General features: G+C 36.7%; 3 protein-coding genes across 5 annotated transcripts; 1 reads left to right on the forward strand and 2 right to left on the reverse strand.

The window, feature by feature from the left end:
- Positions 1-14,328: 14,328 nt before the first annotated feature.
- On the reverse strand, positions 14,329-16,706 carry Adm (adrenomedullin). Of its 2 annotated transcripts, none has more exons than XM_046438150.2 (4): positions 16,544-16,706; positions 15,990-16,105; positions 15,581-15,730; positions 14,329-15,368 (listed from the first exon to the last, which is right to left on the reverse strand). In XM_046438150.2, the coding sequence occupies exons 2-4, from the start codon at positions 16,085-16,087 to the stop codon at positions 15,059-15,061; spliced, it is 558 nt and encodes a 185-aa protein (XP_046294106.1). In that variant the 5' UTR covers positions 16,088-16,105; positions 16,544-16,706; the 3' UTR covers positions 14,329-15,058. The 2 variants fall into 2 exon arrangements, with proteins under 2 accessions (XP_046294106.1, XP_046294105.1); XM_046438149.2 differs by having other exon boundaries at positions 14,329-15,371; positions 16,544-16,705.
- A 10,841-nt stretch (positions 16,707-27,547) lies between these two features.
- Positions 27,548-454,541, forward strand: Sbf2 (SET binding factor 2). 2 transcript variants are annotated; one of them, XM_046438075.1, is made up of 41 exons: positions 27,548-27,744; positions 99,149-99,234; positions 211,262-211,399; positions 232,318-232,440; positions 233,755-233,865; positions 235,418-235,523; positions 256,626-256,758; positions 258,210-258,318; positions 260,503-260,616; positions 263,477-263,554; positions 264,564-264,677; positions 265,392-265,520; positions 267,839-267,937; positions 278,577-278,781; positions 280,850-280,959; positions 282,400-282,549; positions 323,483-323,551; positions 371,980-372,150; positions 374,092-374,354; positions 377,012-377,184; positions 378,076-378,149; positions 379,839-380,034; positions 383,545-383,672; positions 385,298-385,473; positions 389,317-389,462; positions 398,878-399,073; positions 405,640-405,836; positions 408,669-408,809; positions 409,681-409,776; positions 418,984-419,168; positions 423,897-424,073; positions 426,870-426,971; positions 427,651-427,836; positions 440,680-440,806; positions 444,706-444,833; positions 445,778-446,011; positions 447,046-447,150; positions 448,528-448,721; positions 449,408-449,495; positions 451,795-451,926; positions 452,852-454,541. In XM_046438075.1, the coding sequence occupies exons 1-41, from the start codon at positions 27,690-27,692 to the stop codon at positions 452,948-452,950; spliced, it is 5,643 nt and encodes a 1,880-aa protein (XP_046294031.1). In that variant the 5' UTR covers positions 27,548-27,689; the 3' UTR covers positions 452,951-454,541. The 2 variants fall into 2 exon arrangements, with proteins under 2 accessions (XP_046294031.1, XP_046294032.1); XM_046438076.1 differs by lacking the exon at positions 409,681-409,776.
- A 23,086-nt stretch (positions 454,542-477,627) lies between these two features.
- On the reverse strand, positions 477,628-547,213 carry Swap70 (switching B cell complex subunit SWAP70). The gene is made up of 12 exons (XM_046438171.1): positions 547,059-547,213; positions 529,213-529,353; positions 511,737-511,910; positions 500,036-500,263; positions 497,377-497,523; positions 495,640-495,748; positions 493,579-493,760; positions 488,585-488,692; positions 486,768-486,934; positions 482,123-482,321; positions 480,879-480,975; positions 477,628-480,576 (listed from the first exon to the last, which is right to left on the reverse strand). The coding sequence occupies exons 1-12, from the start codon at positions 547,155-547,157 to the stop codon at positions 480,470-480,472; spliced, it is 1,758 nt and encodes a 585-aa protein (XP_046294127.1). The 5' UTR covers positions 547,158-547,213; the 3' UTR covers positions 477,628-480,469.
- Between the last annotated feature and the right edge of the window lie 29,081 nt (positions 547,214-576,294).

Below are 576,294 nucleotides of genomic sequence, written 5' to 3' on the forward strand. Positions count from 1 at the left end.
TTCTAGCTCTCATGGCTCATTCTACCCACACACTTTCCACTTGATTAATCCTGAAACCCTTCCTTGGCTCCTTTCTACCCTCACTCCTTCTTCAAAGGTCTTGCAGAACTTTCATGAAGAGAAATCTGTGATAAGCTTGATCATCCACTCAATATTGTGTTCCTCGTGCCAGCGGTAGTGCCAGACACTGAGTAGTAAGTCATCACATACCTTCAGTGCTTATCAGTACCTCTCAAATGCCTTTCTCCTTGATAACAGAAAAGATCAAGGGTCATTTCCTTAACACTTCATTCGGTGTCTAACTAAAAAGTCCCAGATCTAACGTTTTTTGGAAAAAAAAAGGCACTCAGAATTATATGAAAACACACGTAAGAGGCTCATTAGTCTCTGCCAATAAAAAGATCACGGTTAAAAGAATTCCTAAGTATAACAATGACAACAATGGAAAGGAACTCATTTGCATACAGATGGACCTTCCCGAAGAAGGCAAAGAGGAAAATCCCGCTTTCTGAAATTGTTGGAGCAGCAACAAGTTACTAATATAGTCAAGATGAGGCCATCTCTGTCCTCCGGGTTCCCCAATCAGATGACTAAGAAACCTTATCAGGCCCATCTCAGCTTATGACTCTCAACTCTCCTGCTCTTTACCTAGGTTTCAAGGAGCCACCAAGTCCTCCCTCTCGTCGTCTAACCTGAGGTCAAGTACTCCCACTTGAGAGTGATTTAATTTGAGCTAACCTTCCCTGTCCTGGGGATTCCTCTTTCTTCATCTGCCTCAGTTTCCCCAAGGAAGGCAAAGGTAAAACATTTGGAGATACCATAAAAGGACCCTCATGCCAAGGTTTAGAGACAATTTTACTGAGAAAACATGAGAGGGCGGGTTGGCCAAGGAACACCACTCATTGACACACCCTTCAAGGAACAGTGTGTGCTTACGGAATTTGCCTGCAGTTATGGCTCACATGACATCATTGACCCTTGAGGAAAAGACATCCAAACCTTCAGGCTCCTGGGCCTTGATCAGGGATCTCATTGGCCAAAGCCATCCATGTACCCCTGCCACCCCACCCCCCAAGGTCTGGGGTCAGGGAGTCTGTTTTTCTACTCGCTGAGTTCTACTTAGCTTATTCCAATGGATGGGGCAGGTGGAACTTGAAAGAGAGCAACCACCCATGTGGCCCAACAGTTTATGCTAGGAATGGCAGGCAGCTGATATAGCATGATATAAACATGCATTCCCAAACCCCCCAAATTCTTCAGGGCACTTGGCTAAGACCAAAATACACAATCATCCTAAAATCATTTCAAGAATTTATTCCGAAGGAAACAGCAGGTGGCAGCAGAGTTTCATATATATATATATATTTTTTTTTTTACTCTGAACTACAATGAAAAAGTATCAGGAAATAAGCTCCTCATCTCTGAGTCAGCTGGCCTAGAAATGGGTGCCCTGCCATCATTAATGTGGAAAGTATAGATTCTCTTCAGGTGGGCTCCGTGCATTTTGACAAGAGAAACTCCAAAAGTGTCCCACCCTTAAGTCAGAGGCTTGCCTGGTTCTGCAGGAGAGGCAAGAAAGACTGCAGCAGGGTGTCCAATTTCAAGGTGCTGCTTGATTGCAGTGGAAAGGCCCTCAAAGAAATGTGAGTTTGATTAAGTAGAATTATGCCTAAGAACTGAACATCAATCTCACAGCACATTTACCATCTATTAAAACGTAACCCATGGCAGAAATCTGGGGACTAAGAAAGATGGGGGAAAGAAGGAAAGTTAATATGTTTCTGGTGCACCTAGTGATTTAGGCACCTCTGAAAGCTACGTCACCACCCCACAGCTGCTGTAGCTCTGGGCTGGAGAGTAGGCAGTGCCAAGACCACTCTCTGGTTTGGTCTCAGATGTCTTCCTTGCTTTAGTGTTATACTTGGCTCCTGACTTCAGGTTGTGGCTGGAAGATTTCCATTGCCACAGCGCAGACTTGGAGTTCAGAACCCAAGCTTTTACTGAATTGCTTTGCTGGGCAAATCCAGTTTGTCTTTAAGAAGTGACTGGTCGCTGGACATGGTGGTGCATGCCTGTAATCCCAGCTACTGGGGAGTCTAAAGTAGGAAGATTACAAGTTTGATCACAAGTACGCCAGCCTGGGCAACTTACTGAGAGAGTACCTGTCTGAAAAATAAGAAATAAAAAGGGCTGGAGATATAGGCCAATGGTAGAGTGCCCCTGGTTTCAATCCCTGGTACTGAATAATAAAAAAAAAAAAAAGTGCCTAGTCAATTCATTTCATCCCAAATTGTGCTTTGAACTCTCAGACACAATTTAGATTGAGTCACTTCGTTTCCATCCAGGAAGTAATTCATATTCTCTCACCCCCCCTTCCCCTACCCCCACCCTCAGTACCAAGAATTGAACCCAGGGGCATTCTACCATTGAGCTACTTCCTCAGCTCTTTTTATTTCTTATTTTTTAGGTAGGTTCTTGTTAAGTTGCTGACTGGCCTTAAGCTTGTGATCTTCCTGCCTCAGCCTCCTGAGTAGCTGGTCTTACAGGTGGGTGCCACCACACCCAATCTATAATTGTCTTATTTTTTAAGGTAGGGATGCTGGAATGCAGAAGGAATGGAGGAGTTTGAGTTGTTATTTTAAAAGGTACAAAACATGTTAAGAGCAGGCGTGGGGAGACAAAATTGAAGACCTTGTTCCTAAGATCCTTCACAGATCTTGCAAACAGATGTGCTGTGGGTTTTCTTTTTGGAAGTGGCATTGACAGAAAAGTGAGTAGCTTTGGCCTTTTGTAAGTTACGTAACTGAATCCATGACACTTCAGCTACCAGTGATCAGTGAGAACATTCCTAAAAGGTATGTTGGAGGTGGGAGTTCATTTATTTACATACCATGGGGCTTCAGCCCCAAACACGTTTTATTTTGTTTTGTTTTGTTTTCCTCTCCTATAGGAAATATGATTTTATTCTGACAAGTTAAAGACAAACCTCACAGTTCTCAGCATGGAAAGGGCCATTTAAATTTATTTGCTAAGAAAAACATTCTGCAATTCCTTTGAATGTAATAAACAATATCTTTGGGGGCAACTTGCAGCAAATGTTCCAGAATTCATGTCAACATTTAATTCTCCCTCTGTGTGTATGTTCTACACTCCCCAAATATGATGTTAAATCATTTAATGCAGAGAATTGACAGCACCAGGAAAATATTTGGATTGACTGTCTGGAGTTGCCATTATTGGCTTTAATTATGACCTACTGGCTCTTGGGTCCTGAAGCAGCCAGAAAATGAAATATGCGTGCCAAAGTATTCATTAGAATTCCCTTCTCAGTCATTGTTCAGAAAGAAAAAGTTCCCTTCTGGCTCCCATCTTCAGTATTTTAAGTGGAGTCATTAATATGCCAGATTTTTTAAAGGATCCCTCAGAAAACAAGATTATGTACATACCTAGTATTTTGTATTAAAAAACATCTTGAAAAGGGCAAAAGTCCCTTTGCTCTCATTCTATTACTGTGAAGAAAGAATGGTTTTTGCAGCCATGATGTTTGCTGGTATTCTCCACCCAGGCTTTCTCTTCCAAGCCTTTCTCTCTTGAATAGACTTGATCCTCTAAGCTTCGGGACTGGAATTTCTTGTGAAGCACAGCCTAATAGAGGAACTATTCATAAAAATGATTGAGGGGCTGGGGTTGTGGCTCAGTGATGGAGCTCTGAGTTCGATCCTCAGCACCACATAGAAATAAATAAATAAAATAAAGGTATTGTGTCCATCTGCAACTAAAAATATTAAAAAAAAAAAACATGGTTGAATTTCTTCTGTTCTTCAATGTTTCTCTCAACCTGAATGTAAGATCTTAGAATGTTGGAGTAGAGGGGGAAGGATCTTAAAGATCATTGACTGCATGTCCTCATTCTATAAATGATGTATCTAAAGCGAAATGATCCATCTACTACCTCAGCTTTGTGTTCTGACATAGAGAAAGAGCAGATATTTTGTTTTGTCTTTTAAATCAGGACATCCTAATTGTTACTATTAAAAAGAGTGGCCATCTAATGAGCAATAACTACACTGCCAACCAGGGAGTGTATCACATTGTATCATTCATCCTCACTACAAGCCTATAAGGTAAATATTATTATTCCCATTTCCTAGCTAATGAAACTGAGACTGAAGTTAAAGAGAGGGCCCACAATTACAGGGCTAGGAGGAGGGAGAACCCTATGCAAACTCAAGGTTGTCTAACTTCAAAGCCCACGTCCTTTACTATCCCCACCCTACTGCCTGCCAAATGAACCAAGGCCACAGTATTAATCAGCTGGAATATCTTGGGCTCTCGAATAACTTTAATGTTTCAGACAATGAGGTGAGGGAAGAGTCCTCCCTAGTGATAGAGTGGAAAAGGATGCCTGTGTCCAAGCAGTCCCCACTTAGCAAAATTTGCAAAAAAGATCAAGAGGGATCATATAGATGCAACTATTTCCCACTATCTGCTTGTCATGTTGAACACGACAGTGTTCTCTGAAAGCTTTTGAAAGACTTCCCAGCTTTTAATAAAAGTTGGCTGATGTGGTGTTGACAATTTGTGTTTCATTTAATAAAAAGATGGTGGGGGGAATTTGGGACAGATGCTTATTTTGGGAAAAAATAATTAGGAGTTTTGTTGTTTTTTTTATGTCCAAGGTCATACAGGGCTGGGAGAGCAGATGTGGTATGAATTAGGGAAGTTGATCTGATTGTTGTCTACAGTGGCATAGATGATGGGGTTATTGCCTGGAAACGCTTGAGTTTTCCATTGAAACATGGTTTGGGAAAGAAACATTGACATTTTAGAAAAAAACTAATAAAGTTAAGATAAAGTTGGAATGTTACGTATAAAACTAAAGAACACAAGATGGGAACATTCCAGGGAAACATCTAAGTTTGTTAACTTTGGTGCCAGTGAAAACTGTATACACTGAAATTTTACTTAACCTCAAAAAGAAAAGGCATATACCTGGGTTAGTTATAAATAACCTTCCTGGTTCCACAGTTCCCTTCTTTGCAACTGAGGTCACTCGAACCCCTCTGCAAGTAACTATGTACTTGGTCAGGGTGACTAAATAAGCATCACCTCCACATGGGTTGTATCAGTATCACAACACCCCATTTACCAATACCCTCCTAATCCATATCAACCTTATGCCTCACCTGGGCTACTAAATAGCAGCACTCCAATGCCTGAAACAGGGCCCTGCACAGAGTAGATGGACAAACAAAAATATTGTTGACTGATTAACTTAATGAATGAATGAACAAAATCCTGTTTGTCCTGAATCAAGTGATCCCACATCCCTAACTCTATTGTATGGCTATTTCTCACTATTCTGAGACCCAGCCATGATACCATGTCCCTAGGACTGAAGCCCCACCCTGTTCTCACCAATCCCTTTGACAGATGTGTATTAGTTTATTAGGACCATCACAAACAAATAGCATGGCACTGGTGGCTTAAATGTTAGAAATGTATTGTCTCACAGTTCTGAAGGCTGGAAGTCTAAAATCAGGGTGTAGGAAGTTTGGTTTCTTTGAGGCCTCTTTCCTTGGCTTGCAGATGGTCACCTTTTCTATGAATTCTCACATGGTCTTCCTGAAGACTTTATTTTGTTTTAATTTACCCTTTAAAGGCAGTCACATTCTGAGGTACTGGGGTTGGGAGTTCAACATATGAATGGGGGTGCTCAATTCAGTCCATAATAAGCAACTCTAGTCCTCTCTCTGCATCCCAAAACTGGACTGCTTCTGAGCCTGCCTATGATTTGCTCCTAGAATGCACACTGCCCTTCTCTCTGCCATTCCCCCCACTCTCCAACCCCCAAATGGGGTCTCACAATGTCACCTAGGCTGGTTTCAAATGCATAATCCTCTTGCCTCAGCACCCTGAGTGTATAGCACCCCGCCCAGCTTCTCCACCATTCTTGGTGCCCTGTCATGTCCTCCTGGATGCCAACACCCTCCAGCACGACCACCTGATATCTGATGCCTCATCTTCAGCTGGCCTTCTTTCCATCACTGTAGCTGGTCTTCTCGTTGAACACCTGCCCGCCTGGCTACAGTTAACCACCCTTCTATTTCTGTCTGTTTTACTAGATGCAACCTTATGTCTAAAGCAAAATAACATATCAATTCTTGTCCTTTGTCTCTTAGGGCCACTGAGGTGCACTTAAAAGTCAAATGGTGGTGTATGGACTGGAGGTGTGGCTCAGTGGTAGAGTGACTGCCTAACATGCATGAGACCCCAGGTTCTACCCCCAGGACCACAAAAACAAACAAATAATAATAAAGAGGAATGGCAATATGTGGGCCAAAGTTGAGTGGCCTCACAAAGGTAAAATTTTACACATGATCACATATGGTATTAGGCCCCACTGACAGGGAACCGGGTTCAATTGTCTTGGAATGGAGCTCATCTCAGTATTTTTTCCAAAGCTCCCTGATGGTTTTAATTGACGAAAGGAATTAAGGATCCATGCGCTAACTGGTGTCCATCAAATTGAGAGGAAAGGTTACCAACTAGGCTAGAACAAAGGAGTAGCATGAGGCTGGGGGACCAAGTCAAGTGTGACTTGCAAAGGTATTGGAATGTGCCTGTCCAAGTCCAGTCTCAGCTAAGACAGAGGCGGTGATTCTCCCTGCAGCTATAGCAGCCCTTTTGTGTTACAAGCCTTGCCCTTTGGTCTAAGAAATTGGGGGTGGCTTATTAGTGCCCCCCTGCCATGTCTCTGGATGGCACTCACAGTGACTCCAGCACAGGTGAATATCATTTGTGTTGGAGCATGACCTGTGGGCAGCTGTTGGTGAAAGCCCCCAGCAGAGGTAGCAATAACAGTTACCATGGCCCATACAACAGTGAGACTCACTCAGGTGGCGCAAGATGAGTTCCAGGCATTTAACTGGACCAACATGTTGCTGGACTGACCTGTCACCAGTGGCGGCTCCTCTCTGTGGGACTCTCACTCCACTGTCCCTCCCCCTACCCTCTACAGGCCTCCTGCCACCTCTTAGATCCCTAGAGGACTGGGTAAGAGGTCCTAGTCTGGGCTCCCTTTAGCCTCTTTCCAATGGGCAGAGCCCAACCCCTGGGGCTTCAGGCCTTCCCCTTTTGATTCTCAAGAGCTTTTTCTTTTCTCAACAAAACCTGCTTCTCTGCAAATAAAAGGCTTTGGCTTTCAAAACTATTGTTTTTGATGTGGGCTTCAAGAGGCTATTTTAAAAATCAGAAAACTGAACACTGACTGTTTTATTCTGACTGTTTCTTTGTTTGCATCTGGTTGTACCACTCCTAATTCTCCTCAAGGCAATGCCACTGACTTACTAGGGGAAAGGTCAAGTGGAAAATGTGTAGCAAAGAAAAGCTGGAAGATTAACATTTCAAAATTCTCTCCCCACATAAGAAATAGTGCAACACCAATGGCTCCTCCCACCTGCCCCCCAAGTCCTAACCAGAGAGAGAGCCTGGAAGTCCTCACAGGTGGAATGAGGAGGAGAATCCAATCTATCTGCATAATGAAAGTTCTAAATCGCAATTATTAAAACTTTGTTTTTCTCAACAAGTCAATATCTTGAGAACAAGAGGAATGTTAGAGATATGACAATTTTATTTGGAGCCTGTTTTGAACAAACCATTGTTAAAAGACATTTTTTGAGACAATCAGGCCAATTTGATCCTGGACTGGGTATGAGCCGATACCACGGAATTGCTATTAAATGCTAAGTGTGACACATGCACTCTGGTTATGCAAGAGAATTTTGTTGTTGTTGTTGTTGTTCTTTTTCTTAACAGATGCATACTAAAATATGTGGGGATGAAATGATAGAATGGGGAAAAGAAAAGATGCGGGGCACAGGGGTACACACCTGTGATCCTAGCTACCCCAGAGACTGAGGCAGGAGGATTGCAAGTTCAAGTTTAGCCTTGGCAACTCAGCAAGACCTTGTCTCAAAATAAAAAATAAAAAGGGATGGGGGTGTGGCTCCGTGGTAGAGCATCCTGAATTCAATCCCCAGTACTGCCAAAGGAAAAAAAAAAAAGAAAGAAGGAAGGGGAAAAAAAGAAGGAAGGAAAGGAAAAGATAATCTGGAATAGAACAGAAAAAATAAAGTAGAAAAGAAAAAGGGCTAGGCATTTGTTGTGAAATCATAATTGTTGGATTTTAATAATGGGCATATGGAGACTCATTATATTATTATCTCTTTTATATAAGTTTGAAAAGTTTCATAATAATCTTTTAAATTGTTAAACTAGTACAGAAAAATATAGGCTGAGCAGTGGAAGAGAACAAAAGGCCAGAGATTTACTGTTCAAGAATTTATTATATTACTAATTTATAGACAGAGGAACTCTTTTTTGACATGGAGGCCTAACAAATAAAAAGAGTGGAAAAGTTCTACTGGAACCTGGGAAAATAGTCTTTTTTCCTCCTTGTCTCCCCATGAAACTTCAGAAGTAACTCAGAATATGTTTTGGACATTGAAAGATGTCCAAACTATGGTAGTGCACACCTGTAATCCCAGCAGCCCAGGAGGCTGAGGCAGGAGGATAATGAGTTCAAAGCCAGCCTCAGCAAAAGCAAAATGTTAAGCAACTCAGTGAGACCCTGTCTCTAAATAAAATACAAAATAGGACTGGGGATGTGTCTCGGTGGTCGAGAACCTGCGTTTAATCCCTGGAATCCAAAAAAAAGAAGCAGGTAATAGACAAACATGATCCCACTTATTTTTTTTTAAAGAGAGAGAGAGAGAGAGAAAGAGAGAATTTTAATATTTATTTTTTAGTTATCGGCGGACACAACATCTTTGTTATCCAACGTGAGGATCAAACCCGGGCCGCACGTATGCTAGGCTAGCGCGCTACCGCTTGAGCCACATCCCCAGCCCCCACTTATTTTTAATTGTGTGGTCCATTAGGGAAAGTTCACACCACCAATCAATAAATGAAGATATGTCAAAATTCACTAATAACCCATCATGGATATTCAAACATATTGCTTTATTTATTTATTTATTTAAGGCAGTGCTGGGAATTAAACCCAGAACCTTACATATACTAAGCAAGCATACTACCACTGAGCTACATTCTCAGCCCTGAATAATATTACTTTTACACCCATTAAGGTGGCAAATATCAGAAAAGAGGATCTATACTGTATTTATCAGGATTCTTCAGAGATAGGTAATTTAACATGGAAATTGCCTCATACAATTATGGAGGCTGAAAAGTTCCAAGATACACAATCTGGAGAACGAGGCAAGCCAGAAGTATGATTCAGTCTGAGTCCAAAGGCTTGAAAACCAGGGGAGCTGAGGGTGTAACTCCCAGTCTGACAGGGTGGGGGAAGGTGCTGCCAGTGTAAGTCCTAGAGTCTGAAGGTCCTAGAACTAGATCCAGTGGCTATAGGCTGGAGAAGTTGAATGTTCCAATTTAAGAAGAGAGAGGGAATTGGCCTTTCCTCTTATTGTTCCATTCCAGCTCTCAACAGATTGGATGAAGCCTGGCGAGGGCAGATCTTCTTTAATGCTGATTCAAATGCTAATCTCCTCTGCAAACACCCTCACAGACACACCCAGAAATAATGTTTTACCAGCTATCTGGGTATCTTTAAACCCAGTCAAGTTGACACATAAAATTAACCATTACACCTGCCACGTTGGCAAGGATGTGGAGAGATGGGAATACAAACTGGCACAGGCATCCTAAAAAACAACCTCACACAATTTGGCCTCATCTTATGAGGAAGGCTTCTGCACAAATGATTAAAGTTCATGATGCATTTCTTCAAAAACTTTTCATTCAGATCCATAGAGGTCACCAAACTAGACATTCATCTACACATTATTTGTAGCAGAGGCAACCCAAGTGTTCCTCATTAAAAAAGAAGAAGAGAGTAAAATGTGGTAGAATTTGTGTGTGTGTGTGTGTGTGTGTGAGTTCGAACATTAGAAAGCAACAAAAATGTCAACACAATAGATTTGTTTGTTACCAACATGTCTTGTGAAACAATACAGGTTTTACAAAATTCCATACACATAATTAGCATAGCTATCAAATATATTAGGGAGGATTCTTATGAAGAAGAGGAATGAGAATTAAAGAAGAAAAAAATAAAATGATTAAAACAGAAGACTGTCACAGACTGATAATAACTTGCCTAAACAGAACTATGTTTAATTCAGCTCTCCCACCGGATTCCTTTTTTTTTTCCTTTCTTTCTTTCTTTCTTCTCAGTATTGGGTATAGACCCCAGGGTCACTCTATCACTGAGCTGCATCCCAGCCATTTTTTTTTTTTTTTTAATTTTCACTCAGGTCTTGCTAAATTTCTCAGGCTGGCCTCTAATTTGTAATCTCCTCCCTCGGCCTTCGAAGTGGCTGGTATTAGGATTATAGTCATGCACCACCATGCCTGGTTCCAAGTTCCATTTTTAAAGAAGAGAAAATGTATTAAAATGTCTAAGGGGTATATAGTAAGATATTAATAGTGGTTATCTCTGAGAGTGGTGAGTGTTGTTGCTGCACTTAAAAAATATTGTATAACAAGCAAAATGTACTTTTTATTTTTAAAAATTCATCTTCCTACTCAGAATTACTTTCCTGCTGTTGGATAAATGTACAATAACCTACTAAAATCAGCTGCCTGTGTGGCCACAGTCATTTTATTGTTTTTCCAGAATGTTCCAAAATAACTCTGGAACAAGACCAGTGGGACCACCAGATAGCTATCTAGCCTCACCCTTCTTCCCATGCAAATGAAGACCAAGCCTCCAACCCAGCTTTGGCAGAAACCTCTGTGGGACTCAGGATAACAAGGCCCTCTCCTCAGCTGGGGAAAGGAGGGGCAGCGCTCATAACTCTCAGAGTCAGCTCAGAACATCCTCTGAAAAACTGCCTTGAGCAGCAGTTGCCAAGACAAAAGGTCCCACCTCAAGGGTGGAAACACTATTTGCAGCTTTGTAGACACAGGTGTTCTTCCAGAGACTTAAGACCTACAGTGTGGGACAGTGTTTGGCCAGGAATAGCTCAGAAGGCCTTCCCCTCAAAAGCCAGCTCTTGAGGGCTTCAGTGTATGTTCTAACTATATTTGGCAATACAAACCAAAGAGGTCAGTGGCTTAGCTCAGGGGGAGAAAAGGCTATTCCTGAGTTATAATCCCTGCTTCAAACCAGGACCAAGAATTTAAAACTCACTTCACTTATTTATTCTGTATGCACTGAGCTTACTGTTGAAGCAATTCTTCCTCCCAGTCCTACCAGGCCTCCTGTAAACCCTATAGAACCACAGGTGTAAATCACCTACCCAAACCACCCAGTAGTAGGGGACTCATGGGGACATCTGGCTTGAGAACCTAAATATTAAAAGTTTTCCATTTTACTCCTTATGGCTCTGGAGCATTAAAATAGACCCTTGCACCTGAGTGCACATCCAGGCTCCCCCATTTATTAGTCACTGTGTGACCTTGGCTAAGTTACTTTATGTCTCTGAGGTTCAGTTGCCTTATCTACAAACAGAGATAATAACACCTACTTCACAAGGCTGCTGTGAGAACTAAATAAGATAAGGTATATAAAGTGCTTAGGAGAATATCTGACACCAAGCTCATGCTAAAAAAAGAATTGCTTTCCATTCCTGTCACTCCCCTCCAACCTTAGCTGTTTAGCTCTTAGAGGAACGGCCTGGTACCTTTGGCTGATTACAAATGGATAGTACCATCACACAGCCAGCAACAGTAGCTGCAGATAACAGCTACTTCTCAGCTGTGGACAGGTTGAATCAGCTCACAAATGACTCATCACTGTTGATAAATGATGTGTTCTTGGCATCAAGAGATACTATCCTGATAAGCTCAGCACCTTGTGGAAAAACAACAACAACAAACAAACAAACAAAACTCCAGAAGCCTTGCTGAATAGCTTACAAAGAAGCCTAGGATTTGATGGTGACCTTCAGCTAATCCTGACCATGTACCAGACTGGTCATAGGAGGGTCTCTGTCTCCTCAGAAATGTCTGCAGTCACAGGATTAGCAGTGGGAAGGACTCCAGCTAAGCAGCTGCTTCTCCCTTCTCAGAGCTGCACCATTTGAGCTGTACTCGCCTCAGATTCCCTGAAGTCATAAGACTCCTCAGGGAAGGCTAGATGCCTGTTCCCCGCTTACAACAGCCCCAAGCTGGTGCCCAACCTGCCTTTGGCAGCTTGGTCTGGTGGCTGAAGCTCTGCCAATGTGAGGTTTGGCTGGAGGGCCCTGTGGGGACGGGACAAACCCTGGCTGCTCAAAGAAGAGGGAAAGTGTTTAGTCTTTAGCCACTGTCTGTGAGGCTGAAGTGTTCACAGTTCTTTGCAGTTTCTGTAGCCCCTTCAGACCATCCCAAATTCACTCCTGGCACAGAAATTCCTTGATGGTGTTTTCACTCCTTCATTCATAATCCTGTACTTTCCCAGTGCCTAGCACAGAGTTCTCTCCAAGTGAATATTTATTAAGAGGTCCTTAAGGACACGATAGTCTGTGGCTGCATTCATAAACCCTTCAATTCTGGTGAACCTCACAAAACCGTTAAGATCAACCAGGATAATAATCTGTATAAGATGGACACTCATCAACAGCCAGTTGCCAATAACTGAGGCCTTGTATAGAAATTTCATGTTCTAGGGTCTTCTTTCTCCTAAACTGAAACTGCAGCCAGTTGCAGTGTAATCCCAGCAAGTCTGTAATTCCAGTAAATCGGAGGCTAAGGAGGGTCACAAGTTCAAAGCCAACTTCATCAACTTAGTGGGACTCCATCTCAAAATAAAAATAAAATGGGCTGGAGGCATAGAGCACCCTGGGGTTCAATCCCCAGTCAAAAATAAATAAATAAAAATTGAAGAAGAAGAGGAGGAGGAGGAGAGGAAGGAAGAAAGAAAAGGAAGAAACTGCTTCAGAATCAGATTGTCTGTCGACTCAGTCCTAGGATCTACATGTTCATGTGTGTATGCATGCTGCTTCTGCAAGGAAGAGCCATTCTCAGAGGGGATCTATAATGTGTAATTGAAGCAAAAGCCCCAAAGGGAGGTAAGCCATTCTGGAAACATTTCCATCCTCCAAACCACCTTTAGACTTTCCTCAACAGGTAAATTTCTAAGATCCCTTTGAAGCTTTGAAGTGGAAAGGCTAGAGAAACTTTGTAGAAAAGACAGAATGAGGTCTTCGGGATGTTGGCTGAGACAACGGGGCAAGAAAATCAAAATCAGGTATGCCTCTTCCGTAGACATTGCCTCCCCCTACCTTCTCCTCCTGTCCTAACTGTTCCTGTGCTCCCTGTCCTAGTCACTCAATGTCTAGCATCTAGCCTCGGAACTGGGGGTAACTTCTAAGATGATAAGGCATAAAGAAAGGAGCAGGAAGGAAGGAAAGAGAGAAAGAAAGGCCAGAGAGAAGGGGGAGGTGAAAAAGGCTTCGGTAGGAGGAAGGAAGAGGAGAGCTGCAAGGGGAGGCGGAACAATGAAGGTCTCAGGCCGTCAGAGGCGCACGGTTCCGGCGGCACGTCCGTCCAGCCCGCCTGCGGCCAGCAGCTGCACGCTGCGCAGCGTGTGGGCGCTGAGTCACTGTCCCAGAACAGCAAGCCGCGGTGCAGGTCGAGGGGGGAGGGGGCTGGTTGGCATTTGCAAACTTTTTTTTTTCTTCTTTCCTCTTTCATTAAGGCTGTGTGCTGACTCCCACGTAGGAGAACTTATTAAACCGCACGTACTGCCTCTTAGCTCTTGGGGCCAATCCGAGGCGGTCGGCAGGGGGCGCCACAGGCTCGCTTACGGGCCCACCAGCTTGCTGGGAGCTAGAGCGGAGAGAGGAGTAGGGTGCTGGTTCCCGAGATACACGAACATTTTGGTGGTGTAGCTTTTAATTTTGACACTCGCAGCTGCCGGAGTAAATTCCTCACTAGAAACCTCGAGACACCCAACTATCCCAGGAACGCTTTCGCTCAGGGTTCCATGAGCAATTCCATAAAACTGGGCCTCGATTGCGCAAGACGGGGAGTCCAGTCTCGCCTCCCCACTAAGGCTCATCCTATCCAGCCGCTCCTGGCCGCCACGCTAGGCGGTGACCTCGGGCGTCTCCGCGAAACTGATTCGCACCCAGGACACGCTCTCTGAGCGCCCCTCATGGAGCTCGTGACAAGTAAGCTCTGTTAGGTCAGAGCTCTGACGGGTCAACTCGCACCTTCACTTCCATCCCTCCTGTCCAATACCAGCGGCTAGACCCCAAGTTTCCGAGCAATCGGGAGCAGGACCCTCCCTGCTTGGATGCGTGAATCGAGAATGAATCAGCATTGAGACAGTTTATTGGTTTGCAGTTCGCGTATCACCCATTTTATGTAAATAGATTATAGAGACACAATGTTTCCTTCTTCCACAGGCAGTAACCAGGCACTCTATTTTACACACGCACGCGCGCACTCACACACACATTCCACGAACCAAACAATGTTACACCTCGCTGAGACATTCACGTCTTAAAATAGGGGGAAGGGACAATATAATTGCTTTAAAATGCCCTTAATACAATATATAACGTACAAAAATATCTCTATATATTTGAAGTTACAAAAAAAATCTTGACAGCAACAAACTTAAATATTGATAGTTACCTCTGTATGTACAACACGCATTGCACTTTTCCTCTCTAGGTTTGTAAAGTTCAAGTAATATTGGGGCTTGCGCCCCGAAGGGTGACACCCCATGAGAAATAAGTTTGTGAGCGGGCAAAGCAGTGGCTCAGACCCCTGCTCCGAAGGTCTCAGCATTTATTTCTTAGTTTCTCCTCTCCCTGAGCCTGGCACTCCCTCGGATTCCTCTGCCCTCCCTGGGCACCCAAGTCTCATGGGGTGAAGAGAGCGCTCAGCCCCGAAGGAGAAGGGGCTCTGCAATGCCGGGGCTCGAGGCCAAACGGTGCCTTCTGGACTCCAGGTATCTGCAAGACTTTCTCAGCCTGTTCCCCGAAGTCCTCTGCTCTGGAAGGCGCCAGTGGGACGCTTGCGCGACTGTTCGATGCTGTCACGGGAGAGTGGAAAGCACTTGGTGCACCCGGGAGTCCCGAGATGCGCGTGCCTGTGGCTCGGAAGACACCAGAGTCCGGCCCTGGCCTGCCTCGAACAAGGAACGACGGCGCCGGCGGCCATAGCCTTGGGGGCTGATCTTGCTTCTGGGGGCGACACCGTCCTTGTCCTTGTCTGTGAACTGGTAGATCTGGTGTGCCAGCTTCTGCACGGTGCACGTCCCGAAACGGCAGCCAAAGCTCCGGAGGCCCTGGAAGTTATTCATACTCTGGCGGTAGCGCTTGACTCGAATGCGGGCGGCGTCCGGACTGCTGGGAAGGGGAAAGAAGGCTACTTGAGACCCCATCAAGCAGGGCTTTGGCCCCAGTCATCAGGAACGAGAGTTATTCTAGGACCCGAGGGAGTTGTAAATTGCTCCGACATCCGAGCTGCAAATCCAGTCCCTGTATGCCCAGGGCCAGGACAGAGGAAAGGGATAACTCCTCCGGCACATCCCCCTCCCTGCACGGGGCATAGTTACCTGATCTGAGGGCTGTGAGAAGCGCCCTTCACGTCCTGGGGCCGTATGAGAGTCTGGACACGCTCGGCCTTCAGGTCAGCGAGCCCGGTGGGGTAGCTGCTGGACACTCGCAGTTCCCTCTTCCCTCGACTTACAGCCCACTTATTCCATCTAGAAAACACAATCAGGGGCAATTCGGGTAAATTCAAGCGACTTCCCGCCCGTACTCATTCTCATTCACTCTTTTATTTTTAAAATTATTTACAGTGCTAGAGATCCAGGCCAGGGCCTCGAGAATGCTAAGCAAGCTCTCTATCCCTGGACTACATCCTCAGCCCTTCCACTCACTTCTAACCCCCGCGAGACCAACGATCAATTTTTCCCTCGTCTGCCAGGTATCATGACTGGGGAAGACGCTGCCAGGACTCACTTCTTTCTGAACTCCGATGCCACGTCGAGCCGAGCAGTGTCGGCGCCTAGGAAGGCGAGTGAGCCCAGGAACATCAGAGCGACGGAAAACAGTTTCATTCTGGCAATGCACAGACACTGGAAAAGTAGAGAGGACGAGCATGAGCACCCTGGTCTGCTGCACAGCCCAGGCGGGGCACAGCCGGAGGGCGGGGGGCCCCGGAGCGGGCAGTGTCAGCCCCTTGTTCTGCTTGGTTTAGACGCTTATCTCCCCTGGGCTCAGAGACGCCAGAGGTGTTTGCACCCGCCGGTGACCCGCCCCACAGGGGAACCAGCTGCACAGCACCAGGCTCCCAGAGGTTCCCTGCTCAATGTTTGAAACTTGGTTTGTGAAACAGAGGAGACTAGGTCTCTGGAGCTCCATCTGTATGCATGAGCGGGATTCGGATATGCGGGGTGTACCCCGCAGAGAATTACCCAAAGTGGGTTATTTTCCTCATCCAGCGCTCCCAGTTTCGGGTTTTGGCAAATGCCGCCCCCCCTCCCGCTTTAATTCGCTGGGCCTATGGCACCTACCTGCTGAAGGGGTGATTTGCCAAGTTCTTGGAGGAAAAGGTCCGAGACGTCCCTGTCAGGCAGTAGCAAAACACCGAAGTCCAAGACTGTGATGAGAAGCCAGAAGTGGTAAGGCTGAAGCTGTTCTGCCTAGTGTCACCAAGAAACCACTGAGTGGCCAGCACTGGTTCCTGCGCTTTATAAGAGCCGAGGGGGCGGGGCCTGTTCTGCCCTCGCGCCCTCCCTTTCCTCCCGCGCGCGCGCCCCAGCGCAGTGCTTTCCCTTGAGTGTGGGGTTGGGGGGACTCTTGTGCTTGCGCCCGGAGTGCTCAGAGATGGGCTCCAGGAGATTGGTGGAGAAACTGCCACAGACCTAATTCTCTGGCATGGGTACAGGTGATAAGCAGGGGCGAAGGAAGACCAGGAAAACTTTTTTGGGGGGTTGGGGTGGGGTTCTTATCCCAGGACCTGTACAACTCAGTGCGGGGCCTTCTGGCATCGAGTTGCTAGAGCTAGAGCCGGAGGACCGTGCGCGTGGCCTGAGCCCGGGACCTGGGGAGCTGTGGCTTCAAGTGGACCGCGCCCCCTGCCGGCTCAGCGCCTGACCTAGACTCGACCCCAGACTCCCGCGGAGCCTCGGGGCAGGGTACGGATAAAGAACCCAGGAGAGAAGAGTGGGAAGCTAGCCCCAGCCCCAGAGAGCGAGAGCGGCTGAGGCCCGGAGGTTTCTGGATGGGCTACTGAGATTTCGCAATAAGGACAAAGCTCGGAAGGGCTGAATTGAGAATTGGGATTTGGAGGGGGTAGTTATCCGAAGTTTCAGAATTTACATGCCTATTTGGAAACACGGGAATAACCAAAATTAGGAAGAAAGATACCGTTTTATCTCCCTCCCACCTTTGTAATCCAATTATGCCTTATAAGGTTATAACCTGGCTGCCTTCATCCACCCATTGTAAACGTGAGGCTTGACTGCCAGGGAGCACACGAACTCTTCACATATGTTAATCGCTTTACAGTTTAAAAGCGCAACCACATTCCGATTTCCTTTGATCTTTATACTAACCCTTGAGTTAGGGAAGGAAGGTAACATTACTTTCCCCGTTTCACCATGTATAAAATTGAAGTTCAGAGAGGGGAAGTGTATTGGCTAAAGCGACACTAAATGTAGGAAGCAAAAGAGTCCTAACTCGATCCGGCAAGCAAGCAAGGTGCTTTGGGGCGCGGCGGCGTGGATTCTTCTAGGCTGGGGTCACCATTTCTTCAAGGGGGAGAGAAGAGTCCCAGCCCCCGCCCGAGGATATGTGCCTATTCATGATGAATCAGTTCAAACACGTTTGTCACCCATTTGTGCTATTCCCTCCCAGCTTCTCCACTTCACTTTCTTGCTTACTTTCTGGGGGCCAAATTAGGGAGGAAAGGCTCAGCCCCGTGGGGCTCCCTTTTTACATGTGGGTCTCTGATGTCCTGTCACTCACAACCCCAATCAAATGTCCTGAAGTCCAGCAACTAAATTGAGGCCCAGGGTGTGAGACCACTGACTAAATTGGCTTTTTGTCTTTGTTCCCTGACAATTCTGACATGGGCAAGTCACGGTCTCTCTTTAGTGTCCGCCTCTAGAATGTGTTCCCTGCAGATCTCCAAATTCCCCACCTCCCCTGCCATAATCAGTCTGAGATCCAGGGAACTGGATCCCCCGACCTTGTCCACAATGTTCCTGGGCTGAGCATACTGGCTCAGCCTCCTTTTCACTCTCAGGACTGAACCATGGACATTGCACCTGGGGAAGAAATGGCGGAGACAAGGTTATTATGAGGGCTCTTGCCAGAGGGAATCACTAGACGTGAGTTCCAACTGAGAGCGGGGGACAGATTCCAGGTTCTGGCACTGGTAAGGACTTGGAAAGCTCAGGGTTGGAGGGGTGGGTGCAGAGCGGCGAATTGTCCCGTTTCAGGTCGCCTGACTGGCCGCAGGACCGTCACCACAGAGACAGGCACGTCAGGCGGCTGGTCTGTCTGCACCGCAAACAGCAGGTATTACTGTTCGCTTGCTGTTTCCAGAAGCCTCCCCAGTCTAACTATTGTTTTTGTTGTTCTCTCCCATTTTCCGTCTCTTCCTTTCACTTCGTACCCAGGATCTTCTTCACACAGATCCTGTCTAAGATGATGGGCTGTCAGTCTCTAAGGATGCAACCTACCTGTCACCAGCTTCCAGCTGAGTCCGCACCAGATCAGGTTTTACTTTCATTTCCCCAGCGTGCGCCCAGGAGGTCAAGGACAGCTGGGCGTTGGCCCACTGCCAGGGAAGGTCCCGTGATCTGGACTCGTTCTTTCCAGTCCCTACCAACCCTGAGAGGTTCGGTCTGCAGAGAACTCTGCGGCTGTACCTCGTTACTTCCTCGCCATGTCCTTCAGGTAGACGGTGATGCTTTGAGGGAAACTGAACTCTAGCTTCCAGCCATGATCTTGAAACGTGCTCTTGGCTCAAACGTCTTTTTGAGCTGCAGGCGGCTTCAACAAGGAAAATAATCCAGGGGTGGAAACAGACTCGGTGGCTTGGCTCCATCAAGCTACAATGTCTGCGCCAGCGGCGTCACGTCTGTGCCAGGATTCCCACCTGAGAGCCTTGGCACGGGTCTTATCAGCCTGGGTGCTGTTTGCCTCTCAGGCAATTAGCAGGTCTGTCGCTTAAGAAAAAAGCCAATACTTTCTTTAACTCCTATATTGGCAATTCAGAGGATTTTATTAGAAAATCTGTATCTTGGAAAGTGTGTGTGCCTGAGTGGGGCAGCAGGGGTCAGATTGTCCCCCAAAACATCTTAGGGCCTAAGTCCAAAAAAGATAATGAATTTGCCAAATCTGGACATCCATCCCACCCCCCACCCGGTGGAAACTAGTTGCCTTACTTAATCATCCTTAAAGGAAAAAACAACAACAACAACATAAATGCAGCACACACACACACACACACACACAAAAACAAAACACAGGAGTTCTCTTTCTGGTGATTTGTTAACACAAGAGTTTCCTCCATTCAAGTTGCAATGATTGTAGATTCCCACTGAACATGGACAGTACAAGGAAGGAAGGAAGGAAGGAAGGAAGGAAGGAAGGAAGGAAAGGAAGAAACATCTTAAATATCTTCCTGGCAGGAAAAGAGAAAGAAAAAGAAAAGAAATCCTGGTTAATGAAGACCCACTAATTTTGTGTGTGTACACCAAATAATTTTGAAGGTGAGATTATAAATAAACTCCCAAAGCATTGTAATAAATGTGTATATCCTGACATGGTATGTACAAACATAAGTATACATACTGAAAGTTTGTTGAATGATGGTGTTTCAGTTTCTTCTTTACATTCTCATTGAGTTTTTTAGGCCGTAAATTCAAGCATTATTCTCAATAATGTTTGGAATTTAAAAAATTGTGTGGTGGTGGTTTCTCAGTTAACACTGTGGACACAATCCCTAAAGTTAGGGTAATCACACTTAACTCTTTCAGAAAAGTAATGGGAAATAACTATTAATAAGAATAACTAAAACACAAGTAGTACACAAGTAGAGGAGTACATTGCATAGTGATTGCAGATGCCTCTTTTTTAAAAACAGGAAATTTTATGGTGCATTTAGTATTCATGTAGCTCAAAATGTCTGTAAAGTTCAGAGGTTGTTTACAACATTCTCTTGAAAACAAGTTTCAAGATGCATCCTGAAATCATAACATCAAGTGGTTTACAGAAAGGACACAATCAGCCTTGCAGATTTGGTCTCATAAGGAAAACTAAAGCAGGATATAAAGGCCAGGGAACTTTTTTGATATCTCTGACTTCTCAAAGGAACTAATAAAAATATAGATTCTTTCCATAAATGGACATATACATAAAATCAATTAAAGTATGAAACAGGCATACAAGTTCAGGAGATTGACCAAGTTGAAATCTCTGACATAATAAAAAGTACCATTTCTTTAACTTATATCTGCTTTGGAGTGGTGGGGTCAGGGAGTGCAGTTAACCTCTGCTTTTAGTGCACAATATTTTTCCGAGCATCAGCATGAAGAAAAGTATGTTTTTGGTGCTCCTTGCCCTTCTTTTTGTGTGTGTGTGTGTGTGTGTGGTTGTTATTTTGTTTTGTTTTTGGTGCTGGGGATCAAACCCAGGACCTCACATGTGTTAGGCAAGTGCTCTACTACTGGGCTATATCTCCAAACCCATGCTTCACTTTTGTGTTTCTGCACAAAACAGACAGAAAGTCAGTCCTTGCCCATGATCAATCCAGAGGATAGATCTCTTTAAAGATTAGGGAAGTTAAATTGCTGGACAAATGAAAAAGAACACAGAGAAAGTAATAAGCATAAAAATATTATACTAAAAACATAACAGAACAAAATAAAATGACTTCAAGAGAAATTTTCTATGAATGTCCTTAATGAATGGATGATAGAAAGCATGATTAGACATTTAAGGTCACTTCTAGCCAAAGAGAATGGTGTTAAGGAGAGGTACCTGCCTACAGGTGAGGATCTTATACTATCAGATTACAAGAGAGAAGGAAATTTAATGTATGAGCCTGTATGATTTGAAAGTTTATTCATTCCTTCAACAAATATTTACTGCTCATGTATTAAGTGTGCAGCATTCTGCTAAGTTCTGAACATACAGTAGCCATCAATGAAAACATCACTCTTGCCCTTAACAAACTTACAGCCTAGTAGAGAAGCCAGCTGTAATCACATACTCACAGGAATAAATACATGATTGATTATAAACTGCAGTAATGTTCCAAAGGAAAACCAATGACTCAGGTGACTTAATGTTCCAAATGGAGAAAATAGTATATGCCCAGAGATAGAAAAATTTTTAGTACATTAGGGCTGAAGATGTAGCTCAGTTGTAGAGCACTTGCAAGATCCTGGGTTCAATCCCCAGTCGGCAGAGTGGGGAGGAGAGTAAGCTGTGCTCTGTAGCAAAATTATAGCTGGGCATGATAGTGATGCCTATTATCCCAGTGATTCAGGAGGCTGAGGCACAAGGATCTCAAGGTTGAGGCCAGCAACTTAGCAATCCTGTCTGTTTGAGGTTGCAACTTAGCAACCCTGTCTCAAAATAAAATAAAAAGGGCTAGGGATGTAGCTCGGTGGTAGAGCACCCCTGCAGTTTGGTTGGAACTTACTGAGTAAGAGATAAGAGTGGTATGAAATGAAATTAAAGAGGTCATCAGGGTCAGAGTAAACAAGACCTTTTGGGAACACTGAAGATTTCACACTTTATTTATGGTTACATGGGAAGTTATTGACAAGTTTGAAGACAGGAAAGATATGATCCAATATACATTTATTTAAAAGATCATTTATTCATTTTAAAGATCATTCTGGGACTGAGGGTGTAGCTTGGTAGTAGAGCATGCTTAGCTTGTAGGAGGCCTGGGGGTCCTTCCCAGCACTGCAAAAAACAAACAAACAAACAAACAAATAAATAAAAGACCATTTTGATTATTGGCTATGGTAGATGAAGTAGAGAAGAATGAGAAGGGATGCCGTGCAGTAGGGGTACCCATGAGTGATTAGAGAGGGCCTAGTCCCACCATAATCTCTATTTATATCTCATGATCTGCATACACACACTTCACCTTAATTGCACCAACAGAGCTAATTTCATGGACATGCACCCTGTTCAGTTGCACAAGACCTGCACTCATAAGAGTCTGCACTTGGTTAAAAGTTTTGCTATAGCTGTTTGAAATTCTTAATAATTTTTGAACAGTAGGTCTAACGTTTTCACTTTGCACTGGGCTCTGCAAATTATGTAGCCAGTCCTGCTCACTAAACATGCAATCTAGGAAAAAGCAGCCTGCAAACTCTGACAGTACCTATTTATACTGTAGTTACTAATGTCAGAGGTACTTCAAATGAATGCCAAGTTTCAATCATTTATCTCACACATATGAAAGCAACAGTAGGACACTTTCCATCATTTATCTTTGAAGTTCTCTTTCCTGCACCTCAAACATACACTCAAGGCAGAAGTAGTGTGTTTGCTATACAAATTTAACTTTAAGAACGGGCAATAACCAGCTTACTGTTTTTAAGTTTTACATATACAAAACCTGGAACCAGCTGGGTACAGTGGCACAGGTTTGTAATCCCAACAGCTGGGGAGGCAAAGACTGAAGGATTTCAAGTTCAAGGCAATTTTTGAGACCCTGTCTCAAAATTAAAAATCAAGAGGCCGGGGGTATAGCACAGTGGTAGAGCAGCCCTGGCTTACTGAACTGCATTTTACATTATTTCAGAAGTATTTCAGTACAGGAGAGAAAAAGAAAAGAAAAAATAAAAGAGTCTGGAATCAATGAAGTACAGAAACCAGTTGGAAATGTATTATAATAATCTAGGTGGAAGATGATAATGGTTCAGACTACTAGGGGTGGTGTTAGGATGGGGAGAAGTGTACATGTTTGGGAAGTAGGAGTAATAAGACTGAATGATAATGTGGGGCTGACAGACATGCGTCAAGGGCAAAAATCTTTGTTTCTTGCTTAAGTAACTGAGTAGTTGGCAACAGATCAGGGAATTATTCACCACAGCTCTTAGTCTCCTTTGTTAGGGATTGTAGAGACAATTTGAAAGGACTCTAGCCCTGCCTATGGAAATTTGGTCAAATCCAACTCTCATACTGCCTCTCTGAACTGTGGTGGCTAACCACAGGAAACACTTAAAATGAATGTACAGATCAACCGCTTACCCCAACAACCCACTGTAGGAACATTGGGCTGATAAGCTTTGCTCACTAATTTTCAGCTTCATTTTGTCTTCTAAAGCAAAAAAGACGAGCATCTACTTTAGGTACTCTTCCATTATCGTTTTGCATAGCCTTGCTGCTTTTGCTGGCCTTTAGTGAAACAAATCTGGGCCTGCTTTACTCCCTCACTTTTTGGTGAAAGGTAATGGTGGTTATCTTGGGGGATGGTATGGCCTTCAGCCAGACTCAGAAATCAGGCTGCCTTGTCAGTGCTTATCAGTTTCAGCAGCTTGGCAGCTGTTGTCTGAAAAGCAAAGTACAGCTTTGGTGTATGCTAAATATGTTGACATGCATATAGGAACCCACAGTGCATTTAAATACAAACTTGGGATATTTGAAAATCCCTATGCTACGAAACAGTCATTTGCAAATGGCTAGCAGTCTACCGAAGATCTTAATAGATGAAATATAACTAAGGGTAGATAACATTTGATTCTAGGCTTGAAAGCAGTACAACTCTGATTTTTTTTTTTTTTTTTTTTTTAAAGTTAAGGGCTTAGCAGTAGAGCACTTGCCTAGCACATGTGAGGAGGCACTGGGTTCAATCCTCAGCACCGCATATGAATAAATAAAATAAAGGTATTGTATCCATCTACAACTTAAATTTTTTTTTAAAAAAGTTAAAATAATTTAAACTAATACTTGCAAATAAAATAAGAATTTATTTAAAAGCAAAATGGGAAACTTACCACTACAAAGTTAACTCAAAATGGATCAAAGACCTAAATATAAGAACTATACAATGCTTAGATGAAAACATAGAAATAAATTTTTATAACCTTAAATTTGGCAATGGATTCTTAGATATGGCAGAAAACAAACCAAAAAAAAAAATTGGACTTTATCTAAATTAAAAACTTCTGTGAGTTGTTGGGCTTCATGGCACATGCTTTGTAATCCCAGCAACTCAGGAAGCTGGGGCAGGAGGATTGCAAGTTCCAGGCCACCCTCAACAATTTAGCAAGACCTAAACTATTTAGGCCCTGCCTCAAAATAAAAACTAAAAAGGGTTGGAGACAAAACTCAATGGTAAAGCATCCCAGTTCAATCTCCAATATGGGAGTGGCAGTGAAGGATGAAAAACTTTTGTAAGTTAAAGGACATTATCAAGAAAAGGAAATGATAATCTATAGAATGGGGAAAATATCTGCAAATCTTATATCTGATAGGGATTAATTAACCAGAATATGTAAACTCAACCACAAAATGACAAACAGGGCTGAGAATGTAGCTCAGTGGTGTAACACAGGAGGCCCTGGATTCAATCCCCAGCACTGAAAGGTTGAAAGGAAGAAAGAAAGAAAAGAAAAGAAAGTCAATCCCAAGTTCAAAGCCAGCCTCAGCAATTTAGTGAGGCCCTAACCAGCTCAGTGAGCCCCGTCTCAAAATAAAATATGAAAAAGGGCTAGGGATGTGGCTCAGTGATTAAGCAACCCTGGGTTCAATCCCTGGTATTACAGGAAAAAAAGGAAAGAAGGAAAAAGGAAAAGAAAAAGTCAAAGGACTTGAATAGACATATATCCAAAGACTTTGAAATGACCAACATACATATGAAAAGATGCTCAACATCATTACTCAGTAAGTCAGTAGAAAAATGTAACCACGATAAGGTACTACCTCATACCTACTAAGATGGCTATAAGAAAACAATAAACAATAAAAACAAGAAAACAACGAATGTTGACAGAGATGTAGAGAAATTAGAACCTGTGGGCATTGCTGATGGGATAAAGTGATGCAAACACAAAGTTAAACATAGGATTACCATAGAATTCAGTAATCCTACTCTCAAGAATATACCAAGAATTGAAAACAGATACTCAAACAATTATGTGTATAGGCATGTTCATAGCAGCATGATTCACAATGCCAAAAGGTAGAAATAATTCCCAAATGTCCATCAGTGGATAAACAAAATATGGTTTATGCAAAAGGTGAAATGTCATTCAGTCATAAAAAGAACAAAGTGCCAATCCTTAGTAAGGTCTGATGCTGTAAGGTAGTACTGATGCTACAACATGGATAAAACTTGAAAATAATATACTAAAAAAACACTCAGACACAAAAAGTTACATACTTTTTAATTTTTTTTTTAATTTTCTGGTACTGAGTATTGAATCCAGGGGTGTTCTACCACTGAGCTACATTCCCAGACCTTTTTTTTTTTTTGACACAGGGTCTTGCTAAATTGCTCAGGCTAACCTCAAACTTGTGATTCTCCTGCCTCAACCTCCTGAATAGCTGGGGTTATAGGTGTGTGCCACCATACACAATTTATAATTCAATTTATATAAAACATCTATAATAGGAAAATCCATAGAGATAGAAAGAAAATTGGTGGCTGTCAGGACAGGAAAAGAAAATGGAGTAACTGCTTAATGGGTGGGGAGTTTTCTTTTAGGTGATGAAACGGGTTTGGAACTAGGTAGATGTAGTAGTTGTGCAACACTGAATGTATTACATGCACCTAATTGCACACTTCATTTTACCCCAATTTTTAAAAAGGAGGGTAAAATGGAGAAGGAACATAATTGTCCTTAAAATCTAAAAGGCTACATTATACAAAGATTTCTGCCACCTCTGGGTAGCTCCTCAGAGCAGACTCCGGGAAGTTACAGTAACATAACTCTGATATATTAAGGAAGAACTTTCTAACAATAGGGCTGTCCAGGAAGTAACATTACTGTTTTTTAATATTTATTTTTTAGTTGTAGTTGGACACAATATCTTTATTTTATTTTTATGTGGTGCTGAGGATTGAACCCAGGGCCTCACACTCGCTAGGCAAATGCTCTATTGCTGAGCCACAATCCAAGCCCAGTAACATCACTCTTTACTGAGAGTGATCAAGTTGGATGATGATCTCCCAGGGAAGTTATAAAGAGGATTCCATTTATGGGGTATGATGTGAAGATTTTTAAAAATTATTTTCAAGATCAATCTATTTTCCCTCTACCTCTGCAATTAAGCTGATTCAGTTTGAGGTTAGCTATTTACAAATGAGGTCCTAGACTTAAAGTATTCTTCAGTTTCAGCCTAAACTTCGCAATCTGATGAAGCATGGTACAGAAAAGGGAAATAGTCAAATAGATTAAATCTTTGGACTCTCAGTTCAGAGTTCCAGCATTTCAGCGGCCTGAAGATGACTAGGGGTGGAGGGTGGCCTGGGGTGGGCGATGAATTGCATATTTACTCACTAAAAACATTTGTTAAGCCCTTACTATATACTAGATACTTTAAGAGCTCTTATATGTAAATATTAAGGATCAAATCCTCCTAAATTAAGAGTGAGAGATAAGCAACCACGAAGGAAGATTATTTCCAAACCAGAGAACCTCAAAACTTCAGAAGTCTATCATTTGTGCATATTTTACTAAAACTTCATGTGATATTAACAAATGACAAAGTAAGCTCATCTAAGTGACACACCAGCCAAATTCGAAATGAGGTGTAACAAAAAGGCAAATGATTTGGACAATCTCTAGACTCACTAACGCATTTTATTGCGTGCTGGTGCAGGGAACTTGGAAGTTACCACCTGCTTTAGGCTGCTGGAGCCCTGAAACCACTGAAAAGGAAGCAAGCCGAAGCAGGCGGGGATCCCCAGGGAGAGGGAGAGACCAGCACAGTTCAGGAGGATCCCGGGGAAGCCGCGTTCCTGGGTGGAATCCTGCTCCCCCGAGTGCTCCGGGGGAAGCCCAGGCTGACCGCCCCCGGCCCAACCAGCAATGAAACCCGAGGCGCCTTAAGATTGCTCAAAAGCCTCTTCCTCCCTCGCTTGCTCGTTGGCATGTTTCTAAAATTCCCATCTGCACAACACAAACAGGAAACGTGCAGCAAAAACCCTGGCGGTGCAAATTCCAAGCTTCCAGCCGAGGGCGGGAGAATCTCATCTTTGCTGGTGGTAGTAGTAAGCAGAAGAGAGAAAACTTTCGAAGGGACCCCTCAACTCTCCAAGTCCCCTCCCCCTCATAAAAAAAGAATAGACCCTCGCTTTAGGAAAAATAGGAAAGAGGTACCGCTAAGCGGCACGGAGGTCTCAAAGTCACGTCCCGCAGCTCAAGTGGCCGCTGGTGGCTGGGATACGCCCAGCCGCCCACTCCCGAGATCGCGGCAGGAGCTGCCCGCCGAGGGTGGGGGTGGGCTCGCAGCCTCGGCTCGGGGCCACGGAGCCCGTCTGGGTGGGGGTGGGGGAGGAGCGGGCGCCAGGCGCGGCGCAGGCGCAGAGCACGCCTCGGTTGTCAAACATGGCTGAAGTGCTGCCGCTGCCGCTGCTGCCGCTGCAGGGAAAATGCTGAGCCCTCCCGGGCCGGGTGGGCGGCGGCGGCGAGGGCGGCGACGGGGATCCGCTTCCCGGGCGCGGCGGCGGCGGCCATGGCCCGGCTGGCTGACTACTTCATTGTGGTAGGCTACGACCACGAGAAGCCAGGTAAGGGTGTGGGGCGGGCGCCGCCCCCGGGCCTCCTTGCCTCCGCCCCCCGGCCGCTGTCCAGTGGGCTCCGCGGGGCCGGGCGTCGCGGCTGGGAGGCGGGGAGGCCCGGGTCGGGAGGCAGCGGCGGAGCGGGCGGGCGGCGGAGGGCCTTGTTGGCGCGGCCGAGCCTCGCGATGGGCATGGGGCACCCGCACGACGCAGGCGGGGATGGGGAGGCCGCGCCGGCCGGGCCCAGGTCGGGCCAGCCTCGGGCCAGGCTGGGGGCCGCGACCCTCTCTCTAGAGGCGCCGGGGGACCAGGGTAGCGCCCTGGTGCCAGCGGGATTGGGCCCTGGACCGCAGGGTTGGGAGGGCGGGAGCCGACTGTATTAAGTTCCTCAGTGATAAACTTCTGCCCTGCATCCTGAGTGAGTAACGAGTGACGCAGGGGGCTGTCTTCTCCAAAAGGAAGTGCTGAGAGTCCAGCGCGTTGTCGGGGGCATATAATAACCGCGCCGCTGAACGCGTGGTACCGGCGAAGGGGAAAGGATCTTTGAACTTTTAAACATTTCTGAGAAATGGTGCCCGTTTTTTCAGGACAGACGTGACGGTCATTTCATTAAAGGCATCCTGCCCATCGCTGGAGATAATGATGTTTCACTTAAATGTGTGTTTTAATTGTTCTCTTCAGTCGTCATAAAATTTTCTTCAAGGAGCAATTTGGCTAATTCATTGCACTTTACATTTTAATTGATGGACTTTCACAATTTAAGAGAGTTAAAGGTCCATGCACGTTTATTTTTGTTTGCATTCCTTTGTATGACTATGTAGGTAAACAATGTGATAAAAAACTGAACTGGGGAAGCACTTTTTTTCCCCCCCAGGGTAGTTCCAGCCTCACACTGACAAGGAATTTTACATATCAGTTCTATCTCCTTCATTTTTCAGAGGAGATTCTGAGATTGTGTTTTGCTGATGGTCACAGTAGTGTCAGTAAACCATTGTTCCACCCACTCTCGATGGTCCATTGCCCTTCTCATTATTGCTGTCCTAAGAACTTCACCTCTTTTAGTGGGAATCTTTCATCTTTCACCTCTCAGTTATTTAACAGAAGGGGCTGGGCTATATTTAGAGTGTCTCCTGGTTTCAAAATTTCATTTATTTCCTAATAATTTTGCATAGTTTAGTGTCTCCTATCAAGATTAAGTGTGATAGGAGACACTTTTGTTTTTAACCTTTGTGATCTGGGATCAAATTTAGGGTCTTGCGCATTCTAGGCAAGGGCTTCACCCGGCTACAATCCCAGCCTGTTTTTAACCTTGTTTAGTTTTTAGTGACATTGTTCTGCCTCCCCTCCCCACTTCCCCCACTGGAGATTGAACCCAGAGGCACTCTACCACTGAGCTACACCCCAGTCTTTTAAATTTTTATTTTGACACAGGGTCTCAATAAATTGCTCAGGTTGGTCTGGAACTTGTATCCTCTTGCCTCAGCCTTCTAAGTAGCTAGGATTACAGGCATGTAGCACCGTGCCCAACTTCCCCTCCCACCCCAACATTTTTAAACAATCATAACTTGAAGAAAAGTTTCAAGTATGGTACAAAGAATTTTTTTCCCTGCGTAATTTAGGAGGAAGCTATTGAACTAGTAATCTGTCACCCCAGTATGCTTTAGTGTGCATTTTCTCCAAAGATTATATTTTCCTACATAATCACAGTACAAGCATCAAAATAGGAAATTCATATTTTTTTTAATATTTATTTATTTTTTTTAGTTTTCTGCAGACACAACATCTTTGTTTGTATGTGGTGCTGAGGATCGAACCCGGGCCGCACGCATGCCAGGCAAGCAAGCGCGCTACCGCTTGAGCCACATCCCCAGCCCGGAAATTCATATTGATACAGTATAATATCTAGTTATTTTGTTGATTGTGCTGTTAATTTCTTTACTGGCAAAAGGATCCTTGCATAATTATGGGTTGCATTTGATATGCTTCTTTAGTCTCCTTCAATCTGGAACAGTTCCTGCCTCTTCTCTGTGACCTTGGCACTTTTAATGATTACAGTTTTGTTATTTTGTAGAATTTTCTTCATTTTAGAATTGTCCATTCTCTCGTGGTTAGATCCATATAGATTATGCAATTGGACAAGAATATCACAGAAATGATGCTCACTGCATCCAGTTAGGTGGTGCACAGTTTCACTTCATTATTGGTGATTTTCACTTTAAATATCAGTATCTGTCAGGTTTCTCCACTGTGAAGTTAATACTTAATAGTTTTTGTGAGGAGTACTGTGAAACTATGTAAATACTTGTTCCTCAACAAAATTTGATGGATTCATTTATCGGCATCTATGAATTCATGGTTTTCTTGTTTATTAGTGGATTATATTCTATTACAGTTTGTTTTAATCTGTTACTTTAACAAAAATAGATTAAACTGAGCAATGTATAAATGACAGAAATTTATTTCTTAAAGTTCTAAACACTGAAAGTTCAAGATTTAGGCTCCTGCAGATTTGGTTTCCAATGAGGGTTTACTTCCTCATAGCCATGTTTTCACTTTAACCTCACATGACCTAAAGGGCAAATGAGCTTTCTGGGATCTCTTTAATAGAGGAACTAATGCCATTTATGAGGGCTCCACCCCCCTGACCTAGTACCATCACTTCCTAGTATCATCACATTGGGGTGAATTTTTTTGGGGGGGTTATAAACATTCAGGCCATACCAATATTTATTTTGGTGTTCAAATTATTTCTCATTTGGCCAGTGATAGCCCATACAGCTGTTTTTTTTTTTATCTTTATGACATGTCCTTATCATTTTTTTAGTGTATCTTTACTTTTTGTCATAAGATATTCCTGGGCTGGTGTGGTGGCAAATGCTTGTTATCCCAGCTACTTAGGAGGCTGTGGTAGGAGGATCACAAGTTCAAGGCCAACCTTGGCAAATGAGCAAGTCTGTCTCAAAATATAAAAGTCTGGGGTGTAGCTCAGTGGTATAGGGCACCTGGGTTTAATCTGCAGTGCCACCAAAAAAAAAAAAAAAAAAAGATTTCCTGGATTATCTTTTTTCCCCCTTGTTTCTTTGGTGAATCTCACCTAGGGGCCTCCTGCATGCTGGACCAGCACTCTACCACTGAGGCCCTGCCCCATAGCTTATCTTGTACTTCCTTGTCTTGGCCCTGGAATTAGCCATTAGCCATTTCTCTAGGGATCCCTGATTCCCTTTAATGGAGAATGAAATTTTCCAGTGCCACTGTCATATTGCTGAAAGATTGTTAATGGTTGGATCTGGGAAATATATGTATGTATCACACATACACATTTGCTTCCTTCTTTCTTTCTTTCTTTCTTTCTTCCTTTCTTCTATATGTGTTGCTGTTGTTAAATTTGCTTTTATATGTGTTGCTGAGAATCCAACCCAGTGTCTCACACGTGCTGGGGATTGAACCCAGGGCCTTGTGCATGCGAAATAAGGACTCTACCAACTGAGCTGTACCCCCAGCCCCTCTATATTTCTTTACATAATGAAAATTGAATTCACCCTGATACCTCTGATTTTAGTTCAACACTCCAGGATCCAATCTAGTTTTCTCCTTTTTCAGGTTGTAATGTTCTTCATAGACAGCAAGTTATCTGGCTTTCTGGCTTTCATTATCCTTAATATGTTTACCTATTTGTTTGGTTTCTCCATTTAAACCAACCTTTTTATTTTTTTGCTGTGCCAGGAATTAAACCCATGGTCTCTCACACATGCTAGGCAAGCATTGCCACTGCCACCCCCCAACCTCAGCCCTATAACTGATCTTTCTTCTTCACTCCCATCCCCTTTTCCTGCTAATGCTCAGGTTCTTCATTTTCTCTCTTCTTCCCTCAACTCCAGCCCTGTCATGATCCAAGAGCCCATAGTAGGATGGATGCACAGGGCCTTCCAGCATACTCTGACTTAGCACAGGGCTTTCCTAACCTACTCCCCTGCCGGGTTTCTGTTCTCACGACTAAAAGGCTCAGGGTTCACTCTAGTTAAACTGGGCTAACTGGGCTGCACGAAATAACCACACAAGAGACACAAATACCTTTTTCTTTGGAGTTGCTGTGACGGCTCCTAGGACCTTAAGGGTCCACAGAAAGAGAGAGAGAGCACGCGCTGACCCCTTTTATTGAGGAGAAGCTATTCAAATGAGGCAAGGGGTCAGGTTTCAGGGGGCTGAGTCTATCTTCATGATGTCCACTGTCAGCAGGTTGACTGACACCTGGGTAGGCCACACCCAAGGGCACAGTAAGAGAAGGGGACACACACAAGGCACTTCCATGGAAGATTCTATCCTAAACAGGGCAAGGGGTTATATTACAAAGGAACAGGTGAGCATAGCTTCACCCATGGGGCTGTAGCAAGACACACCCATTTCTGTGACTGAGTGCCTCAGCACCCAGCTGGGGAGTGTAACTCAGTCACCCTTAAGGTTGGCCTCCCACACTCCCCAGATTTGTCTCCCGTCTGTCTTTGTACACGCTTCCCACCTATTCAGGCTCTTACCTCCTTTGTTGGGCTGCTTCCTAGTGAAGACATCCTCTGAATGTGTCTGTACCTCAGTGCTACATACTGGTTTGATCTTTCTGCTTTGACCCATGGACTCTGACTCAATGTAGTCTGCTTTGGTCAGTTTCTTTTCACATAGATGATTTTTTTTTTAGCTCAATTGGAATCCTACAAGCTTCTGCCCCAGGATACTCCCCTTCTCACAGCAAAGAAGATTTTTGTTTTAGTAACAAAATCTAGAAATTGTATAGATTGCATAATCTCAATAGTGAAATGTATAATTTTTTTTCCTATTTGGGATGATTTTTTGTAGTTTATTCAAATATAATTTACGTGCAATAAATTTCACTGTTAAAACTTAAAAGTAGGGGAAAGAAGGGGGCTGGGAGGTAGGAAAGATAGTGGAATGAAATGGACATCATTACCCTAAGCACATGTATAAGACACAGAAAACAAACAAAACAAAAAACTTAAAAGTGAACTGTTCAATTTTTTTTAGTTTTTTAAAAAAATATTTTTATTAGTTGTTGATGGACCTTTATTTTATTTATTTATTTATATGTGTTGCTGAGAATCCAACCCAGTGTCTCACACATGCTGGGCAAGTGCTCTACCACTGAGCCACAAACCCAGACCCTGTTTTTGTTTTTTAATACTAGAGATTGAACTCAGGGTTGCTTTTGATTTGTGGTTATAGTCTTCCTCTGTAAAAACTTACTGAAAGAAAATCTACTAAATCTATGTATTTATTTGAATTACAATTGAAGATTCAATCTAATTGATTCTGCAGACCTTTATTATGTAGTTTTCTTCAGGCACTAATATGATTTTATTATCCAGCTCTCTCTGAAAGTTAATCATACTACGATATGTTACCGGAATGTATACATTTAATACAAGAGTTCCTGTAATTACTAACTAACATACTCTTTATTTTTGTTCCTAAAGTGCCTTTTCCACTCAGTTGAGGTTATTGATGTATCTATTTTAAAATTTATTGAAAGAAAAAACACTGTCTTGAAATTTGCTTTTAAAAAGTGGAAAAAAAAAAGAGTTAGTATGTGCTATTCAAGTTACATAGAAAGCAGAGTACCTGACACTTAGTATTTAACAAATGTATATTGAGTGGACACACAGTTGTTAAAAATATGGAAAAAACAAAGGAGAGGGGAGATATGGTTATAAAAGGGCAACAGAAAGGGTTTTTTTTTGTGATGATAGAACTGGTTTGTATCTTCACTGGATGGTAGATTCACGAAGTTCCATATGTGATGAAATTTTGGAGAACTAAATACCACTCATACAAACAAATGAATACATTTGTTAGGGGAGATCCAAGTAAGAATGGTGACTTACAATAAAGTTTGTATCCTAGTGATGGTATTGTGCTATGATTTTGTAAGATGTTACAATTAAGGAAAACTAAGTAAAGGGTACATGGTTTCATTTCTGACAGCTCTTTGTATGTATGTTTGTTTTCTCAGGGCCCTATACCATTGAGCTACATCCCCAGCTGGTTTTTTTTTTTGTTGTTGTTGTTGTTTGTTTGTTTTGAGACAGGGTCTTGCTAAGTTGCCCAAACTGGCCTTGAACTTTTGATCCTCCTGCCTCAGCCTCCCGAGTAACCAATACCAACCCCGGCTTTACAACTGTAAATCTACAATACCTCAAAATAAAAGGTTTAATTTGAAAAAAGCTATAAGGAAGATAAAAGATACTCAACTCCATATTTGTGGTGTAAGGATTTGTTGTTGTTGTTGTTTTGTTACTGGGGATGGAACCAAGGTAGGCAGATGCTTTCTGCTTCTGAGCTATATCCCCAGTGCAACATAAGGAAATTAAAAAAAATTTTTTTTTTTAGTTGTTGATATACGTTAATTTTTTATTTATTCATATGTGTTGCTGAGGATCGAACCCAGTGCCTCAAACATGCTAGGTAAGCGCTCTACCACTGAGCCACAACCCCAGCCCCAGGAAATTTTTATGCTATAAAATTTCAGAAGAACATAATCTTCAGTGGTGGAATTATTACATCTTGTGTGAATATCAGTTTAACTTCATCATTCACTTTATTATTGGACATTTACTTTTTTCCAATTTTGTGTTTTTTTGATGCTGCTCTCCTGTTTAGGAAAACATAGTTTGAACCCCCTCTCCCCTTTTTTTTTTTAAAATAGCTGTTTTGATTTTGATAATTTGAAGTTAAGACTTTATTTTCCAGTCTTTATGTCTGCACAGAATAATTAGAAATATTTGTTTCTAGTAGTTAGTTATTTAGCCAACTATTTTTACTTTTAGTTACACTGAGATTTGTCAAAGAAAATTGATGACTATTGTATTCATTCCCTACATGCCTTTACTTTCATTTATTTTTTCCTTACTTCTGCTTTCCATTAATAAATTTAGAAATAATCTACTTATCTAGATTTTATTTAACCTAGAGTTAAGTTTGATAATCATTTGAAGTTCTTGTATTTTCAAATCAAAGTGTTCACATATATTAGAGAAAGCATTTGAAATACTTCGTAGGTACTTAATTGGTTTTATTTAAGTAGTATATTATAGGTGAGGTAGGCCAAAAGGAAAAATTATGTATAATACCTAAAATACCATGTTTTGAGACTTTTTCTTTTTTTTCTCTGAGAATTGAATCCAGGGCCTCCGTGCTTAGGCAATAGTTTTACCACTGAACTACACCCTCCCTGCCGTCCTCTCCATTTTTTTTTTGTTACCATCGATTTAATCCAGGGGTACTTTCCCACTGAACCACATCCCCAACCCTTTTAATTTTATTTTTGAGACAGGGTCTCACTAAATTGCTTAGGACCTCACTAAGTTGCTGAGGCTGGTCTTGTGATCCTCCTTCCTCAGCCTCCTGAGTTGCTGAGATTACAGGTCTGCCCCACCATGCCTGGCAGCCCTTATTTTTAAAATTTCATTTTGAGGTAGACTCTTGTTAAGTTGTACAGACTGATCTGGAACTTGGGATCCTTCTGCTACAGCCTCTTGAGTAACTGGGATTATAGGCATGTACCACCACAGCTGGGTTTGTGTGTGTGTGTGTGTGTGTGTATGCGATTGAACCCAGGGCTTTGTGCATATTGAGCACACACTGTACCAGTGAGTTACACCTAGGCCAGCCCCATAAGACTATCCATTTAAAAATGGATATTTGACTATTATTAAGCCATTGGAATACATAGTTCAGGGTTCCTTTCTCATCCCCAATCTATATTGAAGGAGTTGGGATTTCCTGGTTATTGTTTTTTTTTTTTTAATTTAAAAATTATTATTATTTTTCAGTTGTTGATAGAACTTTATTTTATTTATTTATATGTGATGCTGAGAATTGAACCCAGTGCCTCTCACACATGCTAGGCTAGTGCTCTACCACTGAGCTACAACCCCAGCCCTGGTTATTGTTTTTCTTACAGACTGTCAAGAAATTTTGGATTAATTGATGAAAAATATTTATCACTTTATAGTCATTGTGCCAAGTGTGAGGCCAGTAAACAAATGAATAAATAGGTGAGTTTCAGAGCTGGGTATGTAGTTTCAGCTCGTGAGGAAATTCAGGAGGTAGGAGGATCACTTGAGTTCAGGAGTTCAAATGTCTTAAAAAAAAAAGAAAAAGAACAATATTTTTAACTTAGTAATTAGTGGAGGAAGTCTTGAAGTAAGAAGTAATGATAAGAAGTTAGACCTATTTTCCTGAGAGAAAGAGAAGACTTCTTATGAGAGGTGATGTTTAAACCAGGTTGAGAATGATGAATAAGCCTTTGCTATATGAAAAAGAGGATAGAGATTATAGGCAGAGAGAAAAATGTGGAAGTATGTGTGTATCCTGTTACAGTAATGGAGAGTAGTGTAGTTGGAAATGGAGGTCAGCTTTGATGTTGAAGTGATTGGGATCAGGCTGTGAAAAGCTTTGTAGAATTTAGCATTGACTCTGTAGATAGTGAGGTTTTTGAAATGAATTTTTGAAAAGCAAGAATTAACCTAGAAAAGTAACTCAAATGGCAGTGAACAAGAGACAGAAAGACCAGTATCAGAATTCTGGAGCATTTACAGTGAAAATAGAAAGGAGTTTATGGATGCTAGAGAAATTTGAAAGCTCAAATTAGCAAAATTTAGTAATGAATGAGTATGAGGAGTAAAGTAGGAAGAATAGTTGAGGATAACAAAATCTCTAGCCTGAGTAATGAGTGGGTAATGATACTATAAATGCAATTAAAGCATTAAGGAGAAGGAATGAATTTGGATGAAATGCTAATCAAGATAGAGATACCATTTGGATGTTGTAAATATATGTCAGGTGGTAAAGACAGAGGTGAAGATTAGAGATTTGACAATTTTCAATAGCTAGTTGATTGTCAGCTATGAAGAAAAGAATGAGATTCCTTAGGAAATGTGTAGAATGAGAAGAGGAGTGACATAATAGTTGAACCCAGAGAAAAATCAATATTCAAGAGGTAGATAAAGTAGTAGCAGCCAGGAAACTGAACAACCAGGAAAGAGAACAAAGATTGTGTGGTATCATCGAAGCCCAGGGTGTGCCAAATTTTCAGGAAGATAAAATAGTAAATAAGTATGAAATGTTCTGAAGATGATGTGTATAATGAAGGCTAAAATAAGCTCATGGATTTGATAATTAGGATAATGATTTCAGAACATTATACAGTTGTCTCTTGGTATCCATGGGGAATTGGTTCCAGGACCCCTCCCCCAACTTCAGGACACCAAAATCTGAAGATACTCAAGTCCCTTATATGAAATGAATATTTGCATATAACCTACATATAACCTCCATCATCTCTAGATTACTTAAGAAATACAATGTAAATTCTGTATAAATAGTTGTTATACTATATCATTTAGGGTATACTAACAAGAAAAGTCTGTATATGTTCAGTACAGACAAAATATTTTTTTCCTGAATATTTTCAATCTGTAGTTGGTTAAATTTGCAAGTGTTGTTGAATGTGGAACCCAGAATACTTAGGGCTGACTATCAGTTTGATAAATGCATGTCCTGTGTCATGCTGCATAAATTTTATGTAGTCCAATATATTTAATTTCTTTTAAAAGTTTATTATTATTATTATTATTAGGTACTAGGGATTGAACCCAGGTGTGCTTTACCACTGAGCTACATTCCCAGCTTTTTTTGTTTGTTTTGTCTTTTGGTATGGGGGATTAAAGCCAGGGTCACTTAATGACTGAGCCATATCCCTAGCCCTCTTAATTAATTTATTTGTTTTGAAATAGAGTCTTGCAAAGTTGCTCAGGGCCTTGCTGATTTGCTGAGGCTGGTTTTGAACTTGCAGTTCTTCTGTCTCAGCCTCCTGAAGTCACCAGGCCTAGCACTTTTGATTTTTTTATTTTGAGACAGTGTCTTACCCAGGCTGGCCTTGAATTTGTGATCTTCCTGTGGGATCACAGGCGTGTAGCATTTCTTCTTGCTTTTACTCACATCTTGACTTCATCTCCTTATAAACTTACTTTTTCACTGATCCAGAAGCCTGGCTCTTGATTTTTTGTGCCATATTGTTTAGAATCTCTGCTTACTATTTTTCTTTTCTTTTTTGTGTGTGTTGGTGATCAAATCCAGAGTCTTGCTGCATACTAACCCCAGCCTACCACTGAGCTATACCTTCTGTCTCTGTGCATATTTGGTTTTCTTTTCTTTCTTTTAAAAATATTTCCTTTTTCTTTTCTTTCTTTCTTTTTAATTTTTTTAGATGTTGATAGAACTTTACTTTATTCATTTATCTATATGCAGTGCTGAGAATTGAACCCAGTGCTGCACACATGCTAGGCAAATGCTCTACCACTGAGCTCTAGCCCCAGCCCCTCATATCTGTTTTTCTGTTCAGCTTGACTCAACCGTTGTGGTTCTGTTGCACATTCCTGATACATGTTCCTGCATATTCCTTTGCATATTGCTTTAACTGACCTCCCTATTGCTAAACTGTTTTATATCTTACTTATTGTAGTAATACATATTTGTTACAAAAATTTCAAACATTACCAAAAGCTCCTGCCTTTTTGACTATAGTACCACTGTGACTTTGTCCCAGTGAATTTGGTTCTAAGTACCTGTATGGAAATTTTCTAGTTTCTTATTTTATTTTTTAGTACTGGGGTTGAACCCAGGGGTGCTTTACCACTGAACTACATCCCTACCCCTTTTTATTTAAAGATAAGGTCTCACTGAGTTGCTTTGGGCCTTGCTAACTTTCTGAGGATGGTCTCAACCTTGCAATCCTCCTACCTTATCCTCTGGAGTTGCTGGGATTACAGGCATGTACAACCATTCCCAGTTCTAGAACTTTTAATGAAATGAAACCCCAGTCTTTCAGAATTTACAGTGGACAGAAAGCCTCCACAAGGGAAAGGTCTGCTTAACCCCCAAACTTTAATTCTTCCATTTCTCTACTCTAGCTCATGAAGTTACTACTTTTTCTTAACATTCCCACCTAACTATCATCCTGTACCAAATAAATTTTCCCTTTATTTTCTGAGACACAGCTGAAACAAGGCTGAAATACTGAAATAAGACTTTTCTAGTTGGAAACAGTGGTACATGCCTATAATTCCAGCTAGTCAGGAGGCCCAGGCAGGAGGGAAGCAAGTTCCAGGGCAGTCTGGATAACTTAGCAAGACCCTGTCTCAAAAAAATTTATGTATATATAAACAGGGCTGGGGATGTAGCTCAGTGGTAGAGTGCCCCTCGTTTCAACCTCAGCCCTGCAAAAATAAATAAATAAATAAAATACTTTTCTAAGGGCTATAAAACACACACACACACACACACACACACACCCCAACAAACAAAAGGTTTCCAAGATATAGTTTACTCCTATTGGGGCTGTGGTTTCTTAAAGGATACAGATAACCATTCCGCTTATTTTCTGGTCTACCATCATCTGATAAAAGTAATTTTTCCTTTCAACTTGTCTTACTTATTTTTATGGTATTAGGGATTGAACCCAGGACTCTTCTACCTCTGAGCTACATCCCCAGCCTTTTTTATTTTTGAGATAGGATCTTGATAAGTTGCAGAGACCTTGATATTGTGATCCTCTTTTCTCAGCCTCCTAAGTAGCTGGGATTATAGTTGTGCACCACAATGTCCAGTTTCAACTTGTCTCTCTCTCTTTTTTTACTCTTGACTTTATTTGTTCGTTTTAGATGTACATGATGGTAGAATGTATTTTGATGTATTTGTATTTGATGTATTTGATGTTGAATGTATCATGTACATACATGGAGTATGCCTTATTCTAATTAGGGTCCGATTCTTGTGGTTGAACATGATATGGAGTTACACTGGTCATTTATTCTTATCTGAATAGAGGAAAGTTATGTCCGATTCATTTTACTGTCTTTCCTATTTCTATCCCCCATCCCTTCCCTTCATTCCCCTTTGTCTAATCTACTGAACTTCTATTCTTCCCTCCCCTACTTATTGTGTGTTAACATCCCCATATCAGAGACAACAGAGAGAGCATTTGGCCTTTGTTTTTTGGGGGATTGGCTTATTTCACTTAGCATGATGGTCTCCAGTTCCATCTGTTTACTACTAAGTGCCATAATTTCATTCTTTATGGCTGATTAATATTCCCTTGTGTATATATACACCACATTTTCTTTATCCATTCATCTGTTGAAGGGAAGGTACCTAGGTTGGTTCCATAGCTATTGTGAATTCAGCTGCTATAAACATTGATGTGGCTGAGTCAGTGTAGTAGGCTGATTTTAGGTATTTGGGGTATATCAAGGAGTGGGATAACTGGGTCAAATGGCAGTTCCATTCCAAGTTTTCTGAGAAATCTACTTTGCAGGGTGGTTGCACTAATTTGTAGTCCCACCAGTAATGTATCAACATGTCTCTTATATCTAGACCTAGGTGAGGGCTAGGCAAATAATCCATTCCTGTCAGGTCTAAGGTGACAAGAATGGATTATTTGCCTAGCCTAATCTGTCTCTTTTATGTATGATTGGTATCAGGACTGCTTCAGGAGATATTCTATTCCTTACCCTTAAACGCCAGCATCATTGGTATGCAATATTAGAAGTCTGCACAAGAAAGGATACTCACATACACTGGTGTGGGTTGGGACATCTTTGTTTTTGTACCTGTTTGCCACCCCTTGTCCTAGCGTTGACAGATATTGATGTTACTTAGAAACATGGTTATAACATTCATGCATATATCAAAACACAGCTAAATAAGCATCATGTTTTTTGTTATTTTTAAAAAGAAAAATGAGTTCTATAAAGCTATGTGCTTGTGTATTTATTTTTGACATGTTATAATCTTTCCTGTTTGATTTTAATCTGAATAAATAATGATACCATTTTTCTTACTCCATAAATGTGAATGTTACTTGAAACAGTTTTAAAAAACAATGGTTTGATTCCAAAAACATCTAGATCCTAGACTGATTTAATTTGTTCAGTTAGGTTGTATGATTTCTGAAAACTGTCCCATCATTTTAATTTTACTCCCTTATATAACATTTCTGTTTTTTCCCCTACTAATGATTAAACATTAATAGTTACCAAAGCACCTAATTAAAAAGTCAAAACAAAATAGTCTTTTCTTCTATGTACATATTATATAGAAGCTCACTTTAGGGACTATTTTAAATGAATAATTTTAAAGAAATGGTATGTTGAAATCACTATGTTTACCAAGGGTTGTTTGTGCTTGTGGATCATGAGGTTTGAAGCTATTGAAGAAATTGTTACAAGACTCAAGGAAATTATGTGAGTAGTTGGTAATTGGCAAATAAGTAAGCATCAGCTACAGTGAATTACTTGTGTTCTCTTAAGGAGTCAAGAGTTGCTCACCTTAATTTTTAAATTTTTCTCTTGTTTATTTTGTATCTTTTTGATTTTAGTCACCCCTGGGGGTATTACCAAAGTGGCATACTGGTAACATTTTAACATATCTTTCTAGAGATTTTTATGTGCATTTATGTATAATATTTTTATCATTAGTATTTTATTTCTTATAAAACAAGTTCATAACATCTGTTCATTTATGCAGTATTTTTAAAAACAACTGCCAGATTTTTGTATACTGTATATTTTATGTAATGAAATTATTTTTTATTAACTAAGTATTTTATCATTTTAATATACAATTTAATGTTCTTACAGTAACTTTGCCAGTGAATCGCTTATGATGAGACATTTTGGTTATTTCAAAATTTCTGCAGTTGTAAATGGTGTTATGATGAATCTTAGGTAAATTTTTTAATTCATTCTCTATTTCTCTCGGTCTTTTTTTGGTACCAAGGATTGCACCAGGGATGCTTAACCACTTAGCCACATCCTCAGCCCTTTTTTATTTAGAGACAAGAGTCTCATTGAGTTGCTTATGGCCTCATTAATTTGCTGAGGCAGGCTTTAAACTTGCCATCTTCTTGCCTCAGCCTCCCGAGTCACTGGGATTACAGGCATGCGCAACTATGACTGGTTTGAATTCATTCTTAATTTCTTGGGATTAGTAAAGAGAGAGGTAGTAAAGTTTAGTAGTGGTAAAGTTAAAAGTGTGAAATGAAGCCAGGTGGTCTGGGTTTGATACCTGGTTTTGCCTCTTAATAGTCTGACCTTAGACAAGTTACTTATTTTTTGGTCTCAGTTTCTGCATCCATAAAATGAGATAATAATAAATTGATTAGTATCAATAGTTCATTAATAATCAACAATTGATTACTGATAGTTTCTGCCTCATAGAATTGTTGCAAAGATTAAATGAGTTAATTCTTATAAAGCAATTAAATCACTGTTTGGCATACAATTATGGTGTAAATTTTAATCCCTGGAAGTGAACTCCCAAGTCAAAGATTATGTATGTTTTACAGACATAATTTTATGTTCAGAAAGTTTCTTTTGGGAACCTTGCCTTTTATTTTCTGTGGTCTCAGGCAAAGTGTCATTTCTAGTTACCCATACTCCCCTAGCTTTAAGTTGGGCTAATTAATTAGAGCCATACTTGGATCTTCTTTTTTGGAACAAAGCCTAACTTTTTCTATTAGGATGACTAAGGATTCTAAGTTGAGGATGCCAAGGCAGCTTCCCTGCTGTGTTTAGAGAAGCTAGCAGAGTATTGGACACAAACTAAAGCAAAGATAGGCACAAAATGAAGATGGACACAGAACTTTGGAAACATACTTCTGGGTATAGCTGTTCTGAAAGCCAAAGAACATTTAAATAGTTTAGAGGTGTATGATAAATAGTCTTCTAGAAAGATTGAGACAAATTAGTAATATAAGAATATACTCATTTCCTTAGGGGAAATTTTAATTAGGAAAAATAGTCACTTATCAGTAGAAACTGCATAGCTCCATGAAGGTGAAGATGCAAAGGGGTTAGTTCAGTGAGATCAGACTTTAAACCTAATTCAAATGCTATCTCTGAAACATAACTAATTGCTACTTATCTTTGATCATTATTGTATCCTAAAAATATTTGAAACCTGGAATCTGAGTTCTGAAAATCCTGAAGTCTTCCTTCTTGTATTTATCTAATTTATTCAAACTGAAATAGATATCTTTGCAGGTCTGGTCCATATAGATCCCAGTATTTTCTTTCTTTCTTTTTTTTTTTTTCCAATAGAATTTTTTTTTTTTATTTTTAATTTTTTATTGTGGGTTGTTCAAAACATTACAAATTTCTTGACATATCATATTCCATACTTTGATTCAAGTGGGTTATGAACTCCCACCTTCACCCCATACACAGATTGCAGAATCACATCAGTTACACATCCATTGATTGACAAATTGCCATACTAGTGTCTGTTGTGCTCCGCTGCCTTTCCCATCCTCCCCCCTCCCCCCTCCCCACCTCTCCCCTCCCCTCCCCTCCTCTCTCTCTGCCCCCTCCACTGTATAACCCTGAGGGTCTCCTTCCATTACCATGCAATTTCCCTTCTCTCTCCCTTTCCCTCCCACCTCTCATCCCTGTTAAATGTTAATCTTCTTCTCCTGCTCTTCGTCCCTACTCTGATCTTAGTTACTCTCCTTATATCAAAGAAGACATTTGGCATTTGCTTTTTAGGGATTGGCTAGCTTCACTTAGCATAATCTGCTCTAATGCCATCCATTTCCCTGTAAATTCTGTGATTTTGTCATTTTTTAATGCAGAGTAATACTCCATTGTGTATAAATGCCACATTTTTTTTATCCATTCGTCTATTGAAGGGCATCTAGGTTGGTTCCACAGTCTAGCTATTGTGAATTGTGCTGCTATGAACATCGATGTAGCAGTGTCCCTGTAGCATGCTCTTTTTAGGTCTTTAGGGAATAGACCAAGAAGGGGAATAGCTGGGTCAAATGGTGGCTCCATTCCCAGCTTTCCAAGAAATCTCCATACTGCTTTCCAAATTGGCTGCACCAATCTGCAGTCCCACCAGCAATGTACAAGTGTACCCTTTTCCCCACATCCTCGCCAGCACTTGTTGTTGTTTGACTTCCTAATGGCTGCCAATCTTACTGGAGTGAGATGGTATCTTAGGGTGGTTTTGATTTGCATTTCTCTGACAGCTAGAGATGTTGAGCATTTTTTCATGTACTTGTTGATTGACTGTATGTCCTCCTCTGAGAAGTGTCTGTTCAGGTCCTTGGCCCATTTGTTGATTGGGTTGTTTGTTCTCTTATTGTCTAATTTTTTGAGTTCTTTGTATACTCTGGATATTAGGGCTCTATCTGAAGTGTGAGGAGTAAAGATTTGTTCCCAGGGTGTAGGCTCCCTATTTACCTCTCTTATTGTTTCTTTAGCTGAGAAAAAACTTTTTAGTTTGAGTAAGTCCCATTTGTTGATTCTAGTTATTAACTTTTGTGCTATGGGTGTCCTATTGAGGAATTTGGAGCCCGACCCCACCGACTGTAGATCGTAGCCAACTTTTTCTTCTATCAGACAGCGCGTCTCTGATTTGATATCAAGCTCCTTGATCCATTTTGAATTCACTTTTTTGCATGGCGAGAGAAAGCGATTCAGTTTCATTTTGTTGCATATGGATTTCCAGTTTTCCCAGCACCATTTGTTGAAGATGCTATCCTTCCTCCATTGCATGCTTTTAGCCCCTTTATCAAATATAAGATAGTTGTAGTTTTGTGGATTGGTTTCTGTGTCCTCTATTCTGTACCATTGGTCCACCCACCTGTTTTGGTACCAGTACCATGCTGTTTTTGTTACTATTGCTCTGTAGTATAGTTGGAAGTCTGGTATCGCTATACCGCCTGATTCATACTTCCTGCTTAGCATTGTTTTTGCTATTCTGGGTCTTTTATTTTTCCATATGAATTTCATGATTGCTTTCTCTATTTCTACAAGAAATGCCGTTGGGATTTTGATTGGCATTGCATTAAACCTATAGAGAACTTTTGGTAATATCGCCATTTTGATGATGTTAGTTCTGCCTATCCATGAACAGGGTATATTTTTCCATCTTCTAAGATCTTCTTCTATTTCTCTCTTTAGGGTTCTGTAGTTTTCATTGTATAAGTCTTTCACCTCTTTTGTTAGGTTGATTCCCAAGTATTTTATTTTTTTTGAAGATATTGTGAATGGAGTGGTTGTCCTCATTTCCATTTCAGAGGATTTGTCGCTGATATACAGGAATGCCTTTGATTTATGCGTGTTGATTTTATATCCTGCCACTTTGCTGAATTCATTTATTAGCTCTAATAGTTTCTTTGTAGACCCTTTTGGGTCTGCTAGGTATAGAATCATATCATCTGCAAATAGTGATAATTTAAGTTCTTCTTTTCCTATTTTTATGCCTTTAATTTCTTTCGTCTGTCTAATTGCTCTGGCCAGTGTTTCGAGAACTATGTTGAACAGAAGTGGAGAGAGAGGGCATCCCTGTCTTGTTCCAGATTTTAGAGGGAATGCCTTCAATTTTTCTCCATTCAGCATGATGCTAGCCTGAGGCTTAGCATAGATTGCTTTTACAATATTGAGGTATGTTCCTGTTATCCCTAGTTTTTCTAGAGTTTTGAACATAAAGGGATGCTGTACTTTGTCAAATGCTTTTTCCGCATCTATCGAGATGATCATATGGTTCTTATTTTTAAGTCTATTGATGTGGTGAATAACATTTATTGATTTCCGTATATTGAACCAGCCTTGCATCCCAGGGATGAATCCTACTTGATCATGGTGTACAATTTTTTTGATATGTTTTTGTATCCGATTCACCAGAATTTTATTGAGGATTTTTGCATCTAGGTTCATTAGAGATATTGGTCTGTAGTTTTCTTTCTTTGAAGTGTCTTTGTCTGGTTTAGGTATCAGGGTGATGTTGGCCTCATAGAATGAATTTGGAAGTTCTCCCTCCTTTTCTATTTCCTGAAGTAGCTTGAAAAGTATTGGTATTAGTTCTTCTTTAAAGGTTTTGTAAAATTCTGCTGTATACCCATCCGGTCCTGGGCTTTTCTTAGTTGGTAGTCTTTTGATGGTTTCTTCTATTTCCTCAATTGATATTGGTCTGTTTAGGTTTTCTATATCCTCCTGACTCAATCTAGGCAGATCATATGACTTAAGAAATTTATCTATGCCTTCACTATCTTCTAATTTATTGGAGTATAAGGATTCCAAATAGTTTTTGATTATCTTCTGTATTTCTGAAGTGTCTGTTGTGATATTGCCTTTTTCATCCCGTATGCTAGTAATTTGAGTTCTCTCTCCTCTTTGCTAGCATGGCTAAGGGTCTGTCGATTTTGTTTATTTTTTCAAAGAACCAACTTTTAGTTTTGTCAATTTTTTCAATTTTTTCTTTTGTTTCAATTTCATTAATTTCAGCTCTGATTTTAATTATTTCTTGCCTTCTACTTCTTTTGCTCTTGTTTTGCTCTTCTTTTTCAAGGATTTTGAGATGAAGTATGAGATCATTTATTTGTTGGTTTTTTCTTTTTTTAAGGAATGAACTCCAAGCAATGAATTTTCCTCTTAGAACTGCTTTCAATGTGTCCCATAGATTCCGATATGTTGTGTCTGTGTTTTCATTTATCTCTAAGAATTTTTTAATTTCCTCCTTGATGTCTTCTATAACCCATTGATCATTCAGTAACCTATTGTTCATTCTCCAAGTGATGTATGCTTTTTCCTTCCTTCTTTTATCGTTGATTTTCAGTTTCATTCCATTATGATCAGATAAGATGCATGGTATTATCTCTACTCCTTTATATTGTCTAAGAGTTGCCCTGTGACATAATATATGATCTATTTTTGAGAAGGATCCATGTGCTGCTGAGAAAAAAGTGTAACTGCTTGATGTTGGGTGGTATACTCTATATATGTCAATTAGGTCTAGGTTATTAATAGTGTTATTGAGTTCTCTAGTTTCCTTATTCAACTTTTGTTTGGAAGATCTGTCCAGTGGCGAGAGAGTTGTGTTGAAGTCTCCCATGATTATGGTATGGTGGTCTATTAGACTCTTGAACTTGAGAAGAGTTTGTTTGACGAACATAGCTGCACCATTGTTTGGGGCATAAATATTTATGATTGTTATGTCTTGTTGGTGTATGGTTCCCTTAAGCAGTATGTAGTGTCCCTCTTTATCCCTTTTGATTAACTTTGGCTTGAAATCTATTTTATTTGATATGAGTATGGACACTCCTGCTTGTTTCCGAAGTCCATATGAGTGATATGATTTTTCCCAACCTTTCACCTTCAGCCTATGTATGTCTTTTCCTATCAAATGCGTCTCCTGTAGGCAGCATATTGTTGGGTCTTGTTTTGTGATCCATTCTACTAGCCTGTGTCTCTTAATTGGTGAGTTTAAGCCATTAACATTTAGGATTATTATTGAGATATGGGTTGTTCTTCCAGCCATATTTGTTTATTTCTGTTACTAAACATGGTTTGTTTTCCTCTTTGATTATTTCCCCCCCCCCTTTACTGTCCTACCTCCCACTGTTGGTTTTCATTGTTATTTTCCATTTCCTCTTCCTGTAATGCTTTGGCGAGGATGTTTTGAAGAGATGGTTTTCTAGCTGCGAATTCTTTAAACTTTTGTTTATCGTGGAAGGTTTTAATTTCATCTTCCATCCTGAAGCTTAATTTCGCTGGATACACAATTCTTGGTTGGAACCCATTTTCTTTCAGTGTTTGAAATATGTTATTCCAGGATCTTCTAGCTTTCAGAGTCTGTGTTGAAAGATCAGCTGTTATCCTGATTGGCTTACCCCTAAATGTAATCTGCTTCCTTTCTCTTGTAGCTTTTAAAATTCTCTCCTTATTCTGTATGTTGGGCATCTTCATTATAATGTGTCTAGGTGTGGATCTCTTATGATTTTGCACATTCGGCGTCCTGTAGGCTTCTAGGATTTGGGATTCTGTCTCATTCTTCAAGTCTGGGAAGTTTTCTCATATTATTTCATTGAATAGACTGCTCATTCCTTTGGTTTGGAGCTCTGTACCTTCCTGTATCCCAATGACTCTTAAGTTTGGTCTCTTAATGTTATCCCATATTTCTTGGATGTTCTGCTCATGGTTTCTTAACAGTCTTGCTGAGCTGTCTATGTTCTTTTCCAGTTGAAATACTTTGTCTTCATTGTCTGATGTTCTATCTTCTAAGTGTTCTACTCTGCTGGTAGTATTCTCCATTGAGTTTTTAAGTTGGTTTATTGCTTCCTGCATTTCTAGGATTTCTGTTTGTTTGTTTTTTATAACCTCTATCTCCCTGTATAGTTGATCCTTTGCTTCCTGGATTTGTTTGCGTAATTCATTGTCGAAGTGATCTTTCATTGTCTGATTTTGCTGTTTAATGTCTTCCTTGATACTCCAGATCATCTGAAGCATGTATATCCTGAATTCTTTATCTGACATTCCATCTGCTGCAGCTGTTACCTCTTCTAAAGTTGCGTTGACCTGCATTGCTTGTGGTCCTTTCTTTCCTTGTCTTTTCATACTGCTTGCGTATCTTTCCTGCAGGCGCGGGCGGCGGCTCTGCTCTCTCCTTATTCCAATTGGGGTGTCGTGGTTACCACGCCGGCAGGTCACTGGGCCTGTTCTGGGCGCTGGCGGCGGCTCTGTTCTGCCCCTACTCCAATTGGGGTGACGAGTGTACCACGCCGGCAGGCCACCGGGCCTGATCCGCCGGTCGGTTGCAGGTTTGCCTACCCTGCAGGCGTGGGCGGCGGCTCTACTCTGCCCCTACTCCAAATGGGGTGACGTGTCTGTCGTACCGGCAGGCCACTGGGCCTGAAGCGCTGGTCGGTCGCAGATCTGCCCAGCTTTCGGGCACGGGTGGCGGCTCTGCTCTGCCCCTACTCCAGCTGGGGTGTCGTGACTACCCCGCCTGCAGGATGCTGGGCCTGTTCCTGGCACGGGCGGCGACTCTGCTCTGCCCCTACTCCAATTAGGGTGGTGTGTGTACCACGCCGGCAGGCTCCTGGGCCTGATCCGCCGGTCTGTTGCAGGTCTGCCTACCTTGGAGGCGCGGGCGGCGGATCTGCCCTGCCCCTCCTACCACGCCTGCGGACCCCTGGGCCTGATCTGCAGGTTGGTCACAGGTCTGCTCACCCTGCGGGCACGGGTGGCGGTTCCGCTCCGCCCCCACTCCAATTGGGGTCACGTGACCACCACACCGGCAGGGCTTGATCCGGGCGTGGGAGAAGGATCTGCTCTGCCCCTACTCCAGTTGGGGTGACGTGTGTACCACACTGGCAGGCCACTGGGCCTGACCTGCCAGGCTGTCACAGGTCTGTTTACCTTGCAAGCGCGAACGACCGCTCTGCCCTGCCCCTCCTACCACGCCCATGTACCACTGGGTCGCGGGTCTGCCCACCTTGCGGGTGCGGGTGGCGGCTCCGCTCCGCCCCCTCTCCAATTGGGGTCACGCGGTCACCTCGCTGGCGAGCCACTGGGCCTGCTCCGGGCGCTGGCCTCGGCCCGGCTCCTCCCCTCTGGCTCGACGACAAATTGAGGAGACTCGGGTGTCTGTGCCTCACCCCCCCTACCAGGAGACCAACTGTTTATGTCGCCGCTGGTATTGATGAAGTTCTCTCCTCCGCCGCTTTCTGATGACATCAGATCTCTGCCATGTTGGTATCCTATGCGAATGGCAGCATTTCGTTCCCCTTGCCGGGCAACCAAAGCAACGGGTGAGTCCTGACCGGCCCTCAGCAGGACCCGGACCGAGAAGCAGTTTCCGCGGGCTCCTAGCCCTGGGCCTGGGCAGTTCCGGGAGCCGGAACTCGGCCGCTCCGTGCTCGGTGTAAGCTCCTATAAGTGTAGGCTCCAAGAAGCAGTCCCCGCGGGCTCAGTTCCCGGAGCCGGAATTCGGCCGCTTAGTGCTTGGTGTATGCTCTGATAGGAGCAGGGTCCAAGAAGCAGCCTCCGTAGGCTCCGCAGCCCTGGGCCAGGGCAGTTCCGGGACGGTTCCGGGAGCCGGAACTCGGCTACCCCGCGCTCGGTGTTCGCTCCGATAAGATCAGGTTCTAAGAAGCACCCAGGCGCTGAACCCTAGCAATCTGTCTGCAAGCCGCAGGCGAATGGCAGCCTGAAATTACCTGTTCTATGGCTGAATGAGCTGAGGTCAGTCGAAAACAGGGATGGTGACGTCAGCTTTCCAACATGGTGGCTGCTGGCCTCCTCTGTGGTCTGACCGGTGTGGAGAACCGAGATGGACCGCTTCCTTCCCCCGTCTCGAACCCAGAATTCAGCCCTGAGTACGGTGCTTGCAGGGCTGGCAGAAACTGCAGCGCTGTATCCCTGCGTCGCTATCTCCTCGTTTCCCAGCGCGTGCTGCAGACTCTAGCCGCGGGGCGATTTGCTGAATAAGCAGTGTTACCCTCCGTGCGACAAACCTCTCGCGTTTGAGTCCCCGTAGCCGATCCTCGTGCGATGGAAATCCTTCCTCCAGGTTCCGGAGCACCCCACTATTGCTGGAAATTCCTAACAAGATATCCTTTAGCCGTCCTGACTTGTCATACTCCCACACAGTGAAGCATCACACGGGGGCAATGCACTCCCCTCGCCGCCATCTTCCTTCTCCTTGCACATGTACTTTCCCCAGTATTTTCTAAGTAGAGAAATTCTTGGAATTGGGGGAAACAAAGTCGTTTTGGCAGAGATACTAATATTTTAGCAGAATACATACTATACAGTAAATAATAATTTATGGATTATTTATTATGTGGACAGTTGTAGGCTACTCTTTTCAGTGATTTCCCAAACAGATCTAGTTAGGAGAAAGAATTTGTGTCTTCCTTGGTAAGAAATGCCCCTGTTCTACTGATGAGACCTTTATGTAGATGTCATCTTTTTCTTGATCCTTTGTAGCTCTCTGTGTACTTTGTTAATTTACAAGGTTAGTTAGTAAGTACCATGATTTGAAGAAAACAACTTGACCTATCAAACTGTTTTCCTTCCAGAAAATATTTTATCATCATAGATTTACAATATAGATTTAAGCTGGATGTGGTGGCACATGTCTATAATTCCAGCTGCTTGGGAGACTGACGTAGGAGGATCACAGATGGAAGGCCAACCTGGGCAGTTTAGTAAGACCCTGTCTCAAAAAATAAAATAAAATACGCTGGGGTTGTAGCTCGGGAGTAGAGTACTCCTGGGTTCAATCTTCAGTACCACAGATTAAAAAGAGAGGGGGGGGGAGGGAGGGAGGGAGAAGAGGAAGAGGAAGAAGAAGAGAGAAGAGGAGAGGGAGGGGGGAGAGAAAGAGAAGAGAGAGGGGGAGGGGGAGGGGGAGAGAAAAGGATTTAAGAACTTGAAATGGAAGATAGATAACTTGTTTAAATAATTAATTAAATGGAAAATAATTTGTTTAAATAATTAATTAATTTTGGGACAAATTTTAAGTGCAAAAAAATCTGCTTGTAATTAATGACATTTGGTTGTGGATACAAATACATATTTTGTTTTTCCCAGCCTCAGCTAACCCAAGTAAGACTCAGAGAGAGAAATAAGTGTCAGAACAAACTTGGGAAATAAGAAGAAGAAAATGAATTTGTAGTGGAAAGTAGCAATTAGGACTGGAGTGAATTTTACAGATATTTTGTATAATTGTCCCACACAGTCTTCTAGGGAATTTGAAAAGAATGTTACTTGTTTTCCTTTTAAGACAGATGTTTTACCAAATAACTTTAGCCTGAGTAAACCAAAATCCTCTCAAGATTAGAATTAGTAAAACTGTTTTTTCTTTTTTTCCCTTCTTTTTTTGGAAATGAGAAGTAACAACACGATAAAATTTCACTTAGGGCAGTGAAAAACTGAATTTTGAAAATATAAATTAACCATTACCAAAAAGTTGTATTATTTCCATCTCCCCTGCCCCCATCCCAGTTCATTGCTACTATTTAGATTATGTGTTTGAAAATGTTGTAGAAAAATGAAAATTTGAAGAGTAAAGAAGTTGATAAAGATATTGTAATATGCATTAGGAGATGATTGTATTATAATAGTCTGGCTTTAATTGTGTGAAAGGTGGAACACATAATTCCAATTAATAATGGCTACTGTTTATCATATACTATGTCCCCAGACTTGATGGTCTAATTTCATTAACTTTTTACCACAACCTAATAAGATAAGTGAAGTTACTGAGACTTAAGTAATTACATTGCTTAGATATTAAGTAATTACTGAGACATTAAGTAATTTGCTGAAGGTTATACAGCTGATAATGTTGGTATCAGTAATTGATCCCGTATTGCAACTCCCTGTCAAAATATAGTTTAGTATCCCCAGATGTTTCTGTATGCTCCTTCCCATTCATTTTCTGTCCCCACCTAGAAGCAATCACTGTTCTAATTTTGTTCTGCCATACATTAATTTTGCCCACTCTAGAATATCTCATGTGTAGAATCATAGAGCTTGTTCCTTTATGTAAGACTTCTTTAACTCAGCATAATGTTTTGGAGATATATCCACATTGTTATGTCTGTCAGAAGTTTATTCCCTTTTTTTGCTGAATAATCTTCCATTGTGCAAATGAACAAAATTTACTTATCTATTCTATTGGTGGACATCTGCACTGTTTCCAGTGTTTGGCTAAAATGAATAAAATTGCTATTTATATTCTTATAAGCGTCTATGTGAAAATATATTTTCATTTCTCTTGGGGAAATACCTGCCAACTAAATTTCTAGGTCATATTTTGGTATATGGTGGAGGGTGTGGTGAAAGGAATTCAGGACATGACTCCTCACCAGGGACAAAATATAAACCCCAAAGACATCTCTCCAGTGACCTACTTTCTCCGGTCACACCCTACCTGCTCATTATCACACTTAATTCATTCAAGTGATTAGTCCACCAATAGATTACAACTCTCATAATCTAATCATTTCACCTTTGACCATTCTTTCATTGTTTTACACATAGACTTTAGGGGGACATCATGTATCCAAACCATAACATATGGATAATATCTTAGCCATATTGAAATAAAAACAAAGTAGACAATTGTATGAATATGTTGTGGGTGGTGGAGCATATTAATTAAAAAATTATGAACTTCAAAATTTTTGATATAACTTCTAAAGGTGATCTAACTAGTTTCTGTCAAGCAGGAAAACACAGACTATCCAAATCACAAGAATGATGTAGATAAATAATTTATTAATATAAGTATTCCTACCAATTAAATAACTATTTGAATATATGAAGGGAATTTAGTATGATTCAGACATTAGTAGGCCTAAAAGCAATAAATGCTAACAAGATCACTTGCCTCTGGATTTGGAATTGTTACTAAAAGGCCTCAGTAAAAATTAGTTTATATTTATTGCCGTTGTATTTCTTGTTATTATAGTAGGTCTGTAGATTCATTCCAAATATAATAATCTTAGAATAAAACAAATAACTATTTTAGAAACTAGGTTTATTTTGTTGTGCTTCTAATAGTTATGTTTTAGTGTTAAAAGTATTGATGCTTTAGGTAAGGCATAGCTATTATTGATGTAACATTTTTACCCTGTTGTGGAAAAAAGATTTTGTAAGATCAAAAATACTTTTGAAGTATTTGATATTGTTAGTTCTGCAAAAAAACAAAACAAAACAAAACAAAACAAAACAAAAACACAAAGGTTGAGTGATTCCCTAAGGTTAAGGTATTGTGGCTACGGTATACTAGTACATTTTTTGAAAAGTGACATTTATCAGACTTTTCCATCCAGAAATAAGATCTTTTTTTTCTTTTTTCTTAGTTATATTCTAATGACAATGTTTTTGGTTTGTTTGTTCTTTGTGTTAGGAGGATTGAACCCAGGGCTTCATGCATACTAGGCTAATGCTCTTCCATTGAGCTACAAGCTCAGCTCCATTTTTACATTTTGACTGAGAACACCAAAAAAAGAACAAAAGAGCACTAGGAACCCAAGCAGCCTGTCAATGAATCATGTCTAGTTTCCTTTTCATATGGTTATTATGCTGATGATTTACAGAATTCAATTTAATTCAACAAACATTTAGCGAGTGTCTACCATGGGCAAGGTGTTGAGCCAGTGCCAGACTGATAGAGGTAGAAATATTAAAGGCAGTGTAATTTGATTTCATTAAGGCGTTCAATAAAGCTTCTCATGTTCCAGGGATGGCCAAGGTGGGGAGGTTGATAAAAGTTATTGTGAGACAGACTTGGAATGATTTCAGTCTTTCTAAATTTGCTAATGATTGTTTTGTAACCTAGCATGCAGTCTATCCTGGAGGTTGTTCAGTGTGCACTTGAAAATGTTATCTATTCTGTTGTGGTTGGGTAGAATGTTTTATATTATGTCTGTTATGTCAATTTGGTGTATAGTATTGTTTAAGTTTGCTATTTTCTTATTTTTTTAAAGTTTTTATTTTAATTGCAGTTGAACCCATACCTTTATTTTATTTATTTATTTTTATGTGGTGCTGAGAATCCAACCCATTGCCTCACCTGTGCTAGGCGAGCACTCTGTCATTGAGCCACAACCCCAACCCTATGTTTGCTGCTTTTGTATTGATTTTTCTGTCTGGGAGATCTATTCATTATTGTGAACAGAGATTGAAGTCTTATTTTTGTATGGCTGCCTATTTCTGCTGTTAGATCTGTCAATATTTGCTTTCTATACTTAGGTGTGTTCTAATGTAGGATATATATATATATATATATATATATATATATATATATTTGTTCAGTTTGCCCTTTTATCATTATGTATTGACTTTCTTTGTCTCTTTTGACAATTTTTGACTTAGTCTTTATCTGATGTAAGTATAGCTACTTTTGTTCTTTTTTGATTGCAATTTGCGTGGAGTATCTTTTTTCATTCTTCACTTTTAGCCTCTATGTATAGTAAAACTAAAGTGTATCTCTTTATTTTTTTATTTTTTATTTTTTTAAAGAGAGAGGGGGAGAGAGAGGGGAAGAGAGAGAGAGAATTTTTAATATTTATTTTTTAGCTTTCGGCGGACACAACATCTTTGTTTGTATGTGGTGCTGAGGATCAAACCTGGGCCGCACGCATGCCAGGCGAGCGCGCCACCGCTTGAGCACATCCCCAGCCCCTAAAGTGTATCTCTTTAGCATGTAGTTGAATCTTGCTTTTTTAAAAAAATCATTCACCCGTCTGTATCTTTTTTTTTAACTGCCCAAATACTTTGATGTTTATTTCCTTTTTAAAAAATTTTTATTTATTTTTCATTTATATATGACAGCGGAATGCATTACAATTCTTATTACACATATAGAGCACAATTTTCCATTTAAATTTAGTGTGACTATTGACAGGTAAGGACTTACTGTTTTGTTTGTTTTTCTTTTCTTTTTTTTTTTTTTTAGTTGAGGATAGACATAATACCTTTATTTTATTTTTATATGGTGCTGAGGATCAAACCTAATGTCTTATGTGTGCCAAGCAAGTGCTCTACCACTGTGCCACAGCCTCAGCCCTGGTTTTTTTTTATGCCTGTTTTGTAGTTCTTTTGTTCCTCTTGTTCTCTCTTGCTATTTTCTTTTCAGATTTGAGTTTCTCTAGTGATATGCTTTGTTTTACTTGATGATATTTTCTGTTACATGTGTTTCCTTGTTGTCATGAATCTTGCACAAAACTTCTTAGTAGTTATATTAGTGTATTTTGAGGTGATAAAAACTTCAATCTCGTACAATCTATGCTTTTACTCTTTCTGCCACCCACTTTGTTATCAATGCCCCTACTTCTATTTATATTGATATCTACCAGCAATGTTTTTGTGACTATAGATTTACGTCAGTACTTCTCTCCTTTAATTTTTATGCTTGGGTTAAAAGTCAGTGTGTGGAGCACGCCTATAATCCCAGAGGCTCAGAGGCTGACACAGGAGAATCTAGAGTTCAGAGCCAGCCTCAGCAATGGTGAGGCACTGAGCAACTCAATGAGACCTTGTCTCTAAATAAAATACAAAATAGGGCTGGAGATGTGACTCAGTGGTCGAGTGCCCCTGAGTTCAATTCCAGTACCAAAGGAGAAAAAAAAAAAAGTCGGCATGTGTCAAATTTGGAGTATTGCTTATTCTGTATTTGTCAATATATTTACCTGTTCTAGTAATATTTTATTTTAATATGCTTTGATGTTGTTGGTTAACACTCTTTTATTTCAACTTGAGGAATTCCCTGTAATATGTCTTATCAGTCAGGTTAGTGGTGATAAATTCAGTTTTTGATTGTCTGAGAAAGTCTTTATGTCTCTTCATTTTTAAATATAGCTCTATCAGCTATATTATTTTTTCATTTGCAGCATTATTTTCCCCTTTTTTTTTGAGAGAGAGAGAGAGAGAGAGAGAGAGAGAGAGAGAGAGAGAATTTTTTTATAATTATTTTTTAGTTTTCGGTGGACACAACATCTTTGTTTGTATGTGGTGCTGAGGCTCGAACCCGGGCTGCACGCATGCCAGGCGAGCGCGCTACTGCTTGAGCCACATCCCCAGCCCATTTCCCTTTTCTTTTAATACTTTAGATGTATTATCCTTCCATCTGCTGGCCTGCAAATTTTTTTCTGAGAAATCCACTGATAGTCTCCTGTGTTTCCTTATATATGATAAATTACTTTTCTTTTACTGCTTCGAAAATTCTCCTTGACTTGACAGTTCAATTATAATGTTTCTTGATGTAGAACTCTTAAGAAGTTTGGAGTTTTGGGCTTCATGATTCTGGATGTCCATAGCCGCCTCTAGAATTTGGGAAATTCTAGCCATCATTTCTTTAAATAAGCTTTTACCTTTTTCTCTTTTCCTTCTGTGACTCTGTGATGCATATATTGGTTTACTTAATGATATCTAATATGTCCTGTAAATGTTCTTTATTCTTTTTCACTGTTTTTTCTTTTTCTTGTGTTTAGATAATCTTACATTACCTTTGTGTTTTCTCAGTTTTTCTGCTTGATTGATTCTGCTGTTGAAGCTGTCGATGTTTTCATTTCAATCATTTTATTTTTCAGCTTCAGATTTCTGTTTGGTTCTTTTGTTATGGTTTTTTATCTCTATATTAAACTTAGCATTTTGTTCATCTGTATTTTACTTGGTTTCATTTAGTTATATGTCCATGTTCTCTTATAAGTTTACTACAGTATTTTCCTGATTTTGTTTAATTGTCTGTCTATATTCTCTTACAGCTTACTGAACTTTAAGATAATTGTTTTGAATTCTTTTTTAGGCAGTTCATAGATTGATCGATCGAACCTTCCTTCCTTCCTCCCATCCATCTGCTCACTTAGGGCATTGTGGATGCTAATTATATCCCCTACCACTAAACTACAATCCCTCCAAACTCCTTAACCCTTTCTTTAAGGTCAATTACTGGAGCTTTATTTTTTCCTTTGGTGGTGTCATGATTCCCTGTTTTTTTTGTGTGTGTGTGTGATCTTGTTTTTGTATCTGCTCTAGAATAAGCAATAACCTTTTCTATTTTTTACAGATTGACAGATAAAACTCTTTACCAGATGTTCAGGTGAAGTGATTTTGGGTAGGCTCACTAGATGAAGGGGTGGGGGTGGGGGATTGGCAGGTCCTGTGCTGGGATGAATCAGCAGGCACATTTCATTTCTTTCCTTTGGGGGAAAATTTGTGGACCAGTTGTATCTCAGCACTCTGCTGGGAATGCTTCATTGTGAAGCTCTTCTGAAGATACTGTTGTTAGGCTGGATAATTGTTATATTTGTTTTACTATGGGGAGATGAGTACAAGAATTTCCTATTATGCCATTTTGCTGACATCACATCTCTGCTTCTCATAATTTTAATTTCTTGAAGTAGTTTTAAGAAAGTATTTCTAGTTTCATCCAGATTTGTAAATTTATTGCCTTAACATTTTTATTTTATTTTATTTGGTACCTGAGATTGAACCCAGAGATGCTTAATATTTTTAATATTTTATTTAGAGACATGGTCTTGCTGAATTGCTTAGGGCCTCACTAAGTTGCTGAGGCTGGCTTTGAACTTGTGATCATTCTGCCTCAGCCTCCTAAACTGCTGGGATTACAGGTGTGTGCCACCGTGTCTGGTGCTATGACATTGTTGATAAAATACTTTTATTATCTTTTTAAAGTCAATAGTATCTGTAATTTTTTTCTGATTTTGATTATTATTATCCTTTCTTCAAAATCTTTGTTTTGTGTTATTGGGAGCTTATCAACTTAATAGCCAATTTTTAGGTTTACGTTTCTTCTCTATTATATGATTCTTTTTTAAAATTTCATTAATTTCCTTTCCTGTCTTTATTTTCTTTTTTCTTTGGGTTTAATCTGTCATACTTTTTCCAAGTTGATAAGATAAATTTTTAGATAATTGATTTTTAATATTTATTTCTTTTTTATTATGCATTCAACACTATACATTTTCCTCTAAATACATTCTAATCTGTGATACAGATGTTAGTTTAATAGTCTGATTTATTAGTATTAATTAATTAGTATATCTTTAAATGTAAAAAATTGATATTCCTTAAAAATATTCTCATATTGGGCTAGGGTTGTGGCTCATCAGTAGAGTGCTCGCCTAGCACGTGCGTGGGTTCGATCCTCAACACCACATAAAAAAATAAACATGTGAAATAAAGGTGTTGTGTCCAACTACAACTAAAAAATAAATATTAAAAAAAAAAAAAGCAGGGCTGGGGTTGTGGCTCAGTGGTAGAGAGCTCACCTCGCACGTGTGAGACCCTGGGTTCGATCCTCAGTACCACATAAAAATAAATAAACAAATAAAGATATTGTGCCCATGTAAAAATAAACAAAAGAATAACAAAAACCTTAAAGAAAATAAGCAAACAAAATAAAGGTATTGTGTCCAACTACAACTAAAAAAATATTTTAAAAAATTCTCATATTCCTTAGGCAAATATTACTTATGCAAAAATATCAAAATTATGGATTTAACAAAATTTTCTCATGTAATTAAACATTTGTTGCAAACTTAAATACTTTTAAACATTGAAATAAAACAATAAAATTTCATAATCAGTATTCTTTTAAATTGTCTAAACAGATTAAACAGGAAAAAGATCATACCATATTTGTAAATGAGTATTCCAAATCTTTGTATCATTTAATATCATGAATTTAACTTTCTTATCCTTCTTGTAATATGTTCCTACTCTTGTAATATTTCTACTTTTTTAGGTATAATTTAACCAGATATAATTATATTTTGTGTTTATCTTTTCTAGCACTTAGTAATAACACTAAACTCAATGGTAAAAAGCATATAGTCTCAGACCGGCAAAGGGTACAGGTTCTGTGTTACTGTCCAGTTAAATTTTGAGTTAGGCATGAAAACTGATTTTCTAGTCTATGATAATTCAGGTTTTAGCTTTGTTCTCTATGACAGTGGTTTGTTTAATGTAGATACTATGTGTTATATCACGGTACTTTTACATCCCTATCTTTCATCTAAATTTATTGTGAAAATTTATTTTCCTTCTCAGAAATAAGACAGTTCTAAAATTTTGTTTAGCCAGACTTAACATTTTATGCTCTTGTTTTGTTCAAATGATTGTTTATCTTCTGACATGATTAGAAACTTAATGCCTATGGCATAGTACAATTAATATGTTTATCTGAGTTTGCATTATCTGGGATATGAATTCTTAAGTCTGCATAGTTAGCTTACTTTCAGGTGATTTTGTCTTTTGTCTACTATGTTATCTTAGGTCATAATGAAGAATTTCTTTTAACTGGATACCTTGTATGATTACCCATGCCAATTTGTTGTTGAACTTACAAAGGGACTGACCTCTGATACTGATTGGTTCTTGTCAATAGTACAGTTCTTTCTTTTGGCCAGTGTTTGTTTCACTACTAATTTTGCTCATTCTCCTCTGCTTGTAAAAACAGGTCAGGCACAGTGGTGCACCCCTGTAATACCAGCAATTTGGGAAGCTGACGCAGGAGGATCTCAAGTTTGAGGCCAGCCTGGACAATTTAGTGAGACCCTGTCTCAAAATTAAAAATAAAAAGGCTGGGTATGTAGCTCAGTAGTAGAGTACCCTGGGTTTAGTCCTCAGTACCACAAAAATAAAAATAAAAAAAAGATAAAAATGGACATATTTCTAGGTTTTATTTTTGTTTTGCAGTACTGGGTATTAAACTTAGGGCAGTCTGCACAGAGCTCTATCCCTAGCTGTTTTTATTTTTTATTTTTATTTTGAGGCAAGGTCTTGCTAAATTACCAAGACTGATCTTAAACTTGCAATCCTCCTGCCTCAGCCTTCTGAGTAGTGAGGATTACAGGCGTGCACCATTGTGACATTTATATATTTTATAAATGAACACATACTCAAAACAAAAATATCCATAACTCCACATACAGTGATTTACTTTTTTATGGATTAAAAAATCCCAACCTATTACATTTGCCATTATTGTTTATAACAGTGTATTTTAACTTTTTGAGTTCTTTTCTAAACTAAAATTTCCAATTATTATTATTTAGATTTGTGTTTTTTGCCCAGTTCAAAATTTAGTCAGTAAAATTCCTACTCGTATGTGTGTGTTTTAGTGCTAATTGTGATATTCTTCAAAGTAAAATTGTTTCCTATTTACAACAGTATATTACAGACCCATTCTTATTTTGATTCCTAATCCATGATTTAATTTCTTTGCCCAGGTTTTCTAATTGTTTCCTTCTAAATTACTAAATATCTGTTTGAATTGCTAAATATACATTATTAGAAATGAAACTTGTACTGTTTAAATTGAACATTTATTTTTGGATGTTCAGTGTTCATTGTTATTTCTTTTATACCTTTCTGGTTATATGAGGATCATTATATTTTAAAAGAAAATCATTACCCATCTTACATGATGAATATCTAGATGAAGCAATGATTCTGGTTGCCTGTCATAGATTAATAAAGTTCTAGGGCATTGTCAATAACTCTAGAGTCTGGTTTGTGGTGGTCATAGAGGGTTATGAAGAACTAGAGAAATATTAGAAACATTATTGATGTGAAAGTATCTTTTCAAAAAAGGGAGAAGTTCATATAACCTAGGCTTGGCATTAGTGTTAGTCAAGGTTCTCAATTGTTTTTTTTTTTTTTTTTTTTAAAGAGAGAGAGAGAGAGAGAGAGAGAGAGAGAATTTTTAAAAATATTTATTTATTTTTTTTAGTTTTCGGTGGACACAACATCTTTGTTTGTATGTGGTGCTGAGGATCCAACCCGGGCCACACGCATGCCAGGCGAGTGTGCTACCGCTTGAGCCACATCCCCAGCCCCTCAATTGGGTTTTAAAAAATATTTTTTTAGTTATTGATGCACAAAATTTCTTTATTTTGTTTATTTATTTATTTATTTATTTTTAAATGTGGTGCTGAGGCTCAAACCCAGTGCCTCACATGTGAGAGAAAGGCTCTCCACCACTGAGCTACAACCCCAGCCCTCAATTGGGTTTTAAAATAATAATATTTATGTGATAAAGAGAGTATAATTATTGTATATTCTTGAAAAAATATAAATTATCATGTATTGGATGCTTACAAGGCTGGCAGAGTAAATAACTTGATATTATTTTATTTAAATCTCATTTAAGTCTTTATGAGGAAGGTATTTCTTCCAGTGCTCATGCTTACCTGTTTCTCTCTCTCTATTTTTTTCCCTCCACACAGAAATACTACCTCTGTAGCCCTTCTTGTGACTAATTTTAGCCAATGAAATATGAGCAGATTGATGTTTCTCATGTGGGTAGATAAGTTAAGACATATTGTATCTTTATCTTTTACCAAGCTGTAGCCATACTGATTTTTTTTTTTCCCAGCAACACACCAAGCTTGTTTCCATTGTTCTTTCTATTTTTAATGTGTATGTCCTCTTCATCACAGTTCTTTTGTTATGGCTAATTAGTATTCTATTGTGTATCTGTACCACATTTTATTTATTCATTTATTCATTGGTAGATACCTTGGTTGATTTCATATATTGGGAATAGTGCTGCAATAAATCATAGGAATCCAGATATCTCTTTGACATACTAATTTCCTTTCTTTTGGTATTTTGGTAGGGATTTCATTGAAACTATAGATCATTTTGGGTAGTATGGATAATTTTAAACAATATTAATTCTTCCAATTCATTTAGTTGGATTGCTAAATTATATGGTAGTTTTATTTTTAAGTTTTTGAGGATTCTCCATACTGTTTTCCATATGGCAGTATTAACATACATTCCCACAAGTGGTGTGTAAAGATTCTATTTTTCCATATCCTCATTCTCACCCATACTTGTCTTTTGTCGTGTGTGTGTGTGTGTGTGTGTGTGTGTGTATCTGTGTGTGTGGTTTTGAGGACTGAACCCAGGAGTGTTCTACCACTCAGCTACATCCCCAACCCTTTTTATTTTTTATTTTGACACAGGGTCTCACCAACTTGTCCAGGATGGCCTCTAACTTGGTGATCCTTTTGCCCTAGCCTCCCAAGTTAGTGGGGTTATAGGCATGTACCACCCTACCTGGCTCTAATATTATTTTGATAATAGCAATTCTAACTGAAATTAGGTAATAATCCTATTGTGATATTGCTTTACATGTCTTGGATGACTAGTATGTTTTTGTTTCCTTTGCTGTGCAGAAACTTTTAAAATTTCGTGCTATTCTATTCCATTGGTCCATGTTTCTGTTTTTAGGCCAACATCATGCTGTTTGATTACTATGCTTTGTAGCATATTTTGAAGTTGGGTAAATATGATGCCTTTGTGTTTTTGTTTTTATGTTTTTGTTGCTGAAGATCAAACCCAGAGATTTGTGTAAAAGTATACAAGTGCTGTGCTGCTGATCTGCCTTCTCAGCCCAAGCTTTGTTCATTTTGCTTGATTGCTTTGCTTATTTGGGGTCTTTTGATTCCATATGAATTTTAGGATTGCTTTTTCTATAAAGAATGTCATTGGTATTTTGGTAGAGATTTCATTGAAACTATAGATCATTTTGGGTAGTATGGATAATTTTAACAATATTAATTCTTCCAATTCATGAATGTGGGATATTTTCCCATTTATTATGTCTTCTTTAATTTTTTCACCAATGTTTCACAATTCTCAATGCCTAATATTTTATCTTGATTAAATTTGTCCCTAGGTGTCTTTTTTTTTCTTTCTATAACTATTGTAAATGGGATTTTTTTTGGATTTATTTTTCAGATAGTTCACTATTTATCTATAGAGAGTCTACTGAAGTTTACATGTTGATTTTGTGTCTTGCGCTTTCCCTAAATTTATTTATTAGTTTTAACAAATTTAGGGAAGTCCTCAGTAAATTTTCTTCTATATAAGATCCTGTCATCTGCAAATGGATAATTTGACACCTTCCTTTCCAATTTGAAATGTGTTTTATTTCTTTCTCTTGACTCACTTCTGTAGCATGGACTTTCAGTACTATTTTGTATAGAAATAGGCATTTTTGTCTTGATCCTGATCTTAAAGGAAATGCTTTCTCTGTTCAGCATGATGTTGGCTGTGGGTTCATTTTATATGGCCTTTATTGGGTTGAGGTACATATCTTCTTTATCTAATTTTTTGAGAATTATCCTGAAAAGATGTTGAATTTTGTTTAGTGCTTTTTCTGCATCCATGGAAAGGACCATGTGGTTTTGATACCTCTTTCTATTAATCTGATGTGTTACATTTACTAATTTGCATATATTGAACCATCCTTGCATCCCAGGATGAATCCTGCTTGATCATAGTGAAGATCTTTTTTTAATGTGCTGTTGAATTCAGTTTGCTAGTATTTTGTTGAGAATTTCCAAATAATTTCTGATCCTACCATTTGATAGAATAGAAATAACAAAGATAAGATCTAACAGTTGTAACTGCACATGAAAAAACTTTGTTGTTGATGAAAATCTGGTAGCAATAAAATCCTCTTGACAAAATTCAGATCTTAAAAATTGGCTCGGAAAAAATAAACTTGGTTAAGAAAATGAAACTCAATATGGCAGAAGTTTCTCACCCCTCTCCCCTTCAAAATTCACTATGATAGAAGTTTACCTTTTTATTTGTTTATTTTTGAGATGGGATTGTTCTCATTGCTCAGGCTGGCCTTGAGCTCCTGGGTTCAAGTGATTCTCTGGCTTCAAGTCTCTCAAGTAGTTGGGACTACAAGTATGCACCGCTATGCCTGGGGATGTTTACATTCTTAAAATTTGTTTTGGATAGAAAACAAAATTAAATTAAATTGTTATTATAGAATGAGTATATTGAGGAATTGGTCTAGCAATTCCGTAAAATGAACTTATTTTTCCCCCCTGAGATAGAGGTCTCACTGTTGTGCCCAGATAGGGCTTCAAATCTTAGGCTTAGGTAATCCTCCCACCTTAGCTTAGGATGAACATTTTTTTTAAAAAAGAAAAATGGTGTAATTATGCTATACAGAAAATTCATCAAGTTAGATCCCTTTTCATGACTACTTATGGAATAATCCAAGTGGGTATATAAATTAGTGGAGTACATGTTTATATCGAGATATTAGAATTATAATTTTGTATCTGGATTGTTAATAATAATATTGACATCAATATTAAATCCTTGTGGATTTGGGGTCCTTTTGTGAAGATGGAGTTGAGGTGGCATTAGGAATGTAAAAGATTTATTAAGGAATAATGCCTGTGAAAGATTAATGAAAGTAGGATAAAGCCAAGAGAGTCTCCTCAACTTAATGCAGATCTGACAGAGTTTTAGCCAGTCCAGTTAGGGAGTTCTAGAGCAAAGATTGCTTGTGAAGGAGTCCCATGTTAGGCAGAATGGCCAGGCCCTTGTATCCCAGCTGTGCTTAGTCATGGTTGGGGGATGCTTGGGAAGATTTTGGCTTTTAATAGAGAGCTGAGGCAGAGCATAAATGCTGTAATAGCTGATTACCTTCACTGCAATTGATCCTAAATTCTTTTTTTTTTTTTGTTAGAGAGAGAGAGAGAGAGAGAGAGAGAGAGACAGAGAGACAGAGAGATAAAATTTCTTTTTTGTAGATGGACACAACACAATGCCTTTATTTTTTTTAATGTGGTGCTGAGAATCGAACCTGGGTCGCACTCTACTGCTGAGCCACAATCCCAGCCCGATCCTATATTCTTGAAAAGAGATCTGAATGACTCATTTCTTTGGCTTGCATACTAATAGTTATTTTATTTTATATTTTTGGAGAATTATCATAGTCATTCAATATATACATAATTTATACCTATGTCTAACTATATATATGTGTGTATGTATATATATCTTGTGGGCTAGGGATATGCCAAGGGATTAAGAAAAAATGAATTAGATACTTCTTAAATTTTTGTTTTGTTTTTTGATGGTGCTTGGGAATTGACCCTAGGCCTCATGCAAGCTAGGGGAGTGCTTTACCACTGAGCTACTTCCTCCAATCTCTTCCCCTACTTTTCTTTCTTTTCTTTGCTTTGCTTCTTTCTTTTTTTTGAGACAGGGTCTTGATAAGTTGCCCAGGCTGGTCTTGAACTTGCTATCCTTCTGCCTCATCCTCCCGAGTAAGTTTTAAAGAATCTCAAAATTCTGTAGTATAAGATTATGGATATGGATTACTCATGAGCATTGGGCAGGAGGATGATGTTTTTGGGGAGGAGGGAATTGTTGGCTGCAAAGTTGTTATGCTTTAAGATAGGGCTAGAGTAGTTCTTCCTATATAGTTGTGGTAATGATTAGAATATGATACTTATCATGTATGTGAAAAAGTTTTGGAAAACTGAATAAAAAAATGGGGAGAATTGATAGAAATAATGAGGTAACTACTTTGTTAGGGAAAATTTGAGTTGAATTTTGTGTATCAGCATGAAACTTTCAAAGTGATGACCTAGAGTAAATTGAAAGATGAAAGTCAGTAATCAAAATAGGTCTTTGTATATATAGCCAGTTAGCTTTTTTGGTTGGAAATATTTGTGTGAACCTTTTATGTTTTCAATATATTTTATATACTATACTCCTGACCCCAGGCATCTGGAGCTATCCAGATGGCAGATTTGTACTCTTGGTCACCCTGGGACTGGAGTTGGTAAATAAAAGAGCACATATTCATCACTGCCTACCAGAGAAAGTAACAAAGAAGACGACTTCTGAAGGACTTCATATTGCTACAGAGGTAGAAGAATTTAGTTTCAGAAAATTTCATTGTAGGCTTGATATTTAGGAGTTAAATTTTTCCCAAATGAAAAGAACACCCCACACACACTAAGAAAAATTCAGATAAAATAAAAATATAAACAAGAACTTCTATACTTAGATATAATTGTTAGCATTTTAGTATGTATACTTTCCAACTTCTTAAAATGGTTGTGAACCACAGATGCATAAAACATATGTTCCACCTTAAATAGTGGCTTTTAAATTGATAGCATATTATGTTATTTATGAACTTTATTTCATTTACTATGTTTTAAATATCTTTCTATGCTAATAAATAAATATACACATATATGTACGTGTGTGTGTGTATGTGTGTGTTTATATATATATATATATATATATATTATTTATTTATTTATTTTTTCCTCCCTCTCCAGTACTGGGAAATTGAACTCAGGGCCTAGATTGTGCTAGGCAACTACTCTGACATTAAGCTATATCCCTTGCCCAGTATTAGTCACTGTATAATTTTTTTTTTGCGTATAGTCCTTATTGTGGATGGGCTATAACTGGTTCATGAATATAATTCATTTAACCATTTGCCAGTGTCAAATATCAAGTGACATGTAGAGCACTTAAAAATTCTTTTAATATTATCAAACAGTATTGTGGCTTTTACATCTCTCTGTCTCTCTCTCCCTTTTTTTCACCTCCAGTACTGGGAGTTGAACCCTGGCGTGCTCTACCACTGAGCTACACCCCCAGTATGTTTTATTTTTTGTTTTGAGACAGGTTCTCACTAAGTTGCCCAAGCTAGCCTCCAACGTGTGATCCTCTTGCTTCCATCTCCTGAGTAGCTGGGGTTACAGGCATCTGTTGAAAGCTTATTTATGTTGGATGAAATTTTATACATGAAAATCCCAGTTTAAAAGACATGAATATTTTTAAAACTCCTGAAATATATTACTGATTGACCTTTATAAATTTTGCCAGTTTACTTCTAGCAGCAGGGTATGTGAATGTTTTGTTCTTTTTTTGTGGTGCTGGGAATGCACCAAGGGCTTCCTGCATGCTAAGCATGGTGTTCTACAACTGAGCTACACCCCTACCCCCTATTGTTTTTCTTTTAATCTCTCAGCTGTAGATATTATATTTCAGTTTAACTTTTGCCAACCTAATAATAAATGGTGTCATATTTTAATTTACTATAAATGTTTGAATCTAAAATGATAAAATGTTACTGAGAAGTAGTAAACCAATTTCCCTTCAGATGGTAGAAGTAAGCTTCACAGAATGTTATTTTAGAACTTTCATGGTAGGATGGATGAATTACAGACTGCTTTTGAAAGAATTAGCAAAATGAAAGAAAAATTGTTCTTTCTCTTTAGAAATGATACAGTCATTGTCATGTAGAACTCTTGTAGAGATAATAAAAGAAATAAAAGTAGAACATGTATTAGGAAATACATTTCTATTTATAATAGCACAAATATAATTTTTATGACTTGTCTTTAGGAACAGAGAGTACTCCTTGTCTTGGATTCAGATGTTTACTATTTTCTCAAGAACATTCTTACACCACTTAAGATAACTTGCTTTTTTGATTGGGAATTGGGTTTTCAAAATGCTATAATATATTTAAAAATACATTTTCGTTTATCTGGCATTATTTCATGTTCCATGTGGGTCTTTTTTATAGAAATAGGAATGTTTTTATTTTTTAAATGAAATTGTTAAATATTATCAGTAATATTCTCAAATTGATTCTATTTTAAGATGTTCTTAATGTGGGTTAATTTGGAAGATTGCCAGTGATTTTTTTTTTTCTTTTGGGTACAGGGGTTTGAATACAGGGGTGCTTTACTGCTGTGCTACATCCCCCGGCACTTTAGTTTTTAATTTTGAGACCAAGTCTCACTAAAGTTGCTGAGGCTGGCCTCAAACTTGTGTTTTTCATCCTAATTCTGAGTAATATAGAATATCAGGAACTATAAAGAAACATGTCCTTTTTGTTTTTAATAAAAATTATGTTCTTTTTATTTTTAATAAAATTACATCTGAACATTTATTTGTCATCAATTTCCTCATACATCCCTGTTCCCAAAGAAAGTTAACTAAGAGGACATATATACTATCTAAAATGGAGCAATATTTGAAATCTTTGTCAACTTGAGCCCAGGTTGGGTTTTCAGTTAATAAATAAGAAATTTGTTTTAAATCATCAGTATTCTTGTTATATTGACTTTTGAGCATCCTGGAAAAACATGCAGATGTGGTCCTTGTTCTCATAGAGGTGTGTTATTCAACTATTTGTCACTGTAACCAAAATACCTGGCAAGAACAACTTAGAGGAAGAAAAAATCTTGAGCTCACTGTTTCAGAGATTTAATCTAGCATCAACCAATTTCATTGCTCTGGGCCTGAGGTGAGGTTGAACATCATGGAGGAAGGGCCTAGCAGAAGAAAGCTGTCAGTTTATGGCAGCCTCCCCAAGGGCATGCTCCCAGTGACTTACTTCCTCCAGCCATGCCCTACTTGCCTACATTCACCACCCAGTAGTTCATTTAGATTATTAATCCTTTAAATAAATTAATCCACCAATGCAGGCACAGGTCTCATAATCTAATCATTGCATCTCTGAGTGTTTCTGTATAACTTATGAGCTTTTAGGAGGATACCTCATATTCAAACCATAATATGGGGCATCAGATATTTGAAGCAATGCAAAACAAAAGCACTGTAATTACAATTTGTGATATGTACTATGAAGGAAAAAATAGCACAATATTAGAGAATAATGGAGAGACATATTGTGGACAGAGTGATCAGTATACGCACTCTGAAGAGATGTCGTATAAACAAATGTGAAAGATTAGAAGGAACTAGCCATGTAAATAGCTTCAAGAAGGACAAGGTAGGGGGAATTAATCAGTTTGAGGGAAACAGTGTATGTACAAGAACTTTAGGCATAAAAGAGCTAAGAATGTTCAAGGAATGGAAAGGAAACCTCTGTGGCTGAAATATGATAGGTGAAGTTGAGACTGAAATGGAATGAATGAGGTTATAGAGGTAGGGGCTAGATCATGAAAATATTGTAAGCTTAGTAAATGAGTTTAGATTCTGTTCAACATACAGTGGGAAACCAAGGAAGGAGAGTGACAAGATCCAGTTTATACTGAATAATGGATAAGGGGAAGGACTAGTAATTCAGGTAAGAAATGATGGTATTTTGATCTAGTATAGAGGCAGTAGAGACTGAGAGAAGCGGATAGTTTCAAGATACATTTAGGAATTGTAGCACAGGCCTGTAATCCTAGCTACTTATTTTTATCTTTACCTTTTAATCAGGTCCTTGCTAAGTTGCCCAAGCCAGCTTCTCTCTCGTCTCTCTCTCTCCTCCTTCTATCTCTTTCTCTCTCTCCTCTCTCTCTCATGTTCAGCTTCATCTCAGGCCCAGAGCAATGGTACCAGCCAACCATGGATGGAACCTCTGAAACTATGATCTTTCTGCCTCAGTCTCTCAAATAGCTGAGATTACGGGTTAAGTGCTACTGTGCCAGACACCCCTAGACCTCTTTTAATTTGTTATGAGCTTAGTTTTCTCTACATCAATGGGCACAGGTATGTTAGAAATAAAGAGGTGCTGCAAGAAATGAAACACATGCTTGAAAGTAGGGGGGAAAGACAAACCTTTACTTCTGGCAGAAGGGCGTGCTATGTAACCTGGTTAGCAAGTGCTCCTTGGTGGGCAGTCTGCTTGCTTTTGTCTCAAACCTAACGCCTTGCTGCCCTTCACTCTGGAGGAGCTCCGGATTATAGTCTACACCATGGCTAATTTTAGAATTAGGGCAGGCAAAAGAGGGGAGGGGGTCTAAAATTTGATCCAATTAAGGCTGAATACTAGATTTTGAAAATGAACCACCAGACTTTCTGTTTCTCACAGTTATAATAGTTGCTTGAAAATCTTTGCAAATTCCAGCATCTGGCTCATCTTGAAATTAGTCTGTTTGTTGATTATTTTTTCTCTTGAAAAATAGGTCATATTTTCTAGATTGTTTTTTAGTTAAAGGAATTTTGGACTGTGTACTGGACTTTGTGAAAATGAATTTGTGGAGACTCTCAGGTCTGTTATATTCCTCCAGAGTGTGTTCATGTATTTGTTTAGCAGGTAGTTAACATGATTGGACTCAAACTGCAAACTCTATCTCTTAGGTGATAGCTCTCAGTTCAGTTCTTTTATTCTTAGCTGGATTCCTTATAATCTGTTCTTTACAACTGTGACTCAGGTGCAGCCTAGTATGTACCTAGATTTGTGTCTCTCCCTTTCTGGATGTTTTCTTTCTGAGATTCCTTTTTTAATCTTACAGTATCTTTGGTCTCCCTGAACTCTATCCTACACTTCTTTAAAGTAGTAAGACTATATAATTTATCTGGATGTTTTAGGTACCTATGGTGCTGACTGGACTTGTTCTCAGGCTAAAACTTGTTTTTGATGGATTTGCCAAATAACACTCTCTTTGAATCATTGACTCTCTTCCAGTATTTGTTTGTTATGGTTACTCTTTAGGTAGCTAAAGATTTACAATTTTTGTAAATTGTTCAGAATTTAGAGTTGTTACTTTTGAAAAGATTAATTTGGTAGGTGGTTATTTAGTTATACCAGAAGCAAAATTCTTTTTCATCACTTTTTGTGTGAGGAAATTCCATTCATTATTATGCTTCCTAATGTACATATATCTCATGCAAATTAGTTAAGAAATACCATTCTGAGGCCAGGTGTGATGGTGCATGCCTGTAATCCTAGCAACTTGGGAGGCTGAGGCAGCAGAATTATAAACTTGAGATCACCTTCAGTAATCTAACAAGAACCTGTCTCAAAAAATAAAAAGGACTAGGCATATAACTGAGTGATAAAGTTCCCCTGGATTCAATTTCCAGTACCAAAAAAGGAGAAGAGGATTGGGGTTGTGGCTCAACAGTAGAGTGTTCTCCTAGCAACTGCGGGGCTCTGGGTTCCATCCTCAGCACCACATATAAATAAATAAATAAATAAATAAATAAATAAAGGTATTATGTCCAACTACAACTAAAAAATAAATATTAAAAATAAATAAATAAATAAAATAAAGGTATTGTGTCCAACTATAACTAAAAAATATATATTTTTTAAAAAAGGAAAAGAAAAGGTAATTTTTATTATTGCCTTGTAAATTTCCTGACTTAGAAGATTCACAGTTTCTGATCTTTTAACAGTGTAGTGGGAAGACAGTTAAATGGATCATAGTAGATTAACGAAAGGAGACGTAGTAGAGGAATAAATAGGATTCCATGAAGAGAAATTTAACCCAGTTTGGTAGGGAAGAGACAGGTAAAAAGATGGAGGTTTCTGGAAGAGGGAATATCTGTGATGTATCTATGAGAAATAAAAATACTCCAGGTGAAGAATAGAATAAAAGGCTATTTACAAAAAAGAAGATTGGAAAAGAGCATATAGGGGCCTAAGAATAAATGACTTGTTAGAGGAATTACAAGTTTTGTTGTGGCTACAATAGAGGGTATATATGTGGGGAAATGTCAAAATTGGAGGCCATTCAGGTTGGACCTGTTATTTAGGGCCTTGGATAGCATGCTAAGGACTTTGGACTTTATTTATTTATTTATTTATTTATTTATTTATTTTGAGAGAGAGAGAGAGAGAATGAATTTTCTAATATTTATCTTTTAGTTTTCGGTGGACATAACATCTTTGTTTGTATGTGGTGCTGTGGATCGAACCTGGGTCGCACGCATGCCAGGCGAGCACGCTACCGCTTGAGCCACATCCCCAGCCCCGGACTTTGGACTTTATATTGTAGATAGTGGGACATGTTTTAAATTTGAGTGTCAAAATCAAATTTGCATGTTAGAGTGATTATTTTGGTAGCAGTGTACAGAAGAGGGAGAAATGGGAAGTAGGAACACCAAGTCATGCAAGAAATTATGAAGGCCTAAGGAAGAGGTGATAGAGAGGAGGAGATGAATCCAAGTGAGAATTTAGTAGTAAGAGCAATAGGCCTTGGAAAGAGAGTCGTTGTATGTGTTGTATTAGTTAATAAGGAGAGATTTATAATGATTGGAAATTATCCATTCTCCCAGAGATGATTAGAAAATATAGTAACATGTCTCTAGGGCTGAGAGTTTTTTCTCTCACAAATACTGTCAGGAAGCAGCAGAACATTTTTCTCCCTGGTAGAGGCATCATTCATTGTGTCTGATTTGAGGCCATGAGAATTTTGCGATTTTATAGAAATCTTACTTTATAGCAACACAATTCACAATAGCTAAATTGTGGAACCAACCTAGATGCCCTTCAGTAGATGAATGGATAAAAACCAAATTTGTCATGTATATACAATGGAATATTACTCAGCAATAAAAGAATAAAATCATGGCATTTGCAGGTAAATGGGTGAAGTTGGAGGAGATAATGCTAAGTAAGTTAGCCAATCCCAAAAAACCAAATGCCAAATGTTTTCTCTGATATAAGGAAGCTGATTCATAGTGGGTTAGGGAGGGGGAGCATGGGAGGAATAGACGAACTCTAGATAGGGTAGAGGGGTGAGATATGAAAAATTGTGCTGAATATGTGTAATATAAATTGTAATGCATTCTGCTGTCTTATATAAATTTTAAAAAATTAATAAAAAAGAAATCTTACTTTAGTACTCAGAAGAAAATCTTCAAAGTTGTCAGTGGTTATTTGCTTTTTGTTTACTTAAGAGTCTATCACATAATAAGAATTGTAAGGCATTCCACTGCTGTTGAGTATTAAAAAAAATAAAATCAATGAAAGATTAAAAAAAAAAAGAGTCTATCACAGGGGCTGTGTTTATAGCTCAGTGGTAGAGTGCTTGCCTAGTATGTGTGAGGCATGGGGTTCGATCCTCAGCACCACATAAAAATAAATAAAGATATAAAAACACAATAACATTTTAAAAAAAGAGTATGTCACAGATTTTTAAATTTATTTTCTTCCATATTATATGCACTAGTAACTTTTATATTTAATAATTTTTTGTTTTTGTTTTATTTTTTTTTAAAGAGAGGGGGGGGAGAGAGAGAGAGAGAGAGAGAGAGAGAGAGAGAGAGAGAGAATTTTTTTTTTTAATATTTATTTTTTAGTTATTGGCAGACACAACATCTTTGTTGGTATGTGGTGCTGAGGATTGAACCCGGGCCGCACGAATGCCAGGCGAGCGCGCTACCGCTTGAGCCACATCCCCAGCCCTGTTTTTGTTTTAAACGAAAGAATAGGATATAAAGTTTCCCTTCTAAAAAAGGGAAGAGCCTGCCTTCCTTGCCTACCTTTAGTCCTTCATCCTCAAAGTAAACTTCTTATAAGTACCGCACGCTAACCGATTGCGCCACTGGAGCTCCCAAAGTAAACTTCTTTTTGTCTGTCTGCTCTGTTGATGGACACTTTACAGAAGAATAAAATACTGAACAACTTTAGACAGTATCTGTTGATTCTCCATTATGAAAGATGGTGAACTTAGTAAATTTAATAGCTATCTAGCTGTCTTCTCTCTTCACCTCCTGATTTCTGTTTGCTATGTGAATATTGTTAGTCTAGAGGATGGGTACTTTATTACTTTAATATCATTATATTTTTGTTTCCTGAATTATCAAATATAAAATGTCTGTTGATTACCAACTATGAAAGATAAGGAAATTGATATACTTTTTACCTGTTTTTAATGCCTGTATTATTTGTTGTGACATTAAAAAATACTGATTTAGACCTTAGTTTATTTATATAATTTATTATTTAAGATACTATGTCTGTCTTTTCCCTTTCTACTTTTAAATTCTTTTAAAATTTCTTATTCTGAATTAATTATTATTCTATACTCCTTAAATACTTCTAGTTGGACACTGTGTTAAGGTTTGAAGCATTCTATACTGGGAGAATTACTTAGTTCTGTTAGGAAATAGGAGGGAGGGATGGGAGAATCATAATGCTCTTCACACAGTTAAACAGCTGTCATGTTAAAGAAGGTGTTTTACTTATTATCTCAGATGACATGAATTGGTGAGAGTACTTGGAGAAGATATTACTCATTGTACAGAAAAATTAAGTTTTTGAATTATTTAGATATAACAATCAACTGAAATAATTTCTTAGCTGCTTCTTAGCATCATTTCTTTTGTGTTTTAGAGCTGCTAAGTCCTGCTAAAGAGGATTATATAACTGCTTGAATTCCCCCCTCCCTTTGATGTTTTAAAGAGTAAAATTTTAAGAAAGTATAGAAAAGTAAAACCCTTAGTTTTGGGGTAGAAAGTATCAGGAAACTTTTCTAAAAGGAGATGACATTTGAACTGGATCTTGTAAAATCTATAAGAAAACCTGATGACTGGGAAATAGGAATAAGAGGAAAGAGGAGAGAATATGTAGAAGGGACAGTGTATTCAGAAGTTGATAAGTTTGAATGGACTTGACTTGTTTTGGAATTATAAACAAGTTATTGAAACCAGCATGCTCATAAGGATATGAATGAGAATTGGCTAGGTTCACATTATTAGGAATTTTTTAATATTTATTTTTTAGTTGTAGTTGGACACAATACCTTTATTTAATTTATTTATTTTTATGTGGTGCTGAGGATCGAACTCAGGGCCTCACGCATGCTAGGCGAATGCTCTACTGCTGAGCCACAACCCAGCCCACATCATTAGGAATTTGACTATTATTGCGAATATGGCAAACTTGTTAACTGGAGTAATAATGCCTTACAAATTATAGCAATGTTGGAGGAAAATGATTTGGAGTGAACAGTAGTGAAGCCAAGAATAGCAATTAGGAAAGTAATGCAGCAGTCCTTGCAAGAAATGATAAGGATCCATTGTAGTGGAGGTAGGAGTATCTTGAGGTTTAAAATCATAAGTACATGGTTATTATTAATATAGGGAATCTTCCTTTATGGAAGGCTAGATAGATATTCATGCAAAGAAGTTCCTACAAAGTGACATTTGCCTTAGTCTAGAATCAGTTTCCAGTAGGCTCAAGAAACTGTATTATTGATAGGTTAAAACTCAATGTGTCTCTTGGAAAATATGAATTTTTAAAATGAAAATAAGAACTGTATCTTTCAGAAGAAAATTGTTTAATACTCCTCCTGATCAGTATATTCTTTCCCTATAGGCTACTTTGTTTCTGGATATGATTTAGGTTCTATCCTTTGAATGCACTTTGGTTTTTTGTTTGTTTTTGGTACCAGAAATTGAACTCAGAGGCACTTGACCACTGAGCCACATCCCCAGCCCTTTTTTTGTATTTTATTTAGAGACATGGTCACTGAATTGCTTAGTGCCTTGCTGTTGCTGAGGCTGGCTTTGAACTAGAGATCCTCCTCCCTCAGCCTCCTGAGCCTCTGGGATTCCAGGTGTTCGACATCGCCCCTGGCTTCAGATGCACTTTGATTTGGAGTGGAACCATCTTGGGAGAGAGGTGGGATATAAGCTTGAGTTTTGCTGGTGTGGATCATGAGAGAGGTAGAATCCTTTGAGCTAGCAGTTTGTGTGTCAGCTTCCTAATTTAGTAATGACTTTCCAATTCTGCAGATTCTGCAGCAGCTTCCTTATTTGCCAGCTTCCTGCAGGGATGGGACCATCTTTTGTGACTGTGGCCCAGACAGAATGGTTCTGTGGACTAATTGTGGTTTCTGGGAGCTTAGTTACTTTAGAGCTTACCTCTTCATTTTTTCCCAGTGACTTTTTGGAGTATTTGATCGTTCTTTTAAGTCCCCTTTTGCTTAAATAAATCAGAGTGGATTCTGATCCTGGACCAATACAGGATCATAACTAAAATTGATCATCTGTAGATCTTCAAGGAATATGAAAGGCTCACTGATAATCATTCTGTGGCACCTAGTGATAAAAGTTACTTAATATTTCACCTGTTGCTGGGTGTGGTGGTGCATACCTATAATCCCAGTGGCTCTGGAGGCTGAGGCAGGAGGACTATGAATTCAAAGCCAGACTCAGCAAGTTAGAGGGGTCCTAAGCAACTCAGTGAGACCCCATTTCTGAATAAAATATAAAAAAGGGCTAGGGATATGGCTCAGTGGTTAAGCGTTTCTGGGTTCAATCCCTGGTACCAAAAAAAAAAAAAGTTTTTTTACTCATGGTCACCTAAAATGAAGTACTAGTTAAAGGCAAAGCTTTGGTGGACTGAATGGTTGTGCATTTTAAGTGAAACAAGACTATAAAAAATTAGGGAGGATTATGGTTTTTGACTCATCTGCAGAATTTAAAGCAGTGGTTCTCAAACTAGACTGATTTTGCTCTCTAGGAATTATTTAGAAATGTTTGGTGAGATTCTTGGTTATCATAAATGAGGAAAGGATAGTGCTACTGAACCTAGTGCTTAGAGACCAGAGATGCTGCTGCACAGGAACGCCATTCCAGTTATCTAACATAAAATGTCAGTAGTACTGAGTTTCAGAAACTGTTTACATAAAATGAAAGGCTCAGAATTTTTGTTTTTTTCCTTTTTTGCAGTACTGAGGATTGAATCCAGAGGTGCTTTAATTCTGAACTACATCCCCAGCCCTTTTTAATTTTTGAGACAGGTCTCACCAAGTTGCCAAGGATGGCTTTGAACTTGGAGTCATCCTGCCTTAGCCTTCCAAGTAGCTGGGATTATAGGTACCTTTTAGCAAAGTGAGCTACTCTCATCAGTCAAAGTAAGAGGGTTGCTTCTGTTGGCAAGGGAGGATTGGGGAAAATTATGGATTAAGCTTGCCTGGAATTCTTTAAATACTCCTAAATCTTACCATTCCAATTTTTGGAATTTCACTTTTTTTTCCAGTCAGTGATCCAATGTATACCTAAGAAATCTGATAAAACTCTTGAGTTCAGTCTACTCTGTAGTTGAAAAACTTACTGGATCACACTCTGTACTTGATTTAGGCTATGACAACCCTGGTGTTAGAAAATGTGATTTTAAGCCACTCGTAAAATACCTTAGTTCTCTAACAACTTAGTCAAGAGTTTAAATCGTGGCTGCTTAGAGGTGCTATAATAATGTCACTCCTTAAAATAATAGCTCTTCTCATTTTCATTCCATCACACCTCTAGTATAGATGGAGTCAGATCCCAGAAAGTCCATGAGACCAACTTAATTGTTGAAAGACAACTTTTATACATCAAAAGAATTGCAAATGGCTGGGCACAGTGATGCATGCCTGTAATCCTAGCTGGAGGCTGAGGCAGGATGTTTGCAAGTTCAAGGTCAGCCTTAGCAACTTAGTGAGGCCCTAAGCAACATAGTGAGACTCTGTCTTAAAATAAAAATATAAAAAGGACTAGGGATGTGGCTCAGTGGTTAAGTGACCTTTGGTTCAATACCTGGTACAAAAAAAATTGCAAAATATTTTTACTAATTTATACTAACAAAAACCTAGGAAGTACATATGGAATTAGATTCTGAGACTGAGAGACCAGGAATATAATTTTAGTTTGTACTGAATTTATTAATGTAGGTTTACCAATAGCAGATTTTGGATTTGGTGGTTACTCAAGAAGCTAGGGCTGATTCTGTGTTTAATTGGTAGAAATCTGAATTCATCAGTGACATATGTTGACTAAAATTGAGATGGCAGACTTGGGAATTGAGGAATGTTGAGGTAGATTTATTATGTGCAATTGGCTTCCTTACTGTCTAATTATGTCACCCAAGATGGATGTTCTCTACTACCTTTAAAAAAATATAGTAGTGAGAGGAATACTGGCATCTTTAAAAAATGCACCACTGGCAGTTTTACCTGGCTTTGATATGAAAGCCAGATCTGTGAAAGATTCCGCTGTTAAACTGCCTTTCTGCACTTAGTGGAATTCTGGAATGGCAGAGACAAGTAACAGAACTTAATCATCCTAGGCAGAGTGTATATGGTTAACATAGCACATGAATTGATCAAAGGTTTGGAGGACTGGCATGGAAGGGAAGCTTCCTAAAATCTTATTTGATCTGAATAACTGAACTCAAATAAAAACAAAACACATTAGATCTGATGAATGTAGGATTGATTTTAGGTCACTGCACCCAATCTCCCAATCCACATACCTTCATCACATTACAAATTTCTAGAATTCTACTTTGAAGAAAGGGGAGACAGTGTACTTTTCTTTGAGAGAAGACTTTGTGATAATATCACAAGTAGGTGCAATACATTTTCTTCATAGATTTCTGTAAAGAAAGGGACTTTGGGCCATTTACAAGTGTAATTGTGCATCAGGGAAAGGAAAATACTCACACCTTTCAGGGATTATTGAAACCTGAGCTAATGTTATTTTTAATGAGTGAAGATACCAATGTGTTTCATCAGGTTGGATGAGCTTGTGGAAATCAGTATGGACTAGAGTTTTAACTTAAATTTATTTCACATCAAGCCTTATGGAGGCCTGATGGATCTATGAATTCATCCTGTGGTTATTTCTTGTTTCCTATTGCATATATATTCAACAGTTGGGAGAATTCCTAAATTTGCTTCCATATTCAGGGATTAAGGACCATTGTGGTTAAAAGAGGCAAGTGTCTCTTGAGTTCTCCCATTTTACAAAACCAGTTTCATTTTCTGAATTCCAGAGATTAATGCCATACAATAGACTTAGAAAGGTCCAGGTTTCATTTAACTCTCATTTTGCCTTTACAGAAGATAGATTTTTGTAAAATGCTTATCATAAGTGTCTTCTACCACTCCTGTTGTATCTAGATACAGGAATTGCATCTAGCATATCTATATGTGTGTGGTCCTTTGCTAGAAACAGAACCTGGCACCTGATGATTTGATATTGATCTATCAAATCCCTTAAAAACTCGAATCAACAGAGAACATCAGAATTAACCAACAATGTAGTGTGCATTGTCACCATGGCTAGGCCAATTTTTTAGCTCTTTGCCTTTGTGTATGTATGTATGTATATATACATGTATATATTGGGGTTTGAACCCAGGGGCAACACTGAGCCACATCCCTAGCCCTTTTTTTATTTTTTATGTTGAAACAGGTTTTCACTGAGTTGCATAGGGCCTCGCTAAGTTGCTGACACTGGCTTTGAACTTGCGATTCTCATGCCTCAGCCTCCTGAGTTTCTTGGCTTACAGGCATGTGCCACTGCACTCAGCTGTGTTTGCCCTAATTTGGTCTGTAGGGATTTTGATGATCTCATCATCCCATAAGGAGTTTATCACACTGGTCCCCCAAGGTGATAACATCATACTGATTGATAGGACTTTGTGATAGAGAACTGGCACTTAAATCCTTTGTGAAGATACAGAAGATGGTAGGACGTGAAGCTCATAAAAAACTTAAGAACATGACACCTTAGTGAAGTTCTTGAGGTTACAGTATTTTGGAATAAAGCTACTACATCTTATATTCCTCACTGCCCAAAATAATACAATAACTGATAGATCTTTGGGGTTTGAAATTAGCGTGTATTACCTTCAAGTGTCCTACTACTAAAACCTCTTACTGATAACCTACAAAGCTACCTTAAGTTACTCTATGGAACTTGTAGCAGTCTCTGACAGAAGAATCATAGGACTCTTCCTTTGTAACTAAGTGTGTCTTCTTTGAAAAAGGCTATTGGCTTGCTGTTGTATCTGATAGAGAATAAATATTTAAATATACAGATACCAGCAATATGATCTACCTATGCAGGGCATGCTTAGCAGCATTCTTCCATCAAAAAGAAGTGGTATATGTGAAATTGGGCAAAATGCAAGTACTAAAAGCATACGTATATTGAACAAGATGGTCTTTCTAAACTGCTTTCACTCTTGCAACCACACACCTGTGACTTCATTCCTGGGGATTTCATTGTATTCCTTCCATTTCATTCTATTCCTAGAAGTTCTCTAATGTGTGTTGACACTCATCAGACAACAGGCAGACTCTGGTAGAAACTGCCAGCTGCCTCTTAATATCTATTCTTTTCTCCTTGTTTAGAAACAAACTTTTTGTTTGTTTGTTTGTTTGTGTGTTTTCTTCTTCCCCTTCAGCACCATTGTCACTTAACAGATACCCTTGCAATTGAGTTTGGTCAGTGATATATAAGCAAAATTTTTCTTTCAGAAATTTTCTTTAAGTAATTAATGCTCTTCTCAATTTCTATTTGAAATGTAAATATAATATTTGGATTTCTAGTAGATATATTAAATCATGAAATGAGGACCACACTCTGTATAGTGAGATGATAAACCTGAAGAAGAAGGATCCCTGAGACCATAGGTATTCTTTTAGTTTTATTTAATATGAAAGTATCTTGTGAAAACTACTGATATTTTAGATTTCTGCATATGAAACTGAACATAATCCTGAGACATTGAATTCCTAGGTGGGAAAGGTACCATTCTCTGAGATAGGGAATGGAGTATGAAGAAAATACAGGTTTTGTAGGAATGATGGAAAATCCCACTTTTGGTCATGATTAATTGGCTGTGTTTGTGAAATACTCAATAAGGGGTGTAGGTGGCCCTCATTTTCTTGACTTAATTAGTATTAATATTATAATCTTATGTTTTGAATATGTAATAGAATATATAATTATGACATTGTATAATGTTATAATAATTATATATTATATATGTAGTTATGTTACATATGATAAATTTTTAGGTGTTCCACATCTGGGACAATGGGACAGAATGGGTTAATGTGTGAGTATTTTTTTCTGCTAAATTATCAAGAAATAAAAATATTTTGTTACACAATAGTAATATGTTTCTATAATTCCTTAGTTCACAGATAAAATATGGTAATACAGAAATTCTCATGAAAACAACTGCTGCTTTTTTACTGCCCTCTGCCCATGTTCTTCTTTCTGCCCCATTTCTTCACCCCCATCTTGGTTTGTAAAGGTATTGATTTTTAAGGATTATACAGTAAGCATGTCTTTATGATACTCACTTTTTTGTTTCTTTTTTGTTGTTGTTGTTAATGTGGTGCTGGGGAACCAACCTAAGGCAGTAAGAATAAAGCAGGCACGCTAACTATGAGTTACATCCCTGGCCCATAATTTGATTTAGGATGACTTCAGCCAGTCTAGAAGGACACTAGTCTGGAGTTCTTTGTTGGTAGACAAGTTATTGAAACAATATAAATTGGTATAGTTTAAACTCCTATGATTTTCCTAGGAAGATAATCTTATCTGGAGGAAATTTTAATCTGCTTTTCAGGTCAGCAACCATAGTTTTATGCCCTCTTGAGGTAGATATGTAATTTTCACATGTTCTGGTGCTTTATTTACCATGCATAGAATTTTAGAGCCAGAAGGGACCTCAGATCAAAATAATATAGGTAGGAGATCAAGGCTCAGGGAGACCAAGTCTTACAGAAATTAGAGGACTTGCTTAAGGTTTAGACAAACTGCTGGGCTTGGGGTGGATGCCTGTAATCCCAGTGGCTTGGGAGACTGAGGCAGGAGGATCTCAAGTTCAAAGCTAGCCTCAGCAAAAGTGAGATCCTAAGCAACTCAGTGAGACCCTGTTTCTAAATAAAATACAGAATAGGGCTGGGGATGTGGCTCAGTGGTTAGGTGCCTCTGAGTTCAATCCTTGGTACCTCCCTCAGACCCCGAAATAAAAGGTTAAGACTAACCTTAGATTTCCTATCAAGAAAATCTTTTCAAAATATGGCATAGAAGTACATATGTGTGTCATAGATTGTTTTCTGTTGCTATTACTGAGTAGCATATATTGGACAGCTTATAAAGAACAAAGGTTTATTTAGCTCACAATTGTGGAGACTGGGAAGTCCAAGACCATGGTTCTGGCATTTGGTGAAGGCCTTCTTTCTATATCATAACATGGTGAACTGTAACATCACATGATGAGACTGAGTAAGTGAGCCAGAGAGAACTGACTTTTATAATAAAAGCCACTCCCATGATACCTATTAATTGGTAAGTGGGTTAATCCATTCATGAGGGCTTTGCCCTTGTGATCCAGTCACTTCCCAAAGGTCCTATTCAATACTTTTGCTCTGGGGTCCAAGTTTCCAACTTGCATTTTGGGGAGACACATTTAAGTCATAGCAATTTACAGTGCATCCTTGAGGACTTATTAGTTTGAAGATTTTAGTAGTAGGAAGTATTTATATTTTGGGGTTTTTGTTTATTTAGAATTATTATTGATATCTTTAATATAGTGATATTTTGAGAAATAGATCCTTGCACTTGGAAGAGTAACCAAGAGAGGAAGGAAAGTGGATATCATATTTACCTACGATAAGGTACAATAGTTATCTTTAAGTAGTTAAGGAACTGCTTATAGGAGGTTGAGCTTGTTTCAGCTTGTTATAGTAAGAACAGCAAATATTAATTATTATGTCTCTGGGTTTGCCCTGGAATGTTCTAGTTTCTTTCAGTAGAACAGAAGGATTAGGAGAGAGTCACAGTCCTAGATCTAGACTTAGCTGTTAGGGTCATACTCAGATTATGTTCTGTGTTGAAAGAACTTGATTCTGGCTGATGCACCTAGCACCCCCTCCATAGCATGGAACTAAAGGTTGCAAATCAGGCAAGCAGAAGCTTCAAGGATGTAGATATTTTAAGCAATCCCATATATTGTTTGAATAAGGATGGAGGATAGAAGATATTGCCCTGGGAAGATTTTTAGAGCCAGTTGACACCAAGACTCCAACCATTTAATTGGAGAAGCTTTTGAGTATCAGAATTAGTATGATTTACTTTTGCATTTGTGGTCTGCTTCTTATTTATACTCTGAGGCTTTGGGAAGATTATTGGACATCTAAGTATTTTCTTTATGAATTTTATTTTTTGTGGTGCTGGAGACTGAACTTAAGGCCTTTTGCATGCTAGACAAGTTCTCTACCACTGAGTTATATACCCAGTTTTATTTCTTTATGTCTAAGATGGAGATTAATATTTCTGTTTTATAGGTTGTTAGGATTCAATATGTTATGCATAGTAATTGCACAGTATTGGTTGGATTTGGATCTGAGCAAAAACAAAATTGAAGTCCTAGGGAGTCTTGGGTCCTGAAAAAATATTTTAATTCACAAAAGCTCTTTCTAATAATTAGGAAGTAGTGATTTAATTTTCACTGGGAGGTATTAAGAATATGAACCAACTCTTTGTGGATGTTGTAGATGGTATTCAAACATTGGAAGTATTTAAACAGTGAATTATTTTAATCATTAGGTATGAGGGACCTAATACCTAATGATTAAGTGTGGCTCTCCATCTACCTCCTTGGCCATGGTTGTGCTTGCCTTATATTATCAATAGAACTTCTATTTGATCTGGGACAGGAATGAACCTACCTGGGCTGCTGCCTTCTGCTAGCTTGGGGATTGGAGACACCAGGCCTGGATTATCTTTTTTGTTGGATAGAGAAACATAGGATGTCTTATCACTTAAGGCTGGGAGTGTAGTTCAGTGCTAGAGTGCTTGCTTAGCATGTTCAAAGCTATTGGTGAAGGTATATTTTATGTATCCATATTTTTGCATTGTTCATTGTTTTTCCTTCCTGATGTTCCAGTATTGCTTCTTTTATAAGTTCTTGTCTGTCCCAACAGTTTCCTTGTTTAGGGTGAGTGACACATTTTTTAAGTTTTTCTTTATCTGTATATATCTGAATTTCTCCTTCATTCCTGGAGGATAGTTTTTCTGGAGATGGAATTCGTGGTTGACAGCTTTTTATTTTGGCATTTGAAAAATGTACAACTTATGACTGCTATGGTTTCTGATGAGAAATTTGCTGTTGTTTGAATTGGTGTTAATTTTTTAGGTAAAATGTGGTTTCTATCTGGCTTTTTAAAAGATTCTCCCCCTCCATTTTCAGTTTTCACATATTTAATAATGATGTGTTTTGGCATAGATTTGTTTTTGAGTTTATCCTGTTTGAGATTTACTCATCTTTTAAAATATTAGTTTTGTGCTTTGCCAGATTTGGGAATTTTGCAGCTATCACTTTGTAGAATACCCTTTCAATCTCATTCTCTTTCTTGTCTCCTTTTTGGGACATCAGTGATCTCAATATTGTATTTTTTGTTGTAGACCTAAGGGTTTCTCAAGGTCCTGTTTCCTTCCTTGATTCCTTTCTTCCTTCTTTCTCCTGGGAATTCTGTTCTTTATATGTTATTTTTAGTTTGTTTCTTTCTGTTGTTCAGATTGGATATAACTGGATACCTCCTTATATCTTAAGAGTTTAGTAATTTTGTCTTATGCCACCTTTGCTGTACTATTGAAACCATCTGATGAGATTTTAATTTCCTTTAATTTTTAAGTGTTGTAATTTCCATTTGGTTTATAACTTCTATTTCTTTGCTGATATTTTCTGGTTTTTTTACTAGTTTTAGGAGAATTTGTGATTGATTGTTGATACATTTTTAACAGATGCTTTAAAATCCCTTTCAGATAATTCCCCTATCTGATTCATGTCTATTTTGGCATCAGTTGATTTTTCTTTTGTCATTTAAGTTGTGATTTTCCTGATTATTTGTATTATATAACATTCTTGACGTTTTGGCTATTATGTTAGTCATTGTGTTTAGATTTAGAACACAGTCCATGCTAATTTTGTGGACATTTTTCCGTTAGCAGTTTTGATTTTCAGAGCCTTTGCATTGTTATTTTGGTCCTCTTGACCTATTTGGTACCTTGACTTATTTGGTACTTATTTTGCTCCTCTTAACTTATTTGGTACAACTTAGCTGGTGCTAAGTTGGCAGAAGGTGTTTCCCAAGTTGGGCTGTCCCATGTCTTTGATTGAGGAGGGTAATTTCAGGCCCACAGAAACAAGGAGATTTCATTGGACCAGACTGCTTTTTGTGGCATAGTCACCATTTCTGGTGCTATGCCACTGCCCTGGTGTGTTGGGAAGTATATGGGAGATTCTGACCCATGAGGACAAAGAGGCTCCCTGGGCTGCATGCTGTGATGGAGTCTATCTTGTGATGTCCCCCTCCCTCGCCCCAACCCAGTATCTCTGTGTTGGCAAGGGAATTCTCAGGCCCATAGGAACAAAGAATCTGGCTGGGTTACTTGATACAGTGGGATTCCTTTTGCTGATGTTGATCAGATACTCTGATATCTCTTGGATAGGAAGATCTTAGGCCTGTGGGGACAAAGGCTTTTCAAGCCTGGCCACTGAATGTGATAGGACTCACTGGTCACACTGCTGACTCTCTGGAAAGGGAGTCTTAGGTCCAGTGGGGAAGGAAAATTCATTCCCTGATTGCTTATTTTAGTGTGGCTCTCCATCTGCCTCCTTGGCCATGGTTGGGCTTGCCTTATATTATCAATAGAACTTCTATTTTGGGACAGGAAACAACCTACCTGGGCTGCTGCCTTCTGCTAGCTTGGGGATTGGGAGACACCAGGCCTGGTTGTCTTTTTTGTTGGATAGAGAGACATAGGATGTCTTATCACTTAAGGCTGGGGGTGTAGTTCAGTGATTGCTTAGCATGTGCAAAGCCATTGGTTTAATCTGGAGTACCACTCAAAAACAAACCCTAACAAGCTACATAAATGTTTGGGCTGGGGATATAGCTCAGTGGTAGAACATTTGCCTAGAATGCACAAGGCCCTGAATTCAATCCCCAGCGCTGAAACCACACATACACACATACAAATGCAGTGGTGTATGCTTGTAATCCCAGCAATTTGGAGGCTAAAGCAGTAAGATCACAAGTTTGAGGCCAGCCTCCATAGTATGTGAGTATAAAAAATAAAAAGGATCCTGGGGATGCAGCTCATTGGTAAAGCACCCTGGCTTAATCCCTAATACAGCCCTCCTCCCCCCCAAAAAAATCCCCCAAACAAAGAAACAAACAAGAAAACTACCACTGTGTTGTCACTTCATTCCTGTGGTTCTAAACTAGTTCACTTTCATCTTAATCACCTTTCAGAGTCCTCCTCTTGTCACCTCCTAGGTTATTTACAGGTTTATATTTAGTGGAGAAGAGGAAAGAGAAATGAGTTTACATCATTGTCTGGACCAAAGACTTATCATTTTTTTCTTTCTTAATTCCTTTTTTGAGATGTAACTCACATGCCATCTCATCCTTTAAAAATGTAAAATGTAATAGTTTTTCATGTATTTCTAGAGTTGTGCAATCATCACCAGTATTTAAAACATTTCAGTCAAACCAGAAGAAACCCTATACCTGATAGCAGTCATTCTCCAGTTCCCCCTCTCCTAAAACTCTGGCAACCACCAATCTACTTTCTGTCCCTTTGGATTTTGCCCGTTCTGGGCATTTCGTATAAATGGTATCATCCAATAAGCTTTTATGTCTGGCTTCTTTCACTTAGTATTATGTTTTTAAGGATTATCTATGCTGTAGGATGTGTCAGTACTCTATTTTTATGTCTAAAAATAATATCTCATGTTTAGAAATACTCAGGGTGTTTTCTTTTGAGAGTTTTTTTGGGGGTATAAATGTTAATTGATAATTTTTATTTCAGTATTTATTTTGAAGATGTTCCACTGTCTTATGACTTGCCTTGTTTATAATGAGAATTCACTGGTCACTGTTATCTTTGTTGCTCTGTATGTAATAGATATTCTGGATCTTTTATTTCTAGCTGTTCTTCAGATTCTTCTCTTTTTATCTAAGTAATTTGATTATGATGTGTCTTGGCCAATTTGCTCCATGTATTTTTTAAAATATTTTTTTAGTTATAGATGAATGCAATATCTTTATTTTGTTTATTTATTTTTATGTGGTGCTGAGGATCGAACCCAGTGCCTCACATGTGTGAGGCAGGTGCTCTGCCACTGAGCCACAGCCCCAGCCCTGCTCCATGTATTTTTGTGTTTGGGATTTGATTTAGAGAGTTAGTATGATGAACCTATTGATCAGTAGGTTTATAGTTCTCAAGCTTGGAAAAATGGTCAGGCATAGTGACACACCCCTGAAATCCCAGTGGTTTGGGAGGCTGAGGCAGGAGGATTGCGAGTTCAAAGCCAACCTCAGCAACTTAGTGAGACCCTAAGCAATTTAGTGAGAAATTTAAAAAAGGGCTGGGGAACTTTAGATAGGGCAAATGGGAGGGAAGGGAAAGGAGGGGACAAGGGGGTAGGAATGATGGTGGAATGATTTAGGCATCATTACCCTAAGTACATGTATGAAGACATGAATGGTGTGAAAATACTTTGTGCATAATTAGTGACTTGAAAAATTGTGCTCTATATGTGTAATATGAAATGATTTGCACTCTGCCATCATTTATAACAAATTGGAATAAATAAATAAATAATAAAATAAAATAAATAAATACATTGTATCATTAAAAAAAAGTGCTAGGCTATAGCTCAATGGTAAATCACTCCTTGGTTCAATGCCTGGTACCAACAAAACAAAACAAAAACAAAAGCAAAAAAGTTTATTAAAATGCTATTTTCTTATTTACCTGAATACTTGTGTTACAATGTCAAAATTGCCAGAAAAATCAAAACTCACCAAAATAAGTACATCTAATTGTGTCAGTATAGACCAATTTTTTAATATATATATATATATATATATATATATATATATATATTTTTTAGTTGTAGTTGGACACAACACCCTATCTATTTTTTTATGTGGTGCTGAGGATTGAACCCAGGGCCTCACACATGCTAGGCGAGTGCTCTACTGCTGAGCCACAACCCCAGCCCCTAGACCAATTTTGAAAAGATAGGGAAAAGAAAAACTGTTCATTCCCTGAAAAGAAAGCATGCAGAAAATCATTCTACAAAAGGCTTTCCTGTTTGAACCATTTTGCATTTAATGAAAGCAGTCTCTTTATTTAACTGAAACAAGTCTTTTTGTGGTTATTCAAAAGTGTAGGTAGGAATGTAATGTGATTTTCCTATTTTCCAGAATAATCTCCTGTTATTCAAAAGGTTTATTTGAAATGCACAAATTATTTGTTTTTCCAAGAGTTAAACTTAGCAAAGTTAACATGAAATTAAAGCATTTATCTAACATACCAATGAAGTTATTCAGATTGTGTCATTTTACTGAATTAAAATGCCTTTATTAATAGCAATGAAGAAAGTGATTGGAATGTTGTGAAAATTCTAAAGTTGGCTACCAAAAAATTTTAAAAGAAAATCTGATTGAATCTTTGTCCTGGAGGCAAAAAAAAAAAAAAAAAAGTGGGGCAGAACCAAATGGAGGTTAGGAAAGTTCAGACCCAAGGGGTAGCTAACAGTTTTGGTATTTTGCCAAGACCTGTTTAGCATAGATTTTGACCAACAGCATTAGTACTTTTCCAAGACCTGTTTAGCATAGATTCTGACCAATAACATTGTTGGTACTTTTTCAAGGCATGTTTAGCATAAATTTTGGCCAATAACATTGATACCTTTCTAAGACTTGATTAGCACAGATTTTGATCCATGCCCCTATCCAATAGCTCTATAAGCCCCTAGACTAGTACTTTTAAGTGGTAACCTGCTGTCAGGTTCTCTCTATGCTTGCAGAAGTTCTTGTTTATTCCCACTTAAATTAAATCCTACTCCTTTCACTCTTGCCTTCCATTATTGTCCGTAAATTTGTTTGAATTTGAGACAAGAACCCAGAAAGAAATTGGCAGTGAGCTGCTTGGGTCTGCTGCAACACTGGAGGACCCAGTTGGCAATTAAGAGCTTCAACACATTACTTAATAGTATTGGAAAAGAATCCAGCTTTGCCAGCTATGTCCCTTGGAGCAGGCATCCCCTGCTGTGATTAGCTGCTAACACCAAAATAGGCTTTCTTGGCTACAGAGGTCTGCAGCAGACCCCACCCACCAGCAACAGCAGAGAATCTAGTTTCATCTCAGACTTCACTGTCACTATCAAATCTGTCCTCTAAATATGCACCAAATGTGCTCCCATCTCCAGCATCATTAATAATCACTCGGATAGCTCAAATGCTCATTATTTTTCACTGGACAATAGCAGCAGCTTCATCATGTCCCTAGTCCTATATCATTCCACTCCGAGAAAAGCTTAAGTTTCTAGCAGTATGAAAATAAATTCTGCAAAATCAAAGTTCATTATGCTAACTTCCTCAATCAGAATCATTCAATGATTTTCCATATGGCTACACAATAAAATAGTCCAGTCATTACCTTGGGGACTTCACCTTACCCAAGATGGGTTACATTGATTAAATTTACCCACCAACATACTAACTATAATTTTAAAAAGTGCAAAAAGCAGATTTATAAATCAAAATGGAAAACTTGGGTCTTGCAGTTTGAATAGTGCACTCAAGTTTGCTTATACATAGGTAAAATTCAGTTTCTTTTGATCAGCTTTCACCCTATCAAGATGAGCAAGTCAATCTGTGCACTCAAAGGGCCAGAAAGCTGATTTTTTTTTTTCTAGCGTTGTGCTTTTGCTTCAGCCTTTTTCTCTGAGTTGATAGTCTCAATGAAGGAGAGAAGAATAGGTGCAAGACACCTTGCTGATGTTCTAAACAGACTGTTTTGGAATAGAGTGGAATAGAAGGAGTAGAGCCAAAGTTAGTATATATAGTTATATGTTACAATTTAGATAAGAGGTGTCCCCCAAAGCTCATGTGTGAGACAATGCAGGAATATTCAGAGGTAAAATGATTAGGTTACAAGATGTGGGGAGTCACTCCAAATGCACGCACCTTTAAGTCCTGATGCATCACTGGGATCTGAAAGATTACTGTAGTCTGGTGAAGTAGTGCCATGACTTGTGGCTCCGGCTTTTCACAAGGCATGGCCCTAAAGTAGGCCTAGGCGGCAACCAGAGGGGTTGAGATACACTCACTTGTTCCTTTGTAATCCTACACCTTTGCCCTTTTTGGGATAGAAGTTTCCATAGAACTTCCCCATGTGTGTTCACTATATAAGAATAAAGAATTCCAAGAATAAAGAATTCTGGTGGCTGTCTCTCTTTCCAAGGACCATTAAGGTTGCAGAGCCATCTCCAGATTATTGAAAAAGTAATTCTGTATGCTTGCATGCTTTCTTTGTTGTTTTCTTGAGTTATTGGAATAGTCAGATTTTGTGAACACAGCATTAGGTTGCCAGCAAGGATAGATGGCGATAAAGAGAGCTCTAACCCAATCAGTGGATTAATATACTGATGTGGATTAACTGGGTGGTAACTATAGGTAGGTATGGTGTGGCTAGAGGAAGTAGGTCACTGGGGGCATCCCTTGGGGGTTTACATTTTGTCCCTGGTAAGTGGAGCTCTGCTTCTTGGCTGTCATGAATTGAGCAGCTTTTCTCTGCATGCCCTTCTACCATGATGCTCTGCCTCATAGGGTCAGCCAGTCATGAACTAAACCTCTGAAATCAAAAGCCAAAATAAAGTTTTCCTCCTCTAAGTTGTTCTTGTCAGGTCTTTTGGTCACAGTGATGCAAAACTGACTGAAATAGCATGTTTTAACCAAGACCTTTTTCCCTATTGAAAAATAGAACATTTCATCAGACTAATGCTGAAGTTGATGAAGGTTTTTTGGAAAATATTTTCTAGAGGAACTTTTTGAGTGATAATACAAAATTTTGATTTTCTCAATTTTTCTTTTTATTTTATTAAAATGGTTTTCACTGAGAGTTTGTCAGTATCCATCAGTCTGCTGACTTTAAATGATTGCATTTTATGATATCATAACTTAACAAAAAATAAATTAATAAAATAAAGATTGAGTAATATAAATATAGTAGGTGACAGACATAGGACCTAAATGAGTGTGTTTGAGTTGACTAACGAAGTTTAACAGGAATGTAACTTAAATCTGGAACATATTTCAAATAGGTACAAGTTAGCAAATGTTTTTACTTTAAAAAATTTACAAGTTTGATTCAAAGGTAACTGCAGTAAGAACTAATATGAAACCAAAAACACCTAATATGAAACCAGACTTCACTATTAGTAGCACACAGTTATTGAAAGTAATAGGTTCTCTTCTCTATGTAATTATCAGTCTCATCAGCTAATTTATCTCAAGTATTATATTCAGCTCAATATTACTGTGAGAAACTCATATGCTTATGCTAACATGCATTTTGTATGTATATTAAATTTTATTTTTCACTATAAGAACTCTGAAGAGGTATGTAATAAATAATAAATCATGGAGAAATAATGTTGTTTTCCCAGGATCATATAGCAAATAAATGGTGGAAATGGATTATTATATAGGTGGTCTAGATCATGAGCCCATGTTCTTTCAAAATTATCTACCAGATTCTAAGGCACATTTTGAAATATTTAGAGTTTCGCTTTACCTAGCATCAGTTACTCTATTGTCTTTTCTTGTGCAGAGTTTTAGGATATCATCATGTAAATTTGTTGTACAAAGGCAAGAAACTGATGCTTGCTCAAGCAACTTTAAGAAGAAACTGTATTGTGTTCACACCCCAGTGCTAGAAAAAGGCAGGGAGAGGAGAGAAGAGAGGAGAGGAGAGTTGAGGAGAGGAGAGGGTCTGGTCGGGTCCCAGCACCACCTCCCTGCAAAAAAAGAAAGAAAAAAAAAAGCGAAACAGTATTTCAGATGTTTGAATATTTAATCTGCTTTAAGAAGAAATGACGGAAATTCTTTTGAACTCTTTCTGTTTTGCCTGGATAATAAATTATTTAATAAGCATCATATTTTTAAATAATTTTGGATCCAGAGAAAAGGTACAACTAAAGTACAGAGTGTTCTCTCATCCCTCTGATCAGACTTTTAAAAAGAATGTCCCTTAATTTTAGTTTGTCTAATATTTTTTTATGATTAAATCAGGGTTATTTGGGATGAGTACCACAAAAGTGATGGGCCATTTTATTGTATCATATTGAAAGGTACATGATATCAACATGACATCGCTGGTACTGTTAATCTTTATCACTTGGTTAAAGTGATGTCTGCTAGATTTCTCCACTGGAGTTGCTGTTTTTTCCTCTCTATAGTTTATTATTTGGAAGTGAGTCATTAAGTTTAGCCCATACTCAAGGGGAGTATAATTAAACCTTACCTCCTGGAGGGGCGTTAGTATTTATATTAATAAATTTATTTGCATATGTATAAGCCATATATATGTATATAAATTCTATTAATAATGTTTGTCCTTTCTTCATTAATTTGTTTATTCTATTTATATCTGTTATGGGTTTGTGTTTATTTTATACTTATTATAATCCCAGTAGATATTGTTTTATTACTTACATTGTCCTAATTTTGGCCACTGGAAAATCGGTTGACTCTTCTTCTCTTTTTTGTTTTGTTGTGTTTTTATTTTTGAAACAAGGCTTCCCATTATTGCCCCGGCTGGTCTCAAATTCCTGGGTTGAAGTAATTCTCTGATGTTAGCCTCCCAAGTGTGTAAACTTTTTATGTTTTACATATAACTGTCATTTATTTATTTAAAAAATTTTTATAGTAGATGGACACAATACCTTTATTTTTATGTGGTATTGAGGATCAAACCCAGTGTCTCAGACATGCTAGGCAAACACTCTACCAACTGAGTTATAGCTCCAGCCCTGTCTTTATTTTTCGTTAATTTCTATATATTATGTGAGTTATGTATCTTTTTTCTTTCTTTTTGCAAGCTATTCAATTGTTTGAGCACCATTTGTTGAAAGTATTTGTTTTTTCCTATTGTATGACCCTGGCATATTTGTTGAACATATATTAGCCACATATATTATGTTTAGGTCTTTTTCTGGAATTTTTTAATGTATGTTTTAAAAATCTGTTCTCCATCAGTACCATATTGTCTTAATTATACTGACTTTATTGTAAGTCTTGAAATTAGATAGGGGAAATCCTCTAGCTTGGTTGATATTTTTCAGATCCCTTTGGTTTAAATCTTTTTAACTCATAAATGTTTAATTAACTTCTAATTCTAAAATTAATTCTGCTGTTTTGTTTGCTTTTTGGTGCTTGTGGTTGGAAAATAGGGCCTTGTGTAGGCAAGGCAAGTGTTCTACCACTTCAGCACTCTGCCACCTACTGAAATTTTGATTAGGATTACATTGAATTTCTATATCATTTTGAAAAAATTGTTATCTTTACTGTATTGAGTCTTCAATTCATTGTGTGTGCTTTCTCAATATACTTATAACTTCTTTGATTTTTGACAGCCACTATTTCATATATAGGTATGGTATATATATATTTAATGAAATTTCAACCTAAATAGTTTATGACTTATGATCTGTTGCATATGGTATTTTACATTTTCTTTTTTTCAACTTTGAGTAAGAGTGACCCAAAATTTATTGGGTATTTTTTTTTAAAATTTTATTGTTATTTTTTTAAATACATGACAACAGTGGAATGCATTACAATTCTTATTACAGATACAGAGCACAATTTTGTATTTCTGTATATAAAGTATGTTCACGCCAATTTATGCCATTATACATGTAATTTTTTTGCATTACAGTTCTTTTTTTAAAACATATTTATTTATTTATTTTTGTTTTCGGCTGACACAACATCTTTGTTTGTACGTGGTGCTGAGGATCGAACCCGGGCTGCATGCATGCCAGGCGAGGGCACTACCGCTTGAGCCACATCCCCAGCCCGCATTACAATTCTTAATACACATATATACCATAATTTTTTATATCTGTTTGTATATAAGGTATGTTGACACCCAATTCAAGTCTTCATACATGTACTTTGTATAATGATGACCATCACATTCTACCATTCTTGCTAATCCCCTTCCCTCTCCCTCTCCCTTTCCCTCCCAACCTCTTCCCTATCTAGAATTAATCTAATCCTCCCATGCTCTCCCTCCCTCCCCCACTATGAGTCACCCCCCCTTATATCACAGAAAACATTTGGCATTTGTTTTTTGGGGTTTGGCCAACTTCACTTAGCATTATCTTCTCCAGCGCCATCCATTTACCTGCAGATGCCATGATTTTGGTTTTTTTAATGCTGAGTAAAATTTCATTGTGTATATATGCCACATTTTTTTTTTTTTTTTTTTATCCATTCATCCACTGAAGGACATCCAGGTTGGCTACACAGTTTAGCTATTGTGAATTGTGCTGCTATAAACATTGATGTGGCTGTGTCCCTGTAGTATGATGTTTTTAAGTCTTTTGGGTGTAGTCCGAGAAGAGGAATAGCTGGGTCAAATGGTGGTTCCATTCCCAGATTTCCAAGGAATCTCCATACTGCTTTCCAGATTGACTGTACCAATTTGCAGTCCCACCAGCAATGTATGAGTGTACCTTCCCCCACCATCCTTGCCAACACTGTTGTTGTTTGTCTTCATAATAGCTTCCATTCTAACTGGAGTGAGATGATATCTTAGAGTAGTTTTGATTTGCATTTCTCTGATTGCTAGAGATGATGAACATTTTTTCATATATTTGTTGATTGATTGTATATCCTCTTCTGAGAAGTTCTGTTCAGGTCCTTGGCCCATTTGTTGATTGGGTTATTTGTTTTTTCGGTGCTTAGCTTTTTGAGTTCTTTATATACCCTAGAGATTAGTGCTCTATCTGATGTGTAGGGGGTAAAAATTTGCTTCCAGGATGTAGGCTCTCTGTTCACCTCACAGATTGTTTCTTTTGCTGAGAAAACACTTTTTAGTTTGAATCCAATCCATTTATTGAATTTTGTTTTTAATTCTTGTGCTATAGGAGTCTTATTAAGGAAGTTGGGGCCTAATCCCATATGATGAAGATTAGGGCCTACTTTTTCTTCTATTAGATGCAGAGTCTCTGGTTTAATTCCTAGGTCCTTGATCCATTTTGAGTTAAGTTGGTATTTTACATTTTCAATTGCTTATTGCTAGTAATAGAAATACAATCAAATTTTAATGTTGACCCTCTGAGACCTTAAACTCATTTATTCTAGGTTTTAAAATTATTTCATAGGGATTTCTAAAAAAAATTGTGAATAAGGAATGTTACTTTTGCTTTTCATATCTATGTGTCTGTGATGTCTGTCTTTATTGCACAGGTTAGGACAGCAAGTGCAATGTCAAATAAAAATGATAGTTTACATCCCTTTTCTGAATCTTAGTGAGAAAGCCTTCAGTCTTTCTCCATTAAGTGTGATATTGGTCATATATTTTGTCTATGTGCTTTTTTTAGGCTTCTCCTTTTTATTTATTTAGTTATTTTTCTATATTTTTTATTGATGTAGTATAGTTGTACATAATGGTAAGGTTTATTGTCACATATTTGTGCATACAGTAAAACAATATAACTTGGCTGATATCATTCTCTGTTATTTCCCTTTTCCCTCCCATCCTTCCCTCTCCCTTGTCTTTTCTCTTACTCTACTGATCTCCCTTCAATTTTCATGAGATCCTCCTGCACCACCTTTCTTTTTCTTTTCCTTTTCTAGCTTCCACATATAAGAGAAAATAATATGACATTAAAAAATTCTGATTTGTTATACATGATGGCAGAATACAATTAATTTCATATTATACATATAGAGCACAATTTTTCAAGACACTGATTGTACACAAAGTATTTTCACACCATTTGTGTCTTCAAACATGTATTTAGGGTAATGATGTCTAAATCATTCCACCATCATTTCTCCCTCTTTTCCCTATCTAAAGTTCCTTCATTCCTCCCATTCTTCCCCACAATTGCCATTATACGTCTGCGTCCTCATATAAAAGAAAACATTCGGTTTTTGTTTTTTTGGGATTGGCTTGCTTCACTTAGCATTATGTTCTCCAACTTTATCCATTTACCTTCAAATGCCATGATTTTATTTTCTCTCTCTCTCTCTCTCTCTCTCTCTCTCTTTTTAGAGAGAGGGAGGGAGGGAGGGAGGGAGGGAATTTTTTATTATTTATTTTTTAGTTTTCGGTGGACACATCTTTTTATTTTATTTTTATGTGGTGCTTAGGATCGAACCCAGTGCCCCTCACATGCCAGGCAAGCACGCTACCACTTGAGCCACATCCCCATCCCCTTTATTCTCTTTTAATGCTGAGTAATGTTCCATTGTATATATATATACCAAAGTTACCCTTTCCATTCATCTACTGAAGGGCATCTAGGTTGGTTCCACAATTTAGCTATTGTGAATTGTGCTGCTATACATTGATATGGCTATGTCCCTATAGTATGCTGTTTTTAAGTCCTTTGGGTATAAACTGAGGAGTGGAATAGCTGGGTCGAATGGTGGTTCCATTCCAAGTTTTCCAAGGAATCTCCACACTGCTTTCCGGATTGGCTGTACCAATTTGCAATTCCACCAGCAATGTGTGAATGTGCCTTTTCCCCACATTCTTGCCTACGCTTATTGTTGTTTGTATTCTTAATAGCTGCCATTCTGACTGGAGTGAGCTGAAATCTTAGAGTAGTTTTGATTTTCATTTCTCTAATTGCTAGAGATGTTGAACATTTTTTCATATGTTTGTTGATTGATTGTATGTCCTCTTCCGAGAAGTGTCTGTTCAGTTCCCCGGCCCATTTGTTGATTTAGTTATTGGGTTTTTTTGGTGTTAAGGTTTTTGAGTGCTTTATATATCCTAGAGATTAGTGCTCTATCCAATTTGCTTATGGTAAAGATTTGCTTCCATTTTGTAGGCTCTCTCACTGATTGTTTCTTTTGTTGAAAAGAACCTTTTTATTTTGAATCCTTCCCATTTATTGATTCTTGGTTTTAATTCTTGCGCTACAGGAGTTTTATTAAGAAAGTTGGGACCTAAACCGACATGATGGAGATTTGGGCCTACTTTTTCTTCTAATAGACACAGTGTCTTTGGTTTAATTCCTAGGTCCTTGATTCACATTGAGTTGAGTTTTGTGCATGGAGAGATATAGGTTTAATTTCATTTTGTTTCATGTGGGTCTCCAGTTTTCCCAGCACCATTTATTGAAGAGGCTATCTTTTCTCCAATGTACGTTTTAGGTGCCTTTGTCAAATATAAGATAACTGTAATCATCTGGGTTAGTCTCTGTGTCCTCTATTCTGTACCATTGGTCTACAAGTCTATTTTGGTGCCAATACCACGCTGCTTTAAAAAAATTATTTATTTTTATTTTATTTGATTTTTAAAATTATTTCTTACATGACAATAGTGGAGTGCATTACATTCATAATTTTTTTGCATTACAATTCTTAATACACCTTTATACCACAATTTATCAAATCTGTTTGAATATATGGTATGTTGACACCAAATTCACATCTTCATACATGAATTTTGTATAATGATGACCGTCTCCTTCCACTATCCTTGACCATGCTGTTTTTGTTACTATTGCTCGGTAGTATAGTTTAAGGTCTGGTATCGTGATGCCATCTGCTTCACTCTTCTTGCTAAGGGTTGCTTTAGCTTTTCTGGGTCTCTTATTTTTCCAGATGAATTGCATGACTGCTTTTTCTGTTTCTATGAGGAATGTCATTGGGATTTTGATTAGAATTGCATTAAATCTGTATAGTGCTTTTGGTAGTATGGTCATTTTGACAATATTAATTCTACAGTTCCAAGAACAAGGAAGATCTTTCCATCTTAAAAGGTCTTCTTTAATTTCTTTCTGCAGGGGCTGGGTTTTGGCTCAGTGGTAGAGTGCTTGCCTCGCATGTGAGAGACCCTGGGTTTGATCCTCAGCACCACATAAAAATAAGTAAACAAAATAAAGATATTGTGTCCATGTATAACTAAAAAAATAAAAAATAAAAAAATAATTTCTTTCTTCAGCATTCTGTAGTTTTCCTTGTAGAGGTCTTTCACCTCTTTCATTATGTTTATTCCCAAGTTTTTTTTTTTGTTTTTTTTTTGTTTTTGAGGCTATTGTAATAGGGGTGGTTTTCCTAGTTTCTCCTTCAGAGGATCCTTTTCCTATTATGTACTTTTCCTCTTGCTGTCAGAATGCCACATTTAATATGTGATACAGATAGGAAGTACTTCCATAGCCCCTCTTGATTGATGTGATACTTTACCTGTGGGCATAAAGAAGAAATATGAATGTAGAACAGTTTTGCTTCACCATGGCTTGCTCTTCATTGTAAATGTTATCTTCTCAGAATTCTACATATAACTCGTACTGCCCATAAGATAGTTATCAAATAAAATGTTTACTGCAGATGCGAGGAAAAAGTTGAATTCATTGGGATGATTTTTCAAAAAGTGTATTAATAAATATACGCAGTTTTTAAGGCTTCCCTAAATTAGATGTGGAAATAATCAGAATATTGTTGCTTTCATCTTAGAGTAAGCTGGACAACATGTAGATATGTAAATCTATGAAGCATATAGCAAAGGGCTGAAATATGTAGCAAAGGGTGTAATCTCAATGGTAGCAAGCTTGCCTAGCACGATGGAAAGACCCTGGGTTTGATCCCCATGAACCACACACACACACAGAAAGTACAGTAAAAAACAATTTAGATCTGACATGTACTTTTCATCCCCAAATTACTCACAAGATTATATCCCCAAAGTTCAATAATAAGTTGATTCAGTCTTTGATGTCATAGGCTAACTTTATAACAATAGTTATAAAAACCTGTGGTTTTCAACCCTGGAGACATTTGGCAATGTCTGGAGACATTCTTGGTTGTAACAACTTGTTGGTGGTGGTAGGGTGCTGCTAGCATGTAGTGAGTTGAAGCTGGGAATGCCACATACCGTAATATACAAGATAGTACTCTCTCCCCTACCCCATACACACCAAAAAATTATCCAGCCCAAATGTCAATAATCTAATGTTAAGGAACTCTGCATAGACATGGTCAAGGTTCCAGCGCAGCCTAAAAAACTGTATTTAAGCCTTAATAGTTCTTACAAACCCTAACTGACGCTTAGCACCAACAGTACCATATCATTTATTGTTTAAAATTACTCTGTTTCCACAGAAAAGCACTCCTTAAATTTCAGGTTGGTATACTGAAGTTATTTCATTATTGGGGCACAGAGAACAGTTATTCTCATGATGTGATAGATTTCCAGTACCTCTGTCTGTTTTTCTTAACTTTTCATATGTGTCAATCTTTGGCAGTCTGTAGGATGGGGGATTGCCTGTTCTTTCAGTATTGTGTTTTGAAAATACTACTTTTATGTCCTTTAAAACTTAAAAATGTTTAATTGATATATCAATTTTTCAAATGTTAATTTAGAAATGAGAATAGTTTAATGAATCTTCAGTTTTTTAGTACCTTGTAACTGATTTTTCCCCCCCATTGGTACTGGGGATTGAATCCAGAGCCTTGCATATGCTAGGCAAGTAGTGTACCACTGAGCTACATTCCCTAGTGCTTTTCATTTTTTAATTTTGATACAGGCCCAGGATGGCCTCGAACTTGTTATTCTTCTGCATCAGTCTCCCGAGTAGGTGGGATTTTAGGCATGTGCTTATCATACCCAGCTAACTTTGATTTTATTTACAGGCTCAGGAGAAGGTCTGGGGAAAATAATCCAGAGATTTCCGCAGAAGGACTGGGATGATACACCTTTTCCACAGGGAATTGAATTGGTAAGTTGATGTTGTATTATTATACTTTTATAATTATATTTTTCTTTTTCTGTTTACATTATTATATTTCTTATTAAATAATTTGATGATTTATCTGCAATGTAGTCTTAGAAATAATTTTCTTCCCTCCAAGATCTGTAAATATAATCCCCTTTAAATATATTGATTCTGGAATGCCTGTTATGCTATTCTTTTTTCCTACTTAAATTTATCCCTAACATTACAAGTGAAATTGATGATCTTTATTGCTCAGGAACAGAAAAATCCCTCTGATTCCTTAGTAAAAATCTTAGCCTAAGTAGTTTCAGGGATTATTTATCACTAGACAAAATTTATTTTATTATTTTTCCTGAAATTTCCTGGTTAGTGTTTTAGTGATCAACAAAATAAAAAAACAGACAAAAAGAAACCAAAAGTTTGTTTAATGGTGACCAGCCATGGTTTGAGTTTGGTCTTGAAATCATAAATCTAAATTCTTTTATTTTTAGCTACAGTGTTTGTAGGTTACTTTATTAATAGTGCAATTCAACTGACTTTGGGGGAGGAACAATTAGACATTTTAAAGGAACTCAGTGGTTGAATATAGTTTATGATAGCCAGGTCATTTTATCTGGTGGCAGATCCAAGGTGGTAAAACAAGGGACTAAAAAGACTTTGTAAGATGACTTTAAAGTTTGGTTCTACACAAGTTTGGTTCCATTCAAGAAAAAGAGAAGAGGGGGAGGAGAAGATTATTAATATTTTGTTTATGTACACACACACATTCAAGAAGTTTCTGTTGAAAGAATATTCGGTATAATGTGATAGAAGTGCAGGCTGCAGAGCAGATTGCCTGGGTTGAAATCCCAGTTGCATTGTATGGACTTTTGACAAGTTAATTAACTTCTTTAAATAGCAGAGTCTTCATCTGTAAAATGATAACTCATAGGGTTGTTGTAAAGATAAAGTGGAAAAGATGCATATACAATTCATAGAACAAGTGCTTAATAAATGGGGCAAATGTTATGACTCTTCTTCATCTCTTGCCACCTCACTCAGAGGAAGAATTGTTCATTCTTTTGTTAACTTGTATCAGAAAGGTCTATGAGGAATAAAATTGATGTTGAAAATTATAAATTTGCTCTTTCTAGCTGATGACTGTGCCATTCTGCTTTACTGAGGATGAAAAATATATTGCTGAACACTTAGTTTTGATGGTTATAACCCAGTCATGTAAAGAAGGCTGTGGGTTTGTAGGCCCACAGAGAGGGTAAATCCTGAATTTTTGCATTAAAAATAGGGAAGGAATGTAAGGACCCAAGGAAAAGTGACTGTTTGGAGAGCCCTTTGCATTCCTTTCTTTTCTCCCCCACATGCTTTCACATACCAGTAATTGGCCTTACCATGTAAATAAGCAGGCATTTTTATTATAATAGCTTTTAAACCTTGTTTTAGCTAACCCTTTTAGTGCTGACTGAAAAGGTAAATTTGGGGCTGGGGACATGTTGGAAAGTTTTTTGAGTTCCTTTACATCAAAATGTGGAGGACTAAAGAGGTATATCAATTTGACTGTATGAACAATGAACCAGTTTCATAAGTTTCAAGAACAGACTTTATGGGGGTAGAAACAAATTATCATAGCTCTACAGCTAGGACTGAGAAAGGATACTTTTTATGTTTTGAGAGTCAAGGAAATAGATGTTTGTGATACCTCTGAGGCAAGGGAGAAACATATATTGATTTTACTACTTAGTAAATGGATATTTTTTATTTTTATTTTGTATGACAGATACTGGCATGTTCAAATGCTACAAGTGTCTGTCCAATAATGGGGTGGAGTTGTGTGCTGCTGGATTAGTGAAATCGAGATGTCAAGAGGTAGATAGAATTTTTTCTCATCTAGATGACTTTTTGACTGATTCTTAGTATACCATTTAAAAAATTGGGGGGCCAGATTAATACTTAAATGATAAGTGATTTGTTGGATTATGTTGAAAATGTTCCTATTCCCCACAGTTTTTCTTCATTGATAGCAATTCTGATTCTTTTTTAAAAATTAATTTTATTTTTTATACAAATGGAGTACAACTTCTCTGGCTGTACATGATGTAGAGTCATACCATTTGTGTAATCATACCTGCACATAGGGTAATAATGTCCATCTCATTCTACCATATTCCCCCCCCCCCCATAAACCCCCTCCTTTCCCTCCCCTCCACTTTGCTCAATCCAAAGTTCCTCCATCCTCCCCACCCCAATTATGAATCAGCATCCACTAATCAGAGAAAACATTTGGCCTTTGGTTTTTTGGGATTGGCTTTCTTTGTTTAGCATGATATTCTTCAACTCCATCCATTTACCTGTAAATGCCATAATTTCATTCTTCTTTAAGGCCGAATAATATTCCATTGTGTGTGTGTTTGTGTGTGCATGTGTGTGTGTCTTTGTGTGTATGTGTATATATGCCACAGTTTCTTTATTCATTCATCTATTGGCAGTTCTGACTATTTATGTCTGTTGATGCAAAATAGATTTATTTTGCATCTATTAAAGCTATTTTATTTGCATCTAATAGTTTTTTTTTGTTTTTGTCTTTTCATTTATAATGTTATACTATTCTTTGATATTAGGTGTAATTTTTGCATATGAATAACAATAAGTTAAACAACTGTGGTATACTATGTGATCCTGAGTAACTTTTTAAACTTCAAGAACCAAAGGCAGACGTAGTAAAAGTTTAGTCTTAATTGATCTGGTTTAGTCCCTAAATGGTTTGTTGATTCTAGGGTAATAGTGACCCTTTTCTGAAGACATACAGAAAAAAAAACATATCCTTTACAAGATGGATTGACTTTTAGCATGTAGCATTAAGGTTAATAACTAACAGTTGTATAGCATTGATAGACTATGATATACTAACATAAATTAGATAAATGATAACATTATGTTAATTTGCAAATAAGTACACTGAGGCTTAGAAAGTTTAAATACTTTCAGCAAAGTCTAACAGGTAGAATGCAGCAGAGCTAGTATTCAAACCCAGATCTTCTGACTCTTAGTTTTAGCCAAGATGTGGGAATATTCTTGGAGTTACACATTAAACTATGTAAGCATTTGCATTTTAGTGTAAAAGCAGAAACTTTTACCCTGAAAACAGAGTTCTGTAATTTGTAAGAACTGAGATTGAAAAATGTTAAGAGAATTCTGATTCTGTAGTCAAGTTTTCATCACTATAAAAAATGCATGACACAGGCTACTTATGAAGAAAAGAAATTTTATTTAGTTCACAGTTTTGGAGGTTTAAACTCCAAACAGTATAGCACAGGGTCTGTGGTAAGGGCTGCCTCTTGATTATATCACTTCATGGCACATATAGCCATGGGAGGAGTGCTTGCAGAAGCAACCCATTACAACTTCAACCAGGATCAGAGAGAATGAGAGGGGTCAGTGTTGTTCTTCTCATAACAACCCTCTCATGAGAAGTACTAAGGGCTTACATGAGAAATCCTCATGCCCCAGCGATTTAAGAACCTCCCATCATGACCCACCTCTTAAAGGTTCCATCACCTCCCAAAAGCAGTACCCTGTAGACTAAAGCTTCATTCACAATGAACCCTTGGGGGACACCCAAATTATATTCAAACCATAGCACTGCATTACTAAGTACAGATCAACTTTACCTGTTTATTTTATCTGAGGACAAATATGGGTTCAGAGTATAATATTTTATGGAAATTATTTTCTGTTGCCACCTCGTGTTCCCAGGCAGCATATATTTGATATCCTTAAATTCTAAATGAAAGATTATATGTTCATCCTGAAGATTAAACTTTATAATTTGTGAAAAAGGACTTTAGGCATTCATTCATAATAAATCAAATCTCAAGCTTAATTTAGAGGATGCAGAATTTATTCTTTCCGTTTTTACATAAAGAAATTGCCTTCTATTTAGAAATGGTGAACTTCAATTTGGACAGATTTTAAAAATAAAAATATGAAAATAAGCTAAACCAAACATAATGACTACTTTACCAATTCTAGGATATTTTTGTCTTTTTCTTGTGTTTTTTAGGTATACACAGAAACCACAGACAGTCATATAAATAAAGTTGCAGTTAATTTTAGTGACAGTATTTCAAAGAAAATTAAAGAATTGTTTTCCAGAAGCATTCTATGGCTAACAATCTATTTATGATCATGGGAACAAATGTTTTTTATTGGCTAAGCCTTGTATGTCAGCAAAACAGTATTGTTGTGGCACTAACTCCTTTTTAGGATGCTGTCTCAGAAGTGAATATTTCATAATTCAGAAAATATGCCATAATCTTCACTGAACGACTATACTGCAGCATTAGTAACATATCTCATTTTCTTAGAACACTAAACTACTGTGATAAATACATTTTGTAGCTTGAGAAAAATAAACAGAATTTCCAGATTTGAGGTAAAAGTAATTAGTTCAGTTATTTAAATATACATTAATGATTTGAAAGTCTTTAGTATGAATCCAGTCTTCTATAAGATAGCTGAGGGAGAAGAGAGAAATAAACTGGTATTCATCATTCTGCAGATATTGCTTCAGTATGAGATGCTATAGGAGAAATAAGCATAGGCACCATGTAATGCTTTAATTCTTTAAGCTGTTTAGAATGAGATGAATATAACAAATGGGATAGTAGTCATCCATTGACCTAGATATAAATTCTGTTTGGTCAGGGAACTGAGTGTAGAAAGGATGAAAGATAATTTTGTTTCTGAGGAGAAATATGCGTGAAAGGAGAATGAAAGGTTGTAAACATATTGCATGACAGAATTGACATTTACAAAGATTTTGAAAGTTTGGAGTTATGTGCCCTTTATCTAAGAAGATGAAATATAATAGGTAAACATGCAAGTTCCAGTAGGTAAATATAAAAAAACTGGCTTACAAGTCATTACTTAGAATAAAGATGAAAAAGATGCCAGCCAGAGAGATTTGAGAAACACAAGAAGCTAGCTTTAAAAAATTATAGAAGGGACTGGGGTTGTGGCTCAGTGGTATAGAGCACTTGCCTCACATGTGTGAGGACCTGGGTTTGATCCTCAGCACCACATAAACAAACAAACAAACAAATAAATAAATAAAAGATATTGTATCCATCTACAACTAAATTTTTTTTTTTTTAAATCATAGAAGGTATCTATGAAAGATACTGGTGGTAACATCTAGATCCTGTGTGCTGGAGTATGAGGCTAGGGGTTGAATTCAGTGTTAAATATGGTCCAGGGTTTAGTAGGAAGGACTTCTGGTTTAAAGGCTGAAAACATAACACTACTGGTATAAAATATGAAAATGTGGTTTTAAAAACATACTAAGGACTACAAAAAGGATTTTTAAAAGTCATGTTTACAACAAAGCAAGTGGGTATAAAGGGAGTTTAAGCTAGAAAGTGATAGTTGTAGCTCACATTTTTGTTTTCCACTTCCATGTTGTCATCTGTTTGAAATAATAGAACCACATTGCAGGGAACCTGGATGGAATCTACAGGGTACATCTAAAATAGTAAATCCTTTTAATATCTCCAAGGAAGAAAATAGTCTATCTTTATGATAAGCATCTCACACTCTTCCATACTCACTTAAGTTGTTAATTGTGTGTGTGTGTGTGTGTTATGGGGGAGTGAACCAAGGGCTTCACACATGCTAGTCAAGCACTCCACCAGCTAAGCTACTTCTCCAACCTCTAAGAAAATCTCTTGTTTGTATTTGTTACCTACTATCCTAGTTATTCTTCATTATAAAATGTTTCAAATGTTCCTTTTTTTGTTATCTCCATTTCTCTAAGAGACTAGTGTGGAGAAACAAAATGGAATTTAAAAACCTTGAGCAAAGTTAATTTAGTGCTTTCTGATAATAACATTTTTTTCCTACACGGATGCTATCAAGTGATTGTCTATTAGTATTTTAATAAGTTATAATGTTATGATTTCTTGCCATCCACTCTCACCTCACATATCCATTTCACTTCCATTTCAGAGGACTACTCTCAAGTATATATCGTTTATGCCCTCTGTAATCTGAAATCACAGAGTTGAAGTTTAGTAATTTTTTCTGAATTGGTTGATACTAGCCATTTTAGAGTGGATAAACTTGAAAATTTTACTGTTTTATCATGATTGAACATACCCCACCCCACACCCTCCTCTTACTTACATGGAAGTTAATTAGTGGCAGTAGGGCAGATTAGGAGCGGGGGTTGCCATCTTCACACTGTGATCCTCAGGGTCATCTTGGGTACCAGCATTCAGTTTACAGAGGAGTAGGAGACAGGGAGGATGGTAAAAGTAGGTTTTATAGGATATGCCTAGAGGTGGTGTAAATCATTTCTACCCATAGTCCATTGATCAGAAGCCAGTCACTTGGCCACAGTTATCTGTAGTAGGAGGCTGGCAGACAAAGCCTAGAAGTGTGCTTAGAAGAAGACTAGAACCGATTTAGTGCAAAGAGAAAAGATCTTTCCATTATTATAAATTTTCTTGACCACTTTCTTTTTTGACATCACTAATAATAGTCTTTTTGGTATAATAATTAGTAAATGTTTGGTCTTTGTTCCTATATCCTGGCTCAGAGCTTCTTAAACTGTTGGAATTTACTGGCTGTGTGTGCTAATGAAGTAACTAATGGTTCAAGTGGACATAGAGAGCTTCAGGATGGGGGTTGGTCACCAGAGGAAGCAACTATGTGATTAGAAGGTTGGAACTTTTAGCCCCACTAGGTAGGGGAGAGAAAGAGATTGAGTTTAGTCTTCAACAGACAGGGATTTAATGAAACTTTTGGACATCCCCCCCCCCCCACACTTCCTCCAAGGACAGGGTTCATAGAACCTTCAGGTTGATGAACACATTGATGTCCTGAAAAGGTGGCATACCCTGAAAGTGCATGAAGTCTCTGCACCACCTCTTTTCCCATCATACATTGCCCTATACATCTCTTCCACTGGACTGTTGTATCTTTTATAATAAACGAGTAAATGTATGTAAAGTATTTTCTGGAGTTCTGTGAGTCATTGTAGTAAATTATTGCATCAGAGGCAGGATGTCATAGGAACGCCTGAATTTATGGGCAGAAGTATGGGTATCCTAGGTGCCCCATTATTGGCTGACTATATCTAAAGTGGGGGCAGTCTTTTGGGCCTAAGCCCTTGAGGTCTGTCTTCTCTCACAGTGGGTAGTGTCAGAATTGGATACACAGTTGCTTTCAGACAACTGGGGTTGGGGCTGGAAAAACCATATATTTGGTATTAGAGAAAACTACACAGGCTTCATCATATTGTATATTTTCCCAGTTTCAGTTCCAGTTACTTTTCATTTTCCATCATTCATAAGACTTAGTTTTTAGTTTTTTTTCTTTTGTGTGTGTGTGTGTGTATGTGTGTTTTACTTTCTCTAGAAAATAGTGGTATCACTATTCTGCCAGTCATTTGTACTTGATTCCTAGTCATGCCTTGGTTTATTCTTCTCTGCATTTCCCATAACCTAACTGTATTGTGCTTATATGGCACAGGCAAAGCTAATCCATATTTTGGTCTCTTTTGCTAATACTAGATTTCTATTGTGGGGTGAGTTTTGGAACAGATAGCCTAGAAGGTTAAATCAAAGGTAGTTTTGGAACAGATAGCCTAGAAGGTTAAATCAAAGGTAGTTGTTGCCTAATTTCTCTTACTGCTTTTTTTCTTGTACTTGTATTCCAGTACTTAAATGTAAACTGGAATAACTATATATTATAATTTCAAATCAGAATGCTTTTGAGAATGAAAGGGAGAGAATTGGGAAAACATGTGTAAATGGGAACTATCCTGAGCAAATTGATTTGTACGAGTACTTATACATATGTTTGTATAAGGCTCTTTGTGGCAAAAGATTGGCAACTACATAAATGTCCATCCGAAGGGGACTGGTTGAATTAGTGCTGCTATAGCCATTCATCAAAACATATATCAGTGTTGAAAAGGATGACATAGATGGAGATATACAAATGGCTAATAAGTATGTGAAAATATGCTGCTATAACTACTCATCAGGGAAATGTAAATCAAAACCACACAGAGATACCAACTCATGTCCATTAGTATAGCTATTATCAAAACTCAGAAAATAACAAGTGTCAATGAAGGGGAAATTAGGATCCTAGGATCCTATCCAACTGTTTTGGTCTTTGTTCCTATATCTTGGCACAGAGCTCCTAAAACTGTTGGAATTTACTGGCTGTGTGTGCTAATGAAGTATGCTATGGAAAATAGTGCAGCAGTTCTTCAAAAAAAAGTTGAAAATAAAATTACCATTTGGCTCAGCAACTTCACTACTGGGAATATCTAAAAGAACTGAAAACAAGGACTTATGTAGATATTTGTACATATGTGTTCAAAGTGACATTGTTCACAGTAGTCAAAAGGTGGAGAGAAATCAATGAATGGATAAATGAAGTATGGTACATACATACAATGAAATATTATTCAGCCCTAAAAAGGAAGGAATTCTGAACGTATGGTACAACATAGATGAACCTTGAGGACATTATGCTATGGAAAATAAGCCAGTTACAAAAATGCAACTACTGTATAATTTCACTGACATGAGTACATGAGGTACTTAGAGTAGTTAAATTCATATAGACAGAAAGTAGAATGAAGATTTTCAGGGGATAGGAAAAGGAAGAAATAATAAGTTGTTTAATGGGCATAGATTTTCAGTTTTGCAAGATGAAAAGAGTGCTGGAGTTTGGATGTCCAACAATGTGAATATACTTAACATTACTGAACTATACACAACATTAAGTTTTATGTTATGTATAATAAGTTTCACTGTCTGGTTTTTAGATGTACTGTAAAGCTTAATAATCCAGACCATATGGTATTGGCTTAAGGATAGATATGGAGATCCAAGGAACAGTTTAGAAGCAAGCCTATACATATATGGCAAATTGATTTTCAACTGAGTTGCCAAAGTAATTCAGTTGTGGAAAAGATAGCACAAATGATGATGAACAGCTAAATATCACTTGGAAAAAAAATTAGCCTTGACCCTTTCTTATACTATACACAAAGATTATTTTGAAATGGATCATAGACTATCTATAAAAGCCAAAACTTTAAATCTTTTAAAAGAAAATGTAGAACACTTTTGTGACCTTTTGTTAGGCCAAGATTTTCTAAATAGAGCCTTTAAAACCTGATTGAATAAAGTTTCTCTGGAGTAAAACTCTTTTTGGTGGGGGCAGGTACAGGGGATTGAACCCAGGGGTTTTTAACTACTAAGCCATATCCCCAGCCCTTTAAAAAACATTTTATTTAGATACAGGGTCTTGCTGAGTTTCTTAGGGCCTCCTTAAATTGCTGCAGCTGACCTTGAACTCACCATCCTCCTGCCTCAGCCTCCTGAGCCCATGGGATTATAGGTGTGTCCTACCACAACTGGCTTGGAGTAAAACTCTTAAAAATAGTATATCACTATGCTGAGAAAGTAGAAAGTCAGTTAGCAGGAAGCTTCATTTTGGTCTTATAGGTTTCCCTTGGGTTTATGGACTCTCAGAACATCATTTGGACCTTGTGTATTTTGCTTTTTACCTTTAATGAACAGGAGGGCAATCTAGCAACTGTTCAGCTAGGAATGCAAAGCTTTCCGAGGTGTTAAATGTTTTGCCTGATGCCAGGTCATCTTTTGCAAATCAAATTTTTGGTATTTTCAGATCTGTGGGATAATTTTGACAACAAGACTTTTTACTTGAAGTCTTGATTGCTGTGGATAGGAGCCAACCTTAGGTATTAAAAACATTATATGTGAAAGATTTTATAATATGGAAGAAAGAACATCGAAAGAACTCTGGGATTTTATGTATCTATTGGGGTGTGTGTGTGTGTGTGTGTGTGTGTGTATACATATAAACAATTTACTTATACAAAGCAGTAGCTTCTTAGCAGAGCATCCACTTTCTAGGATAATCTATTTTCAGAAGTATGTAGAGAATGATAGTTTTATACTAGAAGGTTTCTACCAACCCTCTCCCACCATTCTTGGTCTGATAAAATTCTTTAATGATACAGACGTCCTATTTAATATAAAATATGTCCACATATTTCTGAGTTTATTTTTGTGCAGTGTTCCCAGTTATGGATATTATTGTCATTCTTTACGATTTGGCCTAACTTAAAGTACCTTTAAACTCATAAGAATAACTTGCAGATGTGTCATTTTAAAAAGTAAAGTATTTGGTGGCCTCTAGTGGTACTTATGTGTCTATAAAAAGTTACTAATATCACCAATACATAAAATTTTAAAATTACTTAGGTGACATAAGCAAATGTGTTTATTTGTTGAAGAGTTGTTTTAGTCTTTGAGAACTAAAATTTTATTAATAAGTTATAAATTTACCAGTGATGTGGCTATGTCTGTCTACTATTGTAGCAAATTATCATTTCTGGACTTCACTTACCTTCAAGAAATGCCTTGGAATTATACACGTATATCTTCATTGGAAGTATTTCAATATAGCTTATACTGAATGTTTAGTAATAGTTTACTATTGCATTGCACTCAGATGAAGGGAGACGATAGGAATGATTTCTGAAATCTTAAATAAAAGCTAAAAATAACATTAACATTACATATATTAATCATAAAGATAATAGTCCTTAGTAAAGTTTATTTAAATAGCTAATTCTGGGCTGGGGATGTGGCTCAAACCATAGCGCTCTCGCCTGGAATGTGTGCGGCCCGGGTTCGATCCTCAGCACCACATACAAACAAAGATGTTGTGTCTGCCGAAAACTAAAAAATAAAATAAAAAATAAATAAATAAATAAATAGCTAATTCTGACTAGCTTAAAGCCATTTTAAGTTAAGCCAAGAATTATCTGGAATCCGGACTATATGTGGAAATTTAGATCATTTCAAAAGTTGGGAAAATTTGTATGGAGTCAACATTTAGAAAGCCAAAGAGAAAATGACAGTTTTAGGAATTAAATTTATTTAAAGTGCTGAAATTCATTTCCATTCTAAAAATAAGAAAATCTAAAGAGATTTAATAGCTTGTCCAGTCTCATATGGCTGTTTAGTAGTTGCTAAGGTGATAATAAAACCCTGGTCTTTTGACTCTCTGTTAAATTTTTTCTAACTAAAATAAAATACTCATTGAATAAGAGGAGGAAAGCTGATTTTGAAAAAAATTCCCAGCTACTTCAAATTTTTAAAAAATTAATAAGTCTTAGATTCTTACCCAGGGCCTCATGTATGCTACGTGAACACTCAACTGTGAGCCACATTCTCAGCCCTCAACTAGGGATTCTTTTAGACTGATTTTGTCCTCCTTAAAATTCTTGGAAGATACTCAATTTCACATGAGTATTTACTTGCATTAATATTCTTCTACCTAGATACTGTCTGTAATTTTATCTCCTAGATCAGCCTATTGCTTATTGATGACAGTGACAACTTTGAGCAAAATGACCATGTCATTCTGGCAATTCTTCATAAAAGTGAATAATTGTTTTCTGAACATAAGAAAACACTAAGGGTGGAGCCCAGAAACTAATAATTTAAGGTCACTGGTGGTTTTTTTAAAAAAGATCATTATATAACTGGCTTTAAAGAACTTACATTTTTTTGGGTAGTTTTCTCATTTGTCCAGAATTTTGCTTTAAAATTTACAATTATTTTGACTATTTAGGTATGATTTAATGTCACTTTATTCAGTTAGCAGGTATTTTTGAATGATTACTAGGTGTCAAGTATTGAGATGGTTCAGTTATTTAAGATAGAACTGAACCAAATAAAATTCTTTTCTTCTTAAAATTTCTACTGAGAGTAACTGGCACTGACCATAGCAAACAGGTAAATTATATAGTGTGTGATCAGTACCATAAAATAATTACTATAAAAACAAGAAAGCAATAATAGGCAGAATAGTGGCCTATTATTAATTTGTAAATAAACAAGGCAGCCAGTTGTTTGTTTCTGTTTGCTGCACAGAATCCTAGGAAAGGAGATGCAGTCGGTTAAATAGCTTTTAGCAATTTGTTTACTTTTTATATTATCGAGCAAATTACAACTATATGCTTTTAAGCTTATTGAATTATTTAAAAAATCTTTAGTATAAAATATGGCATATGGAGTTCATAAATGATCAGTTTCTTGGCTTAAATTAGCTATTTCAGAGTTAATAGGTAGCCTATTTATTATACAGATTTTTAAAAAATATTTGTATTCCATGTAAAGGTAGAGAAAAAGGATAGAAAATGCAGAGTCAAACTTTTGCAGTTTATCATTAAAGTAAGTTAAGTACACATATGAAACTAACTCTGTATCTGAGCAGTTGTTTAACTGGTAGGAGACTTTTCAACAGGGAATTTTATGGAAAAAATGATTCTTCGTACTCTCAAGGGATTTCCCCCCAACTAATAGTATACAAAATATAGCATTTGAGGATTTATCTTTTTAATACAAATCATAGATGTAATCACTCTTTTAGATTCATATAACTCTTAGTATATAATATACAGAAATATAGAAACAAGGTTAATTTATCCTTTAAGATCACTAATGTTGGATGATTCTCTCTCACTCATTTTTCCCCCCTGCCTGATAAAGATTTGTATAAAAAAGCTGACAGGAAGATTATGATGCAGCCTATGGTTATTGATAGACATTTCTTTAAAAGTCCTTCATGACACAGAGTATGAACCTTGCTTAAAATTATCACTGGGGTAATGATGAAAATGTTGTTGAGTATTAGGGTTTGGAAGAAACCTTAAAGATTTCCTGGTCAAATTCCAATCTTTTGATGATTAAATCAGTTTGTATGCAATACTCTTGCCAAGTGGTCATCTAGTTTTGGTTATTGTTAAATACTTAACAGTGATCTTTTCAACTTAAAGTATTTTCTTAGTACTTGTTACATTCTGGCCAAGGTGTTAGGTGCTAGGAATACAGATGTGGTCCAGGCTCATAAACTCATAAAAAGTAGTGTTTTCATGGTAATGATGAACTTTCTTTTGTATGTGTATTCAGCTTTATATATAGTCTTATATACATTATCTTCAAAGATCTTTTTTTCCCATGAATTTGAGAATTAACTTGATCTGTGCTAAAAGTCTAGTTGTTAGTGTGCTTGAAAGTACTATGAAATCTTTTTCCAAATGCCTGTTTGCTAGATTTGTATTAAAATACATACATACTCAAATTTCTCTAAGAGTTACAAGTCCTAAAATGTTTGGATGTGTCAAAAAGTTATAAATGTAGAGCTCTTAATGTAATTAAATTGAATTTTCTGAAACTTATACAGAGCAGAATGTAGAGTGTTATGGTCCTATTTAAGTACATTATGTGAAAGGTGAGATTTATTTTTAGATACTGTGTCTAGTTGAAGTGGTTAAGATGGGAACTTGATTCTGTGTAATGCTGGATTATTTATTTATTTATTTATTTATTTTTACTGTGACAATGTAATTTTAGCATTTCAAAAATAAATTCCAACTCTGGAAAATATTTGGACCTTATTTCTTCAGCCTTTCCAAATGATATTCCAACTCTGGAAAATCTTGGATGCTGTTTCTGATTAGTTTTGTAACAGATCATATTCAAGACTGGAAATCAGTCTATTGCTAGTAGAGCCATGAGTTTTTGCTAGTGCTCTGGCAGCCAATTTTTAGAGGTATTAATTGCAGTGCTATAAGAGTATGAGAACATGGTACGGTATCTAATCCATATTATACTGGATTAATATCTGTGGCAATTTTTTTTCTTTGTGTTATGTGGGGAATAGAACTGAGGAACTTTTGTATGTTAGGCAAGCTTTCTACCATTGAACTCCTTGGGCAAGTTTCAAATACTACTTGCCATGTATTTTATAATCTCAGATTACCCATAGCCTTTAGGTCACGTAGTAATTCCTTATTTATGGAGGCAGTTGTTTACCTAAAGACTAAAGTCATTTATTTATATTGTCAGTTACCAAGCATTGGGAAGAAGCATTTCTTCCAGATTAAAAACAGAGATTTAATTAATTAATTAATTATTTGGTGCTGAGGATTGAACCTGGTGCTTCACACATGCTAGGCAAATGCTCTAATACTGAACCACAACCTCAGCACCCCCAAACAGAAATTTTAAAAGAAAAAAAAATTAAAGGAAAAAAATAAATAAATAGGAGGAGCTAAGTTATAGGTCAGACTTCTCCATCACCTCTTTCTTTTTGCCTCTCAAGAGAAAGAACAGAAGATTTTTTGTAGTCTTTTTTTAAAAAAGTTTCAACTGTCTCAGTGACACTCAGTGGAATTAAGGAGGATTAAAGGAAGCACTGTGCTTCCTTGAAGGTTATATAAATTATGATTATGATAATTGAACTGACAGAACTCCACCCTCAAGTATAATAAGTGTTAAAAGGCTACTTGATCCAAATATCCTCCTTTCCTGTGGATTCTGTTTTCAGTGCTAAAATTTTGAAGACTCAGCATTTCATTTGAATAGAAATGTTAGTGATTTCTTTTTTGTTTACTTGAAAGTTTTGCTTATTTGTGTTTGGCATATACTGGAAGGGAAATAATAAATAGGCTAGAATGATAGACTCAATAAAATTAACTAATGGGAAAAGGCAAATTATTTTAATTATGTCCCATAAAACTGTGATCTATGCAGTTCATGTGAAAATGATCTAACTGTTTTATTAATAAGGTTGGCATGAGCTCTTAGCTTTTTAAAAAGCTCTTAGCTTTTTGACTGTGGAATATCCAGGATGTTGATAATAGGAGTGGAAAAGGAGTATTAATTAATGGGTTTGGTTGAATGGTCAAATGAATGTTGAATGTACGGAGGGACCAAAGTTATCTCACAGATTCAGATTAATGTACCCAGAAGAGTAGCAGCATCTTGACAGAGAAGTGAGAAAGTAGAAATAATTTCAGCTTTCTTCAGTTTAATTCTCTAAAAAAACTTAAGGTGTATGTAACACCTAGAAAGACAGCTTTGTAAAGTGGTTATGATCATGGACTCTAGAACCAGATTTATTAAGTCTTAGTTCTAGCTTTTCCATTTATAATTTTATAAACTTGAAGAAATTATTTAAAGGCTGTGTGTCTTTTTTCATTAGAAAAGTTTAAAAGAACTAAAAATAGTATCTAATGTGTAAGCCCTCTGGGTTCCATCATTTGTATAGCTCCCCCACACTGTATCTCATAATCTTAATAGAATTGTTATGAAGATCAAATGAATTAATACACATAAAATATTTAGAATATTTTACATAGTAGCATTGTAAATATTAGCTATTGTTAATATTGTTGTCATGATTAAAGCATGTTTTCCAAAATAATGCTGTGATTTTAGTATAAAACCTAATAACAAAAAGGATTTTTTTCATTTATAATAATTCTGGAAGCTTCATTTTCTTTTTTACCTGCCCTCTCAAATTTGTAGAACCAGTGTGTGCAAAATTAGTTGTGCATTTTAATTATTAAATCTTTGTTTATTTGGGGAAGTGAGAGAGTAGGTCGTTGAAAATGTGTTATTACTATAATTAAACCTTTTTTGATTATTTTAAAGTGTCATTTTGAAAATGATTATTTTCTGCTTTTTGTCACCCTCATCTAGACATGGTCCTAGCTTAAGTTCAAAGCTTTGATTTCAGCTTTCATTTTTTTCCTGTTAGTCTTTACTTCATGTCATAAGCTTTGTACTTCAGTGAATTTATCTGGTCCTTTGAATTGTTCTATACATTTTATGCTTACCTCCAGTCTCAAGAATTCCCTAGTGTTCTCATGAAACCTATAGGAAGCAATTTGCTTTTTTAGGGGAACTGAAATTATCCTAAAGACTTATCTGGAAAAGTGCCCACCCCCCTGCAGAAATTTGCAGATTAGTGGGATTTTTTGGGGATGGGGGTGGCGTCAGGGTAGCAGTACTGACTAAACCCAGGACCTTACATATGCTAGGTAAGCATTCTACTACTGAGTTATAAATCCAGCCCCTCAAAGGGACATTTTGAGGAAAGTTCTTAGATTCTACTTTGCATGAAGTGGAAAGGTTGAAGAACATTGCTATTTATTGAACACCATGGACTGTTTTTAAGCACTACACATAAACAGGACTGTCCCTCATTATTCTGTATGCTAACTCTTTAACTATATTTAACTATATGCTAAGGGTTTTTGAATTTGGGGATGGTGCTACTGGTATTTTGGTTCTGATAATTTAGCTACCAAAACTTGTGACTATTGATTTTATAAAAGAAAGAGAAAATAGTGTATTTAAAATGGTTTCCCTGCAGTCATTCTCTTGCCCAACTACGTTCTGGTATTCTTTGCTGAAGAAAAAGCAGTGGCACTTTAACCAGCTGCAAGGAAGAAGAGCCTTACACAGTTTTAAACCCTGAGTTCTTATTTCAGAGATACAGTAGAGAGATTACATTGAATCTGTAGTTTATTCTGGATAGTACAGATACTTCAACAAATTTTCCATTTGTGTCTTCACTCTCTTTCATTGGTGTTTTATAGTGTTCCATAAACAGACTTTTTTCATCTCCTTGGTTAAATTTATTCATAAGTGAACCTTAATTTCTTTTTCAGGTAGTTTGTTATTAGTGTATATTTGAAACACATCTGACTTTTTATATGCTGTAGTTTTACTAAATTTGTTTAATAGTTCTAACATTTTTGGTGAAGTCTTTAAATGTGTAAAATGATGTCATCAGCAAACGAAAAGGATTTTACTTCTTCCCTTCTAACTTGGATGCTTTTCATAACTTTTTCTTGTCTAATTGCTCTAGCTAGGACTTTTTAAGCCCATGTTTAATAGAAGTGGTGAGAGTTGGCATCTTTGCTTGTTCCTGATGTGTCAGCTTTTCACCAGTGAGAATGGTATTAGTGGTGGTGGGCTTGACATTTGTGGTTTTATTATGTTGAAGTACATTTCTTCTATACTTTATTTATTGAGGATATTGGATTTTGTCAAATGCCTTCTTCTTCTTCTTCTTCTTCTTCTCCTTCTCCTTCTCTTTTTTTTTTTTTTTTTGGTACTGGGGTAGAACCCCAGGGCCTTGTGCATGCTAGGGAAGTGCCCTACCATTGATCCATATTTCTAACTCTTTGTAAATTTTATTTTGAGACAGGGTCTCATTAATTTGCCTAAGCTGGCCTCAAACTTGTGATCTTCCTGCTCAGCCTTTCAAATATAGAATTACAGACATATACCACTGAGCCTGACTTGTCAAATGCTTCTTGTGGGTTGTGATTGTGGCATAGTGGTAGAGTGCTTGCCTTGCACGACACACTGGGTTTGATTCCCCAGCACCATATTAAAAAAGAAAAGAAAAGAAAAGAAAAACTAAATAAACAAAATAAAGGAATTATGTCCATCAACAACTAAAAATATTTTTAAAAATGCTTTTTGAGTATTTATTGAAACAAACTTATATTTTAATTCTGTTAGTGTGATATTTTAATTCTGTTAGTGTGGTATGTTACATTTATTGATTTGCATGTTGAACATCCTTCACCTCTAGGATGAATCCTACTGGACATGATCTTTTCAACACGAGTTGGTTGATAGCATTTTATTGAATATTTCTTTGTCTATGTTTATCAGAAATGTTGATCTGTAACTCTTTATTACAGTATCCTCATCTGAGAGTAAAGCTGGCCTTATAAAATGAATTTAAAAGTGTTCCCTCCTTTTCAGTTTTTTTTTGTGTGTGTGTCGGGGGGGGGGGCGGTGTTTGAGAATGATTGGTATAAAATTTCAGTAGATGGGTTAGGGATATAACTCAGTGGTAGAGTGCTTGCCTAACATGCATGAAGTCCTGAGTTCAATTCCTGAGCACTATAACAACAAAATGTTGGTAGAATTTGTCAGTGAATCCATCAGGTCCTAGACTTTTCTTAGTTGGAAGATCTTTGATTATTGATTCAGTCTTATTGCTTATTATTCTTCTGCTTAGATTTTATGTTGTTTCATGATTTTATTCTAATGGATTTCTGTTTCTAGAAATTTATGCATTTCTTCTGGGTTATCCAATTTATTTTCATATACTTGTCCATAGTAGTCTCTTAAAGATTCTTTGTATTTCTGTGGTATCAGAAATCTTCCATTTTTTCTTTTATTTGAATCTTGTCACTTTTTTTCTTAGTCTATTTAAAGACTTGTCAATTTTGTTTTATCTTTTTGAAATGGTACCTGTTAGTTTCATTAATTTTTATTGTTTTACTGATTGCTATTTCATTTATTTGTTCTAAGTATGCTTGGAAAAAAATGTTTCTTCTGCTGCTGTATAAATAGTATATATGTTCTGTATATACTTGTTAGGTCCAATTCGTCTAATATGTAGTTCAAATTTAATGTTTTGACTTGCTGATTTTCTGTCTGGATGGTATGTCATCCTTGGGAGAGGAGTGTTGGAAATCTGTATTATCTAGTATTTTATTGTTGCCTATTGCTGTCTCTTTCTCCTTTCAGATTGTTAATATTTGCTTATGTATTTAGGTATTCTGATGTTTGATACATATATACTTAATAAGTACTATGCTCTTTTTATATATTGACCTCTTTATATAATGACATTTTGTCTCTTATGACAATTTTTGACATAAAGTCCAATTTGTCTGATTGATAGAAATATAGATACTCCAACTCGCTTTTGGTTTCCACTTCCCTAGAATAACTTTTGCCATCCCTTCACTTTCAGGCATGTGTGTCCTTACAGCTAATGTATCTTATGGACAGTATGTAAATTGGGTTTTATTTTTTAATCTACACTGTCATTATGTCTTTTGATTTGAGCATTTAGTCCATTTACATTTAAAGTAATTAGTGAAAGCTAAGCACTTACTGTTGCTATTTAGTTAATTGTTGTCCAAATATTTTCCAGTTCATTTGTTTCATTTCTTTTGTAACTAACTTCCCTTATGATTTGATGACTTTCTTTAGTGATATGCTTTGATTCTCCCTTCCCCACCATAGGTACAGTTGCTTTGTGGTTACCATAGAGCTTACATATATCATTAAAATTAAAATAATCTATTTCAAGCTGATAATACTTTTACTTCAATTGTGAACAAAAACTTACTTAGCCAAGTATGTTGGTGTATGCATGTAATCTCATCTTCTCTGGTGGGTAAAGTAGTAGGATCACAAGTGTAAGTCCAGCTGGGCAATTTAGCTAGACCATGTCTCAAACAAACAAACAAAAAAAAATTTTTTTTAAAGGAAAAGAACTGAGGGTATATCTTAGAAGTAGAGCACTTGCCTAGCATTTATAAGGCCCTGAGTTAAACCTCCACTATCTCAAAAACAAACAAAACACCTCTATACTTACATTCTACTACATACTTACTGAGTTCACAGTTTACTTCATTTTATATTTTGTATTAATAAATTATTATAGCTATTAAATATTTTTTCTTTCAATCTTCATAGTAGAGTTAAAAGTGATTTAAATACCACTATTACAATAGAACATTTTACTTTGGCTGCATATTTAACATTTACTAGGGAGTTTCATATATTTTCATGTTACCAATTAGTGTCCTTTTGATTTTGATTAAGAAACTACTTTTAATGTTTTTGTAAGAAGGGTATAATGGTGATTGAATCCTTCAGTTTTTTTTTGTTGTTGTTGTTGTTGTTTGTTTGTTTGATGTGATCCGGTAAAGTCTTTATCTCTCCTTCATTTCTGAAGGACATTTTTGCTAGGTAAAGTATTCTGTTTATCAGTTTTATTCTTTTAGCATTTAAATATATTCATCCCACTCTTTCCTTGCTGAAGGTTTCTGCTGAAAATTCCACTAATCCTTTGATGCAAAGTTTCCCTTTTATGTGATGAGATGTATTGCTTTTCCCTTATTGGTTTCATAATTTTTTCTTTGTCTTTCACTTTGACCGTTTGTTTACAATTTGTCTCAGTGAAATCCTCTTTGGGTTGTTTGTATCTGGGGGCATTTAAGAGTCATTTACCTAAAGGTTTGGATCTCTCTGAATATTTGGGAAACTTCCAACCTTGTTTCTTTCTTTTTCCTTTTTTTTTTTTTTAGTTGTCAATGGACTTTTATTTTTATTTACTTATATGCAGAGCTGAGAATTGAACCCAGGGCTTCACACATGCTAGGCAGGTGCTCCGCCACTGAGCCACAACCCCAGCCCCCAACTTTGTTTCTTTAACTAAACTTTCTACCACTTTCTGTATCTCTTCTGCATCTTTGATTCCATAATTTATATATTGTTTCTCTTGGTGGTATTACATTCATTCCATAAACTTTCTTTAATTCCTTTCATTCTCTTTTTTAAAACCTCTGACAAAATAATTTCAAATGACCTATTTTCAGGTTCACTGATTTTTCTGTTTCATCAAGTCTTCTATTGAAGCTCTCTTGTTATTTTATTAACTCTTCAGTTCTATAATTTCCTTTAAAAATGAGTTTTCTTTGTTTAACTTCTTATTTTATCCATGAATTGTCTTCCTGATTTTCTTGAATTTTCTGTGTTCTCTGTAGCTTGTCAAGTTCTCTTAAAACAATAATTTTGAATTCTTTGTCAGGCAGTTGTAGATCTTGACATATTTGGTGTTGGTTACCATAAAATTATTGTGTCCTTTTGATAATGTCACATTTGCATTTTTTTCCCATGTTCCTTGAAGTCTTGCGTGGCTATCTTACCATTTAAAGAACCAGCCACTTTCTCTAGTCCTTACTGATAGCTTCAGGAGAGAAATATCTTCATTAGTTATCCAGAATAGGGATTCAAAGGTTTCTCTCATAACCTTTTCTATAGATATTCCTATTCCATCCACCTTGTTCCCTCTTGAGGAACATTTCTTAAGATACTGTGCCTTTCTTGATCCCACAAAGACAGTCTGGGTATCAAAAACCTCTTATTTATTTCCTCTAGGGTGGTATCCTAAAATGCTCAAGTTTTTGTGTTCTCTCCTGATTCAACAGTCAAACCAGCTAACTGCTTGTTTATCTGCAAAGGTTCACATCTGATATCTGGGGAACACTTATAGGGAGCTGGCTAGTGTATAACAAGGAGTGTTAGGTATATAGAATATTTGAGCCGTCTATGGGTCTTTGGGAGAGAGATCTACCTGTCAGGTGTCCGAAGTAGCTCATAGGTGGGCCTTTTAATGGAGTCCATTATGTAATTAGTAGGATAGGGGACCATTTGTTGAGTTTCAAGTTCTGATTGCAGTGTATCTCCACCTTTCTTTCCTATTTCCAGTTTCTCCCAGTTCCTCATTTGTGCTTTTCTGTTCAATATGCAGGGTTGTGTGAGGAAGAAGTAAACCTCTTGGTTAGCATCCTGCATAGTTGGGGAAGTCATCTGCTTTCTCACTATGCTGATGCTGTCACCTGTGGGAGGAATCATGGGCTGAAGACATCTCTCTTACACTGTCCTGCACCACCTTTAGGAGGGTAGATGCAGATAACATGAAACTTTTTGTCCTTTTCAGTGAGTGTGTTCTTGGATGTTTTGCTCCAGTGGTGTGCTGAAAGTTCTCAACTGGACTTCTGGGCTGCTCCAAAGGTATTCTTGTGTGTAGATGATTATAAAAAACATTGTGCTATGGGGAGATGATGGTTTAAAAAAAAAATCCCTACTTTTCACCATATGGTGGATGTTACTTCCTTGGGTTTTTATTTACATAAAAGCTTTTCTAAGATATATTTGTTTTATAATATAATTATATAATAGAATTTTTAGAAACCAAAATGAGAACTTATAGTTTATTTAAGTTCTTCCATTTCCCTAGCTATTCTAATTTTCCTTGTCATTAGGGAAGGAGTCAGAGAGAAGAAAACTTTAAGAAAGCTCAGACTATACATAAGCTTTCCCTAGAGTTCCTGATTTTGAATGTTCTTTCCATTGGATGTGTATTGAAGAGTTGACTTATGTACCTCTAAGAGTTTCAGCAAAAAGGGAAAATCCAAATGGAACATGAAAAGGTTATTTAAATAAGTTTTGCTTACAATTAGCTGTGATAAAATCAGATAAAGGAATTTGAGGATTTTTTGCTTTTTTTGAAATTATTGTTTATTTTTAGAAAAGGAATTTAGGATTGTGATTATGGATCAGTTGCTGGTTTGCAGTTATACTTCAAGAACCTACATTTAAAAACTGGGAGATATAGCTCAGTGGTGTAGTACTTGACCAGCATGCATGAATCCTGGATTGGATCCCCAGCACCAAAGAAAAATAAAAGAAGGAACCTGAATATATAGGTGATGGAATTTCAGCTTGTTATATAATATCATAAAATATTTGGGTAAATATGAGAAAAATATTGTTTTTCATGAGAAATATTTCTTTTTTGGGGGAAGATAGACACAGTACCTTTATTTATTTATTTTTTATGTGGGGTTAATTTTCTCTTCTTTTCCAGTTTCTTAGGGTGAAAGCTAAAGTCATTGATTTGAGATCTTTATTATTTTCTATTTTATTATTATTATTTTCTAATAAAGGTGTTTAGTGCTTTAATCTCCAAGCATTACTTTTACTGCATTTAACAAATAATAAATTGTGTTTTAAATTTATTCAGTTAAAAATGTTTTTAGATTTCCATTTTTCATTATTATTTGCCCCATGAGTTATTTAGAAGTGTGTTTGAATTATGTGCCTTAATATTTTTGGATTTTGCAAAGACCTTTTAAAAATTGGTTCTTAATTTAATTCCATTGTGGTCAGAAAATGCATTGTGTATACTTCAAGTTGTTTTAAATTTTTGAATGCATTCTTCATGGCTCAGAATATGATCTATATTGTATGCTACTATGTATGTTTGAGGCTATTATTTTTGTTATTCTTGGTACTTATATTTATTCCCGTCTGGTTTTCCTTTAGTTTATCACTGCTTCCATTTGACTGTTACCAGAGTTGTCACCAATCTGATTCTGTCAGTCTTCTCTTCCTCGAAAAATTTCAGTGACATTGCGCCATCAGCAAATTTCATTATCTTTAACATGGGGGACAAAAGTCTTTCCTTATTTAGCTACAAGTAATCTTCCTAAGAAAGCCCCAACTAGTAGCATCATTGTTTTCCATGGCTGTTTAGATATTCTGTATTCCATCCATATTGACTTGTTTTTCTTTTCCAATAATTATGGATTTTCAGACTTTTGTGACTTTGTGCCTTTGGTCCTTTGTGACTTAGATTTCCATTTTGAATTATTCTTCCTCCTCAAATTCCCTCTCTTCTCTCTTTTCATCGCCCGATTCTGCTGCACTGTGGAACTTTCTTTGATTCCCTTTGTTAGAATCTATTTCATTCTTGGTTCATTGTTTATATTTTACCATATATTTTTACTTTGGGTGGCATATTTGTGTTACTGTCCCCACCTTAGTGTAGAAGTCATTTTATTTTTTAAACTAATCTTTATAGTCTTTGGAACACAGTAGGCATTTAGTATACTTTCAGATCTAGTTGTGAGAAAATTAAGACATTTTTGGGGATATTGTCTAATTAAATAAATTTAGTATCCTTAATTTAGCACATGGATCAAGGTGTTCTGGAATAGTAAAAAATTTTAAGGTATATTTTGGAAGAAAGTGAATTCAAGATTGTAGATTCTATACTTTTTTTTTTAAATAAGCTTTCAGTCTTATGAATTCTTGGGAATGAAACAATTCTCAGCTCAGTTTTTACTAAATCTTATAGTAATTAAAGGACTGAATTTGATCATGCTATTAAAAAATAAAGAATTTGCTAAAAGAAATGAAAAATAATTTGATATCTATAAAATTTTACTATTTAGTAAAGATGACATTCAGTAATTCATTAGTTTTGATGATTAGTTGGAAAATGAAATTATAAGTGATATAGAAATCATATATTATAGTAAAAATAGTGAATCCAAATACAAAGAGGAGGAAAAGTTGAAATTATGTATAAAGCTAGAAATTTATTCTGTGATATTCACAGCTGCTTGGCCCATAGTACTATATATTATATACATTATATATTTTAAATTGCATTACATTATGTTTACTTTTTGGAGTATTGGGGATTGAACCCAGAGTTCAGTGAGGATCAAACCCAGAACACACTGGGGATCAAATCCTGGGCCTCACACATGCTAAGGCGAATGCTGTACCACTGAGATATATCCCTAGCCCCTATATTAAATTTAATAATTCAGTTAAATCATTATAAATTAAAATCTGCATTTCTTTTAAAACAGCTAATTTTTCATTGTAATATGTACATTTATGCTTTAATTTGAAATAAAGTTTCAGAGATGTTTATTATTTTTATGATTCCTAACTGATTACCTATTGTGAACTTTGTGATCTATGAGTGAATGAGTTATACTTTATCCAAGAAAATAAGCTCTGTATAATAACAATGTTGAATAGCCCTTTACTATTTTCGAAGATGTTTTAAATTCAGCATTTCTTTGACTTTCAACAACTTTGAGCAGAGAGGAATTAAAAATATGAATACTTGGAATCCTGCAGTCTGTCTACTTATTTTTCAATGAAAAAGAAGGATTCAGGGGGGTGGCTAAGCAAGCAAGCAAAAAAAAAAAAAAAGTGCCAAGGGATTTTCTGTTCAGCATGACAGAACCTTTGTAGGACTTGACTATATTATGGACACCTTTAGAGGTGTAAAGTATGAGTATGTATGTGTGTGTGTTTATGTATGTATGTATACATACAGCTGAATGTAGACATTTTCAAAAGTCATGAAGTCCTTGAAAATTAAAGATCATGTATTTCAGAATATAAGATTTGATGATAAACATATGAATATGTTTTCCTCTAAGGGAAATACATGTCAACTTTTAGAATAGAAAGTTGGGAGGAACTCTTTATTATCTAGGAGTCTTACAAGAAATGCTGACTGGTGTTTCTATAATGATTTCACCCCAATTCCAGAAGGTGTAAGTCATATGTGATTATTAATTTAATACATTAGGTAACCACTCCCGTTGTGCCTTTCTCCTTATTTGGTCATTTAATCTCCCATTTCATGCCTGTTCTTGTTTTTACATAGTTGACCTATTCATATACACCTGGTGAGGGGATGTGTACACACGTGTGTATACACACACACACACACACACACACACATAATGCTTCCATCTTAACTGCTATACTTAAAGAATATTTTTAAATAATTTTTGAACTGTTTGTTAAGCCTGAATTCCTTCATCCAGGTGTAAAATGTGGGGCATTTATTTTAAAGTAGAACTAAAACAGAGAATCAGTTATTTCTAGGTGAAGTGTTTCCAAGCCAACAGTTTAAAAACTAGGTTTTGTAGTCTATTTCCATCAATAAAATATATTTATTACTTAAACAAAATGGTTAACATTAATGTGTTTAAAACTTATTTTTTTTTTTAAAAAACTTATGTCTGTTGAAATAGATTTTAAAACATTTCAGACAACTTAAAATAAATTTAAATGTTTAGTTATTAAATTGATATTTAAGTACTCCCTCTTCCATCAATAATTCCTCTCTCCAATAAAAAGAATCTTTTTTTAATTGTAGTTGGACACAATACCTTTATTTATTGATTTATTTTTATGTGTTTATGTGGTGCTGAGGCCCGAACCCTAGCTCCCAGGAAAAAAGAATCTTTAATTTATTGATCTTAACCTTTTGTGTTAACATTTTATCATCAAATGAAAATGGTGTTCTGCCCTTAAAAAGGCAATGAGTTTTCTGTCCTAAATTTTAGCCAGTTGTGCCATTCTCTCTTAATCATAAAGAATAGCTATGAAAAATGTTTGGGAGTATTATTAAGCCTAGGTGATTATGCCAGAATTATACTGTGAATTCTGAGGAGAGTAGCTAAATGACCTGTTGAATGTCCTATGTGTTATTCCCCATTTGTGCGCTAACAGAGGTCTGCTTAGGTTTTGTGGTAGGTAAATGTGCAGAATTTTTGTTAAAGGGTGGGCAGTGACAGAAAATGGATAGTTATTCTTCTATAACAATTATCTCATTTCCATGGACCACTACCAGACTGTACTTTTTAGTCTATTTTGTATTGTTATAAGAAAATAACAGAGGCTGGATGTTTTAGTAAACAAAAGAGGTTTATTTTGTTGTTTGAGGCAAGGGTCTCACTATGTTGCTCAGGCTGTTCTCAGATTTTGGGGCTCAGGTAGTTCTCCAGCTTCATCTTCTTGAATGCCGGAACTATAGGTAATACCATGGTGCCTGGCTCAACATTTATTTTGATTCACAGTTTTAGAGGCTGGAAAGTCCAAGCTTGGGTCTCCACATCTGATGACAGCCTCATGCTATATTATAATATGACAGATGACATCACATGGCAGGAGCACATATGATAGCAGCCTGAGGTACATGTGGAAGAGGCCACATGGGTGGCCTCACATTATAACCTGTCTTCAGCAGGGTAATTAAACTATCTTTTAAAAAGTTCTACTACTTTAGTACTTTATTATTGGGGACCAGGCTTCTAGCACCTGAACCTTTGGAGGATAGACCACATCCAAATCATAACAACTTTCTCTTTAATTAGGTAGGGCTATGATACTAGCTTTTGAGAATGGAATGTAAGTGAGAATAATGAACATGACCTCTAGACCTAACTCTAAAATCTCCTAAAAACTTCCCCAAAGTCTCTCTGCTTATTGATTATCCATTTGCAGAGTATTTGGTTGGGGGAGATGTCTGAGGCCAGATATTAGACTAGATAATAGTAGATAAAATGTCATTTAATCACTAGTTGAAGGCCATTTGTTCCTCTCCCAAATGGATTGGACATAATAGAGAAAAACTTTTGTTGTTTAGGACACTGAAGCTTTTTGGTTGGTTATTATAGCAGAGTGTTAACATTTTTTTGAGATGGGTTGCTGCTGTAATGAAATCCTAAAATATGTGGTATTGGATTAAAGGTTGGGCTGTGGGAACATATATAATATATTTGGGTGGCTAAAAATCCATGTCATATGATGAATATTTGCTAAAACTCTTAACCTTTGTAACTTGGAGACCATACCATGTTTCTGCCAAGTTTTAAGTCTTACAAAAAGAAATCATTGCTAGTATGTGTTGGTTGTAATAGCATATATGAGTTTAGAAAAGAATTGCTCAGATTATAGGAATGAAAGAAATGGGAGCAAGAAACTCAATGCCTTGCAAAATTACAAAATGTGTTTTCTAAACTCCAAAAAAATAAAAAAATAAATGGTGCTTTAAGGGGCTTTGAGCAAATAGGACCCAGTAAGACTTCCAATTGAAACAGTATCTCTGCATTGCTGCAAAGATCAGGTTAAGTCATGTAACTTTTCTCTCAAGCCTGAAAAACTTAAGTAGCTACCATTTATTTAAGGGATAGAAGAATAGTTGGGAAAAGCAGCAAAAAAATAAAGCAGATTTGAGAATGACATCTAAAAACTTTTTGGTTTGGTTATTGAAACATAGATCTGATTAGAAGTGTACTATGATTCTGATGGAATTTGGTTGCTCCAGAAACTGAAATTGATCTTGAAATTGATATTCAATGAACCCTAAAAGCCATCTTTAAGCAAGAAGGCAAGAGCCCATACTTCCCAACACCAACTTAATATGTGGCATAAGGAATTAATAGACAAGGAAGAAGGTAGAGGAAGGAGACATCAAGAACCAAGGACCATGGGCTGGGCTGGGGTAGTAGCTCAGTGGTAGAGCACTTGTCTCATACCTGTAAGGCACTGGGCTCAATCTTTAGCACCACATAAAAGTAAATAAAAAAAGATATTGTGTCCATTTATAAGCAAAAAAACAAAACAAACAAACCCCAAAGACTGGGGAGTTTCTTCTAGAAAACAAAATTGGAGCCTGATGAAGAATTTTTTCCTTTACAGCGTGTATATCCAATGGGATCTGAGAATGATGCAGATTAGTAACTACTAATATCTTCTAGTTTTTGCCTTTCTAAATGTGATTGCCTTTTTTCTTTCTCCAGAAAAGTTATGTGTTTTGTACAGGGGTATATGGGACAGATGTCTTGTGTTTTAGTGCTTAGGTTGTGGAACCATGAGACGCCACATTAGGATTTGATGAAGATGATGACATGAACTGTAGATCTTAGATTTTTGTCCTGGATGGGACTTTGAGTAATCTTTCTAGAGGATGGCTTGAATGTATTCCATATATAGGAGTAATAGTTAAAAAATGGCTGTTTAGTGACTTTAATAAGGGATTATGAGAAATTAACTAGATTCTCTATGCTCTTCTTGGGCAAACAGATTATTTACATATGGCCCCTAGTATGGAGGTGATATCATGTGACTTTTCCTTATCAGTGGAATATGACTGATTAGGAAGATATTTTGAGGCAAAGGTAATGTGTCCTTTCTTTCTTTTCCCTTTTTGTGACGTTTTCTAAGCTAGGTCTTTGAAAAGTTGTTTCTTTAAATGACCATTTACAAAGTGTCTTTCTCTACCACAACCCCACCTCACAATTGTTATTGAATGAATATTAGACTTTTGTCATATAAAGACATTGATGTTTGGATTATCTCCTATAAAAATAAACTTACAATGTTCTTTCTACATAGAAAAGTATATAATATTTTATATTAATACATACACCAGTACCTAGCATAAGTGATCTATGCCAATGTCACTTGTTCAGTATTTATTTCACAACTACAACAAACTTTATTATCCAGTAGTAATATGTAACAGTGAATAAGGCAGACTGTTTTTGCTTCTTAAAACACTGCTTATATAAACAGTGTTTTTTAATATAGCAAAGTATATATTATTTTATATTAATACATACATCTGCATGTTATATTAATAATGTTTTTTATGTCTTTTAGAAAATAGCATTTCTCAGTTACTTACTGTGTTCTAGACACCATGCTGAGCTCTTAACACATTATCATCTATTTTACCCCTTAAAATTTATTCATTGGAGTTAAAGTTGTTATCCCCAATTTAGGACTTAGGAATATAAAGCTTAGAACATTTATAATTAACTTGTCCTAGTAGCTGCTATTTATTGAGTTTTTATTTTTTATAATTGCTTATTTAATTTTATTCTAATGGACTTAGTGTTTTAAGAAGCAAAGATAGTCTGCTTTATTCACTGCCACATATTACTAGTGGCTAATAAAGTTTGTTGTAGTTGTGAAATAAATACTGAACAAATGTATCAGTGACATTGGCATAGATCACTTATGCTAGGTGCTGTAAAGGGACGTATAAATTATTAAGCTCATTGAAATTCCCTAGGGAATTTCAAATGAAAAATTATATTAAGTCCTATGACATGAATAACTATCAAATTCTAAGAATAAATTGATGGAGAATTTAAGTTTTCTTAGGAAGAATTTGTGAAGACTTCTTCTTGGAGAAAAAACTTCAGCATGGCTATGAAAGATAAGTGGTGTTTTTAAAAAACAGTCTTAAAGTTCTTTGACACTTCTGTAATCAAGGTATTTGTTTTTCTTATATTTTCTTGAATCTGGTTAGTCTCATTAGTTATTGAAACAAAAGAATGTAAACTTGTGAGGCAGGCTCAAGTGTTCCAGTTGTTCCCCTGTTCCCCCTGTTCCTTATAATTTTCACTTGAATTTCTGAGCCACAATGTAAAAGTTTGCCTACTCTGAGGCCACTGTCCTGTGAGGAAAGTAAGCAATGCAGAGAGGCTAAGGGTTGGCAGTCATAACCTTTTAGTCTCCTAGTCTAACTGTCAGGCATATGAGCAAACAAACAAACCTTCAGATGATTCCATCCCCTGTTATCTACATTTTCTCAAATTATCCTACCTGAGGCCCTGACGTTGTAGAGCAAAGACAAGCCATCCCCTCTTTCTGCAGTCTGAATTCCAAATCCACAGGGTTCCTGAGAATAATTAAATGGTGCTTTAAGCTACTATGTTTTGGGTTTACTTACTATATAGCACCATAACTGGATCATAAATGGACCTTGAACATGTATTAAAGAGAAAAAGTTCTGAAGTAGGATGTTAAGTTGCTTGACGCTTGGCATTTATTTTGGATTTTGAAGATTCTTAGGTTTTAACAGAAGAGAAAGCTGTAAGGGTAGTAGGGGCCAATTGTTTATGGCCCTTGGTATTTCATTAATAATTTTAAATAAGACTCTTCTTTTCTGTGTGCCATGAGACCATAAAGATTTTCTAAGCATAAAAGAACATAGAAAATGAAAACTTAGGCAGGAGGATCATAAGTTTGAGCCTGGATTACTTAGCTAGACCCTATCTCAAAATAAAAAGGGCTGAGGATGTAACTCAGTGTTGGAGTGCTTGCCTAGCATGCACCAAGTTCTGGGTTTAATCCCCAGTATCAAAAAAGAAAAAAAAAAAAAAAAACAGGAGGAGGAGGAAACAACTACAGAACTTTATGGAGCTTCTCTTTCTTTTATATCACCCCAACTTCCTGGAATGTGTTTAAGGTTTATTTAAGATGATATGTGTCCAACAGCAAACATTTGTCACATTTATACTTTCTACTGTGAGCATAGTTCTTGTAAATTGAGAAAAGGCTTGTGTTTGTTTTCTTCATGAAATTGTATAGAATCAGAGTAAGGGCTAATGAGAAAGTCAGTCATAATGTTATTTTCATCTCTAAATAGGGAACTAAAACTTATCTTGGCTCTGTGTACATTAAGTAATCATATTGAACATATAGCATTAATGTGGTCGAAAAGGCTTGAAGATTCAATGAAGATCGGGAAAATTATTTAGTGGATATACATATCTTTATACATTTGTTAAACTCCGTTGTTGATACCAACGAAAAACTTGCCAGGAATTAAATCTGTAAATCAATTTAAGGAGAATTGATATATTTTTTAAATTATTATTATTTTTTTAGTTGTTAGTGGACCTTTATTTTATTTCTGTATGGTGTTGAGTATCAAACCCAGTGCTTCACACATGCTAGGCAAGTGCTCTACCACTGAGCCACAACCCCAGCCCAAGAGTTGACTTCTTAATAATATTAATCTACCAGTTTATGAGCCCAGAATTTCTCTGCAATAATTTAGATCTCTGATTTCTTCGTAAGTATTTTATAGTTATTCTGCAACTTTGCTTAAGTCACCATGATCTTATTTTCATTTTCTTTGGGTCTTTTAATTTTTTATTGGGTAATTTTCATTATTCTTATTTAGAAAATATTCTTGAACTTTCCGAATAATAATAGCCCATTTGTACCTGTACTATCTCGGTCAATATAATCTTTCAAATTTTTTCATCAAAATATTGTTTTGTACAGTATACATTTTGTTTCTCCCTTTGTTTTTACTTATCTTGAGTTTATTACTTACTATTTCCTGAAAAAAAAGGGGGCTCTCTAAAGGATTTGTAAATTTTTCCTTAAAGAAAGTATATTTTAATATATAAATTATGTGCCATCTAACAGTGTTTTAAAGGAAAAAGTAAGGCCAACTACCATTATAGGAAAAAAATTGTAATTTAAAAAATACCATTTGCTCTATCATTAAAGAAATCTGACTTTGTTTTAGTGCTTTTGTGGATTATCATTGTAGAGAAGGAGTGGTGGTAACTGGTTGTACTTTTTTTAATCATATGTTGTTTCACATGGGAATATATCACAGGGAGCCAGAGGTTTCTCTCTGCTGTGCCTTTCTTTTATCTCATTTTACAGACAAAGACTCATATAATTAACTAAAGTATATAATATCTAATTAAAGAGAATAGTAAATACAGAGGCCCAGTACACCACTATTTTATGGAGTAACCAAGGGTTGGTGAAATTAATAATAATTTGAGAAGACTCTCATGAGCCTTTTGAGTTATAGAGACAGGATATTTAATGTTTAGATATGTATTTGGTGTCTGCTTAATATTAAATACCCCTATGAATTCTGAGTACCCTAGGAGTGTTTGTGTCAATTATATGTGCTGTGATTGTATTGCCAAGTAGAACCTTTCTTTTATTTATTTTTTTCTTGTAGTAATATTGAACCCGAGTGTGCCCATCACTGAGTTACATCCCTAGTCCTTTTTATTCTTTGAGACAAGATATTGCTAAGTTGCCGGGCCTTGAGCTTGAGGTTCTCTTGAGTAGTTGGTATTATAGGTGTGCACCTTTCTTTAAATCATCATTCTCTTTGAAAATATTATAAATTATCAAGTTTTATTTTATTTTTTTTTTCAAGTTTTAAAATAGTAAAAATAAATTCTGAATATGAACACTTCCTCAAACTTTGACTAGTGAAATAGTGGTAATGGTTGATGGAAATCATTCTATAAGATTAATATGAAATTATTCTATAAGTTTAATATGACTTGTAGGGAAGTACTAATAGTGCTTTTGTAGTATTATTACCTATCAATTATGATATTTACCCATCAAAAGAAGTCATTTCTGTAGAGAATGGTGACTTTATGATATTTATATTAGAAGCTCTTTGCTTTGAGAAACAGCATATATAACTTTTGGAATCTGGTGAGATGGGAAATGTTTTGATTTAATATAACTAGTCTTGAAAGACAAGGTTATTCTTAGAAGTTTTGGCTTTGTTTTATGTAAAAGACTTTCTACTATGAATCTAATTTTCAAATTAGTTGTGAGAGTCAGGCTTTGTATTAGTTTCACATCGCAGGAGGACCTGACAACATAGTTTCCTTAAATGTTGAAAAATATAGAACTAAACTGTATTCCCAAATTTCTAGCAGGTTTGGAAATTAATTTACTGCTAAATGGCAGAGGTATCATAAAAAATTAATTGCCTTTGTGCAGTATTTCCAGTTACAAAATTGATTATGTTCAATCTTTTTGCTAAGAGAAATTTCTAAAAGATTTAGAAATATTGTAGTTCATGTCTATGACATGTTACTCTTCTAATGATGATGAGTTCAGTATTTAATTCCTTTTCATAATTTTAGTATTTGTAATGAAAAAAAAATCTAGACTGACATCTTGGAGGAATGATGTTTCTAAGGAAAGTTTCAGTGTTGTAAGACTTAAGAGCTTAAAGATGGTAGTTACTCTTATTTCTATTCTTACTAATCTGAATATTACATCCAAGGTTCTAAGAAGTCAGATTTGAATACCTTCAGGCTCAGAAACTTTATCATAGTTTCTCAATGAACACAAGTTTTGTAAAGGGTTGATGATGACTTTTTAAGGTTATGTTTGAATGATACATCAGTCAGGAATCTTGAGTTAGAAATTAATGTTAAAAGAAAAACTCCCATGTATCTATTGTCAGAAGAGAAATATTGTTAGTATAGAAAGTCTGTTTTTTCCTTTCTTATTCACATTTATTTAAAGGCAAATACATGACAAAAACTCAGTCTAGGGATACGTATATCTTTATTGTATGGAAAACAAAAATGCTTACTTTCCTTTTACCAAATACAGATTTATATCAACACCTAAGAATAACCACATAATGGCTGCCGTGTTGAAACCAGAATGTCTCTGCTTCTGCTGGCAGAGACATTGGGATCTGCATAAAATTCAGGCCTCTGTAACTGAGAAACATGCTACAGCTCCTAAAGATGGGCTATGCCCTCCAGTGTTGCAGTACACACCAGAATTTCACTGCCAATTTCTTCTTCCTGGGTTCCCAACTAACAAATTCTAAGAATAAAATCCACAGACAAGGATGAGTGAGTGTAACAGTAAGATTTATTCAAGTGTGAACAGAAACAGAACTCCTGCAGGGTAAGAGGGAATCCAATAGAGGTTGTCACATAAGTGTGCTAGAGTTAGGGGTTTATGTAACACTTGGGTCAATGATAATTTATGACAATTGGGGTTTGGAAAAGTATTACTGCTACTGATTAACCCCTTGAGTCTGAACTTCCATTTAGGTCTGCCCAACTTCTGTTTTCTTGCTGTTGGCCAGCAATCCCAGTTTCCCAGGAGGTTGAGGTCAGTGGATCCTGGGTGCTTGGAGTTTCAGAGCTGTAGTACTGTGTGGAGTGAGCATCTGCACAGAACTCTGGCTGAGCTGCCTTGGCATTACAAGTCAGCTTGCCTCAGGCCTGGCTCACTGTGCCTCAGGTCCACACTGGCATGGTGGCCTCCATGCTGCCACAGCCTGTGCTTATCCTGTGCTCCAGTCTACCATGTCACCACTCTGGGACAAGGGCTTGGCTTCAGTGTCATGTTCTGAATTCAGAACAGGTTTATTAGAGTGCTTCCTAATACCCATGAACCTAGGTTATTTTAAGTCTCTAAGTAAATGATAATTCTAACTGAATGGAGACTGCTTCTTCATGGGGATATTAACAAAAATATCAAGATTAAAGTGGATGGCAAATAGATAATCTCTTTCAGTTTCAACTAGTGCTTTTTGCTGTTTTTGCCCTCCCCCTCCTTCTCCAAGGGACCTCTCTCCCTCTTTCTCTGGAAAGGATTGTAAATATCTAATGATTTTAGAACAAGAAGAGGATGTGGTTCCTTTAGATAATACAATTACTAATCTGAATATTACATCCAAGGTTCTAAGAAGTCAGATAATACAATTATAAAGAGGGACACTACATACTGCTTAAGGGAACCATACACCTACAAGACATAACAATCATAAATATATATGCCCCAAACAATGGTGCAGCTATGTTCATCAAACAAACTCTTCTCAAGTTCAAGAGTCTAATAGACCACCATACAATAATCATGGGAGACTTCAACACACCTCTCTCGCCACTGGACAGATCTTCCAAACAAAAGTTGAATAAGGAAACTATAGAACTCAATAACACAATTAATAACCTAGACTTAATTGACATATATAGAATATACCACCCAACATCAAGCAGTTACACTTTTTTCTCAGCAGCACATGGATCCTTCTCAAAAATAGATCATATATTATGTCACAGGGCAACTCTTAGACAATATAAAGGAGTAGAGATAATACCATGCATCCTATCTGATCATAATGGAATGAAACTGAAAATCAACGATAAAAGAAGGAAGGAAAAAGCATACATCACTTGGAGAATGAACAATAGGTTACTGAATGATCAATGGGTTATAGAAGACATCAAGGAGGAAATTAAAAAATTCTTAGAGATTAATGAAAACACAGACACAACATATCGGAATCTATGGGACACATTGAAAGCACTTCTAAGAGGAAAATTCATTGCGTGGAGTTCATTCCTTAAAAAAAGAAAAAAACCAACAAATAAATGATCTCATACTTCATCTCAAAATCCTAGAAAAAGAAGAGCAAAACAACAGCAAAAGAAGTAGAAGGCAAGAAATAATTAAAATCAGAGCTGAAATTAATGAAATCGAAACAAAAGAAACAATTGAAAAAATTGACAAAACTAAAAGTTGGTTCTTTGAAAAAATAAACAAAATCGACAGACCCTTAGCCATGCTAGCGAAGAGAAGAAGAGAGAGAACTCAAATTACTAGCATACGGGATGAAAAAGGCAATATCACAACAGACACTTCAGAAATACAGAAGATAATCAAAAACTATTTGGAATCCTTATACTCCAATAAATTAGAAGATAGTGAAGGCATAGATAAATTTCTTAAGTCATATGATCTGCCCAGATTGAGTCAGGAGGATATAGACAACCTAAACAGACCAATATCAATTGAGGAAATAGAAGAAACCATCAAAAGACTACCAACTAAGAAAAGCCCAGGACCGGATGGGTATACAGCAGAATTTTACAAAACCTTTAAAGAGGAACTAATACCAATACTTTTCAAGCTACTTCAGGAAATAGAAAAGGAGGGAGAACTTCCAAATTCATTCTATGAGGCCAACATCACCCTGATACCTAAACCAGACAAAGACACTTCAAAGAAAGAAAACTTCAGACCAATATCTCTAATGAACCTAGATGTAAAAATCCTCAATAAAATTCTGGAGAATCGGATACAAAAACTTATCAAAAAAAATTGTGCACCATGATCAAGTAGGATTCACCCCTGGGATGCAAGGCTGGTTCAATATACGGAAATCAATAAATGTTATTCACCACATCAATAGACTTAAAAATAAGAACCATATGATCATCTCGATAGATGCGGAAAAAGCATTTGACAAAGTACAGCATCCCTTTATGTTCAAAACTCTAGAAAAACTAGGGATAACAGGAACATACCTCAATATTGTAAAAGCAATCTATGCTAAGCCTCAGGCTAGCATCATTCTGAATGGAGAAAAATTGAAGGCATTCCCTCTAAAATCTGGAACAAGACAGGGATGCCCTCTCTCACCACTTCTGTTCAACATAGTTCTCGACACGCTGGCCAGAGCAATTAGACAGACGAAAGAAATTAAAGGCATAAAAATAGGAAAAGAAGAACTTAAATTATCACTATTTGCAGATGATATGATTCTATACCTAGCAGACCCAAAAGGCTCTACAAAGAAACTATTAGAGCTAATAAATGAATTCAGCAAAGTGGCAGGATGTAAAATCAACACGCATAAATCAAAGGCATTCCTGTATATCAGCGACAAATCCTCTGAAATGGAAATGAGGACAACCACTCCATTCACAATATCTTCAAAAAAAATAAAATACTTGGGAATCAACCTAACAAAAGAGGTGAAAGAGTTATACAATGAAAACTACAGAACCCTAAAGAGAGAAATAGAAGAAGACCTTAGAAGATGGAAAAATATACCCTGTTCATGGATAGGCAGAACTAACATCATCAAAATGGCGATATTACCAAAAGTTCTCTATAGGTTTAATGCAATGCCAATCAAAATCCCAACGGCATTTCTTGTAGAAATAGAGAAAGCAATCATGAAATTCATATGGAAAAATAAAAGACCCAGAATAGCAAAAACAATGCTAAGCAGGAAGTGTGAATCAGGCGGTATAGCGATACCAGACTTCAAACTATACTACAGAGCAATAGTAACAAAAACAGCATGGTACTGGTACCAAAACAGGTGGGTGGACCAATGGTACAGAATAGAGGACACAGAAACCAATCCACAAAACTACAACTATCTTATATTTGATAAAGGGGCTAAAAGCATGCAATGGAGGAAGGATAGCATCTTCAACAAATGGTGCTGGGAAAACTGGAAATCCAAATGCAACAAAATGAAACTGAATCCCTTTCTCTCGCCATGCACAAAAGTGAATTCAAAATGGATCAAGGAGCTTGCTATCAAATCAGAGACACGCCGTCTGATAGAAGAAAAAGTTGGCTACGATCTACATACTGTGGGGTAGGGCTCCAAATTCCTCAATAGAACACCCATAGCACAAAAGTTAATAACTAGAATCAACAAATGGGACTTACTCAAACTAAAAAGTTTTTTCTCAGCTAAAGAAACAATAAGAGAGGTAAATAGAGAGCCTACATCCTGGGAACAAATCTTTACTCCTCACACTTCAGATAGAGCCCTAATATCCAGAGTATACCAAGAACTCCAAAAATTAGACAATAAGAGAACAAACAACCCAATCAACAAATGGGCCAAGGACCTGAACAGACACTTCTCAGAGGAGGACATACAATCAATCAACAAGTACATGAAAAAATGCTGACCATCTCTAGCTGTCAGAGAAATGCAAATCAAAACCACCCTAAGATACCATCTCACTCCAGTAAGATTGGCAGCCATTAGGAAGTCAAACAACAACAAGTGCTGGCGAGGATGTGGGGAAAAGGGTACACTTGTACATTGCTGGTGGGACTGCAAATTGGCGCAGCCAATTTGGAAAGCAGTATGGAGATTTCTTGGAAAGCTGGGAATGGAGCCACCTTTTACCCAGCTATTCCCCTTCTTGGTCTATTTCCTAAAGACCTAAAAAGACCATGCTACACGGACACTGCTGCATCGATGTTCATAGCAGCTCAATTCACAATAGCTAGACTGTGGAACCAACCCAGATGCCCTTCAGTAGACGAATGGATTTAAAAAATGTGGCATTTATACACAATGGAGTATTACTCTGCATTAAAAAATGACAAAATCATAAAATTTGCAGGGAAATGGATGGCACTAGAGCAGATTATGCTAAGTGAAGCTAGCCAATCCCTAAAAAACAAATGCCAAATGTCTTCTTTGATATAAGGAGAGTAACTAAGAACAGAGTAGGGACGAAGAGCATGAGAAGAAGATTAACATTAAACAGAGATGAGAGGTGGGAGGGAAAGGGAGAGAAAAGGGAAATTGCATGGAAATGGAAGGAGACCCTCAGGGTTATACAAAAGAACATACAAGAGGAAATGAGGGGAAAGGGAAAAATAATACAAGGGGGAGAAATGAAGGTCAGTAGAGGGGGTAGAGAGAGGGGAGGGGAGGGGAGGGGAGGGGGATAGTAGAGGATAGGAAAGGTAGCAGAACACGACAGTCACTAGTATGGCAATATGTAAATCAATGGATGTGTAGTTGATGTGATTCTGCAATCTGTATATGGGCTAAAAATGGGAGTTCATAATCCCACTTGAAGCAAAGTGTGAAAGATGATATATCAAGAACTATGTAATGTTTTGAACAACCAACAATAAAAAAAAATTAAAAAAATAAAAATAAAAAAGAACTAGAGATATAGTTCAATGGTAAAGCTTCCTTGGGTTCAATCCCCAGTCCTAGGGTGAGGGTGGGAGGGTAGCAAATAAAACTTATAAAACTTTTAGAAGGAAACATAGAACATCTTTTAGAAGTAAACCTTGGTGAAGAATTCTTAGACATGGAACTAGGAATGTAGCTCAGTGGTAGAGTACTTGACTAGCATGTGTGAGACCCTGATTTTGACCCCCAGTACTCTCAGGGAAAAAAAAAAGAATTCTTAGACATGGCACAAAATATATGATTTATAAAAGAAAAATTGGTAAGTTTGCAATCACTAAAATTAATGACTTTGTTCCAATAACCCTGTGATAAAAAGGAAAAGATTGGGATAAAAGCAGACCACATACCTGACAGAAGACTTATAAATAGAATATATGAAAACTCAAATCTCAACCTTAAAACAATCATACACAAAACAATCTATTTAGAAAATGAGCATATCTGTCTCGTCAAACATTTATTGTTTTTTATGGTAAAAACATTTAAAATCCTTTTTAAATGCAGCATGTTATCGTTTTCTATATTCATTCTACTGTGCAGTACAACACCAGAATTTATTTCTTCTGTCTAACTTAGTATCTGTTGGCCAGGTGTGTGTGTGTGTGTGTGTGTGTGTGTGTGCGTGCGCGCGTATGAATCAAAACATCATGATACAGTATGTACAATTCTTATCTGTTCAAAAAATATAAAATAAAAATAATTTTTTTATTAGTTGCTCAAGACAATACAATGGTCTTGACATATCATATATTTGATTCAAATGGGGTATGAATTATTTTTCCAGTGTACAGATTGCAGGATCACATTGGTTTTTTCTTTCAAAAAAAAAAAAAAGAAAAAAATGTGGGCAAAAGACACAAAAAGGTATTTCACCAAAAAGAATATTGGGATGGCAAATGGGTATAGAAAAGGTGTTCATTTGTAGGAAAATGCAGATTAAGACCTCAGTGTGTTATCACTGCATACCTATTTGAATAGTTACAATAAAAATTAGTGTCAGTACCAAATGTTGGCAAGAATGTGGAGGTACTAAATCTCTCATACATCGCTAGTAGGTGGAAAGTAAAATAGTAAAATCACTCTAGAAAATAGTTTGGCAATTTTTAAAAATAGTAACTACACACTCAGATATATTACTCAACAAATGTACTCCTGAGCATTTCTTCCAAAGAAATTAAGCCTTATTTCTACACAGAAGTCTATATATGGTTCTGTTTTCATTGGCCCCAAATTGGAAGCAACCAAAATATCCTACAGTAGTTTGGTTGAATAAACCATGGCACATCTCTACTATGGCATACTACTTAGCAATAAAAAGTAATGACCTATTGATGCACTCAACAGTTTGGATGGATCTTAGCAACATTTTTCTGAGTGAAGAAAAGCTAATCTCAAAAAGACACATACTGTATAATTCCATTTATAAAGCATTCTCAACACAACAAAAAATATAGAGGTTTATCAACAAAGTACTGAATGCCAGAGGACTGTGGTTGGAGAGGGGGATGGGTGAAACTATAAAGGTGTGGGATTAAGAAAATTTGTTTTGTTTTGTTTTTTTTGGAGTGGGTACCAAGGATTGAACCCAGGGACACTTAAATACTGAGCTACATCCCCAGGTACCCCCTGCCCCTTTGAGACAGAGGTTGTTTAGAACCTCGCTAAATTACTAAGACTGGCTTTGAACTTGTGATCCTTCTGTCTCAGCCTCCTAAATTGCTGGAATTACAGGTATGTGCCACCATACCTGGCTGAATGTGGAGAATCTTTATGCTGATAGATTTTTTTTAATTATGATGTTATGACACAAATGTTATACAAGTAATAAAGTCACATAGAACTATATACAAATATTATGCCAAAGTCAGATTTCTGGTTTTTATATTATACAATAGTTATGTAAAAAGTAACTCCTAAGGAAACTAAATGAAGATTACAAGGGATCTTATACTATCTTTATAACTTGATAAGATTCTGTAATTATTTCAGAGTAAGAAATTTAAAAATAATGTTTTGCCAGAAGTATGTTGAAACTTAATGAAAAAAAATTTCCAGCTCCCTTTTAGTATATTTTATTAAAGAAGCTGTTCCTTGGTTTAAAAAAATAGGCATAGTTAATATTCTTAAGATAAAATTTTGAAAAGCCATTTTGGTATAATTCCTAGGAAATTAGAAACTAAATAATTCTTATGTCTGGGTGCACATTCTTTTGGAAGTTAGATGGTTTTCAATTAATTGCTCTCAAGAAAGTTAAAGAAGAATCTATGTAAGTTGTGAGCATTACCTTACTCATAACTCATTTTTTTTTTTAGCTTGACCAGTGCTTAAGCACAGTGCCTTGGCATGTGTTTAATAAATAGCTATTAATTCCTTTGAAGAGAGGAGAGAAATTACATGCAGTTAACAACAAAACTGTTTTCTCAAGGCTTCTTACCATCAAGAATATAGCAAAAGAGCAATAGATAGTATTTCATAGGAAGCATGACTGTTTTTTGCCTGTAGTCAACTTGTTTGGATACTATCTACATTGGTCCAGGTAGAGAGGAATTCCTGTTTTGATAGCTGAATTAAGCTAGGTAAGAAATCAAGCAGGAAAATAAACATTTATTCATATAAAATTATTTAAAAATATAGTTTAAAGATAACACAGTTATTTCCCCTGCTTGTTTTAAACTGATGAAATGTTTACAACTCTTGAAATTCACCGTCTTTTATTTTGTTGACCTTTCCCCTACAATTTGAATTTATAAATTAACAAAATTGCCAAAATATACTATTTGTCATTTTCATTCTAAGCAACAGTAGTTTGTTCAGGGCTTTGAAGTTTAGTACTGTAGTTTCATCTAATGCCACCATCATCAAAGTCTTTAACCAGAATGTGATGTACCTACTAAAGGTTCTTTTGCTTTGTTTAGCAGTGTGCTTAGGATTAGACATGTGGTAAAATAGTTGGAGACTGAAACAGATTGGTATTCTCTGGTGGCCTGTGTGAAAATGCAACCTCTGCTTTTACTGTTCAGAAGGCAGAATTGGTTTTTCTAAGGAGAGAAGGGAGTGATTGTTCATGCTATAAACTTCTGTGTAAATTCTTTGGATTCTGTAAAATATTAGCTATTTGATTCATTTATTCAGCAGTTATTTCAATGCCAAATTTGTGCAGTTATATTTCTCCCAATTTCTGTGCTAGGTGCTCTATAAGACAGACTTAATTCCTGACTTCCTGGAGTTTAGGTAGGATGATAACTAAAGAACTGGCAAACTAACAAGTGTGTGTTTAATCATATTACTTTCTAAAACTTTATACCAGTGTGTTATAGATTTACCAAAATTGAAAGTTTTATTTATAATTCAGCTTAATAGAAATTTGCTCAATCCATTTATGCTAAAGTGTGAGACACTTCTAATAGTAATACTAAAAGTTAACCATTATTGAGTGTTTATGTTCTTTTATCATTATTTAACCTTCATATGATGTTATAAAGTATAGATACTTTTATTCTTCCCATTTTGCCAGTAGGGAATGTGGGACTCAGAGAGATTAAGTAACTTACTAGCCTCACACAAATTATTTAGTGATAGAATTTATTTTTGTATTTAAGTAATGATAGGAGAGCTTAAGTTCTTAACCACCTTTGTATTCTTTTCTCTATTGTTTAGTACTATGTTAAGCCATGTAAGGCTATACATGTTTATATGACATTAATCACTTTCTCTTAAGGTTCTTTCAACCTTATGCCAGTGGATAAAGACTGTATGCTTAACTACCAAATGATGTTAATAAGTGAAATACTAATAAGTAAATTGATTCACTTTAGTATGAGCCTGTTTGAATAGGAAATAGAGATAGAAATGTCTCATGGAATTACAGTACCCGCTTATCTGTGGTGATATATTCCAAAACCTCCAGTGGCTGCCCAAAACTTCAGATAGCGCTGAATCCTATATACAAGCACAGTGATACCACACAGTTCATCTGATAGCCAAATGACTAATGGGTGGATAGCATATACAATGTGGATAATGTGGACAATGGATGATTCATGTTCTGGGTGAGATGGTATGGGATTATAAAAGGCTGCACAAGATTTTATCATGCTACTAGGAGCAGTATACAGTTCAAAACTTATGAATTTCTTATTTCTGGAATTTTCCATTGAATATTTTATGGCCCATGGATGACCAAGGTTAAACAGAATCATGGAAGACAAAGCTGCAGGTAAAGCAGAGAACGTGCATATTTGGGAAGATTTCATCGAGGAGAACTGATCTTAGAAGAAGGGTGAAGTAGGATATGGAGGCAACAGAGAGATGTTTACAGCATGAGAAAAAGAAATAAGCATTGCAGGAATTAGTACAACTTTTTCAGGAGACTGTGAAGACAAGACTAATCTGATAGAGAAAACAGTTTGCTCATTCATTCTTTTTATTTTGACAGCCAGACACTTTGTGAGTAGAGAGGTATTTCAGATTAGTTATGTAGAATCATTAATTTCTGTTAAAAAGGAGTTTACTAATATATCTATTTTAATATTTTTGTTGTAATGAGATTTAAAAATCAAATTTACCATTTTAACTGTTTTTTAAGTATACTATTTAGAGGCATTACATAATCTTCACTGCTGTTCATCTCCAGAACTCTTTTATTATCCCATACTGAATATTTGTACTTGACTTCTCATTCCCCTCTTCCTCCAACCACTGGTAACTTCTGTTCTCCTTTATGTCTCTATGAATTTGCCTTTTTAAGGTTCTTCATATAAGCAGAATTATGCAATATCTGTCCTTCTCTATTTTGCTTATTTCACTTAGCATAATGACTTCAAGACTCATTTATGGTATAGCTAGTATTAGAATTTCATATTTTTTTTTGTGTGTGTGTGTGTGTATGTGGTACTGGGGATTGAACCCAGGGCCTTGTGCACGTGAGGAAAGCACTCTGCCAACTGAGCTATCCCCAGCCCAATTTCATACATTTTCAAGGCTGAATATCTCTGTATGTATATAGAGAGATATTCATATACAAAAACATTTTGTTTATCCATTCATCCTTTGTAGACATATGTAGACATTTGGGTTTTTGTTTTTTTTTTTTTCACCTTTTGTATATTGTGACTGCTGTGAGCATGGTTGCACAAATATCTGAGTCACTGCTAATACTTATTTGGGATATATTATATACCCAGAAATGAAATTTGGGGATCACATAGAAATATTATGTTTAATTTTCAGCGGGGATCTATTGACTGTAATATTTTCTCAGTTATTCATTGTTTTCATTCCTGCACATATTATATATTATAGTTAGGCCAGATTATGTGTCCCATATTTTCCAGTTCTTTGTTCTTTGTTGCTTTAGTCATCTGCCTTATTGCCTTCCCCTCCATTTTTTTCAATCGACTAATACTTTGTCCGTCTATTAATATCTCACCCCACTTTTTTTGTGTGTATATGTGTTTTGTGGTGCTGGGTATTGAACACAGGGTCTTTACATGATAGGCAAGCACTCTTATCACTGAGCTGCATGTTCAGCCATTATCAAGATCTAAATATTGCTTCTTTGATAGATGGAGTTGAAAGGTGACAGTAAATTAGAAAATCAAAATATAATTGATGATCTTGGAGAGCTGACGTCATCATCGCCTGTTTTCGACTGATCGCAGCTCATTCAGCTGTAGAACAGGTAATTTCAGGCTGCCATTCGCCTGCGTCTCGCAGGCATACTGCTCAGGCTCAGTGCTAAAGAACCCGCAGAAACTGCTTCTCGGAGCCTGCTCCTATCAGAACATACACCGAGCCCGGAGCGGCCGAAATCTGGCTCCCGTTCGCCTGTGTCTCACAGTCAAACTGCTCTGGCTCAGGGCTAAAGAACCCTCGGAAACTGCTTCTTGGTCCGGGTCCTGCTGAATACTGTGGAGGTAAATACCAACCGAGCCTTCATAGGCAGTGGCAACAAGATTGAGAGGGCCGGTCAGGACCCACCCGTTGCTTTGGTCACCCGGCAAAGGGAACGAAATGCTGCCATTCGCATGGGATACCAACATGGCACAGATCTGACGTCTTCAGAAAGCACTGGAGGAGATAACGTCATTGATACCAGCGGCGACAGGTGTGTAATCCTCTAGCCCCCCTCTCCACTCAGCAGGGAAACCTCAAGGGACCCTCCCAGCTCTCCCTTGAGCGCGATAGTCAGACCGAGGGATCCAGGAGTGGCGCGGGACCCCCGGGCTACCACTCCCACCAGCGCAGACAGCTGAGGTCTCTTGCACCAGCTCTTGGGGGCGTGGCTACCGGAGGGCAAGCAAAATACACCGAGGGCTCTCAGCCCCAATCTCCACAACCTTAGGGGCTGAGGGATTGGCAAGCAGGGATAGGGTGCCCAGTTGTTCACGAAGATAGGGCTCCCGTGAGCAGCAGACCTGGCGTGTAGCCAGCACTGTGGTGAGCGTCACCTGTGAACAGGGCCAGTTTAGGAAACGAATGAATCTACATTAAAGTGCAACTCATCATCTCTAGTCATAGTCTCCCATCACAAAAGTGAGACCCCAGAGTCACACAAAACCAAATAAATTTAAAGGAGTAAACAGTAACTTAGCAGTCAAACAGAGCAAGAAGTAACATAAACAGCATGAAAAAGCAAGGAAGAAGAGGAGTACAAACAATGCAGGACAGCCTAAATATACAGGAGGAACTAGAGGCATCAGAAAAATGGCCAAATAAAGAATTCAAAGAATACCTTAGACAGATGGAATGGAGTCTTAGAGAGGATATGAGACAGCAAATTCAAACAATGAAAGAACTCATTGAAAATGAAATACACAAGCAAATAAAAGAAGCAAATAAGCATCTTTATCAGGAGATAGAGATTATAAAAAAAATCAAACAATAATTTTAGAAATGAAGGAAACTATAACCCAAATTAAAAACTCAATTGAGAGTATCACCAACAGAGTGGAGCAAGTAGAAGCCAGAATGTCAGATAATTAAGACAAAATATATCATCTTGAAAAGAGTCTAGCCAACTCAGGAAGGCTGGTAAAAGATCACGAGAAAAACATCCAAGAGATATGGGATAATATAAAAAAATCAAACTTAAGAGCCATCGGGCTAGAGGAAGGCATAGAGGCTCAAACCAAGGGAATGGATAACCTATTGAATGAAATAATTATAGAAAACTTTCCAGACATAAAAAAGGAAATGGATGTACAAATTGTAGATGCATACAGGACACTGAGCATACAAAATCACAGTAGACCAACGCCAAGACACATTGTTATGAAGATATCCAATATACAGAACAAAGAGAAAATACTAAAAGCTTCAAGAGAAAGGAAGCAGATTACATTTAGGGGTAAACCAATAAGGTTAACAACGGATTTTTCATCACAGACGCTGAAAGTGAGAAGATCCTGGAACAACATATTTCAAACTCTGAAAGACAATGGATGCCAACCAAGAATTTTGTACCCTGCAAAATTAAGCTTCAGGTACGACAGCGAAATAAAAATCTTTCATGATAAACAAAAGTTAAAAGAATTTGCAGCCAGAAAACCAGCATTGCAAAGCATCTTGAGCAAAACACTACGCGAGGAAGAAATGAAAAACAATAACCAAAACCAACAGTGGGAAGTACCTCAGTAAGCCAGAGAGCAGGGGGAAAGCTAATCATGAGAAACAAACCAAATAAAAAAAAAAAGATAAATAATCAAACATGGCTGGAAATACAAATCATATATCAATAGTAACTCTAAATATAAATGGTTAAACTCACCAATAAAGCGACATAGGCTGGTAACATGGATTAAAAAAACAAATCCAACAATATGCTGCCTCCAGGAGACACATTTGATTGGTAAAGACATACACAGGCTGAAGGTGAAAGGTTGGGAAAAAACATACTACACACACGGTCCTCGTAAGCAAGCAGGGGTGGTCATCCTCATATTGAATAAAATCGACTTCAAGATTAAGTTAATCAAAATGGATAAGGAAGGACATTATATACTGTTAAAAGGAACCATTCACCAACAAGACATAACAATTATCGATATTTATGCACCAAATAATGGTGCTGCGACATTCATAAAACAAACTCTCCTCAAGTTCAAGAATCAAATAGACCACAACACAATAATTATGGGTGACTTCAACCTCCTCTCTCACCATTGGACAGATCCTCCACACAAAAGTTGAATAAAAAAACAATAGAACTCAATATCACAATCAACAACCTAGACTTAACTGACATATATAGAATGTATCAACCATCATCAAGTGGATATACTTTTTTCTCAGTAGCACATGGATCCTTCTCAAAAATAGACCATATATTATGCCATAGGGCAACCCTCAGTAAATATAAAGGGGTGGAGATAATACCATGCATTCTATCTGATCATAATGGAATCAAACTGGAAATCAATGATAAAAGAAGGAAGGAAAAATCATACATCTCATGGAAAATGAACAATATGTTACTGAATGATCAATGGGTTACAGAAGACATAAAGGAGGAAATCAAAAAATTCTTAGAGACAAATGAAAATACAGACACAACATATTGGAATCTATGGGACACAATGAAAGCAGTTTTAAGAGGGAAATTCATTGCCTGGAGGTCATTCCTCAAAAAAAGAAAAAACCAACAAATAAATGAGCTCACACTTCATCTCAAAGCCCTAGAAAAGGAAGAACAAAACAACAGAAAATATAGCAGAAGGCAAGAAATAATTAAAATCAGAGCGGAAATCAACGAAATTGAAACAAAAGAAACTATTGAAAAAATTGACAAAACTAAAAGTTGGTTCTTTGAAAAAATAAATAAGATCGACAGACCCTTAGCCATGCTAACAAAGAGAAGAAGAGAGATAACTCAAATTACTAACATACGAGATGAAAAAGGAAATATCACAACAGATGCTACAGAAATACAGAAGACAATTAGAAATTATTTTGAAACCCTATACTCCAATAAAATAGAAGATAGTGAAGACATCGATAAATTTCTTAAGTCATATGACTTGCCCAGACTGAATCAGGAGGATACACACAATTTGAACAGACCAATTTCAATGGATGAAATAGAAGAAGCAATCAAAGGACTACCAACCAAGAAAAGCCCAGGACCGGATGGGTATACAGCGGAGTTTTACAAAACCTTTAAAGAAGAATTGAAACCAATACTTTTCAAGTTATTTCAGGAAATAGAAAAAGAGGGAGCCCTTCCAAATTCATTCTATGAGGCCAACATCACCCTGATTCCAAAACCAGACAAAGACACCTCAAAGAAAGAAAACTACAGACCAATATCTCTAATGAACCTAGATGCAAAAATCCTCAATAAAATTCTGGCGAATCGGATACAAAAACACATCAAAAAAATTGTGCACCATGATCAAGTAGGATTCATCCCTGGGATGCAAGGCTGGTTCAATATACGGAAATCAATAAATGTTATTCACCACATCAATAGACTTAAAAATAAGAACCATATGATCATCTCGATAGATGCGGAAAAAGCATTCGACAAAGTACAGCATCCCTTTATGTTCAAAACTCTAGAAAAACTAGGGATAACAGGAACATACCTCAATATTGTAAAAGCAATCTATGCTAAGCCTCAGGCTAGCATCATGCTGAATGGAGAAAAATTGAAGGCATTCCCTCTAAAATCTGGAACAAGAGAGGGATGCCCCCATCACCACTTCTATTCAATATAGTCCTAGAAACACTGGCCAGAGCAATTAGACAGACGAAAGAAATTAAAGGCATAAAAATAGGAAAAGAAGAACTTAAATTATCACTATTTGCAGATGACATGATTCTATACCTAGAAGACCCAAAAGGGTCTACCAAGAAACTACTAGAATTAATAAATGAATTCAGCAAAGTGGCAGGATATAAAATCAACACGCATAAATCAAAGGCATTCCTGTATATCAGCAACAAAACTTCTGAAATGGAAATGAGGAAAAACACCACATTCACATTATCCTCAAAAAAAAAAAAATCTTGGGAATCAACCTAACAAAAGAGGTGAAAGACTTATACAATGAAAACTACAAAACCCTAAAGAGAGAAATAGAAGAAGATCTTAGAAGATGGAAAAATATACCCTGTTCATGGATAGGCAGAACTAACATCATCAAAATGGTGATATTACCAAATTTCTCTATAGGTTCAATGCAATGCCAATCAAAATCCCAATGACATTTCTTGTAGAAATAGAGAAAGCAATCATGAAATTCATATGGAAAAATAAAAGACCCAGAATAGCAAAAGCAACTCTAAGCAGGAAGTGTGAATCAGGCGGTATAGCGATACCAGATTTCAAATTATTCTACAGAGCAATAGTAACAAAAACAGCATGGTACTGGTACCAAAACAGGCGGGTGGACCAATGGTACAGAATAGAGGACACAGAGACTAATCCACAAAGTTACAACTATCTTATATTTGATAAAGGGGCTAAAAGCATGCAATGGAGGAAGGATAGCATCTTCAACTAATGGTGCTGGGAAAACTGGAAATTCATATGCAACAAAATGAAACTGAATCCCTTTCTCTCGCCATGCACAAAAGTTAACTCAAAATGGATCAAGGAGCTTGATATCAAATCAGAGACTCTGCTTCTGACAGAAGAATAAGTTGGCTCCGACCTACAGACTGTGGGGTCGGGCTCCAAATTTCTGAATAGGACACCCATAGCACAAGAGTTAATAACAAGAATCAACAAATGGGACTTACTTAAACTTAAAAGTTTTTTCTCAGCAAGAGAAACAATAAGAGAGGTAAATAGGGAGCCTACATCATGGGAACAAATTTTTACTCCTCACACTTCAGATAGAGCCCTAATATCCAGAGTATACAAAGAACTCAAAAAATTAAACAATAAGATAACAAATAACCCAATCAACAAATGGGTCAAAGAACTGAACAGACACTTCTCAGAGGAGGACATACAATCAATCAACAAGTACATGAAAAAATGCTGACCATCTCTAGCTGTCAGAGAAATCCAAATCAAAACCACATTAAGATACCATCTCACTCCAGTGAGATTGGCAGCCATTATGAAGTCAAACAACAAGTGCTGGCGAGGATGTGGGGAAAAGGGTACACTTGTACATTGCTGGTGGGACTGCAAATTGGTGCAGCCAATTTGGAAAGCAGTATGGAGATTCCTTGGAAGGCTGGGAATGGAACCACCATTTGACCCAGCTATTCCCCTTCTTGGACTATTCCCTAAAGACCTTAAAAGAGCGTGCTATAGAGACACTGCTACAACAATGTTCATAGCAGCACAATTCACAATAGCTAGACTGTGGAACCAACCTAGATGCCCTTCAATAGATGAATGGATAAAAAAAATGTGGCATTTATACACAATGGAGTATTACGCTGCACTAAAAAATGACAAAATCATGGAATTTGCAGGGAGATGGATGGCACTAGAGCAGATTATGCTAAGTGAAGCTAGCCAATCCCTAAAAAATAAATGTCAAATGTCTTCTTTGATATAAGGAGAGCAACTAAGAACAGAATAGAGAGGAAGAGCATGAGAAGATCACCACTAAACAGGGATGAGAGGGGGGAGGGAAAGAGAGTGAGAAGGGAAATTGCATGGTAAAGGAAGGAGACCCTCATTGTTACACAAAATTACATATAAGAGGAAGTGAGGGGAAAGGGGGAAAAACAAGAGAGAGAAATGAATTACAGTAGATGGGGTAGGGAGAGAAGACGGGAAGGGAGGGGATGGGAGGGGAGGGGGGATAGTAGAGGTTAGGAAAGGCAGCAGAATACAACATACACTAGTATGGCAGTAGGTACAAAAGTGGATGTGTAACCGATGTGAATCTGCATTATGTATATAGGGTAAAAATGGGAGTTCATAATCTGCTTGAATCAAATGTATGAAATATGATATGTCAAGAACTTTGTAATGTTTTGAACAACTAATAAAAAATATAATTGATATTAAAACTTAAAATAATAGAATACAAAGTAGGAAAACCCCAAAGAAGCTTAAGAAGAAAACAAAGAAGATAATAATATATGGTTTAAGATTGAGAAATGCAGTACAACCATAGTTGTATAGGATATTAAAAATAATGAGCAATAGGTTTTGTGCAGTTTTAAAGACACAGTTTTAAAATCCAGGTAAGACATTTTTGTTGTTGTCTTGAGACTGATTCTCACTGAGTTTCCCAGAATGGCCTTGAACTCATGAGCTCAAGTAATCCTCCTAACTCAGCCTCCCAAATAACTGAGACTAAAGATGTACACTACTGTGTTCAGCTGATGACTGTAATTTTTTTTTAAGTACAAATTATCAGAAATTCAAGAAGAGGTAGAAAATCTGAATAAACTGATAAGATGAAATTTAAAAAGCTGTTATTAACCAGTTAATCAAAATTAATATCACCAGTAATAAGTCATATTGATAAAATGTACCACCTGATATGATAGTGAGAAGGTCACTTTTAGGGCATCCTTCCCCATAATTCAATCCAGGCATGGGAACACATTAAACAAACTCAAACTTGAGGACATTCTATGGTATTTCTAACCATTACATTTTAAAACTGTCAAGTTTTATTGTTGGGGGGTACAGAACTGAGAAATTGCCACGGAGGAGACTAAGGGTTATGGCACTAAATGCAGTATGGTATCTTAAAACAGAAGAAAGGACATGAGTGGTAAACTGAGGACATCTTGATAGAATCTGTGGTTTAATAATATTATATCAATGCCAATTTATTACTTTATTAGAGAAAACTGGGTGAAAGATATACAGGAACTCTGTACTTTATTTACAGTATTTTTATAAATCTAAAATAGAATAAGATAAAATATTTATTTAAATAACTAAGAAGAGTTGTTCAAGATCTGTTACACAAAGGGGCAGAAGACCCATGTGGTCTTACAGGTCTGCTGCTCTCTCTAGTGTAGCTTATTAAAAAGCAACTGAAAATTTTTAGATTGTTAAAACTATTTCAAAATATTGAAAATATGCCTGAGAATGTATCTTAGTGATAGAACAATTTCTAGCATATACAAGGCCTGGTATTCTATCTAGTACCTCAAAAATAAAATAAATGAATAAAAATAAATAATATTGAAAATATAGAAAGCAACACAGTTTATTATATAAAGGTAGTATTACTTTAGTACAGAAAACCTGAAGAAGATAGCAAAAAATGAAAGAAAGAAAGAAAATGTAAATGTAAAAATCCGTTGCAAATTATTTGAAAAGTTGAACTAAGCAGTTGAACTATGTAGATGTGCTATGTAGTTTTATTTTTGAAGGACAGCAGGTTAAACTGTAATGAAATATGTCAGTATAATTCATTACATATTGAAAGAATAAAATTGCATAGTATTTATAGCAAAATTGAAGTAATTTTTTTTTTACTTAAATAGAATGTACATTTTTGTTTATTTTTATTATACAGAAGTGGAGATGGCCTTCTTCATTTAACAAAAAAGTTCAGAAGACTTATAGGGAAAAAAATTGATAGTTCTATTTACAAAGAAATTAAATGCTCTGTCAATTCATAATTTTCAAATGTCAGAAACAACCAACATACAGATATAGAATGAGTATGTATCAGAACTCATTCAATCTTGAATTAATGCAGGAAACAGAAAGATTATAAATCTAGATACCAGAGCATTTAGAGAATGGAGACTTATGTATATCTGGAAACACATTTTTAAAAGGATGCCTTGAGAATGGCCAGAAGACAGATCTGGTTAATATCCTTTAACCTGTGGGTTTATGTTTTCTTTAGGAAAGGAATATAAAAATTACATGGGGATTTCAGTGTCTGAGCTTTAATTAAATATTAAAGAAAGTTAAACAGGCATGTTCTCCTCAGGAATTACATAATCCTTTGGTGGACTTGTTAAATTACTTCCCTGATAGGACATTGACAGGGTATGCTATACTCTCCTCATTTTTTTCCCCTTATTTTCTCTTTCAAAGATGAATGTACAGAAGGCTGGGGTTGTGGCTCAGTAGTAGAGTGCTCACCTAGCATGCATGAGGCACTGGGTTCGATCCTCAGCACCACATAAAAATAAAATATAGTGTCCACCTAAAACTAAAAATAAATATTTTTTAAAAAAGATGAACATACATGAATTCAGTTTTTTAGTATTTTGTGACACTTGACCCCTGATGCCTCTTTGGATTTCTACAGGGAAAATAGGAAGAGTTTTCTTCAGTTGAGTCATGTGGTTGGAGTGGTAAGACTAGGCAGTAATGAGCTGCTTGTCTGGTGACTCATGAAATAGTCCTGGTTAAGTAGCTTCTGGCAAAAAAACACAAGAAAATGTAGACAAGGTAGAGGTGTGTTTGTATGTGTAACTGCAAAATTATATACCTGATAAGCTATACACATTTCTAAAAATATCTGTTAATATATTTAACTACTATTTGGTAATTAAGGCTACTCCACAGGAATATCAGTTCTTGTCATCTGTTATAGTAAGTAATGCTTGCAAGGAATATATGAATGTGTAGGTATGAAGAGCTGACCTAGACTAGTGTGCTTGTTGAGACTTTATGATTCTTATCTCACCCCAATGTGAATGCATTTGTTTCACTTAATTGAATTTGCTGGAATTGTGTATAAAATGATTATATCTAATAACTCAGTAAGTGAAAGGGAAATCAAATGCTTTTTTTGTTTGTTTTTGGTACTGAGGATTTCACCCAGGAGTGCTTAACCACTGAGCCACATCCCCAGGTCCCCCTTTTTAAAAAATTTATTTAGGTATAGATGGACACAATACCTTTATTTATTTATTTATTTTTTATGTGGTGCTGAGGATTGAACCCGGCCCTTCCTGTGCTAGGTGAGTGCTCTACCGCTGAGCCACAATCCCAGCCCCCAGCCCTTTTTAATATTTTATTTAGAGACCGGGTCTTGCTGAGTTGCTAAGTGCCTCACTAAGTTGCTGTGGCTGGCTTTCAACTTGCGATTCTCCTGCCTCAGCCTCCTGAGTTACTGGGATTACAGGTGTGTGCCACCGTCCCCAGGGAGCTATATCCCTCTTTTAATTAATTCATTTTTATTTTGGCACAGTGCCTTGCTAAGTTGCTGAGGGTCTCACTAAGTTGCTGAGGCTGACCTCAAACTTGTGATGCTCCTATGTCAACCTCCCAGCTTGCTGGGATTATAGGCACCACACTGGAAAGTGCCTTTTAATAAAGATGTGAGATATTTAATTTTGTCCTTTACTGTTTGTTTGTTTGTTTGGCCTTCTTTCAGGACTTTGGCTGTATGCCACATGCTTGAATGTGTTGAACAAGTGAGATGTTGGAAAATTTTCATAATTCAAATGTTTAGCATATTTTCAAGGCTTGCTCTGAGTTCTAGCTCTACATTCTAAAATACATAAAAAAACCCAGGTACCATGGTGCATGCCTATAATCCCAGCAACTCGGGAGCCTGAGGCAGGAGGATTGCGAGTTCAAAGCCAGCCTCAGCAATTTAGCAACTTAGTGAGACCTTGTCTCTAAGTAAAATATTTAAAAAGGGCTGAGGATGTGGCTCAATGTTTGAGCACCCCTGGGCTCAATCCCCAGTACCAAAAAAATAAAATAAAATAAAATACAAAAGAAATATGTTTTATTCTATAGGTTGCCAATTAAGTGCTTGATTTGTATAAAAGCACATTTTTTATATCAGTGTTGCTTGTTTTCTTTTCAAACGATGGTCATCTTTAGGTGAAGTAGGGAATTAGTTACTAGTCATCTTTAAAATTGACTGGGAGAGTACCAGCCCTTCATACTTTGCCTCATAGCTAAGGCTTAATTAAGTCTTTTCCCTGATTCTCCTTATTACCATGAGAGAGAGGTAAAAAGTCTTAGCTTATCTGAACAGTATATGTTCACCTTAAACTCTTTCTTTAGAAAGAAAGGTTTAGTGCTGGGAATTGAGCCCAGGGCCTCATGTATATTAGGTAAATGCTCTGCTACTCAGCCACATCCCCAGCCCAAACCCCTTCTTAAGAACAGAATAAGGTTGAAAGAATACTTGATAGTAAAAAGAAGCAGTTGGGGAGATTTCAAAGAAGGAAGCAATGTAGTTAATTCTCCAGGTTACCATTTATGTGCTTGGTTTGAAAGATTGGGGAGATTTTATAGAAGGAAGCAGGCTGAGTCCGAGAAGAAAGAAGCAAACCAGTTTTACCTGAAAATTTTGTGTGTTCTCTAATCGTATCTCAACCATTACCTCTCTGTACTTGCTTTATCTTTACTTCTGAGTGCTAATCCTATATCTGTCTCTGCCTGGATGATATTACTTGTATGTTGCTTAACATCACTAATCATTAGAGAAATGCAAATCAAAACCACACTGAGCTATCACTCAGTGTTAATAGCCAAACAAACAAAACAGAAAATAAGTTTATGATTAATTAACTTATTTCATTAAGTTTATTGTGTTAATTATAATATTAATACTAAAACAAGTTTTAGCAAGGATGTGGAGAAATTGGAACTACATTGTGCAGTATTGATGGGAATGTAAAGTGTGCAGCCACGTAATCCAACAATTTCACTTCTGGATATTTTTCTAAAATAATTGAAGGTAGGATTTAAAAAAATATTTCTCATTGTAGATGGACACAATATCTTTATTTTATTTATTTGTTTTTTATGTGGTTCTGAGGATCAAACCCAGTGCCTCACACATGCTAGTCAAGCACTCTGCCATTGAGTCACAACCCCACCCCTGAAAGTAGGATATTAAAGATGTTTTTGAACACCCATGTTTATTGAATTGCAGCGTTGTTCATAGTAGCTAAGAAGTGGAAGCAGTCCAGATGTGCATTAGTGCATGAGTGGATAAAGAAAATATGGCACATACATATAATGAAATATTAGCCAGCCTTAAAGAAGGAAATCCTGTCACATGCTTTAACATGGGCCAACCTTGAAAAAATTATGTGAAATAAGCCAATCACAAAAAGACAAATACTGAATAATTTTACTTACAAGAGGTATCCAAAGTAGCCAAACACATAGAAACATTAAGTAGAATGGGGTTTCCAGTGGCTAGGGGAAGGGGCAAATGGAGAGATGTTGTTCAGTGGGTATGAAGTTTCAGTTTTGCAACATAAGTTCTGGAGTTCTTTTTGTTGCACAGTAGGAAACTTGTTCAGTAGTTAACTGTATTGAACTACATACTTAAAAATGATTATGATGGTACATTTTTGTTATTTTTTAAAAAAAATTTTGGTAGTTGTAGATGGACATCATGCCGTTATTGTTTATTTTTATGTGGTGCTAAGGATCAAATCCAGTGCCTCACACGTTCTAGGCAATCACTCTGCCACTAAGCTGCAGCCCCAGCCCTAGCCCATTATGTTTTTTTTTTAATATTTATTTTTTAGTTGTAGATGGACACAATATCTTTATTTTATTTATTATTTTTATGTGGTGCTGAGAATCGCACATGCGAGGGGAGCGCTCTACCGCTGAGCTATAACTCTAGCCCTGTTATGTATTTTTGACACAATTAAAAATTTAAAACAAATATTGATACTAAGGCCTAATTGCCACAATCTTCTAATGTATGTGATTGAGATGGAGGTCTGGTATTTAATAATTTAAAAAGCCTCTCAGATGATTCCATAGTGTAAGGTCAGGCACCAGTGACCAAAAGGAGGTAGATTAAAAGCTGCTGAACAAGGCTTTATTAAAATTTGCTCCCTGCTGAGACCCTCCAGTCCAACTGAGCTGGTCTGGGGGAAGTTCCATCCAGGCTCAGCCAGGCTGGAATTTTATTTGGCTTAGGGCAGGAAGGGAGGGCTTAGGACAGGAAAGGGAGGTTTTTAGGGTCCCTTGTCCTCCTGGGGTTAGTTGGGGGATCTTGCTGAGCTTCATGTCCTTCCAGGACTAGCCAGGAGACCCCACTGATTGACAGGTGGTTATCACTACTTGTCTGTGGGCACCTGATTGGTTATTCTTTAGCCCCCCCACCCTCCACCCCATCCCCTCGGAGCCCCCCCCCCCCCCCCCCCCCGTTGCCTGGTGTTTTGTTCCCTTAGCCACCTCAAACTGACCTAACACATAGCACAAAGAAACACTGAAATAAACATAAGAACATATGGAATTATAAGGCAAGTTAAAAGTAGATGATTTTACATGATTCCATAAGCAGTTTCATTCTAGGAGATTAAATATTCTTTGGCCCAGGTATGTATTTTTTTGGATTTTTGTTGGGATGAACCCAGGTACTATTTATGACTATAAAGCTCTAATAAATTTTTAAAATTTTGATTCATATATTGCTAAACTCTTATTTAACGAAGCAATCATTTGTTATTTTAGTCATCAGAGTGGAATCAGAGGATCAATTTAATAAAAAAATTAATTAGATTTGTAGAAACAAACTTATGGGTTCTCTAATGAATACTTTTCACCAATGTCTGTCGTATTTTGGACATCAATTCATTCAGAAATTTTACATCTACTTTTAACTCTGTAGTGGCATACATAAAATTGAGTAAACATTTATTTAGCTTAAACTTTTGCTTGATGGAAAAATTAAGTTCAGTTTGACTGTAATTGTGCTTATTGCTTATGCTTCTATTGTTTTTACCTATATGGATTTCTAAATTCTTACTTCCTGGATTTTTCTAAATGAAAATTCTCTTTAGTTTGTTCTTTATACAGGTTGAGTATCCATTATCCCAAGTTCTATGACTGGAATAATTTCACATTTCAGAGTTTTTTAAATTTTGGAATATTTGCCTAGGTTTTACTGGTTGAGCATCCCTAATCCAAAAATGTGAAATCCAAAATGCTGCGAAATGTATTTTAATTTTTACATTTTCGAATTAGGGATGCTCAATGTGTAGTTTATACATGGTAATCATCAATGGTAAACATCTGCAAAAGAGGGGAGGAGAGTACTGAGATAATTTTTCTTAAATAAAGTTTTAGAAAATATGGTACATATCAGAAACTTAGATGAAGAGGTATTCAGTAAAATATATTAATTAAGAATTCAGCTACTATTTTTATCTTCTGGGTCTAGAATTTCCACCTTAAATATATGGGCATTGTTCCGCTTTGAGTATTGCAAAATATCTACTGGCAGGATATGAACTTGGAAGAGCAGGCTGTTCTTTTTTTAGTAGCCTTTTTCCTGCAGATGTGACTTTAACAGAGGAAGATGCTCTTTTTATTTTTATTTACTTATTTTTTGTGTGTTCCAGCAGGTAATTAGCTGGAGAAAAAAAGACAACAGTCATTCACTAAACTAACTCTGGTTAATTTCGGCATAGAAGTTGTTCAACTGTTTAAAAATTTTATGATTTTGTAGTGTTCTTTTAAAATTATTAGTTTTAGGGGCTGGGATTGTGGCTCAGCAGTACAGCACTAACCTCGCACAAGCGGGGCCCTGGGTTCGATCCTCAGCACCACATAAAAATAAATAAATAAAATAAAGGTATTGTGTCCAACTACCACTAAAAAATAAATATTTACAAAAAATAAAGAAAATTATTAGTTTTTAAAAAATATCTCTAGGGAAATTTTAGTACTAAATTTTAACTTGTTCAATTATTTCTGATTTGAGGGGGAACAGATTTTTTTAGTTTTTCTTCTAGAATAGGAGATGGAAAATTGATGGTAACATTTCTTTTATTTTACTTTATCATCCGTGATACTAGAAAGACAAGGTATGTGGTATGCTTATTACAGATTTGAAAAAAATTTTTTGTGAATACTTTCTCCTTAACATATGTCAGAAATATACACTTTCTGATTATCATATTTTAAGGTTTGATACTAAGCCAGAACTAAGTATCATTAAGCTAAAACAGATAGTATTTATTTAAAGGTTTTTTAAAAGTAAAGATTAATATCTTATGAAGGAGAGTTCAACTCAGCCTTACCTTTGTGTGTGTATACCTCTAAGTTTTGTTTTGCCTGACACTTGGCTTTTTGCGGTTTTTCTTTGTTGTACTTCAGTCCCTATTGTAATCTGGAATGCAAAGAGAACTTCCGGGAAGGACATAAGTCTTACTTTAAAATGTACAAATAGAAATAGAGTCACAGTTATGACTAATGATAGTTGAATTCAATTTGCTTATGTTTAAATTGTCTAATGTTGTGTCTTTCAGTGAGACCAGCATTTGGCATTTAATGTTAGGGATTGTGGGTGAGGTGCAAGGAAAGGTGAATTCTAATAATGAATCAAGGCAGGAACCAAAGGAGGCTTTGTTTGTTTCTTTAAGTTGTTTTGCAATAAGATCAGTTTGTTTTAGTGAACAGCCAAGTTATAGTGACATGAGGAATTGCACGTTGCTTGTGAGATGCAGAATGACATTATAGAAACTGCCAAAATTCTTTTCATTTATCATGAATTCCAGAAGGAGAACTTTTGACCAGAAGTATCACATTCCTTTTTTTTTTCTTTTTTCTTTTTAAACTAAACACTCTTCATTCTTTAGGGAATACAGCATTCCAGTTTTACTTGAAATCCCAAATGGAATCATATTGCATGGATATAATCAGAAAAGAAATGTGTAAATAGCACCCAAGAGAGCCTTCTTAAGGCTGTTTTACCAAGTCCAAGTACATCTTTCTGTGTCTAGGCAAGTCCATAACTAATCCTTCCTTACTCTGTACCTCTCAATAATCACAGATAATTTGTATCAGAACTTCATTTCAAAGTTTATAAACTTCAGTCTGATTGGGAAAGTAAAATGTCAGTCCGTTAAAATGCAAGAAACAGAACTTTATACTGTGCCCTATTTGTGATTTTAATTTCTATGTTAAACTGAAGAACAAGTAGTACCATGGGGTTTGATAATACACCTTTTGTTTTGCTTCATCTTTTGTTAATATTGTGAAGGTAAAAATCACTAAACTGGATCTTTGACTAATTTGAATGATTTAACTCTTTGATCTGGGAATTTCCCTGAGATTTACTCTTCTTTTCAAAGTTGCTGTTTCTTTCCGCCCTTCCTTGTACAGGAGATTAAACCCAGGGCCTTCTGCACTTGTTTACATACATTGTACCACTGAGCTACACCACCAGTCCCTAAAGGCCTTATCAGTTTAATAGAAACTTTCTTCTTAGTGGGGAAGAGATGGATAATGTTTTTCATATTCTCAAGACTTAAGATCTGTTAGAAAAAATAATTTAGAAAGAAAGAAATATTGCTATTGGTAATTTAGAAACTTAAACTGAAGTAGATTAAAACTTGAATTGGGCTAAAAGGGTGTTTAGGATTTTTTTCATTAGGAAGAGACTTGGGAAGTGAAGGGACCAAAGCAGGGTTATCAGAAAGATAGGGTCTTGCTTAAAGAGACTGATCTAACTGAACCACAGAGCTCAGTGGGGGAGAGTTGGGGGCCAGGGAATGGGAATTAAAACTATATAAATTTATGAAACCTGATAATACAGGGCCTTAAAACTTGTGTAGGAGTTTATATTTGAAAGGGGGCAATAATCATTATTATAGATTCTTGAATAAGGAAGTAACATGACAAAAGCAGTGTTTTAGAAAGTTAATCAGTACTTTGTTGGGAAAGTTTAGAAGAGACTATCTTGAGGTTTTTTTTTTTTTTTTTTTAAATAGATGGACACAATACCTTTATTTTATTTATTTCTTTTTATGTGGTGCTGAGGATCAAACCCAGTGCCTCACATGTGTTAGGTAAGTGCTCTGCTTCTGAGTCTAACAATAACTCCTATCTTGAGTTATTCTTGATGCATAAACCTTCTCCTGGCATTGTAATTCAGCAACCAGAATTAAAGATTACACATTTTTTACTGTATTTAATTGCCTTAACTGTATGTGACAATTAACTTTATACTTATATTCTTACTTTGTTTTAGAGCAACATAATTGTATATGTAATCTTTTAAAAAATTTGATAACTAGGGATTAAATGAGTTAAAATTTATTCACAATTGGCATTGTAAATGTAAATACTTTAACCAAAGTAACATTTAGATGAACAGATATTTTATGTGCACAATTGTATTGTGGTATTGTTATTAATCTTTCTACATTATCACCAAGTTTTTTTACATAAATTAGAAGATCTGCCTTGATTATATAAACATTAACAAGTGAAAGATAGTGAGAATTTAGAAAAAAAAAGAAGTGAGGATTGAGTTTTTTTTAAAAATAATGCCTTTAGCAGTATTATGTGTCTAGTAGATAAGGAGTCTCAGTATTATCTACTAATAACTGAAGCAGTAAAATAGGTAGACAGAGTTGCCTCATTTAATACACTTACTTAGTAGGAAACAACAATAACAGCAAAGAAGAAAAGTTACTAATAAGAGAAAAGCAAACATGTGTACTAATGAACAGTTAGTATAAATGTAGTGTTTTCCTTATATGCATGTGACCCAATAGGTCTGGATCTCAGATCATTATGTCTAAAATGGAGGTTGAGTTAATCTTTCTTCCCAGGTTGGTTGTGAGGAACTAGTGAAAGACCCTCTTATTTCCCAAATGTATTTAATATCATTATTACTTCTGCTGTGATTTGAATATGTACTCCAAAGTTCACGAGTTACAAACTTGATCCTCAGTGATAAGTTGTTGAGAGGTGGGGCCTAATGGGAGGTGTTTGAGTTGCGGGGGCATCACCCTCATGAACCGCATGGGTGGAGTAATGCCATTATTGAGGGAGTTTATTCATTATGATGGAAGTGCCCCCCCTTGCGCCCCCACCCCCCACCCCAGCTTGCTTTTTTTCCTTCTCGCCCTGTCTCTCTGTCTTCCTTACATAGGATGATGCAGTAAAAAAGCCTTTACCAGAATCTGGCACCTTGATCTTGGTCTTCTTCGTCTCTAACTTTGAGAAATAAATTCATTTATTATAAATTATTCAGTCTTTGGTATTTATTATAGTAACACAGAACAGACTATAGCAACTTAAAACACAGAGCAATATATAGTTGTCCATTATTAAAAAGATAATTTATAGAAAAAATTATAACTGCTAATACATATATACATTCATATATGTGTATGTATATCTCTGGTATGATTTGACTATATTGTTCAGAGAAAAACATCTAAAATACTGTTATATTTGCTTGTTTACTGAAGCAACTAATTTCCTTAACATTGATGAAATAACTTATATTATAATTAGAAATAGTATAAAATAAACAGATTTATGTATATTTAAATAGTTCATACACATGAGCATACAGATGACCCTCTCCCATCATCCTGGTCTAGGACCAGTGAAATCTCTTGAGCTTGACAGAAAGAAATGTACATACATACCTTCGTGTGTGTTTTAATAGCTTCAACACAAAAGGTTCCCATGGAATAAAACCATCTTTGCTGAAGATTGTAGACATTATAACCATAGAAAAAAAACCATCATACAAGGGGATGAGCAGATACAACAAGTAAATAAATAAATAAACACAAAAGCTAGAGATAATAGAAAAAAACCTTGAGAAGACTATAAAGCAAATTTGTTTAACATGATTATAGATAAACGGCACAAAGACATAAAAAGAAATACATGTAAAAGATGTTGAAAACATGGGAAGACAAAATGTCAGGGTCCAGTTTATGTCTTATAAGGAGTTTTAGATACAGAGAATAGGGAGAATATCTGAAAGAAGATAAAGGATATAAATTTTCCATAATTAAAGAAAAACATATGAGCTCTCACATTGAGGATACATGTGAAGTTCCAAACAAAATGAATAAAAATACATCTATAGCTAGTGGTGCATGCCTTTAATCCCAGCTTCCCAGGAGGATGAGGCAGGAAATTGCAAGTTTGAAGCTAGCCTTGGCAACTTTCGGAGACCCTATCGCAAAATAAAGAATAAAAAGGGCTGGAGATGAGACTCAGTGGTAAAGCACTCTTGGGTTCTCTTCCAGTACCACCATACTCTCTTCTAGTACCACCAATCAATCAATTAACAAACAAGCAACAAATAAATAAGTTTAATGTGTGTATATATATTTACACTTTAATTTGCAGTAATGAAAGACTCACTATTCTTAGTTAATAAGAAGTTATAAAAAATGAGTATTGAAATTACACCTATTTACAATCGCTATATAATGATATGTGTGCACATTTTTTTTTTCCTGGAGAAAAGTAAACATCTCAACAAGTTGATCCAGTTTTCTGATTTGACTTTCTTTATGTTTAAATAGGAGCTGTTAAGCATTTGAAAGATCTGTGGTGAGACAAATGAAATGTTTTGTGCTATAAGAACCATTTTTGCTTGTTGAGTTTTTAATATGATGGAGGTTGATTTCTGTGATATTAAATGTCTACTTTTGGACATGTGTCATTGGCATTTTTAAATTACTTAAAACTTTTGAGACCATGCAGTTAGATGTATTAGTAATTTTATTAAATTTGCTATGATCATTATAGATCCATATTTTTTGTGTATAGAAATGTATTTTAGATCTTGAAGTCATGATATTTTAGTTATAACTAAAAGTATATTTTTTCTTTAATAGTATGAAGATAAAAGTATTTATATGTTGTAAACAGTATGGCTATTGAACACTAAGAAAAATGGTAGATTATAAATTTTAAATTGATTGTTATCTATCATTTATTTTAATGTCCATTGGTAATGTAGCAACTATACATGTAGTTTAATTCACTTGTAATAATTCAACAAATTACTTTTCTAGAGTAGTGGAAGACTCAAGATTTGTAGGATTTCCTATTTGCTATTTCTATCTAGTGTATTTTTAAGTGGTCTCAAATAAAGACAGTAAATAAATGCTTTATTTTTTCTCATATTTAAAAAATACATCTGGAAGAATAAATTCACATCTGGTTCATGGATTTCCTCCATGGAGATGATCCAAATTCAGTGTTAAGATTAGAGCTTGTACTCAAGGGTTTGCAGAATCTTGTGTGGAATTTGAAATATTTTGTTTGGAAGTAGTTGGGGAAACAATTGATTCAGATGTTTGTGTTAGGTTCTAATTTTAGATATATTTCCCTCATTAAAAATAAAAATGTTTTGTACTGCATAATATTATCAAGGTATGTGTAAACACTGTTTACATTTGACAAGATGTTTTAAGTGACCATTCTCTAATATTGATTTACAAAAGAGAGATCAATTAAATTGTTAAACTCATCAGGCCATTATCCGAATGTATTTTGTACATAGTATTGTATAGTCTGAATTATGTTGTCACATTTTGGTGACTCCAGTTAGAAGCAACAAGTCATTTTTAAAAATTATTGTATTCTAAATATCTGCTCAAATGTTTCTGTAAGTTTATATTCTCAGAATATAATGTTGTATTCACTGATTGCCTCTCTCAGCCTCACAATGTTAACAAATGTATTTGTGTCTGAATGGAGTCCCTGGAGTAGCATAAAGTAGAAACATTTATGGATACAATCCAGGAAGCATGTGAACTAAAAATAATGTTGTCAAACTTTTATGAATTATTTGTCTTATGCATTGAGACTGCCAAATCAAGCTGCTGATCATGTGAGTTAATGTCACACATTGGAACAAATGGGAGTTGCTTAATAAATTACCCTAATTTAGGAGGATGTTTGATCTTTTTCAGAAATTTCTTTTTTGGTTTTAATGTGTAATATATTTTCTATGTAACATTATACAATTTTATTTATAGATAAATATGCATCTGTTTGCTTTTCATTTTTAACTTTGAACTTTCTGTGAAACAGTAAAGTGCATTTTGCATGTATGTCTCATTTAGTGATTTCTAAACAATAGGGCAAGAATTTTTGTGTTTCAGCAGATTTTCTGGTATATTACTAAATCTTAGGTGTTATAAGAGTCTTGGAAGGTACCAACATTCGAGGGTTCCTACTTCTTTTCTCTTTATTCCTTCTTCTAATCTTTCCTCCCTCTTTAGTCATTACCAGATAAAATTTTATTCTTGGTAAATGAGAATTAAGGTGGAGACATTAATTTACTTGATGGTGTATATGCTAGCATTAAGTCTGATTTGTTCACATACGTACATTCTCTTTAAAAAGTTACTTGCTTTTACAACCTCTTTGAAGTTCTGTCCTTCCTTACTTTGTTCCACAGCAGCCAAACTACTGTAGGTCTATAAATACCATTTGATATTTAACACAGTGAACTCTGTGAGTTAGTGCTTCATTGATTCATTGATTGACTCCACCAGTATTTATTGAGAGTCCCTGTAAAAGGCAATGTTCGGGGAGCTGACATTAAGCTGTTTTATTACTTTTTTTCCCCTTTTGGGTAACAGAACTCTTTCTTCCTTAGGCTCTGTCATTTATTAAATTTACAGTTCAGATGGTTCTACTTTTCTTTCTCAATTCTCATTTTTTAAAAACAACTGATAGTCAATTTATTACAATCGTTGACTTAGGCATCTACAGTGGTGACTTCAGTCTCCACTCCTGGCTCAGTATTGATGGGAGTGATCTGCTTAACAGTCTCAGAAGGACTGTGCAAGGCAATGAGTTGTTTCTGGGTTCTCATCTGGAAATGATCCTGTATCTTAAAACTGTCACTGTAAGGTATTTTTCCTATAGTGATTCTCAAACTCTTGGACATGCAAACAGGTTCTTTCACTTGGATGTTTTTTTTTTTGTTGTTGTTGTTGTTGTTGTTTGTTTGTTTGTTTTTCCCCTTTGCACCTTTCATCAAGTCAGCACATTCCTTCTGTAATTTCACATTGTGGCCAGTAGGGTAGTTCTTGGTGAATTACTATGTCTGGTTCCACAGTTGCCTTTCTATATCTTTAAATGTCGTGGCTAATTCCATTCATTTGAAAACCCATTCTTGCAGTTTTGTTTTGAGTTTAGAATGCTTACTTAAGTCACTATCATTTTATGGTTGTATTTTGAAACTCAGATATGGAAATGATGGAGTTCTTATTGGAAAGTGTATACTTTGATAACTTTTAATGTTTACATTTATAAAGCCATTACTGTAATCAAGACAGTGTACATATCATACCTCAAAAGTTTTCTCAAAGCCCTTTCTCTTGCCTCTCTTCTAATCCCTCCCAATCTTCAGACAACACACCGATATTTTCTGGCACTGTAGATGTAGGTTGAACAGTGACCCACCCCCCACCCCCAACAAGATATATCTATCTTTAACCTATGATTGTGACCTTATTTTGAAAAAAGGATCTTTGCACATGTAATTATTTAAGGTTCTCAAGATGCAATCATCCTGGATTAGGGCTGTCCCTAAATTCAATGACAAGAATCCTTGGAAGAGAAGGACAGACAACACAAAGAGGAGATGACACGATAGGGGTAGAGATTGGAATGATGTATTTACAAGCCAAACAATGCCAACTTTTATGGCAGCCAACAAAAGATAGGTGAGAAGCATAGAATGGGTTGTCCCTAAGAGCCTTCAGAATAAATCCATCCTGCCAACAGCTTGATTTGGATTTCTTTAGAACTGTGACAGAATAAATTTCTATTGTTGTAAGCCACCAAGTTTGTGGTAATTTGTCTCAGCAGCCTTGTAAAACTAAGATCAGTTTATATTTTCATTGTCAGATTATAAGTATTTTGCTTTGATACTAATGTAAATAGCAAGTATATAGAAATGCATTTGATTTTTCTGTATTTACCTATCCTACCCATTCAAAAAACTCATTATTTTGATTAGCTCTGATAGATTGTGTAATATTTTCACACCAGGCCAGATATCCTTAAGCCATAATTATGTATTAGCTACCTGTTTTTGTAAAGTTTTATTGAAACATATATTCAGGGCTAGGGATGTGGCTCAAGCGGTAGCGCGCTCGCCTGGCATGCGTGCGGCCCGGGTTTGATCCTCAGCACCACATACAAACAAAGATGTTGTGTCTGCCGAAAAACTAAAAAATAAATATTTAAAAAAAATTCTCTCTCTCTCTCTCTCTCTCTCTCTCTTAAAAAAAAAAAGGAAACATATATTCATTTCTAATTGTATTGCCTGTGGATTGCAGAGTAGTGTAATTGTGACAGAGACCGCAACCTGCAGCCTAAAATACTTATCATCTGCACATTTAAGGAAAAAAGTGTGCTCACTTCTGATCATGTAGTCCTTTCTAGTCTGGATATCTTTTATTTCTTTTCTTGCCATTGTTGTAAGGCTTCCTGCCATTGTTGCAAATCACTACCCTTTTAACTGAAGTGAGTTCTAAGGATTTAAAAGGACTGGCATTCTTGTCTACCCTCCCTTTAATTTTTCTCTTTTTTCCCTCTTGGGAGCCAAACATTATGAACTACAACATTCAGAAGCAACTGCACCTATGGAAAAAATTAGAAGTTGACCACCCATGTCCTGGGAAAGACATACACTTAGAATCTAAGAAGACTTTAGATCTAAGAAGACTTTAGATCTAAGAAGACTTTAGATTATGCCTCAGACTGATCCTTGTCCCAGAGGTAGCCTACAACAATCAGATATCAAAAAAAATATTTAAAAAACCTGCAAATTCTGTGGAAAAGTAGAGGCACTCATTTCCATAATTACCATACTATCGGATTCATATGTTCAGTTTTCAAGAAAAATTAAATCACAAGGTATACAAGGCCATGGGAAAGTATGGCCCAGTCAAAGGGGGGAAAATCAACAGAAACTGCCACTGAGAAAGACCTAATGGCAGATCTGCTACACAAAAATATTGAAATAGCTCTATTATAGATATTCAAACAATTAAAGGAAAATGTGGGAAAAGTCACAAAAATAAAGAGTGGATAAAGTGGAAATGTCAATGAAGAGGAAAAGGAAACCAAAAAGAAATTCTGGAGTTGAAAAGTATAGTAACTAAAATGAAAAATTCAATAGAGGAATTCAAACACTGATTTGAGCAGGCAGAAGATATGACTAGTGAACTTAAAGATAAGGAAAATGGAAATTATTGAAACCAATTAACAGAAAATGATTAAAGCAAAGTGAATTAAGCCTAATGGATCTGTGGAACATCATCAAGTGGACCAACATATGCATTGTGGGAATTTCAGAAGGAGAAGAGAAAGAAAAAGAGTGGAGAGAGTATTTGAAGAAATAATGGTGGAAAACCTCCTAAATTTAATGAAAGACCCAATTATAAACATCCAAAAAGCTCAACACACTCCAAGTAAGATGAATTTTAAAAGGCCTACATCAAAAAATGTATTCACACTTTTGAGAGAGAAAGAGAAAGAACCTTGAAAGCAGCAAAAGAAAAGTAATTTCTCATATAGAAGGGATCCTCAGCAACATTACCAGCAGCTTTCTCATCAGAAACTTGTAAGGCCAGAAGGCAGTAAGTTGATACATTAAAAAATGCTAAAATAGAAAAAAAAACACCAAAAACAAAACCCTTTTCAACCAAGAATCCTGTATCTGGAAAAACTGCCCCTTAGTAGTGAGAGAGAAATTGAGATATTGCCATATAAACAAAAGCTGATGGAGTTAATTACCTCTAGATTGTCCTGTAAGAAATGATGAAGGGAGTCATTGAGACTGAAATGAAAGGACACTACACAGTAATTTGAAGCAATAATGATCCCAATAAAGGTAAATTCATGGGCAATTATAAAAGCTAGTAGTATTATAACGGTCTATAACTCTACTTTGTATTTTCTGCATGATTTAAAAGATTAATACATTTTAAAAAATTGTCTAAAAACTAGTGTTATAACTTTAGTTTGTAATTCCACACTTTATTTATTTGTTTGTTGTTTTGGGTACTGGGATTGAATTTGGTCTCTCGACCACTGAGCCACATCCCCAGCCCTATTTTGTATTTTATTTAGAGACAGGGTCTCACTGAGTTGCTTAGCACCTTGCTGTGACTAAAGCTGGCTTTGAACTCTCAATCCTTCTGCCTCTGCCTCCTGAGCCCCTGGGATTACAGGCATGTGTCACTGTGCCCGGCCACACTTTATTTTTGACATAACTTAAAAGTAAAATAAATTCAAAACAATTTATGTTCTGGAGAACACAGTGTATAAAGATGTAATTTTTTTTAACATTAATTAATTGAAAGAGTTATAAGGAGTAGAGTCTGTGTATTATTGAAATTCAGCTTGTATAAATTCAAATTAGAGTGTAGTAACATTCGAATGTTAAATGTAATTGCAACCAGGAAAAAAATAGCCATAGAAAAATAGATGTAGGGAGAAGAAAAGATGATGCACTAGAGCAAGGGTACATTTTCCATTTGCTCTGTGGCTTGCTGTGTTTAATCTCAACAGCAGGGTCTCTATGGGGTGAATTTGCAGTGTTCCAGTAGATTCTCAGCATCTTCTCACTATGTAAGGTAGGACAGAATATGAAGTACGTCAATTGGAGTTTTGTTTGGACAGACCAGATTGAAGCACCAATGTATCATTTTTTTTTAAAAGGATTCTAGCTGGGCACAGTATGCACACCTGTACTCCTAGTGGCTCAGGAGAGAGAGAGGCAGGGGGATTACAAGTTCAAAGCCAGCTTCAGCAATGTAGGTAGGCCCTAAACAACTTAGTGAGACCCTGTCTCAAATAAAAAATGAAAAGGAGTGAGTTTGTGAATCAGTGTTTAAGTACCCCTGGGTTTAATTCCTGGTACCAAAATAATAAAATATTAAAAAATCCTTTGGCTGGCTCCTTTATCCTCTGGACCATTTCAGGTGGGTGTCCTTATTGTGTCCATATTTTAGACAAGGCTGCAGAAGCAAAGCTAGTCAAAACACTTCTTAGGCCAGATTTGGTGGCTCACTCTTCAAATCCCAGTAACTCAGGAAACTGAGGCAGAAGGATTACAAGTTCGAGGCCAGCTTCAGGAATTTAGCAAGGCCCTAAACAACTAAGTGAGACCCTGTCTCAAAATAAAAAAAAAGTAGAAGAGGCTGGGGACATACTTCATTGGTAAAATACCTCTGGGTTAAATCCCCAGGACCAAAAAACAAGGAAAAAATTTAAAAAGCACTTCTAAGAAGATATCTTGAAGTGGACATGCAGCATTTTTTTTTTGGCTAGGGGAGCCTAGGAGATTATAACAAGCATTCCCAGACTGTCCCAGCAAGTGCCTGCCATAGGGTCTAGAGTGGGACTGGCAGTACAACTGAAATGAGCACAGAGAGGTTTGTGCCCAGGGTAATTCAGGCTGGAAATATGGAGGGGAGTGAGGCTCACTTTCCCTGGTGGCTCGTGAGACCAGCTGAGGAGAGTCCAGAAGTTGGACAGGTGGGCACATTTTCACTCGGGGTTTGATCCTAGGAAGATCATGTTCATGAGCAGTGGAGTATGTGATACCTGTAGAGGGTTACTTGCCCTTCCCTACAAGCAGAGTTCTTGGGAGGTTCCTGAGATCCAGATCTGCAGCAGAGATTAGTATCTGCTTGGTAATAGGAAATGTGGATCTAACCTCTCTGGAGTAAGTCTACTCCACAAAGTTCAAAAGGACAATCAGAGCTAAATATCACCTTCTGGAGTTTCCCATTTAGAACTCTGCATCAATTTGGCTCTTGGCTGTATCAGTCTAATCCATCCGGATAAAACTCCAATTGTCAGTACTTCCTATTATGTCCTACTTTATATTGGTGAGATGGGAAGCTGAGAGCTTTATAACTAGCTTCCATTCCAGGCCACTCTAGGTGGCTGCTTGGTAAGCAACACAAAGAGGATAGGTTTTAACAACCCCTAGCCCTTGCTCCAAGATGTACGTAGCCCAAGAAGAAGTGGAAAGAAGGGCACTATGTTATAGGCAATGAACATTCATCCTTTTCAATAGTTTTGACCACCTCAGCAGAGACAATTCTTTCATTTTTCACTAATTTTAAGCCCCCCTTTCCTTTTTCCTGTGTGTGTATGTTTTCTTGGTATACTGATTGGTTCATGGACACACACACACATACATACACATATATGTACACACACATTTTTTTCTTTAATTTATTAATTTATTTTTTTAGTTATACATGACAGCAGAATGTATTTTGACATATAATACATACATGGAATGTACATACATCAATCATATTGTCTATTCTGCTGCCCTTCCTATCCTCCCTACTCCTCCCCTCCTCTCCCATCCTTTCTCTCTATCCAATCTAATGTGACACACTTTTTTTTCTTTTTCTCGTCACAACATCATATATGTCTTCTGTATAACTATGAAGTTCTCCTTCCATCTTCTGTGCAACTCCCCTTCTCCCTCTTTTTCCCTCCTACCTCTCTTCCCTATTTAGTGGTAGTCTTCCTCCCTATCCCATTTTGAGTAATCCCCTTAACTTTTTCAACCTATTATTATTATTACTATTACTACTACTACTACCAAGTGCACTCAACTACTGAGCCACATCCTCAGCCCTTTTTGTGTTTTATTTAGAGACAGGATCTGACTGAGTTGCTAAGGAACTTGCAAAGTTGCTGAGGCTGGCTTTGAACTTGAGATCCCCCTGCCTCAGTCTCTCCAGCTGCTGGGATTACAGGCCTGTGCCATGCCCAGCTTACCCATTATTTTATCTGATATTTTTAATTTGGTGGGTTAGGGTTTTTTAATGTGTCTTGTTTCTCTTTTGTTTTTATTTCTCTTATTACTCTTTCCCTCTTTCCTTCCTCTTCTAATAGCCAAATTTTCTTGTTTTCTCTTCCTTTTTCTCCTTATTTTTTCTTCACTTTTTTTATATCTGTCACTTTCTCTCTTTTGCTTTCCCTCTCTTCATTAAAACTTTCCTTAGCATTCCTATGCCAGTTTCTTTTCATTTAAGGAACTGTAGTTTTATTATCTTTTAGAACGAGTTAGTTTTGATAATACCTGCCCCTCCTATCCATGGTGTTGTAGTTATCAGTATTGTGGATGGTGTAGTTGATACCTGCTGTTTACGTTAATGCTGTATCTAGTTCATGGCTATTTATTGTTGCTGCGGTTGTTAATTGGTGACTCTGCCATTTCTCTTTTTGAAGCAATTAGTGTTGTAGATGTCATTGTAGCCTCTGGGCATTTATTTTAATGCTGTATGTTGGTCATTACTGTTACTGTTTTTTTTTTGTTGTTGTTGTTGTTGTTGTTGCTTGTTTCTCCTTTTTCTGAGAGGAGCTAATATGTGACTAGGACACTAAGAGTTCACAAAGTAGAGACTTTGCTACTGAGCTACACTCACAACTCAGCTAAGTTTTTCCTTGCTCCACACACAAACTAAATTTGCTGATGAAGCTTCAACATACTTTAACACATAAAACAGGGGAGAGAAAACCCCTAAATCAAGAACCAGGCCCCATGTGGGAACAGTTAGAGGGGAAGTTCCACATAAATCCTTATTAAGACATTAACAGATCACATTTAAAAACACACTTAAGAGGGCTGGGGTTGTAGCTCCATGCTAGAGCACTTGCCTAGCATGTGTGAGGCACTGGGTTTGATCTTCAGCACCATATAAAAATAAATAATAATAAAGATATTGTGTCCATCTACAACTAAAAAAACAAATCAAAATAAAACAACAACAAAAACACATTTAAGAAATTGTACACCACAATCAAGTTGGATTCATCACAGGAATTTGTTTAATATACAAAAATCAGTAAATGTCATTGTCACATAAATGGAATCAAGTAAAAACCACATGAACATCTCAGTAGATACAGAAAAATCCTTTGACAAAGTGTAGCTACCATTCATGTTAAAACCCCCGAAGAAACTGCATATAGAAGGGACTTACCACAGCATCATAAAGACAGACAACTTCAGACTGAATGGAGAAAAACTGGAAGCATTTTCTCTAAAATCAGGAAGAAGACAGGGATATCTGCTCTCATCAATCCTATTTACTATAAGTCTTGAAACTCTAGCCAAAGCAATCAGGCAATAATAGGAAATTAAAGGGATATAAATAGTAAAAGAATAAATCAAACTGTGATGACATGCTTCTATACTTAAAAGACCCAAGAAACTCCACCAGAAGACTTCTAGAACTAATAAACAAAATTCACCAGTTGCAGGATGTTAGATCAACACAGAAAATCAATAGTTTTCCTATATTCCAATAATGGATCTCCTGAGAAAGAAGTCAAGAAAACTGTTTCATTCATAAGAGCCTTAAAAAAGCTAACATACAAACAAGCAAAAAATCTTTGGGAATAAATCTAAGAAAGGGTAAGACCTCTACAATGAAAACTATAGAACACTGAAAAAAGAAATTGAACAAGACCTTAAAAGGTGTAAAGATCTCCATGTTCATGAATATGCAGACTTAGTATTGCCAAAATGGCCATATTATGAAAACAACCTATAGATTCAATGCTTTTCCCATCAAAATATCAGTGACATTTTTCACAAACTAGAAAAAACAGTTCCAGAATTCACCAAAGTCAAACCAGCAGTGAGAGTGAGGCTGGAGGAATTACCTCTTCTCAAATTATACTACTGAGCTAGTAAAAAGCAACAACAAAAATTATCATGATATTGGATTAAAAGACAAATTGAACAGATTAGAAGACACAGAAAGAAATCCACATACAATCATCTCATCCTTGACAATAGGTGCTGGGAAAACTGGATATTCATATGTAAAAGACTGAAACCAGATATCTGTCTCTTCCCCTGTACAAAAATAAACTCAAAATGTATCAAAGACCTAGGAATTATAACAGAAATAGTGAAACTACTAGAAGAAAACATAGGAGTGACACTGCAACATATTGGCATAGGCACTGATGTCCTTAAGACTCATTAGGCTTAAGAAATAAAATCAAGTGTAATACATGGATGGTATCAAATTAGAAAGCTTCTGCACAGCAAAGAAAGGAAGAACATGAAGAAAGAGCCTACATAATGGGAGATCTTTGCAAGTTACTCTTCTGATGTGATTAATATCTAGGAAACACAAAAACAACACCAGCAAATTAATAACCCAAACAATAAGTGTGCAAAAGATTCAAATAGACACTTCTTAAAAGAAGAAATAAAAATGATCAACAAAACCATGAAAAGATGTTCAACATCCTTAGCAGTCAGGTAAATGCAAATCAAAACTACACTCTGCTCTCACTCCAGTTAGAATGGCAGTCATCAAGAATACAAATAATAATTGCTGGCAAGAATGTGGCAGAAAAAATACATTGGTACATTATTAGTAGTACTATAAATTAGTACAACCACTTAGGAAAACAGTATGGAGATTCCTCAAAAGAGTAAGAATAGAAATACCATCTGTCCCAGCTATCCCACTCCTTGGTATTTATCCAGAAGATCTAAAATTAACATACTGTAGTGATATATGCATATCAGTATTTATAGCAGTGCAGTTCATAACAGCCAAGTCATGGAACTAGCCGAGGTGTCCATCAACAGATGATTGGGTTAAAAAATGTGGTCTAAATGCAAAATGAATTTAAAGAAAATATGGCACATATACACAATGGAATTTTGCTCAGACATAAAGAAGAATTTTTCCAGTGAATGGATGGAACTAGAAAATCTAATGCTAAGTGAAATAAGCCAAACAGAAAGTCAAAGTCAAAAGTTTTCTATAATATGTGTGAGTGAGGTGGGGGAGGAGTGGAAAAAAGGGGAGATCTCAGGAAAATAGAAGGGAGACCAATAGGGTATAAGAAGGGGATCCAGAGGGAGGGAGGAGGGAAGGGCATTGGGAAGTACTAGGGAATTAAATCTAACCAAATTGTGCTAGGTCCAATGTATTTTTACCACAATGAATTTATGCATACGTATACACACATAGGTAAAATTGTAATACTAATTAAAATAACAATAACCGTAGAAAGGAGAATAGCAGTAGAATAGACCAAGCCAATCTGGGGAGGGATGTGGAGAAGGAAAGTGAAGGTACTAGAGGAAGAGACTGATATGTTATGTGCATGTGCAAATAATGCCATAAATGAATCCCACTATAATGCATAATTGCAATGCACCAATTTAAAAAATCTGAAAGAAAAATATCTTGAGTAAAGAAAATATAGAATATACAAAGATGGAAATAAGAAAGGAATATGAATATTTCATTACAAAAAAATCTGAAAGTGGGCATGGTAGTACATGTCTGTAATCCCACTCACTCAGGTGACTGAGGCAGAAGATCAGAAGTTTGAGGCTAGACTTGACAATTTAGTGAGACCCTGTCTCCCAGTTAAAAAGTCTAGGAATATAACTCAGTGGTAGAGTGCCCCTGGGTTCAATCCCTGGTACCAGGGTGGGGCGTAGGGAGTTAAAAGTCAGCAATTCAACATCTCTGGCAATTAGAGAAATGCAAATCAAAACTACTCTAAATTTCATCTCACTCCAGTCAGAATGGCAACTATTAAGAATACAAATAACAATAAGTGTTGGCAAGGATGTGGGGGAAAAGGCACACTCATACATTGCTGGTGGGACTGCAAATTGGTGCAGCCAATATGGAAAGCAGTATGGAGAATCCTTGGAAAACTTGGAATGGAACCACCATTTGACCCAGCTATCCCACTCCTTGGTATATACCCAAAGGACTTAAAAACAGCCTACTACAGGGACACAGCCACATCAATGTTTATAGCAGCACAATTCACAATAGCTAAACTGTGGAACCAATCTAGATGCCCTTCAGTAGATGAATGGATAAAGAAAATGTGGTATATATACACAATGGAATATTATTCAGTATTAAAAGAGAATAAAATTATTGCATTTGCAGGTAAATGGATAGAGTTGGAGAAGATAACGCTAAGTGAAGTTAGCCACTCCCCAAAACCCAAATGCCGAATGTCTTCTCTGATTTAAGGATGCTGATTCATAATGTGTTTGGGGCCAGGGCAAGGGAGGATTAGATGAACTAGAAAATAGGGCAAAGGGGAGGGAGGGGAAAGGAGGGGGAATGGGATAGGAAAGGCAATGGAATGAGTTAGACATCATTACCCTAAGTACATGTATGAAGACACTAATGGTGTGACTCTCCTTTGTGTACCACCAGAGATATGAAAAATTGTGCTCTATATGTGTAATATGAATTGTAATGCATTCTGCTGTCATATATAACAAATTAAAATTTAAAAAGAGAAGACAGTACTTCAAGAACAAGAGACAAAAAAGGTATAAACTATATAGAAAATGAATAATAGAAAAATAACACAAAATAGTCTTCTTATTAGTCATTTTTAAAAAATATAAATGGATTAAATTGCCATCTATAATTTACATCTTAAAGGTCTCCTGGAGGCCCATATGGTAAAGGCTTGTCCCTAGTCCATGGTGCTATTGGGATGTCATAGAATCTTTAAGAGATGGGGCCCAGTTGGAAGTTTTCTGGTTCTGTGGGTGCTTTCCTTTGAAGGGTACATGTGACTCTTTCCTCTCATCTTTGTCTCATTTTTCCTGGCTGCTACAAGGTGAGTGGTTTGCTCCACCAGGAGTTCCCATCAAAATGTAGGGACTTGCCACAGGCCCAAAATCAATGGGGTCAACCAACCATGGACTGAAACATACCAAACTTTAAGCCACCACAACCTTTCCTGTTTTTAAGTTTATTATTTCAGGTGTTTTGTTACAGTAATGGAAAGCTTGGGGTATAGCTCAGTGAGGTTTAAGCCCTAGTACTAAAAAACAAACAAACAACAACAACAAAAACATAAAAACACACTCTTACAATAGACTCGCTTGAGATCCAAAGACACAAAAAGAATGGAAGGATGGAAGAAAATACTATATTGCAGATAGTGACCATAAGAGAGTGGAGTAGCTACATTAATATTTGACAAAATAGACTTTAAATAGAAAAGGTTATAAGAAATAAAGAAGTCATGATGTATTAATAGAAGTTGCAATAAGCATGAATATATAATAATTATGAACACTTATACACCTAATAAGAGGCCATCAAAATATATGAGTCAAACTGGGTGCAGTAGTATACACTTGTAATCCCATCAATGCAGGAGCTGAGGCAGGAGGATTGCAAGTTTGAGGCCTGCCTGGACCACACCCTGCCTGCCTTAATGACACACTGACTCAAAATAAAGTAAATAAAAAGGGTTGAACATGGACTTCAGTGGTAGGGCACTGTTGTGTTCAATCACCAGTACTGCCCGCCACCATATATATATATATATATATATATATATATTCATACTTACATAAACACACACACATATATATATAAAATAAAAAATTTTAAAAATTTTAGTGTGTGTGTGTTTGTGAAATCAGAAAATTGAAGAGAGAAATGGTTCTTCAATAAAAGTTGAAGACTTTAATACTCATTCTAAATGCATAGAATAACTGGATAGAAGATAAGCAAGAAAGCAAGATTCAACACACAGTACATCAAGTAGATTTAACTGAAATATGCAGAGCACTTTATCCAGCGTATACCATCTTTTCAGATTCACATGGAACGTTTTCCAGGACTGACGGTTTTAGGCCACAAATTAAGTATCAATATATTTAAAAAGACATATCTGGACAGTGGTTGTGGCTCAGTGGTAGAGTGCTTGCCAAGCATGCATGAGGCTTTGAGTTTGATCCTGGCACCACATAAAAATAAACAAAATAAAGGTATTGTGTCCACCTATAAGTAAAAAAATATTTTTTAAAAATGAGATATCCTACCAGGCATTTTTTTCCCAGATAGCAGAAGTAAATCTGGAAAATTCACAGATTTGTGGAAATCAAACAACATATTCTTAACCAATGGAACAAAGAAGAAGTCACAAGGAAAATTAGAAAATACTTTCAGATGGATGAAAATGAAAACAGCAGACAAAAACTCATGGAATGCATTAAAAGAACTGCTAAGCAGGAAACTTAAAGCCATAGACACTTACCTTAAAAACTAAGAAGGACCTCAAACAACCAACCTAACTTTACAATTTAAGAACTAAAAGAGGGGGCTGTGGTTGTGGCTCAGTGGTAGAGTGCTCGCCTAGCATGCATGAGGCACTAGGTTTGATCCTCAGCACCACATAAAAATAATATGAAGATATTGTGTCCACCTAAAACTAATATATATATATATATATATATATATATATATATATATATATATATATATAAATTTTGTTTAAAGAACTAAAAGAGGAGATAGAGCAGGAAGAGGAGGACCAAACCCAAAGTTAGCAATAGGATGGAAATAAAGATTGGAGTGAAAGTAGACAAATGAGAGAGGAGAAAATCACACATAACAAAAGTTGATCTTTTAAAGGACAAGAAAATTGATTAAACCTTTAGTTAGATGGATTAAGAAAAATGTTAAGACTTACTAAAGTCAGAAATCAAAGTTGGAACATTACCACTGATTCTTCAGAAATAAAGTTCAAAAGAGAAGACAAGAACAGTTTTATACCAACAGATTGAATAGCTCATATGAGATGGACTAATTCATAAAACCAAACCCACCAAGACAAAGTCATGAAGAAGCAGAAAATCTGAATAAACCTGTAACTAGTAAAGAAATTGAATTGGTACTAAGAATCTTTCTTTGAAATGAAATCTTTTCATTTGAAATGAAATGGAAAGGCACTCAAACTGAAAGCTTCACTGGTGAGATCTATAAAATATTTAAAAAACTAATACATATTGTTCTCAAACTTTTCCAGAATGTTCAGTTAGAGGAAACTCTTCCTAACTCATTCTATCATGTTGGTATCAAAGACTGTATAACAAAACTACATACTAATGAAGATTGATGCAAAAATATTCAACAAAATACTAGCAAACAAATTTAGTAGCACATTAAAATGATTATATACCATGCCAAGTGGGATTTATTCTTGTAAGACAAGTTTGCTCCAATGTACAAAAACAGATCAATGTAATACCACAGTAATGGAATTAAAGGGTAAGAAAACCTCATAATTTTCTCAATTTTTACAGAAAAAGCGTGAGACAAAATTCAAAAAACTTTTATGGTAAAAACCACATAACAAATCATTGTGTCTAGATAAGATACTTGATATGATTTTAGTAGTCTTGAGTTTGTTAAAACTTGGTTTTATAGGCCAACATATAGCCCAGAGAATATTCCATGTGTGCTTGAAAATATTCTTGTGCCTTTGGATGGACAGTCCGATATCTATTTGTTAAGCCCATTTGGTCTAATTGTTGTTCACATCCGTGTTTACTTGCTGATACGTTGTCCAGATGATCTATTCATTGCTGAATATAGGATATTGAAGTGTTCTACTGTTATATTGTTGTTCTCTATTTCTTCCTTCAAATCCATCAATGTTTGCTTTATAATTTTGTGCTCTGATGTTGGGTATTGGGTGCATAGATATTTACGATTGTTATGTTCTGTTTTATTATATGTCATCGTGTACTGAACTTGTTTGTTGCTATAGTTGTTTACTTAAAGTCTTTTTTGTCTGTGTTTCCTTAAAGCCTGAAAGCGAAGCAATAGAACAAAGATATTCCTTGCAAATGGAAACCAAAAGAGTTGAGTAGCTATATTTTATCAGACAAGACAGACTTTAAGTCAAAAGCTGTTCTTTTTGTCTCTTTAAATGCATATAGCCTGCTTTTTTTAATAGCAAGGTTCTGGTCTGTGTGTTAGACTCCTTGGTTCTCTCAAAGAAACTCGTCTCTATGTTAAAATTGTTTCTGTAGAGGGATGATAGCTGAAAATTCCTATTCCTCCATCTTGGTGCCAAAAGTCCTGTTTTCTTGCCTTTACTACAATCTTGGGGTAAAAAATTATATACAGTGTATTTGGCCCAAATCCCAAATGATCAAACAGTTGCATTTTGACACATCATACATAAATGGAATATTATGCAAAATCAAACAGTTGTACCCCACTTGTGAGAATGACCCAGAAACCACTTTAAAAATTAGCAATAAGGGTAAATTGAGTGTGTAGCTGATGTCATATTTGAGAGAAACAGAAGAATCTTTGATAATGCCTATGTTTTGGGACCTAGATACATTGTATGTTTTGAGTAATTTCGTTTGGACTCTATTGAAATGAAAATTCCAAATGCAGATGCTAAATGGGTAACTTGGATTTGTGAGTCTGTGCTAGTAGATTAAAAATTATGTTATACAGACACATACATACATATATACACACATGTAAATAAATAAAACTTTAAAGCCTTGAAACTGAATAATCTAGAGAGTATTTCTAGAGTAGAGGGACTTGAAGTCATGCAGTTTTAATGTACTCCAATCCAACATTTAGAGTTTTGGTAAAATAGACCAAGAAGGAATTATCAGTGAGCTATTTGGAAGATCAGATGTCAGTGGTATCAAGGAATTCTGGCAAGGAAAGTGTTACAGGAAAGAGCAAGTAGTAAGTCCTATTACTCAAAGAGCAAGTTAAAGGTAGAAGAGTCCTAAGTTTTCTGAGGAATCTCCATATTGCTTCCCATAGTGGTTGCACCAATTTGCAGTCCCACCAGCAATGTATGAGTATACCTTTCCCCCCATATCCTCACCAACATTTATTGTTGCTTGTATTCTTGATAATTTCCATTCTGACTGGAGTGAGATGAAATCTTTGAGTAGTTTTGATTTACATTTCTCTAATTGCTAGTGATGTTGGAACATTTTTTCATATATTTGTTGATAGATTATATTCCTTCTTCTGTGAAGTGTCTTTTCAGTTCCTTAGCCCATTTATTGATTGGGTTATCTGTGTTTTTGGTGTGGGGTTTTTAAAATATCTTGGAGATTAATGCTCTATCTGAGGTAAAGATCTTCTCCCATTCTGTAGGTTCTCTCTTCATATTATTGATTATTTCCTTTGCTGAGTATGAATCTATTTTTTTTAGTTTGACTCTATCCCATTTGACCCAGCTATTCCACTCTTTGGACTTAAAATCAGCATACTACAGTGATGGAACCGCATTAATGTTTATAACAGCTTAATTTACAATAGCTAAACTATGGAACCATTCTAGGTGCCCTTCAACAGATAAATGGATAAAGAAAATGTGGTATATATACACAATGGACTATTACTCAGCCTTAAACCAAGAATGAAATTATGGCATTTGGCATTAAATGGGTGGAAATGGAGAATATCATGCTAAGTGAAATAAGCCAATCCCAAAGAACCAAAGCCCAAATGTTTGTTTCTGATATGCTGATGCTAATTCACAATGGGGGTGTGCTAGGGAAGAAGAGAAGTACTTTGGATTAAGCAGAGGGGAGCAAAGGGAGGGGAGGATATATGAGAACAAGAAGGATAATCAAATGAATCAGATATTATGAACCTATGTGCATATATGATTACACAACTAGTGTAGTTCTACCTCATATACAACCAGTTGTATTCCATTTATGTATGATGTGTCAAAATGCATTCTGTTGTCATTTATAACTAATTAGAACAAATAAAAAAAATGGAAGAGCCAAATATTCTGGACTTTGCTTGTTATTAGGGTTTAGGCAAGTTAATTTCCTTAATTCTTAATTTCTTAACCAGAAAAAAAAATTGTGAGAATTTCTTCTAACTTTTTCTCTTATGGGTTTAAAATATTTTACATATTTATTTTGTTCTGTTGTTTCTGCCTGAATAAACAGGCACTTGGATAGAAAGTAATACCATTCCATTACCCATTTTTTAGCTGTTTAATCTAGAACCAAGTTGGGTCACTGTGTCAGCTCATTTGTGCTGGAACGACAAAGTAACACAGACTGAGCAATTTATAAAGAACGTTTTTTTTTTTGTTTGTTTGTTTGTTTTTCTCATAGTTTTGGAGTTTAAGAAATTCAAGATCAAGGTGCCAGCAAGTTTGCTGTTCAGTGAGGGCATAGTCTCTGTTTCCACGATGCTATCTTACTGCTGCATTCTCCAGAGAGGACAAATGTTTTGCTTTCACATCATTGGAAGGGTGAACTTGCCCCTCAAGCCCTTCTATATGGTTGTCAGTCCCATTCATAAGGGCCTTCAAGACCTAATCCTCTAGGCAAGTGCTTTATTACTCATCCCCTCCTCATGGCTCCACTGCTTAATACTATTACATTGGTTATTAAATTTTAACACGTGAATTTTGGGGGACAGTCAGATGATAGCAGTCAGAATAGTGAGTTCTAGAGAGGGCTTTGTTGACTGAATGCTATTAATGTGCTGATTAATTTCTCCTATCTTCATTCTGTAGGCTTCTTTTATATAAGTATCCAGTTTTTTTCCCAATTTTAATTGATGCTGCCTGTAGTAGTATCTGGAAAATATGAATCATAAACTCTACATGGTGGAAAGCAAATTGTTTTGTACCTTATGAAAGAATTTTCTTCTTTCCCTTAAACCTTATGAAAAGAAATAGTGGACTTTATTGCTGGGCCATGAAAAAGTTCAGCATTACTATGAATGGTATAATTCTGAGCTGCCTTTTGATTCTAGCAGAAAAGCAATACTTGTAAAGAATTTACATCTTTTATGAGATTCCTTGAATACTTTGTTCCAGATCTTAGGCAGTTCCTTTATTTTATACTTACATAATGACTTTCTTCTATTGTGAGAAGTATGATTATAAACATAGTATTTTAAAATGTTTTGTAGAATAAATACCAAGTTAGATTTTTAGTTAATTTAGATTTTGAATAACTGATTCCTGAAAAAAATAATGGATATTAAGGCCTTTTTGCTTGTTCCATTGCTTTTCTTTTAACAGAACTTTGATATAAGGTTAATCAAATTAAATATCGAAATACACATTTCCAGGAGAAATATTTTGTTTTATTATATACTAAATCTTACATGCTAAAAATGGAAAATTCTGATTCACCTGAATTTTTGAATCCAAGTATATATAAGTCATTTTGTTTGGAACCTTTGCTAATACAATATATACATAAGACTTGGCAATAAATGATCAGACATTTAGAAAAATGTAATTATCTGGCCTAAGGAAATTTCTAACATTTATTTGGCCAGATACTTTTAGAAACATGGCAAGATCAGTTTATAAGGTCTCCTTTTTGTTGAATCAACGTGGAATGAGAGATTTGTAATTATTAGGTGCTAGGGCATTCTAGCTAGGGCATTCTATAACTCCTCTTCAGTTTACTTTTGAATTAGTTCACTATTTAATCAACTGAAGCAATAGTAGGTTAAAATAAAGATAACAATTATTTGTTCAGATATTTCCTTCTGATCTTAACCCGATACCCTCCAACCTCCTGCCCCAACTCTTCATGACTATTTTATTTAGGACATTTTGTTCAACTGTGTATAATACTGTTCTTTAAATCTAGAATCAGATAATACTAACATTGTTTTTAATCTTTCTGTCTAGTGCTTTGTTCTCTCAGATAAGAATTTGCATTCTTTTCTAATCCTTATGTAACTTTCTTTTAAACCATTGACAAAAGTTATCATTTGCTGTGGAACATGACATTTTATCAAATATACCATATACTTTTATTTTCTTATATTATGCCTTTTTTTTTTTTTTTTTTTTTGAGCTGGTAGTAACTGGGTTTTCAAAATAGTGAGCCTGTGGAGTTTAATGATGTTCCTTTATTTAGGGCATAAATGTATAATATTTTCATAGTTGGCTGTGAAAGTGCTGAATTGGGGTTTAACATCTGTTTTTTTTTAACATTTTTTAGTTGCAGATGGGCACAATACCTTTATTTATTTATCTTTATGTAGTGCTGAGGATCAAACTAGGGCCTCACACATACTAGACGAGCGCTCTACTATTGAGCCACAACCCCAGTCCTAAAATCTGTTTTGATTAAACTGTTTTTATATTTTGTATCTTAAATTCATGGTATCTTACAGTCTCTGAAAATTTTTAGTGCTCAGTTCTTATTTAAGGAATTGTCATTTAGGTGTTAGTAAAACACATTCTATTACTTCATCATTAACATTATCTTGCATTTAAACATTTGTAAAGTGACTTAAAGGTTCTATCATTGAACTACTTAAAACCCCAAAGTAATAGCTTTAGCAACTCCAATTCTCTTTATGTCTCAGCTGGCCATTGCTATGCTGTTTAAAAATGGGAGTGCAATGAGGAGGCACATACCTGTAATCCCAGAAACTCAGTAGGCTGAGGCAGGAGGATCACAAGTTTAAGGCTAGCCTCAGCAACTTAGCAAGGCCCAAAGCAACTTAGGAGACACTGTCTCAAAATAAAAAATAAAAAACTGAGCCCCCTGGGTTCAGTTCCTAGTATATACATACATAGATAAATGGGAATACATAGGCAAACCTAGTTTTCAGCAGTATGTAATAGGATTACTTTCTTTTTGATGGATGATGAGTCTTAGAAGGCTTATTAATGATTCTCCCACCACACCAATCCCCATCCTCACCCCTGAAAATTGTATGAAAGTGATACAAATATCTATATATATTAATATATAGATTTGGGAGAAATTTTTATTGTATGCAGGCATACACCCATAGAATCATATATCTATTTGTTGATAATGATTCTAAATGAAAGTGAGAAATTTCAGGTGTTATTTTGAATAAAAAGTTAAAATATTTATAAGAATTTTTAGAAAAAGCCTAGAAGTACCTATATTAGCTAATGTGTGACCAGATACTCTTGTTTATATTTTCTAATGCTTTTTAAATTTGTTTTGTTTTGATTTTGGGGTACTAGATGGAACCCATGTCTTCATGCATGCTAGGAAAGTGCTTTATTACTAAACCACATCCTAGCCCCTCTCATGCTTTTAAATTTTTATATTATGTGACCATAACTGAATGAAGTTGTCTAAGTTGTATCAACATAACTACTATGTGTAATTTGTAATTTAGGTATGACATATTGGTTTTATTTACTTATTTTCATATAGTTTATCAAGATTTTACTCTACCACAAAATGTCAGAAGTTAGTATTTACTGAGTATACTCAATGGTATTTGTGGGTAATTTTTTATACTTAGGAAAAAGGAACATTTTCAAAATATTGTTTTTGAAACAATCATAATTTGATGAGAGAATAGAAGTTATCTACCCATGATTTTATTGAATTTAAAAACTATTAGAATTGTTATTACGTTAACTATTATAGGTAGTTCTAGTACATATCATATGTGAGAATTAGTTTGTAAAGTTAGCATATAGGCACCCCCTCAGGGGATATTGGGACCCTGGTCCCTTCTTCCTTTTTTTCTTCCTGGAAGCCATGAGGTGAACAGAACTCCACCATACACTCCTGCCAATGTGATGTACTGTTTTGCCACAAGCCCAAAATAATCAGGCCAAATGATCATAAACTGAAACTTCTGGGAATGTGAGCTAAAGTTAACCTTTCCACCTTTAAATTGTTCATCTCAGGTATTTTGTCAGAGAGATGGAAAGATGACTAACACAGATGATAATTCTATTTTTAGCTTTTTGAAGAGCTGTCATACTGTTTTCCTTAGTGTATACCATTTTACAATCTCACCAACAATGCACAATAGTTTGTGTGGGGCCCTGGAACCAAATCTTTGACAGGGGTACTATATTTCATTTTACAAATACCACATTTTCTTTACCTGTTTATCCATTGATGGACACTCAGATCAATTTTGTATCCTGTCTATTTTGAATAATGCTGCAATGAACATGAAGATGCAGATATCTCTTAAAAATAAAAGATGGAGTTATCCCTTATGAAAAAATCTTGTAGTACCAAGGCTATGTTAAGAAATTTGATAAATTATCTATAATATGATAAGTTATCTATAAATTATTGGAAATTATCTATATAGGGATAATATACAATTAAATCTTACTTCTAAAATATCTGGTTCTTTTAATGTTGGAAGAAATTGATTTTGTTTTCCTAGCTGAGTACCAGATGAATTTATTAATGTATTTAGTGCATCCAGTCACATTAATTGAATATTATGTTCATAGTTTAAATACTTGGAGTATACATAGAGAAAATGTATTCTTATTTTCTGCCTAAAAGGCATTTTGAACTGAGGCCAACTATATGGATAATAGGCTTTTTTAAAAAAATCTTATGCTCACTATAATCTTATAACCACTATAATCTTATGCTCACTTATAATCTCTATAAATGAAGTATCAGGTATAATTGCCACACTACATTTGTGGTGTTCTCTCAATCTACCATTATTCAGTCTCCTGTAGTTTAATTCTTGAATTTAAGTGCATGTGTGTCATGCCCTTCTCGTTATCATTAATTTTTTTGTTTTTTATTTTCCTTTCAGGTCACCCTTTTTCATTTTTATCACAGGTAGAAATTGTGGCTTCTTTACAAATAACAAGTTCACTCAAAACTGCCGGAGTTAATTTTCTAGAATATTAGAAAAAACATGTCTGTGTGATAAATAGTATAATAGAATTATACAATTACAGGATAGCATAGGATAGGATATGATTAATGCTGTGCTACTTTCTTATGATTGTATGGGAAAATGAGACTCTACTTTAGGGCAGTTTAAAGTTTTTTACTTAAAATTTCATTCTTCAGCTGATCACAACCATATATAGGCTACAAAGATGGCAACTGAAGCCTAAAACTTACACAACTCTCTCTTATTTAAAATAAGATATCTTAAAACTAAATGCAGCAATAAAAATGTTCTCTTTTCTAGGAAAAATTAAAATCATATAGTTTATATTATCTCCAATAAAAAAAATTGGGTATAGGGCTGGGTATAGCTCAGTGGGTAGAGTGTCTTTCATGCATTAGGGCCTGGGTTTAATCCCAAGCACCAAAGCAACAAACAAACAAACAAACAAAAAAAGATGTGTATTAGTTATAATTTTGGTTGACAAATGATAGCTCTTTCTAGGACTCTACTCTTACTGTTGTCTGGGGAATAATTGTTTTAATTTCTGTCTATTAAAATTACTAACTTTGCTTTTGCTCTGCTTTTGTATGTGATTGGAAAGTTATTTTCTCCAGATCATATTTGAAATCAATTTCTTCGGTAGTTGAATTTAATTGTCTTTGATAGTCTAGAAATTTTTAATTTCACATTTCTTAAAAATTGGATTATGATGATTAAATTGTATAGTACATATAAATTGAGTTAAACTTTTACTTGACTACTCCAAAGTGAACCAATACCTTCTGGACCTGTTCCAGGAAAGAGAAATCATGGAAGCAAAACCCCAAAACTCCCTAGAATTCTACCAAGTACTAAAATTTCATCAGAACTGACAATTTTCTTGGTTTTAGATTATTTCATGTTTCATTTAACATAGCTCCTTCTGCAACAGACCACAAAAGTATGCTGTAGGTCATCTAGAAAGTATAGAATTATTTTGAAACAAAAGTAGCAAGTAATTGTTGAATGCCTGCCATGTCCATAATGCTAATAGTTTTTTTGATAGGAAAAAAGAATAATCCCTCCGCTCTGCCACAGTCCTCCCCCCAAAATTATCTGTGTTGGCAAATATTAAACAATAAATTTTGTATTTATTATCTTCACGGGACAGTACTTCTCAGTGCTTAACTTATGGAAACATTCATTTCAGTTCATTGGGTCTTCAAAAAATACTTCTTTATTTACTGAATTATAACAAGCAAAATGGATACTTTCTCTTGGCTCATAGCCATTGCTGTGATAAATCTGCTTATAAGAAATTGAATACAGATTATGGTGCATGGCACAGTAAATTATATATAGAAAGAGATATATAAAATAGAGATATATAAAATAACAAAGCAGAGAACTGATACTTTTTGAAATACACAGACTGGTTTATAGGAAAGTTACCGGGTGTGGTGACTCATGCCTATAATCTCAGTGACTTGGGAGGCTGAGGCAGGAGGATTGCAAGCTTGAAGTCAGCCTCAACAATTTAGTGAAACCCTGTCTCAAAATAAAAAGTAGAAGGGGCTAGAGATGTTGCTTAGTGGTAGAGTGCTCCTGGGTTCAATCCCTAGTACTGAGGGTCGGGGGAAGCTTATAGAACAGTTTTTGTCATTTTTTTTTCTGGAAATTTCTTCTTTCTGTTATCTTCTTTAAAATCTATTGTTTGTATCATCAATTTGCACCCAATGAATGTTGCTTTGTATTATATTTACCTTTGGATAGTATTATTCTTAATTTTTATTTAATTTGTAGAATACTGTTTTGAGTTTAGTAGGTGCTTGGTAATACTTAGTAGTTCTATCAGTCTTCAGAAGGTATGCCAAAGATTTTACCATAATTATTTTCTACCTAGAATTTTCTTATATTTTGATGTGTGAGAATTGCAGTAGTATAAAATTTGTGTTTTATAGTTGATGCTCCTTGTTCATAGCTTCTCAAAAAAAAAAAAAAGGATATATTTGATTTAGTGTACCTACTTAACTCTTGGAATTTAGGAAGCTGGGAATTATCTTTTTGATTATTTAATTATACCAGGTTCTGATAGTTTCATTTGCTAATTTTTCATGGCAAACTTGTGTCCATTATATAGATATGTGTCATCTCTACCTGTCTACTCTCAGCACTGTTTATATACATTATTTTTTTTTAAATATGCATAACAAAAAATTTATCATTTTAACAATTTTTAAGTGAATAACTCAGAGGAATTAGGTATATTGTAATTACTGTACAACTATCACAACTATCTATCTCCAGAGCTTTTTCATCATTCCTTAACAGAAACTCTGTATCCATTAAACACTAACTCTACATTCCTCTCACCCTGTTCCCTAGTTACTACTATTCTATTTATGTCTATGAATTTGACTGTTCTAGATTCCTTGTGTAAGTAATCAGACAGTATTTGTTCTTTTGTGTCTGGCTTTTTTCACCAATATAATGCCTTCAAAGTTCATCCAGGTCATAACATGTATAAGAATTTCATGCCATTTTAAAACTAAATAATACCCTGTTGTATATTTATGCCAGTTTCTTTACTTGTTCATCTGTGGAAGGACATTTGGGTTGTTTCTATTTTCTGGCTATTCTATGTAGTACTTCTTTAAACATTGGTATATTCAATTTTTTTTTTTTTTTTTTTGTGGGGAGGGTGTTGCTGGAGATTGAACTTGGGGCTTAGGCATGCTGGGAAAACACTATACACCTCCAGCCCCTACTCTTTTGATTCCTGAGTATTTGCATTTTTCCCCATTTCTTCCCACTTTTTTTCTAGTTAATACAATTATTTTATATTAACATTTTTGTATGTATGTTTTGTATATACATATGTATAGATTTTTAAAGGCATTTTTTGTTTTGTTCTTGTACTGGGAACTATACCCAGAGGGGCTTGATCACTAAGCCATACTTCTAACTCTTTTTATTTATTTATTTTTTAAATTTTGAAACAGGGTCTTGCTAAGTTACTTAGGGCCTTGATAAGTTGCTGAGGCTGGCCTCAAACTGGCAATCCTCTTTCCTCTTGCCTCGGCCTTCTGAGTCACTGGAATTATAGGCATGTGCCACCACTCCAGCTTTACATATTTTGAAATTTCTCCAGATACCTTTAGCTTTATCTTGGTCTGGCTATGAGCCAGAATTTCTTCAGAAGTTAACTTTATTCTCTTTAATATACATAGCTTTTTACAAGTTTAACTTAGAGAACAATTATATTTCTTTCATGTTCAAGAGTTTTGGTACCCGAATGCTCTCTATTATACACATTTCCTTAAAAGGAATATTTGATAAAATATTCTGGGTTCCATTGGAAGTGATTTTAATTAATATAAATCCTGAAATAAAGGAAGTGTGGTTGAGCTAAGACTCGAAAGATTTTATAGTACCTTGATAAGCAGAGAATGTTGCACTTAGTCAATGAAGAAGTATTTCAAAAGGTACAGAATCAAGAAACAGTAAAGTTTTCTTAGTGTATAAATTGATTAGGCCAAAAAGTACAATAAGAGAGTGTTGAGAGCCACAGCCGAAGGGGCCCCAGCAAACTTCCAGCTGCCAGCTGATGATTGGCTCACAGCGGCCCCAGCAACTTCTAGCTATCAACTGATTGGCTCCTCTGCGGTGATGCTCATTGGGCTGTTTCCCTGCCCTTTCAGACCACGGAGTTGCTCATTGGGGGACTTTTTTGACTCTGCCCATGCAACCCAGCCAATCGGCCTCAAGAGCAGGAGGAGTTGGGGAGGTGGAGAGGCTTGTGGGAAGCCGGTGGTGGCAGTTGGGCTCTGAAGGTTTTTCCTGAGGAGCTGTTTTGTTTGGCATGTGTGGTTCTAAAAATAAAGTTCGTTTCTTTTGACAAGTGGCTCCTGAATTGTGCCCAGCCAGACTGCGGCATTTGGTGGCCCGTACGGGGAACGAACCCTCGACCTTGGCGTTATCAGCACCAGGTTCTTCTCCCCCTCTCTGTTTAAACAACAAGCATGTGGCTTAGGGACCGTGCCTGCCTTAGGTTGCCCAATAGTACATATGGTCCTTACCCATTATCGGATGAGCTGACCTCAAGGCGTCAGCCTCCTGTCTTAGGTTGGTACCATTGCAATTGGATCTTACCCATCACTGACTACCGGTCTAGTATACAGCCACACCTGTGGATAGGTCTTTGTACCAGCGGGGGGTGAGGTTCTTTGCCTCACCTCTGTTGGCCCCCAAATTTTAGCTGAACGACCATGACAAGGAGAAGGGAGGAAGATACACCAAGCCAATTGATGGCTCCTTTTGGAAAAATTGTACCACCGATGACATCATCAGCAAAAATAAGCCAACACTACCACAAGTTGCTGCACCAACAGATAGTTCACAATGCATACAGGTGAATTCACAATGCATACAAGTGATACATAGTCCAGGCAAGTTCTGCAAGCAGTTCAGTGATGGCTATTGCAGAAGCTGTAGATTGGTTTTATCTTTGTCTTCACCAGCACTGGGATGAATATAGGAATTCTGGCAATAATGGTTAAAGAAAAAATTATGTAACATTCCAGATGGCACTAAAAGAAAACAATTTTCTTAGACTGCTGGGCACAATTCAGGAGCCACTTGTCAAAAGAAACGAACTTTATTTTTAGAACCACACACGCCAAACAAAACAGCTCCTCAGGAAAAACCTTCAGAGCCCAACTGCCACCACCGGCTTCCCACAAGCCTCTCCACCTCCCCCACTCCTCCTGCTCTTGAGGCCGATGGGCTGGGTCGTGTGGGCGGAGCCAAAAATGTCCCCCAATGAGCAGCTCCGTGGTCTGAAAGGGCAGGGAAACAGCCCAATGAGCATCACCGCAGAGGAGCCAATCAGTTGATAGCTAGAAGTTGCTGGGGCCCCTGTGAGCCAATCATCAGCTGGCAGCTGGAAGTTTGCTGGCAGCTGGAAGTTTGCTGGAGTCCCTTTGGCTGTGGCTCTCAACATGAGAGAAATCTGGAAAATATGTTAAGGCCAAATCGTGAAAGTTTTTTAATGTTAATCAGTGGAATTTAGTTTCTTTTATTCTGTAACTTTTTTATTTTGGGACCTGGAATGAGTAACGAAATTTGTGAAGCTAAGAATGCTGAGTACTAGCAGACACTATGAAGTGGATTTACAGTTTAAGGAAATGTGAGAGATTATGAGATGAGAATGTAAGGGCTAGGAATGAATAGAGATTCAAAGTTTGATATCATAAAGATAGAACAACCCCCAATAATAATGAGTCTTAACATTAGGCCTTGCTGGTGAATAATTGAAGAGGAGCAATAGCAGAAAATGATTTCAGCATATGAATTTATTAACTGAGTAAATATTTTCATTTATTGTGTTCCAGACACTTCCCAATCTACTATAATTAGTAGATGAGTAAAATAGTTTTAAGAGTTTTGCTTTGTAAGCATACTTATATATTTATAATTTTTTTAATTCCTTAAAAGGCTGTGGGTTAATTTTTCAAGTAATTAGAAAAAACAGATCAGCTAGTTTATTATTATTTTTTTATTTTTTGTGGTAGTTAATTTTTTTAAAACAATATTAGGCCAGTCACAGTGGTGCAGACCTATAATTCAAGTGACTCAGGAGGCTGAGGAAGGATTGCAAGTCCAAGGCCAGCCTGAGCAACTTAGCAAGACCCTGTCTCAAAATAAAAAGTAAAAAAGAATAAAAAAAAGCTCACTGATAGAGTACCCTGGGTTTAATCCCCATTACTGTAAAAAGAAAAATAAAAAACCTTACTAGTTATTACAGTGATTTCAGTAGAGTGTCATTTAAAATTTAATTGGAGGAATTCTGTTATAAATTGATGTCACTTAACATTTACAAAAATCATAGTGCTATATAATTTCACTGTTGAAGAGGATTGTTTTTAGACCTCAAAGTTCTAAGACATTTTTTAACATACATTGTTTCCTTTCCATTTTTTTGCACATTTAAAGTGTACAGTTTGAGTTTTGTGGAATTCTTAGCACAATGAAGAAAATGAATGTACATCTATCACCCTCTGTTATGGTTTGGATGTGAGATGTTCCCTAAAAGCTCACATTGAGACAATGCAAGAAGGTTCAGAGGAGAAATTATTGATTGGGAGAGTCTTAACCCAATTAATGAATTAGTCCCTGGATAGGAATTAACTGGTAACTGAAGTAGTAGGGTGTGGCTGGAGGAGGTAGGAATTAGGACATGGCTTTGGGGTATATATTTGTATCTGACAAGTGGAGATCTCTTTCTGCTTCTTGCCCATTGTGTGAGCTGCTTCCCTCTGCCACACTCTTCTGTCATGATGTCTGCCTCACCTCCAACCCATAGGAATGGAGCTGGCCTTCTATAGACTAAGACCTCTGATACCATGAGCCCTAAAATAAACTTTTCTTCCTAAAATTGTTCTGGTCAGATATTTTAGTCACAGCAGCAAACAAGCTGAGTAAAACAACATCCAAAGCTTTCCTTTCTCCTTTATCTGCCTTGTATTCTTATACTGTCATAGATTGATTTGCATTTTCTAGAATATTTAATAGTAATAGAATCTTTCATTATGTATTTTTTGAGATCTGTTTTCTTTATAAGCATTATTGAGTTCATATTTATTGTTTCATGTATCATTATAAATCAAGTCTTTTATGGCGAAGTTCCACCATAGTTTATTCAGTTCACCTATTGATGGACATTGGATTGTTTCCACCATTATTTCATTTCTATAAGGTAAATTGGATCATATCATAGGATTTTGTTTAACGTTTTTAAAAAAATATTCTTAGTTGTAGATGGACACAATACCTTTATTTTATTTATTTTTATGTGGTGCTAAGGATCAAACCCAGTGCCTCACACGAACTAGGCCAGTGCTCTACCCCTAAGCTACAACTCCAGCCCATATGTTTAACCTTTTAAGAAAACTGTCCATCTACTTTTCAAATACACATTAGTAGTTTGCATTCTTTTTAGCAGTATATAAGATTTCCTGTTCTGCTATATCCTGGCCAACACTTGTCCAAATCAGTTTTCTGAATTCTAACCATTCTAATAAGTGTGTACTGGTGCTTTATTGTGGTTATTAGCCATCTGAAGTGTTCTTTGGTGAAATCTCTGTTAGAATGTTTTGTTCATTTAAAATGAGTTATTTCCTTATTTTTGAGTTATAAGAAAGTTTTTATATAGTCTGTGCACATCAATACTTATAAATGTTACTCCCAATTTTCTTCTATTAGTTTTTTTCTTTTTTTAATTGATTTTATTTTTAAATACATGATAGTGGAATGCATTATAATTCTTATTTACACATATAGAGCACAATTTTTCATATCTCTGTTTGTATATAAAGTATGTTCACACCAGTTCATGTCTTTATACATGTACTCTGGATAATGATGACCATCACATTCCACCTCTCTCTTGTACTCCTACCCCTCTGCCTATCTAGAGTTCATCTATTCCTCCCATGCTCCCCCTTTCTACCCCACTATGAGTCAGTCACCTTATATCAGAGGAAATATTTGGCATTTGTCTTTTTGGGATTGGCTGACTTCATTTAGCATTATCTTCTCCATCTCCTCCGTTTACCTGCAAATGCCATGATTTTATTCTCTTTTATTGCTGAGTAATATTCCATTGTGTATATATGCCACATTTATTTTTATCCATTCCTCTACTGAAGGGCATCTAGGTTGGTTCCACAGTTTAGCTATTGTGAATTGTGCTGCTATAAACATTGATGTGGCTGTGTCTTTGTAGTATGCTGTTTTTAAATCCTTTGGTGTTGAGGGCCACAGCCAAGTCAGAAGGATGCCTGGTTTTTTGCCAGAAGTAATGGTTGAGAGGCGAGCCATTAAGATGATGCTGGATTGAAAGAGGTTGTGTATTTAATTGTATATAGACCCCTGCTGTCTGCCTCTGGCGCCTGCTACTTTGGAGTTCTCGCAGGGATTCCTGGGGAGTTCGCATTGGTTGGTGAAGTTCTGGTGGAGGGAGTTCGGTTGGTGTGCCTAGGAGGGCTGCGTGGGTGGCGTTTGCGGGAGTTTGGAAAATAAAGTTTGTTCCTGCTTGAGTGGCTCGTGATTTGTGCCCAGCCAGACTGCGGCACTTTGGGTATAGACCAAGGAGTGGTATAGCTGGGTGAAGTAGTGGTTCCATTCCCAGTTTTCTAAGGAATCTCTATACTGCTTTCCATATTGGCTGTACCAATTTGCAGTCCCATTACCAAAGTAAGAGTGTACCTTTTTTCCCCACATCCTCGCCAACACTTATTGTTGTTTGTCTTCATAGTAGCTACCATTAAGAATGAGATGATATTCTTAATCAATAAATGGGATGGACTCAAACTAAAAAGTTTCTTCTCAGCAAAAGAAACAATCTCTGAGGTTAATAGAGAGCCTGCATCTTGGGAGCAAATTTTTACCCCTCAGATAGAGCCCTAATCTCTAGGGTATATAAAGAACTCCAAAAGTTAAGCACCAAAAAACCCCAAATAACCCAATAAATAAATGGGCCAAGGACCTGAACAGACACTTCTCGGAAGAGGATATCCAATCAATCAACAAATATATGAAAAAATGTTTATCATCTTTAGCAATTAGAAAAAGGCAAATCAAAACTTGTAGTAGTTTTATAGTTACAGCTTTTATGTTTAGTCCTATGATCCATTTCAACTTAATTTTTATATATTGTACAAATTATAGTTTAGGGATCATTTTTTTGGACATGAATGTCGGATAAATAATCTAATACCTTATGTTGAGAAAATATTCTTTTTCTATTGAATTGCCTTTGTGAAAACAAAGTGTTCACATAAATACACATCTATTTCTGGACTTGATCCTGTGTATGTCTTTTAGCCAATATTGCTTTCTCTTGATTGCTCTATTTCTGTGGTAATAGTTGCTATAGTTCATTTACTGACATTTCTTTCTTTGTTGCTTTATAGTTTTCTGCATTTATATCTTGCATATATTTAAAACAATTTCTTAAATTATCAGTGGACCTTTATTTTTTATTTATGTGTGATGCTGAGAATCGAACCCAGTGCCTCACACATGCTAGACAAGTGCTCTACCACTGAGCCACAACCCCAGCCCTTTGTTAGATGTTTATTCCTAAATAATTCATGTTTTCTAATGCACTTGTTAATAAATGGTACTTTAAAAATATTGTCCTCACATTCTGCAGTCATCTGAGTAATAAGCTCACTAATTAGTTCTAATTTTTTTGTAGATTCTTTGGAATTTTCTATGTAGAAAGTCATATCACCCACAAGTAGAGTAGATTGTTTCATTTCTTCTTTCCCAATCCTCTATGCCTCTTTCTTGGCTTCTTGCACTTACTGTACCTCTACTACAAAGTTAAATAGTAGTTTTTGCTTATCCCATAGGTGAGTGAGTACAAAAGAATTCATGTTTATCATCATATTATTATTTTCATGTGTGGTACTGAGGATTGAACTCAAGCTTAGCTACATCCTCATCTCTTTTTTGTTTTAATTTTTGAGATAGGGTTTTACTAAGTTATTGAGGCTGGTCTTGAACTTTCGATCCTCCTGCCTGAGCCTCAGCCTCTAGAGTTGCTGGTATTAACAGCTGTTGATATTGTGCTCAGGTATTGATATTAACTTTAAATTTTGGATTGACACCTTTTTTGTTTTAGTGAGATTTTCTTCTAGTTTTAGTTTTCTGAGAGGTTTTATAAGTGAATGTCAGGTTTTTGTCAAATGCTTTTTTTCTGTCTAACTGATCATATGGTATACTTCAGCCTCTGAATATAGTGAATTACACTTATCAGTTCTCAAATATTGAACCAGACTTGCATTCCTTGGGTACATCCACTTGGAGTGGATTGCTGATTATACTTTGTTAATGTTTGCTTGGGAATTTGTAATGTTTGTTTATGAGACAGATTGTTCTGCAGTTTTCTTGTGTTGTCTTTTTTTGGTTTTAGCTTTAAGGCAGTACTCACCTCAAAAAAAAAAGTTTGGAAGTATTTCTTCCCTTTTTATTTCCCTAAATTTTTAATATTATGTCTTTCTTATTTAAGTTTGCTCATGAGGCTCTATGGCCTATGATTTTTTTTTTGGTAGAAATTTTAAAACCAGTAATTCATAGCTATATAATCAATTAAGATATCTGTCTATTCATGAATGTCTTTGAAAATTTTTGTCTTTGAAAGAATTAAATTGTTTGAAATGCTCCCGTATTATAATTTTAGTATGTGTAGGGCCTCTGGTGTTATCTTCTTTTTACTCTTGATATAGAAAATTTGTGTCTTTTTTCTTCTTTTCCTTTGGTCAGCCTTGCTCTAGAGGTTTGTAAATGTTATTGAACTTCTCAGAGAACCAACTTTTAGTTGCATTGTTTTTTTTCCTACCCCAATTATTTTTCTGGGTTTTTTTTTGTTTGTTTTTCCTCTTTTTTTTGGAGGGGGGGGTACCAGGAATTGAACCCCAGGGGCACTCAACCACTGAACCACATCCCTAGCCCTTTTTTGGAGGGTCTCACTGAGTTGCTTAGAACCTTTCTATTGTTGATGCTGGCTTTGAACTCTGCATCCTCCTGCCCCAGCCTCCTGAACTATTGGGATTACAGGCTTTACTACTGCACCCAGCCGTTTTTTCCTCTCTTATTTTTGTTTTTTCCTTTTACTTATTTTTTTTTTCTGTTTCTGATCAACATAATCTGTTGGATATCTGAAAGAAAGCTTTAGCAAATCTTTGAAGTTTTCTCTCTGAGCACTTCTTTCTGGTACTTTGTCCAGTAAGCACTACCTGCTTTGGTCTGTCTGGAGTGTTTTGTTTTTAAGGTAGTACTACAAATTCAACCCAGGACTTTGCCGATGCTAAGCATACGCTACACCACTGAGCTATATCCAGCCCTTTGCCTTTGTCTTCCTAGATCTCTGTCTTCTCAATTCATGGAGTCTATATTTTTCCCCATTCTCTGCTGTGACCTTTAAACTCTGAAGAAGCTGAGGCAATCCTTTGAGTTGCCTAATTTATTACCCATTTTTCTTGAATTATTGCCCTTTATTACCTGATGTCTACTATCTTGAAAACTGTTATTTCATATATTTTGTCCAGGTTGTTTTGTTAAAATGTCTTTCTGGTTGGAGATTAAATAAATCAGTTCCTGTTTTTCAGTGTTTTTTTTTTCTTGTCTCCCTATCTAAAAGTGGTAAGCTCTTGAGGGAGACTCAGCTGACCCAACTGGACCACTAAATCTTTAGTTTTATAAGATTGTATAAATTTGAATTACTGGTAAGATACTGAGGTAGGGAGAAATTTATGGGAAAATCACAGATTAAGAAACAATTTAAAGAAATTGTTTCTTGATGATGACTCCAAATATCCAGTTTCTTGTTAATCTGAAGATTTATTTTTCTTTTGTTCTAAAAAATTTCCAGCAATGGTTTCGTCATCATTTCTTTTAGTTTCCTTTTATCAAATTCATATTACATAAGAATTGGAGCCTCCCAATCTATCTTACATGTCTGTGAACTACAGTTTCAATTAAATACTTTTTCTGACTGTGTGCTGGATTTTTTTTTTTTCATTGGGGCATGTTAATTATACAGAATGATGAGTTTCATTGTGGTGTATTTGTACATATATAAAATTGTAATATGATCATCTTTACTCCCCAATGCCTCCTCTACTTTCCCCTCCTCCCTTATGCTGAGATTTTGATGAATGTATCAGCCCTTTCTTATAACTTAGACAGTGGAATGAATCTGACATAATTTTCCTATGTACATGTATGAATACACCACAGTGAATCCCACCATCGTGTACATCCACATGATTGGCGTCCTGATTAGAATAAGATATATTCCATGCTTGTACAATTATATCAAAATGGATTCTGTGATCATGTATAATTAAAAAGAACCAATTTTTAAAAAAGAATTCATTCTCTCTTCAGCTCTAACTGGAGAAAAAGTTTATCTCATCTAGTGATTAAAAACATTGTGCTGTATTTTTCATTTTTAAGTTTCCTAATTGGGTTCACTTCATATCTACATTTCTCTTCCTGCTTTTCTTTTCATCATTTCTTGTTCTTTTTCATTTTACCTGAACTTATCCCTTTTAACATTCATTTTATGTGAACTTATTTTTATAGTTATTGTTATTTAAATCTATAAAATTATTGAATAAGTTAAAAATTCTGATGATTAATTTTTCTGGTTGTAATTTTTTGGATTATATTATTTCCATGTGATTTGTTTTTTTCCCTAGTGCTAGAGATCAAACATAGGGCCTCCAGGCATTCTGCCATGGAGCTGCACTCACCACCTCTCTACATGATTTTCACTATGGGTTTGCTGGCTCATTTCAGTATGGGTATTGTCTTTCTGCTGTTGTTTTCTCTCCCCTTCCTCCCTTCCTGCTCTTATTTGTCTTTAGGAATTGTTACCTTTCATTTTGTTATTGCCCTCTTCTTCTATCCAACCCAGAACCATTTCTTAAAATAAATTTCTCAGCAAACAACAGGCCTGAGTCTTTAACAATTTCTTTTCTGAAAATAAAAAATTCTGTTTTACAGTTTGTCATTGGAGATGTTTATTTTGGGTTATTATTTTCAAATGTTTTATATGTCCCGGCCATGTATTTGATGTAGTGTCAGTGATCGATAGTTAACTATCTACTATTCCTGACTTGAAGTTCTATTCTTAGATTAGTAGATTTTAGAATAAGTATGACTGGTTTAACTCCTCCTGATTCTAAATAGTCAAGGAAAAAGCAGGATTACAAATCTAATATTCTTTTGTTTGTCTTCTGCGATAGAATATGTAAGTAGTGTCATTTAATAGAGTATTGCTTACTGGTAATTGCTTTGTTTTACTCTAAATTCTGTAAGTTCTCCATGAATTTCTGTTCCTCAAGTCTTACAAGCACTGTAATATAATCAAAGGGCTGTTAAAAATCCAGATCTGAGGTCCTGGAGCTTAACTGAGTCAATCTGTGTACAGTATTCAATATATTAGAATTCCAGTTTCTTCCTTTATAAAGCAGGTGTAATATCTATATATACCAGCTATATGTACCATTGTGGACATTGTAGAAGGTAACAGAGTGAAATTCAACAGAGTTTTATTTAGCACATATTTGGAGAGAGACATTTCATTTTAGAGTCTAAGGAAATAAAAATTGATAAAGCATAGCTCTTTCATAATTTATAATATAATGATGCAAACAGCCTGTTTTATAAGAAGTTGAAATGCAGCATGGAGTATGACAAACCTTCAAATATAGATACAAACAATGAATTAAGAAGACATCCCGAAAAGCAATTTATACTTAAGGAAATGAGCAAAAATTTCACCGAGGAATCATTCTTTGATCAAAAGCCCTGTGGTATTGCCAATGTACTATATAAATGTAAGGTGTGCTACTATTTTCTTTTATATATCCAAGTTATATTTCTTTTATATTATCCAAGTTAAGACTACAAGCAAGAAATCTCTTTTTTCAGATGGGTAAACTTGTGTTTAAAATTATATGTATGTGATATTTTTAAAAGACTGTGGTCTTGGATACATAGTTCTTTTGGATAGTTCTTTCTTTTTCTTTCTTTGTTTTTCTATTTGCTGTGTCTGATCTTTTAAAAAAAATCTTGTAGTTGTATGCCTTTATTTTATTTGTTTATTTTTTTATTTGGTGCTAAGGATCAAACCCAGTGCCTCACATATACTAGGCAAGTACTCTGCCACTGAGCCCCAGCCCCAGCCCCAGCCCCAGCCCTAGCCCTAGCCCTAGCCCCATCGGTCTGATCTTGCTATTAAATCTTCTTTCTTCTTGGGTCCTGATGCTTGGCTCTAGGCAGCACACTCTTCTAGGATGGCACTCAGTAAATAACTGATTTCAATGTTGCATTTTCAAGGGAAAGGTTTTCATATGTTTTATTTTTGATAATGTAATATTGAAAAGAAGATTTTCTCCTCCAGGCTGCTTTTCAAATATTGTTAACTCTGAAGTTCCAAGGAAACACCCATTTTGCTATTATCCAGATACATTTAGACTCAGCTTTTGCAGTAGAACATTTTGTTCCATTTGCAGTAATTCTTTTTGTCAAGGGACAAAGATAAACAGCTTAAACAGATAACCATCTCTGGTTGCTGCTTCTAATAATAATATTTAGCAGCCAGTGAATACTCTGCAAGTGCCTTTCTCAGAAAGGCTCCATTAAGTAAATAAGCAGTAAATATTCTGTGATTGATAGATGATAGAATTTAAAGTTAACCAACTGCCCATATCAGAATAAAACATTTTTTTTTATTTTGGTAAACAGTACTCATCTTGTTTAGATAGGTCTTACCAAAAACAGTGTTAGCATTTTATACCAAACATAGTTTTATGACGCTCAGAAGAGCTAAAACTAACAGTTTTAAACTGCTTGAATAATATTTTATCAGTTTTCTTTAGATATATATCTTTATTTCCAAATCACAAGGTATACTTTATCTGTGTTTTGAAAAAGTTATATAGCATTGTGCTGTATTCTGATCAGTTAGTATTTACAATAAAACAGCTTATTTTTTTCCTTTCAAATCAATCATACCGTGGGTTGATACTTGGAAAGTTCATTTAAATCTTGGATGTTAAAGGATGATTTTGTTTCAAGTGTTTTGTGAGGCTTATGTACTTAATGTTTGGGTGGTTTCTATATCAGGTATCATTGTAATTTGAAATGTTATTTCCTTTGAAAACTTTGTAACACCAGTAACTAAGGGATGTAATCATTTCTTTTATCCTTGCTTAAGTCTGCAGAAGAGATAGTTGCTATATACCATATATATATTTCAAGTTAAGATATTTTCTCAACTTATTTTATGTTTCATTAACAACCATGCATCATCGGAACTGACAGTCACTCCAGATAATAAACTGCTACAGGTCAGGAATTTCATCTTTTTTATTGTATTTTAGTTCCTAAAACAGGGTTGATATATAGTATAACTTAACAAACTAATTGAACTAATTACTATCAGCCCCTGACTCATCATCAGCACTCTCATTGGTTATATAAATGTTATACATAGGTTCTGGATCTTCTCGAAAAAATGGCACTCTTTTTACTACATTAAGTCTCAGGCTTAGAGGTTTCTTCTGTTCCATTATATAATAATAACACTAACCTCAGAGAAGATAATACAGATTGCTAGTGCATTGTAGTATCACTGTGTGACTGGTTTAAGCTTCTATAGTAGTTTAGATATCAGGCAGTATGTTAAACAGTTTACTTGCATGTTGTCATTTAATCTTGAATGCAAATATATGAGGTATTTAGGGTTCCAGAAAAAATGAGACTCGGAGAAATTAGGTAACTTCTCTAAAAATCATAACCTGAATTAGGGGTCAACTCAGAACCAAGTTCTTTATTGTCTTGTGAAAAAGGACATGAGATTATCAAGTGTAGCTTTCTTCATGAATCTCTTTATCATTATATCTGATAAATTGCCATCTAGTTTCTGGTTTATTATGTCCAATAACTAGTTCTCATTCTCTAGGAGACAAATTAATTTTATTGTTTGACAACTTTTATTATTAAAAGTTTCTCCTGCAGTTGACAATGCATGCAGTTCAGTGGTAGAGTCGTTGTCTAGCATGCACAAGGTTCTGGGCTTCATCTCTAGAACCACAAAAACAAACAGGTTTTTAATGTTATGGATACATTGATAAATCTTTATGTAACTTTGTTTTTCAGGGCTATACAAGGTCTACCACTGAATGCCACCCCCAGCTTCTATTTTTCTACAGCTTTTAAATTATTAGGTCTTAACAAGCCCTTCTAGAAACACAGAGGATAGTCTGAATCTATCCTTACTAATATTGGTTATATTTAGCAAATTATATTTGGTATGTTTTTTATGCACATACACAGTATTTGCTTGATTATGAGCAAGAAATCTCTTCTTTCAGATAGGTAAACTTATGTTTAAAATTATATATGATATTTTTAAAAGACTCCAGAGAGCTTAACAGATATACTTTAATTTTTTAAAATTCTGTATCTAGTCTACACCTAAATATCTATAACTAAATAAAAAGAAATAGGTAATAGAATTTAGTGCAGATGTCCTCCAACTTTGGAACTGGGAATTGAATTCAGGGGTGCTTTACTACTGAGCTATATCCCTAGCCCTTTTTTACTTTGATACAGGGTCTCCTTAATTTCCTGAGGCTCGCTTTAAACTTTGCAGTTCTCCTGTCTTAGCCTCCTGCATGGCTGGGATTACAGGCACATGACACCATGCCTGGCCTGTGCAAATATTTTTAATCAGCCTAGGTGAAAACAGGAAACATTGATTACTAGAAGGTAAAAGGAATTGTAATGTGAGGAGTAATATTTTGCCATCACAGACTGAGATATTAAAATCTGCAGAATGAAAAATCAAGCACAAATCACAAGTGAGAGTTTTATAGAATTAAAAAAGCATTTTGTTTCTGATTTTTGTCTCTTATCTTCCTTTGCCAGTCTAATTAGTTTGTTTTTAGTCCCTTTCTAGGTTGTTGTTATCTTGATGTTGATGGGAACTGCCTGTGTTTTGGAAATAAATAAAGATATATATATCTAAAGAAAACTGATAAAATATGATTCAAGCAGTTTAAAACTGTTAGTTTTAGCTCTAGATGTGTTTTGCGAACCCCTCATTTTTTATAGATGGGCCTTTGTTACAAGAATATTGATTATGTCTTTCAAAGCAATGTTTTTAATATTTACTGTGTATCATGTAGATGAGTGCTTTAACAGTAAGCATTGGGCAAAAAAAAAAGGTGAAAAAATAAGCATTGGGCAAGGTATAATTATATACTATAGTCCTCTCCTTTAGTTTCTTTTCATTAAAAAGAGAAAAATTAAAGCATCAAACTAGAAAATAGTGAATCCTCAGGTACTCTTGATCCAGGTACAATAATCATTCACTCTGGGTCACTTTTTTTTCTTCTTTTTGTTACTGGGGATTGAACCCAGGGTTGCTTAACCACTGAGCCACACACCCAGCCCTTTTTATATTTTATTTTCAGACAGGGTCTTCCTAAGTTGCTGGGGCTGGCTTTAAACTCAGACTCCTCCTGCCTCAGCCTCTCTCAAGCTGCTGGCATTACAGGTGTATGCCATTTCACCCAGCCCTACTTTATTTCTCTTAAAGTAACATTGTTCGGAATTTGCTGTGTTCTAGGTACTGTTTTCAGCACTTTCATATTCACAGCAACCCTAAGAAAAAGGTTCTATAATTGACCCCATAGAATAATGTGATAACAGCTTCTCAGACTACATTATGTATAGGCCTTTTGAAGGAGTCAGTTGACAGCAAGATTCCATTTTTTAAAGATTATGGTAATAGAATTATGGGTAGAAAAGCCCCCAAATGATAGCATTCCTTCTATGTCTTATCCAAAAGTCAGTAAAATTCCAGTGTTTATAAAATCTATCAGAAGGCATGACATATTAAGTAGAACTCATCTTATTTCTTCTATTGAAGCACTAAATTTTAAATAAATTCTTTAAAAACTAAGGAATTTGTATGACTATTTATTTGTTCATTTCAGTTCTTTAGAGAACTAGAAATGTATCTGTAATTTTCTAAGACATTATAACTTAGTGTTTCTAACTATTAAAAGGCAGTGAGCTTCAAGAAGTAAGCAAGTTGGCTGATTCTAAAAGATTTTGAAATGTCAACCCTTTGTCCTATCTAGAATCTTAATTGTCTCAAAATATACAAAGTCTTGATATGATTCATTTTTAGATGCTGTTTGTAAAATTTTGGTTTTAGTAAATACGATTTTAACAAATTTCTATCTTAGAAGATATAAGATAGATGAAATGCTGTATATTAAAAATCAAAGCTAAATATTTTCATATGGTAAAACACTGACAGTGAATATAGGTGTGAGAATAAAAGGGTTTCATTGTACCATTCAGATTATGTCTGAATATTAATATATTCATGTACATGTGTATGTATAAAGCATGCAACAATATTTGGAAGGAAATCCACAAAGCCATTACTAATATAGCTAGAGGTGAAGAATAGGGTGGCCATATTGTTGGGTTATCTAAGAGTTAGAATTCCTGCAGTGATCTAATTTTCTTGTTTCTCTTCAGTTTTCCCTTTAGGGTACCTAATAGAACATTGTTTCAATTCCTTTGTTTATCATTTTTTATTATATCTCTCTTATTCTGTAAATGTTCTTTGGTTTATGATTCCCTGTCACCAATGCCCCCCCCCCCCCCCGTGGTTCTTGGAATTTAACCCAAGGACTCAAGCATGCTAGGCAAGTGCTCTACCACTGAGCTGCACCCCAACCCCCTAAACTCCTCAATGTTCTTTATTTTATTTTATGAGAGAGAGAGAGAGAGAGAGAATATTTTTTAATATTTATTTTTTAGTTTTCGGCGGACACAACATCTTTGTTTGTATGTGGTGCTGAGGATCGAACCCAGGCGCACGCATGCCAGGCGAGCTTGCTACCGCTTGAGCCACATCCCCAGCGCAATGTTCTTCATTTTTATTCACTCTCCTGTGTTTGAAGTTTTCTGCTGCCTCTAGCATTAACTTAAGGCCACTTAGTTCCCTTTTTTGTTTGTTTCGCCTTCCCCTCATATTTGGTGACATTCTTACATACATGGTGCCTCCATTCCTTACGTTTTCCAGGAATTTGTAGTGTAAATCAGTTTTCTGGCTTCCAAAAATCTTAATATTTTAAACTTGTTGTTTTCTTCTTTGCTGTTTATTTGCAGTTTTTATTTTTAAATGCAATTTAAATGGGTTTTCAGAACATCTTAGAGTTAAAACTTTTGATCTGCCATGATTAATCAGAAGTCATTAATAACTTTTCTTTTGTATTATTCATCTTGGAATTGTTTTACATTTGTAATTGGTTTGCAGTTGTTTTTGGTTTTTTTTCTTCTGTTTCAAAGCTTGATATTAGAAGCTATTCTAAATGTTCATTTTTCCTCTCTGGATTTTCTCTTGACAATTTTATATTTAAAACCTTATGTAGGAAGGGCAGCAGAATAGAATAGACATTATGATTGCTGTATGTTTATAGGTGACTCTATGACTAGTGTGATTCTGCTTTCTGTACAATTAGAAAAATGAGAAATTATACCCCAATGATTCAAATAAAAAAAAACTTATATATAGGGCTCTTCATGAGACTGATATATTAAAATGTTAAAAGTGAGAAGGTAAGTTGGCTTATCCTGTGTTTTTGACAACATAGGAAGATTATGAGTAGGATTCTTTTTCTAATTGCTTATTGTCAGTATCAAAGGAAACTATTAATTTAAATTTTATCTATCTACCTAACTAAATAAAATCTAATTTAGTATTTTGTCAGTTTACTTGGATTTTCTAGGTAGACAATCATATTGTCCTATACATATTGAAAGTTATATTGTAATAATGAGGACAATGCAATATTATATAGTAGTAATAAAATACCTGGATATAAATTTTTACCAAGACCAAGGTAGGTGACCCATTGAAATTAAGCTGCATTTTATTTAAGTATATAATTAAAATATATTTAACTATATTTAAGTGTACATCATCAAAAGCTACCCATTAAAATTAAGCACATAAGTGAAACCAAATAACAAAATATTTCAGAGTTTCTTAGACTCTTAAATTGACTTCTCTTCGAAGTTCTTATACCTACTATATTTCCTTTGAACTTTTGAAAAATACATATATAAAGTATAGAGGACATCTGACACTCACCTAGCTTAGCTTGACTCAATTTCATCTCCTAAAGTTTCTGTTGCTTTATTTCACAAATTTATTCTTCTGTGGTCAGAATATAGTTCTGAATGTTCTTTTTCATTATTTCTTTTTTTAATTCCCTTTAGAAGTATACCAGCAAAACAAAATAATCTTGGGGTTGCTTAACATTAAAAAGGAATTTATAGGTAATTAAACATTTTTGTGCTAACTTGTACATATTCTGTAAAGCCAGTTATATTCCCCTAAAATATTTATAAAGATTTATATGAAGATAAAATAATATTCCTTAATAATATCCATGCTTATTTTAGCATTAGTTGTAAAAACTGTAATGGCTAAGTTATGATATTTTTATGTAACTTACATGATGGTACAATACTCATTAAAAATACTTTTGCTAATCAGGCATGGAGATGCACACCTGTAATCTCAGCTACTTGGGATGCTGAGGCAGGAGTATCCCAAATTCAATCCAACCTGGGTAATTTAGGGGGACCCTGGCTTGAAATAAAAAATAAAAAGGGGTGGGGATGTAGCTTAGTGATAGAGTGCTTGCTTATCATGTACAAAGCAATGGGTTCAATCTTCAGCACTCAAATAAATAAATAAGAATTTTTGTTAAATATGTGTAAATAGATGGAAAATTCTTGGGTGTTACAGAAAGTTAAGAAAAGGGATTCATAAATGTATATGTAATTTGCCTCCTCTTATATAAAAAATATATAAAATTAGTGATGTGGCTGAGGAAGAGTACTTACCTAGCATGCTCAAGGCCCTGAGTTCCATTGTCAGTACCATTTAAAAACAAAAACACCATATACACATACATATGCACACCCTCTGGTTGCAAGGAAATGCAACGTGTTATAAAATTTAGTTCATGTTATTTAAATTTTTTCTGCCATTAATTTACATGAAGATAAAATAATATCCATAAGATGATTTATAATGATAATTCAGCAATTAAAAGAACTTATTTTTCTAAAGATGCAGAGAGTTGTATTCTAGTCCTGTCAGTGTCACCTACTGGCTACATGAATTTAATATCACATAACCTTGATTTCATTGTTTATAAAATGAGTCTTATGAGATACGATTATATATAAGGTATTTTAAAATATGAGATCTTTTTATATTTGTGCTTATCTTTTTTTCACAGATTAGTGGCCTGATCCATATATTTGGGCAATTAAATAGACAAATAACTAAAGTTGGTGTAGTGCATTAAGGTGTTGAGTCAAGCAGTCTAGCTGTTCTGCCCTATAACCTTGAAGTACCATTTGCCTAGTATATCAAGGTCTTAAAGAAAACTGAAGATGCACAAAAATAACATCCTGAAAAGAAATACTTCTCTTGGCTATTCCCAGATATGTTGTAAAAATTTTATGCGTGATCTGTGTGAAATAATGATGTGAAGGTAGAGGGAGTTGTGAAAAATACAAGTTGTTGCATACACAGTGGTGGATGCGTGAAAACAACATTATTTCTCAGCTTCCGTGGTGTGTTCATAGATAATGCTTTTCAAACAGATGTGTTTTCTCATCTGTTTGAAGAGGGCGAAATGTAAATTCACTAATTATGACAATGAATTCTAAACATTTTGGGTTCTGCACCTGTGATAGCATTTTCCTCCTGTTTGCCAATAAAGACACTGGGGAGAACAAAATCCTGATTTTATCCTGTTTGTTTAATGCTTATCATTCTGCTTACTGTCTTTTAGTGACTACTCTGTTAACAGCTGTCTAAACATTCTTTCACATTCCTGTCAGAAATATGATTCCAGCCAGGTTCAGGAATTGTAGTGACCACTCCTGTATTGAAATTACTTCTTCAAAACATTTTTAGTTAAGGATTGACATGACTGAACCAGCTAGCATTATTACATTTAAAATCCAATCCTATGGGAGGTACTTCTCATTCTATAGTGGGGTCATATCCTAATACCCAAATTCTTTTATTGCTTAATCATATGTATAATACAGATTAGGACCATTTCTTTTCATGCTTTGAAAAAACATCTTTGTAAATTCAATTGTGTATACTGTTGTTTATTTTCTGAATATTGTATATTAATGTAGCTCATTTGAGAGTACAGAGTGCAATAATTCCTATAAAGTATGACTCTGGTATACTTTTAAATGCATAGTATAAAATAGTTCCTTTTTTATAGTTGTTATTTTATGCTTGAAATTAGGGATATCATGTGTGACCAGTGTCTAGGTAACTCTCTTAACAAATATTTCTGTGAAAATTTCATAAAAAGTATCTGACCAAGTCAACCATGAATTAGCATTACCATTACTCTCTTAGTTGTGGTCATATTAAATTGAGCTATGAAGAACTTATTGAATCGAAAAATGATCCTTGAAAATTCCCAAAAGTTTTAAGGTTACTACTTTTAAAAAAAAATCACAGAATTATTGTTATAATGTAAATTATGGTTATAATGTAACAGAGGGAATTGAGGCTGTTTAAGTAACTAAGGTTAAACTCTTGCATTCTTCTGCATGTTATATGTTTCTTATTTTCTACTAGAATAAGAAATTTTTATAAGTCTTTTTAGGGGCACATGTAATTTTTTAGTTTAAAAGTTATATGATAAAACATGGATTAGTAAATTATAATTTATGCATATGGATATATGTCTTGGGAAATATTAAAGGTGGCTATTATCTAAAGAACCTTCTACCGGGGCTGGGGATGTGGCTCAAGGGGTAGCACGCTCGCCTGGCATGCGTGTGGCCCGGGTTTGATCCTCAGCACCACATACAAACAAAGATGTTGTGTCCCGAAAACTAAAAAATAAATATTAAAATTCTCTCTCTCCCTCTCCCTCTCTCTCTCTCTTAAAAAAAAAAGAAACTTCTACCATGTCACCATCAAGAGATCATTTAATATAGTCGCATTAATGCTATGGATGGTTTTCATTTTTCTGGTAAATTTTTCTTATATTCTCTGTATTTGCAAAGCATTGAGAAAAGTGGTCACATTAACACTTGCTTTTTCCTAGTTTTGGGTGACAAAATATCATATTGTTCATCTCAGTAATGTATCTATTTGCTTATAAAATGTTATTTTGTTATTTATGAATTCTTCTTTGTGGTAGGTAACTTCAGTTTGAGAAGTCAAATACATTTGATAGAATTAGAACTAAAATACAGAGATTTAGATTTTCCTTCTTGAGAACCTGTAGTTTCATTTTGTGAAAATAATGTAGTCATCATTCTCTAGTGTATAGCTTTTAGGACCATTTACTAAGCTCAATGATCAGCTAATGATCATGAATGGCAAATGTCTATGAGAAAGGGATTATTCACTATTAATTCACAGAACTGATTTACTTTGTATCAGAGATGCAGTTTGTTGAATAAGTAATAGTAGTAGAATTGTTATTGCCAGTTGTATCATATTGTTTTATTAACAAGCTCAGATACTTCATTCCTGGTTCTGTAATTGACTTTAGATAATGATATACCTTCCCAGTGACTTGGGAGGCTGTGGCAGGAGAATCACAAGTTCAAGGCCAGCCTTGACAGCTTAATAAAACTCTGTCTCTCTTTTTTTTTTAAAGGGCTGGAAATGTAGCTCAGCCATAGAATCCCCCCTAGGTTCAATCCCCAGTAACACCACCACCACTACTGCCAAACACACACACACACACACACACACAGAGAGAGAGAGAGAGAGAGAGAGAGAGAATAAAATATGACTAATTTAGGAAAGAAGTTCGTTGAAAATAAAAAGATTTTTGAAAGACGTTTCTGGGTATGTTGTAATCTAATAGAATTCCCTGGTTCTATAAAAGTATTTTACCTTTTTGCTACCCAGAAATATTGTTTAAGCCAAGGTTAGTTACATATTAGCACTCATTCTCACTAAAAGAGCAGTTTGCAGCTGGGCATGGTGGCACACAGCCTGTAATTCCAGGAACTCAGGAGGCAGAGGCAGGGGGATCACAAGATTGAGGCCAGCCCCAGTAACTTACTAAGGCCCTAAGCATATTGGGGAGACTCTGTCTGAAAAATTTAAAAAGTTATAAAAAAAAAGTTGGGGATGTGGCTTAGTGGTTAAGCATCCCTGGTTTCAATCCCTGCTACCAAAAAATAAAAAATAAAAAAAATAAAGGCAATTAATCACTTTTTAGCCTCAGTACCCTTTATATGTTCACAGATCATTAATGACTACCAGTAAGTTTTGCTTATATGGTTTTATCTGCTCATACATTAAAATTTGAAACTAAATTTTTAAAAATAAATTTATTCATTAAAAATTACATGTTAATATAAATGTGATATTTATGAAACTAGGTATATTTTCCAAAGTAAATGAAAAATATACTCTTTTACCTAAGAGAGTGGCTTTAAAAATATTTTTCTAAATATCTTGTATATTTGATATAATCAGAGGTATCTGGAATCTCATACCTGGTTCTGCTCTTGTGATTTTCTTCTTTTTTTACTTTAAAGATTATGAAGAAAATCAGAGAAGGGAAGAGTATTTAATAATCTTTTTGAATAATTAAGGATATTTTTCTTTGAATACTGTGCTAACATAGAACAAATAGTTTTTCTAAAAGTTAGTTGGAAGGTGGAATCTGTAAACACACGTTTTCATATTATGTTGTACTATATTGGTCTACCTATTGAATAGATTGAATAGATTTTTTTATCCATGCATGATTTGATAATACCATGCATTGATCATTTGGCAAATATGAATTCAATGAGTTATATAGGTCCTCCAGACATTGACATGTCATTAAATAATATTTAAAACATTACATTTGTTAATATTGCCATAATTTTTGTCTGGAAAATTTTAAAGTATTGCAAACTTTTCAGGCTCGTGGTGGTGTTGGAAAGCTCAAGTTTTATCATTGGTAACAAATATTTGGTATTTGTGCCAGATACTGGCAGCAGATCTTTGTCTTGAAGTTACAGGCCTAATTAATTTTTTTTGAAAAAATGTCTGCCAAATACATGTCTGTATAAGCATATGTTGTCTGATACTCTCAAGTAAAAAATGATTTTCTTTAAAAAAAAACATTCTAATTCAGTTCATAGTTTAAACCACCACACACAATTTTTTTTTCTAGACAACTATCCTATTTCCACATGTAGCATAAGTGCTTTGTACATACTATTTGATACATTGAAGAAGTTGTGGTCAAATGTGTTAAAATGAAATTTAAATATTTATTGCTTTCCCAAGGCTTTCTTACCTAAAACTGACTTTATTATTATTATTATTATTATTATTATTATTATTATTATTATTATTTTATTTGTAAATGTGCAGCTGTGAAGAATACAGTAACTACCAGTATAATTTGGTGCTACTGTTTAGATTCTGTTAAGACACAGAAATTTTACCTATTGTTGCTTTTGCCCAACCAATATAAATGTCAACAGGTGAAAGAAGCAGTGAACATCTTAGTATTATTATGAAAATAGTTTTGACTTCAGGAAACTTCTGCAATTCTGTTTACTACACTATACTGGAATGTGAAGGGCTTGCAGTGATCACAAGCCTGAGGTAAAATGATATAGAATTTAGTATAGGTGGATTCTTGAGAGAGAAATAAGTACATAAAGACAATGTTGGGAACTTCTCTGTATCAGATTAGTAGATAAGAGACAGAGGAGGAAAGGTTACTGTTATTGTTGTTGTTATTTATAATAAAAATAGTTTTGGTATATAGGACAGGAACTGCCCAAACTCTTTGGTTTGGAGGGAGCTAGAGAAACTGGGAATTTTCAGAGAAGACTTTGTAAAATGAATGGTATTTCAATGCTCAAAAAGTATTTGTTAAATGAATTACTACTTTAAAATAAAGATTCAGTAGGAATGTTTTCATTTATTTGCTAATTAAGGTATCTTTAAGCCTTTCATGCCATTTCTTCATGTGTTGGCTATCCTGGTTTTTTGCCTCTTCTTATAAACTTTAGAATCAGGTTTTTGATAATACACAAAATACTTGCTGGGATTTTTATTTGGCTTGCATTGAATTTACAAATCAAAGTGGGAAGAACTGAAATTTATCAATATTGTCTTCCTATCCATGAACCTATAATATATTTTTGTTTCTTTAACTCTTTTTTTGTTGTTCTTTTTAGATACACATGACAGTAGAGTGTATTTTGACATATATACATAGAGTATAACTTATTGTAATAGGGTTCCATTCTTGTGCTTGTACATGATGTGGAGTTTCACTGGTGGTGTATTCATACATGAACATAGGAAGTTATGTCAGATTCATTCTGTCTTTCCTATTCTATCCCCCATTCCTTCCTTTTATACTTTGTACTTTATCTCCAACTTATCTTATTCCATGATTTGTTCTAATATTTGCATAAAGTTCTTAATTTTGGTGCTATGTTCGTGCATATGAGAACCTTGGTCTGAGATATGGCATCACAGAGTGCCATCTGTGGAACATATAGGTGTCTTTGTAAAATATATATGCATATTTGTGGAAGTTTTCTACATTATGAATTTGTACATGAATTTTTTTAAAAATGTGGCTAAAATGACATGCCACATCGGACAGAAATTTTTGAAGATAGAGGAAACTTTTAACAAAGTTTAAAAGAGGAAACTTTTAAAAAATTATTTCTTGGATGTTAATGAATAAATTTTCATTATACTTCATAATGTGACATTTTTCCCCCCTTTTCCATTTAGTTTTGTCAGCCTGGTGGATGGCAGCTATCCAGAGAGAGGAAACAGCCAACGTTCTTTGTGGTGGTCCTAACAGACATTGACTCAGATCGACATTACTGCTCATGCCTAACCTTCTATGAGGCAGAGATCAATCTCCAGGTACAGAATATTTTCTAGCCAAAGTGTAGTCAGGGGGACAACATACCTGCCACATTTGTTTTTTATAAAACTGCAAGTTTGAGTTTTATGGGCTACTTTAAAAATCATGAGGAACTTCTTATATTTTTGCATTTAATGTTGAGTAGGAGAGCAACAAGGTAAAGTTTTTTAAGAGTTTGATTATCTCTGATAATAATATTTACCATAATCTGAATATTTCTAAGAATAGCTTATCCATGAATTAGTTTCTTAAGAGTAATATTCTCTTGTGGTGAACTTTTGATTTTTCCCTCCCAGTCCACCAAGGGGATCTTTCATAGAACATAAGAACATTTAATCCAAATGTTTATCACAATGCTTGACATTATTGTTATAGCTCCTAAGTAAATGTTAACTCATTCTTATTAGTGGTAATATTAGCAACATAATCGGTCCAAAATTCATAGGCTACAATTATAGAAATTTAAAATAAACTTCTCTTTCAAAGTATTGTTTGAGATTCTTAGTTTTAACCTTTGACTGGATGTACTTTCTCTAACTTATGAAAAGATTTATGATAAAGTATAGAACAACTTATGGCATTTCAATGATTGAGTTTGCGAGATGAGGGACATGTACAAAACCAATTCTGGATATGAAAAATAGTTCACTTGGTGCTGCTTTCGTAGAAACCACACTCTTTCCATGTTTTATGACCTGGCTCTTATGGTGCTGGATATAAGATTGGTATAACTGTCACCATACTTTCCCCAGAAAATCCCGTCTTCCATATGCAGTCATTGTCTCACACTGCTGACTTCTAGTTGTAAGTCCAAAATGTAAATCCAAAATGTTTCCTTGGTGGAGGTCAGATTGCTTTCTGAACCAACCTCTCTGAAAGTGAGTCAGAAGAACATAGGGTCTTTTATAGTTGTTTGGTTTGCTTTCCATTGCTGTGTAATACAAGAAGGAAATTAAAGGTATTTGGTGATATTGGATGAGTGAATTTGCTTTATTTGCTGCAGCTTCTGCTACATAGAGATGAATATAAACCACCACTGGGGAAAGATGGGCTTGTTTTCTGAAATGGCTTCCCAGAGCAGTAGTTGTAGTTTCAATTATGTTTATTAAACTCTTAAGATCTGAATTTTCTGAATGTAGAAATCTGATTTTTCAATACAATAAGAGATAGATCACCTATCATGACACAGGTTTAAATTATCCAAGTTCATTAGATTTATGTATTAAAACAAATATACAAGCTTATGTATTTACAGTGAATTAAAAAGTTGCATAGAGGGGTTAGGGTTGTGGCTCAGTGGAAGAGCACTTGCCTAGCATGTGTGAGACACTGGGTTCAATCTTCAGCACCACATGAAAAAAATAAAATAATAAAGTTGTTGTGTTTATCTACTGCTGAAATATTTTTTATATTAAAAGTTGCATAGGTGCTGGGGTTGTGGCTCAGTGGTAAAGCACTCACCTCGCATGTGTCGGGCCCTGGGTTCTATCCTCAGCTCCACATAAAAATAAATAAAATAAAGGTATTGTGTCCAACTACAACTAAAAAATAAATATATTTTTTTAAAAAGTTACATAGAACAAAATGTGCATTATCCCAGGACTAGGATTGTGGCTCAGTGGTAGAGTGCTTGCCTCGCATGTGTGAGAGCCTGGGTTCAATCCTCAGCACCACATATAAATAAATTAAATAAAGGTAATGTTTTCATCTACAACTTAAAAAAAAAGTGCATTATCTGCATTATTAGCACATTCTATGTTGTCGGACCTTTGTGGGAAACTCACAATCTGAAGGTTTTTAATTGTGAAATCAATCCAATACTTGATGTGAAATATTTAACAACCGTTAGCATATTGCTTCTGTTTAAAGTAAGGATTTTGTTGTCAATGGGAACAGAAAATTTAGAAATCTTTCATTCTTCTGTCCTAGTGTTTATTTTTTTTATTTTTTTATATAGCATTTTTATTGAATAAATTAAGAACTTATAACAGATTTTAGAACAAAAACAAAACAGAAAATAGTATCCTGTATAAAATGGAATACTAATAATTAATACTATTCATGCTATTAATTCATAACTTACAAATTGCTACAACAGAATATTTGTTGATAATGAAAATTACTGAAGGTAATTTAACTAAAAAATTCTGTTTACTCATGCAATAAATGATAGTATAATTTTTATTATTCTTAAATTTATCTGTATAACTATTTGTATAAAAATTTAGTATCATATTCATTTATTTAGTTTTAATTGGTGAATAAAGTTTTATACACATATGCAGTGAAACCATGAGGTTCTTATATAGGTCTACTTTGTGAAGTGTATAAATCAAACTATTTAACATATTCATTGCCTCACATATTTTTCTTTTGTGAAAACATTAAAAATATGCCCATTTAATAGTTTTTAATTAATTAATTTACTTATTTATTTTAAAATTTTGATTTGTTATATATGACAACAGAATGCATTACAATTTTTATTACACATATAGAGCACACTTTTTCGTATCTCTGGTTGTACACAAAGTAGAGTCACATCCTTCATGTCTTCTTACAACAAGTACTTAGAGTAATGATGACTCCTCGCATTCCACCATGTTTCCTACCCCTATATCCCCTCTTTTCCCCTTCCTCTCCTTTCCCCCTTTGCCCTATCTAGAGTTCATTTAATCCTCCCATCCCTACCCCCACAGCATATTGTGGATCAACATCCTTAAATCAGAGAAATCATTCAGCATTTGGATTTTTGGGATTGACTAATTTGCCAATGATATGACTCTATACCTAGAAGACTGAAAAAGTTCCACCAGAAAACTTCTAGAACTAGTGAATGAATTCAGCAAAGTAGTAGGATACAAAATGAACACACATAAATCCAAGGCATTTCTGTATATCAGTAACAAATCCTCTGAAAGGGAAATGAGGAAAACTACCCCATTTACAGTAACATTAAAAAAAAAGAGAATAAACTTAACAAAAAGGTGAAAGACCTCTACAAGGAAAGCTACAAAATGCTACAGAAAAAATTAAAGAAGACCTTATAAGATGGAAAGATCTACCTTGTTCTTGGATATGCAGAATTAATATTATCAAAATGACCATACTACCAAAAGCACTATACAGATTTAATGCAGTTCTAATCAAACTCCCAAAGACATTCCTCATAGAAATAGAAAAAACAGTCATGAAATTTATCGGGAAAAATAAGAGACCCAGAAAAGCTAAAGCAACCATTAGTAAGAAGAGTGAAGCAGGTGGCATCACTATACCAGACCTTAAACTATGCTACCGGGCAGTAGTAACAAAAACAGCATGGTATTCCAATGGTACAGAATAGAAGACACAGACACTAACCCACAAAATTACAATGATCTTATATTAGACAAAGGTGACAAAAACATGCACTGGAGAAAAGACAGCATCTTCAACAAATGGTGCTGGGAAAACTGGAAATCCGTATGCAACAAAATGAAATTAAACCCCTATTTCTCACCATGCACAAAACTCAACATGGATCAAGGAATTAAGCCAGAGACACTGCGTCTAATAGAAGAAAAAGTAGGCCCTAATCTCCATCTGTGGGATTAGACTCAACTTCCTCAATAAGACTCCTACAGCACAAGAATTAATGTCCTAGTATTTAGATGCCAATAAATAGATGATCAAATTCCTGTTTTTGTCCAATTCAGTCTAAATAAGGAGGGATTATCTCTTAACCTTAAACTTTTCAGTGTATATTTTGAAGGAACATAAACAGAACAGTTACAAATCTCAGGAAATTTAACATTGATATAATACTTTAATCTACTATACATATTCCATTTTTGTCTATTACCTAATAATTTTTTTGGCGGGGGGGCAAGTCTTGCTATGTTGCCAATTCTGGTTTCAAACTCCTGGGTCCAAGTGATCTGCTTACTTCAGTCTCAGAGTAGCTGAGACTGTAGTCATGGACTATTATGCCTGACCTAAAAATATTCTTTGTAGTCAGTCTCCTCCTGTATTTTTTTTTCCAAAGCAAGTCAACATGCCTCCCCAAAATTGCATTTAATTATCATTTCTCTTTTTCTCTTTTCATCTGGAATAGTTGTTTAGACTCTTTGTTCTGTAACATTTTTTAAATAATATAATTTCTGTCCTCCTTTTTAATAAGATGTTTTTTATTTAGTATTTTCTGACGTCTCTCATTAGATCCGGGTTATACTTCAATAGGTGGAAATGCTACGCAAGTGTGTTCCTTCTATTTGTGTCCTTCTAAGTGTACATATTTGGAGGTACACACTGTGTATCTTTCCTTCACTAATGATGTTAATTTTGGTAACCCAGTCAAGTCATTGTCAGATTTCTCCACTGTATAGTTGCTTCCCCCTTCCCCCCATTTGCTGCTAATAAGCAACCTATAGGAAGACACTGAAAGATTGTACAAATATTCTACCACTCATCACTCATGCTCTCTAGATTTAGCATTTACCCATGATTCTTATTTATGCCAGGTTTTTGTATGGTTGCAAAATAATTATTTTTTTAACTCCATTCCAGTCAGCAGTTGACATTTTACTATAAGCAAGAGCTTTTCATTCTTGAGTGAGTCGTAGACTTTTAGATTCCAATTGTTATGCTTTTTTCCCCTTTACTTCAGTAATATATAATCCATTAATTTTCTTTAAAAATCATCTTGTACATATTATCCTGTATTGAACAGTGGGTACCTCTCAAGCTAGGCTGGTTCCTGTATTTTTTTTCAATAAGGCCCCATCTCTTCTTTAAACTTTCTATCCTAACAAAGCTGAACTAGGCTCATCTTATTCATTTTCAGCTCAAACCTTGAAATCATCCATTTCTTCAAGGAACCTTGGCTTCTTTGAATATCGAATGATAGTGGAAACCAAGATCTGAGTTTTTGTATATTTTGAAGGAGTGTTTTAAAAAATTATTTTTCTTTTGACATATAGTATTTTCCTACTTGTCATTTTAAGTGGAATAAATATTATAATTTAATTTGTCTTCAACTTACCAAAGTTTTAAGTTTGATTCACATGAGTTCTTCCAAGATTTCTGAAAATTTAAATAAATTGTGAGAATTTTGGCTTCTTTGTAGCTACTAGCCAGAATTTTAAGACTGCTTTTCTATGTTGGAAACAGAAAGTTTAATGTCTTTTGAGTTTGGTCCAATTGAGGGTAAAACAACGAGGTAGAATTTGGAAAAAATTTAAATAAATTAAAACCCAGAAGATATTCCTTTCTAGGTCGTCAGCAAGGTTGTTCTCATTTTTGGCATGAACTATTTAGCTATGTTCTTTTTAAAAAATGTGGTTTTCTTTTATTTTTGGATCATATCATCAGTTCAAAATAGATCTTTTAATTCTTGTTGTGAATTACTTCATATCACATATTCTATGACACATTGTTTGGAAGCTGAAAAAGGAGGAACTTAGGGATGTACACCATCCAGAGAATAATTGTGCAACTTTAAAAATGTTGGCTTGATTACCTTTTCCAAGATACAGTAATACTGTCAGTAATCACAAGCAAACTTTGGCATTAAACTTTTGATAACATATTTCTAAAATTATTCAACTAGGGAATATGATACTAGATTTTTAAAATAGTAGTCAATAAAATATGACAGATTTGGTATGGGCTTTAATGGCTTAGATAAAATATACAATAGACTTAAGTTTTTTGTTTGTATCTTTTAAAAAGTGCTTTAATGTGATATATCAGCAAATTGTCATCAAAGAAATTGGGGGAAATAAATGATCATAATGTGGGGAGGTAAGAGGAAGAATAAAGAGGGAAGAGACAAAGAAGGCATAAGATATACTTCTTTATTTTAGTGGGTTTGAATTCTGGTTCAGGAGACAAAAATCAAAACTGATATACAAAATATCTCAAAGTACCATATGCTAAGTATTATTTAATCAAATATATAATAATTGAAGGCTGGGCAACTGGAGTAAGTCTTCCAGAGTTTAAAAGATTGAGTAGACATTTAAAACATAAAAGATAATACTTAGAAAAAGGGAAAGATAAAGGGTAATCCAGACAAAAACTATGGATAGGAACAGAGATTTTAGAGCTTATGATAAATTAAAGACTTATCCTATTCTGAATACTATGTTAAAAGTTAAATAACACTTTTATTCCATTTTATTTAATTCATGTGTATGTTATTTTATTCTCACAAGAACATAATTTGATAGGTTCCTATTATATATATAAGACTAAACGATAATATCCAGGGACATTCTATTTAATAAGTCAATGAGCTTGACTATGTTTACCTCTGAAGACCAAATACTAAAACATACACTATAACACTAAAAGTTATATCAGTGTGTTATTTGTTCAAGAAAAGACCAATTATGGGAACAGAAAAGGTGGTTGAGAATCTCTCTGGTGTGTATGAAAAAATCAGTATCCTACAATGGAAACTACATTTCAACAAGTATTAAATAGTGAACTATTTGAAAAAAAAATAAATGTTGATAATAGTGTAAATAATTCCATGCTCAAGGAATTGACTGGAAATTGAAGTAATAAAATGGATTTCTTAACTAATCGTTATATAGGAAAACTTAGAATCCAAGAAGAAATCACTTATAGAACATTTAAAAGATTTATCTGAAGTACAACCCAGTACCACACCCTTAATCAAAGTTAACTGTGCTCATTATAGAAAATTTACAGAGTATCAGGAGAAAAGTAAGGGAACAGAAAAAAATTGACTGCTTTCTTCAAATGATAAAGATTTTTAAAAAACTGAAATGGCTATGCCCTAATTCATCATGCATATATTTAATCAGTCTCCTAATAGGCAATTGTTTCCCATTTTGTCAGCATTATAAATAACATTGTGATGAATGTCATCAGAAAAATTTTGGTTTCCTCAACAGGGTTTAGTCAACAATAATCTATCTTATGGAACTAGAAATTAGGAATAGTTAAGTGTAGGAACTGGGTTTTCTGATAATATAATCAACATTATACTTGATTACATTCTATACCTTAGACCTAATTCTTAAACCTTATTCAGCAAACAGGGTCTATGAAAAATTAGTGTAAGTTACATTGATTAAGACACAGAAAAAAATTGGGAGAATTCTGAATGCTGAATTTATTCTATTGTTTGTTTAATAATTTGCAACGCATGCAAATACCCACATGGGTTGTCCTTATAGTACACATGGTGAAGATTATGCTTAGTCCTCAATCCCTTTTAAAAAATGGGTTGGCTGGTAAACAGGACGTTGAATGTCTCCTTTATCCTCCTCAGAGAAGTGTTTTGTAGGGCAAAACTATCATTGAATTAATTATAATTATTTAATGTCATATTCAGACTAGGGAAGGTTGAACTAAGAATTGCATGTTGTTATGACTATTTTAATTAAACATGGGAAAGATTATTATATTTGAATATAGTTAAGGGAAAAATGTCAAGTTCTTTTTACTGAGATATTTTTCTCTAAATCATCTTCTTTGAACTAATACCATATATATATATATATATATATATATATATATATATATAAATGAAGTATTCTAAATGAGAAGACTCACTTTCTAATGCCAGTTGTGCCTTAAATAAGCTTTGTAAACCTTAGCAACTTATTTTATCTTTGGGCATGGTTGCTAGTTTGTAAAATGACATGTGTCTAAAAACCTTCTATTACTATATTTTAATTATTCTGTTATATTACTTATATCTGATTTTAAATACATATTTTATTGTTCATAATAGACAAGTCATCTCATATGAATAAGGTGTGCATTTTTAAGATGATTGTGCTTCATAGAATTTACGGCATGATATCTGTTTATAAGTAAATGTTTGATATCTTTATGAAATGTTTGACTATGTCATGTTTCTTTGTCATTAAAAAAGGTTTTGGCCTGTATTCCTCATGAAAACAAAGCTGAAATATTGATCTTTGTGTCCAGTTTATTATAAACTTCTCCATCAGGAATTCCAAGGAAGTGTATTTTATTTAATTAAAAAACTGTTGAACTTTTAAAGATCTTAATCGCTTATCAAACAATATTAATGTATTGTTTTGTCTTAGGAAAATAATTTCACACTTTATTGTTTTGTTTTTTTTCACTAATTTTATCAGGTAGCAAAAAGAACTTTAAAAGCGTTTATTGACTATGGTGGTTCACAAAATTATATTCTTAAATTTAATAGAGCCAATTTTTAAGGTGATTAACCTTGTTAGAAAGAGAATAAACATGAAGTTTACTTGCTGTTTCCCTACCTCTTGCAAAAGTTTGCACTCATCTCTTTTCCTTGAAATATGAAGATTAGCTTAATAGTATTTCTCATAATTTTTACTTTTTTCTTAAGTGGTGCTGGGTATCACACTACAGGAGTCTTATTAAGGAAGTTGGGGCCTAATACCACATGATGGAGATTAGGGCCTACTTTTTCTTCTGTTAGACATAGAGTCTGTGGCTTAATTCCTAGGTCCTTGATCCACGTTAAATTAAGTTTTGTGCATGGTGAAAGATAGGGGTTTAATTTCATTTTGTTGCATATGGATTTCCAGTTTTCCCAACACCATTTGTTGAAGATGCTGTCTTTTCTCCAGTGCATGTTTTTGTCACCTTTGTCTAATATAAGATCATTGTAATTTTGTGGGTTAGTCTCTGTGTCCTCTATTCTGTACCATTGGTTCACCAGTCTGTTTGGTGCCAATACCATGCTGTTTTTGTTACTATTGCTCTGTAGTATAGTTTAAGCTCATGCTACCTGCTTCACTCTTCCTGCTAAGGATTGATTTAGTTTTTCTGGGTCTCTGATTTTTCCAGATGAATCTCATCACTGCTTTTTCTATTTCTATGAGGAATATCACTGGGATTTTGACCATAATTGCATTAAATCTGTATAGTGCTTTTGGAAGTGTGGTCATTTTGATAATATTAATTCTGCCTATCACCACTTCTATTCAACATAGTTATTAAAACACTGGCCAGAGCAATTAGACAAATGAAAGGAATTAAAGGGATATGTATAGGAAAAGAATTTAAATTAGCACTATTTGCTGACGATATGATTTTATACCTGGAAGACCCAAAAAACTCCACCAGAAAACTTGTAGAACTAGTAAATGAATTTAGCAAATTAGCAGGACATAAAATCAACACCCATAAATAAAAGGCATTTCTGTACATCAGTGACAAATACTCTGAGAAGGAAATGAGGAAAACTACCTCATTCACAATAACCTCAAAAAAAAAAAAATAAGATACTTGGGAATCAACTTAACAAAAGAGGTGAAAGATCCATACAATGAAAATGATAGAACCCTAAAGAGAGAAATCAAAGAAGACCTTAGAAGATGGAAGGATATACCCTGCTCATGGATAGGCAGAATTAATATTATTAAAATGGCCATACTCCCAAAAGCACTTTACAGATTTAATGCAATTCCCATCAAAATTCCAATGACATTCCTTGCAGAAATAGAAAACACAATCATGAAATTCATTTGGAAAAATAAGAGACCCAGAATAGCTAAGGTAATTCTAAGCAGGAAGAGTGAAACAGGTGGTATAGCGATACCAGATTTTAAACTATACTACAGAGGAATAGTAACAAAAACAGCATGGTACTGGTACCAAAACAGGCTTATAGACCAATGGTACAGAATAGAGGACACAGAGACAAATCCACAAAATTACAACTACCTTATATTAGACAAAGGTGCTAAAAGCATGCAATGGAGAAAGGATAGCGTCTTCAACAAATGGTGCTGGGAGAACTGGAAATCCATATGCAACAAAATGAAATTGAATCCGTTTCTCTCACCATGCACAAAAGTTAACTCAAAATGGATCAAGGAGCTAGGAATCAAACCAGAGACTCTTCGTCTAATAGAAGATAAAGTTGGCCCCAATCTTCATCACGTGGGGGCAGGCCCCAAATTCCTTTTTTTTTCTTTACTTTTTATTGTTGATTGTTCAAAACATTACATAGTTCTTGACAAATCATATTTCACACTTTGATTCAAGTGGGTTATGAACTCCAATTTTTACCCCGTATACAGATTACAGCATCACATCGGTTACACATCCACTGTTTTACATATTGCTATACTAGTGTCTGTTGTATTCTGCTGCCTTTCCTATCCTCTACTATCCCCCATCCCCTCCCCTCCCATCTTCTCTCTCTACCCCATCTACTGTAATTCATTTCTCCCCCTTGTTTTTTTCCCCTTTCCCCTCACTTCCTCTTGTATGTAATTTTGTATAGCCATGAGGGTCTCCTTCCATTTCCATGCAATTTCCCTTCTCTTTCCTTTTCCCTCCCACCTCTCACCCTGATTAATGTTAATCTTCTTCTCATGCTCTTCCTCCCAACTCTGTTCTTAGTTACTCTCCTTATATCAAAGAAAACATTTGGCATTTGTTTTTTAGGGATTGGCTAGCTTCACTTAGCATAATCTGTTCTAATGCCATCCATTTCCCTGCAAATTCTATGATTTTGTCATTTTTTAATGCAGAGTAATACTCCATTGTGTATAAATGCCACATTTTTTTTATCCATTCGTCTATTGAAGGGCATCTAGGTTGGTTCCACAGTCTTGCTATTGTGAATTGTGCTGCTCTGATCATCGATGTAGCAGTGTCCCTGTAGCATGCTCTTTTTAGGTCTTTAGGGAATAGACCGAGAAGGGGAATAGCTGGGTCAAATGGTGGTTCCATTCCCAGCTTTCCAAGAAATCTCCATACTGCTTTCCAAATTGGCTGCATCAATTTGCAGTCCCACCAGCAATGTACAAGTGTACCCTTTTCCCCACATCCTCGCCAGCACTTGTTGTTGTGTGACTTCATAATGGCTGCCAATCTTACTGGAGTGAGATGGTATCTTAGGGTGGTTTTCATTTGCATTTCTCTGACTGCTAGAGATGGTGAGCATTTTTTCATGTACTTGTTGATTGATTGTATGTCCTCCTCTGAGAAGTGTCTGTTCAGGTCCTTGGCCCATTTGTTGATTGGGTTGTTTGCTATCTTATTGTCTAATTTTTTGAGTTCTTTGTATACTCTGGATATTAGGGCTCTATCTGAAGTGTGAGGAGTAAAGATTTGTTCCCAGGATGTAGGCTCCCTATTTACCTCTCTTATTGTTTCTTTAGCTGAGAAAAAACTTTTTAGTTTGAGTAAGTCCCATTTGTTGATTATAGTTATTAACTCTTGTGCTATGGGTGTCCTATTGAGGAATTTGGAGCCCGACCCCACAGTATGTAGATCGTAGCCAACTTTTTCTTGTATCAGAAGCTGTGTCTCTGATTTGATATCAAGCTCCTTGATCCATTTTGAGTTAACTTTTGTGCATGGCGAGAGAAAGGGATTCAGTTTCATTTTGTTGCATATGGATTTCCAGTTTTCCCAGCACCATTTGTTGAAGATGCTATCCTTCCTCCATTGCATGCTTTTAGCCCCTTTATCAAATATAAGATAGTTGTAGTTTTGTGGATTGGTTTCTGTGTCCTCTATTCTGTACCATTGGTCCACCTGCCTGTTTTGGTACCAGTACCATGCTGTTTTTGTTACTATTGCTCTGTAGTATAGTTTGAGGTCTGGTATCGCTATACTGCCTGATTCACACTTCCTGCTTAGAGTTGTTTTTGCTATTCTGGGTCTTTTATTTTTCCATATGAATTTCATAATTGCCTGTGTCTCTTAATTGGTGAGTTTAAGCCATTAACATTTAGGATTATTATTGAGATATGGGTTGTTCTTCCACCCATATTTGTTTATTTCTGTTACTAAACATGGTTTGTTTTCCTCTTTGATTATTCCCCCCCCCTTTACTGTCCTACCTCCCACTGTTGGTTTTCATTGTTATTTTCCATTTCCTCTTCCTGTAATGCTTTGGCGAGGATGTTTTGAAGAGATGGTTTTCTAGCTGTGAATTCTTTAAACTTTTGTTTATCGTGGAAGGTTTTAATTTCATCTTCCATCCTGAAGCTTAATTTCGCTGGATACACAATTCTTGGTTGGAACCCATTTTCTTTCAGTGTTTGAAATATGTTATTCCAGGATCTTCTAGCTTTCAGAGTCTGTGTTGAAAGATCAGCTGTTATCCTGATTGGCTTACCCCTAAATGTAATCTGCTTCCTTTCTCTTGTAGCTTTTAAAATTCTCTTCTTATTCTGTATGTTGGGCATCTTCATTATAATGTATCTAGGTGTGGATCTCTTATGATTTTGCACATTCGGCGTCCTGTAGGCTTCTAGGAATTGGGATTCTGTCTCATTCTTCAAGTCTGGGAAGTTTTCTCGTATTATTTCATTGAATAGTTGCTCATTCCTTTGGGTTGGACCTCTATACCTTCCTGTATCCCAATGACTCTTAAGTTTGGTCTCTTTATGTTATCCCATATTTCTTGGATGTTCTGCTCATGGTTTCTTAACAGTCTTGCTGAGCTGTCTGTGTTCTTTTCAAGTTGAAATACTTTGTCTTCATTGTCTGATGTTCTATCTTCTAAGTGTTCTACTCTGCTGGTAGTATTCTCCATTGAGTTTTTAAGTTGGTTTATTGCTTCCTGCATTTCTAGGATTTCTGTTTGTTTGTTTTTTGTCACCTCTATCTCCCTGTATAGTTGATCTTTTGCTTCTTGGGTTTGTTTATGTAATTCATTGTTGAAGTGATCTTTCATTGTCTGATTTTGCTGTCTAATGTCTTCCTTGAGAATCCAGATCATCTGAAGCATGTATATCCTGAATTCTTTATCTGACATTCCATCTGCTGCAGCTATTACCTCTTCTAACGTTGAGTTGACCTGCATTGCTTGTGGTCCTTTCTTTCCTTGTCTCTTCATACTGTTCGCATTTCTTTCTGCTTGGTGAAACTGTTGAGTTATTGAATTTTCCCCCTATATATTTATATTGCTCTTGTATAGTTGCAAAGTCTCCCTCGCAGGCGCGGGAGGCGGCTCTTCCCCTCTTCCAATTGGGGCAATGTGGCTACCACGCCGGCAGGCCGCTGGGCCTGTTCTGCCGGTTGGTAGCAGGTCCGCCTACCTTGCAAGCGCAGGTGGCGGCTCTGTCCCTCTGCGGGCCACTGGGCCTGTTCTGTCGGTGGTCGCAGTTCCGCCTACTTTGCAGGCGCGGGCAGCGGCTCTGCCCCTCTGCAGGCCGCTGGGCCTGTTCTGCCGGTGGGTCGCAGGTCCGCCTACCTTGCGGGAGCGGGCGGCGGCTCTGCCCCTCCGCGGGCCGCTGTTACTGTTCTGTCTGTTGGTTGCAGGTCTGGCCTGTTCTGTTGGTGGTCGCAGTTCCGCCTACCTTGCAGGCGCGGGAGCGCGGTGCAGCTCTGCCCCTCCGCAGGCCACTGGGCCTGTTCTGCTGGTGGGTCGCAGGTCCACCTACCTTGCAGGCATGTGGGGCGGCTCTGCCCCTCCGCAGGTTGCTGGGCCTGTACTGCCGGTGGGTCGCAGGTCCGCCTACCTTGCAGGCGTGGGGGGGGCGGCTGTACCGTTCCGCAGGCCGCTGGGCCTGTGCTGCCGGTGGGTCGCAGGTCTGCCTACCTTGCAGGCGCCGTTGGCGGCTCTGCCCCTCCGTGGGCTGCTTGGCCTGTTCTGTCGGTGGTCACAGTTCCGCCTACCTTGCACGCGCGGGGCGAGGGGGCGGCACTGCCCCTCAGCAGGCCGCTGGGCCGGTTCTGCTGGTGGGTCTCAGGTCCGCCTACCTTGCAGGCGCGTGGGGCGGCTCTGCCCCTCCGCGCGTTGCTTGGCCTGTGCTGCCGGTGGGTCGCAGGTCCGCCTACCTCGCAGGCGCGGGGGGGGGGGCAGCTGTACCCTTCCGCAGGCCGCTGGGCCTGTTCTGCCGGTGGGTCACAGGTCTGCCTACCTTGCAGGCGCCCAAATTCCTTAATAAGACACCTATAGCTCAAGAATTTAAACCAAGAATCAACAAATAGGACGAATTCAAACTAAAAAGTATTTTCTCAGCAAGAGAAATAATAAGTGAGGTGAATAGGGAACCTACATCCTGGGAACAAATTTTTACCCCTCAAACATCAGAGCTCTAATCTCTAGAGTATACAAAGAACTCAAAAAGTTAAACAACAAAAAAACAAATAACCCAATCAACAGATGGGCCAAGGACAGACACTTCTCAGAAGACGATATACAATCAATCAACAAATACATGAAAAAATGCTCACCATCTCTAGCAGTCAGAGAAATGCAAATTAAAACTACTCTATGATACCATCTCACTCCAGTAAGAATGGCAGCCATTATGAAGTCAAACAACAATAAGTGCTGGTGAGGATGTGGGGCGGGGGCGTGGTGGGGTGGGGTGGGGAAGGTACATTCATACATTGCTGGTGGGACTGCAAATTGGTGCAGCCAATTTGGAAAGCAGTATGGAGATTCCTTGGAAAGCTGGGAATGGAACCACCATTTGACCCAGCTATTCCCCTTCTTGGACTACACCCAAAAGACCTAAAAAGAGCATACTACAGGGACACAGCCACATCAATGTTTATAGCAGCACAATTCACAATAGCTAGACTGTGGAACCAACCTAGATGTCCTTCAATAGATGAATGGATTAAAAAATGTGGCATTTATACATAATGGAATATTACTCAGCATTAAAAAATAACAAGATCATGACATTTGCAGGGAAATGGATGGCATTAGAGCAGATTATGCTAAGTGAAGTTAGCTAATCCCTAAAAAACTAATGCTGAATATCTTCTCTGATGTAAGGAGGGGCGGGGACTCAAAATGGGATAGGAGGAAGAGCATGAGAAGAAAATTACCACTTAAGAGGTAAGAGAGGTGGGAGGGAAAAGGAGGGAGAAGGGGATTTGCACGGAAGATGGAAGGAGACCCTCATTTTATACAGAATACATGTATGATCTTGTGAGGAGAAAAAAAAAAGTGTGTCACATTAGATTGGGTAGAGAGAAGTGATGGGAGGGGAAGGGTGGGGAAGGGGGGATAGGAAGGGCAGCAGAATAAAATAGACATTATTATTGCTGTATGTATATAGGTGATTGTATGACCAATGTGATTCTGCAACCTGTACAATCAGAAAAATGAGAAATTTTACCCCATTTGATTCAAATGTATGAATTGTCAAGATCATTATACTAACATGTGTAGCTTATAAAATAAATAATAATAAAATAAAAATAAAGAACAATCAGAATTAATGAATTAATCATCATAAACTGCAGAATTGGAATTGTGAAATGTTTCTGCAATGTAGACATTTTAGAAAATTATTTTTCAGAGGGGAGTGACAGGAAGGGATGGGTGTGTGGGTAGGAATAATAATAAAATGAATCCAACATTATTATCCTATGTGCTTATATGATTATGTGACCTGTGTAACTCTACATCATGTATAACTAGATGAATGAAAGTATACTCTTTTTATGTATGATGTGTCAAAATTAGAAAAAAATATATACATATAGTAGATCTTCCAAATTTGTCTGGTGAGAATGGAGAACATGCATGCCAACATAACTTCTTAGGTCTGCATAGTTCCCTGGCTTACATACCTTGTCTTTTCAAATCTTGCCTTACTTTGTGAAATATGAGATTTAATAAAAGTAGAATAATCTGTTTCTGAAACAAACATTGTGTTTACCTATGCTCATATGATATAGAACATATGAACATATACATAGTTGTTCAACACATTTTGTATACTAGACTAGTATAAGACAACCTTTTCCAGTATGTGTTCCAGAGGGCAAGAAGTCTGGAGTAAAGAGGAAAAATACTATATGCTATATACCTCATTTGCTTGAAGTTACACAGATAATATCTGCATATCAAAGTCTGAGAAATCCTGCAGTAAAGAAACCTTTTATTTTTATAAAACTTGGTTTACGTTATTGTTTCCGAAATTTGTGGGATAAGTAATGTCTATAAGCTTCCAGGAGAAAACACTTTGGAAATCGCTGCCTTGTAAGTATTAAAAACACCGCTAGTAGCAGCAAAATAAACTTACGAACTATATGCCTCTAACATAGGAAACTTTATGGGTGAATAAAAAATTGCCCTATAATTGAATTTGTCCTGCCTCTGAATACTGTATAGCCTAGTTGCTATGCTCTTGAAGGTACATATCTGCAGCATATTTTCTTTGCTAGAGGTAAACTCAATTTTAGGTAAACTCAAAATCAAGTGGCTTGATTTATCTGAAGACTTGTTAACCTAAAACTTATATTCCTTATGAAGTCATTATTTTACAGACCAATGCAAAGATAAAACAGGTTTTCCCATGTGACCATGCCATTGTGATTAAAAGATTATTTGGCAAGAAACGAGACAGCTTTTCTGGGGGAATTTTAAACCATAAAGAATTTTGTAACTACTAAAACTCCTATATTTCCAATTCTGGAAATTTTTAAAGCCCTTAAATTGTTTTACTGAGGCAACTTCTCCAAAATGGTACAGTGTAATAAATTATATTTCAAAAAGAAAACTTAGAACTGAAATTTTTTTTAAAGATGGAGAGAGAGAGAGAAAGAGAGAGAATTTTTTAATACTTATATTTCAGTTTTCAGTGGTCACAACATCTTTATTTTTTTTATTTTTTATTTTTTTTTAATGTGGTGCTGAGGATCGAACCCAGTGCCCCACGCATGCCAGGCGAGCACCTCTCTGGTTGAGCCACATCCCCAGCCCATAGAACTGAAATTTTTTACTTTCAGTATTCCTTTTATCCTTTCTTTAAAAACTGAGTGCTTAACAGAATGTTATGGGAAGAATTTTAGTGTGAAAGAGTACTTGTTGAAAAATGAACATAACACAGAAGATGTTAGTTGCAGCAATTCTTGTGAGAATAGAAGAGACAGGACTTAGCAGCTGGTTTAATGTAAGAATCAAGCATCAGAATGCAATGATTATGAAGTTGAAGTATTTATTCAACCTGAGTGGTAGATAAGATAAACTTTCTAAAGCTAGTGCCTGTCTGCTTGGAAAAATCATCACATAAAATCACTCTCTAGGGCTTGGGGTTGTGGCTCGGTGCTAAAGCGCTTTCCTAGCATGTGCAAGGCCCTGGGTTCCATCCTCAGCAACACATAAAAATAAATAAAATAAAGGTATTGTGTCCATCTACAATTAAAAAAAATCACCCTCTAGTACTTTCAGCATTTTATTTCAAACATGTTTGAAAGGTAATAGCACTTTGGGGGTAGATCAATATGGTGCGTTACTCTTGTAGCCCATATATGGAAGCACTGGGACTATCAACTCTACCAATATGAACTACACAGAGGCTCGGAATCTCTCTAGCAGATGTAGTTCACTGTAACAATTGTAGTCAAAGATACTCCAAAGGAGCAAGATGTGGCATGTGGTTATGATATGAATCAGAGATAAGGTGACCTTTGAAGTCAATGTGAGATAATTCAGTAAACAGCATGTAAAGTAAAATTGTATTTAATAGGGTCTACTAAAAGCCAAGAATAATCTTAGAAGAAGGGTTTATAAATATTACTAAACTGGATAATAAGTAAAAATGATTTATACTATAAAATATTAAATTTCAAAGCATTATCTTAACATCTCTTAAATTCATCGACTGTTTTGAATTTCCCTGCTTATTTTTAAGTTTTTCACATATTTTCAATGCAAAAGCCTGCCACTGTAAAACATACATCAAATAAAGCCAGTATCATTATGTAATTATTATATAAAACAATCTGGCAACTATGTAGAAGAGACAGTAGTACACTTATATGATAAATCCTTTCTGGAAAATTTTGATTCAAAACATCACCTTATCATCTCTTGGAACAAACTTTATTTTATCTAACAACTTTCTGGGTTGTTTCTTTTATCACAACACTATAATTTTGCTTTGAAAAGTAGGAGCATGAATTTTTCTCTTATATTTTAGACATTGTATTCTTGTAGGAGAATTATTAGAAACAAAAATAATTTTAGGATTTACAAGTAAAAGTCAACATCTATAATAAAAAGTAATATAAAAGTGGAATTATTTTTACTTAATATTGAGTTATAGTGTATTGGACCTTTTTTTAAAATAATTATTCCTTTTTGTGGAGTGTTTAAAGAGCAGCTTTAAGAAATGACAAGATGTTCTATTTTGTTTTGGTCAAAGTAGGCTAATGGTTATTTATTGAAATGGTCATCTGCTCTTCAGGCTGTCTTTTAATGGTACTCTAGGGCATTTATCAGTCTCATAAAAATGTGGGTAAGTTTTTCTCTTCCAGGAATTTCAGTCATCCTTTTGTCATGTTGAGTTTGTTTGTAATCCATGAAGAATATGATTCATTAAGTGTGGAAATCTTTGGTTAATTCATACTCATCACATGTTTATTATTTCTAAGGATTCCAGAAAACAACCAACCTAATTTTAGTTTTTGATTTGTAACAAATGAAAATCTTTCAAGAGTAGATGGGCCTTATTATATATACAGAAAGTTATCTTTGGTTATGTATATTCTATGAACAGTTAAGTCTTGGTTATATTGCATTCTATTCAAGACTAAATAGATTCTAAAGGCAAATGAAAATATAGTTCTTGGCCTCAGTAAGTAAGGAGAAAAAGACTTCCCTTGGTAAAATATGCAGAAAACTGTTCCAAGAAAAGTATTCCTACATTTATGCACTGAACAAATAGTAAGTATCAGTGGTGAACCCAGTCTCTATTTAGGAAGTCAGAAGTCACTTTTTTTTTTTTTTTTTTTAGAGAGAGAGAATTTTTTAATATTTATTTTTTAGTTTTTGGTGGACACAACATCTTTATTTGTATGTGGTGCTGAGGATTGAACCCGGGCCGCACGCATGCCAGGCGAGCGCGCTACCGCTTGAGCCACATCTCCAGCCCCCAGAAGTCACTGTTGAACAACAACAACAACAACAAAAAAAACAGAAGTCCCATCTTTTAGGGAACATATTCTAGTGGGGGAAACAGACAAATCAAAACCCAAGATAAATAAAATGGATAATATGTTGTTTAGTGATGAGTACCATGGAGAAAAATAAAGAAGGAAAATAGGATATCAGAGTTTTAGGGCATTGCATTTTCTAGTCCATTGGTCACCAAAGTCTCATCAGAAAAAAAGTCTAAATGAAGGAGATGAGGGACATAACCATTAAGATATCAGAAAAAAGTATTCAGGCAAAGAACAAGCAAGTCCATAAATTTGTAGATGGGTACATGCCTGATGTGTTTGTAGGCAGCAAGGAAACAAAGAAGAGTTAAAGAATAAAGTAAGTTAATGTGACTGCTGGGGTTGTGGCTCAGTGGTAGAGCACTTGCCCCTGGGTTCGATTCTTAGCGCCCCATTAAGATAAATAAAATAAAGGCATTTCATCCAACTACAACTAAAAAATAAATATTTTTTTAAAAGAAGAATAAAGGAAATGAAGGGAGGCTGTTGTAATAATCCAGACAAAAGATAGTGGTAGTTCCAAGTATTGTGGTAGCAATGGAGGTGGTGAGAAATCAGGATTTCTTGACAGTTGGATATGGTCTATGAAAGAGGGAAATCAGGACTTTTGGTTTGCCTAGTGAAAAAAAGAATTGCCATTAATTGATGGACAGCTGAAGGAGGATAAGTTTAGGGAGAAAGATTGGAGCTGTGTTTTGGATGTTTGTGATGTCTGCTTATCATTAACTGGAGGCAGCTAGATATAGCATTTTGTGGCATTTTGGGGAAAGGTTGGCAGAAGAAATATATATAAGCAAGTCTTATATATTGGTGAATGATGCTGGAAAGTAAGAGAAAGAAAAAAATAGGAAAGAAGGGCTTCAGGGAGGAAAGTAAATGTTAAGATGGACCTTTGATTCGTATAAAGGAGTAAGAAAGTAATTCTATTTAGGGAAAATGTCCGAGAATCTTAGAGCATCTAGTATTAAATCTGAATGCTTTACTGCCTTGCCCCTTACATTTCATAAAACTTTCACTGTGATTGAGTACTATTGAACAACAGGTACACGGCAAATATTTGTTGAGTCAAAAATGAGAGTACTATTTTTCCAAGTTTATTGATCAGTATTGAGTCATTAAAACTTAGGGGGTTTTTTGTTTATTTATGGATTTTTGTTTTCATTTTTTAGTACTGGGCAATGAACCCAGGGCTTGCTGTGCAAGGGAGGCAAGCACACCTACCACTGAGCTACTTTCCCATCTGGAAATAGATTTTTTAATTGTTGTTTTATTATTGTTTAGGACTTTCTTTTTTATTGAGTTAAAATCTACCTGCGATTTACCATTTTAGCCATTTATAAACATGCATTTCTATGGCATTAAGTACATTCTGAAACTTATTTTCTGCACAAACATGTTCTCTCCAAATATTAACACTGTTGTTTATGTGCAAAAGCAATTTAGAGCTCATTGCTCTTTACTCCCAAGAGCACTGAATATTCTGTAAGCCTTAGAATTCTCATTTGAAAGATTGGGCCAAGCTGAAAAATAAAAGCAAAAACGAATGCCTTATTTCTAAAAAAGATTTTTTTCTTCTCTTGAAAGCTGACGTCCCATTTATGTGAAAGTCGTTTTTAATTGTTTGGGTACTACTTAAAATAATTTCAACTCATCTTATTCAGTTTTTATTACTGACATCTGAAAAAGGAAATGCAGAAGGCCAACACACAGACCTATAATCCCAGCTACTTGGGAGGCTGAGGAAGGAGGATTGCTGGAGCTCAGGCGTAATAGACCAGTCAGGGAGACTGAAGACCCTGTCTTAGGGAGGGAGGGAGGGAGGAAGGAAGGAGAATCTGGAGCTTTTCAAAAATGAAATAACTATCTCTTACTTTATAATTTCTTTGTGAATTATATAAACTATTTGTAATTAATTTTGGATTCTTATAAATTATTTGGAAGGTGTGTGCAACATCTAACTTTTATGAATAATGAACTAAGAAAATTCTGTTGATTGCAATGTTGCTTTTTCTAGGGAACAAAGAAGGAAGAGATTGAAGGTGAAGAGGAAGTAGCTGGTTTAATTCAGCCTGCAGAAGTATTTGCTCCCAAAAGCCTGGTGTTGGTATCCAGATTAGATTATCCAGAAATTTTTAGGGTAAAGAACTCCTAGTTATTGTTATTAATTTATATCATTGAGTAAAATCTGTTTTGAATGAACCATGGCAACAAGTTATTTGTATCAAAAATATTGTTAGATTGATTTAGTGATTCATGGATTAGAGTGAACAGAATAAATAAATTCATGTTGGATCAAAGGAATACCTGAGTAAGTTAATGTGACTGCACTTCTAAGGATATAATGTTTGTTTAAAACAGGTTCCACGTTAATCAAGCCAAAATGTAGAAATCCTAAGGAAATAATTTGTATATCTGTAGAAAATTTAAAATGCATTAATAATTTAACAACCTTGTATATGTTTATTCAGTTTATTAGGAATTGAGTTGAAATAAGTAAAATTACTTGATATTTCAGTTAATTTTGATCATACTACTGCCAGTGCACCTTTAAAGTATTGTTTCCAGATTTTTTAGATACTCAGAATTTTCAAATGTAAGAAGAAAATTTAATCTTTAATAAATATGTATAGTAATATGTAACTTCTGAAAAACTCTTCCAGAAGGTGAGATTATATATTCTACAAAAATTAACTTAGTGTTAAGATTTGAGTGACAATCAGTAACTCCTAATTATTAACTTTTTGGTCACACATTTCAGTAAATTGAAAGATTTATAAAGATCACATTTTATCTTTCATTTTACCACCTACTTTCTGCTGAACTTAAAGTGTTAATTATATCTTGCGTATAGAATACAACTGACACTAGGATTGCTATATGTATACACATGGATGTATAACCAATGTGATCCTGCAATCTGTACATGTGGAAAAATGAGAATTCATACCCTATTTGAATCAAATGTATGATATGTCAAGATCATTGTATTGTCTTGAGCAACTAATAAAAAAATTCTTATACATTAAAATTTCCATTGAATAAATGTTCTGGATTAATAATGAATATAAAGCAAGACAAAATCTCTAAATTTTATCTTGAAGTCTGGAGTTTCACAAAGTAAGTTGAAATAACTAGTTAAAACAGTATGGCAAAAACAGTGTTAGCCCTGCAAATTGTCTAGAGTAGTTATCTGAGTATAGATAAGACACCTGTTTTATAAATTGGGCTTTCTGCTTTCTATAAACTCATGCCAGAAGCTCATTTAGAGGTTCTGGTCCTAGAAGGAAATTTAATAAACTTTAATAATATTTGCTGCTTAAATTTATTTCACATTCATTGTAGACTATACCTTACTTGGTTTAAAGAAAAGTTTTTGTAGAAGCTAATGTCATGACTATTTGTTTCTTGAACTTTTTCCATGACGTAACTACATGTATCTTTCCCTTTGCAGGCTTGCCTGGGTTTGATCTATACTGTGTATGTGGATAGTTTGAATGTCTCCTTGGAAAGTCTCATTGCAAACCTTTGTGCCTGCCTTGTTCCAGCAGCTGGAGGGTCTCAGGTAAATAGAATAGAAGGAAGATGGAGACTGTTCCACTTCCCCTCCAGTTAATTTAGTTTTTGAAGAAAGGAAAAGAAAGAAGTCTTCAAATATTTTTATTTTAATGAGCATCCGAGTTTAGTTAAGCATTGTCTCTATAGTCTCCTCCTAAATACTCAGGATTTCATTATTTTCTTAGGCCATGAGGTAATTTTAACACAGGGTTCACCTTTCACATAGTATAATTATTAGTCAGATTTTGTGTAACTTGAACTCTAGTTTATATTTTGGGGGGCATATAGTTTTTAGGCTGAACTCTTAAATATGCTCTTTCTACCTTTCTTACTTTTGTGTATAACTCATTATTAACTTAAAGAACGTTTGAGTTAATAATCTTTGTAATATTATAACTACTTCTGCATAGATTTCTTTAGTCTGTATGTCTTGAGATTTTTTTCTATGTCTCTGAAGTAGAATTTTAACAGTTATGATTTATTTATTACATTTGTAATAACCATGCTTTTTTTTGGGGGGGGGGTACTGGGGATTGAACCAAATCACATCCCCAGCCTCTTTTTTAATTTTGAGACAGGGTCTCCTAAATTGCATAGAACCTTTCTAAGTTACTAAGGCAGGCTTTGAACCTGCAATCTTCCTGCCTCAGTCTCCCAAGCCGCTGGGATTATAGGTGTGCACCACCAAGCCCAGCAGCAATCATACATTTCAAAGAATAAACCTTGGGTTATGGAATGTAGCTCAGTGGTAGAGTGTGTGCTTAGCATGCATGAGGCCCCAGATTCAATCCCCAGCATCCAAACAAAAAGAATATACTCTTTTCCTTAAACCCTAAAAATGATTACTTGAACATTTATTTTTGCTGCTGCTTATATATTATTGGGGAAACCTGCTAAAAATCACACTGTTTGTGCTCAGTGTGATTAAGATGTTATGTATAGTGAAATTGGAATCCTTTTTTTTTTACTTGCCCTTTGTCTTTTAATTGTCCTCTGTCTTTTCCTGGTATCTTTTGTCTTAAATTGTCTCCCTCTTTTTGTCCCCCTCCTACTCTCTTCTTCATCTCTATTATAAGGGCAGAATATTAAATGTGAGTTTGGTCACAGATGACCTAAACTTTAAAGAAGCAGAATTGTCTTATGACAACAACTAAAGTTGTTGTTAAGAAAGATTACAAAGAGACATACAGAAAATTTTTGAATGAAATTTGTATTCATAATCTTGATTGTGCTGATGGTTTTTCGGGTGCTGATGTGTGTCAGAATGTACAAAAAAACAAGTATGATTATTCCAAACACTTTTATTTTTTAGTCAGTGATGATTGTCAGTGATATTTCTGTCTCATTTTTACTAAATTTGAACTTTTAACAATTTTCTCATACCATTTTTAGTTATACACAAAGTATCTTGAATGTTTTAATTTATATGTTATTGCCCTTTGCATCTATTAATTGGCTCTTATGTGGTCATTTGCTCTAAAATTGAACTTCAGGGGGATTTTTATTTTTAGAAAATATCAGAAATCAATTTGTATTTGTGTGTTTCTCCAATTCTGCAGAAGCTGTTTTCCTTGGGTGCAGGAGATAGACAGCTGATTCAGACTCCTTTACATGATAGTCTTCCTGTCACAGGCACTAGTGTGGCTCTTCTGTTCCAGCAGTTAGGTATGTCTTTTCTCCCATTTTCAACGTCTTCTTATAGAAGCCCATGAAGAAGATTTTTTTTTTTAAGTTTATATCATCTGACATTAATCAATAATATATAAAACAAACTATTAAATATTTCCCTGCTTGCAAGTGGGACAGGAGAAGAGTATAGAGCTTGCTTCCCAAGTACTGGTCTTGGAGGAGGCTGCCTGAGGGACTTGTTTCTGTGTCACTTCATTGGTAGCGTAAGAACTGGCATGTGTGGATATCTGGAAGCATCTGAGAACAATAAAGAGCATAGGGGGATTCTTGCTATGGCTTACATAGCTTTGTGCCTTTGTAAAAATTCACACAATTTGAGGCTTTTACCTCAAGAGGAAGAAAGAGGCATATCCAGTGTTCAAGCTTTTCAGAGATTTACTTCAGTATTGGAGAAGATACAGAAGAATTGGAACCATTATTCATTGCTATTAGGAATGTTAAGTGGCATAGTTACCTGGAACATGGTTTTACTTTTTTTTTTTTTTTAAAAGCTAAACCATATGATCTTTCTACTCCTAGGTATTTACCTAAGAAAAATGTACATGTCCTTAAAAGTATTTGCACGTGAATGTTCATAGTCATTTTCTTTGTGGTAGTAGAAAATTGGAAACAAGTTCAAAGTTCACCAGTGGTAATGGATAATTAAGAATGGAAATAGATATAAAAAAATCTGCAGTGTATCCATTCAGTGAAATGCCAATGCAAAGGAAAGAATGAATTATTAATATATGCAGCCACATAGTATAACCTGAAAATAATTATGTTGATTGAAAACCACCAGACAAAACAGAATTCATACTTTACAAGTCAGTCTCTGTTCTAAAATGTACAGTCTAATCTGTGGTGACAGAAACAGGTCTCTGGTTGCCTTGTAAATAGAAAGAGAAAAATTACAAAGGGACATACAGAAGATTTTTGAATGAAATTTGTATTCGTAATCTTGATTGTACTGATGGGTTTTCAGGTGTTGATGTGTGTCAGAATATATAAATTCTATCCAGATGTGATGATGCATGCCTGTAATCCCAGCAATTTGGGAGACCAAGGCAGGTGGAATCCAAGTTTGAGGCTAGACTCAGCAATTTAAGGCCCTGTCTCAAAATAAAAAAGATGAAGGGCTGGGGATATAGGTCAGGGGTAGAGTGCCACAGCACCCCTCCTCCCATAAAAGTATCAAAAAATTCTAAAAGAAAAGTGAAAACATACTCATTCAAAAACTTGTATATGAATATCCTTAGCAACATTAATACATAATAGGCAAAAATGGAAACAAGCCAGACATGGTGGCTCATGTTTGTAATTCTAGCAGTGTAGGAGGTTGGAGAATTACAAGTTCAAATTCAGCTTCAGCAACTTAATGAGACTCTGTTTCAAAACAAAAAATAAAAAGGGCTGGGATAAACAATATCCACACATTTGAAACTTATTTAGCCATAAAAAGTAATGAAGTATTTTTGACACCTATTATCATGTTGATGAATCTTGAAAACATGTCAAGTGAAAGAAGCCAAATATAAAGACCACATATTATATGATTCTATATGAAATGTCCAGAATAGGCAAATCTATATAGACAGAAAGTAGACTAGTAGTTACCAGGGGCTGGAATAAGGAGGCAATGGAAATGACTGCTAATGGGTACAGGATTTTTATTGGGCAGTGAAATTGTTTTAGGTTATATATTAATGATGGTTTATAATTTAGTTAGTTTTGTTCCCCCATACCTCCCTTTCTTTCCCCCTTCATTCCCCACTAAGGAGCCATCCCAAAGAGGCTTGATCTAAGCCAGGAGCTGTGGCACACACCTGTAATCCCAGCAACTCAGGAGGCTGAGGCAGGAGGATCAAGAGTTCAAAGCCACCTCAGCAAAAGCAAGGCACTAAGCAACTCTAAATAAAATACAGAATAGGGCTGGGGATGTGGCTCAGTGGTTGAGTGCCCCTGAGTTCAATCATCAGCACCCTCTCCCTAAAAAAAGAGGCTTGATCTAAGATGGTATTATAATTGCAGTTGAAACCCAGCCAATATTTTGAATTGCTTGAATTCTTAATATTGAAAAGGATTTGTCACCTAAGAATATGACAGGGAACCAGTTTGTTATCTTGAAAACTTATCAATAAAAGAAAAAAGTCATGGTAACCTAATAGTAGATGAGGATAATTGTATTATAATTAATAAATGTGGAAAATGATGGAGTATCATCATTTTCAGCTCTCAATAAATGAAGATCTAAGCATCAACATGTGTGATCTAAGCATCATAAAAAGAAATTAACAGATATTAAGTGCCTATTCTTGCTACACACTACACAAGGAATTACCAGAATCTCATGACAAGAAATGACAGAAGGTAGAAGACCACATTGCATTGTACCAAAGAATTTAATTATCAAAACTATCATTCAACTGCCCTGGGTTTTGTTGTTGTTGTTTTCCCTTCTCTAATTCATTTTGCCCCGGGTTTTTTAACAAATAAATTATAAAGAAAAAAATGGAAGAAGAACCTCTAGTATAAAAGAGCTTTAAAAGATACACAGTTTTTTAAATAGAGTAAGACTGAATTGTAGTGCCTAAGAATGTACTTTTGGATAATAAAACTGCCTGTAGGAAATTTTAGGAAAGTGGTTAAGCACAAGTCTACTTATGGCAACAGAGGGGTTATGATTGGGAAGCAATTGAAAGAGGCTTTTGGAGTTGGTGACAGAGTTCTATTTCTTGATATAGATAGTGTTTATAAGATAATTCATTAAGTCATTAATTTGGTGTGCTTTTCTGTGAACAAAAACTGTGTGAACAAAAACTTAAACTGTAAAACTGCTTCTTTATGTGTAACTTTCCTTAAATTAACATAAACTTTTAAAATACAATGGTTTAGCTATTGTGAATTGTGCTTCCATAAACATTGATGTGACTGCATCATTTTAGTATACTGATTTAAAATCTTTTGGACATATACTGAGGAGTGGAATAGCTGGTGCATTTGGTGGTTTCACTCTTAGTCTTTTGAGGGATCTTTGTACTACTTTCCAGAGTGGTTGTACTGATTTGTAGTTCTACCAACAATATATGAGTATACCTTTCCCCCATGTCTTTGCCAACCTTTATTCTTATTTATGGTCTTAATAATTGCCATTCTGACTGGAGTGAGATGAACTCTCAAAGTAACTTTGATTTGCATTTCTGTGATTGCTACAGATGTTGAACATTTTTTCATGTATGTGTTGACCATTTGTGTGATCAACCTAGGGGCCTTTGACAGATGAATGGATAAAGAAAATATAGTATATACACAAAATGATGTATGATTCAGCCACAAGGAAGAATAACATCATGGCATTTGCCATTAAATGGATAAAACTGGAGACTGTAATATTAAGTGAAATAAGCCAGTCCTAAAAGTGAAATGTCAAATGTTCTCTCTGTTATGTGGAAGCTAATTCAAAATAAGTGGGGGAGGGAATAAAAAAAATACAATGGCTTCAGATTTTATCCTTCTCATATTACAGAGATTCTAAAGGTAGGCAGTCTAGGGCTGGTATATATTAATTCCTGGGTATCTTTCAGATGGTGTGGAAAGTCTATCCTGTGCTTTCCCCCTTTTTATCTATAAGAAGTTTCCCCTTATGAGATGATGAGTTTCAAGAGCTACTGCCTTATTATGTGTCTACTATCTGGCACAGTGCTTTAGGCACAAAAGTCATTAATATTTATTGAATAAATAAATGAATATGCTCACCATGAAAAATGGTAATCATATCTCATAAGTATTTTGGAGACTGGGGATAAAGCTCAATAGTAGAATTCTTGCCTGGCATGCACACGGCCCTGGGTTCAATCCCAAGTACTGCAAAAACCAACCAAACAAACAAAAAATCGGTACAAATGAAGAGTGCCAGAATACAAGATGATTGTTCATTTGAAGATCAAATTTAGTTATTTTACTCTCTAGTATTTTGAACTTAATTATCCTTTTGATATATATATATATATATATATATATATATATATATATATATATATATATATATTTTCTAAATTCTTTTTTAGAGAAAGACTAGAAAAAAGATAAGGAAGGAAGACAGAAAGAAAGATGAATCACTATATGCAGAGTTTTATTTTTCCAAAGCATGTGGTGATGCTAATTCTGGCTAGGTCATTCTCTTATCACCATTTTTGGTTAGGCTGTTCATTGTTGAAGGCCAATATTAGACCATTATCAGAGTACGCCTCCTGGGTTTAGGGTAAAGTGGTAGTGGTGGAATTTACCAAGCCAAAAAAGGAAGCAGATAAGACTTCAGTATTCTTTTGTAGCCTTGACTTGTTTTCCTATGAAAAGTCTAAATGTAGAGATAGCATTGCCTTTGTTCTTCTCTCTTAGAATTGTTATGATAATGATTTTTTTTCACAATTTGAAAAGTTTTTGTTTGCCTGAAACAGCTATGTGGAATACTACTATTCTGAGCCTCACTCCCCATAATTTTCTGTTAATCTTCTTCATCTCTTGCTTACCATCTTGTTTGTTTTCTTGTGGAAGCCTGTGTAAAGTGTTTTTGATTGCCTAAAGATTTGTGTTTTAAGTACAATAAACAGTATTTTAATGTTATTAAGTTTGTATTCACAGGAATTGGTTTTTATAGCCCCTCTGATACTTTAATCCATACCCATTTAACTTCAATATCCCTCCCTGACCTAAATGATTTTGTAAGATTCTCTTGATATCCTTTGTCATGTCTGGTCACCTATAATTTGGACTTTAATTGCAAACACACTAGTTTTCGAATACTTATTCTCCAGTTTTTACAGTATACTCTTTATTAGACATTTTTAAAATCACTGACAAAAATGGTCTGGGCCTTCATCTATCATCTATCTCTATTTCCATAGTTATATCATATTAGTCTTTGTACCATCTGGGTTGATTCTTTTGTGTATGCTTACTTTGTTTTTGTGTGGCCATATAATTTTAGCCAGTTCTTCATTAGCTACCATTGGGCCAATAATTCTCCAGTAATTCTCTGTGATACTAAATACATATTATTTTGAAATTATTAAAATAGCCTGAAGTGGGGGTTTTTTTGCATTTTTACCTTCAAACATTATTTCTACTTTGTACATAAAAATCCTTAAAATATTGATTGCAGCAGTACCTTTCTATTCAAAAAGTTATTTCTGCTTTTAAATATTTTAATGTAAAATCTTTGATATTTTCACATTTGTCTTCCTCTGGAAAAACTTCTATCTATAATACTATCTAATTATTTAAGTGTTATGTACCTATGTACTTTTGGCACTGGAATTATAGCTCAGTGGTACAACATTTGCCTAACATGTGTGAGGCACTGGGTTCAATCCTCAGCACCACCAAAAAAATAAATAAATAAAATAAAGCTATGTATCTATCTACAACTAAAAAATATTTAAAAATAATATGTACCTAAAATAGAAAGATGAAAATATGCTAGAAGTTAACAGGAAAGCTTAGGATTACAAAAACTATTTACCTTAAAATTAGTACTTTTTTAAGAAGCATAAGTTGATTGGTAAGTTTCTGAACCATTTGATTAATGTTTCAACTGGAGAATGTTTTTTGTCTTTTTTTCCTTAAAGGGTCAAAATCTAGTTCCTGGACAACATTTATATGTTGTCTCAATTTTCTCGCTTGTTCAGATAGCATTATTACTTGTTTTAGTCTTATTGTCATTTATAATGGGAAAAAATGAAGTAGCAATTCTCTTAATAATAATTAAGTTTGTATTCACAGGAATTGGCTTTTATAACCCCTCTGATACTATGAATTATGGTTATGAAAAGATACTTTGGGAATTTCACTGCACAAGAATTTAAGATTATCACTATGAGTGGCATATTGTTCCCTAGGTAGAAAAGATGGAAATAGGAAATTTGGTTTACTATATCTATGATAATTATTTTTTGACAGCTTGAATATCAGCTAATATTCTTTAGGGATTTGAAACAAATTAAATCTTCTTGCTAGCCCATTGTACAGCAGTTTATTGAAGAAACTGCATATCATGTGTACTCTATTCCAGAAGCCTAGGGATCTCTAAAGAAGACTGTTCAATTTAATTTCTTAGAATAAACACCACAAAGTCTCTATTGAACTCCCCTTCTTATATAATGGCAGAAGTATAGTTTTTTCAAAGCCTATTACCATGTGCCAATTCCTGTACTAGTCACTAGGAATATAAATATGAACAAATCATAGCTCTTATTCCAGATGTACTTTTAGCCTAGTAGAGAAGCAAGTAGTCTTTTTAAATTATAGTATGTTATATATAACTAATGCAATAATGGAGAACTCTTACTAGCTATAAAATTGTAAGAGGAGTATCTCAGAAGAAAAATAATGCAAAAGAGCAGGAAGTAATGAAAAGCCTTTAATGGAATAATAAGATGTTTGATGAAGTCTCTCAATCCAGCCATAGGAAATAGAATGTTATTAAGAAATTGATGGGAGGAATGGAGGAACATTGAATAGGGAAGGGAAGGGAAGAAAGGGGAAGGGACATGGGGGTAGGAAAGATGGTAGAATAAGAGAGACATCATTACTCCAGGTACATGTATGAAGACACGAATAGTGTGACTCTACTTTGTGTACAACCAGAGAAATGAAAACTTGTGTTCCATTTGTGTAGTATGAACTGAAGTGCATTCTGCTGTCATGTATAACAAATTAGAACAAATTAATTAATTGATTGATTTTTAAAAAAGAAACTGATTACTTGGCTAGCAATGTAGCTTAGTGATAGAGTGCTTTCCTAGCATGTTCCAGGGGCCTGGGTTCAATCCCCATTACCAGAAAGGAAAAAGAAAAAGGAAAAAAAGAGCCTGCTTCAGATTTCTTTATATTTATCTCTTGAATTAAGCAGTTTATGATATATCTCAGTAGTTTAACATGATTCAATAATAGAGGAAGGAAGGAAAGGGACCAAAAAAAGGAAGACATTTTAATTGAAAGAGTTATTTCTGCCCAGGACATTACCCTCTTATTCATTTCTTACATAATTCTCCAATTAGTCTATCTTATCCTTCTCCAGTGTTTGTTACTCAGGTTCCTTTGCTTCCTGATTTAGAATTAAAATTAGATAAAAACCTGGTCAATCAGAATGGGCACAGACTAGGAATCTGGGCAATCTGATATGATTAGCCTAGACCTCCCCTCAGACCCCCAAAAAGCAGTTACTATGTACAAGAAAGAATTAAATATACTATACCTGTTTTAGATTTTTAGTTGAGTTGTTCTTTTAACAATTGCTGTTTGGGAAATATTTAGATCTTGGATTTTTTTTTTTTTTAAGATCTTGGATTTTATGTGACCATATATATATTTGGCAATTGACTTCTTATATTTAAAGATTCCCAAATTGCTAAGCTCTATTTATATGTGCATTATATCTTTCTTTCTTTCTTCTTTTTTCTGTGTGTGTGTGTGTGGGGGGGGTTATTGGGGCTTAAACCCAGGGGTGCTCTACCATTGAGCTATGTCCCCAGCGCTTTTAAAATTTTTTAATTTTTGAGACAAAGCCTCAAATTTGCAATCCTCCTACCTCAGCTTCCTGAGTAGCTGGAATTATAGGCATACATCACCATGCCTAGCACATATATTTAATTAATGTCACACTTCAGCCTTTGTTCATAACCATTAAACAATACCTCCTTTCAGTTGCTTAGTTCAGCTACGCTTCTTTTTTTGTAAATTTTCTTGTAGTTGTAGACAGACAGAATGCCTTTTTTTTTTTTATTGTATATGGTGCTAAGGATCGAACCCAGTGCCTCACACATGCTAGGCAAGTGCTCTGCCACTGAGCTACAGGCCAACCCCACAGCTACACTTCTTTTTTTTTTTTTTAACTTAGCTTTGCCACATATGTGGAAATAGCAGGCTAACTTTATAGCAAATAGTACACATTGCCTCTTAATGATAATTATGAAAGTATATTTAAATCTTTAGTTGATCTGTGAATGCGATTCATCACATTAATAGACTTACAGATAGGAATCATATGATCATCTCAATAGATGCAGAAAAAGCATTTGACAAAATACAGCACCCCTTTATGTTCAAAACACTAGCAAAACTAGGGATAACAGGAACATATCTCAACACCATAAAGGCTATCAATGCTAAGCCCCAGGCCAACATCATTATAAATGGAGAAAAGTTGAAGGCATTCCTCTCAAAACTGGAACAAGATAGGGATTCCCTCTTTCACCACTTCTATTTAACAGAGTTCTTGAAACACTGGCCAGAGCAATTAGACAGACGAAAGAAATTAAAGGGATACGCATAGGAAAAGAAGAACTCAAATTGGCACTATTCTATACCTGGAAGACCCTAAAAGTTTCACCAGAAAATTTCTAGAATTAGTAAATGAATTCAACAAAGTAGCAGAATATAAAATCAACACCCATAAATCAAAGGCATTTCTGTGTATCAGTGACAAATCCTCAGAAAGGGAAATGAGAAAAACTACCCCATTTTCAATAGCCTCAAAAAGAAAAAGTACTTGGGAATCAACTTGATGAAAGAGGTGAAAGATCTATATAATGAAAATTACAGAGCATTAAAGAAAGAAATCAAAGAAGACCTTAGAAGATGGAAAGATCTACCTTGCTCTTGGAGAGGCAGAATTAATATTATCATAATGACCATACTTCAAAAGCACTATACAGATTTAATGCAATTCCAATCAAAATTCCAATGACATTCCTCATAGAAATGGAAAATGCAATCATGAAATTTATCTGGAAAAGAAGAGACCCAGAATAGCTAAAGCAATCCTTAGCAGGAAGAATGAAGCAGGTTGCATCACTATACCAGACCTTAAACTATACTGCAGAGCAATAGTAACAAAAACAGCATGGTATTGGCACCAAAACAGACTGGTAGACCAGTGGTACAAAATAGAGGACACAGAGACTAACTCATAAAACTACAATTATATTAGACAAAGGCGCCAAGAACATGCATTGGAGAAAAGATAGCCTTTGCAACAAATGGTGCTGGGAAAACTGGAAATCCGTATGCAACAAAATGAAATTAAACCCCTATCTCTTACCATGCACAAAACTCAACTCAAAATGGATCAAGTATTTAGGAATACAACCAGAGACCCTGTGTCTAATAGAAGAAAAAGTAGGCCCTTATCTCCATCATGTGGGATTAGGCCCCAACTTCGTTAATAAGACTCCTATGGCACAAGAATTAAGTGAATGTAGTGATATTATCTTTGTTTGCTGCTATATTCTAGGGTATGGCATATAGTAGATGTTCAATAAATATTGGTTGAATGAAGGAGAAATCTCCTCTTTCATCACTTGTATTAAGCCATGACCAGCAAGTTCTACATTGTATTCTCTGTCATGGATTGACCAAAAAGAACTATTACAGATTGTGCAAGACCTTCTGAAAAATATCCTGAATTAAAAGCACGGTATTTTCTTTCTCACTTCACCCATTTGAGTGCTGAAATATAGTGTTCTGTTTGTGCTATTTGTAACTATTGTATGTTCTATTTGTAACTATTATTCAGTAAAGATGAGAATTCTGGGGAAAAAGTAGTTTTTTCCCTTTCTTTCAAAACAGGAAATAAATACATTTGTCAATGTTTGAGGCAATGAATTTTAGCACTCTAACCCTCAAGAAAATTGAGATCAGGAAGTAATTTTTCAGAATTTTTTTTACTATTTGAGCAATCAGCAGGATGTGTGTGTGTGCCATTGTAGTGAAATCTGTAGTAATTATCACAGGAATGTTTTTCATATTGTCTTCTCTACTGTTATTGTGCAGTTCTGGATGGATGGCTACCGAAGACTAGAAAAACAATTCAAGGTTATAGAGAAAGCTGATTATGACTTGAGAGATTGAATTTCTGGTTAACTGTAGCCATAAACACAATGACAGACATTGTTACTTAGGAATAAAAAACATCAATGCAATTTCTTAAAGTTTCAGAGTAATAATTTTGTAGAATTTAAATCATGTGACATTTAAGAATATGAATTTATATAGTAACTCAGTTAGGCATGGGATAATTCTTATGTATTACACTATTGATTTTTTAAGCACTATAATATTATCCCTAATGCATTTTAAAATTGACATTTATCCTATGTTAGTAAGTATATTTTTCCCTTTGATAATATAAGCTGATTATTAAATATTACCAATCTAATTAGGGTAGAGTGCCCTTACAAATGCATGCCTGCCTTCTTCACAGTTTAGTTGATACTAAATGATGTTAGGAATTTTATATGTGAATGGGTTATTTTTGTTTGGGGGTGGACAGAGTTCAATTAGGAACAAATTCCCTCCTAAAGTCTTCATGAAGAAAAGTCTGGACTACTACTTATGGCATACAAATTCCTCATGAACTTGTCCTTGGCAGAATTACTTTTAAGTCTGTTAATGCCTTTTGTTCCCACAGTCCTCTGTTTCCTTAAACATGACCTTTTGTCAACACTGAATGCTAATGTTGTCTAACTAATGTTTATTTTTCAAAATCTAGCTCAAGGGTCCAGTTGCTTTAGGTAGATGCCACATCATGTAGGCCCAGTATATTCACAACGGCCTTCAAAGATGAAGGAGGGGGGCATAGGAATCAGTGTCAGAGTCATATGATTTAAGAAAACTCAACTGGCCATTGTCAACTTTGAAGATGGAAGATAGCCGCATGCTGAGGAATGTGAAGGGCCCCTATAAACTGGGAAAATTCAATTTTAGTTGGAATTCTGACCTTCAGAACTGAAAGATGTTTTAAGTCACCAAGTCTGTGGTAACTATGATAGCAGGCATAAGAATCTAATATATCCACAAAAAATATAACTTTTTATAAGTAGTTTAATTCATAAGAGATTACTAAGTTATTACAGAGAATCCCCACATACACATACCCACCTTCCCCCAACAATAGTTTACATAATCATTACATTATAAAAACCAGGAATTGACATTTGGAAAAATACTTGTTTAAATTGATTTTTTAAATTTAGGCATGACAGCGGGATGCATTACAATTTTTTAAAAATTTGTAGCGATTTTTATTTATTTATTTTTAATTTATATATGACAGCAGAATGCATTACAATTCTTATTACACATATAAAGCACACTTTCTCATATCTCTGGTTGTATACAAAGTATATTCACACCAGTTTGTACATGTACTTTGGATAATAATGTCCATCACATTCCACCATCGTTTCTAACCCCATGCCCTCTCCCTTCCCCTTCCACTCCTCTGCCCTATCTAGAGTTCATCTATTCCTCCCATGCTCCCCCTCCCTACCCCACTGTGAATCAGTCTCCTTATATCAGAGAAAACATTCAGCATTTGGTTATTTGGGATTGGCTAACTTCACTAGCATTATCTTCTCTAACTCCATCCATTTACCTGCAAATGCCAGGGTTCTATTCTCTTTTATTGCTGAGTAATATTCTATTGTGTATATATGCCACATTTTTTTAATCCTTTCTTCTATTGAAGGGTATCTAGATTGGTTCCACAGTTTAGGTATTGTGAATTGTTCTCCTATAAATATTGATGTGGCTGTGTCCCTGTAGTATGCTATTTTTAAGTCATTTGGGTATAGACGAAGGAGAGGGATAGCTGGGTCACATGGTGGTTCCATTCCCAATTTTTCAAGAAATCTCCATGCTGCTTTCCATATTCCAAATTGGCTGCACCAATTTGCAGTCCCACCAGCAATGTATGAGTATACCTTTTTCCTCACATCCTTGCCAACACTTATTGTTGTTTGTATTCATAATAGCTACCACTCTGACAGGGATGAGATGAAATCTTAGAGTAGTTTTGATTTGCATTTCTCTAATTGATAGAGATGTTGAACACTTTTTCATATATTTGTTGATTGATATCTGAGAAGTGTCTGTTCAGGTCCTTGGCCCATTTATTGATTCAGTTATTTGTTTTTTTGGTGCTTAGCTTTTAGAGTTCTTTATATACTCTACAGATTAGTAAAATGCTTTTAATTCAGGAAGGGAGTGACACTTTTCTGAGTATACCTTGATGTATATTTTGATTTCTGGAAGCATGCTTTATGTCTTAAGTAACCAGAAACAAAATAAGATCAATCTAATAGATGGGAAGAAAGGAGAAAAAACATACCATCTTAAAACTAAAAGCATATGGAAACAACTCTACTGTCATTCAAGTGAATGACATAACCACACTATAGAGTAGGAAAAAACTAATCAAAGTAATTTGTAACACAGTGTATTAGTTACCTAGTATTACTACAATAAAATAACCTGCAGAAACTAATTTATAAAGATGAAAGTTTTATTTAACATTATAGTTTTGGAGGTTCAAAATACAAAAGGTACAGCATAGGCTTGGCTGAGGCTGAATCTTTACTTTGACACTTCACAGGGCTGATGACAGTGGTGGCTGCACATACATATAGGAGTAAGTGTTCACAACTTGAACTAGGAACAAAGAGTGAGAAGACAGGAAGGGTCCCCTAATACCTTTGAGTAGCACTCTCCCAGTGACCTAAGGACCTTTCCAGTAGGCTCCATCTCCTAATAGTGCCTCCTTGCAGATGAAGACTCATTCATCAACTTTTGGGGAATACTCAAACTACAGTACTCATTAATTGAGTATGAAAGTTCAGTTTTGGACAAGTTTGAGGAAAGAATTACAAACAGTGAACTTTTTAAAAAAAGTATTTTTAAAATTAGTTCTAATTAGTTATACATGGAAAACACTGAATTCTTTTGAGTTTGAATTGCTGAAATAATTCTGAAATTGTTTTGTATGTAATAATGGAATTTGGCAGATGAATAAGTATTGGTGTTATTAAGATACAGGGTTCCTCAGTGGAAGAAGAGACATACAAATATGAATTGAAATAGAGGAAATAAGGATGGACTGGATTTGAAAGTAATGGTGTTTCTGAAATATATGTGCCTTTATACATTTATTATGTTTATGTATTTATGTGTGTGTGTGTGTATACAGGCATATATTTCCTAGTTCTCTCTATATGTAGAAATAGTCTAGAAACAAAGACACTCACATAGAAGTGACCTAATATATACTCTAGTATATATAACATCTAGAATCTTGGTCTTTAATACCATTCTCTAGAGAAATGATTGATTTAGAACTGAGGCAGGGGAGGTACATGAGCCAATATTATTTTGTTAAACTAGAAAGTAAGTAACAATTCAGAAGAAAGAGGGAAAAAGAGTTCAGATCTCAAGGGCATAGGAACTATGTTCAAAGAGCTTCTACTGTTTAAATGTAGGCCATGGTTATCATCAAAAATAATTAAGGGCAGAAATACTTGGTGGGGGGAAGTAATACTTATAGGAGAGAAATAAGAATCCATGAATTTGTGCTGTTAAGTAAGTAGGGGAGAAGTGCTAGATTTGGAAAATCATTCTGTAGTCATCATAGTAAAGACTTCTAGAAAAGGTCAATAAATGCTAACTCTAAGCAGACTTTTTGGTAAGGAACAGGATTACTTACATGGTTTTACAGTGTCATGCTATAAACGGCTTAAATGGAAAACACCATTAGTTGTAAGGAAAAATATTAGGTATACATTGGAGAAAGCCTTTAGATAAGATTTTTGAGATCAAAATTGGTATCATCAAGGACAGTACTTCTGATTGTGGCAGTATGAAGAATTTAACAAATCCCCCACCCCTGCCATGAACCAGTACAGAATTAGACAGAATTGTCTATAACTATTTCATGTTTCAGAAAATTGTCCAAAAGCAAAGGATAAACTCAGAAACATCTATTAGTGTTAGAACAGCAGGAACCTGTAGCAGTAAAGAAAAAGCCAAACAACAAAAAAGATTTCAGGTATACTAAATGAGTAGCAAAATGATAAGACACGTATTTTCTTCTTTTTTAAATTTTTAAAATTGTTAATACATCTATATTTTACTTATTTATTTATATGTTCTGAGAATCGAACCCAGTGCCTTACACATGTCACAAATGTGAACACTCCAGTCAAAAGATAGAGGTATTAGACTGGATTAAAAATGGAATACCCAGTGCTTTTGTATGGCTCATGAATTAAAGATGATCTTCAGTCTTCTAAAGAAAAGAAAAGGTATTCCATCAGTGAACAGTCTGAAAAGGAAATTAAGACAATTCCAAAGAATAAAATAACCTGGGAATGAACTTAACCAAGGGTGTGAAAAACTTGTACATTGGAAACTATAAGTCATTACATAAAGAAATTAAAGAAGACCCATGCCATGCACATGGATTGGAAGATTCTATATTGTTAAGATATCAGTCCTGCCCAAAGCAACCTGCAGATTCAATGCACTTCCTAACAAAATTCCAAAGAAGGTTTTTTTTTTTTTTTTTTGGTAGAAATGGGAAAAGATGATTCTCAGATTTCTATGAACTGTTCAAAGTTCTCTTAAGAGCCAAAGCAATATTAAAAAATAATAGTTTGAGGACTCACTTCCTGATTTCAAAATTGATTTTCACAATGTGCCAAAACCATTAAATGGGGGGAAAATAGTTACTTCAACAAATGATAATGGAAAAATTGGATTTAATGAGTTTTTACCCTTACCTTAGACCATATACAAAAAATTAGCTCAAAATGAATCATTGACCTACATATAATACTTACTACCATAAATTCTTAGAAAAAAACACAAAAGTAAAACCTCATGACCTTGAATTGACAATTTATTCATAGATATGGCATGATAAACAAATATATATATATACACATATATATGTATATATGTATATATCATCAAAAATAAAAAAAACTTATGTGCATCAAATGATATTATCAAGAAAAAAAGGCAACCTTTAGAGCAATTTCACCTCAGATATATATCCAAAAGAATTGAAAACAGGTACTCAAACAAGAGGATCTACATGCATGTTCATACTATTCACTGAAGACAAAAAGTAGAAGACATACATGCAGAATATATAATTCAACAACAGAAATACAAAAAAAAATTAAAAATTGAACTAGGGACTTGAATAGATATTTCTCCTAAGAAGATATACAAATAATCAACAATCACATGAAAAGATGCTCAATATCATTAGTCATTAGGGAAATGCAAATCAAAACCACAGTGAGAAGGCTAGGATATAGCTCAGTGCTGGAACTTCTTCCCTGCATGCACAGGGCCCTGAAACTCATTTCCAGCACTGCAAAAACAATCACAACAAGCAACAGCAAATGACTGACAATGAGAGACCACTTCATACCTACCAGGATAAGTATGATTTAAAAGGAAATATGAAAACAGCTGTGTTATCAAGGATGTGGAAAAATTGGAACCCTCACATATTGCTGTGGGAATATAAAATAGTTTGGCACCTGTATAATATAGTTTCTCAAAAGTTTAAACGTAAAATTATCATACAGTCTTGCAATTTCACCTCAGATATATATCCAAAAGAATTGAAAACAGGTACTCAAACAAGAGGATGTACATGCATGTTCATACTATTCACTGTAGACAAAAAGTAGAAATAGTCCTGGTGTCCATCAAGGAATGAATGGATAAACAAAATGTGGTATAAACATACAAAAGTAAGCTCATCAGCCATACAAGGAAATAAAGGGTTGATACATGTTACACAGCAAAGATGAACCTTGAAAATGTAAGTGGAAAAAACCATCAGATGTAAAAGGTTACATATTGTATGAATCTATTTTTGTGAAATTTCAAAAACGTAAATTTATAGAGAATACAGATTAGTGATGACTAAGAACATTTTGTGGTGGAAATGCAGAGCCTCTGGTTACTGGATCTAGGGTTTCTTTCTTGGCCAATGAAAATGTCTTACAACTGGATAAAGGTGGTAGTTTTACAACATTGTGAATGTATTACGTGCCACTGAGTTGTTCACCTTTAGCAACTTAATTTTATATTACGTGACTTTTAACTCAAAACTTTTTTTTAAAAAAAAGAAAAGTTGTAGAAGTTCCCTCTCTTGAATGAGACTAAGGAAACATAAAAACTAAATGAAATATCTGATCCTAGAATGAATTTTGAAGAAAAAGTCTCTTAAAGAATATTTATTGGTTTGGTCATGGTAGTGCATACCTATAATCTTGGAGACCTGGAATCCTGAGGCAGAAGATTGCAAGTTTAAAGCCAACCTTAGCAATTTAGCAAAGCCCTGTCTCAATCTAAAAGGGTTGGGGATATAGCTCAGTGGTAAAGCACCTCTGAGTCCAATCCCTAGTACCACACACACAAAAAAAAAAATTGGGTCACATGTTTTTCGAATTTAAGACTTTAATGGGCCAGTAACTTAGTGGGGTCTCACAAAGGATATTTTAATGAATTGTGGTAATCTACAACAGAAGATATCTTGTTTTATCATAATAAGAGTAATCATTTTTCAGGAAAGTTTGTTACTGATTATGTTTATATTCATATACATATTTACATTAGTGTGCACACATACATACACACGTGTACATGTATGGATGTATGTATGCATATTGGATTATATTATAAATATATTTTTATGTATAATATCCCAAATCCATAAAAGCTAGTGCCTAGTGTCTTAGGCAATAAAATACAGACTAATGTTCAGTTTTTAATCATAAAAAAAAATTGGGTCAGTTGACAAAGTTGGAGTATAAATGGGAGATTAAATTTAAAATATTGTTTATGGTTGTTAAATTTTCTAAAGGCAATAACTCTACTCTGGTTGTAAAAGAGAATGTCTTTATTCTTAGGAATATACACTGAAGTGTCTAGGAGCAAATGTCATGATGTATGCAACTTACACTCAAATGCCTTAGACGAAGTGTCCTCTAGCATGTGGTTACAAATGTTGAAGCAAATTGAACAAAATTTTAATAATAGGTTAAACACAATACATTCTATATGGATGCTTGATCTGTGTACTACTCAGACTTAATACTTTTCTATAAGTTTTAAATTATTTCCAAAGACATATTTTTTTAAAATCTTTGTATTCCTAATGTACCTTAATACATATAAAATATACTGTGTATTTCTGTTCTTTTCAGAGATAAAGACCATGCTGAGTTTGATGTTTGTTAGTCCCAGACATATTTTTATACTTTCCATGTTTATATATATTTAAGCCATATACAGTAGAGTTTTGCATGGTTTTTACATTACATAATACTATGTAATCATTATGCACCTTACTTTCCTCACTAACAATTACATTTGAGGAAATTATTCATGGTAATGTATGCTGTGATCACTTACTCATTTTCACTGCTACATAGGAACACCAAAAGTCTTGTGGTTTTATTTAAGTATTTTCTGTAGTGCTGGCTTAGTAGTCCTGAATTCTTTTACTTTGTACTTATCTTGGAAGGTTCTTATTTTTGCTTCAATTCTGAAGAATAGCTTTGTTGATACAGCAATCTTGGATGACATCATTCCAAACCCTCCTGAATTTTAAAGTGTGCTGAGAAATTAGAAATAATTCTCAATTGCCTTGCCCTTAAATGTGACCAGACATTGTTCTCTTGAGGCCTTTAAAATTCTATCCTCGTTCTGAAACCTTTGAAATTTACTCTCAGGTTTTTTAAGATATGCATTTTTATTGACTGTAGTCACCCTGCTGTACAATAGATCTCAGAATCTTATTTTTCTCATCTAACTAAAACTTTCTATCCTTTGATCACCATCTCCCCATTTCCCTGCTCCCTCCTCCCAAAAAGGAGGAAATACTATCATTTATTGTTATAGATGAACGTGGAAGACACTATTTTAAATAAAATAAGCCTGGAACAGAAAGTCCAATACTGCATGATCCCACTTATATGCAAAATTTGATGCCTTTTTGTGAAAGCTTTAAAGTCTTTTGATAGTGACTCACTGCACTATTCAGATGCTTTTCAGTTTAGTGAAACAGACTTGAGTGCCAGCTTTGTAGTAGTTATGTGCTAGGCAGAAGGGTTCAGCAGTATGTAAGGCCCAGTGTAGTTTTTGAGTAACTCAAATTTTAACAAAGAGAACATCAGACAAACAGAACATGAGCAAAGAAAGCAGTAATAGAAGGTGAAAAAGAGTTCTGAGAGCTAGATAAGTTTCATATTGATCACATAATACTGAGGCTGGAAGGATGAGATGATTTTGGTATAGAGTGCAGACTTAATTTTGTATGTGTTTTCAGACATTTTTAGCATCAGAACCCTAATGGCAAGAACCACAATAATTACAATAATAATGTCATAACTTACATGTTGCATACTTATGTGTTATTTCATACATTTTCAGCTAATATGCATTGATAATTTATCAAGGTACTATGCTGAGAACTTATGCATTACCTCATTTCTTATGCATAGCAACCTTATGAGATAGGTATTTGAGGGGTTTTTTTCCTTTTCATTTTGCTTTCTGAGGTTCAGTGAGATTAGTATATAAAACAAGTTGAAAGCAAAGCTTCATTTGCTAAGTTGTTTGTGTGGAATAGAATACATTTGAAAACCACTGCCCAAAAGAATAGGAAGATATCAAAGGTTTGAGAAGTAAAAGTTTCATAATCAGTATTTTACTTCTATTATTCTAGACACTGTATGAAGTTGAAGGAAATAAAGACTGGATTAGGAAAACTAGTTATGAAACTTTTACATTAGTCTGGATTAGAGAATATTAAAATTAAGATTTCATCTCACTCTAGTCAGATGGCAGTTATCAAGAATACCAGCAATATTAAGTGTTGGCGAAGAGGGAAGGAAAAAGGTTCACTAAGACATTGCTGGTGGGATTTCACATTGGTGCAGCCACTCTGGAAAGCAGTATGGAGGGTCCTCAGAAAACTTGGAATGGGACCACTATTTGTTTCCCAGCTATTCCAATTTAAAATCAGCATCTACAGTGATGCAGCCACATCCATATTTATAGCAGCTCAATTCACAATAGCTAAACTATGGAACCAGCCTAGATGCCCTTCAACAGGTGAATGGATAAAGAAAATGTGATATATAAACACAGTGGAATATTACTCAGCCTTAAAGAAGAATGAAATTATGGCATTTCAGGTAAATGGATGGATCTGGAGAATATCACGCTAAACAAAATAAGCCAAACCTCCAAAACCAAAGGCCGGATGTTTTCTCTGATAAGCGGATGCTACTCCATAATGTGGGAGTGGGTAGGGAAGATTGAAGGAACTTTGGATTGGACAGAGGGGGAGAGGAGGGGAGGGGTTGTTGGGGTGGGAAGAACAGTCAAATGAGACAAACATTATTATCCTATATAAATGTATGATTACACGACCAGTGTGACCTTGCACCATGTACAGCCAGAGGAATGAAAAGTTGTACTCCATTTGTGTATAATGTGTCAAAATGCATTCTACTGTCATGTATGACTAATTAGAACAATTTTTTTTAAAAATTTGAACTAAAGGTTTTCACATATTCCATGGAATAAGTTGGAATTGATTAAAGGGAATAGCAGTTAATGGTGGACCAAGAAGAAATTTGCACATGTTACATGAAGGAGTAAGCTATGGCAAAGAGAAATACAGGAAATAGTGCACCTTGAAAAAAGGAAAGAGACTCCTTGATTTAATGGAACTGTGTTATTAAGGTTAAAGTGATATACAAAACACGATTTGGGTCAGTAATAAAAAGAAAAAGTAAGAAATGGTGTACTTAATTTAACTTCATCTTGGTAATTATGCATGGTGTATTTTCTAGAGTCGCCACTTTTAGAAATTACAAGAGTAAAATTTAATTAAGAGTGCTTATAAAATTCCACACTAGTAGAGGGAGTACAAAAAAGGCAATAGAAATAAAAAGAGGCATAACAAATAAATAGCATGAAATAAGCTACTGTGTGTATAGCTATCTTTATATAGTGTGTATGTCAATACTTGTAATTAGTAATTCAATTAGATCACCTAATTAAGAGACAAAGTTTATTAGACTAGATTTAAAAATATATCAGAGGCTAGGGGTGTAGCTTAGTGGTAGAGTGCTTGCCTAGCAAATGTGAAGCCCTGGGTTTATTCCCTAGCACTGGGGGAAAAAAAAAAAGCCATTTACAAGAATTAGAAGAAAAATTGAAATAAAAGGTGGAAAAAGATATACCAGGCAAATTGCAAAAGCAATAAAGCTGATGCAATTATATAATTGTGGTGTCACTTAATGACAGGAATACAGTCTGAGGAGTGCTTTGTTAGGCAGTTTCATCATTGTTTGAATATCATTAAGTATATATACCTGCACAAAACTAGGGAGAGAGGGAGAGGGAGGAGGAAAGAAACAATAGTTTATTATACCTAGGGCCATAATAAATAAACAATAGAGATTAAATCAAGCACAAGAGAAAATGATAAAAGCAAAAGACACAGTAAATACAGGATGTATGAGGCTGCTGCAAGCGTAACATGGCTTACTATTTTTTAATTAGTAAATTATACACTAATAAAAAGTATGTTATAATAAATACGTGAGCCTCTTATAGTCATTTATTTTTATTATCAAGTTTTATATACTGTACCTAATTGAATGCTATACTTTTAATATGACTAGCAGCATGGAAGATTTGTTTTTGCCAGCATGATCACAAATATGTGAGTGATGTATTGTGTTACAGTGTTAGGACAGTTACAGTGTCACTAGGTAATAGGAATTTATAACATCTGTTATAATCTTAGGGGACTATTGTTGAATATTCAGTCCATAAATGACCAAAAAATCATTATGAAGCACAAGACTATATTAATATTAGACAAGTAGACTTGAGAGGGGAAAACATTAGAATAATGTCAACATCTAACACATGAACTTTAGTACAACCTTGGAGATGAATTTGGAAAGAAAATAATTGTGTATTTCCAAACAATTAATATGTTCAGTGAGTGTTGTTACACTGATTTGAAGAATAAAGACAAAACTAAAAGTCTGAGAAAACAAACACTCATAGTTTATGTAGAATTTATAGTTTAACCAAATATTTTCCTTCAGATAGCCCACAAATATTGACTTTTTCTATGTTATTTCAAGTCTAAGATTGTTGGCAACACAAATATAATTAAATGCATTTGGTAAGCCTTTGCTCTTGTATTTTCAGGAATTCAAAATGTCCTCAGCCTCTTTTGTGCAGTCCTTACAGAAAATAAGGTTCTCTTCCATTCTGCAAGTTTCCAGAGACTTAGTGATGCCTGTAGAGCCCTGGAATCATTAATGTTTCCTCTTAAATATAGGTGAGGTTTTTGCTTAATAATTTTATTTATTCCCAAATTATGCATTAGTTATTGACAAGTCAAAATGTCATGATACAATGATTTTTAATTACTCAGTCATATTTTATAGTTCTACCATATCAAGAGTCATGATTCTAATAAAATGTAGCCTAGAAATTGGGCTTTTCCATGTTGTCCCTTACTGAGTATTGGTTAACTTAGTGGGGAAAAAAACCTAATTTTTAATTTGAATGGTATTGTTACTAACATTTAATTCTCTTTGAATGCAGTTTGTGATAAAAGTCTTTAGTCAGGGTTGTTTGATATTGAAGGATTATTGTTAATTTTTAGAAGTTATAATGGTACTGTTGTTCTATTAATAAAGACTCCTTGTCTTGCTGGGTACATTTGGCAGAAATTTAACCACAAGCTACTTGGGAGACTGAAGCAGGAAGATCACCCATTAAGGCTACTCTGGGCAACTTATTAGCAAGACCCTGTCTCAAAAACTAAAAGGCTGGGGATTGAGCTCAGTGATAAAGCAGTCCTGGGCTTAGTCCCCAATACCCCCAAAAAAGTCCTTATTTAGATACCTACTCAAGTATTTAGATGTAAATATCTGGGGTTTTCTTCAAAATAATATAGTAAGGAAGAGAACAAAAGTATGTAGAAATATATATGATTGTGCATTGGTAATGGCCAAAACTTGATTGGATACATGGGGCTTCATTATAAATTTTTTCCTGTCTCTGTATTTTTCAGGAGTATGTTTGAATTTCCTATAATAAAAAGAAAAAAAATATATAGGCAGTGATGCCAAGTAGTGCTCTATGTAGAACCCTAATATACTGATTTCATCACTTCAATAATCATAACATCTAGGAAACTTAAGTTTATACAAAATTGGATAAAATTTTAAGACTATCTCCAGAATTTCTTTAAAATTTTTTTTCTATGTACTTTTATTTACCTTATAGATAAAATAGAATGTTCTTGGTGTGTACGTGTGTGTGTGTGTGTGTGTGTGTGTATGTAAAAGAGAGAGAGCATGCCATTCTTACTGAATGCAAACATTAAGTATTGAAAGTGAAATTTGAATGAGTAGATTACATAGACAAATCATTACTTAGTCTTGAGAGAAGAGGTTCCATCAGTGTTACTCTGGATTGTCAAGTTTCTATTTAAGTAAAAATCTTTTCAAAAAATACTAACAGACCTAAAGAGACTACTTAATTAAGAGGAAGAAGGGATAAGGAAATTTGCCTTGGTTCCATTTACTTTGTGTCCTGTTATGTTTAATAATATCTTAAAGATTTTTTTTAAATTGTTTCTTTTACAATTTTAAGAAGCATGACACCATTGATAATTTCTAAATATAGTTCATCTAAAATTCATGCAACATAAAAATTGAAAGAAAATGTGTTTATGTTGTGGAAAAACAAATGTATGACACATGTTTTTATTATTTCCAGTTATCCTTATATTCCCATTCTCCCAGCTCAACTACTGGAAGTTCTGAGTTCCCCAACACCTTTCATTATTGGAGTACATTCTATTTTTAAAACTGATATCCATGAACTTGTAAGTATTCATCTATTCATTGTTAAAATTTCTAGTTATTGATTTCAGAAGCCTTTTATATTTCTTTTAGTCCTGTAACATTTTAGCTAATTACTATTTGCAGATCTGTTGCATTATCAACAGTGAGAAGAACATCATTGAAGAGTCAAAATATATTAATTTTGCCTTATTGCATATATAGGAGAGTTTACAAAGGAATTCGTAAATATATTTAAATACCACTCTGAATATATTATTTGTGTTTTTATATATGAGAAAAGAAGATAATTTATTTATTAATTAATATTTTATTTATACTTATTAGAGCTTAATTTATTCATATTTAAAGTGAGACATATAACACTGAATGGCTGATAACTAACAAAGTAAAAGTATTCACAGAAGAGTTTAGTTTAAGTGGAACCAAGTTTGGTATGATCCCCCATCAAATTTTTGTATTCTTAATTCCATATGAATAGAAATACCAAAGAGGGAAAAAGCAGTTCTAGAACAATGTATTTAGTTCTGGATATTGAACTTTAAGAGGGACTAACAAGATAAAGCACTTCAGAAGAGGATATCCAGGATTGTCAAGAGTTTAGAAAACTATATTGTATGCTAAAATAAGGAAATGTTTAAGATAATCTGATACCATTCTATAGCTAAAAATAAACATTTAGGTAACTTTCATAGGTCACTTAAATATAAGCCATTTCTATATAAGCATTTGTTAAGCCACTTCAGTTTAAGCATTTCTGATAAAGTTGTGCAGTAATGGAATGGGTTTCCTTATGTGAGATGAAGAGTATACTTTCAAATTCTAAGTGGAATGTAAGGAAGGTTTATATGACAGTTTTTAAAGAAAGAAGAAAAGATTTACTGACAAGTTTAGATTACATTTGTGATTCACAGATCTTTAAGACTTTGTTATTCTACTTCTGTTTTATTTTCAAATGCTAGCAAGTAAATGAGCTCTGTTGAAATTTACACAGTAATTAAATTGTAATTATAATCAAATTAGAGATATGATTTAAATAAATAGAAGATTATTCAGCATTATAAACAAGACCCTCATTCATATAGGAATTATTCTTCCTAACCTTGTATGTTGATATCTAGTTCCTATTTAACTTTAGTATCACCATATAAAAAGATAAATAAATCAGTAAAACCTAATCACTACTAAATAGAAAAATATCCATATAGTTTATAGATAATTTTATTACTACTAAATATAAGTAGTCACTGGAAATAGGACAAAGCAAATGTTACTAAATGTAAGATCTTAAATTTTTAATGAACAAATTAGAATGAATTACAATCACATTATCAGTGAAACAACTTCACTAATTTTGGTTAGTTTCCTTCCCATATCTTTATGTTTAAGTGTTTTTCACTTATAAAATGGTTAAAAATTAGGTTTTTGCATAAGCACCTAAATGTTACCCTTTTAATATACTTTTTTTAAAAAAGAGAGAGAGAGAATTTTTTAGTATTTATTTTTCAGTTTTCGGTGGACACGACATCTTTATTTTTATGTGGTGCTGAGGATCGAACCCCGTGCATGCCAGGCAAGCGTGTTACTGCTTGAGCCACATCCCCAGCCCTTAATATACTTTTTATGTACCTTTTTATGTTGGTTAACTCTTATAATAAATATTAATTTATTTAGGATATATCTAAACTACTACAATAAAGCATCAAAATGCAATGGCTTGGACAAAATAAAATTTTATTTAACATTTGCAGCAGTCCATAGACATGTTCCATTATGCCAGGCCAGTTTGCTCTTTTAAGTCATTTAAAATCCAAGCTTTCTTCCTTGTTTCTCTACCAGAATCCTCTCAGGCATTGTCATAATCTGAATACTTGAGGCTAGGTTGCTGCCAGTTCATAGTTTCAGCCTATGGAAAGAGGACAGGGCATAAGAGAGCCTTAAATACCTCGTTTTGAGGGCTGGGGGTACACGTGTCATTTCTCATGTACCATAGGCAGACATTTAGCTACAAACAACACCTAATTTCAAAGGAAGCTGAGAAACAGAGGGTAGCTGAGAAGCCATGGATCCAGAACTCTACTGTAGACAGCCAGGCGTCCCTTCCATAGTCAATTCTTCTCATTTTGAATTCATCAAGGCCATGTTAATTTGCTTAACAACAAATATACTTTATTAATTATGGGTTAATATTTTTTCATCTCTTTCAGTTAGATGTAATCATAGCGGATTTGGATGGTGGCATTATCAAAATTCCTGAATGTATTCATCTCTCTTCCCTCCCAGAGCCACTTCTACATCAGACTCAAGCAGCTCTTTCTTTGGTATGATATTTTTTAATAGTAAATTTTTCCTCATCTAAATCTGAAACAATTGGAATTAAAATTCATTGTCAGTGTAATTTAAGGAGAGTTATGTTTTTGAAGCATGAATGTATTCCCTTCCAGTTTTTGGAATAGAATTCTTCATTTGCCAGGTAATTATCTAAGGACTATACTTTGAATACTAATTGAATATTCTATGTTCATTTCTTCACCCAGCATATTTATTCAGTAGCTATTATATACCATATACTGTGTTAAGATATTGGAAATGCCCATGTGAACACAACGATAAGACTGCCTCAAAACCCCTGATTCCCCTAACATCCCCCATTATAAGTTAATTTCTGTTTCCTAATGCCTGTTCTGGCATCTCATTCCTCTATGGTAGATGTGCTACCTGCAAAACAGGGTAATATTGCCTTGACAATGTTTTTAGGTTAGTAGAGAAAGATAAGACTTTTGAAACATTAAATATTCAATATACTATGCAGTCAAGTTCTAAATGAATCTTATGGCCAGGGCTTTTCACACTGAAACAAACTTAATTTTCTTATAGTTACATTATTTTACTTACATTGATTTTTTAAAACACACTATTTTATTCTATTGACAGTCCTTTCGGTGATTATTTATCCATGATCAGTAAATCAAAAGTTAGAAATTCTGCATTCTGGCCAGTGGCTCATGCCTGTTATCCCAGCAGCTCTGGAGGCTGAGGCATGAGGATCATAAATTCAAAGCCAAGCTGAGCAGCTTAGTGAAGCCCAAAGCAACTCAGCAAGACCCAGTCCCTAAATAAAATATAAACAAAGTCTGAGGTTGTGGCTCAGTGGTTAAGTGCCCATGAGTTCAATCCCCAATACAAAAAAAAAGAAAGAAAGAAATTCTGCATTCCTTTTCAAGATGTTAGTAGAACTAAGGCCTTCATATTCTTAATAATATTCCAATCTGCTGTTTTCCTTAAATAGAAACTTAGAAGTCAGGTGTTTACCAGGAGGGATTTTATTTTCAGAAAATTTGCAATTTGATATTATTGAATAAATTGCATCTCATTTCTAGACCTATTTCATGGTCTTTATCTATAGGATGAATGTCTTACACAGAGATAAGTATATGTCTATTTCCCAAAGTGAAACCAGGAGATGATTTTGGATGGGATATAGTCAACCTTTTTAAATTATAATAATTATAGTTTATTATAATGTATATTTAAAATATCATACAAAACCTGTGATTTCACAGATAATGTCATCTAAGAAAATCTAGGTTTTTAAAGGTGAGTTGATTTAAATGAAAATATTAACCATATAAATGCACAGATGGCATATTAATATAATAACACCTGAAAAAGTAGTATTTGAGTGATTCAGGAAAGTTTATTATTTCTAGAAATTTTTTAATGATTAAATCATTTTGTGAACATTTGACAGTGATGCTAATGATTTTTTCAGGGATTAAATATCAAAATTAACAATAATAAGAATTTTAGTTTTGAGACAGTGACTTCATAGAAATTTTGCTGCTTACTGGTATACTTTACCCTACAACACCCGTGCCACCATATTTGATTAATGCTTAAAATCATTTTTGGTAAAACTGAGTATACCTGCTGTTATAGTCATCAAGCACAATGATGAATTATGTACCACAGTGTATAGCACTATATACTATGAATAAGAGATAAGAACATAGTATACTGTCAAATTAGGACCAAAAAGATATCATATTTGATGGACCATATGGAAGCTTCAACATGTAAGTATATGAGCTTCATTTGGTTAGTAAATAATTGTAATCAAATGTCAATGCAGTACTTCAACAGTATAATAACCATGGATGATTTTAATAGATAACAAAACATTATCATAATGTAGTAGTGACTGAGTGATTTGTTTATAATTATTGTCAGTAGTTGATTTTAAGGGTAGTTTCAAGTCTTGATCTAACTATTCCATGAAAGAAAACCTTAGTATTTGAAAATGATTCTGCAAAGACAAAACATTGTTATACACTGATAAAGTTTAATTTTTTTTTCTCTGTGCAAGTCCTTCATGGACCCTTCTTTGCCTCCTCCTCTCCAACATGCTTTACTTCAAAGCCTAACTCATACTTTAATCCTCTTATTCTTTTTAACTTTCCCCAGGTTGAATTAGTTATACTTTATATTTCATATGTTATAATATTTATATACTTAATAAGATTCTTCACATTGTATTATACTTTCCCATTCTGGACTACAAAGTTTAAAAGCTTATTCTCTTTCTCCTCAGTACTTTAGTTAATTTAGTTTTTAATTTTACTATGAAACATAAAAACAAATACCTGTTTTCTAAAATCCGTCTACATTGATAAAAAGCTCTGCCCCAGATTATTCTCTTCCCAGTAGTTACTAATATTTTATAGTTTGGTGTATATTCTTTGAGAACTTTCCATTCTCATTTTTTTTTTTTTTTTTTTTGTATATCAGCATGTACATGTCTGTGTACATCTAGGGTTCATTTTATAAGATCATATTATGAGCATTTTTTTTAGAATGGGTTTGCCGCTGTTTTCTCTTGGAGATCTTTCCACAAAAGTACATGAGAGGGCTGGGATTGTGGCTCAGTGGTAGAGTGCTTGTCTCGCATGTGTGAGGCACTAGGTTCTATCCTCAGCACCACATAAAGATAAATAAATAAAGGTATTGTGTCCATCTATAACTAAAAAAATGAGCTACCTCAGCTAACTGAATTATAGTTTTGTATTTCATGGAGGGAATATAACATATTTTCTGTAATAACATTTCATTTTAATGCCATAAGGCGATTAAGGATCTTATTGATTTTAAGATATTTTTTATAACAAAGCTTTTTTGTTTTAGATTTTACACCCAGATTTGGAAGTAGCAGATCATGCTTTTCCTCCTCCACGAACAGCTTTATCTCACTCAAAAATGCTGGTAAGAAGTTGAATATTTAAATTTGGTATTTTTTCAAGAGACCTATATTTCTGTTTGTAGAATTGTTAAAGAAACTGAGTGAAGTTAGAGTTAGATGTAAAAAGTACCCCCAAAATACCTAAATCAGAAAATAGAAAAAACACTACCAACTGTCCTTGTGTTCTGCTCTAGAAGGTGCTAATGGCCCTGTAGGAAAGGGGCTATGAATGTTGCTGGAGGAGACCAGTTAAGTATAGGACAAAAATTGGAACCTGGTTTCTAGCTTGGAAAACTGCCAGATTGAAAGGGTCAGGGCAAGTATTTTTAACAGGAGGAAGCTTACAAAAGTGAAAACAGTGAATGTTATCATCAGAGAGAATAAATTGAAGAGTGAGTGAATAAGAGAGTTCTAATTCAAAGTCATAAAGTGGAGCGTGATAACAGAGGCCCCTTTTTATTTTTTTCCAGTTAGTTTCTTAGAGATAAAATTCATGGCCTAATAGGAGCCTCATAGAACTAGACAACTTTGACAACTACATTCATGACCTCCATTTCCTTATCAATTAAATAAATCTATAACTTTTCTTACGGTTTTAAAACCATGGTTCTATTAAAATGTAGATCATCAAAGCAGATTTTTAAATCACACTTTATTAAAATAACAATAGATTTTTATAAGTTAGATAAATTTTGGAAGGATTTTATAAGATTTTAAAATTTAGTCTCTTGAGGCTTTTTCCCCCTTTTATATGCATTCTTTTGGTGGGCATAGAAGTCAAAGGACTTGGGAGATATGCCCTCCTTTAACATGGTACAAGAGAATAATGCATTATTTTTTTTTCTCTAGAGGAAAATTGGACATACTAAGGCAAGTTTGGTTTGATTTAGTATGAAGAACTATTTAACAGCCTAAACTACCCAAAGATGGGAAACACAGACAGATTTAGTCTTTCCAGAGTTCTTTTTCATCTTTTTGACGAGTTTTTTTTTAAAGAAATTAAATTACCTAATGTATTTCTTATATTTTCAGGATAAAGAAGTACGAGCAGTTTTCCTTAGACTATTTGCACAACTTTTCCAAGGATATAGATCATGCCTACAACTTATAAGAATTCATGCGGAGCCTGTAATACATTTTCACAAAGTAAGATACAGTACCAAATTACATCCTTCAAAAAGCAGACTCTGATTTAAATTTTTAAATCTAGTTCATTTTTTTCCAGCCATATTTTTTTACTTTAATTTATCAAATGTGACTAAAAAACCTCTGCTTTGAGTGCTTAGATGACAATTTTGTTGTTGTTGTTGTTTTGTAGTTGTATATGCACAGCATGCCTTTATTGTATTTATTTTTATGTGGTGCTAAGGATTGAACCCAGTGCCTCACACATGCTACACAAACACTCTGCCACTGAGCTATAGCCCCAGCCAATTTTTTTTTTCAGTTGTTGATAGATCTTTATTTTATTTATTTATATGTGGTGCTGAGAATTGAACACAGTGCCTCGCACATGCTAGGCAAGTACATTATCGCTAAGCCACAGCCTCAGCCACTAGCCCTGACAATTTTTAATAATAGTAAGTTACTGACAATATTTTGCTTTAGAGCATGTTAACTTTAAATTTTTTTTAAGTTGATTGTTAGTTTCTGATTTTTCCTCCTGTTATATAGACAGATTTATTTTTTTATTTCAGGCATTAGACAAAAACCCTTTTTGAAAGAAATATATTTTATAGCAATGCATAGTTATTCATGGAGGCATTTATACAGACTTTGATCATTACATTGTAATTTTATTTTGACCATTTTTTCATTACCAAGTAATAAATTATCATTTCTCATTTTCTTTCTTTACAGACAGCTTTCTTGGGGCAGCGTGGTTTGGTTGAGAATGATTTCCTCACTAAAGTACTCAATGGAATGGCATTTGCAGGTTTTGTTTCAGAAAGAGGCCCACCCTATAGATCCTGTGATCTCTTTGATGAGGTATAATTCTTATAAAATGAATACATTATTTATAGAAGGAATTAGTATAGTAGTTAAAACTAGAGAAGCATTTTTAACCTTTGTTCAACATGTTATCAATTAAACATAATATAATCCAAATATTATTTATTATTATACTTATAATCTTCATTTATGGTTAGAAAAATGTAAGTATAGGATGTCTCAGAAGTACATAAAAATTTTGAACAACTGAATTTTCAATAGTTGATTAAAATCTTTTTGAAAATTTGACAGGGATGGTATTAGTAGAACTCTTACTTGTAGGGAATAATACAGTGATTCCTCTATCAGTCTGCTAGAGAGAAAGGTCTAATGGATGCATAGATGCAAACTGTATTTACATTTAATCAGTACCATGGAGCCATAGTTTATCATTATGGCATTCTTATTAACCAACAATCAACATTTGTCTAGCTCCCTCTGGAGATATTAAATATGTGAAAAACAGATTTCGTTTCTATTTTCAAGGAATTAGCCATATAAAAGGAGAAATCAAGCCAGTGTGACTCACAATAAAGATGCTGTTTTATAAACAATGAGTATTATTCGCACTTCAGTTTCTGGAAAGAGCACTATATTGGAACCAATACATCTAAAAGTTCCTTGAAGTCTGTAAAAGAAAACAACCTGAACTCAAAACCATAGAGAATATAGTAGTGGTTATATTTTGCTCCTGGTAGTTTTATGTAGAGAATATAGGAATCAAAGATTTAAAGATTCTTCATTCGTAGGAGAAGAGTCCTTTAGTCTTTGTAAAGATAGGTAAGAATCAAAGAAATGAATGTTTCAGTTCTGAATATGAAGACCTGTACCAAATGCTTTCGTTAATAAAAACATGCAAAGATTTAGGAGAGATTTTCCTGGTGTGGGTAATTCTTTCTTTCTTCCTTCTTTTCTTTTTAGTTAAAAAAGACATAATACGTTCATTTATTCATTCATTTATTTATTTATTTTTATGAGATGCTGAAGATTGAACCCAGTGCCACACATGTGCTAGGCAAGTGCTCTACCACTGAGCTACAACTCTAGCCCCAATTCTTTATAATCAATTATTGGGTATTGCTTCTTTACTGCTAACATGTATTATGACTGACCATTGCTTATACAAACATTTATATCAGCCTTTAGATTCTGAACTAAACAACTGACACATAATGTCTAATGAAGTTAAATTAAATGTCCTCCAAGGTCCTTTCTCGTTCTTAAATTTTGTTAGTCTCTGAAGCTTTATTAATGGTAACCTTGGTGTATGTACTCTTTTTCTCTTCTGTCCAAATTTTCCTTACTTATTCCACTTGATTTATCACAACTAAAAAGGCAGATTTATTACTCGCAGAAAACTTGCTTACCACTGCCTCTATTTTTGTAGGTCCTCCTCTGGCCTCTACTTTTTACTCAGCCATGACCTCCTGTTCTTCATTTTCAGCCCTTATCTCAACACCTCCTTCACAATTTCCAAAACTCATTGACTGTAGGAACTACTAAACTGCATTTGTGTTAGTCAGCTTTTTGTTTCTGTGTCTTACCCCTATACTCCTATCAAATAGGCATCCAAGATTTATGAAAAAGTTTGCCTTTGATTAACAGTCTTTCTGAATTCTGGCCTAGTATAGGTAAAGCTATAGTTTTATATGTGTGTATGCACCTGTGAGTCTATTAGTTTCTAGAAGAAAGAATCTATATTGTTCCTTTTCTTTTTTATCTTCCATCTGTTTTTTTCCATCAGCATTCTTTTCTCCACTCTAAGTATGTGTTACATACTTAGACAGTTCTCCCAGTAAATTTTGTTAATAGGGAAATGGACTATCATCATGTTCTTCTATTTTAATTTAGAGATGAGGAAATTGAAGCCTAGAAATTTTAAATGATTTGTCTTAGATCAAAGTGTCAGCAGAGGAAGGACTAAAGTCTGAATACCTTGACACAACCATTGGTTCTTTTATTGTGAGTTGGAAATATTTGGAGACTTTATGACTTCCTGAATTTCTCTGAGTAAGAGAATTCTCTTGCAAACAGCCTTTGGAATGATAGGATCTCTCAGTTTCAGAAATTACTTTTCTCAAGAAGAAATAGGGCCCTAAATCATTGAGGAGGGTCCACCAGGCAATCGATGAATTCAGTAGACCTTTATAATCCAGCATAGTGGTGAAACCAAGTAAAAATCTGCAATATTTTGTTTTAAAAATAATATATGTTTTGGATGTTTTTTGTTTTGCAAATTGTATAAAATTAGCACATAAATTTTTAATTCAGCATATTTTGGAGTTGATGTTCTACCATTTGATTCTTTTTCCAAGTTGGTAGCTTTTGAAGTAGAAAGAATTAAACTAGAAGAAAATAACCCATTGAAGATTATAAAGCATGTCAGAGAACTTGCTGAGCAACTGTTCAAAAATGTAAGTAAGTATATTTATTTAGATAGTGATTAATTTTAAAAGTATTAATAAAATATTTCCTTTGTAAAACTAAAAAGTTTAATATTTCTGGTGGTAATCTGTTTGCTCTGGACTATAGATTACAATATATTATAGTTGATACTCTATGTCGAAATAGCACATTTTCACCATGTTTTTCCTGTCCATTACTATTATGAAACATCTTAGTAACAATTTTTCTACTTATCATTTGCCCTCATTGTGATTTTCATTTTGATCTCATTTTTAAGACATAAAGAAAAGATTAAATGTATTGGAGATCAGAAGTATGTCAAATGGCATTGACTGATGTGCTCTACTTCAGTGTAGTACAGAGATTGTCAGCTAAATGATGAACATTATTTGAGTTGCGTTGTTTTGAATAGATAATGGAGGCTGAAAGAAGGAAAGCAAAATGACTGGTGACCACAGAAACCCAAAGGTGAAAATATTTCCTGGATAGAGGAAATGCAGTAAACCAAAAGATTAAGATGTGGTTAGGCATAAATTAACTGTGAAGTGACAGGGAACTTGAATGCTTGTGAAATAATGGATTTTGGCTAATAGTGATGGCAATTCCCTTGCTTGTGCAGCTTTGAGTCCTTTTGCTAAGAAAAGTAAAGTAAGTAGGTACTTCTTTGGTACTTCAAAGAGAAGTAGTGGGAAGATATATTCTTAAAGAAATATAGTTAAGAAGGACTTGGGGATCAATATCCAGGCCCCAGTAAGTGTTGTTTAATTCAGTTGTTTGGGCATTGAGTCATCAGTCACTACTTTTACATATTAATTTGAAATCTGAGAAGCAACTGGATAAAAGCAGGAATATTAAAATTTCATGCCATATTATTCAATTGTCTTCCTTTCCTTTCCCCTTTTCTTTTCCTTTTCCTTCCCCTTTTCCTTTTCCTGTAATGAGAATTGAACCCAGGGGGATTTTCACATACTACAAACCCATTCTACTCCTAAACTATATCCCCAGTCCCATTCAATTCTTTCTAAATTTCAAGTTTTACATTCAAAATCTGACCTTTCTTTGAGGGAAAGAGTACTTTAAAAAACAGATAATAAAAGCAAAGCTCAAAGGTTCTATATATGAGCAAACAAATCCTTTTATGAGTTTTCCTCATCTAAATCTTGCTTAATATTTGAAAATTTTATTTTAAGTCCTGTTTTATCAGTTGCTAGTGATTCACTATAAATTTGGCAATATATATGCTTTGCCTAGCATATAAAAGGAATGTTAATATCACTAAAAATGCAGAAATCATTAGGCATAGCATTCTTGTGCCTGTCAAAAGATTAATTTCCATGTTAAATTACTTAACACAGCGATACTTTGACTGTTTTTTGTAGATTATAAGTTGTTTTACTAAGAAGCAATATTTCATATTCCTAAATGTTACATCATAACATATTGGTTTAGCAAAAGCATAACTAAATGGTTTTCCTGACACTTTATATGCCAGAATCTGTTTCATGCATTTATTAACTGAACACATTTTTAGTTGTTTATAACTATGTCCAATATAATAAATGTATTTCTTCCTTAGAAACTGAAACTTAAAAAAAATTAAAAGAATTCTTTTAAGAGGAAAACTTGTGTTCTGTGGTAGTCTTTGTTATTTATGATGGATGTGTAGAACTAATATGTAGCCAAATGTCAAGAGAAATTTCTGGTTTTCCATTATAATAATAAATATTGAGTGGTTAGTGTAGTGTACCAGGTATGGAATTAAGCACTTTAAATACATCCTCTCTAATGCTTACAACACTATAAAGTAGGTGTCATTATCCCCATTTTACTTCAGTATTTGGTCCTAGGCTACTAAGGGTTGGAATCCAGATTTTTTTTTTTATTGGTTGTTCAAAACATTACAAAGCTCTTGACATATCATATTTCATACGGAATCCAGATTTTAAATTCAAGAATTTTCATCTGGGGCTGGGGATGTGGCTCAAGCGGTAGCGCGCTCGCCTGGCATGCGTGCGGCCCGGGTTCGATCCTCAGCATCACATACAAACAAAGATGTTGTGTACGCCAAAAACTGAAAAATAAATATGGAAATTCTTTCTCCCTCTCTCTCTCTAAAAAAAATAAAAAAGATTTATTTAAAAAAAAAGAATTTTCATCTAATTCTTATCTTTAATCTGTCAGCTTGACTTACCTTAAATTTGAGAAAATAATGATCTTTCCAATACATGTCACAACGTATTTTGACATACATTCTCCCTTGACCTTAGAAATGACCCTCTGAGATAAATAGGGCTGGTATTGAATATATGAGAAAACTGAAAATTAATTAGTTTTTTTTTTCCTTGTCCCAGGTAAGAATGATTTATTGTTGGATTTCAGAGAAGAACAAATGTCAAATGGGAATTAGTTAAGTCAAATCGTACTGATCCCTGATTAACTAGATTTTTATTTTTAGGTCTTTTACAACTATTCCAGAATTTCAAAGTGTTATAGCCAGTTAGTGAATAGAGTTTGGGTTTTGGTGTAGGTTTGTCTCCATTACATGAGTGCTCAATGCATACAAAGGCATGTGCCAGCCTGCTTTATTGTAAAGACAGGTTTTTTTTTTTTTTCTTTTCATTCTAGTACTGAAATTTTATGATACATATATTTACATTAAACCAGTACATAACTGAAAATTGCAATAAAATGAATATGCAGCCAGGCGAAGTGTTGCATACCTATAATCCCTGCAGCTTGGGAGGCTGAGACAGGAGGACCTTATGTTCAGAGCCAGCCTGCAATGACGAGGCATTAAGCAACTCGGTGAGGTCCTGTCTCTAAATAAAATACAAAATAGGGTTGGTGATGCAGCTCAATCCTTGGTACCAAAAAGAAAAAAAAAAATCCCAGTAGTTATACATTATTAAAGGCGAATAAAAATACTACACATTTCTTTAAAAATGACACTTCTAAAGAAATGATAATGAGTTATTTATTCTGCTACTGTATAAAAGACTGTCTGGTTAGGTAAGAGCCCTTCAACTATGTTTTATATTTCATGATTCCTGGGACTTTGTCCCCAGTATATTTCATTTAATGTAATTAGTTCCATTTATTCAATATGTACTTAGTAAGAACCTACTAGTGCCAGGAATTCTCTAGGTGCATGATTTTCCTAATACCTTTCAGAAAAGAATACATATACATATGAGAAAGAGAGAGAGAGCGAGCGCAAGAGAGCGAGCACGCGCAAGAGAGAGAGCGCGCGCACATACTCATACAAGGATCACAGTATCCCCTTCAAAGGCACACCTCTAATGACCTAATTCTTCCATCAAGCCCCACACCCTAAAGGTCCCACCAGCTCCCAATAACAGCACAGGCTAGTGACTGAGACTTAAATACATGGACCTTTGGGGAACATTCAAGATTCAAATTATAGTAGTGATAAAGTTGCTTTTTTGGGTTGATGCCAGTTCAAGATATCCATATGGTTCTATTTCTAACTAGTCAAGTTTTTTAAAATCACATTTCTAAAATTTCCTTTTGGTAAGCAAGAACCAACCATATAATTTGGCTATTTCCTATTATCAGGTTAAAATTGAGACCTGGTGATCCATTTAAATGTTTGTAAATACTTTATTGTACTGAAGTCTGGTATGTGTATCTAGCTTTTCTCCTTCACCTCCCTTTAAAGAACCTCAAAAAATCTAAATTTTCTAGTTTCTTCTCACCACTGACGTTTTGCCAATGTGAGTATCCAAATTATAACTGGAGCAGCTGCTCTTCTATCTTTCAGAAGCTTCCTGAATTATTATTAAAAAAAAAAATTTGCGAACTTTGGTGCAGTGGAAAGGTGGAATAAAGGAGAAGGAAAGAACTAAATCCATTAGAGACAAGTTATATAAGTAGTGTCAGAATTTATACAATGAAGATTTTTGGCAACACATTTATATATTTTTTCTGTTCCTATTAATTACGCTGAGTACTGCCCACTTTGGCTTTCAGAATCTCCCATGTTTACATGAGCACACATTTAGCTACTTATCTGCCTCATACGTATGCTCCTTACATACACTTATAAAGGACTACTGATGGTATACAAAATGAGAGCATTAAAAGGCCAAGATAAGAATTGTATAAATTTTCCTTCCAGTACATTAAGCAATCAGTGGGACATATTTGTTTTGTTTTGTTTGTTTTGTAGTTGTAGATGGACAATATGCCTTTATTTTATTTGTTTATTTTTATGTGGTGCTGAGGATCAAGCCCAGTGCCCCACGCATGCTAGGCAAGCGCTCTGCCACAAAGCTACACCCCAGCCTCAGTTGGACATACTTTTAATCTAGTACAGTCTTTCTAAATGGCTTTGCATCTGCAATATTACATAAATATTTGCTAAAGTATGTAATTTGTCTGAAAGTTTTGTTAAATGTTAAAAGAAAATTGGAAGACATTTTCATATAAACATGATATTTCTAATTGAGGTTTATATATATTTCATTGCCTGGCATTGAATCAAATAGGTGTTAAAATCAAAATGGCATCCTAACACCACCAAAAAAAACCCCAAAATCATATTTGTACTTTTTTCCAAGCATGAATAAAGGGATTTTTTTTCATTAAAGGAAGTAAAATATTGTAAGTACCTATAGTTTAGAAAGTCAAGACATAGACATAAACAACTTACTTGATTATGATAATGAAATAAGTACCCTAAACCAAACTTTAGACCTATCCATCCCATCTAGTTTGTTCATTTGTGTCAAGTTTCTTGTGATTTAATTTATCCATAGTAAAATTAACTTTCTTCAGTACATTTTTATAGGTTTTCACAGATGCATGTTGTCATGCAACCACTAGCACCATAATGAGTACATAGAACATTTCTGTCACCCCAGAAAGGTAATATCCTTGCTGGCAACCATTTGTCTGTTCTGTCTCTGTAGTTTTGCCTTTTCCATAATATCATTATGTAGGGTGGTTTTTTTTTATAGTTGGCTTTATTCATTTAATATAATTTATTTCACATTCATCCATGTTACTGCATGTATTTATGGTTAATTACTTTCTATTCCTGAGTAGTATTTTATTATATGGATATAACAAAGTTTTATTTTATCAATAAAACTACCATAAACATGTAGGTTTTTGTGTGAATGTAAGTTTTTATTTGTCTTTGATAAATATTTATGAGTGGGATGCTGGAGTATATGGATATGACATTTAACTTTATAAGAAACTGTCAAACTCTTTTTTCAAGTATCTTTATTATTTTGCATTCTCACAGCAATATATGAGGATTCCAGTTTGCTCTACATCTTCACCAGCACTTGGTATTATCAGTTTTTGTTGTTGTTTGTTTTTGTTTTAATCATTCTAATAGGTGTGTGGTAGTATTTCATGGTGCTTTAAATTTGCATTTCAGCAGGCAAAGGAGAATATAGGTCTCTTAGCTCATCATTGTATGCTCCCTTGGTGCTTGTGACAGAATTACTTGTCCTAGAATAGAGAATCTCCATCTGGAGTCTTGAGTGAGAGTATGACTCTCAGGACCGGGCAAACCTCCTCTGCCCCACCTCATGAAATGTGACAATGTCTGGAGACATTTTTGATTGTTGTAGCTGGAGGGGATGTGCTACTGTTAGCTAGCGGGTATAGGCCAGAGATGCTTCTCAACATTTACAATGCACAAAACACTCCAACCCCACTCCAATCTTAGAATTATCAAGGTCAAACGTCAGTAGTGCAGAGGTTAAGAAACAAATGCTTCTTTAGGACAGTCAACACACTAGATATACTAAATACAAATTTATTTGCATTTAAGGATAAGACATTAATTCAGCTGGGTGATCATTGAAAGGCCTATGAGGTAGCAAATTTGTTGATGTTTCATTACATTGTATACACTGCCAGGCAACTGGAAAGAGTCCAGTTACATTTTGACAGTGTTTTAATGATTTACTCCAGTGTTAGTATTATCTTCAACTCTTTGAAAGGATGTGTAAAATTTACTAACCCACATAGCTCTAGGTGTAATTGTACATGCTAAGTCATTTAAAACATCTGAATTAATCTGGGAAATTTGGTAACCTCTAACAAGCTCACACTAATTTGTCATTCACTGCTAAGACCAATGTGAAGAAAGATTTTTTTTTTCTCCATTTGACTGTTGCCTACTTTGAAATTTCTGGGGGGCTAGGGGTTTTTGCTTTATTTGGCTTTGTTTGGCTTTTATTTGGAGCATATTCTCAGCCCTACACATTCACAGCTAGTCTGCTAAAGGGAAAGAAAAAAGAGAAAAATCTGTTTCTAGACAAGATGATGAATATCATTTTTTCAAGAAAAATGAAAAATCATTGAATTTCCCATCACTGTACTTTACTCTTTTTTTAATTTGTATTTTTAATTGTAGATGGATATGATACCTTTATTTTATTTATTTATTTTTATGTGGTGCTGAGGATTTGAACCCAGTGCCTCACACATGCTAGGTGTGTGAGTGCTGAGCTACAATTCCAGTCCCTGTACTGTACTCTTAATCTGGATTACAGAGACCATTCTTGAAAATCATTATCCAAAATTCTGTCTTAATGATAGTTCATTTTCACCTATAATCTCAGTGATTTACAACCCTGAGGTAGGGGGTTAGAAGTTCAAATCCAGGCTTGGCAATTTAGCAAGATCCTGTCTCAAAAATAAATAAATAAATAAATAAATAAAAGAAAAGGGTTTGGGAATGTGACTCAGTAGTGCAACTTCCCTGGATTCAATCCTCAGAAACCACCACATGAACAATAACCTGATTTCCCTCTCATTGACATCTTCTCAAGAAGTCTTTGGGGGGAACTGGGGTTTGTAGCTCAGTGGTAGAGCACTTGCCTCACATATGTGAGGCACAGGATTTGATCCTCAGCACCACATAAAAAATAAACACATAAAGGTATTGTGCCCATCTACAACTAAAAATATTAAAAAAGAAAAGAAAAAGAAAAAGAAGAAGTAGTTTTTTGGGGACCAAGTTAGTTTTAAGTTGGCAAATGCAATCCTTTACATTTATCATGCAGACCATTAGAGGGCAGCAGTGCACAGACACAGCCAGAAAACCAAACATGAGATTTGAGGGCATGTGAGTCTTTTTTGAATCTTCTAAAAACAATTGGAATTACCATAATTTAGCAGATTTAACCTATGGTCTGTATTTTAGTGTAGAATTTTTATACAACTACAAGTTGCCTCAACTTTGAACTTTAACACTTTTAATTGGCTTGTTATTCTGATTGTGTATGAATTTGTTTTGTAGTATTTCTGATTGCATATGGAAAGGCTGTTAATAACATAGTACCATCAAAGGTGATATATATTTAAACTCTTACTGGGTACTACTACTAATATTACTGTTGTCGTTATTATTAAAATATAAGTAGCTGATGATGTGATGAGACTCTTGGTAGGAAGGAATGCTTTTAATTTCAGAAGTATGATGCCATGCCAAAGAATATGCAATGAGTAAGTATTTTTCAAATAAATTCAATCTAGATTTTTGGAAAACAGCTTTTAGTTTTATTCTGGGAAGGGGAAAGAGAGACACTGTATCTGTGTTGGAAGAGCTTTCCTGTAACAACTTGCAACAATCCTCACAAGAACCTTATGAAGTAGCTACCACAGTATTATGTTCAGTACATGTGAGGAAGCTAAAACACAATGGGGTAAGTGAATTGACACTGTACCAGCTCATAATAATAGAAAGCAGCCAAGCTGGGATTTGAACCAAGGCATTCTGAAATCAGAGACATGAACTAGAAGTGGACTACCTTTCTCCCTGAATTGTAATGACATCTGTTTCTATCACATTTTCACGTCTAATCTTATTTCTGAGCTCTTTGGTTATTCTGTTTGTTCATTTAGCCCTTCACTAATGTTAATTGTTGTACTTTGTTAATTCTTTTTATATAAGTTTTATATAAATTTTGATATATGGAAAGCTTGACTCTCCTCTTACTTTTATTCAGAATTTCCTTGACTAATTTTGCATCTTTGTTCTTCCCTATTAAGTTCAGGACTAATTTGTCATATTGCATAGCAAACTCTTTAGGAATTTTGCCTACAAGTGTTATATGCAATCTTAACTTTCTGAATCACCCTAAGTCATTCTTGGAACAAGATATAAGGTAGACAGATAAAATATAAGTATAAAAGATATTGGCATAATTAAGGAGATTTCTACTTTTATGTTTTCATGTTTTAAAACTTATAGTGAATATTGTTTTTATGGTAAACATTTGAATTTTGATTATTTTTATTATAAAAATAGGTATAAATTAGATAGAAGTAGTAGAGAATATACTTTAAATGATTCGTGCCTCAAGGTCAACATGAATTACCTTTCCAGCCTAGAGAAAAATCTGCCCAATATGTTTTAGGAAATTATTAATTACAGTTTTTGATAATATATGGGTAGTAATTATGTCTAATGAACAGAGAACAAATGTACCATTTTTTGGATAGAACAATTTCAGTTACAAACCAGTGGTGTTTGAAGATTTTTCAACATATGCTTTAGAAAAAATAACCACTGGAGTAAGAATTTACTTATTTATTTTTCCCTGTCTTTGCAAATGATGTAGAGTGTTAGTAAAAAGCATTCATGAGGGCTACTTTGGTATGAACAAATTTTGTATCTGATTTTATCTTATCAGGAATCTTGTAAGATAACCTAAGTACATATCTTAGGCAAAGTTATTTGTCCAGCATCATATAATGAGTAAAGCAAAAACTAGAATCCAGACCTTTTACACTTAAGGCAATCTTATTTTCATTATATTGCTGAATATTTGCTTACTGTATCATCTGCCCTAGCCCAGCCAAAAAGAATTGTGGTGAGCAGTTCTAATAAAGGATGACAGTTGGCCATTTTTAACTGTCAGGAGGATGTATGGGTAATATATTGAGTTTAATCTACAACATGATTACAGATTCAGTGGGAATAGGCACTTTCTGGTTTTAAAAGATAACTAATGCTTAGCTAATTGGCTTAAGAAGGGTTGTAAAGCAACCTTCTCTAGAGAACTTTATAGAAAGGCTGAATTCCATTCTGTCTATAGTATTTGAAATATAATTCCACTTAACTAGGTGCCAAATAAAAGTTCATGCCAGTCTTAAATCTTTTAAAATATTAGCTGATAGGGTTTGGGGATATAGCTCAGTGGATGTATGCCTGAGGCCCAGCACCAAAAACAATAACAATAATAAAAATTAATTAGCTGACACATTTAATTAAATTATTGCAATTTTGATGTGTGTTTCATCTTTTGTACCACTCATCAGAATTCAGTAAGAAATCATTTAGAATACCTCCTGCATGCAGACAGTTTCTTGATGTAACCAGTGTACAGCAGAAGACAAAAGAATATATATTGTTTTAATTGAATGAAATACCTGCCCTCATGGAGCTGCATTTTAGTGAGAGAAGAATAAATAAGTTAAATAAAATTCTTAGTGATAAGCACTAAAGAGAAAAATATAATAAGGAATAAGCAATGTATTTGGGGGAGAGTATAATTTTTAAAAGGATGGCAAGAAAAGATGACATTTGAACAAAGAAATGCACTCCAAACAGAAGGAACAATTAAGTGCAAAGGCCTTGAGGCAGGAACAAGAAGGTCTGTGCATTTGGAGCAGAATGAATGAAGGCAAAAAATTGTGTAGAAAGGCCAGATCCTATAGGACCCTGTAAATAAGAACTTTTGAGTTTTACTCTGATTGAGATGTAGAACCATTTGAATGAAAAGAGGAGTTATGTGACAAATCGACATACTTTTTAACTGGATCACTCTGTCTACAGAGTTGATGGAGGGAATAAGGGTGGAAGCAATGAGACCAGGTAGGAGACGATTATATTGTTATAGTAGGAGAGGTATTGGAATGAAACAAGGTATCAATGAAAGATGGAAAGATTATAAACATATTTGAAAAGTAAAGTCCGCAAGTTTGCAGTGGAATGGATAACTGGATATTAGAGAAAGGCATTAAAGATGACACAAAGCTATTCACATGAGTGATTAGAAAAAAATAAACATAACACTTACTGAACTGGGGAATACTAAAGAATGCAAATTTAGAGATAGGTAAAGATTAAGAGCACCATTTTAGACATACAGTGAAGATTTTATTTTAAATCCAAGGGCTACTTCATCTGGATAATTCATTAGATTGGTATATAGTTCAGGAGAGAGCTTGATTGGAAGTAAGAATTTGTAACTTATAGGGTGTTTTATGATTAACAGATAGGAGATCGCAAGTGATCACCAAAGAGGTAAGTTTTAATAGAAAAGAGAGTCAGGGACTGAACCCTGAGGTATTCACATTGTTAATAGATTAAGGTCATAGACAAAGAAGTAGCAAAAAGACCCAGAAATCAAGTAAAGAAAATGTTTGTGGAAGACGAAGACAAGTGACCAGGTGTCTCAGATGCTGCCAATAGATCATGGAAGAAGTTTGGTTCTGATACTCTGTGTTTTGGGCATATATATATATATGAATGTATATAGTATAATCACTGATCTGTCTGATTTCAGTATGTGTCCCTCTGTGCTCCTCTGCCCTTTCTGACTATCTGCCATTGTTATTTTAACTATTAAATAATTTACTATTTTGATGTTGCAGGAGAATCCAAATCCTCATATGGCATTTCAGAAAGTTCCACGCCCAACCGAAGGATCTCATTTGCGAGTTCATATTCTTCCTTTCCCCAAAATTAATGAAGCTCAGGTTCAGGAATTAATACAGGAAAATCTTGCTAAGAACCAGAATGCACCTCCTGCTACACGAATGGAGAAGAAATGTGTTGTGCCAGCAGGTCCACCTGTTGGTATGTATTTGTCTGTTTTAAAAGTAAATTTTTTATCAAGATACAAGACACGAAAATAGAAAAGTATATTATTTGATGAATTTTCACAAAGTGAACAAAGTCACATAAGTAGAATCAGAACATTATCAACACTGAGAAACTCTCTTCTATTCACTGCTCTCACAAAGGATAATCATTAAACTATGCTACCACTGTAAAATCTTTTCTTTTTATGAAATAGCTTTTTTTGAGATACAATTCACATATCATAAATTCTCCCATTTAAAGTCTGCAATTCAGTGGTTTTTTTAGTATATTCACAGAATTGTTCAACCATTACCATTAGTTTGAGAACATTTTTATGAGCCAAATAGAATATCTTGTACCTACTAGTAATTTCCCATTTACTCACCAAATCACCTCCTTTCCAGATTTAGGCAAATAATCTGTCTTCTGTCTTCATAAATTTGCCTCTTCTGGCCATTTTTATAAATAGAATTTTATAAATAGAATATGCTATTTGATCTTTTGTGACTAACTTCCTTCGTTTGCATAATATTTTCAAGGTTTATCTTTGTTTTAGCTTGTATCAGTTCATCATTGATTTTTCATAACTGTATAATATTCTATGGTAGTCTTTAGATATGTGGTAGGTGAACAGATTGTGCCTTTAGATTCTAAAAAATAGCCATATATACAAGTCTTTCTTTTTGGCTTCATTTATTTGACTTTTTGTCTTCATTAATACTTCATTTGCACAAAAATATGGTATAGTTCTTTGTGAAAATATCCTTTTTTTTTTTTTGTACCAAGTTTTGAACCCAGGGTCTCTTAACCACATCCCCAGCCCTTCTTTGTGTTTTATTTAGAGACAAGGTCTCACTGAGTTGCTTAGGGCCTCACTAAGTTGCTGAGGCTGGCTTTGAACTCAAGATCATCCTTAGCCTCTCGAGCTGCTGGGATTACAAGTGTGTGCCATCACGCCTGGAAAAATATCCTTTTTATTTTATTACAGTATTTTTTTTACAAATACTGCTTTCATTTATATCTTTCTAATATTCTTTTAATAAACTAAATATATTTGGATAACTTTAAAGATTAGAATTTTTCAATTCTGTGTTAAAAGAAAATTTGCAGAAATTAGAAGTGACTTTCTGCCAGACATGGAGTATATGCCTGTAATCCCAGCTACTTGGGAGGCTGAGGCAAGGGGATTGCAGGTTCAAGACCAGCCAGGCAACTTAATAAGACCTAGTCTCAAAATAAAATAATAAAAAGGGCTGGCAGCATAGCTTAGTGGTAGAACATGTGTCTAACATGTGGGAATCCTGAGTTCAATCCCCAGTACTGGGGGGAAAAATGACTTTCCTGAGCCAGAATAGCCATACATTGGCCATAATCATTTCTTTACTTTTTTTTTTTAATACTACTTCTTCCCTTCAAGTCCCATATGCACAAATTTGTAGTATCTAATTTTTTTGGTATATACTTTTTCCTTGGTAATATTTTAAGACTGCTTTTTCTGTTGGTATTCCTCTTGTACATTACCTATTTTTGTTGTTGTCCCGTACCCCAAATATTCCATATCAGAACAGTTAGTTTACGATTGAAATTTAAAATAGTTGTTTACCTTTACAGTATAATTTGCTTAAGAGTTAAGTGTAACGTGAAAAATCTATCCTGTGGAATTATCCATTAGTCTAACATTTCAAAACGTGAAAATGTAATCAAATAATGAATTGGAATACCTTCAGTTCCATATAACAAGAGAAAAAAAATTCTGAATGTTGTTTATAAGTCTTTTTTTTTTTCCCCATACCAGGGATTGAACCCAGAGGTACTTAAGCCACATCCCCAGCTTCTTTTCAGCTTTTTTAAATTTTGAAATAGGATCTCATGAAGTTGCTAAGGCTATCCTTGAACTTGAAACTTTCTGCCTCAGCCTCCTGAATCTTTGGGATTCAGGATGTACCACAGGCATGCACCACCATGCCCAGCATGTTAACAGTCTAGAAGTAATATTCCCCTTGCTTTTGTAATTGCCAAAGAAGTTTAATTCAGTTGTATTTTCTTTATATTTCTTTACTAGTTTCAATACTGGATAAGGTGACAACAGTTTTCAACAGTGCACAGAGACTGGAAGTTGTTAGAAACTGTATCTCATTCATATTTGAAAATAAAACTTTGGAGACTGAGAAGGTAATAAAATGCCATTTTCCCAAGTAAATATTTATCATCTCCTGTTTAGATTTACATGTTAAAGTAACTGGTCTTTCCTCTGATTCTATCCCTTTTCCTACTAAAATGTCCTTTCATTATTATAATCCCTTTAAATGAGTAGTGATTAAGATTTTAAACTGTAGTCTAATGCTAATTATATGGCTATAAGAAAAATATTGATGATAATTTTTCCCTGATATTTTAAAACATTGTCCTGAAAACATTATTCTATATTTTAAATATAATTTTATTTATTGTAGAATGTAGCTAGATTTTATAATGGATTAAAGAAGCCTGTACTAAACTTTAAATGACTACTCAGCCCTTTTATGTTTGAGGACTTTGTTTCCATTTCTTCTTATGGTTGAAATGTTGCAGATTTCACTTCTCTACTTTCAGCTTTCACCTACTGTTTCTTATACCTGCCTATAACATTATTATACCCTCTTATACTTGGACTTTTTCCCTTTCCTTTTTATTTGCTCCTTTGTTCTGTTCTTTAGGTTTCCCAAATCAAATAAGCTTGTTATGACTTTGCCTTACATGGAAAACTGGAAGAGGCATTCTTGAGTTTCTTGTGAAGAAGTCAAAGAGTTTTAATGCATAAACCTAGAGATATCTGTTGAAGTTTTTCTGAGTTTTTTTTTTTACTTATTTTCATATTGAAATGAGGAGAAGAGATTGTAAAACTATCTAGTCATCCACTAATATTGAGTAGTGATAAAATAGCTGACCAATTTAGAAGTATGAAATTGTTTGTGGGGTTTTTGTATGTTTGGTTGGTTGGTTTTGGTACCAGGGATTGAACTCAGGGGCACTCGACAACTGAGCCACACCCCCAGCCCTATTTTTTGTAGTTTCTTTAGAGATAGGGTCTCACTGAGTTGCTTAGTGCCTCAAAGTTGCTCAGGCTGGCTTTGAAATTGCAATTCTCCTGTCTCAGCCTCCCAAGCCCCTGGGATTACGGGGGTACACCACTGCGCCCCGCCTGTGGGTTTTTTAAAAATCTGTCATCATAATTTTTCCTTCTATTCTTACTATGGATACTTGGCCAGTTATAGAAAGTATCTATCTGTATGTAGCTTTGTGTTGTGTTCTGAAGCAATCGTCAGTTTGGTAACTAACATCTTGTTAAGTCTCAGGGAAAAAATTAATGTTTTTTCAATTTACCACATAAGCTCATTCTGCTTATTTTTCATGCTGGCTTACAAATAAATAGAACTATAAACCTATCTATTTATTAATCATCTTTCTAGTAAATCACTTCTTCCCTAGGAATTTCATTTTACTAATAACTTTGTTAAATAGTTGATAGGATGCATTTGAATTTTCAGTGTTAGTGTGTGAAAGATTTTGGTTTTTTCATTTTGTTTTTTCCCTGTGGTACTTTTTGGTCACTTGTATCCCTCTTGTCCTTAGACCCTTCCTGCCGCGCTGAGAGCCCTTAAAGGAAAAGCAGCAAGACAGTGTCTCACTGATGAACTGGGCTTGCATGTACAGCAAAACCGGGCAATATTGGACCATCAACAGTTTGACTATATAATAAGGATGATGAATTGTACTTTACAGGTAATTTTTAGTCCTTCCAGATTATTCCTCTTATTTGAGGATACTTCCCACCACCCCACAGGAGATTAATAATTACCAACGTATTAAATTCTTGAAACTGCTACAGCTAATAGGATGAAGACCCAATATTCATACCATTTCTTTCAGAAGCTTGTACTCATTACTTGACATAAATATTAAGATTCTCTATTTATTTTTTGTTTATCTTGAAAAATATCATTTTATTAGTTTTGTAATATAAGCAAGCTCTGTGAAAATGGAATGTTATCTTTAAAGCACTGAGTTATATATTACTTAATATCTATAGTCACATCAACCCTTTTCAGTCAGTTTTTAGGTAAGGCAGAGGGCAATTAATGATGGATAATCCAAATGATAAATGAGTTAGTTATTAAGCACTTTGTAAGTGTAGAGCACAAAAGAAAAAGTTTATAGTGAGCTTCAAAACATCTTAAAGAGAGAAACTTTGAAGACCCAAATTAGGAGAAGCAAATACTCTGGTTTCCTTATTAGGTATTCTGTAACATTCACATCCTGTTCTCTATTGCTGATGCAAAAATCCTTTTTCAAAGAGAAAATTTAATGAAATATGGAGAGTTCAAAAGTATCTGTGGGACCCAGATAAAATAAACAAAATAATGTATGTTAAACATTATACACATATCAGAAAGAAAGAATTATAGGGTATAATTAGTTTAAAAATTATGAATGAAAGAGGGCCTAAGTAAATAAAATTTACCATGTCTATGGATTGAAAGTCTTCTATAATAAAGATATCAGTTCTCCTCAAAATAATCTAAAGAGAAAGTGCAGTTCCTATCAGAATCCCAAGTAGATGAGCAAAAGCCTTATAATTACCAACATGCTGCTGAAGAAAAACAACTAAACATAAGAATTTGCCTTTTCAGCTATTAAAAATTTTGCTTAAGATTATAGTAATTAAGACAGTGTGGAATTTGTACAGTCATAATTAAATTGACCAATAGAACAGTATAGAGAGCCCCAAAACTGATAGATTCATATGTGGAAATGTGGTTTAAGAGGCTTGGCATCTTAGACTAGTGGTAAAGTGATAGAGCAATTCATTAAACAGTGATGAGAAGTTTGGATGAGTGCATACACATAATATATCATTGATACAACGATTGTACATATATCTCACAGCATATACAAAAATCAATTCCACATGGATTGAAAACTTAATATGAAGAGCCAAAAAAGCTAATCTGAAAGCCTAAACTGTTCAAAACACAGTACAAGAAATAACGTTATGACTCTGAGGGAGGGAAGGATTTTTTAAACACATCACAAATGGTGCTATTCTTAAAAGAAACACTTAATACATTTGACTTCATGGTGTTCATGAAAAAATATACCATAGATAAAAAATACAAACCAGAATGAGAGATGTTTGTAAAACATATAACTGTCCAAAGGTTTGTACTGAGGTTACAAGAACTCCTACAAATCAATTAAAAAAAAAAAAGGAAGAAAAACCTAATTTTAAAATGGGCAGAAGATTAAAGAAACCCACTTGGTTAAAAAGTGTATGAAAATCATCTGTAATGATCTATATCAGTAAGTGAAGAAATACCTTTTATTTTGTCCTGGAAACTGAATTCAGGGGCACTCTACCACCGAGCTACATCTCCAGCCCTTTTTATTTTTTGAGACTGCATCCCATCAAGGTGCAGAGGATCTCACCAAGTTAGTGAGGCTGGCCTAGAATCTTGTGATCCTTCACCTCAGCCTTCAGAATTGTTGGGATTACAGGTATTGCTCACCTAAAAATAGCAAGATAGGCTTTTACAATTCATTGTTTGACAAAAATTTTTAAATTTGTTGTTATTAATTATTGGCAAAGTTTTGAAACAAATAGAACATATAAACTGTATTAGTGAATGTATAAGTTGATGTAACCACTTTAGAAAATTTTATGAGCTATAAGAAAATAAATAAGATCATTTGTCATTTTCTAATAAAACTGCCTATGTGGCATAATCTGTGACCCAGAGACTCCTTCCCTAGAGGAGCTCTTGCCTATATACACCAAGAAGCATGCACAAAAGTGTTCATAGCAGCATTGTTTTAAATAGCAGAAAACTCGAAACAACTCATAATGCCAATCAGCATAAGACTGAATAAGTAAATTATGATATCTTCTTATAATAGGAGATTATTTAGCAGACAATAAATGAATTGTAATTACAAGTGATAATGTTGACAAACCTTAAAGAAGATAATTTTGTGCAGAAATAAAAATAGCTCAATTACAACATGGTTCCACTTTATAAAATTGAAAAATACATATTATTTAGAGAGATTTAATTTAGTGATACTTATGTGGTAAAAATATAAAGAAAATCATAGTAATAAGAAGCAAAATATTTAAGAAAATTACCTTTGGGACATAGAGAGGAAGGATGGTGAACATGGGGCTCTCTAACAGTGAGGGTAATATTTTATTTTTGATATTAGGTATATAGGTGCTCATTGTATCACTATTCTTTATAACTTTATAACATACATATTTTATGTCTTAGGGTACTCCTCTTAGTTTTTTTGCATGACATATTTATCTTCCCAAACTCATTCCAAAGGATATCTTTCTTATAAATTCTTACTTAAATATTTGTAGTGATCTAGTCCACAATGAAAAATGTAATCTTGTAAGAAGCACTGTGTAGTTTGTGTAAGTGATTTGACAGAATAAGAGATGGATCACCTTTATTGGAAATACATTCTTCCTTAAGAGTATAAGATACTTGATATTAGAGTTTATAACAGCAAAAAATCCAAACAACCTAAGTATTTACCATTTGGATATTGATTTATTTAATTAACATACAACTCTTCTTTAGAATACTGTTTGATTACTAAATAGAAACAACTTTATATATGTACTGATGTGGCAAAACTTGTTATATATATGCAGGAAGGTATAAAGGAAGTTAAAATAGATACAATATGATTCTGTTTTTGATCTACACTTACATATATATATGAATGTAGATGATAGTAAAAATCTAGACAGATATTTACACTAAATTCTTAATAGTGGTTATTTCTGAGATATGGATTAGAAAAAATTTGATTTCCAACGTAAACACTTCTCTGTCTGAAACACACATAACTATATTATGTAAAATTAATTACCAGCATATATTAATTTATTATTGTTAATATACTAGTTAGCATATACTAATTAATTACTGTTATTATAGAGAATAAGAAATAGGGTTAACAGATCAAGGTCTCCAGATGCCCTAAAATTAGGCAGTTCCATGATTGTCTAATTATTGTATTAAAACTATAAAAACTATTTTAGGAGCTTTTATCCATTAGTGCTTTCATTACTGTTTATTAATAAAAGAACAAAGTTTTAAGATCTTCTCAAAATTTAGCACATAGAGTTTAGTAGGTCGCTTGTAAAATAGTGGATTCTCTTAGGCTACAGATATTTTTCTTTCTTGTTTGAATAATCATATTTCTGGAAAAGAAAAAGTATGTGAACATTTTTTGCTGCTTTCAAATACACTTGGATTGATGGGTATTTAATATTCTATAATTTAGTATTTCATATATACATAAAAAATCCTGTGCTACATCAAGCACATGCTATTTAAGTCCTTCCCAGTTATGAATGGACTTGCATGTGATATTCTTTTCTTAATAATGAGTTTTTTATCACCAACTTGGGATTTATTAGTATTCATATTCCTGTTGCAAGAACATACTTATGGGGATTTAACATGACATTCTGAACATTTTTTTTGCAAAAGCATAAAGGTTCAAGGCAGAGAGGCAAAAACATCTGTGTTCATGTTTTTAGAAAGAAATATTAAATGAGCTAATTTTTAAGTATTGATTCAAAAATCTCAGTAAATTTTTACTTTTCATGACCTAGAAGTTATTCTGTCTTTCCCGTCCTCAAGAGAGAATTAAAATGGAACATGAGTCCTGCCAAAGGCTATTTTGTTTATCAGGTTTATTCACTGCCAAGAAAACTTTTTACAGCATTGTTTTATAGAGGTTATAGATTAATTCAACTACACATCATGTCATTTCAAAGAACTGATCATATTTTATTATTTTTTAATTACCAAAAATCTCATCCCTAAATTCATGATCTTAACTCTCCATTTTACCAGATACACAAAGTCTTTTATTGTATCAACCTCTTAGCTAATGTCTTTTAAAAATAAATTGTAATTTGAAAATCTAGTGAAGGCCTCCATTTTAAGCATCATGATAAACTGCATGCTCTGAGGAATCCTCTTATTAATGTAGAAATAGATTTTAGAAAATTGCAAACACACACAAATCATGATTTTGATACATTGTTTCCAAGAAGAAAAGAAAGTCAGTCTCTAAATATACCCTCCCTAGAGGAAAGACAATTAGGAAAAATCAAGTCCTGTGCAATGAGTTATTGGTTAAACCAGATTTATGAACAAAATTAAGCCTTGAAAAGCTGGTTGAACTGGAAAGTTTTACATTTCAATCTAGAACACTGAAAAAGAATAAAGTAGTCCCTATTCAGTAGCATGCCCTCCACCTTTGCCCCCGGAAGAAGCAATTGTGAATCATTTTTGGAATAATGCATCCCTAGTTTAGGTAGTCAGGATGCCCATAGATTAAATTCAATAAAGTATTGATTTGCAATTTTAAAATGACCAAATGCCAAGGAAATGAGTCAAGAAGGAATTAGTGTCAAAAGAAACAAACAACAGCAAATTTAGACCTCCAAAGACTATATTTATAGGAATTATCCAATTTGAATAAATAGTAATTGGAGTTATTAAATAAATAAGCCAGGCACAATGGCACAAACCTGTAATTCCAGCAACTCTAAAGACTGAGATAGGAAGATCACAAGTTCAAGGCCATTCTGTACAATTGGGCCAGAGTCTGTCTCAAATTTTTTTTAAATAAATAAAAAGGGATAGGGATGTAATCAGTGGTAGAAGACTTGCCTAGTACGTGTGAGGCCCTAGGTTCAATCCTCAGTAGTGGAGGGGGTGTGGTTTGAACACAAATTGAGCAAATAACAGGAGATTAACAATAATGGTCACGTAAAGTTAAATTATGTAATCACTAAAAGCAAAAACTGAATGTGGAAGACTTAGTATTGTTCTCTATAAATTGAACTATAGATTAAATTAGTTTAAATCAAAATTGCAAGTGAATTTTTTTTAAAAATTGACAAAAGTGATTCTAGAATTTATATGGGAGTACATAGGACTGAGAATGCCCAAAGCACTTTTGAAAAAGAACAAAATTGGAGGATCTGATTTTAAAAACCTATCAACCCACAATAATCAGAACATTGTTGTATTGACCTAAGTAAATATCAACAAATAGGTGAGTGGTAAAGAATACTAAGAAACAGCCCCACATTTATGGCATTTTTGACAAAGTCATCAAAATAATGCAATAGGGAAAGGAAGGTTTTTTTAAGTTTTTTTTTCCCCCTTATAAATAGCATTGAAATAGCTAGCCAGGCAAACATTAACTCTATCAGCAAACAAGAATAACTTGAAATAGAGCATAGACATAAAATGTAAAACCACACTTTTACTAATTTAATTGTTTGGTGGGGTGGGAATGGAACCCAGGGCCTTATTGCATATTAAGCAGATTCTCTAAGCTATAACTCTAAACTCCCATAAAACTTAGAGGAAAATATAGAATAGTTTCATGATTTAGAAATGAACAATTTCCTATATCATAGAAAGCAATAGAAAAAAATTAAAAATTGTAACTAGATTTTATCATAATTAAAACTTAAACTTATGAAAAGATACCCTTGAGAAAAACAAACAAGCGAAACTAGAAAAAAATGTCCAAAGTATATATCTGACAAAAAAACTGGTATCATGTTCATCTGAAGAACTTCCTACTAAAACCAAGGGATGGGGTGTATCTTAGTGGTAGAGCATTTGCCTAGCATGAACAGAGGCCCTAGGTTTGTTTGCCAGCACTAAAGAAGGGGGGAAAAAAGAAGAAGAAGAAGAGGAGGAGGAGGCCAGGTATGGTGGTACATATCTGTAATCTCAGTGACTGGGAGGCTAAAGCAAGAGGATTGAAAGTTCAAGGTCAGCAATTAAACCATCTCAAAATAAAAAGGATCAAGGATACAGCTCAGGGGTAAAGCTCCCCTAGAGTTCAGTCCCCAGGACCAAAAAAGATATAATCCTAGTTCTCAAGGAGTTCAACAATCTAGAAGAAAAGTTTCATGGATTAACTAATATAATAGGATAAGTGCTGACAGAGATCTAAAGAAAATACTGTGAAATATGAAAGGTCTTATGGGGCTTCCGGATTGGAGTAGAAAGGATATAGTTACAGAAGGCATTTGTCAATCAAGAACTAGGACAGAGTGTTGCTGGTAGATAAAGTTGCTAGAAAACAGAAGTATGGAAAGGGCCTGTATTTTTGAAAACTAGAGAATATTTTCATGTCATTGAGTATGAAAATGCAATTGTAGAAGAGAGGAGAGAAATACTCGACAGAGTAACTTCTATTAAAGTGAACAGATTGCATACATGCATTTAATCTGCACACCTCCCAAACCCCACTAAAATAATAAGATTTGTCTTTAAATGCATAAATCCATAGGAAAGGAAGAAGAGGAGACAGAAGACAGCATTTTGGAAAGTAGAAAACTGAAGGATAAGTATTTTTACTTAGAAGACCCAAGAAAGCCTTTCCCAGTTGGCAGTGGGAAAAACTTTAAAGCATCCCAGTTTACAGAATCCCAAAGGGCTCTAGGATTAGATATCCAAATATCTCTAAAGCAGGAGGATACGGTTGGGCTAGAACATTAAAATCAAGGATTGGTCAAGTCTCTGAGATGTAGTGAATGAAGTCCCCTCCCAAATCTTTTCCTAATGTTGTGTAAATAGCCAGTTGCCTTTCCTTTCTTTTGGCAGGAATTGGATATTTATTTGTTTATGTAATTATTTTCAAGAGAGAGAATATCACAGGGGTAGGGAATAACTGGGTCTGGTGAGAGAAATTCTATCTTGCTGCAAACAAAGGGTTTAAGTAAATGCCAGATACATATTAAGATTGCCAGCAGGCTTTCCCTCTTCAGTTCCCAGAACTCTGGCAGCCTTCCCTTAAGGCAAAGGATTAGAAGATTGTTCACTGAGAAATGTGACCAGCCTAAGAGAAACTTTATTAAAGACACTAACCTTAGGAGTTTCTTAATAACAGCAGCTCTGCCAGGTCATGCTATAATGACCCTCCCAGCTTTGTCCATGTACACGTTCTGTTCTTTTGCCATTCATTGGTTTACTTCTCCTTGTGATGGACAACCTAAACAAAAGGGACCTTTAAACAAAGGTAGTGCCTTCTTCCCACCTTTGTTCCCCAACTCTACTCCCATTCTCCACATCCCCATGTTAAGAATCATCTAGTCACAATCTTAACTCTTCTGTATTCTTTCTTCTTGTGTACCTATGTGACTCTGGACTGCTTTAGATAATCTAAGCCTTTTTTTGGCCCTGAAAGTGAGTCAACCACAATCACCATTATGCTCTAGAAAATGGCTCAAGAAATTACCTGATTTTCCCAAATCACACAGCTAGTAAATTGATGAGCTGAGTTCAAATCCAGGATTTTTTTTTTTTAAATAAACCCTGTGCTTTTACCTGACTGATACTATGTTCTTCAAAAACTATGCCAGTAGGTGCTCTATAGTTAGATTTAAATTTAGATCAGGAATCTGTACTCTGGACACTTGTGAATCTTTATTTTTACTTCTTCAAATAACAATTGCTATTGAAAAACTCCAGGATTAATTGAATTAAAACAGAGATCTTGTTTGTATTGTTCATCTTGTTATACCCAACATCCAGCACAGCACTTCACATACAGAAAACATTCAGATATTTGAATCATGAATGATTACCATAACTTCATGGAAGTAGTAGTTATTGAAATAAGAAGCTACTTTTCTATGGTACTTATCAAGGAACTAATTTGGCTGTCAATGAATTTGAGTTTCAGATTTAGGAGAAAGTTTATTAAATAATATATTCTAACATCTGAAAGATTTACTACCGCTCTTTTGTTACTATCACTCAACCAAGTGATTGATAAAACCTCATTTTATAAAACCTCATTTATAAATGTAGTGGAAACTTTTCAGTTCCCATTTTAACTGTGATTGATAGCTTTTGATGATGGCCATTACCACCTCTGCAAAACCCTCTTCCCTTATTTTTTTATTTTTTTTCCCTAATTTTTCCACTTCCTTCTAATCTCATTTTCAGTATTTTTTTATATTTTCGTAATTTCTCCCATCCTTAAAATGGTGATCATTTGCATCTTTGGATTGATGTCTCAGTCTAAGAGTCACCCTGGGAAATTTTATTCATCTACATTACCATTTCTGATATATGCCTTCCAAATCTGTATCACAAACCCAAATTTACCTCCTGAATTCCAGAACTGAATATCCCAATAGTTGCTGTTTATCTTTGCTTGAATGTCCCAAAGCTATTTTGATGTCAGCATGTTCCAACTTAAATACTAGCTGAGTCTCCAGTTACCTTCCCAAACTACTTCCTCCTTAATTCCTAGTTCAACAAATGGCACTAATAAGCAAAAACACAGGAATAGTTTCTATCTCTTCATATTACCCTATATCTGCCCAATCACTGAGTCCTACAGATTGCACTTTTCTAAATGTATGTATGTAGATGCTCCATTGTTTAAGGCATAAATATTTATGATTGGTATGTCTTATTGATTTGTAAGTCCCTTAAGCCATAGGAAATTCCTTCTTTGTCCCTTCTGTTTACTCTGGCTTGAAGTCCACTTTATCTAATATGAGGATAGATACCCTTGTTTGTTTATGAGATCCATATGAATGATATTTTTCCCATCCTTTTACCTTCAATCTATAGATATCTTTGCCTATGAGGCGAGTCTCTTGGAGATAGCATATTGTTGGGTCTTGTTTTTTAATCAAATCTGCCAGCCCATGTCTTTTGATTGATGAGCTTAGGCCATTTATATTCAATGTTATTATTGAGAAATAATTTTTATTCCCTGTCATTTTGATTTATTTTTAATTTAAAATTAGTTTCTCCTTTGATTGACTATTCTTCTAGTGTAGCTCTTCCCGTTGCTGGTTTTCACTTTTATTTTTCATGAAATATCTTATTGAGTATGTTTTGTAGTACAGGCTTTAATTGTGAATTCTTTTGTTTATCATGAAAGATTTTTAATTCATTGTCAATTCTTTTTTTTAATTTTTTTTTTTAGTTGTAGTTGGACACAATACCTTTATTTTATTTATTTTTATGTGGTGCTGAGGATCGAGCCCAGGGCCTCACACGTGCTAGGCAAGCACTCCACTGCTGAGCCACAACCCCAGCCCCTCATTGTCAATTCTTAAGCTTGATTTTGCTGGGCATAGTATTCTTGGATGTCATCCATTTTCTTTCAGAGCTTATTCCAAGACCTCCTAGCTTTGAGGGTCTGAGTTGAGAAATCAGCTGAGATCCAGATTGATTTACCTTGAAAAGTGACCTGTCGCTTTTCTCTGGGAGCCTTTAAAATTCTATCCTTATTCTGAGGTACTTTCATGATAATGTGCCTTGGTGTGGGTCTGTTGTAATTTTTGTATATTTAGGGTCCTGTAAGCCTCCCATATTTGATTTTCCATTTCATTCTTTATGTTGGAGAAATTTTCTGAAATTATTTCATTGAAAGATTATGCATTCCTTTGATTGTATCTCTAAGCCTTCATCTATTCAGATAAATCTTAAATTATATCTTTTCATGTTATCCCATATTTCTTGGAAGTGCTATTCATGGTCTTGTGACATCTTTTCTCCACAGTCAGCTTTGTTTTCAAGATTATATATTTTGTCTTCATTTCCTGAAATTCTGTCTTCCAGGTAATCTAATCTGTTGTTGATCTTTTCTATTGAATTTTTGTTTGTTTGTTTGCTTGTATGTTGTTTATTTATTCTTCATTTTGAGAATTTCTGCTTGATTTTTTTTAATCTGTATCTCTTTAATAAAGAGATCTTTCACTTCCTGTGTTTTCTGTCTCTAATTTCACTCCTTTCATCATCTCTTACCTTACAGATCAGTTTAACTATATACATTGTAAACTTTTTCTCTGGCATTTCTTCCACTGTAGTGTTGATGGATTCTGTTATTGGAATATGTTGGTTTGTTTGGGGCAGTTTCTTCCCTTGGTTTTTTATGTTGTTTGTGTGTATACCCATATAACAGTATGGATCTTAAGCAATAGTGTTTCTACCCTGTGGACTTACAGTGTCCTTGAAGGTTTCCAATACCTCACCATTTATGGGAGACAAATAATAACAACAACCAATATATAGCATTAAACCAAATAGTTCCTGCCGTGATGTCTACAATGTTAATTGTCCCAATAAACAGAAATTATACAGTCAATTATTGCCTACAATAAAAACAGTAAGTTTGAAAAGGGGTTTACAATTTCTAATGGTGAACAGGGAGGGAACAGACGTGATATAGGATGTGATAATTATGAGGAAGGAGGAGACAAGATATAAGTAAAAAATTAAAGGAAGAGTAAAAGAAAGAACAATAGACATTGGTTGTTAGAAGAAAAGTGAGAAAGAGAATCAAGGAAGACAGCTGAGAGAAAAATATATAAAGTAAAATTTTAAAAAGTAAAAATAAACAAATATAAAACAAAACTGAAATATACTCATATAACATTATAGTCATCAAAAAACTGATCCATGAAAAATAACTGGATTCAAAAATGCTAGAAATGAGAAAAAGATATGAGTATGTATAAATGCCCAAGGACCATTAATGTCAGAGTTGAACAGAGAAAAGAAGAAGAAAATCTCAATGAAAAGTTAAAGAATTGTTTTCATTGAAGTTAAAAAGATTCTCAGCTTCTCTTATTCACAGTGTTAGGTGGGGTCATCTGGAGTGTGATGCCCCACCCTCCAGGTGGATTTTTGGAGTAAGAGAGGTAATCCCCTAAGCAGAATTCTTAGAGGCAGGGGTAAGCTTAGGTGGACTCCAGGATCCTTGTTGAATGCTAATTTTTCTGGAGATTTTAAATCAACACACCTCCAGGAACCAGCCAGTCTGTGCTGGAAGACTGCACCCCAGGATCTCCCCTGAGTTCCACTCATGTGATAATGGAGCTATTTCTTAGTCCTCTACATCACCTGCAGACCCCCCATTTCCTAGTCTTGGGTTCAGTCTCCAAACCCAATCTCTCCTGCCCCTGCCCATTCAAATTCCCAGCCAGGGGCATCTCTCCAAGCTGGTCCTGCAAGCAGCCGGATTGGAGGGGGAAAGTGAGAGCCAGGTGGGTTTCTATGACCAGTAGTCCCCTGTTTAAACCTCTCTCCACATTTGATTTTCTCCTGATCACTTAGGCACTCTATGTCATGCAGTGTGAGTTTGCTAGGCCTGTATTTTGGGACCAAGTGGGGTTTGCCAAGAATCGTCTTCCCCAACTGCTGCTCTGGTGCCTTGGATGCAAAATAGTTTCTCCTATGCCCTCCATACACAGGTAGGAGATATTTGGCTTCTTTTCCACACAAGGGTATTGTTCAGTGTGCTCTTCGGTTTAGTCAGGCACAGTCTTTGATCTCTAAACTCTCTGTACCCAGACAGACACATCTCAGGCCTCCTGAAAAATGTGGGATCCTTTAATTCCCTTATTCCTCTGTTGTGGGCCAATCATTCAGAAAACACTCTTTAGCAGAGAGTCTTTAGCTGGCCCATGACTGCCCCTCAGCAAGACATATTCCATGATACAGTGCCCACCTTTGTATATATAAGCCATTTAAAGATAAAAACCACTTCCCCTTTGCATAGGGGTTCTGCAATTACACAGAGCTGGCAAGCTCAGTTAATTAGCAAGCTTAGTTACAGAAGCTAATATTAGTGATTATGTGAATCACTATAGTGTTGCAAGTGTCTGTAGCAAGCGTGAGGACTTTATATTAGGCATAGAGTTGACATTTGCAGTAGGGCAGGGGTTGCAACAATTAAAGTTTCTTAATTAGGTTAACTACCCACTCTAATCAAGATGGTTCCTTTTTTTTTTTTTTTTTAAGAGAGAGAGAGAATTTTTTAATATTTACTTTTTAGTTTTCGGTGGACACAACATCTTTATTTTATTTTTATGTGGTGCTGAGGATTGAACCCTACGCCCTGCGCATGCCAGGCGAGCGCGTTGCCGCTTGAGCCACATCCCCAGCCCAAGATGGTTCCTTTTTAAAATGGAGTTACTTTGGCTAAGTTCTTTAACTTATGATCAGAATAGCTTATTATCCTATAATTTTACCTTATTTATTGATAGCCTATAATCTATAGGGTGCTTACTGAATAAGCTAGGTCATAGCATCCCTTACTAGTTTTAAGAACATATAATCAAATCCTTGATTTACAATTTGTCCTCAGTACATAATGGATTATAATGAGTAAGGAGGATCATTAGTTTAACAGATTGGACTTTCTGTTAAATTAACTTAATTACACGATTTAAGATAAAGAGTCCAATAAGTAGTCCCAAGAGGATTAATACCAATGGGCCAGGTACTGCGAAATATGTTGTTTTAGCAGCTCAGACCTTACAACAATTTTTGGACCCACACTAGCCTCTATTTTGTGATTTGACCTGATTACCTATTGACATTGATTATATTTCCCCCTCTAATTTTAGGAATCTCCTCCTGCTGTAAGGAAAAGGGCCATGATCACTCTTGCTGCTTTTGTGGGGCAAGCAGTTTGGATTCCCTTTTTAGAAACTGGGTCAATCAAGGGGTCCATGATGAAAGTCTGGTACAGGAAAAACAGGTTGTAAATTTACCTGGGGGTGGATGCTTCTATGAGAGAAACAAAAAGACATGAGTACTGAAATGAGATTAATACAAAATAAATATTGCATCATCTGGAACCTGTCGATGAATTTTATGAAGATATAGAAATTAATAATCTCTCAGCACCAGGTGCAAGAACTGAGAAATTATCCCTATTACAAGGCCTAACAAAGCTTTATAAGGCCTTTATTTGGGATGTAAACCTTTAATATTGCCTGAGTTATCAGGAAGGTAAGCACAACACTTAATTAAGTTACTTAATGTCATCTGATTTTTTAAAAATATCTTTTTATTGGCATGCTTTTCTACTTAGTAGAGATCCCTTTATCTTTGTTACTTAGGACTAGAGAATCATACTAGCAAGTATTGATTAAGCCTACTTGTGTAGGAGGTTAGGAAGATCTGTAGGCCTTAAACTGACTAAAAATTTCTGTCTCTGGCAGTTTCTCTTGATCTTACTTATGCTTGGGTGGGGGGAACTAACACAAATTTGCATCTTAAATTACATTAAATGTCCAAGAATTGTATTGTTTTGGTTTTAACTGTTTTTGCTAGGTGTTTAAGATCAAAATGGTCAAATGGACCTTACCTATTGTTAAGAGTTCCTTTGGGGGGACACTCTTGCAGAACTTGTGAGCAGCCTTTTAGTTCCACTAGTGCCACTAGTTCCACTAGTTCCACTAGTGACTAGGATGGGTCGAGGTCTCACTAACCATGTGGCTTCCCTTGAAAGCATCAGGAATGTCTCCCCTTTCCAACCACCCTCCTCTTTTGTAGCATGCACACTGACTGGCTTTCCGTTCTCTAGTGGTCTCATTAGCCTCCTGATCAGGAGCTTATAAGGCCCAGAGTTGCAAAGTTCTTCCCCTTGTTCCCTGGGTTTAAGGTGACTCAGGGCAAGAGCCAAATATTGGTTAATCTTAATATTTAAGCCTTGGCTTTAAACACCCATCAAGTCAGTCTTACTAGTCTTAAAGTAAGAGTACTGGGTTTTAATATTTATAACTTTTCATTATTTTTACCTCCTTTATTTACTATCTTTCTGTAGATGATGGCCTAATATCTCGAATTAACTTAGATTGTTATAAGGAATTAACAGCAGTAGTTACAGTTTACAAGGAAAACTCAAAACTAAATTAACAAGAGTAAAAACATATTTAGTTTGTACATAATCTTGAACCTTGGCTGAGTTATATTTATATCCCTTGTTTGAGATCACAGTAATCTTTACAATAAAATCAATCTTTTGTACACAACTTTAAATGAGCTGAAGTCTGGCCTATTTTGGAACCATTTTAACATGTAATATAGTGGGAGGCAGAGCCTTAGCTCAGGTAAGGTAGAGCTCTTCATAAATCTTAGGTAAAGTGTTTCAGTTTTGAAGCTGGTCTTTGCCTCTTTCTGTGATAATTTTCCTTGTCGTGTGGAAAAGTGGCAAAATGTTTTACAATATTAAACGTTAAATAGATCAGGCTCTTATCTTTTAGAAATACCTTTAAATAAATCCCCAATAAAATTTGCCATCCTTGTAAGTCTAAAATTACCATTACAAACAACTTTAGTTAGAAAATACCAACCAGCTTGATGAAATGTTTTCTTAAACTTTTTACTTTAAAGACTTGTATACCTGGAAGATATGAACACATTATATAAAGAAGTGTAATAGTACCACAATTATATTGATGTTTTATATTAACCAAGTTTAGCTTTTAAAGAAAATTTAGACTCTGTAATGTAGTATAATACTCTAAAATAACAGTTGTCGTTTAACCAGAGTTGTACAAACTTTAATTTCTTTAAGACTAGTTGCTCTAGAAAAATAAAACTTAACAAACACAATGTTAGGAGTAAATAAATGTTTTAAGAAATCCTTGTCATTTTAACAGATTAAATTTTGGTTTCTCAAGTACATTAATATTTGACCTTAGGGGGAAAACCTTGAATACATATATAACCAACTTAGTTACACACAAACCTTTTAAAATTTACCCTTCGTTTATATAGACCTTTTTATCACCTAATTAGACCCTCTTGTTGTTTACTTAGATGTATTACCACATAAAGACTATTTTTACACAGACATTTTTTTACTAAATATATTTTTATATCTGAACCTTTTAATTTTCTTTTTATCTCTCAACCACTTTTTTATACTCTGAAATAACCCTTATAAATTTTTGAATTTAGAAAAATTACTCCATTTTAAAACAAAGTAATTTTAAACTCCTTTTTTTAAATTTACCAATTTATGAAAACACCAATAATATTTGAGTATATTACCTTAAGGAATTGTTAAGAGTACTTGATTTTGTATTTAACAGTATTTTAACTTTGTAGATTAATCAGATGTCTCTAACAAACACATTTATGATTAATCCCATATATGTTAAATCTAATTTACTTATTTTTAAAAACCAAGATATCAGACATGTGCATTGAACAGCATTTCTTTACTATTAAAGAAAAATCCTAGAAACAAAAGATATTAGACATTTTATAGACATTAACATTTTATTAACAACTGACCACCTAGAGAAGCTTATGAGTAAGTAACTTTAAAGATATTTTTATTTTTATTTGTTTACCCAATTTAAATTGAACTCTTTGAATCACATGAACCAAAGGTATTCAGACCCATTTTTTAATTTTAATTTATGAGCTCATTATGCCAATTTTGGTACCAAACATATGTAGACATGGCAATATACAAAACAAACAAACAAAGGCCTTTTTCTGGAATTCCTGAAATTGGGACAGGACACATTGAAGGGGTTTACAGGAAGAACAGGAGGTGGACTGACTTTGACTCATAATAACCAGACAAAGACAAATCAGTATCCTAAACACACAAGTAAGGAACCAAAGACAGATTTAATTGACAGAAGATCAGACCTGTACCAGTGGACTGAGCAATGTCTCACCACAGCCCCTGGAGTCAGGAAATAATGCTGAATCCAGCTTTCCCTGAATATCCCCTTAAGCAGACCAGACTTACTTTCCCCTGGGGAAGAACAGGTAACTCTCAGGAAAGCAATTTGTGAGTTGTCAGGAGCCAATGAGGGAGAACCTGGGGCTGAGGAATGTCTCTCAGAGGCCTTCCCCAAGGTTGTCTCCTACTCACCAGACCTCGTGGGTGTCACTGAGGAATCTCCTGGCTGCAAGAAAAATGGATCTCACTGGGGCCTCCAAATGTTGTGGGCAGATAGCTCAGAAAACACTCTCAGTCTGAATTTTGTCCAAATTGGAGAGTCTTTATTAGCCAGCTGGCAACTGTACCCTGAACAGCATCTTGCTGAGGAGCAGTTGCCAGCTGGCAAATAAAGATTCTCCAATTTGGACAAAATTTGGAATGAGAGTGTTTTCTGAGTGATGGGCCCACAACACCTCCACTTTGCTTGTGGAGAGACTGCTCTGGCTCATGCCTCCAGCCATGTTGGTGGCCATGGCACTTGGAATTTCTTCCTTATTTTATTATATCCAACCTCCTGAGTTTCTGTTCTGTTTTGAATGTTCAGTTTTAAATTCCAGTAAAGTCTCCCCACTCCCTCCCTTTTTTGTTGTTGTGTTGTTGTTGTTGTTGTTGTTGTTTTGTTTACCCACTTTGCCAAGAAGTTGCCTATGTTCTTTCTTGGTTTTACACCAGGGAGCAACCAGAAAAGTTACCTCTCTATTTTGCCATCTTGAAACCTCCTCCCCCGATACCAACTTCTTAACTGGTCACTCTACCTCCATCCTAACTTCCTAATCAGTATCCTAATTTAACATAAGAGGTTGTGAACTCAGTTTATTTTGAAACTAAGTTACCTATAAATAGACTTTGTGTGTAGTAGACATCTCAACCCTATAGCTACTGGATCTTTCCTGATGTGTCTTTAGAGCACTCACAGAAGTGTTCTGGTCCCTTTCCTGAACTTTGAGGAAGAAATTTAAATTGATCTTTCTTCATATTCTCTAGCACACTACAAAACAATGGATTAGCTTCATTTTTCTTATTTGAACTAACATTTTATGGTAACAACTATTTGGTTATCTATAGGCACTTGATTATAGTTGTCTCTAGGTGATACTTTAAGTAATGATTTTGTCTTTGCATACTCTGGAGTACCCCTTTCTCATTAACTTCTGGTAAAAGACTTATTGATGCTTTTGAATCCAATCAAATCAAATAACTAATTTCATATTCTCATCCTTAGATTTGTTTTTCCCTAAAACAACTGCAACAGGTCAGGAAAACATTTAAGTAATAGTCTTCACTTTCTGCAAGTGTATTCTGTTTTACCTACCTTGGTAACTCATGTGTAAGTGTATAGAAAAAACCAACAATAGTTTCTAAATATTGTGGGCAATAAAATAATTGATTTTGCAAATGAAATTTAAAATAGTATGTTTTAGTCACCTTTTTTGCTTCTGTGACTTAAAGAATGACTAGCACAATTGTTGGGGAGGAAAAGTTTATCTGGAGGCTTATAGTTTCAGAGGTCTTAGTACATAGAAGGCTGGCTCCATTCCTTGTGGCTCAAGATGAGGTAGAACATAATAGCTAAGAGTGTGGCAGAGGGAAGTAGCTCACATGTTGATCAAGAAACAGAGTGAGGGGGACTGGGGCTGTAGTTCAGTGGCTGAGCGCTCACCTCACATGAGTGAGGCACTGGGTTCAATCCTCAGTACCACATACAAAAATAAATAAAACAAGGATATTTAAAAAGAAAGAAACAGAGTGAGACTCCACTATACAGGTACAAAATATACACCCCAAAGTCACACCACCAATTCCCACCTCCTCCAGCCTCACCCTATCACTTTATTTACCACTCAGTCCTTGTCATGGGATTAAGTCACTGATTGGGTTAAGACTCTCACAACCCAATCATTTCTCCTCTGAACCTTCTTGCATTGTCTCACACACGAGCTTTTGGGGGACACCTCACATCCAAACCATAATAGTATTTTAACCTAGTATGTCAAATTTGATTGAGTCTTTATTATATTTTTATGAGGGACATTTAAAGGAAAGGTAACAGAATATTAGCAATTGCATATTTGACATTCTCTCTGTTGACTATTTCAGAACAATCCATGGTATATAGTAGTTTTCGTTTTTGCTGAAGCAAAAATTTGAGTTGTACATATAATGCTAGTAAAACACTTACATAGTGTATAAATTTTGCTAATCAATATTCATCCCACATCTCAATTTGACATTGTTTTCTAGTAGTCATTGTGACTCACGAAGTTCTAGTTTTAAAATATATATATTTGTGACATATGTATTTTTTTAGCTTCCATTTTTTTTTAATTTTTATTATTGGTTGTTCAAAACATTACATAGTTCTTGACATATCATATTTCATACATTTGATTCAAGTGGGTTATGAACTCCCATTTTTACCCCGTATAAAGATTGCAGAATCACATCGGTTACACATCCACTGTTTTACATATTGCCATACTAGTGTCTGATGTGTTCTGCTGCCTTTCCTATCCTCTACTATCCCCCCTCCCCTCCCCTCCCCTCCCCTCCCATCTTCTCTCTCTACCCCATCTAGTATAAGAACCTCAAAATTAAAAGAGCTGGAGATAAAGTTCAGTGGTAGAGCATTCCCAGATTCAATCCCCCTACCACCACAAAAAAAAGGTAAGCCAGGCATAGTGATCCATTGGTCCATGTCTGTGATCCCAGCAACTCAGGAGACTGAGGAAGAAGGATTGCAAGTTTGAGGCCAACCTCAGCATCTTAGTGCAGACTCTCTCAAAATAAAAAAATAAAAAAGGCTGGGGATCTAACTCTGTGGTAAAGTCCCATGGGTTCTCTCCCTAGTTTGGTTTATTTGCCTTATTTTGACCTTCCTATAACTGGAATCATCCTGTTTATGTATTGATACAATAAGTGTAGATTGAACGCTGCTCGTAACACTCACCATGTCAATGTATGTGGTCATTGCTTTTTATTATTATTTATTTATTTTTTATTCCAGGAATTGAACCCAGGGGTGCTTAAATCCTGAGCCATATACCCAACCTTTTTTATTTTTATTTTTTTTATTTTGAGACAGTGTCTTGCTAAATTGCATAGGGCCTTAGTGTTGCTTAAGCTGATCTTGAACTTGCTATCCTCCTGCCTCAGCTTCCTGAATCACTAGGATTACAGGTGTACACTACCACACCCAGTCATATTTTATTTTTTAATTTTCCCTAATGGATAAGTCCATTCTGCTATTAAAGGATATATCATTGCCTGAGCAATGAAAGCAGTGGTATTACTAAACAGTATTATAATAACCATTCCTAATACATGTCTTCTCATGCACTTATGCAAGAGTTTCTCTTGGATAAATACATGAGAATGAAATCTCTGAGTCAAAAATATGTAGAACTTCAACTGTACTAGGTTATAGCAAATTGTTTTCCTGAATGGTTTTACAAATTCATATTTTTACAGAGTGTATAAGAGCTTCTATTACTTTATATCCCTGCCAACTTTTGGTTTTAAAATTCTGAATTTTAAAACTGCCAGTCTTGTGATTATGAAAAGGTGTATCATTACTGTTAATTTGCATTTCCCTCATGACTACTGAGTTAGAATAATATTTCCTATTTATGGTTTTGCATATTTTCTACAGAAGGAAAGGCATGTTTGCTTCTTTTGCCCTTTGTCTTTTGCATATCTCTTTTTCCATTAATTTATGAGTTTTTACTGTGTTCTGAATGCCAATCTTTTGATAATTGTACATGTTGAATCCATAGATTAATGTAGGAAGAATTGACATTTTTGCAGGACTTCCTATCCATAAATGATACTTTTTTTCTTAGTGTATATAGGCCTTTAATATCTCTAATAACATTTTATGATTTTCATGACATTTTTAAATTTATTTCAAGTTACCCTATTTTTTGTTGATGCTATTATAAGTGTTGTCCTTCAAAATTACACATTTGAATGCTGGGATATAACTCAGTAATAGAACACATGCCCTGGGTTCAGTCCCCAGAACCAATAAATTCATTAATTAAAAGCAAAAAATTGCTGTTTTAGATTTATAGAAATATAATAAACTTATGTATTAAAATTATAAACTTCCTTAATTCTAATAATTTGCCCCAATATTTTTTCATTTCTTAATGTCAGCAATCATATTATTCAGTATTAGTAATACTTTCATTTTCTAAACTTTATATGTTTTCTTTTTTCTTGGCAAGGACCTATAGTATAATATCAAACAGAAGTGATAGTACCTTTCTTTTGAAGTTTAATCATTGAACTTTATCTTTGTTTAAAATTTTTTTGGTAGAGATCCAATTTCAGGTTAGAAATCTCTCTTTTATCCTAGTTTAACAGTTTTTGTCATACTAGGTATTAAATTTTTTATTGATTTTTTAAAAATAAATGACAGAAGAATGCATTACAATTCTTATTACACATATAGAGCACAATTTTTTATATCTCTGGTTGTATAGAAAGTATGTTGACACCAATTCTTGTCTTCATACATGTACTTTGGATAATGATGTCTATCACATTCCACCATCCTTGCTAATCTCCTGCCTCCTCCCTTCCCTCCCACCCCTCTGCCCTATCTAGTATTCATCTAATTCCTCCCATGCTCCCCCTCCCTACCACACTATGAGTCAGCCTCCTTATATCAGAGAAAACATTCAGCATTTGGTTTTTTGGGATTGGCTAACTCTAGGTATTCAATTTTATCAAATTCTTTTTTTTTTGCAGCTTTCTATTTTGAGGTACACTTGTTTTCAAGGATTAGTGGGCTTGACAGGCTAGGATCAGTCTGTATTGTCTTAACCATTCTTGACTGAAATTTGAGCAAAGTTAAACAAGTATCAAAAAATGAAATACAGAGTATTCCTTTCTATCTCTTCTGTAAAAGATTTAGTGCTAGACTGAAATTGTGTTCTTTGAAAATTTGTTAGATCTCAATAGTACAACCATTTGAATCTACTGTTTTCTTTGTGAGAATATTTTTAATTTCTAATTATATACTATTCAGATTTTAATTCATTCTAGAGTTCAGTTTGGTAATTTGTTCCCTAGAAATTTATCTATTGTTGATTTTTTTCTTTTTTAAAATTAGTTTTGTTCATTTTTCTATTCTACAAACCTTGTACCTTTGTTTCTTTGTTTTGTGTTTAATTTCTGCTCTTTGTTTTCTTTCAGCTATTTTTCATTTTGTTCTTTTACTTTTAACTTCTTAAGTTACAGGTTCAAGAGGTTCCAAACTTCCTAAGTCAGAGAATTGTTAATGTCGTAGCAGTTTCTTTTCATACAAAATTTTACTTCATTAGTCTCTCTTATTTTTAAGCCCCCCATGAGTTTTTATGATTAAAAAGTAATATATGATCTTTACAGCAAATTTAGAGAATGTAAAAAAGTATTAGGAAAAAAATCCATTATCATTCGTTTGTTCAAAACTTCTACATAGAATCATTTTTTTATTCCACATTTTTATTGGTATATTATACTTGTACATATGATGGGACTTGTTATATTTTCCTACATGCCCACAATATAACAATTTGGCCAATATCTCCCCAGCACTGATCACAGTATCACTTTCCCCTTCCCTCTCTACCTCCAACCTCTTGGTCCTTTTCCTCTATTATGTTGTTCTCCATTTCAATTTTCATGAAATTTGCACCTCCCCTCACCCCACACCGTGACCTTTCTTTCTCTTTTTCCTCTCTAGCTTCCACATATGAGAGAAAACACATAACCCTTGACCTTCTGACTTATTTCACTTAACATGATGGGGTTCCTGCAAATGCAAATTTCATTTTTCTTTATGGCTGAATAAAACTTCGTGTGTGTGTGTGTGTGTGTGTGTGTGACATTTTCTTTATCTATTCATCCTTTGATGGACACCTACACTGATTCCCTAGTTTGGCTATGGTGAATTATATGTTTCAGCAATTTTTTCTTGATGTCACTATGGTCAAAGAAATACCTGATAGTTTATGCACAGCTGTAAACTGTGTGTGAACTAAAATGATGTTGAAGCCATTGGGTTGGAAAGCCTCGTATTGGGAACTTCCAGCAGCAACCCCACTGTTTGAGAATGCCTGGTTCGTGTGGCTCATTTGCCTAGCACACGTGAGGCCCTGGGTTTGATTCTCAGCACTGCATATAAATAAATAAAATAAAGGTCTATTGACAACTAAAAAAATATTAGAAGAAAAAATATTTAAAAACAAAAAATATCACGTTTTGGTCTTTGAATCTGCTAGGCTTTCATACTTTTGAAGCTCAGGCTGATATCTTCTTTTATCTATGAATGATTTTATATAAAACACTTTATTAACATGGTTCTGACCTACCTCCTTGTTTTTTAGCCTGGAGAGGCTGACATTTTTTAGTTGTTCTGGGAGAAGTTTAGTGCCCCAACTTGATGTCCCCTACCATAAATTTTCTTAATCATTATTACATAATAGCAACCAGAAGTCCAGGGAAAGGGCAGTTGTGAGAAAAAAAACAGAAAGAACTGAATAGTTTCTGTTACTTTGGAACTCCAAGACCCAGATAGTAAGGGTATTATACTCTAATACAGCATTACTTCCATGACATGAGGAAGTAGATACGTGTTTGAAATGTGACCAGTCTAAACTGAGATGTGCTTGTATTGTGAAATACACAGTGAACTTTTTCAGACTACAACTTTGTGTGAAAAAAAAGTGTAAAATATCTCATTGATGATGGTTATATTGATTTGAAGGTGGAATGATCATATTTCAGCTGTATTGGGTTAGATAAAATATATTATTAGAATTAGTTTTACCTGTTTTTCTTTTACTTTTTTTTTAAGCAGGGTCTACTAGAAAAAAAATTGAATTCACACTTTATAAAGCTCACATCATGTTTCAATCAGGCATTGTTCTGGAATCCCATGCTCAAAACTCAACCCAAGACACTGGTCTTGCTTAATTTTACCTACATTCAGTTTTATTTGACCTGATAGAAAATTTTGGGTGGTTGGTGGGGTGACATATAGAATAATTGAAAACAATGGCAAATCCCTTACACAGATTTAGGAAAATTTACTTTTTAATTAATGGAGCTAGCATAAAACCTTCTAGTCTTTTGATTCTACGTCTTCCTCACACTTTAATGAAGTCCACTTAGCTTGGATCTCATTGCATTATTTGGCTGGCATTTTCAGGGACCAGGAATTAGGAATGTGCTTTTAAAAGGGTGAAGAAAAGCAATTAAGTACAAATAAGCCAGTAAGGTAGTTCATTTCTCCTTATTCTTCCTACTTCCCTCCTCCTGCAGTTTACAATACGATTTCCATTTGCCAGGAAAAAACTGATTAGAAAATGGTGAAGATCTGCAACCTGTTTTAGAGTCAAGAAAACATAACTTTTCATTTTTTTAAGGTCACTTACTCAAACAACTTTTGACAGGCTCAGAATTACACAACTATAGTAAATAGTGACCATTGTGTTCCTGTGTACTAAGAATTGCATTTGGACTAAAATATACTAGCCATGTTTTTAAAGAGTCTCATCTCCCACTAAAGTCTGTTTCACTGTAGCCAAAATAGTGTCTACTGGATTTAAATTGCTTATACTGTCCATTGTGGACCTCAGTTCTGGCCTTAATCTCATGGTGGTGGTGGTAATTAGAGTATGTTTCAAAGCAGGTTTTGCCATTTAAGGAATGCCTTTTCTATCAATAATAATACATCAGAAAGTTGTTCAGCCAAGGTTTTGGCCACTGCCATGGTCTCTTGAGACACATTTCTTTAGAGATGAAGTAATGTAATTTTAAGGACACTCTTTCCTAATGTCTGTCATGAGCACATATTGAGCCTAACATTGTGTTCTGTAAACTGAATGCAACTAGCTTCTGGAATTCACTCTTGTATCCAGAATATTTGCAAAGAATATCTGCCTAGATAACCACAAAAAAAGAGGCATTCCCTTTCTTGATATTTTAATTGTATGAGTTGAAATAAAAAATAGAATTTCAAAGGGTTTAGACAATTGAGAAATAAAAATAAAGGTCAGGAGGCTCAGTGGTAGACCACTTGTCTGGCATGCATGAGGTCCTGGGTTTGATCACTAGCATTTAAAAACATTTAATTAAAAATAAAAACTGAAATAACATAAAGGTCATTACAGATAATTGAGTCTATACTCTTTTCTAGATATAGAAAGTAAGGTCCACTGAGACTCAGTGATTTGTTTAAGGTCAGAGCATCAAATAGTATCATGCTAGGGTTAAGAATATAGATCTTCTATTCAATTCTGCATTTTTCCAGTCTACTACAGAAGGTCTTTAAACAATAATAGCGTATGATCTATAAAATAATAGAATTTTTTGAGATTATTTAAAAGAAACAAAGTTTAATTCACATTAATAAAGATAAACTTTTTTTTTTTTTGGTGGTGCTGGGGCTTGAACCCAGGGCCTTGTGCAAGTGAGGCAAGCACTCTACCAACCAAGCTATATCCCCAACCTCTGAATAAAGCAGTGTCTCTTCTATGTAATTAGCCGTACAACCCTTTGGACCATAAATATTTACTATAATTATATCTTCTTTTTGGATTTTTCCCCTTACCAGTATGGAGTGACCTTCTTTGTCTCTCATGATTAATTTTGACTTGAATTCTGATTTGTTGAGTATGTGAGTAGCTACTCCTGCGTGTTTTCAGGCTCCATTTACACCATATATTAATTTCTGTCTGTTAACTTTCAACTTGTTAACTTTCAACCTTTGCTGAAAGGAGAGTCTCTTGCAAACAACATATAGTTGGGTCTTATTTTTTAACCCATCTGCCAGTTTATGTCTTTTAATTGGAGAATTGAGACCACTTGTTTATATTTAATGTTATAATAGAGAGATTTTTATTAATTCCTGCCATTTTGATTTATTTTTAAATGTTTATTTTGGTCCTTTTTCTAATTTACCTAGGTACTTTTCAAATAAGATTTGTTCATTTGTGAGTTCCAGGGTTTGTTTTTTATTTCTTTTGTGTGGAGTATTTTTTTTAATTTTTTTAGTTGTAGTTGGACACAATACCTTTACTTTATTTGTTTTTATTTTTATGTGGTGCTGAGGATCGAACCCAGCGCCTCACACTTGCTATGCAGGCGCTTTACCGCTGAGCCACAACCTCAGCCCCCAAGTATGTATGTATGTATATATATATATATTAGTTGTCAATAGACCTTTATTTTATTTATTTATTTTTATGTGATGCTGAAGATCAAACCCAGTGCCTCACACGTGCTAGGTAAGCACTCTACCACTAACCCACAACCCCAGCCCTTGTGTATTTTTTAAAGTAAGTTATGTATTGCTGGCTTGTTAGTAGAATTCTTTTTATTTTCTCCTCTTGGAAGGTCTTTTATTTCTATCCTTTGATTTTGTAGGATAGCTTTGCTGGGTACAACAATCTTGGTTGGCAGTTATTTTCTTTCAGTACTTGGGACACATTTCAAGTAGAGTTTGTGCTGAGAAATCAGAAATAATTCTGATTGGTTTGACTTTAAATATGATCTATATTTTTCCCTTGATGTTTTCAAATTCTATCTTTGCTGTGTATGTTACACATTTTAACTATAATGAGTCATAGAGATGTTCTTTTTTGATCTTGTCTATGTGGGGCCAGTATCTGAATATCCACCCCATTCTCAAGGTTTAAAATTTTTTCTGTTATTATGTCTTGGAAGAGATTATCCATTTCATTAGCCTGCAACTCACAACCCCCTTCAATTTCAGTGACTCTTTAATCTGCTCTCTTAATTTTATCCCAGAGTTCTTGTATATTTTGATCATGGTTACTTATTTTCTTTTATTTAATACTGTCTGAATGTTCAAGGTTAGACACTTTTTAAAATATATTTTTAGTTGTAAATGGACACAATATCTTTATTTTACTTATTTATTTTTATGTGTTGCTGAGGATCGAACTCAGTGCCTCACACATGCTAGGCAAGTGTTCTACCACTGAGCCACAACCCCAGCCCTCAAGGCTAGACACTTTTGTTTTCCAGCTCTGAGATTTTGTATTTAGTATGGTCTGTTAGACTTTCAACTGAACATTTTCCTTGATCACTTGTGTCTTTCATTTCCAAGATTTCTATTTTATTCTTTTTCAGTACTTCTATCTTCTTTTTGAATTTCTCATTTATATCCTATATTGACATTCAGTTGTTTTTCTGTGTTCTCGTGGAATTCATCAATCATTTTATAATCATTCTGTTGAATTGTCTAATATTTCATCCATTTCATTATCTTTGGAATCTGTTGCTGGTGAATCATGATCTTAAGAGCCATTGTGTTACACTGTTTGTTCATTTTGCTTGTATTGCTATGTTGGGTTTTATGCATCTTGTTGAGATGGACCTTTTTAGGACACTGCCTTCTCTTGCCAAGGTGTCCTAGAGTCATCTAAATTGAGATTCCCCTCATAAGTGTGGTATTTATAGCCTTTGTGTTAATTCTCTCTTTTGACATAGGAGTGGATTCTGTGAGACCTGGGACCTATCCCCATCTGTTTCTAGTTGGGGCCTAGTCATTGGTTTGGGTTTTTGTCTCTTCTGTTTTTATGTTAAAGTATAACTAAAGTTTGAGTAATTTGTGTGTACAAAAAGGTACATTGTCAAAATTTTGACTGATCAACAGAGTCTTTACCCAGTGCACTTGTAGTGTCTATAAATTTCCAGTACCTCACAGCAAATGATGAAACAATAGCAACAATTGATGCAAACAATATGCAGCATTAAAATAAATACCTGGTGCTTACTATGATATCTACAATACTAGTTTCCACAAAAATAAGAATGGTGAGGTCAGCAGTTGCCAATAGCAGAAACAATAATATGAACTAGATCTGACATTAAAGTTAACAGGTGTGAACTATATCATCTACAGCAGTAATAATTGAAACAACATGAGTCTAGAATTTTCAAAACATGGACAGAGAATGCGGAAGAGTTGTAGTGAGTGATGGTTATAAAGGAGGAGGAGAAAAATAGGAAGAACAATGTAAAGGGAGAGAGAGAAAAAAATAAGAGATTTGGTCTATTAGCTGGAAAAGAAAGGCAAGAAAGAGAAGCAAATAAACAAAATAAACCAACCAAAACCCAAGCCCTCAAAAGACAAGGCAAGGTAAAATAGCTACATTAAAAATTGCTTAAAATGGGCGGGGGGGGGGAATACATATATTTCACAAGCCAATGAGTATGGCAGAATACTGATGGGGGGGGAATTCTTAATCATCTCTGCTGAGGTGGTCAGAACAGTCAATGGGAATTGATGGTCTCTGCCTATACCCAACTGCTCTTCTTTCCTGCTTCTTCTTGGCCTGCATTCTGGAGGGATTGTTAGGGGCTGATTCTTAACCCATTCCATTTTTGTGTTGCTCTCTGAGCTGGCAGTTGGAATGGCCTAAAACTAAGTTGGTTAAAATAGCTCTCAGCTTTCCTTCTCACCAGTATAAGGTAAGATGAACTGGGAAATACTGTCCATTGGAGTTCTATCCAGACAGACAGAGTAGGACTGCTGCAGTATTTTGTGGGGGGAGTCCTGGAGGATGGGGCTTAGGTCTAATCAGGCCTTAGAGGCTTTGCAGGGTAGCATCTCCTCTGCAGAGATTAGATCTATAAACCCCTAGGGCCAGGCAGATGCTGATCTCTACTGGGGGTTTGGATTTCAGGAGCCTACCACGAATTTTACTTACAGGGTGGGAGAGCCCATCCTCCACACACACTCTGCTACCCACAAACACAGCCTTCCCAGATTTTAGTTCCTAAGTGTATTCATACCCACCTGTTCAGATTCCCATCCCCCTTCAACCAGTCACATGAACCATCTGACTCAAAGGGAAAGCAACTTGGATTCCCTTGTATTTCTGACTCTAATTCCCCTGGTTACAATCTTCTTTATGCCTGTTTCACTCATGTTCTTCTAGGTACACCCTATACCATGTTACTATACCAACTAACACTCATGTTAGTTGCTTGCTAGGGCAATAAAGCATGGCAGTATATGCTATGATCTCCTGGCTCCCTCAACAGCAGCTGCAGTGTGTCCTCTTCAAGATGGCTCCTGCCTCAGTTTTTTGTTTGCCAGTTGAAATACAGAACACTTTTCAAACACCAGTTCACTGTGCATTCTCAGGATCAGCTAAGTTCAGACTGCTTTTCTGAACTACAGGTGTTTCTGAACTACAGGTTTTTCTATACCAAATCTTTCCATTGTGTTTCTCTATGTTATCCTGCACCTCTGTGGTGAACCAGCATTGCTGCTGCAGCAGGCCACTGCCACAACTAGCTTGGCTTCATTGCACTCTTTCTTGTTCTTTGTTCAATGCACCAAAATTTTATTGTACATGTTTACCTTGGTGTAATTTGATGGGGCTTAATTGACAGAGGCCAATGTTAATCTAAAATTGATATCTAAATAGTGATTGATAGTGGTGTGAAAGTGATGATGGTGTTGAGAGTGATGACTAATGACAGTGATAGTGGTGATGATGTATTCTTGATTCTTTGCATCAAAATTGTTTCTGGCATTTGGTAGTCACATATTCAAATGCATGTATAAATGTTTAAATTACATTCTAAGCCACTCACACATATGAATTAAATTTATGATGTTCTCTTATTATTTTTTTATTGCAGATAATAAAAAATGTAGTAAGCTTTTAATTTTTTTATTGTGTTTGGAAAAACTCATCCAGTATATTGGATACAGCTGTAATTCACTTGTTTTCATTTTATATAGTATTCCATTGTATCACTGTATATTTTATTCATTCAGCCAAATAGGAACATTTGGGTGTTTCTAGGCTTTGATTTTTTTAAAACAGTGCTGTTAAGAACACTGTTGCTATATAATCTTAATATATGTGTATATAAGTTGTAGAGATTATACCTCCTAGGTCATGGGATATGTATATGTACAACTTTATTAAATGAAGTCAAATGCTTTTTTCTTATTCATTCCCAATAGAAACTAACTATTTTATGTCCTCATCAGCACTTCTTTTGTCACTTAATTTTTTCCAGTGTGGTGGCTGTATACTGCTGTCTCTTTGTGTTTGTAATTTGCATTTATTACTGCAGTTGTACTCTTTCATGTTTATTGAACATTCTGGTTTTCTCTTTTTTGAAGCACCTATTTACATTTTTAATCCAACTTTTCCTGATTTATTTCTTTCATCTCTGTTTTAGAGTAATTCTTTATATATTTTGGATATTTGTCCACTATATTTTAGAAATATTCTATTATGGCTTGTATTTTAATTATTTATGTTGACTTTTAAAATTAATTTTCTGAATTTTAATATTGAATTTTTTAATCTTTATATGACTGTGATTTTTTGTATCTTAAGAATTATTCTTGTGTGGACTTGGAAGTAGCCCAGCCATAAAGCACATGCCTAGCATGTGCAGAGCCTTTAGTTTGATTCCCAGTATTGAAAAAAAAAAAGAAAGAAAGAAAGAAAAGAAATACTTCCCTAACCAAACTCATGAACACATTATTTTATATTATTATTTATCTCTAATATACTTAGAACTAGTTTTTGTTTTTATTTTGAAAGACTCCAGTTTTGTTTTTTGTGTGTGTGCCCAGTTGTCTCAGCACCATTTATTAAAACCACTAATTACTATTTTTTCTTTAATCTTCCATGCCACTTCTGTCAGAAGTAGCATGATTTTTAATGGGAAGACCTAGATCTAGAATTATGCCAATAATTAATAAAGATTCTGAGATATGACTGTTAATAAGATAACTTCTGAAAGAGAACATATAGAGTACAGGTGTTTACAACTTAATCTCTTCATAGATTTGAGTGTTTTTACTACAAGAACCTTAAGATAGGTTATAAGTCATGTTTTATTGTCTTCCCTCAAAGAGGCGGGGGAAAAATATAAAACCAACATAACACAAAGCAGAAGCCCTCCAAAATAAATGGTGGGAATAAAGTGAGTTCTTTAGCACAAAAATATTATATATTTGAGAAGTGTTTTTATTTTTTAAAATTGCCACTATTCTGTCATGAGAACAAACTGTGCCATTAACATAGACCAAACACATTTGTGTCTTCCCACAGTGTCAGAATTTATTGAATAACGATAAATTCACAAGCTACACCACTTTCAGTTGCTATTCATTCACAGGTACTTGTGGGTCACCTGAAAGTCATAAACTGGGCAATCACAGGTTCTTTTATTCTAGTCTTAATTGCTAATATCTATAACATTCAATACTTAACACAATGATATTATATAGAAAGGCTAAGAAAGGGTTAAAGTGGCCATAGGAGGTCTCGAGGCTAAATTGGAAGCAAAGGCAGAGAACAAATACAAAAGCAAGAATCATTGCAAGTAATTAGTTACAATTATGAACCAGCTGAAGGACTTTAATATTTAGAGCATAGAGCCATTAAGGCATGGAACTTATTCTAGACCAGAGTCCAGACTAGTGGCAGTTTTAGAGTGTCAGCCTGAAGTAGGCCATGTGTCATTGTTGTCACAAACAGAAGAAACCACATTGAACTGAAGCCCGGGGACAGCAAATTATAGGTAGTGTAGTTTCTGGTCTCATTCCAAGGTCTTTGATCCATTTTAAGTTGATTTTTTGCAAGGTAAGAGATAACAATCTAGTTTCATTCTTCTACCTATGGAAGACCAGTTGTCACAGCACCATTTGTATAAAAGGCTATCTTTTCTCCAGTGTATGTTTTTGTGGGCCTGATTTTTCTGACATGGGTTTGATGCAGTCCTGAATCCATGTGCTTTTGATTTAATTGGATAAATTCACATATGGTTATTTTTATTAGCAAAATTAATTTTTTATCAACTTGTGCTGTATGGTTGTGCTAGGCAGATGTTGATTGTTGACTTCTATAAACAAGGTTTAGGTCGTTTTACCTCAGCATTTATATTCAGAATAGAGAAACTCATGGTAAACCACTGCTTTACAAAATGCAGTAACTCAGGCACAGTCTGAAAATAAATGTTCTGTACATTCACGGAGTAACACAGAGCAGGGCACAGTCTATTCTGTATATTTATACTTTATTTTTTTGATTTAACTCTATTTGGTGAAATAACTTTCAATTCCTTTTTTGAGAAATTATTTTTTAATATTTTTATTTGTTCTAATTAGTTATACATGACAGTAGAATGCATTTTGACAGGTAATTCATAAACGGAGTATAATTTCTCACTCTTCTGGTTGTACATGATGTAGAATCACACCGGTCATGTAGTCATATGTGTACCTAGGGTAATAATGTCAGATTCATTCTACTATGCTTCCTACCCCATATCCTTCCCCTCACCTTTGGTGCTAAGGATCGAACTCAATGCCTCACCTGTGCCAGGCAAGTGCTCTACCACTAAGCTACAACCCCAGCCCAAGAAATCATTATTTTGTTTGTAATATTCATTGAATATCTATTGTGTATGACATGATCCTTGATCTGAAAAGGTCATATGACTTATTAGGGAAGCCATGCAGTTATTTAATACAAGGTAAGGAGCAATAACAGACGGGAGATAATGAAGAAATGGCATTTGGAAGGTAGCGGAGCAGCAGCCGTAAGCATGTTATTTACCATGTGCTGCTTAGACATTTATGAGGTCACCTCCACCAAGTACATATAGAATATCTATAAAGAGCACCTTATCTCTTTGGTGCTCACTCTTCACAGGCTTTAGAGTCCTTTTCCTCCTACTGTGGGTCAGCTTCTGTGTATAAACTCCCAAAGAGGTACCAACATGCGACTTCACTGAATCTCTGCTTTTGTAAATTTAAGTGTTTTGTTGTTGTTGTTGTTTTGTTTTGTGTTTTTACTGTTGCTGGAAGTGTTCTACCTACTACTCACAATAAAGGCAGATATGTGACCCTCCCCCCGCAAAAAAAAGAAAGAGAGGCATCAAGACTAAAAATTGAAATAAAGGGAAGATTTGAATATTGAGAGATGAAGGAAGGCTTATCAAATAGAAGAGTAAGGGGTGGGAGTTGTGGCTCAGTGGTAGAGTGCTTGCCTAGCACATGTGAGGCACTGGGTTCAATTCTCAGCACTACATGTAAGTAAATAAATAAAATAAAGGTCCATCAAAAACTAATAAAAGTATTTTTTAAAAATACACAAATAAAGCAAAGACGGGAGTTAGAAAAGCATGTTTTTCTCCTGTATCTCTCTGTCTGGAATGTAAACTCTGCCATAACCAGGACTTTGACTTGCCCACTACCTTATATATAACACCTAAAATAGTAGTTAGCACATGGTAGGAGCTCAGTATTTGCTGGATGGTTGAATATGTCCCAATACTGGCTCTTTATTCACACTATTGACAGAGTGATCATTCTAAACAACAAATTGGGTTGCAGTTATACTTCAGTTTAATAAATTTCTTTCACATTATTAGCAAAAATTCTAAGAAAATGTTAACATTTAGGTGACTATAAAAATTTTATTGATATTCAGGGAGTTATAAATATGATAGAAAACTATTGAGAAACCCAGTCCTCTACATACTGGGAGGTAACCATGAAGGATGTGCTTTCAGTGATTAGTACACATGTATAGACTCTATAGTACTTTGCATGGACCGTATAGAAATGTTAATTCAAGTTCCAAAGGGACAGTGCATTTTGTGGCACAATTTCCAGAAATACGTCCATTAGTATAGTTTGTATGCTATTTAAGAACATATTCCATATCTTTAAAAAATCTGTTTGAACAGGGTGTTTTTAGTACATTCTAGATATTACCAGGAATGAGTGATAATGTTTTCCTTTGGTAATCAAAATCAGTTACTTTGAATCAATAACAAGGATTTTGAAACAAGTTCATGAATTATTCTGTATGTCTTATGAAGTGAAAATAGTTTTATTTATTGCCCCAGATAATTTTAGCAGATCAAATAAATAAAACTATGACTAGTGAATTTTAAATAATAAATATGATGTTGGTGAATTATATCAAACATTCAAGAAAAAGTTGATATAGCATGACAAGATCTCAGTAGACATTGATGTAGATGGAGAAAGAAAGGATATAAGTTCTTATTGGATAGTTTTACCAGTATTTTCTCCTACTATATGGTTTGTACTTTGATTTTCAACTTTGTGTGGGGTGTATATGTATATGTATATTTGTATTGAGAATTGAATCCAAGACCTTGCATATGCTAGGTAAGTGCTCTACCCCAGAAACACATCCACAGGTCAACAGTGTCTTTTGTAGAGCACAGTTTAAAATTTGATTAAGTCCAATTTATTACTTTTTTCTTTATGGCTTTAAATCTGTGCCTTACCCATGGCTCACAAAATTTTTCCCATTTTCTTCTGAAGTTTTATAACATAAGCTCTTACATTTAGGTCTCCGGTTTGAGTTAATTTTTATAAATGGTATGAGGTAATGGTTGAGTTTTATTTTCTTCTATGTGAATATCCTGTTGTTCCAGCACCATCTATAGAAAAGACTATCTTTACACCATTGAATTATGATAACGCCTTTCTTAAAAATCAGCTGTCTCTGTATACCTTGTTTCTCCCCTCCCTATTTTGTTCATTCATAGATGTGGTATAAATTTAAACTCTCCTGAGCATATTATTCATAAATTATTGGAATATTTTCTATCTTGCCTGAATTATATCTTTCCACAGATGTCATTTTAGAATTAATTCAATACCCTAACACATTTGAGAGGCAAGAGAACAAAGAGGTTTAAAGCAAAAATAGTAGAGTAAGACTACTTAATTTGAAATTTTAACTTTGCGATTTGTGGCTATAATCTCAGGCAAATAATTTAACCTTCAGAGGCTCAGTCCCTTCATCAACAAAATGGATATAATTATAGTGTCTAGCCTACAGAAGTTTATGAAGATAAAATGAGCAGGCATGGTGGTGCATGCCTATAATCTCAGCAACTTGGGAGGCTGATACAGGAGGATTGCAAGTTTAAGGCCAGCCTCAACAACTTAGCAAGGCCCTGAACAACTTCAAAAAGGGGGCTGGGGATGTAGCTCAGTGGTAAAGCATCCATCAGAAGAAGAAGGAGGAGGAGGAGGAGGAGGAGGGGGGGGGAGAGGGAGGGGGAGGGGGAGGAGAAGGGGAGTTGTTTATAAAGATATAAATGAAATGATTTACGTAACTTCATATTTAGAGTATGTCTGATATTTACTAAGCACTCAATAAATGTTAGCTATGATTACCATATACCAGATATAGTGCTCTAGTTTCCATGCAAATAAAATTGAAACAGACTTAGTCAATTCAAAGAACTTAAACCATATCTTGATATTATTTGTCAAGGCCAGCATTCACCTTCTATCTTAGCAAGTGTTATGGTGCCTATAAGTGTTCAAAATTGCAATACATCCACTATGATTATATAATTTTATTTAATGTTAAAATATATTCTGAGGATAAAACTGTAATAAAAATTCTTTTGCCTATTGTGTATGTAGCATTGTACTTGGAAAAAGTAGAGAAATATGGGGCCACACCATATGGAAGTACCATGGAAGGAAAAGAAAAGTGTATATGACAAAGCAATTCATGAACAGTCTTCTTAGGGATACTAATGTAATAGGAATAAGTATAATGTGGAATAGAAGATGATAAATAAAACTGCTAACTAAACTGCAGCTTGTAGCAGGAAGAATATGATCCCATGATGTTGAGGTGGGTTCATACCACAGTCAACACTATGAAAGGTTTACAAGCCTGGCAAAAGAGTTTGGTCATTATCCTTGTAACAGTAAGAACATGACTGAGATTTTTAACAGAAGAGTGAAGAGGTATTTTTGGTTTTTATTTTTGTTCATAAGTAGAAAATACAAATGTTTTCAATGTCTCAGACAATTCAAAACATTTTTGCATGAGCTTTGTCTAATTAAATTCTAAAGGAAAGTCAGTTCTGTAACACGTTGTACCTTTCTATCTCATTTTTTTTAATGTTTAAATATAACTTTTTTAGAAATTCCTAAGTTCTATGAAATAGGAATCTTGGCTATAACATTTCAAAAGTATGTAGGTTAAAGGTATGAAGTAATTGAGGATAATGAGAAAGTAAGATTACAGGGCTCACACTTCGATTTTAGCAAGAAAATTAAAGGTAAATTACACAGCAAAGTTCAGAATGAAACATGTATAAGTGTACAAGTCCTTGCAAGTTTATAAATTACTTGGTATGTTTGTAACTACAATGCTATTATGTAGCCAAAGCACAGGGGACTTCAGGAAATGTACTTATGGACAGATCCCCCAACAGATAACTGCAGTCTTCTGGAATGCAATTGCTTTGTCAATAGTTAAAGTCTTATTGTTTTAAAATTTTTCCATCTTTCAACCTAATTAGCTTAGAATGTCTCTAACGTGATTTGCAAAGAATTTCATATTTATATTTTGCAATCAGTGTTTGACTGGTGCACAGGTTTTAGACATGCACTACAATGTGTAAACATTTTGTAAGATAATAAATAGCTCTTTCTAGTCTAAATGTTTTATGATTGCTTAGTCCCTGCTAATTGGTCATGGATTGAAATCTCCCATTGTTTAATTTTTTTAATTTGTGGGAGATTTTTATAAATGAGTATGTGGGGCTTCATATCACAGCTGTTGTCATTTAAAGTTTGGACAGCATCATTACAAATGAAGCCCTGCTGTGAAATCAAAGTCAAAAGGCATCTTGGCATCCCAACCATTTCCTTGGGAGAAGATTACAGTTCAAGTCTGTTGAATTTTATTGCCTTGGGCCTCATGACAGTCTTCAGAAACATGCAAGGCATTTCTGTTAAGGAAATTCAGATGTGCTAGGACACAGATGACATTCTTGTGCATAGCAGTGTCCTAAGGGGGTGAGGAATGAATATCCACAGTTTTTGCTGTGTTCTGGGATTGTTTTCTAAAATCTATGGAAATGTTGTAGAACCATCAGTGTAGGAAAAGGTATGGTGTTTTCTGCATGCCCTGACAGTATTTTAAAATAAAAAAACTGTAAACATGACTGACATAATGACTATCTTCACATCATCTCCCCCGTCCCCATGGTGCTGGGGATTGAACCCAGGTCCTTGGCCTGCTAGCCAAAAAGTTGTATTTCAGATGATGTTATCATTCTTCTTGAAGGAGGTTCTTTTATTAATTGATATTTCTTTTCTCCTCCAGTCCTGTCTGTAACACATGTGCCAGAGAGACATTACTCAGGTATCTGAAGCTAGTATTTTTCAATTTAAAACCAAAGACAACTTGATCCAACTTAAAATCTATACACCCATTAATCAGATTTCAACAACAGTTTCCACAGAGACATCAAGAAGGTCATGGTTGTCCCTCAAATTGTGAGTCCCATTCAGCCATGAATCTGTCTCAGTCATTTAAAATGTGTTCTTAGTTGTCATCTGTTTTCCCTCTTGGGATACTTCCCTGAGTTCTTTAACTACAACATGCCTGGCACATAGTAGGTACTCATTAAATATTGGTAAATGAATGAAAATTGTTATTCAAAGGTTGATCCTTCTATTTACTCTCAACACTCATTCTGGAAATCTAAGACCCAACAATATCATTAGTTTCTACTAATCTTTTGACTTTGAGACATTCTAAAAAGGCATGACTTATTCAACAGCTTGCCATAAATATTGATACTGCTTCTTATTTGCTACAGCAAAAATGCTGTGGAGCCAGGCATGGTGACATGCATCTATAGTTTCAGCTACTTGGGAGACTGAGACAGGAAGATCACTTGAGCCCAAGAGTTTCAGGCCAGCCTGAGAAACCTAAGGAGATCCATATCATTTAAAAAAAAAAAAAAGTTGTCAAATCACTTAAGAGTTTAAAAAGGAGACAGACAAGTAAGTAAATAATTACATTATTGTGTGAGATCCTAAATTGTTCCTTGCCTTAGTGATAATAACATTTATTGAGTTCACTGTACCAGGCATAATTTTAAGTACTTTACATGCATTTTTATTTCTAACCTAATTACACTGTGGTCTGATCACTGTAACTATGATATTAATCTTTTGAAGTTTACTGATACTTATTTATGGCACAATATGAATTCAGTTTTTCTAAATTCATCCAGTTGGTAGCATTGGCATGCAGAATACAGTAGATCAAAGAGGATTTTGTATACATTGTGTGTGTGTGTGTGTGTGTATGTCCATTAGCTCCAACTTTTGAAATAGTTCTTTAAATTTTTTGTAAGATTCCAAAGTTTTCTACCTGTTTGACTTGTCAGCTACTAAAACTGATATATTAAAATTTTTCTGCACAATTACGAATATATTTTTCTTTCAGTTTTGCTTTATATATTTTGAGGCTAATTTATAAGTTTATACACGTTTAAAATGGTTACATCTTTCTAGTAAATTGAGCTATTTACCATTATGTAATGCTTCTTTTTATCTCTAGGAGTGCTTTCTGCTTTTTTTTTAAAACAACATATCCTTGGATTCTTGTTTTTGATTCAGTGACAGTCTTTGTGTTTTAAAAAGAACACTGGATCCATTTGCGCTATTATTTTATTTTTATTTATTCTTTTCTAATTATTTCTATGGGTTTCTTTTTCTCTTATTTCTTATTTGCCTTTGGATTGTGTGTGCTTGTGATTGTCATTGTTTTTCTAGAAAGCATTTCATTTTTTTTACCTCAATGGAAATGGAAGTTATAAACCTATTTCTATTTTGTTGGTGGTGATATAATCTTTTTCTTTTTTATTTTTTTCTTTTTTATTACTGGGGATGGAACCCAAGGTCATTTTACCACTGAGCTACATCCCCAGCCCTTATTATTTTTCATTTTGAAACAAGGTCTCACTAAGTTGCTTAGGGCCTTACTAAGTTGCTGAGGATGGCTTTGAACCTGCAATCCTTCTGCTTCAGCCTTCTGAGTTACAGGAATTACAGGCATGAGTCACCAAGCTCAGCAGATAATGCATAATTTTTTTAAAGATTATTTAACTTATTAAAATCCAACTTCAGTCTATTTCCTTACCAAATACTGAAAAATCATGGTCTGTGCTACCATAATTGTATGTATTATTTATATCTTAATTTTATTTAACACCCCCCCCAAAAGATGTTGTTGGCATTGATTAATAGAGTCAAAGTGTGTTTTAGCTAGATGTGGTAGTGCATGCCTCTAGTACCAGCACTCAAGAGGCTGACGAAGGAGGATTACTTGAGCCATGTGTTTGAGACTAGCCTCGGCAACATTGTGAGACCACATTAAAAAAAAATGATAAGCTTCTTTCCTCTCATGTTATATTTGCTGATATTGTCAAGGATCCTGCTATTCAATACAAATTCTACATATTTGCTTTTTACGAAAATAAGATGTTTCCAAGCCATAACCCTGATTTAGAAATGAACACAATGTTGACTTCCAGGTAATATCCCAAAGACCTTATTCTGAACTTTCTTTTTCATCTCTCTTGTTCATGGGGGCTGGGGTTATGGCTCAGAGGTAGAGCACTCACATGTGCGAGGCCCTGGGTTCGATCCTCAAGACCACATAAATATAAATAAATAAAATAAAGATATTGTGTTCAACTACAACTAAAAAATAAATATTAAAAAAAAAGCTTATATCCTCTACTGCATTTTTCCCCTTGGCATATTTGGGATCCCCTCTAATTCTCAAAGCATCAAAGGATTGCAAAGGATTGGATAAAATCTTAGCATTCATTCGGTTCTGCCCACTTTTCAAGTGGCCGATTAACCATTTTTTCTTTTTTAATCTACTCAACTGTACCCTAATCATGTCAGAAGCCACCAATGGCCTCTTATATTTATCTTGACTTTTTCTCAAACTTTAACAAATTTCCTATGAAGCATTCAAAACTACTGGTCTTTCTTCTCCTGACATCTATGATACTGCTGTCTCCTAATTCTCTTTCCCCATCTTGATTTTCCATTACTTCATCTTTGTAAATATGTATGTTTCCAAAGTTTCTATTTTTAGCTCCCTTTTCTCATTACTCTTTTGCATATATACCTTAATCCATTCACTTACTCATTTATACAATAAACATTAGTCAATATAATGAATTAATTGGAAGTATTCTATCTAGTATAGTATAGGAAATTTGAGCCTCTCTTTTAGTTATTTTTTTTTAATTGGTCAGAGAATATGAGCCAAATGAGAATGATTTTTTAATTACAGATTTCTCTTATTTTAGTACTCATTGGAGTTGAATATTCAGTGCATTCTAAAACTTTTTCAGACTAACAATGCATGAAATTCAATCGAGAACTCTTTTAGCGGATCTTAGTACCAAATGTACTCATGCCAGGCAAGACTTGCTTTAAGGTAGATGGACACTTTTAGGCCATGACTTATGAAAGAAAGCTTCCTTTTGTCCTCAGGGATGTACTATGCCCTCCCTGTTCTCATTGCTGGCCCTGCCAAGCCCCATTAGTATTTTGAAATAGGCCAAAGCTGTCTGTGATATGTTTCCACTTTGCCTTTTGACTCTTTCTTCTGCATTCTAGAACCCTTGTCCCTGATAGTATCAGTGCACTTATGCAGCTCTAAGCCTCCTACTGTTCTCCAGTTCAGGTGTCTTCTCTCCCACCTTCCCTCCTTCACACTCCAAACTTACTATTGGAAGCCAAAAAAAAACTCGTATCCTGTGGGGGGGGGGCGGGGCTGGGGTTGTGGCTCAGCGGTAGAGCACTCACATGTGCGAGGCCCTGGATTCGATCCTCAAGACCTCATAAATATAGATAAATAAAATAAAGATATTGTGTTCAACTACAACTAAAAAATTAATATTAAAAAAAAAGCTCGTATCCTCTACTGCAAGAATAGGATGAAAACAACCAAGAACAAAAGGCAATGTCTAGAAGAAAAAGCATCACACTGATAAGTGGATAAATCTAGATTCTAGCTGTGGCTCTGTGGCTGACTTCTAAGCTTCATTTCTGTCATTTGGAAAGTGGAGAAATTGCACTGGAATAATTGATATCTAAGGTACCAGCTCTTTAAAGTTTAAAGGTAGTTCACACGAATATGAATAACTGATGAATGAGGGATTTGCATTCTGATGAAAATAGCTACATTGTTTAAGGTTGGAGGTTTAATCGTTATATCTAACCCTCTTGGTAGGTGTTAGTTCAGCTTTTGCTACGCTTAGGTACTGTTCCAAGTCCTGCCTCTTTATGGCTCACTTTGTGTTTCACTGCCAATCAGGAAGGACTGATTAGTATCACTATACAAATATTCACCTGGTATAATGGCCCTGAGGTTCATCCGTGTCACAGCATGTGTCAAATTTTTAAGGCTGAGTAATATTCCATACTATGTGCAAATGTTATGTGCACACACCACATATATGGAGTGTCCACTCCCTCACCTGTTTGCATTCAGTTCTTATTTTTAGTTCTTTTGGGTATATACCCAGAAGTAGATATGCTAGAGCATATAGTTATTGCATTTGTCTATATATATTCTGTTTTCTCATTCTGTAGTTTTGTTGTTTATTTGTTTTGAAGACCTGCTGTACTTTCTTCCACAGCAGCTGCACCATTTTACATTCCCACTGAGATTTTTCTGTCTATATCATTCCCCAAAATTTTACCCAATGGATTTTAGATTCAGTGATATTTCTTGCCTGATCAATAATAACAAGATACCCTTTTTATATAACACTAAGAAGAAGAAATACTTTGAGTCTGTTATAAATGCATTCCAATCTCAGAGATGATAAAATCTGAGATGAAAAATCTTAGACTCAATGAAATGCAGTAGGTAAATCTGCTATTTAAAAAACCCTCTAAATTTTTTGTGTATAAATTATACAAACTTTAACTGTCATTATAATAAATGAAGGTAGCAATAGTATATAAAAATGATGTCCTCCTCAAATGTATTTCTACTACATTTTTCTAAAAGAATATACTTCAGGGAGAGTATCCTACCCCTCCTCCAACTTAGCTACTATGCCTTAGTGACAATTTGGAATAAAAGTAAAAACCTCACAGAACGTTAAATAGTATATCCCCCTATTTTGGTTTCCATATATTTGTGATTTCTGGTGAATATCCCATAATTTTCATTTGTCTTTGTTTCTTTTTAAGGATTGTTCAAGTTTAGAAGAATATAACATTGCAGCAGCATTACTCCCTTTGACCAGTGCTTTCTATAGGGTAAGTCTCATTGGTCTATATATAAACTTGTTATGATTTGTATGAGTGTATCCAGTTTGATTCCTCATGGAACTAAATAAATCCTGTCCTCTTAGTATACCTAAGACATAACCATGGTTATATTTATTATAACATTTATTGCATGCTATGTATAGGAAAAGTTACATGGAACACTAAATCATCTCCTAATGCAACACCTGCACCCATTTTACCCTGTTTTCTTTTTCCTTATAACACCTGAAATTGTATTATATATTTATTTGTTTACAAGTTTTTCCCTTGACCGCAGAAAGTAAATTCCATGAGACTAGGATATTGTCTCTTGTCTTTGCCACTATATCCTAATGCTACACAGTAAATAGTTATTAAATGAATGAATGAATGACATAATTAGAGTTTAATGTAGTTGGCAATTTCTGTCAACCTTCTGAGAATTTTCTGGACTGTCCAAAGTGATTTTTAAAATTCTGTCATTATAACTTTAACACAAATATATTAGCTCTTACAGCAAACAAACCCAGCAAGTTCTCTTTATTGTTACATCCTATAAAGAATTAAATAACCACATTCTGAACCATGCATTTAATACATCCTTCTGAAATGTGTAATAGGAGATATTAAATCTGTGACAACAGAGTGACTCACTGTTGATCCATATGCAGAGTCAGCTTTATAAGGCAGTAAGTTAACAAGTTTGGCCAAATGCCATGCTGTTTTTCAGTATTATCAAACTTAATAATACCGTGCTATGTTCTAGAGGTGGGTTTACAGATATGATGGTTTTTGTCTTAGTTTTTTGGTTTGGTTTTCAGGTAAATCAGTCAAGGCCCAATGGACAGCCAGAAACTTATCAGTAATTCAAGCAGATAGCTTTTAATAGAAGGAGCTATTAAGTAGTAATGATTAATTACTAAAAGATAAAGAGAATCTAAAGAATATAGGAATAGAATTTGGGGAGCAGCTACTATCTCTAGAGCTCCAGAAGAGTACCTAAGAGAGAAATAAACTTGGAAAGTGCCTCCTCACCTCTGAGCTGATTCACAGATCTTTTTGGAAAGGTATTACTGTGGTCAATGATGGCTTAGACATTCACTGAGGTACCACAGAGCAAGACTGGCAAGCAGAAAACTGCCTGCCACAAGACATACTGGGAAACCACCTACTAGGGTACTAGTGAAATTAAATAGAATGCCACCAGTTGGGATAGTACTAAAACTTCTGTAGTAGCAAACACCTGTAGGTGTCCCACATACAACTAATAGGTGATGCCACAGGAATAAAAAGGAAAAAGCACACCAGAACCAGGAAGAGAAGCCAGTTTCTACTGCAGTGTCCCTGTACGCTTTTTACTGACAAAGCTTAATATCATGCCCAGTGACAAAGGAAATGTTTATAAGGCCCAGTTTTAAGATCAGAAAGAATAGAAAAGAGGGATGGCTTTGGAACAAAGAGTGCATTGATAATTGGTTCAGAAGAGTTAGGGAAGGCAGATCACACTGATTTTTAAATATTTTCGAAATATATATCTTACAGAAAATTATTTCTTGTGCAATGTGGATTTTTTTATATTTATTTTTTCACTGTAGTTGGACATAATATCTTTATTTATTTATTTATTTATTTATTTTTATGTGGTGCTGAGGATCAAACCAGGGCCTCGCATGTGCTAGGCAAGCGCTCTAATGCTGAGTCATAATCCCAGCCCCATAGTGGATTTTTTAATTCAGGAAGTAGATATAAATTGCATTAATCTGGCCACAAATTGCAAATGAGCCATCCTCATAACTGTCTAGCCAGTATAAACTCTTGGGACTTGCACAGCATTACTTCAGAGAATGGTCTCAGTTGTTTCTTACTTTTAAAATATTTTAGTAACATACTCATTTTTTTTCAATGCAATAAAAGTTTATTGAGCATCTGGATATACAAAGTTACTATGCTGGGCAATATCATGGACAGCAACGTAAATAAAACATCAACATGGCCTTAGGAACTTGTATTGTACTCTTTTTAAATTTTTATTTGTTTTAATTAGTTATACATGACAGTAGAATGCATTTATGCATTTGGATATATCATACATAGATGGGATATAATATTATTTTTTTGAGTGTACATCTTGCAGAATCATATTGGTCATGTAGTCACGTATATACATACAGTAATAATGTTTGTTTCATTCTACTATTTTTATCCCCACATCCCCTCTCCTTCCCTCCCATCACTTCCCTCTACCTAATCTAAGGTAATGCTATTCTTCCCTAATGCCCCCGGCCTTATTTTGAATTAGCATCTTCATGTAACTCCAACCATTTACTGGCAAATGCCATAATTTCACTCTTTTTTAAAGCTGAGTAATATTCCATTGAGTATATATACCACATCGATGTTCATAGCAGCACAATTCACAATAGCAAGACTGTGGAACCAACCTAGATGCCCTTCAATAGACGAATGGATAAAAAAAATGTGACATTTATACACAATGGAGTATTACTCTGCATTAAAAAATGACAAAATCATAGAATTTGCAGGGAAATGGATGGCATTAGAGCAGATTATGCTAAGTGAAGCTACCCAATCCCTAAAAAACAAATGCCAAATGTCTTCTTTGATATAAGGAGAGTAACTAAGAACAGAGTAGGGTCGAAGAGCATGAGAAGAAGATTAACATTAAACAGGGATGAGAGGTGGGAGGGAAAGGGAGAGAGAAGGGAAATTGCATGGAAATGGAAGGAGACCCTCAGGGTTATACAAAAGTACATACAAGAGGAAGTGAGGGGAAAGGGAAAAATAATACAAGGGGGACAAATGAATGACAGTAGAGGGGGCAGAGAGAGAAGAGGGGAGGGGAGGGGAGGGGAGGGGAGGGGGGATAGTAGAGGATAGGAAAGGCAGCAGAACACAACAGACACTAGTATGGCAATATGTAAATCAATGGATGTGTAACTGATGTGATTCTGCAATCTGTATATGGGGTAAAAATGGGAGCTCATAACCCACTTGAATCAAAGTGTGAAATATGATATATCAAGAACTATGTAATGTTTTGAACAACCAACAATAAAAAATTTTAAAAAAAAAGTTTAAACTGTAGTATTTTCACATGAAAAATAATGTAATCTTTTATATTTATATGTGCGTATTTTTACATTGTTCTTTAATTTCCAATTTACAAACATTTATTAGATCTGCCAAGCCTTGGTCTGTGCCTGATGCAGAGTCACAGTTCAGTAACATGCTTCTTACCCTCAAGAAACACACCAATGGCCTCTCTATCCATTAATCAGCTATTAACAGTAGAGGATCATTTACAAATGAAGAACATTGGGCTACTCTTTTTTTAGGTTATTTTTCTTTAAATATTGTTAAATTAAGAGCCAGAGTATGTCTAACTATTACATTTTAGAAGAAAAAATTATAAAACCCAATAGGGCAGGATAGAACGAAACTAGGATATATTACATCAGGTAATATAGATGAAGTTTCCTGCTAATCTATGAAATTATGACAAATCCCTCCCATTACTTTTTTGAGGCACATCTGTTGGTTATTGATATTCAAAATGACTCCCAGGAGAGCTAATATTCTCCTTTGATACTATCATTATAGTTTATTTTTGCCCTGGGAAGAAAAATAAATACCTTATTTACCTTAAATTCAAGCACCCTGAAGTGAAACCTTCACAAATTCCAAAGATCTCCCATGTGTACATAGCACTTTGAAGAAGTTTTGTTGATCAAAATAGACCCTTACTTAAGAATGACAGCATTATTCAGGGAATAATTCTCAGTAAAAACAGATTTTTCTTCAGAATTCTCACTTCATTCAGCGTGTTAAAACTTCCTTTCCAATATTCAGACATTTGAAAGACTTGTTTTTATTAACAGATTTATGAAGTATAATTTACATACCATAAAATTCACCTATTTTAAGTGTACATGTCATGATTTTAGTATACTTACAGACTAGTACAACTACCACCATAATCTGATTGTAGACATTTCTGTCATTCCCCCCAAAACCCTCCTCATGCCCCTTTATAGTCACTTCACATTCCCAGGCAACATAATCTGCTTTCTGACTTTATAAATTTGCCTTTGGGAGTATTTCATATAAATGGAATAATATATTATATGTTCTTAGGTGTCTGGCTTCTTTCACTATGCATAATGGTTGTGGGATTCACCCATGTTGTTAGGTGATTTCTTTAGGACTCTTAAATAATAATTAACATACCCAGAACATTAAACCTTCTATATTATTTTAAGTATATCTAATTCAGTATGTAATACATAGTTAATCTTCTTGGTACATTTTATGTAAAGCATGATTTCTCAGTATGAATAAATATAAATTTTACATTTCTATCTAAGTGATTTTACAGTTCTTGAATTTCTTTATTGCTCAATTTAATTTCAGCTTATACATTCTGTGAGTATACACTAGCTAGTCCAAGTGCAAATAAAATTCTTAGGCCTCGATGTTATTTTCAGTTCAAAATATTAATAGCTCAAGGCATGTAAATTCAGTGGGTATGATAGAAAAATCTTTCAAAAGGTATTTGTATAAGACTAACTTACCTAAATTTGGTGTCAACATACCTTGTATACAGTCAGAGATATGATAAATTGTGGTATAAAGGTGTATTAAGAATTGTAATGCAAAAAAAAAAAAACTTACCTAACAGTCAGAAAAGCAGAAAGTAAATGTTAAATAAAGCATGAAGAGCCACCAAATCACCTAAGCAGTGATCTTTCTGCCACCACCAAACTCTGCCAGTAATTCTTTCTCAAACTACTGTCCACCACAATGAATAAACTAAAAATCTGCTTTTTTTTTTCACATCAAAGCCTGTCGTTATTTCCGTGTAAGTCTACCTACCTAATAGAACATGGTAGAAAACAGAGACTCAGAGGATAGTGATAGGAATAATAATGAGAACTAATATTTATTGAATTTTTACCATGTACCAGATGCTACATTTGACTTTGTAGTATCTAACCCACCTCAGTGAAGTGTTGTTCCTATTTTAAGGTAAAGGAAATATGGCTTAGGAAGAATCTGTACCACATAACTAGTAAGTGCCAGAGCCAAAACTTCTCTGTTCTGTCTAAACTGTTCTGTCTGATCCCAAATCTTATGTTTTTGTTAGTTATTTTTTTTCACTAAAATAGCTTTCTCCAGATGAATCCCAGTTAAATGCAGCATACCTTCAAGAATTTTTTTTTTGTTTTTTTGCCTGGAGATATTAAATTGGCATCACTCCTACCCTCTCATTTCCCCAGACATTTTCACATGTATATCCAGCAAGGATGCTTCAATTAAGCTTTGGTTTGGAGGGGGCAAGGATGGGAAATGATGATTAATATGGATGATTTCAACAGTCATCACATAGTATTATTTATAAGTCTCCAATTTCTACATATTTCTAACAGAAAACATATTAACTTTCAAAATGACAACAAATACATTTTTTAAATTTCTCAGATGATTTAGAAGTTACTTAAATACTGACCTTGCCTCTTAGCCATTAATATGGACCCTTGTCCTATTATACATATGACAGTTTGTAGGTAATTCTAGCTGCTGGAATTCAAATAACCCTGCCTTCTTAGTTTTATGATTGCTGCTAGAAGAAAAATCTTATAGTAATATGAAAAACAGATATTTTATTAATCATTTTTAATTAGCAAATGATATCAGAGGTTATTGAAAACCTACAAAATAAGAAAAGAACTTTGTTTTTCTCAGGCTTCTTGGCCTAGATAGATTGCATTTCCCATCATAGGTCTCAAAAGATTTCATTTTTGGCCAAAAGAAAGGGGAGAATGATAAAGGGTATCAAATCTGATATAAAATTGAATATTAGGGGCTTGGGCTGGGGCTGTAGCCCAGTGGTAGAATACTTGCCTAGCATGTGGAGGCACTGGATTTCATCCTTAGCACCACATAAAAATAAACAAGTAAAATAAAGGCATTCTGTCCATCTACAACTATAAAAAAAATTTTAATTGAATATTAATTTTTAAATAATGTATCAGAAAAACATCTGAGAGTAAAGACAGGCATCAATACTATCTGAATCTAAATTTGGCTTGGAAGAGATATTAATGTGTTTATTACAGCAGATGCCTCCAACACGGAAGAATTTTAAAATAGCAAGAGAATTAGTGTCTTGCTTTTATTTCCTCCCTTTAGTTTCTTCTTGGTCTTTAGGTCAATTTAACATTCCTTCCTCCTCATCTTCCTCCTCCCTTTCAGCACAACTTCTCCTGTGTCTCTCAGTGGTTTTTTGGTTTGTTTTTTTTTCAAGTTTTAAAACACTGCTTTTTTTTTTTTAAGTACTCCTGAAAAACCTCTGCCACTAAGAAACTGTGAATTATAATCAGTTCAGAACTACAATTTTCTTAAGATTAGTTTATATTCACTGTTTAAACTAGTTATATAGACTAACTATGAGGTAATTTGCTTATTAACTTCAGAACAGATGCCAATTATTGTTTTTTAGTGAATAAATAACAGTATTTTTAATTTTATTAAATTTATTGTTTTTATTAACATTGGTATTTATTAATTTTTAATTTAGAATATTTTTCTGAACTTTTGTAGTTCTTTCCCATGATGGTCAAATGTTTGGGAAATTTTGTTCATTTTTCTGAAAATGAAGCAACCTGCTATGATTCTGGTTCTTCCTCTGTTCCAAAAGAAATTTAGTACCATTCAGTTCCATAGACACTAAACTACTACCATGTCCCAAGTGTTAGGAATACAAAGGTGAACAAGTTGAGGTCTTCACCCTTGAAGAATACAGACACTTTCAAAGAAGATACTTAATAAAATAAATCACAATATAAGTAATCTAAAAGAGATATAATCTAAGCACCATAAGAATATATTAATTCCTGGTGAACTGAGAAACACAACAAAGAAGTTGTGAGATTTGTGCCCATGAAAAATGCATTTGTCTTATAATACTGAGGTAAAGAGTGAATGAAGAATAGGGAGATACAAATATTATAGGTAGAGAAAAGACTATGAATCCCTTAATGGGAATTGTTATTGAAGATGGAGGCCTAACGAAAGATAATCTATGGCCAGACTGTGAATAACCTTGTGTACCGTAATAGGGAATTTAAATGTTGTATAAACAACAAGGATTTTACTTCTACTCTCTGTGATTAAAAAAAAAAAAAGGTTTAAATAAATCAATAGCACAAATAAGATGTGAAGGAAGATGTTTACTTATAAATGTAAAGTTATAGATTAGAAACTTGGAAAAAACCTGTAGACAAACGGAAAAAAAGAGAGAATGAAACCAAATCAATAAATGGACAAAGAAACGGAACAAACACTTCTCAAAAGAAGAAATACAAATGGTTAACAAACACATGAAAAAATGTTCAACATCTGAGGGGCTATAGCTCAGTGGTAGAGCACTTGCCTATCATGCATGAGGCACTGGGTTTAATCCTCAGCACCATATAAAAATGAACAAATAAAATAAAGGCATTCTGTCCATCTGAACTACAAAAAAAAAAATTTAAAACTACACTGAGATTTCACTAACTCTAGTCAGAATGCCAATTATCAAAACTACGAATAACAATAAATGTTGGAGATGATGTGGGGAAAAGTGTACATTCATACATTATTGGTGGGACTACAAATTGGTGCAACCAATCTAGAAAGCAGTATGGAGATTCCTAAAAAAAAAAAAAAAAAAAAAGGAATGGAACCTTCATTTGACCCCGCTATCCCACTCCTCAGTATATATCCAAAGGATTTAAAATCAACGTAAACAGTTATTCAGCCGCATCAATGTTTATGGCAGCATAATTCACAGTAGCTAAGTTATGGAGCCAACCTAGTTGCCCTTCAACAGATGATGGATAAAGAAATTGTGGTATATATATTCAATGGAGTGTTACTCAGCCATAAAGAAGAATGACTTTATGATATTTGCTAGTAAATGGATGGATCTGGAGACTATCATGCTAAATAAGCCAATCCCCAAAACCAAAGGTCAGATGGTCTCTCTGATATGTGGAAACTAACCCACAATAAGGGGGTGGGGAGAAAGAATAGAAGTTCAGTGGATTAGACAAAGGGGAATGAAGGGAAAGCAGAAGGGATAGGAAAAGGAAAGACGGTGGAATGAATCTGACAATTTTCCTGTGTACATATATGAATAAACAACAGTGAATCCCACCATCCTGTACATCCACAAGACTGTGGTCCTAATTAGAATTAAATATATTCCATGCTTGTATAATTATATCAAAATGGATTCGACTGTCATGTATAACTAAAAAAAAAAAAAAGATATAGCACAAGAGAATCACATGCAAAAGATAAGTGAATTTGTAAAATTTCTACTTTGGAATAGAAGTTAAAAGAAAATTGCTAATTTGAACAATCTTTTAGTAGATTGTTTAGTACCATTAAAAATCAACTGGTTGGGCTGGGATTGTGGCTCAGCGATAGAGCGCTCGCCTAGCATGTGCAAGGCCCTGGGTTCGATCCTCAGCACCATATAAAAATAAATAAAGATATTGTGAAAAAAATCAACTGGTCATTTATTTTGCAAGAAAACAGTGAGAAAAGAAATACAGTTATGACTAAAGCCAAGACTCTAATTTCTTCTATAGTAGCATGGAATTTGATTTACTCCATTGGTCCCTCCAGGTATATTTTCTTTTTATGAGATAGAGACAGACAGATAAAAGGACTGTGTGTTAACAAAAAAACACATACTCTCCTCTCCCTAATTCTGAGACAGTAGGAGGTGAGGGTAAAGGTAGCACTGGAGGCCTCCCACTTACTAAAAAGTTGAACAGAAAGATAGGTGGTTGTCCTGCAAGGCTTGATTCCTTTCTGATTTTACCTCACTGTAGTGCACCCAGAGTCCTGGATGCTGCTGCAGAAGGATTGAAGGGCAGAAGGATTTCTCGATGATCTAGAATCAAGAGACTTGTCTATTATGAACTTTAATCCTTTGGCCTGGATCTATAACTCTTAGCCCTACTCCTGGTGCTTTTTAAAGACAAACAGATTCAAAGCTCCTTATCAAACAACAGCTGGCACCAAAATCTTTGGGGCTAAGGCCTGGATACCAGTGTCTTAAAAATTCCCCAGTTGTTGGAAATAGAAGTATTTAAGGATCTTGAAACCCTGAGAGTTTGTCTTTCACTTTTGTGTCAATGCTGATAATGTAATATAGTTTAATGACATGCTTCACTGGTGTAAACTGGTTATAAAGACAGTACTTTCTAGATGGGCAGTGGTGTGTGTGTGTGTGTGTGTGTGTGTGTGGAGATTTTAAGGTTCAAAAAATAACTTAGTACCTTTTTTGTTTTTCAAATCAATAAATTTAGAATTCTGAAAGATAGGTTAATGAAAATGAGGCTCTTTTCATTTTTTGCACCTATTGATTCATATAAAAACTATTCATTTCTCTCTGTGTTCAGAACTCTTTGGAGACAAAATGAGGAACCTCAACATGAAAGATATGGCCTCTGCTTTTGAAGAATTTGTGATTTACTATACTAGAATTGAAGTAGGGAAAAATACTCATAAAATGGAATAGTAAGGACTAGGGACATAGTTCCATGGTAGAGCACTTGCCTAACATGCATGAGGCCCTGGGTTTGATTTCTTGTACTATAAAAAAATAATAATAATACCACCTATCATTGACTTAAGCACTTCCCAGGTACTTGGATGGTGTACTAAGTTCTTTACATGTACTAGTGCATTTAATCCTCACAATCATTACCTTGAGAGGTAGTCTGAGTTCAGAACCCATACTATTGCCAGTGAATCCATATAGCTAGTGAAAAATAATCAAACGGTTGGGTTTTTTTTATTCTTTTTTAGTCATATATGATAGTAGAGTCTATTTTGACATATTTATACAAACATGGAATATATCTTATTCTAATTAAGATCCCAGTCTTGTGGATATGGGTGATATTGAGCCACTGTGGTGTATTCATATATATACATCGAAAAGTCATGTTACATTCATCTACTTCATCCATTCATCAGTGGAAGGGTACCTAGGTTGGCTCTATGGCTTAGCTATTGTGAATTGTGCTGCTATAAACATTGGTGTGCCTGAGTCACTATAATATGTTGATTTTAAATACACACACACACACACACACACTGAGGAAAGGGATAACTGGGTCAAATGGTGCTTTCATTCCTGTTCTTTTGAGGAATCTCCATACTGTTTTCCAGAGAGGTTTCACCAATTTGCAGTCCCACTGATAATGTGTGAGTGTACCCTTTTCCCCATATCCTCTCTAACATTTATTTTTAACTTGTATTCTTTACAGTTGCCACCAAGTGGTTGGTATATATATGATTGTAGATTGAGACAATACATTTATTTATTTATTTTTATGTGGTGCTGAGGATAGAACCCAGTGTCTCACAAGTGCTCTAACAACCTCGGCCCTAAATGGTTGTTTTTAAACCACTAAGTTTTGGCTCTATTTTTACACATCAGTAGATAAATACAAATGCTAGCATATAGTTAGGTACAATGGAAGTATTAGCTAATATCATTATTGGCATTATGTAGATCTTTGAAGCCCAGGTTGTGAAGTTCATATATGATCAATAGGGAGCTATTATAGGTAATTGGCCAAGACAACCAACATTGTAATTTTTATTAACTTTGTAGTGGAGTCCAGCTTAAAGAAATTATTGATCAGTACAAGAAAATTTAATTTTCAAGCCCTGTATTCAGAAAAACAGAACATCATATACAGAAGTGCTAATCAATGTTCCCATGCTAAATTATTTTACATATTACAAATATCTATGGAAGTTATGCATAGATAACTTCTGTGGCTCAGAATATTATATCATTATTTATAATTATTGTGTCATGATTCATAATTTTTCCTCAATGTTATAATCAAATTTTACTAGCTTCATCCCAATACCTGTGAATTTCATAGGAATTTTTCTATAAAATAACAATAAAAGTAACATTCAAAATACTCAAAAGTTAACAAATAGTGAATAGATTTGCTTTTATTCCAACAGGCCCTAGGATACTTTTTTCTGAAATAGTCTCTGGCTTCTGTTTGCAATTTTGCTATCTCTCAAGTTAAAGAGACATTTATATTAAACCAGAATTCTTGTCTATTTACTAAGTAATTGATTTCCCAATTGCGTCTTTGATGGCTTGACTCACTGTGTTGTAAAGATCTGTGGTATTACAAGGAAGGCTGTGGAAAAACAACACATTTTTGCTTTGTTATTTTCCTTACAAAAACAAGTTCATTTGTTTAATTGGGGGAGGTGGGAAGAATTGTATAAACTATACTTGACCAGATCAAAATCTGTTCTCTTTTCCATCCAAGAAAATTAACTAAGGCTGACATGACTTCTGGGAAGAGCATTGCAGCTGACATCTGGGTGTGCCCCATGCCAAAGTGTTATCATTAGAAATCAGCCCAACAGGAGTGTTATTTGAATCCTCTAGAAAGATTGATTTTAAATTAATAAACTAAAATTTTATAGCATAACTCTATAGTTAAAAGCAACAAGATGCTGTGTAACAATGAGTAGTTTACTTATCCTTCCATAAATAATCTGTTTAAGTGGTCTTATATCAATGTTTTAAACTTTGTGTGTGAGAGTACATTTTAGAATTACCATCCAGCCCCCAGAATAGTGCTAAATACCATTTGTACTCCAAAAAACGCTCACAGTTGTAGGGTAATTTATTCTTAGGTGCCAGTGCTTTGCCAAGAACCTTTTGTCCACATGCAAATCTTATGTAAACATTGCTTCAATTCATTTATATCTTTTGTCATCTGGTGAAAAAATGAGATTCTAGATCCAAAAATACTTCAGGATTGCTTACAGTAATGCTACAGAAAGATAAAGGAACCCTTTGTGTTAATGATTGGCACGTGTATTACCTTTAAAAATCACCACTGACCCCATGTTTTGTTTTTCTATAGCGAGTACTTGCTAAAGACTTGTGTAGACAGTAAAAGGGTTAAGGTACACATCTCTGCAAATGAATATAAATGAATTATAGACATTCCTTTTTCCTTACACTTAAATTTGAAAATCATACTTCTTGCAATTCAGGTCACTGATTAAAATGTCAAAAAGGGTAAAATTTTATAGAAGATCACTTGATACCTCCTTTTATTTATTTATTTATTTTTTGCTTTTTTTATTTTTTTTTTTAATTTTTTATTGTTGGTTATTCAAAACATTACAAATTTCTTGACATATCATATTCCACACTTTGATTCAAGTGGGTTATGAACTCCCACCTTCACCCCATACACAGATTGCAGAATCACATCAGTTACACATCCATTGATTTACATATTGCCATACTAGTGTCTGTTGTGCTCCGCTGCCTTTCCCATCCTCCCCCCTCCCCCCTTCCCACCTCTCCCCTCCCCTCCCCTCCTCTCTCTCTACCCCCTCCACTGTATAACCCTGAGGGTCTCCTTCCATTACCATGAAGTTTCCCTTCTCTCTCCCTTTCCCTCCCACCTCTCATCCCTGTTAAATGTTAATCTTCTTCTCCTGCTCTTCGTCCCTACTCTGATCTTAGTTACTCTCCTTATATCAAAGAAGACATTTGGCATTTGTTTTTTAGGGATTGGCTAGCTTCACTTAGCATAATCTGCTCTAATGCCATCCATTTCCCTGTAAATTCTATGATTTTGTCATTTTTTAATGCAGAGTAATACTCCATTGTGTATAAATGCCACATTTTTTTTATCCATTCGTCTATTGAAGGGCATCTAGGTTGGTTCCACAGTCTTGCTATTGTGAATTGTGCTGCTCTGATCATCGATGTAGCAGTGTCCCTGTAGCATGCTCTTTTTAGGTCTTTAGGGAATAGACCGAGAAGGGGAATAGCTGGGTCAAATGGTGGCTCCATTCCCAGCTTTCCAAAAAATCTCCATACTGCTTTCCAAATTGGCTGCACCAATCTGCAGTCCCACCAGCAATGTACAAGTGTACCCTTTTCCCCACGTCCTCGCCAGCACTTGTTGTTGTTTGACTTCCTAATGGCTGCCAATCTTACTGGAGTGAGATGGTATCTTAGGGTGGTTTTGATTTGCATTTCTCTGACAGCTAGAGATGGTGAGCATTTTTTCATGTACTTGTTGATTGACTGTATGTCCTCCTCTGAGAAGTGTCTGTTCAGGTCCTTGGCCCATTTGTTGATTGGGTTGTTTGTTCTCTTATTGTCTAATTTTTTGAGTTCTTTGTATACTCTGGATATTAGGGCTCTATCTGAAGTGTGAGGAGTAAAGATTTGTTCCCAGGGTGTAGGCTCTCTATTTACCTCTCTTATTGTTTCTTTAGCTGAGAAAAAACTTTTTAGTTTGAGTAAGTCCCATTTGTTGATTCTAGTTATTAACTTTTGTGCTATGGGTGTCCTATTGAGGAATTTGGAGCCCGACCCCACCGAATGTAGATCGTAGCCAACTTTTTCTTCTATCGGACGGCGTGTCTCTGATTTGATATCAAGCTCCTTGATCCATTTTGAATTCACTTTTGTGCATGGCGAGAGAAAGGGATTCAGTTTCATTTTGTTGCATATGGATTTCCAGTTTTCCCAGCACCATTTGTTGAAGATGCTATCCTTCCTCCATTGCATGCTTTTAGCCCCTTGATCAAATATAAGATAGTTGTAGTTTTGTGGATTGGTTTCTGTGTCCTCTATTCTGTACCATTGGTCCACCCGCCTGTTTTGGTACCAGTACCATGCTGTTTTTGTTACTATTGCTCTGTAGTATAGTTTGAAGTCTGGTATCGCTATACCGCCTGATTCACACTTCCTGCTTAGCATTGTTTTTGCTATTCTGGGTCTTTTATTTTTCCATATGAATTTCATGATTGCTTTCTCTATTTCTACAAGAAATGCCGTTGGGATTTTGATTGGCATTGCATTAAACCTATAGAGAACTTTTGGTAATATCGCCATTTTGATGATGTTAGTTCTGCCTATCCATGAACAGGGTATATTTTTCCATCTTCTAAGATCTTCTTCTATTTCTCTCTTTAGGGTTCTGTAGTTTTCATTGTATAAGTCTTTCACCTCTTTTGTTAGGTTGATTCCCAAGTATTTTATTTTTTTTTTGAAGATATTGTGAATGGAGTGATTGTCCTCATTTCCATTTCAGAGGATTTGTCGCTGATATACAGGAATGCCTTTGATTTATGCGTGTTGATTTTATATCCTGCCACTTTGCTTAATTCATTTATTAGCTCTAATAGTTTCTTTGTAGACCCTTTTGGGTCTGCTAGGTATAGAATCATGTCATCAGGAAATAGTGATAATTTAAGTTCTTCTTTTCCTATTTTTATGCCTTTAATTTCTTTCATCTGTCTAATTGCTCTGGCCAGTGTTTCGAGAACTATGTTGAACAGAAGTGGTGAGAGAGGGCATCCCTGTCTTGTTCCAGATTTTTAGAGGGAATGCCTTCAATTTTTCTCTGTTCAGAATGATGCTAGCCTGAGGCTTAGCATAGATTGCTTTTACAATATTGAGGTATGTTCCTGTTATCCCTAGTTTTTCTAGAGTTTTGAACATAAAGGGATGCTGTACTTTGTCGAATGCTTTTTCCGCATCTATCGAGATGATCATATGGTTCTTATTTTTAAGTCTATTGATGTGGTGAATAACATTTATTGATTTCCGTATATTGAACCAGCCTTTCATCCCAGGGATGAATCCTACTTGATCATGTTGCACAATTTTTTTGATATGTTGTTGTATCCGATTTGCCAGAATTTTATTGAGGATTTTTGCATCTAGGTTCATTAGAGATATTGGTCTGTAGTTTTCTTTCTTTCAAGTGTCTTTGTCTGGTTTAGGTATCAGGGTGATGTTGGCCTCGTAGAATGAATTTGGAAGTTCTCCCTCTTTTTCTATTTCCTGAAATAGCTTGAAAAGTATTGGTATTAGTTTCTATTTAAAGGTTTTGTAAAACTCTGCTGTATACCCATCCGGTCCTGGGCTTTTCTTAGTTGATAGTCTTTTGATGGTTTCTTCTATTTCCTCAATTGATATTGGTCTGTTTAGGTTGTCTATATCCTCCTGACTCAATCTGGACAGCTCATATGACTTAAGAAATTTATCTATGCCTTCACTATCTTCTAATTTATTGGAGTATAAGGATTCAAAATAGTTTTTGATTATCTTCTGTATTTCTGAAGTGTCTGTTGTGATATTGCCTTTTTCATCCCGTATGCTAGTAATTTGAGTTCTCTCTCTTCTTCTCTTCACTAGCATGGCTAAGGGTCTGTCGATTTTGTTTATTTTTTCAAAGAACCAACTTTTAGTTTTGTCAATTTTTTCAATTGTTTCTTTTGTTTCGATTTCATTAATTTCAGCTCTGAATTTCATTATTTCTTGCCTTCTACTTCTTTTGCTGTTGTTTTGCTCTTCTTTTTCTAGGATTTTGAGATGAAGTATGAGATCATTTATTTGTTGGTTTTTTCTTTTTTTAAGGAATGAACTCCACGCAATGAATTTTCCTCTTAGAACTGCTTTCAGTGTGTCCCATAGATTCCGATATGTTGTGTCTGTGTTTTCATTTATCTCTAAGAATTTTTTAATTTCCTCCTTGATGTCTTCTATAACCCATTGATCATTCAGTAACCTATTGTTCATTCTCCAAGTGATGTATGCTTTTTCCTTCCTTCTTTTATCGTTGATTTTCAGTTTCATTCCATTATGATCAGATAAGATGCATGGTATTATCTCTACTCCTTTATATTGTCTAAGAGTTGCCCTGTGACATAATATATGATCTATTTTTGAGAAGGATCCATGTGCTGCCAAGAAAAAAGTATAACTGCTTGATGTTGGGTGGTATACTCTATATATGTCAATTAAGTCTAGGTTATTAATTGTGTTATTGAGTTCTATAGTTTCCTTATTCAACTTTTGTTTGGAAGATCTGTCCAGTGGCGAGAGAGGTGTGTTGAAGTCTCCCATGATTATGGTATGGTGGTCTAATAGACTCTTGAACTTGAGAAGAGTTTGTTTGACGAACATAGCTGCACCATTGTTTGGGGCATAAATATTTATGATTGTTATGTCTTGTTGGTGTATGGTTCCCTTAAGCAGTATGTAGTGTCCCTCTTTATCCCTTTTGATTAACTTTGGCTTGAAATCTATTTTATTTGATATGAGTATGGACACTCCTGCTTGTTTCCGAAGTCCATATGAGTGATATGATTTTTCCCAACCTTTCACCTTCAGCCTATGTATGTCTTTTCCTATCAAATGCGTCTCCTGTAGGCAGCATATTGTTGGGTCTTGTTTTGTGATCCATTCTACTAGCCTGTGTCTCTTAATTGGTGAGTTTAAGCCATTAACATTTAGGGTTATTATTGAGATATGAGTTGTTCTTCCAGCCATATTTGTTTATTTATGTTACTAAACATGGTTTGTTTTCCTCTTTGATTATTTCCCCCCCCTTTACTGTCCTACCTCCCACTGTTGGTTTTCATTGTTATTTTCCATTTCCTCTTCCTGTAATGCTTTGGCGAGGATGTTTTGAAGAGATGGTTTTCTAGCTGCGAATTCTTTAAACTTTTGTTTATCGTGGAAGGTTTTAATTTCATCTTCCATCCTGAAGCTTAATTTCGCTGGATACACAATTCTTGGTTGGAACCCATTTTCTTTCAGTGTTTGAAATATGTTATTCCAGGATCTTCTAGCTTTCAGAGTCTGTGTTGAAAGATCAGCTGTTATCCTGATTGGCTTACCCCTAAATGTAATCTGCTTCCTTTCTCTTGTAGCTTTTAAAATTCTCTCCTTATTCTGTATGTTGGGCATCTTCATTATAATGTGTCTAGGTGTGGATCTCTAATGATTTTGCACATTCGGCGTCCTGTAGGCTTCTAGGATTTGGGATTCTGTCTCATTCTTCAAGTCTGGGAAGTTTTCTCGTATTATTTCATTGAATAGACTGCTCATTCCTTTGGTTTGGAGCTCTGTACCGTCCTGTATCCCAATGACTCTTAAGTTTGGTCTCTTAATGTTATCCCGTATTTCTTGGATGTTCTGCTCATGGTTTCTTAACAGTCTTGCTGAGCTGTCTATGTTCTTTTCAAGTTGAAATACTTTGTCTTCATTGTCTGATGTTCTATCTTCTAAGTGTTCTACTCTGCTGGTAGTATTCTCCATTGAGTTTTTAAGTTGGTTTATTGCTTCCTGCATTTCTAGGATTTCTGTTTGTTTGTTTTTTATAACCTCTATCTCCCTGTATAGTTGATCCTTTGCTTCCTGGATTTGTTTGCGTAATTCATTGTCGAAGTGATCTTTCATTGTCTGATTTTGCTGTCTAATGTGTTCCTTGATACTCCAGATCATCTGAAGCATGTATATCCTGAATTCTTTATCTGACATTCCATCTGCTGCAGCTATTACCTCTTCTAAAGTTGCGTTGACCTGCATTGCTTGTGGTCCTTTCTTTCCTTGTCTTTTCATACTGCTTGCGTATCTTTCCTGCAGGCAGGCGCAGGCGGCGGCTCTGCTCTCTCCTTATTCCAATTGGGGTGTCGTGGCTACCACGCCGGCAGGTCACTGGGCCTGTTCTGGGCGCTGGTGGCGGCTCTGTTCTGCCCCTACTCCAATTGGGGTGACAAGTGTACCACGCCGGCAGGCCACCGGGCCTGATCCGCCGGTCGGTTGCAGGTTTGCCTACCCTGCAAGCGCGGGCGGCGGCTCTAACTCTGCCCCTACTCCAAATGGGGTGACGTGTCTGTCGTACCGGCAGGCCACTGGGCCTGTCCCGCTGGTCGGTCGCAGATCTGCCCACCTTTCAGGCACGGGTGGCGGCTCTGCTCTGCCCCTACTCCAATTGGGGTGTCGTGACTACCCCGCCTGCAGGTCGCTGGGCCTGTTCCTGGCACGGGCGGCGACTCTGCTCTGCCCCTACTCCAATTAGGGTGGTGTGTGTACCACGCCGGCAGGCTCCTGGGCCTGATCCGCTGGTGTGTCGCAGGTCTGCCTACCTTGGAGGCGCGGGCGGCGGATCTGCCCTGCCCCTCCTACCACGACGCCCGCGGACCCCTGGGCCTGATCTGCAGGTTGGTCACAGGTCTGCTCACCCTGCGGGCACGGGTGGCGGTTCCGCTCCGCCCCCACTCCAATTGGGGTCACGTGGCCACCACACCGGCAGGGCCTGATCCGGGCGTGGGAGAAGGATCTGCTCTGCCCCTACTCCAGTTGGGGTGACGTGTGTACCACACTGGCAGGCCACTGGGCCTGACCCGCCAGTCTGTGACAGGTCTGTTTACCTTGCAAGCGCGGGCGGCGGCTCTGCCCTGCCCCGCCCCTCCTACAACGCCCATGTACCACTGGGTCACGGGTCTGCCCACCTTGCGGGTGCGGGTGGCGGCTCCGCTCCGCCCCCTCTCCAATTGGAGTCACGCGGTCACCACGCTGGCGAGCCGCTGGGCCTGCTCCGGGCGCTGGCGGCGGCCCGGCTCCTCCCCTCTGGCTCGACGACAAATTGAGGAGACTCGGGTGTCTGTGCCTCACCCCCCCTACCAGGAAACCAACTGTTTCTGTCGCCGCTGGTATTGATGAAGTTCTCTCCTCCGCCGCTTTCTGATGACATCAGATCTCTGCCATGTTGGTATCCTATGCGAATGGCAGCATTTCGTTCCCCTTGCCGGGCAACCAAAGCAACGGGTGAGTCCTCACCGGCCCTCAGCAGGACCCGGACCGAGAAGCAGTTTCCGTGGGCTCCTAGCCCTGGGCCAGGGCAGTTCCGGGAGCCGGAACTCGGCCGCTCTGTGCTCGGTGTAAGCTCCGATAAGAGTAGGCTCCAAGAAGCAGTCTCCGCAGGCTCAGTTCCGGGAGCCGGAATTCGGCCGCTTAGTGCTTGGTGTATGCTCTGATAGGAGCAGGGTCCAAGAAGCAGCCTCCGCAGGCTCCCCAGCCCTGGGCCAGGGCGGTTCCGGGAGCCGGAACTCGGCCGCCCAGCGCTCGGTGTTCGCTCCGATAAGATCAGGTTCTAAGAAGCCCCCAGGCACTGAACCCTAGCAATCTGTCTGCAAGCCGCAGGCGAATGGCAGCCTGAAATTACCTGTTCTATGGCTGAATGAGCTGCGGTCAGTCGAAAACAGGGATGGTGACGTCAGCTTTCCAACATGGTGGCTGCTGGCCTCCTCTGTGGTCTGACCGGTGTGGAGAACCGAGATGGACCGCTTCCTTCCCCTGTCTCAAACCCAGAATTCAGCCCTGAGTACGGTGCTTGCACGGCTGGCAGAAACTGCAGCGCTGTATCCCTGCGTCGCTATCTCCTCGTTTCCCAGCGCGCGCTGCAGACTCTAGCCGCAGGGCGATTTGCTGAATAAGCAGTGTTACCCTCCGTGCGACAAACCTCTTGCGTTTGAGTCCCCGTAGCGATCCTCGTGCGACTGAAATCGTTCCTCCAGGTTCCGGAGCACCCCACTATTGCTGGAAATTCCTAACAAGATAGCCTTTAGCCGTCCTGACTTGTCATACTCCCACACAGTGAAGCAGCACACGGGGGCAATGCACTCCCCTCGCCACCATCTTCCTCTCCCGCCGATACCTCCTTTTAGGGTAGCATTAATCTATTTAGTCAGTAGATAGGGAAAATATGATGAAAAAGATAATTTGGAATCAAGTCACAGAATGCCTAAAATGTCATGTTAAGGAGTTTAGACTAATATTATCCTCTCGTCACTAAGTAGTATACAATGAGCAGGACAGTGACATGATTGTATTTCAGAAATTTAAAACAATACAGAAGAGGATCGGGAGGATTAAGAAGTTGTAGCAGCAGAGGCTCTTAGTAAGCTACCATAACAGACAAGTGCAAATGAGGGGGTTTAGGGAGAGACAACATCAGAGAGGTACAAAATGCCTAGTGAGTCCAAACAAATAATGCAAATAAGTCAAGCAGGCCAAAGGAAGAGTAGACATTACTACCTAAAGGGCAGCCACTGCTCAGCTGTAGCAGTTGTTAACAATACAAGAACGTTGTTACACATCTTTCAATTTTTCAAGAGAAACAGGAAATTTAGATTTTTATGTTAAATCTCTTCATTTGTAAAGTTTGGTTTCATTTTTTAAAATCCTATGCAGCCAAAACAAAACATATCTGCAGCCACCTGTAGCTAATAGGATGCCCGCTTTACAACCTCTAGCTTTTAGATTCTGGTTGTAAATTTCTGTTGTACATTATAGTGGGAAGTCAGAAAGATCTGTATCTGAACTTTGACTTATCTCAGATCTTAAACAAATGTCTGAAATGAAGATAACTCAACATGAAATTATAAAGCACCCAGCTTAGTGAATGGCATATATAGTAAGTACACAATATTTGTTAAAGGAAATACAGGACATGAATTCAAATACAAATTGAACCTCTGCTTTATCAGTCACTGACTATACATTGAAGTGTAAGAAGCCTCAGAGCTTAGTCAAGGTCCTATAGTGGATAAATGGCAAGACTCTGTTGACTCAGGTTAACACTCTTAAATACTGTCCTATACTACCTGTTACCTGGCATTATATTCTGTCTCACAAGCTATCTGCAACTCCAGCTACAGCTGGAAGCAAAAGTCTTTAATAACTTTCATCCCCGGGGAAGGTAGAAGCAAAACCTTAATAAGCATACTTTCTGCTTAGCTTCCTCTCTGTTAAACAGCTTTTCCTATACTAACCCTAAAGTTATGATAGCAGCAAAGGTAATAAATAGCCCTTCACAGTGCTAAACATCTTGACCCAAATCAACAGTGGGCAAGAACTGTCCTTGTCAAGAAGTGAGCTCTAGTCCTATGGGTTTTTCTTTTTCTTCTTCTTTTTTTTCTCAAGTTCCTCTGCCTCCTTGGGGCCCCTCAAGGGTCCTCCTGGTACATTACTGGGGAAGGGAGTCAAAAGGCATACTTGATTCTGTTGATTTTCAGTAGGCTTTTAATATTTTCATTTAGTGGAGGAACTCTCTGGCTTTAGGATAGAAATTAGAAACCTTTGTTGAGGTACAACCTGATAAAGTAGTTGAAAAGAAAAAAGATATGCAAAACTTGCTGTCTTTATATTATCATTGTCCCATAAAGACATATTGCTGTCTTTATGGGTAAGAAAAGTGAAGATAATAAACTACTATCCCTAAAGAGAACTTTATAGATTGTTATTCTTATTTAATTTTGCTTATGCAGCACTGTTTCCTTTGTATTAATCAGCATTTTTAACATTTTTGAAAAGTCATAGACTTGATGGGGATTTGTGGAGGAGCTGCTGAATTACAGAAGAAAATGAATTATGTGGTACTATAAATATTACAGCAGAAAATGAATTATGTGGTACTATAAATACTCAATTCAGTGACTCAGCAAATTCCCTTTATGTCTAAAGTACAAATATTTTGTATCTACTTCATGAGACCTGTTTTTAATTTCTGCACCTTTGTAGTTGTCCTTATTTGTCACTGTTATATTTTCACATTACATGAAAAATATAAAGAGAGAGCACTTTCAGAGGGAGGTTTAAGTTTTGGGGAAATGAAAGCAAAGGAAACCATGCTTTAATATGATGGTGGGGATTACCATGAAGAAGTCAAAGAACCATCTGGAATGTCTGTGAGAAATTTGTTGTTTTTATTATACTCTTGAGTGACCTTTCCAACTAATAAAATTAGATTTAGAATTGTAATTTTATAAGCAAACCTCTAGAAAATATATAACTAAACTTTTAGAATTTGACAAGCAATCTGTGTACCTCCAGTTCCTGGAAGGAGTAAAAGGATTAAGGCACACATCTCTAAGAGTGGACACTGATAAATTATAAAGATTTCCTGGACTGGGGCTGTAGCTCGGGAGTAGCATGCATGTTTAGCATGTATGAGGCCCTGGGTTTGATCCCCAGAACCACAAGTTTTTTGCTTTGTTTTGTTTTTTTTAATCATTAAAAAATAAAAAAAGATTTCTTTTTCTTTCACTTAAATTTGTAATCCAAACCAATGACAAATATGTTTAAAAGGGCAGAATTTTGTAGCAGAACACTTGACATTTCCTATTAGGGTACCAGTCTACTCAGCTGTTATTATACTTCCAATACAATATGTAAGTTATGTTAGGCAGATTTTCAGAGTTGATGCTGAGATGTGCACAACATGGTCTCTATACTCAAAAGCTATTGAGCAACTACGTATACACAATTTTTTTTCATTTATTTATGTTTAATTAACAGTTTTGCATTCAGCTTTTAAATCTAAAAAATTGTTAGCACTTCCATAAATATTTATTATCATCTCTTAATGACTATGCACAAAATAGAAACAGTATCAAAACTTGTTTTACACAACACATTTTTTTCTTTTTTAATGGACACAATGCTTTTTTTTTTTTTAATGTGGTGCTGAGAACCATATCCAGTGCTTCACACATGCTAGCCAAGTGCTCTACCCTGAGCTACAACCCCAGCCCAACAACACATTTTTTTTCTATAAAACAATAGAGTATTATTTATTAAAAATAAAAAAAACCTCTGTGCCTTGGTAATTTTTGTTTTAATACAAATATTAATATTCATTATTACATTGGCAACTAAAAGCTGTTAAATGCCATTTTATCTTGTATTATCCTGAGAAAGGTTCTAACATTGCATTTGCATTTCAGCACATTCTTGAGCAAACAGAGTCCTAAATGTAGTACAAAATAGAATGTAATAATTGTTATAGGCGTATAGACAGAGATATACATAAGATACTGTTTTACTCTGCTTGGACTACCATAACAAAATACTATAGGCTGGGTGGCTGAAACAACAAAAATTTATGTTCTCAGAGTTCTGGAAGCTAAAAGTCCAAGGTGAAGGTTCTGGCGATTTCTGTTTCTGGTGAGGTTTCCCTTTTTGGCTTATAGACAGCTGCCTTATTGCTATGCCAATTGGAAAGAGAGATTTAAAGTGGAAGAAACAACTTGACCAGTGTCATGGCAGTGAAGAAGCAGCTGCATTCAGCTGCATTTACCTGCATTCAGCTCTTTTACCTACAATATAATATCTGCATGATACAATAACTCAGGAAGTCAAGAAAGGAAGGATTGGACCATAGTACTTAGTATCTTATGAAACACTAATTTCTGGTTTCATTACTAATCTAATTATGTGGCCTTGGTTATGTTCCTTTACTTCTGTTTCTTCATCCCCATGCATCAATGAAAAAAATAAATCAATTCTCTGATGTTTCTTCTAAATCTGAGTCTATTCTTCAAAACAAGCAGCTGATTTAAGAAGCACTATATGTTTGTGTGTGCCTGAATATTTCACTTTTGTGCCCTCACCAGCAGATGTGCAACTTCAATAAATGTTTGATGATAGGCAGAAAAATCTGCCACTTATGTAAGTTTCATTTAAACTCCTCCCACCATCCATGATTGGGAAACTTATTCGGCATATCCTAAGCACCCAAAATGGGTATCCCAGGGAAGAATGAACAAGTCAGTTGAGGAAGTATATGACTTTCCCCTTCTTCACAGGCCCTCAAATTTTCTCCTGTTTTTGACTTTCAATTTCCCTCGTGACTTGAGTGCTCCCTCTATGGAACCTTAATCTCAAAGCCTTCTTTCATGTTTAATTATGGACAACTGGTTAAAGTTATCACCAAGCACATAGTAATATTTGATTCTTGGTAAAAATTAGACCTTAAATTATACAAATGAAACACAAATAGTAAACTTTCAGATATTAGTAAGTAGAAGAGCTGGAGCTGTAGAAGGGAGGGAGAGTTTGTGGCATTCCTAAAAGCCTTAGAAGTGGAAAATGATCCCCTAGAGCTTGAAAACCATTTCCAGTCCTAAAACAGTTTGATGTAGCATTACAGCCATTCGTTCTTAGCACTGGACCTGTCTTGGTTATTTTCAACCACGCAATTACCACTGTTTGCCTATTTTCTAGAGTTCTAGGCATAATTGTTGGCTTACTCATACAAACACTTGGATAACTTTAACATAGTCTTTATAAGTAGATAATTCTTCCCCCTGGAAAATGACTACTATGTGTACAGCTTATTCCTCATACTCAAGGCTCAGTTGTAATGAATCTTTCCAAAATAAATAAGAAGCAGTAGAATTAAAATTGAAGATATTGTCCTCAAAACAGGGACATATTTCTCAAGAAATATATTTTCTTTCCTCACTTTATAAAGTCAGCTTACGACAATACTAAGTCTTTCTTCTCAAAAATAGATTGACTTACATCTGTCAGATGTACATGCCGATTAAGAAGGTGTATCTTCATAATAAACATAGGTTTAGGAGCTTAGGTGACTTACCTTATTTCAAGGCCCACTGCCCATATTTACTGCTCTGTGGCCTCCACTTTGCATAGGCACCACCTCATTGAACCACACTGACTTGTCAGTCACTCATTCTCTCAAGGCACAGCTTCAAAATAAAACCTTTAAGAAAATGTAGCAACTGAAGTAATAGTTACAGCAAAAATGCACCCATGGTTGATGTGCCATGGATACAACCTGCAGTTGAGTCTTTATTTGGTCATTGACTAGAGTCTTAAGTTTTTGAGTCAAAACATCATGAAATTTGGAAAATTGGGCTTCAGGTTGTTATGATTTTGTTGTTTATGGGAAATCCTTTTAAGACCCTGCTTTTTGTAACAATTTTTTTAGGTCTATAGAAAAGTTGAGTAGATAAAATCTAAGGAAGGAAGAAATGTACTACCAATTTGTAATTCAATAGTACTGTGATTACTGCTTTTATCTAGTAAAAAGCAGGAAATAGTAAAGGGAATCAGTTCATTCTTCCTCCTTTTACTATTATTTGTTTGGTAATAAAAATTCAAAATTAAAATCAGAGCTTGCTAATTATGTTTTTCCTCCAGTTTCTTGTCATTAAAATAGTCTCTAAGATACTTAGAATATTTAAGTGTTAAAGTTTAATCAATAGTAACATATTAAATACAGCACATTTGGAGTTAGATGGTAATAGTCAGCTTTCTAGGTGCCTGTCTGCCTCACTGCCCATTAGATTCCTTAAACTATAAACTGTTCCTCTACCTAGGCAGCTGCTTCTATTTTCCAAAGACGTCCGTGAGCTTTCTGATGTTGTACTATATCCTTGTACAACTGTTATTGCCCCCAATACGTCTGTGAGCCCTTGGCTGCTTCTACTATCTACTAAATATACATTAAGTATTATATACTGTGCTGAGAGTTTTATTTATTGGTTTTCCCATCTTCATAAGGCAGAATTACTCTGAAATGAAGTTAGCACAGTACAATGTAATCTTAGTTTTGCCTTCATAGTATGTCTTCTAAATTGTCAGACTGTGTTGAAAGATTACACCTACTATTTGTGGCTTTATGCTAATTTTTTTCTGTACTAATCCATTTTCTTTAAACTTTTTTGACAAACTACATAAATTATTTTTTAATGATTGCTTCTGCTCACTGAAAAGACTCCCTAAGTTCTAAAAAGGCCATTTTTTGTACTTAGAAAGAGGAATCCAAGAATCTTTGGCATCACCAAAGTCATTTTTAGGGTACCTTATTTATTTATTTGTCTGTTTGTTTATTTGTACTCAGAATTGAGCCCAGGAACACTTAACACTGAGCCACATCTCCAGCTCTTTTTATGTTTTATTCTGACCCAGGTTCTCACAAAGTTGCTTAGGGCCTTGTTAAATTGCTGAGATTGGCTTTGACTCATCCTCCTGCCCCAGCCTCCGAATCGCTGGGATTACAGGCATATGTCACCATACCCAAGGTGCCTAATTTATTATTTTAATCTAGAAACAGTTTTCAGTTCCATCAGCAGAGAAATAAGAGTTACTTTAGAATGTATGCTGTTTTAAATAAACATATAGCCTCTTTGTATTTGTTATTCCATCTCTGAAATTTCCCTTGCCAATGGGACTTGGGTATCAATCCCTCTTCCATACTTACTTGTTATCTCACTACCTTATTATGAATTTGCAACTCTCCCAACTAACATCTAGTTGATAGTTTCCTTAGAAAATTGCCTTTGCTTCAAGAGGAATTATGTGCATACTAATGAACAAGGAGAAACAGGGTAGTTTCTCCTTGTTCATTAGTATGCACATCTACTTAGCACAGTAAAATTTTCAGAAACAGCCACTTGTGAGTTAGATTTCAGTTAACGGGCATTCCCTTGACCCATTGGCCTGTCCCGTATTGGGGATTGAACCCAGGACTTCAAGCATAAGCCCTCCACAATTGGGTTTTGTTTTTGTTTTTGATGGGGGAAGACAGGATCTGTCTAAGTTGCCCAGGCTGGCCAGTCATCCTGCCATAGCTTCTTAAGTAGGTAGAATTACAGGCATGTGCCACCATGTCCAGCAGAATATGCATGTCTTTATCAAAATATATCCTAATCTCAATTCTATGAGATAGAGGCCAAATCAAATAATTTCAATATCAGCAAAACTTTACAATGTTCTGTTAAAATTTTAATTACTCTAAGGTTAAAACCTAAACATTTCATTTTAAACCACATAGTTGGAAATTGATTTTGATCCAGTTTCCTGTCTTAATAGATACAGTAAAAATAAGCTCAATCAACTAAACTTCTCACATGAGGGTTTTTCAGGGCTTTAGATTTGTAAATTCTCACCTAGGAGCAAAGATCCAGGAAATAAAGGTTCAATAGATGGTGCTGAATCTTGGCCAAGTCTATATACCCTGGCAGGTTTGAAGTGAATTTGTTATATTTCTGCAATTTTTAAGGTGCTGAGGGTAAATATTCTAGCTAGACAGTGAAAAATTCTACCTGACATACAGAAGTATTTCCAAGCCACTTAAGGAACCATATATTTTGTAAGAATCAAATTCTAATTTGATAAAAGAACTTGAAACATTTGCTCAAGGTTATTATAATAAAAGTTGACCTATTCACTAACTTAATCTAAACATTTTCTTATCTCCACTGGTAAAACAAATTTGATAAGAACATTCTTCTTCGAGAGGTAAATAATAAAGGTTATCTTATTTTCTGTTTAATTTTTATTCCTTATATAATAATCTCATTTTAAAATATTTCGATAATCAAAACCAACATTTGTAGACATAGAGTCTAGCTATAAATGTAGTAATAAGGAAAACGTGTGCTTAGATGATGTACTATTGGTATTGAGAACTGATAACATTGTCTTTCTCCACAAAAGGAAGACTTTGCAACTATACAAGAGCAGTATAAATATATAGGGAGAAAATTTAATAACACAACAGTTTCACAAAGCAGAAAGAAATGTGAGCAGTATGAAAAGACAAGGAAAGAAAGGACCACAAGCAATGCAGGTCAACTCAACGTTAGAAGAGGTAATATCTGCAGCAGATGGAATGTCAGATAAAGAATTCAGGATATACATGCTTCAGATGATCTGGAGTCTCAAGGAAGACATTAGACAGCAAAATCAGACAATGAAAGATCACTTTGACAATGAATTACATAAACAAATCCAAGAAGCAAAAGATCAACTATACAGGGAGATAGAGGTTATAAAAAACAAATAGAAATCCTAGAAATGCAGGAAGCAATAAACCAAATTAAAAACTCAAATGAGAGTACTACCAGCAGAGTAGAACACTTAGAAGATAGAACATCAGACAATGAAGACAAAGTATTTCAACTTGAAAAGAACATAGACAGCTCAGCGAGACTTTTAAGAAACCATGAGCAGAACATCCAAGAAATATGGGATAACATAAAGAGACCAAACTTAAGAGTTATTGGGATACAGGAAGGTATAGAGGTCCAAACCAAAGTAATGAGCAATCTGTTCGACGAAATAATACGAGAAAACTTCCCAGACTTGAAGAATGAAACAGAATCCCAAATCCCAGAAGCCTACAGGACGCCGAATGTGCAAAATCATAAGAGATCCACACCTAGACACATTATAATGAAGATGCCCAACATACAGAATAAGGAGAGAATTTTAAAAGCTACAAGAGAAAGGAAGCAGATTACATTTAGGGGTAAACCAATCAGGATAACAGCTGATCTTTCAACACAGACTGAAAGCTAGAAGATCCTGGAACAACATATTTCAAATGCTGAAAGACAATGGGTTCCAACCAAGAATTGTGTATCCAGCGAAATTAAGCTTCAGGATGGAAGATGAAATTAAAACCTTCCACGATAAACAAAAGTTAAAAGAATTTACAGCTAGAAAACCAGCTCTTCAAAACATCCTCAGCAAAACATTACAGGAAGAGGAAATGGAAAATAACAATGAAAACCAACAGCAGGAGGTAGTACAGTAAAGAGAAAAAATAATCAAAGAGGAAAAACAAACCATGTTAAGTAACATAAATAAACAAATATGGCTGGAAGAACAATCCATATCTCAATAATAACCCTAAATGTTAATGGCTTAAACTTACCAATCAAGAGACACAGGCTAGTAGAATGGATCAAAAAAAAAAAAAGATCCAACAATATGCTGCCTACAGGAGACGCATTTGATAGGAAAAGACATACACAGACTGAATGTGAAAGGTTGGGAAAAATCACATCACTCATATAGACCTCGGAAACAAGCAGGAATGCCAATACTCATATCAAATAAAATAGATTTCAAGCCCAAGTTAATCAAAAGGGATAAAGAGGGACACTACATACTGCTCAAGGGAACCATACACCAACAAGACATAACAATCATAAATATATATGCCCCAAACAGTGGTCCAGCTATGTTCATCAAACAAACTCTTCTCAAGTTCAAGAGTCTAATAGACTACCATACAATAATTATGGGAGACTTCAACACATCTCTCTCACAAATGGACAGATCTTCCAAACAAAAGTTGAATAAGGAAACTATAGAACTCAATAACACAATTAATAACCTAGACTTAATTGACATATATAGAATATACCACCCAACATCAAGCAGTTACACTATTTTCTCAGCAGCACATGGATCCTTCTCAAAAACAGATCATATATTATGTCACAGGGGAACTCTTAGAAATTATAAAGGAGTAGAGATAATACCATGCATCCTATCTGATCATAATGGAATGAAACTGAAAATCAACGATAAAAGAAGGAAGGAAAAATCATGCATCACTTGGAGAATGAACAGTAGGTTACTGAATGATCAATGGGTTATATAGAAGACATCAAGGAGGAAATTAAAAAATTCTTAGAGATAAATGAAAACACAGACACAACATATCAGAATCTATGGGACACAATGAAAGCAGTTCTAAGAGGAAAATTCATTGCTTGGAGTTCATTCCTTAAAAAAAGAAAAAACCAACAAATAAATGATCTCACACTTCATCTCAAAACCCTAGAAAAAAAAGAGCAAAACAACAGCAAAAGTAGTAGAAGGCAAGAAATAATTAAAATCAGAGCTGAAATCAATGAAATTGAAACAAAAGAAACAATTGAAATAATTGACAAAACTAAAAGTTGGTTCTTTGAAAAAATAAATAAAATCGACAGACCCTTAGCCATGCTAACGAAGAGAAGAAGAGAGATAACTCAAATTACTAGCATACGGGATGAAAAAGGCAATATCACAACAGACACTTCAGAAATACAGAAGATAATTGGAAATTATTTTGAATCCTTATACTCCAATAAAATAGAAGATAGTGAAGGCATCCATAAATTTCTTAAGTCATATGATCTGCCCAGATTGAGTCAGGAGGATATACACAACCTAAACAGACCAATATCAACTGACGAAATAGAAGAAGCCATCAAAAGACTACCAACTAAGAAAAGCCCAGGACCAGATGGGTATACAGCAGAGTTTTACAAAACCTTTAAAGAAGAACTAATACCAATACTTTTCAAGCTATTTCAGGAAACAGAAAAAGAGGGAGAACTTCCAAATTCATTCTACGAGGCCAACATCACCCTGATTCCTAAACCAGACAAAGACACTTCAAAGAAAGAAAACTACAGACCAATATCTCTAATGAACCTAGATGCAAAAATCCTCAATAAAATTCTGGCAAATCAGATCCAGAAACGTATCAAAAAGATCGTGCACCATGATCAAGTAGGATTCATCCCTGGGATGCAAGGCTGGTTCAATATACGGAAATCAATAAATGTTATTCACCACATCAATAGACTTAAAGATAAGAACCATATGATCATCTCGATAGATGCAGAAAAAGCATTTGACAAAGTACAGCATGCCTTTATGTTCAAAACTGTAGAAAAACTAGGGATAACAGGAACATACCTCAATATTGTAAAAGCTATCTATGCTAAGCCTCAGGCTAGCATCATTCTGAACAGAGAAAAATTGAAGGCATTCCCTCTAAAATCTGGAACAAGACAGGGATGCCCACTCTCACCACTTCTGTTCAACATAGTTCTCGAAACACTGACCAGAGCAATTAGACAGATGAAAGAAATTAAAGGCACAAAAATAGGAAAAGAAGAACTTAAATTATCACTATTTGTGGATGATATGATACTATATCTAACAGACCCAAAAGGGTCTACAAAGAAACTACTAGAGCTAATAAATGAATTCAGCAAAGTGGCAGGATATAAAATCAACACACATAAATCAAAGGCATTCCTGTATATCAGCGACAATTCTGAAATGGAAATGAGGACAACCACTCCATTCACAATATCCTCAAAAAAAAATAAAATACTTGGGAATCAACCTAACAAAAGAGGTGAAAGACTTATACAATGAAAACTACAGAACCCTAAAGAGAGAAATAGAAGAAGATCTTAGCATATGGAAAAAAATAAAAGACCCAGAATAGCAAAAACAGTTCTAAGCAGGAAGTGTGAATCAGGCGGTATAGCGATACCAGACTTCAAACTATACTACAGAGCAATAGTAACAAAAACAGCATGGTACTGGTACCAAAACAGGCGGGTGGACCAATGGTACAGAATAGAGGACACAGAGACCAATCCACAAAATTACAACTTTCTTATATTTGATAAAGGGGCTAAAAGCATGCAATGAAGGAAGGATAGCATCTTCAACAAATGGTGCTGGGAAAACTGGAAATCCATATGCAACAAAATGAAACTGAATCTCTTTCTCTCACCATGGACAAAAGTTAACTCAAATGGATCAAAGAGCTTGATATCAAATCAGATACTCTGCGTCTGATAGAAGAAAAAGTTGGCTCCAATCTACATTTTGTGGGGTCGGGCTCCAAATTCCTCAATAGGACACCCATAGCACAAGAGTTAATAACTAGAATCAACAAATGGGACTTACTCAAACTAAAAAGTTTTTTCTCAGCAAAAGAAACAATAAGAGAGGTAAATAGGGAGCCTACACCCTGGGAACAAATTTTTACTCCTCACACTTCAGTTAGAGCCCTAATATCCAGAGTATACAAAGAACTCAAAAAATTAAACAATAAGAAAACAAATAACCCAATCAACAAATGGGCCAAGGACCTGAACAGACACTTCTCAGAGGAGGACATACAATCAGTCAACAAGTACATGAAAAAATGCTCACCATCTCTAGCAGAGAAATGCAAATCAAAACCACCCTAAGATACCATCTCACTCCAGTAAGATTGGCAGCCATTATGAAGTCAAACAACAAGTGCTGGCAAGGATGTGGGGAACAGGGTATACTTGTACATTGCTGGTGGGACTGCAAATTGGTGTGGCCAATTTGGAAAGCAGTATGGAGATTTCTTGGAAAGCTGGGAATGGAACCACCATTTGACCCAGGTATTCCCCTTCTTGGTCTATTCCCTGAAGACCTAAAAAGAACATACTACAGAGATACTGCTACATCGATGTTCATAGCAGCACAATTCACAATAGCTAGACTGTGGAACCAACCTAGATGCCCTTCAATAGATGAATGGATAAAAAAAATGTGGCATTTATACACAATGGAGTTTTACTCTGCACTAAAAAATGACAAAATCATGGAATTTGCAGGGAAATGGATGGCATTAGAGCAGATTATGCTAAGTGAAGCTAGCCAATCCCTAAAAAACAAATGCCAAATGTCTTCTTTGATATAAGGAGAACAGAGCAGGGAGGAAGAGCATGAGAAGAAGATTAACATTAAACAGGGACAAGAGGTGGGATGGAAAGGGAGAGAGAAGGGAAATTGCATGGAAATGGAAGGAGACCCTCATTGTTATACAAAATTACATATAAGAGGAAGTGAGGGGAAAGGGAAAAAAAACAAGGGGGAGAAATGAATTACAGTAGATGGGGTAGAGAGAGAAGATGGGAGGGAAAGGGAGGGGAGGGGGGATAGTAGAGGATAGGAAAGGCAGCAGAACACATCAGACACTAGTATGGCAATATGTAAAAAAGTGGATGTGTAACCGATGTGATTCTGCAATCTGTATATGGGGTAAAAATGGGAGTTCATAACCCACTTGAATCAAATGTGTGAAATATGATATGTCAAGAACTATGTAATGTTTTGAACAACCAATAATAAAAATTAAAAAAAAGAACATTCTTCTTTGAGAGGTAAATAATAAAGGTTATCTTATTTTCTGTTTAATTTTTATTCCATATATAATAATCTCATTTTAAAATATTATATGTATTATATATATATGTTAATTTTAGAAATTAAAAAAATATATAGCTTATCACAAAAATAGGAGTCCCAGCCCTACTTCCAGAAATCTATGTACTTTCCAGGGACAACCATGTTGAACATGTTGAACTCTTTAGATATTTCTTTTGGTATTTGGGTTAGCATTTCTAACTAATAAGCTTTCACGGCTATTTCTTAATTTTACAATGTTAGACATTATGAAGTGACTTGAATTGTAAAGGTTTGGGTCTCTTACATTATCACCACATCTGCCCATCCTCTTACAAATTTCTCCCTCCTTTCATTCCACACAGTAACACATCCCACCTTGTCAGTCTGACATTAAGTCTGATTTCTACTCTTTTGTTTGTGACCCATTTTATCTCTATGCTCCCTTATAGAATTGCCCTTTATGGAGTAAATGTTCATAATGTCATGCCTTATGCATAACATTATGTAGGCATAACATCATTAGGAAGGCATTAGTTGGATCTTTCAAACTGAAAAATCTATGACCTTAGGTTCTGCAAAATGCTAATAAGAATATTCATTTATTTGATTATTTTCTCCTCTTAATTTTCTCTACTTCTCTTTAGAATTCCTACTAATTGGATACTAACTAAATTTTTTTAGATTTATCCATGTTGTTCCATGTGTCAATAGTTCATTCCTTTTTATTATTGAATAGTAATCCATTATATAGATATACCACAGTTTGGCAATCCATTAACCTGTTGGTAGAAATTTGAATTGTTTCCAGATTTTAGCTATTTCAAATAAGGGTACTATGAATAGTTATATACAAAATTTCTATAGATATGCATTTCACTTTTTTTTTTTTTTGGATGAATACCTGGAAATGGAATGTCTATATCTAATGATAGGTGTATGTTTAACTCCTTAAGAAATGGCCAACCTTTTCTCCAAAGAGCTAACATTTTCTATTCCTTCCAAAAGTATGAGACTTCTGGTTCCTCCGCATCTTCATGTTAGTGTTTTAGCTATTGTTAATTTATCTTCATGTTAATTTTAGCTATTCCAATAGACAGGAAGTAATATGTTGTTGTGATTTTCATTTGTATCTTCCTAATGACCAATAATAATGAGTTTCATTGCGGGTGCTTATTTGCTATCCATATGTCATCTCTGGTGAAGTGTCTATTCATATATTTTGCCCATCTTTTTTAACTGGTTGGTTGTTTCTCTACTTGAGTTTTAAGAGTTTATTACATGGTTTGCATACAAGTTGTTTAATAAATATGGGATTTTCTATTATTATCCTAAAATAGTGTCTTTTTATTCTCAAGTTTCTTTAAAAAATCAGAAGTCTTTGCCTAGTCAGAGGTCATAAAGCTTGTTGTTGTTGTTGTATTTTCTTCTAGAACTGTTACATTTGAGTCTATGATTCTTTTTTGAGTTAATTTTCATATATGATATTATATATCACCAATGATCCAATTGTTCTGACACCATTGATTGCAAAGATTATCCTTTCCCTCCTGAATTGCTTTTGCATCTTTGTCAAGATATTTGTCCATATACAGTGGCATCTATTTCTGAACTCTTTTTTGTTGTTATTCCATTGATTTTTTTATACCAGTCTTAAGTATCATAGATTTATAATAAGTCATGAAACCAGATAATGTCAGCACTCTTTGTTTTCCTTTTTCAGAATGCTTTTGGCTATTCTCTGAACTTAGAGTTTCTGTGTGAATTGCAAAATGAGTTTTTCTATGTCTGTAAGGGCAAGAAGCTTGTGGGGTTTACATTGAATTTTTAGATTGATTTAGGGAAAATTAACAATTAAGCAACATTGAGTGTTTCAGTCCATGAATAAAATCAATCTCTCCATTTGTTTAGGTCTTTAGTTTCTTCCAACAGTATTTTAGAGTTTTTAGTGTCCACGTTTTGTCAGATTAACCTCTATAGTAATTAAATTTTTGATGCTATTGTTAACGTTATTATTTTTTAAAGATGGTATTTTCAAAATTTTTATTTTCATTTCTAGTTAAAGAAATATTTTTATATTATTCAAGTATCCCACAATCTTTTTAAATTCATCCTAGTATTTTTTTATAGATTTTGGCAGATTTTCTATGTGGACAATTTACATTACCTACAAAAACAGACAATTTTATTTCTTCCTTTCCAACATGGATACTTTGTATTTTTTTCTTGCCTTATTTCCCTGACTAGAACCCCTAGTACAATGTACAGTGTTGAGCAGACAGCAAGAATGGACATCCCTGTACTTTTTACAATCTCCATGGAAGATGTTAAGTCTTTCCTCATTAATTTAATGTTTAACTGTAGGATTTTCATAGATGCCTTTAAAGGTTGAGAAAATCTCTTATTATTTATAGATAACAAGAGTTTAGGAAGAATTTTGTTAAATGCTTTTTCTGTATTTTGTTTGGTCAGTTTTTAAATGTCTTTTATTCCTAATTAACACATAATTGTACATAATTATAGGGTACAAGTGTGACCTTCAAACCCTCTCTGCATTACTAAAATAGTCTTATGATTTTTCTTTCTTAGTTGGGGCAGATTTTTTTAACTGATTTTGAATATTAAATCTGCCCAGCAGAACTTCCACTGTTGGTGGTAATGTAAATTAGTACAACCATGATGGACAATAGTATGTTGTTCCTCAGAAAACCAGAAATAGAACTACTGTTTGATCCAACCAATCCTACAACAGGTATACCTCGAAAGGAATTAAAATCAGTATGTCAAAGAAACATCTGCACTCACGGGTTTATTCCAGTATTGTTCCCAATATCAGGATATGGAGTCAGTGTTGGTGACTATCAACAGATGAGTAGATGAAGAAAGTGTCTTATATATACACAATAAAATATTATTTGGTGAAAAAAAGAAAGAATGAAATTTTGTCATTTGCAGCAAATGCATGTGACTGGAGAACATTACTTTAAGTGAAATAAGCTAGACACAGAAAGACAAATACTATGTTTTCTTTTTTTTTTTTTTTTTGTACCAGGGATTGAACACAAAGGTACTTAGCCACTGAGCTACATCCCCTGCCCGTTTTATTTTTTACTTTGAGAAAAGTTCTCAGTAATTTGCTTGGGGACTCACTAAATGGCTGAGGCTGACTTTAAACTCCTGCCTCAGCCTCCCAAGCCACTGGGTCACAGGCATGTGCCACCACACCCAGCATATGTTTTCACTTCTGTGTGAAAGCTAAAAGGTTGACCTGAAAGAAGCAGAAATTAAAATAGTGGTCACCAGAACCTGGGAAGAGTGTGGAGGAGGTTGGAAGAAGAGGAGGACTTCAGTGAGTACCGGGGTGCAGCTGGATAGGAACAATAATTTCTAATGTTCATAGCAGGATGACTATGGTTGACAACAATTAATTGAATATTTCTAGTAAGTAGAAAAGAGGATTTTGAATGTTCCTAATACAAAGAAATGATAAATGCCTAAAGTGATATATATACCAGTAACCCTGACCCAATCATTACATATTAAGTACATACATTGAAATATCACACTGTACCTCATAAATATGCACAGTTCTCTCTCATATGTGGAAGTTAGAGATAAAAATATTTATAAAAGGGACTTCATGAAAATAGAAAGGAAACCAGTAGAATAGAGGAGGGGAGGGAACAAGGAAGAAACTTGAAAACTAAATTTATCAAATTATGTCACATGCCTGTATAATTATGTCACAGTAAATCCCACTATTGTGTAGAATCTTAATGCCCAATAAAAATATTTTTTTAAAAAAACCTGTCCTGCATTTCTAAGTTACACTTCACTTGGTTGTGATATATTATTTTAATATATTGCTACATTCAAGTTGCTAAAATTTTGTTTTGAATTTTTACGTCTATGTTCATGAAGCATATTGGTCATTTTTATAATATCATTTTATTGTTTTAGTGCTAATTAGAATAAGACTGGCCTTAGAGAATGAGTTGGGAAGTATTCTCTCCTCTTTAATTATTTGGAAGAATTTATATTGAATTGGTACTAGGGACTGAACTCAGGGGTGCTCTCCCACTGAATTATATCCCCAGCCCATTTTTTTGTTGTTTGTTTTGTTTTGTTTTGTTTTGTTGTTTGAGGCAGGGTCTTGCTAAGTTGCTCAGGCTGGCCTCAAACTTGTGATCCTCCTGCCTCAGGCTCCTGAGTAGGTACCTTTGCTACCACACCCAACTTTAATTTTCATTTTAATTGAGACAGTATTTGTACATCTTTATGGGGTACATTATGGTCATTATGTGGAAACATTGTATAATAATCATATCAAGGTAATAAGCATTTCCATTTCTTCAAAGATTAATCATTTTTATTTATTGATTTTCATATTCTACTTTTCTAGTAATTTTGAAATATATCATAGATTATTTTAATAAATAGTTACCCTACTGTGTTATAGAAAAACCAAAACTAATTCCTCCTTTCTAAATTTTCAGTGACCCTTATTGACTTTCTTTCTGTTCCCCATCTCTTTTTGTTGATTACATTCTCCTAATCAGGTCTTTTATCCTCCTAGTTTATAGTACAATCCTAAACACAATTATTAATTTTTATCTCTCACCACGTGGGATATAATTCTTATATTCCTGTATAGATAGTAGACACTTTGTAGACAAGAATCTTATGGTGCATGACATTAAGATAATGAAAATCACAAGTCTCCACTTATGAGTAGATTTAGAGGTGGATTGTTTCTAAATGTAGGTTTAAAAATAGCTTAAATTAAATCAAATATATTTTTTAATTCTGGAGTTCATAAAAATATTAATTTAAGAAAAACAAAACTAATGCTCCTCCATTGTGGTAAAAAATAATATATAATTCATTGTTTGTAACTTCTTATTGGTAGTAAACTCAAAGGCAAAAAGTATATGTCAGATGACACTGCTAGAATGTTTCCACCAGACTAGTGGAAACTCAGTAGGACAAATGATCCTGTTTCTTCAGAAAATAAAGTACAAGTGGGAAAAGAATCTATAGAATAAAACTGATCTTAGGGATAAACAAACTAATGTTATAATGTAGCTTTATTTAGATCCTATCTAAATTGAACAAACTGATTGTAAAAATAACAACAAAAAAATAGAGGAGAATTATATTTATAAAGCAACTGCAAATTTGAACACCAAGTCAATATTTAATATAAAAGAATTCTTGTTAATTTTTTTTAAAGTGTATTGCAAAATAAATCTACATGAATAATTTATTACTGGAAAATTAACCCCAAAATGCTTAATGGTACACATAACAATGGTAATTATCATATTTGGGGAGCCCCCCTCTCAAGTACTTCCAGGCCCTATTAAGTGGTACCAAAACAATAATTAAAAGCTGATAGTTAGCCAGGCATGGCACACACCTGTAATCCCAGAGGCTCGGGAGGCTGAGGCAGGAGGATCATGAATTCAAAGCTAGCCTCACAACTTAGCAAGGTCCAATGCAACTTAGTGAGACCCTGTCTCAAAATTAAAATATATAAAGAACTGTGGATGTGACTCCATGAGTAAGCACCCCGGGTTTAATCTCCAGTACCCACCCACCCCCCAAAAAGTTGATAGTTGACTTGTATCATAATATTCATTTACCATTATTTATTATAGTCAAAATTTAGAAACAAGCCAACTGAAAACAAGGAAAAACTATATATTCATACAGTGAAATCCCATACTGTAGTTTCATTGTACAGTAGTCCAAAACTAGACTCCAGCCAAACTGTCTAGGTTTGAATTCCAGTTCTGGCTCTACCACTTTATAGAAGTGTTCTATGAATGAGCAGATTACTTAACTTCTTAGTGTCTCATCTTTAAAAAGCTGGGCTTAGTGGCTCAAGCCTATAGTTCCATCTACTTGGGAGGCTGGGGTGGGAGTATTACTTGAGACCACAGGTTTGAAACCAGCCTAAGCAATACAGGAATATCTCATTACAAAAATAAAGACCAGGGGCTGGGGATGTGGCTCAAGGGGTAATTCGCTCGCCTGGCAAGCACGGGGCGCTGGGTTCAATCCTCAGCACCACATAAAAATAAAATAAAGATGTTGTGTCCACCGAAAACTAAAAAATAAATGTTAAAAAGTTTTCTCTCTCGCTCTCTTCTCTCTCTCTCTCTCTCTTTAATAAAAAATAAATAAAAATAAAGACCAGAGGAAATAATAATACTTATCTCAATGGGTCATAAGATTTCTGTAAGGTTTAAATGAGTTTATAAATATTGGTAGTAAAAGAAATCTCCACAAATTTAAGATAGTCTCTGCATTCTACATTATTGTTTAAGATCATCACATATTTATGAAAGGAGTCCTGCTTTCCATCCTGAAATCTAGTGTCTCTCTGAGTCCCCCAAAAGGAAACTCAGGTCTGCGTGGCAAACATGTAGCCAGATAAGATTTAGACAGGCACTTTGTACTTACATCTAAACCTTTCCCTTGACAATCTATCTGGTCTCTCAGATGATTTCTGTCCATTTGTTTGGATTTTAATCTGGCCTGCTGTTTGGTGAGGCCCATAAATTTATTCTCCACATCCTGCCCCATGCTGGGTTTCCTTTGAAAGCTTTGTAGAAAATGAATGGCATTCCTTAATCTAGTACTTTCAGGGCTATTTTTTCTAGATAAGGAAGGAAATCAACACATTCTTAAATATCTCATAAAACTGCATGACAAAATAGCACTTGTTTCTTTAGGACAGAATCATAAGAATTATTATGAAGTATAAAATAAATATTAGTGCCAGAATTGAAGGGAAAAGGAGATGTCATTTGACATCAGCATTCCCTACCACTACTCTCAGTATGAATTGAATCTCATCTTTGTATAAAATAAAATATCATGAAGCTAGCAATATATACCAGTTTGAAAAAACATCTTGGAAACATTTTTGCTTAAAGCAAAAGAAGTGATTAAAGTTGGGAGATAGTTTTATCCATAGGTGCTTTTTTTCTCTATTTAAAAACACTATTATTTTGGCCAGGTGTGGTGGCGCACGAGAGGCAAAGGCAGGAGGCAGGAGGATTGGGAGTTCAAAGCTAGCCTCAGCAATTTAGCGAGGCACTAAGCAACTCAGTGAGATCCTGTCTCTAATAAAATACAAAATAGGGCAAAGGATGTGGCTCAGTGGTAGAGTGCCCCTGAGTTCAATCCCTGGTACCAAAAAAGAAAAAGAAAAAAAAAAAACCTACTATTTTCACAGATTATACTGAATCAGAAACCCTAAAAAGTCTCATTTCATCTTTCCCTCCATAATTATATTTACAATTTTGTTTTGTGGGGAAGTATCCTAATTTTTATATCTTACAGAATTTTTGTATTCCAGTGTAATGGAGAATCATATTTCTGTTCCCATCTCATCAGGCATTCTTGGACAAATCCATTCTTTATAGGGTTTCTCAAATGTGCAGTGAAGACATGCAATATTCAACTTTTGCAGTCTGCTTTGCAGCCCAACCAGACTGAAAAGTTCCATTTTTACAATTTCTGTCTGAGGGAATCTAGGTAGAATGAGGTGCTACTGCCCTCTGCTGGTCCTGAGAACACACCTGCCCATTCAGTGCAGTGGCCCTGCCCATTCTAACACAGGGCCCCAGAGTCCTTGCCCACAGTTGAACAAACAGCAGGAAATCACAAAGAAAGGCAGATTTCACGTTTGGGAAAATAATAATATTTTTAGCATCTGGAAAATTGTGATTTCTTGTACATATATCAGATACCATAGCCACTCATGACTGTCTTGCCACTGAAAGTATTTATCCTATAATCATTTCACCTGGCTATAATCCTCATCTAGTAAACAAGCTGAGTGTTCTGACCGTTTTGGATCACTGTTACTCTCTTTTGCACCATTTTTCTACTTGAAACATATAGAGTCCATAGATTTACAGAAGCTTTTGCATATTCATTTTAGTTTTTGAATAAACAGGAAGATAATGTCAATGAATATGTGCCACAGATAGGGAGCATGCAGCATCAGTGAGGAAAATGCCAAAGGAGAAAAGAAGGGCTTCATTAGACTCTCAGAGTCCTGTAGAGCTTTGTCAATTTTTTATTAAGAGATTTATAATTAATAAGTTTTTTGATGTGTGATTTTCCTTTAAAAAATAAACTGATAGGATCCTAAGGAAACTAATGAGGATTTGTTAAGAGCTCAGTTTTCCTGAGCTTGACTATATTAATGTAATTTCAGGACTCCAGAGTTTTTGGAGCTGCTGTTCTGTACACTGTGCAATTCATCTGTATTAAAAGGTGCTGCTACCCAGGCTGAAGATATAGCTCTATATTGGAGAGTTTCCCTAGCATGTGCAAGGCTGTGGGTCCAGAGAAAGAAAGGAAGGAATGGAGGGAGGGAGGGAGGAGAATAGAAAAGAAAGAAATAGTACTACCTCTGATTCTTCTTATGGGAAAGGCAGTTAAGAATTATGTTTTTATCTTATTTGAACTTCTTGTCTTTAAAATCTTTTTCAGAGTAGGCCTATGCAATGCTACTAAAGCAATGGTCAGTTCTTAGAGTGAAGGACTAAACTGTGAGTGGTAGTCCACATCTCAATCATCTTCGTGCTGATGTATAAGGAACGTGTGACTTGCTGTTGTGGCTTCTGCTTATATACTCTCAGCACCAAACATTTGTCCATGATTTTCCATGGGTAGAGAGTAGCTGTTCCTCAAGCACTTTGGTCTCAGGGAACTGCTGAATTTTGCTTCATGGTCATCCCTATTTACAGTTAAATAACAGGGAGAATAGGGGTGGAAGTTCACCTCAGCAGCACTACAAAGAGCCTCTGAGAAGCAAAACCACAGCTACCTTGCTTCCAATTATACAAGTACTACTTTTTTAATTATTTTGTTGTTGTTTATATGTGGTGCTGAGAATGGAACCCAGTGCCTCACACACACTAGGCAAGCACTCTACCACTGAGCTACAACACCAACCCCACAAGTACTACCTTTTTTCCATTTTATTCTTTTTAATTTGGTTTAATTATAAATTAACAAATTACAGTTGCATATATTTATAGAGTACAATTTGATGTAAGGATTTGTACATACAGTGAAATAATTAAATCAAGTAGTCAACATATCCATCTTCTAAAATGCTTATCATGTTTTGTGGCTGAGAACATTTAAAATATACTGTCTTAGTAATTTTGAAACGTACACTATATTCTTATTTACAGTATTCACCAAGCTGCACAATGTTATCTCAAAGGAAAATAATCTAACTCTCTTGGTCTAATTGGAGCTTTTTTTTAATTCTAATCAGTTATATATGACAGCAGAATGCTCTTCAATTCATTTTACACAAATGGAGCACAATTTTTCACTTCTCTGGTTATACACAATGTAGGGTACCCCATTCCTGCAATCATGCATGTACCTAGGGTAATGATGTCTATCTCATTCCACCATCTTTCCTACTCCATGCCCACTCCCCTCCCCTCCCTTCCTCTTTGCCCAATCCAAAGTTCCTCCAATTGTCCCATCCCCCCCCCATTATGTATTAGCATCCACTTATCAGAGAAAACATTCCACCTTTGGATTTGGCGGATTGGCTTACTTTTCTTAGCAGGATATTCTCCAACTCCATCCATTTGCCTGAAAATGCCATAATTTTAATGCTACTCTTTTAATGCTGAGTAGTATTCCCTTGTGTATATATACCACAGTTTTTTTAATCTATTCATCTATAGAAGGTCTTTTAAGTTGGTTCCACAGTTTGGCTATTGTGAATTGTGCTGCTATAAACATTGATGTGACTACGTCACTGTAGAATGCTATTTTTAAGTCCTTTGGGTATAGACCAAGGAGTGAGACAGTTGATTCAAATGGTGGTTCCATTGCACGTTTTCCAAGGAATCTCCATACTGCTTTCCAGATTGGTTGCACCAATTTGTAGACCCGCCAGCAATGTATGAGTGTGCCTTTTCCCCCACACTCTCGCCAACCCTTATTATTGCTTATATTCTTGATAACTGCCATTCTGACTGGAGTGAGATGAAATCTTAGAGTAGTTTTAATTTATATTTCTTTAATTACTAAAGATGTTGGACATCTTTTCATGTATTTGTTGATTGATTGTATATCTTCTTATAAGAAGTATCTGTTCAATTCCTTAGCCCATTTATTGATTGGGTGGGTTGTTTGTTTTGGTGTTAAGTTTTTTGAGTTCTTTATATATCCTGGAGATTAATGCTCTATATGATGTGTGTGTAGTAAAAATTTGCTCCCATTCTATAGATTCTCTCTTGGCGTCATTGATTGTTTCTTTTGCTAAGAAGTTTTTAGTTTGAATTCATCCCATTTATTGGTTCTTGATTTTATTTCTTGCTCTTTAGGAGCCTTGTTAAGGAAGTTGGGGCTTAATCCCTCATGATTAAGATTTGGGCCTGCTTTTTCTTCTATTAGGTATAGGGTCTGTGGTCTAGTTCCTAGGTCCTTGATCTACTTTGAGTTGAGTTTTGTGCATGGTCAGAGGGATTTAATTTCATTTTGTTACATATGGATTTCCAGTTTTCCCAGCATCATTTGTTGAAGAGGCTATCCTTTCTCTAATGTATATTTTTGGTGGCTTTGTCTGGTATGAGATAACTGTATTTATGTGGGTTTGTCTCTGTGACTTCTATTCTGTACCGTTGGTCTACCTGTCTATTTTGGTGCCAATACAATGCTGTTTTTGTTACTGTATCTTTGTAGTATAGTTTAAGGTCTGGTATTGTGATGCATCCTGCTTCACTCTTCTTGCTAAGGAATGCTTTTCCTATTCTGGGTCTCTTATTTTTCCAAATGAATTTCATGATTGCTTTTTCTTTTTCTGTAAGGAATGATGTCGGAATTTTAAGTGATATCACATTGAATCTGTACAGCACTTTTGGTAGTGTAGCCATTTTGACAACATTAATTCTGCCTATCCAAGAGCATGGGAGATCTTTTCATCTTCTAAGGTCTTCTTCAATTTCTTTCTTTAGTGTTCTGTAGTTTTCGATGTAGAGGTCTTTCACCTCTTTTGTTAAATTGATTCCCAACTGTTTCATTTTATGTGTTTTTTTTTGAGACTACTGTGAATGGAGTGGTTTTCCTAACTTCTCTTTAAGAGGATTCATCACTGATGTATAGAAATGCATTTGATTTATGGGTATTAATTTTATATCCTGCTACTTTGCTGAATTCATTTATTAATTCTAGAATTTTTCTGGTGGAACTTTTTGGATCCTCTAAGTATAGAATCATATCATCTGCAAATAGTGATTGTTTGAGTTCTTCTTTTCCTGTTCATATCTCTTTAATTTCTTTCATCTTTCTCTGCCTTTGATGTTAGGGCTCAGTTCCTATTCCAGCTTTAGTTTTAGTATACTCTATAACAAAAAGGAAATTAGCATATATTAAGCATATAATTTTTCCAAGTATTTTTTACATCTGCTATGTATCTCTAAGTAGCAACCAACTTTTGCTACCTAATTGTTTTCTATAAAACATTAATAATAATCCTTAGTGTCTAACATTTCAGAAAAGAATTTTTTAAGTTGCTTCAAAAAAAAATTTTCCAAAACTTTTAGTTTTACTCACAGAAAACAGATTCTAAAGAATAAAATGGACCCCACACACACACACAAAAAAAATGCCTATTGAAAATCTAGTCTGCTATTTTCTAAGAAATAATGATAAAAAATTTTTTCTAATTATTTATACACAGTACTGAGAATTGAACCCAGTGCCTTACACATGTGAAGCAAGCATTCTACCACTGAACCACAACCCTAGACCTGAATAAAAATTTTTGAAGCACCTTTAACTTTTAGAAGCGAAAGCAATAGCTATGGAAAGATAACTCAAATCATTTACTGAATTTTTTTTTTTTTTTTGGTACTGGGGATTTAAACCCAGGGGCACCTAACCATTGAGCTACATCTTCAGCCCTCTTTTTAAAATATTTTTTATAGAGGGAGTCCAATATCACCCTGATTCCAAAATAGAAAACTTCAGACTAATATCTCTAATGAATATAGAAAATCCTCAATAAAATTTTGGCAAATTGAATACAAAAACAATATCAAAAAGATTGTGCACCATGATCAAGTAGGATTTATCTCAGGGATGCAAGGTTGGGTCAACATACAGAAATCAATAAATGTAATTCATCACATCAATAGACTTAAAAATAAGAACCATATGATCATCTCAATAGACATAGAAAAAGCATTTGACAAAATACAGTACCCCTTTATGTTCAAAACACTAGAAAAACTAGGGATAACAGGAACTTATCTCAACATTGTAAAGGCTATCTATGCTAAGCCTCAGGCCAACATCATTCTAAATGGAGAAAAGCTGAAGGCATTCCCTCTAAAATCTGGAACAAGACAGGGATGACCTCTCTCACCACTTCTGTAGTTCTTGAAACACTGGCCAGAGCAATTAGACAGACAAAAGAAATTAAAGGAATAACTATAGGAAAGGAAGAACTTAAACTAGCACTATTTGCTGATGATATGATTCTATACCTAGAAGACCCAAAAAACTCCACCAGGAAACTTCTAGAACTAGTAAATGAATCCAGCAAAGTGGCAGGATATAAAATCAAAACCCATAAATCAAAGGCATTTCTGTATATCAGTGACAAATCCTCTGAAAAGGAAATGAGGAAAACTACCCCATTCACAGTAATCTCAAAAAATAAAAAAAAAAAAAACTTGGGAATCAACTTAACAAAAGAAGTGAAAGATCTATACAATGAAAACTACAAAACCCTAAAGAGAGAAATAGAAGAAGCCCTTAGAAGATGGAAAGATCTACCTTGCTCATGGATAGACAGAATCAATATTGTTAAAATAACCATACTACCAAAAGCACTATACAGATTCAATGCAGTTCCAATCAAAATACCAATGGCATTCCTCATAGAAATAGAAAAAGCAATCGTGAAATTCATCTGGAAAAATAAGAGTCCCAGAATAGCTAAAGCAATTCTAAGCAGGAAGAGTGAAACAGGTGGTATCGCTATACCAGACCTTAAACTATACTACAGAGCAATAGTAACAAAAACAGCATGGTACTGGCACCAAATAAGGCTGGTAGACCAATGGTACAGAATAGAGGACACAGAGACTAACCCACAAAATTACAACTATCTTATATTAGACAAACGTTCCAAAAGCATGCACTGGAGAAAGGATAGCATCTTCAACAAGTGGTGCTGGGAAAACTGGAAATACATATGCACAAAATGAAATTGAATTCCCTATCTGTCACCATGCACAAAAGTTAACTCAAAATGGATCAAGGATCTAGGAATTAAACCAGAGACTCTGTGTCTAGTAGAAGAAAAAGTGGGCCCTAATCTTCATCACACGGGGCTAGGCCCCAACTTCCTTAATAAGACGCCTATAGCACAAGAATTAAACCAAGAATCCACAAATGGGACGGATTCAAACTAAAAAGTTTTTTCTCAGCAAAAGATATAATCTGTGAGGTGAACAGGGAGCCTATATCCTAGGAACAAATTTTTACCCCTCACACATCAGATAGAGCACTAATCTCTAGGGTATATAAAGAACTCAAAAACTTAACACCAAAAAAACAAACAACCCAATCAATAAATGGACCAAGGACCTGAACAGACACTTCTCATAAAAGGATATACAATCCAATCAACAAATATACGAAAAAATGCTCATCAGTCTCTAGCAATCAGAGAAATGCAAATCAGAACTACTCTAAGATACCATCTCACTCCAGTAAGAATGGCAGCTATTATGAAGACAAACCACAAGTGTTGGCGAGGATGTGGGGATGTGAGGATATGCAGGTGGGACTGCAAATTAGTGCAGCCAATTTGGAAAGCAGTATGGAGATTCCTTGGAAATCTGGGAATGGAACCACCATCTGACCCAGCTATTCCTCTTCTCAGACTATACCCAAAGGACCTAAAAACAGCATATTAAAGGGACACAGCCACATCAATGTTTATAGCAGCACAATTCACAATAGAAACTGTGGAGCCAACCTAGATGTCCTTCAGTGGATGAATGGATAAAAAAATGTGGCATTTATACACAATGGAATTTTCCTAGCATTAGAAAAGATTAAGATCATGGCATTTGCAGGTAAATGGATGGCATTAGAGAAGATTATGCTAAGTGAAGTTAGCCAAATCCAAAAAAAACAAATGCCGAATATTTTCTCTGATATAAGGGGGGTGATTCAAAGTGGGGTAGGCAGGGAGAGCATGGGAGGAAGATTACCTCTAGATAGGGAAGAGGGGTGGGAGAGAAAGGGAGGGGAAAGGGGAATAGCAAGGATGGTGGAAGGTGATGGCCGTCATTATACAAAATACATGTATGAAGATGTGAATTTGGTGTCAACATACCTTATATACAAACAGAGATATGATAGATTGTGGTATAAAGGTGTACTAAGAATTGTAATGCAAAAAAAAAAAAAGAGAGAGTTCATGTATAATGGCGTAATTTGGCATGAACATACTTTATATACAGAGTTATGAAAAATCATGCTGTGAATGCATAATTATGAATGTAATGCATTCCACTATTGTCATGTATGTAAGAAATTAATAAAATTAGAGGCAGGATCTCACTAAGTTGCTGGCTTCAAATTTGCGATCCTCTTGCCTCGTCCTCCTTGGCTGCTAAGATTGCAGGCATGTGCCACTGTGCCTGGTGTAAATTCTTTTTAAAAACACAGCACTAGGGTTATAGCTCTTGCCAAGCATGCATAAGGCCCTGCACTCAACCCTCAATATCACCAAAAAATAATTTTAAGTACGTAAAGTATTATCAGAAGTTTCAAGACAAAATATTAACTTTTGAGAAACACAGTCCTAAGTGAGGAGGGGGCATAGTAGTGCAGATTGGCAAATAATTTATTTTCTAATTTGTTTTCAGTTGTTTTTGGAAGACCATTTGGTATAATGAAAAGGTCAGGGGCTTTGGAACCAAACTTTAGGCCTGAAACCCTGTTCCATTACTTACATGATTGCTATATGGCCTTAGGCAATCATGTAACCTTCCCCAACCTACTGTTTTCTCTTCCTTAAGTTGTGGATATTAATGTTCATCTTACAAAATTTTTAGTATTAAACTAGATATGTAAATATATATGAAGTACCTACCAAGTACCTGCAGTTAGTTTTCCTTCCCTCTGAAAATTACCTTTATTTATTTATTTATTTGTTTGTTTGTTTATTTATGTACTTATTTTGGAGTTGCGGGGGAGACTGGGAATTAAACCCAGACTATATGAATTACATCCCCATCCCTTTTTTATTTTGAGAAAGCATCTCACTAAATTGTTCAGGGTGACCTCAGGCTTGCAATCCTCCAGCCTCTGCCTCCCAGCTGGGATTATAGGTACCTCTTAAGTATACCCTAATGCTAAAGCCCAGCAAAAACTCCAGGAAGGAATGGTTACTTTCCCATACTCAGATTTAGTTACTAGAAAATTCCCTTGAAACCCAGAAAAGTCTTCTTGGGAGTATGCAAGCCAAACAGCAAGCAGCCAGTTGAGAACGTAGTGGGCTGGAGTGAGCAGTAGTGAGAGAATAATTCCATGAGCCACGAATTCAAGATTTGCCCTCATTCTGTGTGTAAAACTAAAGTTTCATATATTCTCTATGTAGTATCTTTGATTTTTAACTGTTACTAAATGCCCATTTTGATAGGTTAAGTAGGTAAACTGAGACCCTAAAAAATTTGATAACAAGCTCAAGTTTGCCAGTTAAAAGTGAGTAGGATGCTGATTGCTAAACCTTTGGAGAAATCCTTTGACAATCTCTCCAGTTGACTGTGGCACCTGTGAACTTCTGAACTGTTTACAACTCTTGCAACCACATGGTGATAAATATTGTGTGTTCTTACAGAAACTAGCCCCTGGAGTCAGCCAGTTTGCCTACACCTGTGTGCAGGACCACCCCATTTGGACAAATCAGCAGTTTTGGGAGACAACTTTTTATAATGCAGTGCAAGAACAGGTTCGCTCCCTATATCTCTCAGCAAAGGAAGACAATCATGCCTTACATCTGAAGCAAAAGGTAAGAGAAAAGACGGGTACTTATATGAGGCTAGAATTTTGATATTTAAGAATACTTACACAGATATTCCAAATCTAGTCATTTCCTACTACTGTATATTGGGTTTACTTTAGATACCCTGTGGTATCTTCTTTTTTGTTGATTTTGGCATATTTTTCCATAATAACTTCCCTACAATCATCTTAATCATATTTTAATAAATAAGAATTCTTTGGAAACAATTATACGAAAGTGAAAAGAAAGAACAAACCTAAAGTATAACTCTATGCAACTTGCTTTCTTGAAAAATGTCAAATTAAATTTAATTTATTCTAGCTTGTGGTCCAGTGGCAGAGTGCTTCCCTAGCATTTGCAAAGGTCCTGGGCTTGATCCCAAGCATCACAAAAGAAAGGGAGGAGGTGAGATGGCAGCAAAGAAGAAAATAGTTAATTTACTCTAAAATATATGTAAAATTAAATATGCCAGCAATAAATTTAGGTTTTCTGTTAGGAATATTTTGTATGTTTCTGTATATCCCAATAGCATATAATTTTTTCAAGAACAAATTAAAAAAATTGTTTTTAATTTGAAAAAGTAGTTTAAATAGTTTGAAATTTTAAAATTTACTAGCTTTCTGGTATCATACAAGTCATGTTACCTCTGTATGCCTTATTTTCTCATTCATAAAATTAATAAATATGATTATTGTAAGATTTCAATATTTAGTACTTGTTAAAACTCATTGAAGAGTACCTGGCACATAGTAAATAATAAGTGGTTTTATTTGTTTATTTGTGGTACTAGGGGTCAAATTTAGGACCTCATGCATATGCTAGTCAAACACTGTACCATTGAAGTACATCTCCAGCTCTAAAAAATAAGCATTAGAAGTTATCATCCTCATGAATTTGAACTTAAAGCAGCCTAAAAATTAACTAATTATCAATTTTGATTCACTTAAGAGTAATTTTTAGTTCTACTTGCTGGGCAAGTACATCACTGCTGATCCTTTCCATCATTTTTCATTTTAAGTTAGCTTTATACAATATAAAATAAATTTTTTTGGTATTTTAACAGACCCTACCAGTAGTATTCAAATATTTCTGTGCCTTATATTATTTTAAATATAGTATTTGTCAATTATTTAATATAAGAACAAACAGCATTGACATCTGCCTGGTATGCCACATTGTTCTTCACGACCTATAAGGTGCTATGCAAATGTCAATCACCGTTGTTATCACTTAACTCTTCAGCCAACTAGGAATACCCTCTTAAAAATCCTACTGTTAGGACTAGGATATAGCTGCAGTGTGTGCCTAGCATGCACAAGGCCTTGGGTTCAATCCCCAGCTCACATCACACACAAAAAAAATCCTACTTTCACCTACCAACTCATGTGTATAATAATGTTTGACTTCCACAATTACCAGGAAATCTAGCTATATTTTTTGTGACCTTATTTAATCTATCATCATCTCCCAAAGAGCAGAAGAAGAAACATAATCATACTATTAGCAAATGTTACTGGAAGAACTGTGAGTCAAGAATTTATTGTAACTAGTAGCTTAAAAGAAATCAAGCCATAGAAATAAATAAATACAATGAAATTTTAGCAATGAGAAATATCCATCTGTGTTTTGCTTCTGCTGCCTTAAGTCTGTTTCTGAGATTCTAAAGACTAGGTTTTGTTCTGTAGTAATTGTTATATTTTATGTTTTCATTTCTGCTGCTATTGATATGTAATAGAAGATGTTTTCTTAATTTTTAGATAATCAATTTTTTTGATTTTTAAATATTTTCTTGATATTTTTGTCAAAAATAATGAATGCTTATAAAATATATAGAAACATATAGAATATTCCTAAGAGAAGACCTAGATTTAAAATATCATTCTGGTTTTTAAAGCTCATATGAAGTGATGGATGTTCTTCTTTGGCTTGTGTTGCTCTGTTTTCTAGGATAAGCTTCCTGATGACCAATATCAGGAGAAGACAGCAATGGACCTGGCAGCCGAGCAGCTACGCCTTTGGCCAACTCTGAGCAAATCAACTCAGCAGGAGCTAGTGCAACATGAGGAGAGCACTGTCTTTAGTCAGGCCATTCACTTTGCAAACCTCATGGTCAACTTGTTAGTTCCACTGGACACAAGTAAAAACAAGCTCCTGCGAGCATCAGCACCTGGCGACTGGGAGAGTGGGAGCAACAGTATTGTCACAAACAGGTACTGGAAAGTAAAAACACAGAGACCCTCCTTCTGTTTGGGGGGGGGCAGTCTTGGCTTAGCAGAAAGTGTAAAGTATTTTGGACAAATATTATTGTTACTATTTCAAAAATTAACCATTTTCCCCCATCTTCAGCTCAGCTTTTCTCTACTGAAATACCTTTACTTCATTCTACTATTCTTAACCTTCTCCCACATACTCTTCTCTTCCATGATCTAATTTTCCTAAAATTTTACCCACTACTGATCCAGCCCTTCAGTTAAATTCTGCTAAAGCAATTTATAGAAAGCAACCTGAAAAATTACTAGTAGCTCTTGCTTACCAAAGTGATTATTGGCTTCTCAGCCCTCCTTTACCTCAGCTTATCTGTGGAATATACCTAATCGTGTGCTCAACCGTGCCTTCCCCTCTACTCTCCAGTGACTTCCCATACCACTGAGAATAAAACCCAAAGTCTTTATCATGGCCTTCAGGACCTAACAGGACCCTGATTATAGCTTTGACTTTCTTTCCTATCATTCTTCTGTCAACCAGCCTGCTAATACTTGGTTTACCTACTCATACTAGTTCCAGATGCTCCAAGCATAGTACTACCTTAGGGCCTTTGTACTTTTTATTTCCTTATACTTTCTCTGAAATAGCTACAAGAATCACACTCTTATTTAGGTTTTAGATCAAATGTCATCTACCAAGAGACTCTCCTGACTTCCCTATCTCAAGTATCACCTCTAACATTCCATCTCCACCTTGCTTTTATTATTCTTTCATGATATTTTCTACAACCTGATTTATTTTCTTGTATTTTCTTATTGCATATCTCTTGTCTATTTTGTTCAATGCTATATCTCAGCTTCTTTGCAATATAGTAAATACTCATTAATATTTTGTTGAGCAGATGATTAAATGAATGAATAAGTGAACTAATCAACTAAGCAGTGGTAAAATTCTACCCTTTTTTGATCTTCATTGCTAGATGTTGCAACATCCTGGTGGTTCTTCTAGCTCTCCTAAATTCCTCTTCTCAGGCTCTTTCAGGCAGTTCCTCTTCTCTTTCCATTCTCAGTCCTGCTATTGCTCTTCACATTCTGTTGGAAAGCTCACTCACAGTCCTAACTCTTTGGCCCTGAACTCTGAATCTTCCTATCCAGATAATTTTTTTTTTCCTCAAAAACATTTCAGAGGGCTGTGGTGTGGCTCAGTGCTCACCTAGCACATATAAGGTTCTAGGTTCAATGCTCAGCACCACATAAAAATAAAATAAAGGTATTGTGTCCACCTACAACTAAAATATATATATATTTAAACACACACACAAACACACACATACACATACACACACACACTTCAGAATTTCTGCTCTCCCAGGCTAGACAGTGTGGATCCAGAATTTACATATACAGTCATCTGCTCAGACCTCTTATTTCATCCTGTAAGGTTCTAGTTCATCCTTTGGTTATTTTATGTGAACAACCTAGCTTAGGCCTTATTACTTCAAGCCATAATTATTATAATAGTTTCTTAGTTGTTTCATTTTTTTCCTTCTTCTCCTTCAGTATTTATCTCATTGTTTCATTCCTCTCTTTCTGTAATTACTACCACAAGAATCTTCCTGAAATGATGCTTCCACATTCCTTTACTGTTCATAATCTTACAGATTATTTTATCAATTCTGGACTCACCTGCTTGATTTTTAAGATCTTCCTTAGTGTGTACCAGCTTTATCTCTCAGTGCTATTCAAGTTGATCTCCACTATGACTGTCAATAACTGTATTTTCCTTTTTCTTTAAAGATGTCATTAGATGATCATGATCTTTCAAAGTCTGCATAGTGAGTAGATAAGGCATCTAAGTTCTTTAATGGTTTGGGATAATGTGATGGCCATATTCTCTGCTAAGCTTTACTTTAATAGTTTTCAATTGATGTGGTTGGTTTTGGAAGAAAGAAGTGAGTAGGTTAGAACAGACAAATGAGTCTTTTCTGTGATTAATAGTCAATTTGTTGAATAGTGGGAGATGAAATAATTAACAAGGTCATGGATTGAGCTTTCATATCTGCTTCATTTCAAGTTTGTTCCCCTTTCTTGCATGATTTTTTTTACATAAAGAAGAATAGTGGTTTCAGGGTGGCCCAACGGGTTGTGACTCACTCAGAGAAGTGCCAGCAAAAGAAAGGGTCATAGGATAGTTTGGTTCTTCCTTATGAAAAAATATGCAAGTTGCTAAAAGAAGTTCTTTTACTCATCCTTCTAGGGTACATGTTCCCCAGTTGCCAAAGATAGCCACATTACTTTGTCTGGTTCTGTGTAGTAATTAACTTAAGAGAACAAGTTATTTTGGAAGATTCAGGCAATAGATAGTAACTGAGACAGTTCTATGTTAATTTTTTTTGTGGTTCCTGAGTTCTTTTTTTGGAGAGTCACAGAAGGTATTCCCTACAGAAACAAATCTGGGTCCAAAGGATAATGCTAGACAGTAGTTTCCAAAAGTAGGCAAGTAGAACATCATGTTTTACTACTGTCTTTTATATAGAAGTCATGGAGTTGAGTGAACCCCTTCCTACTTCTAGCCAGTTTCAGTTGCTCTGTAAATCAACTTATATAGTTGTCATTTGTTGAATTTGAGTACTGACCATGACTTCTGCCTTTGATTTTCCTAGTATTGCAGGAAGTGTAGCTGAGAGCTATGATACAGAGAGTGGGTTTGAAGATTCGGAGAACAATGATATTGCCAACTCTGTTGTGCGGTTCATTACTCGATTTATTGACAAGGTTTGTACAGAAAGTGGAGTTACTCAGGATCACATCAAGAGCCTTCATTGCATGATACCAGGTAATCACTTTGCAAATATTAAAAATTAAGAATATTGGATATAATTGAATTCAGGATATTACCTGTAATACCTGTCTACAAGTAATTTGGCCATGTTATTTATCTTCTGGTTTTTTAATATCTTTAAATTGTGATAGTATATATATGAAACATAAAATTTGCAATCTTAACCATTTTTTTAATTTTTTTTAGTTGTAGATGAACACAATGCCTTTATTTAGTTTATTTAGTTTTATGTGGTGCTGAGGATTGAATCCAGTGCCTCACACATGCTAGGCAAATGCTCTACCGCTGAGCCACAGCCCCAACCTCTTAACCACTTTTAACTATATAATCCAGTGGCATTAATTGTGTTCACAATGTTTTGAAACCATCACCACTATTTCCAAACCTTTTTCATTACTCCAAGTAGACACGACAGTAAACAACAACTTTCTGTTTCCCCACTCCCCAGTCCTCCATAATATCTAATTTACTTTCTATCTCCATGAATTTGTCAATTCTAGATATCTTCTATAAGTGGAATCATACAATATTTCAACCTTTGTGTCTGGCTTATTTCATTTATTTAATGAATTTTGTTCATTTAACATTTTCAATATTTGCGCATATATCAGAACTTCCATCCCCTTTTAATGGCTACATGATATTCTATTTATGGATTTGCCAAATTTGGTTACCCATGAATATTCACATACAAGTATCTTGTAGGACTTGTTTTCAATTCTTTGGAGTATCCACTTTAGAATAGAATTGCGGGGTCACATGGTAGTTCTGTTTAACTTTTGAGGAACCACCAAACTTTGATTAGTTTTAAATTCGAAAATAGCTTTGATTGGTCTTTATTCCACTTGTGCGCTCTTTCATTTTGAATACTCTGACTCATCCTAGGAATTGTAGCTATGCATATTGAGACCCTAGAAGCAGTGCATCGGGAAAGTAGAAGACTTCCACCTATACAGAAGGTAATTATTCCAGACTACATGCCTTCATCTCTTCTCAAAATCTGCAGCAATAGTTGTGTTCCATAAATTACCTTCTCCAAACCTCTTACAAATGCAATTCTGATGATACATTAACTCTCAGAGGAGTTTGTCATGTAGAACCTTATAAAAAGGATAAAGTAGGAATAGTATCCTTTCTTGGATTCAATAAAAGAACACTAGTAACCTCTTTTGAATCTTTATAAGGGAACAGAATTATGAATAATCCTAACTTCAAAACCCAACCCAAGATTTTATGCCCTGCCTACTTCTCCCCTAACCACCTCCCTCCAAAAATAAAGAATTTAAGCAATTATCATAAAAGCAGTCAGTTCCCAAGTCTGGCTGTACATCACAAGCAGCTTGGAAGTCTATTAAAAATTCAGAGTCCTGAACTCAACTCAGCCTCCAGGAATCAGAGTACCCTGGGACATGGCCTGGAAATCTGTATTTTAACAAGCTTCCCAGATGATTATTTTGCAGTTAGCTTGATACTAATCTGAGGACTAGGGTTCAGGACCCTCTTGCCTATGAAACAGAACTATTAAAAATAAATTCAAAGAGAGACCAGAAGACAGATAGGAAAAATAATTGTATCAGAAAATTCAGACACAATACTCATTAATAGTTACATTTACATTTATATTTAGCTTTAAGCCTCCTAGAGCCAGCAAAAAGCATAGTGTTGTTTTATATAATTTTTATCACTTAGTAAAATATAAATGTATTAGACATTTAGGAGAGATTTCTTTTTTCTGTGTTCTGATCTCTTCAGAAGAATGGAACATATAATTCCTCATAAAAAGGATACTGAGTCCAAATTTCTCAAGGTGTATAAATGTTTATTATTTGGCCAAGAATAGGTCTTTTTTAAAACATCCATATGTGTGTGTGTGTGTATTTTTTTTTAAGTTGTAGATGGACACAATAACTTTATTTTATGTGGTGCTGAGGACAGAACCCAGTGCCTCAAATGTGTGAGGCAAGTGCTCTACCACTAAGCCACAACCCCAGCCCCTAAAACATCCATTTTTTAAAATATTTGTTAAGTAATAATGCTCTTCGTATAAAATTTAAATGTGAAAGAAGCATACATTGTTCAAAGTGAAAGTCCCCCAGACCTCCCTATCCTATTCCTACCTCCACCATTAACCATTAAACTACCACCTTTAACAAGTTGGTTCATATTCTTATTTTTTTTCTTTTCGAAAATGGGATTATAATATGCAACTGATTTGTAGCTTGCTTTTCTTAATGTTACAGGGACTAGGGATGTAAATCAGTTGGTTGAGTGCTTTCCTAGAACATGCAAGGCTCTAAGTTTATTCCCCAGCACTACAAAAAACAAAAATAATGTATGTATTCTGGTCATCTTTATTTTAATACATAGAGATCTCTGTCATTTCTGTTAAGTAGAAAAATGATCCACTGAATGGATCTGTCAAACATGTGACTTATTTCCCAGTGATTTTACTGTGAACAAGCAATGCTGGAAAGACTTGACAATTGGATACAGAAACTTAACTTCTGCCTCTTCCCTAATCTGTTTTCTCATTTGGCTACCTAGGAAATCTGGTTCAAAGTTTTTAGGTCTGTACATAAAAAGATAACCTTGGTCTAAGTGTTAGAAAACCCTAAGATTTGTGTTTAAAATACTTTCACTGTTGTTAGCCCAAGATTCTTAGACCTGCTCTACTGCCAGGAGAAGAAATTGTATGTGAAGGTCTTAGAGTCCTGCTGGATCCTGATGGCAGAGAAGAAGCTACTGGAGGTCTTCTTGGAGGCCCTCAGCTCCTGCCAGCAGAAGGAGCCTTGTTCCTCACCACATACAGAATTCTCTTCAGAGGGACGCCCCATGACCAGCTAGGTATGACTCATACATTGTCAGATCATGTTTTTTGTTCATTTGTGTGGTGTTAGGGATTGAACCCAGGGCTTTGCACATGTTAGGCAACACTCTACCACTGAGCTACATCCCCAGCTTGCTATCAGAACATGGATGTTTATGTGGCACAATAGGTTTTCATTCTGTGCAGTGATTGCAGATCATTTCAAATCTAGAATAAGATTTTGGCCATACAGGTATTTTGGGAGGATGCTTTTGTCTGTCATAGTTAATGATAATTTAGGTAATAAATTTTTATTTGAAAAATAAAGGGTATCTTCTAACCAGTAAATCAAGGGTTCATTTGCTGAGGCAATTATAATTGTATGGGATGAGTATTATGACCTAGAAATATTTACAATATCTAGATTCTTAATGTGTACACTGCTGATTGGCCCCAGCTTTTTGACTCCTATGGTCAACTATAAAGCTGTGATCGTTTTTGTGGAAAGATGAGCTAAACAACATAGGATTGTCTGGTACACTCTAATCCACTTCAGTCTTATCCCATTTCAGTTACTCTTGCTTCCCTCTTAGCAGAAAATTTCTCTTCTACTCATGAAACTCTCATAACGTCTATTTCTATTTTCTACTACTCTATATAGCCTTTTTTATTAGAAAGGAATAGGAAGATCTCTCCATAATTAATCTACATTATCTTCTTTAAAATCACTGTAGTCTCTACATAAAATTTCTTATTAATTGGAAAAATGCCTAAGGTTTAGGGCAAAACTTTTAGACTCAAAGTGAGAAAGCTCAGGTCTGGATTGCTTTTGACTAATCTTGATAGCTTAAGTCAGTGACCTAACCTCTCTTGACTTCATTTTCCTCTTTTATAAAATTAGGGAATTGGGGGCTGGGGTGGTGGCTTAGTGGTAGAGCACTTGCCTGGCATGTGTGAGGCCCTGAGTTCAATCCTCAGCATTGCATATAAATAGATAGATAGATAGATAGATAGATAGATAAATGTCCATTGACAACTAAAAATATATATATATTAAAAATTAGTGAATTGACTTTCGTTGATGATAATTTGGTGGTTCTCAACCTTAGCTGTTTATTTGAAAAAAAAAAAAAATTACCAATTTCTAAGACTGGGGATGTAGTACTTGCTCAACACGTGTGAAGCCCTGAGTTAAATCCCCAGCATCCCCACCCCCCCCCAAAAAAAAAAAAAAATATATATATATATATATATATGTATACCCATATGTGTGTGTGTGTGTGTGTGTGTGTATTTGTAGGCCCAACCCTCCAACAATTAAAGAGTAGAAATGGAGAGACTGCAGGTATTTCTTCTGTTTTTGTTGTTCTTGTTGTTATTGTTTGGGGGTTTTTGTTTGTTTGTTTGTTTGTTTGTTTGTTTTGTGGTTCTAGAGATTGAACCATGGTCCTTTACCACTCAGCTATATTCCCATACCTTTTTATTTCTTTGATTTTGAGACAGAGTCTTGCTAAGTTGCTAAGGCCAGCCTAAAACTTCGAATTCTCCTGAGTAGATGGGATTATAGGCATGTGCCACCACCTGGAATATCTATGTATTTCTTAATCCTCACAAGTGATTGTGATAAATATTGAAGATTGAGAACCCTTTTGTGTTAAATGGCCACTAAAATTTCTTCTTTGTCTGAAATTATTCATTCAGTAGCATTTGACGATCATGCACTACATATGTACTGTGTATTTTGTTGCAATGAAATTCAGACATAAAAAACGTAGAGTCATTAAAATCTTAATCACCCCTTTAAAGGCTCTGCCTTTATATACAGTCACATTCTGAAGTATTCAGAGTGTCAGAAAATGAATTTTGGAAATACACAGTTCAGCCTCTAATTGTATTACTGATTTATCCAACAACACTATAAGAGAGAGTCATTCCTTATTTTACCTCTGAAATGTACCCTTCTTTAAATCTTTACAGTTGCATTATTCCTAAGCTGGATAGAATCAAGATGGTTTAGTATATTGGTCATAAAAGATTATTTACCACATAATGAGCAAAAAGCTCATAAGTTTCAAAAAAGATAAGTCTATAGGAATAGTTGTGCTTATTTTGAAAAAGTGAAAAATAAAGCAAAATTTCTTAGCCCTGTTGGCATGTTGCTGTTCATAAATTACATTTAAATGCAAACATATTTTTTTAGATATTTTTATTAGTTGTTGATGGACTTTTATTTCATTAATTTATATATGGTGCTGAGAATTGAACCCAGTGCCTCATGTATTCTAGGCAGGCGCTCTACCACTGAACCACAACCGCAGCCCACAAACATATATTTTTTTTAATTTTTATTGTTGGTTGTTCAAGAAACTAAATATTGAGTACCGATTGAGTATCCTATGTTTAACCTTTGAGTTTAAGCTTCATATAAAAGGATAATCAGAGTTTTTCATTTTAAGGATTGACAGATCCAGGAAATGAGAAATTCTGATGATGATAATAAGTTTATGTTTATAAACCCAGAAGTGTGGCACACACCTATAATCCCAGTCACTGAGGAAACTGAGGCAGGAAGACTGCAAGTTAAATAACCTATCGCAAAATTTAAAAAGGTCTGGGGATGCAGCTTAGTGGTGAAGTGTACCTAGGGTCAATGCCTAGTGGTGGGGGTTGGGGCCAGGGGCAGTGGAGGACATTCAGGTTTTTAAGTCAAATAAACCTAGTTTAAATCTTATCCCTTCTTTCTTTCTAGCTGTGAGAACTTATTTATTATTCAGTACTGTTCTTATAACGTTACCTATTCCTGTTCCACTGCTTATAATGCCCTCCTTCTTCCCTCTACAAATCCAAATTCTACTCTCTATTCAAAGCTCACTTTCACTTCCCCTTCTTACAAGAATCATTCTCTATTTATCTAGCATTCAAAAATCATCTCCTTTTCTGAAATATTTCAATCCTTGAATAGTCGATTCCCTCAAACCTAGGAGCTAATCGCACATTATTATATTCTGCATGTGACTTTCCTCCTTTAGGGAAGCAGGAGCTGCCCAAGCAGAATTTGTGAGTGCTACTTCTTTTCTAGGCCCTCATCTTCATAACCTAATGGTTGATATTTTCCTATTCTTGCTATAATATTTAAACTTCTAAAACTCTTAGGCTTAAGTCTAATCTATCTTCCAAAGACATATATTCATAATATAGCAGCCTTTGCCACATATTGAAACTTTAAAACCTGTTCTCTTTTACTTTATCCTTACAATAAATATCTTGGATGTCTTTTCAATAATTACAAATACTTAAAACTAACTGATCTTGTGTAACACATAGTTCATAGGGGAGATAGAAAGAATGAGCACAGGCAGGTTGTGAAGGTTTTCCTCATTCTGGGAAAGGTGTATGTCTCAGGAGTGAATTACCATGCAATAAAATTTAGTGATATTCTCAAATCATGACATTTTCTCTTACTGCATTTCTGTACATTGTGCTCTGCAGAGACTCTAGACATGAACTATAAAGTGCTATTGCTGAGTCTGTGTCCTATCATCCTACAGTTGGTGAACAAACAGTTGTACGGAGCTTTCCCATTGCCTCTATCACTAAGGAGAAGAAGATCACAATGCAGAACCAGCTACAGCAGAACATGCAAGAAGGACTACAGATTACATCAGCAACTTTTCAGGTATAGTTCATACTCCTTGTCTGAAATGCTTGGAACAAGATGTGTTTCAGATTCTGAAAGGTTTTAGATTTGAGGATATTGGCATGGCCTTTACCAATTGAGCATCCCTAATTCAAAAATATAAAATCTAAATCATTCTGAAATTGAAAACTTTTTGAGCATTGAAGTTTCAAATTTTGGAGTGGTTCAATTTCTTATTTATGGTTTAGTTATGCTCAACCTATATTAAGAAAAGAAACCATTCTTCTAGTATTTAAAAATTTTTTCTGAGTGGGCATGTTGGCACATGCCTGAAATCCCAGCAGCTCAGGAGGCAGAAGCAGGAGAATAGCAAGTTCAAAGCCAGCTTCAGCAACTAAGCAAGGCCCTAAGCAACTTAGCAGACCCTGTCTCAAAATTTTAAAAAGGGCTATGGATGTGGTCAGTGGTTTAAATGCCCCTGGGCTCAATCCTTGGTACAAAATATATATATATATATCTATCAACCTAGTGATATTGTAGCTACTTTCTGTGGTCGTGGAGTCAGAATGTCTGGGAAAGTAAATCTTCAGATGACTAAACTCATGAATAGTTTCATCCTTCGATTCATGAGTCCCTGGCCAGCCTAGAGTATCAACAGATTATCAAATTTTAGTGTTCTTTGAAACTCAGACACATGAGGGCTCTTTTTCTCTGACAAGTTATATCTCAATTCTTTAGATAAAAATCAATTCCTCTAGCATCTGTTTCAGAAAGAAATGCCCTATGGCTGGCTCTTCTATGGAAGAGGTAAAACTCTTGAGAAGTATAACTTGGGCTAATGTACTGTTGGTACTAACTGCGTAATCCCTGATAAAGCAAGGGTTTTTTCCAGGGGACTCTGAACATACCAAAACATAGAACTACTGATAACAAACCAATTCCTAGAAGAAGCAATCTTTTCTTAGTTTTTCTTTTTTTTTTTTTTCCAAAGTTCACAATCTATATATCTTTTGTTTTTCCTATTCTTCCTGCCTTGTCTTTGACTTTGCAGATTTCCAATGATTCCAATTCTTACCTCATTTCTTCTAGACAAGGAACCCTCCCCTGTACCTTCTATGCTCATCTCATGAACTGTGAAGTTGTTGATATTTAGACTCCAGACCTTCTTACGTCACCAAGAGTACTAACTATCCCAGCTGCCAAAGAACACTATACTCAAATAATGCCTGTCTATTCTGGTTAAGATTATAATCAAACTGATTTTTTTTCCCTAGATTTGATGTATCCCTAGGTACAAAGGGACATTATTAGGTCAAATTCCCTATCTAGAACCAGCAGTTAAAAAATATAAAGGGCATGCTTGCTACTGCAGACATTACAAGTTTATTCCTCATCCCATGGTAGAAAAGATAGTCTTAAAGAAACCCAACTTCAAAAATCTGATTTTCCTTGCCAGTTAACCATACATGACAAGGTAACTTTTCTGGGCCTTTTTTCACTTTCAAAATTAAAAGCCTGTATTGTACATTATCAAGAGTTCCTACAGTCTCCAAAGTCTTGCCATTTAGTTTTGTTATTTTTTTTCTGTATGTTTTGTTTTAGTAATTTGGGGGGAGTTGTCTGGAAATAGTACTTCTGATATGTTTAATCTCTTTTGTCTCTAGTTGATTAAAGTAGCATTTGATGAAGAAGTCAGTCCGGAAGTAGTAGAGATCTTTAAGAAACAACTAATGAAGTTCCGTTATCCTCAGTCCATCTTTAGCACCTTCGCTTTTGCTGCTGGACAAACTACCCCACAAATAATTTTACCCAAACAGAAGGAAAAGAACACTTCCTTTCGGTAAGAAGAAAGACTGGTCTCTTAATTTCAACCCTCCGTAACTGATTGTCAGAGGAAGTACTTTATGTCCAGGTGTAAAATGATTGCTCTTTTTAATTTCTGTCAAGACCATTGGGCCAAGCTCAAGAAACTATGGAACAGCAGCATTGATATGGGTAACAAGTTTGAAGATCTTAAAAACTATAAGAGGCTTTGACATCCATTGCTCATGATGCATTTTTATGACATGAAATTCTGTTTTCTCTTTTTTTTCATATTAATCTTTAACTGCCTTTGAACAGTAGCCCTTGCATCTTTTATTAATATCCAGACTGAGTGGACAGTTTTGTTTTTTGATCTAGAAACAGGAGTTTTTATTTTTCTTTTTTCTTTTTTTTTTTTTTTTTTTGTAACTTTATTTTGAATAATTTCAAACTTACAGAAAATTGACAACAGTAGTTCAAAGAATTCTTTACCCAGATTAACCAGTGGTTTATATTTTCATTATATTTATTCTGTGTGTGTGTGTGTGTGTGTGTGTGTGTGTGTGTTTGTACATTCATAAAATCACTTCAGGTGTAACTTAATGGGTGGTGGTGGTGGTAGTTTGAGGGTTTTTGTGTTTTGTTTTGATACTGGGGATTGAATCCAAGGGTTCTTTACCACTGAGCTATATACCCAGTCCCTTTTTATTTTGAAACAGGGGTTTGCTAAATTTCTGAAACTGGTCTCAATCTTGCAATCCTCCTGCCTCAACCTCCTGAGTCACTGAGATTATAGGCATATACCACAGTGCCCAGCTTAAGGATATTTTTTGAAAAATTTTTCCCAGCTAGGGTGACAACATTTTTATTTTTTCATGCTAAAGGCAATTCTTAAAATTTTTAAATTGCTGTATCTTTCTTAAAGCTGATAAAACAGCTACATACGTATGATTTATATATATTATATACACACTCAACAGCTATGTATTTATAACATATATTATATATAAATTTTCTAACCACTATGTTAACATACAAAATGCCCTTATCCTTGAACATCAATATACATTTTCTAAGAGAAAAAAATCATTATCTCAACCTAGATATAGTAAACAACCAAAAAATTTGTCCAGGTGCAGTGACGCATACCTTTAATCCCAGCAACTCAGGAGGCTGCAGCAGAAGGATCATAAATTTGGGGCCAGACTCAGCAACTTAGAGACCCTTCTTAAAATAAAAAATGAAAAGAGCTGGGGATGTAGCTCAATGGTAGAGTGCCCCTAGGTTCAATCCCCTGCACTGCCCAAAAAACAAAAAAGGAAAGAAATGTAATTAATGTAAAACTTTTACCTAACATACAGTCTGTATCCAAGAGTGTAATGACTCTTCTTTATTGCTATTTTGTTTTTTTGTTTGTTTTTGTTTTCTGATTCAGAATCCAATCTAGGATCAAGCATTGCATTTAATTGTCATATGAATCCTTATTTTCTGACAAAAATTTTTAGAAATCAATATTGAAATTTTCATCAATTTCAACTCTTAGAAAATAACAATTGATTTAAAATTCCCTACCGTTAGTGATAAAATATAGAACCTGATTTTTTACTTCACTCACCTTTAATAACCTAAAATATGGGCATCTGCTGGCACAAATTACATATTAGAATGAGCTTTGCAGGCTTTTTGCCTGAAAGTTAAGTAGATTGGAGATATGGAAGATTTGAGGTTCCCAGCAGTATGTCATTTTCCCAAATGCATAACTAGCCACCAGTATTACATATTACCTGGTAAGTGAAGGGGACCATAGATAGCATGAACAGTTTCCTAAGGATTTATAACAGTAAGTAAAGCATTTTATCTCAGCACTGGAGGGTCACACAGACAATCCTGCCTATGATCTTTGTTACGCTAGCCCTCAGTGGAAGAAGCAATGCTTGGCATAGTGTTTTAGAAATGCTATACAGGGGCTGGAGTTGTAACTCAGTGGAAGAGTACTTGCCTAGCACATGTGAGGCACTGGGTTCAATTCTCAGCACCACATATAAATAAATAAAATATAGATCCATCAACAACTAAAAAATATTTTTAAAAAAGAAATACTATACAAACTCAGAAATATGTGCGTGTGTGTATGTGTGTGTGTGTGTGTGTGTGTGTGTATATATATATATATTATATGAGTTTCAGAAATATGTAACTGTATCAAGCCTGTTGTACCAGCTCAAGAGATATATAACAATTTAAAATTTTAAGAATTGAGCCAAGCATGGTGGCACATGCCTATAATCCCAGCAGCTCAGGAGGCTGAGGCAGGAAGATCACAAGTTCAAAGCCAGCTTCAGCAACTTAGCAAGGCCCTAAGCAATTCTAAATAAAATACAAAAAACGGCTGGAGATGTAGCTCAATGGTTGAGTGCCCCTGAGTTCAATCCCTGGTACACGCCCCCCAAAAAAAAAATTGCCTGTGTGTATGAAAAAAAAGCTCTAGCTGGAAAAAAAAAATTCAGAAATACCATTGAGTTTAGGTTATACCTGAAAAAAATTGCAATACCAGTATTTTATGATTCCCAACAGTTATCTTAAGCATGTTTCATGTTTCATAATCTCCAGGTTTGCACTGCAAGTAACTAAAATGGTCTGGTAAATCTATTTGACAATAAAAGAATCCTTATCATTTTCACAGAATGACAAGAAAATACAAAAAAAAAAAAGAATTCTTTATCAGAGAAGAACATAATCAAGAACAATCTTACTTAAAATCTTCTTCTCTATCTGATTAATGAGGAAATTGCTTCTTTAGTTAATTCACTAGAGTATAAATACTCTGGGTTTTCTATCAGCAAGAAAGGGAAAGCTATTTGAATAAATAAAATATTTTTAGGTCCAAATAACTTACATCTTAGTTTCTCTCTAATTAAAGCTGATTCTGAAAAGAATATTCAAGTTTCTGTTTCTTTCTTTTCTCCTCTCAAAAGGGGAGCATTCTTATATCTTATAAAGCCTACAGCTTTATAAGATAAAGCTACATGTGAGGTAGGACATCACATGTACACACTTAAAGCATTTAGGAGATAAGTCATGGAGACAATCATGCTAAGTGAAATAAGTAAATCCCAAAAAACCAAAGGTTGAATATTTTTGCTGGTATTTGGAAGCTAACCCACAATGGGTGGGGGGCAAGGCAAAGTTCAGTAGATTACACAAAAGGGGAATGTAGGGAAGGAGGGAGATAGGAAAAAGAAAGATAGTGGAATGAATCTGACATAATTTTTCTATTACATATATGAATATACCACAGTGAATCTCACTATCATGTACATCCATAAGAATGGGGTCCTAATTAGAAGAAGATATATTTCATGCTTGTATAATTATATCCAAATGGATTCTTCTGTCATTTATAATTAAAAATAACCAATCTTAAAAAAAAAAAAAAAAAAAAAGGAAAAGAAGCCCAAAGTGCTGCCAACTGTAATTGTCATATGACCTCAAAAAATGTCTTAATTGGCAGAGAAGGGGTCAGGTTGGCTTTCCAAGTAGGGAGACTTCTGCAAGCATAATTTTGTGGGACTTTGGTGGCATGGAGAATCAGAATGGGTTCAGGCTGTACTTAACCAAAAAAGGCTACCCCAGGAAGTTTAGATTTAGGTGATAAGCAGTTTTTTGCCTAAGTGTCCTCCTGATGACAGTGGAGTCTTATATGAAGTTTGTCTACTGCCACTTCTAAAGAAGGAGAAGCTTAACAAAAGTATGTATAATACAGTAGACTGTACGTATGGCTGTGGGAACAGAGAAGAAAAAATTTGAGCTATGTGGGTGTCAAAACTATAAGTGTACCTTTATATTAAATTGACATTCTCCTTGATTTTATTACTTGTAGCACTTTCTCAAAAACAATTGTGAAAGGTGCCAAAAGGGCAGGGAAAATGACAATTGGGCGGCAGTATTTATTGAAGAGGAGGACAGGAACAATTGTGGAAGAGAGAGTAAATCGTCCTGGATGGAATGAAGAAGATGATGTATCTGGTATGTTAAGAACCATTTTTCATGATTTAGTTTTTTTATTCTTATTTGAATAAGAAACGACAATGTAGTTGCACTTAACCTTTTTAATTTTTTTAATTAATTTTTTATTTGTTTTAACTAGTTATACATGACAGTAGAATGCACTTATATATTTTGATATATCATACATACATGGGATATAATTTCTCATTTTTCTGGGTATACATATTGTATAATCATATTGGTCATACAGTCACATATATACATAAAGTAATAATGTCTGTTTCGTTCTACCGTCTTTTTTATCCTCACATCACCTGCCTTCCCCTTCTTTCACTTCCCTCTACCTAATCTAAGGTAACACTATTCTTTTTTTTTTTTTTTTTGCCTTTATACATGTCCTTTGTTTTTTGTTGTTGTTGTTGTTTTGTATTACAGTTCTTTTTTTTCCCCTTATACCATGTCTTTTCTTTTTTATTTTATTATTTTTTTAAATATACAACAACAGTGGAATGCATTACAATTCTTATTACACATATAGAGCACAATTTTTTGTATCTCTGTATATAAAGTATGTTCACGCCAATTTATGGCATTATATATGTACTTTTTTTCATTACAATTCTTAAAAAACATATATACCACAATTTTTATATCTCTGTTTGTATATAAAGTACGTTGACACCCAATTCAAGTCTTCATACATGTACTTTGTATAATGATGTCCATCACATTCCACCATCCTTGCTAATCCCCTGCCCACTCCCTTTCCCTTCCACCCCTCTGCCCTATCTAGAATTTATCTATTCCTCCCATGCTTTCCCACCCTACCTCACTATGAGTCAACCTCCTTATATCAGAAAAAAACATTCAGCATTTGTTTTTTTAGCATTATATTCTCCAACACCATCCATTTATCTGCAAATTGCATGGTTTTGTTCTTTTTTAATGCTGAGTAAAATTCCATTGTGTGTATATGCCACTTTTTTTTTTTTGATCCATTCATCCACTGAAGGACATCTAGGTTGGCGCCACAATTTAGCTATTGTGAATTGTGCTGCTATAAACATTGATGTGGCTATGTCCCTGTAGTATGCTGTTTTTAAGTCCTTTGGGTATAGTCCGAGGAAAAGAATAGCCAGATCAAATGGTGGTTCTATATCCAGTTTTTCAAGGAATCTCCATACTGCTTTCCAAATTGGCTGCACCAATTTGCAGTCCCACCAGCAACATACGAGTGTGCCTTTTTCCCAACATCCTCACCAACACTTATTGTTGTTTGTCGTCATAATAGCTGCCATTCTGACTGGAGTGAGATGATATCTTAGAGTGGTTTTGATTTGCATTTCTCTGACTGCTAGAGATGATGAGCATTTTTTTATACATTTGTTGATTTATTGTATATCCTCTTCTGAGAAGTGTCTGTTCAGGTCCTTGGCCCATTTGTTGATTGGGTCATTTATTTTTTGGTGCTTAGCTTTTTGAGTTCTTTATATACCCTAGAGATTAGTGCTCTATTTGTTGTGTGAGGGATAAAGATTTGCTCCCAGGATGTAGACTCTATGTTCACCTCACAGATTGTTTCTTTTGCTGAGAAGACACTTTTTAGTTTGATTCCATCACATTTGTTGATTCTTGGTTTTAATTCTTGTACTATAGAAGTCTTATTAAGGAAGTTGGGGCCTAATCCCACATGATGAAGATTAGGGCCTACTTTTTCTTCTATTAGATGCAGATTCTCTGGTTTAATTCCTAGGTCCTTGGTCCATTTTCAGTTAAGTTTTGTGTATGGTGAAAGATAGGGGTTTAATTTCATTTTGTTGCATATGGATTTCCAGTTTTCCCAGCACCATTTGTTGAAAATGCTATCTTTTCTCCAGTGCGTGTTTTTGGCACCTTTGTCTAATATAAGATAATTGTAATTTTGTGGGTTAGTTTCTGTGTCCTGTGTTCTGTACCATTGGTCTACTAGCCTATTTTGGTGCCAATACCATGCTGTTTTTGTTACTGTTGCTTTGTAGTATAGTTTAAGATCTGGTATAGAGATACCACCTGTTTCACTCTTCCTACTAAGGATTGCTTTAGCTATTATGGGTCTCTTATTTTCCCAGATGAGTTTCATGATTGCTTTTTCTATTTCTATGAAGAATGCCATTGGGATTTTGATCAGAATTGCATTAAATCTGTATAGTGCTTTTGATAGTGTGGTCATTTTGATAATATTTATTCTGCCTATCCAAGAGCAAGGTAGATCTTTCCATCTTCTAAGGTCTTCTTTGATTTCTCTTTTAGGGTTCTATAGTTTTCATTGTAAAAATCTTTCACCTCTTTCATTAAGTTGATTCCCAAATATCTTTTTTTTTTTTTTTTGAGGTTATTGTGAATGGGGTAGTTTTCCTCATTTCCTTTTCAGAGGATTTGTCACTGATATACAGAAATACCTTTGATTTATGGGTGTTGATTTTATATCCTGCCACTTTGCTGAATTCATTTACTAGTTCTAGAAGTTTTCTGGTGGAGTTTTTTGGGTCTTTTAGATATAGAATCACATCATCAGCAAATAGTGCTAATTTAAGTTCTTCTTTTCCTATACACATCCCTTTGATTTCTTCTGTCTGTCTAATTGCTCTGGCCAGTGTTTCAAGAACTATGTTGAATAGAAGTGGTGAAAGAGGGCATCCCTGTCTTGTTCCAGTTTTTAGAGGGAATGCCTTCAATTTTTCTCCATATAAAATGATGTTGGCCTGAGACTTAGCATAGATAGCCTTTCTGATGTTGAGATATGTTTCTGTCATCCTTAGTTTTTCTAGTATTTTTAACATAAAGGGATGCTGTATTTTGTCAAATGCTTTTTCTGTGTCTATTGAGATGATCATATGGTTCTTATCTTTAAGTCTATTGATGTGATGAATTACATTTATTGATTTCTGTATGTTGACCCAACCTTGCATCCCTAGGTTGAATCCCACTTGATCATGGTGCACAATCTTTTTGATATGTTTTTGTATTCGATTTGCCAGTATGTTATTGAGAATTTTTGCAACTATATTCATTAGAGATGTTGGTCTGACGTTTTCTTTCTTTGATGTGTCTTTGCCTGGTTTTGGGATCAGGATGATATTGGCCTCATAGAATGAGTTTGGAATTACTGCCTCTTTTTCTATTTCCAGAAGTAAATTGAAGAGTATTGGTATTAGTTCTTCTTTAAAGGTCGTGTAGAAATCGGCTGTGTATCCATCCAGTCCTGGGCTTTTCTTGATTGGTAAGCTTCTGATGGCTTCTTCTATTTCCTCACTTGATATTGGTCTGTTTAAGTTATGTATATCTTCCTGACTCAATCTGTGCAAATCGTATGACTTAAGAAATTTGTCGATGCCTTCAAAGTCTTCTATTTTATTGGAGTATAAGTTTTCAAAATAATTTCTAATTATCCTCTGTATTTCTGTAGTGTCTGTTGTGATATTACCTTTTTCATCATGTATGCTGGTAATTTGAGTTCTCTCTCTCCTTCGTTAACGTGGCTAAGGGTTTGTCAATTTTATTTATTTTTTTAAAGAACCAACTTTTTGTTTTGTCAATTTTTTCAGTTGTTTCTTTTGTTTTGATTTCATTGATTTCAGCTCTAATTTTAATTATTTCTTGCCTTCTACTGCTTTTGCTGCTAGTTTATTCTTTTTCTAGGGCTTTGAGATGTAGTGTGAGGTCATTTATTTGTTGACTTTTTCTTCTTTTAAGGAATGAACCCCATGCAACGAATTTACCTCTTAGTACTGCTTTCATAGTGTCCCAGAGATTTTCATATGTTTTGTCTATGTTCTTATTTACCTCTAGGAATTTTTTAAATCTCCTCCTTGATGTCTTCTGTAACCCATTTTTAATTCAGTAGCATATTGTTTAGTCTCCAGGTGATGGAGAAATTTTTATTTTTTATTTTGTCATTGATTTCTAATTTCATTCCATTATGATAAAATCATAGTACTATATCTACTTTTTTGTATTCGCTAAGAGTTGCTTTGTGGCATAGTATATGGTCTATTTTAGAGAAGGATCCATGTGCTGCTGAGAAAAATGTGTATCCGCTTGATGCAGGTTGAAATATTCTATATATGTCAGTTAAGTCTAAGTTATTGATTATGTTATTGAGTTCTATAGTTTCTTTATTCAACTTTTGTTTGGAACATCTATCCAGTGGTGAGAGAGGTGTGTTAACATCACCCAAGATTATTGTGTTGTGGGCTGGGGATGTGGCTCAAGCGGTAGCGTGCTCGCCTGGCATGTGCGCGGCCCGGGTTCGATCCTCAGCACCACATACAAACAAAGATGTTGTGTCTGCCGAAAACTAAAAAAAATAAATAAATATTAAAAAATTCTCTCTCTCTGTCTCTCTCTCTCTCTGTCTTAAAAAAAAAAAAACGATTATTGTGTTGTGGTCAATTTGACTCTTGAACTTGAGAAGAGTTTGTTTGATGAACATAGCTGCACCATAGTTTGGGGCAAATATATTAATGATTGTTGTGTCTTGTTGGTGTATGGTTACCTTGAGCAGTACGTAATGTCCATCTTCATCTCTTTGATTAACCTTGGCTTTAAGTCTACTTTATTTGATATGAGTATGGAAACCCCCCCTTGCTTCCACAGTCCATGTGAGTGGTATGATTTTTCCCAGCCTTTCACCTTCAATATGTGTATGTCTTTTCCTGTCAGATAAGTCTCCTGGAGGCAGCATATGTTGGGTCTATTTTTTAATCAATCTGCTATGTCTTTTGATTGGTGAGTTTAAGCCATTAACATTTAGAGTTATTATTGAGACATGGTTTGTATTTCCAGCCATATTTGTTTATTTTTGTTATTTTACTTGAATTGGTTTTCCTCTTTGATTAGTTTTTCCTTTAGTGTCCTACCTTCCTCTGCTGATTTTCATTGCTGTTTTTCATTTCCTCTTCATGAAATATTTTGCCAAGGATGTTTTGTAGTGTCGGTTTTCTAGCTATATAGTTTTCTTTTAACTTTTGTTTATCATGAAAGGTTTTTATTTCATCTTCAAATCTAAAGCTTAATTTTGCTGGATACAAGATTCTTGGTTGGCACCCATTATCTTTCAGAACTTGGTATATATATATGTTGTTCCAGGATCTTTTAGCTTTAAGGATATGTGTTGAAAAATCTGCAGTTATCCTAGTTGATTTTCCCTTGTACGTAATTTGATTCCTTTTTCTTGTGGCTTTTTTTTTTCCTCTCTCTCCTTATTCTTTATGTTGAGCATTTTCATTATAATGTGCCTTGGTATGGGTCTGTTGTGATTTTGTACATTCGGAGTCATGTAGACTTCTTGAATTTGGATTTCCAATTCATTCTTCATGTTTGGAAAGTTTTCTGATATTATTTCATTGAATAGTTTGTTCATTCCTTTGGTTTGGACCTCTGTGCCTTCCTCTATCCCAATTACTCTTAAATTTGGTCTTTTTATGTTATCCCATATTTCTTGAATGTTCTGCTCGTGGTTTCTTATCATTTTCACTGTGTGGATCTATGTTCTTTTCAAGATTATTTACTTGATCTTCATTGTCTGATGTCCTATCTTCTAAGTGGTCTTCTCTGTGATACATTTCATTTTTAATTTGGTTTATTATTTCTTTCCTTTCAAGGATTTCTGTTTAGGTTTTTTGTATAACCTCTATCTCCCTGTTGAGGTGATCTTTTACATCTTGGATTTGTTTGTGTAGCTCATTGTTAAAGTGATCTTTCACTGCCTGTATTTGTTCTCTTATGTCTTCTTTGAGATCCCAGAACATTTTAACCATATATATTTTGAAATCTTTCTCTGTCATTTTTTTCTGCTATAGCTTCCAATTCTTCTAATGTCTTGATTTGTTTGTGGTACTTTCTTCCCTTGTCTTTTCGTGTTGCTCATGTGTCTTCCTTTCCAGCTCTGTGGATCTGGTGTGTTATTGTTTTTACCCTATAGATTTGTAGTGCTCTTGTAGGCTACCAAGATCTCTCCTTTGTGGGAAAGGACAATGTTAACAGACCAATATCAACAATACATCACCTGCTCAAATGGCGATCCGATCTGATAGCCATGTCCACCACAAAATGGCGAGGAAGGTTTTCCAACATGGAGTTGGTCTGCTTCTACTGCCAGGGTGACTGGTGATGTAGGGGGAGCTGGGCCATGACCTTGTGCTGTGGGTAGGTAGCAGCCAAGTGACCTGTGTGGGAGTGACACGCAGTCTGGAGTTCTGCAGAGGTGCTGATAGGTGTTTCTGCTTAGCTGCTCGTGAGCCGTGCATGAGCTAGAACTGTGGGCTTTAGGTCCGGAGTCTGGAGACGAGTTACTCGAGCTCAGAGGCTCTGATTTCTGCGCGGGTAGTCGCAGCCCTGGTGATTTCTGCAAAAATCCACTGGCCCCTGGAGATCCAATCTGGGAACTGCCCCCACCTAATATGGCCAGAATGTTGAGCCAAGATGGCAGCGGTTTGCTTTCAGCACTGGGGTGTCTGGTGAGGTTGGGGGAACTAGGTGATGGCGTTGTACTGTGGGTAGGTAGCAGGTGAGAGCAGAGCGAAGTCTTGGCGATCTGCAGATGTGTTGATAGGTGATTCTGCTAAGGCAGTCGTTGGGTCTTGCATGAACTGGAACATCGGGCTTTGGGTCCTGCTCGAACACTGAGGCCCCAGAGTCCTGCGCGGGGTCACAACGTGATTTCTGCAGAGAGTAGCTGTATAGGGATTCTCGAACATTCTTAGAGATGCAGTATTCCGACTAGGTGAGATCTGGATCACAGAGCAACACAGAATGCTGCCTCCCTCAGGTCCGCCATCTTGAAACTCTTGCACTTAACCTTTGATGTACAAAAATCTAGATCTTATGAGAAGACTGAAAATACCAAGTTATCAGAACTGGAAAAAATATAATCATTTTCCTCATATTCTGTTATTTAGATAATATTTTATTAAATTATACTTCTTTACTAAATTTATACATTGACATTTTCATGTGGGTCTTATAAAAAGGAGTTAGAAGGAAACTCCACTGCATAGAAAATTTGGGTACAGGGTACTCCACTGTGCTTTATTCTAACATAATAAGAATAAGGAAGTAAAGATATTAAATATTCAAAGTTAAAGATTGGGCTTTTGATAAAAATATTTGTGAGTCCTCTTAATCAAAAGGGAGACCTAAGATGAAGGAATTCTTAGGTGATAATAAAAAATATCTGCTAAATATTTAAAAAAATTCACAGGCTGGGGCTGGGACTCAGTGGTAGAGTGCTTGCCTCGCAGACGCGAGGCCCTGGGTTTGATCCTTAGCACCACATATATAAAAATTTAAAAATAAAATAGATAAAAAATATTTTTAAAAAAAGAATATAGTTGAGGTAGCCAATATAATGCTTAGTTGGGAAAACAGAAGAAAGCCAGTAGCCAAATATCATATTGACTGATTTTTTTTCCTGTGTAACCCAATATCTATATACTATGGAATTAATACTACAAAGAATCTGATCTAATGTGGGAGGGATGTCATTACATGATTTTCCTATCAAAATTTTAGATCCACTTAGTGATTATACAGTAACTACTACCTGTAACAGTAATGACACATTTTAAAAGAAACCTTGTTTTTAGGGAGAGCTCTGGTCTCCCTAAAAGGTCTCCATTTCAGTTTACTGGGATAAAGAACTTATGTAGTTTTGTGTGTCTGAATACATGCCCTCCCTATATGAGAAGGTGTGCTTACGTTCTTCCTCTGGGAGCAATGTAAAGATCCATCATTTCATTACTGAAGTGACCATTTGATGGAACCCTGTCCTTCTCACAGTCATATGTAAATCCATAAAAAATTACTGTTGCCCATCCTGATGATTTTTCTAATTCAAAGATTTTATGATTTCATGGAACGAAAAACATTCTGTTAACTGGGCACAATGGTTTGCACCTATAGTCCCAAACATTGAGGAGACCAAGACAGGAGGATGGTTCAGCCCAGGAGTTCAAGGTCAACATAGGCAATATAGTAAGACCCTGTCTCAAAAAACAAACAAATAAACAAAGAAGCATTATTCTATGATAATGATTCCATGAAAAAACCAAATTATGTAATGCTCTTTGCTCCTCTGAAAATTAAAGGCCAACATAAAACTAGCACTTGATTATCTTCCATTGCAAAGTTCACAGATTGAAACACAAAGTCTTATTTTTGCAAGGGTAGCTGTTGGTTTTCATCTTTTTTTCTTTTTAATTTTAATGGAAGAAAGCCATCTCTTTTCTTTACACACTGGTACTTTGAGTATATTTCCATAACCTTCAAAAGTTTTATTTGACATCTCTCCCTTTAAAAACAAACAGAAAAGTAAAGTAGGATACTTTGAGTATATTTAACATAACCTTCAAAAGTTTTATTTGACATCTCTCCCTTTAAAAACAAACAGAAAAGTAAAGTAGGATAGTTATTAACATGGATTTTTATCTTTTTTTTTCTTTTTTTTTTAAGAACATACAGTATCAGTTAGGAATATCTTTTGTTTTTAATCCTCCCTTAAGATACTTGATTATTGAGTAAATTCTTTCACATCTAAAATCGTAAAGAGGCCTGTAACCATGATTGCAAAACTGTGAGGGAGTTTTTCATGTACACCACATCATCCAACAAAATAAAAAAATATTTTCAGAAAAGAACTATAACTTCTTTATACCATTCAAAGGGGGGGAAAAAAGGTTCTTCCCTCTAGTGAGCTTCTGCTTACTCTAGAAATTTCTAATAAAATTTATGCTCTGAAAAGTAAACTGAAACCCAAATGATGAATTTAGGTAATGATCTTTCCTACTAAAGATAAACTTACTGACATGACAGTTAACTTCTGACAACATTTGGGTATTTTTATAGTCATATATAGAAATCACTGCAGTTTGGCATTAATGAGAAGATTGATTAAAAATAGAAAAATATTGGCAATTAATTCAGAATTATTATTTTTAGAAATTACTTAAATGCTATTATTCCTCTGACATTTTCTAGTTAACTGAATTACTACTATTCGTTTCTTGACTGTCCACTGCTATTTTAATTCATGTTTATTTATAATTCCTCATAGAAGTTACATGGTTTAATTTATGATATACATAATACCTAAGCTCTAATGTAAAGATTCTTTTCAAAATTAAGTTTGAATCCTAGCTGAGTGCAGTGGCAGCAATTTGGGAGGCTGAGGCAGGAGGATTGTGAGTTCAAAGCCAGCCTCAGCAACTTAGTGAGGCCCTAAGCAATTCAGTGAGACCCTGTCTCAAAATAAAATACAAAAAAGGGCTGAAGATGTGGCTCAGTTAAGCACCACTGGTTCAATCCCAAGTACAAAAAAAAATTAATAATAATAATAAATTTTGAATTTTTTACTTTGAGTTAATTATTTCTTCAAACCCTGTTGTTGCCATTATAGTTTCAGATGATAGTGAACTCCCGACAAGTACCTTGAAGGCTTCGGAGAAGTCTACAATGGAACAGTTGGTGGAAAAAGCTTGTTTCAGAGACTATCAGCGTTTAGGTTTGGGAACCATAAGTGGCAGCTCCTCCCGATCAAAACCGGAGTATTTCCGAATCACTGCCTCCAACAGGATGTATTCACTGTGCCGGAGGTAAGTATCACTGGGCTCCAAAAAGAAACCTTTCTTTTCTTCCTGTTTGAGTCATCAATGGGCTGTTTACATCCGTAATCCAGAGATAAATAAAAGTGCCAGAAAAGAGATATAAATATTTTAGAGATACTTTTTATGCAGAATGAAAAAGTATATCATTGGTATTCTTAAAACACGTGTATCACCAAAAAGTGCTATGCTAGGTCAGACAGTGAAAGACAAAGTGTTTATCTCCTCTATGGATATCCTTTATGTCTCTCTTCTCAGTTTGGTTTTTTTCTAGCATGCACAAAGATAACATGAAGCAAGGGGCTGGGGTTGTGGCTCAGTGGTAGAGCACTTGCCTAGCACGTGTGAGGCACTGGGTTTGATTCTCAGCACCACTTGTAAATAAATAAATAAAATAAAGGTCCATCAAAAACTAATAAAAATATTTTTTTTAAAAAATATAACATGAAGAAAGAAAAGGATGTGCTCAGACACATGAGCAAAGTAAAGTGAAGTCTGCTACAGGCCTGGGATCCCAAAACCTTTTCTGTAAAAGGCCAGATAAAATAATTTCAGGTTTTTGAACTATAAAGTCTTTCATTGCAGCCCCTTAGCTCTACGACAGAAGTGACATTAAAGAATGAGTGGATATGACTGGCTTTGGCCCACAGTCTGTAATTTGCTGACCCAGGTGTAGGCACGACTTTTGTATGCTGTCTAATTAGAATATTTATTAAATTATATTAATAATATAAATGAACACATTTTTTTCTATTCTTGTTGCCTCTTGCTGCTTTTCAAATGTTAGTCTCTGTTTCATTCTTTACTATATGTAAATATATATTCTCTAAAACTATATTCCACCATTCTACAAGTTCAGTCACTTTCATCTCCTGGTAAGTCGTTTTCTTTTATGTATGTATATATTCCTGCTTGGATTAAATAGCTTCAAAGCCACTTTGTAAATTTTAAGCCTTGTACATATTTTAGAAAATTGTCTTCATGTTACTATTAGTTTCAGCCCTGCTGCTCCAAAAGAACTATAGGTATGTCATTTTAAATGGCAACTTAAGTGTACAAATACCAGTGTGACAATTGAGAAACTAATTGAGAATATAATTTGAGATTGTGGACAAAAAAACATTTTGCATGAAGTACTAAAAAGTTGGGACTGAATATGCAGCAATTTTTCTGAGATTCTTATTTCTCTTTGTAGATAGGTATTAGTAGTGTTGTCAGGATGTGATGTCCTGATGATTGGGAAACTTGCTATCAGGATTATGCTCACCAGTGAGAAAAGAGATTTTATTTATTATTTTAGTCTGTCAGAAGCAAAGTAAAATCTTAATAGACAATTTATTAGAAGACCTGTTATAAAAACATTTACGGTAGTGTAAAATATGTATCTATCAAATTGTTAGAATGAAATAGAATAACAAATAAATCATAAGAATGCATGAAAGGAAAGAAAAGGAAACATAGGACAAACAGAATACAGGTAGTAAGATGGTGAATTTATATCAATAATTGTAAATATTTCAATATTTCAATATTTACATTAAAGAAACATAAAACCTTTAATAAAAGCTGTTATACAAACATCAAAGTATAAAGCTTTACTTTAAAGTATAAAGCATTACTAGGAATAAAGAAGATTAACAAAAGATTAATTTCACACACAGAAATTCATTAAGACTAAGAAGAGTTTATTTCTTTACAGAAATACAGAATTGGCTTAACATTGAAAGTAAGCCTCCGAAAGATCAGTAGAATAGAGGGAAGGGAGCAATGGGTGGGGTGAGAGGAGAGGAAGGAGAGGTGCTGAGGACTAAATTAGAACAAGATACATTCCATGCTTTTATAATTATGTAAAAATGAATTCTACTGTCATATCTAACTAAAAATAACCAATAAATAAAAAGAAAGTGAGCCTGGAGATGTGACTCAATAGTAGAGTGGTTACCTGCCATGCACAAGGGCCTGGATTTCTCCCTAGCAAGAAAAGTCAAGGGAGAAGGAGATAAAGAGGCAGATCAGTCAGTGTATCTGACTGTATTTGGTACTTTAACAAAATTAAAGAAAAAAATATGTAATAAGGTTTTATATATAGGAAAACATTTTATAAGATGTAATATACACTTATGATTTTTTAAAAAGAACTGAATAAAATCAGACATAAAGGGATAGCTCCTTAATCTGTCTTATAAACCTTACAGCAAAATTTACTTAATGGTAAAAAGCTTTTCCTCTGAGATCAGATGACAAGGATGCTCTCTATCACCACTTCTATTCAGTGTTGCATTTGAGGTCCTGGGGAGTGAAAAAAGAACTAGAAAAATAAATGATAAAAGGATAAAGGTTGAAGAAAAAAAATAAAGTTGTCATTAATCACAGGTGACCCGAATGTACATGTAGAAAATCTGAAGAAATCTAGAGGTAAAGTAGGTTACTGGTATAAAGTCATTCTATTAGTCATGTATGTATCCAAACCAAACCATTGAAAAATGAAATTTCAAGATGATGCTATTTGATATTTTAATGATGCTGTTTACTGATACTATTTACAGTTGCACTAAGAAGCATCAAATACTTAGGAATAAATCCAATGAAAAATGTGCAACACCTCTATATGGAACACTCACAATAATATTGAGGATCATTACAGCTCTAAATAAATAGATATTTCATGTTTTAGATTCAAATATTCAATATTTTCATAATTGTAAGTTCTCCTAAAATTGGTCTATAGATCCAATGAAATCACAACTAGAATCCTAGCAAAAGGTTTTTGGAAATTGAAAAGGTGATTCTAAGAGTTATGTAAGAATGCAGAAGGCCAGGAGTAGTAAGGATAGCCTTACAGTATAGTACTACAGTATATCAAGACTTTTTGTAAAGCTTCAGTAATTAAGATAGTATGCAATTAGCACAAGGATGGACAAACAGACCAGTGGAACAAAAGAAGGAATATAGCAATAGCCCAACATTTGTCTTGGTTTAGGGTAAAAGTTGCACTTAAGAGCAGTGAATGGAAAGTTGTCAATATATGGTGCTGGAGATATAGATATAGATATGGGTTAATCTTTATCCCAAGCTTATAATGTAAACAAAATCAATTCCCATTAACCTGTAGATCTTCATATGAAAAATTAAAAGTTCCTGGCTGGCTGCAGTGGCACACACCAGTAATCCTAGAGGCTCAGGAGGTTGAGGCAAGAGTATTGCAAGTTCAAAGCCAGCCTCAGCAAGTTAGCTAGTCCCTAAGCAGCTTAGCAAGACTGTCTCAAAATAAAAAGGGCTGGGGATGTGTCTCAGTGGTTAAGTGCCCCTGAGTTCAATCCCTGGTACAAAAAAAAAATTAAAATTAAATTAAAAAGTCCTAAAAAATAGAAGAATATCTTTATGACCTTGAGGTATAGAAAGATGCCTTAGGACAGGAAAAGCATTATCCATAAAGAATTGATAAATTAAGGAGTGTTGTACACTAGATTAAAAGGTGATTCTAAGAATAAGAATTCTAAGAATAAAAGGCAATAAAAATGTCAGGAGACTTGAACAAACACAAAAGAGAATATTTTGGTAGTAAAAAAAATAGTATCTGAAAAGACACTCAACTTATTAATCTTCAGATAACTAAAAATTAAAATCCCAGTGAAATAACTATATAAACCTGCCAAAGTGGCCAAAATTTAAGACTGACAATACACAGTGATAGTAAAGATGTTGAGCAATTAGACTCTCACTTATTACTGTTGGGACTGTAAATTGGGTAAACAACTTCAGAAGTTACCTGGTAGCATCTACTAAACATTGAAGCCGCTACTGAACATGTTCATAACCTATTACCCAAAAATTCTCTCTTAGATAGAGTAGAATTTGTAACAGAAATACACATGTGCTCCCAACAGATGTCTATAAGAATGTTCATGGCAATGTCATTGTTATTATTACTACATGTTTGGGGGGAGTGGTTTCTGGGGTTTTTGGTTTGGGTTTTTGTGGGGTTTGTTGCTGTGAATTGAACTCAAGGCCTCATGCATAAGTATTCACTCTACCACTGAGCTACACCCCCAACTCCTGCAACATTATTCTTAACAAAATCAATATATTTTCACAAACTGCACAAAAATCAACATAAGGACAGAAAAATAAATAGTAATATACTATACAGGAATGAAAATGAATAAATTATATCTATATAGTAATATAGGTGGATTTCACAATATTAAGCAAAAGAAGCCAGAACAAAAGAACAAATTCCATTGATTTCTTTTATCTGGAATTCAGAAATCTATCCATATTGTTAGCAATCAGGAAAGGTAATCTTTAAGGAAGAGAAACAGTGATTGGGATGAAACACAGGGGGTCTTCTTAGATGCTGATAATGGTTCATTTTTTGACATAGGTGGTAATGACATGAGTTTCATTTTTGTGTTAACCGTTCGTGTTTTGAGCACTTGTGTGAGCTATTCCTTGTTTTAAAAATTTCCACGGCAGCTTTTGAAGCCAAGTCTATCCCGTGAGGCTTATTACTCTTGAGCCTACATCTGAAGGCTCTAGGGGAAGTTTGATAGAGTGGTAGCAGGGTAATTGGTATAGTTCATTACTAAATAAGAACTGTTACTAAGAGTACTCTAGTGATCTTCAGTCTTACCACTCTTTGCCCCAGCACCAGGAGCTATCAAGCTGTCACTCCAGCATGTGTGGGAGCAGGAGAGCCTTGGATCCTATATGTAGCACAGCATGGTCTGTGGTACTCAGGTCCAGTGGAAGGAATGGACAGCCCTATTACAGGAGGCAAGGAGTGAAGGAGTGTGCTTGTTCTGTCTCTGTTACTAAGGCAGCCATTACACATTATTCCCTTTACCTAACATACATTATCATGGTATATAGAAGCAAGTTAGGGGAGAACAGACATTAAAATGGTACTAGAAATAAAGAGTTCTAATAATGGAAGTGCTTTTTCAGTCCTCCTGAATGATTAATGGTGTCAACAGCATAGTCTTCTCAACAGTTTTTGGTATGAATAAAATACAGGTTACAACTTCCTAGAATACCAGAGTACTAGGAGTGCTAGGCTTTTAAAACGTGGGGTAAGTTTTAATTTGGCATTCACTAAAGTAGTTGAAGGCTGTGATTTTCATGACTGTAAACTGGATTATATCAAGCTAAATAATTAGAATTTTTAGGAATGATATTGGTGGTGGTCATACAACAGTGTGAATATACTTTATACTACTGATTTGTACACTTTAAAAAAAAGATAACATGGTGAATTTTATGTAGTTATATTTTACCACCACAAAAAAAATCACCAAATAAATAAATAAATAAAAGATGCTAGATTAGTGGTTGTGAATGTATAAAATCCCTTTAGTGTAATATTTCTAAATAAAGAAATGGCTCTGAAGCCTGCTTATCTTCTTACACTTACTAATCTGTAAAACAAGGTATTCTTACATTTTTTATTTCCGCAACATCATATCCTACAACTTTATGAGCTAATCTTTTTAAAGTACATATCAACATGTAATGTTAATAAAATATTTAAACTCATTGTGATGTTTGAACATTTCATTCTCATACAAAAATCATTTAGTTTTGATTTTTAATCATTTCACCATCTCAGGCAGTCTAATTATTGGTGTGCTTTGTTCTCTGTTGTCATTTCAGTAATCTGTAAGTTGTTGATAATTTGACTTGTCATTCACATAAAGTTGACATTAATTCACTAATCTTACAATTTTTATTTCAAGTTGAGGAAAAGTAGTGTATGAGGACAGGGAAATATTCAGCTCCATAGAAACCTTTTAAATATTATGTAATTTTTGTTGTTGTGAAGTACAAATTCTTTTTGAAAACCATAGGAATGTCAAATAAAGGGGTGGAAATCATTTTTCCAAGTTGCATATAAGTAAAATATCTTTTTACATAGTTTTTTAAAAATAAAAAAGGCCCATGTATTTTGTATTCACATTACTACAAAATATTAACCCTGGTATATGAGAATAGGAAAAAACCCTGAAATTTTAAACTTTTCAAATACTATATATAAAATTTCCTTAGTCTTTTTTTACCATATGTGTATATCACTTTTTATTCTTAGAAATCTTTTCTTTTGTTCTAATTAATTATACATGACAATAGCATGCATTTTGACACACTGTAGACAAATGGAGCACAACTTCTCCTTCCTCTGGCTGTACATGGAACAGAATAAATATTATATAATATTTTTATTTTCTAAACGTAGGTTATTCACAAAAGTCTGTAGTATCATTGTATGAGGCTCATTTAAAAAAAAAGAAAGAAAGAAAAGAAAAACTACAGACTGGTGGGTGAGGGTGAATGAGTTAGCTGTTTTCATATTTTCTTCTCAGCCCCAGAAGAATCAAAGAGTTGAAATGAAGTTTCATGTTTAAAATATGCCTTACCCCTTCAACCAGTGTGTTTTTGAATCTTAGAAAATTACTGTGCTAGTATGCTATTCATACTCTTGTATCTTCTGTCTCCCCCCACCCATTTCTTTCTTCCTCTCCAACCCAAACACTCCCTTTCTCCCTTCCACATCCCTAAAGCTATCCTGGCCTTTTAGTCGTACCTCAAGCTGTACAGGACAGTAGTTTACCAAGAGTAGCCCGCTGCTATCGACACAATCGCCTGCCTGTTGTATGTTGGAAGAACTCAAGAAGTGGTACTCTGCTCCTCCGATCTGGAGGATTCCATGGGAAGGGAGTTGTTGGTCTTTTCAAATCTCAGAACTCCCCTCAGGCCGGTAAGCATCTCTCTAGAGCACAATTTTGACCCTTTTACTAAATGTATTCCTAAAAATAAGCTGTTAAAAAATCTGGGTGTGGCAGTGTACACCTATAGTCCCAGCTACTTGGGGGGCAGAGGCAAAAAGATCACTGAAGTTTGGGGGCCAGCCTGGGCAACTTAGCTTTCTCAAAAAAAGAAAAGTAGAAAAGTGAAAACCTGCAAATGCCAGCCATGCCCTTTCATCAAGCCTGTCTCACATCAGCTCTCCCACTGTGCTGCTATATACATCTCATACAGCCGAAGTAAGAATCGTATCTGGCAGTGTGGGCTCCACCTTGAATTTTACATCTTAATATATCTGGCTTACCTTTGATTTTAATGAAAATTAGTATAGTAAAGTCTAATTAGGCTATTTTCATTCCAGCAAACCAGAGCATCCACTGATACAAACTAGATTGTATCAACAATTTTCCTTTCTGCTGAGAAGCATCCAAATATATTTAACAGCTTGAGAGGCAAGTAGAGATTCTGACCTAGGTGATATGAGATTTCCTATCTATCCCTACAACACACACACACACACACACACACAAATGCAAAACAGCAGCAGCAGCAATCTAACAACCAAAATGCTGCCTTAGGAGCTCTTAGAGCTTTTTTAAGAAAACTAGGGAAATAAGTGCTTCTGTCCCTTTTGGGGATAATATTGTGAGTACTGTGTCTAAAGTCAGAGTTACATTTGGCTTACTTTACTCAGCTTCTGCCTCATAATAGATGTTCAATAAGGTAAACCATGGGCCACTAAGATATCAGATCCAATTGGGGATGACAGCATTCTTCCCCCCTTTGGAAATGAAATAAATTCAAAATCTATGGTTGAGCAGATAGAACCATGTGCTTTTTACAGTTTCTCTTTTATTATCCTTTTCCTTCCTAAAAGTTGGCCAGTGTATCCTTGATCATTTGGTTGACTGAGGTCAACATACACATAATGCTATATTCAGCCAGGCTTACAGTCTCAGCACAGATATAAAAAGGCAGTTGACTTGTACCAGTTTCTGCTCTAAGGAATCTTCCCAAGCCACATAGTAGGTATAATAGAAAATAAGCATATGTAAGTTACATAAAGTATCATTTCAGGAATACTGGTGACCATCTCACTAAGCTTGTAGTTGAAAAAAACAATGAGGCTTATTCCACAGGTTTTGGGGGGGGGGTTGTTTTAGTTTGGTTTTGGTGCTAGGGATTGAACCCAGGGATACTCTACCACAGAGCTATATCTCCAGTACTTTTTTATTTTTTATTTTGAGACACAGTGTCACTAAATTGCTGAGGCTGGCCTCAAACTTGCCACCCTCAGCTGGGATTAAAGGAGTGAACCACCACATCTGGTTTGATTTCTTTTTTTAATATTTATTTTTTAGTTGTAGTTGGACAAAATATCTTTATTTTATTTATTTTTATGTGGTGCTGAGGATCAAACCCAGGGCCTTGCATGTGCTAGGCAAGTGCTGTACCACTGAGCCACAGTCCCAGCCCCTGGTTTGATTTTTTTTTAATATTAATTTACTGAATTCACACATTTGCTCACATTTTAATGTATTTGAAATTTGGATACATCTTAGAATGGATGTAATGAGAAAGAAATAGTATAGTTTAAATGGCAGTGTTGTTTTTTTTTTTTTTTCATGGTACTTAAAATGACAATGTGTCATATCCTTGTTGTCATATTAGAATGTACAAAGTACAACCTTGGAGGCTGGAGTTGTAGCTTATAATGGAACACTTGCCTACCACATGTGAGGGACTTGGTTCGACCCTTAGCACCACATAAAAATAAATAAAATAAAGGCATGTGTTTTAAAAAAAGGATAATCATAGCATCAGAGTTGGTTTAGACTGTCAATTATTTTCTGTACAGGTTATAAAGAAAATTCGTGAATAAGTGACTGAGCCAATTTCATTGATTCTGTTTAGCTCCACACAAACCAGGCTAATATTCCCTCCAACTCAAATTTGTTCTCATAGTTGTTTTTAATCTGTGTATATTTTTGCCTCCCCACTCCCCATTTTTAAATTTACTTTATTTTGTATTTATTTACTTTTGCAGAACTAGGGATTGAGCTCAGGGCCTCATAGATGGTAGGCAAGTACTCTACCACTGAGCTACATCCTCAACCCCTTACTTTTTTGAGACAGGGTCTCACTAAGTTGCCCAGGCTGACCTCAAACTTGCAGTCCAGAGTCTCAGCCTCTAAGATTACAGGTGTACACCACTATTCCCAGCTTTCCCTTTTAAAAAGACCAAGGAATCTGTTAGTTGCTCTTATCTTCTCTCCATTTTCCTCCACTCTTCCCTTAAGCCCTTGCAACCTCATATACCCTGTTAGACCTGCATGGCAAAGTTGGAATAAAGCTGTGGTATTAGGAAATTCCTGCTTCTGCCCATTCTGGGATGCCAAGGAAATCCACTCTGTCCTCTGCTCCCAAAAAATAGCATGAACAGGATGTTGAAGGAGATTATCAAGGAAATGTTGTTTGTGAATCTTCATTTTGAGTTACTTGGGTAATGAGAAGCTACACCAGTGCTTAGAAGGATAGCCCTGTGCTGGTTTTCCATACCTGGGCTCTGTCTGGGAGGATGATGAAGCAATTGAGAAGTAGGTATGGTGAAACCATAATCATGGGATTAGCCATTTAATTGATTGGGGCTTTAAGTGGGGCTGGTTTCTATATTTGGGTGTGGTAACACAAGACTATGTAGAGAAAGTATAAGCAAATATATGTAGAAGCTTGTTTTATTAACATAGAGACAGTTTGTTTTATCCAATATCTTTTCCTTTTATAGCTCCTACCTCCTCTTTAGAATCTTCCAGTAGCATAGAACAAGAAAAGTACTTGCAAGCCTTACTGAATGCAGTTTCTGTCCATCAGAAACTCAGAGGCAACAACACCCTTACTGTCAGGCCAGCACTTGCCCTGTCTCCAGGTAAGAGTCATTAATACTTTTCTCTTTGATAACTACTTTGAAAGGTCAGATTGTTCCTAGTGTTAGTCTCTTCAATTACTTGCACTGTTCCTTCCACATGACCTCTTAAAAGTTTTAACCTGGAGGGTCTTTTACTTAGAATGCAAGATTATCACTATTAATATTTAGTAAATGGTAACCATATTTAGAGATTCAGTTATTCCCTTTTTAAAATAGTATAGGAAAGGGAATAGGGAAAATAAAGTCATCCCTTCTTATTCCAGAATCTTCACCCAAACTTTATAATATTATGAGATTGAATGTATAAACTGAACATCAATTCATTAAATGTGTGTTTATTGCAATTATGTGTAAGTTTGAAATTCCCAAAATTTCCATAGCCTTTTATGATTTTGCAGTACAGTTTGTTTTCTCTATATTTGGATGAAGACATTAAGACTTGTACTAATATTCTGTTTCAGTCATCATGTGATGGAACCCCAAAGGGTTCATGTAGAGGTAACCCTAATGTGTTAGACACAGGAGCATGTGACTTGAGAAGTTGGTCTCTGGCTTAATCAGCTGTTTGAATTAGCTCAACATAAGCAGAAAGTGGCTTTTCTTGTAAAGTAACACCATGCATGCCTTGCTTCATTATCATTAAATTCTCTGATTGCACTTGCCAAACCTAATTCCCTGTAATCTTGCAAATGTGTGTTATCTTTGATGAAATAATAACATTGCCTTGTTATCTCTAATAAAGCTTTGGGTACTTAAAAAGTACAATGTTTGGCAGCAATTAGACATGCTACACATAAAAGATAAATTTTGTCATTTGAGTAATGTTAACCCAAACGACATGGTTTTTGTTCTTCTTTTTGGCTGACTTTAGGGACTGAAAGGAGGACTTCAAGAATGTCCACTGTGCTTAAGCAGGTAGTGCCAGGACATTTGGATGTAAACCCATCCAATAGCTTTTCTCGAGGAGGTTAGTAAGATTGATTTTATAACTGAGCACTGATACAAGGTTAAAAGCAGAAAACATTTTTCTAGATAGTAGAGTTTTAAAAATCAACTAATTATGGTTCAAATGGTTCTCAATTATCTTCTAAATGAATACTAAGAATTTATTAAGTTTGTTACTGTTAGTATGATGACAAAAGAGTTTAGACTCATGGGATAATATGCATAATCATTGCTGGTGTCTTCATATTAAAGAGTCTGGGAGCATAAGGGGCTGAGGGTAATATGTCTAAGTGGGGAATTAGCTCTGGGAATGCTCCAGGCTTACAGGGTAGAGAAGTCAGCTCTCTGTTGCTCTGACAAAATACCTGAGATAAACAACTTTTAAGGAGGGAAGATTTATTTTGGCTCACAGTTTCAGAGGTTTTAGTCCATGGTCACTCGGCCCTGTTGCCTTTGGGGCTGTGGTAAGGCAGAACATCATGGTGGAAGTGCATGGTAGAGGAAACTGCTCACCTCGTGGCAACAGGAAACCAAAAGAAAGGGAATGAGGTCCCAATAGTCCCTTCATGGGCATGCCCCAGTGACCTTACCTTTTTCCATTAGGCTCGCTTTCTAAAGTGTCTACCATCTTCCATTAGCACCCCAGATTGGTAACCAAGCTTTCAACACCTGGGGGACATTTGAGATCTGTGCCATAACAACTGACCACAGAATTATAAACATATACAGAAAAGTGATACCAGACCCTAAGCTATGCCTCCAAAGAGGAGGATAAGATGCAATGAGATCATGTTTTCTTTTTTTTATCCCTAGGCTATAGCTATTAGAATGAAAAAATAGAAGAAAAAAAAAATAGTGGCTCTTTTAAGCTCCAAACAGTGGTTCACTTTGGTCTCTGAAAGCTCACGTGAGATTCTTTCACTCTGCAGAGGAAATTCCAGGCCAGTTTTCTTGAATATAAAATCCTCCTGCTTCACAGTGCTGTTATACAATCTTAGACTCTTCCTCTTATTCCCATATAATGCTTAATCTCCTTGAAAACATACTAACTAGATGAACTTGGTTCTGCTTAAAAATCATCAATAATAGGTAACTCATTTTCCCCCAAATAGCCCTTTGCCTATGATAGCAACTCTAGTTAAAAAGTTCTTTCTTATTTGATCTAAATATCTACCACGTAACTTACATGTTGACCCTAGGTCTGAACTCTGAAATTAGAAACCAAGTCTAATTGATCACATCAGCTCTTCAGACTTAAAAACTCTTCTCTTGTTTTCTAAAAACTTTAAATTATGTAGTCCATTCATCATCCTCATCCATCTGTGGATTATCCACAAAATCAAAACAGAACTCTAAATGTTCTTGCTACCTAAAGTTACATTAACTATGGGGAGAATCCCATAAGATTAACCCAGGTTGGGATTAATAGCACTTGAAATCTCTGTCTGCTTTGCATGTGTTATTGTTCTTAGTATACTGGCATTGAGGGTTGCTCTTTGACCCTAAGTTACTATAGCTATACCTACAAAATATCATCTTTGGTGACTACTCCAGACTTTTGGATCCCAACTCTGCCTACTAGCATATTAAATGTTTTTACAAACCCATTCTCATATATAGATTTGATCACTGTTATCATGTGATTTATTGCTTTAAAAAAAATGTTGACTAGGGTTGGGGTTGGGGCTCAAGTGGTAGAGCGCTCACCTAGCACGCATGAAGCACTGGGTTTGATCCTCAGCAACAAACACATAAAAATAAAATAAAGATATTATGTCCACCTAAAACTAAAAAATAAATATTAAAAAGAAATGTTGACTAAGGACAAAGGCCTATAGCAAAATAATATAAGTCTCTGGAGAAAGAGGTTGGTCTTTATTGGCTATGAATCTTTCTACTAAAATTTACCTGGCCCATCCATGTATTTCTAATTCTCTGGTAATCTTTTCCTCCCCCACCTTCTCTTTTTTTCCTCAGCACTAATAATTAATTGGACCCAGGGCCTTGTACATGGCAGGCCAGCACTCACCACTTAGCTATATCCCCAGCTCAGCCTTTTTTTTTCTTTTCTTTTTTTTTTTTTTTTCTTGAGACAGGGTCTTGCTAAATTGCTGAGCAGAGGAGGCTGGACTTCAAACTTGCAATCCTTCTGCTTCAGCCTCCTGAGTAGCTGGGATTATAGGCAGGCACTGCCACACCAGACTCTGCTAATCTCTTTAACTGAAGATCTGTTAATCTTTTGAAATATTATCTGCATCACAAAAATTTATGGTTGTTTTGGCATGACTTGAGAGTTTACTAATAATCTATTATAGATTTAATTTAGGATAAATATAAACTCTTTATCTTACAAAGTTTACTTTTTTTCCCTTTTGAAAATCATGTACATCTCCTGATAATCATACTAGATACTTTTTTACCTACATCATTAGAACTTTCTGTAATTTCAGGATTTCTGAAGAGCTTTCACCTATTTTAAGTTTTCTTAGGTCACTGTATTAATTTCCTACAGCTATCATAGCAAAGTACCACAAATTAGGTGACATGTCATTTCACAATTCTGGAGGTTAGAAGTTCAAGATCAAGGTGTCATCAGGTGTTTCTTCTGAGGACAGTGAAGGAGAATCTGTCTCATGTCTGTCTCCTAGCTTCTGGACATTTGCAGGCAATATTTGACATTCCTTGGCTTTTAGAAGCATCACCTAAATCTATGTCTTCATTTTCACAGGGATTTCTCCCTTTGTGTATGTCTCTAAATTTCCCCTTTTTATATGCATACCAGTCATATTGAATTAGGGTCCACCCTACTTCAGTATGACCTCATCTTAATTAATGATATCTGCAGCAGTCCTATTTCCAAAAGAGGTCACATCTGAGGTGCTAGGGATTAGTGCTTTAATATATTTCAATCATAATAGTAATAAATGGCTTTTTTCTTTTTTTAATGTTTTTTTAGTTGTAGTTGGACACAATACATTTATTTTATTTTATGTGGTGCTGAGGATCAAACCCAGGGCCCCACATGTGCTAGGCAAATATTCTACCACTGAGCCTCAACCCCAGCCCCATAAATGGCTATTTTCTGACCCATTATTGTAGTTTAAGATAAAACTTCATACTCTCCATCACTATTTTCTCAGCGAATTTGAGCTTAAAATTTAGTAGTTACTTTCTCCTTAGGTTCCTGGTATCTCTGTTGGTTCAAGATTGCAGTTCCCTTATTGCTTCATTTGCAACCTGTACGGGTTGAGTACCTTTTATCCCAAATCCCAAATGCTTGGGACCAGAAGTGCTTCATATTTTGGAGGGTTTTTTAGATTGTTTTTTGTTGTTGTTTTTGTTGTTTGTTTTTTGTTTCATTTTGGAATATTTGAAAGGACTTTACTGTTTGAGCATCCCTAATCCAAAATCAGAAACTTTCTGAGCATGTCAGCCCTCAAAAATTTTCTAATTTTGGAGCATTTTGGATTTCAGATTTTCAAATTAGGGATACTCAATCAGTATTTTCAGAAAGGCAAGCTAGGAAATTTTCCATTCATCTTTTGGAAGAATTCCAGATCCAGCAGATGTCTAGTTAGTTGAAGCTCTCCCATGCAACACCCTGCTCTTGTATTTAGCCTTTGTTAAATTTTAACAAGAACATGTTATCTATTCCTGTGTTTGGCTAAGTGGCCTATGTACAAATTTTAACTTATTTCTCCTTTTATGTTTTTACCTAAGACTCCTAGATTTTCTATCTGTTTCAACTACAATATCTTCTTTTTTATATTGGCCTCAGGCTCATGGCTTCCTTCATACAAAAGGATGCCCACTAGTGGTTATATTCTTATCATGAATCCATTCTTTGCTAGTCACAAAGGTACCTAAAAGGCTGTTCTAACTTCTTTGGATTACATCTATTTTATTTGTTTGTGACACATTTTGTGCATGTCTGAGGCTATAGTTATTATTTCTGACACCCTTCCCAAATGTTTTCTGCTGAAAAAATTACCGTGAACTTAAGATATTTCCTTGTCACAATTTTTTTGCTCCTAACCAAGTACTTATCCTTCTGGCATCTTAAGCTTAATGCAGATCTCATCCTTTCCTCCATCTCTTAAGTCTTCACTCCCCAAGCCTCTTAGATCTTCCAGTGTCCCAAGGACTAATCAAAAGAAGTACTGCTGTTTCCTGACAACTTCAACATCCTCTGTGATCCCTAGAGCTGCATTTTCTCTCTTCTGGGTCTGGTTCAAGCAAGGTCTCAAAAGATTCCCTATTACATGAACATCACAGATGATCCAGAGCAAGACCAGTTATAGATGCCTCCATGCCCTATAAGCAGTTCATTTCTTTATACCTACCTACAAGTACAGATATCCAAAGAGCTGAATACCACTTCCCCAGAAATTTCAATTTACCATGTATGGGAAGAGCCTGCTATTTCATAATTCTCCCTCTTAACCTTTTCCTTTTTCTCTCCTATTTTCACTGTTTTTTTTTTTCATTCTGTTCATTATTATATATTCTTAATTCTTTGTTTTCTTCTTATGATATGTATACTGTGTTCCTTTCCTGCTCTGATGAGTCAGAGATTGACTGCCACCTTTTTTCAATTAGGGTGATCCCTTTGCATTCAGCATGCTTGTTGGTGAGCTCATAAGACAGGGGCTTATATCCCTTTTTTAAAAGAGCCACTTAAAAATGAAGATGTTAATTACATCACTTTTCATTTAAAGTTAAAAGAGCTTTTGAATTCCCTGGAGAAAGCATATATACAACTTGGAAATTGCATTCTTGAGTAGAAAAATACCATGAGAAAATTGGTAATGCCTCTTAAATACCAAAATTTAATAGAGAAGTAGCCATGAAGGCAGCTTTTTGATTTTCCATCTTTTTCATCTGCGTGTATTATTTTATCCTTGGAAGTAACCTCCAGGATAGGTGTTTCAAGAGGCTGAGAGAGATTAAGTGACTTTGCCAAGGTCACACAGAAAACAACTGGTACTAGAATTAGCTCAGTATTGTACCATTTCCGTGCAGCATTTACTGAATTTATCTTGTGTCATGCACTTGGCTAGGTGTAAGGTTACATTATCCTACCCCTCCCCCACCTCTAACCTAGACATCTCTTTTCCTTCTCTCCTTTGTGTGGTCTAAACAGGGTAGAGAGAAAACACCAGTGCTTAGAGAACACTCCTGCTCTGAACAACAGTGTATTCCCATGAGGGAAAGGAACTGCATTATTTCTTCTTTGAAGCAGTCCCCTCAGCCAGTCCCTACTAGACAGGACCAGGACCACATAATTGCTCAGATCACAATATGTTAAGAGTTCATTCCAGTTACATTCAAATCAAAACTGCAGCCCCACTACTGTGATATTAAGCAATTTAGGAAACATCTTGATTTCCAGCCCTCATCTGTGAAGTGGAGATAATAAATAATAATTAGCTTTAAGGTAGTTACATGAAATAATACTTGTAAAACATTTAACATAGTAATTAGCTTATAGTAGTACTCTAGTAAATATTAGCTACTGTTATTGCCATTGCCTAATAATCTGCTGAGAGGGGAAGAAATTCTACTTTTGCTTTTAAACTGCAATGAGCTTCAGCCAGGCACAGTGGTGCATTCTTATAATCCTACTGGCTCAGGAGGATGAGGCAGGAGGATCACAAGTTCAAAGCCAGCCTCAGCAATTTAGTAAGACCCTATATCTAAATAAAATATGAAAAGCGGCTAGGGATGTGAAAACTTCAGTGAGCTTCACTGAAGGCCAATAACTTTGAAACTTTTTATCATAACTCACAAATAAAGAAATACATTTTCTATCTATATGGGTACATATTCATTTTATATCACAATTCAGATGATATTAAGCCACAATGCAAAATGCATATATACTAAAACAAGTTTCATGGAGCAATGTTTATCTTTACCTCATGCAGTGCATATAGTATTTTCAATTATAATGTTTCACTTTAAAAAAGAAAAATACCGATTTGACTTACTACAGTGATTTCACAGGCCACTAAGAGGGAATCCTGCAGTTTGAAAAAAACATTAGTCTAGACCCTTGATTGGTGTTAAATGTTCAGGTCATCTAGGAATCACTTGGAAAATATAAGTATCCCTTATCACCACCAATGCAGTACTGATTCCTGCGGTTAAATGATTTCCAGATGGGACTCCAGTTCTCAAAATCTTCTACTGGCCCTGTATCAATACAGGCCATTTTATCATTGCTGATTTTATGCTAAGTAAATAAGCACTTGTCAATTTTTAATTAATGACTCTTTAAGAACATGCTTAGTGTTTTCTGTTCAATACTCCTCTTTTCACTTTTTCAGTGCAAATAATTGAGTTGATATAGTAGAGACTGATAACAGTCCACAATATGTTGATTTGCAAAACAAAGTCATCAACTGCTTTGAGTGCCTATATGTTGGACTCTCAGCATGCATACATGAATAAACATGTTAGGTCCCTGCCTTTGCAAGAACACAATCTTGTAGAATAAAAGAATAAACAGATAATTATAATTAAATGTGATCTGAGTTTAAACAGAACTGCTTACAACTCCAGAAAGTCAGGAATGCCTTTCAGAGGGGTTAACCTTGTACCTGAATCTTAAGGGATAATATCAGTTAAAGAAATGGGAGAAATTATAGCAGTCAGAGAGACTAGCATAAGAAAGTATGATGTGCTGAGGGACTAGTATCTTGGAATCAGAAACTGCTCAGACTTGACTTCACTGTAATCATGTAGTGTCCCACATTCCAGTAGGAGCACTTTGGCAGAAAGAATAGAAGTCAGACAGCATGTAGGAGGCCCTGTGCCTTTTCCATGCAGTCCTAGGCCCTTGTTCTGTCTGTCCTGTAGTCACTTCCTTTGTATCATTAGCTAGCACTTCTACAGTCCTTATCTTCTGACTTCCTTTGGTCACTAAAGCCGTGTTCTGCTTTCAAAGGAGTGAGATAGAAATGAAAATCACTTTGAATAATATTTCTTTTATCATATTATTATGTTATATTTTATGCAATTTGCATTTTATAGCTTAATAATGCTGCTATTAAAGCTAGTAACACTGAATAAATACAGAATAATTTCCCTTAATTGACTTGAGCCATTTCTTTGCTCAGTTGATGGTGACTGATCACCATTTTTGTTATTACCAGGTAAAGTTTGTGATCTTAACAAAACTTCATGGGGGAAAAAAAAACAATATTACTCAAATTACAAAAGTATCATCTCTACTACTGCTGATCATTTTGGTGCCAATAGGAATTTTAAGAGAAGTCATTACTTCAGTCACCACAAGCTGTCTTATTAGTAGTATTAGTCATTGTCACAGGATCATGAATTCTTGCTGCTTATAACTATATTTATTTATGGAAAATAAACATAATTTCTACATGAAAAGAACAGAAGAAAGATAATGTGGCAATGTTTAATGCTTTGCTGCAAAAACATGATCTTAGTTAACCCAAATGGTTGCTAGAGCTTTCCTGGTATGATGACATTTCTCAAAGAATACATCACACAGCATTTGCCAATCAATCTCCTTCAAAACTAGGGCCAATGTATCCCCTACGTTTACATACACATTTCAAATTCCTTAATTTTATTCCATAAGCTTGTTTCTGACTGAATGACAATCTTCAAAAGCTTAATCCATTTGGTATAATTTTTTAGTGGCACTCTCTGCTGTGCTGTCCATTTCATTGCGCTTACAGCATTTATAAACAGGTGCTGAAATTTCATTTAACAGGCACTCAATTCATCTTTTTGGTGACTATGCAGCTTTTTGTTAATTAAATCGTTTAATTTAATCGTATTTACATTTTTCCCATTTGTTAACTTAATCTTAAAAATTACATAGACTCTTCTTCCCTTACTCAACCTGCTGTCATGCTTGCTGCTGTATACATTTCATTTCTCCTCTGACTTTAATCTTACCAACCAGTGCATGGGTACAGAGATAATTGTTTACTCAGTCAGATTCCAAATCTTCAGCTAAGGGAAGAGTCCATAATCAAGGTACTGTATTATGTGTCCTAATGTGTCACGCTTTCAAGTCATCTTCATATGAAAGTATGTCACAAGTGACTTTTTCACGTTTGTCAAATTATGTCCTTTATTCTCATTCACATTCTGAATTTGTGATTCCATTTACATAAAAACATACTTGCTATAATATGAAAGAAAATCTTATAGATTATATATAAAGATACATTCATATTAAGGACTCCTGACCCCATAAATACTGATAGCAAAGCAGATGTGACATTATCATGGTGATTTCTAGTCACCTAGAAATACAGTTTGATTTGTCATTGAGAAAAGATTAAAGGTTCTCAAACAGTCTTTCCAGACCTGGAGAAGAAACCCCACTTTTAGAGATGTCCTCCACTTGTGACTTGTCACTGGGATGAACTCAGTGCGTGCTACAGGCATTTATGAGGGGCTCTGTTGTTTTGAAGGTTTGGCAGTTCTTGTCAGAATGGAGGATTAGCCTGTGTGTTTGGATATTCAGTGTTTATGGTTTCTCTTATATAGAGAGAACCTTGATTTTTCTAATTAACATAAGGTCAATTTTTATCACGAAAATCTTGTAGCTATTTAACTTGGCCTTTCTCTTAGAAGACATCTACTTCCTAAGATTCAATGAAATGCATATTATTGAATGTACAACATTATTTCTCATACACTGAAAAACCTACAGTATAATCTATACTTATTTAAAGTTACATTATTTAGACATGGTATACAAATGTGAGTTCTAAATCCAACCTTTAATTTTAGATTTAGTAAGTTTCTAGTTTACATATTAACCTAAATTTCTTGTTAAGTAAACAGACAGTAGAATGTTTCTCCCCTCTTTCATGAGCCCTGAAATGTTGAGTTCCTCAGTGTTCTCCCTTCTAGGCTTCATTATTGCCTCCTGTCTGCATTTTGTTTCCAGTGTCAGTGCACTCTTTCTACTTGTGATTTTAATGTTATTTATAAATACTGAATTTATATCAGCATATAAAAATAGGATGTGACTACTTAAGTCCTTCTGAGTCTAAAATAAATGTTATTTTGAATAATGCTAATTTTGCAAAAATAAATGCCAAATGACCATTGTGATTCATAAATAACTCACTATTACCTCTAAAACTGTGGCTCTGAAGCATGCATCTGTTTCTTTACTCAATGGCATTCCCACATTAGATTATCTCATTCAATTCTTTTGACTTTTGTGAAGGTGTATGGGCAAGTCTTCGCTCCAGCACTCGTTTGATCAGCTCTCCAACATCCTTCATTGATGTTGGGGCCCGGCTGGCAGGCAAGGATCATTCAGCCTCCTTCAGTAACAGCACCTACCTACAAAACCAGCTATTGAAACGCCAAGCAGCCCTTTATATATTTGGTGAAAAGTCACAACTAAGGGTAAAAATTTTTTTTCTCACTTAGAAAATTTATGGATATACTAAGGCAGTTTATAGAACTTGTCACAAGCCAACTTTTTTGGAAAAAATTTTATAGTATGATTTCTAATCTGTAGTTAATAATCTCAAAAAATAATTCTCTCTTTATGTTTATATATATATATATATATATATATATATATATATATACACACACACACACACATATCTATACATTTGTATGTATATAGATATATATGTGCTTATTTATTGGCCATGAAAATAAATATGTATTCATAATATCTAAAAAATCAACCTATATATCAGGAAATATTAGGAAGCATTCATTCAAAAAAGAAATAAGGCTTATTCAGGCTATATTTTCCATTATCTTGAGTCAGTTTCCAAAGGAATCAGTGTCTGTGGCAAAACAGATGTTTTATTATTATAAACCTATCAATACAGAAAACTACAGAAATGCAGAGAGAATGAACTGGGGTTGTGGCTCAGAGGTAGAGCGCTTGCCTAGTATGTGTAAGGCCCTGGATTTGATCCTCAGGACCACATAAAAAAATATAATAAAATATATTGTGTCCACCTATAACTAAAAAATAAATTTAAAAAAAAAAAAAGCAGAGAGAAGGGTAGAAGGAGGAAGACTATTCCACTGCACATGAAGACAAGGGAAGGCCAAGGCTAGGTTTTCTAAGTAATTTTTTCAAACTTTTTGAGGTCATATTTATAGAAACACAAATCTTAAAATATGTCAGAAAATTCAAAATATTAGATGCTAATTGGTTTCATTCTTTTTGGAAGGGGTGAGCACTTGGGATTGAACCCAGGACCTCACGCGTGATAAGAAGCACTCTGCCACTGGCTGTATGTCGCAGACCCATATTCTCACTATTTTTCTGCTAAAGAGTTTCACTATGCTGCAATCTCAAAGTAAAGATAGTCTACCTCTAAAAGCAATAGGAATTCTTCAAGTTTAATGTTTCCATTAATCATTATATATAATCATAAATCATTAGAAAATAAATTTTATCTCTATTGAAAAGTGTATAGGAAATGAAAGTATTTGTTTCAGAAATCCCCTCAAAGTTTAGCATTGGACCTACTCAGATTTTTGGCTGAACCATAGAGCAGAGACTGAGCAAGATGCTCTCAACAGGATCCCACATGCTCAGGTGTAAAGATGCCAGTGACTGCGTCATCTCTTCTGTAGCATGCTGGCATTGCTAGCTCTTTTTCCACTACCTGGACTGCTGCAATCACTTAGTCACTGACCTTTAGGGTAGAGGGCACAAAACTGCTGGGTAATGCTCAATTTTTAAATCTGCATAAATGTTTTCTAACTCAACAGATAATTTTATATCAAGAAAATGGTTGAAATTTTCATCAGCAATCCAAGGTTCCCTACACAGCTTCCTTGGCACCAGTGTCCTTTCCAGAGTACAGGTTTCCACCCTTCAGCACATTTAACATTTTCCAAACTTTGACTTCTGAATGCTCTCCTTCTCTATTCCCTGTCTACACTAGTTCTCAAATTAGCTGTGTGATCATGCATATTTGAGTAAGAAAGATGGACTCTTGGGACCCTTTCTTTCTTCCTTCCCTCCTTTTACTTGCTTCCTTCCTTTCTGTCATCAATAAAGTATTCTAATTTAAAAAAAAATTCCAGCCAGATTTATTGGCACACTCCTGTAATCCCAGGGATTCAGGAGGCTGAGGCAGGAGGATTGCAAGTTCAAGGCCAGCCTCAGCAAATTAGCAACTGTCTAAGCAACTTTAGCAAGATCCTGTCTCAAAACAAAAAGGGCTAGGGATGTAGCTCAGTGGTAGAGCATTCCTGGGTTCAATCCCCAGAACCAAAAAAAAATTAATTGGTTAATTAATTTAAAAAATAAAAGTACCAGGGATGTGACCCAGAGATAGAATGTTCCAGGGTTCAATCCCCAATACGACAAAAATAAAAAATAACCAAATTCCACCATCATGGCACAAGAGTTGCTAAAAAGGGTTGGGATGGAATTCAGTGGTAGAGCCACCCTGGTTTTTGTTTGTTTGTTTTTTCCTTTTTTTTGGGGGGGGGGTCCCAGGAATTGAACTCAGGGGCACTCGACCACTGAGTCACATCCCCGACCCAATTTTGTATTTTATTTAGAAACAGCATCTTGCTTTTTCTGAGGCTGCCCTTGAACTTGCAATCCTCCTGCTTCAGCCTCTCAAGCCACTGAGATTACAGGCGTGCACCACTGTACTCGGCAAACTTTTTTTTCTTGATGCGTATTAGAAATGCTGTTTCCTGGGCTGAGATTATAAGCTCAGTGGTAGAGCACTTACCTAACACATCTGAGGCACTGGGTTCAATCCTCAACATGACATAAATATAAACAAATAAAATAAAGGTATTGTTTCTGTCTACAGCTAAATATATATATATATATATATATATGAAATATCATATATATAAGCATATATATATGCTATTTCCTAATATCATGATAATATTTTCCTTTAAAAATTTAAAAAATAATTGAAAGAGCCCATATATGTCGCTAGGTTCTTTATCTTAAGCCTTAACATCATATTTCCATGTTGTATAATAGTTTTTGTTTTTTGCAATTCTGGAATTGAACCGAGGGGCTTGTGCATGCAGACAAGTGTTCTATCACTAAGCTACATTCATACTTCTTTTTTTTTCTTTTCTTCTTTTTTTTTTTTTTTAGTTATAGATGAACAAATACCTTTATTTTGTTTATTTATTTTTATGTGGTGCTGAGGATCAAATCCAGGGCCCTGTACATGCTAGGCAAGTGCTCTACCACTGAGCCACAATCTCAGTCCCTCATAGCTCTTTTTCATAATTATTTCAGTCCCTACTTAACATCCAATATTTTTTGATATATAGGTTTCTTTCTTTATCCTCTGTATTCAAAATTGGTCACATTTTCTAGCATATAGAGGTGTTTTGATATTTTTTATTGATATATAATTTAGTAGGGTTTTTTCCGTATATTTTGATTTTTCTTTAGAGTTCCTAAAAATATAGTTATTAAGACAAAGAAGCCAGGTGTGGTGTTGCTTGTCTATAGTCCTAGCAACTCAGGAGTCTGAGATAGGAGCATCACAAATTCAAGGCCAGCCTGGGCAACTTAGTGAAACCCTATCTCAGAATAAAAAATAAATAAAATGGGCTGGGATGGAGTTCAGTGGTAGAGCCTCTCTGGGTTCTTGGTTCAATCCCCAGTACTAGAGCCAGTGGGGGAGACAGACTTTTTTTTTTTTTTTTTTTTGATGCATATTAGAAATCCTATTTCCTAATATCATAATAATATTGTCCTTTAAAATTTTGGGGATTTTTGTTTCCTTTCAAAAATGTAATAGGCCTTAAAAAAACTAGTCAATATAAAACATTGTTCCTTGGCAGTGGGGTTTTTTAATTGTAAAATATATATAAAAAATTTACTATCCTAATCATTTTTAAGTGTACAGTTTGGCATTAAGTATATTCACATTGTTGTACAACCAGTCTCCAGTAGCAGTTCTACTTCTTTTTAAAAAGAAGTGACCCAATTAAATAATTTGAGCACAATGGAAAGAAAATGGAAAGAATCTGAGAAAATTAATTCATTCTTTGGCATGAGAAGTTAGAGGGTTTTGGGAGGGAGTAAGGGCAAGGTACCAGGAATTGAACCCAGCAGCACTTAACCACTAAGCCACATTCCCTGCCCTTTTTATGTTTTACTTTGAGACAGGGTCTTGCTAAGTTGCTTAGGGTCTCAATAAATTGCCAAAGCTGGCTTTGAACTCAGATCCTCCTGCCTCAGCTTTCTAAATGGCTGAGATTACAGGCATGTATCACTGAAGTTGGCAAGTTAGAGAACTTTTAAATTTTCTTTAGAACTCAGCAACTAGACTATCAAAATGAAATACGCCAATGGGTCAGCGTAGCATTCTTTAATTACAAATGCAACGTTCATACTTCACCCAGAATAAATTCCATGTGGATTAAAGATAAAAATGAAAAAGGACTCAAACATAGGTGATACCTGTTTCATATTGAGTTATGAAAAAAAATAGTATCCCAAAGCTGAAAACCAACAATGTTTTATTGTTTTATTTTCATGTTTTATTGCATATACTTTCTTAGTTGTATACTTTTTTAAAGTAACCATAATGTTAGAAGATTCAGTGCAATGAGATAGTGATTTTTATTTTTCACAAGGTTTATTTCTACTTTTTTCATTTTCATAATGAATAACGTTTTACATGCATAATAAATTAATACCTGGATGTCTACATAATTTAACTTGTACAGTTAGGGAACCCCACAGTACAATACCTTTCCATCACAATGTGCATCTTGGGAAAGCCAAATTTATACTGTTGGATTAGCCATGCTGTCCATGTGTCATTAGCTCTCTAGGTTCATGACCTCAGAATTGGTTATATTGGTGTTATCAGCTGCATCAAATTCCTAACAGTGGTCTCTTCAAATTTCTAGAGTGACAGCATCCCTAAGCTAAATAGTCTTCCTCTAGAAAGGACTAGATTTGCCATTCCAGAAGAACCACTAGACCTTTCACTCTGCTGACATATGAGCCACACAAGTTTGACCTTCTTGACCCCTTGCAACCTCTATAACTGTTCAGCCTCAACTAACTTTCATCAGCATTACCCTGTTGAAAACTTTGATCTTTTACTTATAGTATTTCATCTGCCTAATTCTCTGTCTCTTTATCCACAGAGCTTCAAGGTAGAATTTGCTTTAAATTGTGAGTTTGTTCCTGTTGAATTTCATGAAATCCGACAACTGAAAGCCAGTTTTAAAAAGCTAATGAGAGCTTGTATCCCAAGCACCATTCCTACTGACTCAGAAGTAACCTTCCTGAAGGCTCTGGGTGACTCTGAGTGGTTCCCTCAGGTGGGTAGCTTGACTTATAACTCAAAAAGAGGCTGAGTAGATGTGCCAAACCAATATTTGAGAAAAAAAAAATATTTCTTTCCTCACCCCACTCCTTATTCTCCCCCTTTGTTGTGAGCTATCTGAAAAGGCCTTTCAATTTCAGGAAACAGTATGAAATAGAAGGTGAGGAATAGAATTCCTTGATCACTGGTTTTTATCTCTGTGTAATTGCAAGTGTGGTATCTGTAAGATGCTAAGGAGGAGAAAATTATTTTATGTGAGATTTTTTTTTCATTTTTTTTAGAGAGAGAGAGAATTTTTAATATTTATTTTTTAGTTTTAGGTAGACACAACATCTTTATTTTTATGTGGTGCTGAGGATCAAACCCAGCGCCCGGCGCATGCCAGGCAAGCGCGCTACCGCTTGAGCCACATCCCCAGCCCCATGTGGGAAATTTTTATGTAGAATAAATTTAATCAGCATATATTTACAGGGCTCCTGCTCTGTTGTCAAGACAGTGAGGATCCAGGACAGAAGGCAATTTCTGAATAACTCCAAGAGCCTTTTCCTCTTGCTTTTTCACCTTCCATTTATCTTTGCCTACTACATGTCTCTAGATTTTAGATTCACCCCCACACCAGCCACATAAGACACATTGGATGCCCTACACTTCAAAGTCATACTTATATATCCATTATTCAGCCAAGTCAACCATTGAATATTTTTAATTGTACCTTTATTGAAAAATTAAGGGGAAATTGATATGACAGCACAGTACACCCACATTTCTTCCAAACCACACAAAGAAAGATATTTATGACATGCATATTTTAGACATGGATACAGACATTTGGCAAAAAGCAATATAACCTTCAGCTTTGTCTTTAGACCCTGATGCTATGTCCATTATCCCTTCTCATCCTGAAGGAATTTTCAGGTTTTTTGTTTCCTGCCCCCATTTACCTACAAGGATCTTGCCTCTCTTGAGAAGGAAAAAAAAGTTGTTTTCCATAGTACTTTGGACTGTGAAAAGCAAAGAAGCCAAGAAACAATGTTGGTACTAAAGGAAGGTACTTTGAATATAGAGAGACAGTGACATATGCAATTGGTTGTAAATACATATCAGAGTATGTTATGTTCATTTCCCTTAAGGCAATTCGGTATATGTACCCTGGCTACCCAAGGAAGAAGCTGGACCAATGCTTTCTTCCGTCTCTATCTAGGAGTCCCAGCACCAAACCGTCCCTTCCACTCAACTACCTACTCTACTTCTTGCTGGAAAGTAGATCTGTACTAGAAATTAGAGACTAAAGACAGTGGAAGATATTGCCCCATCCAGGATAGTGACATTTAAAAAGTTAACTGTTGCAGCAAACACTAGGTTCAAGAGAATTCAGGTTTAGTGCTAACTGTGTTGTAGGAACAGCAAGTAAGGAGCCTCCCACTGCTGGGTAGGGCACATGTCTTGCTCCTGTGCTTAAAAACAGCCTCACTGTTTAAAATATAGGTTATTTTAGAACAGTTGGATTCATACTGCAAATTAGGTCATATTATGCTTAAAATGTTTTTTAAAACTACAGACTTATTCATTTGGTTTTTATAGCTATGTGCTGTGCTCATACCCTAATTAATTGTTTCTGAAGGACTTAAAACACTGAATACAAGTTTCTTTCTCACGTATGTATAATTCACTTACTATAAAATTTGGGTTTTTTAGGGGCTGAGGTTGTGGCTCATATAGCACATGTGGGGCCCTGGGTTCGATTCTCAGCAACACATAAAAATAAATAAATAGGGCTGGGATTGTGGCTTAACCGTAGAGCACTCGCCTAGCACGGGCGGGACCCGGGTTTGATCCTCAGCACCACATAAAAATAAAGGCATTGTGTTGTGTCCATCTACACCAATAAATAAATAAATGTTTAAAAAATAAATAAATAAACAAAATAAAGGTATTGATTGTGTCCAACTACTTCTAAAAAATAAATGTTAAAAAAAATTTCCTCCTTTTAAACTGGTACAAAGCAGTACTTTTTTAATTCCAAGAGCATCTGAAATAGAACTTACTATATCATGGAAAAACAAATTTTCAGTTGGGTAACTATTGAGAAGGCCACTTAGAATCTGTCTTTTTGACTTTATGGAATTATGGTTTTTCTACTTTTGGAGGAATTATATAAGGCCATTTTCTTTCTTTTTTTTTTTTTTTTTTTTTTTTTTTAGTATTTATTTGCGGGGGCGGGGTGTTGTTGGACACAATACCTTTATTTTATTTATTTATTTTTATGTGGTGCTGAGTATCAAACCCAGGGCCTCACACGTGCTAGACGTGCACTCTACCACTGAACTACGACCCTAGCACAAGGCCATTTTCTTATGTATTGTCTGAACACCCTATTTTAAAATGTGTCTACCTTTAAAATGTGTCAATGTTTAATCTTGATTTAGCAAGAACTTTAAGTATTTAAAACATTATATGAGCCAAGCACAGTGGAACACACCTGTAATCCCAGCAACTTGGGAGGCTGAGGCAGGAGGATCCAAGTTCAAGGCCAGCTTTAGCAACTTAGCAAGGCCCTAAGCAACTTAGTGAGACACTGTCTCAAAATAAAAAGAGCTGGGGATGGGGCTCAGTGGTTAAGTGCCACTAGGTTCAATCTCTGGTATGAAAAAAAAATTATGTGGTTTTTTTTTTGTTTGTTTGTTTGTTTTTGTCCAATCCTTCATGCCTAATTTGTATTTTTATCAAGTCTCTCTGTCTTCTGTGCCCAGAATGGCTTGGTCTAATTGCAGCCTCCTGTCTTATCTCTTAGCTTCACAGAATAATGCAGCTGGCTGTGGTAGTATCAGAAGTACTCGAGAATGGTTCCTCAGTTTTGGTCTGTTTGGAAGAAGGCTGGGACATCACTGCCCAAGTAACTATTACACATATTCTCAGATATTGTGTTTTATATTTGTATTTAAATTTTCAGACAAATATTTTGTATAATGACTTATGTTTTTATGTACAGAAAAGGTTCCATGTTAAACACCACCTTGTATCCGTCAGGAAGCTCTGTGCCATGAGCTTTCAACTCCTCCATTACCTGGAGCTCTGGCTTAGGGCATCAGGCTCCTATATTCACAGATGCACCCTGCAAACTTGCTCTTGACCAGCAATATGGGACATGGACCATCCTTCCTGGATTTTGTTCATCCTTTTTCTGGTTCTCCTTAAGCCCCTCCCTTACTCCAGAATGAAAATTATGAATATAAACCACATGAAGATTAACCTGTGCCTGCCCAAAAGAAAAGGTTTTAACTAATCCCCTGACCTCATTAATTAATCTAGAAAATGACCACAATCTGCAAATTGGCAAATTCAGAATAAAAATCTTAATTCCTTGAAAGAAAACATGTAGCCAAAATAAATTTGTGTTTTCTTTTTACTGGAAAGCTTGTGGAATTCATTTGATTTACCATCCTGGAGCAGTTAGTGAATAAATTTGCTCTACAGGTAACTTTGCTTATGAATTAGCTGTTTAAAAAGGAAATGCTTTATCTTAGCACTTCAGAACTGAAATTAATGAAATATCCATCCTGTTTGTGCCCTAGGTGACATCCCTTGTGCAGTTACTCAGTGATCCCTTTTATAGGACACTTGAAGGCTTTCGGATGCTGGTTGAAAAAGAGTGGCTCTCTTTTGGTCATAAATTCAGTCAGCGGAGCAGCTTGACCCCCAGCAGTCAGGGTAGTGGTTTTGCTCCAGTCTTTTTACAATTCTTAGACTGTGTACATCAGGTAAGTAGAGCCAATTTAAATTGACTTAATATGAAGGAAAGAAAAATACTAGCATTTTTTAGCTTTGTAGTGCTGTGCCAGGTACTTTACTGTCATAACTCAACCCTAGGATATACTGAAGTCTTGGGTGGTGGAGAGACAGTGGAGTACTAGGAATTGAATCCAGAGGCACTTTACTACTGAGTTACATCTCCAGCCCTTTTTTCATTTTTAGACAGGGTCTCGGTTGCTTAGGATCTCACTAAGTTGCCGAGGCTGACCTCAAACTTGCAATCCTCCTTCCTCAGCCTCCTGAGTTGCTAGTATTACAGGTGTGTGCCACTGTGCCCAGCCTGAAATCTTCTTAAAAATGAAGAAGAAAAAGAAGCAGTTGATTCTGAAAGTAGGGTCTGCTGAACTAGCTGTTGAGCTGGCCCCCAAATGAAGTAGTCAGCACTCTTAAATTACATCTCCAAAGAAGGGGAAAAAACTTGGGATCATTTGGTAGAGTTTTGAATAGAGTAGTTATAGCAAAAATTTCTAGGTAGTGACTTTCCTGAAATCCAGCCTCTATGCCCAGTTTCAAAGGGCCCTACCATGTGCCTGGGAACATCAGAGATAGAGGCTAATCTCTCAAGAAATCATGAAGGCCCAGCCAGGCAGGCTTCTAGAGTTTGAGAATACTGGCTCAGTTCTACAGGGCAACCTCATTGGGACTAATCAAGAGAACAGAGAAAAACCCAGATACATGTAATCCAGTGAAACTCAGTGAGGGTATGGAGAGGTAAGCACTATAGGTGCCCTCCTGTCTTCATCCCAGGCCCATCAATAACAGACACCTATTTGTGGGGCTTGCTCAGGATTGAGCTCAAGAATTAGATGGCACTGGATTTTCAAACAGAAAGCTAAATTTGCTTAGGAAAAAAACAGAGTTGACATTTCCAGTCTTGTTTCATCTTCACCACAACCCCAGGGGTAGATTAATAGATTTGGGCATGACTTTTTGAAATACATTGGCCTCAGGTATCTGTTAGAAGGAAAGGTAAAAGTGTTCTCACAAACCAGAAATGGAACTAGTCTCTTGACATATGGTTATGTTTTTGTTTGTTTTTATTCTATTAATAATTTGATTTTTAAATTAACAGTTTTATTGAACTTTAATTTATAATTATACAGTTTATCTATTTGAAATGTACAGTTCAGTAGTTTTTAGCATATTTGTAGAATTGTGCCACAATTACCACAATTTTGGAGTACCCATTAACAGTTGATTTTCCATTCCTGCTCACCCCCCATGTGTACACACACACATACACAACACTCTCAGAGAAAGTCATGTTTTTGCTTGCTCCAATTTGCTTGTTAAAGAAATAAAAAAAAATTAAAAAAGAAAAAAGAAAGAAAGAAACAGTGTTAGAAAAGTGCCTTTAGCACTTTGAAAATGGGCAGCGTCCAGGGGTAAGAAGGAATGGGCAACATTCAGCTTCCAGTTTATTCTTTTTCCCTAACCCTCTCTGTGATTAATATAACTTAACCTTTGGAAATACATTTTATGAAAATAATAAATATATGGAGGGGCAATGCATTGTTTATATTTAGAAGGAGGGAGGGAAAAAAAGAAGAAAGAGAGGGAAATAAAGAAGGATTCATCTAAAAGCCTACCTATCTTTAAGAGACCTTTCAGTAACTGGTGTAATTCTACAGAACATATTATTGTGATTCCATTAAAATGGTTTTGACAAGAGTGCAACAAGATGGAAAACGCTTATTGTATGACTCAGGAGGAAAATCCAGAATACTAGAACATTATAACCAAACAACTTTGGGAAAAGCAGAAAAGTATAAAGACAAAAGGAACACAAAAATTAATAATCCAATCACTCAGGGAACTACTATTAATATGAATGTTTTCTTCCAGTCATTTTTTGGATCATGTATATACATATATACACAAACATGTATTTTAGTAAAATTTTAAAAAGAGAGAGAGAGAGAGAGAGAAAAGACCTGTTAAATAATTTTAATCCATCTGCTCAAGCAGCATCTGGGGGCATTGATAACACAGTTGAATTTATACTTCTAAACTCTTTGCAGCTAATGGTATCTTTGTTTTCTGTTTGAATATTATTAGCCTTTTTCATATTCCTTTGGCAAATAGATGAGGGAAAAATTTGGAGACCATTCAGTATTCTTAGAACCTTTCCCTGATCTCCCTCATTTATATTCCTGATGAGTCTTATACAGACTTCTTTGGTAGCATCTATAAGACTAAAAAATAATGTATTTATTTGTATACATGTCTTGTCTTCTACTTAGACTGAGAAGTCTTGTGTACAGGGACTTTGTCATTAGTTTTCACACCTCTAGTATCTTACACAGCATAATTTCAGTCTCTGGAATATAACAAACAGTAAATAGGTATTATCAGTATGTTAATGCAATTTTACAAGTTCTCTTCATATTTTCAACACCCTTGATCAAGACCATCTAGAATATCCTAAGTCAGATTGTTAATGTAATCTTCTGAAAGCTCAGGTACTATTATTCCCCGGGGCAAAAATCTTCAGGGCAAACAAAAACCTTCAATGGGTTCACATTTCCTAAAGGATCATTCTTCCTCATATCCAGTTTAAATATAATAATGAAGTCAATACCTCATCAAGATTTCCCTTGAAATTCTTCAGAAGGTTTTTTATTTGAGGCTTAGATTCTGAATAAGTACACACAATCCATTTTTACCCTTGCCTTGAGATCATATCATTGATAAATCAGTTGAACACTAGATGAAACCATCAACTTTCTTTTAGGGTCTTTGTCTTAATAAGCTGTTTATAATTAAAGAGAATGTAGGAACAGAAACCGAATAAGGAAACATCAGAGTCACATCTCCCATAAATCTGACTCAGAGGCATAAAGTCATTGAGAAGAATAGCAGGTGGAAGTATCCATGTAGACTTTTTATTGTAATAAGAATCAGACGGGGTGGGGTGGGACTGGGGTTGTGGCTTAGTGGTAGCAAGCTTGCCTAGCATGTGTGAGACACTGGGTTAGATTCTCAGCACCTCATACAAATAAATTAAAAAAATTAAAGGTCCATCAACCACTAAAAAATATTTTTTTAAAAAAGAATTAGACTAAATCCATTTTGGCTTTTGTGTGTGTGTGTGTGTGTACATATGTGTGGTGCTGGGGATTGAACTCACGGCTTGTGCATGCAAGGCAAGCACTCTTACCAACTGAGCTATAACCCCAGCCCCAAAAGCTCAGTTTTTATAAATAAATGTTTCCTAAGCAATATTGGATTTCAGTTCCAATTGTACTGAATTAAATATTTTTATAATCAAAATTAATTTTTAAAAAATTTGCCTGAACCCTCCTTTGACTTGGTACCTCATACATACTAACTTGGGTGCAGACAAGTCATGACAAAAGGAGTATGTGATCTTAATTGCAGTATTTTAAGGATGCCTGGCTGCAATAGTTATCAGCTTTGGTTAGGCAAATTATTTTGTGCTGAAGAGGGATTGTTTATTCATTTGAAAACAGAGGAACCTAAGAAGTCTATGCTTAACAAATAGTGCAGACTTAATTATAAGGTAGTGTTTCATCATTGCTTACATACTGGTCTCAGGCATTAGAAAATGCCTTCTTTGAATACCTTTCAAGTGAACACTAGTGCTTTACATGATTCTGGCTTCTGCCAGATAATTCACGTTAGTGTGTCCTCAGTCTCTCAGGGACACAAAAAATGGAGCCAAGTCCAACAATATTAAAAAATAATAAGTTCAGAATTACACTGCAGCAAGCGAAACTGTCCTTGGGTAGAATGGGTTCCCAGCTTGTTAACCATTTCTAACATGCTGAATGCCAAAAGGCAATCCATGGACATGTGCGTAGACTTGTCCATTAGTACTAATAAAGTTACAAAGAAAACAGATGAAGCACTGATCTTAAATTAGAACTGCCTCATCATATAAAAAGCCATTGTTTATGCCAGTATATCCAGGTGTCAGATGAATTTTAAATGCTAGATCACTATTTCATAATAGCAACATCTGGCAGATTTTTTTGTTGCTTCTAAAAGAAATTGGCTTAGCTCAAAAGATATCATTACAGGATGCTTCCTTTCTTAAAACAGTTTGGCCAAATCTTTCAAAAGGAAAATATATCCAGAATATAAAAAATGAAGTTTTTACCTAAATTTTTTTTTAAATACAATATCAAAGGGGAAAATGTGTATAATATGAATGGAAACATGAAGTGAGTAAGCAATCTCTTTATTTTAACATTCAAGTATATCTTTGAGAGCATCCTAGAACTTTTGCTGTTTCCTACAAAACAGCAGTTTTGACTTGCCTGCAAAGTTTATTCAGTTTGTAAATTGGCTCCCTCTAGCCTGGCTTGGTGATGTGATTTCTGTATGCCAGCACTGTACAAGGTCCTACTCCAAAGACAAAAGCTCTTTGCCTTTTGAGTATGGAAGTCTTCCTTATGAGCTCATGTTTGAGCAGCTAAGCTGCTCCATAGAGATTGTTGCTCTAAAATTTATCCATTCATACTGGCCAAGTAGCTGCAGCCGATGGATGTACAATATATTCAAGTGTTCCTGGCATTTGCCTGATTCCCATTCAACTGAAAACTGGCACTATTTTCGTAATCCAAGTAATCCAAAAGCAATTTTGTGCCCAATTAATGTTAAATCTTTTTTTTTTCAATTATATTCTTTATTTTTTACTTCTTTGAATATCTGACTTAGCTATATTGGGGTATCTAGATTTGCCATCTTATATTTTAAAGAAACAAGAAAGCAAAAGCAAAGTTAAAATTTCTTTCTGAATTTCATATATATTTTTAATAATCATCTTATTATTTTAAATTAGGTAAACCTTTCTGCTACAATTAGAGGCAAAATATAGATTTTGGTATTTAAATGTAATTACGATTGAGTCTAGAGATTGTTAATATAAATCTTACCAAAAGAATTACAACATTATGCCAATTTACACTGTAGGAATTCTGAGGCACCTACATATGTTTTTGTGGACATGATTAATAATGTTGGCACTGCAAAATGGTGTAGAAAGTTTTATCTTTTTGATAAATTGTGTTAAGAAAATAGCATTGTCATAAAAAAATAAATCTGATTCAAGCACAAAAATTCAGGTAGATTTTAGACCTTAATTTTAGAAGTTACAATATAGTACAATAGTTTTCTGAACACATTATTCATTTCCCTGTCATACTTCTACACTGGCATGACTTGTCTAAACCTGTCTTGACCATAGCTTGTTGGTGATGCAAACTTTTACATAAACTGTACTACTGTAAGCCACAGGCCAACCATAGGCTTCTAGGGTCTGCTCATAAATAGGTGAGAATGGTTGGTTGCATTTTGAATTAAGACTCTAAGAATATATCACTTAGCAAGTGATTTGCTCCTACTTATATCCCATTGATTAACTTCTAGAAAGAAAATTAAATCAGGTTCAATTTAAAAGTTGTTTTCTTATTCATGCTTCATATGTAGGTGCCTCAGAATTCCTACAATATAATGTGAAATCTTAATCTGTGAAATAACAAATTTAATATTAGCTAATTATTTTTCTTTAGTGCATTGAACCATACCCACAGTTTTCCACATATTGGTACCATTCTACATAGTGTCTCTTATAGCTTAATATTTCTAATACCTCAAAGCAGAGTCCTGTTTTATCATATGTTATTCCCCAAACATTAATCTTTCCTGGGATTAGAGTCATAGCTTCTTTTCATGAGCCTTTTTAAATTTTACAAAAACTTGGGCTGGAGTTGTGGCTCAGTGGTAGAGCGCTTGCCTCACACCCTTGAGGCAACGGGTTTGATCCTCAGCACCACATAAAAATAAATAAATAAAATAAAGATATTGTGTTCATCTACAACTAAAAAAATATTTTAAAGTAAATAAATAAATTTTACAAAAACTTAATGGCACATGAGCAAAAAAATAAGACCCTATAAATTCATGATTTCCCAAATTCCATTTTAGATTCACTTCTTATATAAAAACTGGCAGATTTCACTCCATATTGGAAAATAAAACTAAAATGCCTCACACAGTTTAGTCTTTTAAATCTGTTCTTTTCTCTCTCTCTCTCTCTCTCTCTCTCTCTCTCTCTCTCTCTCTCTCTGTCTTCAGCAAGATAAATAGAAAATTATTTTTGAACAACAGAATCCAGATGGTGCCTCAGAGATGCCTAAAACTCTATTCAGCATCTTAGGGAAATGCTTATGTAGAATTAATTTACTGGGGGCTGGCAATATAGCTCAGTTGATAGAGAGCATGCCTTGCATGCACAAAGTCCTGGATTCAATCCCCAGCACTACACACACATACACAAAAAAAGAATTCATTTTCTGGCTTAGATGCCTGTCATTCCCAACTTTTAATAATGATAAGATTAAATTTATTTGAAACTCACTTGCATTAGACCCTAGAAATCTTGTGGTCAATAGTAAAGAAAAGTAATGAAACCAAAAGCTCTTCTATCAGATCAATAAAATTGATAAGCCTCTAGCCAGTCTGACTAAAGAAAAAGAAAGAAAGAGAATACAAATTGCCAATTTTGAAAATGAGAAAGATGACATCTCCACAACTTTATGTCAAAAACTAACAATTTAGATAAAACAGACAAATTCCTTGAAAGATATAAACTATCCAAATTACTCCAGAAAAAAGACATAACTTGAATAGGCCTATATCTGTTAAGAAAGTTGAAACTGTAATTAAAATCTTTGCACAATGAAAAGTCCAAGACCAGGTTCAGTGATAAATTCTACTAAGCATTCAAAAAAGAAATACTAGCACTTCTACAAAGTCTCTTCCCTGAAAATGGAAGCAAAGATAATACGTCCCAACTTAGTCCATAAGGCCAGCATTACCTAGGACCTGACAAAGACAGTAAAAGAAAACTGTAGATCAGTGTCCCCGATGATCATAGACACATTCAGATTTTCTAAACAAAATGTTAGCAAATCAAATCAAATAGTATATAAAAAGGATAATACGCCACAGTTAAGTGGGGTTTATCCCATGAATGCAAGGTTGATTTTATATTCAAAGTCAATAAATGTACTTAAACTTAAAAAGAAGAAAAAAGCATATGGTCATCTCATTAGTTACAGAAAAACATTTCACAAAATATAACATCTGTTTCTTAAACAAAATTTTTCAGGAAATTAGGAATAGAGGGGAATTTCCTCAAAGTAATAGAGAATATGTATTTTTAAAAATCTACAGCTAACATTACAATAAAACAATGAATGCTTTTCCCTGAGATCAGAAAGAAGATATTGATGTCTGCTTTACCATTTCTATTCAACATTGTATTGAAGGTCCTAACCAAGCACTAAGGCAAGAAAAATAATAATAATAAAAGACATCTACATTGAGAAGAAAATCAGACTGTCTTTATTCATAGGCAGCATCATTATCTATGAAATCTACAAGGAAAAAAATTATTAGAATCAGTGAGCATAACAAGGCTATAGTACATAATCAGTATGCAAAAATCAATTATATTTCCACATACTGGCAATGACTCATTGAAATTTAAAAATCAGTACCATGGAACTTGAGATGAAGCTTAGTGGTAGAGCACTTGCCAAGCACTTGCCTAACACATGTGAGACCCTGAGGTTCACTCCCCAGCAGCACCAGAAAGAAAAAAGGTATCATTTACAATAGCATCAGAAAAACATAGAATAATATAACAAAATATGTTAAGGACCTGGACACTGAAAATTACAAAACATCCCTGAAATAAATTAAAAATATTTAAATCAAAAGATATCTCTTTTTCATGGGGTAGAAGATACAACATTATTAAAATGTCACTTCTCCACAGTCGGGTTTATCTAAGCAATCTGTGTAGTCCCAGTGTCTCAGAAAAGCTATTTATAGAAATTGGCAAGCTAGTTCTAAAATCCACATGGGAATAAAGAAGACCTAGGATAGCCAAAACAACTTTGAAAAACAATAAAATTAAAGGACTAGCACTATCTGATTATAAAGTTTTAGTAATCAAAATTTTGATCATTGGTGTAAATTAGATAGATTGATGAAACAGTTTGTCCAGAAATGGACTCAACACATATCTGTGAACTGTTACTTTGTCAAAGATAGAAAAGCAATCAGTGAAGAAAGGATATCTTTTCAATAAATGGTATCCTAACAACTGGATTTCCAAGGGGTGAGGGGGATTCCCCTAGCACCTTATGAAAATTTATTCAAAAATACCATAAAACTTCTAGAAGAAACATAGGAAGAAACCTTTGTAACCTAGGGATAAGCAAAAATATAAGAGAACAAATTGATAAATGGGACTGTGAAAGTTAAAAACGTATTCTTTAGAAATCACTTAAGAAAATGAAAAGACAAATCACAGAGTGGGAGAAAACATTTGCAAAGCTATATCTGCCAAAGGACTGTGTTCAGAATATATAAAAAATTCTCAAAACTCATTAAGAAAACAATCAAGCGCAAGAGCACACGCTTGCGCGTGCTTGTATTCTCTCTCTCTCTCTCTCTCTCTCTCTCTCTCTCTCTCTCTCTCCAAATGAGCAAAGCATCTCTACTGACTTAATAAAAATGGACTAATGAGAAATAAACACATGAAAATATTTGACATTGTTCTTTTGTTAGGAAATAAAAATTGTAACAGAATTCCACCACACATCTATTCTTCTTAATGAATGAAAATTTTAAAACTGACCAAAGTTTTTTTCAGGGGTATGAAGAATTGACCATAATACTACCATTAAGAATTATAAAATAATGGAACTATTTTAGAACAGTTTGGCCTTTTCTTTGAAAGTTAAACATACACCAACCATACTAATCAGTCTTTTGTACATAACTCTTCTTAGCAGTTTTATTTATAATAGCCAAAAATCTGCCAGGCACCGTGGTGTACACCTGTAATCCCAGAAGCTCAGGAGGCTGAGGCAGGAGGATTGTGAGTTCAAAGCCAGCCTCAGCAACATAGCAAGGCCCTAAGCAACTCAGCGAGACCCTGTCTCTAAATAAAATATAAAAAGGGCTGTGGATGTGGTTCAATCCCCAGTACCAATTAAAAAAAAAAAAAAAGCCAAAAATCTGGGGGAAAAAAAACAATGTCCACCAACAGGAGAATGAATAAATAAATTGTGGTATATCTATGCAGTAGAATGCTACTCAGAAATAAAAAGGAATGCATTATTGATAACCCAGCAATGTGCTTGGATCCTGCATAATTATTCCTAGTAAAATGAGGCAGACAAAAAGAATCCATACTTTCAATTCCATTTATATAAAGTTTGAGTGCAGACCTACCTACAGTGGCAAAATCAAACCAGTGTTTGGTTGCCTAGGGAGCGGGAGTACAGGAAGAGGCAAAAGGGACACAAGGAAGTTTTTTTGATTGTGTTGATTGTGTTGTGTCTATATATGTCAAACTTTATCAGATTGTACAAAGTAATTACAGTCACTTATACCTCATTAATACTATTTACTACTAAAACAGAATCTTGTGGTAAACAAACCTCTAAACTCTTAATCACCCACCCATATATCATAAGACCTTAGAGAAAATTGTCTCTGGTCTAATCTCCTTTCTTCTATTAAAATAATACTAAATAATCAGTGCAGTTCCAGCATCAGCATATTATGGACTGTGCCTTTTTGGATACCACCTGGTATGGTACAGCAGAAGAGTACATTTGTCCCACTTGACAAGGAAGAAAAGAAGCCAATGTACTAGACAAACTGAGTGCCTAGGATATTGGATTAAACAGACACAGTGATTTTTCTTGCTTACTGAAAATCCAGTCACCAGATTTCATTTTATGAATTCAATCAGCTCTTCATTTCTCCCTGCATTATGGTAGAAAGACATCTCAAAAAATTTCTTATTTCTTAATATCACATTCCAAATGTGGTATCTGGGTACTAATCAACCCAGCATCCAGGCACATCTGACTTATTTTTTCCACTGGAGAAATTCTTACATGCTTTTTACTTCAACTGTTGCTGAAGAGTGAAAAACAAAGTTGATCTGCATCTTCTTTTCCATTTCTAGTAGACTGGGCCATGAACCTCAGTTTAGGGGCAGATTTTTCTTTTTATCTCTTTTTCAATCCCAGGCAGTTAGCAACTGCAGGCTCCCCTGTGGCACACACACAAGAACAAACACTTATCCCTTGATGCTAAGTACCAATTCCAATCCTAGAAGGGGCAGTACCAGAGGCTTCAGAAAAGTGACCTCTCTGACATAATTATGGAGGGCAGGGTTTGTGGTGAGGCCAATCCTCAGTATAGTGGTCTGTGAAAGAGGTTTTTTTCTACTTGTAGAGGAGGCTTGTGGTCCTAACATGATCCCTGAAATGCCTATAGGTTCATCTTAAGGTCACATTCATTATCGTTTCCATTCTACTTTACTTCAGAAGTGAGTTTTCAAAATTATATTCCTGAGCATATTAACTATCAGAACCAACAAGAAAAGACACAGTTGTGAAGCAAGAGGTTTCTATGGAAATAATCATTGAGAAAAGTGTTATTTGGGGCTTAGTTTAAAAAGGTTTTATAAGTGTTTCTAGAACTAATTGTAGACTAGGTCAATAGAAAAAAAAAACCCTGAACTCTTCTTCCCCAGAAACGATCTGAGGGCTGGCTTTAACTGCAGGTTTATTCCAGGCACTGTGGGGGCAATTGTCCTTTAAGTGTACCCTGCCTGAGTTTACTGTAGATTTCTCCTCTCAGATGATTGGCAGCCAAGTACCATCTTCAGTTGCCCTGTCTCCTTATCTTTCTGGGCTGCCACTATCTGATCATCCCCCTCTCCATCATGTGTACACTGGCTCCATGGAAGATGACCATTGATTGCAAACAAGGAGCTCAAACAAGAAAGCTTTATATTGCAATAAAGGATAGGTTAGGGGGAGACTTGAGTCTGGGCACCTCTTAAGGAAGTGAACACCAGAGAACTAGGCCAAGTGGAATTCTAACCCAGGGCTATCTTCTAGTGTACTTGTATATCAATAGGGGCAAGCATTTGAATGAGAATTATGTATTAAAGGACATGGTTGACAGTTGATACAAACATCTAACAAAGCAAGGAAAGAAAATATTTTGTGTTTATTTTTCCTTTATGGAAATAGAAGAAAGTATTACTAATTGTAATAACCACTTTTTTTATTTTTATGCCCAGAGATAATGCTGCAAGGCAGTAATGTTGAACCTTAAATGTGCCAGATTGACTTAAGTTTTATTTAATTATAACCACAAACTCTTCAAGTGTACTTAGACTTTATAATTGTTGCTCATATACCATAATCACAGGAAACCCATGGTATCTAATCCCTTCATTTTCACTGATGAGAAAACTGAATACAGATGTTTATAATTCTAACAGTCTAGAGGATGACACACTACCCAACCATGGAGAACCAGGCCGGGAAACAGCCTCACTGTATGCAGGCCTGTTGCCTAGGTTGCAGACTCTCTAATCTTCCTAAAAACCAATTTATTTTACATTGCTTACATTAATCTAAAATTTTAGATTAATGAAAAAGCCAATAGGAAAATTTTGTAAAAAAAAAAAAAAAATACTTTGCTCATCACAGAAAACTAGGTTTTAAAATGCCTACTGTTCTGTTGGACAATCAACATATTATACACATGGCTGCTCATCTCAGCTGATTGTATGTGGGTCTGTATGGCCAAATTAAACATGGAGAGGAAAGCTAACATTTATTCATTTGAAATAGCTCTTAAGCAAGAACAATTATGATTGGAACTTAACCAATTTCAGATGATCATGAGAGATTGCTTGAACATTGCAGCAGCAAGATCACCCAGTGGACCAGGGAGTGTCACAAGGTCATTATCCTGCCTTCTGCCAATATAAGAAGGCTCCATAGCATCTGAATATAGCTGGTCTAAAATATGCTATAGACATGCGGTGACCCAGTGACTTCCAAACATTGCTTTGCCCTCTCCCTCTCATATCTTTCCTTTGTCCTTGTTCCTGTGTCCAGTGACCTTGCTGCCTAATTTACAAATGAAAAATAAAGTTAAAAGGCATAAGCTCCTCCCCCTTCCTTTGGCATATGAACATACCTTTACCTACTCCCCCATCCCTCCTTGTTTCTAAGGTTGTTCCTATATCTGAGCCTCTTCATTCTTGCTTTTCCAGGGCCTTACTCTCTTAGTTATTATATTAACTTCTTTCTCTAAAATTGTTCTCTCTACTGGCTCCTTCCAAGTTGCACACGTTTTGTTGTTGTTGTTGTTGTTGTTGTTGTTGTAATTGTTTTTTGTTTTTGTTCTTGTTTTTTGTCTAGAAAATATCTCTTACTTTCCCCTTAAGCCACCACTTTCTCTTCCCAGTTCTCTCATTACCAAAATTCTGAAGTACAGTTTTTCTTACATTTCACACTGTAACACCACAAATGCCTGGAAAGCAAGAACTCTAACTTTCATTACTTTCTGTCAGCATGCTTCTCATGGTGTAGTGTGGGAAGTGGACACAGACTTGAAACATAACAAATCACGATTCCCATTTGGACTCAGTAGTTACTATTGAGTAACTTAATCTTGCTGATCCCAAGCCTCCTCAAATGTAAAATGATAGCAGTAATGCCTGTCCTACAATGGTGCAAAAAGTAAATAAGATTTTTTATAAAACCTTTCATATGGTGGCTGGCATATAGTAGATGCCCAGAAGAGCACCTGCTTCCCATCTCTACCCATAGTGGAGATTCATTTATTGAATGAATAACCCAGTGATGATCTCAGCAGGCATTTGTTTTTTGTTTTATTTGATTCTTACTCTTCTTGCCTTGTTTCAGGTTCACAACCAGTATCCAGCTGAGTTTGAATTCAATCTCTATTACTTAAAGTTCTTGGCCTTCCACTATGTATCTAATCGTTTTAAGACATTTCTGCTGGATTCTGACTATGAAAGATTAGAGCATGGTACGTATTTATATGTCCTTGTTCTATCCGTTTTATTAGTTTTGCATGTTTTTAATGAAAACTCTAAACCAGGAATGGTGGCACACACCTGTAATCCCAGCGGCTCGGGAGGTTGAGACAGGAGGATCATATGAGTTCAAAGCCAGCCTCAGCAATGGTGAGGCACTAAGCAACTCAATGAGACTCTGTCTCTAATAAAACACAGAATAGGGCTGGGCATGTGGCTCAGTGGTTGAGTGCCCCTGATCTCAATCCCTGGTGCCCCCGCCCCCCAAAAAAACCTCTAATGATGTAAGTACTCCCAAATGAGACAGTTAGGAGTTACGGTTTTACTACAAACTATCAATGTAGAGTGGATATAAACAACTGCAAGATTCTGAGATTGTGGTCTGTGTTAGTTCTTAAGAACAGCAGATGCTCATTCCTCTGTAGCACCTTTGTAAAGTTAAATCTGCTTACTATTTTGATACCTCTAAGTGATACCATGTTAGGAAAAATGTTTGACTCAGTTTTTTCTTCCAGTGGTACACTTTGATAGGAAGGGTTACATGACCTGTTTGAATAACAGCTAACACTGGAAACTCTGAAACAAATAAACCAGGGTTAAATTCCATTGCTGCCAATTACCAGCTGTGTATTTTGGGGGAATTGGGTATGTCTCTGAGCTTCAGCTTCTTCATCATTAAAATGGGGACAGTTATAGCCCACCCTTTAGGACCATGATGATAACATGAGGAAATAGTTGTAAATGTCTTAGCACAGTCACTAGCACATAGTAAGCACTCATCAAATTTTAAATGTCACTATCATTACTATAATTTGTAACAGTTATAGTAGTAGCACAAAGTAGATTCTGAAAGCCCCAGTGAAAACATTTCCCAAGGGGATTTTATATTCTTCTTTTGTTGTTATGGAGCCGGGAAAAATACACATGACTAAAAAAAAACGCGATATTCAGTACATTAGATGTACTAGAATATTCACAAAGAGGACTCTTAGTGACAAAATATTTACTGATGTTCTCAGTTTAAAATCTGAAATTATGAAATACTGTTTTCCAGGGTGTGCTTATTACAGTTGTCTAGTATGATATTTCATACTTTTGGTAAGGGAGACAACACTGGTCAGACCACTTCCCATCCTGTTTATACTTTCAGACCTTTGTTGACTCATAGAATTGCCATTCCTCACATCACAATAAGAAACAGAATTTCTTAAGAACCGTGTCTTAGAAAGATATTCATTACAGCTAGTTAACAGCTGCATGGGGCCTGGTCTTTAAGCCAATTGATCTGTGTGACTGAGGGGGTCACCAGTCACTCAGATTGTCACTGAAAGGAACAACATATTTTAATATTGTTGTGAGTAAAGTACAGTTGTACAGAATAGTTTGTTTTGATTTTTGGTTTTTTAAATAAGGTAGTTTGTTTTGTTAAATTAAGCTTAGTAGCATATTACCTTTAGCCACATGCAGATGTGGCCAAAACCTTCTTCTGTGGATTATGACTCTCTTCATTAAAAAAGCAACAAAGCCTACTGTACTGGTTCTCAGAGTCAACTGAACATTAGAATCACCTGGGAAACTTTTAAAACTCCCAGTGTCCAGGCAGCACTTCCCAACAGTTGAATCAGAATCTATGATGATGGAGACTGGACACCAACAGCTTTTTAAAGCTCCCATGTGCTGCTAAGGTTGAGAACAACCACTGGCCCAGTGAGGAGAATGCCAAACTAAGGCAGAAAATGATTGGGACACTGTGGAAACTACTTCATCTCACCTTAAAAGACCACTCTCCAACCCCTCAGTTTCCTCTTCTAGAAACTGGTCAAGGATATTTGCTTTCCTGTCACACAGAAAAAGATTAATAAATAAAATGAAGTGAATAGAAATTTGATATGTATTGAAAGATGATCATAGTTGTTTGATATGATAATTTTGTGTCCTAGATATGTTTTCTCTTAAGACACATAATTGCATTTAGAATCCTAGAGTGATTATTGAAGGGTCCTTAAAGTTCATTTGCCCAGTCATCTCTCTGAATAGATGGGCTACCCAATAGCCACTCACCTAATTAGCATCAAAGAAGCCTGGTTTTATGTCTCCAGTCCAGACTGGGCTACCTACTTTGGAGGCTGTTCCTGCTGTGTTTGGGTGGATGCACTAATTATCAAGCGTACACGGTAAAACATCATTTAGGAACAGCTGTGGCAACTACCTCCACATCCAAGATCAACAATTAGAGAGTAAGGCATCTCAGCCAGAGCTGGAGGAATTCATCAGTCATAATACTTAAGATTTCATCAGAAAAGCCTGAACACCATGAACTCTCCTGTGTCCCAGAAGGGTAATTTGTTGATTATTATATACTGGATTATAAAATTATAATTTGATAGGATCTGACACTAGTGCCTGATGCTTCAAATTGTTCTTTTCTTTCTTTCTTTCTTTCTTTCTTTCTTTTGTTTTGTTTTGTTTTTGATGTTGATGGACCTTTATTTTATTCATTTATTTAAATGTGATGCTGAGAATCAAACCCAGTGCCTCACACATGCAAGGCAAGTGCTCTACCACTGAGCCACAACTCCAGCCTTCAAAAACTCTTCTTAAGATGTTCCCTATATAGTGTACATGCTGCCCTAAGACAGTCATCTGGAAGGCCAGATCTCACACCTTCTCTTCCAGTTTCAGCTCATTTTCCTCCTATCTACATAAGTATCCAAAGTCTATTCCACCTGGAGCTAACTGCCCCACAGCCCTTCAATATAATCCTTGCCTCCTCCCAAATGGAGCTGTGAAGGGACCTTAAAAGTTCACTCTCCAACCCATAGAGTAGTCTGAATTTTGAACACTGGACTAACTTGGAGAACTCCCAAAATGAATAATATCTGGGGACTGTCTCAAAGATCCTGATATAATTGAACTGGAGTAGACTAGAGCGTTGGGGTTTTTTCTTTTTTTTTAAGCCCCTGATTTTTCTAATGTGTGACGAAGATTGAGAACTACTCCACTGGACCCTGCATTTATAAGATAGAGGGGAGAGAAAAAAATTAGAGAAGAAAACATTCATTAGTTTTGGAGGCCCCATGTATTATAGGATTTCACATAGCCTTGGACTTGAGGCATTCTTCTCTGATAAACTGGTAAAATGCTTGTTGACTTTTGACTGAGTCATTTCATTCAAAGCAAGACAGCACTGCTGAGACACCCTTCCTGGACCTTTACAGAAATCCCTCCTGTCTCACCCTGACACATCTTCCTCCTTGGTTTTTGGGGAGTTTTTTGTTTGTTTTGGGGGGGTTTTTTGTTTGTTTGTTTGTTTAAAGGCTCATGTGAGCAATCAAGTGACTTTTGAAAGGTACAAAAGTGAAGTAGTACCCTGAGTTCTGCTTTCAGGTTACCGAGTGATATAGAACATGACCTTCTGTCATCCCAAGTCTCTGTGACCATAATTTGCATATATATAAACTACTAACATTTTAAATGGCTTTGTTAATAAACAGCCAACAACTTTAAAAGGAAAAATAAAATTATGTTTTTAACAGAGTTTCATCAGATAAATTCATAAGGTCTTCCATTTTCTATTAAAAAATGTATAGAATGTCTCCTGGTAGGACCTCTATGATTATAGATGCAGATTTTACAACATAGAGTGAAGGAGAATAACTTCCTAGGAAAACCTTGCCTATGTTTTCCTTCCACTTTGATTTGTTCTCATATAGCTGTGAAGTTCCTTTCATCTTTAGTTTTCAGTTATCTTCTAAGGTTTCTGCACATATGTTGCTGTTTTTAGAGTCATAAGAAGTGTTTCACTTTTTCATCTCTCAATGCATCACACTTTAGGCAAAAGTTAATGTATTTAACTTTAATTTTGTTGGATTTTTTTTTTTTTAATTTACAGGAACTTTATTTGATGATAAAGGAGACAAGCATGCCAAGAAAGGAATTTGTATTTGGGAGTGTATTGATAGAATGCACAAGAAGAGTCCCATTTTTTTTAACTATTTATATTCACCAGTGGAAATAGAGGTAAAGTAAGAAATCATTTGTGTTTCATTTTCTAAATATTTTGTGTTAAAGTTTTCCTTCGTTTTAGTGTATATAAATTTTTATAAATATTTGACAAGGTTTCATGCCAAAAGCTATTTTAGTTTGGGTTTGGGTTATGATGGAAATGGAGAATGAATGCTAAATTCTTGCCACAAAAATTAGGATCTGGCCCCTAAAGTCTAGAAAGGATGTCAGAATCAAAGAAAGGCAAATTCTCTTAGGTGGTTTAGGCTGAAAAATCTAAAAGCTTCAGGAAAAGCTTTCCAAGTCCATCTTACCAAACCCATGGAAATACTCCTTTGTGATACAGAGATTTTTGGTGCCCAATGCAAGAAGGATGACGTATCTCAGGACAACAGTGTTTTGTTGTGTGCATCTGTATGATAAGGCTCTAAGATGGAACAGGAGCATTTGATAGGCAGTACTATCCTTATTTAGGAGCAAAAGAAGTCCCTTCCCTGGGTGCCCTGCATTAGAATCCCAGTTGTACCCTCCTCCCCTCCCAATTACCTTGGAGTACAAGAAACCAAGGCACATCTCTCCTCATCTAAGCCATGCTCTGGGTACCTTGAAATTCCCAAATTCAAGGAGTTTGGCTACTCACCAGGCTACTTTTCCCAGTCTAGGCCCAAGGTTGGTGTGAGAAGTAGCTCCTCGGCAGAGGGAAGACAGAGTCTGTACATAAACATTCATGCAAGGCCAGGATGGGAGGAAAAGCTTAAGCCAAGGACTGGGAGCAGAGGCTAGATCCCCCAGTGCTACCACTTCCTAGGGTACAATTCATCTTGATGTATGACTTTTAATGTTCAGGTGAATGATACTTGAAACTCCATTTACATGCTTGCCCAGGCCCCTGCAAATGTTAGAAAGCTTGGGGTACTTTGGTCAATATGAAACTATATTTCAGAATTTTCTTTAAACAGGCCCTGAAGCCCAATGTAAACATCTCCAGCCTCAAGAAGTGGGACTACTACACAGAGGAGACCCTGTCCACAGGGCCTTCATATGATTGGATGATGCTGACTCCCAAGCACTTCCCCTCTGAAGAGTCTGATTTGGCTGGAGGAGCGGGGCCCCAGAGCCAAAGGAGAACAGTGTGGCCATGCTATGATGATGTCAGCATCATTCAGCCGGATGCTCTCACCAGACTTTTTAGTGTAAGTCAGCTGTGTGCAGGCACACAGGGCTCACCCTGGGAACACACGGGACCTTAGGAACCAAGCAAAGCAAAGGCTGGCTCATAAACTTCTGAGCATGGCTTTCCTGGTGTCATAGGTAGCACTCCAAAAATCTGAAGAAACCAGACTTGCTCCCCTATATCAGTGGGGTACAGGCTTAACCAATGAAAAGATTTTCAATAAAAGTCAGCTTCCTGTATTTCAAGGAAGCAGTTGACCAAAAGGAGTGATTTGCTCCTTCTGAGAGCAGCTGTTTTAGCTGCCCAAGCATCCTGAGTCAGGCCTAGGCTATGGCTTTTGTGGGTGCTTTACTTCCTCTGGTCAGAAGTGTGGGTAGCTGATGGCCTGATGGGACTGCTGCCAACTACCTTCTGCAAGGAAAATTCTGGAGCACAGCCATCCTGGCAGTAGCTACCCTGAGGAATGGTTTTGAGTCCTCATGTGGTCCAGACGGTTCCTAAAGAGTGCTCTCCCTCTGGTTTTCTGGGCAGGTACAGTATGCAGCAGTGATAGCACTGTACCAGACCCCTATCAGAAGGGAAATCCGTCTCTTTGGGCATTTCTTGGTTCATTCTTTTCACATCTACTTTGAGTCATCAGAGTTGAGGGGCTCCTCTGTCAAGGACAGACTTCACATCTATCTCAGCCATTAGGGTTAGGACACAGGCCCAGTGCTTGACCATTTATTTTGCCCATCAGATTTCTCATGGGTTGCCCAAAGATGAAGGTGAATAGGATATATATTTTATCTCTTGCTATTTAAGCCTGTATTTAAAAAAATAACCTGATTATGAGTCCTGATAGATCATCTTCATCACAGTGAATCATACCAACTCATGCGCCTACCACTCTTCCTGGCTTGGGAAACCTCTGAGGCCCCACATATATGACTTTTTTTTAACTGTCCTCTGCCATGCTGCTCATCTAGGCCCAATACAGAGGAAATATGGCTCTGGGGCACATCCTGACTTCTATGAAGTACTGATCTGTCAGAAAACTTCATTTATTTGCAGGAAATTGAAAAATTAGAGCATAAATTGAACCAAACCCCTGAGAAATGGCAGCAGCTGTGGGAAAAAGTAACCATGGACCTTAAAGAAGATGCAAGAATAGACCGGGTGAGTTGGCAGAGCCCCTGAGGAGCTAATTCTTAGCTTTTGAGGGTACTAGGTCAGGTGGGACCCACTGCCCTGCCAAGGGGACTCTGGATTTATGGCCAGAGGGAAGATGGAAAAGGGAGGGGTCATGCCCTGGGGGTCCAGGGCAGAAAGTTCAAAATGAGTGAATACTTCCTGAGTATCTCACCATACCACAGTGACATAATACTTAATGTTTCAGGGCACTGAATCCAGGGAAAATTACTGGGTTCTTTTCTATCCCGGTGTCACTGTGGTTTCAATTGATCTTCTACCACATGAGGGAGGAGGGGAATGCCAAGGCCATGTTTGCTCCAGAGAAATAAGCATAGAAAATGAAAATATTTTAAAATGACAAAATAAGCTGCTTTCTGTTCCTCACACTTCCTTTTCTGTTTCTGATTTAAGAAGCATTTATCATAGAAATGTTTTTAAACCAAATACTCTGTTTTCTGCTTCTCACATCCCATTTCCTGTTTCTGATTTAAGAAACATTTATCAGGCACATAATATGTGCAAGGGACTGTGCTTAGTAGCAGACACATTCACATCCTGTCCAGTCCACAGTGAGGAGGGTCCTACCTCATACATGAGGAAGCAGGCAGAGATCTCACAGCTAGTAATTGGTAGTAACACCATTCAAATTCACATCAGATTGATTCCAAACATATCAGAAAGGAAATTAGAACAGATGAGTATTCACAAGAGCAATTCAGAAAGGAGAGGTCAAGAGGAGTGGAGTGAGAAGAAAACCTTTGGTAAGGAGGGACCCTCCAGGCTCTGTCTCGAGCCTCAGCACTTAGGTGCTGATAGCACATAAGCCATGGGCAATGCCTTTATGCTTTTTTCCTCAGAAAGATAGTTTCTTGATATTTTTCTGATTATTAAAGTAAGGTATTTTTTAAATAAGTCACAGCAAGTTATAAAACAGAAGATGAAAATCACCCATAATTTATAACTTGAAATAAACCACTGTGCTCTCCCAACTGTTTCATCATTCTAAGCCCACAGACAAAAGCGATTGACTTTTACATACTGTTTTTTAACCTGCCTTCTTTTTTACTTAATGTTGGCATATGTGTCCTCTATTTGCCACCATGTATAAGTCAGCAGCATCATTTTAGTGACTGTCTAGAACATCATGTACAGAAATAACATTTTAACTGGTCCCTTGATAATGGATATTAGAGAGTTTACAGTTTTTATTTTTAAACAGCCCCAAGATAAGTGTCTTTGTACATACATCATTGCTCATAGTCCAGTTTTTTCTCTTGAGATAAATTTGCATAAGTGAAATGATCAGGTCAGTTGCTTAAAGTCTCTATAAAGCTTTCTTAGCACCTGTTCCTTTGTTTTCAGCCCCAAAGATACCCATCAGGGTCCCCAGGAATTGTGTCTACGAACCTACCTTCCTATCAGAAGAGGCCTGTGTTGCACCTCTCGGACAGTAGCATGGGCGAAGAGCATAATGCCAGCATCTCCCCATCCAATGGGGTGGAGCGAAGGGCAGCCACCCTCTACAGCCAGTACACCTCCAAGAACGATGAGAACAGGTGATGTGCTGAGCTCTGCTGAGTCTGCTAAGACTCCCCTTGCTGCCCTAAGCTAATCCACAGGCCTCTGTGACAGCCTGTGCACTACAGCCTTTTGTAAACTTGAAACAGATTAGCTTGAATTCTTTTTTTTTTTTTTCCTAAATGCTTTAGATTGTTCTTTGAAGAGGAAAAAAATGAACCTTACAACTAAAAATAATGCCAAGAGGTTATAGTTATTTGTGGTTGGTTCCTGATTGTTATTATCTCATGTCTGCCAGAGCTTTTGAGGGAATGTGTGTTAGTCAGCACTTTTTTTTGTGGCACACATAAGAAATCCAGCTCATGCTAGCTGAAGCAAAAGGAATTTACTCACAGAAACTAGGACAGCCAAAGGCATGCTGGTTTCTTACACAGTGTCTTCAGGCTCTGTCTGTTTCCAACTGTGCTTTTCTCTCTGTGTTACACTAATCCCAGCATAGCACAGAAGGTGGCTGTTAACAGTTCCTAACCTCACAACTGTGATGAGCCCAGCAGAAAAAGGCAGTCCCTCCCCAAAGGTCTAGTACCAAATTCCAGGGAGAATTCTGACTGTCCTTTTTGTGGATCACATAGAGGAAATAGAGACCTAGCAAAAACAACAGATGTCTCCTTTACCACATTTTCTAAGTAAAAAATCAAAATTACTTTGTTGTCATTTCTCCTAGGTCCTTTGAGGGAACACTTTACAAAAGAGGGGCCTTGTTGAAAGGTTGGAAACCACGTTGGTTCGTTTTGGATGTAACAAAACATCAGGTAATACTGTTAACGCCAGAAGAAATTACTTCTGTGGGGCTGGTCTCAATCCCTGGCTATTATTTGGCTCTCAACAAACAGATACATTCCTCATGTACAGATTGCTGTCCTAGAGTCTCTCAGATGCAGCCTGGGGGCTCCTCCAGGGCCCCTGATTTCCCTAGTAACCTTCTGAGGGAAATTCCAAAGTAGAGGCACATTCACTCAGAGGCAATGAATTGAGTCCAGAGCACTCAGAGAGCACAACTCTTTTTAATGCTTGAAAATCTCCTGTGTCCGCCCTTAAAGCCCAGGTCAGGAAGCACTGAGGTCTCAGCCTGTTGCATGTGTACCATATGCACAAATAAGCCTGTGCGCGTGCCACAGAATTCAGATATCTTTCATCCTCACAGCAAACATCTAGCCATGACTGAGGGTGTTAAGTTACTCAGGAGATGTTTACTGCACCCCACTTCTGTGCCCATCACTGTACTGGTTACTGAAGAAGGCATTGCTATCCCTCAAAGATGGTAGCAACAGGAGAGGGGAGGGGAGGGGAAGAGGAGGCCCTACCCAAACCTGGAATTCACAGTGGTCAGGTATTAGACTTGATCTTGCTGACCACATTAGGGAACCTTCTTCCATTGTTAGATTCTTAGCTGTTATTCTCATAACTAAAGATTATTAGCCTTAGTGTCATAATCTTTGCTCCAGGGGTTTCAAAGGAGAGAGATCCATACTCAAACCTCCCACCTCTCCTCTCTGCACCTTTTATTACTGAGAGCTATGTGGCCTCTCCTTATGACCAAAGGCCAGACAGCCTGAGGCAAAGGGTCGGTGCTCATTCTCACCTATTCATCCAGGCAGACTTCAAGAAAGTACTGAACTATTACCCTCTAATGCTCCCATGGGATCTGCAGCTAGAAGATGATTATATTTGGGGCCCACTTTTTCCTCTGCTCAAGGGGTTTCGCAAAAGTTACAGAGTCTTTATTCGATAACTTATTCTCACATATACAAATGGAAGCCCCCTTAGGGAGACTGTACTTTAAAGGTGTCTCTGAAATCATAAGCCTACACTGTGCAGAAGAGTCCATTAAATCACTAAATACAACATAGGAGAATGTTACAATTTTTCCATAATTTAAAATTACACCAAATTATACTTGCATTCTTACCAATATTTTGGATTTCTTTAACATGAAAGGTAAATAACTTTTCCATTTAGCTCTGCTCATACCACTTCTGAGTGGAGAGACAGAAAAGTCTGAGGCCAGAACAGCAGTGACAGAAACAGCAGACACATTCCTGTCATGCACAGTGAAATCCACGGGCTGTATTTCACCAGCAGGCTCTTTAACTTTTAAAATGTTTTTTTCTTTCTTTCTTATTCCAAAACCAATGCATGTGTTATTACACCAAATTCAGATATTTCATAAAGATCCAAAAGTCCCCAATGCAATCAAGTGTTAAGCTGTTGTGTTCTACAGAAATTATTTTATATCTATATGCCGTTTGGCAAACTTGCTTTTTAAAAATAATGTATCTTGAACAATTTTTCTACCAGTTTATAATAGAAGTCTTCCTTGTTCTTTTTGGAAAGCCATCTAGCATATTCTATTTTATTGGTGGTTATTATTTAATCAACCAAGGTTCCACTGAAAGAAAAGGACCTCTTTTCTGATGCTAAGCTAATGAATGCAGTGGGGAAGAAAAGCCCTTTATTTCTGTGTCTGTAGGATAACTTTGTAGAGCTGGGAAAGATGTTCAACAGACACAGACATTTTCAGTTTTAGTTGATATTGCCAAATCGTTTTCCACAAAGATTTCTAACAAATTATATACCCATTAACAGCATTCAAGAGACCTCATTGTCTTGCTGGGTATTATCAGCCATTTTTAATATTTTTCAGTGCAAATGAAAAGTGAAATCTTAGTCGTTTCATTTACTTTTCTCTGATCAGCAAAGTTGGTTATCTTTTCAGATGTTTATAGGTCTTTGACTTTCTTCTCTGACTTGCCTTTTTTTGTACTAGCATAGGACACTAAACCCCTTTGTTATATGTTGTATATTTCTTAATGGTTGTTAGCTCACTATTTTTTATATGTAACATATTTACCTGCTCAAATTTCAAAGAAGTTCATGCATCTTATGCCCACTTCCTTCTCCCAGCACTGGTTCTTCCTAGAGTCAATCAGTGTGTATTTTTTTTGCAGATAAAAGCACAAGACAGAGAAAACAATCAGATACATTTTGGAAAGCCATGCCATTTTCCCTTTCTATGTCTTTCACATCCTATCTGATTCCCTTTGATTCTAGCTGCGATACTACGACTCAGGTGAAGACACGAGTTGTAAAGGCCACATTGACCTGGCAGAAGTAGAAATGGTCATCCCTGCTGGCCCCAGCATGGGAGCCCCAAAGCACACGAGTGACAAGGCCTTCTTTGATGTAAGTTGATCTTATTTCTCTTTTGGTGATTCAGCCTGCACATCATTCCATTGGCCTTCAAGACACTATGGGGCCCCCAGAGCAGTTGGTGGTGACTGCAGAGGAGTAACAGACCTTGGCTGTGGGGAGTACTGAATTTGAAATCAGCACTGTGAACCCAAGCCTGACCTCTCTGAGCTGTCCATGCATCTCAGATGCACACAGGGAAGCCAACAAACTCTTTCAAAATGCTATTAGTCATCTCAGTAACCCTCACTTTCAAGGACAGATGCCGCTTCCTCCATATCCAGTGGTCTTTCAGCTTGAACCTCCACAGAAGGCTGTCCTTGGTCACACATGATAATTGTCTGCCCTAATATCTTCAGGGGCCTGAAGGTGGGCCTTAGGGCATTTTATGGGCCACAGGACAGAAGGCGACTTGTCTAATCCCTGGAGTCAAGCAAGTCTTCATAAAAAGCAGAGGTCATATTCCAGGGTCCCGATCAGGCCAGGAGACCATTTCCTTGTCTCTTGGCTTCCATTATGGCCCCAATTGAAGAAAAGGACACAAAGGCCAACTTCATAATAAGGATGACTCTTGGGCTTTCCCCCTGAGCTCCCTCACCTATACTACATTGGTGTGATATGTGAGAGAGGCCAGAGACTCCAGCCAGTTCTGATCCTTACCCCCAGTCAAAGGTGGCCCCAGGAATGCATACAGTCTCTCTTGTGTCCCCAGTACCTATCTATTAACATCCCCTGTGACTTTGGGAACTAGAAAAGTAAAGAGACCATAAAGGCAGTGACAGTGTGGTAATGGAGAAAGAAAAAATAGAGGTGCTGGGGCAGTATGGAAAGGAAGGTTACAAGGATTGATTTGCCACTTGCCAAAGCCATAAAACAACCCTGCCCTTCATCTCTGGTTCTCTGTCATTTGGTTTTTTAGCTCAAGACCAGCAAGCGTGTGTATAATTTCTGTGCCCAGGATGGACAGAGTGCCCAGCAATGGATGGACAGGATCCAGAGCTGTATCTCTGATGCCTGATACGTTGGTCAACCCAAGAAAAAAGAGGAGAGGAATTCCGGCTGCCAGATAGAAAAAAGGCATGAATCCTTGAAGAGCAGGCAGCGAGTCATCCCAGGGCATGGCCTTCTCCTGCCTGGTCTTACCCAGGCCCTCCTTACAGCAGTTACTACGTCCATTTCACCTGAATGGGTGTGTCACACAGCCTGGTCAAGAGCACCAGGCCCTTCCTATGTCTTGCACTGAATTGTTCTAACAGGGTCTTAGTGGTTAGGGATCAGAAGAATTCTCCTGAACCTGCTCTCATCCATCCCCTAGGCAAAATGGCCACCACCTACTTGAGTCCTTTATGAAGGTCCTTTTTGTTCTCCAAGGTCATAATTTCCTTGGAGAACTCTTTAATAAGCAAAAATCAAAACCCTCCAAAGATCATCTTACATCCTACATAGAGTAGGTTTCCCATCAAGACACCTACTCTTATGCCTGACCTTTGAGATGCTCAGTTCTCTGGTGCTACCAAAAGGTGCTTCCTTGGTCCTTGCTCTGCCATTGAGGTTCCCAGTGAGAGACATTATTGATCATTAACAGGCAAAGAGGGAGCTCACAGGATTATCCTGATAGAAAAAGCTTGCCCAGGGAATGATGCAGCGATGACCAGGCCAATGCAGGAAATGCTGCTTCCAAAACACAGAATCCTCTAGACTAGAGGTGGTCCAAGGATGCAGGGCCTGTGTTCCTGTGTGTTCTTCTGCTCCCTGACAGCTTCTTACACAAAATAACATGCAGAAAGCTGCATGCACTAACCCACAAACCCTTGCACTGAGCTCCTAATCAAGTGAAGATGTTGGAAAGATGGCAGCCAGCTACTTAGAGCCACACACCCCTGACAAGCACATGCTGCGGCAGGGCTGACACCCACACAGCACTTCTGCACATGAAAATAAGAACTGCCCTTAGGTTCTCTTTATTTTGACAACCTTGTGTTTGTTCATCCTGAGACCCAAGGATCCTGTTTGCTCTCGGTGAGCAGGAACAGCCTCTGCTGCCTCAGCTGCTCTGTTCTAGGTAGCTCCATCACTGCGTTTGTTTTGAAATGTTAATATGTTAAATACCAAACTAATATTTCAAAAATATGTATATATGATTTCTATATCTTTGTTTTTCAGATAGCCTGCTTATAATTTAATATAAAATTAACTAAACTGATTCATTCATAAGATTTTAGTAATGAAAGGTTCCCTTTCTAAGAAAAAGCTACTTTGTAGGTTAAAATAAGTCAGATTTTCAAATTTAAAATTGCCTATACAGTAGGACATAGAAATGTGTTAATATATAAGAAATTGGGGAATAATAAGAATGAAGGACTTTTTTATCATACTCATTTTATAAATTTGCCACCTGTGAAAATGGTTTTGCACATTATTTGTACTTTTCTTTGTATATGAAATAATTTTTTGTACTTTGTAAAATATGGAGCCCATTGTACTTTCAGCAATTTGAGACTGTACACAGTGCTTCTTTTGTAACTGGATTATTTTAACTTTCATGAAGGCATTACATGCCTTACATTCACTAACCACCTTGAATTAAATTTATTTCTTAAGAAACAGCATCCTTCTTGGACTGTGAAGTGACATTTGTTCTGCAGTGCACAGCCCTCCAAAGGGAAATGTTCAGGCCTTGTCATGGAATGGAAGGTTCAAGGATAAAAAATAGCCCACTTGGGCCTTGGTTCTGCCAATGTCATTGCTACCCTTTGCTCGGGAGTAACAGATGCTGGACACACTGTCCTGAGCTTCTGGGTTCTGGACACTCTTCTGCAGTGTTTAAGAAGACACTTCAGGCCAATGTTCTCACTCCCACTGCCACCCTACCACCTGCTCTCCTGAGCTGTGAGAGACTGGAAGAGTCCCTTACCTCGTCTGGGTCACAGTCTTACCACCTATGGTAGGTGACCATTTGTGAAGATTTTCGGCATAAGCCATTGGAGTCTTGCTGGGTAGCAGACTGCTGCTTCCGTCAGCAACACAAAGAGTGGTCAGGGATTTCAGTTCTGGTCGATCTTCCTCTGGCTCAGTCCTTAGAGTTCCCTCATGTAGCCAGCAGAGAGGCCCCTTCTCACCTCAGAGCTGGACCTTTAAGGAGACCTCCCTGAACCAGGCAAGAAGACCTCCAAGAGCCACAGGGGCCCAAGTCAAGGCATTGGTGTCTCCCTCCTTGGGCCTTCAGGCTTCCTCAGTCTAGAGGTCACATGTGACCCAGCCAAGAAGCCCCAAGCCTCCTCCCTAATGGCCAACCCTGGGACATGCCACTGTACCCTGCTCTGTCCCTGAGGTTCAGTCAGGAGGGAAACATCTGAGACTGGGGGTTGAGCACAAGCCATATGTACAGTGTCAGTACCTGGATGCCCTTCATTCCTTGGGGCGGAGCTGAAGGGAAGGGACACTGGGTTCCAAGGAGGACAGACCCTGATTTGTGCCTTGCAACAACCTGTAGCAGGCCCCTCCCTACCTGGAAGAAATGCACAGAGCAAGAAGTACAGTTGGTGGCATGGCACCTTGATGGCCATCGATTCAGAAGCTCTCCAAATCTCTGTTCATGAGTTCTTATAACCCAATGCTCTCCATCCCCTGAAGCTGAAGAGCCCAAAATCTCCCACCCTCTATTCACTTGTTCTGTCTTTCTGGTGACCAGCCCCCATCCCAAAGCTATCGAGGGGCCCTACCCTAAATCATCTTACAGCATGAACTCAGGTGGGGTTGAAAAGGGCACATTTTAAATAACAAGACAACAGAGGAATGTTTAAGAGTTTTAGCAACTGTGTCCTAGGAGCCCAGGACAAAGACCAAATTTTTTTTTCATATACCTCATGTTTTCATAGCAATGTATACTGTAAGCACATATTTCAATACAACCATATTTCCACGGCTATCATTCTAGACAATAGATTTAGAGCAATTAGCCTGCTCTTAGCAGAGCCTGCAGTGGGAGAAGCTGGGTTCCAGTGCTGGCTCTCTTGTAATTCACTCTGTGACCTTGAACCAATCCCTTCATTCTGCTGTGCTTTGGCCTATGAAATAAAAGACCAAGGGGTTGGGGGTGTAGCTCAGTGATAGAGCACATACAGTCCTAGATTCAATCCCCAACACATACACACAACAAAAATGAGGGATCCAGATGGTCTGTCACATTGTGATTCCAAATGTTTACCTTGACAAGGACTCAAATTCCAAACTGAGATTTAAAAGATTTGCTGGAGAAAAATAAATAAATCAGTGCTTCTCCAATGCTAATGCTCTTATAAACCATCTTGTTAAAATGAAGATTCTAGGGCCTGGAGGTGGCAAAACATGTGCTTAGCATGCACAAGGCCCTGGGTTCAATCCCCAGCAGCAACAACAACAAATGATCTTAATAATTAAGTCTGGGCTGAGACTTGACCTTCCATAGTTCTAACAAGCTCCTGGGTGATGCATTTGCTGCTAGTCAAAAGAGCACACAGGTAGTAACAGATGTGTTAGTCTCAGTCCTCTGAGAAGCAAGTGGCAATGAGAAGGAAATGAGGGGAAGAGCAAGAGACCACAATGCAGATGTGACCCTTGGGTCACCTTCCAGGCATTCTGGTTAGGTACTGCCTTTTCTGACCACAGAGCCTCTGTCAGCACTATGTTCTAGGGCCTTACAGAATGCATGATCCAAAGTATGGAATTCCACACAGCATAGCATTCAACGATGATTTATGGCTGCCACCAGGGCACTTTGGATTCTTTGTGTCCATAGGCCAACAGACATGAAGGGGAGTCACCCTACTGCCAGGAGTAACTGACCTTGATGAATCATGGGCCCTTCCATGATGGAAAGAGCCCAAGGCAGTTGGCTTCCTCAAGGAGTAGAGCCACACTAGGGGTCAGCATCGGCCTCTCTTGCCAAACCCTGGACATTCCAAGGCAGGAGTGTCTAGGTTTGCCTTGGTATGTGGGAGTCCTTGCTGGGGACCTCTGTCAGCCCAGGTTTGGTTTTCCGCCACTCCATAGGAGAGCCATTGTGCTGGTTCCCACTTGGCCGTTGATGAGGGCTAGCTAATGTCAGCAATGCAGGTCATTTTCCTCCCTTGCTTATTCACTGCTTCCTCTGTGTTGGGTGCTTTCAGGTGAGCATTAATGTGCTACAAAAACACCCAGCATGCTTTCCCCACACACCCACCTCCAGCCACACACCTCTGCCACACCACGGCTCATCTCCAGTCTTCCAGTCCCCTGACCGAACAATCAGGCAGTATAGATACCTACTGCTTTGGACACTTCTTCTTGCACACAGAGCAGACAGCCAAGCACTCTGCTCACTTCTCTACCCCTGGGGGTGAATTTCTCCTGGACAATCAGGGAGACACTGTCCATCTTCACCACATTCCCATGTACCAAGTAACCCATCAGTAAACAAGGCCCAGGCTTTTTTTTTTCTTAGCTGGTTACACAGGACCCTCCATATGTCTTAAGTATAAGGGCTGTAGGGGACAGGCCCTGGCTACCTCCTCTGATCCTGCAAGTTCAATCCCAGCTGCAGTATTTCTATCTCACAATAGACTCTGCCAGGCCCATCTGACTTTACAACTTGATGCCTCTGACAGAACTCAGCCCATAATAGACAATTTGGGGCTTCCCACTTGGTATTCCATAGACAGTGTTCTGTCACCACCAGGGACTATTTCTCAAAAGGTATATAGTCACTGGGCATGGTGGTGCACATTTGTAATCCCAGCAGCTGGGGAGGCTCAGGCAGGAGGATCATAAACTCAAAGCCAGCCTCAACAACTTAGCAAGGCCCTAAGCAACTCAGTGAGACCCTGTCTCTAAATAAAATATAAAAAGGGCTGGGTTCAATCTCCAGTACAAAAAAAAAAAAATTATCTAGTCCTCTGTTGCTGATGGCGCAGCCTTGCTGCAGGATCCCAAAGGCCCATGTTGTGATTTTGAGTTGGGACTCTCCATCAGCTCCCTGCTACATCTTTCCCCTTTATCACTACTGACATCTCCAACACCACAGAGTCTGCCAAATCATATGACCAACAGCAGGGCTGCTCTCACTGCAGTCTTAGGCTTCCTCAGAGCCTTTCCTGGCAGGGCACCCAGGTTTCTCTGTCACCCAGATTGACATGTTGCCTCGGACCCCAAAGGAGGTTGCCAGGCACCATGCTTTCTTCACTGTGACAAGAGATGCAAGACACGGTGATTTCTTTTATGTAGGAGGAGGTATCCTAGCACACCCGACCCCTGGGCCCTTAAAAACTTCAATACAGAGGCAGCTCCTTGAATCTCCGTGGCTTTCACACAACACACTCGACTCGATCTCCTGCATAATCAGCACGATGTCACGGCTACAGTGAATCAATGTGATGATGTGTGGGATGTCCAGAGGGTCCTCCTCTCTTCGGATGGCACTGTAACAGGGGGAAGAGAGTTGACACAGCTTGAGGCAAAACTTCTGACAAACACTGTTGTCCATCCCAAGTGAACGTGAACTGTTTCTGATCCTCTTCTCTAACTGTAATAGGAAAGAACACACTTGCCAAATGGCTGCATCCACAAACCCAAAGCCTGATTCATCTTCACCAGCAATGATTCTGCCTCTGACGCAGCAGTTACAGGCAGGGCTCCCCCTTGGGTGAGCCTCAGGGGGTCTGCAGTCTTTCTCCAGGGCCCATCATTTTTCTGCAAGGGTCACACTGATAAATCAAATGGAGGACTGTTAGGGACCCCTAACCCTTCATCCTTTAAATTGTTCATGATGGCATTAATCTCTGCCACACCCTCTGGGATGAGATGTCATTATTTTTATCTACTCTAAAATGTGGCAAGAGCCACAGGGTGAAGGAGAAGGGAGAAGAGAGTTCCAGAAGTACCCACTGGGGAGCTGGAGTCGTGGCTCAATGGCAGAGCACTTGCCTAGCACATGTGAGGCACTGGGCTGGATCCTCAGCACCACATAAAATAAATAAAACTGTGTCCATCTACAACTAAAATACATATATATATATATATATATATATATATATATATATATATATATATATATATAAAGTACTGACTGTCCCCACTTGGCCTTCTCTATGAAAGCTCTTACCTAAGAGACCAGGGATTACTCCCACTGTCAAAGAGTATCAATTCCAATTAAATCCCTGGGTGCAAGGAACTTCTGGGTGAGTGTGAGTGCCTTCTCGGACCCAGTGGGCCCACAATGAGCCAGACTTCTGCTTATTACCTGGCCCCTGTACTGACCAGCTTTCTACCACTATAACAAATACCCAAGATAATCAACTCAGGAAGAGAAAAGGTTGACTTGAGCTCAGTTTCAGAGATTTTGCTCCCTGTTCTATTGGCCCATGGTTTGGGGTGAGGCGGGGGTGGGCGAAAGAGCAAAACCACTCACCTCTTAGATGGAAGGAAAAGACGGGGAGGAGGGAGCCAGCGTCCCATTCTCCCCTTCAAGAACAGGCCCCCAATGACCTGGGGGGACGCTTCAAATCCAATTATAGCAGCCCTTCCGAGGGACCATGATCATGCTTTTAGCTCCAGATATTAATGTCAACTCAAACTCCGTGTCTACTAAACTTCAGGATATGAATAACTTCAGCCATTTCCCCTTTTCTAGTGAGCAGTCATGCAAATCAGCTGCAGGTCCCTTTGGGGTTGGGGGGAGGAAGGGCACTGAAGAAATCATGGTAGGTACTTGCTACGATTTGGCAGGGCCCTGCCTCCTGAAGAGGGGTACATCTCTTCAGGGGGTGGTTCTCTTTCTGGAAATGAGCTTAGGTCTGGGACCTGAGCCAGGGATTGCAACTTTCCATTGTCTCTGCCTCCTGCTCTCCATTTCTGCCTTTATTTTTGTACAAGAGTCTTGGTGGATATCGGTCTAGCTTGTCCTTAGGGGCTCTGCACTCCATTAACCCTGTCTACACTTCGTGTGGGCCAAGCCCTGTGCCTTCTCCCCAGTAATGGCCAGCCTTGCCTAACATATTCCTGCAGGTGTTCTTGTTGCATGTGATTGACCCCCGGGCCTCCCGCGTGCAAGCATTCCACCCTAAGCAAGGGCTACGTCCCCAGCCCCATCAGCCCCACCAGCCCCACCAGCCCCACCATCACTATTCATTTGCAGCCCTGGCAAGGGAGCCCAGTGCTCAAGCATGCCAGGCGAGCATTCCAGGTCTGGGCTACACCCCAGCCCTCCTCAGCTTTTTTTGATTTCCTCTCTGCTACCCCCCTGGGGGACTCAGGTATTCCCACCTCACTGAGGGCTGGCTATCACTTGTGCCAAATTTCTAAAAACCATTCCTGCAAAGAAGGCTCCATTCCGGCTGCGGTGATAACCCTTCCATCTCCAGAAAGCAGCCTCCTGTCCATGGCTTGTGGTTTATCCAGGGCACATTTCAGCCTTAACCAAGCCCTCCCCAAGTCCAGTCCCAGGAGTACTCGCTCCCCTGGCTCCTGCAGCATCCCCGGGATTTAATTCTCACTATTCTTTCACAGTATAATCTCTTTTCTTTTTTTATTAGGCTCAGCACATCCCAAATTATTCTGGAATTCAATCCTCATTAGTGCCCTTGGCAGCCAGAAGAGGAAGTGGGGCAGCTCTGGGAGGTGCAAGGGGCTGAGGCCTCGCAGACCACTCAGCACAGCGCAGGCTCTTACTAGGAGAGAGGCTACTCCGTGGCTCAGAGGGCCAGGGAGTCTGCAGTGCTGCATCCTTACTTCCTGTTTCAGAATTCCAGATCTTCCCCACCCCAGTCCCCTAGGGTGACTGTAGCACCAACAATTCGATCTTAGCTGCCTCTTGGCGGTGACCCCTGCTCCTCAGGGATTCTTCGAAGCCTCCGCAGAGCTCTCTGGCTCTCACACCCCTTTGAGGAGCCTCCTCATTGGCCCTCACAGACACAGAGCTCACGGTAACGAGGGGATGTTTGAAGGCGCCGTCCCCCCCATAGCTCTGCAATGCCTGCATCATCCCACCAGCCACAGCATCCCTTCCCTTGGAAATCTCCCCCAGGTCACTACTAGCGAAATATTCAGCATTCATTCTGGGGCTGCATGTGTCAACCTTCTCTGAGCGAGAAGGTTCCACATGTCCCTCTGCCACCATCCTCTCAAACCAAGAAGCAGATACCAAGATGGGATTAGGTGTACAAAAGATTCCTAAGAAATACCTGTGAGGGACGATGGGCAGAGGGGGCCCTCAGATCTTGATGTGTGAGCCCTGTGAGGCTCAGGGCAAGGGGAGGAAGCTTGTGGGGAATCAGGTAACCGTAAGATTCAAGAAAGCCACAAGACCAGAAGGGAGTCCTCGGGCCAAAGCTGTCCTTGAGGTGGGGCTGGGGGAGGTCTGCATCTCTCAAAATAGATGTGCCTTAGCCATTGCTGGGAACAGTCCACAGGCCACATGCAAACAGTGATGGACATCAGAGCAGCTGGGCCATCGGATGGTAATAACCCTCACAGTCTGACACCTGAGCGGTGCATTCCCAGAGCCACTCCAGAGGTCTAGGGATTTATCTCCTGTGGAGCTCTAGACCCAAAGGAACAGAAAGGTGAACATTTTCTACCGGGGGCCAATTTATACTGAAACTCCTAGCTCAATCCCTAACTTTCCGGCCTTGGATGGTTCCTAACGTCTCTGAGCCTCATTTTCTTTACCTGTAAATGATAAAAACTAAAATGATGTACAGATGGTCCCCAACTTAACCATGGCTCAATGTAATGTTTTTTGTTTTTTCTTTTAACTTTATGATAGCACAAGAGCAATAGGAATTCAATAGAAATTGCACTTCAGACTTTGAATGTTGACCTTTTCCCAGGCTTGTGGTATATGAGTGTGTCCGCACTCCACCCCAGAGCTCCAGTGCGGGATGGAACCTACTGCGAGTAGCTGATCACCCAAAGCCACACGGTGTCCACCTTCCCTGGCACCTACCTGCCCATCAGTCATTCAGTCAACACATTTATTCATGCTTGCTCTGAGCTCATTTCTGTTCTGGATATTTCTTTTCCAGGCTGGTGATATCAGATCACTTACCAGATATACAAGAGGTTCTAGAGAGAGACCAGAGATGACCTTGGGTCTCCCCTGTCCTGTGAGGTACTGGCAGCAGCAGGGGCTCAGCTCCCAGTCAGCTCTGTGATCCTGAAGGATCTACAGCATCCTGGTTACTAACCTGGGATGGTCAATGGGTTCGGTGTCATAAATGCATCTTGACTTACCATGTTGTCAGCTTATGATGGGTTTATCCAGAGAAATTCCCACAAGTCAGGGAGCATCTCTGTGTGAAAGTACAGAAGAGGTTCTCCAAGTGCCGGCTGAGAGGGCTCACTCAACAACTGTGCAGAAGACACCCAACTTGCTGGGCACTGACTGCTCCTCAGGACTCTCTGGATGAGTGAAATACCATTGGGGTCCCAAAGAACAACCTAGAGACAGACAATTTGTGGCAGCTAGCCTTGAAGATGAAAGGACATGAACCAAGAATGTGGTGACCTCCAGACACTGGAAAAAGTAAGAAGACAGATTCTCCTCAACAGCCCCAGGACGGAACACTGACTCCCAGAGAGACCTATTTTGGACTTCTGTTCTCCAGAACTGTATGAGAATAAATGTGGGGAGTAGGTGTTTTTTTGTTGTTGTTGTTTTGTTTTGTTTTGGTACCAGGGATTGAACTCAGGTGCACTTAAACACTGGGCCACATCCCCAGCCCTCTCTATTTTTTATGTTTTAAAGCATTTCTTTACATATTTCTTATAGTTATAATTGGACAGAATGCCTTTATTTCATTTGTTTATTTTCCTGTGGTGCTAAGGATTGAACCCAGTGCCTCTCACACTCTTGGCAAGCACTCTGCCACTGAATTACAGCCCTAGCCCTTTATTTTTCATTTTGAGACAGGGTCTAAGTTGCTTAGGGCCTTGCTAAATTGCTGAGGCTGGCCTCAAACTTGTGATCCTCCTGTCTCAGCCTCTGAGTTGATGGAATTATAGGCATATCACCACACTGGGCCCCATAAATGTGCTGTTTTAAGACACTAAGTTTCTAATAACCTGTGACAACAGCATTAACAAACTCACACAGCATCATACAGATCAATCAGTCATGTGCAATGGGAAGCCCAGCGGGGCAGAAGCCCAGGATGGGAAAGCGGAGTTGGGGTGGCCTAGGAAAGATAAGATCGAGGCAGAGGGGCAGAGGTGCTGTGGAAGGTGAGGACTGCTGCAAGGCCCTGGTAGGGGGGCACCCCCAGACACAGGCACAGTCTTGCACACACGCAAAGTAACACATACAAGTGCATGAGAGAGTTCACACGTGTACGGGACACACCCTAGTGACGTCAGCACATACACAAGCGGTCTTTTGGACACATGCCCACCCATACCTGGTTTGCACCTGTTTTGGGTGACCTCTCTTAACACCAGCTGAGTTTAGAAAGTGGGAGTGGGGAGTGATGTGTTCTATGTGTTCCATCACTGGCCTGTGACTACGCAGAGGGACATTGGCACCCTGAATGCACGTGCTCCTTCCAACCCTCAGCCTCTTTACTGCGGAGTGCAGGACGGCATCTCCCCTGAGTGCGCATCTTCCAGAACCACAGAGGGCACCTTCCCAAGCTTCCCTATTCATTGTTCCCTCATTTGACATACATTGATTGATGCTTGTGCTGATGTCTGTTCTGGGCACCTGGACCCCCAAGTAAAAGTGGCAACTGACTACACCTGCAAGGTATGATTTCTAGTGTGGCCAGAGCTTGTGAGGTGTACAGGCTCTGGCCTGCACACCTACAGTCAGAGCACCTAAGAGGTCCCTCCTAGTCTAGAGGCAAGGGCTCCTGGCTCCTTTTCAGGAGAGGCCCAGGCCCAGGCCAGCCAGGCCTGTCCCTTCAGCCACAGCTGGGTCTTCCAGGAAATCCAGGCCTGGGGAAGAGGAACCAGTTGTTCGGGGCTCCGGATGAGGTTCTGTGTGATCCTGGTGAGGCCCTGGCCTGCTTCCTCACCCGAAGCATGAGGCTAGGCTCATTTCTTCACAGCTCCTGCAGCTGCCACTGCGCCCCGATGCAGAACTCGGCCTAACCCAGGCCTGGGGATTGAACAACAGATGCCTGGACCCTGTGGACAGCCCCTGACTCCAGCCGCAGCAGATCCACCTCCTCATTCCCCGCAGTCTCCAGAGGCTCAAGGTTCGGAGCAGCCCCAGCCAGAGGAATGTGAGCCATTCCCGGCATCTCCTCCCCTGCGGCCAGCCCAGAGAGGGGCTGGGGCCTCCGGGCCCTGCTGACAGGAAATTAGCTGGGCCTGGCCTTCCCCATTACCAGCTGCTCTGCTGACCCTGACCCCGTGTTTTCTGAAACTTGATGCTGCAGATTTCAGAGCCTCTACTCCATTCCCCAGGAGGCCTGGCTGGGTTCTGCGTCTAGCAGGCCTCCGGCCCACATGCAGGTCTGTCTTCCTGCCCTGGAGAGGGCAGCGACCTATTGGAGCCGGAGGGGCAGGCCTGGGGCTCAGCCCAGCTGAGACCCTGAGCAGACCTGACCCCTCCTAGGATCAGTCTCCCATCTCTGAGCAGGGAGGCAGACCTAGAGTGCTGCACTGTGGTGGACGAGTTGGAGGGCAGTGGAGGGGCCATCTGCAAGGCTTATGATGGTCTAGCGAGGTAGTGGTGTGGACGAGGGTGGGATGGCAGAGTGTGAAGACTCCACAGAGTCAAGGTCCAGGGTGAAGGCGGAGAGAAATCGCTGACAGTGAGGCTAAGGAGGCTGAGGACCAGAGGTGTCCAACCCAGGTTCCTGAGCTACACTGCTGGCTGGATGGGGACACGGACACCATGGACATGGACATGTTCTGTACACCTGGCTGTATACCTGTACACCAAGCTGACATGGAAGGACGCCTAAGGCTGGGGTCGGGAGGGTAAAAGGTCCCCGGTGAGAGAGTGGACGTGCAGAGTCTTTCAGATGCTCCAGGGCAGAGGTCAGGCGTTTGGGGATCCAGAGAGGAATGACCAGGAGACCCACCTGAGGACAAGGACAGAACTGCGAAGAGGGAATGTATAGAGTAAGAAGAAGAGAGAGCCCCACCTGGGCCTTAAGGCCTAGTGAGTAGGGGAGGAACCTGGTGCAAAAGGGGACAGAAAGAGCAGCCATGTAGCAGAAGAAGCCTGTGCCACGTGAGGACTGGAGACAAGAAGCAAGTGGCCACACCTGTCATCCCAGTGACTCGGAAAGCTGAGGCAGGGAGATGGCAGGTTCTAGTCCAGCCTCAGCAACTTAGCCAGGCCCTAAGCAACCTGGCAAAACTCTGTCTCAAAAAAATGAAGCGGGCTCGGGATGTGGCTTAGTGGTTAAGCACCCTTGGGTTCAATCCCCAGTATCAAAAAAAAATAGAAGAAGAGCAGCAAGGGAACTTTGAGGATGTTGAGTGCTGCGGGAAAAACTAAGATAAAGAAAAACACGTACCGTGGGGACTTGCTGTCCTGGCTCAGGGGTGGGTGGGGGGGTGGCTCTTTGAGTGGAGAGAGGCACGAGGACGACAGTGGAGGGGAGGCATGTGAGAGGAGGGAGACAAGGACCTGCGTGTAGACAACTAACTCTGGAGGGATTTCGGTGTGGACAGGAGGAGAGCTGGAGCAGCCCCTGGAAGGGTGTGGACTTGAGGAGAGGGGCTTTCATTTGCTTTAAAGACCAGTGACACTTGGGTATATTCAAATGCTGAGAAGGATCCTGCTGAGATGAGAGGTTGACAATAACTGAGACAGCAGGGATGACAAATAGAAAAATATTTCTGAGAACGCAGGGGTCCGTGCTAGGGTCACTCAGCAGGGCAGTGGCTGAGCTAGAGAGAACACACTGGTCACCCCCAGGCAGGCAGGGGAAATCCTGAGAGTCACCCCCTCTTAGTCTGGCCCAAGAGGAAAAGCTTCCCTGGGATGCTGGATTTATGGAAGGTAGGAGCTGCTTCCAGCAATTCAGAGGGCCATTGCTGAGGCACAGTGGGCACCAGGGGCTCAAAGCGAACATCTCTAACTATGCAAAGATGGCTCCTGGACACAGGTCTGGCTGTGGCCCTGCCGAATTCCTGTATACACCCCACAATCAAGGCCCAGCGCCCTCAGATGACCACACACACACACACACACACACACACACACCCTTGCTGAGGGCAGGAGCTAAGAATAGCTGGCTGGACAATGGAGGGGCCACAAGGCCCTAGAGAAGGTACTATGTCTCTGAACAAGAGCCCTGGGCTCTGGGCCTAATGCAGGCGTGGGCCCATTGCCAGTGACAGAAGTCCAGAGACCTGCAGGATAACATACCTGAGTCTAAAGGCCCCAGGTCTTTCCATCTAGCCTAGTGACTCCACCCTACCTCTCCTGGACTGGGACAATCCCAGCATCCCATGGGGCAGTGGTTCCAGAGAATGACCCCCCACAAGGAACACGGTTTTACCTGGATGTTGTGAGAAATGCAAACTATCTGGGGGTAAGGTCCAAAGACCTGTGCTAAACGAACCTTCCAGGTGACTCTGAGGCCCCACTTCCATAGGGGTCAAACCATTCACCCCTCCATTTGCCGTCCATCCATTAACCTAAAATTCACGTATCCATTTCTCAGTCCATTCTGAGTCGGTTCAGGAAGCTGTGACAGGATGCCACAGTCGACAAGGCTTATGGAAAGCGCAGATCTGTTCCTCGCTGTTCTGGAGAATGGGAAGTCTAACTCAAGGTGCCTGCATCCTCTGTCTGGGAGGGCCCCTTCCTGGTCTGTGGAGAGCCAGCCACCAACCACCCACTTTAACATTCTGTCCAGTCACCTGTTCCCATCTGTCTACTCCAATACCCTGGCTCATCAGCCTGAATGCTCTTTCACACCTATTACACACCCAGCTAGCCATCTCTTCACTATTCTCACAACTCACTCATACTAGAAAAGAACATGGATTCAACATCCCTTATCCAAAATGCTTGGGACCAGAAGTGTGTCCAATTTCAAATTCTTTTAGATATTGGAATATTTGCACATATCTAACAAGGTATCTTGGAGATGGGATCAAAGTCTAAACATGAAATTCATTTATGTTTCATGTGTACCTTATAAACATAGCCTGAAGGGAATTTTAGAGAATACCATCGTGTTCCTGTGTCTTGACTGCAACCATCACATGAGGGCAGGTGTGGAATTTTTCACTAGTTGGCATCACATCAGTGCTCAAGGAGTTTTGGATTTCAGATTTGGGAGTTAGGGATGTTCCACCTGTACCCACAACCCTCCTCTTCCCTTTCTGAAGTAGATGGACAAGCAATTTCCTTCTGCATAAAAATTCAGGATTGTATCATGTACATTAAGCGAGATGAGTTCTATTTTCCTGGACAACTCATTAGACCAGGGGCTGGTCCTCCACTATGGCAACCTTGTGTGTGTGTGTGTGTGTGTGCATGTGTGTGTGTAATCTTACATATATTATATGCTAGTAATATATACAGTAGCTCATGAATATTGTCTATGGGTGTATCACATAGATACTGATCCGTTGCACACTCATATAACTTCAATAGCTGGACATAAAACTGCCCCAAAGAGGCTGTCTAATGGCTGGTGGGAGACTTGGCCAGTCATGCGTGTTCTCTTCCTTGAGGGGGATGAATATTAGGTATTACTGAGAAGTCAGGGCACCTCAAGCGCCAGCTCTGACCTGAACAACAGTAAGCTATTGTTCCAGTTGCCACTAAGCTGCTGTGGGCCCCCACCTTGAGAGCAGGATTCAAGTGACCCTGTGACTCAGGAGGACTGCCAGGTGCTCTTGTGTCCCTGCGTTGAGCTCTCATTATCCAAAAGGTATGTGAAGTTGCCTCTGCAGCCGGGCGGAGCTAGATGGCCACGCTGTGCCACAAGCCCTTGTCCATGGCGCATGGGATCAGGGGCTCCTCCCTTAAACGAGAACCTGGCAATGCTGGCCCGGTGTGAGCTAAGGAGTTGCTGTGCAGCCACTGACTCGGTCGTCATCCTGCTGGACCCTTCAGGGCTCTGGACACTCTGGCCTCCTTCTCATCTCCTTCTCTACTCCACCCTCCCTGCCCACGCCTCCTAGGTCTCTTTTGGTGGTGATTCTTGCCCCAGAATAACTCTGGCTGGGCAGAGGTCAGTCCTCAAACCTCTTCTCCATTTACACTCTCTCTTCAGATGACCTCATTCACTCACATGGTCTTGAACGTCATCGAAATGGCAACAAGTCCCAAACTATAACTCCACCTCAGCCCTCTTTCCTGAATCCTAGACTCACGTCCAACTACCCTCAACATCGCCACTGAAGGCATCATGACCTGAACCTGATAAAATTAGGTTCCTGCCCCTGCACCCCTAACATTCCCAAAAGAAGACTTTCTCTTCTTCACAAGTCCATCTTTACAGCTGCCCTAGCCAAAATCTTAAAGGTGTGTGCGCCTGAATTTTCCTTTCTTTCACACCGAAATCCCATCCTTCAGCAAATCAAACCCCCCGGCCCATGACTCTACCTTTAAAATCCATCCTAAGGGCTGGGGTTGTGGCTCAGTGGTAGAGCGCTTGCCTAGCATGTGTAAGGCACTGGGTTTGTTTCTGAGCACCACATAAAAATGAATAAATAAAATAAAGGTGTTGTGTCCATTTACAACTAAAAAAACAATTTTTTTAAAAATCCTTCCTAAGCCAGGCACAGTGGTGCACGCCTATAACACCAGCAGCTCAGGAGGCTGAGGCAGGAGGATCTCGAGTTCAAAGCCAGCCTTACCAATGTCGAGGCACTAAGCAACTCAGTGAGACCCTGTCTCTAAATAAAATACAAAATAGGGCTGGGGATGGGGCTTAGTGGTCGAGTACCCCGAGTTCAATCCCCAGTACCGAAAAAACAACAAAAAACCCATCCTAAACTAGACCACGGAGTCCCCCACACTGCCACCCTCACCCAAGCTGCTCCCTGTCATGGGGGATGCTACAGCCTCCTGGCCACTCTCCCCATTTCAGTCTTGTCCCTTCAGCTACGCAGCACAGTGGCCAGAGAGCTCCTTTGCAGAACACAAAGCCACAGTGCTCCCCTGGGGAATGCCCTCCAATCAAAGTCAAAATCCTCACCACAGTTAACAAGACCCCTCACAACCTGTCCTCTGCCACCCTTCTTGTTCATGAGGCATTAGCCACCCTGGCCTCATAGATGCTCCTGAAACGTGACAAGAGGCCTCACCTCAGGACCATGGCTCTCGCCACACCCTCTTCCTAGAGCATTCCCCCCCCATGTCCTCATGTCCTCAGGGCTCACCCCTCACTTTCTTCAGATCTCTGCTCCAACACTCCTGGTAGAGATGCCCTCTGAGCATCCACCATGCAACAGCAACCCACCCTCTCCACGCACCCCACACCCCCACGTTCTTCCTTCCAGGGCCCTCGCCACCACTGCTCACCCCAGGTCAAGCCCGTCGGCTCCTAAGGGCAGTGACTTTGTGCTGTTCACAGTGTACTTTTTAGCACATAACAGCTTTGCAGACGTACAAACAGGCACATTAATAAGCTCATGGGACCAACCTGGGGAGGGCTGAGAGGGCGGCTGCCATGCCACAGACGGCTGGACAGTGGACAGCAGCAGAGAGGAGCAAGCAGTGGAAAGAACAGGTGTGGGAGAACTTGGGGTCCTCCAGGGACAGACAGAAGAGTCATAATCCCTGATTTCCCAGTCCCCATCTCCACTGAGGCCTGAATGTCGATGATGTCTACAAGGTGGTCCCTGTATTCCCACAATCATCCTCCCCTTTCCTGAAGATATTTGGTTCTTTTGTTCCTTGTAACAAAAATAGCCTTGACCTGAACTGCATCCTTCCAACCATCCATCCACCCATCCCTCCACCCCTATGTCTGCCCTCCCTTCATGCATACCTCTAATTATCTGTCTGCAAACCCAATAGCCCACTAGTCCCTTCACCTCTAGGCCCTCATCATCCTAGAATCCACCTGTCACCCATCGATCCATGTGACCAACTGTCCATCCACATGTCCGCCTTTTAGAACACCGAGGTAGAGTGGAACCAGGTTAGGGTGGGTCTTGAGGTGAGTCTGAGGCAATTTGACCTGCTTCTTGTGCAGTTGGAGAGCTTTGAGCAGATTTTTTAATAGAAAATTTGTAGTCAGACCTGTATCTCAGAAAGATAACTCTGGCAGCTGTCTGCAGGATGGATTAGAGGGGGCAAGTCTAAAAGTGGAAAGACCAGTTGGGGTAATACTGCCACAGTCAGATGAGCTAGAGCAAAAGGGCTCAAGAAGATTTAAAGGAGAGACAAAGGAGCAGCCCTGGGATCAAGCCCAGGCCAGAGGGCAGGCCCTGCCCAGATGAGGGAGTCTAGCTGGGGGCTTCTGTTTTGCAACCGGCAGGTCAGCTCGGGCACTGTTTGCCCCGGCTCTCAGGTAGCACTGTGCCTCCTGCACATCAGCCCAGGGCAGGGAGTTCCTGGGAAGCCCAACCCAGAACCAGTACTCTCTGAGCCCATATGCAGAGCTCTCTGTTCTACAGTTTAAGACCCTGAGCAAATGACATTTCTAAATACACAGTCCCCCACCAACTCCAGTCTCATAGCTCAGCCCTGGCTACGGAAACCTGGGGCCTCTTTGTGAATTTTCTGCAACTTCTTAGAGGCTGGGCCTCAGGCCCAGTGAAGTCACAGTCTGGGACGCAGCCCTGGCTCCCTGCCCGCCCACGAAGGCTATATTTGGAGCAAGACAACTCCCTACAGACACAGGGCTTGGGACCCACCCTGCAGAGCCGCCTGACCAATTTTGCCAAGTATCCAAGCAGCACGGCTATCACCCGTATTTCCACTTGTTTGTCCGTTTGCACAATGGTTTATTCATTCCACAAGTATTTATTGACCCCTAGTACAATGTGGCCATCACGAGGACACACTGGGCCCACATCCAAATGTGTACATGTGGGTATCTGCGTCTAAACGGGATGGCAGGACACACTCTTGGTGCCCTCCCTAGGGTTGATTGGTTTGGTGACTCAGAATCAGGTGCACAGACGTCTGTGGTACCTGTGCGCACATGCATGCAGGCACGTGCTCTCTGAGCAGGGAGTGGTGACTCAGCTACACACGGCATCCCCGGGCACCTGTGTGGAAGCGCCTCTGTGTGCAGGAGAGAGGCTCCCACTGCCCAGGGGGTGGAGAAGTGGCTATGACTCAGCTGCACATGGCAACCAGTAGCCCAACCAGCCTGCCTCACTTGCCAAACCAAACAGCCTATGTTGGGTGTAAATATTCTGTCATGGAGCATGCATGCTGAAAGTCCTGAGCCGGGTGATCTCAGGAGAGCAGGAGAGATTTAGCAGTCTAGGACCAATAGCGTTTGCCTAGAGGGTCCTCTGCCACTGCCCCTCCACCACAGGAAAAGGGGTCCCATATTGCTTTCCCAGCCTCTCTGGTCTGGCCACCTGGACACTCAGAGACCATCTTCTGTCCTGACTCCACCATCACCCTGTAGTCCCAGGGACACACATCTTGAACTAGGCTCAGGAGTTCAGAATTGTGGCCTTTGAGCTGCCAGCCCAACCCAATTTCTGCTGTACCAAAAACCTCTCTGTTCCACTCCTCACAATAACATTGTTCTTAATGATCCAGAAACATTTCTGAGCTCTGGGGCTCCAGACCCACTGCTTCCCCGCAGCCTTTGCCCCATCTTCACCTCTGTCCCTGCTCTCCCTGGCTGTCTCTGTCCTTATCTGTCCTGTGTCTATCTTTGTCTCTTCCTCCAGTCAGGCTGTCTGCAGCAGAGGCTTCCCAAGAGCCGAGGTGCTGACAGAGTGGGGGTGTGGAGAGGACACTCCGTGTCCCTTCTTGAGTCTTATCGAGAAAACTGAAGCCGCTGCTGGGGGCTCAAGCTGGAATTTCGCCCTAGATGACCTCGCTGGTTTGCTGGGGCCTCCTCAGGGACAACCGGGGTCAAAGGAGTCAGGAAACAGGCCCCTGCTTTCTGGCTGTTCCTCTCTCCCTCACCCTCCCCCACCACCTCCAGCCGCAACCTCTGGAGAGGAGGGCACTCTCAGGGACAGGGCCAAAGGCTGTGGGGACTCGTGTCATGAACGACCGGGCCTCCTCGACTTTCCAAGGAAAATCCCTAGGAGCTCCAGGGACAGGGAGGCCACCCGACCCTGCCTGAATGACAACCCCACATCCTGCACCGTGGGAGTGGTGGGGACGTCCCAGGGCCTGCACTGCCTGTCTGTGTCTCTTTGGGCAACTGCCTGGCTCCCTGAGCCTCCTTTTCCGCATCTGTAAAATAGGAAAATAGAGCCATTCTCTGGAATGTGAAGATAAAATGACGAGTCAGCCTGGCTCCCAGCAGGCGCTCTGAGCCTGCGGCTATCTCATGGTGCAGGAACCCGGGCCACCACCTTCCGCCCTCGGAGCTCCCAAGTCCAACAAAAACTCGTGGACGCGGCGCACGCCTGCCACCTGGCGGCCGCCCGCGCCGGTCCTAGCAGATTGCTTATTCTCGTTGCTCACCTACCTTTTCTCACTTCGCCACACTGGGTAGGATTACTTTGTGATACCAATAAAGCTAAACAAGTTACTTTTTTCTTTTTTAATCACATGGGTAGGAAGAAAAGGGGCCAAATCAGCCTGACTTATGAAGGAAATTCTAGATATATCTGGCTTCCTAATAACTGTTTGCATGAAGATTCCCAGGACTCCCCAAGAGAAACAGACTAGGACCTGAGACACAGGGTTGATGGTCCATTTTTCACCTGTGCTTGGATTAATTTTTTTTTAAGGAAAAATTGTCCCCATCCTCCTGGTAAAGTGGGGCAGATCTCCAAGTAGACCAGACACTCTTGAGCGAAGTGTTGAGGTGTAGGTCAACCTGATTCAAGCTCAAAAGGACCCCCCTGGAGAGCTAGCTCCAGGACATATTTGCAGGCAAGACATTGACATTAGAAATGGAACATTCAAAAGCATTTGCCATGACCTACTTAGCACATGTGCTGGGTAAACAGCAATGAGAAGTTGGGAGCTCAGTGCAGGGTCCCTGCAGCTGCTGAGGCAAAACAGCAAAAGCATCCCAGGGGCGAGGGATGAGCCTGGTGGAGTCTGGATGCTGAGAGAATAGCTCCTGCCACCATGAGAGAAACTGCCACGGCCACCAAGGAAGAAAACACAGGACCCCTGAACAGGGAGTAGAGGCCTGGGTCCTTGGGGGTCTAATGGGAGGTGGCAGCCAGAGTCTCTTGAGATCCCCTTTGCAGCCTCATTGGGACCTTGCAAAGAGCAGTGTGGCTAGGGAGGTGGGGTGTTCTGGGCCATTGACCTCACCCTAGGACCTCATTTCTTCAGTTACCTACTCAGACATTGGCCAAATACATGCCTTAACAGGTCACCTCAGAAGCTGCAGACCTGCCTGGGAATACAGCAAGCACCCGAGGTATTTCCCTAACTCTCCAGAAGCTGTGCATGATCAACCTACCCGTCACCTGCTGGATTTTCTCAGAACTTACCAGTCCACCAACCAAAATCCCCACTCTATGACCCAGCAGAGATGGAAAGTCCCCTTCATGTGACTCTCTGAAGAAAATGTACCCTAACAAAACATCAGATGGGGCAGGGAGTGTGCCTCGTGCCGTGGAAAAATCTTAACGTGTTATGCATTCCCTCACCTATGAGGGGCAGATGGCCAGTGTCCTTCCAAGTGTGACACTCTGAGAAGGGCTTCACCTGTGTTGTACCCTTCTGAGAATGCACAACCTGCATCCAATCCACTTGGGGTGATACAATGAGGTGGAAGCAGGACTAGAACTCAGGTCTGTTTGACTCTGAAGCCCAGGCTCCTTTAGCTTAGTACTCCAAAGGCCAGACTGGGGTCAGGGAGGGAGGTGCAAGCACTGCCCGCTCTGAGAGTCCCTTCACTGTCCTGCAGCCATCTGCCAGCTAACCACAGTGAGGACTGAGGTGCTTTGGAGCTCCTCTATAATTTTTTTTTTTTGATAGCCCATGTGTTCCCTGTGAACAAATATTTCAGACACAAATGCCTTCCAATCCAAGAGAGAGCTCAGTTTAGCAGCTGGGGACAATGACTCTTCTTTCGTTGTCAGGACTTCCAAGGGAGCTGGAGAACAAGTGAGCATAGAGGTGACAGCAGTCCTGGTAGCCCCCAAACCTGCCTGTGACAGACAGTCTTCCTGGGGGAGCTGGATGGCATCCCTGTGGGATGCTCTTGACTGAGCAGAGGAAGAAAAACACAGGAAGTGGCGTTCAGAGAGGCTGCTCTCTTAAACCCAGCCTGGGCTCCTGGTCAAAGCAAAAAATGTTGCCCAAAGGAGAGAGGCAGGGACGGGAATTGGGACGGGATAGAGGACTTCAGATGGGGAAGGGGGATGGGCTACAGGGCATGGGGGCTGGGCAGAGCTTTCCTCGGCCTCTCCCACAGTGCTGCTGGCCCTCCATTGGCCTGTGGACTGCTATGGAGGAGATGGCATAAACAAAGAGGAAGGCCTGCATTCCTGTGGTGGACAGCCCTGTGAGACCATAGAAAGCATCTGTGTGGTGGAAACAGGAAAAGGAGGCTGAGTCAAGCCCAGGGCTGGAATTTAGTGTCCACCACAAATGTACCCACTACCCTGGGCCAAAGACTCAGCAACCCCAAAAGGGTCAATGAAAGCTGAATACAGGACTAAAAAGGGTCAAAGTTCTCCCCTGCCTGTAGGAGTGATGCATGGACATGACAATTCACTGAGCAATAAAATGATTGACATCTTAATGTAAGGAGGGGACCTGAGAGAAGGCAGGTGGTGTAAGGAGCAGCATCTTAGAAGAGGGTCAGGAATTTCAGTATGGATTTGGCATGCTACGTCCGTCTCTGCCAAGAGAAAGTCCTGGACCAGCTGATTTCTAGGGACCAGCCAGTTTTAGCATTCTAGAGGCTTCAGCCAACACACTCACAAATCTTGAGTCTAAAGTTAAGACTTCTTTAAGGTCCCTCCCCTCCCAGTACTTGGGGGGGAGGCATGGGAAACCAGGGACGTTCTACCATTGAATTATATCCCCAGCCCTTTTTGAATTTTTGAGACAGGGTCTTGCTAATTTGCTGAGGCTGACCTTGAACTTGTGATCCTCCTGTTTCAGTCTCCTATATCACTGGGATTACAGGCATGCACCACTGCACCCAGACAATAGGCTTTTTAAAAATTAATAAATTGTGATTTAGTCTTATAATGGAATGCTTTATAACACTTGCTGTCAGCCAACAGACATCTACGTATGTAACCACCACCATTTCCAGCATGCCAGAAATCTCCCTTGTGCCGTTTCCCACCACCACCACCACCCACCCTAGGTAACTTCTCATTACAAAATCCACAGATTCATGTCTCAACTTCTGGAAAGGAATATAAGTGGAATCATATAGTGTGTGCTATCATGTGTGGCTTTTGCTCCAGAGGATGTCTGTGGGATTCTTCCATGTTGCTGCATCTCTTAATAACAGGTTCTTTTAACTGAAGTGTAGTATCCATAGGTCATTTGCCTCTGCTAATGGAGATTTGGATTGGTTATGGTTTGGGGCTATTTTAAACAAAGCTGCTATGAATTCTCTTATATGAGTCTTTGGTGGTCACAGGTCTCATTTCTCTTGGGTGGAACTGTTGGGCCGCAGGTAGTTGTCTTAAGCTTTAGTAGATGTTGCTGAATAGCCTCTGAAAGTTGAAAGGTGACTTTTACAGTCTTGAATTGAACATAAAGGAGTAGTGGGTGTGAGAGAGAAAACAGGTATTCCTTAAGAACACCTCAATATTCTCAAGATTGGTTCTTCCAACAAATTGTGCACACTGACTCCACACTGGCAGGAGCTGTGGAGCCAGCACCTCTTTCTGGAGGCCGAGCATTGTTCACCTGACCCTTGCCCCATTGGGGCAGTTGTACCTGTTGGCATTATTTTGCAGGTAAAATTAGGGCTTTGCCAGTTAGGACAAGCACCTGTGCAGTGCAGGACACCTCACTGCCCAGGCGGCAAATATTCACATTCACTCCTCACCAGCAGAGCCCTCAGACCCGCCCTGCGCCTCACACTCAAAGGGGAGAACTCAGGGCCAAGGCAGCTCCTACCCTTCACACCTAAGCATCCCATATCACAAAGACTTTAAAACATACACAAAGCTCTTGTTTATCATGTGCATGTACAAATGTGTGACAATAAATCCCACTATTATGTAAAATTATAATGCCCCAAGAAGAAATTTGGAGAAAATAAACCTGTCACATAAAACCTACAGAGCAATTCCTTTCTGATCTCTGTTGAAAGGCCTCCGTTTCTGCCCAGTGCCCCACTCCAGGTTCTCTGCCAGCTCTCAGAATGAAGTCTCCCTTCCAGGGGGGCCCCATTTACACTGAAGGGTCAGCGACTCCCAGGACTTAGTCCTTTCTCTGCTAAAACAGAAGACCAAGGACTAAGTTATTTATGAAGAAGAGTAAGCTGTCCCTCACAGTTCTGAAAGCTGGAAAGTGGCACGACATCTGGTGAGGGGCTTCCCGCTGCATCACCCCAGGGTCAGAGGCAGGACAGGAGATGAGAGAGGGCCCAGGATGCTTTTATTACAAATTCACCCTCATGATATGGGACCCTCTCTCATGATAACACTAATCCACTCACTCGGGCAGAGTCCTTGTGGCCTGATCACATAGTGTTAAGTACCACCTGCCAATAATATCTACTAAAGCTGGGGACAAAGTTTCCATTAGAAGCACCTTGGGGGAGACATTCAGACCACAGCAGACCCAGTGGGGGAAACCCTGACTCTAAGAGACTATTGTATTCTGGATAGCACAATATCCATAGAGATTTCTATAGAAAGTTGAATAAACTCTTCCAGGTGTGCTCCACTTACACCAAAGTGATCACTGTCAACGCCTAGGACTCTTCAAAGGGAAACCCTGACTCCCAAAGCCTGCTGTGTTCTAGACAACAGAACCGGCCTTTCTGCAGAGCAGGATTTCTTAATCTCATCATTACTGACATTTTAGGCCGGATAATTCAGTTACAGGGAGCTGGTGTGCACATTGTAGGAGGTTTTGCAGCATTCCTGGCCTCTCCTACTAGATGCCAGCAACACTCCTACCACCTGTGAAAACCCCCCCAAAAAAGAAAAAAAAATCCCTCCAGACATTGCCAATGTCCCCCAGAGGGCAAACCTGCTCCTGGTTGAGAACCACTGTTTATAAAGTGTTTATAGAAACACCAACACCAACTTCTCCTTCTCTCCCTTGCTCTAAAAGGGAAAGATCAGCTTCCCAATACGTAATCAAGCTGAACTGAGTGGGCTTGCTTCACCCATTGCAGGCGTTTTAATGTAGGCAACCACGTAAAACAAAACAAAAAACCACATTGTTTATTCTGGTGAAGGAAAAACTGAAAGACATGGAAAGAAAATCTGAGAAAACAAAGGTAAGGGGATTTGGAGGTAAGAGCAACAATGAGGGAGAGATCATCTCTGTAAGTTCCCGCTTGTGAGCTGACACATCACCCATGGTTTCCCCACATTCGTGACTCAAAACACCAAACAAGAGCTAACTTCTGGGGGTCTTAACCCTAAACTCAGTGTTTTCAGGAAGTGTCCCAAAACCAAAGTCCATTTCATTATATGAAAATACACATTCAGACACACAACTGTACCCCATTGTTTTATTAAACCAGACAGTTTAAAATGTATGATGTTCTGGCACATTTAATTTTCTTACTGGGTCCATTTTACTACAAAAACAAACAACAAACAAAAAAAATATAAAAAACTTTTAATATATCTTAGAAAAATTAGCAAAAAAATTAAGAAAGTTGAGCATATTACATTACACAATGTTTAGATAATGATGTTTGAAAATTATATTTTGTTCCCTGTCCATACTGCAAAAAACAAAACATCTTTTTAAAACTTTTTTCAGGTATAATTCCTGGAAATGATCATGTCTACGTATTAAGGAAAAGGCCTGATTATGACAAGCATTCAAACACTCCTGAAATTTTCTGTACAGTAATTACAAAAGTAAAACCAAGGGGTCTATAGGTATTTTGACAGCTGAAACCATTTTAAATATTAGGAGGAATTTGATTAATATAAAAATATCATCCCAAATAGGATTGACAGAGTTCATTTCTGTGCTGCTGTTTTACCATTGTTTAGAGGGGCTCTTCCCTCCTGGATGTAGTGCCATGGAAGCCAGGATGTCGACACTATGCAATAAATACAAACTTTTTGCACCATCCTAGGAGTGACTGCTTAGTCAAGTCAAGGCCCACATGTGCCCAGAAAACAAGCAATCTTCAGGCTCATGGCCCAGGCCACAAAGTGAGGTCCACTGGAGACAGGAATGGAGGAGCTAACCCCAGGTCATGTTTTCATTTGCAGCTATGCAACAAGCTGGATTTTAAGAAGGGACATTCTGCAAGGATATATATGGCCTATCTCAGCACTTCCCCAAAGCAGAAATTCACACATTCCACCCACCCCATGCACAGGCTATCCAAGTCCACACTGTTTCTACTCCAGAGATGTCACATGGCTCATTGGCTTCTTTGTAAAATATCTTTTCCTCATCCGTTATGAGGGAGATTGGGGGTCCCTAGTGTGATAAATCAAACCACAAGAAAGGTTCCATTCCCGTTGGTCTAATATATCTGCCAGTGACAGAATAAAATAACAATACTTATAAGTGGCTCAGCAGAAAACAATACCCAAAATATATGTTACATTTGGAAGGCATAATATAAAAGATATTTTAGATAAAAATCTAATTTTATAAAGACAACTATAAGAGATCATTAAATAAAGTTATATTTTTATCAAACAGTCCTTAAGACAAATTTCTAAAGACCATTTCACTGGCAAATATTTTCCAGTCATAAAAGATATGTGGAATTATATTCCAGTTTCCACTCATGTAAATAAATACATGCACTGAAATCTCTTAAGACCATCCACTCTAGATGTACACATCTTTTTAGAATCGCTTCCTCACTGCTGTTATGCAACCACTTCAAGAATGCCCGAGTTCTTCTTCATGTAATGCTTGTTGGCGAGGACCAGAACCATGAGGCTGAATTCTGCCTTTGTGTGACAACTGAATTACCCTTGTTTGTTCTTTCCCCCCCACCGCGCCCCTTTTCCTTCTTTTTTCAGTACTGGGGACTGAAATCAGGGGCACTCTACCACCAAGCTGCATTGCCAGCCCTTTTTATTTTTTTTATTTGGAGACAGACTAGCCTCAAACTTGTGATCTTCTTGCCTCAGCTTCCTGAGTCCCTGGGGTTACAGGCACGTACCACCACACCCTGCTACCCCCATATTTATGCTTTTCAATTTTAAGCATCATGGCTTTCCATGAAGTTACTGATGTTTATAAATTAATAACTAGTGTTGGAAGGCTTGACTTCATAAATATTCTTACTCAAAAACAAATTATACATGGGAAACTTCCTCAATTTTCTTTTTGAATTAGACTCTGATCTCAATTTCCTTGCTGCACTTATTTATACTGGATATTTCTTCCCTGATACACACAGGAAGGGAAAAGGCAGAAAAGCTGCCCTCCTAATGAGAGCTATGGTTGGGCTAATACAATGACATGTTATCATCCTCATGACATTTTCCCCCCTTTATAACATTTTAAATCTAACTACACACATATGGGCAACTTCCCACTGCCCATGTGCATATAATCTGCTTTATAAATCAACAAAATAATTTTTATTTCAAATTAGCTTTTTTCTACACTCAACATAATCCTCTTACTGCATGAAGTACCCTAGTAGCACATCATTTGCTAGAGAGAAGGAGAGAGAACACCCGAGATAGAATTAGGTTGAGTATGAGCCAAGAGGATGTTTTTCTTTGAGGTGAGGGAAAGGAAATGGGAATGATACATGCCAAATGTATGATGCTTAGGGAAAGAACTATCTCAGTAGAAGCTAAGAAACCTCAATTGCCAGATCTATCCAGAAGGATGACTGAGAAATGGCAGAGACTCCATGACCTATCCATCAGAGCACCTATGGTCAAAGGCCTGCCAGTTCAACTGGCACGGATGCCAAGAAGACAGGCCAATCTCACTTAAAACACACAAAGAAGGAAACATGCTGCCAAAGGAAGAGCTGGCACCCAGTCCAAAGAGGTTCTGACTCCCCAGAGATATTGAGCACTCAGACCCCATGCTCTCAACCCTGCAGATACAGAGCTGACCATGCTCTGCCTCTCTCAGAAGAGAATCTGAGCCTAATGCAATTTTCAGAAGCTGAAGTTTTCAGAGAGAGTAAATAAAGAGCTTGACAACATTGACTTTTTTTGTCCTTTTCAGAGAAGCTTGCATTTGCAGGAAGGGCTCCTTAGCACACTGACCCCATTAGAGGCACCAAGAAAAGAGTTAGAAGCAGCGAAGCAAGTTTCTTTTGTCTTTAGCATAAAGCTCTCCAGCCACACTTGGCATCTGCATAACTGAGGGGACTTCTGTCAGGAGTAGTCACTCCGTGGTCTTTTTTTCTTTCCAGTTCTTTTCTCTTTCCTCCAGTTCTGCCTGGGTAAAAGCGGCAGGTCCCCAATTAGTGATCAGGTGAGGGTTCTTTGAACCTAAAAGACAAACATGCTTTAAACACAGGTAGTATTACATTCTTCACTTTACATTATCATTTCTCCATGGACAAAATAGTTAACTTTTCACCTTATTTCTTCTCTGAGGAACATCTAAAAAAGTCATACCAGCCAAAGATGAGAAGCTGTGCATACAGGAGACTATCTGGGCCCAAGAGAAATGTACTCTAAACAGCTTAGGGCTTATACATTTGGGCCAAAAATGATTTTTAAGCACAATTCAAATACACAAATAAAATGAAATTAAAATTAATGTATGATTACTTCAAAAAACCTATTACCTGGTTCTATCAATCGAATTAATCCTTCATGATGGGCCACTTTGTCCTTCCAGCTCTTGGTCTTATTAGTTGCCATTTCTAGCTTCTTTTTAACCCCCTGAAACAAGAATGGAGTTTGGACTTTGCAGACACATAGTAAGTAGTTCGAGAATCAAATAACAACAACTAGTTACTTACTATGGGTTCATGGGTTATCTCATTAAACTCTGTTAAGAAGCAGGAACTGTTGTTATCCCAGGGTACAGCAGTAGAAACCAGAGGTTAAGCAACCTGCCTAAGTCACACAGGAGGAAGTGGCAGAGCCAGGACTAAAACCCAGGCCATCTGGTACTAATGCCTACCCTTCCACCACATCTACCACTCTCAGCTCCAAATAACCATTCACTGCCTTGTTAACTAGAATAATTCTCCCTCATTAGCTGGCTCCATTTCAGTTTTGATAGTAACAGGTGCTGGAGGAAGGAAGCTAGCACTCAGGACACTCGTGCTATCATCCCAGTGGGTTTTAGTGGCATCTCCCTGGAGTGACCAGTGCCTGGGAACAATTTCCCTGGGAGTTCTGCTGGCCCAGCAACTCAGCCACTTCTCTGCCACTGTGGTGTCCCCCAAGAAGGCCTGGATCACAGTGCTGAGTCAGGGACCAGGAGCAAGGGACTCCTGCTGTGCTTTGCCTCAGCCTGGAGGCAGTAGCTGTTTCTTGCATCTGCCACTCTTGATAGGTAATCCCCTGTTATAGTTTATAAGTATATATATTAAACTTTTGCTGCTCACATTACTATGTAGTTTCTGTCTCCTGAGTAGACTCTGAAGGATACACCTTATCTCTTATAAAAACTTCCTCTTTCCTTTCTACAGCTAAGATTCTTGCTACAGCTGTGTACTAACAGATAAACATTACTAAACAATCTTTTTCTGAACAATGTGTGTTCTGGAGGTGGGAGGGCCTGGGGATATAGTTCAGTTGGTAGAGTGCTTGCCTCACACGCACAAGGCCCTGGATTCAATCCCCAGCACCACCGCCCCCGCCCCCCAAAAAAGTATGTTTTTTTAAAAAAAAATTTAGTTCTAGATGGACACAATACCTTTACTTAATTAATCAATTTATTTTTATGTGGTGCTAAGGATTGAATCCAGTGCCTCACACATGCAAGGCAAGCGCTCTACCACTGAGTTACAACCCCAGCCCCCTGAACAATGTTTTTAAGGAATCAAATTCAAGAGTGTACGGTGACCAGCCCACTCACCTCATACTGCTCCAAAGCCTGCTTCCGCTCAAGCTCAAGCTGCTCCAGCTGTGCCATGGCCTCCTGAAGGGCCTGCTCCTTCATGACACGCTGGTGCTCCAACTCCTGCTTCTCTGCCTCTGTTGTCTGAATGGCCTGCTGCTGTACCAAGTGCCACTTTTCCAGTTCTGCCCTCTTGGAAGACTCTTCCTCCAACAACCTGCAATGCAAAGGAGACTCAGATCACCTCTGCCCAGGCACCACACCTAATCTAGCAGATGAGGGAAGAATTTCAGAAGAGAACATTCAAGGTCGTTCAATGTACCTCTTATGTCACAAAAAGGAGTGGGAGCCAGAGATGTTAGTGTTCACAAAGTTAGTAAACAACCCCCTATTTTACCATTTTTTGAAAAGAAAAAAAAAAAAAAGGAAAATAACATTTATGCAAAGCTGAATGTGTGCCAGGAACTGAGCTAAGAATCAAATCTATCTCTATCAATCCTCACAGTAAACTTAGGTGCTATTAATGTTCACATTTTAGAGTTGAAGAAAATGAGGCACAAAGGGGAAGTGACATGCCCTTTACAACCAGTAAAGAGGACCAGGCTTTGGGTCATCCACCTGCCAGGTGCAGGGGACCAAGTTTTGAAATTTGGTTGCTACACCTTTAAATGTTTCTTCACCTAACAAAGACCTATTAGCAAGGGAAAAAAAAATAAAACTGATAATTAAAGTAATACAGATGAAGGGAGAAAGAGCTGACTGACACAAAGGAGAAGAATAGATTCTATTCACTGAACAATTACTACATGCCAGACACTTTAACTTCATTATTGCTAATCCCCCAACAATCCTGCAAGGTATTATCCCCAAGTTATAGATAAAGCAATGGTTTACAACTATGTTGCATAGGTCATAATGGATTTCAACCTTAAGTATGTATGACTCCAAAATGTTATTTTCAATAACAGGCTACCTATTTGAGATTATCCAACTGCGTAAGTGTTTAAAAACATAAACCAGCACATAGCCCAAACCTGCACTCCAAGTGCAGATGGTATATTGAGATGCCAGGCCTGGTCAGGACACAGATCTCATAGCGAGCTACATGGTTTCAACTCACATGGCAAGTCAGTTACTACAGCATTCGCTCTTCAAGGGAAAAAGAATAACAGACCACATAGCCCTTGCCTGACCCTGACTCCTGAAGCCCCAGCTCCCACCCATGCCAACAACAGAACTCCCTCCAAGCCTTTCTCAAAGATGACTGTCCAACTGTGCTGCAATACCCTAGTCAAGGGGCCACTGACACTCTCATGAGTCAGTCAGTATATCTATGGGCAGCTTCAATCCTTAGGAAGTTCCTTCTTATACCAACATGAGCTTCCCCATCCACTATCCCTAATTCTACAAATGATCAATCTGCTCCCTCTTTGCCATGATCACCTTTCAGCACAGGAAGGTGGCTCTCCTTCCTGCTAAGAATGCCTCCCCAAGTAGACCAGATCCAGCCCAAAGATGGGGCCCAGTGTCCACATGCAATATCCTTCCTGAGACACACACTAGCTCCTTTCAAGTCTCTTGGAGTAAGATGTACACAGCTGAATAAAGCATTGCAGATGTAGTCTGAACAGCATACAGTTTATCCCCTCATTCAATCTGAATTTATTATACACCTTCCAAGTGCTCCTCTAGGAACTGGGATAAACAGTGAGCAAGACTAGAAAGGCTGTTTCTTCATTCTAATAATAAAGTATGGGAGGAAAATGGACATTTTCTGGGAGATTGTGCTGCCCAGAACCTGAATTCTGTCTCTCAGGTGTCTAGGGAATCTACCACATTAGGAATCTTGATGAGAGGTGGAACTATCTCCCACTATAGATGCCGCAGGCCAGAAAGCTACCTTTCTGCTCCTTGGAAACCAGGGCACAGGGAAGACAAGGGCTGAGCTTGGCTAAACAGATACCTCTCCTGGAACTTGGACTCAGAAACTATTGACACACAGAACCCAAGACAGTGCAGAATTTACTTTGCTGATGGCAGCAATATCTAGTGTAGAGTGGCAGCAGAAGAAATGGTACTACTGTCACCCAGTACCAATGTGTGGTGTCCTTTCTCAAGTCTGGTTTGAGCTGTAGTCCAGGTTAATGAATTTTCCCAGCCTGGTTGCTGCTAGTGTTCAAAGCCTGCCCACCTGCCTTTCTGTGGAACCGGTGAACTACTTAAGAACCTTTCAATAAATTATTTTATTGCTTCAGCTAATTCAAGCCAGTTTCTGTGGTATGCAAACAAACCCATGAATGAAGTCTAGTGCCTCACTCTCTTTTTGCATTTCAGGTTCCTCATTTATTTAAAAAGAAAAGAAAAGAATAGCCAGGTGTGGTGATACACACACATAGTCCCAGCTACTTGGAAGCATGAGATAGGAAGGTCACTTGAGCCCAGGAATTTGAGGCCAGCCTGGACAATACAGCAAAACTCTGTCTCAAAAATTAAAAAAAGAATTACCATAAGAGGTGTGCTGATGAATCAAATGTGATGATGCATGTAAGGTACTCACACGGCTGCCATGTAGCAAGTGCTGAGTAAACAACAGCTCACGTTATTACTGTGAGACTATTACTTCATTTGCTCTGGACACTTCACATTTATTAAAGCTGCCTAATAGTACCTGAGGTTTTGGCAACCACATCACAGGGAAGTGAAACCCTAGATCTTTCAAATGAACTGCTATTAGGCCAGTACTTGTTCTTTGATATTTTAGACTATCTTATTAGTCTAAAACTATCACTGTAGCCTGTCAACATCTTTTTGAATGCTTATTTTGAAATTATATACATGAAGTATCTTCCCCATCTGCAAATCAGATAAAGGAACAGAGAGCATCTTATACTGTGTGTCCACAAACATTATGCTAAACACTATGCCTAAAATATCTCATTTCATCTTCACAGCCCTACAGAGTTGGCAGTTACTTTACTTTATAGATAAGGAACTGAAGGCTCAAAGTAGTGAAGCACTTCTCTAAAAGTTTCATACAAAGTTTCATAAAAACTTTCATATCTGGGAATCAGTAGCCACACCTCACTCTGGAACCCAGTCCCTAACTGCCTTCAAACACATAGAAAAATATTTATAACACTTGGAAGACAGACTCTGGGTCCACAAGGCCACAGTAGGTAAAACTTCAATCCATCCATCCATTCAAAAAGTATTCCTTTGGGCACTCAGCATGTGCTAGGCACTGCACTGGTTACTAGGAATGCAGACATGACCAAGGATGCTCCTAGACCTTAGAGATCCAAAATTTCAGTGGGTAAAAGTTACAGTGGGACATGGCTCAGCCTCCAGAACTTTTCAATACTTGATTTTTCCACACATTAAAACAGTTTTCTTCTGAGTCTCCATTCAAAAGCACCTAGATAACCTTCAGGGTTACACATTAAAATTTTAATGATAAAAAAAATTACAAGACCCAGATGGGGGGCTGGGGTGTGGCTTAGTGGTAGAGTACTTGCTTAGCGTATGTGAGGCACTGGATTCGATCCTCAGCACCACATAAAAATAAAAAATAAAGGTATTGTGTATACCTACAACTAAAAAATAAATATTTTTTAAAAAGACCCAGGTGGTTCAAGTCAAAGTTATTACATTTAAACAATTTACTATAAAAGCTATCTTGGAGAAACTTAAGGCACTACAGAGAAAGGACCAAGTATATTAGTTCCAGGTACTTGGGAGAGTAAGGCAGGAAGGTCACTTGAATCTGAGAGTTAAAAAGTCAGCCTGGACAATATAATGAGATCCTTTTCAAAAATATATTTATCCTCAAATGTAGATATATTGTTATGACTTTCTTTGTTTTTTTCCTACCCAGGCCAATCCTGAGAAGCAAGGTGCAAATCCCCTCTGCCAATCTTGACAGTCAGTCTCTGAATCAGGCCCAGTACTCAGGGACTTCATGAAAGAAAGAACCCACATCTTAAAAATGACCACTAGATGGGGCAAATTTGTCCATCTCAAGTTCCAAAAACTAAGAAGAAAAATAATTTAGAAAAAAGAAAATAATTATATTCATAAAATAGGTTTTGTACACGAAGAAAAAGTTTAAATTTTGTACTGAACTTTTAGCTTACTGGTGCAGAGAGCTACATATAGTAGTTACATTTACATTTAAAATCATTTTGCTATTAAAACCACTTTGCTATTTCAAGTAGTACTTACTACAGTACTATTCTGAATGACCAAATGGAAACTGCACATGTACTCTACACTGTAGCTGCAACTCTGGCCTAAGCCCAGCCCTGTCCCTATATTAAGGGCTGTCTCTTGTCTGCAACACAAAAAAGTCAACTTCTCACCAAGCTGATCTGGGCTCATGGATATTCTAGAGTATGATTAACAGGACTCCATCAAACATACCCACAGACTGCTCTAAAACAGATAAGGTCCTTCTTTAGCTTCCTAAGCAAGGGTTTCAGTGCCCTAGGATGAAGAGAAACACACTAGTAGGCCAAATCTCCAGAGTCTATCCAGCCTGGACAACACATAAGCCCTGTCACTGCCAGAGTGAGAGCCTCCTCCCCTTCCACCAGTATTAGCTGACCCAAGAAACCATCAGTCCAAGCCAAACATGTAAGGCAAAGTCTGCAAACTGATATGGCACCTGGCCTGAAGTTTCCGCACCATCTCTTCATCTTGCCGGGCCTGCCTCTCATCCTCAAGAGCCTCCTGCAGCTTTAGGTACATGTCTTCCAGCTCCCGTACTCGCTGTAGATACTGTTCCAGTTCAGAGGACTTTTGGGCAACCTGTTCTTCCATCTGCTGTCTGATCTGAAGGTATAAAAGGGTCATGGTCATGCTGAAATGCAGGCTGACTTCAACTATGGGGAAAGCCTCCCACCCCACCTCTATCCTGGGAGCTGCCCACAGTTCACCAGTGTGGTAGCCCCTGCCTTCAGTTCTTGAATTAAATATGAAAAAAATGAGAGCACAACATCCAATTCCAGCTGTAAAAGACTCCAACCCAAATGCTGTGTTCCTGCTTTGGTATATTTTTCATACTTTTCACTCCACATTTTTTTTTTTTTTGTACTCAGGGGCGCTTATCCACTGAGCCACATCTCCAGCCCCTTTTACATTTTATTTAGAGACAGGGTCTCACCGAATTATTCAGGGTCTTGCTAAGTGGCTGAGGCTGGCTTTGAACTTACCATCCTCCTACCTTAGCCTCCCAAGCCGCTTAGACTACAGGCGTATGCCACCACGCCAGGCTGTACTCCACCTTTTGAGTCAAGCCAAAAAAAAAAAAAAAAACGTTTCCCTATATAATTTTTCTTTAAATTCTTTTCTGACAGCCACAACTTCTTTAACAACAGTCTTCAGTGAAAGGAATGAATGAACTTTTGCCCACTCAGAGCAACCTGCACATGAAAACAAATGGAGAAGGGAAACTTGGTCTGCAGGAGACTCCTTCTGCATTTGCCTACTGTCACCCCTCTTCTCCCCTCCCTAGGACACCTCTAGCCAGGGAAGAACTCCAGTAGTTAAGTCAGTACCTTAAGAAGTGTGTGGTTTCCCCACTTCTGGGTAAGAGTTTTGATCTCTGCCTTAAAGATTATCCTAAATATAATATCATAAATGTTAGCAGATGTTTTTTCAGCTTATAAAATATTTTCACTAGCAATAGCTAGTGAAAAGAGCCAGGAAAGACCATATGATAACCACTATATTTAAGAGAAAACTACAACTCAGTGAGAAGCAACAGAAAGGAAGAAAGGCTAGGCCTCCACACTGTGAGTGCATGATTACCTCCCAACTACACGTCTGCCCCCTGTGCTTTCCTCTCACAACACAAACAAGCGCTTTAAATGACGACAGGAAATGTCATGAGCACATAAAGGCATAGGGCTCCGCACTTTCCCACATAGCATGGCTCAACAGAACAAGACCTATTAACCAGCTGATGATGTCCTGGAGCCACTCGGACCTTTGGGGCCTCTAGGATGAATCAGAGCTGCCAGGAGTAGCAAACCAAAATGCAGATGTTCTTGCAACTTAAGATCCCTCCTCATAGTTCATTATAGAGGAGAAATGTGATAAAATCTATGCTCACTTTTTCAAAGCTATTTATTTTCCAAATAACTTCTGAGAATGAAAGATATTAATAATAATTTTACCAAGAGGACAAAGATAGTCCCAGGAAAAAAATCAGGACATACAGTCACAAGCATTCAATATTCCATCCCATAAATATCTGCTTAGCAGGTCTTTAAAACAATACTCATATCTTTCACCTTTATATCTTTGGCACAGTGCTTGGAACACAGGAGGTGCTCAATAAAGGACTAACGAATGAACGAACACATAATTTCCCCAGTAATCACTGCATGTCAGTAGCAGAAGATGGCCTTTCTCCAGCCTCCCAGGCCTCCCTTTCCCCTCATCAGGCTGGCCCAATGAACTCAGCCATGGGATCCTCACCAGCTTCTCACGCTCCAGCTCTGTGCTGAACCTGGCTTGCAGCTCCACTTGAGTTTGCAGGCGTTTCTTTTCCTCTTCTGCTGCACGAGATGCTGCTTCCTCCAGTTTCTACCCAATTAAAAACCCATCCCCAGAAAAGCAGATTTGTTACAGTGGAACATTTGAGAGAAAAAGCCAAGCTTATGAGTAAAGCCAAACATTCAATAAAAATAGAATAAAGCCAGGCTCGGTGGCACATGCCTCTAACCCCAGCAGCTAGGGAGGTTGAGGCAGGAGGATCTAGAGTTCAAAGCCAGCCTCAGTAATTTAGCAAGGCATTAAGCAACTCAGTAAGACTCTGTCTTAAAATAAAATACAAAAAAGGGCTGCAGATGTGGCTCAGTGGTTGAGTGCCCATGGGTTCAATCCTCGGTACCAAAAAAAAAAAAAGAATAAAAACTGTTAGACCCATTGGAATTCCATCCCAGCAATTTGCAACAAATTTTAACATGCAAAACAAATTTGATAAATGATGAATGAACACTGGTATGTCTGAATCACATTTTGCAGAGGAAGTTGTAGTACAGCCATTGAATTATTTTCATTTGCAATTCTTTTCACCAGGTTTGAGATCTAATCTTGCAGTTCTTTTTTTTTTAATCTTTATTTATTTTATTTATTTTTATGTGGTGCTGAGGATCGAAACCAGTGCCTCACATGTGTGAGGCAAGCCCCTAATCTTGCACTTCTTTATCTTGCACATTATTCCTTAAAACTTTTACAAGAGCTCAACTGCCAGAAAAGGCGCCTGAGGAGCTCCATGGATCATTTCCCCAGTGGAACAATAGATGATAAAAATTACTTATTAAAAAAATGGGGAAACAACCACTTAAAGTCTCTGGAAATTATCCTAAACACATAAAGAAATGGAGAACATTTATCTAAGAAAATCTACTAAGGGCTGAGAATGCAGCTCAGTGGTAGAGCACTTACTAGCATGCACAAGGCCCTGGGCTTGATCCCCAGAACCATAAAACAAAAAACAAAAAAAGAAAATCTACCAAATCTCAGCTAAGAACAGTGAGTCTATAGCTTTTGGGACACAACACATTCCATCTGCCCAATCTACTTCTGGCAGATGAAACTAAGATTGAAGGCTCCTCTCCTCTCAATTCACAGCCCAGGGCTGCACCAACTCCCTAGGAGGGATAGAAGCCAGTATTCCTCACCTTCCCCAGCTCTATGCTGCAGAAACTCTATTCCAGGCAAGCATGGCTAAGAGATCTGGAGCTCTCTTTCCCTCAGCCCCCACTCACAGGGTGGGCAGGTTGAGAGGACTAGACCTGATTACCCTTGTCCCAACTCATTTATGGGGCAGAAGCTTCACAAAGGGAGAGGCAAGCAACAAAGACCAAAGGCCACCTTCCCCCATCAATTGACAGGCTCATAAAGCAGGAATGCTATTCCAAGCAGAGTATACTGTTATCTCCACAAATTCCAGAATGCTGCACAGAAGCTTTGTCCAGGGACAAAGACAGGTTTGGAAGTGACTTTATTTGAAATTGTGAAGAAGAATAAGCCTAAGGACACTTGATAACAACGGAGAGTTTGGTGGTAAGGAATTAGGAAGAGGTTGGTGGCTCCATGAGAGCAACAAACTAAACTACAGACCAGTCAAAAGCCTGACAGAGAAAACCAGGGGAAGAGACAGCTTAGGCAGAGCCCTCACATGGCAAGAACAAATCTTAAGAACTAGTCTTGGCTACATATAGACCTGAATTTAAATGATATTCAGACCAAAGGGCAATTTAGGCTCTAAGGTATTGTGAAAAACATAGAACATTCTGTCAACCAGAAATACTGAGACCTAACAGTTTGTGATACCAACAGAGGTGGATGGCTTAACAGAGAGAGTAGAAAAAGAAACATCTAAAGAGAGCCCTGCTAAAATTGGGGTCATCTCAAGGTGACTATGTGCATGCCCAAGGCTTGCCTCTGAGAAGCACAGAGGCAACACACTATCAGAAAACAGTCCAGCCAAATCACCAAACAAATAAATGAGTCCTAAGACAGACAGTGTTAGAATCAAAATCCAGAGTTGCTATGGTTTTATAAAGTGTCCAGTTTTCTATAAAAAATTATAAGACATGAAAAAGAAACAGGAAACTGTAACCCATACATGGGAAAAAACAATAACAACAACAAAAAGAAAAAGAAAACAGGAACTAGAAACTGCCTTTGAAGAGGCCTGGATGAATATCTGCCAGAAGACTTCAAAGCAGTTATAAATATGTTCAAAGAAATAAAGGAAACTATGCTTAAAGGAGTAATGGAAGGAATGATGATATCCCATCCCACAGACAATATCAATAAGAAGAAAGAAATTATAAAAAGAACCAAAAAGAGATTGTGGAATTGAAAAGTACAATAACTGAAATGAAAAATTCACTAGAAACTCATAGTATATTTGGGCTACAAGAAGACTCCCTGAAAAATAAATCTATATAAATTATGCAATTAGAACAGAAAAAAAATGAAGAAAACTGAATAGAGTCTTAGAGACATGTGGGGCATCATCATGAACACCAACATCTGTATAGTAAAAATAGCAGAAAGAGGAGAAAGGAGTAGAAAAAAATTTTTTTAAATATTTATTTTTAGTTGTAGTTGGACACAATACCTTTATTTCACTTATTTATTTTTTTATGTGGTGCTAAGGATCGAACCCAGGGTCTCACACATGCAAGGCGAGCGCTCTACCACTGAGCTACAATCCCAGCCCAAGAAAAAAAAATTTGAAGAAATAACTAAAAATTTCTCAAATTTGATGGGGCAACATTAGCCTACAAACCTGAGAAGTTCAGCAAACTCAATAGGATAAATACAAAGAGATCCACAGCCACAAACATCACAATAAACTGTTATAAGACAACCTCAGAAAAGAAAATCTTGAAAGCAGCAGAAGAAAAATTATTCCCCACACACAAGGAACCCCAGTAAACCTGACAGCTGACTTCTCATTAGAAATATGAGACTAGTTCTGATTAAAATATTGTAAATAGGAGTGATATGGGACATCTCTAGGCAAGAGCCCTTAACTGCCAAGCCCTAGAATACTTTTCACCTTGTGGAGTAACAGCAGCATTTAGGATGGCAGCTGTTCCCTCAACCTGGATTTCACACTTCTGGACCAGAAATTCTACTTCTGAGAATTATTTTACAGAGATACCAGAACATGTATGAACATATACAAAATGGCACAGGTTCAAGATAATGCCCTACAGCATTGTCTATTAAAAGAGTAAAAACAACCCAAATGTTCCTCAGTGGGGTAATCAATTAAATAAGTAATGACACAGCCATGCAATGGAATATTAAACAGCTATATGACAGAATGTCAGGTTGTCATAAAGAAGAATAAGGAAGCTCTCCTAACACTGATTTAGAGAGATCTCAAAAATACATTCAATGAAACTAAATGCAGAACATTGAGGTTAGTATGTACTTTTTTTAGAAACAGATAAGTGATTTCCAGGATTTAAAGGTGAAAACAAGGTCTAAATACAAAAGAGAAGCACAAGGGAATTCTCTGGGGGTATTAATTGTTCTATATTCTGTCCATGGCTGTTACAAGAATCCAAGCATATGTTAAAAATAAAAAAAAAAACCAATATACAAACGGTTAATCTTAACTGTTTGTAAATTTTTAAAAATTAAAAAGGGGGGGGGGAAGCTTCAAAATATTGGCAAATCCTAATTAGAATAAATTATACTCCATGTATGTATAATATGTCAAAATATACTCTTCTGTCATTTAAATCTAAAAATAATAAAAAAATACTGGCCATATTCTGTCTTAACCTTGGTAGTAGTTTCATTGGTATTAATTGTATGATAACTTACAATACATATTTTATGCTTTCCTCTTCAGGTATGGCCTATTTCATAAATTTAACAAAGTACAAGGGAACCACACCCCAGCTTCCCACCTCACCTCTACCCTCATAACATTCATTTCTAATGTATGCACAGAAGGGAGGAAAGAGTGGGTCTATATTGCAGGTGCTCAGCCTAGCCTCTCAATGAACTTGATACGGAAAATGTTTTGTAGCAGAAAGAGGCAAGATGTAAGAGTGATTTGGAGAGAAGAGCAATCAAGGGAGCTGCTTTTGTAAAGTATCTGGGCTGCCTAGTAATGGCTGTTTCTAAGATGTATGATCACATAGTACCTAAGATTATAAATGTATTTTTAGAAAATACTTATGGGTCTACTTGGTTCAGTGTACAGTGTGGCATTTCCCTGAGTTGTAAAAGGAGAAGCTCATGAGGAATGTGAGGCCTCAAACCACGAGTCACCCCTATATCTAGTGTAAAGGTATTGCAGGCAGGCGGGGCAGGCGGGGGGGTCTATAAGCTTATGGTTAAACAGGCTCAGTCCTGAAATGTCCCAAATAAAGACCATGCCCACACAAGGGGGACTCACTGCCACTCCTATCAGGGAACAATGTCACCCTGTGAGTGCCAACTATCCCATACACTCTATAGTACTTGACAACCTAGCCTTGATGGAAGGAGAAGCTGACTGACTAGACTATAACTCTGACATCAAATAGTATAAAAACCTCAATCTACATTAAGAGTCTTTGGAGACACTCATAAATGTGCACGGGAGCTGGGGGGAGGGGTCCTGCAGTGGTCACCCCAAAATAGCCTTCATGTTCCCAAAAGGATGAAATTTCACATCTTTCTTTGACAAAATTAAAATGTACTCATTTTTTTAATAAATATATCTTCTTTTTCAATGAGATGTTTTTGCTGACCTGAGACCTTCATGCTATTTAGGCTGGGAAAACCAAAGAGCCTCACAAGTGATCTGGATACACTTGAGAACACAGTTCACCAAACCTCTCCTGAAAATTGTATTAGCCTACTGTTGGTGGAACCAAAGTAAGTAAGGTGGCTGTGGCTTCGCATTGAAATGAAGAGTGCTCCTCCAGCCCTGAGCCCACACACACCTTCCTCACAGTCTCCAGCTCCTCCTGCTTGCTTTCATTGGCGGCCTGGAGCTCCTTCATCTGCCGCTCCAGCTCCTCTTGCTCAGCCAATAGCTTCTTTCGCATTTCTTTCCGACGCTGACGGGCTTCTTTGTGTGGTGGAGGGCTGCCCAGCTTCAACAAGTGGATAGTAGAATGAATGGCTGCAAAAGGTAGTGGAGAAAAATGGGAAATATACTTTATTCTTTACATGTCTACCATACAAGTGACACAGCAGGAAGAAAACCAGAGGACAGAAGACCCAGCATGGATTCTGATTTTGCCAGTAAGCCATGTTATAACCATGAGCAAACATCCAGTCTCTTGAAGCATGGGCTTCCTCATCTCCAAAATGAGATCATAAAATAAGAGATGATCTTTTAAGTCTCTTCTAACTCCAAAAATGCATGGTGATACACCTGTTCTGCACATATTTTAAGAACTTCTAACAATACTTTCAACTCCCTTCTCTCTACTTCTCTAAAAGTTAAATAAGAATAAGGCACAGTAAGGGCAGGGAGTCAAAGTTCCTGATGTCAGATCTGCAGCCAGCTGTATTTAGTCTGTCCCTCATCTGTGCCTTATAAAACCATCTCCCTGAGATAACAGATCACATTACATTAGCTGACATTTATTGAAAATTTAGGAGTGGGGAAGTGGCTCAGGGGTAGAGGGCTTGCTTAGCATGCATGAGTCATAAGTTCGATATCTGGCACAGGAAAAAAAAATTATATAATGAATGCAAATATATAATATATATAATATATATAAAAATTATATAATGGAAGATGCATATATATTCAATATGCATTTCTTTTACATAAATTATCTAATTTTCATATAAACCTGATTTCTTTCCTGGAATTTTTAATTACTTAAATTTTATTTCTTGACTAATATACATTGCTTAAAATCAAAAAGCATTAAAAGACATTTTGGAAGTCTTCCACTTACTCCTATGCCCCAGGTACTGGGTTTCCTGCCTGATTAGCAACAAATGCTAACAGTTTCTTATGTATTTTTCCTGAGGTATTTTAAGCAAATGAACATGTATATATTCTTCTACTTTCTTTTGACACAAATGGTGACACAATATGCCCTTTGAGCCTCAGTGTTTTCACTTTACTTATCTGTATAAGTTATCTCAAATATCCATAACAGTGGAGCATACAAGTGGAGCACTTGCCTGGCACACTCAAGGCCCTCAGCTCAATTGCCAGTACTGCACACGCAAAAGTGTACATGAAGTACTAAACAATGAGTACTGCAAAAGTGCTCCACTGTGTAATGCTATCATAATTTGTTCAACCATTTCCCAATTAATAGACAATAGGATTGTTTGCAATCTATCACAAAAACTTCTGTAAGAATGTCATTTTGAAAATGTGTAAAGTATATCTGTCATCTAACTTCTAATCCTCACAACAACTCTGAGAAGTAGGCACTATTATTCTCTCCATTCCAAAGAAGAAGAAAGCAGCTACAGAATTAATCATTCAAGGTACATGACCCAGGAAAGTAGACTCAAGATTCCAATGCAGTGTAATTTCATTTATGTTCAAGACTATTTGGAATCCCCTTTCAGTTTAAAATAAAATCTCACATGTAATTCTTTACTAATTTGAATTAATTCCAAAGTTTATGTTCTTAAGATTATTATTCTTTTGGAAATTAATAATTGACTTGAAAATCACTTGAAGTATTTAAAAATTACTGCATTAATTCCACTTTTGTTTTATATATGATCAAAAACATAACAAGACAGTCATTTTAACATTCTTCATAGTCCTAAAAGGGGAAACTCCATGGGCTTTAAGCAGTAAATAAAACCTCAAATTTCCTATTTATAATTTCCTCCCAAGTTCATTATGCAAATTAATTAATTAAAAATTGAGAATTCATCTTAAGTTGTTTTCCTTTTGGTTACTGTCACAAGTAGATATAACTATAAACAATAAGGAAACAATATTTTAGCATCTTTCATGAGATTAAAAAATATTTCTTAATCATCTTTATCATGGCATATAATAAAAATTGCCTTACCCTGAATCCACTCTTGTTTCTTTTTCTTATCTGAAGCACTGATTTCAAAGGTCTTATCAAAACATTTTATTATAAAGAGGCATTTCTTTCCATCTTTGTCAGGCAGAGACTAAAACAGAAAGTGTTATAAGTTCTTTAAAATTTTACTTTTTTTAAAATATATAATTTTAGTTGTAGGTGGACACAATACCTTTGTTTTATTTTTATGTGGTACTGAGGATGAAACCCAGTAGCCCCTCATGCATGCCAGGCAAGCACTCTACAACTGAGCCACAACCCTAGCCCTAAAATGTTATTAAGTATTTAAGGGCTGGGATTGTGGCTCAGTGATAGAGCGCTTGTCTAGCACGTGTAAGGCCTTGGGTTCAATCCTCAGCACCACATCAAAATAAAGGTATTGTGTCCAACTACTTCTAAAAAATAAAAATATTAAAAAAAAGTATTTAAAACTTATTTACACAAATCTGACTGAAGCTCAATGTCTGTGGAAAACACCTACAAATGCAAATTACTGATTTACTAATGCTATTCCCCTAGGTTGCATTACTTATGGTAACAATAACCCTAACTGGTATACCACGTCTGCCTGGAGAAATACAAACAACTGATGGGGATGTGGGGTTGCCATGCTTTATTTAGAAGCATAGCAACTCCTGCACCCAAGCATATTCCACCCTGTAGGAACCCTATAAGGTACACACATGGGATCATTATAAGAAGTACTGATTCCTATGACATAAAAGACTTCCGTGTCAGGATGAGTCCTATCGTACCTCCGTCTACTGTGGTTTCCTCTCCTAGCACCCAGGATGTTATTGCTGGCAATCTGTGGTTTCTTCCCTATATTCTTATGAGTAGAATGACAAAGACTACAGCAATCTTGTGATCTCTCTTCAGTTAAATCTAAACAGCCCCCTTTGTGGGCACTGCAGTCCTATATGGTAAGTATAATGGTATAATATATCTGTACCATTTCTTTCATCAAAATGCTCTATGAGTGAGAGCTCAGTTATTCTACATGTTCTTCAACAAATATAAACATAATACAAGTTAAAAACTCAAAATTTATGTTCTTGAGAATTTCACCTTTGGGGAGGGTGGGTACCAGGGATAGAACCCAGGGGCACTTAATTACTGAGTCGCATCCCTAGCCCTTTTTTTACATTTTAAAATTTTAAGACAGGGTCTCACTAAGTTGCTTAGAGCCTCTCTAAGTTGCTGAGACTGGCTTTGAACTCATGCTCCTCAGGCTCCTGAGTCACTGGAATTATAGGTGTGTGCCACCGTACCCAGCTAGGATTTCACTTCTTAACAGAATTTAGTAGCTGTGAATGAAGTGTCCTGAAAGTCAAATTTTTCAAATACAATGCTTAATCTTGTTTTACTTAATATATTCAAAATGTCCCCAGATCTTTCAGTATATTCATGATTTCAAACACTGCCTTGCTTTTTTCTTTTCTTTTTTATAACTTCATTTTATTTAATAAATGATTCCTTAAATGTACAAAGGTTGAATCTCTATATACTTTGTACAAAACATTCATATCAGAAAAATCTTGTCAGCTATCTTTAATTTTTGGTTCAGAAACTATGGTGACTGTATGCCTATATTATTTTGGAAATGTGAATTTATGATTATTTTGGGCTCTAGAGACTAAAAGGGGGACGGAGAGGAAACTCCTTTGACAGCAGGGGGCAGCAGCAGGTAATCCTGCAAAGAAGTAACAGTAGACGTACCTCTACACAGCAGTTTTCATCCAAGAGAATGTCTCCTTTCTTATCTTTCAGATCCTCACTTACATAATAAGAAATTATGTTGGGTTTTAGTACAAACCAGCGTTCAGTCCAGTTTTTCCGTCTATGGCCTTTTTTCATCATGTAACCCTAGGAAAGATTAAATCTGATGTAAATGCTAATGCTTGTGGAGTTTTTTGGTTTTGTTGATGGTGGTAGTATGTTTTTGTAGTGCTGGGGATTGAACCCAGCACCACACAAAAAAACAGGGTCTTGTGCATGGCGGGCAAGCACTCTACCAACTGAGCTATATCCCCAGCCCAATGCTTGTTTTTGTATGTGTAAAAGTTGATATTTCTTTCTTAGCAGACTCGTCTACTCCACTGTCTGATCAATGATCCTAATACATAAATGTCAATGATTCTTGCCCTTTGAGAATCTATGAAGGCCAGGAGCATTACACCCAAATTCATGCAAGAACACGCAGATAAAAGTTTGCATACAATTTCAAACATTTCAGAGACAACCTCCACAAAGTGATACAGGTATCAGATTTAGAACTCTTGATGTTAAAACATTGTGAGTTTTTAAAATTCCAGGCTTCTTGAGATATCTATTGAAATATTTACAGATAAAATGAAATGTCTAGAATTTACTTCAAGAAAAACACAGAAGAGGCACGAAGTAGATAGAGTAGGATTATCCATGTGTTGTTGGGGTTGGGTGATAGGTATACAAAAGTTCATTATACTATTCTATTTCATTAAAAAATAATAAAATAAAAAAGACCCTCTAACAATAATTCTTCGTAAATTAAAGTTTCAATCAATGAAAATGTCAGAGTATCAACTTGGCCAAGTCTATCCTTTCAATCAATACTAGAGGATTTCACCCTCTAGTAGCAACCTCTCTTTGCACCTAACCTCTCATTACACAGGAAGAGGAACTCTGCTCTGCTCTGGACAAGCAGAAAAGAACTGGACCAGGAGTTAGGATACTACCTGCTAAGCTCACACTCTAAGCTCTGAACTTCCTTTCCATATATTAGCCCCAAAGGTGTATAATTCAAATTTTTACTTTAACAAATCACATATTATTATAGACTAAAGTCTTTCAGAGTTGTACAAAAAAAAAAATCAATGAAATTTTTAATATTAAATCTACAGATGCTGATAGGCTACAATAGACTATACCATCAAACGTATGATATTAACTTGGCTGCAAAGTTCATTTGATCATTATACTAAATTCTAATCATATAACTCGTTCGGTTTCTTAATCTTTGGACATTTAAGCAAAAGATATCTCACAGTACAATTCATTAGTAGTTCTATATCCTGCCATCTTAATGGGCCTTTAAGTCTTTAGAGACCATGTCTCATACCTCTTTGTAGCACCAAAACCTACACAAGTTAAGCATTAATTGATGTTTACTGATACACTCCATGGGGGGGGGGGGAGGCAAAGACAACAATATCACCTACTGAACAAATAAAGGAGCAAAACACGTAAATAAACAATCAGTTATTGCTTCATATAAAAATGTAATAAGTTTGAAAGATCCACTAAAAATATATACAAATTCTATGTATCAAGCATTAAGCTTCCCATGTATATATCAGATACTAGACTAGGTTTGGAGAAAACAAAGAGTAAAATAAGAAAAAATGAACTCTGTTATATGGAAGTATCATTTTCTAAAAGTAAGAATATTTTTTTAATGTTTAAAAATAATATAAAATCATGTAGAAAGTCCAATAATACAGAAAAGGAATAAAAAGGAAAACATGATTTCAAAAAAAAAAAAAAAAAATCACACTTTCCGGAGGCAATCACTGTGAATGTTTTGGTGAATATCCTTTCAGACTACTCCACACAAATATATCACATGCTGCATGAAAGAGATCACAAGGTACCCCATGTTCTGCAGATTGTTGCTTTTTCACTGAACAATATGCTATGAATATCTTTCCAGATGAACGGGTATGAATATGCACATAATATGGGAAACGTAATTATTTAAATAGTTACTTTAAAATAGTAGCATCTCAATTCTTAACCATATTTCAAAACTGTACCAGTAATTCTTTTAAAATGAAAGCCTAGGGCTAGGAGTGTAACTCGGTAGAACAGAGCTTACATAGAATGCAGGGGGCACTGAGTTTGATCACCAGCACTGGGGGAAAAAAAAAATGAAAGCCTAATAAAAAACTAGAAAAATAAGAGTATTATTCTTTTTTTTTTTTTAAGAATCTATAGCATTTATTTATTTATTTATTTGTTTATTCATTTTAAATTTATTTTTATTGCTTTTTTGCATTATTCTTGTTCTAAATCTACAGTTTAATGTATAACTGGCCAGGCACAATAATATATACCTATAATCCCTGCTACTCAGAAGACTGCAGCAAGAGGATCACAGTTTGAGGGTAGCCTGGCAACACTGCAAGACCCTGCCTCAAAATAATTTTTTTTTTTTTTTTTTAAAGGCTGGGGATGTACTTTAGTGGTAGAGCAGCCCTGGGTTCAATCCTTAGCACCACAAAATTTTTAAAAAAGAGTATGTGACTCATATCATCTTTACAGAAAAAAAATTACTACTTTATTTCAAACATGTCAAATTCTAAAGATGAGGAAAAATACATAGTTATAGGATCCTTACCTGTTTTAACACATCTAATATAAGCTCATTAAACACTTCATTAATTGCCATAGATATCGTCTGCCGATCCATGCCTTTACTAAACTGTCCATTTCCAATAAGCTCAATAAGTTCCCACGCAGAAAGGCCATCTTTACTGTCATCAAAATTGATTTTATAATGTTCAAATTGTTCTTGTTGCCAGCCTCCTCCCATAGCTTCTGTAAGTTTCTTAAGCAGGTATTCAATCTGTGTAAAAAAAAATTTTTTTTAAATTTTTAAATTATTTCCTACTTACTAATGGTCAACTTAGAAAATATTATTTGGAGTTCCAAAAGTATATTTCTTTAAAGAAACTATTGTTAGGGAAAGGGATATGGATAAAATGCCAATGGTTCTTTCTTAGCCTAGAGTAAGCAAAAGAATCAAAAGTTGATAACCAGGAGGCTGAGGCATGAAGATCACAAGTTCAAAGCCAGCCTCAGCAAAAGCAAGGCATTAAGCAATTCAGTGAGACCCTGTCTCTAAATAAAATTCAAAATAGGGCTGGGGATGTGGCTCAGTGATTGAATGCCCTTGAGTTTAATCCCCGGTACTCAGCCCCCCCCAAAAAGTTGATGACCCTCTAATAGTGTATTTATATACAGAACTAAAGTAAACTACAAATACAAAACCACACACAAATTTATTATTGTGATCTGATTACTCTCTGTTGGCTATTTCAATGACAGAACAATAATCTTTTTTAATTGTAGTTGGACATAATACCTTTTTTTTTTTAGATGTTGATGGACCTTTATTTTACTCATTCATTTATGTGCAGTGCTGAGAATCAACCCAGCTCCTCACACATGCTAGACAAGCACTCTATCACTGAGCCACAACCCCAGCCCCAGAACAATACTGTTATTAAACTAACATACAAGAGCTAAATTAAATAAACATCTCAAAGTAGAATACAAAAGTTAACTCCCAATTTACAAATTTTCTGTGTAAACCAGTTATTTGATTCACGCTTCCTCTTTCCATTAGAATACTGGGAATAATGGCTGAATTACCAGCCTGAGCCAAAGCAGCTTACTAAATCCTGAATCACACCTATATGTAGAAAATACTACTATTGAAATAATAGCAGCTAAACAAAACAATGAGGCAGTAATACTAAATGAGACTTTGGTATCTCTTCTGGAAAGCCTGGGAATCCTACAGAGCTCTCAAACTCAGCATGTTCAAAAAGGAATAAATCACCTCTTTTCAAATTGTTTCCCCTTTATTCTTGATTTCAATTGGAAGCAACAGCATTCACATGTTTATCCATAGCAGGATTCTTGTTCCTCACCCTTTACATCAAACTAGTGACAAATCTTGCTGATATTACTTTCCTAGATCAGTGTTTTCAAACTGTGGGTTATGGTCCACTATGAAATCAATTCAATGGGTGGGCAATAACCAGCAATTTGGGGGATAAAATGAAAAATACTTGTGTTCAACCACAATTAAGACAAATACTGCTTTGTAATAAGTTTTATTCTATTTATGCTGGTCATAATATAAAATGTTTCTCTTGGGCTGGGGTTGTGGCTTAGCGGTAGAGCAATCAATAGCCTTGCACGTGTGAGACCTGGGTTCAATCCTCAGCACCACATAAAAATAAATAAGTGAAATAAAGGTATTGTGTCCAACTACAACTAAAAAATAAATATTAAAAAAATAAATAAAATGTTTCTCTTCTTATGGGTTGAAATCAAAAGAAAATGAAAAACTTTGTCAAAAATATTTCTACCATTTGCCTTGCTTTGGGCCTCCTATTTGTCTTCCCTGCCTCCAATGTGGCCCCTTTTCAGTCTATATTCTGCCAAAGGGATTTTTTTAAAACAAAAACTTGAGGCTGTCACTCTCCTCTCTAAATCTTCCTTGGCTCCCTATCATCTCAAAGATAAAGGCTATGCTTTCCATCCCTGGGTAATCATCCTCCAGCCTAATTTCTCTAGCATGCCTTCCCTTAAGTCCCAATTCACCACCTCTATCCCAGATCACAAGTTACAAACTTTAAAGGGCTGAATGATAAATATTTATTCATCTCTATCACATGTTCTTCTCTGTTTTTACTTTTAGCCCTTTAGAAATACAAAAAAGTAAATGCAGGGACTTTACAAAAATAGGCTATGAGCTGAGTTTGGCCAGCAAGCAGTAGTGTGTCAACACCTGCATGGATTTTAACTTGGGTACCCATTTAACATGCTGCTTCTATGCTTCTATGCCTTGTCTCCTGTCTAGAACATATTTTTCATTTTTCTACCTTTGTTAAAGTTTTGTTAGAGTTCTACATCCACCTCCAGGATATTCCTGCTCAAAGTAAGGTCTGTGCTTTGGCATCACTCAGGAGCCTGCTCAAAATGAAGATTCTCAGGTCCCACCAAAGATTCCAAATCAGAATCTGCATTTTAACAAGTAACCCAGGTATCCACACCTGCACACTGAAGTTTGAAAAGCACTGTTCTAGCAAACCTATTCTGACCAACCCTAATACAGGTCCAGCAATCCTCTTCTAGGTCACTGTACGTAACATATTGTAATGAAGTGTTTTCACTCATTTGCTTTTCTACCATTTTTTTAATTCCTTGTAGAAGGGAAGATGTCCCACTCGCATTCCCAGTTTTCAGCACAGTACCTAGAACACAGCACGTCTAAACTAATAACTGCTAAACTAAAATAAGATAAGCCTCAATTTTTTCAACTATGAAATGAGCATAACAATATGAATCATATAGAACTACTATGGGGATAAAAGGAGAAAAATACAGAGCAATTTTCACAATGCCTGGCATATAGTAGGTACTCCAATGTTGTTTCCCCTCTTCACTGAGTAGAATATTTGTCAAAAACAGAAAAAGTAAATTTTATTTGCTACAAACAGAATTATGATTTAATTTTTTCCTTATCCTTTGCACACCATTAACTTGGTTATAATGTTGTTCATAAAACAATATATTTTAATAGAAAAAGAAAGAAATACATATGTGCAAAGAAATATACATTTACAAAATATCAGAAGATTAAAAATATCAAGAGTTCTTCTGATTAAATTCAATGAGATATAAACTCCTTTAGGAAAAATTATCTTATACCTTAAAACAGCACATAGTGGGTGTTCAACAAATGTTCACTTTTGGTCTTTCCCTCGCTGTATCTTGCTGAGATACATTGCCTACTGTTATGTCTATCAGATATTAAGTAGTTTCTTGGCTCTGAAGTAGAAATAACAGGAATAGACAGTGGAAGAGAGAAAAGGGAAATGGTTAATAAGGGGGATGAGGAGCGGGAGAGACAGCTCAGTAGCAGAAGGTTTGCTCAGCATCTGGAGGCCCTGGGTTCAATCCCCAGTACAGAGAGGAGGGATAGTAAGAAAAAGAAAAGGACAGAAAAGATGAAGTGAACAAAAAAGATAATAGTCAATAAGAGACTGAAGAGAGCCAAAAAAGAAAATAAGAGTTAAAAGACACTAACATACACAATTGCTCAAGGTAAAATAACTTAGCGGAATTAACATGTATAAAAATTCAAGCTTAATAAAGACAGCAAAAAGTGCCCAGGCTGCCAGATTATATAACTCAGGGTTCAGGGAGTACAGACTCAACTAGAAATTTGGCAGTACAGCCAAAAGAAGCACATGTGCATGCCACGTGTGTGCACAGAATAATGGATGAGTGGGTGTGACAAGATGGTGCAGCTCACTGACCACGAGTACAAGTCAGGAAATTGCTTCATCTACCACTATGAATGAGCACAAGTCTCTCACATTCCAAGCTTCAGTTTCCTTTGCAGTATCAGAGATCTTTTATAATGTCTGCAACTCAGAAATTGCCTGTTAACAGTCAATCAGCTCTAGAGGCATCTTCCCAGGTTCACCCTAAATCTTTCCAAAGGTACCCTCCCAAGCCTAATGAGGCTCTCAGCACCCAGAATCTACCTGCTCAGCAACCCTAGTGACTCTGAACAGACAACTAATCTAGATGCACTCCTGTTGACTTTCAACACAATCACATACTTACCATAACCAAATAACTTGAGTTACTTTTGTTTCATTATAGTGGGCCAAGGAAAGACAAACATTCCCATTCTAAACTATTCAATTATACTAAATAATAAATCACATGCTGCCGTGCTAGTCTCCAGTGGCCTGCACCAATTCTGAGAGCTCATTCAATTTCAGGAAGCAGCTTACTTCCTCCTTCCAAGCAAGTTTCACCAAAAATAACAAAGAATAAACTTTTAATCTGCGTGTGATTTTCTAGGTGTTCAGCTCAAAATTTTATTCTGTTAAAAGTTCTTTCCTTGTCATCATCAAAAGGGGCATTTATAGGCTTAAAACAATTCAGGTTTTATTTCACTTAGAGCCTCTTAAAACTATTTCAGGTTTGACCTTCCATTGCATCAAGGCAATTCTTCCAAATAAGTCCACAAGAGACACATCCTGTTTTATTCTTAGTGCTGTGGGAAATGAATACTAAGTAAAAACCATACAGATACACACTTCCAGGAATATCATCTGAGGAAAATTACGGAACCAACTCAAATGGGATCCTATTTTCTGACATCTATGTGAATCATCTTAACTCTGCTTTAAGTTGTTTAAATATTGATTTAACATTCTTGACACTACTTTCTGTTAGTTTTCCATTAACTGAATCAAATGCAAATTTACTATCATTCAACATTATTCATACAAATGTCCCTATAGTATTAACTAAAGTAGAAGGAAAAAAATCTTCCTTAAAAACACTCACACTGGGGCTGGGGCAATAGCTCAGTGGTAGAATGCTTGCCTGCACATGTGAGGCCCTGGGTTTGATCCTCAGCACCACATACAAATGAATAAATAGAATAAAGGTATTTAAAAAAATTCCTTCCTTAAAAAAAAAAAATACTCACACTGCTGGGGTTGTGGCTCAGAGGTAGAGTGCTCACCTAGCATGCATGAGGCACTGGGTTTGATCTTCAGCGCCACATAAAAATAAAATAAAGGTATTGTGTCCACCTAAACTTAAAAAAAAAAATAGAAACAAAAAAGAACTTATTAAAAAAAAAAAAAAAAACTCACTCACACTGAGCCAGGCATGGTGGCACAAGCCTATAATCCAAACAAATTGGGAGGCTGAGGCAGAGGATCACAAGTTTAAAACCCGCCTCAGCAACTCAGCAAAGCACTTAGCAATTCAGCAAGATCCTGTCTCTAAATAAAATGTAAAAAGGGCTGGGGGATGTGGTTCAGTAGTTAAGTGCTCCTGGGTTCAATTCCTGGTACCAAAAAAATAAAAAAATACTCGCACTGGGGGCATACTTGGTGGTGGAGTGCTTGCTTAGTATGTGTAATGCTCTGGGATGGATCCACAGTACTGAGGGGGAGTGGGGGGGTGGCGCAGACAGTAGATACATTACTGAAAGCAAGATTATTTTATAAGGCCTAAAAACCGTTGACAAGATTACAAGTTAAACCCAGATGTACACTCATTACAAATTAAACCATTTTGAAATTTATTTTTAAATATATGTTTTCACACTTTATTAAAATCTGTAAGTCTAAAACTAGGTTCAAATACAGTTTTTATAACGCTATTACATCATTTAGAAAGGAAGCAAAACCTAATGTGATGTGTTTTCCATGATGTAGTGCAACCTTGGGTTTGCTATGCCTAGCCGAAGGTGATAGATACACTAAGAGCTCAGTAAGTACAAGTCCACGCGTTTAAACCTCAGGAGCCTGGTTCAACAGCCAAAGCAGTTCCCTATTCATCTGTTCCAATGACCCTTCTTTCCCTGCATAAGCATGCCTGTCCACAGAGGAATAATCTACAATGCTAATTCTAATTCTACTTCTGGGGAGAAGAAATGCTGAGGCAATTAAAAGCCCAAAAAGTACAAACAAAAACATGACAAGGTACGCTGCCTAACTCTTCTAATGAATCAAAGAGAGGCTGTTCTTTTTTCAAATGAGATGAACTGTTTTTCAGAGAGACACCAAGACATTCATTTCAGCCTTCAATGAAGTTAAGTCCTCTGAAAAGTCTGGGCTGGGCTCTGGGCTGCAGAAAGAATAGTCATGACACACATTGAGGCCCATATGGGTCCTATTCTTCAGGCCACCTGCAGCACACGTTTTTTTAAGTTTCTTAGAGTAGTCAGGAGGCTGATGTTGTCTGGTTCCCTTCACAGATGTGGCTCAGTGATAATTTAAAGCCCATGACAAGTCTCCCACATCAAGCAAGTACTGTTACATCAAGGAATAAAATTGTCTCCTTTCTCACTGATTTCTTTTTTTTTCCTCTTTCCACGTTTTTTATTAGAGCATTATAGTTACACACAATGAGGGGACTTGTTGTTACATATTTGTACATACACACAATATAACAATATAATTTGGCCAGTATCACCACCCCCCCAGCACTTCCCTTCTTACTAATTTCTAATTCTGAAATCAGGACAAGGTCACCATAAATATTTTAGTGATGGAAAAAAAAAACAAAACATCAATGGTAAAGACCAACACCATCTCCAGTTCTAAAACACTATATATATATATATGTATATATATATATATATATATATATATATATATATATATATATATCTGGAATACTGAGTGTAATTATAAAATGTCTTTAAAGACAATACTGGAAATCTTATTTGCACAGTTTTTCCAAGCAACAGTCAAGTTTTTAAAATACAATTGTATACCTTTTTCTACATCTATCATCACTCCATTTCCCTCATGTCTCTGTATTAAGCTAGACAATTTCCTTGGACAAATATTATATAGCATGTTATCTTTTTTATTTACCCTTTAGTCTACATACACGATTAATACATCACTACTGTTACTTAACACTAAGAAACATTCCTTCTACCACAGTGATACTGCCTTTTCCTTAATTACCAATGACCACCAATAGTTAATCCAAAAATTATCACTAATTTTTCTGTAGCCAGTAATCATCCTTCTGCTTCTTAGAACTTTTTGTTTCTTTGACAACACTCTCCCAATTCTCCTTCTGTCTCACAGCCTGTTCAATTCAGCTTCCTTTACCAAATCTACTTCCTCCTCCTGCTATAGAAACAGTCCCAAGGTTCTGCCCTTGGCCCTCAAAATTCCCACTGCAATCCCTTCCCCCGTGATTTAATTTAATTTACTTCCATGGTTTCCCTACCTCTATCTCCAGCTCTGGCCTCTAATAAGCTCTAGATTGTTTACTTTCAACTGATTACATTCCACAAGGATATCCCACCTAAAACGCCAAATGTAGCACATCCATCATGTCCTCAATCTGTTGATCATCCTGTTACTCATTCTCTGTATTCCCTCTGTCACTGTCTCCTCCCACCTACACACATGCATACTTCCTCCCACCCTCCCCCAACACCTCTTTTCATGAGCACTCGTCTTGGGTCCAGGCACTATGTTAAATGCTTCACACATGTTCAACGTTTTTCAGTCCTCTCAAAGTATGCTGAAGAAAGTAGGCATCCCCATTTTAAGATGATGAAACCCAAACAGAGAGATTAAGTCATGTGTCACATAGCTAATAAGTAAGTAAAGTTGGGTTTCAAACCAATCAGTCTGATTTCAAAGACAAAAACACTATATTATCTCCAGTTGCCCAGGCCTGCTACCTCCCCACAGACAGGCACTATGCACTCGATCCTGTGACCCCTAGGATCCTTCCATTTGGTCTTCTTTTCCATTCTCACTGATACTACACCATAGTCATCAGTGCCACTTACCTTTTCTTAGCTTCCCATCTCTCCTTATTTTATTATTCACCTATTACTCTCTTGTTCAGAAACCATGAGTGGCTCACAGCTACCCACTGTGTACAGGAAAAAGTCAAAATTCTCCAGCCTTGTCCACCACTCTCTTCTTCAATGTCATCATGTTCCACTTAGATAGGACATGTGGCATTCTTCTGTGACTGCCCAGCATCTAACTCCCTTTTTAAAAAAATTGTTTATTTAGTTGTCGATGAACACACAGTCTCTTTATTTATTTTTATATGATGCTGGGGATTGAACCCATACGAGGCAAGCACTTTAACTCTGAGCTATAGCCTCCGCCCCCTAACTCCCTTCTTAAGCCTTGGGAATTCCCTACCTCCACAAAGTAGAAGCTGAAAATACAAATGCGCCCTTTCTGAGAGTAACTAAGAACAGAGTAGGGTCGAAGAGCATGAGAAGAAGATTAACATTAAACAGGGATGAGAGGTGGGAGGGAAAGGGAGAGAGAAGGGAAAATGCATGGAAATGGAAGGAGACCCTCAGAGTTATACAAAAGTACATACAAGAGGAAGTGAGGGGAAGGGGAAAAATAATATAAGGGGGACAAACGAATGTCAGTAGAGGGGGCAGAGAGAGAAGAGGGGAGGGGAGGGGAGGGGAGGGGAGGGGAGGGGAGGGGAGGGGAGGGGAGGGGGGATAGTAGAGGATAGGAAAGGCAGCAGAATACAACAGACACTAGTATGGCAATATGTAAATCAATGGATGTGTAACTGATGTGATTCTGCAATCTGTATATCGGGTAAAAATGGGAGCTCATAACCCACTTGAATCAAATTGTGAAATATGATATATCAAGAACTATGTAATGTTTTGAACAGCCAACAATAAAAAATTAAAAAAAAAAAAAAAAAAAAAACAAATGCGCCCTTTCCAAGCCTCCTTTGTAGCTAGCACTAGTGCTTCACCAAGGCCACACCAATTAGATGCATCATGCCTGATTCTGAATTTAGACAGGATTCTATGGAGAACTCTCCCTGGTAGCAGGAGCTATGTGAGTTCCTGGGCAGCACAGTGTCCAGGCCAGAGGTATTCCACAGTTCAAGTGTAATACCTGCCCTCTGGTGGCTGCAGCCATTTTCCTGTGGCTCTTCATTGGAGTAACTGGTACAAACTAGGCTACATAGCCTCTGCACCCGATTTTTCAGTCATCATGATGTTCTATGAGCTACCCACAGTATCCTTTTAAAAAAGAAAAAAAAAATTATTTTAAATTGTACTAAATATAAGTGTTCTTTGACACCCACATACCAAATTATAGGTATTCAAAATTTACACACATTGATTAATGTTGGTTGGTTTCCTTGGGAAGGAGACTGTGGTACAGACTTTGGGGTGACAAATTTATTGAAAGGGATCAGCATCCTTTTTAAAAAATATTTTATTTTTGGCTTACATCAGCCAAGTTGGCTGTTTCCAAGTAAGCATATTCACTGGCAATTCACTCATACTGGGTATCTTGCCCATTTCAAACATACTCTTTGCTTCTCTACCTCATATAACTACAACTATTTCTTCTATCCAGAATTATTATTCTCTGCCTTCTCCATTAATTGAAATCTTCCCCATCCTTTAGTCCAGTATAAGTTCTACTTTCCCCATAAATAAAATAGCTAATGCTTAGTGACTGCTTTCCTTAGTCTAGGCATTGTCTCATTAGATCTTCTTAAAAACACTAGAAAGAAGACAGTAGCATTATCCCTATTTTAAAGCTCAGGAAATTGCAGCAAAAATAAAATAAGTAAATTGCCCAAGGTCACACAGCTAGTGAACAGAGATGGAGCTAGGAAATTTGACACTTGAACTTGTTAGGAAATGAGCATGTTACAAATTGCAGTTCATCAGCCAAATCTGACTCATCATCTATTTTTATACACCTATGATCTAAGAGTAGTTTTCACATTTTTAAATAGTTGGGGGGGGGGTCAAAATAGTATTTCACAATCCACAAAAAAATACATGAAATTCCAATTTTTTAAAAAATATTTTTATTAGTTGTTGATGGATCTTTTTTTTTTTAATTTATATATATGCGGTGCTGAGGATTGAACCTAGTGCCTCACACTTGCTAGGCAAGTGCTCTACAACTGAGCCACAACCTCAGCCCCATGAAATTCCAATTTTAACTCAATAAATGACAGTTTTATCAAGAGACAGCCATGCACCAACTGTGACACTTTCATGCTACAACAGCAGAGCTGAGCACGTCTGGTATGGGTTTAAAAGCCCACAAAGCCTCAAATACTTAATGTATGGCCCATGACTAAAAGAGTTTAAAATATTGTTTTTAACCACTACATTATATTGCCTCTTTTTAAAAAAGACTTCCCTGATCCCTTAATTCCCCCAAGATGGAATAAAGTTTTCCCTTTGGTACATTTGCACCACATTTGCTTTTCTAAAGGGCAGTCTGTTTTTGCTTTACATTACATTTGACTTATTATTCTCCTTAGTAGACTGTAAATTCCTTGAAGATAAGCAGTAACCATTACTACTTTGTATTCTCGTTGGTGCCTCACTTATTGTTGGCAGTCAGGAAAGGTTTACTGATTTAAATAAAAATATGACAGTGCAAACTTTTAAGATTTCAATTATTTTCTTAACATGAACATGAATCATAAAAGTCAGAAATTAGGGCTACAGATGCAGGTCAGTGGTAAAGTGATGGCCTAGCATGCATGAGGCCCTGGGTTCAATCCCCAAGACCAAAGGGGGGGAAAAAAATAGAGGCTAACCTAGCCTGAATGGGTAAAAATGGGCATTCTCAACCACTTCTGTGAGATGTATAAATTGGTACATATAGTCTTTCTGGAGGGCAATTTTCTCTTGTTCATGTGATGCCTTAAAAATGTTCATTTCTTAGGATTTAGAATTATTCTGCTAGAAATTTATTTTAAGGAAATAAGTACGCTAGTAAGCAAAAAATGTACTCAGAGGAGTCAACACACTTAATGAGTTCACATTACATGCTGGGCACTGAGCTAAATCCTTAAATGCAGAATCTCACAACCCTTAGCACAAACACTATTATTAACCTTATTTCATGAATAGGGAAATTAAGACACAAGAGTAATTTTTGCAGGGTCAAGTGATTACAGATGACTTTTTTAAAATGAGAGGACTAGCTGATTTTAATTTTGCACATTATTAGTCTTCCACAAATCTACCACCGCAATGAGCGTGAATTACATGTATCAATTTTGGGGTGGTAAGGTAGCACAGATACAATACTTCTATTTTTCCTATTTTCTAAGAGTTCAAGAAAAATAACCCAGAACAAAACAAGCAGATGTCCTTTTTCATTTACTTTGAAAAGTACTGTAAAAAGTCATACTCTTAGACTTTAAAACAAGAACAGTATTTATTGGCTGGGGTTATAGGTCAGTTGGTAGAGCACTTGCCCAGCACATCTGAGGCACTCGGGTTCGATCCTCAGCATCACATAAAAATAAAATAAAAGTATTGTGCCCATCTACTATAAAAAATATTTTAAAAAAACAAAGAAAGAATAGTATTTACTTATAAAACAACAGTGAAAACAACATTCTGGATCCTCTTACCCACACAGCATCACTCAGCCAGGTGTTATGGTTTTGCCAATATGGAAGTAGACAGAAAATTATGTTGTCACTTATACTGAACAAGACTTTGGACGCAAGGATGGCATTTTAAACAGGAAACATTCCATCCTCTCTACAAATCTCCAGAGGTTTTACATACCCTCAAATCACTTAAGTTTGGGGCTTTTCTGGAGACAAGCTGTTTTACCTCTACTCTAAAAACACTAGTCAAGGTTCTCCTTCCATATCTACATTAAATCAACGCAAATACTTCCAAGTCAGATCTAATCAATGCTAAGATGGCCATGTAAAAATTCCCCAAAGCCACACCTTACCTCTTCAGGAACAATAATTAATGGATACTTGTCCTCAGATAAAAAGTTGAAAATAACCCATACTTTAAATGCATCTTCTTCTGTAATAAGCAGAGGGCTCTTTGTGAGGTTTTTTTTCACACAGAGGGTCCAACACATTCTATTGAATTCAATCTTGTCAAAGTTATCTTGGACCTAAAAAGGAATGAGAAAAAACTCCAATGAAACAGTTCAAAATAAGGGTTATATAAGCCAAGTAAAATAGAAGGAAAAGCCTACTTCAGGATTCTATGTTAATCAATTCAACTAACCAACAGCCATACCCCACATATTTGCTCTAAGTAATGCACTTTCAATTGTTCAACTGAGAACATTATGTTTATCCTGACACTGAAGCAATGTCTGTCCACATCACTAACTGGGCAGTTATTGTTTGGGTTTTTTTCATGAATACACATTAGCTTTTATATAGATTAGCAACCTAATAAAAAGGAGGAGCTGAGAATGTCATTACTCCGTGTTAGCCACATCAGAAACCTCATCTATACCTATATGGTCAAAGAAGAGTCCATCTTTTAGAAACTCTAAAAAGATAGCCTTGTCATTCTTCACTCATTCATTTAAGCAATCAATATTCCCTCAGCATTTACTATGAGCCAAATATTATGCTATAAATTAAGGATACAAAGAAATAAGAACTTGATCTTAGAATGTGCTCTTAGAATGTACACAGTTTATTAAAGAAAACTTATGTAGCTGGGCGTGGTGGTGCACAACTTTAATACCAACAGTTTGGAGGCTGAGGCAAGAGGATCACAAGTTCAAAGCCAGCTTCAGCAATTTAGCTAGGCCCAAAGCAACTTAGCAAGACCCTGTCTCAAAAAAAAAAAAAATAAAAAGGGTGGAAGTAATTCAATACCCAATACCAAAAACAAAACAAAACATAGGTAAAAGATGAAGTATAATGTAACAGTGTATGATTCAAAAGATTTTTTTCACTATTCAACAAGTAAAGTTCAGAGAGCAATTATTATTTGCCAGGAAAAGTGCAAAGACACCCAACATAATACTAGTCCATGTCTCCGAGGAACATAAAAACAAGTACTATGATAAACAGAGAATTCCATGGGAACACAGAAGAACTAATTCAATCTTAAGATTCAAGGGAAGATTTGCAGAATGAGTGCTATGACAACAAAGCTGAGTCCCAAAGGTCCTTCAAAAGTCCAACAAATTAAAAATGGGATGTAGGGTATTCCAGGTAGTAAAACAGAATGTGAAAAAGTCCAGAGGTAAAGACAACTATGGTTAGTTTGGAAGGACCATAGTCAGTTTAATGTGAAGGGTGCACTTGATGCTGAAGGGTGATATCAGAAAGGCTCCTTATAAACGCAGCGAACAGAAACCATCTTGAGTTCCTTTAAATAGAAAAGAAATTTATTGGAAAAACAATTGGGCAACCTCTTAGATCCAAAATGAGAGCTGGAAAATGGAGATGCTGATATCAGGTTACTACCAAGGCAGGGTAGGGAACCAGAACTATATCCAAAAACAATCACAGAAGAGTCTGGGAGAGAGGTGAGGATACCACCATTGTCCACAGGGGTTGTCACGCCCTTCTTGATTCTCTTGCCACTCTCTGCAGTGGGTCTCCACTAAGCCTGGGCCACATTCCTGTGCTCTGGCTGCCAAGAAGCAGGAAAAATGATGATCTAAACTTTTCAGCTCTCAATGTGAGACAGGTTCTGTTTCCCACCAAGACCTTACTGGATTTCCCAAACATAAGAAAAACTTTTAAATGCTAGAAAGACCCAAAACGGCAAATGTCCACTACATGGAACATAATGAAAGGTGAAGCTAGAGAGGTAGATGAAGACTGGGTCATAAAGAGCCTGATCATTCAACTTTCTACTGATGGAGCGGGTGGACCCACAATCCTCATTTTCAAAGCCATATTTGGGGACAATATGAAAGATGTCCTTGAGGAGGCAGGAATGGCCGGCAGGACATGAGCTTTTCATTTTTAGAGAGAGATGAATAAAAAGTGCTGTGTACTCTGTAGGGAAGAAATCACTAGCTGGCTGCAGGGAGAAGCTTCTTTTGATCTCTAACTAGAATTTCTGGTTGGCAAACCAGTCCCCCCACCCCCACCCCGCAGGAGTAGGAAGATCTCCTTTTGTTTTGCCTTCAGAACCTCATCTCTGTGGCACTATTTTCCATGCCTACATCACACACAACTGACTCGATAGAGGGAAAGCAGCAAGGGCAACAGTAATTGCTGCTGCTAAAGGTAAATATCATCCCTATTTCACAAATCAGGAAATACAAGTTTGGAAAAACTGAGTACTTTTATCAGGTTCACATGGCTAGTAAATGTCAAAACCAGAGTTTCAACAAAAGCTCAAATGCCAGTTTTTTTCAAACTGCTGGCTAAACTCAATAGATGGAGACCATCTATGTCATAGAGGACACCTATGCAGAACTAGTATCAAAGGCCACTTCCACCAGCTCCACCCACACCGTGAAAACACTAAGTGGAAGATATGCCACACAGGGGAAATGACATGTTCATGAAAGCATATCTTGCTCTGAGGAACAAGAAGTGATTCTATGTGGAATATGTGGTGAATCATAGAATTCCCAAAAGGGAGGAGCTAGAAAAGTGGCTGCAAAAGCAAAGAAAGACCAAATCATGAAGGATTTAATAATTCTAACAAACAGCCTGTACAAAAACACAAGTTTAAGGGTTTTAGAACAGAAAACAAGCAGTTCATAGGCAGCCCAGGTTAGTACTTTGTAGAAAAGATGATATTTAAAGTGAACTTTAAGATATAGAGATGGTTCTAAAGGGCAGGAGAAGAAAAGCTATGAGCCAAGGCACAAAGGCAACAGGTGCCACCTGGGTATAGGGAATGGTGAGTAGCCAAGTTGGGTTGACAAGGCTGCAGGAATAAGCTAAAGGCAGATGTATGCTATGCTTTGGAATTGACTTTATTAACACAGGAGGAAATCAGCAAAGATTTTTGAGTAAAGAGCAACAATTAGTTCTATGTTTTAGGAAAATTATACAGACAAAATTACACTAGGTGGGTTTCTGTAGGTAAACGACCATATAAAGAGGAAAAAAACAAAAAGATCAGAAAATTACTGCAAAACTACCAGGCAAAAGGAATTAACGACCCCAACTAGAGTAAGATCTTGGTAAAAATGGATAGAAGGGATGAATATAAAACAGATAAGATTTGGGGACCAGATCAGTGTCTTGACAAAACAAAGGAGAGGGCTGGGGATGTAACTCAATGGTACAGTACTTGCCTGGTATGTGCAAGGTACTGGGTTCAAACTCCAGCACTGCAAACAACAACAAGGGGAGAGGGAAAGGGAAAGTGTTCAGTTATGGACATCCTGAAGTTCTGCCAAGACATTTAGATACAGGTATCCAAAGACAACCAGAGAAGTGACATGCAACCTATAAGAGAGGCAGATTTATGAATCAAATGCAAAATGAAAATGACTGAAGTCACAACTGCCAATGAGATCACTGAAAGAGAACATAAGGCAAGAAAAGAAATGAGGTCAAAAATGGAACTTCAGCGGCTGGAGTTGTGGCTCAGCGGTAGAGGGCTCATCTAGCACGGGCAAAGCCCTGGGTTCAATCCTTAGCACCACGTAAAAACAAAATAAAAAGGTATTGTGTCCAACTACAACTAAAATTAAAAAAAAAAAAAAAATAGAACTTCAAGGTACACCTGAAGTTCCATTTTTACAAAGGGAGAGGAGGAAGAGTAATTATAATGAAAGAATCAAAGTGGTAGAAAACAAGAAACAATGAAAACTGTGAGAAAATAGTTAAGAAAAAAATTTTATTAATAGTGCCCAATGCCACAGAGAGGTCATAGGAAAAGGGAGTTTAAAAAAGACCACTATGGGCTGGGGATGTGGCTCAAGTGGTAGCATGCTCGCCTGGCATGCATACGGCCAGGGTTCGATCCTCAGCACCACATACAAACAAAGATGTTGTGTCCGCCGAAAACTAAAAAATAAATGTTAAAAAAAAAAATTTTCTGTCTCTCTTTCTCTCTCTCTCTTAAAAAAAGACCACGATTTTGCAATTCTGAGATCACTAGTTACCTCCAGACTGCAATTGGGGCCGGAAACCAATTATATTCTCCATATGTCAGATTGCCTAAAAAAGAATAGTAGCTTTTTGAACCAAGTTCACTATATCTTACTTATTTTTAATAAGCTGTCTGGCTCATTTCTTCTCTAAAGCCTAATCGACTACTTTGGTTTATTCTTGTTCAAAGGTATATTAAATGATGGAATTTACACTTTTAAAAAAGTACAATATTGCCAGGCACAGTGGCACACACCTGTAATCCCAGCAACTCAGGTAGCTGAAGCAAAAGGACAACCTCAGCAATTTAACAAGACCCTATCTCAAAATAAAAAATAAAAAGAGATGGGGTGCATGCAGTTCAGTGATAAAGTGCCCCTGGGTTCAATCCCTAGTACTATAAAAAGTACAATATCAATTCATATAAGAAAAGTCCACAGCAACCTTCATACTTGATGGTGAAAAAACAAAAGCCTTTCCTTATAAAGTTCCTCAAGGGGGGCGCCCACTCTTGCCACTTCTCAACACAGTACTGGAAGTTCTAACCAGAGCAATTACACACTAAAAGAAGTAAGAAGCATACAAACTGGAAAGGAAGAAGTAAAATTACCTTTTTGTGTATGACACGATCTTATATGTAGTAACCCCTAAAGTTCCACACAAACACCACTAGAATAAATGAATTTAGCAAAGTTGCAGGACACAAAAATCAACACCCCCAAATCCGTTACATTTCTATATACTTACAATGAATACACCCAAAACAAAAATAAGAAAGTATCAGTTACTGAACAGAGACACTTCACATAAGAAGAAATACAATCAGTCAACAAATATATGAAAAAATGTTCAACAACTCTAGCAATTAGAGAAATGCAAATTAAAACTTCACTGAGATTTCCTCTCACTCCAGTCAGAATGGAAATTATCAAGAATACAAGTAACAATAAATATTGGCAACGATGTTGGGGGAAAAGTTACACTCATACATTCCTGGTAGTACCACAAACTAGTACAACCATTCTGGAAAGCAATATGGAGATTTCTTAGAAAACCTGGAATGGAACCACAATTTGACCCAATTATCCCACTCTTCAACATATATCCAAAGGACTTAAAATCAGCATACATAATGACATTGCCATATTAATATTTATAGCAGCTCAATTCACAATAGCTACATTATGGAAGCAACCTAAATGCCCTACAACAGATGACTGGATAAAAAATGTGGTATATACACACAATGGAATATTACTCAGCCATAAAGAAGAATAAAATTATGGCATTTGCTGATAAATAGATGAAACTGTAGACTATCATGCTAAGTCAAACAAGCCAATCCCCCCCCCAAAAAAAACAAAGGCCAGTTCTCTCTGATGTGTGGAGGCTAACATAATAAGTAGGGTGGGGGGATAGAAATTCATTGGATTAGACAAAGGAGGGGAATGAGGGAAGGATGGGGGATGGGAACAGGAAAGACAGAATGAATCAGACATAACTTTCTTATGTTCATATGTGAAGATACAACCAGTGAATATACAACCATATCATGTATAACCTCAAGAATGGGAAATTATACTCCATATATGTAAAATATGTTGAAATACACTCTACTGTCAAGCATATCCAAAAAGAACAGATTTTTAAAAAGAAAATATCAGTTACAATAGCATCAAAAAGAATAAAATGCTCAGGAATTAAATTAACCAAGAAGGGGAAAAGACCTATACAATGAATACTACAAAATGCTGCTGAAAGAAAGTTTAGGAGATACAAATAAATGTAAAGACAACCCACGTTGTTGGAAGACTTAATACTGTTAAGATGATCACACAACTTAAGCAATCTATAGATTCAATGCAATCCCTATCAAAACCCCAATACACTGTTTGCAGAAACAAAAACATCTGAAATTTATATGGAATCTTAAGGCACCCCAAAATAGCCAAAAAAAAAAATCTTGGGGGGGAAAGAAATCAAAACTGGAAGCCACATACCTCCTGACTTCAAGACATATTACAAAGCTATAGTAATCAAAACAGCATAGTACTGACAAAAAAGACAGATATATAGACCAGTGGAACAGAATAAAGAACCCAGAAATAAACCATCATGCATATGATCAAATGATCTTCAACAAGGTTGCCAAGAATACACAACAGGGAAAAGATAAGAGTCTTCAACACATAGTACCAAGAAAACTTTATATTCATATTGACAGTAAATGAAGATAGATCCTTACTTAACATCACTTACAAAAATTAACTCTGAATTTATTAAAGACCTAAATCTCAGACCTAAATCTCCTAGGAGAAAACACAGGGATTTGAATGCTTGATGACACTGAATTGGCAATGACATTCTTGGATGTGATATATTAAAAAAAAAAAAAAAAACAAGCAACAAAATCAAAAACAGAAATGGAACTACAACACGCTTAAAAACTTCTGTACCACAAAGGAAATAATCAACAGAGTGAAAAGGCAACCTACAGAGTGGAATAAAATATTTTTGAAAACCATATATTGGATAAGAGAGTAATATCTAAGCTGGATGCAGTTGTGAAAAACCTGTAATACCAGCAATTCAGGAGGCAGAGGCAGGAAGGTCAGTTCAAAGCCAGCTGCAGCAACTTTGTGAGACTTTCAGACACTTATCGAGACCGTATCTCAAAATAAAAAATAAAAAGGACTGGGGATGTAGTTTGTGGTAGAGCACCCGTGGGTTCAATCCCCAATACCAAGAAAAAAGAAGAAGTTAACATCTAGAATATACCAAGAACTCCTACAACTCAACAACATCAATAAAATCAATTTAAAAATGGACAAAGAAGAAAAATAAAAATAAAAATGAACAAAGGATCTGAATAGACATGTCTCTACAGAATATAAACAAATTTTCAACAAGCATATGAAAAGATGCTCAACACATTTATCATCAGGAAAATGCAAATTAAAGTACAATGAGGGCTGGGTTGTGGCTCAGTGGTAGAGCGCTCCCCTCGCACATGGGAGACCCTGGGTTCGATCCTCAGCACCACATATAAATAAATAAAATAAAGGTATTGTGTCCAACTACAACTAAAAAATAAATATTTTTTAAATAAATAAATAAAGATATTGTATCCATCTACAGCAAAAAAATATTTAAAAAAAAACTGAAAAGAAGACCTTGAAGAGATTTGCACACCACGTTCACTGCACCACTATTTGCATTACCCAATATATGGAAGCAACCTAAATATCCATCAGAAAGATGAACAGAGAAATGTGATATATATGTAGATATATAGATACATAAATAGCCAATAGAATATTATTTGACCTTAAAAAAAAGGAAATTCTGTCATTTGCTACAACACAGATGATCCTTAAGAATATTATGCTAAGTGAAATAAGCCAATCATAAAAGTTAAATAATGCATGATTTCACTTATGAGATATCTAACTAAAGTAAAAACCGAGAGAAGAATAGTGGTTGCCAGGGTCTGGGGAAGAAGGAAAAGGGGCATTATCCAATAGAGTTGGAGGCCTTCAAGGAGAAAAAAGCTTTAGGGGCTGGAGTTGAAGCTCAGTGGTAGAGTGCTTGCCTCATACGTGTGAGGCGCTGGGTTCAATTCCTAGCACTACATATAAATTAGCAAATAAAATAAAGGTCCATCAACAACTAAAAAAATATTTTAAAAAAAGAAGAAAAAGTTCTAGAAATCTCTCTACAGCAATATGCATATAATTTAAAATACCACATATGTCCTTAAAACTGTTAAAAGAGTAAATTTATGTTATGCATTTTCAAACACAATTCTTTTTTAAAAAAAATATTTATTTTTTTTAGGTATAGATGGACACAACACAATGCCTTTATTTTTATATGGTGCTGAGGATCGAACCTGGGTCCCGCCCGTGCGAAGTGAGCACTCCACCACTGAGCCACAATCCCAGCCCCTAAACACAATTCTTTCCATATATTTATTGGTGCATCATAATTATTCATAATAGTAGGGTTCATACATGCACAAACTATAACAATAAAACTAGGCCAATATCATTCTCCAGTATGCCCCATTTCCCTCTCTTCCTCCCTCCCCTGGTCCCTATCACAATTTTTTTAAGTACAAAATCCATTACTTTTCAACATTAAATAGTACATAAAGAATTAGCATTCAAGTGCTTTCACATGAGGGATTACACCAAACAAAGTAATGAAATTCCATTTGGGGTCTGCAGGATTTCATACACCATATGCTAAAACAAATAGTGATGTTCAATGCTCTAAGATAAAGGAACATATATGATGAGCTAATTTTTTAAACTGCTACCAAGTATTTGATTATTATTAAATTATATGATATTCTGGAAGGAAAAAATAAAATAGAGAAAAAGCAATATGCTGATCAGAGTGCACATAGAAGGCAACTATATGTGTAGGAAAGGGAAAAGAATAAATCATCTTTGCTGTTCATGTAGTCAAGTCTGTATCAACATCTGTCTTTGGGGCTGGAGTTGTGGCTCAGCAGCAGAGCACTCACCTAGCACATGCAAAGCATTGGGTTCGATCCTCAGCACCACATAAAAATAAATAAATAAATAAAGCTATTGTGTCCAATTACAACTAAAAAATATGTATATGTGAAAAAAAAATCTCTTTGAGCTGAACTGCAGCTCAAGACCTTTATTTTAGGTCCTCTCTTTTACTATACATCTGATAATATGCAAATATTTATTAGCTGTCTACTACAAGTCAGTCAGCATATATAATATGAGAGTCCCACATCAAATAAGACAGAGTCCCCACTTTACAGAGCTTCTAGTCACTAGGAATCTGATGTGATGAGGAATACAGTTATGTGCAATGCTACAATCAAGAAGAGTACAGGGTGCTCTGGAATATAATTCAGATGATGGGGATGGAGGCTAAATGCAAATTATGCTTACTTATGAAGGGTACATAAGGATTATTTAGGTAAAAATAGAGCAGAGTCATGAGCCAGGATTTTTCTGTTAGTGCTCTGCACTCAGCTATTGAACGGAAATGTCAAAGGGCTAGATGCTTAGGGATTGTTTCAGGAATGTGAAAAAAAAAAAAGTGCAAGGGATTGTTTACGTAAGGTCATCACTTATTTTTTACCAATTTTTAAAAGGCTCAAGAATAGTAAATTTTTGCTGGGTGCAGTGGCGCACATCTATAATCCCAGGGCTCGGAAAGCTGAGACAGGGGGATCGAGAGTTCAAAGCCAGCCTCAGCAAAGCGAGGTGCTAAGCAACTCCGTGAGACCCTATCTCTAAATAAAATACAAAATAGGGCTGGGGATGTGGCTCAGTGGTTGAATGACCCTGAGTTCAATCCCCAGTACAAAAAAAAAAAAAAGGATAGCAAGTTTTTATATCTACTAGGATAGTGGCAGTTATTAAAAAAAAAAAAAGAGGAAGAAGAAAAAAAAACAAGAAAGAAGATGTGTATAAACAGTAAATGGGTGAACAAATGTGGTATGTCAACACAATGGAATATTATTCAGCCATAAAAAAAGTACTGACACATGATACAACATGGATAAACCTTGAAAATATTATGTTATGTTAAAGAAGCCAGACACAAAAGGCTACACTTTATACGATTAATAAGAAATATTCTGAACAAGCAACAGGGAGTCAGAAAGTAGATTAATGGTTGCTAGGGGGCTGGGGAAAGGCAGAATGAGACTGACTACTTATAGATATTGGATTTCTTTGGGGGATTAGAGAATTAGAGATGATGACTGTATAACACAATGATGTACTAAAATTATTGAATTATACACCTTAAAATGGGTAAGTTTTGGGCGTGAAATGGTAGGTCTGAGCTGGGGATATAGCTCAGAGGTAAAGTACTTGCCTAGCACGCACAAGGCCCTGGTTGGTCCCCAGCACTGCAAAAAACAAACTAATAAAACAGTAAATTTTATGTTATGTCAATTATATCTCAATGGAAAAATATTAGTTTCATAAACCACTTAAACCAGAGCAAAAGTACAAAAAACAAAAAAATGGAGAAGGCAAAAGGGGAAGACTCTTACAGCCACACATACAATTCTAACCTCCAACTCTCTTCTGAGACCAAGTTCTAGATTTACTGTAGTTCACACAAAATCATGAATTCTTTAAAATAGAAGGCCATACTTTATTCACATTGCATCCTTTCTGCACTGTATGCAGGTTCATTTGCTCATCCGTTCACCAAGTGCCAGTCATTGTGTTAAGACTGGACAACAGTGAATCAGCCCTCACCATCACAGGACTTACACACCACACTGTAAGCAGAATCCAACCCCAAACATCACAGCAACAGCGTAGCACCTATATGCTGAAAATTCTTAGTCCTCAGAAGGAAAAGGATAGGATGCTGTGAGAACACATCATGAGATTGTTATTAGCTCTGGAAAGGGTGGGGTGCCACCTTAGGAAACCTCCCTGAGGAAGTGACAAGCACACAAATATCAGAGGATGGACAAGAAGTGACTGCATCTTAAGGGTGGAGGAAGTCTTACAGCAAAGGAAGCAGCATATCTGAAGGCTCTGAGGCAGAAAGAGTCTGGGTAATATGAGGAACAGAGAAAGGTCAATGCTGTTGCACTGAAGTAAACAACTCAAATGCCTATCCATTGGTGAGTGTGTTAACAAAATGTGGTGAATCCAGAACAGAATATTATTTGGCTATAAAAAGGAATGAAGCACTATTACATGTTACAACATGGATAAACCTTGAAAAATGTGCTAAGTAAAAGAAGTTAGAAACAAAAGGCTCCATATTATATGACTCCATTAACATTAAATGTCCAAAATATGCAAATCCATAGATAGAAAACAGACGGTGCTATTGCTGTAAGAAGGGGGTTGTAAGAAGGGGAGTGTGACTGCTAATGAGTATGGAATTTTAGGGGGAAGGAATAGTAAAAATATTCCAAAATAGATTGTGGTAATTAATAGGTCACACAAAATAGTAACTAAACTAAAACCACTAAATTGCATGTGTCAAATAGGTAAATTATACAGTATATGAATTATATGTCAATAAAGCTTTTTTTAAAACAATATTTCTTTATAGCACTCTGACATTTACAGTGTTGATCAAAGTATTCACAGCAGCATAGTAACCCATAGTTCTCAGCATGAATCCCCTTTATTTGCTCAGAAGTGTAGAGTTCTCTGTTGATTCACAAATACAATGAAAATGTAGAGTACAACTTGGTCAATGTGCCAAATTAAAACCATATGACTTACAGCATGTCTGTAATCTAGCTATTCAGGAGGCTAAGGCAAGAGGATCATGAGTTCAAGGCCAGCCTGAGTAACCTATCAAGGCCCAGTCTCAAAAAAAAAAAAAAAAGACTATATGACTTTCAAACAACAATGAAAGAAAAAATAATACAGACTACAAAGCAGAAAGAACATACAAAAATATGGGTTTGCATAGTTAAGAGCATTACCACTTCATATTCAGTGATGGCTATCAGGCACACAGTGGAAGTACTCTGAGAGCTGAAGGCACAGCTATTTAACCAGCAAAAGAAACCTGAACCCACATGTTATGCAAGACCTAACTGCCACACGAGCACCAAGCATGCTAATAAAGTTCACACACCAAAGGGGGAAAAGAGCATAAAAGTCTAGACTAGACTAGAAAAACACACTGCAGAAACTTCTAGTCTTAAAGGAGATGACATTAAGCCGAATGTTCTGTTTTTCTCTTGTATGCATGTTCCAAAAAACAAAACAATAAAAAAAAAAATTCTGTTGGAAAGAATCAGAGTCTCCAAGTTGAAGTTGGTATGTTGCCAATGAATTACCGGTTTTAATCACATAGCAAAGACCAAGTCTTGCTCTATAGAGTCAGGGAAAAGAACTGACAATGATTTGGACCAGCAAGCTTAATCAGCCATTAAATCTCATGAAAGAATTAGACTGCCTCTTAAACATGCTGAAGCAGAACTAGTTTTCTATGTAGTTCCTTGGACTAAAAAGAAAAAAGTATTAATATACCAATTTCTTCAATTATTCACCATCTGATAATCCAGGTATGGTGTCATTTTGAAAAAAAAAAAAAAGAAGTAGAAGAAGAAAAATTCACTAAAGTTTCTTCCTAGATGTTTGTGAAATTCCACTCTCTTGCTAAAGAAGGAATTTAGCAAAGATAGCATGCAGGGAAGGCAAAATATTTGATAAAAGAACAACAGACAAGTTAATCATGTAAGTTTCAGAAAAACTAAAAATAAATTCAATCAATGTGAAGAACAACGGGAATGATTATCAGGAAGTAAACACAGAAGCCAAATATAAAAATTACCTTTTATTAAAGTGAGTTTCAACAAAATTGTATGTTAGTCCCAACCCCTTCAAAATAATACTCTCAGGAGAAAGCAAAAGACCTCTAAAATAACCTGGAGACAAACTAACCAAATGGAGACTAAAGAATACCACACACTAAGAGAAAAGAATCATCCTAAAACACTTGAAAGACTCTAAGAGAACTGGATGGATGCTGCAATAGTTTGAGATTATAAGAATTTTTTTTTCCAGAAAAAATATAAAGGGTTTAAGTGAAGTATGACCCAGCATGCAGTGGGCCACCTTCAAGAGAGAAAACAGCCTGCTGTCAGACTTTTTTTTAAGTAACTCCACCCCTGTCTTCAACTAATATTTTCTTCATAACCAAATAACTAAGAAACATAATTCTGAAAGGGAGTTATTGATCCTTCAAGAGTACAGTTAAAGGGATGCTAGTGGAAAAAATAAATGGTTTAGTTCCAAAACTTATTTAATCCTTATTAGCTAGGCCATCTTAGGCTATATTTCCTCCTGCATTAAATAGAGATAATTCCAGTTCTACCTCACAGGATTAATATGAGGATCAAATGAGGCAGTACATATGAAAGCACACCTTGCAAATGTCTAATCAATACTTCCTATTTTCTTTGCGTAACTAATGGCAATCTATAAGCTTTGTGTTAACATTCTTCAGTCACTACTGGTGTTTTTTTCCTCCCCAACCAAATTTCAAAACAAGGCACTAATCTTTGCACAATTTAAACCCACACCATGGAAACCTTGGCTGTCTTACTTGGATTGCAGGGCTGGCGAATTTCCACTCCAGGTGGCTAAACAGTAACAAACAAGGACTCACTGTTCATCACATCCTCACTCGCTCCGTGAATAAGTTTTTCTCCAAATTAAGTGGTTCATTTTGGACTTTTGTCTCTTCCAGTTACAAAACTTTAAAATATCCAAATACTTAAACAACAAACTTAGAGTTGAAGAGGTTTAAAAAATATTTCATCATGGGAACAAAATGCAGTACTAAGGTATAGCACTTCAAGATATTAAACCAGTGAATATCCTCTCCAATGACCCGTTCCACATCACACATATTCTAGCACTAAAAATCAAAACAATTTCCAGATTTCTGAGAATTTCCCTGTATGTTCTAAATATTTTAATAAGACACAATTCTACTGTCTGTAATTTTTAAGATTAAATGCATGCACACAGAAGGTCATCAAATATTTGCTGAAGACCTATTTACTTTTTACTACAGAACAACTAATCAACGAACAAAATAGAGCAGCAAAAAAAACAAAAACAAACCTCCAGAAAATAGCATAGCATCTTACTGTGAAGATGCTTCAGATGTTCAGAAACCAACACGTTGATTAAATCTTTTAAACACTTTAAAAGGGCTCATAAAATTCACCCTGTTAAAGCACACAATTTGACTATATATCCACAAGGCTTTACAACCATTATCACTATCTAGAACATTTTCATCATTCCCCCAAAGAAACTCCAAGCCATTAGTAGTCACTCATCATTTCAACACCCCCCAACAGTCCCTGGCAATCTATAGTCTATTTTTCATCTCTATATATTTGCCTATTTGGGACCTTTTATATAAATGGAATCATAAAATATATGAGTTTTCTAGTTTTGAGTAAATCTTCCATTTCATTATCATGTGGTTTGTTTTCTTCCTAACTAAACATGACTGTACAACATGGTAACTGTAGTTAATAACAATATACTACACACTTGAAAAACTGCTAAGAGTAGATTCTAAGTAGTTTGACTATAAAATGGTAAGTATGAGATAATACACGTTACTCTGATTTCACCATTCTGCAGTATATACTACTTCAAAACATGTAATACACTATAAATATATATGGTTTTATTTGTTGAATAAAAAAAAAATCAGGGAGGAAAGCACATACACAACATATACAACATGTATACATACACAGATACACATGTATACGTACACAGATATATATATACACACACACATATATATACACACACATATACATATACGCACCAAGAAAGATCAGGAAATTGTACTGTGGGGCTGATGGATAATAGATATAGATACAAAAAAGTACTCTGCAAATGAACACACTGTAATTTTGATTACTTTATTTCAAAATTTCTGAAAAATATGATGCAGCCTCTTGTGATTTTTAAAAAGAATCCTGGGGCTAGAGTTATGGCTGAGTGGTAGAGTGCTTGCCTCCCATAAGTAAGGCACTGGGTTCCATCCTCAGCACCACATAAAAATTAATTAATTAATTAACTGATTGACTGATTGATTAATTAAAGGTATAGATTCCATCTACAACTAAAAAATATATATATAAAAAAGAATCCTGGGGCTGGGGTCTTGGCTTAGTGGTAGATTCACATGCAGGGCCCTAGGTTCAATCCTCAGCACCACATAAAAATAAAGGTATTTAAAAAAAAAAATCCTGACCAACATTTTGACCTTTTCCATGTTACTAACCTATTACAATAAATGGTAATTACTATATTTTGCTATTGTAAAAGGACACTAAATTACTTTTAAATTTATATATAAATAAAAATCTGAAGTCACAAAAAATATATAAATAGTTGTGGTATTTAGGTGATAGGAAAATGGAGTCTTTAAAATATATTTTATTATTTTGGGGCTGGGGTTGTGGCTCAGTGGTAGCGTGCTTGCCTAGCATACGTGAGGCACTGGGTTCAATTCTCAGTACCACATACAAATAAATAAAACAAAGGTCCATCAACAACTAAAAAATATTTTTAAAAAATAAAAATAAAATATATTTTATTTTTAATTTAAAAATGTTGTCACTCTTTGAAAGGCATTTTTGATGTATATCAAAAAAGTTCATACTTAGTGTAATAAGCAGATAAAACTAAGAATTCCCTAACTTTTGATATGAATATTACTGTCATAGCTAAACTAAATGTACATGATATGGAGATGACAATGACACTAATGTATTGTTCAGTAAAAAAGATACATTGCAGAACCGCACATATGATTCTTGATATAGAAAACAAAACATCACATATAGCCAGGCATAGTGGCTCACATCTGTAAATTGCAGCAACTGGAGACTACGGCAGGAGAATCACAAGTTCAAGGCCAGCCTCAGCAATTTAGCGAGTCCCAGAGCAACTTAGCAAAACCCTGTTTCAAAATAAAAATGGGCTGGGGATGTGATTCAGTGGCTAAGTGCCCCTGGGTTCAACCCCAATACCAAAAACAAATCAATCAATAAATAGCCAAAGCTGGCTTGAAATCTGTGACCTTTCTGCCTCAGCCTCCCCAGCTGCAGAGATTAGAGGCATGCACTACCAAACTGAGCTTGCTTGCTTGATTTATTTATCCATCTACCTATCTATATCTTTAATGATACTGAAGATTGAACCCAGGGTGCTCTACCACTGAGCTACATACATCTTCAACCCTTTTTATTTTTTTTTATTTTTTTTTTTTTTATTTTTGTACCAGGGATTGAACCCAAGGCGCATTTAATACCGAGCAATATCCCCAGCCCTTTTTATTTTATTTTATTTTATTTTTTGAGACAGGGTATGGCTAAATTTCTTAGGGCCTTGCTAGGTTGCTGAGGCTGGCCTTAAACTTGCGATCCTCCTGTCTTAGCCTCCAGAGCTGCTGGGATTATAGGCATATACCACCATAACCAGCTTGCATGTAATTTTAAAAAGCTCTACAAAGATATTCACCAAACTGTTAAGAATGGTTATTCCTGGAGAATGACTGGAAAGATTTTTTTAATTCACTTTTTATTCTATATATTTCTGCATTATGTATTTATTTCATAGTAAACGTACTTTCACAACATTTCAATCACCAATTTTTACAAGTATTTAAATGTACCATCAGTTTACATTATTTTACTCTTTTCATGCATTAAATTCAACACTTGGGAGAGAAGGATAGGGAAAAAGTTATCAACAGGTACTAAGTTAAAGTCAGGAGTAAGAAGTTCTGGTGCGCTATTATACAGTAGGGTGACTAGAGATAATGATAATGCACTGTATATTTCTAAAAGCTGTAAGAAGGGATTGTGAAGTTTTTACTATAAGGAAGTGATAAATATTGGAAAGATGATTTTACCCCAATTTAAACATCATATAATATATACACATAAGGAAACATCACATGATATCCCAGAAATATGTACAATTTTTGTTTTTACATATCAGTTAAAAAATACATTTCATTTAAAGTTTTAAAAAATGCAATACTTTCACAAGGCATCAGAATAAAAGCACTTTCTAAGAAGAGAGTAAAGGAGAAAGAACTCAGAGCTGAACTAGGTTTTGGGAAATGTCTAGATTAGGAGGGAGAGAGGGACAGGATGTGATCCCATAAAGATATCTCTGAAGAACTTAGAACATGGTATGTCATGGAATCAAAAATGAGAGGCCAGACACAGTGGCACACATCTGTAATTCCAGTGACCCAAGAGGCTGAGGCAGGAGGATCACATGTTCAATGCCAGCCTCAGCAATTTAGCAAGGCCTTACGCAACTCAACAAGACCCTATCTTGAAATTTATAAAAGGCTGGGAATACGGCTCCGTGGTTAAGTGCCCTGGATTCAACTCCAGTATCAAAAAAATTTTTTTCAACACTTTTATGTATAAATTATTAATGATCAGATCCAAAGGAAAAATTGAACATGGCAGCAAATATCAATAGATTATATATGGCTTCCAAAAACATGATAGTTTTTTTTTTTTTTAAGATGTTGATGGACCTTTATTTTATTTATTTATATGTGGTGCTAAGAATCGAACCCAATGCTTCACGCATGCTAGGCAAGCGCTCTACCACTGAGCCACAACCCCAGCCCCCATGATAGGTTTTTTATAGCATCCTACTTAGAATATAACCCAGAGGACACATTCAGGTGGTACCCTGAAATAGCTGGGATGAAAAGTTTATTGTATAATATGTATATTATATATTGAACTCACCAAAAAGGGGCTCTGGGACCCACTTGGTACATCAAACACAAGTGAAAGCAAGAAAAGGTTAAGAATGTTACCTTTTCCAAAATGAACTTGTTTAAATATGGCATGTAACCCTGGTTGGAGACAGGCCCTTCATCATCATCCCTGAAGTGCTCCTCAAGGGCAACAGGATCATGTGGAACCTTCAGAACTGTGCACAAGTTATGGGAAAGGACCTAAGGGAAAAAAAATAGTAGTTTAAAAGCACCCACTAAATCACTATGTGACACCTCCATTGTATGAACACAACACACAGTTCCCTGCCCTAGGCAGAGAAAGACCAAGAATATACCAGCAAGCCAGGCACAATGGCATACACTTGTAATCCCAGCAACTCAGGAATGACTGAGGCAGGAGGACCGAAAATTCAAGGCCAGCCTCAGCAATTTAGCAAAGCCCTAAGCAACCAAAATAGAACATTTTTTTTTTAAAGGGGGCTAAGGATGTGGCTCAGTGTCCCCTGGGTTCAATTGTCAGTACCAAAAAGAGAAAGAATAAAGCAGCAAACTCAAGGTAAGTACTGCTCAGCTGCTAGCCCCCTACTTATTACACATGAATCTCTCTCATTCCTCCCCAGTTTTGGTTTACCTCAAGCAAGTCTATTTTACATTCCTATATTAGCCAGGCTCCATGCAAGGTCTATGAATACAATTCTCCTTATTGTCTTTTATAAACATTAAAAAGAAAGGGAGGAGGTAAATGGTGTTCAAAATTATGTAGATCAGCATAAGTCAAATAGAGTTTATTTAGAGAAGGAATTGGATACTGGGCAGATATAGTCAGGTGTTCTGAATAAGGAAGCTGAGCTGGACAAATCACAACTTCTCTGGGCTTCAGTTTGTTCATATATTCAACAGAAAGAACAATTAATATACAAATATACCAAATACTAACTTGTAATCTGTTAAGTGTCCAAATATCTCTAAAATTCTATGTCTCTAGGCCAAGTTTCAGCAAAAGCACAAAAGAACACAAATATAAAAGAAAGAAATCAAGAGTGTGGTTTAGAAATAGAAAAATATCTCAGGTATGGTGATTACCAGAGATAGAGCAGGGGAAAAGGGTGAGGAAAAAAAGGCAGCTGGATTTGATCAGTTCATTCTGTATGCATGTATGCAAATATCACACCAAACCCCTTTAATATGGACAATTAATATGTTTTAATAAAAATCTCTGAAGCCACTAAACTGGTTGAAAAACACTTTGTAGAACATTTGCTTTCTACAGCAAAAATCGTAAGACTACTACTGGTCTTGCAATAACCTAAGTGCATACTTCAACGTTCAGGCAGTAGGATTAACAGTTTGAGCTATCTCATGAAATTCTACTTAATGAAAATTTAAAAACAAAACTTAAGTCCCTTCCATTTCATTTGTACATTCTAAACAGGTCAAATTACATATGTAAGGCTACAATGTCTTTAACCGAGAAATTTCCTAGATGTCAAATCCCATGTCAAATCCCAGATTAAAATATACCCTATTTTTCTCAGTATTACATATTTAACTACTTAAGAAGCCACATTCATCTCAGTAAACACTTTCAATTCCATGAAGCAAGTCATTCTTTTCTGCATATACATATTTCAGTACAATTTTTAAAGATTAAAAATTTTAATCTATAAAAAGAACATTTGAATACCTTTTTTCTAAATTGTTTTTGTTTCTCAAACCTTCGTTTAGGTGCACATCCTTTTCTACATGCTCTACTGGTTTTAAGGAAGTAAATAAAGTAAAGGAAGTAAATTTACCACTTATTATAAATGTAGTAATGAAGACTTTTCTCAGTCCCTACAAAGCAGGTTGTGTTTGCCAGTAGAACACATGAAAAGAGCCCCATAAGGATTTTAATGAAGAATCTTGAGCCACAGTCAACAAAATCCTAAAAAGGTACATATTTTTTTCCCTCTCTATTTACCTAGTAAAACCTCTCTGGTAATTACCTGCCCCTAAGAGGTTTTGTGGAGATCAATTTCAAGAATGTAAAGTGCTTAAAAATTGTAAAGTACTATTGGAAATATAAGTTTTAGAGAAATGAAGAGCATATTTCTCAGCTGAAGATAAAAGGTCATTCAAATTATAAAATCATCTGGGACTTTACTAAGTAAAAATTCCCAACCACTGGCTAATCTATGTTACATTCATAAAACATTAAAAACCATAAGGAAGCTGGCTATATACTGATATGAAAAGATCCCCAAGATTAATTATGAGAATATATAGTATGCCATCTTTTGTGTAAAGAAAAAGGAGGAAAAGTAAATTGTGGAAGGAGTTATAAAAAAAAAAAAAAGAAAGAAACTTAACTGCAAGGAGAAGGCCTTAATTGATGGGAAACCAGAGGTAAAGACAACTTTTCACTGCATCTCCCCATCTTATTCAAAAAAATTACATATTAAAGAATGCTCTACCTAGGCTGGGGGTATAGTCCAGTGTTCAGCATGAACAAGACCCTGACCTAATCTCCAGCATAGCCCCCCACCTCCAAAAAAGTACTACCTGTTTAAAAAAAAAAAAAAAAAAAAAACTAACCAGGTACAGTGGTGCATACCTGTAATCCCAGATGCTCAGGAGGCTGAAGCAGCAGGATCTCAAGTTCAAAGTCAGCCTCAACAATTTAGCAAGGCCCTAAGTAATTTAGACAGACCCTCTCTCAGAACAATTTGGGCTGGGGATTTGGCTCAGTGGTTAAATGCCTCTGGGTTCATTCGCAGTACTAAAAATAAATAGATTTTTAAAAAACTGAACATATATATTTTTAATCAGCCTGCCAAGGATCACATAGCCAAATCTATGTATCTTCACAGTCTATTCTTCTACAATAACTTACTCCCTAAAGACAAAGTATAAAAGGAAGGCATAATCCACAACAATGTGCCATAATTAATGGATAAGTGAGATCTAAGGGCAACACATGAGTTTGAGAGAAATAGAAGAGAGATGTAATCTAGGGCTGTAAGGACAGCTTTTGGACAGGAATAGAGGCAACTGACCAGAAAGGGGGATAAAATGAGAAAAGTAGTTGTTTAAGGCAAAGTTCTCAGGAAACAAAAAGAAAACAACAATTTCTCCACAATTACCCTGTCCTCTGCCTTTGGGCTTCACAGATGCTCCAACTAAAGTCCTGGCAGGACCCTTGGATGCCATGTTGTCACAGTTCTCTTAAATAGAGAGTACTAGCTCGAAGAGTTAAATATATTTTTCTTGACTACAGTTAATGAGCAGAGCTGAGATCAGAACTTAGGTTTTACAATCCCTAATCCACACTCTCTAGTAATAAGGAATGTAATGCTTTCAGTTCTCCAAAGTCAATAGCAAGGCTCTCTGTAGCTGGAGGTGATTAATTTGATTCAATGATCCCACTAAAGAAGATTCAAATTTGAACTCTAGACTTCAGCACTGGGCAATTAAACAGTATTCTTGCTAAATACAAGGATGGCTGAATTCAGTTATAATTTTCTTAATCACATTTACTTGCAATCTGTGGGGAGGCAGCACATATAGTAACAAGCACCCTAGAGGAAAAGACCTGAAATCCTGTCCTGGCACAACTATGGACCACCACATATGCTCTATATGCTCACTATAAAATGAGGAGTTGGGCTATGTCCAAGATTTGGAGGAAAAAAAGCTCAACCTTTAACTGTCAACCCAAACTCAATTCAGGAGAAATGCAGAGCACTATAATTAAGATGAGTAGTCCAGCTTTGTTATAGCTTTTATCAGTAGGCCTAGAAAAAGGAAGTAGTCTTTAAACAAAATAACAAATTGAATGAGATAAAAAGAGAAACAAAATTAGTGTGTTATCTTTAAAACTTTTTACCAGATATTTATAAGCCTAGACAGAATCTCAGGTTTTTTAAATTAAAAAAAAAAAAAAGTACAAAGAAACCAAAATTTTGATGGCCAGAATTTAAATGAATAAGTTCCATAAGCTTATACCTGCAACCTGTGCTTTTTAGAGTAGACTCACACCATCAGAGTTTATGAGTTGTAAAACTGGGATTAGATGCAATTTTCTCACTCTGGTATCCTTTCCATGCTGTGCTACCTTAGTTCTCTGGAAAAACAGCCCCAACCCACACAAACATGACTCTGAATAGGCAAGCACATTATGTCCAAATTGCTGGAGGGGCTGGGGCTACCCCAGTTCCATCCGTTGCTTTCCCAGCACCCAAAAAGATGACTGGTACTCTTCAGCAGAGCCAAGTTAAATCCTGTGTTAAAGAACTACACGCACATTGGGCAAGGTGGTGCATGCCTCTTGGGAGGCTGAGGCAGAAGGATCATGAGTTCAAAGCCAGACTCAGCAAAAGCAAGGTGCTAAGCAACTCAGTGAGACCCTGTCTCTAAATAAAATACAAAATGGGGCTAGGAATGTGGCTCCGTGGTCCAGTGCCCCTGAGTTCAATCCCCAGTAAACCACCCCCACCCCACCCAGCCAAAAAAAAAAAAAAAAGAACTACTCACGCCTAAAAATCTATAGAATACCACACCATTTTTTTCTCTGGGAGCCCTTGACTCCCAACACCAGCCTCTGGCAATAGCCCTTTCCCCAAATGAGGAAGCCAGAAAAACAGATCAAGACAAAAGCAATCAGAAAGAAAGAGGACTATGAGTTCTTAATTTGTAAAAGGACTGCCACTAAATCACTGTAATCAGGGTGTTTGCAAGTTTCTTTAAAAAGCTGAACTTTTCCCACTTTAAATGCCTGTTCTTCCAAAGGCCATTCTTCCAGCACCCACATGATTTCTAAGCAATTTTGCTCATTCCCCTGATTTGAAGAATAAACTATTGTTACACAATAAAGATCCATATCCACGCCAGAAACTCATCTCTCCCATTCCTTCAATGGCAGTCTAGTGTTGCCCTTGCAGGGCCTCTGCTGACAAGAGATGACTAACTGGCTGCATGAGCCCTCCTACTGTGGTCTGCTGTTGTTCAGTGGTTTGCCATTTACCCTTTTTAAGCATTTTGCCCTGCTCTCATGAAAATGAAATCAAGGATAGTAAATGACTAAATAGTGTTTTAACACACATGAGCTTAATGTTCACCCTCCTACCTCCCAAAGATGTCGAGATTTTAAAAGGTTCTTTGAAATGTGCCCCCCAGTCACATCGTTTCCCTGTACAGGATGTGTGTAATGGGCAAGATTTAACACTGAAAAAATGGGTGTGGGGATCTCTATTCCAACACACTTATCTGAACTAACACAATTCTGTAGAATTATGTTTACAATTCATAACGGACAATCTTTTTTTAAAATACAAAAAGTCCTCTCGATTTACAAAATTTGAAGCTAATGGCAAATTACCAAAAAATTATTCCTAACAATGAGCCAGAATGACCAATTTCCTACCACTGCTATGCCCAGCAGTAGGAGCATTGTCTACTAGAAGTCCTACCCCTTTCCACATGGAGTCATTTCCCACCTTCCTGACAACATCCTTTAGTCCTGCTTGTCACTGCTTACATTTTGCTTGCTTCCTCTTAAATTACATTTACTCTACTCATCCTCAAAAATCTCAAAGTCACTGTTACACTGCCCTATCTCAATCCCTGAATGTTAATCAATTATCATCCTAGACAATTAACAAATAAATCTTCAAGTGCTGCTTACATCATGTTATCTCCTCGACTAAAGTCATCAAAAGCCTATAGAAGTAGACGCTAAGAAAGTATCTGAGCTTCATGTTTAAGTCAATCCACATGCCAGCTCCCTTTACCTTTCTATCCTTCAGTTTTTCCTTCCCCTCTGCACCAACAGTACAAATCTAGTCAAACAAGCTTCCTCATTAAACCCCAAGCAAACCCTGTACCATGCCACTTCCTCTGCTGGGTCCTGAGCAAGGGCTCCATTTCTGCCTCACATACATGCCTTCTCACTCTGAATCCTTCACCACTCAAAACCAAAAGGGTCTCTCCCTACTGTGTTTCCCAAGCCATCTGTACGTCTTGTGTTGTACTTCCACACGTGAGAGTCAAATCCCTAAGACTAAGCCATTGTTGCATGCTCACAGCCCCTAGCATCCTGTACAGTATCCTTAAGGCTTTTAATAAATGCTAAATCAGTTCTTTCTCCTTACCTCACAGACAAAAAAGACCAGGGCCAGGGACTAGAACTCTGTCTGCTCCACAGTGATGCCCTTCTGCCTAGTCATATCCTTCAGGATTAGGTGATTCTCATAACCTCAAGGAAAACTTCACTAACCCACCTGGCCCAATAAACTCAGCATTTAATTCTGTTTCTTACACTAGTGGTATCTCAAATACCTAAATGCAGTTTGGTGAGGAAAGAAACTCTACCTACTCTTTTTCTTCTGTATCCTAAAGAACATAGAGCATGGGTTTAAGGAGGACTCAGTAGAAACATGATACTTACAGACAGATTAAGGTAGGGTATCTCATCCAAAACCATCTGTTGTGTTGTTGTCCATGGAGTATATGCCACTGAACTGGATTACATTCTAACTGAACCTTTTTTTTTTTTTTTTTGGTACTGGGGATTGAACTCATGGGTACTCGACCACCGAGCCACATCTCCAGCCCCATTTTGTATTTTATTTAGAGACAGGGTCTCAGTGAGTTGCTTAGCACCTCTCTTTTGCTGAGGCTGGCTGTGAACTCAAGATCCTCTTGCCTTAGCTTCCCAAGCCACTGGGATTACAGGCATATGCCACCACTGAATCACTTTAATTAAATCATTTTAGACATCATCAACTTGTCCTCTTCAGAACTGAACAGAAAATACTGGCAAATTTAATCACATAAAAATTTTAGTTTATTTTTAAGAAAGATACAGGTTCCAGCAAAGTGGCACATGCCTATAATCCCAGTAATTTGGGGAGCTGAGGCAGGATCACAAGTTCAAGACCAGCCTCAACAACTTAGAGAGACCCTAGGCAACTTAGCAAGACCCCGTCTCAAAAAAATAAAAGGGGGCTAAGGGTGTAGCTCAGTGGTTAAGCACCCCTAAATTCAATCCCCAGTACCCACCCCCAAAAAGATACATAAACAAAAAAGGATAAAAGCTCTGGGTAGGGGTTGTGGCTCAGCAGTAGAGCGCTCGTTTAGCACGTGTGAGGCCCTGGGTTCAATCCTCAGCACCACATAAAAATAAATAAATAAAATAAAGGCATTGTGTCCAACTACAACTAAAAAAATATATATTAAAAAAAGGATAAGAGCTTCAATACTCAAATCACTCTAGAAATCAAGGGGAAGGGAATCATTATCTGAAATCAATTTCCATGCACATATGAATTTACTGGGATGAACCCAACTACCATGTATATCCATAAAGCTCTAAAAAAAAAAAAAAGAGAGAGAGAGGGAATTCCCAAATACGAAAAAAAAAAAAATTGATTCATTATACTAGCCACATTTCAAGTACTCAACATTCACACGCAGCTAGTGGCTATCCTTTTGGACAGAGAAACCACAATACATTTCCATCTATGGGACAGTGACCCTAAGACAGTCTTGAACATATTTTCTGTGAGGAAATAATTTTATTTTTGGCCTTCCCCCAACAATCTAGCATAACTGCTTCCACCATAAGTAGCAATCATTGCTCTAAAATGATTCATCTCCAATACATTCTCCCTCTAGTTTAACTTAAGCACTTTAAAAAAATTGGAAAAATACCTTACTCATATCTAAATATATAACTAAATGAAAATTAACTTTCAGAAAAGAAGCTGAAAATGACCCATTTGCCTAAGACAAGCTATAAAACTGAGCCTGCAGATTTGTTTTGTTTGACCAGTAGTTTTGTTGTTTTTAATTGAATTTGTGTCAAATATTAACAAATAGATTATCTTTTAAAAATTTTTAAAAAGAAAGAAAGAAAGGAAAGGAATTGCTGCCCAGCTAAAATGGTAGATAGATGACAGCCTTGAGCTACCTTCAGAGTCCGCAGCCAACAGTTGAGCATCACTAATCCCCAACATGGTACTCCCCTAACAGGCAGCCTGCACCACAGCTCCTGGTATTGCCAAGAACTGTAGTATGGTTTGACAGCTGCTTTTCCCAATCCTGCTTATTCTCACATATCCATAGGAGTTTCTTCCCCAATGACATTTTTTTACTCCTAACACTGTCTCAGCATCCATTTCCTAGAGAAGCCAAGCTGGGACACACACCTTCTAGCCAAGTCATTCTCCCAGGTTTCTGGCACTTGGTAGTCTAGTTCACCCAGTCCTCTTGGACTTTTTTTTTTTTTTTTTTTTTAAGTACCAGGAATTGAACCCAAGGGTGCTTAACTCCTGAGCCACATCGCCAGCCCTTTTTATTTTTTATTCTTTATTTTGAGACAGGGTCTCGCTAAATTGCTGAAGGTGGCTTTGAACTTGCAATCCTACTGCCTCATCCTCCCAATCTTCTGGGATTACAGGTGTGTGCCACCATGTCCATCCTCTTAAGATATTTTTGATGCTATGATGTTCTTCAAAGATGCCATGTTAACAACAACAAAAAATTCTTCAAAGATGCCTTTAAGGGATTACATCCTACTCCTTTCCCCTTCCCAATCTGTGAACATTTCCTGAAACCTAGTTTTCAGATCTGAATTCTTTCTTTCTTCTTAGAAAGGGTTTTTTTATTCTGAAAACTTTAAGTCATCTGCATTCTAATGACTCTCCTATCTCTTTCTGATCTTGACCTCTGAAACAAGCACTGGTTTACATCACTAACCAATACTAGAGATTTCCATTCTAAATCTGTCTCACATCCAAAACCAAAGGATAACTCACTTTTTTCCCCAAAACAGGTATGCCTCCCTGATTCCAACTTTAGTATCACCATTCCCTTAACAATAAAACTATAAAATCTCTTAGTCTTGTACCTCCTTTTTTTAGTTTTCCCTCTTTCTGGATCTAATACAGCCCCAGCCAATGACAACTTCTCTCTCTACTGAGGGAGCTCTCTGTAAAAGATACTGCTGCACATTTTTTCCTTCCCAGAGTGACTAACAGAGTGATAAACATCTTCAAATTCATATGCTATTTCATGGATCAATTTTCTTCAACATCAATTTTGGTAAGAAATAAGTAAATATAATTTCTGTTGTCACACATTAAAGTTGTGCATTCTATCCATGCAAGCTTATCCACTGTTATACATATGGCCCCCACCTTATCCACTAGGATATGTTCCAAGACTCCCCCAAGAGAATGCCTGAAACCTCGGATGGTACCAAACCCTGTATGTATCTTTTCCTTAAAAAAAAATACCTATTATAAAATTTAAAATAAATTAGGCATTTTAACAACATACTATAATAAAAGTTATTTAAAATTTATGGCTGTGTGTGATGGCACATGCCTGTAATCTTAGCATCTCAGAAGACTGAGGAAGTTGAGGTAGGAAAATCACAAGTTCAAAGCCAGTCCCAGCAACTTAGCGAGGCCATAGCAATTTAGCAAAATTAAAATTAAAAATTTTTACTAAAATTTAAGAAATTTTTTTGGGCTGGGGATGTGGCTCAAGCGGTAGTGCGCTCACCTCGCATGCGCAGGGCACTGGGTTCAATCCTCAGCACCACATAAAAATAAAAAATAAAGATATTGTGTCCACCTAAAAAAAACTAAAAAATAAATATTAAAAAAAATTAAGAAATTTTTAAAGGGCTGGGGATGTGGTTCAGTGGTTAAGTGCCCCTTGGTTCAATCCCCAGTATTAAAAATAATTAAATAAATATAAACCTTATGAATTATTTCTGGAATCTTCCATTTGATATTTTTGGACCACAGTTCAGAACCAAGGATAAGAGGAGAACTTCTGTATGTCTTACCAATCCCATTTAATAGATAAGCTTTTTTGGTGGTGGTACTGGAGATTGAACAATTGAACCCAGGAGCACTCTACCACTAAGCTACATCCCATCCCTTCGTTATTTATTTTTTCAATTTTGAGACAGGGTCTCACTAAATTGCCCAGGCTGCCCTTGAATTTGCAATCCTCCTGCCTTGGCCTCCTTAGTAAGATGGTATGATAGGTACACACCAGAGCACTTAATATTAAAATACAAGAAAGAAAGTTTCCCAAAGTCACCCAGGTAAAGGACCTCAGAATTCCAATCTAATCCAATCTATTAACAGTCTATTGTCCTGTTACCAAACAGTATTTCTCACATCATCAATGAGACCTGAGTCAGCTACCCAGCAGCTCCAGCTCTCAACTCCAGTGTAATCTCCAGCTATCTGGCTGAGAATCCATTACCCTATCAACAGAAAGAAGATGGGGATATGCTTCCTGGAAAGCAGATAGTGTCCCCTCCTCCCAAAGCTGCCTTTTCAGTGAAGTGTAATATCACTCAGCATTGTCCCTATGCCCAGAGCAACTTTTATAACAACGAGTGTCACTTCTGGCTGGTACACCATGCTCATACATACCACTCTTCTGGTCCAAATTACATACTGTAAAACTAATTTTTCTTAAAGAATCAAAGAGTGCACAAGGCATAGAAAAGACTAAAGATGAAAAAAAATAGTTTTTTTAATATTACAGAAATCTACTTCTTAATCACAATATCCCCTTAAATGAAATTCAAGTATATGCAGATTTCCTCTGAAACACTTTTCCCTCAATTGCTGAGAAATGCAGTTTCAAGTACACAAAGATTAGGAGTAAAAAGAGGAATGCAAAACTGTGGCACACGTCTATAATCCTAGCTATTCAGGAGGCTGAGACAGGAGGCAAGAGGACCGATAGAGCCCAGGAGTTCAAAGACAACCTGGGCAACATAACAAGTCCCTGTTTCAAAAAAAATAAAAATAAAAAAATAAGAACTTGGATGTGAGAAGAGAAGAAGAAAATAAGGCAGAAGGTAGAGAAGAAAGTCCTTTATCTTATGAAATGCAGCCTTGGGGAAGGTAAAGGAAGCTGAGGCAAAGGGCTACCCTATGCTCAGGCTGTGGGAAGGGAGGGAACACTGACATGCAAAAGAGGGAGTGAGAAGACAAATAGAAGTTCTCTGTTGAGTTTTGATCTGCTAATTATCACTGATGGCAGAAAGGTCCTGTAAATCCATAACACTAGGAGGGAATGAGAAGTACATAATTAGCGATGGCAAATGCAGCAAGTGGGAAAAAGCCACCCAAAGCCTCTCTCTCCCATCTCTAGGTCCATTACCTGTACCTCTGACTATGGTCAAACCCAAAGGAAATACAAAGAGGGAATCAGAGAAGTTTAGAGATCTGGATCATAAGATCAGAAATGCACTGGCTAACCAGACACAGTGGCACACATCTGTAATCCCAGAGGCTCAGGGGAGACTGTAAGTAAATAAAGGCCCAACAACAACTAAAAAAAAAATTTCAAGACCAGCCTCAGCAATTTAGCAAGCCCCTAAGCATCTTAGCAAGATCCTGTCTCAAAAAATAAAAAAAGGACTTGGGATGGAAAGAAAAGAAAAGAAAGCAAGCAAGAAAGAAGAAATGCATTAGCTATTAAGATGAAGGGCCAGCCAGGCATGAAGGCGAAGACCTGTAATCCCAGAGACTCAGGAGGCTGAGACAGGATTATTGCAAATTCAAAGCCAGCCTCTACAAAAAGTGAGGCACTAAGCAACTCAGTGAGACCTTGTCTCTAAATAAAATTCAAAATAGGACTGGGATGTGGCTCAGTGGTTAAGTGCCCCTGAGTTCAATCCCTGGTACCAAAAAAAAAAAAAAAAGAGAGAGAGAGAGAGATAAAGGGCCAACACCAAAAAAAGTGCTTCATGGTCTACATGTTATCTTTAATAAGACACAAATTTACATATATTTCCAAAATAAACCCAAAATTTTCCAAGTTATCTCACTGAAAAGCTTCTAGCTAGCAAGAAACAGAAAACAGAAATATCACCATTTTTAAGATTTTTAAATGCCTGATGGGCTGCATACTTTGGGTGAAATGTGAAAAATATTTACAAAGATTTTATTAGTTTACTCATCACTCTGATCCCCTGACCCCATTTTTTGTTTGAGTGCTGGAGTTGAACTCAGGGACACTTCACCACTGGGCTACATCCCCAGCCTCCTAACCCTTTTTATTTTAAGACAGGGTATCACTAAATTTGCCCAGGCTGCCCTTCACCTTGAAATCCTCCTGCCTCAGTCTCCCAAGTCACTAGAATTACAATCATGTGCCACCACACTTGTCTAACCCATTTTTTAAATAAGATTTTCTTATTCCTAAACAGAAACAACTTTTACCACAGGGGTTAACAGAAACATAACACAAAAGATTAGAGAAAAAAATGTACATGCCAAATTCATAAGAATTAACCATGTCTTTGTACATTGTGTTCCACACAATAAAAGCCCTTTTTACAATTTACTTCCCTTATATTTTTAGCTGACTACTGGCCTCACTCAATTACTTTTGTAACTAGCAAAGTTAAAACTTTTAAGGCAAAATGCCACCATGGGAACAGAATACAAGATATTATTCAAATATATGCAAACCAATTATAAGATAATGAATAAAAAAGATTTAATTGAGGGTTGGAGTTATGGCTCATTGGAAGAGCACTTGCCTAGCATGTGTGAGGCACTGAGTTCGATTCTCAGTACTGCATATAAGTAAATAAAGGTCGAACAACAACTAAAAAAAAAATATTTAAAAAACCAATTTAGCTGAGGGGCTGGAGCTGTGGCTTAGTGGCAGAGTGCTTGCTTAACATGTGTGAAGCACTGGGTTTGTTCCTTAGCACCACATTAAAAAACAAAACCAAACAAAAATAAATAAATAAATAAATAACAGTGAAGGCATTCTGTCAAAAAAAAAAAAAAAAGAAAAAGATTTTATTGAAAAACTATCATTAAGAAAATAATATAGGGCTGGGGTTGTAGCTCAGTTGGTAGCCCATTTGCCTTGCATGTGTGAGGCCCTGGGTTCGATCCTCAGCACCACATAAAGACAAATAAATAAAATAAAGGTATTGTGTTTGTCTACAACTAAAAAAACTTAAAAGAAAATAATAAAGCCTCAAACTACCCACATTGTTCCTCTAAAAATTGTTTCCATTTAGATCCTCACTAGTTGTAAGCCTTTTAACACCAGAAAGGTACAATTTTTTTAAAAAAGCTGTTTCTAAAACCAGGATAAAAATGCAGAGCCAATAAGTTTATTTCAAGACACTTCCAGCCCTGACATGTAATTCACATTCCAACCACAATTGCAAAGTAAAGTTATAAGTTGCAAAAATATCACTAGAGTTTGCCATATTTAAGATGAAAACACTAACTATAAGAGAATTAACTTTAAGGCACATTGTGATCTCTGGAAGGAATATAAGAAAATGAAAATAATATTTACCCCCAAAGGGCAGGGACTAGTGTGGCTAAGGATTAGGAGAAACTTACTTTCCATTTTTGTAAATGCCCTTTTGAATGTTTTGAATTTTAAACCATGTGTATATATGAACTGTTCAAAAAGTTCCTTTTAAATATATATTTGTTTAAATAATAACTTTCATTATTCTATCTTCATGGAATTACATGTATTTCTAAGTGACATTGGAGATTTACTCTCAGCAATATCACTGAAGTACTAAATAATATGAAGATAATTTTTAAAGAGCAGAAAAAATAATTATTGCCTCTACTTCAAATAATATAACCTATACCTATTCCCATTATGACTGTTGCAGACTTATATCATAACCTAAAAGGAACAACATCTGTCCCTCCATAAAAAAAAATATTAAAAATGTATAGTTGGGTGCAGTGGTACACACTTGCAATCCCACCTACTCAGGAGGCTGACACAGGAGGATCTTAAGTTCAGGGCCAGCCTGGACAACTCAGCCAGATCCTATCTCAAAATAAAAATATAAAAGGCTGGGGGACTGGGTATGTAGCTCAATGCTTACCTAATAATGTGAGGTAAATAAATAAAATAAAGGTATTGTGTCCAATTATAACTAAAAAATAAATATTTTTTGAAAAAAGTTTCAATCTCAGTAGTTTTCAATCTCCTTTCAGTTACCAGATATAATAATAGGGTTGCATTCAAAATGAATAACACAACCTATACAGTTTGTTCTCGAAAGGAACATTCACAAATACAAATTTAAATGCAAATACAGAATGTGCTTCTAGAGGTTTCATTCCCCACGGTTAGCCTACTGACAACTACTTCAAGATCTCTATACAACTGTAAAAAACTTAATCACTTAAGTTTAGTGGCCTTCTGTATTCCAAGCCTGCCAAACATAACAACACCAAATCAATATGACAATAAAATAATGAGTTGGCATCTATCAATCAAATTAGGTTAACAATGCCAGGCTTGATGACATTAATCCAGAGCTATTCTGGAAGTTGTAACCCCAGCTATGCAGAAAGCTAAGGCTGGAGGATTGCATGTTGAAGGACAGCTTAGGCTATTTAGGGAGATCCCGTCTCAAAATGAAAAAAGAAAGGGCTAGGGATGTAGTTCAGTGGTAGAGTACCCCTGGGTTCAATCCCCAGTAACACTCACAAAGATTATTGTATGAATGAATCAACAAATCAAGGCAAAAACTCCACTCCTAGTTAATGAAACATCAAGCTTCAGAGTTAAACACCTAAAGAATACTCAGAAGGCTAAAGGAAGGGAACTTCAAAATCAAAGTCAGCCTAAGGAACTTGGCAAAACCCTGTCTCAAAGTAAAAATGTAAAAGGACAGGGGATATAGCTCTATGGTAGAGCACCCTGGGTTTAATTCTCAGTACAGAAGGAGGAGGAAGAGCAGGAGGAGGAGGCGAAACTTACACAAATTTTAAAATATTTTCAATTCCACAAACATTTGCAAGATGAACATGAATGAATTAATCATTAATCTCAAATTCTCTTATGTAGACAAGGGAGACAGAAAATACAACTGCACAGATATGTTAACAACACCTTGTGATTGAAAGCTGTGAACTGGGGGGTTTTTATACTTCCTCCCAAGCCTGCTGTCAAGAATCCCCTGGGGGGCTGGGGCTATAGCTCAGCTGTAGAGTGCTTGCCTAGCACATGTGAGACCCTGGGTTCGATCCTCAGCACCACATACTACTGAATAAATAGAATAAATGTATTTTAAAAAAATCATCTGGGACCCGGTGTGGTGGTGCATGACGACCGGGGAGACTGAGGCAGGAGGACTGCCACGTTCGAAGCCAGCCTCAGCAATCTAGCAAGGCTCTACATAATTTGAGACACCATCTCAAAATTAAAATATTTTTTTAAAAAGGGCTAGAGATGGGGGCTAGGGTTGTGGCTCCGTGGTAGAGTACTCGGCTAGTATGCATGAGGCCCTGAGTTTGAGCCTCAGCACCACATAAAGATATTGTGTCAACCTAAAACTCAAAAATAAATATTTAAAAAAAAAGGGTTGGAGATGTAGCTCAGTGGTTAAGCATCTATGGGTTCAATCCCCAGTACCAAAAAAGGAAAGGAAAAAGAATCCCCTAAGCACTGTTTCTATAAACAGCAAGAAAGACAATTTTAAATGCAATACAACAAAAATAATAGAACATTTATGTCATCAATTGGCAGCAGCTTGAATTTCTTCCAAAGATGGACATTTGTGTCCTTTATTCTTATTTATTTACTCACTTTTTATGTAGTGCTGAGGACCAAACTCCATGAGGTAAGCGTTCTACCACTGATCTACAACCCCAGCCCTAATGTCATAAATTGGAAAAGAAAGAAAGAAAACACTGACCCAAAGTGTAAAAATCTTGGCTCCACACTTAACTACTTAAAACGGTGACTTTGGACAAATCACTAAACATCTCAGAAGCTTCATCTATCAATCATATCTACAAACCTGAGGGGTGATCTGGGAAAAAAAGAATAAACTATTCTCTTAAGATCTTTAAAATAGAAATGCTGATAGAAAGCAAAAAAAAAACAACATTGATGGTTTTCAATGTATGTAAATTAATAAACATGACAGTTGTAACAAAGCAGAGAGTGTAAAGCAAAATATATGGTGATATAGTTCCTATATTCCTCTTAAAGTGGTTTTATGAATTCTGAATAGATTATGAAACTTTAGGTAAGTATGTTGTTAACTTCTACAGCAACCACAAAAAAAAAAAACTAAACAGAGATTAATTAAAAACTCAGCATTAAAATGGAATAATAGGGGCTGGATTTGTAGCTCAGTGGTAGAGTATGTGCCTAGCATGTGTGAGGCATTAGGTTCAATCCTCAGCACGGCATAAAAACAAATAAATAAAAGTTACTGTGTCCATTCATGACTAAAAATATTTTTTAAAAGGGAATAATAAAATATACTCCAATAATATAAGGTAAAGAGAAACGGAAAAAACAAACCAAATAACAATATGGTAGCCCTACATCAATAATCACATTAAGTGGAAATAATCTAAATATATCAATTAAAAGACAGTTGTCAGAATGGATGAAAAACAAGACCCGGCAACATACTATCTAAAACAAATCCACTTTAAATATAGTGGTTGTAAATGTAAAAACAGTAAAAAGTAAAAGGCAACTCTATTCATAATCACCAAAAACTGCAAATAACACAAATCTTGGAGGGTGAACAGGTAAACAGTGGTACATCCATACAATGGAATGTTACTTAGCGATAACAAGGTAAAACAAAGTGAGTAAAGGAAGCCCATTCCAAAAGTTACATATTATAGGATCCAATAGAAAAGACAAAACTATAGCAACTAAAACAGACCAGTGGTTACCAGCTGTTGGGGTGGGGGTGGGGCAACATGAGAACTAATGATGTAACTATGAAGTCTGGTTGTAATAGTGATAGGATTCAATCTTTACAAGTGTTAAAATATAGAGCTGTACACCAAAAAAGTCGATTTCACTGTGTGCTAATGTTTTTTAAAAAATAAAATTAAAAACATGTGTTTGAGCTGCAAACCATGATTCGATGAATGAGTAAAAGAGAGGCTGGCAAAAGGAAGACAAGGGAGAATGCTAAGTCCTACTGGCATAAAAAGCCACTACTCAAAAGAACTTCCTGATCACTGCACAAAATATACAAAGCAAACCCGATCTTCAGAAATTTATTCTCAGAACAGGCTAACTACTCATTCAGATCCAAAATGTGTATATTTGAAAATGCCAGTGAATGGATCCTCTTGTCTGTTTCCATATTTTACACTTTGAAGAAGCTGCCAATTTCTCCTGGCTGAGTGCCACTTTCCTTGCTTGGGGTTACTCAATTTACAAGTATCCCTTTATGTATACCTTACACTCTTAGTGAGGAGGTCTTTGGCAGCCACAAAAACGAAGGCAAAAGCAATAGCTTTTGCAAGATGCCAGAAAGAATCAGTACTCCCCACCCGGAACAAAGTCCCCCCTGCGGGTCAGAACACACCCTCTAGGCTAGTTCCAGATCTGAGGACGCTGGGTGGGGAGGTCTTCACAAGTTAGAAAGCTTGCCTCACCGCCCAAGCCTCCTAAAGACGACCAGTGGAGGCTGGGCTCTGGTTTTCCCCCTCCCTGAACTTGCCCTGGCGGCGCAGGTGCAGCTGGTCGTTTGGAGGACTGCCCCGTGTGGAGCTGTGGGTTGCAGAAGGCCCTGCCCAGCGACCCTGGGCAAGTCCCGTCCTTTTGCCAAGTAAGGTGGAAACTCTGGGAAAGTCGTCTAAAGGACCCTACCCACCACCATCTCAGAGTCCAGAACTTTCCGAGTCCCTCGCCCAACAGGGAATCGGACTCGCCCCTCCCAGCTCACTGGGAGCCCCATGGGAACTAACACGCCCGCCCGACGGCTCTCCCCGAAGGCGAAAAGGAAGCAGAAAAAGCCAAATCCAGGTCTCGGCCCACGCCGCCACGCGGAGGCCTCTCGGTCGCACCCGGCCCGCCCCTCCTAGCCGCGGCCTCCCGCCGGGTCCTGCTTCCACCCCGGAGGTGGCGAGGGCGCCCACCTTGAGCTGGGATTTGGAAACTTTGCCGCTGTGGTCCAAGTCCAGCGCGGTGAAGGCGTGCCAGATGGCCTTAAGCAGCTCGTCCTTCAAGCCCCCCATGGCTGCTGCCCTACTGCCCAAACTGCCCCACACCTCCCCGCCTGCGCGTCGGCCCCTCAGCGACTCTGCCGCCCCTCCGCCGCAGCCGCCCGCCCGGGGTCACCTGACAGCAGCGGGCCCCGCCCCCCGGCCCCGCCGGCCCCGCCCACCCAGCCGACTGCCTGGGGCTGGGCTGCCAGGCGGGCACGTCTGCTGACCCGCCCGGATGGGAGTTGGACGGTAAACACCCTCCCGAATCTCTGTAGTTGGTTCCCAGGACAGTTTAGGCCATTTTCAGTGCTTTCATACCCCGCAAAACAATGCGCCCACCCTGAGGAAAAATGCGAGAGGTGAGATGAGTGAGCAGCCTATCCAGCCCGGCTTGTGTCCCGCACTGAAAAGGGGAGCCCTGGTCCTGCCCAGGATGGTGTCACTGTCTGGGGAGGTCAAACAAGGCCCCAAAAGGCCTCGGAAAGAGCTTCAAATGCTAGCTGCGTCCAAAATTAGGAAGGATACAGGAGGGGAAGCAGGGAAGGTCCTCTAATGGAAGTTGGTTCATTCTTATTATTATGCAATTGCATATTGATGTCTACCCTGTAGTGGGCTCTGGGAGCCATAGAGATGGGTTTTAAGGTGGGTTAAGAAGTCAATGGGTCACTGCCCCTACTAGAAGAAAAAATAGGTCCAAATCTATCCCGACAAGGTTCCTAAAGCACAAGAAGTAAAATCAAAAAATCAATAAATGGGATTTTATCAAACTAAAAAGCTTCTTCACAACATAGGAAACAATCGAGAACACGAAGAGAGAGCCTACAGAATGAGAGAAACTCTTTACTACCTACACCTCATATAGAGCATTAAGCCCCCAGGATATATAAAAAAAATCAACACCAAAAAAAAAAAAAAAAAAGAGAGAGAGAGAGAGAAAAAAAACCCAATCAATAAATGGGCAAAGGAACTGAACACTTTGCAGAAGAAATATGAATGGTCAACAAATATGTGAAAAAATGTGCAACACCACTAGCAATTAGAGAAATGCAAATTAAAACTACACTGAGATTTCATCTCACTCCAGTCAAAATGGCAATTATCAAGAATACAAGTAAAAAAAAAAAAAAAAGAAAAGAATACAAGTAACAATAAATGTTGACAACAATGTAGGAAAAAGCATACACTCATATATGGCTGGTGGGACTGCAAAATTGTGCAACCGCTCTTGAAAGCAGTAAGGAGATTCCTCTGAAAACCTAGAATGGAACCACCATTTGACCCAGTTATCCATTCCTAGGCATATACCCAAAGGACTTAAAATCAGCATACTATAATGATGTGGCCATACATCAATGTTCTTAGCAGCTCAATTCACAATAATTAAACTATGGAACCAACCTAGGTGCCCTTCAACAGATGAATGGATAAAGAAAATGTGATACATATACACGATGGAATATTACTCAGCTATGAAGAAGAATTGAATTATGGCATTAGCCAGTAAATGGATGGAACTGGAGGCTGTTGTGCTAAGTAAAATAAGCCTCAAAAACCAAAGGCCAAATGTTCCTCTGATACCTGGATGATGAATCACAATGGGGAGGGGGGGAGTAGAGGTTCACCAGATTGGGGAGGGCATGGGGAGAAAGAAGGGCGGTTGGGAATGCAAAAGACAGTAGAATGAATCGGACATAACTTTCCTATGTTCATATATAAATACACAACAGTGTAACTCCATATCATGTACGATCACAAGAATGGGAAGTTATATTCCATGCATGTATATCAAAATACAGTCTACTGTCACGTATAAGTAAAAAGAAAAAATTTAATGGGTCAGGCAACATTTTCTTGCTAACTCCCAGCTGTTGACAGTCAATTCACATCTTAGGAAGGGTTTGACTGGTGTAATGCTCTTTCTGGTGTTTCTGTGCTTGCCTAGTAGGAAATCTGGGAGGACCACAGCAAATCACGCCACCCATTTTACTAATCTGAATGGGATGGCCACTTAAAAGAATATTCAAACCTAGGAGAGTGTCCTTATAAATGTAGCCATTCAATTCATACCTGTTAACACTTGAGCTCTTTGATTCTCTTAGATTCTCCACATATAAAATAAGCAGGTTGTACCAGACGTTTGAGATTTCTCCCCATGCTAGCATCCTAAGATAATTATTGCCAGTGACTCCTATCTGATTTAATTACCAAAAACACTGCCTCCTCTCCAGTAAACAAATCTGAGCAATATGGAAGGAAGAAAAACTGCCAGGAGTTTTTAAAAAGAAATGTGATTTTCTCTTTTTAAAATTCCTTAATGCTGGGCTGGGAATATAGCTCAGTTGGTAGAATGCTTGCCTTGCATGCACAAGATCCTGGGTTCAATCCCCTGCACCACAAACAAGCAAACAAAATTCCTTAATGCCACCAGGTTCATTGGCACACATTTGTAACCCAAGAGATTTGGGAGCTGAGGTAGGAAATTGCAAGTTCCTGGCCAGCCTAAGTGATGTAGCAAAATCTTGTATCAAAATAAAAAATAAAGACTGGGGATGAAACTCAGTGATAAAGTGCCCCTGGGTTCAATCCCCCATATCAAAAATAAATTAAAAAAAACAAAATTCCTTAATGCACACATATATACTGTATTGTAAAAAAAAGGAAAAGATTATTACAAGAAAAGAGGATTTGAAAAGAGCAGAAAAAGAAGGAAATGTGAAATGTGTCAATGAGTTTAAGGTCAAAGGGAGCAGAGAAAAAGATGGCCCAATAGAAGAGAAGGGGCAAGCAAAGAGACAGTCAGCCCCTCACTGTGACATCCCTGGAGGTACTAACCCACTTCATCAGGTCAGGACATTTCTTGGCCTGCCAGCTCTGATGTCTCTTCTTTTCTTCCCCAACTCCAGCCAAAGTCTACCAGTCGTCAAAAACACCTATTTTAACTTCTCATTTCTTCATGCTAACTCAATTTACCCCAGGTAGTGATAAAAAAGAAATCCTCCTACTTCTCAAAGTTCAGCTTAACCACTAGATGACACTCCTCCTTCTCTCTGTGTCAGAAAGCACTAAATGTATTTCAAAACCTTTTTTAATCACAGGGATTTCCGAACTACTTTTTCCATAATCCCTGTATTTAAAAATCCAAACAAAAAAAAATTTTTTTGGTACCAGGGATTGAACTCAGGGGCACTCAACCACTGAGCCACCTCCCCAGCTCTTTTTTTGTATTTTATTTAGAGACAGGGTCTCAGTGAGTTGTCTAGTGTCTCACCATTGCTGAGACTGGCTTTGAACTTTCAATCCTCCTGTCTCACCCTTCCAAGCCGCTGAGATTACAGGCATATGCTACCATGCCCAGCCCAAAAAAATTTTAAAGCAGTTTGATATCATGGAAAGAGCAAAGCTTTTTTTTTCTAATTTTTTTTAGATGTTGATGAACCTTTATTTTACTCATTTATTTATATGTGCTGCTGAGATTTGAACCCAGTGCCTCACACGTGCCAGGCAAGCACTGTACTACTGAGCCACAACCCCAGCTCCCAGAGTTTTTGAATCTAACAGATTATATTGGTTTTGTTTTGCTGTGTCACCAATTAATCTAAAACGAGCATCTTAAAAAATAATAAACATGGGGCTGAGGTTGTGGCTCAGCAGTAGAGTGCTCGCCTGGCACGTGCAAGGCCCTGGGTTCAATCCTCAGCACCACATTAAATAATTAATTAATTAATTAAAGATATTACAGATAATAATTAATAATAAGCATTATATCATATTTTCTGTGATCATTATGTGAAACTATGCTGGTGCTAGAGAATCTGCATTCAAGATATTTTGTTCCTGCCACAGTGGTGCACAACTATAATCCCAGCGACTTTCAAAACCAGCCTCAGCAATTTAGGGAGGCCCTAAGAAATTTAGCAAGACCCTGTCTCAAAATAAAAAACATAAAGGACTGGTTCAGCCAGGTGCAGTGGCACATGCCTGTAATCCCAGCGGCCCGGAAGACTGAGACAGGAGCAAAGCCAGCCTCAGCAATGGCGAGGTGCTTAGCAGCTCAGTGAGACCTGTCTCTAAAAAAATACAAAATAGGGCTGGGATGGGGATCAGTGGCCCAATGCCCATGAGTTCAATTCCTGGTACCTAAAAAAATAAAAAAGTACCAAAGATTCAGCATCTTGTTACTCCACATGTCCTGCAATACAAATGCTCTGAAGAAACAGTATCCTGAGGGGCTGGGGGTATAGCTCAGTTGGTAGAGCGCTTATCTTGCATAGCTCAAGGCCCTGGGTTCAATCCCCAGCACCAAAAAAAAAAAAAGAAAAACAGCATACTAAGAAAAACAAGACTAAGACTATAGGAAATGCCAAATTTTTGGCCAAGAGAATGAAAGAAGCCAAAGAAAAACACCAGGAACAGGTTGCTGAGATGTAGACTGTCCTCTCTGAGAGCTTCATAAATAAGAATTTTCAAAAGTAACAAATAGTAATCCCAGCAACTCAGGAGGCTGAGACAATTGCAAGTTTGAGGCCAGCCTCAGCAATCTGGCAAGGCCCTAAGCAACTTGGCAAAACCCTATCTCAAAATAAAAAGTAAAAAGATTTGGGGATGTAGTTCAGTGGTAAAGTGCCCCAGGGTTCAATCCCCAGAATAATAATAATAATAATAATAACAACAAGAACAACAACAACAACAATATAAATAAATAAAATCAGATCTTTAAAAAAGAAGAAAACAGGCATGGTGTTGCACACCATGAAAGTGAAATGTGACTTGGGAGACGGAGGCAGGAGGATGGCAAGTTCAAGGCCAATCTCAGAAATTTATCTAGGCCCTAAGAAACTTACCAAGAACTTGACTCAAAAATTTTTAAAAAGGCGCTGGGGGTGTGGCTCAAGCCGTAACGCGCTCGCCTGGCATGCGCGGGGCATTGGGTTCGATCCTCAGCACCACATAAAATAAAATAAAGATGTTGTGTCCGCTGAAAACTGAAAAATAAATATTAAAAAGTTCTCCCTCCCTCCCTCTCTCTCTCTCTTTAAAAAAAATTTTTTTTTAAAGGATTAGGGATATGGGCTGTGACTGAAGCGCAGTGGTAGAGTGCTTACCTAGCATGTGTGAGGCACAAGGTTCAATCCTTAGCATTGCATAAAAAAACTAAACAAATAAAGGTATGTTGTCCACCTACAACAATAAAAAAAATTAAAAACAAAATTAAAAAAGGACTAGGGATAGATAGAACTCAGTAGTAAAGCACCCCTGGGTTCAATCCTCAGTACCACAAAAAAAAAAAAAAAAGAAGAAGAAGAAGAAAGAAGAAACCAGGCATAGTGGTGCATGCCTGTAATCCCAGCTGCTAGGGAGGCTAAGGAGGATTTCAAGTTCAAGACTGGCCTCAGCAACTTAGGGAAAACCTGTCTCAAAATAAAAGATAAAAGAGGAAAGGGTAGGCTAGGGACATGGCTTAGTGGTAGAGCACTTGCCTAGCATGCACAAGACCCCACGTTCAATCACCAGCACCATAAAAAAAAAAGAAGAAGAAAATAAAATAGAAAGGGCTGAGAATATAATTCAGTGGCATAACACCCCTGGATTCAGTCCTAGTACCACAAAACGAAGGAAGAGGAAGAAGAGAAAGAATTGTTTAATTTTCAACCATAATTTAGAGGGAGTATAAATAAGCCAAGATTGGAATAAAGGTGATTTCAATCCCTAGTCTCTCCCAGCAAAAGACTCTCACAGCAGGAAATGACTTAACAGTAGAGATTAAATCCAGCACATTTCAAGTAAAGTATGGTCTCTAGGTAAAAATAATATCAGGTGTTCTCTTAACTTAGAGAATAGCTGTAAAATTGAAGAATATTCTTCATAGATACTCCCAACTTGACAAAAAGACTCCAATAATTTATTTATTTTTAGTTTTCGGCGGACACAACATCTTTGTATGTGGTGCTGAGGATCGAACCTGTGCCGCATGCATGCCACGCAAGCGCGTTACAGCTTGAGCCACATCTCCAGCCCAAGACTCCAATAATTTTAAGAGCATTATCTCTTGATTCCAAGTCCAAGAAAGAAAGGGGATTATCTTTGAGACTTTAAGGCATGGCTTTTGTCTGGTAGAGTAAACCTTAATACTGTGAATAGAAAACCCACAATATTTTTAAGAGACTTGTACTGGTAAAAGCACCAGCAACTTGAACTGAAGAGAAAAGAGTTCAAAGTGAAAAGAGGGCTCAGAATATCAACTTTACATGAGAAAGAAGCAGACTGAAAAATTCATTTGCAAACATAGCTTTTTTTTTTTTTTTTTTTTTTTTGGTACCAGGAATTGAATGCAGGAGTCTTTAACCACTCAGCCACATCCCCAGCCCATTTTATTTATTTTAGTTGTAGTTGGACACATACCTTTATTCATTTATTTATGTATATGTGGTGCTGAGGATCAAATCCAGGGCCTCACATATGCTAGGCAAGTGCTCTACCGCTGAGCAACAGCACCAGCCTTTATTTTTTATTTTGAGACAGGGGCTCGCTAACTTGCTTAGGACTCACTAAGTTGCTCAGGCTAGCCTTGAATTTGTGACTCTCCTGCCTCAGTCTCCAAGACGCTGTTACTACAGGTGTGTGCCACCAGCACACAGGCTATTTCTTATTAAATAAGAAAACGAAATGCTGAGCCAAGAGCCAAGAATCATGGAACTATTCCCATAAAGCAAGATCGGGCCTTAGAAACTTGTCTAGATGGAGTTCAGAATTTCTATGGACTAGTAATTGCTAATGGTTCACATCCTTACTCCCTCCATCCTTTTTAATGGGAATGTTTATTCTAGTTTTACTGTCCTTTATCATCATTACCATTGGCTAGTGTACAAAAAAAAAAAAAGAAAAAGAAAGGTTGACAGGTCTGACTGCTTATCCTTAGAAAGGTCTGTTTAAACAGTTGGCCTTTGGCTGGTGAAATAAGACTTAGATTCAGGGAAGGTTCCTACTAGTAACTAAAAGAAGCAGCTCTCTATGCCTAAGTTGTTTGTATGAACAATGAAGTTTCTGCTGAACCTTCAGGTTTCATTGTGCCTTCCTTCCTTCAGGATGACTACAATTTGGGTCCATGTCAGACAGAAGCTACCTACAAGACAAACCCTCAATAAAAAAAATAAAAGAACAATAAAATCCTGGGACATTGAATCTCTAATGAGTTTCCCTGGTTGGCAACATTTCACATGTATTTTCCCAACTGATTGCTGGGGGAATTAAGCATATCTTGTGTGACTTCGCTGGGAAAAGATTTTGGAAACATGTGCCTGATTTTTTCTGGATATCACCCCAATGTGGCTTTTCCCTTTGCTGATTTTGCTCTTTATCCTTTTGTTTTTAATAAATCTTAACCATGAGTATAAACATGTGCTGAGTCCTATGAACTTACTAGAGAATCATTGAACCTGGAGTGCTCTTGGGGACACCAACACAGGCAGAAATGGGACAAATAACTTATCTGTTTAATTTACAGTCCTCTACATCGAGGTGCCTTATTCATACCTGACCCTAATTTATATGAGATCCTGTACTTCAAGCCAGTTCTATGAAAAAAATCTGACTTGTGGTGGCTAGGATGGGTGGGGCCTGTTGGTGGATAATCCACAAGGTGGCTGCTGTTCCATCCTTCCCTATGGGCACATACTGCTCCTCATATCAAAATGTAAAGTCTAATTCCTCTTTCTTTGGATTGGGGCTGGACATGGTGATTTGTCTGACCAATGTGGCAGAAGTGATAGCCTGAGATTTCTGAGGCCAGGTCATAAAACACCTTAAAACTTTCACCCAGATTTCCTAGAATTCTCACTCTTGGACTACTCCATCTCGGAAACTTGCTGCTATTCTGTGAAAAGCCAAGTCACATGGAAAGACCACACAGACAGAGAAACCAATGCTGGACAACCCTCAGCTACTTCAACTGTACCATCCCAGATATCAGATACGTGAATAAAAGCATTATCTTAGACATTCTAGTGCTAGCAGACACTAAAGAACTGAAGCCCCGACCTATGACCCCTTTCAAGCTGTGTCCACTACCTCCAACCCTTTGAGCCCAAACCCACAGACACTGGGAAGCAAGACAAGCCATTCCTGCTGTGCCCCACTCAAACTTCTGACCCACTATATCATAAGCGCAATAAAATGGTAGTTGTTTAATGCTACTAAGTTTTGGGATGGATGGTTACCTAGCATTAGATAACAGAGCAGCAGTGAAAAGATAATATTTCCGTCCCCTTCCCATTAGAGAAGATTCTGCTTTGGCCTACTCGTATTCTTCCCCTTCCTTGCCTTTGAAGGAGGGTCCTGCCTTCACAGACCAGTACTTAAACTGTTTCTTGTTATGAAAAATCCAGAAGAAAAGAAGAGGTACGAGGACTAAAATGAGGAGTTTCAAGGAAAGAGCAGTTGTTGAAAAAGAGTAAAACAGCTGTAGCATATGAAGGCAGCAGCTAGGAAGGGGATAAAGAGATTCTAAGAGGGCTGGGGTTGTGGCCCAGTGGTAGAGCGCTTGCCTAGCATGTGTGAGGCACTGGGTTTGATTCTGAGCACCACATAGAAATAACTAAAAATAATAAAGGTCCACCAACTACTAAAATATTTTTTAAAAAAGAGATTCTAAGAGGTCTCATGGGAAACTGCATGTCTCTTAGTGTTCAAAGGGCACAAATAAAGGGCTTAAAAACATTCTTTGAGGGCTGGGGTTGTAGCTCAGTGGTAGAGCACTTGCCTCACATGTGTGAGGCACTGGGTTCGATCCTCAGCACCATATAAAAAATAAATAAATGAAACAAAGATATTAAAAACAATTATTGGGGCTGAGATTGTGGCTCAGCAATAGAGTACTTGCCTAGCACGTTCAAGGACCTGGGTTCGATCCTCAGCACCACATAAAAGTAAATAAAGATATTGTGTCCCACTGCAACTAAAAAATAAATATTTTTTAAAAATTCTTTGTGGTTTGATTTGTGTGTGTGTGTGTGTGTGTGTGTGTGTGTTAGACAAGGTCTTGCTGTGTCACCCAGGCTGGCCTTGAACTTCTGGGTTCAAGTAATACTCTTCCCTCAGACCCCTGAGTAGGCAGGACTACAGAATGCATAACTATACCCAGCTATAAAATATTTTTAAGCTAGTTTTGGCTGCATGGACTGTGAGACTCTTTTATTCAGGATAGTCTTTGAGACTATCTTTTATTCAGGACTAGCTGGTAATGTGTCACAAATAAATGGTATTCCTTCCCCTAGGACTGTACCCCAGACATCCAGTCTTTTCCTGCTAAGTACTACAAAGCAGGGGTTTTAAAAAGTGTATACAGATAAACATGCTGATCTGTTGAGAACAGGAAAGAGTTCAAAGAAGGAATCCAGCCAGTTGCGGTGATGCAAGCCTGTATACCCATCAATTTGGGAGGCTGAAGCTGAAGGATCACAAGTTCAAGTCCAGCCTCAGCAGTTTAGTGAGACCCTGTCTCAAAAAAAAAAAAAGAAAGAAAGAAAGAAAGAAAAAATTAAAGGGCTAGGGATATGACTCAGTGGTAAAGTGCCCCTAGGTTAAATCCCCAATACTAGAAGAAGGAGAAGGAGAAGGAGGAAAAGAAGAAGGAAGAGGAGGAGAAGGAGGAAAAATTGACAAGGAATCTGAATCGCAAAGGATGAGTTGCAGTTAACTGGGCAAAAAATGGGGAACAAGTCTTTCCGATAGAACAACCTGGAAAAGGAACGGTTTAGTCAAGAAACCCAAGAGAAGACCAGTGTGGCTGGAATATGGCAAGTGCTGAGGAGAACACTGAGATGAGAGGAGAAACTGGAGCCATTACCAACAAAGTCCAATTAGCCAGGAGCACCAACCCTGTTGTTAGCTCTGCAGAGCTCTTATCTCCCCCCAAAGGCCCGGAGTACCACTGTAATCAGTGGGAGCAATCTGGCAGCAGGAAACAGAAATGCTGAACTTCTATGACTGTAGTTGGCAGATGTGGGAGTGGTATCCGGCCCCTGGCCACTAGCTCAGCAGCAGCTGATAGCATCTTCATTATTGCCATTAACCCGGGGAGGCAAGAGAACCTCTGGCTCCGTGGGAAGGTTCACAAGCCAGTCTAGGGATTTAAGCAGAAGCTTGGGGAGGCAAGCCTGCATCATGTCCACAGAGCCAGTTGAGATTGCAGCTACTCAGCTGACCAAAACAACATCCCTGTCTGCCTCAGGGGGTTATTATGAGGAAAGAATAAGATAATAACAGCTGTGAAAGCACGTCATAATCACATAGCCCATCCAAATGGGAGGGGTGACAGCGACAAACAAGAAAAAAGAGAGACTAATAATAATAGAGTTCTGGTGCCAACAAGGACAAAGGCCTCTCTAGTTTGCTTGAGGTGCAAAGCAGCTAAATCTGATCTTTTAGTGACAAGAACTGTGTGACAGTGCTAACTGAAAGCACTCTCAGACATCATTAGTTAGAGCTCAGGCTGAGCCCAGCATTCTATACAAAATCCCAATTTAACAATTTTCCTCAGGAAAATGCCAGATCCACTGCCACAACAAATGCATGAAAATCCATGTTAACCCAACCCATTGAGGACAGCAGGAAGAGTAGGGTCAGTGGGACACAGTAGAAGACCCCTGTCATCCCAGCAACTTAGGAGGCTGAGGCAGGAGGATCACCTGTTTAAGGTCAGCCTCAGCAATGCAGCAAGACCATGTCTCAAAAAAAAAAAAAAGCATAAAAAAAGACTGGAGATGTAACTCAGTGATAGAGTGCCCCAGGTCCTTCCCCGTAGCCCCACCACCACCACCACACACACACAGGCAAAAAAAAAAAAAGCTAGAGTCAGCAGAGGCTTATCAGAAATGAAGGTTGAGTTTTGAAAATTAGTAAAAATTCACAGATGACTGTAGAGAGGAAGGAAGGACATTCCACAAAGAAGGGGTTCCATGTGCAGAAGTGTGGAAGCCAAAAAAAAATTCACATAAAAGATGAAGGAGAAGAAAAAATGTAGGAGAGTTTTGACTAAGATTCTGCACATTCTTGCAGCTTGTATATAATGTAGTACAAGAATTCCTAGCCAGAGCAATCAGGTAAGAAAAATAAAAATATAAGGCATCCAAATAGGAAAGGAAGAAGTAAAATTATCTCTACTCATAGATATATGTTCTTATATGTAGAAAACCCTAAACACACACACACACACACACACACACACAAATACTGTTGGAGCTAATAAACAAATTTAGCAAAGTTGCAAAATACAAAGTCAAATCCAAAAAACAGTTACATTTTTATACACTCCAAAATAATTCAAAAAGGAAATTATGAAACCCATTACATTTATAATAGCATTTAAAAGAATAAAATACTTGGGAATTAAATTAATTTACCCAAGAAAGTGAAATGTTTCTATCGTGAAAACTACAAAACATTGCTGAAAAAAATTAATGACGACATAAATGGAAAGTCATGTGTTCATGGGTTGGAAAACTTAATATTGTTAAGACGTGTATACTACCTAAGCAATCCATAGATCCAATGCCATCTCTATCAGAATCGTAATGGCATTGTTTGCAGAAATGGAAAATCCTGTTCTAAAATATATACGGAACCTCAAAAGATCCTGAATACCCAGAATATCTCAAAAAAAGAAGACCAAAGCTGGAGACCTCACATTTCCTAATTTCAAAACAACTATAGAGCTAACATAATCAAAATAGATATACAGATCAGTGGAATAGAAAATTTAAAAATAAACTTTCATTTATGTAGTCAAATGATTTTTTACTTGGGTGTCAAGACTATCCAATAAGAGAGACAGTCTTTTTAACAAATGGTGATGGGAAAACTGGATATACACAGGTAAAAGAATGAAGCTGGACTCTTATTTAACATCATACATAAAAATTAACTCAAATGGAGCTGAGGGCAAAGCTCAGCTGCAGAATGCTTGCTTAGCATGCTCAAGGACCTGGGTTTGATCCCCAGCACCAGAAAAAAAAAATTCAAAATAAACCAAAGACCCAAAAGTAAGACCTACAACTAAAGAAACTCTCAGAAGAAAACATAGGGCAAAAGCTTCATAACATTAAATTTGGTAATATTTTCTTAGATACGATACCAAAGTTCACAAGAAGCAGAAGAAAATACAAATTCATGGGGCTAGGGTTGTAGTGCAGTGGTTAAAGCGCTTGTCCAGTAAGTAGGAGGCTCTGGATTTGATCCCTAGTATCATAAGAGGGCAAAAAAAGAAAGAGACTAAGGAAATGCAGCCCCAGAGGTCCAAAATCTCCCCAATCCCTAGTCCCTGTTAGCCCCACTCTCCTTTCAGAGAGCCTTTTGTGCTAAGTCAATTCTTGATCCTTCCCCTCCATAGTCCCCATCAAAACTTCTCTTCTCAGGGTTGGGATGTAGCTCAGTGGTAGAGCAAGGTCCAAGGTCCAGTTCAGCTTCAAGTTGAATATTTCCATTCCCTCTGCACCTTTATTGACTCTCAAGGACAGAACACCTCAAGCCTCTGACTCTATCCAAGAACATGAGGAAGAGGGCAGTAGAGAGGAGGTTGTCACTCTCCTTGTCATCCTCTCCATCAGGGGAACACATCAAATACATCCCCACCCCCACCATTTTTTATTCTCTTTCTTGCTCCATGTCTTCCTTACTTCCCTCCAGAAATATATATTGAACTTCTTTTCTATATCAGGCTTTGTGTCAAGCACTAGGAATCCAGAATGAACTACACAGTCTCTGCACCCCATCCCCACCCTAACCCCACTCTGGTCCCACCCCAGCCCACTGTGGATTTACAGTTTGGTAGAGGCCCTCTCCCTTCTGATAGTGAACTGAGGAGACCATGCCATGTGGATGCTGCTGAGTCACCATTCCAGAACTATCCAGGAGGTCCTCAGAGTACCATCCTCCTCTTCCCCACATGTCCCATCTTTCCCCATCTCTTTCATCAGTTAACCATTAATCTACTTAGTAAAGTAGAAAGAAAGCATTGTGTCTGCAGAATCAGTTTTCTTTCTTGTAAAAGATCATTGGACCTTCTATTTACCTGGGTATTATATTGACATCAGAATTATTCAGTTTCTCCTGTTCTTGGTACAGTCTCTTCTATTTTACATAACTGATTTACTCACAGTTCCCTTTATATACACTTTTCTTTTGCTGAGATTTGATTTTTTTTTTCCTTTTGTGGTGCTGGGGATTGAACCCAGGGCCTTGTGCATGTGAGGCAAGCACTCTACCAACCGAGCTATATCCCAGTCCTTTTGCTATGATTTGAAATGTTCCTCTCAAAATTCAAGTTGAAGCCGGATACAATGGCACACACACAGTAACCCAGGAGGTTAAGGGAGGAGGATCACAAGTTTGTTTTTTAAAAAACATTTATTTTTTAGAAGTAGTTGGACACAATACCTTTATTTTATTTATTTATTTTTATGTGGTGCTGGGGATCGAACCCAGGGCCTCGCATGTGCTAGATGAACGCTCTACCACTGAGCTACAATCCCAGCCCAAGGATCACAAGTTTGAAGCCAGCCTGGGCAACTTAGCAAGACCCTGTCTCAAAATAAAATAGTGAAAAAGGCTGGGGATGTAGCTCAGTGGTAGAGCACCCCTGGATTCAATTCATAGTATTACAAAGAAAAAAAGTAATCTACTCTACCTCATACTTCATTAATTCTGAACCCCTAATCAAATCTAATCTTTTAACTTCTTCTCTTTTATAATATTTATTTGAATCATTTACCGTCACCCAGAACTTTGTTCAATGATGCAAATTTGTTTCCATTTGTCTTTGGTCCAAAATAAATTTAGTGCTCAACTGTCAGATTTTCCAGGTAACTGTGCATGTCTATATCTTGGCTATTTATGAATGACCTGTGTTCTGCTTCACTTTTAATCCTTTTTTGGAAGAATCTGGGTATAAGTAAGAAATAAGTGAATAGCTAAACCTTATAAAAATCAAATAAATCTTGATAACAAAGAAAATCTGGTATGGTCAATAGCTATTTAATGAATTGTTATTATGTTAATAAGATAATTAAGCCTGGACATATGGAAAAGTTTGCATAGATGATGGTGGTATACACCTGAAGATCAGTAGGTCATGAATTAGATGGGAGGAAAGATAGGGAAAGACACAAAGTGTGGGAAAGAGCAGGAAGCTACTCTCAGGCACAGTAGACAGTTCAGGAATAATAACCAAGCAGCACTCACATGACAGATCTCCTTCAGGTCACCAGCAAAAGAGACAGGACCTGCATATTCATTGTTGGATCCCCAGCGCCTGGCACAAAAGCCTGACACAGTGAAGATGTTCGGTACATATTTGTGCAGGGAAAAAGTAAGGAGGGAAGAAAGGGAAAGAGAAGATTCCTGATATATTAGGTATGTTATATTTCTAGTCATTCCAAACAAGTGGATCAAAATATCACAAAGGTAGAACAACTAGTTATATAATACTAACTAAGCAAAATGTTAAAATACTTAATTCTGGGAAAATCCGTATAAAGGCATAAATGTGACATGCATCACTGATAGAGCGAGTAAAGTTGAACATTTAAAAGGACCCTGGCCTTGGGGCTGGGGTTGTGGCTCAGCAGTAGAGCATTCGCCTCTCATGTGTGAGACCCTGGTTTCAATCCTCAGCACGACATACAAATAAATAAACAAAATAAAGATATTGTGCCCATGTATAACTAAAAAAAAAAAATTAAAAAAGGACCCTGGCCTCTATATGGTGTATGATTCCATGTGCATAAGATGTCCAGAATCCACAAATCCAGAGATAGAAAGTAGACTGATAATTACCTAGGCTGGGAAAAGGGGAAAATGGAGAGTGACTGCTAATGGGCTTCTTACTGAAGTGATTAAAACATTCTAAAACCCCACAGTCATTGTTTCACAATTCTGAATATAGTCCCTCCAAAACTCGATGGTCCTCAATGCAGCAGTGTTCAGAGGTTGGGTCTTCCGGGGGTGATGGGGTCATGAGGACTCTGAACTCATGAGTGTATTAATTCACTTATGGCTTTATAACTTAATGGGCTATTGAGAAGTGGTGGAAACCTTGGGAGGTAGAGTCTGTTGGAGGAAATATGTCATTGGGGATGTGCCCTGAAAGGATCCATTTTGTGCCTGGTGATAGACTCAACCTCATTTTCTCTTAAAATTGGGAGCCATCTCGCCACAAAGTCATGAAAAGATAATTTCGGCTTTACTATAAATTACTGCAAATTCTGAACCTGCTTGGAATGCCTGCCCATGCCTTGAACTCACCCATGCCTGGCTTTCTGACCAGTTAGCAGCCCTCTCTGAAACTTTAGTGATGCCTCATAAATCTTGGCCTTCCCTGGCCAGATAACAACCCTCTCTGAGGCTCTGATGACCTTCATAAATTCTGATGTCGGGGCCAGCAAAAGTGTCCCTTACTATCTATCTCTCATTCTCCTTCTGGTCATTAGGAGGTGAGCAGCTCCCCACCATGATCTTCTGCCTTGCCACAGGCCTAGAAACAACAGAGCCAAGTGACCATAAACCAGAAACATGAGTCAAAATGAATCTTTTCTCCAAATTGATTTTCTCAGATATTTTGTCACAGCAATGGAAAGATGACTAACATAAGTATACGAGAAAACATTGTGTTGTATACTTTAAATGGATGGCATATGATTTTTAAATGGAGGCATGTGATTTTTATCACAATAAAACTATTGTAAAAAGGTTAGAGGGTCTGGAATTGTGGCTCAGTGGTAGAGCGCTCGCCTAGCACGTGCGGGACCCGGGTTCAATCCTCAGCACCACATAAAAATAAAGGCATTGTGTTGTGTCCATCTACACCTAAAAAATAAATGTTTTTTAAAAAAAAGTTAGAGAGGAAGGCATCCTGATGCATGCCAACTCAGATTTAGATTTAGAGTCCCAGAACTTTCTAGTCAAGAATCAACTACAGGGGCTGGGGTTGTGGCTCAGTGGTGAGTGCTTGCCTAGCATGTGTGAGGCACTGGGTTGGATCCTCAACACCACATAAAAATGAATAAATAAAATAAAGGTATAAAAATGTATCTGTTTAAAAAAAAGAATCAATTACAAATAACAAACACACACCTAGCATAAATAGCTTACAACCTTGGATAGTATGAGATGGTATTATTTTAACTTGGGACCTTAGTAATATTACTACAAATATTATTAGAAAAGTATCCAAATAAATATTACTTATAAGAATAACTGTTAAATCCTTTGTTTTAATATCTTTAAATTATATTTAGGCCAGGTGAAGTGGCCCACACCTGTAATTCCAGTGGCTGAAAGGCCTGAGGCAGGAAGATTGGGAGTTCAAAGCCAGCCTCAGCGAAAGTGAGATGCTAAAACAAAGTCTTTTATTAACACCCTGTCTCTAAATAAAAATACAAAATAGGGCTGGGGTTGTGGATCAGTGCCCCTGAATTTAGTCCCTGATACAAAAAAAAAAAAAAAAAAAAACTATATTTAAGGGCTAGGGTTGTGGCTTGAGCATTTACCTAGCATGTGTGAGGCACTCACTGGCTTCAATTCTCAGCACCACATATAAATAAATAAAATAAAAGTCCATCAACAATTACATTTGTGTGTGTGTGTGGTGCTGGGGATCGAACCCAGGGTCTTGTGTATGCTAGGCAAGCACTCTACCAACTGAGCTATATCCCCAACCCCAAAAATTAAAATATTTTAAAAAAAGACTTCTATCTCTTAAAAAAACTACATTTAAGTAGAGTTTATAACCTTTATGATTATTTTATTTTTGTGTTTCTGTCTTCTCTCTGGTATGTTACAATGGTTAAAGTTTGGATTAAGAAAATTTGAGGGCTGGGGTTATAGATCAGTGGTAGAGCACTTGCCTAGCATGTGTGAGTCACTGGGTTGGATTCTCAGCACCACATATAAATAAATAACATAAACGTCCATGGACAACTAAAAAATAAATTTAAAAAAATTTTAATTTAAAATTTGAGTTTGTAGAGTGATCATTATGATAGGCCCTCAACATTTATTCCACTCTTGGATAATTAATAAAAGCCAAGTGGCAGTCCCATTCTCCTCATCAGTGGCTGATTTAGGAATGGACACGTGACACCGTTCTGGCCAATGAGATGTGAATTAAAGTCTGCTGAGGGGCTTTTGAAAGAGATTTCTTCAGGCCGGACACAAAAGAAATGAGAGTCCCACTTACTGCTCTGAATTGTATGTGTGAATACAGTGATGCCAAAACATTGAGAAGGGCAGAATCAAGAGAATTACTGAAGGGAGAGCCTGAGCCCAGAGATACTGCACCAGAAGTCCATCCTAGCCAGCACAGTGGCATACGGCTAGAATCCCATACTTGAGAGCCTGAGGCAGGATAATCACAAGTTTGAGTACAGCCTGGGTAACTTAGTGAGACCCTGCATCAAAATAAAAAATAAAAAGAATTGGGGATATAGCTTAGTGATAGAGTGCCCCTGTTTAATCCCCAGTACCAGCCTTCACAAAAAACAAAAAAACAAAGAATAAAAGGAATGGATGTTAATTGTACTGCTGGACTTCATGTTATGTGAAGACAATGAATGTCCTAATTGTTTAAATTAAAATGACTTATTTTCACCCCAGAGAAATATAATCTATAATCAGGATTTAAATGTAAATATATAGTTTGAAAAATTTTTATTTTCTAAGTTTCATGTGTTAACCATATACATTTGATAAGTTGATCATCAATTATACGGAAGATTGTAGGGAGTGTTCCTTTGCCCATACAGAATCACCTTGGACTTCCAAGAAACTGAAAATAGTACAAAGACAAATTCCAAAGAGGAATTCATCCCCCTGGATCCTGATATAACAACCTGTTGCTGAATTGGGCCCAAGGAGTTCCCCCAGAAGAAACAAGGGGATCTCAATCCTGCCTAGCATGTTCTTGCCTTGTGCCACAGAAAGAATTTGGGATGCCACAAAAGGGACACAAGCCAAGATTTATTTAGGAAAGCCAGCAGCAAAACAGGATATGCACTCAAAGAAGAATAAGTACGGATGCTTGAGAGTGAGGTGTGCTGTGGGGGTCTGAGGCTTCTTTTTTTTTTTAATTTTTTTTCTTTTAGTTGTAGATGGACACAATACCTTTACTTTATTTACTTACTTATTTACTTACTTATTTATTTATTTTTTGCAGTTGTAGATGAACACAATGCCCTTATTTTATTTATTTTTATGTGGGACTGAGGATCGAACCCAGGGCCTCACAGGTGTAGGCTGGTGCTCTACCATTAAGCTACAAACCCAGCCCTCAGGGTTCTTTTTAAAGGAAACTTTGTATGAGAAGCATATGGGATAGCATTAGCCTAATGAGCGCAATTCCTTTGATCATGGGCACAGGTCATAGTGATCAGGTTCTTCTCAGAATATTAACAGACTTGGACTGTACCCATATCATGGAGGTTTTTGGGGGGATGGGGTCTACAGGGATTGAACTCAGGGGCACTCAAACACTGAGCCATATCCCCAGCCCTATTTTGTATTTTATTTAGAGACAGTGTTTCACTGAGTTGCTTAGCACCTCACTTTTGGTGAGGCTGGCTTTGAACTTACAATCCTCCTGCCTCAGCCTCCCAAACCCCTGGGATTACAGGCATGCACCACCACACCCAGTATATCATGGGTTTTTTTTTTTTTTTTTTTTGTTTTTTTTTAAATATTTATTTTATTTTTTTAGTTTTCAGTGGACACAACATCTTTGTTTGTATGTGGTGCTGAGGATCGAACCCGGGCCGCACGCATGCCAGGCGAGCGTGCTACCGCTTGAGCCACATCCCCAGCCCTATATCATGGGTTTTTAACACTATATCTTTCTCTAGACTTCCTTTAAGCAGTCTAAAAACAAATTATATAAGGTAACAAGGTATATAGTCACTAATTAAGTGGGTTTACAGCAGTCTGAGGTTCATTGCACCTTTTAAGAATTTGGGTCTAGGGCTGGGATATGGCTCAGTGGTAGAGTGCTAGCCTCGCATGCATGAAGCACTGGGTTCGATCCTCAGAACCACATAAATGTAAAGTAAAGATGTTGTGTCCACCTAAAACTAAAAAATAAATATTGAAAAAAAAAAGAATTTGGGTCAGAGATCAGGCCTGGGGAGTGAAGGTGAGGGTGTTCATGGGGTTTTTAAATTTGAGGCTACGCGTCCCTCTTTCCCTGTTTGATGGCTGTCTACCTATCCTTATTTCTTCTGTTCTATCCCAGACTGACTGATAGCATGAGGAATGTCTTCAATGATGGACATCCCATGTAAACTCAGGAAGATACATCTGCAGAATCACAAACACTGATCTGCTGGCATTGTTTCTTGTGGAGGAGAGGACAGAGAGCCCAAAGGAGCATATTGCTGGCAGCTGTGCTCTATACTAATGACCAAAGGGGGCTTCACAGATCTGCAGTTGAAATGGCTTCAGAGCCCAGACAAGTTCATTCATGACTGAAACTGACCAGAAGCCAGGCAGTAGAAAGTGGTGGTCTAATGGCAATGGACCATTGCCACTCAGATCCAGGGGATGTCATCAGGGGAAATGCAGCTTCAGTACTGCCAAATTTTCCATTTGTCAAGACAAGCCAAACACCTAGATCATGTGAATCTGTTCATTTTTAGATTTGGGCAAAATTTTAGGTTTATATTTTTGCTTTAAAAGCAAAAGCGTAATGCCATGGGGCTAAACAAAACACGTCTACAGGCTATCTGTGGTCGGCAGGATATCACCTTAGCCATGGGCTTACAACAAGTATCAGAGTGAACTGTGTAGTTAGAGGTCAGCCCTGTGCATCCATGCACACCCAGCATTTCTCTCCCATAGGAGCTTCTTAAGTAGATTCTGGGCCACATAGCTGAAAAGATATGATTCATACTCACAGCTCCAGTCAAAGGAATAGCTGGAAAGTGTATCCAAGTAGCTGAACGAAATGACCTGCTGCATGGAGCTGTTATCTGCTGAAATGTTGAAGACCAACTTACAATTTTCATTTCAATCCTTGCCAGAGCCAAGTTGTATGTCTGGTCACTGACAAACCCCCAATGTGGCTGGACCCATTAAACTTCTTTGCTATGTTCATTTTTTATTGGTGCATTTATTTGTACATAAGATTGGTATTTATATGCACACAATATAACAATAGAATTTGGTCAATATCACTCTCCTGCACTTCCCCCCTCTCTCCCCATCTTCCATCCCACCTTTCCTCTACTGATCTCCTTTTATCTCCCTTTGATTTTCATGAGACCACCCCCCCAACACACACACACATTTTCTTTTCCTTTTTCCTCTCTAGCTTCCACATATGAGGGAAAACATATAATCCTTGACCTTCCAAGTTTGACTTATTTCACTTAATATAATGGTCTCTAGTTCCATCTATTTTCCTGAAAGTGACATTATTTATTTATTTATTTATTTGTACTCATGATTGAACCCAGGTACGCTCAACCATTGAGCTACATCCTCAACCCTTTTTATTTTTTATTTTGAGACAGGGTCTTGCTAAGTTGCTTAGGGCCTTGCTAAGTTGCTGAGGCTGGGCTTGAACTTGTGATCCTCCTGCCTTAGCCTCCTGAGTCTCTGGGATTACAGGCATGCACCACCACATCCAGCTGGCCATTTTAACAATATTAATTCTGCATGTCCATGAACATGGTTGATCTATCCATCTTTTGAGGATTTTTAAATTTTTTTCTTCAATATTCTATAGTTTTAATGGTAGAGGTCTTTGTCTCGTTGGTTAGATTTATTCCTAGGTTTTTTGTTTTTGAGGCTATTGTGAATGGAACTATTTTCCTGATTTCTTTCTCAGCAGATTCATTGTTGGTATTTGTGAAAGTTATTGATTTTTGTATGTTGATTTTATAACCTGCTACTTCACTGAATTTGCTTATTTGCTCTAGTAGTCTTTTGCTGGAGTTATTTGAATCTTCTATGTATAGGATCATATCATCTGCAAACAGTAATTCACTGGTTTCTTGAGGATAACAATAAACTGAAGGCAAGTGAATGCCCCTGAATCATTGGGAAACAATGGCTCATTTTCATGGATCGAGTGCTATTTTTAAAATAAGTGTGCCGTGACACATTGTACCAGGAAGAACTTAGGTTATATATTAAAAACAATTTCCAGACTATATGAATTGTGAAGTATTGAACAGGTTACAAATGAGGAAGTGAAGGTCTCATCTAGGTAGGACATTTTAGCTTTAAGGGTAACTATCAGATGTGTGGTCAAATGTTATCACTGGTGAGAAGGGAAGCTGCCCTTCATATGCTGTGTCTGCTCCAAACTGCTTGTCTCCCTCAGTAATGACCTTCTTTTTTCAAAGGGTCAACCTGCTCATTGTCTTATGTCCCTTATTTTACAGTGCCACAATCCCAAATGTTAAAATCCCAAAAGATCAAAATCCTGAAAATACAATTCTGAAAGAAACAATTTTAAAAAAATTTTAAGAGATATTTATTTACACTTTTTTTATGTGCTAGGGATTGAACCCAGGGCCTCGTGCATGCTATGCATATACTCTACCACTGAGCTAAAGCTCATTTGCAGTTCTTTCTTTTTAAATTTCTGCATGTATATATATTTTAGTTGTTGATGGACCTTTATCTTATTCATTTATTTTATATGTGGTGCTAAGAATCAAATCCAGTGCCTCACACATGCTAGTCAAGGGCTCTACCACTGAGCCACAACTCCTGCCCCTCATATACACTTTTAAAAAGCAGTTTATTTGAGAAGCATATAAAAAAAACAACAGTTCACTTCATAGGCCACTTTACACAATAAAATAGGCAATAAAAATATACACATTTGGAGGGGGGTACCAGGGATTGAACTGGGGTATTTGACCACTGAGCCACATCCCCAGCCCTATTTTGTATTTTATTTAGAGACAAGATCTCAATGAGTTGCTTAGCGCCTCCCCATTGCTGAGGCTGGCTTTGAACTCGAGATCCTCCTGTCTCAGCCTCCAGAGCAGCTGAGATTACAGGCATGTGCCACCACGCCCAGCAAAAATATACACATTTTTGTAAGCATAAACACTTTGGTATACTAACAATAGTTACATGGTTATTTAACAGTTATGAACAGATGAACTGTATTCATAAAGAAACAGGTAAAAATGTGAAAGATAGAAACACATATCACTATGGTTGGTATTTAGTTTATAAACTACAGTCATATGAAATACCATGACAGACAACCTAAGTCTTTTGACAAGAGCAATCAAAAACCATGATAGGTCACCACTACATAGTCACCCAGTCTTTCACAAACACAGATGGACAAAAACGACATTGCTTTATTTATTGAGGAAGTTTCAACATTTTTACATATAGGCACAATGCTTACACATAAAGTTAATATTGTGATAATGCACTTTCACTGAATCCAGTTTGCAAAAAAATGTACAAAGCTAATTTGAACTCTATATTTTGTTTTATATTTATGCCTTCAATATGGGAAATGATGCAAAGATGAAATAATAACAGAAAATTTTTAAAAAAGCAAAATAGTGGGGGAAAACTAAACAAGAAAAAATAACAAAAAAGAAAATTCAACACATAAAAAAGTATATTTCAGGGACAGATTATAGGCAGCTGCACAGAGGTAGTCTGTAAGAGCTGGCTAACTTTAATGATTATTAACTATATTCTGAAGTCTTGTATTGTACCAGCTGTTGTTTTCTTTTAGGACAAGGCTCTCCTCACCTCAGGGAATACACTCACAATCATTTCCTACGTGGCAGATCTCCTCAGTAGCTCAGACTCACACACTAATTTCTGGAAACATACACCCTCACATACATCCCGAAAATAATGCTTTAGCAAGTTTCAAGAATTTGTTCTGCCTGAAATAATGCAACTATCTTGCATACAACTCCAAACTGCAGTAATCCCTTCCCCAAAATTCAGCTTTTCACCCTTTCATACAACCTTTTTTAAAAATGGGAATTGTATTTTTCAGCTTTTAGGTTTTCAACATTCTGGAATTTAAACTCTCAGAATTTTAATCTCTTAAGATTTTAGATTTTGGAGATTCTCATCTTTCAGGATCAACATTCAGAATTTTGACCCAAACCCCTTATATTTTAATCAAATTCTTACGAAACCTAATAAGATCAATTATCCCCATTTTACACGTGGAAACTTGACCCTCTGTTTAGCTCTAGCTCAGCTTGCTCATATTTAAGAGCTAGGATTAGAACCCTCATGTGTGTAACTACAAAACTTAGGCTTCTTCCACAAGGCCACCCTGCTGCAGGTTTCAGCAGGGTACCTGTGTCTGCAAGTGGGGAAGAGTCCCAAAAGTGGGTGCAGGTCAGGGCAGTTTTGTGAGCGCATGGTTGAGGTTCAAAGAGGAAGCCAGTGTCAGCAAGAGAGATGAGATAACCTCTGGGAACAGGCAAGTGCTGTCAGAACCTGGAAGTCAGGCATATTCTTCCAGAAATAAATCTAGAGTGATGTGCACCATCCAGGAAGGGAGAATGGTGAACAGTGAGTTTCTTTTAAACAATACCAGAGCCTGCCAACTCCCAGGCAGTGTGCTACAGACCTGCCCAGCTCAGATTTTCCTTTGGTAGCCCTGGTCAGTTCTCATTAGGACTCCCCCACCCTCTAACAATTGTCTTTGATGTGTATAAGCTGAGACATTGTTTCCAACAATGACTCTGCAATTTAATTATGTGCTTATGTCTTTCTTCAGAGTGTCTGGAATCAGAACTTTCCTTCTCTTAAAAAAAAAAAAATTGGGGGGGGCGGCTGGGGTTGTGGCTCAGCTATAGAGCACTCGTCTCATACGTGCTAGGGCCTGGGTTGGATCCTCAGCACCGCATAAAAATAAATAAATTTTAAAAAGGTATTGTGTCCAACTACAACTAATATATATATATATATATATATATATATATATATATATATATATTTTTTTTTTTTTTTTTTTTTTAAGGTCCTCTTGTTTCTGCCCTGAGAGGTTTCAGTTTCCTAAAATAGCATCATTGCTACAACATAAGAAAGGGCAGGTGGAAAATTAATGGGTCAGTACACTATAAATTAGGCCATGGGGCCTTTTTGACTTAATGTTCGAGACTGAAAGAAGTGAGTGTCCTTATCACAAAATCAGCCAAACTGCAGCTTCAGGCCAACTCTGGAGAAGGCACCATAGGTAGACTATTTCAGGAGGTGATTCTGGGTCCTTTTTCCATTTTGAGTGCTCAGTTTCTCAATTTCCAGTTATTCCCAGTAGCTCTGGCCTTTGTGTCCAGTTAGGAAATCTAAGAGAATTATACAACTACAGAGATGAGGAAGGGTAGACACACTGGGCTGGGCTCCCAGCATTCAACTAGAACTGAGATCCAATTCATTGAATTAATCTGAAAATTTCCTGGACCCAGGCTTTAGGAGTGGGAGGGAGCCCCAAATCTGCGCTGTTGGTCAGCGACTTTGGAAATTATGTCATTCAGGGTGCATGTTCCTCATCCAGGGAAAGGTTAAAATTCTCCAAAGTCTTCTGAGACATTGGCCTCAGGATTAACAGAACTCTAGGGAATGCTTTGGATTTTTTTAGTTATTCCACAATCATTTTCTGAGCAACTTCTTATTTTCTAGATGCTATGTTAAAAGTGGCAGAAAGGGGTTGGGGTTGGGGCTCAGTGGTAGAGCATTTGACTAGCATATGTGAGGCACTGGGTTCTATAAACAAGTAAAATAAAGGACAATTAATAACTAAAAAAATATTTAAAAAAAAAAAAAGAAGTGACAAAATGCCTCAGAGATGACTTAGCACAGATCCTGATCTCTAGCTGCTCAGGTAAAGTAGGAAAGATGAAGCATGAACTAGATGACTCTGGATAAGAGGAAGAAAGTACTAAGTGCCACAGAGAGATATAACCAAATCACCATCATCATTTTTGTTCAAATGGGACTTTCTGAAATCAGGTTTCTCTATTATCTCTTTTGACCAACAGGACACACGTGGTGGACATCCGCAGTTATTCTCATCCAGCATCCTTTACCTGTTCTGGAAATGCACCTAACTTCTCACTGGATGTGAGAAATAGAATGTCTGGTCGTTCATTTTCAGAGTTCAGTATTTAGTTTTAAATATAAAATTACTGGAGAGGTAAAAATAACACAGCTGAAGGGGAAATATAGCAAATGGTTACCAGCAGTTCACACTTGAATGTAACAGATTCACAGTCCCTTGACAAACAGAAGGCAAGAAAGAAGGCGCCTACCTGAACAATTGCCTACATACCAAAAGGCACTCAATTCGAGAAGACTTTGCTGCCATAAGAAAACAAAGGGAGGTGGGAACAGCTAAAAGCCTATTTCTTTAAAAAATCTAATAGGAACAGTAAAATCAAGTGATGTTCAGGAAGATTGTGCACCCCACAGTACTCAGCCAATGAGGAACTGGGGGAAGTACCTTGCGTTCTAGAGGATAAAATGCTGATTGTAACTACTTTGGGGGTGCTGGCTCCCTCAGACACCCAATTTTGCAAGATTGTCAATAATGCCTCACTTTTTGCTATATTTTGTGTCTCTTGTTTCACTCTTTGGGTTTGGACAGGTGAGCATGTTTCTTACATTGGACAACCTCCACTTGCCCATGTTCCTTCCAGGTGCTGCTGGCAGGTCTGCACCCCAGGATCTGAGGTAGGGAAGGTCTCCTGGGTACCAGTCAATCCAAGCATCAAGTTCTCTTGACCACAGTGACCACTCAAGGATTGTCACAGGATCCAATGAGAACCCATGTGGACTCAATTGAGACTTCAGAGAAGGAGCTTCCTGAACTTGGCTGCTAGGCTTGAAGTAGAAAGCCCGAAGGTTCTGAAACTGTGGTTGGTCATCTTGCAACTCTGAGCTTGAGCCTGAAGGTGACAGAACAAAAGGCAGAGCTGAGAAGAGTCAGAGTCTTGAATCAGTATTCAATCTTTTTGTTGTGGTAGTGGTGGTTCTAGGGGATTCAACCCAGGGCTGCCTGCATGCTATACAAGCACTCTACCACTGCACCATATCCCCAGCCCTTTTTTACTTTGAGACAGGGTCTCAAAAAAGTTGCTGGTTTTTGAGGCTGCCCTTGAACTTGTGATCCTCCTGCTTTAGCCTCCTGAGTAGCTAGAATTACAGGCATAGACCACCACATCCAGCTTCCATCTCTGTTTTATGTAAGAAAAAAATCAGCCTTCAGATAGGTAAAAAAAAGAAGGCTACTAAAAGAATAGCAAGCCATGTCTTGAGCCCCCAAGTCCTCATATCAATTCATAGATTTAGTCTTGTATTTTTCTCAATCACAGAATACAGAGGAAACAGAAAACCTTAGACTGAAAGATTATTCAGGTTTATTGCAGCACCAGTTGAGTTGGACTTTGAACGGACAGTTTGGATTTAGCCTGCAATGAAGATAAAAGAGCATTGTATACAAGGCCATGGATCTGAAAAAGCCCAGGAGTACATGCAGAATAGCAAGCACTTTGCTTTGTCAAAAGGATTGGATGGATAACAAAGGATAACATGGGACTGGGATGTAGCTCAGTAGTAGAGTGCTTGCCTAGTGTGCATGATACATGAGGTCCTGGGTTTGATCCCCAGCACCACACACACACACACACACACACACACAGAGAGAGAGAGAGAGAGAGAGAGAGAAGGATAACATGAAATAGAGTTAGAAACGTATTTAGAGTCAGAATGTTTGGTGGACTTTAACTTATCCTGAAGGTCAGAAATTCAATCCCCACTGTATTAAAAATTGGCTGAAGTTTCTGAAACTCAAATGTGGCTCACTTGGTTGTACTAAATATTGGGGGTGAAGGTTACTGACCCAAGAAAAAGGAATCAAAAGAACCCAGTCAGGAGAAAGAGTTGAAATGTTGGCTTTGGGTTTCTTGAAACCAGACAAGCTGATTGAACTGAAGTAGGAATTCCCTCTCATATGAATAAGTAGATATGCTAGCTAGATCATTTATTCTCAAAATTTATCTAAGATTGAAAGCAAGAAAGGGAAATTCCTAGGTGCTAGAAATCAAATGGGAAACCAAGGTAACACGGTGAACAGGATCTGAAGCTAAAGCAGAATAGGTTTGGAGGATTAAGGATGGGCTTTTAATATTGATGTAGCAACTGAAAATGAAAACTTGAGCTCTAAGGAAACTTGAGTAGGAAAAAATGTCCCATCTACTCTCCATAGAAGAATAACAAACAAACAAAAAAACTCTGCTAATCGGGTTGGGGGAAGGAGCAAGACAGCTTGTCATTGGCCTGGATCACACTGGGAAATAGAAAAATAATCACCTATGAAAAATTGGAATCTCAAGTCTGTTTCTGTATCGGTGCATGTCCTGAACTCATATAATCCATTAGGTACAGGCCACAAGATATGGAGAAAAATGCAAATAAATTCATTCCTAGCCAGAATGGTTGGAGAATATAAAAGAAACGAAAGTCTTAAAAGTAACTAGTAGAAGAAAAACAGCTCACAAAAAAAACAAGTTTACCCAGTTACTTATCAGCAACAGTAGGCTCCAAAAGATAAAAAATATCTTAAAATTGTTGGTGGAAAATAATTGTCAAACTAGAATCCTCCTCAGTTAAATTAGCATTAAAAAATGGAAGAGATGGGGCTGGGATTGTGGCTCAGCGGTAGAGTGCTTGTCTACCACATACGAGACCCTGGGTTCAATCCTCAGCACCACATAAAAATAAATAAATAACATAAAGGTATTTTAAAAAAATGGAAGAGATGAGCGGGGGTTGTGGCTCAGAGGTAAAGTGCTTGCTTAGCATGCGTGAGGCATTGGGTTCAATCCTCAGCACCACGTAAAATAAAATGAAGATATTGTGTCCACCTATAACTAAAGAATAGATTTTCTAAAAAAAATGGAACAGAAATAAAGATGATTTCAGGCCTGGCATGGTGTGCAGTCCTGTAAACCCAGTGACTAGGGAACTGAGGCAGGAGGATTGAAAGTTCAAGGCTAGCTTTGGCAACTTTGCCAGGCTCTGTCTCAAAACAAAAGTAAATAAATACATTTTTTAAAGGGGAGGGGTATGCTGGGACTAGGGACGTAATAAAAAAAAAAAGCCACAATCTACAGATTAACAGTCATTTTCTTCACTTTCTTTTCACAAGTGGTGGGCCCATGTTGGCTTCTGGTGTTAGGCTAAGAGCTCCAGTCTCCCACGTTGTGGGCAGCACCATATCCTCATAGGGACTGAACTCTTACCCAGTTACCAAATGTCAAAATTCCAGACTTAAAGTTTCACAAGCCCAAGATTTCAGCTCTAATATCTTACTGTGTTTCTAGCTTAGTTATGGTTCATGGGGATATATAGGAATCCAGCTGTGTTTTTGTTGTTGTTGTTGTTTGTTTATTTTGAGAAAGGGTTTCACTAAATTGCTGAGGCTGGCCTGGAATTTGGAATCTTCCTGCTCTAGCCTCCCAAATAGCTGGGATTATTAGATATTCCTAATTATTAGATTAATTATTATTATTAGATTAGATGTAAGCCACCACACCTAGCCAGTCATGTCTTTTTTAAAAAAAGTCATTGTATTTATTTTATTTTTTCCCCAGTACTGAGGATCGAACTCAGGAGTACTTTTCCACTGAGCTATATCCTCAGCCCTTTTTTATTTTGAAACAAGATCTGGTTAGATTGTGCAGGTTGACCTTACCTTGGAATCTTCCTGCCTCAGTCTCCCAAGTAGCTGGGATTGCAGATATGCACCATCATGCCCAGTTCATTTTTATATTTTAAATGAAATAGTTATGTGTTTGAAGCAAAGGGGATTTTAGAGACATAAACTCACTTCTTTGTGTTGACTTTGACCTACTCATACCTGGTTTTCTGTCCCCGACTTGGCTATTTATTTTTTGGTACTGGGGATTGAACAAGGGGCACTCAACCACTGAGCCACATCCCAGCCCTATTTTGTGTTTTATTTAGAGACAAGGTCTCACTGAGTTGTTTAGAGCCTCGCTTTTGCTGGGGCTGGCTTTGAACTCATGATCCTTCAGCCTCAGCCTCCGAGCCTCCGGGATTACAGATGTTCCCGTGCCACGGTGCTTAGGCCCCCCACCTGGCTTTTGAAACTACTAAG

The sequence above is a fragment of the Marmota monax genome, unplaced genomic scaffold (assembly GCF_021218885.2).
Source record: "Marmota monax isolate L192 unplaced genomic scaffold, Marmota_monax_Labrador192_F-V1.1 WCK01_AAM20220418_F8-fsc00061, whole genome shotgun sequence".
Taxonomy (NCBI): domain Eukaryota; kingdom Metazoa; phylum Chordata; class Mammalia; order Rodentia; family Sciuridae; genus Marmota; species Marmota monax.

What these genes read in the sequence shown, in the direction of transcription:
- Adm (XM_046438149.2), bottom strand. Translation starts at nt 16,087, where the DNA reads ATGAAACTGTTTTCCGTCGCTCTGATGTTCCTGGGCTCACTCGCCTTC. An exon ending in GCATCGGAGTTCAGAAAGAA is followed by an intron (nt 15,731 to 15,989) that starts GTGAGTCCTGGC and finishes TGTGTTTTCTAG; the next exon opens with ATGGAATAAGTGGGCTGTAA. An exon ending in TCTCACAGCCCTCAGATCAG is followed by an intron (nt 15,372 to 15,580) that starts GTAACTATGCCC and finishes TCCCCTTCCCAG; the next exon opens with CAGTCCGGACGCCGCCCGCA.
- Sbf2 (XM_046438075.1), top strand. Translation starts at nt 27,690, where the DNA reads ATGGCCCGGCTGGCTGACTACTTCATTGTGGTAGGCTACGACCACGAG. An exon ending in AAACTGATATCCATGAACTT is followed by an intron (nt 258,319 to 260,502) that starts GTAAGTATTCAT and finishes CATCTCTTTCAG; the next exon opens with TTAGATGTAATCATAGCGGA. An exon ending in AAGATGCAAGAATAGACCGG is followed by an intron (nt 447,151 to 448,527) that starts GTGAGTTGGCAG and finishes CTTTGTTTTCAG; the next exon opens with CCCCAAAGATACCCATCAGG.
- Swap70 (XM_046438171.1), bottom strand. Translation starts at nt 547,157, where the DNA reads ATGGGGGGCTTGAAGGACGAGCTGCTTAAGGCCATCTGGCACGCCTTC. An exon ending in TTTCCAAATCCCAGCTCAAG is followed by an intron (nt 529,354 to 547,058) that starts GTGGGCGCCCTC and finishes TTTTTCCCTTAG; the next exon opens with GTCCTTTCCCATAACTTGTG. An exon ending in AGCTGGAGACTGTGAGGAAG is followed by an intron (nt 488,693 to 493,578) that starts GTGTGTGTGGGC and finishes TTAATTGGGTAG; the next exon opens with AAACTGGAGGAAGCAGCATC.